Source organism: Sarcophilus harrisii, chromosome 2 (genome assembly GCF_902635505.1).
Source record: "Sarcophilus harrisii chromosome 2, mSarHar1.11, whole genome shotgun sequence".
NCBI classification, from domain to species: Eukaryota; Metazoa; Chordata; class Mammalia; order Dasyuromorphia; family Dasyuridae; genus Sarcophilus; species Sarcophilus harrisii.
Genome location: NC_045427.1, coordinates 204,159,690 through 204,736,405, shown reverse-complemented (window position 1 = coordinate 204,736,405; position 576,716 = coordinate 204,159,690). Strand labels below are relative to the sequence as shown.

At 38.3% G+C, this 576,716-nt stretch overlaps 3 protein-coding genes and 1 long non-coding RNA gene across 14 annotated transcripts; 2 read left to right on the top strand and 2 right to left on the bottom strand.

Annotated features, from left to right (window-relative positions):
- Positions 1 to 22,682: 22,682 nt before the first annotated feature.
- On the top strand, positions 22,683 to 31,209 carry SDR42E1 (short chain dehydrogenase/reductase family 42E, member 1). 6 transcript variants are annotated; one of them, XM_023494631.2, is made up of 4 exons: positions 22,683 to 22,902; positions 26,844 to 27,097; positions 28,858 to 28,954; positions 29,589 to 31,209. In XM_023494631.2, exons 3-4 carry the CDS (start codon positions 28,887 to 28,889, stop codon positions 30,709 to 30,711), a joined length of 1,191 nt encoding a protein of 396 aa, XP_023350399.1. In that variant the 5' UTR covers positions 22,683 to 22,902; positions 26,844 to 27,097; positions 28,858 to 28,886; the 3' UTR covers positions 30,712 to 31,209. The 6 variants fall into 6 exon arrangements, with proteins under 6 accessions (XP_023350399.1, XP_031807145.1, XP_003757905.1 ...); XM_031951285.1 differs by lacking the exon at positions 26,844 to 27,097 and having other exon boundaries at positions 22,683 to 22,788; XM_003757857.4 differs by lacking the exon at positions 26,844 to 27,097.
- An 11,792-nt stretch (positions 31,210 to 43,001) lies between these two features.
- PLCG2 (phospholipase C gamma 2) lies at positions 43,002 to 200,450 on the bottom strand. 4 transcript variants are annotated; one of them, XM_023494629.2, is made up of 34 exons: positions 200,206 to 200,450; positions 194,056 to 194,318; positions 140,239 to 140,382; positions 126,036 to 126,129; positions 124,988 to 125,035; positions 117,401 to 117,485; positions 115,946 to 116,029; positions 108,097 to 108,140; positions 106,803 to 106,875; positions 100,663 to 100,764; positions 100,065 to 100,183; positions 96,947 to 97,032; positions 95,874 to 95,994; positions 94,401 to 94,569; positions 89,547 to 89,651; positions 88,916 to 89,005; positions 87,492 to 87,667; positions 84,439 to 84,639; positions 83,218 to 83,337; positions 80,097 to 80,277; positions 77,931 to 77,999; positions 75,927 to 76,036; positions 74,088 to 74,228; positions 73,870 to 73,966; positions 72,091 to 72,157; positions 70,868 to 71,025; positions 65,893 to 65,995; positions 63,506 to 63,715; positions 61,008 to 61,153; positions 58,112 to 58,226; positions 53,538 to 53,705; positions 49,637 to 49,725; positions 43,881 to 44,065; positions 43,002 to 43,363 (listed from the first exon to the last, which is right to left on the bottom strand). In XM_023494629.2, exons 2-34 carry the CDS (start codon positions 194,246 to 194,248, stop codon positions 43,321 to 43,323), a joined length of 3,936 nt encoding a protein of 1,311 aa, XP_023350397.1. In that variant the 5' UTR covers positions 194,249 to 194,318; positions 200,206 to 200,450; the 3' UTR covers positions 43,002 to 43,320. The 4 variants fall into 4 exon arrangements, with proteins under 4 accessions (XP_023350397.1, XP_023350394.1, XP_023350395.1 ...); XM_023494626.2 differs by lacking the exon at positions 200,206 to 200,450 and adding an exon at positions 199,499 to 199,727; XM_023494627.2 differs by lacking the exon at positions 200,206 to 200,450 and adding an exon at positions 199,600 to 199,727.
- Positions 200,451 to 272,557: 72,107 nt separating this feature from the next.
- Positions 272,558 to 532,197, bottom strand: CMIP (c-Maf inducing protein). Of its 3 annotated transcripts, none has more exons than XM_031951283.1 (22): positions 531,250 to 532,197; positions 377,184 to 377,309; positions 360,229 to 360,279; positions 328,633 to 328,794; positions 323,498 to 323,539; positions 318,474 to 318,536; positions 316,164 to 316,244; positions 307,982 to 308,085; positions 307,087 to 307,191; positions 301,917 to 302,270; positions 290,832 to 290,897; positions 289,616 to 289,642; positions 289,200 to 289,248; positions 287,823 to 287,930; positions 281,113 to 281,229; positions 279,884 to 280,024; positions 279,565 to 279,612; positions 278,000 to 278,146; positions 276,564 to 276,669; positions 275,826 to 275,896; positions 274,364 to 274,413; positions 272,558 to 273,653 (listed from the first exon to the last, which is right to left on the bottom strand). In XM_031951283.1, the coding sequence occupies exons 1-22, from the start codon at positions 531,547 to 531,549 to the stop codon at positions 273,638 to 273,640; spliced, it is 2,334 nt and encodes a 777-aa protein (XP_031807143.1). In that variant the 5' UTR covers positions 531,550 to 532,197; the 3' UTR covers positions 272,558 to 273,637. The 3 variants fall into 3 exon arrangements, with proteins under 3 accessions (XP_031807143.1, XP_031807142.1, XP_031807144.1); XM_031951282.1 differs by having other exon boundaries at positions 272,558 to 273,588; XM_031951284.1 differs by having other exon boundaries at positions 272,558 to 274,413.
- Positions 342,530 to 361,703, top strand: LOC116421493. The gene is made up of 3 exons (XR_004231866.1): positions 342,530 to 342,764; positions 349,680 to 349,813; positions 361,494 to 361,703. It is a non-coding gene; the product is annotated as an uncharacterized LOC116421493 (long non-coding RNA).
- Positions 532,198 to 576,716: the final 44,519 nt, after the last annotated feature.

Sequence of the window (576,716 nt, the reverse complement as noted above, 5' to 3'; positions counted from 1 at the left end):
CAGAAATAGGAAGGAACTGGCCTAAGGTTACACTGATAAAAGCAGCAGATATCTGAATCTAGTTGAATTTAATTCAAAATTCAGTTGTACTATGGTTCCTAAACATCTATAGGCATAGATATTTTTCATCCTGGAAAATTTCCTAACATCTTTATAGCATGTTGCATTTGCCCACTCAGCCTTCTCTCATACTCATATCCTTTTTCATTGCCTGAAAATGTATTTTCATAAAATCACATTTTAAAACTAGAAGAGGGACAATTAGTTGGTGTAGTGGATAAAGCACCAGCCCTAAAGTCAGAAGGACCTGAGTTCAAATCTGGTCTCAGACACTTAACACTTCCTATCTGTGTGATCCTGGGCAAGTCACTTAACCCCAATTGCTTCATTTAAAAAAAAACAAAAAACACTAGAAGAGATTTCAGAAGTTAGCTAATAAAACTCCTATCTGAACAGCAGTCCTCCTATTTAGTCCATACTTTATAAATTACTCATAAATGATGGTCCAACAACTTCTTGAACACCAACCAGAGACATGGACTTCATCATTCCTTCACAGGGAAGCACATTCCACTTTTAGACACTTCTGATCAACAAGAAACTTTTTTTCTTAAATGATACTAAATCTAATTCTAGTTCTGAATTCAGCTTATTCAGACAAATGAAGTATCTTTCCTTCAAAGAGATGCTGTTTAGAAAGCTATTCATTTATTCCAACATTACTGCTTTTGCCCAAACGTGCCTAGATCCTCTTTGGGAAATGTCTTGACAATAAGATAGCCTCATTACTTTATAGTCACATTTTATTTATCAAAAATAATGTTAGATTAAAAAAATCAAATTCACTCTCACAAGGTACAGTCACTGATAAGATAAAATATTTAGAAAAGGAAAGAACTTTATATAGTGATTTTATAGATGAAGAGCTGAGTTCTAGAGAGAGTAATTTGTCCAGAACTACATAGGTAGTAAGTCTTAGAATTTGGGTTCTCTAGATTTGAATGAAAGTCTTTTGACTCTAAATCCAGGATTTCTTCCACTGTGCCATGCGGCCTACAGTTTTTTCTTCAAAACACAAAGGAAAAATATCAAAATGTCAAAAAAAAAAAAAAAAAAAAAACTATGAAAGAGACAATATCAATAGAAAAGCAGCCAAGTAGCCTAGTAGTTAGAGCACTAGGTCTAGAGTCAGGAGGCTTACTAGCAGTATGATCCTGAGCAAGTAACTTAATTCCAGTTTACCTCAGTTTCCTCATTTTTTAATAGAACTCACCTTCAAGAATTGTTGTTAGGATCAAATAAGATAATAATTGTAAAGTACTTAACATTGTGCTTGTCACATAGTAAGTACTTTATAAATGTTAGCTATTATCAATATCCTCATTTTATAACTGAAGAAACTGAGGGTCTCAGACATTAAGTGATATACACAAAGATGCATAAAAAGGAACTAAGAGTTGAAACCCTAAATTCTGATACTAACTCCCTTGTTTTTTTCTATCCTTGCAGGTTGCCTCTCTTCTGTTGCTGTCCTGTCTTCTGTTGCTTGAAAGAAATGAAGCTGAGGGGAGGGGCAGGATGAGATTGAAGGCAGGAAAGAAGGAAAAAAGGGAAGAAGGGAGAGAGGGAGGAAGGAAGAAAAATGGAAGGTATGGAAAAAGGAAGAAAGGAAAAAGGAAGGAAGGTAGAAAGAAAAGAAAGAAAGGAGAGAGAAAGAGAAAGGAAGATGAAGTGAGAAAGAAAGAAAGAAGGAAAGAGAAAGAAAGAAAGAAAGAGAAAGAAAGAAAGAAAGAAAGAAAGAAAGAAAGAAAAGTAGGGAAAGAAAGAAGGAGGAAAGAAAGTTGGAAAGAAAGAGGGAGGGAGGGAGAAAAAAAGATGGAAAGAGAGAAAGAAAAAGAACAAAGAATAGAATAAAAATGAAAGGAATGAAGCAATGGTGTCTGTTTACTTAGGTTGATTAGAATACTGTGATCAAAAATCTGGGTTATTAATTCAAATCATGACATGGATTAATTAAAAGAACCAGAGAAATGTCTCTGATATGTTGTCTAGGTTTGGAATTCTTAATCTGGGGTCCATGAGCTTGTTTTTAAAAGTAATTTTATAACTCTATTTCATCACACTTGGTTTCTTTTGTTTTATGCATTTAAAAACATGATTCTGGCGAAGTCTATAGGCTTCACCAGACTAACTGCCAAGGGGTCCAAGACACACAAAGAAATGAAGACTCCCTGAGCAAGAAATTGATTTAAATGAGTCACAGTATGGCTAGCTGTGAGGCATTTAACCACACATCCAGCAATATCTGCTAAAAGCTTATTATATGTCAGATACAGTATTTATGAGCTATTATAAGGAGATATAAGAGACTACCATTCCTTGCCTTATGTCAACAAGTACTTTACTGAAAGACTACAATGGCCTGGATTTATGATTTCATTAGTATGAGTAACTCCCAGTATGGAAATTGCATCCATGCACATAGATTGTCAACTTATCTCTTACTGATAGTCTTAAAGACCAGACTGGGGCACTAATAGATTAATTAACTTGTCCATGATCACAATGCTGTCATATGTCACAAGCAGCATTTGAACACAGTTCTCACTGACTCTGAAACTGAGCTTCCCATTAGCATAGCATAACAATACTTCATAGAAAATAGCCATAGAATATTTTCACAGAATTAGAGAATTTCAGAGTTGAAAGCAACCTTTGTGACCACCAAATCCAACTCTATCTGAAAAAGAATCCTTTCTAAAACATATTCAACAAGTAGTCATCTAACCTTTTCTTGGAAACCCACTTTCAGAGGGAATTCTCTAGCTCCCTGGCTAGCCCATTCAAATTTTGGACAACTCTAATTATTAGGAAGTACTTCCTTACAACAAATCTAAACTTGCATCTCTGCTCCTTCTCTCCAGGACCAAACATGCCAACCCTAATCCTTCTTCTGCGTAACTGCCCTTTAAGTAAGAACTGGGCTATCACTAGTCATCTTGACTTTTGTCCTAGACTTTGATGACCCTGAAGGAAAGAATAAGACTGTGACTTTGCCCAGCTCAGGCTCATTTCAATCCAATTTATTTACATGTCAAGACATTACCCTCATTATGTCATTTGTCCTTATCTAGAATGAAAGAACAACAATATTTAAATATGCAAAGGAAACTCACTTTTTAAAGGGATCTTTCTGTGATATTCTTCTATTAAAAAAAAGTTATTTTGCATAGTGAATAATTAGTATGCATATTGATTTATATTTTTTCCTTAAATGTGGATCTCTACACATCAACTTTTCTTTTTTTTAATATCTTTTTTTTTTCTCTTGTGAGGCAATTAGGGTAAAGTGACTTGCCTAGGATCACACAGCTAGGAAGATTTGAACTCAAGTCCTCCTAACTCCAGGGCCAGTACTGTATCCACTATGCCATCTAACTGTTCCCATATTTGCTTTTCTTGAAGACACAGTTTCTGTCCTTTTGAAGATTATCATTCTTTGGCAATCAACAGAAGAAAATTCCATCAGCCATCATAACTGGACATTAGATACTGAGGGTCTCAGTCGGTGCCTGAGTTAGCTTCCCAAAAACAGATTGGGAAGGAATGCTATTAGGGTGTGAAGAATGAATTTTTTAAGGCTCTCACTCTCCTGACTTCTTTACTCTAACCTCAGATTATAGACTCAAGGATTATCTCATCTGATCTTTGCCATGATCATGAATCCTATCTATGCATGGCTGAAAGGTACTTAGACTTCTGCTTAAAAATTTCCAGTGATAGAAATCTCACTGCTTCTCCAAGTGAGTCTATCTCACTTTTTGGATGGCTCTAGTTTTTAGCATTTTTTCCCTTATGTTAAGCTGAAATCTCTCTTACTATCAACTCCATGCTAGAAAAGATGCACAAAGTGATTTACAGAGTACTGAACTTAGAGTCAGAAGAATTGGTTTTCAATCTTTTCTTCACCTATTTTATGACAATTACTAATATTGATAATACTTTCCTCAGAGCTGTTGTAATACTCAGATGAGATCCTTTATGGGAGAGCATTTTTCAGACCTCAAAATTTCTGTACAAATGTAAATTATTATTACTTCTTATTTCTGCTCTCCAAGACCAAGTCTTCCACCCACCAAAAAAAAGCTAATTTCTCTTTCGAATATTTGAATATAGCCCTTAAAGCATTTGAATATTATTTTATATAAATAAGTCTTCCTTTCTATAGCCTAAATATCCTAAATGTTTCAATTTAGGAGTCTTAGAGAATTGCTTGTACATCGAGTGTTGTGACTTATTCAGAGTCACACTGTGTCAGAGACAATATCTGAATCCAAGACTTCCTGGATCCAAGGTTGGAGGTGACAAAAAAAAAAAAAAAAAACAGATTAAAATGTGATTGGGAAATATTTAACAAAATAAAAATATAATAAAACAGACAACTTTATGTTTTAAAACTAAGTCAGTATCACAAGGGATCCTTCTACACAGCTCAGAAGTTTTCAGTTCTATTTGAGTCTGAGACTCAACATGCTACCTTGATATTAAAAATAAATTTTATACTTCTTAACTTGGTATTAGAAAGTCAGGTGGCACAGTGGATAGAGTGCCGATCGTGGACTCAGGAGGACCTTAGTTCAAATCCAGTCTCAGAGATTTACTAGCCATGCCACCTTGGATAAATCACTTAATCCTATTTGCTTCAGTTTACTCATCTGTAAAGTATGTCGGAGAAGGAAATGGCAAGCCACTTAGTATCCTTTGCCAAGAAAATCCCAAATACAGTCCCAGAGAGCCGTCTAGCTAAAATGACTTCACAACAACAGCAACTTAAATATTTGAAGTTTTCCACAAACTGACCTCAGTTTATGTCTCTAGCCATTACTCCTCTACTCGATGGATTCCTCTATGACATCTTGATTGACCTCTCTTCCAGGATACTTTCCCTCTAACATGGCCTGAAGGTGAGTTTAAGGGTATCCTACCACATCTTGTTTCCATATACTTCTTAGCAAACCCATTAAATGAAACCCTCCATTTATTTTCATCAGTTTAATGTGTGCTATGGCCTAAATTCAGTATGGGGAAAATAAGTATCTCTGATCCTCTCAGGCTGGTTCTCTAATGAGGTCATGGGGGCAAGAGATCAAGACTTTACACCACAAAGCCAGTCTCTAAAAAAGGATGAAGCTGCTAAAAGCCAGTTTTAGCCATAGAAGAAGATATAATTCATTAATGACCATTTAAAGACCATATAACTTTTCATTGTCTCCTTTTATTGTTTTCAAAACTAAAAACCAATTCTACTCTCCCAAAGGGAATGGACTCTTTGTGCAATAAGTGACATTTATTTACCATCTCCCTATTCAGCATGCTGGGAATACAAAAACAACTCTTGCCTTTAAGAAGCTTCTGTTCTACGTGAGGGCCTGTGGCATTCACATAAATAAGCAAATACAAGGAAATATGAGATATGAAAAAAGCTTCCTTGAGGCAGTAGCACCTGAGCTGAGTCTTGAAAAAAAAAGATGAATATTTAGATAGATGGAAGGAGTGATATTCAGGCATGGGGTCAGAGAAGACACAAAAAGGATGAGGGAATGCCCAGTTGGGAAACAACTAGTACTTCTGTTTGGTTGGAATATAGAGCATGTATAGAGAAACAATATGAAATAAATAAGAAAAGGTCTAGTGGAGTCAATTATGGAGAGAAAAATGAAGAATACTTTGTACAAAGCAAAAGAAATTTTAAGTGAAAAAGCAGGTTATTGTAATGGGGGAAATCACAGGATTTAGACGCGGGACCAAAGTTTGAATTATAGGTCTGCTGCCTGGAATGAATGTGGCCTTTCCTCCCTCTGGGACTTAGTTTCCCTATTTGTAAAACAAAGGGGCTAATAAATTTATGATCCTATATCTGTTGATTTTTTTTAAAAATCTATGCAGAAGCTTATGGCATATATCCCTGTACAAAATCCATTTCAAATCTTGACATATTGCTTTTATTTTCTCACTCTCACTTCACCCCTAACAAAATGACAGGAATATGGAGTCACTGGCAAATGCCTATTAGCTCATTGATTGTTATTGTATGGTTTTAACAAGACTATCTCTGGGTTCCAGGAATAGTTAGAAGGTAAATTATTTGAGGGTAAGAAATAAAACTTATTTATCTTTGTATAATACACAAATACTAATGAAGTATTTCATTACTGAAATAAGGAATACATAAGGATTCCTTATATAAGGAACATGTAAGGACATAAGGAAAGTACTTGAATGTTTAATTATCAGATACATGTAAACAAAGTTAAAAGAGGATATGAAACTAAGATTGCCTACTACTTTATATACATATAATTATGCATATATATGTATGTATTGCATACAAATACACAGAGAGACATATATATCCCATTCTACCTGAGTCCATATCATCTTGTAATTGTGAAGTTGATTTTTTGAACCCTGGTGCCAGATTTTATATTTATTCCTATTAAATTTATTTTGTTCAATTCAGTACATTATTTGCCTTTCAAAATATTTTTAAACTCTCCTATATGACCCTATATACATAGCTATTCCTTCCAGATATATGTCACTCAAAAATTTGTCACAAATCTGCTGATGATTAGTTTGTCCACAAGATGGCATGTCTGGAACAGAGGAAAAGCTAAATTCTTAATACCTGCCTGCACTAGGTACAGATACCACATAGTATGTGCATAGAGTGCTCAAAACTTCAAAGTTGAGAACTTTAAAGGCCATCTAGTCCAATTTCTTCATTTCCCAGATGAGAATATTGATAACCAAAGAGAGCAAGTGACTTGCCTAAGATCTCACAGATCATATGTACTTTTTTTCCTTCCTTCTCCCTTTCTTTCCTTCCCAGCAACCACAAATGGCTAATACAAATTTGGTCTGCAGAAAAGATTCTGGGATGATGGGGATGTAGATCAGGCAATTCCAAACTCTCCAGATTTCACACACACACACACACAATTGTGCCTGAGGGCAAACACCAATAAGTGAAAAATAAGACTTGGAACAGAACAGGGGTCCTCTTGGAAAGACCCCAGGATGGAGGGTTAAGCCAGTGTGAAGTATAAACACCTCCAAGCTGGACTGAAACAGCAAACAAGAACCCTGGGGATAACTGGATCCCAAAGCAGCCTCAGCCAAACCACAGAAAACTTTCACCTCTCAGACAGTGTAGGGAATCTGGGGTATGAGTCTGGGAAGATTGAAGGGACCTATACTGACAAGGATGTTGTGCTACTGAGACATGGTCCTGGGTGAAAGAAACCAGCACAATTGGTGAGTGCAGAAGCAGTGGGGCAGGGATGCTGCTGGCTACAGGAATTCACAGGAAGGGAGAGTTCTTGGTTTTGGGGTTCTAGGCCAGAGGGGAAAACTGAAGTGAAGCAGGAGGCACCATCCCTCTCACCATAGGACTAAAGGAAATTACACTAATGAGATCTTAATTTAAAAAAAATGAAAAGTCAAAGAAGAAAGAATTCAACTATAATAAGTTGGTATGGGAATAGGGAAGAATGAGGTTCATCTTCAGAAGAAGAGACTGAAGTAAAAAAAGAAAAAACTTCTCCTATCCCACAGAATAATGTTTAATGATTGCCTGCCCAAAAAGAATTTATAGAAAAACTCAAAAAAGACTTCAAAAATCAAGTAAGAGAGATTGAGGAAAAACTAAAATAATAATAATAAGGACAATCCTAACCCCTCCCCCAAATCCAAGATTATGAAAAGAAAGCCAACCATCTAGAAAAAGACACCCAGTCTTAAAGCAGAAAATGACTCCTTGAAAATTAAAATTGGGCAAGGGAAAGCCAGTGAAGTTATAAGAGACCAAAAAATAATAAAAACAAAATATAAAGAAGAAAAAATAGAAGAAAATGTGAAATATAAGAAAAAATATAGATCTGAAGAACAGATCAAAAAGAAAAAATATAAGAATAATTGAACTACTTGAAAGCTATGACCCTAAAAGGAGGAAGAATCTTGATACAAAAATGCAAGAAACAAATAAAATTATCCTGAAGTAATCGAATATATATATATACATATATACATATATACACATACACATACATACCAAGAAGCGTATAGTACCCTTCAAAATCTATAAAGAAATAAGGGGGGATGGAATAGGATAAGGTTAGATATAGAAAGGTGTATAGATTAATAGGACTGGAATAAACTATTTAGATTAACGAAAAGGGGATAAAGAGGAAGGGAAAGGGTAACATAGGAAAAGATGGAGTACAAAGGAGTGTTAAATTAATGGGAGAAGGATAAGTATGTAGATTAATGGGAAGGGGATAAAGAAAAAGGGAAAGGATGGAGAGGGAAGATAAGGGAGGGATCCACAGGGAAGAGAGGCAGATGTAATAATCAGACAAGTTAACAAGTAGAGGTAAAGTAGAAGAATTAATAGGGATAGGAAATAAAATATATAAGCAAATACAATAACAATGACCAGGAGAAAAATTATTAGAAAAAAATCAGGGGAAGTAATCATCAATCTCAAACAAAGTCAAACTTTAAAAAGATACAATAAAGAGAAATCTATATAGTATGTATTCTTTTAGAAGGATATATATGCATATGCATATACATGAATGTGTTATACCATATATTGGTATATGTGTTTATGTATACATTTGTATATATATATATATATATATATATATATATATATATATATGTATATATAAATATATCCATGCTTAACTGAGCCTTCTTGAGGGAGATGGGCAAGAAGAAATGAAAAAATGATGAATAAAAGAAAATGTGCACAGCAGAGAACAAAAGAAAACCTACAAGGATGCAAAGAAAAAAAAAATGATCAGTTATGAGTTTCTGTCTCTCAATTTCTGTCTCTTTCTCAACATCCGCCTCCTGTTCTCTCTTTCCCCTCTCTCTCACGTTCTTTCCTTTATTCTCACATCTCATTCTTTCTCCTCCTCTCTATCTCTCAATTTATCTTAGGGATAATTTCATCCTTCAAAAGGTGGAGAACTCAACAAGGGAAAATTCTATGTGGAATCTTAAATCTCATCTTTTACAGGAAACCTTTCTCAAACCTTTTTGATTTTAATGTTGTTTCTCTGCTAATTACTTCCTAGGTGGATAAATATATAGTGTTTGGATAAATATGTATATAGTTTATCTATTTGCATGTTATCTCCTCAATTAGACTGTAAAATCCCTTGAGGGGTTTTGCCTCTTTCTGTATCCTCAGCAAAATACCACAGTGCCTGCCATATGGTAGGCACTTAATGTTTATTGATTCTTCTGATTCTCTGTAATAGACAAGAATTGATTGGTAGGTGCTAAATTGAAATGATGGGGGAAATAATCATTCTCTTTTAGAGTTTGTGAAAGAAAATAAGAGGAAATTTGGCCATAGTCTGACATGCCTCCTAGATTTTGGGAAAGCAGATTTTAAAAGATTCAGAGGAAAGATAAGGTTCTTTGAACTAAAATGTTATGTAGGAAATTACTGCAGAAGGCATAGGAAGTTCTAAAGAATAAAATTGTGCAGATATAAAAGAAAAACAATTCCTATGAGGAGAAAAAATATTTGTTTGAAGTGACCAATGTGGATATATAGGAAACTCACCACCTAACTTAGATTTTTAAATGCACAGAATTAGGAGAAGCAAGGACAGGTGGTACAATCTTAAAAAGAAAAAAATATCAGGACTTCTAAAGCAGAGAATGAGCTGTGTCTGGTGAGAAAAGCCAAGAACAACAGAAAGTGATTTTTTTTCTAGCTATATTGGGAGAAAAGGGAGAATCAGAGAAGGGATAGGACTTTTGCTTGAGCTGGATGGGATAACAACTGATAACAAAGCTACTTAGTTCTTATATTGCTTTTGCTTCAGTTTTCTCTACCAAGAATAACTTTTGTTCTTAAAATGATGCAATTAATATGATTAACAGGAAGTTGATGCCCCTGTTAAGTTAGGAGTTAGTATGAGAACACCAAGTCGTCCTTGATGACTTCAAATCACCTCACCCAAATGAACTACATTCTTGAATAGTCAAAGTACTCATAAATGTGATTTTGCCAAGCCACTATTAGAAACATTTGAAAGCTCATTGATTACAACAACAAAGTAAATATAACAATGCAAAATAATGGAATACTTCCCCCATCACTTTTGCAGAATTGAGACAAAAGATATAGATATAGAACAATGCAAATGTCAAAAAAAAATTATTTACTGATCAATTTTGCCAATTTTTTCTCTTTCTTTAAAAAATAGATGTTATAGGGTATGGCTCTGAGAGGGAAGGAATGCAGGGGAGATTTGAGCAATGTAAAAAACAAAAGATATTAAGAAAATTTATTTTCTTTTTTTTAAAAATAGAAGGATAGTGAAAAGAGGAAAAATATCACAAAATTAGAGAAAGGCAAATGTTCTGATTCCCCCCCCCCCAAAAAAAAGTTTGAGAACATAGACTATAAAGTATAAGTCATTAAACTTGATTTTGATTCCTAGGAAGATTCTAGAATTAATCATTGAAAAGATTCCCCCCTTCCCCAAACATCTTAAAAGGAAAAGGAACATTCCAAAGAGTAGCATGATGTTGTCAATAGGAAATACCAGAGGACCTGCATTTCCATTTTTGTCAGGATTTAAATGAGGGGCTCATTGAAGTTCTGGCTATAGTTCATCTAGATTTTAGCAAAGTTTTTCATAAAGTATTTCATGCTATTCTTGTGGAAAAGTTGAAAAGATGTGGATTAGATAAGACTAAACCCAGTAGATTCAGAACTGATTAGACCAGCCATAACTAAAGATAGGCGTTAAAGATTCATTTTCAAGTTTGCCATTAGTCTTTAATGGAATACCCCCAGGGATCTGTGCTTAATTCTGTGATGTTCCCCATTTCCATTGATGATTTAGATAAAGGTATAGATATTATACTCTTCAAGATTGCAAATGTTGACAAAATTGGGAGAAAAGCTAATACTAGAAAAATAAATCAGCTCTGTTTAGCAATAGGAGAATCAAATGATAGAGCTCTAATTCAACTGTGAGATTTCCTACCCCTTTTCAATGTTGGAGTATAATCTTAAATCATTCCAACACTTTATAATAGAAACCAAATTTGCACTCTTCACTTGGGATGATGGGTGGGATGGGTGTAAACAATTTATGGGATGAATGTAGAGAATCACTTGGTTTATTATGGGAAGGGTGAGAAGGGAGGGTACTTTGAAGAACTTAGAATTACATAGGCACATGAACTTTACTGGATCTGATATATAAAAAGAAAAAAATTAACCTAAACTATCTTATTGGCCTTTTCTAATAGACTTCAAGCACTGACATTTCTCTAGAAGACTGGAATTCTAAAATCTCAGTAATTCAGTTTTCAAAATCATAGATATAAAAGCTACAAAGCTTAAAAAAAAATTATGAAGCTAGAAAGGCCTGAGAGCTATTCTTCATCTAATCATTATTTAGTCCCTCACTTTCCTTATGCCCCATGGCAATCTGATAGCTGAAATGGAAACACAGGAGAGAAATAACTATTCTAAAGAAGGAACAAACAAGAAGGAGATTCAGGTGACCCCATTAAAGAAATTCTTGTTTTTGCTTCTGTTGACAAAGGTTGCCAGTGCCTCAGTTCCATTATCCAACTCCTTTCTGGCAAGGACACAGGAGACACTGCCAGAAACAAATGCAGGCTTTAATATGCCTCCCTGATGATGAAAGAAATATTTCTTGATTTTTCTTTCTTCCTTTTCCCTCTAGAAGATGGTAGTCCCTTCCTCATACCCTCTATAATCAAATCTTCAAAGCTATCTAAAGACTTAAAACCTTTAACTGAGCTAAAATTAGGGGACTAGTGAACTTTTACATAACTCTTTTTTTTTTTATAACTATCCAATTGACTATTTACCTCTACATGTATATATCGACTTTAATATACATTACTGGATAGTCATTTCCTATATCTAACTTTGACCTTATCAGCTTCAACTTAAATTTAGTTTTTCTATTTCTGTCCTCAGTAAAAAGAAGAAAAGAATTAAGGAAGGAAGAATTTATTAAGTGTCTACCTTGTGGATCATTTTGATCCTCATATCAACCCTGGGAAGTGAGTACTATTATTATTATTCCCTTTTTAGTTAAGGAAACTGAGGCAGACAGAGGTTAAATGACTTGCCCAGAGTCAAACAGCTTCTGTGTCTAAGGCTGCATTTGAATTTTGGTCTTCCTGACTCCAGACCCAGTGCTTTATCCACTGTGACATATGTAAGAGATTTGGATAAATTTTCTCCCACCTTTAATCTTAACATCAAGTGCCCAAGAAAACTTTTCTTTCATTATTCTTTACACAATAACTTACCTCAAATTGGAGTTGAAATGGTTATTACCAAGAATTCAGGGACAGAGCTCAAGTAGAAATTGCAACTTTAGTAAACAGCTAAATTCTTGACCTGCAGAAATTCCAAATGAGATTCTCAGACTAAGAAGAATCCCAAGCACATAGCCAGAAAAAAAATCCAAGGTTTAACGATAAGATCTTGGCAGAACAGATGAGACATGTTGATGCATGAAGTACAGCTCGGTGGGATAAGCAAGTTAAACTGGATAGACTGTGCTGTTGTCAAGGCTCAATGAGGATCTAAAAAGAAAACAGTTATTGGGTTAAAAACTAGGACAGGAGTTTAGTGAATCCAGTTTGCATCCTACACTTGGAAGATGCAGTTTAGTAGAGGTTAAAAGTGACAAAGTCTTAACTGAAACTCATTGATATGGAACACAAGATAACTGGAAAAATTCTTTGATTTCTCATTTAATTTCCACTTGCCTAAATGTGTTCTATCTGTGTAAATCAGATGGCAATATTTTCCACACAATTTGTTATGAAGGAGTCGTAGTCTTTAGCTTTTTAAACATGTGTAACACTGAATTTTTAATAAGTCTGAAGGAGCTAATAAATGTTGGATATTTGATGGCTAACAAGTCTCTATATTCTCCTCTCCTTTTGTGATATAAAACCTCTTCTCTGGCAAGAAATATTAAAATATTTTCTAATTCTTGTACTAGTAAGCAATTAATTGGAGAAAAGTATTGGCTAATTTTAGGCAATTCAAACTAATGCCATCTAGAAAACCTGATGGGCTTGAAGCATTGCTGAAATTTGAGAGCTCAAACCTAGAGTCTCTTCATTAAATGAGTAAAAAGTATACATTCTCCCTACCTAGACATACCTGACTCTTAGGAAGAAACTGACAAAATATTGAAGGTTTCCACTGACCATTCAAAAGAACTGAGGATTGAGGTCAAAGATAAAAAAGGACCTCAATAAATAAATGCACAAATAAATAAATAAAGGGGAAAAAAGCTGTGTGGTTCTGGGCGAGTCACTTAACCTTAATTAATTCCAAAAAAGTGAAGGGGGGGAGACTTCATACAAAATAGATGCTCATTGAATGGAGAACTGCTAAACAAATACAGGAATGTGATCAAACATTACTAAACAGAAAGAAACAATAAATATTAAGAATACAGGGAGGGAAGGGAAGACATAAATTGATACAAAGTTAAGTCAACAGAACCAGGAAAAATATGTCCACAATAACAACAATATGTACAAAAAGAAAAATGACAAAACAAATTACAATTGAAAGCTATGTAATTTTAATGACTAAGCTTGATGGGGAAGAGAAGATATGAGAATGCACCTCTCTTCTAGGTATAAAATACAAAATATGTTCCCAAACGTGTCTGATGTGTTTACCATTTTAGGGGAACTTTCTTTCCCTCCCTTCTCTGACTCTTTTTTTCTTTATTCTTTGTTGTAACAGATGATTCTCTGAGTCCAAGATAAGGGAGGAATATGTTAGGAAATGAAGATGATATAAAAACAAAAGATATTAATAATTTTAAGTACAAAAACTAGAATTTAACATTTAAAAACAAAATAAAAAGAACTGGAATGTTTAACTTGGAGAAGAAAAAAATTACAAGGATCATGATAGTTGTCTTCATATATTTGAAAGACCATCATGAGAAAGAAGTACTGTCCTCAATCTAATTAGTCTTAGTAGAGAAAACTCAGAGCAATGGATAAAAGCAGATTTCTGTTCAATGTGAGAAAAAATTTCCTAATAATATAAGCTGTCCAAAAGAGCCTCAGGATATAGGTTCACCTCTCTGTTTCCTGTCACTGGAAAGTGTTCCAGAAAAGACTGAATAAACTTGTTTGGAATATCATAAAGAAGAGACAGTACTGAACTTTTCAGGAAAATATGCAATCAGAAAAAATCAGCCAAAACCACTTCCTACTTGTCTGATTCTTGGCAAGACATTCAGCCTCTCTAAGCCTCAGTTTCCTCATTTGCAAAATGGGAATAATTATAGCACTGACTACAAAAGATTTTTGTGAGGAAGAAGAAGAAGAAGAGAAAAAGGAGGAGGAGGAGGAAGAGGAGAAGGAGAATTCAGGATAATCAATGAGTATATATGAAGTGTCTTTTATGAACAAGACACTATTCAAGGACTAGGAATGCAGATTCATAAAATAAAACAATTTCCATTTCAAGGAGCCTACATTTTAATGAGAAAACTAGTATGTGTGTGTGTCTATATCTACATCTACATAAATATGAGAGGGTTAAGTGTGAGTTAAGGAGGAAGGGCACCAGCATTGGGAAACAAGAAAAGCTTCATGTAGAAGGCAGTATTTGAGAGGTATCATGTAGGAACAGAACAATTCTAAAAAGATGAGGAAAGAATGCATTATCATTATGGGTATAGTCAGTTCAAAAGAAAGATGGTGAAAATAGAGTATTGTGTATAAGAAACAATAAATAAGTTTGACTAGATTTTAAAGTGCAGGAGGGGGAGTAATGTATATAGAGGATGAAAAGGTAGACTGGGTCAAGGTTGTCGAGAACTTTGAAAGCCAAAGGAAAATATATTTTATCCTAGAAGCAATGGAAAGTTATTTGAGTTTGCTGAGTCAGAGAATCACATGGTGAGATCTGTGTTTCAGGAAAATCATTTTGGCTGCAGTGTGGAGGATGGCTTGAGGCAGGGAAACAAATTAGAAGGCCATTAAACTAAGGTAAGAAGTGATAAGGGCTTGAACTAAGGTCATAATAGAATCAGTTGAGGATAAAAGGTGTTTTGTAGGTAAAATTAGCAAAATATAGCAATTTTGTGTTTGGCAACATATGGGCTAAGATGAAAAGTTAAAGATAACAACAAAGTCAGGAACATGAAAGACCATAAAAATTATGGTACCTTTGGAAGAAATAGGAAAGTTTGGAAGAAGGATAGTTTTGAAAGGAAAAGGAAAGGATTTCATTTTGGTCATGATGAGTCTGAGATGTTTATGCAACATATAATTTGAAATGTCCAATAGGCAATTGTTAATGTGATATTGAAGCCAAATAAAGCTCAGAGGAGAGACTGGGGCTAGACACACACACACACACACACACACACACACACACCCCTACACGTGTTGATACATGTATACATTTTACTCATGTGTGTAAGTAACCCAGAAAGATATATAAATACACATAACAAATAAATATATGCATGTATGTATTTATAAATCATCTGCATAGAGGTAAATAATTAAATAAAAGGTAATAATAAATTAAATTAAAGAGGTAAATAATTAAAAATTAAAGCTAAAGAGATAGATATCAAAGTAGATAAAGTGCTAGTCCTGGAGCTTCAGATCATTATTAGTTATATGACCTTTGCCAAGTCATTCAAACTCTGCCTTTCTCAGTTTCTTCCACAGTAAAATGGGATTAGTAGTGCCTATATCCCAAGGTTGTTTCTAGACCCAAATGAGATAATACTTGTAAAGCACTTAGCATGGTGTCTGACCCTCCTTCCTTCTTTTCTTCCTGCCTTTCTGCTTTCCTTCCTCATGAGGTGACTGAGAGAAAAATGTATAAGAGGAGAAGAAAAGAGGTCCCAAATCAGAACATTAAAAAATCACCACAATTAGAAAGTGTTATATGGATGATGAATCAGCAAAAGAGTCTAAGGAAGAAAGGTCAGACAGTAGGAAGAGAATTATGAGCATCATAAAAAGCCAGAAAGGAGAGGGTATCCAAGAGAAGAGACCAACAATATAAAAAAAAAAAAATGCAGTAGAAAAGGCAAGAAGAATGAGGATTGGGAAAAAGACATTAGATCTCGCAAATTGGAGAACCATTAAAGAACTGAGAAATAAGTGGGAAAGAAGTAGAGGCAATGTGTATAGGTAGATTTTTCAGGGAGTTTGACTAAGAAAGGAATGAAGAATATAGGATAACTGCTTAAGGGAATGGTATGGTCTATTAAAGATGTTTTTCTTTTAAGGATGGCAGAGGAGATAGACATGTTTGAAGTTGGTAGAGAAGTAGGTAGGGAGAAGATTGAAAATTAGAGGTGGGTTGTGATTATTTGGATAATATGCTGGTGACAAACATCACTGCTAAAAAGTAAGAGGGGATGAGATCGAGAATATAGGTAGAAGATTTAACCTTAGTAAGGAGAAAGGGAACTTCATCAATATAGAAGATTAAAGGAAAAGAATAAAGAGTAGGGAGTTATATCAAGAACTGATATGAGAAGGGAAGAGTTCACAATAGATAGTCTCAGTGTTATATAAGGTTCTCAGCTGAGACAGTAGAAAAGAAATTAACAGAGAAGACATTTATTAAGCTTTTATCGTATACAAAGCACTGTGCCAAGGGAGAGGCCATTGGATTTGCCATGTAAGTCATTAGTGGCTTTTCAAAGGATGCTGAAAAATGCAACATACCCCATCTATTTTAACTATCTTTCCTGTACTTGACCCCAGTAGAATATAACCTTCTTGAGAGTAGAGGCTGCTTTTCATTTTTTTTCTTTTTGACTCTAGTACCTGGCACAATGACTTAACCAGAGTAGGTCCTAAATAAATGTTTATCTTACTTTTCTATTTGTATCCCCAATGTTTTGCAATAGTGTTTTGCATGTGGTAAGAGCTTATTAAATGCTTTATTTCTTCACTTATCCATAGATGGGTGAAAAAAAGTTTATGTCATTTGGAGTCTACAAATCATAATTTGAAAAATCCCAGCCTGTTTCAATTTGTTTCAAATAGGTAAGACAATTTCTATAGTGGAATGACTGTGCTTAGAAAGTAGCAATTTGTTGAAATATGTGAATAATTAAAACACCACAATGAAAGTAGTATGTATATACATCCTTTGGGAATGCATACTATCAGAAAGTATTTTACAATATAGGCTTAAAGAAGAAAATAAAAATTAGTTCAACTTTTGCACTATGAATACATAATAAATATTCCATGGTGTTGGTTGGGAAAAATACAGAAATGTAATAAATGCCCACCAAATATTAATAGAAAATCAATGGAAAGATGAAAGGAGCCCTGATTGAAGAGAAAAGGGAACAGTGCCAGCAGAAAATGAATGAAGTTGAGTATAGCTCTCAGTTCTCAATGCTAACTGAAAACCAATGACAATTCAAATCTAACCTTTCCAATATTTTAACTTTTATAGGGCCATAGAGTTAGACCTGGAAGAAACCTCAGATGCTATCCAGTCCAATATGTTCATTTTACAGATCAGGAAACTGAAATCTAGAAAAGACACACAACTGATGAAAGTTGAAAATGGATTTGAATTCTATTTTTAAGGCTTAGTCAAGCTAGATTTACTGTTCCTCTTCACTGTAAGATTTACTCAGATCACTTGGGCCACAATTTTATTATTTTTTAATACTCATTTTCCTTAGTTACATGTAAAAACAATTTTTTTCCTTTTTAAAAAAGGATTCCTCCTTCTTCCCTACCTCACTCTCCCATTAAGAAGGTCCATGTGAAGTTGTGCAAAACATTTCCATAAAAGTCATGTGCAAAAGAAAACATACATCTACACACACACACACACACACACAAACCCTCAAGAAAAAAAGGAAAGTTTTGTTGTTGTTTTTTAAAGGATGCAATCAGTCTATATTCAGACAATCAGTTCTTTCTTTGGCACTTTTCATCATAAGTTCTTCAGAATAGTCATGGATCACTATCTTGCTGAGAATAGCAAAATCAAGATCAGTCAGCTTTGCTATTACTTTGTACAGAGTATATTTTTCTTTGCTTGAACTTATAGAGGATTTTTCAGAGTTTTTCTGATAGCATCATGCTCATTATTTCTTTTAGAATAACAATATAATTTTTTTCCTGTGATTCAGGCAACCTCAGGATTTGTAACTTTGTATTGCATTGTAATTTTTGAATCATAACTCCACCACTGCAACTTCACCCACTACCCACATGAAGGAGAAATTTGTCTATAGATTTAACTTTTTTCTAGTAATTAACCCTATACCTTTGTCAACCCCTTTATCACCCATTTCTCAGAGGTATCTCATCTCAATGATTTAAACTATTATAGTAATTTCCATTACTTGAAGGCTACTCTAGTTGCCTGGGAACCTTTGTCTTGAAACTCAAATCACAAGGTTTGGCTGTGGTTACAGAGATTTCAGAAGGCAAGCTCCTAATGATATAATCAATAGCCTATAAGAAGACACACCTATATATAAGAAGACATACCTATATTTAAGATTTTGCTTTGCCACCTTGCCAATTGTTATTTTTAAAAAAATGACCCTGTCAGCCATCACTCAGGGTTTATAGTCCTTAAGAGGCCATTGACCCAATTTATTGATTACTGCTAGCCTAAATTAATAAATGACACTCAGAACCTTGTCTCTCAGTTTATCTTAATTTTCAAACACAATAGTTGATCACACAAGCAATAAGTGGCTGAAATAGGATTCAAATCTAACTTCTCTGAATATAATTTCAATGTTCTTCCCACTATCTCATAAATCTCTTTTGTCTTTTAATTTTCCCCTTTGAAAAGCAAGTGACAAGCAAAGCCCTAGGAGCTAAATATGGATCCTGGAAAGAAAGAACATCCTGATAGGAGCAGCATGGATTTTCTGAAAAAAAGGCAAACTTACTGTGTATTTGCAGTCATTCATAGCTACTCTGACAGTTGTTTTGGAGTCATAGGCTTTAGACTAAAAGTAACTCTGGGAGATCATCTAGTCTCTATTAGGGGAGAAAGAACTAAATATTCCAGGAAAGCCTATTTTGAACATGCATGTTCCAGGTTAGTGTTTCCAAAGGTAGGCATCCTTAGTAGAAGTGAAATAGGGACAATTACCAGTGATTTCTGATTTACTTACAGAAGAAGTTAAAGATTCCCAAGAGAAGTTGAGAGAATAGAACAAATGAGATGGATGAGTATCCTGAAGAGAGTTGTGGTTCAAAGACCCATGCCCAAGATATGGCAGTGATATCTTTGGGTTGGGATATGTTCTGAGGAAAAGGGCTCAAGAACATCCTTTACTTTTCCTTCTCCTCTCTGTGATCCAACAGGCATGGTTTATCCTAGTGAAGTTTCCTTGATGTAACAGATGTCCATGAATGAATAAAAGGGTCACTGAAGGGACAAGATGTAGTTCAGAGTAGATGGAATGGATAAAAAGGGAGAGAAAGCTAAATTACTCTTCTTTTGCTTCTGTTTTCTCTGACAAGGAAAATGAGGATAGAATAAAAGTGATTAATAGAGAATGAAAACTCAAGATTAGTGATCAGGAGGTAAGAGAACACCTAATTGCTCTCAGTGAGTTCAAGTTGTTACATTTGGTTGAATTACATTCTAAGGTACTGAAAAAACTGGTAGATGTGGATGGCTAAGAAAGAGTATTTGACAAATTTTGTCAATTCTAAGGAAAAGCAAATATTGTCTTCATTTTCCAAAATTAGTAACGGGGTGGTGTCTGTGGACTATTAAAAAGTAAGATATATTTCTATTTTAGAAAAAAAAAATTCTACATTAAACAGAAAGTAAACAGATTGATAAGCTTTTGTAGAGCAATACAATGGTCACAAAAAACCCATAATGGCTTCATCAAGCAAAGGTTATGACAGACTAACTCCATTTCCTTTTTTTGAATGAGTGACTAAATTGTTAGAATAGGGAAATGCTGTATTTTATTTAAGTTTATTTTAGCATGCTTACTTAGGTTTCAGTAAAACATTTGGCCAAGTGCCTTATATTACCTTGCAGAAAAGGTTGTGAGATGTGGGCTAAATGGGAGTCCACTTAATGGATTTGAAATTACTGAATTTCTTTTTTTTTTCCCCCCTCTCTTTTTTTTTTTATTTTTAAAGCTTTTTATTTTCAAAACATGTGCATGGATGAAACTACTGAATTTCCATATCCAAAAAATAGTCATTAGTAAATCCATGTGCACTTGGAGAGAAGTCTTAGGTGGGTTACCTGGATTTTCCTTTCAGCCTGTACTGTTTAGCATGTGAAGGCATAGAAAGTATGTGTCACATTTGAAGATGACATGAAGCTTTAAGGAAGAGTCAATACATTGAATGGCAGAATTATAATCTAAAAGAGACTGGCCATTACCTTAGGACAATAAGTCACATTGAAAAAGAGTTTATTTAATAGAGAAATCTTTTAAATTCTATCCTTGAATGAAAAAAAAAAGCACTTCACAAGTACAAAATGAACGTGTTGTAAGTTGAGAAACAGAGTTGAGCAAAGAGAGGTGTTTCAATAAACTGAAATTTCAAAATGAGTCAACAGTGTTGCAAAATCGCATGCAAAAAAAAAAAAAGGCATAGCTTGTAACCAAAATAAGAAATGTAACAGTTTAATTATGCTCTGATTTAGTCAATCAACTAACCATCAGTAAATATCACATTTAAGATAATCATAGAGAAGGGATACATTAACAAAGGGATTGGGTTGGGGGGAGGACTAGAGAAATGATCTATGAGGATTAGTTGAAGAAATTGGTTACGTTTAGTCTGGAAAAGAGATTTAGGTAGGACATGATGATAGTCTAAGTATCTGCATTACTCTCACATGAAAGAACAATTAGTTTTTTTGTATTTGGCCCCAGAGAGCAAGAGGAAGAACAAGACGTGAAAATTGTATTAAAGCAGATTTAGATTAAATTTCCTAACAGCCAAAACTATCCAAAAGTGCAATGGGCTGCTTTTGGGGGCGCTGTTCTTCACTCGTGGTCTTCAAGCAGAGGCCAAAAGATCATTTGCGTGGTAGAGAAAATCCTTGATCAATTATGAGATAGACTAGATTACATTGGAGATCCCTTCCCAATCTGGGATTTGGTGATCTTGTTTATTTGCAAAGAGCTCAAAGTTAAAGGACCTAACTCCAAACCTCTCTGATTTTTACTCTTCTGATGTTGGACAAGATTACTTAGCTTCCCTGGGTTTCAGTTTCCTAATATTTAGTCAACTCAACAAGCATTTATTAAACACCTTTCTTAAGGGTACCAAAAAAAAAAAAAAAAGACAAAAAAACAGGAAAAAAAACCTACTTCTTGTCCTCAAGGATTGAACATTTTAATGAAGGAGCCAAACAAGATAGATTTGGGATCATTTGAAGGCACTCAACAGATGCAAAGCATAGCATTATGAAGGACCAGGAAGGACTTCTTGCAAACAGTGTATTTTTTCCGCAGTTTGAGGGAAGAGAGGGGGCGGAGAGATGAGGAGACCAACATCCAGGGAAAATGCCCAGATTTAGGAGGTATAGTATCATACAGAGGGAAAGCAGGGAGTTCAGAGTATATTGTAGGAAATAAGGTTTAAGAATTCTGACTGAAAAGATAAATTTTTTTCATTGTTTTTTTTTCAGTCCTATGCACTTTTGAGATGATCTTGGCAAAGACATTGCAGTAGTTTGCTATTCCTGCTCCAACTTATTTTACGTGACGGTCAGGAAGACTCATCCTCCTGAATTCAAATCTGGCCTCAAACACTCAGTGGTTGTGTAACCCTGGGCTAATCACGTAAATGAGGATCACGTGAGGATGAGGAAACGGAGGATAACGGGGCTCAAGGGGCTTATTCGGGGTCCCCCAGCTAGATGTCGGACGTCACGTTCGCACGCAGGAGGATTGCTCTTCCTGGCTCCTGGCCCGGAACTAGCCGCGGCGCCGCCGCGTCCTCCTGAACAGAAGGGGCTATTTTACGACAGGCTTTACATGTCAAACAAAGGACTTTACGTTTCATCTACAAGTACGTGGAAGCTACTGGAAATAGAAGACCGTGACACGGCCAGAGCTGTGCTTCAGGGAAATCAGTCTGAAATCCGACAAAAGGAAGGCCTTGGATTAAATGACCGCCAAAATCCTCTCCTTCTAAAATTCTATAATCCCTATGTTCTCCTCTCTCTAAATCTTGTCATTTTACTACCTTCAACGAAAGCGCAGAGAACTGAGAAAGCAAAGGGCTTAAGGGCAAGCCTCCCCGGGGTCCGACCTCCGCCGCAAGCAAGCGGAAATCCATCTAGAAATTCGTTAAGCCCCGCCCCCAACTACGGTCCCTCCCAGAAGCCACGCCCCCGCTCCCATCCTCCAACCCCGGCGCTCCTAAATACGAACCACGGAGATGGAGGCCTCCGGATTTCCTAGAAAAGCTCCGCCCCACTAGCTCCTCTTCCCCGTCCCCGAGTCCCATTGGCTGTGAGTAGGCGGGCGGGGCGTGAGCATCTCAGGACCCACCCCCTCTCCCGCTTCTCGACCACGCCTCTCCCCGGCGCTGTGCGGCCAGCCCGCGTGGTGCGACGGGGTGTCAGTACGGAAGGGAGCCCCCGGGCCGCTCCCGGAGCTGGCGCCTCCCCTCCGTGCCGCCGCCGGGCACTCTGGCGGCCCGTGGGTAAGCGCCCGTCAGCCCTTGGAGCGGGGGTCGCCCGCGGCCCTGTATCACCCGGTGGGTGAGGCCGGCTTACCCCCGTTTGTGGTCCGGTCGGTGGTCCCTCCGCGGCGGTGGGTGAGTGAGGCAAAGCCGTGTGCTGTCCTTTATCCTGTCAGGCACTGATGGAGCCGGTAAATCGTTCAGTGAGTCAGTCAGCGCCCCCTGCCGGGGGGCGGTTCGCGCAGTCACGTTGCCAGGTTCGGCCTTGGTCACTCGCAGGTCGGCGGATCGCTCGCTTGGGTCGATGGGCTCCGTCAGCGGTCATTGTTCTCTCGGTCAGACCGAGTAGGTCAGTCTCTTCTCAGCCTGCCGGCCGGACGGAGCACTGCTCAGGCGGCCCTTCAGCCGGAGGCTGGTTCCCTCTCAGCGAGTTACACGGGGCCCCCCTCCCCCCAACCAGTCACACTCTGGTTAGTCAGCCAGTGTTGGGACCATCCCTCGGGTCAGCCCCGCTCAGTTCTTCCGCGGAGTCAGTCAGTGGATTGGTCGTTGAACAATTTCTTTCTTCATTCTTGAAGGAACTCTTAGCGGGTCAGTCAGTCTTCCCCTCCCCCCAAAACCAGTCAGTCAGCAGTTGTTACAAACATCTGTCCATCCTAAAGAAGAAAATACGGCAAACCTATACTGGAAGCAGATCTAGTTTATAAAATAAAGAAGAAAGGAAATTGTTGATACGGAGGTTAACTGATCGATCCACTTGGGATGATTTCCAGACTAAAGGAGTAGCCTCTGACAGGTGATTAACCCCACCGACTCAGCTGACCAAAAGAAATGGCCGCATCGGTCCTGTGCAAAAGGGAAAATATCTGTGCGTACTAAGGTGGCATAGTGGAATGGGGATCAGGAAGACTCATCCTCCTGAATTCAAATCTGGCCTCAAGCACTCAGTAGCTGTGTAACCCTGGGCAAATCACGTAATCCTGCTTGCCTCAGTTTCCTCATCTGTAAGATGAGCTGAAGAAGGAAATGGCAAGTCACTCTAGTATCTTTGCCAAGAAAACCCCTAATGGAGTCTTGAAGATCAGACACAGTTGTAGTGACTAAACAACAACTATATATAAATACATGTATATCATTCTCTCTGAGTTTTTTTACTTCTCTTTTCATCATTAGTACTCTGATCAGAGTTCCTAAATCTTTTTGGAATTGGAATTGCTCAGAATTCTTAAAATTGTCTTTGTGGTATTGTTGTCTTATAAATTGTTTTGTCTTTCTATTCATTGCATCAATTCGCACAACTCTTTTCAGGTTTCTTTGAAAATATTTTTTTTTCCTGATGCAATTGGGGTTAAGTGACTTGCCCAGAGTCATACAGCTAGCAGTGTTAAGTGTTTGAGATTAGATTTGAACTCCTGTCCTCCTGACTACAGGACTGGTGCTCTATCCACTGCACCACCTAGCTGTCCCCCTTTATCCATTTCTTAAATCAAATGCTCTCATATGTATGTATATATATACATATACATATATACACATATATGTATGTATACACCCAAACACACACATACATATATATGTATGTATACACACACACACACACACACATCATACCTTTTTCAACTATTCCCCAATTGATACTCTTCATCCTCAGGTGAAAAGCCTCAAAAGAAAAACCTATAAACATTTTAGCATATCCTTAGTATTCATTTTGTTTAGAATTAATCCCTCCCTCAATCCAACCTCCCTCTAATTCTTCTTCCTACCCTTTCTGTCCTATTTCTATATTGAGTGAAATGTATTTATAAACCCAGTTACATGTATGTGAATGATTTTTATCAATGACTTGTACATCTAATGGTGTTAGGACAGTTTTTTCAATGAACACCAATTAGAGATTAGATAAAGTTTCTATTCGAGTCACTTAAAAATGACTTGGGTTACCTAGGTGGCACAGTGGACAGAGGACCAGCCCTGAAGTCAGGAGGACCTGAGTTCAAATGTGATCTCAAACACTTAATACTTCATGGCTGTATGACCCTCAGCGAGTCACTTAACCCCAATTGCCTCAGCAAAAAAAAGAAAAAAAGTTTCTCTCCAGATGTGTGTATTTTTCCCTCCTTTGAGCATGACATTCAAATAGCAGCAGCTTTCCCATTTTGTATAGCTTTCTACTCACTTATTCCAGTTGAGACCTGTTGAAGACTTAAAAGGCCAAGGTCTCCTATTGCATCCAAGGCCATATCTAGTCATCCTGATCTGTATCTGGTCACTGGACCCAGATGGTTTTGAAGGGGAAAGGGCCTGACATGAGTTAGCATCACTTCCCTGACGTCATGATCCTTTTGGAGAACAAAGGACAAACAACAGCACACTTATCCCAATAACCTTACTTTCTCTTCCCAGCTACCAGATTCCTCTTCCCATCTCTTTCTATTCTTTCAAGATCTTCAAGACATAATAAAACCATTCCCAAGACTTGTTTAATAAAATTCTTTTTATGACCATTGGTGATCATAGGGTTCAGAGGAGACACTTCTATCATCCCATATTAGAACATAAGCAGAGTACTCTTGTTTAGTCCCTTATTTAGGGGGACTTTATTTATTAGACCATAGATCATGGTTTGTTTGGGAGTTTTTTATGCTTCTTTTATGCACATTTTTATGTTTCTTTCACTCCTGTGTTTAAACTTCAAAGTTTCTACACAGTTCTGGTCTTTCCGTTAGAAACAGTTATCTTCTATTATCTATTTCATTAAAAGTCCATTTTCCCCCCTGTATAATTATATTCAGTAAAACTGAGTAAGTTATTCTTTCCTTTAAGTCTATATCTTTTGCTTTCTGGAATTTTCAGTTTTATAGTGATGACTGCTAAATCATGTGTGATTTGACTTGATTCCTAGGTACTCGAATTCTTTCTTTCTGGATGCTTGAATTATAATTTTTTTTTTTTCTGATGAAGATACAATGGATTTTGGCTATGATGTTCCTGGGAGTGTTTTCACTTTGAGGTTTCTTTGAGGAGATCACCAGTAGATTCTTTCTATTTTGACTTTGTCTCCTGTTTTTAAGAGATCTGGGAAGTTTTCTTTATGGGTTTCTTAAAATGCTGTACCAGATCAATTCTGATGGATGAGGCTGTTTTCAACTGCAAGATGATTGAAACCAGTTCCAATGGTCTTGTGATTGAGAGAGCCATCTACACCCAGAGAAAGGATTGTGGGAACTGAGTATGGGTCACAGTATCGCATTCTCACTCTTTTTGTTGTTGTTTACTTGCATTTTGTTTTCTTTCTCATTTTTTCCCTTTTTTATCGGATTTTTCTTGTGCATCATGATAATTGTGGAAATATGTATAGAAGAATTGCACATGTTTAGCATCATGATAATTATGGAAATATGTATAGAAGAATTACACATGTTTAACACATATTGGATTACTTGCTATCTAGGAATGGAAGGTTGGGATAGTTGGAATAGTTGGAATAGAAAGAAGGGAGAAAAAATTTGGAACACAAAGTTTTACAAGAGTGAATGTTGAAAATTACCTATACATATGTTTTGAAAATAAAAAGCTTTAATAAAAAAAGAAATATTGTATAAGACTGGTTTTTTGTAGTCATGGCTTTCTGGTAGTTGTATGATTTTTAAATTTGTTCTCAGTCAGGATTCCAGGTCAATTGTTTTTGCTATGAAATATTTTATATTTTCTTTTTTTTTAGTCTTTTGACTTTGTTTTTTACATTTATCTATTGGCTTCAATTTGATCCATCCTAATTTTCATATTTGTGGCCTGGACAAATCTGTTGATTCCTTTTCCAATTCTTTCTTTCTATATCCCTCATTTTTTTTCCATTATTTTCCCTCAAGCACTCTCATTTCATATATAAAACCATTTTTCAAAATTCTTGTTTCATCTCTTCAAGGAATCCTCTTTGAATTTGTTCCCAAGGTATTTTTCTTAAAGATATTGCTAAGTGTTTTAGAGGCATTCTTTTCTGGGTTTGTATCTTGATTATCCCTGTCACCATCATAGCTTTTTATGGTGGAATTTGTTCTGTTTGCTCATTCTTCCAGATTACTTTCTGACTTCAGATCTGATGTAAGGGCTAAGCTCTGCACCCTTTTGTAGGGAAGCTCCGGACTGTTCCTACTCTTGCTTTCATGGGAATATTGAATACTGTAGAGATCCTACAGGGATCACTCAGGCTGGGAACATTCAAGCTACCAGTGATCTGATTCAAGGCAAAATCTGATTCCTGACCCACTAATCTAAACTCTTCAAGTGCCTTATCCTGAGCAAGAGGTCCTACTGCTGCTGGACTCAGCTGGTAAGCTGCACTGGTTCCCTTTGGCCTGGGATTCCTATCCTAATTTCTCTACAGGCTTCAGACTAGACTGGAAGTTGGAACTGAAGCCCTGCTCTGCTCCTGGGCATCTCAGCCACACTGCTTGCTACATTTGCTCCCCTCTTGGTACACAGCCCCTTTCTTAGAACCCCAGCCCTGGGCACAAATCTCTGTCCACCAAGGATCTTTGACTTAACTTGGATTATAACAAAGCCTCCAATTGGTACCATTTCCTGCATCCTGGTGTCCTCTGGAGGGCTACCTCCTCTTGCCCTAGTTTATTATCTCCCTGCTTCCCAGAGGGTTTTCCTGACCAGATGTATCCCTAGTGTCCCCAGACTTCTCTGTCTGCTTCTCTATACATATCTTGGCCAGAAAAATGAACTCACAGAGACATTTTTTTTTTTTTTTTTTTTTTTTTTTTTTTTTTTTTGGTATTTCTCCATCAGGATTCAGTCTGGTACATTTTCTAGGTCTGTTTGGAAGAGTTGGTCATGGGGCTTGTACTTCTGCCTGCTACTTTGCCATGTTGGCTCTTCCCCCCAAGATATGTATATTTTTATCAAAAGAATATGCAGATTTCAAGTTTTACTTTATGCTAAATTAATTATTAAAATCCATAGTTCAAAATTTAGTTCTTTGGTTATATGCTTAATTTTATATGATCTTTTATTTGAATTATTGAAAATGAACTACTTTAGTCTGAGATCTGGCTCATCAAAAAAGCAATCACAATTCCCAGAAAAAAACAAAATTGTAGATCTTAACACAGCCATGATTGAAGCAAGTAGTTTGGGTGCTGAGGACTCCAGAGTGTCCAGGACAATAGTGAAAAACTTCCCAATAAAAACAAAAGTGAGGAGCTCATGAAAATTAGACAACAGGTGAAGAAAAAAAAATTTCATCCAAATGTGATGTGAGACTAGAGCTCAGAAGATTAGAACTGGATACAGAAATCGGAAAATCAGTTGCATAGAAATGATAATTGAATCCACAGAAGCTAATCATTAAGGGAGAAATAAAAAGGGGAGAACGCTCAGGATGGAGCTTTGAGGGATACCTGTAGTTAGTAGTTATGACTTAGATAAAGATCTAACAAAGGAAACTAAAGAGCAGTCAGACAGATAGGAGTAGAGGACCAGGAAAGAGCAGTGTCATGAAAATGTAGAGAGGAGAAAATATCCAGGAAAAGAATGATTGACAGTGTCAGAAGGTGCAGAGAGGTCAAAAGGGATGAGGATTGAGAAAAGGCATTCTATTCGGCAATTAAGAGGTCACTGACAATTTCAGGGAGTAGTTTCAATTGAAAAATGAGGTCAGAAGGGTTTAGAACAGGAGTGAAAGAGGAGGAAGTGGAAGCATTGAATGTTAACAGCTTTCTCAGAAAGTTTGGCTGAGAAAGGGAGAGAGATAGTACAATAGGATCAATTAAAGGATTTTATTTTGTTTTTTAAGGATAAGGGAGATATGGGAAAGATCTAGTAAGAAGAGACCGATAGTGAAGGAGAAAAGGGATGATGGAAGGAATAATCTGCTGGAGAAGCTAGAATAGAGTAGAATTGAGAGTGCATATAGAGGTAATTACCTTGGCAGGGAAAAGGGCTACTTCTTCAAGTGAAACATATGAGTCATTTGAGTTGAAGAATATAAGAAAAGAAAGAGATCTTATGGAATATCTTTAGTTTGTCCATATTGAGAATAATAATGTAATATCTTTCTTAAAGCATTTTTTTTTCTTTTAGGCTTACTTTAATTATTTCAGTACACAGACATGGACCTCCAAAAATCACCTCAGGAAACAGTACTTATTACAGGAGGAGGTGGCTACTTTGGTTTCCGGTCAGTACCTATAGAGGGGGGGAAAAAGACATTCATGGATTTCTTTCCTAAGTTGTTGCTTTTAATGGAAGAATAGAAAAAGTATAGCTGGGAGTTGTAATAATTTTGTAATACAGACTATCAGTTATGAGGTCATAGTAGTAATTTTGTATGTGAACTCACTACAAAGACCACCTTGGACAGTAAAATCCATTAACACATGTGTGTTCCACTTCCAAAAAAAGTCAGTATTTGAAAATCTAATTAACAAAGTAAATATAATTAGAAGTGTTTGTGTTCACATCAAAGGATTTTTTTAAAATAGATACCATAATAGCTTTTAGTTTTTTATTTTTTAAACTGAGAATGGAGGAGGAATACTGAAGAAAAGAGAAAATGGGGATGAAAGCATTAAGAACCATTACCTAAAGAACATCACTTGAAAGGAAATGCTATTCTGTAGTCATAAAATAAGCCAGTGATACAAATTTACAAATTATGTATTACTTTTCACATATTCAATATGTAAATGAGGTAAATCTGTAATTCCAAGAAAATTTTATTTAATTCACATTTCAAACATTAATCATTTGTTAATTTTACTAGAGACAGCATTGTAATTAATACTTGTGATGTTTTCTCCTTCTCATTTCAGTTTGGGTTGTACACTATGCAAGAAGGGTATCACTGTGATTCTGTTTGATATCAACATTTCTATTCAAGATATTCCCCGAGGGATGAAGTTGATATGTGGAGATATTCGCTGCATCGCCGATTTAGAGAACGCTTTGCAAAATGTTACTTGTGTTTTCCATATTGCTTCCTTTGGCATGTCAGGAAAGGAGCAACTGAATCATAAGCGTATTGAAGATGTCAATGTAAAAGGCACAGAAAATGTACTCGAGGCTTGCAGAAGGAAAGGAGTGTCAAGATTGGTTTATACTAGTACTTATAACGTGGTGTTTGGAGGCCAAGTTATAATGAATGGGGATGAATCTTTGCCCTATCTACCTCTTCATCTTCATCCTGATCACTACTCTCGCACCAAATCTGTTGCAGACAAAAAAGTACTGGAGGCAAATGGAACAGCCTTGGACAGGGGAACTGGTGTTTTGAGAACCTGTGTTTTGAGATCAGCTGGTATCTATGGGCCTGGAGAACAGAGGCATCTTCCCAGGATAGTGAAATATATAGAAAAGGGGCTCTTCAAATTTGTGTATGGAGATCCCAAAAGCTTGGTAGATTTTGTCCATGTGGATAATTTGGTACAAGCCCATATTCTGGCCTCAGAAGCTTTAAAAGCTGACAAGAAACATATTGCCTCTGGGCAGGCGTATTTTATCTCTGATGGAAGACCAGTGAATAATTTTGAATTCTTCAGGCCATTAGTTGAAGGATTGGGTTATCCATTCCCTACCATACGCCTACCGTTAAACCTCATTTATTTCATTGCTTTCATGACAGAGATGGTGTACTTCCTCTTGGGCAGGTTTTATAATTTTCAGCCTTTCCTCACCCGAGCAGAAGTCTATAAAACTGGGGTCACACATTATTTCAGCATGGAGAAGGCTAGAAAAGAACTGCATTATGAACCACAGCCATTTGACCTCAAGGAAGTAGTAGATTGGTTTAAAGCTGAGGGTCATGGTAGAAAATTCCAAAACTATACCTTAAAGCATCTTATTTGGAATGGCATGTTGATTTTCTTCCTAGCTATTGCAATTCTCACATGGTTTTCCAATGATCATGGTGATAGCAGTTTGAAAGATTTATTTTGAAAATTGTTTCATTTTATTTTCATTACTTCTTTTGAAGTTATGGCTAGGGGAAATGTAGTTATTTCAAAATTTGTGTGTGGGAGCAACTTTTTCGTGAGTTTCTCCCAAAGCAATTGTGCGTTTTCTCTCATGGCATATTTCAGAGCCAAGATAACATATTTTATTTAACATGAACTAGAAACATGAACAGGCATCATATTAGGTCTGCTGTGATTAAATTCTTATAAAAAGGATTAAAAAAATTAATAACTTTACAGTCAGATTTCATGGTGGACACTCTTCTGAAGAGGAAGTGAGCACTGAGAGAATAGTAGAATTGGAAGAAATTTTAGATGCTATCTGGTACAACTTCATCTACCCAGTTCAGGACTACCCTCTGCATTATCCCTACCAATGTTGATATGTTGGGCTTAAATAGCTCTTTTGATAATAAATTCCATATCTAATTCCATACTTGAACATCTCTAATTGTTAAAAAAAAAAAAAAAATTCCTATATCCAACAAAAATCTGTTTCTCTGATTTCTACAGGTTGATCTTCTGAGGCCTTAAGTTCTTGTTATCTAATAGCTTTAATAGCTTTTATCTAATATATTTATATATTAGATATATTTATAATAATATTTAATAGCTTCTAATATATCTCTCAGGGTCAACTTTTTTTAAATTCAATACTCTTTTTCCCTACCAGCTTATAAACCCCTTGAGATGAGAAACTTTTGTGCCTTACTTATCTATGTTTTTCATAGTGCCTTATACTTAATAGCAGTAGTTGTTTATTAAGTGAAATTAAGAGTCTGTAGGATAATTTTTTAATCTGTTCAAAGGTCTTCCATCTTTGTCTTTTGAGACAGTTAGACTTGATTTTTGGAAAACAGCCAAGATTCATTTCAAGTCAAAGTTCATAAAAGTGATAGAAGATTAAAGTGTGAATTTTTCTTTTTGACCAAAACTGCACAAAAGGTGACTAATTTTATTATATGGTTATAAACTGGTTCTAGAGACAAGCACCAAAAGAGGAAAACACACACATTTTAAGCACTGGAATCATTGCTGGAATGGGTATAGCCTCCCATAAAGACATTATGTAAATGTGTACATTCTGATCTGTTAATTAAAAAGAGGTCGCATTACTTTATAACCCCATCTCCTATAGATTTTTAGTTTTTAAAAGTAGCACTCAATTTATTTCCTTTTAGTTATTTCACCTATAGTGAAATAGTCTGAATTTATAAATAAAATATATAGCAGTTCCTAGCACATGAATAGTGATATCATAGAGATAATCTTGTTGTCTGAACAGTTGTTTTAGCCATAGATACCACTAAGAGAAAGATTACATGTTTTTCCACTCAGTTTAACTTTAAAAAAAATCAGAAATATAACTTTTTTATTCAAATATTGACATAAAAATTTGTCTCAGCACATTTTCAAAGAAGTACTTATCTTGAAGCTGGAAAACTGTAGAGGGCTGGAACTTGGAGAAGCATACTTGAAACAAAGATAGTTACAACAAGGTGTTAACTCAGTGGAATTGATGAAATAATGGTTCTCTAGTATACATATACTTAGTACTTGGCATGGTGATGTAATGGTTTTCTAGTTCGCACATAATCAGTATGTTGTAATGGTGTAATTACAATAAGGTATATAAGGCTAAGAAGGATTGGAAGAGAGACATTCCATTTTTGACCATCCTGGTGGCTCTCCTGCCTTCATCACTTCTCCACCTAAAGACCAAGGCCTATCCAAAGGACCCCCAGAAAGCTAGCCCGGGACATTATAGTCCAAGTTTTGACTTACTTTCTCTATCTCTGTCTTAGTTTTCTCATCAGTAAAATGGGACTAGATCAGTAATTCTCAAAATGTAGTCTAGGGATCCATATGTTTTCTGAATCCCTTTCAGAGGTCATAAAGACCAAATATATTAATTTCTAACTTGGTAAACATTGATAGATAAAACCACATAAAGAAAAGTTCTTTGGAGGGTTAAGAGTATAAAGGGATCCTGAGATCAAAAAGTTTGAAAACCACTGAACTAGATGATTTCTAAAGTCTCAAAACTCTTGTCACTTACCTATGGTACTCTAAATAATAATAGTTGACATTTCTATAACACTTTAAGATTTGCAAAGTGCTTTATATACATTTTCTCATTTGATTAATAAACATTAAAGCACCTAATATGTACAAAGCACTATGCTAAGTCCTGAGAATCCAAAGACAAAAACAAAACAATTCTTGCTCTCAAGGAATTTATATTTTTGGGGTCAGTCATTGGTAAGTCAGTAAGACAGACATTAGTAAGTCAGTCTGTATTCATTTATTAAGTACCTGATGTGTGCCAGGCACTGTGTTATATGATGGGGTTACAAAGAAAGATAAGAAAGAATAAAAAAAAAGCAAGCCAATCCCTGTTATAAAGGAATCCATAGTCTAATAGGGGAGGAAACAGGCAAACGGCCAAAATATATACAGGATAATTTAGAGATAGGTTGTAATCTGTATTGTTTGGTGGGAACATACAAATAGGTGAAATTACAAACTTCTAGGCAAATGCCCTTTCCATGGGACTAGACTATTTCTATATAATATCTTAGAAATGATGGTTGTTCCTAACAGATGGCACTTTTTGGAAACTGGTTTAGTTACAAAGAACTACTTTTGATCAAAAACAATGCAATTTTAAATAGCACTTGGGGAGGGAAGGGGAATATGTAACGGAGACCTAAAGTTGTCCTGTTGTCGAACACTTTCTTCCAGGCTCCTGCTGGTCTGCTGCCCTGGCATCTTGATTTTTTTTTTTTTTTTTTTTTTTGCCTTGCCATAGGAAGGAAAATAGCATGCTGTGTTTAAAGAGGAGTAGGTACTTCCTGGAATGCCAACAGTGATCCTCATGTTAGTGATAAAAGAAGTTTAGGAAGTTATCTTGTTCAGAAGACTCCAATAGTCATGTTCATGCCCCTGGTGACCTAGAACGGAAGTCAATATAGCCACTCTGGGTTTATTTCCTTCCTTGGCCTCTTTTACAGAGTGAAAAGAAAAAGAAGAAAAAAGAAGGGGATTTTCCAGTCTGGCAACAACTATTGAGCACTCACATATGCCCATTATACTGTGGGATATAGGGGAGATCAAGGTACAAGACAAGATTTATGTACTTGAGCAAGTTATAATCTAACTGAGGAGATAAGATATGTACAAGTGGAAATTCAATAACAATTCCAGAAAATATATATTCAAATGGTTGTCACAAGTTTTGCTCAAAATGATTTGTTTTAGTTTCAGGAAACAGCAATATTCAACATGAGTCAGTACTTCCGAAATAGTATCACTATCACAATTTTGCCCAGCTTAGATAATGGAAAAGGCCCATTTCATGGAACTTCTGAACTATAAAAGAAATATTCTAGTCCAACTCCCTATGATCCCAGTTGGGGTGTGTGTTTGGGCAAAAAAGGCTGCTTCTCACAAAATCTGTCTCTTCTGTTCCCATCCAGTGAAATCTTGGACTCTTATTCCTCCCCCAAGGTTTAGGTCTTTAGCACTTCGATAAGCATTCAGGCTAACAAGCAATAATATAACATTTTATTTATAAAGCAAATAGGCAGAAAAGCCTTGTACCTCAGGCAAGACAAGAAAATTCTCCCTTCCCATAAGGAGCTATACAATCCTAGTAAAAGTCCTGTCTTGTGTGACTTGGGGTTCGCAGAAATTTGACTTCTCTTCTGCTTGGACCTGTACACTCCCTTTAAGTCAGTACCATCAAAGGAAAATTTTCTCTCCTCCATTTTTTGACTGAACCTCATCCAATCTTCAGCCTGCCCTTCTGTTTCTATTCTGCATTCTCTGCCCCGCCAATTTTTCCCACTTTGGCATTCTAGGGCTTTGCTGTCAGCTTAGCAGCATTGACCAGCACAAGCTTTCCTGGAGACTGAGCAGGCTTTTCTCCTGATCTGTATGAGACTCGAGGTGTCCATCAAGTACTGCCCACCTAATGGTCAGGCCAGAATTAGCACAAGCAGCAGAAAGTCTGTCCACAGCCTGTTGCATATCACTCTCAAGGTCTCCCTGAAGAGCTCTGGGATTGATTGAGACATGAGAGACTTCGGCATAGGACCACCCAATGCAGTGTGCCCACATCAAAGAAGGTGCTGTGCTCTATGAGCAAAGCAGAACGGGAGCAACTCCAAAGAAATGTGAGACACACAAACTCGGGGACACCTCCACCTCATACATGTGCCCAAAATGCCCAAATTTGGGGATACCTCCACCCCAGATGTTCAAGCGCATTATTTGTGCCGGACCTGTAGTAGAGCCTTTCAAGCTTGTATCAGTAGAACCATGGTCCCACACACTAAACTTTGACCCTGACATTTTGATCTTCAAATATGAAGAACAAACACCTCTAGGAAGTCATTCACATGGATGCATGAGACCTACATCAAAAAACATTTAGTAAGCACTTATTATGTACCACGGACTGTGCTAAGTGCTGCTTTATTATTCAGTCAATTCAGTCCTGATTCTTCATGACCCTATTGAGGATTATTTTAGCAAAGATACTGGAGTGGTTTGCAAAGTGGTGCAAAGAATTACAAAAACCAAAATCAGTCCCCAAACTCGGGGATCTCCCATTCTAGGAGAAAATGTGTCAACAAGTAGATGGAAGGCAAGCTCAGAAGGAAAGCCTCTTACAAAAGGTAGAATATGAGCTAAATCTTAAAATAAACAGGTTTAAATGACAATGGCAGATTCCTAGCCCACCTCTCTATTTCTTAGGGCCATGTAGTGTTACCGCTTGTGTTCCCATGTGTTACCTTAAACAATCTAGCATCTTGTGTGCATGCCCTTAGGAAAAGTAAAGGATTTGAAGTTAGAAGTCCTAGGTTTGAATCTTGGCTCTGCCACTTAAGACTTAGATGACTTGGACACATCTCCTGGCATCCTCATCTATAAAATGAAGGAATTAATCAAGATGATCTCTAAGATCTTTTCTAGCTCTAAGTCTGTAATCCCATAATTTTGCCACCTGTTTGATGAATTCCCACTATACCCCTCATTTTATAAAGGAAATAATTGAGGTCCAGAAAAGTGAACTTATCTGTTCAGATTCATAGAATTAATAAGTAATGGAACCAAGATCCCAATCTAGATCCTGTGATCTAAAATATTGTTCTTTCCACCTACTATCAAATAAAAATTATGTGCAGTTTCTGGCAAACTGGCCAGACACACACAAGTTCTTATTTCCAGTTAGTTTTCCCAAGGTAAACTCTGGCTTAATGTGGGCTTATCAGTAGTTTTCAAATTTGAATACTAGATATTTGAAGAGCACTTTGTAAAATGTGCTCTTTCACAAGCATTTAATTCTCACAACAGTCTTGTATGACTGATAGTTATTTCATCTGGAAAATGGAGAGAATGGGATTTGGAGCGGGAAAGCAAAATGGAAATTTAGAATAGTTCTAGATTAAAGAGGGCAATGGTTTTTAAATATGCATATCTTTTTCTAGAAAGAATTCTACAAAAAGATTGTTTAATTTTTAAATAGTTCTCAATATAGGACTTCTTTAACCTTTTCCACTTACACCCTTTTCACCCAAGAAATTTTTATGTGACACCAGGTATATAGGTATATGAAGCAGATCAACAAATCAAACACGTTTATATTAAATCATAATTTCACAACCTTTACATTGTTATGTTAATCCATATAGGGTGGCAACTCACATTTTAAGCAGTTTTGCTCTATAACAGTATTGACTCCCATGAGAGCCAATCAAGGAATCTGAGAGGTAGAATATGTATCCTCTCCCTACTTCTGACTGGTTTTATTTTCATTTCTGGAAGGTTTTTTAGGACCCCAGGCATAGAGGTCACAGATTTTCTTTGCTGTCCTAGTCCTGACTTACTGTTCACGAACAAGCAAACTGAATTATCTATACCTGATCCATCAAAATCCTGAATGTTTTCAATTTCAGTCTTCTATGAGTCTCCTCTTGTACAAACTCTCCTTTCTGGGTTTTCTTTATTCTTTTTGTTCTCCTTGTTTCTAGCTGATGGCTTTTTAGTCTCCTTTGCTGACTTTTCATCCAGGTCATGTCCACTAAGTGTGTAAGTCCCCTAAGACTGTCTCTTAAGTTCTCTTCTTTTTTCTTTCTGAAGTGGAAGCAAAGAGCCCACATGTAATGAGGTCCATCCATGATTAGGAGCTATCATTCTGGGTAGTTTGAAGGGAGACAGAATGAACATCTCTAGCCCTTACTTCCCTTACTCTTGTCCAAGGAAGAGTTTCATTCCCTTTAGAAAGGTAAACAGGAAATTAGGGCAAGGGACTACTGAGCTCTCCTGTTGGAGGGAGGGAGGTGTATCAGGCTTTTCTTTAAGCACTGATCTTCTAAGGGGATATGATCAAGTGTGTTATCTTTTGAGGACTGTCATTTGAGGAAAGAGGGACCCCAATTTCTATATCCAAGGCATGACCCCTTTCCTACTTAATGTCATTTCCATAATGAACATATAGCAAATAGCAAAGAAGCTCACTGCAAATAAAAACAGGAATCAGAGAAAGTATATATAAGTGGATACATGCTAAACAATAGAGAGTGGAGGAGCTCTCCCACTGGGATCAAGGTAATTCAGCTCAATCAAGAGAAAGATAACTAGATCTCTCCTGGGAGGAATTCTCCAAAATCTTTTTATCTTCTGATATGTATGAGACTCATCATGGCCATCAATCATACCCAGCAAGTTGGGAATAGGGACATGATGAAGACTACCATATCCTCTCATGTCTTCCCAAAGCCTTCTTCTTTAGTGACTTGGAGTTGGTCTCTTCCATCTTCTCTCTCAAAGCTAAAAGCCAGAATTGCCCAAAGCAACTCAGAATTGTGAAAATTAAAAGCTTGAAAGGTCCCCAAAGAGACTGCTAAGGGGATAGGCCCCTCGCATAGGGCAAGGCTTTCATCTCCACCAATAAGGAGAGTCCCATGGCAACAGGCCTTGGGACAAAAGTCACATTCTCTCTACTTTCTCACTTGGTGATCTCTGTAAATAATCATCTCTATACATATTCCTACCTCTAAGGTAGCTCGGTGGCCTGCAAAAAGTTCTGGGTTCAAATGTGACATTATATAATCTCTGTGTGATCTTGGGAAAGTCACTTTACCTCAGGGTCTACCTCAGTTTCCTCAATTGTAAAGTAGAGAAGGTTTTGAGGATCTTCATGAGATATCTGGAAAGTGCTTAGAACAATGCCTGAAACATAGCAGGTACAATATAAAAATGTACTAGTATTTTCACACAGAGTATTTTCAGATGTATAACTATCCAACCAAATTCTCTTGCCTGAGCTCCAGTTTCCCATCATAAAATGCCTATTAAACATTTTGACCTGGATATTCTATAACATCTCAAACTCAACATGTCCAAAACAGAATGTCTGTCCCCCAAACATCTCTTATTACAGTCTGGGGCTTGGCATCCCTCCTGAAGTCTTTCACTAGCCCACTCTATCCAAGCAGTTACCAAATCTTATTTCTCTTTCTATTATAGCTTAGATGGAACAGCTAGGTACGACTGTAATGGGTTGGGACTAGTCAGGAAGGAATCATCCCGAGTTCAAACCCAGTCCTCAGACACTCACTAGCTGTGTGACCCTGGGCAAGCCACTTTACCCTGTTTGTCTTAGTTTTCTCATCTGAAAAATGAATTGGAGAAGGACATGGCAAACCATTTGGGAAGGGAAAGCTATCCCTTCTAATTTGTGAAGAATCAGTTCAAGGGCTGCCTCTTCCAGAAGATCTTCCCTGTTTTCACCACTACCATAATCCCTGTTAATGATTTTCCCTCTTGGACTATCATCCATTTTTTTGTAAGTCTCTCTTTTTTTTTTATGTATACATTGTCTCCCCCATCAGAATGTTAGCTCCTTGAGAGTAGAAACTTTTTGTTCTCTTTGTATCTATCTCTAAAGCTCAGCATATTATATTCCTGCCACAAAATACAGAAAAAAGTTTGATTCTAAGTATTTTATCAATAGTTATGGGTCCCTTGCTACAGTAACATGTCTTTCCTGAATATCTATTGATTGATGATTGAAGCACACCGGAGGAGCTCATTATTTAAAGGTGAAGAAACCATTGCTAAAATAATTAACCATCTTCTGGCTTTGTGCTTTGTACATCCTGGGTTTTCATACATTAGTTTTCTAAAATAGAGTAATTCTCTAGTAACAGATTATGAATGCTACATGGAATATTAGAGGTTTAAAAAAAATGACCTTTTCCATTTCCCTCTTGAAATCTTTCATCTTTAGTTTCATTTCTTTCTCAAAAAAAAGAAAAAAAAACTAAGCAACAGGAAAATCTAGTTCAATATTAATCATTGCACCAAACTTTTTCTTAAAATAAAATTGAACAATTTAATCCATTACAGCATTAATATCAGCCCACTGTTTGGGAGATATTCATATATTCTTTGCTATATACACTTAGACATGTAATATTTATATAAAAATAAATTAAACTTTGATAGTAGAACACACAAGTTTACAAATGCAATAGCTCAAAAATCTAAAGAAAATCAGGCACAATGTCTATCTGTGTAGGATTTTGATGAGAAATCTGTGCTGAAAATAAGGTAGCAGTAGAATCTAACAAATGGGGCATCATCTTTAAAAGAAGCAGTCCTGAATCAAACTTTAATTGATCCTCTAACAAATATCTGGATGTTTAATCCCTTATTAATTCTGTCTATTCTAAATCTAATTCTTCATTCCTGCTGATCAAAAATACCATTTCAGGGCTCTCTAAATAAAAGAGATATGAAATAAAAAAGAAGTCATTCTTTCTATTTTATGGTTCAAGATTAAGAAGATCCCTTATCAATTGGAGAATGGCTGAATAAATTATGGTATATGAATGTTATGGAATATCATTGTTCTGTAAGAAATGACCAGCAGGATGATTTCAGAGAAACCTGGAGAGACTTACACGAACAGATGCTGAGTGAAACAATCAGAACCAGGAGATCATTATACACGGCAACAACAAGACTATAAGATGATGAATTCTCGATGGACAGGGCTCTCTTCAGCAATGAGATAATTCAAACCAGTTCCAATTGTTTAGTGATGAAGAGAGCCATCTACACCCAGAGAGAGGCCTGTGGGAACTGAGTATGAACCACAACATAGCATTCTCACTCTTTCTATTGTTGTTCACTTGCATTTTGTTTTCTTTCCCAGTTTTTTTTTCCTCTTCTTGATCCGATTTTTCTTGTACAGCAAGATAACTGTATAAATATGTATACATATATTGGATTTAACATATATTTTAACATATTTAACATGTGTAGACTACCTGCCATCTAGGGCAAGGAGTGGCGGGAAGGAGGGGATAATTTGGAACAATTTTCAAAAATTACCCATGCATATGTTTTGTAAATAAAAAGCTTTAATTTAAAAAATCCTCCCCAAAAAAGAAGATCCCTTAGATGCCATTTAGACATTGCCTCTCCATGTCAGAGGGAATTTTTGTGCAACTGATTTAAATTAATTTTTCATAAGGGTGTTGATGTAAGTGTATGTACAGAGTTCTGATACCTGAGCCATTCTTCTCTCAATTATGGTTTTTAGCATTGATTGGAATAGAATTCTCCAGAGAAAAATAACCTGATTAGTTATTAATAACTTAGTGTGAATGAAAGTAATATGTTATCTTTCCAGTTAGCACTTTTTTTAAGGAATCATAGAAATAAAAACCCAAAAGAATAAATCTCTCAGGGTGGAATTGGGAGCAGTAAAACCTGGGCAAGTAAGATAATTTTGAACAAGTGAGTGTTCCTGGTACTCTTAAAAACTCGAACTCCACAAAAACATGTCAATTAGCTTTGTATGTATATATTTGTTGGTTCTGAAATTCATAAAACTACAAACTAATAGTGAAACTACATAGCAAATATCTAGTTCAGCGAGTACTTGGGCTTGGGCTCTATTATCTGTGCTAGGACTGAACAGTATTCAGATTCATGTGGACTAATGCAAAGGACCAAATTAAGGGAAGCTTTTGGGAGCTGGGTGCTGTCTTGGGAGAAGGGAAGTGGTTTGGTTCAAAAGACAATTACTAAACCTTCCATCTATTGCCAGGCTGGAAAAAAAAAAGGTTAAATCATCAACCAAAGAGTAATTAAGCTGATAAGCTGAGAGAAAAATGTGACAAGGGAAAGAAAAAGCAAGGTTTCATTCATATAGGTTATGATGAGGATAATGAGTTGAAAGCAGTTCCTAAATGATGTTTCACAGCAACACTTGGACCAAGGCAATTTTGATTTTTGATTGTTTATGAAAGCTTTTTGGACCATATGAAATACTCTTTGCCCAGCAGTCTCCAAAATTAAATATATTTACTTCATTAAACTCCTCCCCCACCTCTGAATGTTCAACAAGTAGTCAAGCCACATAAATGCATTCAAACTGGCTTACCTTGAATAAACCTAAAAATTCAGGTTTAGAAAAAATTGGATTACAACTCTTTAAAAGAAGCACTGAAGAGGGTATTTCAGGAAATTATTCCATATAATAGTTTTACCATAATGTAAGGCTGTGCTTACAAAAGCCCATCATACAAAAAGAGTCTTCTGGTTAAAGGAAAAAAAAATCCATTCTGCTCTACCTGCATCCCCAATTCCACACAAATGTAACTAACAGTTATTCTTGTGTGTTCACTGCTGTGTTCCTCCTCAGATCCATTTCATGACAATTCTTGAGGGCAGTGAAAAAACATTTTCTTCTAAGCCAATAAACAATTCACTCTGAATGGCAACTTCACCAATAAGTCCTGATTATCCTTTCCTAAAATAGCTTATTAAAAATTATCATTTGTATAGTTTGAGAGGAAGTATTCAAAAGGTACCACATAAGAGGCAGAATTGTATAGGGTGGAGAGGACCAGCCTTACAGTTAGGAACCCCTGGATTCAGGTCCCACCTCTCACATAAACTGGCTGTGTAATCCTGGACAAGTCACTTAACATCCAAGTCCTATGTCAAGGACTATAAGACTAAGTCTTTGACATATAAGTTTTAGTCTCTAAAACTATAGAGAAGTTGGTGATTTGCATTCATGATGGGAGGTTTCTACACCAAAGGGTTCCCTATACCAATGAAATCATACCAAAAAAACTAAGGTTAACATTGGCCAGAGTATGAATCAAATATATATATATATATATATATATATATATATATATATATATAGAAATTCCAAACACTATTTAAAGAGTTTAATCATGAATTTCCCTTAGCACAAAGCTCTGCAAAGACTGTGGACTAAGCTTTTCCAGTCCAGGTTTTATAAGGAAGCATACAAAATTATTTTTTCTTCCTTAAGGTTTCAGCAATGTTTTTCATGTACCATTCCTCTCTTCTCACCTTCATGTTACTCAACAAATGTCTCAAAAAGTGGTAAGGAATGTTCTTAAGAAATACTCATCTTCTTACTAACTGCTGAAACAAGCAAAGGAACCACAAAATAATCAGATTAAAGAGTTTAGCAGTCATTTAGCCTGAATCTTATGCAAGAAAGAGCCCATTTTAGGCTACTACCTTCAAGCAAGGACAAAGATCTACAACATGCTGTGTCCTACAGCTCAGCTGGCCTTATTCCATCATTAGGCACGCTCTTGGCTTTGAAGTTTGGAGGGATACAAAACTATTGACATATAAGTAATTTGAAAACCATGCTTTTCTAGAAATTGTATCCTTAATGGAAAAGAATTAATTTGATCATGTTGTCAAACAACAATCACTTTTTTAAAAAAGAGACATTTTAAAATTTCTCTGACAATTTAGATTATTTTTTTAAAAATTTAATCTAAGTCTAAATAAATTTAGACAATTTAGAAGGCCAGTCCCTGAAACATTAAGAGAATGTAAAACCTGAACTCACATGTAAAGTGATTCAATAAATCAATCCATTATCCTAAGCTACCACTTTAAATATCTATTGACATGTATTGGGGCAAGCTGACTAACTGGAGTAGTAGCTGTTGCAAGAAGGGATACCACTGACAGAGTGAGACATGAGAGAAAAATTCCTTCCCAGTTCCTCATCAAAGTGGATGTACATGAGGTAAGGGAAAATGGTATTTCTTTTCAAATAAAAACCCTCAATATCTAGCAAGCTAATATATAATGATTCCTGCTCCTCTACCACCAGTCATCAATTATCTGATTCACTGGAATCAAGGTATTTTGGCAGAGAAACTATTCTTGCTCATCAAATACAGAAGGTTAACATATGGAGCTTCTGCTTGCCTTTATTCAGGAAATATTGTGGTACTGGACACAGAAAACAAGTCAAGTATTTTATGTATAATTTGTACAGACTATAAGTTAAAAAAGATATCAAGAGGAGAGAGAACAGAAAGTCATCATGGTGAATCCTGCTTGGTTCTTCTTAAGACAATTCGTCCTGATGATGGACAGTTCTTCAGGAGTGATGACTTCGCAGATTTGCATCTTCTGAAGATCTTAGTGAAATACTCTGTTTATCTCTCTTGTACACACACACACACACACATATACAGAGTCCCCAAACTGCAGGCTTGTTCTAGGAGTAGAATTTGCTGTTACTGACTCTCTTCTCCCTTAATCTTAAAGAAATAAACCAAAGTCATGAATTAGACTTAAAAATCCATGTAGTTATACTTTAACATATTTAATATATATTTATCAACCTGCCATCGGGGGGGGGGGAGGAGGAAGGAGGGGAAAAATTGGAACAAAAGGTTTTGAAAAATTACCCATGCATATATCTTGTAAATAAAAAGAGATAATAAAAAAATTAAAAATTAAAAATTAAATAAAAATCCAGGTAGTGAGGTAATAAGAGATACAAACTGAATTTTGAAATATTCACCCACCAAATAGTAAATTATAAGTGTTAATTATAGTCTAACTTTCCCTCTGGAGATGATATTCGTTCTTGGAAAAACTGAACAAAATTTTTGGAAGTTTGTTTATAAAGAACAAAAGGGCAGAGATGATAATACTTCCAGAAAAGCTTATGGAGACAGAAATATAAGCACCTCCCCTTATCTTCAGGAGCTTGGGATCCACAACATAATTGAATCCTTTCAAGCTGGTAATGACTGGTCAATGCTGCCTTACCTCCTGTTGCACTTTTCCTGATACAACTGCAACTGATTCTCATTGACATTGAATTCATTCATGAGAGCATCTCTGTTGGCGTTACGTAAGTTCTGATGAGAGTCATACAAGAAAAGCTCATTATTCAGCTCTTCTTGCCTCCTTCGAAGCTGGCGACAGGAAGAATAAAGCTCTTCTTCACTTTCCTAAAAAGTAAGGTGAAGACCAACAGACACTGAAGATGCAGGTTCAAGTCATCTACTGAATGTCAAAATTGGAAAGAATCTTAAGAGTTAACTGGTCCCATCCCTTTGTTTCAAAGAGGAAGAAGCTAAAGCTTAGAAAGAAAAAGCTGATTTGTCCAAGATTACCCAACTGAGTAATAGCAGAGTGAGATCTAAACACCTCACTTGTAGATTGGGGTTATTTTTAATTTAAGACCCTGGAAGGTCTATTTCTAATTCTACTAGGCTCTTTCTAGTCAAAATGGGGGACTGAATTTATAAAATGTTTTATTTAAAAAAAAAAAATCATGAAATAGAGCCAGGAGTACACTGTACACAGCAACAACAAGACTATATGTTGATCAACTCTGATGGACTTGACTCTTTTCAACAATGAGGTGATTCAAGCAAATTTCAATAGACGTGTGATAGAGAGAGCCATCTGCAACCAGAGAAAGGATTGTGGAGACTAAATATGGATCACAGCATAGTATTTACACTTTTTTGTTGTTATTTGCTTGTACTTTGTTTTCTTTCTCACTTTCCCCCCCCCCTTTTTGATCTAATTTTTCTTGTTTAGAAGAATTGCTCATATTAAACCTATATTGGATTACTTGCTATCTAAGGGAGGAGGTGGGGGGAAGGAGAGAGAAGAATTTGGAGCACAAGATTTTGCAAGGATGAATGTTGAAAACTATCTTTGCATGTATTTTAAAAATAAAAAGCTATTATAAGAAATAAAAAAGTTTTGTTTTTTTTTTAAATTTCACCAATTCAGATCATTTGGCATCCCAGTCAATGTGAATTAATAACAAAGCTAAATTGCTGGTAATTTTTAAACAACATAATTTATAGGCAATGACTTAGAAAATGGTTAATCACATTTCTGTTTTTAAGCACATTGCTAAAAGGGCCCATTATAATATAGTAATTCTCATTATGTAAATTATAGGCAAATAAGAGCTTATAAAGCACTTTAAAAATATTTGTTCTCTTTAGCAATTTAGACATCATGAGCTATAAATGTTTTTTAATAGTTGCTACACAAAGGTAAACTTTAACCCAAGCATGAGGCAGTTTATTATCAATCCCAAGTCAAGAGTGTCTAAATAAATAAGATACAAAATAAAGATACACAATCCTGGTTAAATATATAGATATAGATATATATATATTATCCCTTAACTCCCAAGAAACTAAAGATTGGAACTTTCCAATAATTTACATGTCAACAGGACTAGAAAATAGTTATTCTGTATGCTTTATATTTGGTTACCTAGATAAATGCTCCTTTGTAAGCACCTATCATCCAACTAGGTGATAAAGAATTGGGAATTAACAGAGTAATTAAAACCAGTGAGAAACACAGCACAAGACAGAAAATAATTTCCACCAGATAGCTCAGTGGATAGAGCACTGAACTGGAAGATTAGAGGACCAAAATTCAAAACCCATCTCAGACATTTGGGTCACATCACTTAACTATGGTCATCCTTAACTTTCCTCATCTGCAAAATAGGGATAATTAACAGTATTTGTCTCTTGAGGTTGTTATGAGAATGAAATGACTTACTTATAAAAAGAAAAATTCTTTGCAAAACTTAAAGGATGACATAAATTCTAGTTATTATTATTATAATTATCACTTACATAAACTCAAAACATAAGACTATTTAAAGGAAAGCAGAAGTGTTGGTTCAACACTAGACAGGACTAGAAATGTATAGCAGAACAATCACAATCTCTTACATTATTAAAATCCAGAAAAGGGTGGGGGGGAAGCAACCTATATCTGAGATAGCAAACAGAGAGGAGAAAATTAAGACTCTGTCCTTCAGGGCTCATTCTAAAAGTGTCTGTAAACTAAGGGCATTCACTGTAAGAATCAGAGGTGCTCTCTATATATATATATATGTTATAATCCAATACTTGGCTTGGAATCAAGAAACCTGAGTTCAAATCTTGCCTCTGTCATTTGCTATGTAGCAGAGGTAAAGTCATTTAAGCTCCATAAGGAGTTTCCTCATCCTTAAAATCAATAGTATTTACCTTACAGGCTTATTATGGAAACCAAGTAAAATAAGGCATATAAAGCATTAAATCTTAAAGTATCTTATGTCAGCTAACATGTTATTATTACAAAACCATAATTTTTGTGAACATTTAATTGTTTTTTGTTATTCCGTTCTTTGAGTGCCCTGGAATAGAGCATCAGAAGACAAAGGACTTTATTCTGACTCTCAAACCAACTAGTTATGTGACTGTGAGCAAATTGCTGCAACCTTTCACACTTCAGTTCCTTCATCTATAAAATAATGGATCAGTCAAGATGATCTCTAAGATTCATTCTGGTCTATTGATCTATTTCAAATTAGATCCCTTCAAATATCTTAAGAGAATTATCATCTCTCTTCTGTAGCTTAAACAACCCCATTCCCTTTAACTTTCTTCATAAGGATTTCAATGTCCCTCCACATTCTGATGGGCTAAAAAGACAAGGCTAAGGTGAAGGCTTTTTTCTGGGGGCACAGTATACACCAACTAATGACCAATCTGTGTGTCTGCCAGGGTATGAATAATAATTCTGCTCAATTATTTGGTCACTCAGCTTAATCAAACTGATAAGGGATGTTTTAAAATTAATATCATATCAACTATTAATTATGAGTAAAAGGATTCTTCTGGAATTGCTCCAGTTTGGCAATATCCCTTATTAAAATAACTGCCCAACTGGAAAAATATCAAATGCTCTTGGATAGGGCGAGCAAATATAATAAAGATGACAATTTTAACTAAACTAATCTATTTGTTTAGCACTATACCAGACTCCCAAAAAACTATTTTAATGACCAAGAAAAAATAACAACAAAGTTCATATGGAAAAACAAAAGGTCAAGAATTTCAAGGGAATTAATGAAAAAAAAAATCAAATGAAGGTGGCCTAGCTGTACCAGATCTAAAATGATGTTGATTTAATGGCTAAATGATGGCTAAGAAATAGATTAGTTGATCAGTGGAATAGGTTAGTTTCAAAGGATAAAATAAGTGCCCAGATCTAAACACCCAGAAGGCAGAAAGAAAAGATACCTCCTTTGATGCAGGTACTATGCTCTTACTTAAGATACTGTGTTTGCAAATCTTTTCTAATGGAGCAGTAATGAACTGAACTAGCTATGCCCAGAAAAAGAACTCTGGGAGATGACTAAAAACCATTACATTGAATTCCCAATCCCTATATTTATGCACACCTGCATTTTTGATTTCCTTCACAAGCTAATTGTACAATATTTCAGAGTCTGATTCTTTTTGTACAGCAAAATAACGTTTTGGTCATGTATACTTATTGTGTATCTAATTTATATTTTAATATATTTAACATCTACTGGTCATCCTGCCATCTAGGGGAGGGGGGGGGGGTAAGAGGTGAAAAATTGGAACAAGAGGTTTGGCAATTGTTAATGCTGTAAAGTTACCCATGTATATATCCTGTAAATAAAAGGCTATTAAAGAAAAAAAAAAAAAAGATACTGTGTTTGATCCAGGTATTGTGCTCTAGCTTAAGATCATATTAGCATAACCCAGCTAAGCTGATACTCCATTAATAACCCCATCCAAGATTCTTAGCTTCCCTCCTCAGGAAGTAATCAGTTTTCTCTTAAATATGTTTATCTTTTCTGCCATCTACAGTACTTGGTGGGTATTTAAAGCCATGTACAATCTGTCTCCAGCCTATTTTTCCAGCTTATACATTATTATTCTTCACCAACTCTGTATTTCATCCCAATTGATCTCTTTGCTGTTCTTGATACATAATATCCCATCTCTCATCTTTCTGCCTTCATACAGATTTTTCCCTATTCCTGGAATGCATTCATTCCTTATCTTTGCCTCCCAGAATCCCTTACTTTCCTCAGAATTCGGCCCAAGTGCCATCTTGTACATGAGGACCTTGCTGATCCCAACTGCTAGTGCCTTTTTCATTCTGAATTTGTCTTTTCTTTGTTTACACAGTACACATTTCATATTTTCTTGTATGGGCCATGCTGTTTCCCCTGAAGGACACAGACTGTTTTGTATCTTCAGTGCCAAATATCAGACCAAGCAAATGCTTAATAAATACTTGCTAATTGATTTATACCTTATTATCTAAATCACTTAGAATTTTTCCTAATATTTTCCTAGTATTTTTTATAGTAGTCTCAGATAGGCAAATCCTAATTTGATCAGCCCTCAAGGTCCTTCACAATTTTGTCCCACATCTGAAGTAGACAGCCTACTCTCAGTCCGATCTATACCACCTCAGTTTATATAATACAGAAGTCCTCAATTTGATAAGATATATATAGGGCTACTGCCATACTCATTTCTTTCCACTTCCCTCTACAAAATAGCCCCAGTTCTTTTTCAGTTCTTGTTTCTGATTTTGCTATCTTTATTTTTTCAAGCCAGTACCTACTTTTAGCCCCATCCTCACCTCTTCCCTATCTAATTTGCTATTTCTAATCATCTTTGGCCTTGGAAGCCAGATAACCAACTGAAAGTAATAATAAATAGACTTAGAGTTTAGTGTACAGACCAAGGGTTCTTAACATCATAGATCTCTGGCTTTCTGGTAAAGCCTATGTGTCCCCTCTCAGAATAATGATTTTAAATGCATAAAATACATAGGAATTCAAAGAAAACCAATCATGCTGAAATACAGCTTATCAATGTTTTTTTAAAATCCCCAGGTTAAGAAGTTCTGGCATAGGATGGGACAAATCATATAACAGTTCACTCCCTTCTGTTCTTGGATATGCTCTAGATCAGAAGTGTTACATATGCAGCCTGTGAGCTCATGTGACACAAAATACTCTTGAGTGAAGCTTAAACTAGGAAAATGTAATTGGGAAATATTAGGCAGAATAAATAAAAATAGAATAAAACAAATAACACTGCATTTTAAAACTAAGTCAATATGTGACCCATAAGGATTTTTATCTCGGTGAGTGACCCATTTCTATTTGAATTTGATACCAGTGGACTATTTGATAGTTGACATTGCCCATGTAATTTGCAAATATGTAGTTATTTCTGTGATAGGTAACACATAGCACATTATTGTTAACAAAAAGCTTTATATATGATGTTATTTCATAATATCAACCAATTGCTGTAGCCCCCAAGCAAAACAATAGGATTTAGAGTTGGGAGAGATGACAGCAAACACCTAGAAATCCAACTTGTCCATCTTTAAAGACTGAAGGGAACAATCAAAAAAGTACAATCTGAGGTCTTTCGGGGTTTTTTTTCTTCCTCCTACTAGACTTCTGGTAGAATACACTAAGAAGGTTGAAAGAAGGAAGAGAAATCCAAGGATCTGTTGATGAACTTTTAGCTGAAAGCATTCAGTTCTTTATTTTTTTAGAACTAACTCTTCCTTCAGTGGGTCAATCCTCTGCGCTAATAAAGTATTGGGATGGAGAAATGGACCCAGGGCATTCTACTCACAAGTTCTGAACCACTAACAGAGAAAGAACCCAATGGGACCATCTCTGTTTTCATGATACTCACCAACACAGGACGCATCTCACAGAAAACTAGAAGAGAGGCCAGTTCAATATCTTCACTGTAACCATTTTTAAGAGGAACTGATCTAAACCCTGATGGACAAGAATAAAACAAACACAAAAGAATATGAAAGTTAAGAACCTTTGCTCTGGAAGACAATCAAGAGAGTTCACACATGGTTAGTTCCAAGATATGTGGGTTCAGTGCCTTCTGTGTGGTTCCTGGTTCCTGTAGGAGATGCCTTCTTGCCTTTTTAAAAATACCATAAATTCAGTTCAAACACAATTTCTGCTATCATGACACTTTCAGGAATAAGAGCTGGGAAAATGTGCTTTTATTAAGCATCCTGACATAGCAGAAGAATGGGGAAATATCAATTAACTGAGATACTAAAAACTACAAAAGAAAAAAAAAGGAAAATGTAATTATTATGGAATATCACAAATTCAATTTTAAAGAACAATAGAGGTGGTTTCTTTGACACTGCTACTATCAACAGGTTTAAAGAGACAGAGAAAGACCCAGCCTTTAGGCAGGACTATTGCATGCCAAAGGATCAAAGAACTTTCTCTCTTATTTTTAAAGATTCTCATGGAAGGGAATTAAGATTTCCTAGGCAATTCATGCCACAGTTAACCAAGCTTGTTGAAAAATTCCTCCTTATGTTAAAGCTAAATTTTTTCCCCATTCAAATTTTGTTTTGCACAAAGTAGGAAAGAAATTTTAAAAAATAGTTCATGGAGGTGGATTATTTCTGATCTGAGAAAAACTGAAGGGAGGTAACAGGAATACACGAACATAGAAAGGAGGAAGGGAGAAGAACTTGACATTTCTCATAATTGGCATATTGAAAAGAATAAACAAACCAAGAGAAAAGGTAGGGGAGTATCAGATAAATCTCATTCTTACCTGAATGGACAAAGGTAGGTTGAAAACACACACACACACACACACACACAAACACATAGACACCATTTGGTATAATAATATATCAAACCCAAAGGGAGGAAAATGATTATTTGAGGTGGGAAGAGGCATTAAAAGAATGGATAATACTGGGAAGGGAAGAATTAGAAGCAAAATGAACTTCCTAATCTTGAAGACAGCAAAAAGAGGGAAAAATTGAAATCTAAAAATATGTCTAACATTACTTCTTAAACAACTGGGATTTTTGGCTAAACAAACTCTATAGTGTATAAATGCAATAGAATATTATTGTGCCTTAAGAAATTATAAAATTAGCTGGGTAATTTGAAATGATCCTGAGTGAAATGAGAAAAAAACAGGAGAATAACTTATACAAGGATAACAGCAACACTTTAAAAAAAATTGTGTTTTGTGTGTGTGTGTGTGTGATCCTGTGCAAGTCATTTAATCTCAATTGCCTTCCCCGGCCCCTCCAAAAAATTGAAAGATTTAACTCTGACCAAATTGATGACCAAACATGTCTCCAAAAGACTCATGATGAAGCATGTTATCCTGACAAAAAAGTGGCAGAAACAAGGTGAAGAAACAAATTCCTCTTCAACACTGAATGGCTCACCTCTGAATCTTCTTCAGGATCTTGTCTTATTTTGGCCAAAAGGCCAAAATAAAAATATTCAATAATGAAAAATGACAATGGGCCAATATGCATGCATGAAATTCACAAGAAACAACTTTTCATTAAAATTAGACAGCATAAGTAGAAATTATTTTGCATAACTCCTTCCTTGCCCACTGAGCCATTATACCAAAGGTGAGGAGACATGATCTGCCTTTCAGAAGAAATGAAATAAATCCAGTTGGTCAAGTCTACAGTAATCCTGTGTAAAAACGTTAGCCAATGAGAGGCATTGTCACACAAAAGGGGAATCTGCTTCTGGCACAGATGTCCTGGCAAGAAAGACTACAGTACATACTGGTTGCTAAAAGGGAAATGAAAAGTACTTCCAAAGTCAAGCCTCATTGATTTGGACTAACTGGGGAGAAGGCCAGTCTGGATCAGGAAAACGTTTCAATTACAGGAATTGTTTTAAATGCTTTTTTATTACTTTCAAGTACATATAGTCAGACCACTGAAGCTAACCAGGGGTTGTTGCCAAGTAGAGTTTCTTTGGGACTTACCCTACTCATGGACAGTGAAGTGATTTTTAATTAGAATATAAATAAACAGATACTTCTAAAGTGTTGGGGAAAAAAACAGCAAACGGCCTAAGCATTGGCCAAAAATCTTGCTTATACTATTAATTTGCTTAGGAGATTTCTCTTCACAGATAGTCCAGTAAGATAACCTTAGTCAATTTTATGTCTAATTTAAGAGAAATTCCCCCAAAGCTTTAAATTTGAATTTGAATCCATGAGATTTGTTTATTTAGGAAAGGAGAAGTTTAGGCAACATTGCTGCTTTATGGCATGAGAAATACATAGGAACTAGGATCCAAAACCAACCCTTTGCTCTGCCAGGAGTCCCCAATAACATCCAGAAATTTGATTTCAGTCTTTTTGGAAGCAAAGAATAGAATAAAGTCAGTCTATGTTTTTTCTTTGAATCTGCAGTAGACAGAGGGAGGGCAATAGAATACCATTTTCAGAGAGAATTCAGATATTACATCTAAGCATAGGTTGTCTGTTGACATAGCATACTCCATATGACCCCATTAATTCAGACATTCATTCAGTATTCAATAAACATTTATTACAGGCTAAAGCACTTTGGGAATACAAGGATAAAATGAAGTATTCTCTGCTCTCAAGGAGATTACATTCTGTAGGATATATACATATCCAGAAGAGAAAACACAAAATGTGTAAAATGTAAGTACAAAAGGAACTGAGTGGGAAGGTGGCAGCAATAAAACCTAGGAGAATTACGAAAGGCCTCAGGTGTAGGAGTGGGCCCGAGGCAAATGTCAACAAGATTTCCGAGTTTAGCAAACACAACTGGGGAGGGAACCATAGCAAAATAGGATTAAACTATTAGCCCAGAAAGGTGAAAGAAAAGTAAATAAAACATGCTTTTGATTTTTTAATAGCAAAATAAACTTATTATGATGGTCTAAACATGTCAATCTCCTAATCAAAAAAATTTTAGTGTTGCTTCTTGGATAAAGTACAAACTGCACTGTTTAGCATGTACAGCCTTTCTCTTTCTTTAGCCAACTTTTCCAGATTTTACTATACATTACTCTCCCTTATGAACTCTAAATTGACCTATGACATCCATTTTTCATCTCAATACCTGTGCACAGACTGTCTTGCCTTCTTACCTTCACCCCTATATCTGGAATACACTTCCTCCTTCCCTCTGACTTGTAGAATCTCTAGCTTCTTTTCAGGCAGAACCCATCTGAGGCCCATCTTTTTCCTTTCAGTTCCTAGTACCTTCCCCCTTTGAATATATTTTGTATTTCCTCATCTGTATATGTGTTTCTCCCCTTTCCCAATAAATATAAACTCCTTGAGAACAGGAACTATTAAACTTGTCTTTGCTCTCTGTGCTGGGAGCACAGCAGAGACTTTTAAATGATTGCTTAATATTTTAATAATGTTTAAAAAAATTGTTCCCAAGTTTATTATACTATGTTATATTTTATTCCACAAATTTAAAAAAATAAAAATAAAAATGATTGTTGAATGAATGGTGCCAAACCAGCAATATCCAATTATAGAATTTCTCTGCAAAGTATACCATGGCAATAGGGTGAGGAAGCAAGGTGAATATCTTAATACAAAGACTTATAATGATATTCCTTATTCGAAAGAAGATGTTAAAAGATCCCAGGAGTCAGTGAGCAAAATAACTCTACTTTGAGCCTGAGGCAGAAATTCAAAATAACAGAAAGAAAAACTGATTTATGCCCAAAGTGAGATAAGAAGTCTGAGGAGAGCCCATATTGATCTGTTTAATCAAATTGACTTTTACCTGATTTGATTCCTTTAATGGGATAAGTAGCATGTGCCAGAAAGTTGGGATCGCTGAACATATCCTCCTCATACACAACAAATCGTAGAAATGCAAGATTTGGGTCATAAATCTCAAATGTCACTTTTTCCTGAGTAGAAGCCCAGACTGGACTCAGGCCATTATCATCTGGAATAAAACCAAAGTTCATAAGAGAGATTGTACTTCCACACCCATGACGCCAAGACATTCATTCCACAGTTTTCTGCTCAGGTGTTTTGAAAAATACCTCGATTTCCTCAGGAGGTGCAATAGACTTAAACAATACAATTAAGCTTAGAACTCCACAAAGACCTTATTCCAAGGTTTCTATATCCCATACAGAATTGCATTTTCCCACTTTCTTTGCTATAGGTCAACAAGGTTTTCCCAGGTGAGGAAAGGAAACAATTTTCACTGCCTACCTCTTCAATTCAATACAACAGATATATGGTGATATTATTCCTCTATTCACCCCCTTTGTTCCTTCCTCCAACTATATAAGTTCCTTGGGGAAGAGGTCTGTTTCTTCTTGTTCTTTGTATCCCAACCCCTAATATAGTGCTCAGCATATAGCAGGTTTCCAATAAATACGTGATAAATTAAATAGGAGCTCCTACTATAGACAAAGCATTAACCTTGGCATGTGGAATACAAAGATAAAAAGCATGATGTTGTCCCTCTCCCAAAGAAGCTTTTAATATAGTAGAGGGATAAGATAAATACACAAGTAATTAAATTAAGTTACAAGGGCTTTGGAGAGGACCAAAGAATCAAGAGAAGCTCAAGAACAGATGGATAGCTCCCAAGAAAGCTAGGTAGCCAAGTGGAGAGAGTGCTGTACTAGAAATCAGAAGGAGTTCAAATCTTCCCTCAGACATTTAACAATAATAATAATAATAATAATAATAACAACAACAACTTACTATATACCAGGTACTGTGCTAAGTGCTTTATAAATGTTATTTCTTTGATTTTTTACAACACTGGGAGGTAGGAGCTTTTATCAGCTCCATTTTACAGATAAGGAAACTGAGGCAAATAGTGGTTAAGTGACTTGATCAGGATCACACAGCTAGTAAGTGTCTGAGGTCAGATTTAAACTTACTTAGGTTTTCCTGATTCCAGGTCCAGAGCTCTGTCTACTACATCATCTTGTTACCTAGCTCTGTGTAACTCTGGACAAATATTTCAAGTTTGCCTCAATTTCCTCAACTGTTAAATGGGAATAATAAGAGCATCTACACTCACAGGGTGAGGACAAATGAGACATTTGTAAAAGTGCTTAGCACAGTGCCTGCACATAGTAGGTATTTCATAAATGTCTGGAAGAGTCCCCAAGAGGACACAGAGTCTCTATCCCCACCATTCCTGGAGCTCAGCACCCGGACATAATGGTTCCCTGGGCCACCGTACCCAGCGATCTGACTCAGAGAGAAATGTGGGATCAGAACCGTTGTGCTCAGCTTTGCTTGGGGCCCTAGTCACCATTTGCTTCTCATTCTCCATCAGGGAGGGATCTCTTCAGTGTATTTATGCAAATATTTTTTCCAACCTAAAGACCAAAGAATTGGGTTCCAGATTTCAGTTACGTTTACTTAGGACCCCAATCCATGCTACTTCTGGTGTGATTACACCCACTCAAAATGCTTGCCTCCTTTCCTCCCATTTCTTCAGATCCTTTAGGAAGGATTTAAGATTTGAGCTTGACCTCAAAAGACACACAAAATTTTAATAGATGAACAGGAAGAGTGGCGCAAAGAGCCTGGATTGTTAAAACAGATGTCCCTAGTTCAAATCTCAGATCTAGAACTATGAGCCACCAAAAAAGTCTTTTCACTTCCTTATCCTTTAAATGAGAAGACTGAATTAGATGGTCTCTGAGGTCCCTTCCAGCTCTAAAATTTTATAATCCTTTGATCTGATTGAGTATTTCAAGTGGGTACAACGGCAAATTCAGAAGGTTGCAGGAAGCTGTATTGCTGCACATGCATGGTTGGTATAATGAGCTTGATTTTGTGTCCTGTAGGTCAGAAAAGAAACATCCATCTTCCTTCCATCAGCAGCTCGGCTTGAAATCTCTCCTTCCTTTTCACTCCAAAAATAATTGGTCTGTAGTAGCAATTAATAATATAGTGTGTGCTAATATCTCTGCTATGGTTCTCTCATGCCATCATTTCAATCTTGTTATTTAACTTTTCCTGCCTTAGTATCTGACCTCCACAACTAGGCTGTGAGGTTTGTGAATGCAACGCTGGGCTTGCACTTCACTGTATCCCCCACACTGCCAAGTAGAAGGAGATGGCCAATTAACATTAGTTCATTTTAACCAACATTGCAAAGTTATAATAGGTGTTATAGGAAGAGAACCAAAGGCTTTGAAGTAAAGAAGGCCTGAGTTCAAAATTGCCTCAGATACCAATTAGCTGGGTAACTAAGTCATTTAATCTCAGTTTTCTCATCTGTAAAATGAACATAATAATAGTATCCACTTTGGGCAGCAACATGGCACAGTGGATAGAGTGCTGAACCCTGAGTTCAAATCCAGCCTCAGACACTAGCTTTAACCTTGCTTGCCTCAGTTTCCTCATCTGTAAAGTGAGCTGGAGAAGGAAATTGAAAATTACTCTAATACCTTTGCCAAGAAACCCCTCCCCCCTGAATAATAGACATGACTGAAACAGAACACTCAGCAGCAACAACAATACTTCACAGGGATATTGTGAGAGTCAAATGAATTTACAGATAAAGCATTTTGCAAATTAAAAAAGTGATATATAAATGCTACCTGCTATCATCATTATTGTGATTATTACTAATAGTAATAATGAAAACCACATGAGCCCAGAGCCACCCTACTAGAGAAGGAATACCTAAAAGCCATTTTGGTATAAACTAAGCCAAGAAGAAATGTTGGTTTTAATACCCATTGTCAGGGTCCCCACTGCTCAACAGAGCCTTTCATTTTCCCCAGGAGGATGTCCTCAAAAGGATCCGCAGGGGACACTGAGTCCCAAACCTGCTCAGAAGATGCGATTCTCCATCCACCTACACTGATGCTGAAAACTCCTGGATGATCAGGGATGATTTGTCAAGCCCAGGAGATTTGCCCTAATTAAGTCAAGTTCCTCAAAGGCTTCAAGGTTTGTCTCTTGAGCTGCCCAATATAAAGGCTGCATTCATCAGAGAAACCCTAAGGAAACACCGTTTCCTGGTGAATTCATTTACCCATGCTGGGTAACTGAGCACTGCCTCAAGTGAAAAACATGGATCGACATGCTGGGTACAAAGGAGTCTACTTCTGCTTAACGCAGGAGGAAGGAATGTCTCATGGGAGAGGTCCAGGGACTGAAGGCCCACGGGTTGCAGCCCTGGCTCTCCGGGCCCATCTCCTCCAGCCCAGGACACAGCATCATGCCAGTATTTACCCCCACTCAGCAGAGTCTAACAATTAGGAAAATCCCACAACACAATATCCCTTCTGAATGGTTTTTTCTTTGGGCCAGAAGCCAAGACCCACCAGACTTCTTCACATATCATGTGTTAATTCACTTGTGTGCACACTCAAGACAACTTGCCAACAGTGATAAAAGTTCTGGATTTGGGGTCAGAAAGATAGGGGGTCAAAGCCAGATTCATAGCTGTGTGACTCCTTGTCTGAAAATGGGAATAAGCGGAGCATCTATCTCCCAGAGTTGTTTTAAATGTAAGCAATGAAATAATATATGTGAAGCACTCCATGAACCTTAAAGTGCTTAATTAATGGGTGCCATTATTATTAACTGCTTGAATCTATCTCATGCTAAATAAATACATATGAGGCCTCAGTCAAAAACACATTTTTTTAAGTGCTTCTAAGAGCCACAGCAGAAAGAGACCGCCAACCAAAGGATTCATGACTGTGAGTTCCTAGAGTAGAAATTAGTTGTTTTTTGCCTTTCCCTTAATCAGGCCCGATCATACCAGAGAGGATGTCTGAGGGAAATGGCTCATTTCTGTCTGAGATTTTTGTTTTTGTGTTTTGGGGTTTTTTAATGTTCACAGCTATAATGCACAGACATCATTCAAGAGGGACCTGAGGACTTGCATTGGCCAATCATTAAGTTAACAAGTATTTAAGTGCCTATAAATGGCAGACTGAAGGACAACTGAACGTTCAGAGTTTGAAGCCTAAAAGGAATATGAATCCTACGATTATAATGAAATTCCCCTTTTCCCTTCTACATGCAAGTTCAGAAAGCTGCCATCCACATATTTTGCCATTGCTGGCATCCTTTTTGGATGATGTAAAAGGTCAACAAGATGATGCAGTGGATAGAACACTGGGCTTGGAATCAGCAAGAATCATCTTCATGAGCTCAATCTGGCCTCAGACACTTCCCAGCTGTGTGAGTCTAGGCAAGTCACTTAATCCTGTTTGCCTCAGTTTGCACATCTGAAAATGAGCTGGTAAAGGAAAAAGCAAACTATTCCAGCATCAGGAAGAGCCAGACACAACTGAAAAAACTCAACACCAGGGTGATTTAAAAAGAAAGGAAGGTTATTAGGATACTTACTTACTACAGTAGTCTTGAATTTGTTATTATCATACTCAGTCCCACAAATTTCCACTTCTACAAATGGACAGGCAATGCTTCGGCCAAGCTTGGGTAGATGACGAGCCCCCAGGACCTAGGACACAAGGTACATCAGTCATTCCTAGGTCCCTTCCCCCTATAGTAGTATAGGGACAGTGATGTGACTTCATCTGTTTCTAAAGTGCTGTGGATTTTTCACTGCAACCATTCATCCCACAGATCCCATCTCTGTTGTGGCTCGTGAGAAGAGCAGATTCGACATGCAGGTATTTCCCTGACTGCTAGCATTCACCTTGTTACCTTAGACAGCCCTTCATCTTTATCTCGTCAGTACAGATACCAGACTGCTCCCAATGGCTTATTCCTTGTGCTTCTTTCGAGGGGAGGGAGGGCTAGAAAAAAATTCTGGTGCTGGCAAGTTTTACTTTTATTGTTCAACTCTTTCAGTCATATCCAGTTCTCTGTGACCCCCTTTGGGGTTTTCTTGGCAAAGATACTGGAATGTTTGCCATGACCTTCTCCGGCTCATTTTACAGATGAGGAAACTGAGGGGAACAGGGTTGAGTGACTTGTACAGGAGTATTTTTAAAATCAGGTCTTTCTGTCTCTATACCCAGCACTCTGTCCGCTGCACCACTGAGCTGCCCAAGTTGTTCCTAGTCATTTGTATTTATGAAGAGAGGAAAAGGACAAAAGAAGTATTTGTCCAGGGTTATGAGGCTGGCAGGTATGAATTTATTGGCTATTTGTGTCTTGCCTCTATGTGGAAACCTACTGGTCTGTAACAGACAGTGGAGAAGCTCTAGAGTCCCACTGCTCCTTCCAGCTGCAGGGAGGTAAATAAGCATGCTTGCATGGATTCAGTTACGTGGGACAGTACAGAAGAAAAGTAGCATTTCTCCTATATTTGGTCTTTTTTTTTTCTCCTGAGGCAATTGGGGTTAAGTGACTTGCCCAGGATCACACACCTAAGAAGTATTAAGTGTCTGAGAGCAGATTTGAACTCAGATCCTCATGACTTCAGGAATAGTGCTCTATCCCCTGTACCACCTGGCTGCTCCCTTGTTTTTGGTCTTTATGGAAGGTCTTTGTTTGGATGGGACTATGTTGGAAAGGCTGTTAAAGAGAAGCACACTTTTGAAACTTAGGGGGACTTGTGAAATGATTCAACCATTCTGGGAAACAAAAAGGCAACTGGTAGCTCAGTGGATAGAGCTCCAGAATTGGAGTCAGGAAGGCCTGAGTTCAAATCCAGCCTCAAACGTTTACCAGCTGTATGACTCTGGCCAAGTCACTTAATCCTATTTGCCTTGGAAACAGTTAGTGGCCCAGTGGATGGCATGCTGGCTCTGGCATTAGAAAGACCTGAGTTCACATTCAGCCTACTAGCTGTATGGATCTTGAAAAGTCATTTAACCTCTGCCTCAGTTTCTTTAACTGCAAAAGGGTTGCTAGGAAGATCAAATGAAATAGTATTCTTTTTTCTAAGTACTTAGTACAGTGCCTGATACATGGCAGGTACTATATAAATGTTTATTCCCTTAAAAAAAAAAAAAAGAGAGAGACTTCTCTAATGAAAGTGACTAAAATGTCCTTACCATTTGATTCAGACTTCCTTTTCTAAATCTCAGGAATACCCAGGAAAGTGAGATATAAAAAGAAAGGTCTTATATATGCCAGAATATTAATAGCAGCACTGTGTGTAAGAGCAAAGAATTGTAAATAAAGCAGATGCTTATCAGCTGAATAATGGCCATATACAGTACAGAGGTAGCCAAGTAGCACAATAGACAAAGTGCTAGACGTGAGTCAAAAAGGTTCCTCTTCCCGAGTTCAAATCTAGTCTTAGACACTTATTGGTTGTGTAACTCTGAGCAAGTCAGTTAACCCCATTTGCCTGAGTTTCCTCATCTGTAAAATGAGCTAGAGAAAGAAATGTCAAACTGCTCTAGTACCTTTGCCAAGAAAACCTCAAATGGGGTTATGAAAAGTTAGACACTACTGAAAAGAAACGATTCCAAACAATAGAAAGCTGTATGTTTTTGTTGATTTTTGCTGAACTTTTTTCCACCTCCTTTTTATTCTTTGTTAAAAGGGATGACTCTCTGTGAGGAGAAAATGAAGGTGGAAGAGATATACTGGGAAATGTAAATGCTACAAAAACAAAAGATAATTTCTTTCATAATTAAACTCTTTTGTCACATGAGTTTGACTTCTGGACTTTCTCAAATCTTTTGAAAAACTCAATCAGGTATTTTTTTTCTCTCACTGTTCTTAGAAGAGAAAAAAAAAATCATATGAAAATAATATGCTCACACACCATAAAGTGAAAAGAAAAAGTCTGACACCATCATAAACCATAAAAGTTTTTAATGACAAACTGTAATCAGGAATTCTAGAAAGAGTAGAATTAGATTTTTTTTTAACCTTTGGGGATTTGATTTTTTAGTTTTTGTTTGTAATTCTGTTTTGATGTCTTGCTTTTGCCTGCCTTTCTTCAGAACCCAGATTTCTGTGCCATAGCTGGCATACCTGCTGAGCCTTCCAAGCCACTGCCAATTACAGTCAATTTATAATTCACTTTCTCTAATAAGAACAAGGCATATATAGTTCAGGCTGTTGGTTTCTGAATGTGTCTCCCCCAAAGTCACTGTACAAGTCACTGAGAAAAGGAATGTCTTTTTCATGAAGCGTATATTGTTGATATAAGGAAGGAAATGCATTTCATCAGACAAAGTAATAGTTATAAGCCAAAAAATGATGATTTCCTCATCAAGAGCAAGCCTTCTCACTGTCCCAATGTCTTTTACATCCCTGACCCCAGGGCTCTGTCCTGCTATTGCCTTAAATGGCCAGAAGAAAGGGCAGGTTTTACCTTCACTGTCAAGGTCATCAGGATCTTTCTTTGTGACTCTGGAGGTGTTGGATCATAGTTTTCATTCCTCATGCTTTCAGGCTGTAGGACGTAGCCAGTCCGACCATTAAGTGCAAATAAAGCATGATTCAGCTGCATATATTTATCTGGAAAGGAAATGAAGGTGATACAAATAATAACACAAGAAAAGAGCATTCTGCTAAGGAATCAAATGAGTCCAAACAGGCCCTGTGGTTGCCCAGTGAAGGTGAGGAATAGGCAGGTCCCTGTTTCAATGGTCAGAAGTACTTCACTTTTAAGACATGAGCCTGAGGTCCTACAACGCAGCTAGGTTCTCTCTTACTTCTACAACAGGGCTTCTTATTCTTTTCTGAGGCATTGAATCCTCAGAGTCAGTCTGGTAAAAGCCTGCGGACCCCTTCTCAGAATAATTTTTCAAATACAAAAAATAAAATATTTAAGATGACAAAAGAAACCAATTATATTAAAGAATAGTTATCAAAATATTAGAGGAAAAATCCACAGTTTCAGAAATCTATTCATAGATCCCAAGTAAGGAATCTCAGCTCTAGAGTGAAATGTCAATGATATTCACATCAACCAAAAGAGCTTCTCTTCACCTCTGCTCACATGCAGGCAATGAGGTGAGCCCAGAGCTTCACTGCCACTGTTCAGCTGCCCTTGCCTTAAGTCATGAACCTTGGTCATTTAGAAAAGGAAGCAGCTGGGTAATCTAAAGGGACATGAAAGGATTGGGAGGCCACCCTGTAACTATGCTTCTGTGTCTCCTCAGCAAGGGCAGCACCTGGACAGGGGCTTGGATGACTTTATCCACAGGGTCACTAGGGGAGCTCTCAGGAGCTACTACTGTCAAGAGCTCGGCTATTCAGTCTACTGTCTTAAACAGAACAGAGAAAAGGGAGTTATTTTGATGGGTATGAATAACTAAACAGTATTTTAAACGTAGCCTAAATAGGTTATCTGGGGCATGCCTTCATCAAGAACTGACCATACTAGATTTACTACATTTCCCTTTTATGACAGAGTTACCAGACTGGTTGATCAAGAGAATACTGGAAATATAATTTATCAAGGTCTTAACAAAACACTTAAAGTCTCTCATACAATTCTTGTGGACAGAAGGGAGAGATATTAGCTAGGTGATAATACAGTTGGGTAGATTCAGAACTGGCTGAGTGGCTGGGACGAATGAATACTTATTAATGGGTCTATATCAGCTTAAGGAAAATTTTCCAATGGAATGACCAAGAATTTTGTACTTGGCTCTATCCTATCTAACATGCTTTCAAATGACTTGGATGTATAACTGGCATCCTTATAGAATTTGGAGATGATTTAAAGCAGGGAAGAGTAGTTAACATTTGTTAATTAAGAGAATGAGAAACCAAAAAGATCACTGGAGGCCAAAACAATGACCCAGTTTTAATAGGATAAAATTTAATTGGATTGCAAGTATAATATGAGTCAAGTACAAAATAGAAGGCAAAAAAATTAATCTGATCTTGGATTGCATTAGGAAATTCAGAATCTGCAGGATGAGGATAGCTATAGTACCATATAATGTATTTTGCCCTAGACAAACTATATCTAGGTAATTGGTGAGCAGACATTGATAACATGGGGAGCATAAGGTAGAAGAAAACAATCAGTACAGTGAAGGATCTCAAGTTCATACCATGGAAAGAGAATTAGAGAAATTTTACCTGGAACAGCCATTATATGTATGGGACATTTGATCCATTCTCCTTAACTCCAGAGGGAAGAATTTGGAGTAACAGGAGGGAATTGTAAAGAAAAAACTTTAGGCTTGATATAAGGAAATATTTTGTAACCATTTGAATATCCCAAAATGCAATGGGGAGCTTTGAGAGGTATCAGAATCCCTGTTAGCGTAAGTTTTCAAGCTATGAGGCAAGGGAACTATTCCTCGTGCATAAAAAGAATTAGATTATATTTAAACTTACCTAGCACCGGGTTCTGTACATAGGAGATAATTAATATTTGAGTAAGTGAATGGATGAGACAAGGGAGTTAGGCTGGATGGCCTTGAAGACCCTTTCCCATTTGAAAGTCTTAGGATTCTATGTCCATACCCCTAGTATCACTGCCTTTTACCAGCAGGCTTATGAATTCTATATACCTTCCCACATCATTCTGTTCTCTCCAGTCACTTAAATTCTCCCCATCTCCAATGCCTCTCTTCTACCATTATTCCAAAAAAGCTGAAAAGAAGGAAAAGAACATCTAAGGGATTGGTTGCTAACCTCAACATGTGAGGTTGGACAAAAAATAATTTAATAAACAAATGTTTAATATTATCTCCCATTGGTCATTAAACCTAGCTCAGTGACTATTTCTTTCTAAACCACAATGCTGCACCTGTTTTGTCTGAATTCATCAGTGACACACCTTTCACAGAATACTTAGAAGGCCACAGTCAGATTGAAAAGACAGCACCATCCTTGGAGACTCCTCACCTGCAGTCTGGAAATTCAGGGCAACCATCTGGGAGCCACAAAGCCAAAGTCGAAAAGGATCATAATTTGATGAGTCTACCCTTTGACCTTTGGGGTAGACCCGAGTCAGTCCCTTTTGATTGTACTTCAAAAGATCAATTGGCTTCTGCCTAACAATGCTGTCGGCTTTGGTCTCCACGAAAGAGCGAATTTCTCTGAAATCAGGATTTTCTATAAAGATATATAGGAAAGGAAAGGAAATTATCATTTAACTTCAAGACTTAACAGTCACAATCACAGCTCAGTCCTAACTCACTGTGCAAGAACCAGACACTGGGTCTAAAGGTAAAATCTTGCAATCTGACAAGACTATTACCTTGAGCATACCAGTGCTCCCATTTTGTAACTATAGACATTAATTACCAAACCCAAAAATCATTGTCCTGCCCTCTCAGGACATCAAACCTAGGTGAGCATTTTGAAAAATCAAATGCTTGCCACAAAGGTACAATACTTTCAGAGAAATGGAACAGGGAAGGCAGGAAGAGCTGGAAAAGGCAGGGCTTAATATAATATACCTTGCTATTAACATAGATCTTGGTATAGAAGTTTTTGGTGAACCATCCCAGATCCTCCCAGTGTATTACTGTATATACTAGGGACCTTGTGGGAACACCATTTCCCTGTAGCCTGGCCACATGACATTGCCCAAAGAGACTGTCCCCACAATCAGAGGAACTAAATCAACTTAATTCTACATGTGAAATATGGAAGGAAAAACTTGCTACAGAAAACTCTCATGACTTCCATTGCTGCCTCTCCTACCTGTTTGTTGGAAGATCACTTTGCTTCATTGAATTATATCCCCTCCTGGGATGAGAGTAGCCTTGAAATAATCTTGATAAGTTATAAGAGATAGCATGGAGCAGCAGAAAGCACTAGGTTCAAATTTAGCTCCACTACTTGCTAGCTGTGTGTTCTCACTTCTGGGTGCCTTCATTTCTTCACCAATAAAAGAAGGATAAATAATACTAGTACTGCTTATATCACAGAGTTATTTTGAGGATCAAAAGAAATTATGCATGGGGAAGAGCTTGATAATCTTGAAGAGCAGTATAAACAGGGAGATTTTAGTATAATTTCTTACTCTCTTAAAGTTACCTCTAGAATAGAATTCCAGTTTATCACAGAAAACCTGGTTGCAACTACAACAGGCTCAATGAACAAGTGACATAATCCTGAGCTTCATGTACAGTGATAATAATCACTCACATTTATATAGCACTTTGAGGTTTAATAAAGTGCTTTCCTAGTAGGCACCCAACAGATGTTTGATGAATAAATGAACTGGCTACTCTGGTATACAGACTGCCTCTGATTTGGTTTCATTGACCATCTGCCAGGAGCCACCTGCTCTGAGAGAGAATAGTCATGCTCTCACCCACCCCTTTCCCCTTCCCCACTATCAGACCTGTTTCATCTTGGTAGACCCTGAAAGGAAGCTGATGATAATAATGGCTACTATTTATACAGCATTTTTAGTTGCAAAGCATTTTGTAGACATGATCTCATTTGATCTTTCTAGTATTCCTATGAAGTGAATAATATAAGGATTATTATTCCCATTTTATAGTTATGAAAAAGTTTTACTAAGATTCATTCAGGCTGATTTCAGAAAAGCCTAGAAAGATCTACATGAACTGATGCTGAGTGAAATGAGCAGAACCAGGAGAACACAAGATTGTGTGATGATCAAGTGTGATGAATTTGACTCTTTTCAACAATGTGGTGATTCAAGACAATTCCAATGGACTAGGGATGGAAAAATGCCAATTGCATCCAAAGAGAGAACTATGGAGTCTGAATGTGGATTAAAGCATACTATTTTCACCTTTGTTTATTTGTTTGTTTGGGACTTTTTCCCTCCTCTTTTTTTTCTTTTGGTCTGATTTTTCTTGCACAATATGACAAATAAAAAAATATGATTAAAAGAATTATACATATTTAATCTATATCAGATTGCTTGCTAACTTGGGGAGGGGGAAGATAAAGGATTGAGGAAGAAAATTCGAACACAAAGTCTTACAAAAATTAATGTGGAAAGCTATCTTTATATGTATTTGGAAAAATAAAATACTATTGAACATTCAAAAACAAAGAAAAAGACCAGAACTCTTCCCAATATACACTACTGCTACTGACAGGCTGGAATCACACAATCCCTATTTCTTACCACCATCTTCCATGTGACCCAATATAAGAAGAAGCTATACATGTAGAAGGAACTGTCATTCTGCCTAGAGCACTGTTTCCATCAAGAACACAGAAATTCAGAATGTTATAATATTGTTCTTCACCAGACTTAAAATACCCAGCAGTGAACCAAGATGTAAAAATGAAGTAATTACCTAAATTATCCTTGGTTTTACTTGTTGGCTTACAGTAGACAACCAAATCAGATAGTTCTATGGCAATCGATTGGTTCTTCTCCCAATATTTCATGTTGTTCTCCTGTTTGGAATAAATACATCCCAATAACCAATTTTTGTGATCATCACAGATTTTACCAGGCATTTCTTCTCACACTGTTATTGTTGTGCCATGGTTCTCTTTTAATGTCCTGACCCAGTTTCTCTAACTGTTCTATTCAATTACTCTGCCTTAGGTTATAACCATTCCCTCTTAATGTTTGATGGGATAAAGGTCTTTACCCATTTTAGACATCATTAGAATATCAGGAGCCTCTCTAGGACCTCCCATTATGTCATCCTAGGTGCCTCCCCCCATTAGGTCATCCCCATCCAGGTACCTCCCCCAGTATGTCATTGTTCTTGTTACCCTATAAAAGAATCTTGTATCTGACATTTGCAGATGGATTCTTGGAGACAATAGTCTCATTCAGCCCTGGGACCAAACATGGATCCATTGGTCCCAGTATATCTCTCCATTTAATAAATTGTTCTCTAATCTCTATCTTGCTCAGTTTCACCAACATTGCATTATGTCTCAATGACAGTGTCAAGGCAGTCATATTTTTCATTTTAAAATTTTACTTTTTTAAAAAATTTTCCTCTCTTCCCTCCACATAATGGAGGGAATTCCATGAACTCTTTTTAAGGCCCTGGCTAATTTCTTTCAGGTCCCACACCTACCATCTCAGACTAATGGGATTTATTCTTAGGACAGTCTTCTTTCATCATGAAGTTGTATATGGAGAGGACAAAATTCCATGAGAATATAACTCACTTCTGAGTAAAAATATCTTTTAAATGAGCACTCCCTTCACCTGTGCCCCCCATGCCTCAACCTGTGGCTAATTACTACATTCAAAACTCACTCATATACAAACTAATGAAGCTTTACCTCATTCTTGTTAATAGGAAGAAATTATTACTCCAAGAAAAAACTCCAATTGCTTCCACAAATACTCTAAGCAGGGCTCCAACCTTGTGCCAAAAGCCCCTCCCATCCCAGTTGCCCTAAGAAGGAAATTCGTTTTATCTCTTACTACCTAGACATCCCCATTGGAGTCATCACCTGCATTCCTTCCCCACCAAAAAAAAAAAAAAAAAAAAAAAAAAAAAAACTGGACTCTGTCCTTAAAATCACTAAAGACTTCCATAGCCTTTGGCCTATTTTTTATTCAAATCTAGACCTCTATAAGTCTTCATCGGTACAAATCTGGACTACTGCAATAGTCTGCAGATTGTTCTTCCTACCTTAAGCTTCTGCCCCATTCCAGTCGGACCTCTATTCATCTGCCAAAGTGATCTTAGCCTATAGCATAGGTCTGGCCATGACAATCTGTGTTCAAAAATCTCTAGTAACCTAAACCCTAGGAGTAAATACAAAATCCTCCACTTAGCTTTTATAGCCCTTCTTGCCTTCCTAATATTCTTACATTTTACTCCCTTCTACATACTTTAAATGTTAGCATCATTAACCTTATTGTTTTTCCTCACAGTGACACTCCCACCTCCTGACTGTGACAACTGTCCCTCAAGTCTAGAATTTTCTCATTCCTCATATTCACCTTCCTGATATCTCTATCTTCCTTTAAAACTCAGTTCAAATTCCACCTTCTCTGAGAAACCCTTCCTGGTTCTGAACCCTGCCCACTGCTAATGTCTTCCCTCTGAGATGACCTTTTTATCCTGTAAATATTTTGTGTGTACATAAACAGGTAGTCTCCCCCATTTAGGATGTAAGCTCCTGGAGGGCAGGGACTGCTTTTGCTTAAGTATCTAGTAGAATATTTGTTGACTGACTTACTTACTGGGCATCTCTTCCCAAATGTTGTCATGCTCCATTAGAACGTAAGTTGCTTGAAGTCAGGAACTGTCCGCTTTCTTTTGTTTTTATTCCCAACATTTATCATAATGCCAGGCACAGAGAAAGTACTTAATAAATCCTTTATTCTAATCTAATATATTCAAGTTTAGGAAACTCACAGCTTTCAACACTCTCCTTGCCTGGCCTTCTGTCCCACTTTGGAGACCAGTGAATTCTCTCAAGTGTCTCTGAATACATATTTGGATATATTGGAATCACTTCAAATTAGTAAAATTATAGAAGATTGAGGGTGTCCTGCTACTGAGCACAAGATTACTTCAATTCCAGAGTTCTGAGAAGCAATAGAATCAAAGTCAACTGGTATGCATACTAAATCTGGCACAAATATGTGAGCCTCTGGGGAAGTGGGGCAGAAGGGACACCAGGCTGCCCAAGCAGGAGTGCCCCACTGGGTTGGAAAGGAAACAGGTTAGACTTTTTGTACTGATTCTGTACTGTGGGATCTGCCTGGGTGAGACAGAGAGACTTGGTCTCAAAAAACAACGAAACAAAAAATAAGCTAGAAACTGTTCTTTCAGGGAGATATAAAATTGAAATGGAAACACTGTAGGAAACCCTGTTGCAAGATAGCCTGGGGAGTAGTGGAAAGAGTCCCTTGACTAGGAACAAAGAAATCTGGGTTCTATAACTCAATTCTGCCAGCAGTTATTATATGATATTAGAAAATCCCTTTCCCTCCTGAAGCCTCAGTTTCTTAGTGGGTGAAAATAAGGGAATTAGATGTCATGATTGTGAAGTCACTTCTAGCTCTATTTCTTTAGCTATATGTAATTTACTCAGATCTAGGACAAGAAGCCAGTCTTTTTTCCCAAAACATCTTCCCCTTTCTCCTGAAAACCTTAAGTCCTGAGCAGCTTTGGTCTCAGCGGATATATAGTCAACACTGGTGACTCATTTTTTGCTTTCAAGCATAAAAGCATGAGGTTATTTTTTAAAAAACATTCACACAAATGTGAAATCCAATTAAGGAGCAGTTTAGATCAAAGAGAGAACATGCCTAGCTTAAGTGGTTAGGATGATTTCAGGTTATTAAGCAGTAGGGGGAAAAAGAACTTTCCAAAGAAATTACCCTTTATCCCATCAACAGAGCTGCAGAAAGCCAGAGGAGAGTACAAATAAACGTTTTAAAATTGTCTAAGCTTTTCTGCATCTTACATTTGGCCCCATTTTCAGAGTAAAGCCTTGGGCACAATGAAAATGTTTTTAAGTGTCTACTACCTTTACCTGATTCCCTGTGAAGTTTCCATATTCTAGTATCATACTTAGTTCCTGCAGAAATGGATTTGATTGTCCCAGAGTCTATGAGTCTGAGAAAGGAACAGCTCAGCCTATTTTCCTACAACTATGACTAATAACTATTAAAACACAGAGAAAAAAAGAGTGAGGAAGCCCTTGAGAATGATCACTAGAGAACACTATTGAAAAGATTTTTGAAGTACCGAGGACCCTTAGGACACAGCACAGCTATCCTAGGACAAAAGGAGAAAGGGTACACCTCTGGATTTCAAGACAGAGAAACTAGGTTCAACTCTATTTGAAACAAGGGCAGTTCTCCCACTCAGCAGCTGTGTGATCTTGGGTAATTCACTTAATTTCTCTAGGGATCAGTTTTCTCATCTGTTAAATAAAAAGGTTGAACAGATGTGATCTATGATCCATTCCAAAACTATATTTATGATCTGATGAGCCATGAAGATGAACAGATTTGCAATGCACAGTCCTGTTGGATCACACCTGATATTGTTCCTCAACTTGTGAAGCAAGAAATCCGTGTAAGAAAGGCTTGCATCTCTAAGGTGACTATCAAAGTGTTACAACCAGAGAGTTCTGAATAAGGAAAATTTCTCTCTAGAGTGGCTTATGGCCATGATTCTCAAAGGGTGCTTGCTTGGCTTGTCCATAGATAAGCCAGAATGGAAACACAAAGCATGCTGGTTTTTAAGGTGATGTCCCATTTAACACAGAGATAGAAGATGAATGGTATACAGGAAAATGATTGGAGTGAAAAGGACAATGGATTTGAAGTCAAAGGACCTAGATTTAAATCCCATTTCTGCTATTCAGTGTCTGCATGATTTTTGTTGGACAAGTCATTTAATTTCTTCATGTCTCAGTGTCCTCATCTGTAAAGTAAGGAGATTGGACTAGATGGCCTAGTCTAAGGATCTTTACAACTTTAAATTTATAATTCTATGACTGCTTTATTGCTAGAAACTATCCCACTGAAACCTGAGAACAGTAAGTGATTCTTTGAAAGGCTAAAGGCCATCTAAGGTAAAGTTCTGTCTAGGATTAGGGCATCAATAAACTTATTATAAAATACAATTTAGTGATAAGAAAAATCCTCAGTGATGAAATAGGGCCTTTATAAGTTCCCTCAAAGACCTGTTTAACTGTACCTAAAAAATTACTTATCCTTCTGCTATTCCAAATATACTTAATGGTAAACATTTCTGAAAATGGTCACTTTTTTAAAAGTCCCTTTCTATTTATGTGGCAGGGAGAAGAGATGCCAATCACCTAAAAATCCACCTTCTCCTCCCTCCCACCCTCCTTAATATGAGACAATGATTTTAATATTCTCCAAATCTCTCTCAATACATCATCAATCAATTCAACATTCATGGTTTCTAGCTTAAAGGTTTCTTGAATGGGTAGGGCCCATCTAATTATCATGTTCTATCAAAATGCATGGAGTCTATTAAGCCGAAAAATTAAGATGGTTGCTCGTCTTAATATAGACTAGATGGAATCATGGACTACCTAGCTAATCATGTTGGACAAATCTCCCTACCCCTGCCCTCTGACTCTCATGAAGGCAATGAGGCTCTGGAAAAGTCTGTCAAACAGACAGTCTAGTGCTCACCAGTGTCTGCCTTGCCCTTCACATGGGTCTGAGCCAAAGCTAGCAGGCTTCCCTCTGAATGTTAGGAGGAATAGAAAGTATTTAGGGTATAATTCCATTACTCACAAGCCTTAGTTGTCACACTAGACCCCCACAAACAGAACCCAGATGACAAAGATCAATACCACTGTTGCATTCTTCCAGGTGATTTCCCTGATGCTCTGGTACCACTCAAAGAGCTCTTCCACTTTGTCAGTCGCAAACTCTATAGGAGGATCATTGGGTTTCTTGGGTTCCAGGATGAAGACAAATGGTTTCTGGTTTTTTCCATGTGGTACTTTCACTTGGAGAGAACAAAAATTACAGTATTTCGAGAAGCCAGGTGCACCCATTCTATCTGAGCCCTGCTTTAATCCCCAAGTCACCTTTCCAAGGGATAGCATTCCTTATTGGATATGGTTACTCAAGAACATGGATACACTGATTGTTTTCCGCCCAAAAAAGGACATATATGAAAATATGCCTGTATTTGAATTGAATAGAGAAGTCAATAAAAGATACAATCCCATAACAGAAGTAGTGTATCTCCCCCATCACTCCTAGAATGTGTTGCTCATTCACCAGCTCATAGTGGTAGACAGATAGCAGTCTGTAAAACTTTTACTACCATAGGTCATTACTTTTTAAAACTTAAACATTTAAAAGGCCGACTCTCCTGGCCTTCACATCAAAACATTTTCCAGAACCCTTTTTTTCTCTAGCCAGTCAATGCTATGAAGGACAAATTTCTGATCTGTACTAAAAGATACATGTAGTAAAATTACCTGCATGCACACATGTACGTATTGTGCACATATATACATATGCAAGCATATATTTTATTTATGAAATTCATAGTACAGTTTGGATTGAGAAATACAGCCCTAAGTTCATTACAAAGTACTTTACACTTAATGTGAAAATAGGTATTAACAACAACCAAAAAAAATCCTTTCCTTTCTAAGCTGAAGTAAATTGTTTTGCCTCAAACCTTGGGAAAGGATGACTATCCATCTGAAAAAAAATGAAAACCACCTAAGAGAATATCTATTAAGGGAACAGCAGCAGTAGGAAGAGCAACAGACCAAGAATCACAGATTTTTAAGGGGAAGGTAACAGAAGCTAAACTCCAGGTCTGGTGACACCTAATGCAGTGCTCATTCTCTATATCCACTGATCACTCTTTCCACGTGCTATTGTACCCACAAATCATATCTGTTCCTTCATACCAGTTCCCCAACTTCCTTTGGTCACTTTCCAGAAAATCCTAGGAAGGCAGAATAAACCATGGAATTTAGGCTGCCCTCCAGAAGAAACCTAAGGATATATGGGAATTAATAATGAGATTAGGTCTATGATGATCACCTACCAACATTATAGGTGTTAAGATCCAAGATTCCTCTGCACAGAGATCCTAAAGGGTTATCTTCAATAATCTGTAGAAAAACAAGAGCAGTTTCAAGAAACCTGGAGAATAATTCACATTATTCTTAACTATAATGCTACAAACACAGCCAGATTCAAAATCATACCACTGAACTGAGACATTGCCCATGGCCCTGTTTAAAATTCATCCTCATTACAAGATAAATATGTCCATAGGGAGATGGAAAAAGAATGAGGCACAGAGCTTGTAGTGACCTTGTTGCTAGCAGAGACCTGAAACATTCATAATAGGTCATTTTTCAGTCTGCAAAAATTTGCCATATGAACACTTAAAGAAATTTGGGGCCATTTCTTCCAATCTGCTCTTTCCAACTTTTCTGTCATCCTTTGTGACTGTAGAATGGGGCATATTGATTAATGTGCAAGATATGGATTCCCAATTTCCAAAGAATTAAAGCATAAGAGGCTATACTAAGAAAAATATGCAGCTTTCCTTTGATTGTTCAGGACACTGTTTCAGCCCTATGGGGCACAAGGATCATCATTATAAATATAAATGACTACTCATACGATCATAGATTTAGAGCTAATAAGAATTTTAAGTTCTTTCCTATCCAACTCCTTTTTTATCAGAATAGGAAAATTGAAACCTGGAGAGGCTAAGTAATGTCCAAAGCCATTAAGGTAGCAAGTAATAGAATAAGGGTATAAACCTAGATGTGTTGCCTCCAAACTCCTTTCTTTGTAGTATTTACATTGTATAGTAAAAAGCTCTGGTGAGGGGGACCTTCTAGTCAACTGGATGCTAGACTATGCTCAGACCTTCATCTCTCAGTTCTACTTGCTACTTTAATTATCTCAGGGTATACTTAATCTTCCGATCAGGGTCATTTTCCATCTAAAATAAATTACCCTGTCCACTCAAAATATTCCAAGACAACATGATTAAAGCAAAATTGGTTTGGTGGAATGACTCCAGAATAATCCAGGCCCTTTATCACCTCTTAGGCCCTTGTAATAGCCGTTTAAATAATTTCTCTACTTCAAGTCTCTCCTCTCTCTCTAATGCATCCTCCATACAGTTCCAAAAATGATATTCCTAATGCACAGAGCTAGTTATGTCACTCCTATGCTCAAGTAGTTTCTTTGGCTCCTTATTACTGCTAGGTTAAAATTCAAATTCCTTTATTGACCTTTAAAGTCTTTCACATTCTGGATCTAACTTGTCTTTGCAGATGGACTATATATTGCTACTTTTCATGCACTTATATTCCAGTCAAAATGTCTACTTGGAATTCCTCATATACAACATTTTATCTCTTGCCTCCATGACTTTGTATAGGCTATCCTCCATGCCTAGAAATTTTGTTTCATCATTTTTGACCAATCTTCCTTCAGAGTAGAGTTCAAGTGCCACATGCAATAAGAGACCTCCAAAAGTTAGCAACCCCTTACTCCTCAAATTACTTTGTATTTATTTCACGTATATTTTGTTTTCACAATCTGTCTTTATGCTATATCCCCAGAGTGGAATGAATGCTCCTCGGGGAAAGGATTGTTTCATTGTATCTCTAAAGTCTAGCGTAAAACTTGGCACTTAATAAATGTTTGGTGACCCAATGAAATAATGAATTCATTGAACTATATTTTGATTATGTTAAATCTCTGCCAAGACAACATGGCAGCTCAAGTTAAACCCATCTATTTGTGCAGTTCATAAAAGGGGACAGACAACTTCCTTATGACCATTATCTAGGCTCACCTGTTTTTCCAGCTCTTCAAAATCAACTGTTGATATGTCTTCCACATAATTAGATGGAAAATATTGCTGAATCCTTCCTCCATAATCACCCTTCCACCTAAATAAAGCACAGGACTATTAAGCCTTTGTGAGAAGGGTATTAATGATCCCTGCACATCCATTTACTTCTCCAGCTGTTATGCTGGTTCCCTGGTGAGATAAAAGCTGCAGCTGGTTACCCGGTCAAAGGCAGGCAGAGCTTGCTAGGGATGATGATTTCCAAAGGGAAATGTGGCTGCAAGGACTGAAGATCACTCTTTTTTCTCTCTCTCTCCTCCTGCCGTATTGCTTTAACTGGTTGCAGAGAAACCCCTAAAATACTTCAGAATAGAAGGCCAAAGGTCTGAGCTATTATGCATAAATTGAGATGGATGGCAAGAGTAGCAGAACAGCCAGTCCTACCCAAGCTATTGGGCAGGACGGAAATGTGGGGATGCTTCAGGTGATTTCATCTTTTCTCTAAAAACGTTCTAAAACTCTTCAGATTTTCCTGAAGGGTTTTGTAATTAGTTCTTCTTTAACCCATCACACTCAATCAGGTATTAGACTTATATATATATCCTACACTTTTCACTAAATTATTAGCTTCTCTGAGGGCAAGTACTATATGTTTTTTTTTTTTTCCATCTGTATCCCCAGTAGATACCACAGAGCATTGTACATGGTAGGCACTTAATAATTATTGGTTAAAATGGGCCCTTTCCAATGGTAAAAAACAAAGTCCTTGGGATACTACCCATGCCAGTACTGTGTTCTCTGCCTTCTCATAAGAGGCTCACTACTAAATGAATGAACTCTTAGAACTTCATTTAACACACTATGAATGTCATGAACTGTTACTGCACATATAAAAGGAAGTATTAGGAGAAACACAGAATACTTACATGAACTGATACAGAAAGAAGTAGAATGAAGAAAACAATATGTCTGATGAACACAACAGTGTAGATATTAAGAACAACAAAACTACATGCTGTGTGGTTAGAATGATCAAAAACTGAGCTCACAGAACTGAGAAAATGTACCTCTTTCCCCTCTTTGCAAGATGGGGCAATTAGGTATGAAACAATAAATAGGTGTATGAGTATACACATGCTTACACAAATTACATAAGCACACAAATATATACACATATACAAATATTCACTTGTACATGTGTGCATACACATACAACCACTATTACATACCTAGTTCTCCCATTCTGCAAAGAAGGGAAGGAGGTATATTTTCTCAATTCTGTGAGGCAGGCTTGATCATTCTAACTACACAAGATGCAGTTTTGTTTTTCTTGTTGTGGTCATCAGCTATATTATTTTCCTGATTCCGCATTTTTTCCTGTGTCAGTTCATGTAAGTCTTCTATACTTCTTCTAATACTTCATTCCTTACATGAAGTAATCCTCCATTACATTATACATAAAACCATACATAGTATATATGTCTATTTGTATATATGTGTATCTATATAGTGTATAATAATAATATCAGATATGATAGTGATTTGTTTTGCTGAACTGATTTTTTTTCTCTTTTCAAATCCTGGTTACAAGTAATAGCTTGTAGGGAGAAGGAAAGGATATATTTAGATATTAATTTAATATATTAACAAAATATAATAATAAAAATATGATTTTTAAAGAAAGGAGGAAAAGCTATAATAGAGAGGCCCCTAGTCATCCTCAAAGTTCAAATGTTTAAAAGATAGGCTAAAAGATTTTCATATTTTCCCTTTCCCCCATTTTCAAAGAGGCTCACTCGGCATGGAAGCTTCCAGCACCTTTTGGCCTACAAAGCTACCAGGACTAATCAGTACTATCTGAGAGGCCAAAAGGCAATATTCAGCCAAAGCTGGTGAATCACCCTTGAGCTAGAATCTATGTAATAGAACAAACCCTACTTTGCTAACTCCCCAGGGGCACTCTTGAGAGGAAAAGTTCAGGGCTCCAGCCCTAGCCTTGACATGGTTTTACTCCCAGCAAAGCTCTGAAGCAGAGAGAGCCTTGTGGGGCACATTCTTACCAGCCACCAGACTCCTTGGAGACATTATGGATGAGGGCCCCCCGACAGAAGCTGAGCTCATCCCCACGCTTGGCTTTGTAGTCGTATAAAGCCTTCACAGTTCTCTGAGGCTTTTAATGAAAAAAAAAAAGAAATCAGTGATACGGGGGAGGAGAGACAAGGAGAGACGAGGAGAACGGGCAGAGGCTGGTTAGGTCCCAATCGATAAGTCCAGCTTCTCAAGCCATTTGGCTTCCTTCTTATTAAGACTGAGAAGGCTTTACTTCAAGGCTGAGGAGTGACATCTATTGGCACAAGCATGGGCTAATGCTGCTTAAGTACTTCCCTCCATGGATGTGGAGCTGCTGGGACTCAGAGCATTCATCCAAACACTCACAGAAGTATCCAAATACTCAGAATTAGTAGCTGTCATCATCCTTTTTTCCAGCACATCCATAAAGGGAAAGACAGCACAGAAATGGTCAAATCAGCTCCATGTCCCTGCAGGCAAGGATAGGACTTGGGAAATTCCCAAGGAAGCTCTATTTTCTGACAATGGCACAGTTCCTTCACTTAAACTATGCCTTTTAAATTATTTTACTCAAGTTAGTTAGCCGAGTTAGTCTCTGGGCCCATATGGCATGGACACCATTCTACAATCCATCCCTTCCTCAGAGAATGACTGGGAGGGAAAGACAAAGAAAAACAAGGTTTTCCCATGATTCAGTGTGAATTCCTACTGCAAACTCCCTTAGCTGGTATGGGGTATGACCAGGACATAGCAAAGACAAGTAGGATACTCAAGATTTAGTTCATTACATGACCCCAACTCCCATAGACTTCCTCTAAGAGATTTTTTTCAGTTCTCATTCTCTAGGAATGAGGGCCAGATATAAACACACTAATTCAGAGGTAGATTTGAGAGTGTTTGCTGCTACATACTCTGAGCATCTTGGTGAAAACTAAGCCCACGTTAGCAAGCTCTGAAATGAAAAGGTACTATATAATTACAAAATATGCTACTAGTAGATCCTGGTTTGAAACAACTCAGCATAATTAAATCTGAGTTTCCAAAACTGGGGAAGAAGAAAGGGAGAGGTGACCATTCTGCTTAAAAACACGAGTCTTCATTTCTTAATCAATTTCTTAATAAATGATTCAGAATCACAAAATTTCTAAGTGAGAAAAGACTTAGTTAGTCGAAACTCTACCCCCAAAAAGATACCATTCTTAAACACATTCAGTAAGTGGTTATTCAACCTTTGTTTGAAGACCTTCATGGGAGCCTGCTACTTCTCTCAAGATAACCTATTTCCCTGCTCTTAGGAAGGTTTTTCCTAACATTAAACTTAAACTTGCTCTTTTGTCATTCCTACCCATTTCTCCTAGTCCTATATTCTGAAGAAACCATTATAATCTTTTTTAAAAAAGAAATTCCAAGAGTGCATTTAATATGTCACTCAATTTAACCTCAGTTTTTAAAATTCATTTCTTACACTTCCACATAATATCACTGCATTTTTTTTAAAAAATCAATATCAGAATTTTGACAATGCCACTTAATGAACACAGATCATGTGCTAGGTGCCAAGGAGGGAAAAAAAGTAAAAATTCCTGTCAATTTTGTTGATATGATGCCAGAGGCAGAATGGCCAAAGAAAAGACTATAACCCACAGCTATTGAGTTATGAACCCACGTAGTAAAATGGACATGGAAACAAGAATTAACATTCTCATTGGGAAACAGGAGATCAGAAAACAAAAGAATCTAATGAATATCTTAAGCCAATACAACTAGTACATCCAAATTACAAAGACTTAACTATAAATCATTTTACCTAAAACTTCCCAAAATTTGGGATTTCAGCAAACCAAAGCTGTACTGGGATTGTATATAATGGATAGTTTGACATTTCATTTCTGGAAAAACTTAGATTTCATTTCTCTCATGTTTATTTTTCTCCATAAACATTCTAAATAAGGAACACTATTTTTTTTTAAATTACAGAAAAGTAAATACTGTACCGTTGAAGGGTTAATTTCACTGGGATCCACATACATCCTGACATCATAAAGTGAATTTATGTCCCTTTCCTAGAAAAAAAGAAATCAAGAAAATATTTTAAAATGGAAAGATACACTATGCTCTTCTGATATTCTTTGCATATATTATGATGGCAATTACCATCTGGTCGCTTCTTCTCTCTTGAGAGAATACAGAAGGGATATATAGAATCTGGAGAGAGAGTTAATGACCCACAAGAGGTAGTCATGGGTAGAGACAAGAGGGGAATCACAGATGTTCCTGGATCCAATAGACCATGTGAAAATTTTGCAGTTTTTCATGGAAAACAATAAAGTCCAGAAAAAGGTTAAGTATAGAATTCAGTGATGATCATCAACTTAACTAAAGAGGCCCATAGATATACATGGAGGGAAGGAGGGAGAGGGAGAGAGAAAGAAAGACACACACAGAGAGAGGAGAAGAAGGAAGAGAAAAGGAGGAAGGGAAGAAGGAAGAGAGAGAGAGGGAGGATCGGAAGGAGAAACAGAGGCAGACAGGACTTCAAATATGTAAGACATCTATACCTCTAGGAAGCAGGGTAATAAAAACCCTAAATGGGGTCATGAAGAGTGAAACTGAACATGATTAAAACAACTGAACAATAATATAGAGTTAATATTTCTAAAATGCTTTGTAAAGCGCCTGGCACATAGCAAGTGCTATTTAAATGTTAGCTACCATTACCATTATTAATTGGCAGTTATATAATACTTTAACATCGTGCTTTAAGGTTTACAAAGAACTTTAGAAATACTATCTCATTATTTGATTCTCATAATAACCCTGGAAGATAGTTGTTTTTATGATCTCTATTTTATAAATGAGGAAACTAAGGCAGAGAGAAAAATTAAGTGACTTGCTTAAAGGCACACAGCTAGTAAGCTTTTGAGGTTGTATTTGAACTTTTGGTCTTCTTTATTCCAAGCTTGGCACTTTATCCATTGTTTCACCTCAGGTGATAAGGTTAATACTATTTACCACACAAAGTGAGGTGCACATTTCCTAAATGAGGAACTCATTTCACAAACCTTTTTTGTTTTTAACCACTCCTGTATGGATTGGGATCTGGGTTTTAAGCTGAGTTCAGAGCTACAGGAACTAGGAGGTCCTGACATTATTAGAGAAAAAGTTCATATAGGAAAGATGTGCACAGAACACACTGCCTACCATTTGAGAGAAGAGAGAAGGTAAAAAATATCAGGAGGAAATGTGAAAACAATTCATTCACCCTTCACAGCAGAGAAGATAAAGGTTCTGATGGGCAGAGGATGGAGATACATAAGCAGAGAGAATCACAGCAAAAATAAGGAGTAATAAATTTTAAAGAAAACATGCATTTGCAGTTAAATCTAGATTACATGAGGAGTTAGGGGAGAAAGAAGGAATCATAGAAAAGATGGTGAAGAAAAGAAGGAGAGGAAACCAGGAAAGGGACTATATGCATAACTTCCCTCAGCCAGTAGATACATATTTTCCAATAGTTATATGATCCTGGCTCATGGGTTTAAGGATGCCTGTTTCTAGACTTGACTAACACAACTAACATTTAGATCAATGTTGAAAAAAGACTTCATTTACCTCCCTTTCTCAAGCACAGGGGTAGGCCAGGAAAGGGCATAGGGAATAGTAGCATTCTTTTCCCCAAAGGCACACCTTCTCCATTTACTGAAGTTTATGCCATTTTATGTGGATCAATGGCATCAAATTCAAATAGAAAGTGATCTCGATAAGTTGCATGTTGATTCAGAAAACCACAAATTTATTTTATCCAAGTCTTATTATATTTTCATTTATTTTGTAAAACATTTTCTTGTTATATTTTCATCTGATTCTGGTCTCACTTGGGAATGTCAGGAGTTATGAGTTTGATACCTCTGCTCTAGATAGTCTCTAAAATCCCTTCCAGCTCTAAGTCTGTGATTCATGCAAAGGCAGTAGGCAGATGGCAACCCAAAACAATTTGATAGTAACCTTCATACCAGGTTCAAGACATGGCAATCATAGGTTTTTGGCTCTAAGACTTAAAAGACTTACAGAACAGACTCCTCACTCAGAGTGAGTCTATCAGATTTGGTTAGATGACAACATTTTTCTTGTATTAAATCCCAGAAAAGAGAATCACTCACAGTATTGTAACGTTCCAGCAGCTCTGGAGTCACAGGATAGCGCAATCTCATTTTCCTGTAGAGTGCATGCTTTTCATAGTAGTTGACCAATTCCACTAAGCTTTCAAAGTAAGCAGACGTCCCCAGCACAAAGTGATGTCCATCTTTGTTAATCCGGCAGTGTTTCACTTTTCCCTTGGCTCTGGAGAGACAGGATTTCACATGGAGGCAAGTACAGATATAATTTCCACAATAACTGCAGTCCCCAAAATATCCTCCATTCTTCCTATCATGTTTTAAGACTTGGAGTGGTTCATCAGGAACAAAACATGGGGCAAGAGAAATTAACAGGAAGAGACCAGGCCTCAGAAAAAAAAGAAATACATTCCTGGGCCTTTCTTAGAATGGTTCTGTGAGAAGTAGGGTGGGCCATGAAAAAGTGCTGGATTTGTAGCTGGATAATCTAAATTTAAATCAGCAGTGCCACTTAAACTGTATGACACGAGGCAAGATCTTTAACCTTCCCTATGGACCTCAGTTTTCTCATCTGTAAAATACAATGGGGTGACTGAATGATCTTCGAGATCCCCTTTAAATCTAATATCTGTGATTCATCAGAATAGTGAGTTAACTCCAAAGAAATCTAATCATAATTATCAATTTCCTTTTAAAAAAAGAAAAGAAAGAAAAATAGTGTCACTATAAATACTCCTGATTCACATGAAAAAAGGAATTGTAATGAGGCATAATATAAATGTTAAAGGATGGTGTAAGTGTTATTAACTCTTTTTACAGATGGGAGGACTAAGGAAATTTTTAAAAACCTGTCCCTAGTTCCACAGTTAACATAAGTCAACTGGATCATCTTCTGACTTCAGGGCTTTCTTCATCATATCATACTATGTCTCTGGAGACATCAAACCTCAGAATTTCATCAAGTTAATAAGCATTAAAATTATACATGATTTTTCTTGAAATGAGATACCACACTATCAACATAACTCCTCCCAAACTTCATTTCTCCTAGTTCCTTTACCCAACATCAACAGGAGGAAAAAAGTTAACAAAAATCTGTCTTCTGGGGGGAAAATAACCTCAAAAATAGAAAACAATATTACAAGGTTACTAGGTCTTACATACATGACTTGAATAGAGTACCATGTTAAAAACCAAGAAACATGACTGAATAGCTTTTCAAAGCAACAGGGAGAAAAGAAGGATAGAACCATTCTGAAGTGTCTGGTTTCCTTCCTATTCCTTTTCCCCTCACTCATTCTCCAATGGCCAAAACTTCTGTCAGCTGGATCACTGTTAGACAAATTAGCTCACTTCTATCAGCCCAGATTTCTTTGTCTATAAAATAAAAGGAACGATGACGCTTGTCCTACTTTTGTCAAAAAGTCACTATAATGGGCAATGAAAGTGTTTTCTAACTATAAATTGGTGTCTAACCAATCCTTCTAGCCAGAAGGAAGACAGTGAGTAGGATTTCATCTGGGAAATCATAAAGTGATTTCAATAATCCCAAGCAGATCTCTAATGAAAAAAACCCTTCTTGATTCCAGTATGCTCTTATATAATTACAAATCATGGGATCAAAGCAACCTCTAGAGAATCAGAATCATGTGGAACCCAAAGAGGGTAGGCAAAATGCAGCATATTCTGATGTACTACATAAAAGATATCAACCAAGAAAATATATGAATATTAAAGAAGATGGACCATTCATATAAATGAAAACAAAGGAAAATCAGAAGTACAAGCTGAATGTTGCATTGTTATTTATGACATTTTTTAAAAAACCTACAGGAAGGGTTCCAGTACATTGGACAGATCAACTCTGGTACTTTTGTGGGAAAACATGGACTACAAATGAATGAAAAGGAGTGGATGGGCTATGATGTATTCAATTGGAGAGAAGAACATATTTCTAAGATCACATGTGGTTAAAAAAAAAAAATATATATATATATATATATAGTGTTTATTACTCAGGAATCACTTTATAACACCTCTTCTTTCCAAGCCTCCAAAAAACTCAAAAGGATCTAACCAAAGATCCTGAACAAATATATCCCAACAGTTCCTAAAAGGCCACAGTGAACTCAGTCCCTCTATATCGTGGGGGATGGGAGAGTCCTACATAATAAGGAATTACAACAAAGACCATACACTGAAGTTACCCATTTCTAGAGAATCAAAATGCAATAAAGTATATTGAGACATGCTCAGGATTTTCTCTTTCTTTGAGAATTAAAGAGGCACTGTAGTTACATATCAGGCCTTGGGGTTACCATTATGGATCTTACTTTCGATTGTACTATGAATCATTGAACTGTCAGATAATAAGCTTCTAAATAACAAAAATACAATTGTATATTATCAAACTATGTAAACATCTCTCTCCTAATCTTCTCTATCTCCATATCTATTTAACTTTAATCTTCTAATCTCTCTCTAATCTTCTCTCTCACTGTGAAGCTCCCTGTACACAGCAGAGAAAAACAGGAAGAATCCAAACCTTTGGGCTATTGGGTAGATCAATGTAATGTGAAATGTGAAGGAAGAACAAGAGAGTCAGGTGAAATTACTTTGAGAAAGTTCATTTTGAAGACATCTGTTACAAAAGTGGCTTGTCCTGAATGTTTATTTTTATGGTTACTCATGTTCTATGTTCCCCTAAGTAAAATTTTATACCTAATAACTGTGTCATAAGCAGCTTGAGATTTTAGGCTCATAGTACACTATACCAAAGGGTTAGTCAGTGATGAACAAAATACTTTCTGAACCTTTCCTTATTTTCTGACAAGTGCCTGTATCAGAAGTTGAGGGATTCTGGCTGTCAGAGGCCAGAGAACCTTAAAATTTATTCTTTCTTCAACATAAGTTAGAACATACCAATGGGAAAGAAAGATTCTCTGCTCTATAAGAATTATGGGGAGAATCACCTACAAAGCTTTGTGGTTTTTCATGGGAAAGTCTTCATAAAAATTCTTTCTTTTCATCAAGAGTCCAAGAAAGTCAAGGGGGATCCACTGAAGATATAAGTCCTATATAATGACAGCCAGAAGACTCTAGGACTTTTGCCCACTTAACCTCCCAATGAGCTGTTCCCTATATATAAGTTTGCCTGTAGACTTACCTGAAAGTAATGGCGTATGCATCTCCCCCTTCTCTTTTCCTAATCAGGAAGGCTCCATCTCGGGGAATTCTCATCAACATGTCTTCAGCTTCTCCTCTGCTCAGGCTATCATAGTACCAACTACAGCATGGCATTGGGGGCGGGTGGAGGAGAAAGATAGACGAGAGATTCTAAAGCTTGTCAACTTGCCAGTCAGCCAGAGTAACTGGTGGCGGCGGTGTTTCCTAAATTATAGTCTCAGAAATTACCATATAAATTATGTATTAGATTTCCCCATCTTGCCTCACATGACAGCAGTTTAGGGAAAAGAATACAGCAACATATCAAATTCTTGGGTAAAACATCAGCATGGCTTGTCTGCTTAAAGCAACACAGAATAAATCAGCTTATCGTTACAAAACAATACAGTCCAGAACTGCTATGCTGGTTATCACAGAATGGCACATTAACAGGGGCTTCTGTCCTGAAAAACATGAGTCAAAGGGTACAGCCAGAAAGATTTGATTGTTTTCATGCATGTGTATGTATGTGTGTGTTCATGTATGTGTATATTCGTGTATGTGTATTTAAAAAAGAAAAGGCAAAAAAAAAATACACAAGGGAATGCATGAATGAATAATTTTTAAAACAAGAGGGATCATCCAACATGAGCTGCTTAATAGCCTCAATTTTAGAAGAATGCCTCTTTGTTTGAGATTAATTTTTCTCCATTCCCAACTTCAGAAAACAGGATCCATCTTTGGTTCAATATACAGATATAATACAAGGACTTTGAGTTTTTTCATTTTTAGAAAGAAGAGCAAGGAACTCTTGTTAAAAGGAAATGTTTCCTTATAATAATTAACCTTTGGAAAACAAACCCCATGTTGTTTTGTCTGAAAGAGAAAAAAGTAAAGCATTTGGAAACCATTAGGTGGATGCTAAGAGAGCATTAGGCTCCTCTATGTGAATGTAAAGGAGAAATAAAGACTCTTGGACAGCCTGGGATGACCCAGTATTGAGCCTTCTGGGTCCCACTGACATTTGTCTTACTCTCTAAGTCAGAGAATTTTATGTGCTTCTTTCTACACCCTGTATCTGTTTATAAATGAGATGAGATGTCTGCATACAAACATTTCTGGGCCTCCGTCACCTCAAGAGGCTGTAACTAAGCCCAACATGGAAAGCCCACAGAGCACACATGCTTCTGAGCACACAGGCAGAGCACATAGCCAGACATACGCTTTTGATTCATGAGGATTGGGATTGGGCACTGGGTCTGTCAAACGAAGTTCAAATTCAGCACATCTTAGGTGGGCTTCTCGGTAGTGTTGAATCAAGTCATAGATGCTGTTGAACATGAGGTTGTCAGTCAAATAATACTTCATGGCCCCTCCCTCAGGAGTCGACCGTATTCGACAGTGCTGGACTCTGCCTGATCTCCTGAAAAGGGAAAGGGTATATTTGTCAGACCACATCACTTTCAAGGCTGCCTTTCCATCTAAAAAGGAAAACTTATTTTTGAAAAAAAAAATAAATTTAGGTATGGTACTAAATAGGTAAAAGAACAAAGCTCTGAACACTTCCCAGATGCAGACCATAGGATGTGTATGTACATCTCTGCTTATATGCATCAGTGTGCTTTTCTTACTCCTCCAACTGAAACTACATTTTGTCCCTCTGCAACTCTATTTTTACACACACACACACACACACACACACACACACACGTATAAATATCTATTTGTACATATTGACTCCCCTGAGAGAATGAGTACCTAGTACATAAGTGCTTTAATGACTGAGTGAGCCTAAAAGGTTATAATTACATCACCATGAGAGAATTCCTAGTGTGGGAACTATCTCCATCAAAGAATTCCAATTTATCTATGACAGTATATTAAATAAGGAGTTAGCTAAGACACAGTGACTCAATGACTTGCTCAAGGTCACAAACCTAGCAATATGGAATTTGCACCCAGATCTTCCTTACTTCAAAGCATTGGCTTTACTATTCCCTGGTATTTTCTATTCATATGTGTATGTATCCAAATATATATATATAGCTATTGTTGTTCAGTCATTTCAGTCATGTCCAGTCAAGTTTTTGTGACCTCATCCAGTCAAGTTTTTGTGACCTCATTGTACAGTGTGACCACTGTAGTGGTTGGCTGTTTTCTGCTCTGGATCATATTTACAGATGAGGAAACTGAGGTAAATAAAGTCAAGCAACTTGCCCAGAGTTGCAGAACTAGCAGATATCTGAGGCCACATTTAAACTCAGAACTTCCTGACTACAGACCCTGATGTATCCAGCATGCCACCTAGCAGTCCATATGTATATATACTTACAAAGAACACACATACATGTTTGCATATGTACACATATACATATGCACAAACACTCAGAGTTCTTAACTTGGGACCCATGGATTTTTCAAAAAATTCTGATAACTACATTTCAATGTAATTTGTTTCTATGAATTATGTTTTATGCATTCAATAATAGTACCAGCGTCACCAAATTGTCAATAACATTAAAAAAAGTTAAGCATCCTGATTATATATGTGTGTGTATGTGTTTATATATATGTAGTAAATGTATGTATATGTGTATCTAGCTATGCAAACATAACTGCACTGGCAACTCTCCTAAGTTATAAGTTGCAGAGCAAGTGCTAACTTGTTTTGGGAGATTATTTTTTCTCACTGAGAATTCCCTAAACCAGTGAAATCATAGATTCAATCCTAAAATGAATGAATGAATAAGAAAGAAATAATATATGTAAGAATGAACACGAAACCTTTCTTTATAACTGTATTCATATTAGTTGAGACAAGACCATACAATAGTAAAAACTATGGACCTACTGTTGTTGTCTAAGAGGACCTGAATCTTCTCTTTGATATCATGGTCTTCTTCCAGACAAAGGATAAAAAATAGCCTCTGTGAGGAGCTGCCTGAGGAAGCCTGATACAGCTGTGTTCAACTGCCCTAGTGTTTCCTCGTACTTTTCATTTTATCTGTTGCTGTTTGTCCTTCATTCTCGAAGAGGACTAATGGCATCAGGAGGAGGATTTCTTGATTTGCAAAGGAATTGCATTTAAGTGAGGAAGGGCTGTGCAAAGTCATCAAACTCACTCTCTCCTCCAGAGTCAGCTAAGTGACAAGATAGCGCAGAATAACTAGCGATAGCCTGGTTATTTTATCTACCAAACAAAATGAAGCAATCTCATCTTTAAGGACCAGGCTTTATTTATTTTCCAGATTCAAAAGCAATATCCAAGGACATCTAGACTTCTACCTGATTAGATACTAAGCTTTCTGAGCAGGCTTTCTCCCTTCTCAGAGTATGTCACATTTACTTTATCTATGGACATGTCACATCCTCCAAGAAATCGTAACAATAGAAACTTTTAAAATTCTTTTCTTTTGTAGTTCCAGCATCTACTACAGCACCACATGTATAGTAGACCTTTAATAAATGTTTGCTGAATGAACTGAATAATTCTGCAAAATTCAGAGATCTTATCATCTTTTTTGATCTTATGATCAAAGAAAATTTGACTTATGTACAAAAGAAAAATTCCCCTTTTCATTTCCATAGCTTTGGTCAGGGGAGTATAGTAAAACCTGACTTTTAGGTGCAATTTTCTCATTCCTCAAGACTGCAACTCAGAGGGACTGCCAGGAAATTAAACCAGGACTGAGTGGATTTTGTAATTCTGACTGCTGGCTGGGATTCTGGTAGAAAATGTTGTGATGACAGACAAGGAAAGTGATTTCAAGAACTTTATTTGGCAGTGCTGACTCAATGGACTACTGAAACAGGGAGTTGAAAAATGTAGTGGTTTGGTTTGGTTTTATTTTTATTTAAGTGTACCTGTGATTTCATTGATGCATGAAATTCCTAGTGAAGAAATCTCCTTTACTAATGAAAACCTGCAACTGCTCTGCTACTTAAACAAGAAAGTTGTTCAGATACTAAAAGATAAAATGATTTGCCCAGTCACAAAGACAGTATGTATCAGGGATGAAACTTGGAATCAAGTGCTCATTGACTCTGAAGCCAGCTCTTTACTCACTATACATGCTGCCTTATGAGATAATTATGGCCCTGCAGTTATACAAATTCCCAAAGAAAATAAATTCAACTATATCTTAAGTTCCTGGAAAGCAGAAAGCACTTCTTATTTCATCTCTCCACCCCCAGCAGACCCTAGCCTAAGCTTGACATTGCACAGAGAAAAGGTTTAAAGAATATCAGCTAAATGAATAAAGAGAGTGAAATTACCAGAAGGACAATGTGTAGTCATTGGGGAAAGTCTCACTTTCACGGACTAAGAAGGTTCCATCCTTTCCTCCGGTTTCAGCACAATATTCTTGCAGTAATTTCTCAGCACTTGTCCTCTTCTCCATTCTTTTATGAAACCACTTCTCACCAAAATGCAGGTCAGTCTGTGCTACGTCCTAGTTCACAAAAGAAGGTCAAGTTACAGTGGCTGCCAGGTCAGAGAACTTTTTAGGAAACTCTTACCTTGGGAAGGTGCTATGCTTGGACCCTTGTTGTCTGTTAAATGCCTATTTGGTCTGTCTATCACCTAATGGCTGAGACCCAGCTGCCTTCCTAAGGCCCCATGTGGTTGATGCATCCTGGACACAAATATGCTTGTTTTTGCTCTCTCTGTGCTGTCTGGCTCTAGGAACAGAGCCTGACAGCCAAACAAACTGACCTTTCCCCCAGAGCTATTGCTACCTGCAATCTCTTGACTCAATGTACCATTTTTAATTAGAGTCAAAGTAAATCAATAAATACAAGCTGTGCTCACTCTAACAGGCCCGAGGGCTGAATCCTGACTGGGCACATAGTTGGGGTTCTGCCTGAATGAGCAGGACCTTAGGGATCTCCCGTAGTACATGGTCAAGTCCCTTATTATGGGGTTGGAAACTCATGAAACATAATCCCGGGGCATAAACAGTGGCTCAGTTATCACACAGTTGCCTGAGCTGGACAGAGTGGGGACTACAATAGTAAGTATAAGCAGAGTGCTTTATTTAATTCACCATGAGGACACCCCCACCTAGTGACAATAATGGGAAGTCCGGCAAAGCAGGAGAAAGGCTATTCAAGCCTTAAGTGTAAAAACAAGAATCTGGTTTTGCTTGAAAAGCTTGTGAAATAAGAAAGAAAGACAAAAGTAATGACATTGTCCAAAATGCTGCTGGGACTCTGGTGACCCTCCCTGTCCATCATTTGTGATATTGACCTCCTCAATGTTGACACTCAGAAGTCTATTTTTTACTGCCCTCAAAGAACATAAAAAAAATAACAGTAATAATAATAATCATAACTAATATGTGTTAGTTGTTGTTATTATTATGTAGTGTTTACAATATGCCAGGCATTTTGTTAAGTGTTTTACAATTATTATCTCATTTGATCTTCACAACACCCCCGGGAGGAAAGTGCCATTATTCTCCCCATTTTGCAGATGAGGAAACTGAGGCAAAAAGGTTAAGTGACTTGCCCAGAGTCATACAATTAATAAGTTCCTGAGGCTGAATTTGAATTCAGGTCTTCCTGAGTTCAGGCCCAGAACTCTATCTATTATGGCACCAAACTACCCAGACAGAATAAAGAGGGAGCAGAAAAAGAACTGGGAAGAAGGACCTCCTTCCTTAATCAAATTTGTAGGAAAATCTGCCCCTTTCCCATACCTTTGCTGAGTCTTCTTCCATATTCTGCTCTATAACATCACTGAAGGACAACTTCTCATCAGCTATGGCACAATAGTGGCGATACCACTTCTACAACACAAGACCAGAATTAGTTAGCCTTCTTATGTGGGTAACCCAAGTCAGTATGGCAACAGGAGCTGGAAGATTCTTCCAGCAAAAATGTCTTCCATAATTTTTTCCCTAAAATTGTTATTCTGAAGAAGAAAGCATTCTCATTTCCTCATGCTTATCAGCTCCTTCCCTCCTATTCTTTCTATAACATGGGCACAATCCTCTTATCCAGATTCTTCTAGCATTTTGTGACTACATAACTTTCAGACCTCTGCTCTTCCTTCAGGTTTCTAACAGCTATAAAGGAAATAATGCAGTTATGGAAAATAAAGAAGCTTTTTTTTTTATTTCTTCTTGTTCTAAAGCCCCCCTGCTTAGGCCTGCCAATAACATATTCAGTACCATAGGGAGCAACATTCAGACTTGTATGACATAAGCCATACCTGATCAATGGTACCCCATACATTCTTCTGGTCTGAAAGCCCTCCTGCTTGTGCCTGCCAATAACATTTTCAGCACCATGGGGAGCGGCATTCAGACTTGCACGACTGGGTCTTACCTGATCAATGGTGTCCCACATGTATAGTTCCCCTTGCTGTTTTTTTTCTTCTTTTCTGTCTTCAATGTTGATGTCCACATCTCCTCTGGGACCCAGCTTCTTGTGCTAAAATGAAATACACTGAAGGTTTCTCCCTTGGAACCTCTCTTCACTATCAGTCAGTAAATAAAGAATTACTATCAAGTTGCCAACTGCAAAGACTCTTTTGGATTCTAAGAAGGATGCAAAAAGAACAAAGGATTCTTCTACTGCCCAAGGGGAGCAAACAAAATGCTTGAGAAGACCACCAAACTTATCTCCTTCCCATAAGAATACATACATATGGGGGTGAGGGGGAAGGAGGCAGCTAGGTGCTACAGTGGAGAGCACCAGTCCTGAAGTGAGGAGGACCTGAGTTCAAATGTGATCTCAGACACTTAACACTTCCTAGCTGTGTGATCCTGGGCAAGGCACTTAACCCCAATTGCCTCAGCAAAAAGAAAAAAAAAAAAAAAAAGCATACATGGAGCAACATAAAAACAAAAAACAAAGGAAAATATTGACATATATTGAACATAGTACTCTAGATGTAAACAGACAGGACAGGCAGGAAGTGAAACCATTCACAGACAATGAATCTAGCCCAGGACATTGCACTGCTTTTAATGCATTTTAGGATTATATTACCTTTTTTTGGCTAACACACACTATTACCTTACATTACCTGGCAATCCACTAAAACACTGAGGTCCTTTTCAGATGAACTTATATCTATCAATCTTGAACCACTTGCATGGAATTTTTTTGAATATGAACATTTGCATTTATCTAGATTAAATTTCATCTTACTAGTATAGTGCTCCTCCCAGTTGGATTCTGGGAGGAACAGTACAATATATGTTATCCATAGGTCTAATATGGATAAATCTTTTGGTATCTTAAAGATTCTGTCATCTTATGATCTACTGGTCATATGGGAGTCAGTGGTGCAAGGGAAAGAGTACTAGATCTGGAACCATAGAGACCTGAATTCAAATCTTGCCTAAGACATTCACTAACTGTATCATTCTATCAAGTCAGCCTTTGATCAAGTAATATGTCAGTCTTAGTTTCCTCATCTATAAAGGAGGAATAATAATAGCACCTACCTCACAAAATCATTGTGAGTATCAGATGAAATAAAATATGTAAATCACTTTGCAAACATTAAAAGATTACAAAAATTCTATTATTATTTAGCATATTAACTATCTTTCCAGTTTTGTTTCCTCTACAAATAGAAGCAGCATGGCTTCTAAGACTTCATCTGGCTCACTGACAAAAATTATAAACTACTCAGAGCTAAGAATACACCACTAACTAATGTCCCTCCTTCCAAGTAGACATTGATGTATTAATGGCAACCCTGCATCCAATCGACCAACTAGGTCCAAATCCATTGTCTCCCTATCTGTAGATAGATTTTGTCTTAGATGCTGCTGAAGTCTAGATAAACTAGAGCTACAGCATAATCCTTATTTACCAGTTTATCAAAAAAACCTGCTTTAATAAAAGGAAGTAAGATCAGTTCTTGATTATGCTGGTTTGTAATGATCAAAGTTTTATTTTATAAATGTTTACAAATCAGGTCTTTTTTTTTTGTTTGTTTTTAACAAATATATCATACTAATTTTGGAGAGGAAGTAAAAACATTTTTTGCTCCTCACTGTCACTTCCACATTCTCTCCTTGCTTTTTTACTCCATAACTTTTCCTCTTTGCAGTCTACCCAATTAAAATCAGTATATTCACCCCCAAAGGACCTATTCTCTCTATTCTCAAAGCCTTCAGCACCTGCTTCATCATCTTCCTCTCTTCCTCAATTCCTGTCCTTATACTAGGGGATTTTAATATCCATGTAGATGTTCCCTCAAACTCCCTTCTCCCCCATTTCCCCAACATCGTTAAGTCCCATATTTCCTGAATTCACTATTCCTGAATTCAAATCTGACCTCAACTACTTACTAACTGTGTGATCTTAGACAAGTCACTTGACTGTCCTTGGGTGGCTCACTGGCTAGAGTGCTAGCCCTGGAAGCAAGAGGATGTTAGTTCAACTTCAGTCTCAGATACTTACTAACTGGGTCATCCTAAGCAAGTCTTTGCTCTTTTTGCCTTAATCCACTGGAAAAGAAAGTGTGAAACCACTCCAGAATCTTAGCCAAGAAAACCCCATGCACAGTTTAGTCTATGAGGGAATGAAAAAATCAGACTAAAGAGTAACAAGACAGATAGATAGATACAGATATCCACAAATACATAATTATAAATATCTAGATATGCATAGGTATTTATTAGGCATATATATATGTGTGTGTGTGTGTATATATATGATAGACAGACATCTATATATTTAGATATACATGGAAACTTCCTAGTTATGCTGCATATATTTTAATGTATTTATTATACCTCCCCTATACATCATAAGTTCATTACAAATAGGTTTTTTTTTTAATTCTTTGTATTCATAGCCCCAGTGCCTAGAATAAAGTTGGTATTTAATAAATGCTGACTGATTTATTCTATAAATCATTCTTCTGGTTTTACTTACTTCAATCCACATCAATTAAAAAAATTATTTCTCTGAAGAAATATCTTTTATCATTTATCAATATTATTCTACTACATCCATATACCATAATTTGCTTAGCCATTCCCCAGTTTATGGATACCTCCTTAGTTTCCAGTTCTTTGCTGCTATAAGAAGAGCTTTTTTGTATAAAAGGGTTTTTTCCTTCTTTCATTGAAGTCTTTAGGATATAGATCTAGTAGTGGAATTGCTAGATCACAATTTAGTGATCTGGTTGGCATAATGCCAACAGGAATTATTTTCCAGAATGGCTAGTCTGATTCACTATTTCACAAATAGTGTATTAGTGTGCTTTTTCACAGAATAAATTCTAAGATGAAATGGTCATACTTCCCAAAAGTCCTATGTATTCTATTTCAATAGACAATTAGACTTTTTAAATTTCAATCCAGGTTCAGAATCATAGTTCCCCTTCCATTACCTTTTGAGGAATGGAAGATTGATGCATTATCACACTTCAGATTTCAGAGTTGAAAGGGACAAATGACTTTCTCTTTTCTCCCAAATCAAAAGCAAATTTTGGGTTTTTTTTTTTAATTAAAAGCTTTTTATTTTTCCAAATACATGCAAAGATTATTTTCAACATTCACCTTTGAAAAATATTGTGTTTCAAATTTTTCTCCCTCTTTTTCCCTCCTTCTCCCTCCTCTAGACTGCAAGCAATTCACTATTCACAAAACAATATTTGTACAATTCTTCTAACTATATTTCCATATTTGTCATGTTGTTCAAGAAAAATCAGATCAAAAGGGAAAAAAACAATGAGAATGAAGGAAAAAGCAAGCAAACAAACACCATCATTTCCCCCAAAAGGTGAGAATACTATTCTCTGAGCCACATTCAATCTCCACAATTCTCTATTAAGTGCCTACTATATGACAAACAATATGCTAAGTGCTAAGGAAACAGTCCCTGCCATCAAAGAGCTTATTTTCTAATAGGAGGAAATAACATGCTCACCAATAAGTTCACACAAAATAAATGCAAGTCATTTCAGTAGATGACATAAAACCTCATGAAGGAGGTAGGCCTTGAACCTTGAAGGAAACTAAGGAATCTGGGAGGCTAAGGGAAAAAGTAATACTTTCTAGATACGGACAGATTGAGCAAAGGTGTAAAAGTAAGAGGTGAAACATTATACAAAAAGAAAAGCAAATAAGAGTAAATAAGTAAATTTGGCTGGAATATACAGCATCTGAGGAGAAATAATACAAAAACTGTCTGGAAATATAGTTGGAACCAACTGTGAACAGCTTTAAATGACAAACATTTAGCTCATCCTTGAGGTAATAGGAAGCCCCAGGTAGTTACTGTTCAGAGAAGTGATATACTCAGACCTGTATTTTAGGAATATTCATTTGGGAGCTATGTAGAAGCTGGATTGAAGAAGGCAGAGACTAAATGCAGACAGATCAATTATGAGGCAATGCTAATAGTCCACATAAGAGGTAATGAAGATCTGAATTAGGTTGGTGGCCATGTGAATGAAGAAAAAAGGACAGAGGAGTGATATTGTGACTCACTGACTGGATTTGGGAAGTAGGCATGATACTGACCAATGGGTACTTTTTGAATCAAAAATGGATGAATTTTGGGGGAAAGATAATCGTATCTGTTTGGGTCATGTTGAGTTTGAGATGCCTATATGACATTCAGATCAAAATATTCAATATGCCTATAAGTGATAGAGGCTTGGATTTTAAAGAGGAACTAGGACAGATATAAAGATCTGGGATTTATTTGTATAGTGATATTAGTGAATTCAGGAAAGCTGATGAGATCACCGAGAGAAAAAATGCAAAAGGAAAAGAGAAGATTCTTCAACCAAGACAAGACTTTGCAGGACACTTATCAGGAGCACGCTATAGATGATTATCCAGCCAGAAAGATTTAAAATTTTTTAAATTAAAAAAAAACAAAACAGGAAAAGCTCATGTCATGAAAAGCTAAGAGAGGAGAGAGTATTCTTGTGGTACAGTGATCAACAATGTCAGATTTTGTAGGTCAAAAAGAGTAAGAACTGAAAAAAGAACCCCAAATATAATCCTCCTCCTTCTTGATAATGCATTCTGATTATTTCTTTACTTTGCTGTTTCTAGGATTTCATCAGTAGAAATGCAGAACCTCTTTATCTTCTGTAAATCACAGAATGTTCAAGCTAGAAGGGACTTTGAAGATCCAAGTTCTTAATGTGATTTTTTTCCATTTACTAAGTAATGCCAAATACTGGTGAATGGGACATACCTTAATGATGATCTTTTCTTTCAGCTGGGCAGGGGATGGCAGCTGGTCAGCACTGGCTTCAGTGGGTTTTGTAAGGAGGAGATCCCCAAACACGTCTTTAAATACCCTGGCCATATGACGCTGCTGTTCTACACAACAGTGCTCTTCAATGGAGAGAATCACTGGGAACCTAGGGAAAGAAAGGAGAAAAAAGAATAGGCTCTTGGTTCTCTTCCACAAAAGGAAATGTTCAAAAGTCTCCCCTGAAAATTCTGAGCAGTTGCCCTCTTTCATTTAGCTAAAAAGGAGAAGTTTCTAGTGCTTACAACAGACTTTATCTGAGATAAAGGCAGCAGTTTGCTCCCTGAGGCCTCAGTTAAGGCTCCTGGTCTGGCTAGAAAACATGACCACTAAATATAAATTTTGGTAGTGATTTTTGTTGCTGCTGTTGTTTAGTCATTTTAGTTGTATCCAACTTTTTGTCATTCTATTGGAAGTTTTCTTGGCAAAGATAATGTAGCAGTTGCCATTTCCTTCTCCAGCTCATTTTATAGATGATGGAAACTGAAGTAAACAGAGTTAAGGGACTTGCCCAGAGTCACCCAGATAGTAAGTGTCTGAGGATAGTTTTTAACTCAGAATGAAGAAGCTTTCTGACTCTAGACCCAACATCCAATCCACTGCATCATCTAATTGCCCCTACTGCCTCGGATGAGGTTTAACAAGAGACAAGCCCTTTGGGCTCAAAGCTGAAAATGGGGCCTAGGCAAGGATTTGGAATACTAGAATAGATCTAGTATTCATTTGCAAAAAGATTGCTAAACTCCATGTGAGCTAATGAGACCAAAAGACAAAAAGGAGAATATAAAGAAAATCTCTGAGACAGATGGGTAAGAGGATCTGCCTTAGAAGATTAAAGATTGGGTGAAAAGAATTTGGTCTCTTGTAGCTCCAATATGTGGGAAGCAATGAGTGTAGGTATTTTAAATATTTTCTGTAATTATGTTATCATTGTAGATTATACTACAATGGGTCCTATTAGTATAAATATATCTATAAACCAGAATGAAAAAGAATAGAGGACTGAGAGGGAGGGTGGAGCTTGAATTAATAACTTTTAAAAAGGTCTTTTTCTATGGTAGGTTCTGAAGGAAGAGCCGAGATGAAGATGTGGTAGTGGGTAAGAGTAAACTATGGTAAATACAAAATTGCTTCTGATTCAGAAACTCAGCTCCAGCCTTGGCGAAATATCCCATCTCCCTCCTTTCACTAACTCTCATAAAGTTGTTGTGAAGAAAATGCTGTAGAAGACTTAAGGTCCTCCAGGAAAGGAAGTCTCCCTTACATGGAATCACTGTACCCTAAAGATACTGAAGGAAAAGTAAGGAACAAAAATGCAGATGCCTTCATAAGCATTCAGCAACACTGGAGCCCTCTCCTCTTCCAAATTGGGATCCCTCTCTTAAGGCAAAACTACAAAAGCTGAAAACCTACTGTGAGGAGACAAAAGCATGGTCTCTGATGGCCTGCACCACATCATCAAACTTGATTTTCGTTGTTCGTGTCCAGCCATGATAGATGATTGGCTTTCCATCAGGTCCATCCCAGCAATCCACTGAGGAAAAAAAACAAACATCATTTTTACCATGCTAGTCATGTGCTTTTTTGCATTTAGATATTCAGACTTACAGGATAGAAAGCCCAGAGATGACTCATAGTTTCACCATAAATTCTTGGATTTCAAGTAGAATAATTGCACTGGAAAAAGGGATGTGTCTGCTCAGTGGAGTGGGCTTAAAAAAAAAAAAAAGCCTGCCATTTAATAAAGGCATAATACGGAAATTTGGGAAGTTTATCTAAAAAAATAAGCTTGCCTTTTTAAAAATATCAATAATCCCTAATCAATTCTAAAAGAATTGGGAGCAGAGAAAAGGAAACCTAATTCAAACTTGATTGCATGGGCAAGGTCATGCCAAAATTTATGCTTTCCAAATTTTTTTCAGTCTGTACATACCATGAGTTCATTGGGATATCATAAGAAAAAAATAAGGAACATTATTTACATTCTCCCCCAAATGTGTTTCTTTTTACATACACAATAAGCAGAAACCTCTACACTACTCATTCTGCCTCCCTCTCTGCTCTCCCAGAGTCAACATACTCTTTCTCAATTCTAAACTTGGCAAAGGTAAAGAAAAAACTTGGGATGTATCTAAGATTCCGTAAAGATTCACCAAAGTGTCCCAACGCACAGGGATAGAAAAGTGATCTACATGACTCCTTAGCATTCATTTAAAAACATTAAAAAAGTCAAATTAATGCCTTCCCCAAAAATACTATAGAAAGGAATCCTTCTTTCAGAAAGATCCTATCTACAGGAAAAATTTCCTAAGAAAGAATTCTAAAAAGTCTAAGAAATTGTGAGAGCTCAATGAAAACAGTAGCTATGTCTTATTAGCCTTAAAATAATATCTATAAAGTTCATATGTCTACCACAGTAAGCATCAGAAATTACACAGGGTAGATGCTCAGTAAATATTGTGTTAGCTGCTCTTCTCCAGACTTACACTCTATACACCGGCAACCCATTCGAAGACATCGAATGTATGATTCAGTAGAAGATTCACTTCGAAGTTGATCTCCAGTGAGGTACCTAAATGAACAGAGCAGAGCCACCCATGTCAAAGAGGTCATATAATAATACCATTAGAATCTTCTGAATATTAAAAGTTCCATCTTATTAATTTGCTCCTCTTAGCTTGAGAACCAAAAATAACTATTTCACAATTAAAATCAGAATTCAGCCAACTCATTCACACCAAAGGATACCATAAAGTTGGACAGAAAGTTATAATATATAGATAATAATGACCCATTCCATGGAGTTGCTACAAGAATCAAACAAGATGGCATATGATGATGATGAGATGACAGAAAGCCCTATACAAATGCTAATTATTAATGCTATTATTATATTTGCTTTCTTCCTTCACAATCAGTATACCTAAGACTATGTTTTTCATATAGTAGGAGCTTAATAAATATTTGTCTAGTAGAATGACATTCACAATAGAACAGACCAACATTACATGTTGACCAACTGAAATAGCAAGACCAGTATAATCTAATCTATTGGGATGAGCAGCAATTATTCTGAATCTATTAAGGCAAATAATTCAACTTAGTATTTGATGGAATTACTGTATGTCCAAGCCTCAGGAACCTAAAGGGGAGAACAGATGAAGGAAGGCAAGATTCTCACTGACACTGCCAAAGCTAAACAAAAGGCCCTTCCAAGATTAAGGCTGCAGGATCATAGATTCAGAGAAGCGGGGCTCTCAGAGACCATCTAGTCCAGATCCCTCACTTTACAGAAACCAAGGCCCAGAAAAGGAAAATGCTAGGCTCAAAATCAAAGGGCCTGAGATCAAATTCTGGTCCTGCCATTTACCACCGTATGTGTTTTTGGACAAGTAATATACTTCTCCTTTCTAGACCTCTGTTTCCTTTCTTCTACACTAAAGAGTTTGGACTAGAAAGCCTCTAAGGTTCTAGCTCCTTCCTAACAGGGTAATTAAGTTCCCAAGAGAATTAGTAGCTGAGCTAGGAGTAGAACCAGGTTTACTGCTTCCCAACTTCCCAATGTTCCAGGTGGGAGAGAAGTCCCATATGGCACTGACAGATATGGTCACAGACAAAGAAGTGGGTGAGAGGATATATCAAGTGCCATCAAATAGGCTCTAAAAACCGTCAAGAAATGTCAAGAATAAATGAAAGTTATACTAGTTGCATAAGCAATTTCATATGGTCAGGTCTCACCCCTATCAAAACCAGCTTTTAAAAATACAGATTGACTCATTTCCTGCGTCTGAATCTCAAAGAGATCATAAAGGAGAGAAAGGGATCCACATGTGCAAAAGTGTTTGTAGCAACCTTTTTTATAGCGGCAAGGAACTGGAAACTGAGTGGATGCCCATTAGTTAGAGAATGGCTGAATAAGTTATGGTATATGAATGTAATAGAATATTATTATTCTATTTTATATATATAGTTCTATAAGGAATGATCATCAGAATATTTTCAAAAAGGCCTGAACTGATGCTAAGGGAAGTGAAAAGAGCCAAAAGAACATTACACAGCAACAAGAAAATTATGTATGATCAACTGTGATGGACTTGATTTTTCTCAACAGTGCAGTGAGTGATTCAAGGCAATTCCAATAGATTTAAAATGGAAAATGCCATCTGCATCCAGAAAGAGAATTATGGAGACTGAAAATGGATCAAAGCTTAGCCTTTTCACCTTTTTTGTTTGTTAGTTTTTTTCTTTCTTGTGTTTTTTTCCCCTTTTGGTTGGATTTTTCTTATACATCACAAATATGGAAATATATTTAAAAGGTTTACACATATTTAATCTATATCAAATTGCTTGCTGCTTTGGGAAGGGAGAAGGTAAGAGAGGAAGGGAGAAATATTTAGGACACAAAGACTTACAAAAAATGAACATTCAAAAGTACCTTTATATGTATTTGAAAAAATAATAAAAATACAGACCGAGACTACCCACAAATATTCTCCCGTAGGAAGGTATCTAGGAATAAAATAAGGTGCCTGAACCTTCTTTAATACCCTTAGCCTCAGTGTAAATCCTTATTGGCCTTGGCTCTTAGCAAGCTAATAAGGCCAAATAGCTTACGGAAATCATGCAGCGGTTTTCATTTCTATAACAGAGGGTATATTCACCCGAGATGGACCCTCAGGACTCTTGATAAAAAGCTGAAGGCAAAAATTTCAGCCTAATACTTGTTGGGACACTGAGTACCACAGGCTCTGGCATCTGGAAGCAGGGTACAGCACTGACAGAAGTTCAGAGGACCAGAGAGCATTCAAGCTAAAAGGAATTTTAGAGCTCATGGTGTCCAGAGTAATCATGTGAGACTCAGAGAAGGAAGAAAATTTGTTCAAGGTCACAAAGAGAGTAAGTCAAGGGTACAGCCTGGGCCAGAACCCAGGTTTTCTAATTGCCAGTCTAGGGCCTTTTCCATTTCACCATGGGGAACTGAGGATGACCACAGGACCAGATGAAATGGGTAATATAAAGGACTGGGCCCAGCACTCTTAACAATAACACCCTCAAGTCCTTCTGTTGTAGAGACATCTGTCTACATTAACTATCCCTGATCTACAAACCTCTTAGTTAATTTAAATGTTAGTCTTGATAGATTTACATGCAAAGTGGAAAAGCCTATTAAAGTAAAGCAAACTTGTAAAAGATCAAGCAACTCAGAAATGAGCCTAAACAAGCAGAAAAGGTAGAAATTCTAATCCACAACTTCCCATATTTCTATAATTCAAAGTACTGGTTTACCTTATTAAGCAAGAAAACTGCCCCTAGTCAATTCTTTTTCATTTCTACGATACCGCTAAGGGATGGTCCACATGTACATAGCATAAACATCAACTTCCTAATTCTTTTAATGCAAGTAGAGAGAATACTTCAGTGTAATTGGAAAATGTCTGATATCTTATACCACCAGACCTGCCTCAGGGAAACCTTTTTTAGATCCCAATTGGAGAAACTTCAGTCTATATTACCTCACTGGTAAATTAAATGTCCTCAAAAACACTCTTGATTTTGCACACTTGTTATTAATATTGTTGTAAGCTGAACTATCAAGAAACTTACGTGTTATGAGATGAAGAAATCCAATAATGAGACAAAGGATTATTCATGTCTTGCATATCAACAGAGTCATATTTATCATCCCAAATGCTGTTTTCTTTTGAAAACAGATAAGTGAGGAACTAAAAAAATAAAACAAGAATAAAAAACAAACAAGAAAAAGTAAAGTCAACAAATAATATAGAGACTGAATGTCAATAAGTGGTCATTTTTAATAATAAGAGAAGTTTTATACACAGAGGTTCAACAAGCCCCAAATTCACCAATGATTTCAATTTCTTCTTTCAATCAGAATTTCTAATCAAGTGACAAATTCCCTGAAATAGGTGGCCTTCTCTCTTTTTCCTTGCCATTTCTCTATTAAAAGTATTCACAAGCCATGAAAGAGTCTCAAGAAAAGGAGGAGGCAATGAGAGAAAGAAGAGTCTATATTAAAATATAGACAAAACAGTCTATACCAACAGCAGTACCATGTCATTAACTGATTTGTGTATTGAAATCATTGGAGTAAATATAACTGAAAAGTCATCTTCAGAGTGTTAAAAACTATGCATAAGGTAGGAGCATTTCATGCCAGTTGGAAAGGGAATCATTTACTAACCTCATCGACAAACAGGAATGGTTCAGCTGTTTCTCTCATAGTGTCATCTATAAATTTTGTCATCTGCTCTCTTACTTTACTTAGATCCTGTGCCCAGATTTCCTTTAAAAAAGAAGGAAAGAAATATCACCAAAGATGACAAAGGAAAAACATAGGGTTTTCTACCAGAATTTGGAGAAATCACCTAAATATCCATATATAGATTGCTATGAAATCATTAAATGTATAGTCTTTTGTATAATTAAAAAAGAGGGTGGATAGATAGGCCTTGTGATATCAAGAGAAATCAAAGAAGGCTTCTGGATGAAACCTCTGCAGTACATTTAGGAAAAGATTTGGATGGGCTACACAGGATGGGCAGGGACCCACAAACTGTGCTCTCCATTGTTGGAAGAAATGCTTCATTGAAAAACTATGATTCCCTAGAGTCCAGGTTACACCAAAGCATTGAAACTTGCCACAATCTAACAAAAACTGCCAGATAGAATCACTGGATCTTGTAAACATTATAAATTCCCTGGAAGCATTTTAAAATATTTCAGAAACTAGCAGATATGATGAAAAATGTGACCCTATTTTACCTCCTTTTTTAAATCCCACAATATTTGCACAACTTTTCACTATCTATGTAGTATAATGCAAGAAGTCAACTTTTCCTAATTCTTCCTGGTTTTAGAGGTACTGAAGTTTTTCTTTGTCTTTACTGAAAAGAAAAACAAATGTTTGGTCAGCGCTGGGTACAATGGGATGGCCTAATAAACCTGTCAAAGAGGAAAGGACAAGGACAGATACATATAAAGTAACATTAAAAAAAAATTCCTCCTTCAGGAAAGAGAACAATGCACCCTTCTACTTGTTTTTGCAAATGTACACTGATTATTAAGGCAAATCAGTTATTTTTGGGTAATAACCCTTCATTTGGATGTACTGGAAGTTTTTGCATACTGAGGGATAATATATGAAAAATTTAGTCAAGCTTCAGCCAGGCTTTTGTAGTCTCTGGCCAAGAGTTCCCTTCTAAATTTCTATAATTATAAGTTATAAAATATTGTAAGCTTCTAAATTAAGATCTTATAATTTCTATAACCATATCTTATGTTTCTATAATTAATATTCTATAATTGTATTTTTATTTATTTTGCTCATTTTCCAAATTACATTTTAATCTGGTTCTGGCCACACTTGTCATCAGCTGTGTTTAACACTTCTGATGTAGAAGATAGACTTGTGTCAAGAAGAACTGAGTTCAACTTCTGCTTCAGACACTTACCATCTGTGCAACACCGAGAAAATCACTTAATTTCTCAGCCTCAGTTTCCTCATTTATAAGGTGAAGATAACAATAGTAATAATAACTTCATAGAGTTGTGAGATTCAAATGAAATAATACATATAAAGCACTTTGAAAATCTAAAATACTATATAAATGTGAGTTATCACTAAACTGAAAAGAATAGACTAGATGATCTATAAAGTCTTTCATCTCTAAAACGTCAAAGTAAAACTGAAGATTTACTCGGTTTTGATGAAGATTTCAAATCAATAAAAATAAAGGAACTGCCACAGAAGCCCATCCTGTAAAGCCTTCTTGCCCAGGACTCAGTTTCTGAAGGGGGCATGGGTCTATTCACATTGACATTTCACTGTCTTTGTGTCTTTGTTCATCCTATTCCTTGATCTTAAATCCATCATTTCCACTGATCTATAAAATGAGGGGGTTTAATGTAAAGTAAAGCTTCCAAATTTAAATCTATACTCCTATAATGTCTCACCTGAAACGCCCCAAACTGTCCCTTGTTATCTATGAAAATCCTGTTCACTGCTTTGTGACCTTTTATGACCCATACTAGAGTCTCCCAAATTCCTTTGGGGCAATTATCACATAATACCTGGGGATGAGTTCGTTTTCTCTCTCTCTCTCTCTCTCTCTCTCTCTCTCTCTCTCTCTCTCTCTCTCTTTCTCTCCTATATAGATATATAGATAAAGATATATCTACATATCTATATCTATATATCAATCTTTCTAGAGGACAGTGACTAGGTCTTAACCTTTCTTGGATACATTAAAGAGCCTAGACTTAGAAAGTGTCCCCCAAATATCTGACTCCTTGGTACCTCATTGTCCTATAAACAAAGTAAGGTGGCTATGATCTAACAGAAGCACGGATTTAGAGTCAGAAACAGGACTGTGTTTCAGGCTTCCCCTCCCAAAAAGAGAAAGCAAGACAGAGAGAAACTAATATAGGTCAATTCCTTTCTCTGGGCCTCAGTCCCATTTCTTGTGAAATAGGAATAATAATGTCTGATCTGCCTATCTTATAAGATTATTAGGATGAAATGAGATGTCGAATGGATAATCCCAGTCCCAAAGCCCATTGGTATGGGGCTCTCTCCTCATTGGTATGGATCAATGCCCTGCACCTGTGTAAGGGGGTAAGGTAGAGTTGGCCAAGTGGTACAAGTGGATAGAGTGAGTGCCAGGGCTGGAGTCAGGAAAACTCAACTTCCTGAGTTCAAACTCAGCTCAGACTTTTCTTGTAATCCTAGGCAAGTCACTTAGGCCTGCTTGCCTTAGTTTCCTTATCTAGAAAATGAGCTGGAGAATTTACACTCTATTAGCTTTGCCAAGAAAATCCCAAATGGGATCTCAAAGAGTCGAGCACAACGGAGACAACTGAACAGCAGTGGAGCTGAAGAGACCAGGAGAGAGGGTAACTCTTGTCTTTGCTTAAGGCACTTCTGGCCTCCAGCTTAAAGAAAAGATGGAAGATGACAACCCTCTTTAAGGTTACTGGAGGAAAAGGCTCTGGAAAGTAGTAAAAGAGGAGGGGCCGTCTTCATTGTATCCCTATGCCCAACTTTCTACATGAAAGTCTCTGAGGAACAACCTTTTGGGTAAAACCTGGCATTCTTTCTCTCTCTCTTACTCTCTGGCTTTCACTTTCCAAGTTATATTGCTTCTAAGGAAGTGCTCCTTCACTCTGTACTATTTAGTATATATATTATCATATATAGGTTTTCTCTGATTTCTATTTGACTATGAAATTGGATAAATGGTTTTCTTGATTAAATGGAACTTATTATGCAACTGGCATTTGGTCGGAAGGCAGAGCAGGGGGAGAGGGGATGGAGGAAGTCAAGCCTTTGGTATAAGGCTTGGTCCTGCTTCCTCCATTTAATCAAATAGCAATCAGAAGTTAGATTAAACCTGAAAACATTTTTTTGGCTAATAAAATTTAAAGGGACAGATACATATAATTATAGTCCAATATCCCCTTTTCTGAGGAGAGCAGCCTCTGGTCCCCAATTCCCTGTCTCCCTTCTTGGCATGACTCAAAGCCTCTCTTGCAGAATAGTAGGAAGAGAAGAGGCTAGAGGTGTCTATTCTACCTCCCTGTGAGCTACACAAGGACCCCTCATATTTCATGTGGGACACACTCTCCACAAGAAAAGACATCACTATATACAAAATGCTTTGTAAAGGTAATATAAATTATATTTGGCTTTCCAATCCAATATAAATGTAAACTCTTGTTACTAAAAGCTGAATGATTTTTCACTAGATTATTCCATGCTGTAATTCAATTATTTATGGCCACACAGGATCTTCCAAAAGTCGTGCTTCTAAATAACCTGTGGGCCCCCGAGCCTGGGACTCTCAATAACCAGGAAGCATTTCACAGCCATATTTTTAATCTGTCATGGTATTTTCTGCCACGAGATGGCACTAGGTAATCACAACCAAGAAGACTTAGCTAGAATTTGGACCTAGAGAAAGAATAATGTTCAAGATTATATGATGATCAATTCTGATGGACATAGCTTTTTTCAACAATGAGATGATTCAGGCCAGTTCCAATGATCTTATGATGAAGAAACCAATGCAGGAACTAAGTGGGGATTACAATATAAAATTTTCACTCTTTTGTTGTTTTGTTGTTTGCTTGCATTTTGTTTTCTTTCTCATTTTTTTCCTTTTTTATCAGATTTTTCTTGTGCAGCATAATTGTGGAAATAAGTATAGAAGAATTGCACATGTTTAACAAATACTGGATTACTTACCATTTAGGGGAGAGGATGGATGGAAGAAAGGTAAAATATTTGTAACACAAGGTTTTCAAAGGATGAATATTGAAAATAGAGAAAGAATATGAAAGAGAAAAAGAAAAATTTGGAACACAAGGTTTTGAAAGGATGAATGTTGAAAACTTTGAATGTATTTTGAAAAATAAAAGCTATTATTGAAAAAAAGAAAAATTAAACATCAGAGTCAGCAAATGCTACACCTTAGGGACCTTCATGACCATCTAACATGGCTCCCTTCAGTTTTCATAGATGATTGGACCTCAAAGAAGCTGGAACAGCAAATCTCTAAGGTCCTGCCAGCTCTAAATTCACATATTCAAATCAATTGATTGTATATTTATTCTGTCCTTACTACTATATACAAATCCCTATGCTGGGCCCTCAGTATATAAAAAGGAAAAAAAATGACATGCCTCTTGTTTTGAAGGAATTTAAAATCTCATATAATTAAATAGAGACTTGTATACACTAGTAAGCATAATATAGGGCATATATAAGAGGTACCTAAGAAAGTTCAGGAAGTCCTAAGACATCAAAGCAGCAGACTAAAAACTACTTTTTAGTATTTGCTCTCATTGAAACTGGCTCAAATAAGTCATGATACACACACTCAGGATACAGAAATATTTCTTATCCTATGGGAAAGTAGGAGGAGAAGGACATAGAAAAGGGAAAAGATAGCACTGACAGAAGGGAGAGCATATTGGAAGAGGTGAGAGTCAGAAGCAAAACACTTTTGAAAAGAGATAGGCTAAAAAGTAAGAAAGTAGGATAAAAAGAAGGGGGAATTGGATGGAGGAAAACATACCTGTTAACCATTACTGTGAAAAAAAATAGCAAGTTTCTTTGAAAAAGGCCATATTTCTCAATTATATAAAGAATTAAATCAAATTTATTTTTTAAAAAATTCATTCCCCAAGTGGTCAAAGGATATGAACTGGCAGTTTTCAGATAAAGTAATCAAAGTTATCTACAGTCATTTTAAAAAACGTTCTACATCATTGTTGATTAGAGAAATGCAAATAAAAAAACTCTTGAGATATTACCCCACACCTCTCAGATTGGCTAATATGACAGAAAAGAAAAATGACAAGTGTTGACAGGGATGTGGGAAAACTGAGGCACTAATGTAGTGTGGTGGAATTGTGAAATGATTCAAACATTCTGGAGAGCAATTTGAACTTGTGCTCAAAGCTATAAAACAATGCATACCCTTTGACCCAGCAAAACCACTAATGGATTTGTATCCCATAAAGATAAAAAAACAAAAATCAAAAGGATTTATATACATATAAATGTTTATAGCAGCTATTTCAGTAGTGGCAAAAAATTGGAGATTGAGAGGATGCTCATCAACTGAGAAATGACTGAATAAGTTGTGGTATGTGGTTGTGATGTTAGATTATTGTAAAAGAAAAAAAAATAAAAGGGAGATGTGTGCATGTTTATAAACAGAAGAGAAGGGACCAGGATAAAGGGAGATACCATATAAAGAGAATATAAAGAAGATAACTGACAAAGTGAGATCCCTAAGGATACAGAATGGGATGACATCAAAGACACAAAATAGAGGGATTAACCTTGTCCAAAAAAAGGGCTATTTCATGCACTGATTCTGGCATCAAAAAAAATAGAGCTTTTGAAGTACTAAAACTGGGAAATAGGGGAGATCATACTTCACCACCTTTCTCTTGAAGTAGGAGATGAGAGTATGTGCTAGAAAAGGGGGTAAAGATGATAGTGGAAGATACCTGGAAAGACAGGAGAAGGTTAAGAATAAACTCCACTAAAAAAGTGATTGGGGATCAATCTAAGCCAAATTGAGTTAGCTACCATTCAGCACTGAGGTGATATTCATGATGTTCAGAGTCTCACAGGGACAGTTTCAAGCCTCTGACTCCCAGGTCTTGGTTCTTTCCACTGTGACCTGCTTCATTTTAACCCAACACTCAGCTCCTCAGAATTGTGAAATCCCTCTGCCAACATGATTTCATGATGTGATCCCTCATTCCCAGGCTCATACAGTGAGCCTGTTCCTTTTCTTCCTTTCTTACCTGCTGTTCATGCAGGAGAAACCTCTGGAAGTCATGCAGGTGAACAGCAGATGCATCTGGCCGATCTGTATTTCTACCAGCAGAAAGAAAAAAAAAATGGTATTTAGAGATAGAGCTCTTCCCAAGGAGGTCAACAATAGTAGGAACCATTAAGTAGGGACCTAAGATCTTGTTGAGAAAAATGTCCAAGCACAAGCCTGAAAGCTACCTTCCTTGCCCAGGGAGCAAGTGGTTGAGAGCGACTATTCTTTCTGCATGTCAAGATTGGAAAACTTTCATTTGCCAAAAGGGAAAATTACTGTTCAGACCAAAAAAACCAATCTCATCACTGGGCATGAATACATGGAACTGCCAAATAAATAAAGGAAGAAATCTCTTGGGTGCAAATTTTACAGAAATAAAGCTGGATCTGAACACCATTTAACAACAAAAATCTGGCATTATGGATTGAATATTGTTGAGAGAATGGGAAGGATTTTGCAAGAAAGCTATAAATAAACAATTTTCCTTAAGATTTAAAAAGAGAGAAGGATCTTTTCTGTTTGAATATTCTTGGATGATAGAATTTGCCAATGCCTCCCCTTTCTTCCCCTTTATTAACAAATTAATTAAATTAACAAAAAAGCAGTTAGGGAGTGCTGTGGATGGAATGATGGACCTGAAGTCTGGGAGATCAGAGATCAAATTTGGCCTCAGACCATTAATATTTGTGTGACCCTGCCTACCTCACTTTCCTTAACTGTAAAATAAGAGTAATAATAATGCCTACCTCTATGGGCTGTTGTGAGATTCAAATGAAATAATATTTGGAAAGTACTTAGCCCAATGTTTTGTACAAAGTTAGCATTTAAATTCTCATTTTTCTTACTTCTAATTGAAGTATTTAATTACCCAAAGGACTTATATCCTTTATCAATTAATTCTGTTACCAATTATTTTAATTTGGTAAATCTGGCAACTTCATTATGGTAGAATGGTATAAAAAGCAAATAAGAGTTTTTAATCTAAAAGGGCTGGAGACATCCACTCCAAAACATACCTGGTTCCAACTGGTTAAAAGTGTCCATTTTCACCAAAACCACAAACAGTCCCTCTGATGAGGAGGAAGAGCTAGCAATAGTAGCTTTGTATCATTATATAAATGACCACAGCTCACACTAGGACTTTTACCATCCTCTGAGAGCATCCCAAAGCAGGGGAGAACTGGAAGCTAGAAGGGGTAGAGGGGGAAGTAGCATACCCAGCACAGCTATAAACCTGACAGACCTGAACAAAGGTTAGAGAGAAGCCTCACCCCAGAATAAACACAGATGAATCTTTTTTGAACTCATCAAGAATCTGAAAAATAAGAGAAAAAGGAAAAGTAAGGGTTGTGTTAAAAAAAAAAATGAGTGCTAGTCAATGAGTATTAATATTTTCATTGATTTCTAAACATTTTAACTGGCTAATTTCTAACTTTAAAACTGAATATAAAATAAATGTTTAGCACTGTCTTTCTTGTCTTTTCACAACTTAATGGCATATTTTGATATTATAAACTAACTCATGCCCCATCAGAGCTCAAGTACCACTCAAATCCACCTGTTCCAATAGGAATCCAATCAAATCAACAAAAAGACTGAGTTCTACAGTATGCATTCAATACAATACTTCCTTTCCCAAGTCCCATTCCTACCCACCCATCAACCCCTCCCTCCCCCCAGCTTCTCCACAATTAATGGAAGACCTAGAATTTGGTACTTTGGGCAAGAAACAAAAGAACTGAGCTTTGACTATTCTTTTAGATAAGTAAAGGAATAATTCATGCCAGAAATAAAGATATAAACACACACAAATGCAAAGAAACAGATAACAGATCAGTTCAATTACTTTCTCAAAAAACTCACTGCCATCCTATCCCTGCCCTTTCAGGGGATCTGGGACCAGAGTAGGAAAACAAAATAATGTTCTAAAAAGAAAGCACCATTGTTTAAATTTACAGTTTTATTTAAGCTTGATTCATTAAGAAAATATGGAGCTTTGACTCCCATAAGTATGTTCTACATACAACTAAATGGAGACCATTCTTCAAAAGGATATGTCTAATTCAAGATCAAAATCTATGAGTTAATGCTAAAAACTAAATTGTGGGATGTTCTTTTAAAAGTTCCAAGGGCGGTTAATCAATAAACATTTATTAAGTGTCTACTATTGCTGGGTACTATACTAATCACTAGGGACACAAAAAGAGGATAAAAACAACTCTTGCCTTCAAAAAATTCATAATCTAACAATGAGACAATAAGCAAGTAAATATCCTATATAGGATAAATAGGAAATAATTAAAAAGGGAAAATACTAGAATTAGAAAGGATTGGAAATAGCTTTCTGCAGAAGATGGGATTTTAGTTGGAACTAGAAGGAGACCAAAAAAGAAAAGCCAGTAGGTGAAGATGAGGAGGGAGAGTATTCAAAGTATGGGCAACAGTCAGAAATTAAGTATCTTAGAAAGTCTAGTTCATGGAAGAGGCAGGAGGCTGTATCACTGGATGTAATGGCGGGGAATAAGATGTAAGTCTGGGCAGGGGAGTTGGGAGGTTTGGAAGGGTTTGGGATGCCAAACAGGATTTTTCATTTGATCCTGTATGTGATAGGAAATAAAAGAATTTCCTCAGTAGAATAACGTAGTAGGACATGCATTTTAAGAAATGGAGGCTAAATGGAGGCTGGATTAGAATGCAGAGAGACTTGAGGGAGGAAGACCTATCAGAAGGCTATATAATATATAATAGTTCAAGTGGGAAGTGATGAGGGCTTGAACTGAAGTGGTGGGAATATCAGGAGAGAAGGAGGTATTTTCAAAAAATGCTGCAATGGTAAAATCAATAGGCCTTGGTAACAGAATGTATTGGGGTGGGGGAAGAGGAAGAGTAATTAAGAATGAATTAAGAATAAGAGAAATTAAGAATTTCCCAGGTTATGAGCCTGGGAAAATAGAAGGATGATAGTGCCTTTTTTGTACCCCACGATATTAGCACAGATCTGGCACATGTTTTACTCAATTATTTTTAGATATGTCTAACTCTTTGTGACCCCATTTGGGGTTTTCTTGGCAAAAATGTTGTAGTAGTTTGACATTTCCTTTTCCAGTTCATTTTACAGAGTATCTGAAGCCAGATTTGAACTCGGGAAGTATTCTATCCCCATAGCCACCATAGTAAGGACTTACTAAATACTTATTGACTGGAATGCCTTCAACCGTAAAAAGGAAGTTCAAAGTGGAGGAGGATTTAAAGGGAAGATAGATAATGGGTTCAGTTCAGGACATTTTGAGTTTAAGATGTCTACAGGACATCTAGTAAGAGATTTTGAATAGGCAATTGGAGATGCAAGACCATAGGACAGCAGAAAGTTTGGGGCAATATAGGGAGATGTAAGAATTATAAGCATATAGATAATTAAATCTATAGGAGCTGATGAGATTGCCAAGTAAAGTAGTATAAAAAGAAAAGAGAAGAGGACCCAGAACAAACCCCTGTGGGATACCCATGGTTTGTGAGAATGACCTGGATGAGGCTCCAGGAAAGCAGACTAAGAAGGCATGATCAGGTAGGCAGGAGAATACAGAAATATCTCCAAAACCTAGAGAGAAGGGAGTAACAAGGAAAAGAGGGTGATCAACAGTATCAATGACTACAGAAAGACCAAGAATAAAGCCATTGGATTTGGTAATTAAGAAATCACTGGTAATTTTGGAGAGAGCAATTTCAGTGTAATTAATAATAAGGTCAAACAATAAGATCAGAACCTGGATTATAAGGGAGAAAAGAAAAAGAGGGAAAAAATAAAAGAGAAAATGGAGGCACCTATTGTAGATAACCTTTTCAAGGAGTTTAGTCATAAAGAGCAGAAAAGCTAGAGGACATTTAGCAGAGATGGAAGGATCTGATGAGAATTTTTCAGAGTGGTGGATTTGTAGGCAATAGGGACTGAGCCAGTGGAGAGGGAGAACCTAAAGATGAAGTGACAGAGTCGGGATGACAAAGGCAATGTGGAATCACTTGAGGAGTTAATGTTGATAAGGAGCAAAGCTATTTCATCCTATGAGATGCGGTGAAGGAGGGGAAAGTAGCAAAAGACATCTGAGTGACAGGAGAAGAGGATGAGGGGAGAAGAGAGAGCTCACAGAGAATGGCCTTAATTTTTTATCCTGGAAATATGAAGTTAGGATTTCATTGAAAGAGTAGGGGCAAGGGGCAACCGTGTAAAGTTTGAGAAGGATGAGTTCTTGTAGAGAGTGGAATAGTGATCTGATAAAGCAGGTGGGATTGCCTAGCAGCAGCGAGAGCCCACTTGAAGTTTTGTAATATAAATCTGTAGTGGAACTGATCAAAACAGACGTGTGATTTTATTCACCCTTTTCAGCAACATGTCTGCAGGAGTGAAGGTGGTGAACACTCCGAGGGATCCAAAGGGAAGGAGCATTGTGAGACCTGGTCAAGAGGCCAAACCTTTAATTCCAGCTATCACTCCCCAACCCTGGGCTTTAGCTTCCTTCTCTGTCTTAGACCAGGAAATCCTGAAGTCTTTTCCCAGATCTAGAATTCAATGATTGATGTATAGGGGGAAAAATTGAGCCAATATACGATACCATTCACTGTTCTAGCTTATTTCTAAGTTTGCTTCAAAAAAATAATATGAAGAAGGAAACAAAGCAGAGATGCCTAAAATATTCTTAGGGCAATGGCATAGCTCATAAATGCAACTATGTATGTAAAATACAGAAAAACACAACAGGGATGACAGAAGTAGGGTGCCAAAGAAGAAAGAGGCTGTACAAAGACCGGGGTAATATGCCAGTTCTATTTCCTATGCAACCTTGAACTAATTATTTACTCTCTGTGTGTCTCGGGTTTCCAATCTGTAAAATAAAAGGGTTAGCCTCTAAGGTCTGAGGTTCCAAATCTATTTTCCTATAATCATTAATAATGCTGTAATAATTAATAATCAATAATAATGATAATAGCAGCTCCCATTTCTCTAACACTTCAATATTTGCAGAGTCCTGTGAAGTCAGGAATGTATTATTATTACCACTATATCACTGATAAGGAAACTGAGGCTCATAGAAGTAAAGTAACTTGCTCAGTCTCGTAGCTGATAAGCAACAGAAATGGGATTCAAACCAGGTCTTCTCACTCCAAACCCAGGAATCTGCTTCTCAATGGTTAAGTGGTGCTCTGGAAATAAGTTAGGCCTAACTGGAAACTCTGACAAATATTTTGGGGAGAGATCTCAGCCACTGAGCTGACAACTATTTTCCATCTTACTTGAAAAGACACAAGCAAAGAGTAGCATTCTTCAAAAAACACATCAGAGTAAAATCTCTATTTTAATTGGGGCATTAGGCTTTCAAAGGTACTAGGGAGAGCCCTCTAGATGAGAGTTGTAGAAAGCCTGTGAGCATCTGCTTCTGGAATTGATGGAAAGAGATAAACCTTTACAATACTACAATGAAATCTCATTAATTCACAACCCACTTAAATAAACACTTACATTATCAAAAACTCTCTTCTCCTAAGATTTTCCAGGTTTAAGTAAAAGAGACCTAGTCTAAAATATCAGCAAAACATCTAAGTTTCACTACTAGGGTCTGTATGCTCAAAAAAATCATAAATATGCATGTGCAAAACTGTAGCAGTTCTTTTTGTGGTGGCAAAGAACTGGAAAATGAAAGTAACAGAATATTATTGTTCTATAAAAAATGATGAACAGGATGCTTTTAGAAAAACCTGGAAAGATTTACATGAATTCATTGCTTCACTCAAGCAAGCAGAACCAGAAAAACATTGTACATGGCAACATTGTACAATGTTTTCCTGATCCTGTGAGATGATCAACTATGATAGACTTGCTTCTGCTCAGCGATTCAGTGATCCAAGGCAATTATTGGATAGAAAAATGTCATATGAGTCCAAAGAAAAAAATTTGAAGATTGAACATGGATTAATGCATGCTATTTTCACTGTTTTTTTCCTTGGGTTTTTTTTTTTCTCTCATGGTTTTTCTCTTTTGTCCTGATTTTTCTATCCAATCAATATGACTCATATGTTAACATTTTTAAAATGAATATACATGTGTAACCTAAACAAATTTTTTAATAAAAAATAAGATTCCTATTAGGTTTCTAAAATTTGGGGGGCTGGGTATTAATTCTTGTAGTTTGTTAGTTATTTTTCCTCAATGCCTATGACACAGAATGGTGGAATGTGGGCAGATTGAAAATGTAATGTCTTTCCTGTCCTTACCTCCAGTTACTTACAAGGACCCATTTAGATCTTACTTTAGATTTTGTTTTGAAATAATCAAACATTTCTTTAAAAAGCTCTCTTATCAGGTTTCTCATTAAACTACTGTGACCTTTCTCTCAGTCTTCTGAAAGAGACAGTTTTACTGTTATGCTCTACTAAAGCAGGGTGGAAATACTTCCAAGAAATTAAAATGTAGATTCCTGCTATGATCTCTTCAGTAAAGCCAAAAGATAGGAGGCAGGATCAGTACTACACAACCAAACCAATCTCTCTCTGGCTTCTTCAAAATTCAACTGAAGCTCAGAATCTCTCCTCGATGCTTTCATATGTGTTGGTGTTGATGGTTCTGATCCATTCATCTGGAAGCCCTGACAAAAAAAGCCAAAGCTGGCCCAAGTGTTTCAGGACAACTTTCTGCATATTAGGAAAGACCAGAGGAAAAAACCAGGATGGTGAAGAATCCCGAGAGCATGCTATATGAGGATCAGCTGAAAGAATTAGGACTGCTTAAACTAGAGAAGACAGGTCTCAGACTAGAAAACAATATTTCTATTGATAGCTATATATTGAATTATTTTGAAGAGCTAACTTCCTCAATCTGAAGTATTAGGCTTGTTTTGTTTGGCCCAAGAGAATCAATCAGAACAGGATAAAGAAAAGTACTTTAATTATTAGAGCTATACATAAAGGGGAATGGGCTATTTTAGAAAGGAGTGAATATAGAATAATTTTCTATATATCTGTATATCTATTTGTGTCTAATGGTAGCATCTCTAGCGCAGGAATGAACAAGTTGATTTTAGAAAGGCCTGGAAAGATTTACATAAACTGATACTGAGTGAAACAAGCACCATAAATACATTGTGCACAATAACAGCAAGATAATAACAGCACTATGAAAGACTTGCTTCTTCTCAATGGTTCAGTGATCCAAAGCAATTCTGATAGACTTTGGACAGAAAATGTCATTTGCATCCAGAAAAAGAATTAAGGAGACTAAATGTCAACAAAAATCAACACATACTATATTCATTTATTTTACCTCTTTTAAACTCTCCCATGGTTTTTCCCTTTTGCTCTGATTTTTCTCTCCCAACATGATTCATAAAGAAATGTGTATTAAAAATAAATAAACTTACTAGGAAAAAAAACTTTTTCTTTCATATAGTCTCTCAAGCCTCCCTTTCCAGCACTAGTTGTACTCTCATCCCTCTATTCTCTGGTTGAGGTGGAAGAGTCAGAATACTGTTTGCTCTCCATTGTTACTTCTAAACCTATTCTCTACCATGATTCTTCAAAAGTCTTTCCCCCTCTGAAGTTCATTTAATCCATGTCTACCAACCAATCAAAATTCTTGTAGCTGTCTTCTGACCTCCAAGATATTCCCTTTCTTTCCTCAATGAATTCAGCACCTGGTTCAGTCTTTTTCTTTTTCCTAACTCCTGCCCTCATCTTCAGACTTCAATATGCATATTGATACTCCCTCAAACACCCTTAACTCCTAGTTCCTTATTCATTTCCCATGACCTACTTGTTCTACCTCACCTATACTCCATACAGAAATGATAATATGACCTTGATCTTGCCATCATCCACAAAGGCACATTTACTTCCGAACTCTGAAATTCCCCCATTTGATCACAAATTACAACATTCCACCTCTCTGCCTCATAACCCCAAAATCTGCTGTTAATTCTGCCCCAGGCCATCCCTTCTAGCAGCTATCTTCTTATTTTTTATCCCATTACAAGCCCTTAATGAACCCATTCAACTCTTTTAACATCCACTTTTCTTAAATCCCACACCCCTTTATCCTATAGCTGATCTCATCCTCCTAAGCCTTGGATCATTATCATTATTTATTCACTTTGCTTCTCTTCATGTGCTGCTTAATGAAATTTTTAAAAAATCACAGCATTGTCCTGAATGTCCTGATATGAACAAATTTAATCCTGAGAAGAGAAGTTTTTTAGCTTTGATCATACAGAGCCTGAGATAAGACAGGCTCCAAAAAGAACTCTGGGAGATGACTATGAACCACTACATAGAATTCCCAATCCCTCTAGTTTTGGCCACCTGCATTTTTGATTTCCTTCACAGGCTAATTGTACACTCTTTCAAAATCTGACTCTTTTTATACAGCAAATTAACTGTTTGGACATGTATACATATATTGTATTTAACTTATACTTTAACATATTTAACATGTATTGGTCAACCTGCCATCTGGGGGAAGGGGTGGAGGAGAGGAGGGAAAAAGTTGGAACAAAAGGATTTGCATCTGTCAATGCTGAAAAATTACCTATGCATATATCTTGTAAATAAAAAGCTATAAAAAAAAAAAAAAAAAAAAAGACTGGCTCCAAAGCAAGTCTTTCAATCACTAAGCTATGCAGCCTCTCAGTTAAACGCATTTAGCTGTATATTTATCTATATAACATATATGTATATACATGCATACACACAGACACACAAATTTCTTAAACAAAACTTCCACTTTATATATAAACAATTTCCATTAGTCTTTCACTAAGTCCTGGTACCCAACATTAGTGACTAGCATAATGCTAATGGTCTATCATTAGTCTGAGTTGGAGCAGGGATGGTCTGATTACTGTGTAATCAAATCCCCCATTAGTTTGGGGGAATAAAGTTTCACAGAGTACACAAATGAGCCCCAGATCACCTGACTCTCTTTGATTACACAGTACTTAGCCCAGACCATCTCTGCTCCAACTCAAATAATCCTTCCTCCATGCCTTCAAACAAGAATGATGGGGGGAAAAAGAATAATTTAAAATGAGAACTAAAGGGAAAACATAAAGAGGTCATTCAAATTATGGCTGTTCTTACTGATTTCTGTTGCTCAAACATCATCTTTTTGTAGAATAAGTGGAACTGTTCAAAGCTGAGTTCATCCTTGTAGGCACCTATTTCCTATGAAGGAAAAGCATAGAAGCTGTCAGTCCAGATCCCACCCAAACACAACAGCCCCTCTATCTTGACAACAAAGCTTAGGTTAGGTGACCATGGCCACACTAACCAGTTGACCTGTGCTGACCTGCCCCCATCATTAATGAGCAGGAGAAAAGCTGTTCGCTGCTCCCAGGGGAAGAATTCAGGGAGAGGCTATATTCATTACTTGGTCTCTCCAGGTGCAGAGTTTAGAAGGCTGCAGACATCAGTTATAAGGAGGGGTCCCTCTCCCATCTCTCTCCCACCTTACGGAGGAAACTGTACCAGAAATCCTTTCTTTGATCAAGTCAAATTTAATTCAATTATCATGTATTGATTAGACAGCAGCTATATACCAGGTACTGTATACAGTTCTCAAGATGCAAAGAAAAATGAAATAGTCCCTAGTCAGAATGAGTTTACGTCCCACTAGAGTGAGGAGACAAAATGAGCACATATAAGTAAATGCTAAAAATATTTAAAATCAACACAAAATAATTGTGATGATAGGAGAATGAAAATTAGTCAGGTGGCATTTGAGATGAACTTCAAAATGAGATAGTTCCAAAAAGATGAGAAGGGGCAGCGTTCCAGGCAAAGGAAATGGGGCAAAATCATGGTCATGGAAAATGGACAGTTTGCTGGATAGTAGAGTATTTGAAACAAAAATGAGTATTGTGTAATCACCTGGAAAGAGAGACTGGAGCCAAATTATATAGAGCTTTCAATGCTAAAGAGAGAAGTTTGTATTTTTATTTTTCAGCAATGGGGAGCCACTGAAGCTTCTTGAGCCCAGGTTTGATATGAGCAATTCTATGCTTTGGGAATATCAATTAGGCAACTGAGGTAAGGATGGACTTGAGAGAGGAGAGAGTGGGCGCAGGGAGACCAGTCAGGAAGCTACTTGGCTGCCCGTTTGTGCGACATATTTCCATGGCTGAGCCCATATTGCTCATTGAGTCCCACTGAACTCAGCCTAATGCTGGAGTTTTATAGAAGTAGATGAGAGAACTCGGTCTCACTGGCTGCATAGCTCCTAAGGCTGCACAGGTAGAGTGATGCTTCATCATTATTTCATTGCTTTCAAAAGAATGTTTGTGCAAAGGATAAAGCAAATGAGGTCCAGGATGCAGGGCAGAAAGGGGGAAATAAGAAGCCCAGGTTGAAACAGCCCAGTGACCACTGTGCTCTCAGAGCAAACACAGATAATCAATCAAGAACCAAAGAGGCCTTTTATTTTACAAGCATTCTGGGTGTGAGCCCAACGCCTCAGGAAGCAGGAGCAGGAGAGTCACCCCAGGCAAAATGTTCACCACAAGTTCAGCAAATTGGGAAGACAGCTCCATCACTTACCAGGAATTTGTCTTTCAGGAACTTGGCGCTGCTCACTTTGAAGTTTACTAAAGGAAGAATGGTCTTCAGTTCTCTGAAGCTGATACTGAAAAGAAACAGAGGAAAGCACCTTAGCCAGCTTCCCAGGCCCCATCTCCAAGGACAGTATTTCACCAGTGATCCTGACTGATAGCCAATTTGGTCTTTTACATAATTACTGTGTTTGAGCCTTCTTCGTGAGGGAAAAATCAGCTAATAAACTTTTGCCAAGTACAAACATAACATGTGTTAGACATGGTGAGGTATGCAAGATGATACGGGGTATAGTCCCAATCTTTAGGATTAAATGAGATAATATCTGTAAAGTGCTTCAAATAGTACCTGGCACATAGTAGGCATTATATAAATGTAAGCTATTATTGTGTTATTATTATTATATTCAAATCTCCATTAGTCTAAAAAAATCTTTTCTTTAATCTTGCTATATCCCAAGCAAGTTAGACCCCAAATATATAGATATAAATATTTTGGTGCCTTCTTCCCTTTGGTGATCTGATCTGGCCAGGGAATCAAATATCAATAAAATGCATTTGTCTCTGGCCAGAATCTCTCCCTTGAGTTCCTGACCTACATCTCCAACCAGCTGTAAGACTTTGTGTGTCATATTAGCACCTCATAGAATAATAGCACTGTCATTTCTTTAGGGTAAATACTGTTTCTTCACATTTATTACCATTCCCCAATTGATGTAAAATTGTTTTGTTTCCAATTTTGTCACCATTAAGAACACTATTGGTCCCTTAGAACAAATGATGGAACACATATTTCTCTTCTTCACAGAAAGGCGAAGTACTAAAGGTGAAATGTAGAATACACTGTTGGCCACGGTTTCTTTGTCAGTCAACAAGTATTTAGTGCTTACTACCAGTTGGCACTTTGATGGTTGATGGCATTATCCATAAGACAAGCTGTTTGGCTTTCCTTTCTGTTATGTGTTAGGAATGAAAGACAAATTGGCAGGAGGGAGTGCAAAAGGGCAATTTTAACAACAACCCAGGTAGATATTAGATGGATTTTGATAAAACTACTATATTTAATGAAAGGACAACTATGTCATTCTTATCTAAGTTATAGCAACCAGGACTTAATTGTGTGAAATCAATCTGCTGTGACTTGGACTTGTACTAAATTTGGATTAAAGACTCGTGCTCCATAAAACTTGCCTATTTCCATATTTCCAATGTTCTATGATCCTTGTCCAGATGAGACAAGCCAAGTTAGGTATGTACATAACCACTGTATTGGATCCTTCTGCACGAGGGAAAAATCCATCCATAAATTTTCACCAAGTACTTACCGCGTGCTGAGCATGGGAAGAAATGTAAAAAGACAGAGTATTTGCCCTCAGGACCAAAGGAGATAATATCTGTAAAGTGCTTAGCGTAGTGCCCCATTAGTCACTGTCAACATGAAACAGCAAAGAAAACAGGCAAAAGAAAGTCTAATATGGATGAACTACCAAGGGAAACAAAGTGATTAACACCCATAACAAGTCAGCAACCAAGATGGCCCGAGCAGCTAGTGTAGTGCGGGAGCCCTAGAAGCCAGAGAGAATTCGTCTGGATAAAAATGGGGCAAAGAGAAAGACCAAGTAGGCGCAGGTTAAGCTATTACAGATCACAAATAGGTAACAGAAGTGACTATACCTGAAGCTGGAGGAATCAACCAGGGACCTCACACTAGAATACTGGGCTACTATAAAAGTCACAATCAGTGTTACTGGGAAAATACCAGCATGGATTGGAAGCAAGAGAAGGAAAGATGAAGATAGTCAAGTGCAAGAGTTTGAAGGGCTGTTATATTGGTCTTGAAGATATTACAGAGGCAGAAAAGCTCAGGGATTAAAAATATGCAAAAATGGAATTCAACTCTTTGGACAGGGACTAGTGACTTCCACTGCCCCAACCTATAAGTGATAATCACTTATACAAAGGTTCTTGCACAGTCACAGGACTAGGTACTCCTAAAGGTCTCTTCCAACTCTGAGATTCTATGGTTATAAGAAGGTAGATCGAGAACATATGAAAACAACTGTATTCAGTTCTGAGCACATGAGGATGGGGAGTGGAGAAAGGGGATGGATTATGAACAAATTGGAACTCATTTCCAGAAATGGATAACTACAAAAACAAAGCAACTAAAACAATGTCACATAAAGAATGGTTGAAGTAACTAGAAACATTTGGCCAGAAAAAGATGAAAAGATGGAGAATGGTTAGAGTCAGTTCTGGAAGCCTGGAATTGATCAAGTTCTCACCTCACAGGTAAACACATTTCAATAATTCAGTCCAAGGCATTTGTGACATAAGATATATCCCCATCTAGGAGGCACCAGTTGCAAGGAAATATCCCTGTTCCTTAGAGTTTCTTTATATTCACCCTTTTCGGTTGTAATTATCTTTACAAAAAAGGAGACAGACCAAGCTAGTGGCATTCTCTTAACTCCTCCTCCTCCTCCTCCTTCTTTCTTCCTTTTTTTTAAAGTGCATTTTTTAATATCCCTGCAATGTTCCCCCACAATGAACTCTTCTTTATGACAAAGAAAATAGGGTCAAAAATCCCAACTGACCAGATAGATGGCTAAAAATTCAGTTAATGGCATGTGAATCCATCAATCAACAGACATTACCCCCTGAATATACAAAAATGAAGTAAAATGTCCCAAACTTCAGGGAATTTATTTCTTATTCTAAAGATGAAACATGATATCCAGGATAGTTGAACCACTTCACAGTTCTAACAGTATTTTATTAGTGTGCCTGTCATACCCACCACCTGATTGAATAAGGGGAGAGGCAGTTGTGGGGGGAACTGACTTGGTTTTTGTAAAGATTTTGTTCAGTTGTTTTTTTCAATCATGACCTACTCTTCATGACCTCATTTGGGGTTTTCTAGGAAGAAATACTGGAGTGGTTTGCCATTTCCTTCTTCAACCCATTTTATAATGGGAGACTGAGGCAAACAGGAATAAAGGACTTGCCCAGAGTCAAACAGCTGTGAAGTCTTACAACTCTAAGTAGAAAGCTTACATTAGAACATGGGGCAGAAGCCCCAAGGAAGGAGAAAGTCTTGACAGTGGGGATCAGAGGATCCTAGCATTTAAAGCATAAAGACCCTAGAGAGTATCTAATCCAATCTCCTCATTTTCCAGATGAATAAACTGATGATATGAATAGTGCAAGCTCTTCATAGAAGTAGTAAATAAAAGAACCAAGAATCAAATTAAAAGACTCTGACTCCAAATCTAGGACAAGCATAGTTAGACCCCTAATGATTAATATGATACTCCTTTTAATAGGGAGTGAGAGATTTTGGATATAAATAGAATGCTACATATATTATCTGTTTTATTTAACTGTTTTTCTTTGTTGTAAAGAAGGGCTCATGGTGAAGAGGTTACATATTCAGAAATACAATAACAGAAAAGCAAATGGTATTGAGAAAGATTGATTTAACTTTTTTTAAAAGAAAACTAATCTTAAATTAGTCTGAAAATTAAATAATTCAGTGCTCTATTTCCTTATTTATAAATAAGTTCTATCTCAACATGACAGATCTAGAGCCAGAAAGAATCTCAGAGATTATATGATGATAATGTTAATAATTTCTCAGTAATATAATACTTTAATATTCTCAAAGTATTTCACAGATATTATTTCATCTGATCCTCACACTCCAGAATGCAAGGGCTATAATTTCCCCCACTTTGCAGATGAGGAAACTGAAGTTGATAGGTTAAATGCTTTGCCCAGAGTCATACAGCTAGTATCTGAAATCTGATTCAAATTCAAGTTTTCCTAGGTCCAGGTTCAGCATTCTATGTACTCCATCAAGTTAAGCTGTACACTTGAGGAAACTGAAATGTAGAGAAGTTACATGGCTTGCTCAGGGTCAGACAGGTAGAAGCATGTCCACTATACCATAGTAAGATTCCTCAGCATCTGAATATTTTCTAGCTTGTCAACAGCCTTCTTAAAGTGTGTTTGCCAGAGTTCTGTCAGACAAAACAGCCCCACAATTTCCTTCATTCTAAATTCTGTGCCTTTGCTAATGGAGCCTGAAGCAGCCCTGGCTATTAGGCAACATCATCATTCTGGATATATACTGTGCTTGTGAGCAAATGGGAGGTTGGGAGAAGAGGGATACCAGACAGTCACATCTGCCCAGAACTCCAGTCTTCCTTCAAATCTCACATGAAAGAGCCATTACTTGCATCTGTTCCTACCACTAACCAAGGAGAAAAACAAAACAGGGAATCTTTTGCCTCTGTTCTTTAGACACTGTGAATTTTTTCCTTTGTCAACAAGAATGTTTTGATTCCAATCATGTTTTACCCACCAATATTATAAATTAAAAATCATAATTATTTTTCTTCTCCATTTTTATTGTAAGTCCATTCATTCTTTTCTCTCCACTTATGACCCACTTCAGCTATAGAATAAAAGAATATAAATTCACCTAGAAGATGTCATTTGAGTTGGCCATTTCTTCTGGCTCTCTAGGAACCCAATCAAGGTTAAGGGGGTAGTATTTCACCAATTTTGAAATAAAATATAAATCTTTTAAAACTCAAATAGCTAAGATATTTCCCAGTGAGGCACCTAACACCAGATCAATCTGCCAGGAAATAGGAAGGGCAGGTGTGGAAGTGATCTGGTAACAAAATAATGAAACTTAATTCAGTTTGTCTTCTCTTTTCAAGAAATCAGTCATGTCACTACAGATAGGAATGGCAAGGAAATCATAAAATTCTAGCATCCCATAAAGATTATAGCTTTAAAAATTTCAAAATACCATATATATATATAATTTTATTTGATCCTCAAAACTCAGGTGAGATGGATGGTATTAATTAACCCTATGTTATAGATGAAAATTCTGAGGCTAAGTGAGAATGACTTCTCTAAAGTCACACAACAAACATGCAGCTGAGGCGAGCTTCAAACCCATGTTGCTATAAATTCCCCCTAACTAGTTCAATAGACTACTAACAACCTCATGCTGTCTCATTAACCAACAAAACATCCTCCTGGTGCCCTATTCTTCTATTTTCCATTGGAATTATTTCCCTTACACCACCCTAGAACAGCTCTCAAGCCCCTTTGTTGCTCCTAGTTAATGAGTTTTACAAACACTAAGATCTAAGAACTGTTCTTTCCCTTAACCTGTCTTCCTCAACTTCCAACCCCATCAGCTGCCCCCATGAAATGAATTGCTGACAAAATACTATCACTTTCTGAGAAAACACCCTGCCCTAATGCAACACTAAATTATTCAGTTTTGTTTTTGAATGGAGAAATTCCTACCACTACTACTACCTAGTGTTGAATGGAGAATGCTTCCAATTTTCAATCACCTTCAGAACAAAATAAACATAAGAAACACAGTGACATCCTCCATTCACTAACAAAACCAGCCCCCCAATTCAGATTCTCATCCACTAACAAAACCAGCCCCCCAATTCAGATTCTCATAAAAACTCCTGCCTAGATTATTACAATAATCTCCTAATAATCTAATAGTGTCAAGTCTCTACCCACTCCAAATCACATTCCACAGCAGAAGTCTGAGCAGCTCCCTCCCCTATTCAATTCTCAGAATATAGAGACTTGAAAAAAAATAAGAAACTAGGGAAATTACATAAAGTTCTCAACTTAGGTTTCTGAGTCAATTAGAAGACAATCAAGATGCAAGGAACTCAAGTATTTTTTTTCATTCTACAACACAAGAAAGTCACTAAACCTCCTTATTCCACAGGCAGTTTTCTTAAAGTAAATGACAGGACAGGGGCAGACCTTCAATAGTAGAGAGGGTTTATTCAGTGGAGGTTCCTTCAACTTCTGAAATCACAGGAACAGTCCAAGATAAAATGAGTATTATTGTGCAATACTTGACAGCCTACAAAAATTTTTTTATCAAATTCATGACTCCAGTATTGATTGAGAGCTTATTACTACAAGGTCCAGTGCTTCTTGATAGAGTCAAATTAAGTAAAAAAAAAAAATTATGAAACACCTAATCAAGTTAGATCCTTAATCATTGAATGGGTATGGCTTCAGAAAAACTTTCTCATTTTTTTCCTTTTTGATCTGATTTTTCTTGCCAGCGTGATAATCATGAAAATAAGTATAGAAGAACTGCACCAGTTTAACATATATTGGATTACTCACTGTCTAGGGGAGGGGGTGAGAGGAAAGGAGGGAAAAATCACCTACTACAGAGAAAACAATCATGGAATAATACAATGACCTTGATTTCAAAGAAGCAGCGTTGCCAATTGAACTTGTAAATGTCTTGATGTTCCCAAATCATTTGAACAAGTTAAAGTTCTTTTATGGCTAGCAAAAGATGAAACCTGAAAACCAAAGTGACCAACTCCTTACAGAGAATCAAAGCAATAACACCCCTCGCAGATGCAAAAAATAATTGATTTCCTCTGAACCCTTCCAAAATTCTTCCAGATGACCCAGTTTAAAGTAGACTGACTATAAAGGAGAAATGAGACATGCTATCTTAGCTTTTCTCCTAGTGTATAAATGAGAAAAGGACCAACTCCAGAAAACCAGGGAACCAAAGATTATGGAGGAAATCCTAAACATAATAAAATGTAAACTCCTTTACAATAGAAAGGTTCTTCCTTTACCAGCAGTGGAATATTGGCATCTAAGTTAGGTCAAAACAAACCAAATCTTTCTATTCTAAAGGGGTCCCCTTGTACCACAGAGTCACAGGAATAATAGATTTAGAATTATAAGGGGCTTCAAAAACCATCTAATTAAATCCCCTTTTACAAGTAAAGAACCTAACATCAAAGGAAATTGACTTCCGCAAATTTATACAGGTAGCAAACATTAGTGGTAAGATTTAAATCCAAAGTTCATATTCTTGCCAGTCTATTTATTCTTTAATTGTGATATTTCAAAATATCTGCCCCCTAATTGGTGCCAACACTCCTTCTGACAAAGACCATAGACCCTAAAGATCTTGGCAGCAACTAAGGTTGCTACCAAAAAAAAAAAATCCATTCATTGGTGATTAACCCTTTGATGAGTTGTTTCCTGAATTGAGTTGGGCTTTTTTTTAAATGGGCATTATTTTACCAAATTTTTCTTTCCTTCATCTCTTCTGTTTGCTAATATCCTGTATTATTAGCAGAATTTTTTAAGTCCTTGAAGTAGTTTGAAAGAGAGCTGGGTTTGGTTAGAACCTCACATTCTGCTATCTTTACTGGGTCCCTTGACAGTAACAATGACCAGTACCAGACCTGTATCTAAAGTTTGCATTTGTCCAACTCTGTAGAACCTAGGAGATCTTGTGTTCCACTGGCAGAGCCTTCAAGTATTAATGAATTCTTAAAGAAAGACATCTGTGAAGAAGAGCCTTAAAAAATACTAATCATCTATTTAAAAAAAGAAAAGAAACAGTAATCATCCTCCGGCTCTATCATGCCTAATATTTTCCTCTCCATAAAATATTTTTGTTCTTTAATATATGAAATAAGAATTAGAATTCAAGTGAACCAAAAAAAAAACTATAAAACATTCTTACCTATTTCTCCGAGTTTGATCTACAGAATAAATTTGCTTTCTTAGCCAGCTAGAAGAAAAAAGTGAGAGACAAAAAATTATGAAAACAGCAAAACTCACCCACATTCACATAACTATAGAACAAGAAGTAATTCTGTCCTGAGTTAGGACAGGAAACTAAATATGTCATTCCCATACCTTTCTTTACTGAACTCTACTTCTTCCAGGGACCTTTTAGCTACAAATACCTTTTCAAAGTTTGGATATATTAAGAGATGCTTAGCATCTAGAATAAATAAAATGATAATCCTGTTGTCCTCTGTCCTGGTTAAATCCCAACTGGAGTCTTCAACAATATGTTCAGAGAAATCTGATCAGAAGAGGTTAAAAACAGAAGAATGACCCTAAGAGGACTGGCTGAAGGAAGTAAGGATGTTTAGCCTGGAGAAGAGGAGGCTTAGGGAGAGATTTATAACTGATTTCAAATATCTAATAGATTCTCATAAGAAACAGATTAGACATTCTATGTAGCCCCAGAGGGAAGATCTAGGAGAAACAGATGGAAGGAACATGAAGATACATTTTGGCTCAAATTGAGGCATTTCCTAACAATTGTTGCTGTTCAGTGACAAAATGGGTTGCCTTACAAAAGAGTAAGCTCTTCATACCTAAGGGCATTCAAAGACTAATAGGATAATAACTTGAATGAAATGCTATAGGTTATGAAACTAAACTAGGTGACTGTAAGGTCCCTTCCTGCTCTAGGCTTCTAAGAATCACTCAAATGAAGTTAAACTGATTTTAAAAATGGTATAAATTTAAATACTTCAAATTAACTTCTTTTTTAATCTTTGCACACAAACATTAAGTTTTGAGACTGAAAGTTTCAGACCTTAATCCACTCCCACAAAGAATCAAATTGACCACAACAGTTTGAGGATAAAATATAACTGTTGTATATCATTTGAAAGTAATCTGGACTCAAGTAAAAGGGTTTGAATCTCTCTTCTACATGACAGTTTCCCCAAACACTGCAAAATAAGCAGAAGAAAAAGGAAAAGACCAAATACCTCTCAATAATAGCTGGTGTTGAGGCATTCTGGGCTTCTTGGTGCAAAATTGTCAAGCCACAAAGCCATTTATTAGCATCTTCTTTGGAGTCCACTGAAAAGACAAAGAGAGGAACTGTTACATAGAATGCCTGATGGGTAGCTCAGTTTATTTAACAAAGAGCATGATATAGACAAAAAAGGGTCCCCAGAGGTTCCTAAGAGATTTCAAACTATATTCCCCAGCCCATGAAAATATGTAATAAAGGGCTAAAGATCCAGAAGATAGAATGAAAGCAAACTAAATGCCACAGTTGGAAGGGCAGTGAATTTGGAGTCAGGAGACTAGGATTTTCATCAGTGCTCTGACACAGACTGCTGTGTGACCTTGGTCAAATGTAAGACAATATCGCCCATCCCAGCCTTCAACAAATTACCTTCTCCTGTTTGCTCTAATGTCTCTTATAGAACAAGCACCAGGAAATCATCCCTGAACATGTCAATAACTTTCAACAAATCAAAAGAGACTAATTTATTCTTATCTTCATTTCAAATACAATGAGACCGCCCAAGAGAAGTTGTATATCCATCCCCAACAATGGTTTCTCAGGAACCAAAACCCAGAGCAGTAAGAAAAATTACTTGTGCAACTGAGAGGCTGGATACTAGAATATTGGAATTCATGACTACATGATGGATGCTGGTGCCATAGAAATTCGTGATATTATTAATTAAAATTCCACTATAATTAATTTACATCAGTGGAAGGAATATCTACACCCAACAAGTCATAGACCCTTTGGATTTCTGAGGTAAAAATGGTTTAGTTATTAGAAATAAGGCTGCACCAAGGCTGTCACTGTAATTGTCCATGATGGAAAAGGTCTAGAGATCATCCTGTCCAATCCTTTCATTTTTTGTTGTTTCAATCATATCCAGCTCTTCATGCCCCTAATGGAGGTTTTCTTGGCAAAGATAATGGAATGGTTTGTCATTTCTTCTACAGCTCATTTTACAGATGAGGCAAAGAGGGTTAAGTGACTTGCCCAGAGTCACCCAGCTAATATCTGAGAGTCAGATTTAACTCAGAAAGATGAGTCTTCCTGACTCCAGGCTGAGCACTCATTCCACTGTACCACCTAGCTCCATTTTATAAATGAGTAAATCAAGGTTCAGGGAGGAGAGATGACTAATCCAGAATCACAAGGTCAATCAGTGGAAGAGAGCAGACTAAGATTGATTTCTTTTGTCTATATTTAGGGATCCGTCTGCTACTGTATAGCTAAATGCAATAGAGGTAATGGAGCAAAGGACTAATTTGCATAATTATCCATTAATATGCTAGATATTCCTTACTACCAAGTTTGATAACACAAGCCAATATTAAATTTGAATACATTTTATTCTGGGGAAGAAGCTGCTTCAACATATCTGTTTTTCCAAGATAAACTCAAAGCTGCCCCCATAAGTATCTAGAGATCTTTTTAAAATTTTTAACATTTGGTGTGTTAGAAGTCTTCCTATTAACAAGTGACATGAAAACACAAAGTTGGGTGAAATGATCCTTCAGAGAAGAGCTCATTCCAAAAGAACAGCTATAAACTGCAGCAAGACTTCACAACCTGAGTGGAGAGTGAGAAGGAGCTCATTATAAAATTATAAAATTTAATATTTCCCATTAATGGTTCTTTTATATTTACTAAGCAGTTTCTTGGAATGTCATATTAATGCTATCACAGGTAAATGATATCTAAGAGCTCATACTTAGAGTTTGTTTGGTTTTTTTTTTTTTTTTGCTATTAATATATTCTCCCTGCTTCCAATCTGTTATCTTATTTTCCCTCACTTTGAAATCAGATGAAAAAAAAAAACGTGGAAAAAAAGGTGATTTTTGGATTCAGAGATCCCACAATTAAGTACATCATCCAAGGAAGTCAGACAGAAATAACCCTTTTTGTAGCAACAAACTAGAAACAAACTCAGGGCATATAAGACCACCTTATATAGTGGAAAGAATACCTAATTTGCAGTCATAAGATCTTAATCACCTGGATCTACCACTTACTACTTATGTGACCTGGACACATCACTCAACTTATCTGAGTCTCAGTTTCTTCATCTCTAAAATGGTAGTATTGTTCTCAATTACTTCCAAAGGTCCCTTCCAAATCTCATTTTATAATATTATGATTAAGGAAGGGTTCCTGTGGTTCATGAATATAATAGTATATACACACTGTGTCGTAAGAAAATGACAAAAAAGAGGAATTCAAAGAAACATGGGAAGATTTACATGAGTTGACGTAATGATATCAAAGCAAAAGACAATAAAACAAAAGTGATTGTTATGTAATTAGAATAACCAAACTTGCTCTTGGAGAAAAAAAAAGAAAAAAAAATGCACTTCCTTCCTTTATTGAAGAAGGCTCAAGGGAAAAGAAAGGAGGAACTATAGATACGTAACACTACATGGAAGAATACTGTCAAGATACAGTCAACATGTTGGGGGTATGTTATTTAACTGGTTTTGTTTTTGCTTTTTAATCTTTGCAACAAGAGAAGGCTGATTAAGAGACAGAAGCCAGGGAGTATATTCAGAAATAAATATATAAAATTTAAAAGGCATCCACACACAGCAAAAAATAAATAAAAATCCTAAATAAGTATATTGGGGTTAGTGACTTCTAAAGGTACATGTGCTTTATAACAACTATTTTCTTTGCTCCAGAGAGGTCCTTTCATTTTCTTCTACAGTCAGCTATGTTCCACAGGTTCTAGGTTGCTAGAGTGCCGACTCTCAATTAAATGTGGCATTACTACAGGATCTTGCCAATTCTTAGCACCAGTAATAGTAATATTCTAATACTTGGACCCTCTAACAGAATGCTGATTCTATCATTATTACTACATCTTCTACCAAAAAAAGATTATTACCTATTCAAAAGTCCTCATTCTATGCAATTCTTGCTCATGTCCTCACATAAATCCTCCATAGGGGGATCTACCCAGCATACTGGAGCCTTTTTTTATTTTTTATTTTTGGCAAGGCAGTTGGAGTTAAGAGACTTGCCAGATCACACAGCTAGTGAGTATTTGTTAAGTGTCTGAGATTGGATTTGGACACAGGTTATCTTGACTCCAGGGTTGATGGTCTATCCACTGTGCCATCCAACTTCTCCATGGAGCCCATTTTTAATTAAAATTTTATTTATATTACTAAATTTTTTCTAATGCTCCTCCCCACCACCACCTCCCAGAGAGTCATCCTCTATAACAAATACTATTTTTAAAGAAAAAGAAAAGAATAATCAGCATTGCTGATCAATACATTAAAAAAATTTCTGAAGTTTATACACTGAACCAAATTCATGAACCTCTCACACCTTCTCACAGCTCTTCTTTGAAGCCAGCTTATTCTTTGTAATTTTGCAATATGTACTTTTGATATTTTTTAGGCAGTTCTATGCAATTATGTTACTGGATACTGTTTTCTTTGTTCTGCTTACTTCACTCTGCATCATTTCATTTATATAATTCCATGTTTCTCTATATTCAACACATTCATCATTTCTAACAGCACAGTAATTCTTACATTCACACACCATGATTTTGTTCAGTCTCCAATCAATGAGCATCTACTTTGTTTCTAATTTTTTTGCTGGAGGGTTTTTTTTTGGGGGGGGGGGATTTTTTTTTAGTTTTAAACTTAAATACAAAATGAGAAAAAGAAAAAAATTGCCATAAAGACAGCAGACCATAAGAGGATTCGATATAAAATGATAAATTTCCATTTCAAGAAATTCTATGTAACAAACACTACTGTACTGTTTCAATGCTCCACAGCATTTTTTCTCATTCTAAAGAAGTCAACCAATAAGCATGGATGCAAATACATATACATATATGTATATATATATATATATATATATATATATATATATATACACAAACACATATGTACATATACACTTATACACAAATATGTAAGATCATATTATGCTTATTTCCTCCTATCAACTGTTTTTCTGAAGGTAGACAACACTTTCCTTCAAAAGTTGAAGTCTTTCCATGTTTTTCTAAATGAACTAGCTCATGAGTTACTACTCCACAGCAATATTCCAACCTAACCACATCCTATCTAAGAGATTGTCTATGGAAGTTTTTTCCCCTAATTCTGTATTCCTTCTGTTCTTGACTATATAGGTTTTATTTATATATGAAAATTTTAACTTAAGATAATTGAAATCATCTTTTTTATACTTCAATAATGTTCTTGCCTTATAATATAGTTTAAGGTATGCTGAATCTACTTCCTTTATACCTTTTTTCTCTGGTTTCTTTAAAATTTCTAACCTTGTGCTCTTCCAGATGTGTTCTTCCACATCTTCCAGATGTGTTCTTCCTCTTTTTTTTTCTAACTCAATACATTAATTTTTAGTAATTTAATTGGGATGACATTGAATAAATAGATTAGTTAGGTTAAATTGTCATTTAAAATATCATATTGGTTTTACCTACCCATGAACAATAAACATTTCTTCAATTATTTAGCTCTAACTTTATTTGTATAAAAAAGTGTTTTATTGTTTATGTTCATGTAGTTTCTGTGTTTGTTTTGGCAGATATACACTCGGGTATTTTATGCTGCCAAGGTATTTTGAAGGATATAAAATAATATTGAATAGTATTGCTGACATATAGAGTAGTTTTTCACTTTTTATTAAAGTTATTTTAACTTTAACTCTGAGATCATAATTATTCCTTCTGCCTTTTTTTTACATACTAAATCCTATTCCTGATCTTTTAGTTTATCTTTGGTCATATCTCTCATTTTTATAATGTTTCCTGAAAGCAACATATTGTTCAAATTTTTAATCTACTATGCATTTCCATTTATGAGTAAATTCATCCCATTCACATTCTAAGCTGCAATTACTTATGTAATTCCCTTCTTCCTATTTTTCTTCACGATCTTTCTCATTTTTTAACCTAGCCTTCCACTGCTTTATTTCTATCCACTACTTCATCTTCCTATTCCTTAACCTACTCACTCCTGTAAGAGTCACTCCCTTTTCCTCTCCCCAACTCTATTCCTTTGTCCTCTTATTTCTATCTGAATTTGGAAGACATTTGCACCCTTCATGCTGTTTATTCTTTAACCCATTCCCAGTAACAGTAAGGCTCCAGCCCACCTTCCCCCTATTAGCTTCTTCTGTATCAACTTTTCCTTTTATGCCTCATTTGAAAGAGATAATTACTCTTCTGCAGTTTTATTTTTTTTAGGATCACCCCATCCTACTTAATTCAGCCTGTACCTTTCTTTCAAATTACCCAAATAATGATGACAATCAAAAGAGTATTGCTAATATTTTTACATCTACAAAGTAAATAATTTGACTTTATTGAGTTCCTTATAATTAGTCTTTAATGTTTATTTTACATTTCTCTTGAATGTTTTATGTCAAATTTTCCCTTAAGTTCTGAGGATTTTGTCACAAAAACTGGAAAGTCTTTGAATTCATTAAATATCTTCTTAAAATTGTTATTATTTTTAGTATTATACTTAACTTTTCTGGGTAAGTTACCCTTCGTCATAATACTGGCTCTTTTGCTCTATAAAACATAGTATTCTAAGACCTATGATCCTTCAAAATAATATTTGCTAGGTTTTATTTAATTGTTATTGTAGTTCCATTGACACTGAAATTGATTTGTGCTTATTGTTTCCAATATTTTATTTTTAACCTGGGAGTTTTGAAATTTGGCTATAATATTCCTATAAGTTTTCTTCTTGGGATCTCTTTCAGGTGGTGATCAGTGGCTTTTTTCTATTTCTCCTTTGACTTCTTGTGCTATACTTCAAGACAATTTTCCTTGATACTTTCTTGTAAGTATATTTATATCATATTATAATTAAATATATTATATTATTAATTATATTTATTATATTATGTATAAATATATATAAATTATCTATAAATTAAATTATATTTATGTAATTTTAATTGTAATTAATTATAATTTGTAATTTTAATTTAATTTTTAATAAATAAATAAAATTTAATTATAATTACAATTCTCAAGTAGTACAAATGTTCTTATGTTATTACTTCTTGATCTATTCTCCAAATCAGTTGTTTTTCTGATGAGATATTTTACTTTCTCTTCCTTTTTTTTACTGTTTTGATTTTGTTTTATGATTTCTTGGTGTCTTAGAACATTATTAGCTTCTTCTTGCCCAGTTTTAGTTTTCTATTAATTATTTTCTTTCTTAAGCTTTTGCTTCTCTCTTTCCATTTGGTTGATTTCTTTTTACAGTTTTCTTGATTTTCTTAGATTGCTCTTATTTTTTTCCTTAATTTTTCCTCGAACTTTCTTATTTGATTTTTTAAAGTCCTTTTTAAAAGTCTTCCAAGAACTCTTTTTGTGCTTGGGACTATTTGATATTTTTCATTGAAAAAAGGAGTGGCTTTTTTTTAGCTCCATTATCTTCTTCTGAAAATTAACCCGGATTTTGTCTGTCCCCATAGTAACTATGTCTGGTGAGGTTCTTTCTCCTTTACAAGCTCAATTTTTAAATTACTTTATTGTTTTATTTTACTTTTACCAGCTATTAGTGTAATCCAGTTGTAGTCCTGAGGTATAGGGAATGATGCTTCAGGACTCAGGTCCTCCTTACTATTATTTTCTGAAGTCTACCTCGGAGTGGGCTTCCCACTGCACTGTTAAGTCATGGCTGGGGCTCCCAGTCACAATGTCTCATGAATGATCTTTCTCCTCACCATCCTTCTGGGGGCTGTAAACTAGCTATCTTTTCTTCTCCAGAACGGAAACTGGGGATTCTACTCTTCTGCAAGTAACCACCACCAACAGGGTCTCTGCCACTTAGCTCCTACACTCGCTCCTTCAGCAAGCAGCCACACCCACAACGGGTCTGGTCAGCACAGCTGCCCTTGGCTTCTCTCAACAGTGGAAGATCCTTCAACCTTTTCCTACTCAGCCAATAGACCCTCTATTGTCAGCGAGATTAAAGTTTCTAAGGCTGAAGCTATCCTCCAACCCAGCTGTGATTCCACAGAGTTAACCTGAAAGTATTTGCAGTCACTCAAGCAGAAAGAACATCCACCCTTGGAGGTTGGGTCTTTTCTGGGGTCTTCTCAATTGTCCAAGGACAACTGCTTTATCCCATGTAAAAGTGATGTTCTATCTTTTTGTAGAGGAAATTGGGAGATCCAAAAATTTTCTGACCTCTACCATCTTCCCAGAATTTTCTGTTTCCAATGTTTCACTCTCAAAAGTGTTGCTGGTGAGAAGATTTAAATAGCCTTGGGCTCACAACCTTAACAGCTCAGCTTGGGGATGATCGAATGCTAAAGGAGGTTAGTATAATGAATGGTAATTTGTTATTATTAAAATATTTTATTGCTTATCACATGGAGGGGGAAATGATGCTGTAAATATTTTGGTATATTTTGACATATTCTTATTAATTGGAGGTCTTCTAAATCTTTTAACATTATATAGATTTTATTGTTGTTCATTCATTTCATACATCTGATTCTTTGTGACTTTCTTGCAAGGATAATGGAGTGTTTTGCCATTTCCTTCTCTAGATCATAGATTACATATGAGGAACTAAAGCAAACAGGGTTAAGTGACTTGCTCAGGGTCTCATAGCTACGAAGTTTGTCTGAAGTCAGATTGTGAACTCTTCCCAACTTCAGATCCAGTACTCTATCTACTGAGCCACCTACCTGTCAGCAATAATCAGATTATTCATCTGTTATTGTCTCTCACTCTTAAAAAATGTTAATACAGCTTTTTGGGGGAGGGGGGAAGATCATTGACATCTATGAAGAGGGATGCATTTTGAATCTCTTCTCACATCTGAATCATCATTGGAAAAGTGCTGCAGATGACTTACAACATGCAATTTTTCCCTGACCTTTGAACCATCTACAATTTTGATTCTTTAGAGAATTTGTGCTGCTTTGAGATTCACAAGCATAAAGTATCAATAGAAAAATACTAGGGCTATTCAGGTCAGCTTTTTCACAAAGAGAAGACTGGGATCAATGAAATCACTGCACTATTTTCCCAAAACAACCTATCACCATACTCCTCTATCTATTTAATCCTAAGGCTATTTTGTTATTCATTTTGCAGTGACACTGCAAGATATATGGCCTAGCCCAATGGGCTTGTCCATTCAACTTCATGTCATAAGGTAGATAATATGAATTCTTTATCCAGTTGAATAGACCTTCTATAACTTGCTAAAATGACATCTTTTCTGTTCATGAATTTTATCATTATGCCTGTAAAAAAGGCAACTATAGAGCATCACCTTTAAAAGCTTATTTTTCTCATATGTTCTATTTTTCAGTTCTGTTCATACTTTTTGTTCTTGCTGCATATGCATTTCTAAATATACTCCTTCTAACCTCCCCTAACCTCCTAGGAAAAAAATTTTTTTTAAATAGTTCAACAAAGCTAAACACCATGTCCTATCATCTGTGACTATACATTCAATATTCCACATCCACTATCCATCTTTCCACTAAAGGAGGCAGATGTATTTTCTCACCTCTTTCATGGGAAAAGGCACAGTGTTTAGTTTTATATATGTTATTTTCTAAGTTCAGTCTACTTAAGTCATTTTGTGTCAGTTCATATAAGTCTTCCCATGTTTTTCTGAAATCTTCATATTTGTTATTTTTCATATTAGTTATTCTTATAAGGTTATTATTTAATAATATTATCTACATTATAATTTCTTAATTATAATGTAATTCCATTACATTCATGTACCACAATTTATTTAGCTGTTGATGAATACCCACTTTATTTCCAATTCTTTGAAACCACACGCAAAAAATTGTTAAGAATATTTTGGAATATCTTTGACCCTCTTGGGACTTACGCTTAGCAGTAGAATCTCTGAGTCAGAGCATGAATAGTTTAGTCACTTTTTTCACATAATTCTAAACAATTTTTTCAGAATGAAAGGATGAATTCACTATTTCACCAACAATGCATAAGTTTGCCTATCTTCCTATAGTCCTCTTCAGCATTGGCTGTTTCTGTCTTATACCATCTGCCAGTTTGAAAGATGTGATATGAAACATCAGAGTTGTTTGTATTTTTGCATTTCCCTTATTACTTGTAATTTCAAGAAGTCTTTCATATGACTGTTTATGATTTCCAATTCTTCTTTTGAGAGCTATTTATTCACACTCTTTCATCACTCATTTATTAAAGAATGGTTTTTAGTCATATATTTGTTTTCATTCCTTATTTAGCTTACCTATCAGACTTTCATTTGAAGTATTTGAGACAGATGTTTCCCCCCCAACTGACTTTTTTTCTTCTCATTTTGGTTACATTGATTTTGTTTGTGCTAAAACTTTTCTTTTTTTCAAATTTTATTATTGCAATTGCCTATTTCATCCTTACTGATTTTTCTCTCTTATATGCTTAAAGAATTCTCTCAGGCATAAATATCTTTCTCCAACCAATTTCTTCCAGTTTTTTTATGTGGCCTTTAAATCAAATGTCTATTTGAAAATTATCATAGCATATTACATAAAATGTTATATTAAACCTTTTCTTTGCCAGACAGATTTCTACTTCTTTCAAAAAGTTTTGTTGGAAAAGCAGTCCTTCCTCAAAAAATTTAACATTCTTGGGCTTATTTACACTGAATTTACTGAATTTAATAATTTCTGTTCTTTTCTTTGTCCCACTGATCTATTTGGCTAGTCCTTAACTATTGCCATACAGTTTTTGTAGTTAACAATTTAGAATATAGTTTGAGTTCTGGAGGTACTATTTCCCTCTTTTATTATTTCCCTTGAAATTTTGGGTTTCTTTTTCTCTTCACATGAATTTTGTAATTATTCTAACTAGTTCTACAGGGTAATCCTGTGTTAATTTGATTGTACTACACAAAATCTGTAAATTTTACAGGTTTTACTAGTTACATGTAAATTTTACATGTTTAGGTAGTGTCTTTATTTTAATTTTATTGGCATGACCCTTTCACAAGCAATGATTATTTTCCCAATTATTTAAGTCTTCTGTAAAGGTGTTTTGCCATTGTATTTCCTTAAGTCTTAAATTTGTCTTGCTAGACTAAGTCCTGTATATTCAAGTATTTTGTAATTTTAATGAATGGGATTTTTTTTTTTGCATTTTTTCTCAAGATATACCTGATACATACAAAGACAATATTTGAAAACTTCTTAGAGAAGAGAAAGGAGAAAATAGGTGGCATAGGTGGAATCAGGAAGAGTCATCATCCTGAGTTCAAATCTGGCTTCAGATACTTTTTAGTTATATGACTCTGGGAAAATCACTTAACACTATTTACCCCAGTTTCCTCATCTGTACAATGAGTTGGAAAAGAAAATAAACCACACCATTATCTCTGCCAAGATACCACAAAATGGTGTCATGAAGAATTAGATATAATGGAAATGATTGAACACAACAAAGATGAGAAAATAGGCATTTGAGTCACCAGTTATTGATGTCTTCTCAACAATCTTTTTTTTAAAGTAATACAGCACCATTCATGGTCTTTTCCATTTTTTTAAGATCTTCTCTTTGAGAATTTTTGAAATTCAATCCCTAAGGATCTTTATAATTGTATTGCCTACAGGACAGATTTTTTCAGTAAGTATTTAGCCAGACCCAGATGTTCTTCCTTACTTCATTTTCTTGACTGCCATTTCCATTTCCTCTAATAGTACATCTGGTAACTGAGCCAGATGTGGTGATTCCACTGACACTGGTTATAAGAATAGAACATTAAAGAAATACTCCCAGTTTTCTTTCATTGCATATTGATTTCCCTTCTTGCAGGTTTACCTAACATTGTCCTAAAATGATCTTTAGCTTGATCTTATAAACAGCTTTTTTCAGGCTCATTTTCTATTCTGTTTTTTTTTTCCATTTTAAAAGTCAATCCTGTTCATAGTCTTCCATTATGGTACTCAGTAATATTTTTTCAAATAAATTTCTATCCTAAGCAATGTTGCCTTTGCTTGTCATGTCTCTCCCTTGGTAATATCTAATCTTAGCTTGCTGATGTAGTTTCTTCACTCTGGTTATTATTTTCATTGGTAACAAAAAATTGTCATAATACAATTCAATGACTTCATTTTAATTCATTTTCCTTTTGTCAGAATTAAATTAGTTACCTAGATTGGCTTAGAGCTATAAGTATAAACAATTCTGCTATTTTCTCATCTTTATACTTTTTTTGGATTTGTATTATTTTAACCTTTACTCTAACAAGTTTATTGCATGCCACTAATTCTGAAATAACGCAAACTTCCATACCTCTATTAATTTCCGGTTGGCTCAAATAAAATAGTTTATTTTTGCATGATATAGTGTTCATTATATTCATCATATTCCAACTTTTTTTCTTAAAAGAAGTACTCATAATATATAAAGATAACTGAGGTTTCTAATGAGTCCATAACTCTCTTGCTTCTATTCACTTCAATAAACATTTATTAAGAAATTACTATGTGATTTAACATGTATTGGACTACGTGCCATCTAGATGAGGGGGTAGGGGGAAGAGGGGAAAATTTGGAACAGAAGGTTTTGCAAGGGTCAATGTTAAAAAAAATTACCCATGCATATGTTTTGTAAATAAAAATAAATTTTAAAAAAGAAAAAAGAAATTATTATGTGCAAGAACCAAGAGAAACATTAGGGATTTTTGCTGTTAAGTCATTTCAGTAATGTTTGATGCTGTGACCTCATTTCAACCTTTCTTAGCAAACATACTGAAATGGTTCACTCTTTCTCCAGTTCATTTTACAGATAAGGAGATGAAAGCAAACAGGATTAAGTGATTTGGTGAGGGTCACACAATTAGTAAGTGTCTGAGGACAGATCTGAACTCAGGAAGATGAATCTTCCTAAGTAGATGCCCATTAATTGGGGAAAGGCTGACCAAGCTAGGGTACATGAAAATAATGGAATATTATTGTTCTATAAAAAATGATAAACAGGCTTATTTTAGAAAGACCTGGAATAATTTACACAAACTAGTGCTAAGTGAAACAAGCAGAACCTGGGGGTACAAAGGCAAAATTAAGAAGGTTCTTCCCTCAAAGAGTTTATATTCTGCTGGGTTATTTGGCTTGTACACTGATAGATAGAAAGTTCTGCCCTCAAAGAGCTTATATTCTGCTGGGTTATTTGGCTTGTACGCTGATAGATAGAAAGTGAAGGGGACATAGGAGAGGTCAAAGTGCTCAGATGGTCCCTTAGGGAAACATCATGTAGAGTTGAGACTTCAAGGAATATTAGGAATCTGAAAGACAGAAATGAAGAGGGATCCCATTCCTTGTTTCTCATTCTATAATATTACAGTGTTTAGCATAGTGTTTTGTATACAGTGAGTATTTAATAAGTGCATTTTCATTCACTCATTCATGGGGGACAGCCTGTACAAATACATGGGATAGCAGATGCCCTGATGGCATTTTCTAGGGAGATAACATTGCTATGGGGACTTAGAAATATGATGACATTACATAGGATCCAATTTACTAGAAAACAAAAGTACAAAAGGGAAGTAATGTAAATTAAGGCCAATAAACTGACACCAGACTCCAAGCATTTTAAATACCACGAGGAATTTGTATTTTATCTTATACACAATAGGGAAACATCAAAGGATTTTGAGCAAAGGAGTGACATGGCCAAATCTGGGGTTTAGGAACACAATTCTGGTAACTTTGCAAAACATAGATTGGAGAAAGAAGTCCTCTTTAATGTCTTCATCCTGAACCATATTTTTCCAATGTATTTCTTGCCGTTTTCCTATCCATTGTGCCTATTTTCAAACACAAGTTAACAAGTACTGATATTTATGCTGACTTCCTCTTTGAACCCTTGCTCTTTGTAGAATTTCTTGACATTCATCATCCTCTGAAACAGATGCTGTAGCCCAGAAGCTGCAATTATCTTCAGGGTGGTCTCTTTGCTTGTACTCATCTTGAACATTACAAGACAAGAAGACTTAAATGCCTCAGGAAAGGATGGCCATGGGCCCCCCCAAAAACCAACTCATCCAAATAATTTTTTTCATTTCACTAAGGGGGTCCATGTGCTTGACTTCATTGACTTCTTTGTCTCTTGTTTTGCATTTCTTAGCAATAATGTTAATTTGGACCTAGCATGGTTTTCCAATGCTATTAACTCATGTTATTAGAATAAAATCTCTTTTGAGAACCAACAGTTAAATTCATGTTTGTAGACTGTCTGAAACCTGTGATTCTGGACACCTTCAAGAACCTCTTTCATAAGAAATAGTAAAACAAAATTCAGAGAGTGCTTAACTTGGAAATCATAGATGGAATTCAAATCCCAGCTCTCTCACTTAAATTCTCCATAACTTTCAGCACATGATTTAACTAAACTCTCTGGACCTCAATTTCCTCATCTGTAAAATAAAGCAGTTGGCCTAAATGACTTCCAAGACCTCTTCCAAGTAAAAATCTATGATTCTGATTCTTTCTACCACTAAAGAATCAGAAAAAGTTACAAATGACTGAGAGCTAACTTGTATTTTTATCTATTTCATGAATTGCCTTGGCCAGAGTTCTTTACCTAATTATCCAACTAGTCAGAAGTTGTTTGTCCTTCATTTTCCAAGAGGACCAATGACATTATCAAGTGATATCTTGATTAGGAGTAACTTGGATATAAGTGAAGCAGAGTTGTACAAAGTCTCATTTTCTCTTCTTGGATTTATCCAAGTCCAGTGGCAAGAAAAAAGTCAAGATGACAAGCGATGGCCCACAAAGCAGTAGGGCCTTGAGTCATCCATTCTCCACACCTGACTAGGTTGGTCCTCTGACTATAGATGCTGGGAACAATTTGGAGCCTGTCAAGGTGGTAAAAGAGAATTGTTTCTCCCTTGGAACTGGCTTCTCAAATGGAAAGTGATATATTCCATGAGGAGGCTTCAGGGTAGCATTTTAATAAAGATAATAGCAATGAGGATTTTAAAGCACTTTCTTTCAGGTAAAAATACCAACTGTTTGTGTTATTTGTTTCAAAACAAGAGAAAATTCTCTTTCTCACTGATCCACTTATCTAAACAACTTTTCCTCCACTATGGAAGGCTAGCACTAGGAAATATAAAAGGTGAAGTCAAAGAAGGCAAAGCTAGAGAAAAAAAAAGTCACCATACCTGCTAAACTCAGGGTGTTGAGCACAAACTGGGTGCCATAAAATATGGTAAAGCAGCAATCTTCTTTCTGGCGACTGGCTTTCCCACGTTCAAAGTCCTTTGAGTTTTTCCCTGGGCGGATTTCCTTTATCTCCATTAGGTCCACTAAAAGAGAAATAACAAAACTCAGCAAAAGTAAATGTCCAAAAAAAAAAAAAAAATCCACAGCTAAGTGGTGCAGTGGATAAAGTGTTGAACATGGAGTCAGGAAAAACTGGTTTCAAATCTTGCCTCAGATTAGTTAAATGAACAAATTCTTAATCTTTCACCCTTAGTTTCCTTTTATATAAAATGGAGACAAACAGGATTATTATGAGGATCAAATAAGACTATATGCAGTGCTATCCAAATGCTAGCTATCATCATTATTATGATCATTTAAAGAAAAAAAAGGCCACTTTTATATTGTTATGACACAGTTGTAAGACAGTTGATAGAGTGTTGGGCCTGAAGTCAAGACTCTTGCAGGACATATGCAAATCACTTAACCTCTGCTTATCTTAATCCACTGAAGAAGGAAGAAGCAAACCAGTCCAGTATCTTTGCCAAGAAAATTCCTAGGACAGTATGGGTGTGTTATAGTTCATGGGATCCCAAAGAGTTGGACACAACTGAATGACTAAACAATAAATAACTCACATCTAGCTCACATTTTAGAATTTACAAAGTACAACCCTATGATCAAGTACCTAATATTATTACCATTTTACAAATAAGGAAACTGAGTCAGAGAGCCCAAAAAGGTAAATTCAACTTCGGTGGTAGCACTGAAATTTGGCAAGATGTGATTTATGATTGGCTAAATGGCTTAATGTCATGGAAAAAGAATGTTTAAAGTCAGGTGACCTGGTTTCAAGTTCCTAGTTGAAGTTCAAATTCCTCTACTCCTTTATATACTATCTGTGATAAACAAATAACTTCCCTTAGGTGGGTCTCAGCTGCTTCATCACTAAAGGAAAGTGTGAAATTTGGTAATTTCTAATGATGTTTAATCTCTAATTTTTAACACTTCCTTTAAAGCTGAGATTAATATAAAAGGGGTAGTGGAGTAGCATTGCCTACCAAGAAAATTTATTAATCTGGGAGATGAGCATGAAAATCAGGGAAGAAAGTGACAGAAACAATTTTGTGGAGTAGAAATATTCTACATTATCACCTCTTTGAAGAAAGAATTAGATAATAAATTAATCAATCAATAAGCATCCATTAAGCACCTACCATGTGCTGTACACTGTTGTGGGCACTGGGGATACAAGCACACACACACACACACAAAAAAAAAAAACAGGAAAAAAAATCCCTATTCCTGAAGAGACTATATTCTAATGGAGAAGACATATCTATATTTAAATATACACAGAACAATTATAAATATACAAATAACACAAGAAGTTATATACCAGGTAGTTTGGGAAGAACTAATATTTGAGAAGATCAAAAAACACTTCATAAAGATGATAGTGCTAACTTCTGTAATGGCAAGGAAATGAAAATTGAGTGGATGTTCAATGTAATGGAACATTATTATTCTATAAGAAATGATGAGCAGCCTGATTTTCAGAAAAGCTTGGAAAGACTACATAAACTGATCCTGAGTGATGTGAATAGAACCAAGAGAACATTGTGTACAGTAACATAAAGATTATGTGATGACCAGCAGTGATGGACTTGATTCTTCTCAGCAATGTGGTGACTTAAGACAATTCTAATAGACTTGGGATGGAAAATGCTATTCACATTCAGAGAAAGAACTATAGAGACTAAATGTGGATTGAAACATAGTACTTTCACTTTTATATGTTTCTTTCTTTGCTTGATTTTTCTTTTTCATGTTTTTTCCTTTTAATCTTTCTTCTACAACAAGGAAATATGTTTAACAGGATTGCACATATTTAATCTATATCAGATTGCTTGCTGTCTTGGGGAGGGGAAGGTTAGAAAGAGAAGAAGAAAAATTTGGAATACAGTCTTACAAAAATGAATGGTAAAAACTATCTTTAGATAGTTTGAAAAAATAAAATTTGGAAAAATTTAGAAAAATAAAATACTATTGGGGAAAAAAAAATGATAGTGCTAGATGATAAGTTTCCAAAGTAGAAATCAAAGTTAACATGGAGATACAATGTAGTAGTAATGGATATTATGTTAATGGTTCAAAAAACTGGAATAAAGTCGTAGGAGAATGCTACATGGATACATTCTTGGTTCTGTGTTATACGCAACATTTTTAGCAATGACTTAGATGAAGCCATAAAAGACACACTTATCCTATTTGCAAATGATGCAAAGCTAAGGATGATTAACACTAGAGAATTTTTTAAAAATCATAAAAACAACCTTGATAACTTAGAGCTATAGGCTAAAACAAATGAAAAAATGACATAAAACTTAATGGTGACAATCTACATATCTAACAACTGGAGAATGACAAAAATGAAATATATCAATAATAGAATATCATCATACAACAAGTTTAAATAGTAAGAATACAAAAACATGGGAAAATTAATAAAATGTCATGAAAAATCAAGAAAACAAAACTAGAATGATAACATTTATTGGCTACAACATTCTAAATCATAAAAACAACAGTAGCAAAATTTTATGAATACACAGAAAAATAAAAGATTAGAAGGGAACATGAAATGCTTTTCTTAGCCTTCTGTTCATTATTATTATATAATTGTCCCCTATTTTAAAATATGTATATGTTTCATATCCTATACTTCCATTTTGGAATGAATTACATATTTTGTATCTTAGAATTTACCCTGTTAAATTGATAGAGTTTTTAAAAATATAATTAATGTCATAAAGATAAAAGTAAAGTTTTCCATTTTGATTCAAAAAATCAATTACACAAGTACAAGTTGGGGTAAGTATGACTAGATAGGAATTCATGACGAAGAGACTGTGGGCTTTTAGTGGGTTGCAAGCTCAATACAAATCAACAATATGAAAGGTTTATGAAAAAAATTAAACCTGAAATCAAATTAAGAATAGCATTATGTATAGGACCTAGAATCAGTAAGTCCAGGGTTCAAATCCTAAATCTGTTTCTTACTTGGTACAACCATGCTACTTAATCTCTCTGAGTCTCAGCTGTAAAATGGGAATAATATCTACAGTACTTTCCTCACAGGGATGTTGTAATTAAGTTACTTAAAATATTTTACAAACTTTAAATGACATAATATACAATATTGCATATTGTATACAATATGATAATATACAAACTTTAATAATGATATAAATGTCACTTTTTGTCACTACTGAGTCCAGAATGATGGAGATGCTAACTACATTGTACTCTGTCTTGGTCATACCCATACATTTTAGGAGTGATAGTGATAGCAGCACAACGGGACTATTCTACATGAGGACATTTTGAAGGGACCATGGAATTATGCTCTTCTTAAAGCAGAGCATATTTAGAGAGACATTACAGATGTTTTCAAAGACCCAAATATGGGTATTTGTGGAAGAGAGATCAAACTTGTATTAGTCCTAGAAGAGAGAAATGGGAACAATGAATAAAAGCTGCAAGAGTTAGAATTCAGTTTAATGTAAGAAGAATCTCCCTAATAATTACAATCATCCAAAAATCAAAGTCAAAAGTCTGCCTCTGAATATTTTCAAAGGAAGGTCTGATGAACCACTAAGAGTGGTACAGAAAAAATTACTCTTTGTGTTAGTAGAGAAGAACCACTAAAATCATTCCACTTTTAAGTGATGTGTTATCAAGAATTGTTGAACAGGTATATAAGCATTATGAGAAATTCCCCAAGTTCTCTTTCATTTCAGCTATTTTATGATTCCAAGATTTAATGAAAGCTACAAAGCTAGCCAGGGGCAAAGCACAGGCTAGAGATTTGCCTTTGAGGACAGCAACACATGTTTTAATTTTTTTTTTTTATAGTGGGCCTGTGATTTATTGAAATAGAGAACACCCAAATAGAAAAGAAACTCCACTAGTGGAGATGGGCATCAACTCTGCAATTGTTGCTGAAGACAGAGTGACCTGCTCAGGGTCACATAATCAGACCTTCCTGACTGTGAGGTTGGGTCACTATTCACTGTGATACCCTTCTTTGTAATAGATAGGACAATGGTGCTAGAGTCAGGAAAACCAGAGTTCAAATCATCCTCAGATATTTCCTATGTGACTGTGGGCAAGTCATTTCGTTACTAATATCTGCCTCAATTTCCTCAACTCTAAAATAATTATTAACCTCTTTTATAGCATGCCCAATAAGTGGTCATCTTTCTAGCTTCTCATGAAGACTTCCAATGAAAGAAAACCTAAAAACTTCCAAAATGTAGCTTGATCAAGACAGAATATAAATATATTACCTACTCATTTATTCTGGATATAATAACTCTTCTTTTTTTTTTTTTTTTTTTTTTTTAATTTTGTTTTTGCAAGGCAATCAGGGCTAAGTGACTAGCCCAGGATCTCACAGCTGGTGTCTGAGACCTCATTTGAACTCAGGTCCTCCTGAATCCTGGGCTAGTACTCTATCTATAACTTCACCTACTTGTCCCTATAAATACCTCTCTTAATTTAATGTTCCTTATATCCAACTATCTTAACTATTGTTGCTGGTTCTAACTTCTACGGCCAAGTGGAACACCTTATCTATCTTCTAGTTGATAATTCCATAAATACAAACAACAGCCAACAAATTCCTCCTAAACTTTCTTTTGTCTATATTAAATATCCCCAGTTTTTCAAATATCCTCACATGAATTGTGCTCTGGTCCCCTCCATATTCTCATTACCCTCCTTTGAATGTACTCCTATTTTCCAATCCCTTTCCTAAAACATGGCAGCCAGCCTCTGTATAAACTTTGAGCTGTGTCCATGTTTAGAAAGTACTTGAAGATTTACAAAACACAAACATATACTATGGCCTTATCTGATCTTCAAAACATTTCTATGACATAGGTACAAATCATTCCAATTTGTTAAGTGAGAAAGCCGAAGTTAAGAAAACTTAAGTAAATTGACTGCAGTTACACAGCTGGTAAGCATCCCAAAGTGGGATTCAAACCTGGTTAGCTATAGGAAGTATTCAGTCTACTACAAGGTGTGTAATGTTTTCAATTTTGTTAATGCCACCAAATATAATAGTCACATCTTTTCTTTTCATTTTCCAGAGGTCTCAGCATATATAAGATCTCACTGACTTTTGCTAGTTGTCACTTCCTAAGCAATACATCAATTTTCCTGGCAGCTCCAAAGCAGACCTTGATCAACATTCAATTCAACAAATATTAATTAAGCACCTGCTGTATACAAAGCACTGTCCTTGGCCACAAAAACACAAAGACTGATATGACAGAGGCCCTGCTCTGAAGAAATTTCTGCTTTACTTAACATGTATGGGACTACCTGCCATCTAGGGGAGGGGGTGGGGGGAAAAGGGGAAAATTTGAACACAAGGGTTTGCAAGGGTCAATGTTGAAAAATTATCCATGGATATGTTTTGAAAATAAAAAAAAGAAAGAAAAGAAATTTCCAAACTAATGGAGGGGAGATTGAGAACCATCCTAGAAGAGTCATCTTCCCTTCCTGACTTCATTTCATCACCATTCAGTCACTTCTCAATCCCTTGAAACCTAACTTCCAAATAAATCATTCTGCTGAAATTGTTCTCTACAAGAGTACCAAAGATCACTTAACTGTTAAACCATGGCCTTTTCCTGGTCCTTGTGCGCTCCTACGTCCCCATACTCTCCTTCATAACCCCTCAGCAGCTTTTACTACTGCATTCTGTACTTCTCCCAGGCAATCATTACTTCCTACTTCTATGCATCCATACCACTGTTTTCTCCAGGTCTCTCCCTATCTGACCATTTCTCAATCTTCTTTTCAAGATCCTTTTCCAGTTCCTTCCTTCTTAATGTGAATGTTCCTCATGGCTTTGTCCTGGACCATCTTTTCTCCCTACAAACATTTTTGTGAAAAGCTCATCTGCTTCCCAAAATTCAATTATCTCCTCAATATAAATGTTTCACAAATCTTTAGATATGGTTCCTAATCTCTATCTTGAACTTCAATTAAGCAATTAATTGCTTATAAATAATTGCACCAGGATGTCTCTCATAGATGTCAAATTCAGTATGTCTAAAATGGAGCTCATTATCTTTACTGCAAAACCTGTCTCTCCTCTGAGCTTCCCTGATTCTGTTGAAGGTATCACCAACCTCCCAGTCATTCAATTTTACCTTGGAGTCATACTTGACCCTTCTCTCTCACCCACCAAACACACCCAAATAGCTACATCTGTCAATTCTTTCTCCACAGCATCTCATGATATGGTCTCATTATCTCACAACATATCTCAATATGGTCACCATATTCACTTCCTTCCTGCACTGCACTGATAGGATCCTCAGTGGTCTTTCTGCTCCCAGTATTTCTTTTCTTCAAACTCTTTCACAAAGAACACTGGGAAATGAGTGTGGACCACAACATAGCATTTCCACTCTTTCTGTTAATGTTTGCTTGCATTTTTGTTTTTCTTCCCAGGTTATTTTTTACTTTCTTTCTAAATCCGATTTTTCTTGTGCAACAAGATAACTGTGTATATATATAGTATTTAACATATACTTTTACTTATTTAACATGTATGGGACTACCTGGTATCTAGGGGAGAAGGTGGGGGGGAAGAGGGGAAAAGTTGGAACAGAAGTTTTTATATATGTTTTGTCAATAAAATGCTATAATAAAAAATTAAAAAATAAAAAACTCTTTCACACACTTGCCAAAATAATCTTTCCTAAGACACATCTATGACTATGTTACTCCCCTGTTCAAAAGCCTTCAATGGCTCCCTATTGCCTTTAGGATAAAATAAAAACTCTTCATTCTGACACGTAAAGTCCTCCAAAATCTGGTTCTCACCTACTTTTCTTATATGACTCTACTTTTTAGTCAAACTGACTTACCAGTCATTTCCCAAATTCAGTCCTGGGTCTCCTGTTTCCAGACACACAAGCTATTGCCTATCCCTGAAATATGCTGCAGCATGATATCTGCCTCTCCATGCCTTCTCAGTTGTTAATTATCTTTCCTTCCTCATTTTTCCTAGTATTGTACTGATTTTGTTCCTATTATTCACTAATACAATGTATACTCCTGAAGGGCATAAACTGCTTAATTTTTATATTCACATCCCCAGTGCCTAACACAGTAACTAGCACAAGATAGGCACTTAATACCTACCAGATGAACTGAATTCTAGGAAAAACTATAATACAAATGATCAATCAATAAGTATTTATTAAGTACTTCTATATATCAAGGTGTTAGAATACAAGTACAAAGAACAAAACAGTAAGGGATTACTGAAATCATATTAGTACATTCTAAGACAGAGTAAGATAATTGTGAAAAACAAATACAGGGAAGAAGTAATCAAAGGAGAAGAAGTAATGAAAGAGGAAGAGAGAAAGGAAAAAGCATTTATTAAGTACTTACTATATGCCAACACTATACTAAGTGTTTTACAAATATTATCTCATTTGATCCTCACTACTACTCTGGGAAATATGTGCTATCATTATTCCCCATTTTACAGAAGAGAGAAATGAAGCTGTCAGAGGTTCATTGACTTTTCAGGATTAACAGCTAATAAGTGTCTGAGGCTAGATATGAATTCAGGCCTTCCACTCTATCCATTGTATCTCCATTGTACCAGCTAGCTGCCTCGAATGAGAAATTTGAAAAGATATAGAGACATCAGGAAAAGTTTCAAGGAGAAAAATGGGACTGAAAGAAAAGAAGAGTTTTGGTTTTGTTTTGTTTTGTTTTTGATAAATAGATTTTGAGGTTGGGAAGAGTCTACTCCATTTAGAGTGAACATAAGAGCAATTAAGTAGGATGATACAAGAAACCATAAACAGTAATCTGGTTTGACTGGAACATAGATAAATGAAGGGAAGTAGAATGAGAAAGTCTGGATCCCTGGATACCAACGTGGGAAGTTTACTGTTTGTTTGGAAAACAATGTGGAGTCACTTTAGACTTCTGAGTAAGAGAGTGTCACAATCATTAAGGAAAATTATTCCAGCAGTGATAGGGAAGATGAATTGGAGATGGGAGGATACAGGAAGAACAGTTAACATCTCCAAAGTTTCAAAATGAATCAATTCCTTGCAAGGGTTAGAAGTCATCAGAGACATAGCAACTGACCAAGAAATCTGAGGTCCTTGCATGTCTGGAAGACTAAAAAGACTCTATTCTCTTGAGGAAGAGCTAGAACCCCAATTAGGGATGGTTGTAGGCAAAATTGGAAACAAAACTCCAGCTAACGGGCACCGTACTGGGCCATGTTAGCAGAAACTACACAGAAATAACTCATTCACAGGGACAACATACGCAGAGAAGACCAGCCAGGAGATCTGGCTAAGGCAGGGCTATGATCTCTCCAGAAGACATCCATGTCCTTGTAATACCAGTTGTGCGTTGTCCTTCCATATGTGTATCTGGTTACGTGTTCACATGATTATGACCCTCCACATGCATGTCCCAGTCATATGTGTCCTCTATATGTGCTTCTTTCCATAGATTGTCCTTCTATGTGTTCCATTTTTCCTAAGGATTATGCATGCACATTTGTGGGAGAATCCAACCCACATTTATGGAGGAAATATTTAATTTTATTTTTCTTGCTTTGCTATTCTATCAAAAGCCTTTGCTTTAAACTGTGAACTCTGGTAGACTGACAATTCTATTTTTTCTAAGGATTATGCATTTTTTTGTGGAAGAATCCGACCCACATTTATGAAGGAAATATTTAACATTATTTTTATTACATTGCTATTCTATCAAAAACCTTTGCTTTAAACTGTGAACTCTAGTAGACTAATAATTCTATGTGTCCCATTCTTCAAGGATTATGCATGCATATTTATGGGAGAATCTGACCCACATTTATGAAGGAAATATTTAATGTTATTTTTCTTGCTTTGCTATTCTATCAAAAGCCTTTGCTTTAAACTGTGAACTCTGATAGACTAACAAAGATAAAGACATTGGATGGGAAAGGTATTCTCTCTTGGGAATTTTTTCAATAATTAACAAAAGGGACCCCTTTCAGAAAAGGCTATTTGAGTATCTAGAAGTTAAACTTCATGCTACATTTTCTCTCTCATAATAAAGGAGTTCCTAATCTTTTTTGTATTATGGACTTCTTTGATAAGTCTAGTGAAAGTTATGAGTCCCTACTCAGAATATTGTTCTTTAAATGTATAAAATGCAAAGTGTTCTAGCATAAATCAATTATATTGAAATAGAGTTATCCACATATAAAAAACAAGTTCATGGACTCCAAAGTTAAGATCCCTGTACCAATTAGAGTGTACATCAAACAGAGCTACAAGGACTCAAGTAGCTTCAGGTCCCAGGGCTTAAGCACTGATAACTTCCAGAGAATCTCATGCCCTCTGAATCCTGGAAGCAGGATTCTTTTCTCAGACTTCAGAGGGGATGAGAGATGGTAGGACTCATAGAAGAAACCTTAAAAATATGGTGGAGCTTGAAATTAACATTTGAAATTCTTCTCATAGACTGTACTATATAGAAATATGTTTTTAAAAGTAAGATGGCTCAGCTGCAAAAAAAAAAAATTACTGCTTCTATAATATATCTAATCTTTTCCAGTATAATCTCACCTCTTTATTTGTTTTAATACCAGCTGCCACTCTATGCTCTCAGGGACTGTTTAGGAGCCAAACTCAACCTTCATCCACCCTTACATCCAACTTCCTTTCTGAACAAAAACCTCTTTGGTCACATCTTCCAGTTCTGAATTCATGCAGAATACTGTGCCCATTAGCCCCCACCTACATCTCTGCTTTCATTTCCTCCTCCTCCCCGCCTCTTCACTTGTGAGTTCCCATGACTCTACTCTTTCGACTCCCATTTCCTTTCTCCTCCCACATTTTACTTTGTGTCTTTTCTTCACGCTGCTCTCCATTCCTGGCACAGCCTCCAACATCCTGTCCACTAGATCCAGCTCATTTTAGCCAGCTCATACCCAAAAGCACCAGTGAAAAAAATTTCCCGAGGAAATTAATGTCTATTTCATCAGTACAGAAACACAATAGAAGGATTCAGAAGGGAAAAGGCATGAATCACTCCAACTTCATTTAACTCTTGCTCATGTTCTTGATCAAGAAGGCATGGAAGCAGAACATCAGAGAATTAGAAGGGACCTCAAAGAGTATCTAATCCAATTCACATCTGAGCAGGAACATTCTTCAAATGGTCATCCAGTCTCTCCTTGAAAACCCCTTGGCTTTTTTTATTGTTGTTAGGGTACTGATAGTGACATTAAAAGCAATAGGAAGAGAAAAAGATCTCATCAATGAATCATTTAAAAAATACATAGAAGAGAGCAGAAGGAAGCTTAGAGGGGACATAAACAAACAGAATAGTGTTGGAATTACCACAGCAAATGTAAAATAGACTTTTTAAAAAGCAAACGACATATAGTGAAGCCATTTCGTTGATGGTCTTCTTTTCCTATTTTATGTATTTGGAAATGTTCATATTTGTTGCATTTGTCAAATTTATAATAATAAAAAGGATTTTTTTTTTTAAGATTCTAACCCTCTTCAGACCTCTCATAACACTTTGTACCTCTCTATTATAATACTACATAGTATAATTATCCATGTATGTCTTCTCCACGTACTAGAAGGTCAGGTACTTAAGACAGGAACCATGCCTTTTCTCAACTTGCTTATTTTCTCCATTATCCAACATACAACATATAATATTTATTATATCGTATTAATCTGTAAACAGTAGGTGCTTATTAATTGTTCATTATATCTGTTCTTCAATAGCAAGGAACTTACTGCCTCACAAAGAATCCATTCCACTGTCTTGCTTGCTTTTTTATGTCCATATTTGTCACACTGTACAAGAAAAATCAGACCAAAAGGGAAAAAATATCATGAGAAAGAAAAAAGCACACAAAGTGAAAATACTCTGCTTTGATCCACAATCAGTTTTCATAGTTCTTTCTCAGGATGTAGATGGCATTTTCCATCCCAAATCTATCAGAATTGTCTTGAATTGTTGAGAAGAGCCATCACACTTGATTATCACATATAATCTTGCTGTTACTGTGTAAATGTTCTCCTGGTTCGTCTTACTTTCCTCTGAATCAGTTTACATAAATCTTTCCAATTTTTTCTGAAATCAGCCTGCTCATCATTTCTTATAGAACAATAATATTCCATTATATTCATATATCATAACTTAATCAGCCATTCCCCAACTGATGAGCATCCACTCAACTTTCAGTTTCATGCCACAGGAAGTTTTTCTTTATACCAAGTCAAAAACTACTTCCTTGCAAGCTCCACTCATTGCCCCCTCTTTCTTTCAAGACAACCCTTCAGATACCTTCAGGTAGCTATGGTGCCATCTTCCCTTTCTCAACCCCTCAATACATATACCAAGTCTTCACTTTTTCCAAATAGACATTTCTTGTTCCCTCAACCAGTCCTCATCTGACACTGTCTCAAGTTCCCTCAATATCTTGATCATTCTTTTCTAAATATGTACTGTTTGTCAAGCCCTCCACAAAATATGGTGCCCAGAATCAAATACAAAACTCCAGATGAAATATGAACAGAGTAGAGTCTGATGGGACTAATGTATTCACCATTTGAGCTATGCCTTTCAAAACAGCATTTTCATCTGCCATATTATAGAATTTAATGTACTGAGGCTTCAGTCCACTAACATCTGGTTTATTTTATTTTTACGTAAACTATTCTTTATCTATGGCTCCCCAATTCTGTACCTGAACATTTGATTTTAATCCAAATGTGATACATCAAATTTAATCTGGGAAGATTCAGAGCATCATTCCAATCTATCAAAAACTTTTAAAATATTTTTATATTTATTTTTTATTGTTTGATGTGTTAACTATACCAGCTTAATGTCACCTACAAATACGCTAAGCTTGATATCAATACCACTACCTAGTCACTGATAAAAATATAGAACAAAGAAGGGGCAACCACTAGAAAATTTTTCATTTTTGATTTAAGAATTAAGGAAGATAGAGAATTGGAACTCAAATTTTTCTAAATGAATAGAATTGTTTTTATATATAATTGGGAAAAATTAAATATTAAACAAAAAAGGTTTTGTTTTGTTTTTTTTAAACTAAAATACATGGTTGGTATCTCATTTTGGAAAAGGTCGTTGCATCTGACCTTCCTCAGGACTCCATGAACTTTGGTCTTAATAAATAACAGTGATATAGCACAGCTTCACTAACTACCATCTCAGTAAATAATAATGATACTGTATAGCCTCCTCCACTTAACAGGCTCTGAAGACATCTCTGCTATTTCTGAGCAGGACAAAAATAGGAATGACCATGTGTACCCTTATGATAAGCCAATCATTGAAAAACTAAGGAAGTAGCTTCTATCCATCTAGGTCATAAACTAGACAGCATTTATTTTGAAGGATCAAAGATAGAGTAAGTAATGAAGATACTGAAAAAATAATTTTGCAAAAGTGGTTTCTGGAAATTAACATTTCAACCAGCATTTAAAGAAACTCAAAGATTTTGTTTTTCTTACGATAAACATCAACCAGGCTCAAAATCATCTCTCCTATTTACATAGCACTTAATATTGTGAGGAATTAAAAACATTTGTATATTGATCGAATTTGATCTTCATAGCAGTTTTGTGAAGCATGAGTTACTATCATCTCTTGTACAGACAAGAAAAATTAGCCTCTGAGGCAAAAGTCTTGACTCTAGACCCAGTGCTCTACCCAACACCCTAGTTACATGCATACAGGGTTTTCCAGGAAAATAATAGCTCTGTGGCAAAGGAAAAGGCTACTTAAAATTTACTCCATGAAACCAAAGGAATTCTGGAATATTTTCATCAAAGAGCACCAGATTGAATGTTGAGATCACATGTTCTTAACTTCTTGTGTTAGAGGACTATTTATGTAGATTTTGGTGAAGACTATGAGTCCTTCTCTGAATAATTTTTTAAATTCATAAAATAAAATATTTAGGATGACAAAAGAATGACAACAATATTAATAGCTTTTATAGAGAATCAACTGTGTTAGGCACAGTGCTAGCCTTTTTAAAAATATTATCTCATTTTATCATCACAACTATGGAAGACAGGTACCATTATTATCTCCATTTTATTCTTGAAGAAACATGCAAACAAGAAGTTAAGTAATTTGACCAGAGTCGCGTAGCCATTAGCATCTGAGGCAGTGTTTGAACTCAGGTCTTCCTGATTCAGGCGCAACTTTCAATCCATAGTGTCACTTTATGCTGAATTATAATTATCAAAATAAATTCATAGATTAAGAACCCCTGGCTAGAAGATTTGGACTCCAATCCTGGATCTTCCCCTTACTATTGATGAGAGCTTGAGCAAGTATTTCTTCATTTGTTAACTGAGGAAGTTAGACTAGATGATCTTATCTTTCTCCAGCTCTAAATTTTGTGAATCTATCATCCTACAAACATTCATAGTCAAAACAAAGGCATCAAACTACCAGATCTCAATCTCAGGAGAAGTCAGCTATCCTTTCTCTATCCCAGGAACCCCTTTTAACCTGAGAAATTTTTACAAGTCCCCAGGTATGTAAAATACACAAACAAACCAAAAATTTACTGATAATAAATCAACATTTCACGATCCCCACATTCAGTTTCATAACCTCATCCATTTTAGGTCATGATCCCTGTTTTTAAGAACTTTTCTCTAGACTGAAACCAGATCTCTTAAGTTAAAATACTGTTTCCCCTATGTGCAAGGCTCATATTTCTAGAGAAAGATGGTGCTGAGACAACATAAAGAGTGCACTTATAAATGGCCACTGCCATTTACCATTGAGTAAAAACCCACTGAAAAGGAACCACTAGGAACTCCCATTCTACTCTGTTTGTAATAAGAGACTGTTAGAAATTCTTCAACCTTCTGCCAATTCAAGTTGCCTTTGCTACTAGAAATAGTTTTCAAGATACAATCTTAATCAATCTCTCCCTTTCCTTTCTGCTGCCAATTATCCTAAAAAAAATCTTGCCCCCAAGAACCCAACCTTTCAAACACACAATCAAGAATACAGAAACTCAAGAGCTGAATGACACTTCAGAGTTCACTTAATCTAACCCTTCAATTTTATGGAGAAAATTGAAACCCTGGATTTCTTCTAAATTTGATTGAAAAACCATGACTAAATCGATGTCCAATTCGCATGAATTTGGAATTCAAAAATAGAATTTAGAAGAGGAAAGAACCTTGTAGATCAACTGGTCCAACAGGTCTTCAATAGGGTGTGGTTAGCGGAGGAACTGACAAAAATTAATCCCTGAGGTAAAATTATATTCCCTTAAAACACTGCTCCCAGGGAGTTCTGCTCTTCCCTTCCCTGCTCTGTGAGCTCTGCTCAGAGCTAGATAGGATAGCTTTTGGTCAGACTAGGACAAAGCCTGATCTCAACCTGTAAGCCTCTCTACTCAGTGCAGAGAGGGAGAAGGCACTGATAGAAACCAGTTTAACTTCATGGTCCCACCTGCCAGGGAGACAGTCCAGTCAAAAATCCAAGTTTTGTCAGATCCCTGAGATCCACCCTCTGTAGGGGTCTTGGGCAGCTTCATCTTATCATGTTCTGCCAGAAATCCCAATCATGTCCCTCAGGTTAAATTTCCTATAAAATCTACTTATAGGCTATCTCATGGCTGCTGCCCTCCCTTGGGTCAGTCCACCAGGTCACTTTGCCTCATGGGGTCTTTCTCCTTACCCCAAGCCATGTGGCCTCTCTCCTAACTCACTATACTTCTCAACCCCACTTCTCCTCCTTCTGACCCTTTTGGGGTGCTGGGTCCCTTTCAGGATTAAGGGTCTGTCTGCTAAGGACATGCCCCAACCTCATGGGGTGCTCCTTTTCTAGCAGGTAATTATGAGTTCCACTGAGGAACTTGTCTTTATATGTTCTCCCAACTCTATTTCCTATTTATCATTCCTGGTGTCTCTTGTATCCCTTCATTTTGTCTGTTTCCTATTCCCCTAAATAAATCTACCTTTTGCCAAAGAGAATGGCCATTGTGAATTCTTTTCATGACTGAACACCAACATTTGGTGTCGTCTACCATCATCTGTTGTCTACTTCACCCACATCACCATGACAGGTAACTAATTTAGGCACTACCTAAGCCAACTTCCTCAATCCTCAGACAAGGAAACCAAAAAATGATTTGTTCATCAAAGCCAGTAAATACTGGGAACGTTCAAAGAAGAATCTGGAGGAACATGATAGATATGTTCAAATATTTGAAGGGCTGTCATGTGGAAGAGGGACCAGACCTTGTTCCCAAATTGAAACTCAACTTTCTTGAATTACTCATCTCATTACTGCCTCCTTAAAAAAAAAAAAATTTAATTGGGCTTGCAGGTTTTCCATCTTCTTACAAAAGATACTGTAGATAATCTTGTTTTTCTTTATATTTTATATATTTTCATATTCTCTTCAGGAACTATAAAAATTATAAATATGTGAATCATAACCACAGAAAACAGTTCCACCATGTAAATACATACATACATGTATGTGTTTGTGTGTGTGTGTGTGTGTATGGCACTACGGATTGAAACTTAGGCAATTCAAGTTCTAACCCTGGCTCTGCCAAAGATGAAGTGTGTCATCTTGAGTAAGTCAAACTTTCCCCTATATGAGACTTAATTTCCTCCATTGAAAAATAAAAGGATTGGGATGACCCTCTAAAGTCCCTTTCAGTTCTGACATTCCATAATTCTTTGATTTGAAAAAGCATAAACAAGCCATTAAAAAATTAAGGCACCAGTAGGAGAACAGAAAAAAATAGTTTCCAAATCAAGAGGCTATTCATTTGCCTTTGCAAATATTCTTCCCTGTGGTTAGGGAGACAATGCTTCATTTCCCCATTGCAAATAGTGCTTTGCAAATATATGGTCAGGGTGGGCAAAGGGGGCCCCCCAGAGTTCCTAAGGTGGGTTCAAAGGTGAGGTATTTCCTTCCTTTAAGAGTAGCTGGAAGCCCCAGCCCCCTTGTTAACAGAAACCCAAGCCCAAGGCTCCAAGGAGCCGCTAAGAGACTATTATTGCCATGGGGCAATAATAACAGGAAGCATAATGGGAAAGATGGCTAAGATTCTGGTCAGCTTGAGGGCATACACCATGTTCTTTTGCACAATGAATCCTCTTTTTTCGAAGTTAAAGGTTGGGTTTCCATGGGATTCTGTTTGTGGGTAAAGCTTCCATGTGGAGCAGCCTTGTATGCAGCCTTGATTTTACTATGTGGACACATTGACTGAGAGGGCAGTGAAGAGATTAATTGAATCTTGGAATCCCTGAGCTGGGCATGACATCAGAGATCATCCAGCCCAACCCACCCTGAAACATCTGTAAATAATCATTTTAACAGATGGTTATCTCACCTCTGCCTGAACAACTCCAGCAGAAGGCAGCTTGCCATCCTCCAAAGCAAATTGTCAAGAAGTTCCTTTTTTATATGAGTCAAAATCTTTCTCAATAACTTCTACCCACTGCTCCTAGTTCTGACCTCTGAAGTCAAGTGGGATGAAATCTAACTCATCTTCCACATAAAAACCTTTCCAATGTTTGGACATATTTATCAAGTTCTCCCAAATTCTTATCTTCTCTGGACACCCTCAGTTTCTTCATTTGGTCCATGAATCACCTTAAGGTTCCTTGCCATCCTGTTCTCCCTCCACTGGATCTCCCTATTGCCATAATGCTCTTCCTAGAATAGGATGCCCAGAACGGGACTTGATTCTCCAGATGTTGTTCGATTAGGTCAGAGGGATCAGACAGGACGTAGACAGCTTCTGTTGGTTTGACCTCCACTGGGGGCTTAAGCTGACAGAGAATGCCATTTATCATTTCAATAATCATTCCAGTCTTGCAAACAGTAGATACTCAATGCTTGTAGAATGAAAGAATAGAGAGTAACTGACTGACTGACTAACTTAAAACTTCTCTAAGAGTCTGTTAAGTTCATAACAATAAATTAGTGGCTCTGAAAATGGATAGCCACAAAAGAATGGGCCCTGACCTTGAGAAATTCAAGACACATAGGAAATAAACAAACCAGAATAGAAAAACACAGAACATCTGAGCTGAAAAGACTTTCAGTTCTACAGAAATTTTAAGTTTTCTGTGTCATAGTTCCTTTTGTTAACCTGTTGAAACCAATCTTTGAAAAAGTTTCCAATGCATATAATGAAATACAGTTATCAAAATATGTTTAAATACAAGCTCATTAGCATGACCCATTTTTAAAGATGAGGAAACTGAAGCCCACAAAAGAAAAAGGCCTCGTACCAGGCCACATAACAAGTCAGTGGCGGAATCATGACATAAAATAATATATCCACAAGTGCAATTGAAAATAAGAGTCACAAAATGATGATGTAAGGACTGAGGAGCCAAAAATTTCAAGCCATTGCAAGGAAGGACCCATTGTACATCACTAAAAGCCAGGATTTACTGACTCCCAAGAAGGAGCTCAGATATAATCCTACTAAGGATAAAGAAATGAGCTCTGGATCTTTTTTTTGTTTTAAAAAGCTCCATCACCTGCATGTGGATCATCAACCAGAACTGACAGGAAAGGGTTTTTAAAAGCAGCATACCTACTATCTGCCTTGCTATTGTCCCTGTCACCATAGACTCTCCTCAGATACCCAGTGCACTGGAAGCTCCTCTCCCTCCTTTTTGGCTGCTATGATCTCAGAGAATACAAACTGGCTTCAATTAGCCTGAATCCAAAATAATTCTGCTCTGGTGAGACCAAATCTGGAATATGGAGTGGAGATCTGGCTACCACATTTTAAGGACACACACAAAGTGGGATGGAGACCAGAAGAGAACAAAGATGGTGAGAGGGAAAAGCTGTAGAAATGACTGACTGAAGATCTGAGGAAATTTAGCATAAAGAAGAGAAGACCTACTGGGAAGCAGTAGAAATGGCTTCTGGTATGTGAAAGACCATCCCATGAGAAGAAGGAATGTTTCATTTTTTCTATTCGGACCCCCAGGCCTAGCACAGTGCCTAGAACATGGTGACTGATAAGTACTGGTTGCTTAATTAATTAATTTGGAAAAAGAATAATTATTTTCTGGTTAGTAAGAAAAGATAGCATCCACCTGAATCTGCACCTCTTCATGTAGGTAAATTGCTAGGTAACAAGAGGCAACTAGTGAATAGAATAGAGAGAATATTACACTGGGAGCCAGGACATCTAAGTTCAAATCTTGCTTCTTTCACAGATCATCCTTGTGACCTTAGGCAATGCATTTAATGTCTCTGGGCCTCATTTCCCCATCTGTAAAATTACCGAGTAGGACTACAAACCCTCTCTGGGCTCTTGAAATTCTACATCTCTCTTCCAATGATCTCTTTGATGCTACTAGTGTACTATTTTCTTTTTTCCCCCTTCCTACTAAACTTCTCAAAAAATTTTTCTATACCTGATGGCTCCACTTCCTAACTACCTTCAGTTTTTTGCAATCTAACTTCCCCAGACACTGAGGTTGTGTGTAACCTCTTAGTTACCAAATACAATGGCCTTTTTTTTAACCATATCTTTGACAAAAACATGTTTTGACATTGTAGAATACCCCTTCCTACTGAATACTCACTTTTCCTTTGGCTTCAGAGACTAGATATTCTCCTGGTTCTTTTCCTACCTCCTTAATCACTCCTTCTGTGTCTCATCCTTTTCTTACTAAGTATTAAGTATTCTTCAAAGTTCTGTTGTTGGCACTCCTGTATTTTCTATCCTCTTCCTTGGCAATCTTATTTATTCCCACAATTTTAATTCTCCTCTCTATAAATACACACACACACACACACACACACACACACACACACACATGGGGGGGGGGTGTTTGTGTGTGTATTTAATTTTCCCTTTTCTATATCTCTACTCTTAACTTCTCTTCTGCACTCAAAAAATGTACTTCCATTGCCTATAAGACAACTCTCCCAAGCAAGCATTCCCATTAAAACTACCTAATTCTCCTCACAATTTCACCATTTTTAGCTCTAGTATCATTCATTCTGTCCCCCATCTTCATACCTTGGGGTTTACAGGGTTTTCCCTCTCTATCTCCTCTCTCATAATATCATTTATTAAATCCATCTTTCTATTTCTAGTTTACCACCTTAGAATAAATCCTTATTATCTCCTACCTTGGATTACTGTAATCCCCCTTTAATATGTCTTCTACTTTCTTCCAATTCCAAAGCAGTCTTAATACAATATTAACATAATAATCTATCATATACTTTGACATGTAAGATAAAAAATCTAAAATTTTTTCTTCTTTTGCCTTCTGACTCATGAGTCAACTTCAGATTCTTTTGCCTCACATTAATGGTTCACCACAATCTGGCAATGCCCTATATTCTTTTTAAATGTTTAAATTCAAGCAATATTTACTAAATATTTGAAAATGCCTACTCTGTACCATATCCAGATTAAGTATGTCAGAGGGTAAACTGAGAGAGAACCAACCATTGGGAGGATCAGAGAGCTGAGCTAGGTCTGGAAGGAAGATGAAGATTTTGATAAGCAGAAAGTATAAGGACTCCAGTTTCTGCAAGTGCCCCAAAGCAGAGGGAGTGGAGAACTCAGGGAACAATCACAGTGGCCCCCAAGTGCTAGGTCTGTCTCTACTTTCCTAAGAGGAAGACGAAGACCAGACTGCTAAAGGAGTCTTACAGCCTGGGGTCAGGGGAGAGAGTCAGAAGCACATCAAGAAGATCTCCTAGCTCCTCAAGGAGGACCAGCCTCTTGTGGTAAAAGCTAAATGCATGCGTGCGGACCAAAGAAGCAATAGAAAAAGTCCTATTTTTCTGACTACATCAAAATGAAGGCAGAGACCTAGGCCCAAATTGGACCACTTGCCTCTTGACAGACTGTGAAGATTAACAAGGGAGAGAAAACAGATATGAGGGCAACAGTTGAGTAGAGGTTCCAGATGGAAATCTTGAGTTTTTATTCACTGTGGAACTATAAAAAGACTCAAGGGGAGGGTGTGTTCAATTATTGGAAGCGCTGTTGTATAGAAAAAGGATCAGACTTGTTCTGCTTGGTCCCAGAGGAAAAGAAAACTAGAAGGGGCAAAAAGTAGAAGTTACAGAAGAATAGGTTTAAATGTTATGTAAAGAGGGGAAGCTAAGTGGTACAGGGGATAGAGCACTGGCCCCAGAGTTCAAATCTGATCTCAGATACTTACTAGCTATATTATCCTGGATAATACTTAACCTCAGTTGTTTCCCATAAACAAACTATATATATATATATATATATATATATATATATATATATATATTTTATATATATATATGAAAATATACATTTATATATATAAAGGAAAATATATATTTATAAATAAAGGAAACAGATTTATATATATGTAAAAAAATAAACATTTATATATATATATATATATGGAAATTATTATATGTAAAGGATAAATATGGAAATGATATAAAGGAAAACTTCTAATAATTAGGCCAGTCCACTAAGAAGTCCACTTTTCTCCTCCTTGAAGAAAAGGTGTAGGCTATGTTGTAATGGCAATTCTTATTCCTTTATGGATTGGATTATATAGCCTCCAAATCTTTTCCAACTCTTAAAATTTTCTGAGATTATCCTCCAGATAACTCCTGTGGAGTCCCCCAAACTGGATCCAAAGATGGGGTACATAACCAGACCCGAGTCACACAAAAGCCTCTGCTCTGCCATATTCACAGACTCTGAGGTGGTCTGCCTTTCACATCTTAATAAAATAATAAAAACCAAACTTAACAGATCTAGACAGGTAGGGGAAAATGGGGCAGAAAAAAATGAGACCATTCACCCCATGAACACATGCACATGGGGCCCCCATACACACACACCCATCTCCTCTCCACCCCCAAACTAAAAAAGCCTCGTATTATTTCAGAGATGGACAGAACAGGAAATCTGGCCCTTGTAAATTAGGGTTTCCTTTGCTTTTTGTTCCTACTGAAGAGAGGAAGCCTTCAGTGAAGCAGTTAGAAAGGACACATGTGTTCATCTCGGCACCTGACCACAGAAACCAATCTCTGAATACCAGGCCAAAAAAGGGAGTTGGACCAGGGCACCAGAGAGTCCCAGGGGGCAAGGCTAAAATAGGCCCCACCAGCTAGAGAGAAAAAAACAAGAAAAACAGAAAGTTTTAAGCCAGTTTAAACAAGAGGCCATTCAAATCCCTCTTTAGTGCTTCAAGCCAATCCTTGAGCGGGAAAATACAGTCTAGAATCATCTGCTTAGTCCACAAGATGATGTAGAATTCAAAACACTGAATTCTGAGCCCAAAAGGACTAGGTTCAAATCTGGATCTGCCGCTTACAACTTGAGTAGTCTTAAATAAATTATTTAACTTCCCTGAGCCTCATTTTCCTGAAATATGAAAGGCCAGATGATTTTTAAAGTCCCTTTTTCAGTTCTAAATACTGTATTGGTGCAAAACTAAGAATGCCCAAGACAAAAGTAGGTCCCGGGGCTGTATAGGAGTCAGCAGAGTCAAGTTTAAACTAATAAATCCTGGCCTGATTGGGGCATGTTTTAAGAGTAGATGAAAAAAAAAAGTTACTCAGTTTTCTTGATAGTCAATAAATTCATTAATTCTCCAGTGGAAATTAAGCAAAACCCTTTGTCATTGCCTCCCTCCTCCACTCAGAGACAAGGGGAGAAATCTCTATAAGGGAACCTGGATCCGATGGTCTGCTAATAATTGGCGGTAGCTTGAAGCACGTGACTTGTGGCGCTGCTCCAGAAACAGCACAAGTCACTTCCTGAGGGAGGGTAATTCAGCTCTGTGGCTCGAAAGCCCAGTTTAGTGACCACAAGGAGGAATGGGAGGAACTGCTAGGCTGCCAACATAATCCATGGAGGAGTGGGTGGATCAGGAAGCTCTGAAGTACCATTCTCCACCAAGGGCAATTTCTGGCCCTTACACCCACTATGGCCTCTCAGCTAAACTGACTTACTTTCTTATAAAAACCTAAGTTAAGTAGGAAACTCACTGGCACCGAAAACTAGTTCTCTTTTAGGCAGGTTTGACTGATACAGGATTATTCGAATTTGGTGAGGGGTGAACTCCCAGCGAGAAAGCTCCCTTGCCAATGTGGATTAGCAACCAGTCTTCAGCTGATAGACATAGGAGAGTTGTTTAAGACATGAAAAAGATGGGAGATCTATGCGATCAGTAAATGAGCATTTTTTAAGCTCTAAGCGCCAGGTACTTTGTTAAGTTCTCTGGATACAAAGAAAAGTAGCAGTATTTGTCAGAAGCAATGTATGAACCCAGGTCCTATCCTGCCCCTCAGTTGCTGGAGGGAAGAAAAGACCCTAAATCTAACATTTCTATTTACAAGAAAACTTCATGGCCTCAATAGTAAATTTCACGTTCTCTAATGACTTCCCTCAGGGGCAATATGAGTCAAATAAAAGACCTTTGTCGGCATCTAAGGACCTGGAGGCCTGGTTCTGTTCCTTTTTGATTGTCTGACACTGAGCAAAGTCACCAAACTTTTCTAGGGGAAATTCCACATCATCAGTAAAATGGGGATCACATATTACTCTGAATATGGCCAAAGTTGGCAATAATTTGCTTCATATTCCTAAAAAGGATTTTAAAGATAAAATTAATTCTCTTTACTGATTCCTTCTTCTACAAATGCAATCTGGTGATGTGACATTACTGATAAGGAACCTGAAACAGCATACACAGGGACTGTCATTCCCCTGTTCTGGTCACCAGAGCTCTGTTAATAGCGTCTCATATCACATCAGCCTTTGCAGTTATCACTGAGGTAGCTAATTCACAATGATAGGAAAGTTTGGTGTATAGATACATATACATAAATATATATTGGATATCGGAACCTTCTTAATTAGCCTGTAATAATCTCTTTACTTCCTAAATCTATCACCTAACTTGTTAACTTTTGTTTGTCAGGGAACCAACTTTAACTCTTGAAAGCACTGTATAATTAACTTCAAGATGCAAACTAGCCTGCTGGGCTCAAGATATGGTCTGTTTGCAGGACTCATCCAGGTAATATATGCTAATAGGTGAACTCAAAGGACTACCTAACCAACTGAATGTCATTGGTAGAAGAGTTTCTTAAACTTTATCCACTCTCGATTTCTTTTCACTCAAGAAATTTTTACTCCACCGGCTATATAGGTATACAAAATAGGTATATAAATCAAACATTTATTGACAATAAATCATAAGGAAATTTATTTTAAAACAATTCTTTGGTACATATACAATTTTATCACTTATTAAAGATGAAAGCAAATTTGCATACTAATAAGATGGATGTGCTTGTTTATTTTTACCTAAAGAATTTATACCTTTTATTTTGCCAAATTTTTCATGACTTCCACATTCAGTTATACAACCCCATATGGAGTGACAATCCACAATTTAAGAAGCTGTAGGCTACAGCACCAGCTTTCAAATGTTTTGGTCTCAGAATTTTATACTTTTAAAAACAACTTGGACCCCAAAAATTTTTCTTTATATGGGTTATGTCAATTGATATTCACCATATTTAGAAATTAAAACATATTATTGACCTTGAAGAAAAGGGTCTCTGAGACTTCTGGGGAACCTCTGAGCATATTTTGGGAAATGCTGATCTGAACAATAGTCATTCTTTATCCCTTTCCCCCCCCCCCTGCATTATCTGCTGCATGAATCTAAATATTCATGTTAAATGAATGTTAAAAGTTCTAAAATATTGGGCTTGATAAAATCATAGCAATATAATCCACAAAGAAGAGAATCTGAAGTCTCTTACTATCTTTGGAAAATCCCTTTTTGATTTGGATTCAGAGACTGATCTTCTATGATATGGTAAATATCTTGCTTATGCTAAACATAAAACTGATAATCAGGAGATCTCAGTAGTTACAACTATCAAATTGGATTCTTAATACATTCAAAGGGAACACTTCATTTTGGAAGAAAAATTATATATGAAAGTTTTCTTATTTCTTTACCATATTTTCATCAAAGTTACCCTTACTACAACTATAAAGCATTCTATTAAAAATTGTATAAAGATTAAAAAGTAGGCATGTGGGTCAATATTTATTGTTATTCTCCAAGTCAAAGCTTCTTTTTTCTTTTCTTTTGTTTCTTTTTTTCTTTTTTGATAAATGAATGAGTTGATTTTCACATAGGGATCTCAAGCCCTGAAAAAAATTTTATGATTTGATTGTATTTGCTTGCCTCCATTCTCAATTTTGTACGGTGCCAAACAAACATAGTGCCTCATTCAGAGCCCTTTAATAAGTGGTTGGTGAAGAAATGTGTAATTTCTTGCTCCCAAATGAGTTTTTTTTTAATTTACATTCAGTCTCCATAGTTCTTTTACTGGATGCTAATGGCATTTTCTGCCCAAAGACTATTAGGAATGCTTTGGATAACTGAACCACTAAGAAGAAACAAGTCTTTCATGCTTGATTAGTGCATATTCTTGTTGTTACTGTGTACAATGTATTCCTAGTTCCCCTCATTTTGCTCAGCATCAGTTAGTATAAATCTTCCCAAGCCTTTCAGTTTGTTCATCATTTTTTATAGAACAATAATATTCCATTATCTTCATATACTACAACTTTTTCAGCCATTTCCCAATTGAAGACCATCTACTCATTTTCAAATTCTTTGCTACAGGTCAAGCTTCTTAAACTGTAGGTCATGACCCCACATGAGGTCACAAAACTGAATGTGGGAGTTGCAAATTATAATTTATTATCAGTAAATGTTTGATTTGTATACCTATTTTATATACCTATATACCTGGGGTTGTGTAAAAATTTCTTGGGCAAAAAAGGGTCACAAGTGGGAAAAGTTTAAGAAGCCCTGCTGGAGATCACTCTTTTTGGTAATAATGTCATTCATTTTTTTTTTCCATTTGTTAAGTATTTTTCTCTTTTCAGCTGTGTAAAAACTTAATCCCTCAATGCTTTCAAAATTGTGTCACTTCTAATATAATTTTGTTGCTATATATTTGGTATAATCCTACTTCTGATTTTACCCTTTAAAGTGAACAGTCCCCTAGAGATCTGTCTAACATTTATCCATTAACCACTACTCTGGTTTAATAATTCAAGCAGTTCTAGACCTCATCTTTCTCTATCTTAAGTGCACAATATTTTGAAAGACTGTCAAATGCTTTCTATTCCATGTCTGCAATGAATAATAGGCATTACTTTCTCTCCTCACCTCTCACAACCAGTCCAGTAACTGTGTCTAAAAGAAAAAAAAAAAGGGAAGAAAAATTATTCTGCCATTGATAATTAATTTAACCCTTCTAGTCTTAAGATGATCACTGCTTGCTTTCTAAGTACACATGAACCATGCTTTTAATATCATCTAGAATTCATAAGGAAATGGAGTCAAAGTCCTATTGCTTAAGGATTCCATCTTCCCATTTATGAATTTATCTATCTTTAGTTCAATAGTATCTCTCCCGTTCTCCACAATTTTTCAATGATCACAAACAATAATCATAACTAATCATTCATTTTAGCATCCTGGGCATAAATTTTGCCCAGATTAGAATTTTTTTTTCTTTGTATTTATAATAAACCTAAATTTGTTCTCTAATAGCTACTTATGATAATCTCTTAGATATACTTATGATTTTAATTTGAATTCATCAACCAATTTCCAAAGAAGTCCTATCAGTATCTGGCTCAGAAATCTGGCTCCTCATTTTCATTCCATCATTTGTGTTGTACTCTCATTCCTCCAAAGTACCCATTCTTTGGGCTGACTGATTCTATAAAAGAGAAATCCTTGGATTCTATTTATCCTTTCTTTAAACACTCTGGAAATTCACTTTCCTAAAAAATCTAGGGTGATCTTATCAGACTATGCCTGAACTTTAAAATAACATGGTGATTTCCAAGCTTTTCATCATTCCCATTTCACCAACCAATTCATTCTTATTGGACAGAATCAGATATAAATAGCTGTGCTCATTACCTCCTTCATCCTTGAAGGATAAAAGACTATTTCTATAGAAATAGGCTTAGAGCTTAGACCTTAAAGATCATCTAGTCCAATCCTCTCATTTTGTAATGAGGAAACTGAGGTCACCCTGAAAGTTTAATCAAAATCACATGGGTAATGCTTGACAAAAGTGAGAGTCAAGTGTTTTACTCCAAATTTAGTACTTTTGCCACAGTGCCTCCCTCATCAAAGCAAGTTAAGAGTTCTTCAGAGTTAGGTGAAGTCCCCAATCAATCCGCTGCCAGCTTTGCAAACTCCTTCTAGAACTCATCATCCATGTCTTCCTTCTGGTCAAGTGGTTTGTGATACAATTTCTGTTTCTTCCTCCACTGATCATTACCCAGTGCTTCCATGACTCCCTCTAAGTTCCTCTCCTGTTTCACTTGACCATATCTCTTTGATAATTACTATCCTTAATTCAATTTGCCTTTTTTTCTTTGTTCTATTCCTTTTGAATAGGTGTTCCAAGAAATAATTGGTGGCACAGTGCTTCACACATAAAAGTGCTATATAAAACACATAAAATATGCTACATAAATGCCTATCTTCTTCCCTTACCCTACCCCTTTCCTTAAGCATATTCCAGTTATTGGCCAAATCACTTCTTATTAAGTCTCCAAAACCCTACAAGGTTGAACTATCTCCTTGTATTGAGATCTCTGCTTTATTTTGTTTATTACCCCAACACATTTATTTGTATATAGATATCTGAGACCCTATGTGCTCTTATTATTTCCCCTCTTCTTAAATATCATCTGCAAATTCTTTGGCCGTTTTAGAAATATTTTTTTCTTATATACTATTACTCACTAGGGTATCTGCCTCAAAAAACTTACATGGAAAAATTTCTCCCTTCTCTATTTCTAGGTACAAAAGTTCTTATTCCGATTCCCAAGTCTTCTGGCAAATATATATTCTTTTTAACTTTCATTAAATATATAAATTTCATTTTGGAAAACTATTATTCCTTTAAGCAGAAATCCAAATATCATCTTACCAAATTTTCACTTTCACTCAAAGCAAAAGTGCTTTGAGGTATTTGAAGCACTATATATATATATATATATATATATATATATGATGTCATTTGATCCTAAATCAAGTATTATCTCCATTTTAAAGATGAGCAAACTGAAACTTAATGGGATTTAAATGACTTATTTAAGGTCAAAGATAGGATTTGCGCTTTCCTAACTCAAGAGTTCATCATTGTCCATACTACTCAGCTTATTTCTCTTCCACTCCATATCTTCCTCTCTCTTCTGAAGCCTCAGCCTTCACTTAGCCGCATTTGTGCCAGATCTATCTGCCAGAGGCATGGGTCACAGAATCTCTCTGAAGAGATCCAGTGTAACAGTCAAGTTCACCAATTTGCCTCTATATATCTTGAACAGACTATTTCCACCATTTCTACTTGACATCTAAGTTATTAAAGTTTAAATGCACAAAAAGACTCTAGAAAGAACACTCCCTGTCCCTGCTATAGCCTCACACTCTGTGAAAGGAAGCTAATAACTCAGATACCCAAATATTTCTGTTTATATCAAACACTGTTCATATCCTCTCCCAGCTTGGGCTGTTGGGATTTGCCAAACAGACAATGGGAAAATTTACAGACTCATAGGGAGCCGCCATCATTTAGTTTGAGGAAGAACAACTCCAGAATGAACTGAATTGAATTCTGAGTAAGCTTGCCCACTTACTCCCCGCTCCACTCCTCTCAGTTCCCCAATCTGTGCTGGGCTAGAATGGCATCATCTTTCAGAATGCAACAAAGCAATAACCTTGGAAACTAAACATTGCCTATTGAGTGGGAATGGCAAAGCAGGAAGGATGGCTTACTCTTTAGGCTATATGATAGGGAAAAAGAATGGGGAGTGGGGAAGGGAAGACCATTCCAGCTATTTAACTGAGAATGCCCTAGCGTTTTAGCCGCAGATGTCAAATCTCCTTCCCTCCAGAGCTGACTTAAAGTTAGAGAAAGTAAGCAGCAATTAAACCACAGCAGTGACTGACTGGTCTATAAAAATCCCACCTGTAAGAATATGTTGATTTCTGCTATAAAATATTAGGTCAAGAGATGCTGACTCTTCTTATCTGAACTCTAAAATTCATTCCCCTAAAACCTCAAAATTAGAAGTCCTCTGCAGCACATTTTATCAAATAGCAAGGATCACCTTCATTACTTAGTTCTTAGTAGGACCTAATGATATTATACTACAAGAGATAATGACCAGATACTTCTCTTTTTTGTTAATAGTATTTGATTTTTCCAAATACATGCAGAGTTTTCAACATTCACTTTTGTAAAACCTTGTGTTCCAAATTATTCTCCCTCTTTCCCTCCCTGTACTCTCCCCAAGATAGCAAGCAATCCAATATAGGTTAAATATGTGCAATTCTTTTAAACATATTCCATTTTCCATATTCATCACGCTGCATAAGAAAAAAATCAGATTAAAAGGGAAAAAACCACAAGAAAGAAATAAAATTAAACAAACAATAACAACAACAAAAAGGTGAAAATACTATGCTTTGATTCACTTTCAGTCTACATAATTCTCTCTCTGGTGCACTTTTCATCAGAAGTGCATTGAAACTGCTTTGAATAATCTCCTTGTTGAAAAGAGCTAAATCCATTACAGTTGATCATCACATCATCTTGTTAATATGCACAGTGTTCTGCTGGTCCTGCTCACTTCACTCAGCATCAGTTCTTTTAAGTCTTTCAAGGCTTTTCTGAAATCAGCCTAATGAGCAGATATTTCCAATGATCACCTAAACTAGGTTTTTACCAAACTGTTTGGAAAATAGCCCAAATCCCTTTAGTAGAAGAGAATCTAGTCCTGTACTAAGGTGGTCTCTAGCATAAAACGAGCACCTGCTCTACCCAACAGCGAGCCAGGCACATATTTTTCAAGTTCAAATTGCCTTTGAAAACTAAATGTCATCTATTGGATTACCCCCCAAAAGACTGTATGTTTCTTGTCTCTCCTAAGTGTTCCATTTCTTGTAGCACCAGGGACCCCTGCTCTGCACACAGCAGGTGATTAATAACAACAGCTGTTGATGCTGTCTCGTACCCACTTTCTCATAGAAGAAAAGAATTGCCTTGGCACATTTTTTGGGGGGATCTCACAATCTAACTCTCTTCTCCTCAAGTTTTACTTAGAACTAAGGCAATGACACAGACTGCAGAATCCAGAAGGCCAATGGGTACCATGACAGGGAGGAACCAGAAACCATTGGCCTTGGGATACGGTTGTCAGGGGAGAAGAATTTACTTTCAGTTATGTACTTCCTCCCTGCCTCTGGGCCCTGGCTATATCTGGGTAAAGGTTTTTGTTTATTTTCTATCAAAAGTCTCATTTTCAGTAAAACAAATACTGAATTTAGAAGACAGCCATGTTTCTTTTTTCAGCAGACTCAAACATACTTTTCATTACAAAAAAAATCAGTAAGCTCCTTGACATGGACTACTTGACACACTGCAATAAATGTCTGGATGGTTTTCTGCTAAGTAGACAGCAGTATTTTTGTTTCTTTTTTTCCTTTAAATTTTATCTTATTTTTATTGAAATATTTTGATTTTTTATCTCACATTCATAGCCCTTCCAATATCCCATATCCCATGAGACTTCCCTGGAAACAAAGATTTAAAAAGAGGGGGGAAGTAGTTGAGCAGAACCAATTAACACATCACCCAGATCTAGCAGTTTATCCAATATTGCCTAAGGAGAGTTCTCCCAAATCTGCAAAGAAGAAAGGAAGATGCATTTGGAGGCCACAATATTTTAAGGGACAAACAACATTATGGTAAAAGCTAAAACTATCAATTGGTTTAACTCGCATCACAACTCTGGCCTGGCCTGAAAAGAAGGGAACTTGTCCCACGACCTGCTTTCACCTCTTTTATAACTACTGGGTTTTTTGTTTTCTTTTGCTTTGTTAACTCATCAAAGAGATTGTTGATAAAAACAGAGTTTACCACAAGACACCCAGCAGAATTTACAGCATATCACAGCTGGAGAGAAGTCACAAAACATAGGTCATCTTTGGAAATGGCCTCAGAATATCTAGATCATTGTTTCTTACCCTTTTTTTGGCAGTTCGGTAGAAGACTTCTCAGAAAAAAATTTTTAAATACATAAATTAATATATATCAATGTATCAATACATAAATACAACATATACAAATATATGTATTTAATGCATAAATGCAAAATACATATTTAATACATAAAATAATAAAATAAATATTGAAATACAGTTGTCAAAATTTAGGAAAAAAACAAGATCACAGACACCAAATTAAGAATCCCTGATTTAAAAGACAGAACATAGAATGTCAAGATTGAGAGGGACCTTCCTTACCACATGCAGAAGACAGAACATTACATCAGTAATGAGATCTAAGAACACAGGGGCCTCAAAGATCATCTCATCTAATACTAAAAATCAGAGAAAAGACTTGTTTAAATTAAATTATATGAGAGTTAAGCATAATAAGAAAAGTCCAATCCTTTTTTTTTTAATATCTTAAGAAATAGATCTTTTCATTTCATTTTTTAACAAAGGGTACTCTGAAGTGACTCCCCTTGTTTTAAAAAAAAGCCAGAGACCTTGTACCCTCGAAGAGCTACTTGATTTTATAAGAAAAGTATCTCGACTGCCCTTCAGACTTCTCCAGTCACAAAGCACTCCAAGGTCAAGGAGATCTTTCAGAGACAGCAAGCAAGCATGGAGCATCTATTAACCACCATAATTAGGCACTAGACACTGAGGTAGATACTAGAGGTACAATACAAAGAATTAAACAATCCCTGCTGGGAAAGAGCTTTCACTCTAATGGGGTGACAGCAAATACATATATAAGCACATACAGCATAATGTGAATAAATAACAAATATATATGAAGTGATTAAATCTAAGGTAGTTTCGGAAGGAAGGCCCCAGCATCTGGGGAAATCTATGTGGGTTTCACACATAAGAGATGCCTGAAATGAGTCTTAAAGAAAGAGAAAGGGGCTCGGAGGCAGAGGTTAATGGGGATTCACTCCTGCTATGTGAGACGGCCAGCAAGAAGGCAACACAGGGACCCAAGGAACAAAGAGGAGGCCCACTGAGTGGATTGTAGGGTAGTCGGTATTTCTCCACAAAGACACATTTCCTGTATGGTTTGGGGTACACTACTACCTTGGGACAGAGGGTAGATGATATGGACTAATGAGGAACCACCAGAACGGTTTATCAGAGGTTTCCTAAGACTTAGAACTCAAAAAATGTCCATTGGAGCTGAAAGGGCTTTAAAAACCAAAAAGCTTCCAGAAAGTAGAAAGCTAACGCTGATCCTTTGGGGCTCCCTATGTGTTTCCCTAAGGCAGCATGAAGTCTGTAAGGGAGTGGAAATCCCCTCACAGTGAAAAGTCCAGGGGACGGTCCAAATGCCTTCTGCTGTACAGGAAAACCTGATTCTGCCCCACAGCAGCCTCCAGCATGAGGAAGGGACCACCCCTACCCACACAGCCAGGCTTAAACCACCCTCCCTGGCCACCACAAAACAGTGCCAGCCTTGTCTCAAGAAGGATATTTTCATTCCTAGCCCCTACTTCCTCTTGGACAATAGCAGCGTGTTTCCCAGCAACCCCAAGGTGGTGAGCCCAGCGGTGATTCATCCCAGCTCACACTGCAGCTCAAGGCTCACTCTGCCCGCTTGTGCTTCAAACTTTGCCCATTCCCGAGTGAACATTTACAGAGACAGAAAAAAGGAACAAACACCTTCCTATCACACACTATCAGCATTCCTAGAGCCGGTATATGCAGGAATTGAAAAGGGGGGATGTGGAAGGAAAAAAGGTTCCCTGGGGTTAAAAAATCCTGTGGACTGAATGTGAATTCCACTGAAGGGCAGGATCTGTTCTATTTCTATCTAAAGTCTCTACAGGAGGCTTTAAACGCCTGACTGATGGATAAAACTGAATATTTCACGTACAAGGAGACCGGTAGACTAAAGAACAAAGCATATTTTTTTCCTAAAAACTCAACATTAAAACAAGTCTCAGAGGACATCTAATGCAATGTGATTCTTCTAAATAACAATTCCCTTTTACCATATAGATTAAAAGTCTCCCTACTCAAATTGTACTTCGTGAAGTCCAGTGAGGGACAACAGCCCATTCCAAATTTGGGATAGATTCTAATTTTTAGCAAGTTTTTCCTTTGCACCAAATATTTCCACCCAATGATCCCAGTTCTGTCTTCTTCCATTAAACATCGAATCCTTCTTCCACATGGAGGCTCCTTTAAATAATAGAATACAGCTCTCATGTCTACTCCCACACAATCCAGTCTTCTTTTTCCATCCATTTCTTTAAATGATTCTCAAATGTCAAGGTCTCCAGGTGCTTCACCACCTCAACAATACTTTTCTGACATTATAATGTTTTTGCTAAAATGTGAAATAGTCAAATACATTCTCACTGGGACAAAGTACAGGACTATTTCTTACACTGTTTCTCAATGCTGCCTAAGATTGCATTAGCCTTCTAAGCTACTCATATCAACCTTGCAAGCCACTTAAACCCTGACAAAGTTACTCAAGGCCTCTTTGGTCAAGTTTAATTAGCGATAAATTTCCTACAACCAGGGACCAAAGTCCTATATTCTCTGTCCCTGAATTGTTGGTGCACAATCATTAATCATAATTTCAAAGGACTCATCATGATGAAACACTACCCCATGTTCTTTTTTTTTTTAATAATACCCTTTTTATTTTCAAAATATTTGCAAAAATAGTTTTCAATATTCACCCTTGCAAAAATTTTTACCCTTTCCCTTATCCCTTCCTCTAGACAGCAAATAATCCAATATATGTTAAACATGTTCAATTCTAATATACATCTTTCCACATTTATCATGCTGCACAAGAAAAATCAGATCAAAAAAGGAAAAATATGAGAAAGGAGGGGGAAAAGCAAGCAAACAACAAAAATGGTGAAAATACTGTTATGATCCACATTCAGTCCCCACAACCATACTCTGGATGTAGATGGCTTTCTCTATTACAAGTCTACTGGAATTGGCCTGAATCATATCATTGTTAAAAAGAACATCCATCAGAGTTGGTCATCACATAATCTTGCTGTTACTGTGTATAATGTTCTCTTGGTTCTACTCACTTCACTTAGCCTCAGTTTATGTAAGTCTCTCCAGGCCTTTCTGAAATCATCCTGCTGAAAATATATATAATATATAATAATATTCCATAACATTCATATACCATCATTTATTCAGCCATTACTCAACTGATGGGCATCCACTTAAGTTGCAATTCCTTGCCACTTAAAAAAAAGGGCTGCTACAAACATTTTTGCACATGTGGGTCCTTTTCCTTTTTTTACGAACTCTTTGGGATATGGACCTAGTAGAGACACTGCTGGATCAAAGGGTAGGTACACTTTGATAGCCTTTTGGGCATAGTTGCTCTCCAGAATGGTTGGATTCGTTCACAATTCCACCAATAAAGTATCAGTGTCCCAGTTTTCCCGCATTCCTTCCAACAGTTATCATTATTTTTTCCTGTCATCTTAGCCAATCTGAGAGGTGTGTAGCACTACACATGTTCTGATAGAGAAAATGAAATGTGTTTTTTTAGGAGGAGGCCACAGGTAATATGGAATTTAAATTGCTTGATTATTTGCATTTGTTCTAAAGAATGTTTTTCTTTTCTCTCCTCTCCTCCCAATTCCTATGAAGCAAAGTAAAGAGATAAGAGATGAAAACTGATTTTTGTTTGTTGAAAAAATAATTTGCTTTTAAAATATTAAGTTTATCAGGTTTGTCCTGATAAATCAACATTTTAAAAGCAAATTTTTTTAGGGAATTAAATAAACATTTTAATCTCAGTGTAGAATAATTGAGACAATCTTAAAACGTCCATTGCTTTGTTCCCACTGATATCTGGAGAAAACTTTCTCCTCCCCTTTATAATGTGTACTTCCTCCGAATATACACATTCTCAAACCAAGAAATATGTCATGTTTGGCAAGGGCTTCCAATTACCTTTCCAACTTGATCTCCCATGACTCCACATATTCTACACTCCAGCCAAATTAAACTTCTCATCCTGAGATATACTCCACATTTTCCCATATGAAGGGCTTCTATTCACAAATTCTGCTGAACTTGAGACACCCTTTCCCCAAAGCCACCTCTACTTTTAAGACCTCCAACTCATACTGTAAAGACTGACTCAAATGCTACCTCCTCTAGGAAGCCCTTTCTCTGTAAACTTGGGCCAATCACTTAATCTCCCCTTTGGTCTAAGTTTCTTCAAGTGTGAAGTGAAAGGGTTAGACTACATGACTTCTGAGCTCCCTTTCCAATTTCAAATATATGATGGATAAGTTCAGAAAGGACTTTAAACCTCAGATATACTTGTATAGTATTTGCACGTTGGGTATTTGTGTATGTATGGTTGAACTTCTTATACACTTGTATAGTATAATGTACATTGGTTTGGTATGGTTTCTCCTACCTCTAAGATCCTTCAGAGCATTTCAACATTATATTTCCCCTACAGTCTAGGGTAGTACTTTGCACATAGTAGGAACTTGGGAAATGTTTGCTAAATCAACTTTTCTTGTGTAGCTATAGTACCAAAGCTTCATATGTTTATAAAAAGGGCCTTGATATATAATGCCTTTTTCTCATGTGATGGGAGGCCAAGCCAGTGGAAAAATTGCACTGCAATGGAAAGATTGATGAACCTGGAGTCACAAGACATGAGTTCTAATCCTGGTTCAAACACACTTTACCTGTGTGACTTTGAGCAAATCACATAAACTCTCTTGGCTTCAGTTTCCTAATGAAGGGTTTAGACTAAATATTTCAAGGTCCCTTCTAGCTCTAGATAGGATTCTAAGAAAAATCCAAATTATGATCTATTTCATGTCACTGCTAATCCAACACTACCCTGAGGCTGGCAGTGGCTCATTTTCTTAAAATCCCATTTTCTGAATCATTCTTCTGCTTTAGAGCCTACAATAGTTTCCCAATGTCAACAAAATCATCATTTTTGACAATTAAATTTAATGACTTCCCACCAAAGAAGGAAGTTGTACTCATACGATTATAAATTTAGGGCCATAAAGACCTTAAAAACCATTGTCCACCCCCTTTGTTTTTTAAGAAAATTGAACCCCAAGGAACTTGTGGCTTGCTCAAGGTCACTCGGAAAATAAATGGAACAGCCAAAATTTGGTTCTAAATCCTCCATTTCAAATTCATTGTGTTTTCCACTATTCTTTGTGGCCTCCAATCTAAACAGGGAAACAAAGACATCACATAAAATGAGAAAAACAAAACAAGGTAGCTTGGGAAATTGCTTAAGTAGTGTAGTTCAGATGCTAAGAACTAGAAAAGTTTGAGGTCCAAATGATCACAGAGGGTTGTAATGGGCAGGGAAAGTCTTCACCAAGAAGGCAGACCTTGAATGAAAAGCAGCATTTTATAACATGGTAATATAAAGGACAGAAGGGGAAAACAACATTGAAAATCTATAGAACCTTAGATAAATACAATGACCAACCTCAACTATGGAAGGCTGGATACTGCAACTTGCCTTAGGCCTCTCAGCAAAGAGGTGATGGAGAACAAATGAGGGATCCATGTTCAGCCATGGCCAACATATTCATTTTCTTTTTTGGCTGTTCTATTGCGGGAAAGTTGCCATTAGGAAGTGATAGGGAAGTTGAGTGTCAATAAAATGCTTTAAAAATAAAAGGCCTCAGACAAAAAACGAGGAAGAGAGAGGACACTATTCATGACAGAAGAAATGGTGTGGGCCAAGGTAAACAGAGATGTTTCATAAATGATACATTTAGGAAAATAGTTAATAGACAATTTGGCTAAAATGGATGATTCTTCTAAGAAAACAGAGGAAGAGAAGCCTGAAAGAAGTACCTATGGACAGACAGCAGAGCTTAAATAACTTCAACTTTATCCTGTAGGCAGTGGGGAATTATTAGAGATTTTTAAATAGGAGAATGTTACAGTCAAAGGGATTCTTCTGGGATTAATCTTTCAGGATGGATCAATTACATCTTTAAGAGAATACCAACTCTCTTGGGGCTCTCTTGAGTAATGTTCCCTGGAAGGATAGAAGCAGAGAAACTGGGGTGGGAGAATAGTTTTAAGGGAAAGTGGAGGAGGAGGAGTTTGGGGGTAATGCTACAAAAAGTCTGAAATAGACAGGGAGTTAGATGAGAAAAACTAGGAAGGGAATTGTGGCCAAGCCGAAAAAGACCTAGAGGAAAATAAAGTAGGGAAGGACCAACCACAAACTGGGCTAAATGGTTAAGAAAGGGCCTCTTCCTTCTCTGTGGTCTGTGAGCTAGTTCTTCCCTTCCTTCCCTTTCCCTCCCCTTCTGTGAGGAGCACCAGCCCTTTTTCCTTACTCTGATCTGTTATTAACGTTCTATCCTCCTAGTTCTTTGAGTGAGTCCTCCTTCCTGAAATAATCCTTTTTTTACTTACTTGTGTACATATTATATTCTCCCATTCCAACAGAATGCAAGCTGCTTGAGGACACAGACTATTTCATTTTGTGTTTGTTTTTCAGATTTAGCACAGTGTTTTACAGCCACTATTTAATAATTGCTTGTTGAAATGATAATTAAAGTTGCTGGACTTATTAACTAACTAAACTAACTAAAATTTCTTAATTTTCTTTCTCTAAAAGGGTTCTTTGGTGACATCTCCCTTGTGTCCTTTCTTATCCTCATCAACTCCCATTCAGGTTTAAGTCCTTCAAACTCCTGGAGCTTGTTTTCACCAGATATTGCTCTATCCAAACCAACTCAGCAAAACAAACACTACTACTTCCAGATCAAAAGAAATAGTTGACAAAACTTCAAGGTTTCATCAATGGGATTGTGACAGGAGAGATTTTTATCAAAACTATTCAGGTGAAACCATTACATTGTCAAAAGCACCATATGACCTTTCTCCTTTGATGGAATCAATACCTTTTCCAGGAATTCTTTTTCTATAACCTCTGTAGCCTAGCTAGTCCCCAAAGACAGAACTGTAGCTATTTTTTTCCACAAAAGGTCTCAGCTGCCAGGAAGTCAAAGGCAGTCTGAATCCTCTAGTATAAAGCCCTAACAGCATGCACAAAAGATGGATTATTTATCACTAATTCACAATCCCAGAATCCTCAAGCTCAAAGTCACCTTGAAAACCATCTAATTCAGTGGTTCGTAAGCTTTTTATTTTTTTGGATCATGGACCTTTCTTGTCAACCTAGTAAAACCTGTGAATCCCTTCTCAGAATACTGTTTTTAAATGCATGAAATGAAATAAACAGAATTATAAAAGAAACCATATTGGAAAAGGTATCCAAAAAAAGTTTTCTTTAAACTAGGTCCCAGACCCTCAACTTAAGAATTTTTGCTCTACTCAAGCCCACCTCCCATTTTATAAAGAAGGAATCAATGAAGATCAGAAAAGGGAAAGGCAATCATAGTGAGTTAGTGGTAAAACTAGGGGTAAAACCCCTTTTACTTAATTTCTAGCACCTATACTCTGTCTTCTGTGGGTCTATTAATATATGAGGAAAGAAGAGAAGTATTCTTGGATCTGAGTCCCCCCATTCCTTTGTGTTACAACATCCTCTCATCACAAATACAAGTGTTTTCCTTCAGATGAACCCCAATAAATAGCCTGGAGCAGGGGTTCCCCATAGTTCAGAAATCCAAGAATCCTAGTGTCCTTTCTCATTCTAACACAAACCAATTTCCTTCAGAAATCCTTCCTTCTCTGTTCTAATCACCACAGGTACAAGGCCACTTGAGGAAGTAACACCTCATAGAAACACTGACCCAACAGAACAGCCTAAGGAGAGTCGATCTGATGGCCTATTGGGACCATAAAGGAGTGGAAACTATATGAGACCTGGCCAATCTTCTCTGGAAAAGGAAGGGAAGGGAAGAACATGGATGGCAATAAAACTCCCAATATCAACAACAGAGACTAGGCAGAGAAAGGGGATACATGAGGTTACCGAGTGAGAGTTAACCCCAAGGTTCTAAGAGAGACCATGAGTCAAATGGAATGGGAACAAAAACACTTCACAAAATGCCCCCATGCAGAAAAATACCCAGGGCTCTCCTTTCATAAGCTATGTAATATGAGGTGGATAAATATGAATAATGAATATCATATTTGGTATCAGACTAAATCAATATGGGGAATGGTTTTACTAAACTTCTTATTTTTTTTTTAATTCTTTGCAACAAGGGATAAGACAGAAAAAGAAAAGGAATAAAGAGAAAAGCAAAAGAGAAACAAATAATACCAATAATTTTTAAAGCCATTCACTCACTTTAAGATAATCCAAAGCCCAAAACTAGGGATAAAAAAGATAAACTGCATAGGTGAAAGAGTGTTTTTACAATAGGATTCCTTTTAACAGTATCTCTTTCTTATTTGAAATATGGTTGTATACTTTTGGAAGCCACCTGTTGTACAAAATGAGGCATAATTGCATTTTTATAAGAATCAAATGCAATAATATATACAAAGCGCTTTGGAAAGCACGGTATAAAAGCTTTAGCTATTGTAATGAGGAGGAAGAGGAGAAAGAAGAGGGCATGGAGGAAGAGGAGAGAGAGGAGAGATCTAGAGCTGGAAAAGGCATCATAAGCCAACTAATCCAACCCATTCATTTGCAGAAGAGAAAACTGAGGCTCTGGTCAGTGAAGTAACTTCACTGTGTCCAAAGACACAGGTAGCATCCTCAGAAGTAGAACTAAAATGGTTCCAGAATTAATGATATTTCCATTGGGCCACCTTGCCTTATTTTAAGGTTCTTTCCCTGGATGCTGTACATATGCTAACTGAGCTCTGAATCTCTGACTTTCTGGGAAGATGGGACTTGCATGAGATTTCTAAGATCTTTTGTTGTTGAGTCACTTCAGTTGGGTTCAACGGTTCATGATCCCATTTGGGGTTTTCTTGGCAAAGAGACTGGAGGACTTTGCCATTTTCCCAGCACCCTGTACACTACCACCTCCAATGCCCCTTTCTCAGGTTTTGGGATCATAGATTTTTTGAGCTGGAAGTTATTTAAAGATCATATAAGCTTTAAATAATACATACCCCTTATTTTATGAATGAGTAAAATAAAACCCAAAGATGCTAAGGGACTTGCTCACAATCAAAGAGATAGTTAAAAGCAGAGCTAAGACTCAAACCTGGTCGACTGAATTCAAAGTCTGCCAGTCTGTGTATCACATCTTAACTAGCAGGCACTTAATGACAACATTCATAATAAGGTACTTCTCCCAAGGGGCTCTCCAGAGGGCCCTCTCCCCTCCCCCTTAGTTTACAGGAAAAGGAGATAGGGTAGTTAACTTAAGTTCTCATATCTCCCCAAGCCTTGGAAATCACCTCTCCCAAAATGTAAATTAGCCTTTCAACTGGGTCACCTCAAATTAGTAACCTGCAGGACACTAAAAGCTAAAACATAAAGAAAAAAACAACAACCTAATCTGCAGAGGAAAGGCCAGAGGGTTCTGTCTGCAGTAACACCTTATCTTTCTTTTGTTTGTTTGTTTTTTGTTTTAACATGTTTGTTACAACAGATACAATTCACATCTGACTAGGTTTTTTTTCCTCTTTCCCCTCCCACAACCATGTTCATTGGGCTATTTCCTTATATTTTGAGCAATCAATGTACTTTCAGCACACATACCCAGCAGTACTAGAAGTCCATTCTTACAGGGTACAAATGGAAATACACTTCAATAATTTATACAAACAAGTGGAGTAACACCTTAGTCTTTTAAAATTGTGGGTTACAATGGATTTGAGCAGCTAAGCTCTCAATGTGGTATAGGAAATAAGGTGATGACTTAAGAGGCAACTTTGGAACAAGATCTGATTTTTTGTTGTTGTTTTCCTTTTAATTCATCTACAGAAAACTCGAATTTGCCCAGAACCCCAAACTCTCAAAATAGTTATTTTTAAAAAGGGGGATTTTTTATTTTCAAAGTACAATAACTGATTTTTTGATGATAGCTTTAGAGATGCTACAAGGGCTACTCCATCTATCTTTCAAGGCTCATTTCCTTTCCTTTCCCACAAGTGATCCTTTCCTCTGTTGAACTCTCATTGCACTTAATCACTTATCACATTTTATCTTGTAGCAGTTATTTGTAAGCAAGGCTTATTTTCTTCACTAGCCTGTAAGCTCCCGAGGACACTGAATGGGTCTTATTTCATCTTTGTATCTCCCCAGGTGCAAAGATTAGGTCACTGTTTGTTATCCTTTTTCCTGGCACATAGTTTGACATATTTTTATTCTTTGAGCCTCAACCTCATCTGTCACTACTCCCCTCTAGTTGGTCTGTTTTCCAGCCAAATGGGCCAACTTATCCATTTCCCAAATATGCCCTGCATTTTCTGCTTCTGTGCCTTCTCACACTATTTCCTATTCCTGGAAATACCACTTCGCATTTTCTCTAGTTGAACTCTACTTATCCTTCAAGATCCAGTTCAGATTTCACCTCCTCCATGAAATATTTCAAGGTCCTTGCAGGCTAAAATGACTCCATTCCTCTAAAATGTCATGTCTGCTTCTCCATTTTGTACAGGGCAAGGATTATTCATCTTTGTTCCTTCTTTCATCCCTAAAAACTGAGTCTAGAACCATATACATGATAGATGGTGAATAAATACTGTTTGAATGAGTGAATAAATAAATGTATGGCATTTACTGGCAGATATATATTTAGTCAGGGATTTTCATCTTTCTCTTGATATCTCTAATACCAAACTTGTTACCAGGTATGTAACAGACACTTGGCAAATTCTTGTTGAATTGAACAGAACTGGATCATTAGAATAAATATAGAATCATAGAATTGTAAAGAAATCTCAGAGTCCATGTAGTCAATTCCAAAAGAATCTCTTCTATAACAAAAGATCATCTAGCCTCTTACTAAAACCTCTAAGTGGGGAACTCACTAAACCCTAAAGACAGACTTGTCGGCTTGGGGAAGTTTGAAACATGCAGAAGTGTTCTCATACTTCAGAACTAAGTTTTCTTCTTTGTAATTTCCATTCAATTATCAGCAAATTTAAGTATCTGTGACACAATCAGAGAACACATGGAAAGGGTTTAAGTTAGATCTAAAAACAAGACTAAGACATTTTTTAAAGCATTTAAGGTTTTGAAATCATCCGTTCTTTTATGAAAACATTTAAATCAGTGAACAAGCTTTAAAAGTGTCTACCATCCATACCAAGGAATAAAATACAGATATCCTAGGTCCTAAAACAAATTTCAGGATCAACCAAAACACAATTAAGACAACATATTACAAAATGTCCTTACCCCACAATAAAGCCATTCATCCCACAGCTTAAGTAATATCCTTCATGCATGGTACACATATAGTACATAAATATACATATATATACATACATATGTACATATACCTATATGTATACATCTTCTCTTTCTCTATGTACCTAGGAAAAAAAATCACATATTCAAAGAGTCAGAGAAGTTAAAAGACCTCACTGGCCAAAAGAGAGACCTCAAGTCCAATCCATATTGGGAGAAAAAAAATATATCTCCACAATGTTCAGTGGTTGTCTACTCGTTGTTTGAAGTTACCTCCTAAAGCACAAAAGAAGCTCATCTGATTTTTGCACAGCTCTATTCATTACAAAGTTTTGCTTTGTCATCAAGCCAAAATTTGTCCCTAAGCAACTTCCACCCATGTTCCCGAGTTCTGCCCTCTCAGACTAAGTCTACTCTCTTTCCTCTATGATAGTTCTTCAAAACAACCACCTTTTCCCTTCTCATTTTCTTTTCTCTACATTAAAAATGCCCTGTTCCTTCAACCCATTTTCTTTGATTTAATAATCAAGAAACATTTAAGTATCTGCTATGTGCCAGGCATTGTGCCAAGGTGCTGGAGATACAAAAAGAGGCAAGAGACAACCCCTGTTTTCAAGAAGTTCACAATCTAATTAATGAGGGAGGCAACAAATATATACAAATATATACAACAATATATATTTACAAGATAAATAGGAAATAACTAACAAGAAAAAAAAACATTTAAATTAAGGGGGTTTGGGAAAGACTTCCTATAGAAGATAGAATTTTAACTAGGACTTAAAGGCAGCTTTGAAATTTTAAAAAATTTTGAAATTTTGAAAAATGAAGAGGCAGATCATTCCTCCTGGAGACAGTCAGAGAAAAACAGCCAGAGAAGGGGAAGATTATCTTGTTCTTGGACAGTGAAGAGGCCAGTGTCACAGAAATTGTCCATACATGTTTTGAAAAATAAAAAACCTTTAATAATTTTTTTTTAAAAGAAGAGCTTTGAATGCCAAACAGAGAATGTTTTACTGATCCTATATGTGAAAGAAAGCCACTGGAATTTATGCAGTAGAAATCTCTCTCATAGCTGCATGTAGAATAGAGTGGAATAGGGAGGGGTCTGAAACAAGCAGACCCAGCAGTAGTCTAATAAATAGTACAAGTGTGAGATGCTAAGGGCCTATACTAGGATGTTGGCAATATGGGAGGAAAGAAGGGGATGTATTCCAGAAATGTTGCAGAGTTGAAATCAACAGGACTTGAAAATAGAGTGGATGTCAAGTGAGAAATAATATGAAAAAATAATGAGGATGACTCCTAGATTGTGAACTTGGGAAGTGGGAAGATGGTGATTTCCTTTACAATATTAGAGAAAGGGGGCAAGGTTTAGGGGCAAAGATAATGAATTCTCTTTGGATAGTTTGAGTTTAAGATGTGTACTGTTCAAGATGTCTCATGAGCAATTGGAGACATTGGAGATGCAAGACTGGAGTCAATAGAGAGGCTGACAAGATAGATAGATTTGAGAACTGCCAGCATAGAAATGGTCATTAAATCTATGGGAGCTGACAAGGTCATAAAGTTAAGTAGTGCAGAAGAAGAAAAGAAAAGGGTCCAGGATAGAATTCGGTGAGACATCTATGGTTAGACAGTATAATCTGGAAGAAGGTCCACCAAGGAAAATTCAGGAGTTGTCATATAGGTAGAGGAGAAGCAGAAGAGAATGATTTCCCAAAAATCCTGGAGAAAAGCAAGTATCAAGTAAGAAAGTATAATCAATGTGCCAAAGACTGCAGAAAGATCCAGGAGCATGAGGATTGAGAAAAGCCACTGGATTTGGCACCTAAGAGATCACTGGTAACTTTGAAGAGAATAATTTTGATGCAATAATAAGGTCAGAAGCCAGATTATAGGGGATAAGGAAGTGAGAGTAGAGGAAGTGGAAGCATCTATAGCAGATGATTTTTTTTTCATGATATTTACTCACAAAAGGCAAAAGAAATATAGTACAATATCTAGCGGGGATGGAACAAGTGATGGGTTTGTTTTTGAGGATGGGGGAGAAATGGGCATGTTTGTAAGCAGTAGGGAATGAGCCAGAAGAGAGGGGAGAGGAGAAGAGGAGAGATAGACAGACAGACACAAAGACAGAGAGAGAAAGAGAGAGAGAGAGAGAGAGAGAGAGAGAGAGAGAGAGAGAGAGAAGGAGGAAGGGAAGGAGAGATTGAAAATAAGTAGAGGGGCAGTTAGTTGGTGCAGTGGATAGAGCACCAGCCCTGAAGTCAGGAGGACCTGAGTTCAAAAAAATCTGCCCTCAGACACTTAACACTTCCTAGCTATGTGAGGCAATTAATCCCAATTGCCTCAGCAAAAAAATAAAAGAGAGAGAGAAGAGAAGAGAAGAAGAAAAGAGGAGAGGAGAAGAGAGGAAAAGGAAAAGGAAAAGGGAAGGGAAGAGAAGGGAAGGGAAGAAAAGAAGTAGGGATGAGAGAGGGAGCAATCTGCTGGAGGAGACAGGATGGAGTGGGATTACTTGAGTAGACAAAAGGGCATGTCTTAGTAAGGAGCAAAGCCTTTCATCATGTGAGACAGGGGTGAAGGAGGAAATGATGGCATAATGCATATAAGTGATGTGAGATGTGGGCAAAGGGAAAAGAGGAAGTTCACAGTGAATGGCCTCAATTTTTTCTGAAAAATATGTTGCCCTCCTACACTCTCTTAAGTTTATCAGCATCCTTCCTAAACTGTAATTTCCAGAACAAAACAAAAACTCTAGATGTGGTCCAACTAAGACAAAGGAAAATGGTACTATCACCTCCTTATTCCTTGATATTTTTGCTCTCTTAAGATAGTCTATTGTATTCAGGGACAGGGAAAGAGAATAAGCAACCAATATCTGGCACGTAATGGCACTTAATATTTATTGATTTATTATAAAGTGCCTACTATCTGCAGGCACTGTGCTAAGTGATTTTTAAAATATTTAATTCTCAAAACAACCCTGGGAGGTAGATACTATTATGCTCATTTTTATTTTTAAGGAACTGAGGCAAAGAGAAGTTAAATTAAATGATTTGACCAGGGTCACATAACTAGTAAGTATCTAAAGCTAGATTTGAACTCATGAATCCTGACTCCAGGCACTGCACACAATGTACTGTGCCACCAGCTTCTTCCAGTTTAATAAAGCACCTAATAAGAAGCTATAATGTACCAGGTACTGTACTAGGTACTTCATATACAAAGATAAAATCAAGCCATCAGCAAGCAGTTATTAAGTGCCTAGTATACACCAGACACTGTCCTCAAGGAGTTCATGTTTTACTACAAGGAAAAGCAATATCAAACAGAGAATATAATGGGATTAATCAGGGAGGTTCCTCCCTCTAATAACTCACCCAAAGGAACCCAAATTTAAGATCCTATGGTCCCTCATCATGGACCATGTCCCTCTCTTGAAGAAGCGTAAGATCGTATTATCTTTCTAGACTTCCTTACCACAGCGCTGTCTCATCCTAAACTAGCTTGCAAACCACTAAAGATTAGAACAATTGATGTCATCTCATCAATACTTCTTCTATTTGTAGAGGCTTTTTCTTTTTATTTAAATGTGGAACACAATATATATCTCTATTAAATCTCTCTGAGTCAGTCCAAGTTTTAATCATGTTGAGTTTTCTTTATCCTGTGTCAGCTGTTTCTTCTGATTTAGTATCATCTGTAAATTTGATATGCATACTTAGCCATTCCTTGAGTCACATTATTGAGTAAAAAAAGTCAGACAACCAGTTCAAGTTATGGAGTATGCTACTGGAGACATCCTGGCAAAATGACATTCAACCATTAATGACTAGACACTCAATAAACAGTTTTTAATCCACTAAATTTTACTAAATTGTACAGTCTAGCCCATGCTTTTCCACATTTTCTATAAATGATAGCATAAGATTTTATCAAATGTTTTGTTATTTATGTCTCCATTATTCACCAAACTACCAGTTCAGTAACACTTTAAAAAAAAAAAAAAGAAAAGAAAGTTACTATGGTATGACCTGTTATTGATGAAGCCATGTAGACTTTATAATAATTCCTTTTCTGGATATTCACTAATTATCTCTTTGATGGTGTATTCTACAACCATTCCAAGAACTGAAGTCACATTTATTTGTCTTATTACAGTTCATAAATTCTGTTCTCTTCCCTTTTGGGGGACATCTGGGACATTTGCCTATTTCTGGGCCTACACTAGTTCACTTGCTCACCACAATTTTTCAAAGCTGCTCACAGTAGTCTGGCAATTATATAACAAAAATGATATCTAGGGTTCCACCACTGAGCAGGTAATGGCATTTACTCCTTGTACTACCAATAATGAAGAACTATTTCAGAATCATAGAAGCTCAGAGGAGAAAAAGAGCTTACAGAACATTTGGTCCAATTTGGATCTGAATAGGATTTCCTTCATCACTGAAAGGGGGTCATTCTGGGCTCTGCTTGAAGAAGGACCTCACTACACCTAAATATTTAGGCTAATTCTAATTTAGGCTAATTCTAATCACATCAAGTCTTCTCCAGAATACATATCATCCTTCAACCATTTTTCATAAGGTAGGAACTAATGTCTCTTTAACATACTGGTCACCCACTTGTGCATGCTCTCCAGCTTATTAATATATTCCCTAAAACCCAGTATCCCAAATTGAACACAATATTTAAGATTCAATCTAACCAGGCCAGAGTACAATAGAATCATTATGTCCCTAGTTCTAAATACTATGTCTCTCACAGAAGCCTAGGATAATATTGAAGGATTTTTTGTTTCTTTTGCTTTGTTTTTTTGACACACTTTTACCATACTATTTTCTTTACAATCCATCAAAACTCTTGTTTTATTTTTACTAGAACAATTATCTAACTACAATTCACTACCTCCTCCCATCACCACCACCATTCCTATACTGTTGGTGTTGATTTTTTAGCCTAAATATAAAGCTTTATATTTATTCTTATTAAATTGAGTCATATTACATTAAGCACACTGTCCTAGTCTATTAGGATCTTTCTGCATTCTGATTGTCATCCAACATGTTAGCTACCCTTCCGAATTTTAAGTCATCTACAAAATTGATAAGCCTGATATTTCTGCCTTTATCCAATTCATTGATTAAAAGGTTGACTATCATAAACATGTTTGAAACATTCTTCATGACCATCAATCTTTAAATCAGGGACAAAGCAAAAAGTGTTTTCTGGTACAGAAACCCCACCCAACCAACCTCTACTCCTATTTGGATGAATACAATTTAATAAAAAGAAAATGTAAATGAAAAGGAGATTGCCAGAAGAAAGAGCCAGGAGGTTGAAATGGATACTTATTATAGGATCAAAGAATTAGCACTGAAAAAGCCTTAGAGGCTGTCTAGACCAAATCTTTCATTTTAACTTTTAAAGTTTATTGTTATATTTTGTTTTTATATTACAAACATTTACATATAGTTTCCACTCCATGAAAGGCCTCTTGTAACAAAGCAAAACAGGTAAGTAAAAATGATAATATATGACCTCATCTGAAAATGTCTGCATTATTTCTCATCTATAGTACCCCCACTCCTTTCCCAGAACATTATTATTCTCCTCACCTTCCTCCAACTTATTAAACAAAAAGGGAAAAGAAAAAAAAATTTTCTTATAACAAATATATACAGTTAAGCAAAAGTTTCAACTAACATATATATGTATATATGTGTGCATACTTATAGCTATGATATACATATATGTAAAAACATACACAAATATACACACATCTCATTCTGTATTAAATTAATTACACCTCCGAAATAGCTTGTTTCATCATCAATTTGTTTTAATAATGTCGTTATTATATAAACTGTTCTCTTGGTTCTCTACTCATGTCATCCATCAGTTTATGAAAGTCCTCCAAATTGTTCATTTTTATAATGCTGATGTTATGCTATAAATTATTCTTATACTTCTCATTTCACATTGCAGTCCATATAAGGCTTTCCATATCTTTTTGAAATCATCTATTTCTTCTTCTCTTAGAGCACAATAGTACTCCTTCACATTTATATTACAATTCAATCATATCTCATTTGATGGGCATCCCTTTAGTTTCCAGTTTTTGGCCACCACAAAAAGAGCTACTATAAGTAATTTTGCATGTTAAGGACTCTTTCCTTTTTCTCTCCCACCTCTTTTAGGTATAGGTCTAGCTGAGTAGAAGAATTTATAGCATTTAATAACTTTTTTATGTATAATTGCAAATTGCTTTCCAAAATGGTTGTCTACTAACAATTTTCCCACAGCCCCTCCAACATTTACCACTTTCCTTTTTAGTCATCTTTGCCGCTCTAATAGGTATGATTTGGAACCTCAGAATTGCTTTAATTTGCATTTCTCTAATTAGAACTAATTTGGATAATTTTTTTCATTTAACTGTATATATCCTGAATTTCTTTATTTCAGAACTGTCTATTCATATCCTTAGACCATTTATCAGTTGGTACATAAGATATAAAAGGTCACATCATAAACAAATTAAAAAAATATGGAAATAATTACCCATAAAATCTATGGCTAGGAAAAAAATTTTATGATCATTAAGGAATAAAGGGGTCATTGAAGATGAAATATATAATTTAGGTTACATAAAATATAAATTTTTGCAAGAAGATATCTAATAAATCAAAGAATAAAGAGGAAATAACTGGGAGAAAAAAAATTTGCAGCAAGTTTCTCTGATAAAGGTCTAATTTCCAAGACATGTAAGGAACTGATTTAGATTTACCAAAAAAAAAAAAAAAAAAAAAAAAAAAAAAAGATTCAACTCCTTCATTTTCTGGCTGAGGACACTGAAGTCCAGAATTTTTTTCAGGGTCACTTAGGTCATAAAGATAAAAATTGAGAAGAGAACCAGATTCTGCCATTCTAAAGCTATTGTTTCTCCAATGCACCAAGTACATGAAAGCATTCCTACCTAAAGACATCAGCCACCTAGAATCCAACCCAGTGAGTTTCCACTGTCCCATGCTATCTCTACTTTCACATACTGTCTCTGTCACTGTCTGACAAAAATATTCCTCTGCCTTCCAAGTCTCTCCTAAGAAGGCTAAAGTTGGAAGGGAAGGTGCTGGATGCTATGATTTTTAGTAACCTGAGAATAAGACCTGAGTTGAGGAACCCATAGCCAAAATTGTTGCAAGGTATAAGAAGCTGATAGTTTTGGGCAAAGAAGAATGGCAGCCTAGGGAAGGGGAGGCAGAAAGATTCAAATAATCCATAGATGTTGATGATCTATTCATTATGAACCTTAACTAACATCAGCATCTGGGAGCCTGGCTTAGGCAGACAAAATTCTCATATAATGGCATTGAAAATCCAAGACTGAACTTAATATTCTCTGTTAAAAATAAAGCCCTCCTGGAGAACAATTTGAAACTAGGCCCAAAGAGTTGTAAAGCTGTGTATAACCTGCAAAATCACTGCTAGGTTTATATCCCAAAGAGATTTTTTTTTTTTTAAAGGAGAGGGAACAACCTATCTGTACAAAAATATTTATAGGAGCTCTTTTTGTGGTTAGTAAGCATTGGAAATTGAGGGTATGCCCGTCAATTAGAGAATGTCTAAACAATTTATGGTATATGATTATAATTTAATATTTTTTAGATATAAGAAATAATGAGCAATGAGATGGGATAGATACCCATCATTTAGAAAATAGCTAAATAAGTATGTGAATGTTATGGAATATTGTTGTTCTATAAGAAACGATCATCAGAATGATTTCAGAAAGGCTTGGAGAGATTTGCATGAACTGATACTAAGTGAAGTGAGTAGAACCAAGAGAACAGTAACAAGAAAATTATGTGATGATCAATTCTGAGGGATGTGGCTCTTTTCAACAACTGAATGTGGATCACCTTTTTGTTGTTGTTTGCTTGCTTTTTGTTTTCTTTCTCATTTTTTTCCCTTTTTGATTTGATTTTTCTTGTGCAGTATGATAATTGTAGAAATACATATAGAAGAATTGCACATGTTTAACATATATTGGATTACTTGTTGTCTAGAGGAGGAGTGGGGAGAAAAAAAGGAAAAAAAATGGAATACAAGGTTTTGCAAGGAATAATGTTGGAAACTGTATTTGAACATATTCTGAAAATAAAAAGCTATTTTTAAATTAAATTAAATTAAAAAGATGTTTATAACAATAAAAGATATGGATAGTATGAAAAAAATGAGCAATATGACTTCAGAAAAAAAAATTGAACTTACATCAATAGATGCAAAGTAAAGTGAACAGAATCACGAGAACATTGTACATAGTGACAATAACATTGAACAATAAAGAACTCTAGTTATTCTCTACTATACAATGATCCAAGACAATCCCAAAGGATGCATGATGAAAAATGCTATCCACTACTGGAGAAAGAACTGATGCTGTTTGAATACAGATAAAAGGATACTATTTTCAGCTTCTTTTTTTGTTTGAGTTTTTTAATACAAAATAACTAATATGAAAATGTTTTACACGATGGCACACCTATAAACTATATCAGATTGCCTACCATCTTGGGGAGGGGAGAGGAAAGAAAGAGAGAATATATATAATTTGAAACTCAAAACTTAAAAAAAATTTTAAATTGTTTTTTCAAAGAAAACAACTGTTTAAAAAGTAGAATTGATTAAATGGAAAAGAAGACACAAGAATCCACCTAAGAAAACAACTTCTTAAAAAAATACAATTAGCCAAATAGAAAAGAAAGTACAAAAAATTAGTTTTTACATGTAATTGGGGAAAAAAATAAAATGTTATTTTAAAAAATAACGCTTCCCATTTACTAAAGGAACTGTTGTGGATCTATTTTGTATAAAATTTAAATATTTAGGATCTCAACAAAACCCATCAGTCAACTCTGGCAAATTCCCACTAATCCTATTTATGTGACTTGGTTACCCACGTGGAAATTTATGATAGATGGAATTATCCCACAACTGATGTCCATGGATGACTCTTACCAAGTCCTGGATATGAAACAAAACAAAACCTTGCTTCAGTTTCTCCTTAGCCACAATTCCCTCTTCTTCCTGAAAGCCAGATAAGACTAGGGGGACATTAGTTACTTGACTAAAATTAGACCACAAAAGAGACTTTGTCACCTTTGGCCACCTGAGCTGCAGCACAAGGTAAAGGGAAGCTGGTGTGGCCACTCAGTCAATAAGCATGGAGTGTTTTCCATGTGCCAGACAAACCTGGGGCTAGGAAAACATGAATCCTGCCTTGGATATTCACTAGCCATGTAAACTTGGGCAAATCACTGAACTTCTGGATCTCCATCTTCTCATTTGTAAAAAAAGAAAGTTAGACTTATTGATGTCTAAGGTCCCTTCCAGATTTAAATCTCCGATGCAATGTATAATTGACCTAGTTGCAAAGAAAGGTCATTTACAGCTGTTCACATAATTTCCTCGGGTCCCACAATCGGAGAATACTAAGCCTTGTCCTTTAGAACATTCTGGTGCTCTACTCTGTCAGGCTGGAACACAGCGAGGGAAACTGAAATACCTCTCCCATTCCAGGTGAGAATCAAATGGAAAATGGAAGTCACTGTTTGGATTTTCACTTTACAGTCAACTTGGCTAAAACGCATCTATTCCAGATATAGCAGTGAGAGGCAGTAAAACTACAAGCCATGTTTCCTCTTCACCATTCCACCACCCCAAAACTATGGGGGTTTGAGGTATAAAAGGAAAATCTCCCCTCCCTACTCATACACTTAAAGAAACAGTGGCTCTTACTCCATGAGGAGCAAAGTCCTTCATCTCACAATGGAGAAAGCAACAGGTTTCAGAATCTGTCCCAATAAAATAAGGTGGAGCACCCCAATTCCAAAAAAAAAAAAGACCAGCTTCAGGAGCAATCTAAAAGCCCTAGAGAAACAATTTATAGTAGGATAGTTTTCTTAGTCTTTTAAACTGTGGCTGTAATAATGCTATTAATGCCAAATTTCCCATCTGATTCGGGAAATCAAGAGCTATTATTAAAGAAAGAAAAATAACTCCAAGCGTTACCACTATGCTCAGATTTAGAGGCTCTCAACTCCAGAAATCTGATGGACTTACCTCCTCTCAGCAGGGAAAATGGTAGACTACAGACCCATAATGGGGCAAGCATTGCTAAACATGGCCAGTGTGCTGGTTTGTTTTGTCTAACTATACCTTATTGTTATAAATTAGGGTTCTATTTAGAAGGCTATTGAAGAAGGGCATCAATGTGAAGTGACAGGGAAATTTTTTAAAGCATTAATAAAACATTGTTTTAAAAGAATTGGTTGGATTTCTCATGTTGGTCTGCCTAGATTCATTTTTCATCAAGCTAAATAAAAATTTACACTCCATTTCTCTCAACTGCCCATTCAGAAATTCAGAACTAGAAGGAGCTTAGAGTATATCAGATTCAGGGGCTTCATTTTACAAATGAGGAAACAGAGCCCCAAAGTTAAGATTGTTGCATAGGGTCACTCATAGGGATAGTAAATGACAGGTCTCCTGACTCCAGGCCCTGGACACTGTCCTTCCCTGCCTTCCATTTCTTCAGCCCTGGTTCCGATCTTTGCTTTCACCCAGTGGTATACCACAGGTACTCAATAAATGTTTACCTGAGGTCTACATACAGCAATTGAGTTCTGTATTAAGGCTGACATGTGAGAGATCTCAATGACCTTTCTAGAATACAATTGAGGAAACTGAGGGCAAGGGGAATTAAGTGAGTTGTCCAATGGCACACAGGTAGTCGATGTCTATTAGTGCTCAGGCCAGAATATCCCCCTCAGGATGCACCCTCACCTTGCAGCCAAGAACAAACCAAGAGCATTCAAAACCAAAACCTCTAAGAGACTTCCTGCTTAAGTTCGGCCTCTTCACCATGACACGAAGGTGACCTCAAGGCCATGCGAGCAGAGTGCAGGCTCCATGTGGGACCACCAAGCTGAAGATGTTACTATGGCAACAGCAGAATTGGGCCTATCACCTGAATACCAGCCCCAGATCAGTGCAAAGACACTTAGCACCAAGATGCCATAACAGTGACCCAAATAAGTCAGCTACATTAGGAAGCCAATTACCTGTCACCACACACAGTCCCTCCCCTATCCCTTCATCACTCTCCCCCCGCCCCCCAAATTACCATACATTTAAGATAAAAGACTTCTGCTTTTAAGATGTCTGGGACTACTCCAATGCCCCACAGATCAAGAGGAGAAACTAAATAAAAAGGAAGCCCTTAACACATAAAACACATTTAATAAAGGCCTATTGATTGACTGAATTCATCCCTTAAGATCTCATAGTTTATTAAACTAGTTCCTGTAGTACTACCACATGTCAGTAGGGCAGTTGAAAATGCAGCATCACCTGCTGGTCTGAATAGGAACTGAATCAATGATAAGAATAATACAATAGCCAGCATTTATAAAGTCCTTAAAAGGTTTGAAAAGCACTTAATAATCTAATTTTATCTCATTTGATCCTCATGACAGTTCTATGAAGTAGATGCTATTATTAACCCCATTTCACAAAAGAGGAAACTGAGGTCCATGGTAGGATTTGAGCCTGTGCTCTTACCACTAATCTCAACATCACATGATGACCTCTAAGGTCCCTCTCTCCTTTAACCTATAATCCTGTAATTCTACTGATGTGATAATGGGGCAGTCACTTAATCTCTCTTCCTGGAAGATAGACTAGAAGACCTCTAAGGACCTTCTGGTCATAAATCCATCATTTTATGAGTCACTGCTTTGTTTAATCAATTGAAATCCATTAATTCACGTTCTTAAAGAAAATGTGAATTGGCTATAACAACAAAACAGACTTCCCTTTCATCTGAAAAATATTCATAGACCCAAATTTCTCACCGCCTCCCATCCAGTGTTTTCCGTTTCCTGCATTAGATAGGGGTGTCCATTGAGTAGAGGTGTCTAAACTGACCCACCCTCCACCTTGGGACTCAGCTCCTGATGAGAAGCACCCAATAAAATACGAATAGATCTCCATTAGTAGACCAAAAGATGCATTCAGCAAGGTGAATTTCCTCCTCTGTTTGGACTCAGACCCAAACAGCAAAGAGCTCAGAAACTGTCTCCCAAAGCTGGTGGGACTTATTCCGAGGTGCCCCTTGACCTGCCTTCTGGGCAGATACTCACAGAACCCTTCGATCTTGTCAGCCGTCTTACTCCATGCCACCTGCCTGGTCTCTGTGATGACCTGGACCGTTCTCCTCTCAGGGTTAGATTTCTTAAGGCTAAACAGGGTCATGACAGTTCCCAATTCCAGGGTCCTCTTGATCTGACTCTTCTCATATTCAGGAAGACTCTCTAAGTTGATCTTGGTGGTCATTTTAAAATCAAACTCTTCAAAAGATGAGCAAAATGAGGAAAAAGGAAAACCAGGCTACTTTTCTGATGGGCTAGAAAAAGAAAAGAGCAAAGAGTTATCGGTCTATGACTTGTAAGTATCACTCTAAATTCTATAATTTTTCTCAAGATCAATTTTGTGAGAAATTAACAGGACAAAATGGGTTACCCTGATTTAAGGACAAGACTCTAAAGTTCATGTTTCACATTCACACCTGATTATTTCCAACACATTTAGATAACTCTCATCTGGACATAGTTATTTGTATGCCATTTCTCTTACTACATTATAATCTCCATGGGTACAGATACTCATCTTTTGTCTTTCTTTGAATCCACAGGGCTCAGCAGGCACTAAATAAATGCTTCCTAACTTGACTAATGAAAGGCCTCTCTGATAAAGAATCCTGAAATCCTTAGCAGAGTAACTAACCAATAAGACAGAAGGTACTTACACAATATATTGTAGGCTGGTTGAAGTAACATCAGTCCTCAATGAAAGATTTTCTTCTAACTTTGAATAAGCAAAGCAACCCCCTTAGCCACAAAATATTATAATCTAGCTGCCTCTTAGGACAACTATATGTTTATACAATGTAAGTACCTTCAGCAAGGAGGTCATTTCCCTGTTTGTTTTTGCATCCTCAATCTCTAGCACTGTGTCATACAGAAGGTATCTAATTAATGTTCATTAACTGATTATTTTTTTAAAATAGTTCCAAAAGCCTTCTCTACAGACACTAGACTACTTAAAGCACTAAGGCCTACAGGAAGGGTGGTGCTGGTTTCAGAAAGAAATAACATTATTTCATTATCACAAACACACAGAATGTGTTTGGGCATTAAGGCAGGCAACAATCCATTGCCATGGGAATTTCTCCTTTATTAATATATCTTTGTTTTAACTGTGAAAATAGCTTGACATAGTGGAAAGAGAACAGATCTCAGAGTCAGCAAGACCTGCCTCTGATGTAATACTGACTTTGCGGTCCCAGGGTAATCGCTAAACCTCTCAGTGATCCCAAGAAAGTCTCTCTATTTAGAGAGTATAAATTGCAAAAGAGCTGCCCATCTGTATTGGTAAAGAGTTTCCTCCTCTGGGAGTTCCCCTATACCAATAAAATCATTTGACCCACGAGAATCAGTAAACAATCTCCTCAGAGACTAAATCGATGTCAAAGTTTTAAAATATATTCTTCCTCCTCAAATTACTGTATAGATATGTCTGTTAACTTAGGGTGGCTCCCCAGTAGAATATAAATTCCTTAGAGACAAGAACAGTTTTTTTTCTATTTTGTATCTTCAACACCTAGTTCAGTGCCTGACACACTGTGGCAGCCAATAAGTGTTTGTTAGTTGACTGGTGCATTAATTAATTGGATTGGCTACTTATCTTTCTTTTGAGCAATTTTTTTCAGGCCTCAAAGAAGCCAGCTGGGGATTAAAGCTGGTCTCAAAGCTAAGAAGTCTTTGGGTTCAAATGCTACCTCCTAAACATACTTCACAGGGTAGTAAGTCACTTAAACTCAGTGCCCTGGCTCAGGCCTTCTTAAATTTTTTTCTGCTCAAGATCTCTTTTCACCTGAGAAGTTTTTTCATGATCCCAGGTATATAGGTATAAAACAGATGAAGCATTTCCGGATAAACTGTCATTTTGTGACCCCCACAGTTAGATATAAGACCCATATAGGATTACGATCCCAGATTTAAGAAGCTTTGTTCTAGCCAATTCAAATTTCAGAGAAAGAAGTGGCCTGAATTAGGAGAGGGAGTTCCAACTTAAGAGTTACTTTACTAATGAAATCAGAGGTACAATCTCTGGAGTTCCCCGTGTCAATTAAATCACAGGTGCATAGGGTAAATAATGACCCTATTATCTTTTTTTTTTTTTTTTAAAGAAAGAAAATTTATTTATTTGAGTGCCTTTTCCTCTTAGTGGGACATTCTTCTTCTTCTTTTTTTTTTTAAATTTAATAGCCTTTTATTTACAGGTTATATGTATGGGTAATTTTACAGCATTAATAATTGCCAAACCTCTTGTTCCAATTTTTCACCTCTTACCCCCCCACCCCCTCCCCCAGATGGCAGGATGACCAGTACATGTTAAATATATTAAAATATAAATTAGATACACAATAAGTATACATGACCAAACTGTTATTTTGCTGTACAAAAAGAATCAGACTCTGAAATATTGTACAATTAGCTTGTGAAGGAAATAAAAAATGCAGGTGGGCAAAAATATAGGGATTGGGAATTCAATGTAATGGTTTTTAGTAATAACCTTATTATCTTCCTCAGTTTACTGAAATGCTCTGGAGCCAGCTCTAACCCATTTTCTTACTAGAGCTAATTGTAAATTTAGCAAAATATTAGAGGAAACATTAACACTTCAGAAATCTGCCACAAACAAGGCTCTATTTATTGTTTTGCTAATTGTCTATACTGGAGAAAGCATACATAATGCAAATTAAATTTAAAAGTATGCATGTATGCATCCACCCCAGAATCCAACCCAATTGTTAAACATTTACCAGCACCAGCTAATCAGTTCTTCAGCATAGTAGTATTCCATCACAATCTACACTATAACTTTTTTAGCCATTTCATTATTAATGGGCAGTCCCTCAGTTTCCAATTCTTTGCCACCAAAAAGGGAGGTGCTATAAATATTTTAGAGCATACAGGCTCTTTTCCTTTTTCCCTGATCCTTGGGAAACAGACCATGTAGTAGTATTGCTGCATCAAGGATATACACTTAAGTGTGTTTCTTCCCTTCTTTGGATCATAGTTTTCTCATCTGAAAAATGACAGGCTTGAACTAGATGACCTCTGGCTCTCCCAGCTCTGCATTGATGATTCTACAATTCTCATTTTGTTGATGAGGAAACTGAAAAGCAGAAGTATTACGTGTCTTAAGGTCATATAGCTTTGGAAGGGCCAAGATCGTGACAAATCTGACTTGTAGAACAATGCTGTATCCCCACTATTCTGTGCTGCCTCTCATCTTCTAAATAAACCCAACAGACATAAAACACAAGAAATAAAACATAAAACTAAGGAATCCCCATAGATAGATTGATAGATAGATATGGAAGAAACAGTAAGATTTTCTAGTTGTTTAATACCTTATACTTTAATATTGGAAGTTGTTTTTGAAGCACAAAAAATGAAAAAAATTCTCTTGATCTCCCACTCCATTCCCACTGAAAACTGTTGCAAACATCTTGAAGAACAATATGCAGTAAGACTTTCAACAATTCCAAAATGGCTTGAAATGCCCCCTGGTCAAGAATAATTGAATGAACCTAGCTATACAAAAATAGTCAGATCTACTCCATTTGAAATTTAAAAAAAAAAAAATCTTCAATAATCTCTATGTCTTTATGACTAAAAATTGAAAAATAAATGACTGGATCAATTATGATATATTGATATAATGGAACATTACCCTCAAAATGAAATGTCCTAACAACAATTTAGAATTTTCCTTCATGATGCAGATTATAACCTAGCCATGCCTTCCTTTCCCATTCTATGTAACTTTTGTCGATCTCCTCTTAGAATTTCATCAAAGAGCATCCATCTAAAGTGCCAGAGGCCTTAGCAGAATATTATTCTGCCATCAAAAATGATGAATATGAATCATATAAGGAAATATGGAAAGAATTTCTCCCCTCTCCCCATTGACTACAAGTGACAAGCAGAGACAGTGGCAAGACAGTAAAGGTCTATACAGACCAGGAGTCTTTGGAACAAAAGCAGTTTCCTCCCTTATTTATTACACTTTATTAAAGATTTATTAAAGATATTAAAGATAGTCCGATTTTGTGTTTATTCATTTGCTTATAACATCAAGAAAGGGGGGGGGGGGAAACCTTTTACAGAGATTTCAGGCCATAGTAAAGAAGAATCATAGGAGCTCAGTATTCTGGTCTAATTATTTCTTCACAGCCACAGCAGAGTGAGGAGAGCTGTAGACACTGATCTACAGTTCCTGTTCCTGATCAAAGTACTCCAGGAGGCAGCAGCCCCAGACTCTACAAGCTGTACTTTCCATTCTATCCATGGCCTCGACTTTGCAACTAAACTTTGTATCTCCCCAGTGCCTAGGGCGATGCTCCACACACAGTACCTCTTGCACAAATAAATTTGTTTAATTGGATTATTTCATATTCCAGAACTCATGACACTTACTACAAAAAGCCCTTGTTGTGATACAAAAAGAGGGGCCCACATATTATAAAGAAACTTGAAGGAGAGAAGGACTCAGTACCGGCAGATGCCAGACACTATTTATGAGGGGTGGGGGTAGCCCAGTACTGTGCATCTTAGAATCAGGTTTAAAGGAGAGGAAGACCACAATTTGGACGCACAAAAATGAGAAAAGTGAGTAGGAATCATCAAAAGAGAAGTGGAAGAAAGGGGGAGAAACACACGGTGAAAAGTCTGGCTCAGCAGGGTTCACTACATACGGATTTAGGAGGGACTGGTGTTTGGGGGGCTCCCCTGGAGGGGGCGAGCTCCCGGGAGGAGGTTGGGAGATTCTGAGGCAGGAGGTTCGAGGTGTAGAAGGTGAGTGTGTGCGCGCGCGTGTGTGTAAGAGAGTGAGACAGACAGAAAGACAGAGACAGAGGGACCGAGAGGGAGTGATTCTTGCGCCCTGACGCGGATCTCGGAAGTCAGACACGAGGGGCGCGAGCTGTCGGAACTTCAGTCCCACCGCACGCAGCAGCACCTCGCAGCAGGACAGACAAAGACGAGCACAGTTGGCCAGCAGCACCCAACCCACAGCTGCACAGCTTCCTTCCCCTCTTTTGCGAAATGCAAGTAGCGCCTCAACAGTGCGGGCGCGCCCCCTTCCCCCAAACTGCAGCCCCTAGAGGTAGTGACTGCTCCGCAGGGGTGCCCAGGACGCAGCTATACCCGAGCTACTCTAACTGCCGGACGGTAAAGCGAGAGCGAGCAGATGGAGAGTGGATGTTTCCCTGAAGCAGACACACGCACTAGGGGCGGGGAGATGGAGAGGGAACCAGACGGGCAGCCCCAAGTGCAGCACCCCCTAACTCAGCTTTGATGCTTAGCGGGGAAGGAGTCAGTTTCCTTCTGCAACTCCCCACCCTCCACACATACACTTATGTTATGCGTTCATAACATTCTCTACCGGCACCCGAGTAGCTCTCTCGCCGCTAAACCCAACCCCTCCCCAGAGGCAAACGCCAAATTCACCCACCTGCGGCCAGGGTGCCCTGCTCCCGGGCAGGAGTGCAGGGTGATTGCCACAGCTGGGACGGCCAGCCTGCCCTCCCGGGACTCCCTCCGGGGCCCCCGCACCTCGGGATTATTGCTGCTGCTACCGCCCCTTTCCCAGTGGGTCTCCAGGACGCTCCGGCTCCTGCCGCAGCCACAGCCGCTTCCTCACTCAAGAACTTGAACTTCTGCTTCTGCCTGTGTGGCTCGCAGCTCGCCCCTCCACGTGACCCACCCGCCTCCTCGCAGGCCGGCCTTGCCCGGGCCCTTGTCCCTGCCTCCCCTGGGACCCGCCCGCTCGCCCTCCCTCCAGCCCGGGGCGCGGTGCTCAGTGGTGTAGGCTGCTGCTGAAGTTTCCGGGCACAGCAGCCTTGAATTGGGGCCAAGCAGAGCCAAAATAACCCCTCAGCCGCACGCTCTGGGTTCTCCTTGGCATCCTACCCATTCCCCCACCCACCCCCCCAAAAAAGTTCCTCTTTTATGGTTACTAATGTTTCTGCAAAACAGATCCTGGGCGCCAGTGGCTCAGGTCTAACCACATCTTTCCCCTTCACAGCAACAGCGGCTCCTTATCGCCTCCAGGATCAAATATAAAATACTCTGGCTTCCAAAGCTCTGGGTGGCCGGTTGGTTTCACCCCACCTGAGCCTTTCTAGTCTTCTTCCACCTTAACTCCCTCTATGAACTCACCAGGCAATGACGCTGGCCTCCTCGCTGTTCTGCGGTCAGGATGTCCAGGCTGCGCTTTTTCACTGCCTGGAACTCTCTCCCTTCTCACCTCGACCTCCTAATTTGTTTGGCTTCCTTGAACCTCAGCTCAAGACGCATCTTCGGCAAGAAACCTTGCCCAATCCTCATCTCAGCGTTTTCGCTCTGAGACCATCCCCAGCCCCACTTATCCTACAATTTGTTTACACGTAGTTGTCTGTCTGTTGTTTCTCCCATTATACAAACTGCATGAAGGCAGGGACCTTCTGTTTTGTTGTCTTTCTTTGCACCTCTTGCTTAACACAGTTCCTTGTCAAACTTCTTAGATGCTCTCACATTGCCATCTAACGATCCTAGACACTGGCCAACTCTATTATGAAGACATAGATAAGTGAAAGTAATTTGGCCAACTTCTACTGCCATTCAGCGTACTAATAAACTTAACCAAAATTCAGCCGAATATAAAAACAAGTATAGTCCCAACACTGTGCTAATTCACAGTCAAAATATTCAAAGTCGTAAGGACCCTCTAGTGTCTAGGTCAATTCCCTTCTTAGTGGGTCCCTTAAGAGACAGAGTGGCCCTTTAAAGACATCTGGATTTAGAGGCCCAAGATTCTAATTCAAATCTCCCCTTTTACTACAGCTGGTAACCACAGTAACTACAGCTTTGGATTTGAAGTCAGAAAGATGGGTTCAAATAGGGGCAGTTAGGTAGCACAGAGTATAGAGCACCAGCCCTGAAGTCAGGAAGACCTGAGTTCAAATTTGACCTATCTGTGTGACGCTGGGCAAGTCATTTAACCCCAATTGTCTCAGCAAAGAAAAAAAAATTGTTAGAAAGATGGGTTCAAATCCTTGTCTGCACATTTAGCTGAGTAGCTAGGTTCAACTCCAGTAAAGTGGGGAGATTTTTTATAACTGAAATGAAGATCTGGATTCAAATGCTGCTTATTTAGTACTTGTGGGATTTTAAGGAAGTCGTGCTACCTCCTCTGGGCTTCAAACTCCTGAACTATAAAATGGGGGTGCTGAACCAGATCGTTTGTTGGAGATCCCATCCAGTCTAAATTGATGAAACAACAGCTTAACCCCTCAGTTTCTTTATCTATAAAATTAGGATTGAAAAATCTCAGAATTTTAGGATTAGAAGGAAATTTAGAAGCCATCTAACCCAACACACATTTGAAAAATAAATTTCCCTACAGCATTTCTAATGAGTTATTTATCCAGCCTGTTTTTGAAGACCTCCAATAAAGAAGAACCCACTACCTTTGGAGGTAGCCATTCTACTTAGGGATAACAGTGATGATTATATTATCAAAGCATAATCATGCTTCCATAACAATTCCCTCTTAAGGTTATTTGGAGGCACCAATAAGATCATATATGTAGATCTTTTGCAAGCCTTCAAGCAGTATATAAATGTCAATTGATATAATTAGGATTACTTATGTAACTGTGTTCCTCATCTTTACAAGAGAGTATTGGACTAAATTAAATAACTCTAACTTTAAACCTTGTAATGATCTTCTCTTTCTTCTGGAAGACAGAGAACTCTAAACATGTGTGACACCAAAATTTCAAAATGATCTTAAAACCCAGTTCCTTTCTTTCTCTCCTTCTCTGTCTGTATGTCTGTTTGTCTCTCTGTCTCTACGTCTGTCTATCTGTCTGTCTGTCTGTCTGTCTCTCTCTTTCTCTCTTCATCTTCACACATTCTCCTCTCCCCCCCACCCCCTTTATGGATAGGAGTCTTGGGAAAGTCCAAAAATTACAACTACACACTAAGACAAAAAAAAAAAAATTTCTTGCATTTTGACTTTACATGACATCTTTCAAAGACTCAGGGCTTTCTGGAGTACCTCCTTTAGTCCCTGGGGGATGTCACAGCTGCAGGACTGGGAGGCTGAGTTGAGAGGAATGGAAAGACGGTGAGAAAATAAGAAAAAAAGTGATTAGAGATCATTTGCCTAGAAACTTTCAAAAGTGTCTTAGCACAATCAGATACAGCATAAAGGAACAGCTAAACTTTGGACTTCATTAGAGCCTGTCCCTAAAAGAAACAAAGGAGAGCTAGGCAACTCCAAAAATTCTGAATCTATACTTATGATTCTCTAGAAGGAAGATTATCTTCTAGTTTAGAGATAGAGAAGGCTGGACAATAAAATTCAAACCAAAATCATAGACCGGAGTATTCTGGATTCTAAGCTGGATCTTAGAGAAGAGGGCTGACTAGAGGACACTGTCTCTGAGTAGTCCTGATAGCCCCATGCCATTTGGTGGGATAGAGATAGGGAAGAACAGCTGAGAGGATGAGGAGGCATTTTTTGAGAGTGATATTCACTCAGCAGATGACATAGGCACATACCAAAAACAGAGTCAAGAAATCAGTCTCTTTAAGCTGTATCTTCTTTAAGGTGACACCTTGGTTTCCTGTGATTTTTTTCAGGGGGAGTTTGGTATAGGGAACTTTCTACCAGTTCAAACCAGCAAATGTTCTGCAAATTACCCACCTTAGAGACTGCCTAGAACAAAATTATGTGACTTGTTCTAGGTGCCTACAACAAAATTACATGACTTGTTCTAGGTTCCATACCCAAGAAGAGTCAAAAGTGAGATTTTTAAAAAACTCCTGATTCCAAGGTCAAAGTGAGCCCTCTGGTGTTCTGGTATTCAAAAAGGAAGAATAGAGGGCTGGATTTGAAATCAAAAAGACCAAGGTTCAAATTCCCCTTTGACAGAAACTGACTGTAAGATCTTGGGCAAGTCACTTAACATTTCAGTGTCTCAAGAAATGTTTTTAAGTAATTAAATATAATAGTTGCAGTGCAAGTGACTATTTACATTGGTAAAGGAAGTTTCCTCTCCAGGAGTTCCTAGTTCCAATGAAAATCCCTAGATCCAGTATGACAGATGGATAGATAGATATAATATATACAATTAATACATATATGCATATGCATATACACATGTATATGTGTATATAAATATGTTATACATAACACACATATAAAACATAAGTATATATATAAACAAAATCTCCCAAATACATTCATTCAGTGCACACCCAACAACCTTTACCACAGCACTGTTCTCACATGGGAAGTTCCCAGATGTCTAATTCTATGGCATAGGATTCTGGTACAATCCTCCCAGAAGTGGAATGGGTTACCTTCAGAAATGGGGAATTACCCTCCATCAGCTTCTGTTTGAAGAGGTCTTCAAAAAGAAAACGAATGACCACTTGTCTATTCACCTGGGCTGTACCTGATGGCCAATCAGTTTCCTTCCAACTCTCAATTTCTGTAAGTTTTAACTCAATAGTCATGTGAGTACATACACCTGTGGTTGTTCATTCAGTTGTGCCCAATTCTTTATAACCCTGTGGACCATAGCACACTGATACCATCCATGAGTTATATTTTTATTTGTTTGGTTTTGTTGTTTGTTTCTTTGTTTTGGCAAAGATACTAAGGTGGTTTGCCATTCTTTCTCCAGTGGATTAAGGCAACCACAAGTGAAGGACAAACAACAACAATAGCCGAGTGGACAGATGGATGACTCTGGCAAATACCAGTTGTCTGACTATTTAACCTCTTAATGATCCAAATCTCTAATACTTTAATACACAAGTCCCTGATCAGCATTGACAGCAGATCATAACCTTATATATTTACTATGCTTTGATGGCAATGGTGATAGTGCCCAAAAAGAAGTCACCCAGTCTAGGTCTAGAGTTCTAGTCTCACTTTTTAAATAATAAATCTCAGGTCAGTCCCTGGAAAGCTATAAGAGTCAAGAGACCTGCGTTTGAATCCCAATTCCAACTTATACTAGTTGTGAGACTTTAGGCAAACTTATTTCTCTTCCTAAACTTTAATTTCCTCATCTATAAAACAAGGAAAGTAATATGCAATTTCTACATTGCAATATTACTGTGAGGAAAGTGTAGGGCTGCTAGAAACACATGAGCTTGGGAGAATGTGGTAGAGAAAGAAGAGTCCTTCAGTGGAGATGGGGATATTGAGTTCAGATCCCAACATTGACATTTAGCATCTATGAGCCTTTTACCTCATATCTCTAGTACCTATGTTACAATAGTGTTGTAAGGATCAGATGAGATGTTTATAAAATGTTTTGTAAATTTAAAGCAAATTTAAATATTAATTACTAATCACACAGATTTAAAGCTGGAAAGGCCTAGATTAATTAGATGGCAGGCAGCTAAGTGGTCCAGTGGATCAAATGCTAGGTCTGAAGTTAGGAAGACTCCAGCTTCAGGCACTTCCTAGCTATGGGACAAATCATTTAACCCTATTTACCAGAGTTCCTCATCTCTGAAATGAATAGAAGACAGAAATGGTAAACCAGTCCAGTATCTTTGCCAAGAAAACACCAAAAGAGGTCATGAAGATTTGGATATAACTGAAAATGATTGAACAACAACAGCAAAATAGTAGTATAATCTACCCCCTTTTAGACACAGGAGAGTAAAGGAATAGCACTTAGCCAGACTTTCTTCCATTCTCCCCAAAGACAGAAATCTCAGTATCCCCTGGAGATGGGATAGGCCAGATCCAGATCAAATATCTATCTGTGCTCTACTCAAGCTAGCCATTGAATTAGCTATCATCTATCTTTCCACATTACATTGATAATATAGTAATACTAATGATTGCACCTCTGACTAACAATAGTAGCCTGGATGAATAAAGGTAGTAAAGAGAACCCTTACATGTCTTATTCCAGAATTCCTTACTGTATCATTGTCTTCCTCTTTCCTTCTTCTACAAAACAACCTAGGCAGTAAGCTAGGCAGTAAGGCCTGCTAGGAGAAGGGAGACGCTCTGAGGATCCTGAGCCCAGTTTCTGCAATGGGATTTGTGTTGAAAGGAGATCACATGTGAGAGAGCCAGGACTGAACTGAAATCACTATATGAATAAAGGCAGAGGTAATCCAAGTATGAGGTGTGATAGATAGAGGTAGAATACAGGAATTCTAATCCTAGAAAAGGAAATGTTCTTTCTAAGTTTTGAGTCACTGGTATTTTACTAAACAGCCATTTATGGGACTGTAGTCTATAAACAAAAGTACCTATCAGCATCAGCCATTTTCTCCTTCAGAGATACTCTAAAGGTCACCACTATTGGCATTATAAACAATGTCTCTATTGATGGAATCATACAGGTACTAGTAATAGCAAATGGTTTAGGATACACCTGTACAACCCAGATTTTCATATTAAAACAAAACAAAACAAGATAACTGCAAACACACAACAAACTCTTATCCGATGACCTTGGCCAGTCAAATTGAAGCTCTCACTTTCCTAATCCTCTACATCATTGACTCAGTAAAAACCTGAATACAGTAGATCTTGAAGTTCCCTAGCCCTAAAATCTTACATTTACCTGAATATAGCTTTTCTTGGACAATCTTAAATACCTGTATTAAAAGTTACACAAACTGGATCACCCAAGGCTCAAAGCTCAGCTTTCATTTTCCAAATTTGTCTAGAAAGAAAAGGTTCATTTTGCTCCAAGTTAGGCTTGGATTTTAAGGTCAGATCAGCTTAGAGTTTTCCAGATATTTTCACAGGTAAAGATTTTGAGAGGTACCCACTCTCAAAATTAAATTAATCTCTGCTTTCCTTCAAGGTTCAACTCCTCACAAAAAGACCTTTCCTGATCCATACATATACTCTTCTCCCAAACTGATGGGATATATTTTGCATTAATGTGTACATACTTGTTGTATCCTCCCGATTGCTAAAATTTACATTTCTTGGAGATCAAGAACCATTTCAGTTTTGCCTTGGGGAATGGATTTACCAAACATTTTTAGAGAGCCTAATATGTAAGAACAGCTAAATATGGAATCAGGAATACTTAACTTCTTGAGTTCATAACTGGCCTCAATCAAGTTCCTGTGTGACTCTGTGTTGGTGTTTCTTTTCCAAAAAACAGCAAGGTAATAAAAGCTCTGAACTTTTATTGTGTCCTTCAATATAGCCGGGTTAGCTCAGAGACCTATCTCTCTGCTTGGTTCTAAGAGCTCCGCCCGAATGTCTCCAAATCCAAAGGTTTGTCCTTCCAACTCCAGCCAGCACCAAGGTAGAAGATAGGATGAATCTCTCTTGCCTCGAAGATAGGGCTTGTGGGCTTCCTCCCAGAGTGCTCCTCTCGGACCCCAGTCAATGTTCCCAAGAAAACTCTCTCTCAAGCTCTAAGAGCTTCCTGTTTATATATGATCTCCCAAAGGTTAACTCCTCCTTCTGGAGAGAGAGGGATTCTTTGTTATCTCCTAGAGTGCTCTCTGGCCCTAAGGGAGGTGTGAATTGGGATATCTCATACTAATCCCTGAAATCTCCCAAACCTGTGAACTCCATTGAGTACTTAGATACTTCAGTTGTACTTAGTACCTTGTTTCAAGTTCTGGCCCAAAATATCTCCTTCTAAGATCAAATCAGTCATATTGAACCATGCCAAATTAGATAATTATTGTCTCTATCAATTCCAATGTCTTAACACTTTGTAAAGATTCCAACAACTCTGGTCACCTAACTCTGCTTCAGTTTTCCCATCTGTAAAATGAGCTGGAGAAGGAAATGACAAATCATTCTAATATATTTGTCAAGAAAACCCCAAATAAGATTACAAAGTGGGGCACAATAAAAACAACTGAACAAAAATAATACATAAAGGCTGTGCCAGGCACTATTGAGAACAAAAAGAACTATTAAACATAGAATACTCAAGGAAGTTGGCATAGGTGACATGACATACACACATAGCTGTAATATAAAATAGAAAGAGATAAATGACATGAGAGGTCAAAATATTCTTGAAAGAGGATGAAAAATTAAAGAGGTACCACAAAGGAGCAAAATTTTCTCTAATTTCAAAAAAGGAAGGGAAAAAACCAAGAGTCTATAAAAGGAAGCTGACTTTTATTCCTGAAAAATTTTAGGCTGGATCATTAAAGAGATGGTCAATGGACATCTAGAAAAGGTAGGAACAATTACAAAGAGCCAATCTTGTTTTATCAGAAAGAAGTCATGCTAGAATAATGTTGGATCTTCTCTCTTTTTTTGACAGAAATACCAACCCAAGAAGATCAGGGGAATAGTGTACCTGGGGAGATTATCATATTTAGACTAATTGATTACAATCTTTTGATTCTGACTGGAATTCTTATGTTATTAAGTGTCTATTCCTAGTTTACAATTTTTTTTTCCCTTTAAAGTAGAGGTTATGGGGTTTGGCAATCTCATTTCAGCATGTGCTAATTTAGGGGTTTCTTATTGAATAAGTAATTTTTACAGGAATAAGTAACTGATACACCCACTGTAATCTTTCCTTGTCAGATCTGATCTGGAGAATTGTGTTCTGTTCCAAATACCATGGTTTAAGAGGGATAATGATAAATTAAACAGTATTCAGAGATTGACAAATATTGTGGTAAATGGTCTTGAATCAATGGCATATAAAAAATCCATTAAAGATACAAAGCATTTTAGCCTAGAGAAGAAGAAACTCCAGGGGAAGGTGATAGTTACTTTCAAATATTTGCAAGGATATCATGTGGAGGAAGGATTAATAGTAATAATTTGTAAGATATTTAGAGTACTAGTTTTAATTTATAGAATAAAAGCTATTTGTTAATTGAAAAAATGGTCAAAAGATATGAAGAAGCAATGTCCAGAGGAAGAAATCCAAGTTATCAATAGTCACATGAAAAAATGCTACAAATCACTTGTAATTATAGAAATGTAAGTTAAAGAAACTCTGAGGTTCTAGCTCATATCCATCTGATCAGCAACATTGACCAAAAAATGGAAAATGAGAAACATTGGCAGTTCTACGGGGAAAATTTCCTTTAGGCACTGAATTGTCATTCAAAAAAGCAAATTTAGAACTCTGGCCAAAAAATTCCAAAATTGTGTCTTGCTTTTGTCTTGTCACTGGACAAGACTGGAGGAGAGAGTGAGGTTGACAACTTTGCATGGCTCTGACCCACTTAAATCCAATTCAGGAATAAGTCAAGACATCATTCTCCAAATGTCATTGATTCTCTTAGAGAACAAAGGACAAACATTTCCAAACTCTATAAACTCTTTGACTTAGTGATATTATTACTATACATATAGTTCAATATCAAAGGAAAAGGGAAAAAAATTATATACACAAAAATATCCATAGCAATTTTTTTCATTGTAGCATAGTACTGGAAACTAATAGGGACTGATTAGGAAATAGCTGAACAAGTTATGATAAATAAGTGCAATAGAACAAAGATGTCAAATACATCACTTAATTCAGGCTGAACCAGATTAAAATGCGATTGGAAAATATTTTTAAAATAAATAAAAATATAATAAAAGACAGTTCAGTCAATATATGGCCTACAGGAATCCTTACTTATTAGTTAGTGGGTCCCATTTCTATTAGAGTTTAAAACTGCTGTAATAGAAGAATATTGTCTTGTAAGAAATGTTACAAGGAATGGATTCAGATAAACCCAGGAAGACTTGTATGAAAGTGATGCAGAGTGAAATAAATAGAAACATTTTTACAATAACAACATTGTAAAGACAAACAATTTTAAAAGATTTAAGATCTCTGATCAATGCAATAACCAACAATTATTCCAGCAGACCCAAAAAGATACATACTATCCGATTTCTGTCAGATGGATTCAGGATACAGATTGAGACTTTTTTTTTTTTTTTTGACATGGCCAATGTGGTAATTAGTTTTGTTTGACTATGCATGTTTATTACAGAAGTTTGTTTTCCCATGGGGAGGAGAGAGCTAGGAACGAAAATAGATTTTTGTAAATTGGAAAATAATAAAATTAAAATTTTTTTAAAAGTTTTTTTAAAAAAAGTAGTTCAGTAAAACTAACAAACACATCTGTGGTTGAAGTGACATCTGTTTCATATATGCTGGTCTTTTAAGGGGATAAGGAGGCAGTTTTACTTCCTTGCTCCTTGAGGCAAAAAAAGGCTCAATCCCGGAAGATTTGAAGCCCAAACTTTGCCTCTCTTTCTAACCTCAGGGAAATGTTTTTCCTGGGTGTTTTCTGTACTAATTTCCAGGAGGAAAGCTTCTCCTGGAGAGGGGAGGAGCAGAGAGAGAGAGAGAGAGAGAGAGAGAGAGAGGAAAGAAGGAGGAGGAGGAGGAGGAAGAGAGGGAGGGAGAGAGGGAGGTAGGGACAGACCTTAGTATTCTTTTAAAAGGGCAACTACATGGCATAGCAGATAGAGTGCTCAGCTCAGAGTTCAGAAGACTCATCTTCCTGAATTCAAATCCTGCCTCAAACATTTCCTAGCTATGTCATTCTGGGCAAGTCACTTAACCTTGTTTGCCTTAGGTTCCTCATATGTAAAATGAGCTGGAGAAAAAAAATGGCAAACTATTCTATTATCTTTGCCAAGAGAAAAACAAAATGGGGTCACAAAGAGTCGAATGTCACTGAAAAATGACTGAAATCCTTTTCAGTTTTTTTTAAATTTTTATTTATTTGAGGGATCTGTGTGTGAATGCTGTTCTGCCCATATAAATTGTGAGTGTCCACTTGGGTTTTATAGATGTGACTCACATTGAGGCAAGAACAGCTATCTCTACAGTTCTCTCTCAACCCTTCTCCAAGAATTTGAGTCTTTGATTCCTGCCAGAATGGAAAGTAAGAGATTGTTGCTTTCTCAGAGAAAGTATGGACATATCCATCTGCTCCCTTAAATATTGTTAGTCTACAGGAAGTGATTTTTAGGTTCAAACTGTACTCCTGATCATTATCTCTTAGAGGAGGGTCCTAAATTATATATCCAAGGCTTGACATTTGAGAGAAATTATTATTACTAACTAATTATGTCTCTTGAACTTTTAAACATCACACCACAATATGCCAGTTCTCTAATGAACACACAGGACAAATAAATCCACGTATCCAAATCAATAATAAAATAGAAAAATTTTAAAGTATATATCCGAGAGAATGTATTGAACAATGCACAGAATGAATGAGTTTGACTATGAAAAATGAAATAAGTCAACTAAGAGAGTTCTTCATATTTCTCCCAAGAGGAAATTTCTTCAAGTTTCTAGTATAGTAAGCTAGGAATAGGGATATAATTGAAGTGCCTGCTCTTTGACATGTCAGCTTATTCCCACAGTCTATCTCCTTTCAAGGACCTAAGGAGAGTCTAAAAAGATATGATTTCTCTCTTGAAACTAGACAAAAGAGATTCTCTCTTTTCTCAAACTCTTACCAACTCTGTTCTTCACACAAATAGGGAACATTAAATAACCAATCTCTACCAACAAAGAGACTATTGTGCAATCCTTAGACCAATAGTTATACTTAGTAAAGTTGATTTTATGTTTTATGGTCCTTAAATTCTCATATATTTTAAATTTTGAACCTGCTTAATTCTTGCCCTATAATATCATAATATGCATATCCCTAGTTCCCATTTCTGCAATAGTAATAGCAGTAGTAGGAAGAATCAGCATTTTCTCCAGGATCACTGTCATTATATTCACACAACGTTTAGTTTCATTTTTTTGTTCATTCCATTTAATTTGTTGCATTTCTTGTTAATATTATTTTCCTAGTTCTACTGACTTTGCAAAAGTTCATATAAATCTTTCCATATTCCCTGAATGTTTCTCCAGTAACTATTATCTCCATGATCAAATACAGATACTTTAACAAATACAAATACTTTAATACCTAAATTCTTCACAACCTGGCTCCAGACTACTTTTCCAGGTTTATCAGACTTTCCTTTTATACTTCAACCAAAGCAATCTTTTTGCTCTTATATCACATTCCATCTCCCATCTCAGTAATTACATAAATTGTCACAAAGCCTAAAACATACTCACTTCTCACCTCTTTGTCTTTTTCAAAAATTTACTGTGAATTGTCAGATTGTTTTCTACCTCTTTTATAAGGTTTGTATGGATTCTCCCCTGTCATTATGAGCACCATCCTATTATTTTTTATTTATTTTGCATATACTTACATGTGTACATTATCTCCCTTTATAGATGTAAAGTCTTCAAAGCAGAGACTACTTTACTATTGTTTTTATATTCTCAGTGGCCAGTAAAGTGACTGGAGCATAGAATGTGCTTCATAAATGCTTGTTGATTGATTGAATTCTTCACATTGATTGCTTCTTAGAATAAGATAATATACTAATATAATTTGCCACAATTTGTTTAAATATTCCCCAACTTAAAAGCATATAGTATAAAACACAAATTGGTGATAATCATTTGAAAAATTACTCAAACTCTCTCATAAAAGAGAGGTAAATTAATACCACTTTGATATACTTCCTCAAATACATATAAGTAAAAAATAATTTAAAATAATGAAGCTAGTGCTGATGAAGTTGTATAGAAACAGGTTCATTCATTCATTGCTGATAAAACTTAAAATTGTAGAATCTTTTTGTAAAGCAGTTTGGTGGTACACAGTAAATTTTTGAAAAATAATCATGTCTTTTGACCCAATCTTTCCATTGTTGGAAGAGTGTTAACAACAATAAAATTAAAAGTTTTAGTTGTTTTTATTTTTTGTTATTCTGAACTTTTAAAAAATCATCAACAAATATGATCATTTTTACACATAACACAAAAAGAATTGCATATGAAACAAAAATTTTATGTCTATCTTATTTTTTAAAAATCTCTAATAAAATCAACCCCTTAGTTTTGAAAATGGCTTGCTTGTCTGAATCACACTCTGAAACTCTTTCTTTTTTCTTCTGGATATTTTAAAAATTCTTCATTGATTTTCTTTTCTTTTCTTCTTTTTATTCATCTCTAGTTTCATTTCTGCCCCAATTCTTCCCCCTCCAAAAATTGTAAAAATTATCTTTGTACCAAATAAACATAATCAAGCAAAACAAATCTACACGCTGAGCATGTCTGAAAATGTATCTTACATTCTACATATTAAATTCATCATCTCTCAGGAGGTGAAAGCACTATTCATCATTAATCCTTTACAGTCATGTTTGGATATTGTGTTGATCAGAAGTCCTAAGTCTTTCAAAATGGTCTGTCTTTATAATGTTGTAGTCATTGTATAAGTTGCTTTTCTAGTTCTGTTTATTTCATTCTGTATCAATTCATGCAAATCCTCCCAGGTTAATATGAATTCATCCCTTTTATCATTTCTTATGGTACCATAATATCCTATGATATTCATATACCATAATTTATTCAATTATTCCCCAGTTGATACTCCCTCAGTTTCCAGTTCTTTGCGACAACAAAAAGAGCTGCTTTTGTCCATATGGACCCTTTCCCACTTTCTTTAATTTATTTTGGGGCTATCCATCTAATAGTAATATAATTGGGTCAAAATCTATAAAGAATTTAGTGACTTTTTCAATACAGTTCCAAATTATTTTTTAAAAAGGCTGGACCAATTCACAGTTCCACCAGAAATTTGTTAAAGTGCCTATTTTCCTGCATTCCTTTATTAATTATTTTCTGTTCTTTCCATCTTTGCCAATATTGTGTGTGTGAAATAGAGCCCAAGTTATTTTAATTTTAATTTCTCACATTAGCAATTTGGAAAATTTTTTCACATGAATAGTGGTAGCTTCTTTTTCTTCTTTTAAGAATTTCATGTTCATATACTTTAGTCATTAGCCTTTGGGGAAATGACTATTGTTTTATTCATATCCTTGAATTAGTTTTCTGCTATTTTAGATATCACTCTTCAAAGAAGCACACTGGACAAACTTAAAGATGTACAAATATGCAAATAAGATAGACAAGTACAAACAATAAATTAAAAAGCATTTATTAGACTCTCACTATGTGCCAAGCATTGTACACATTTTTGGGAATACAAATAAAAAAGCAAATGTAATCTTTATATATAATATAGAAATTTATACTTATAAATATTACATCTTTATATAGTATTATAATTATATAGAATATAGTAATATATCATAATATATATAACTAATAACATATATTATGTTGTAATATGCTATAATGGTGTTATTATATTAATATATTGTATCATAATATATAATTACACTTTTATATATTACATATAGAATATAGAAGCTTATATTCTAGCAGAGGAAGACAATAAATATAGGAGAGTGATGATTAGAAAGGGCTATTTTGAATTGAAAACTTACAGGGATGATGAGAGGAGCTATAGAGGCTCCATAGATTGGCACATTCCCTTTAATAGCAATGATACTAATAATTCGATTATTGTTCCAGATTCGAGAACTGGCCCAAGAAGAGAAGAATGAGCATAACAAAATAGTTAATCAGAAAATGGTTATGCAGTAAAGTGAAATATGTCTGGAGCTAGCCTAGATGTTTTAGGCCCACTCACTATTCAAGACAGTGGATCCCAGGGCTGGAGTTTCAGAGGTGATTTATAAACTAAAAAAGTTTCTGACCATTGAAAGTTATTATGGTGACAAGGAAAACCAAAATGCACACTTAGAAGATTATAAAGTCAAAACTCTTCATCCAAAGCCTCAAAGAAAAATAAGCATTGGCTCAGATTATAGAAGAGCTCAAAAGGACTTTGAAAATCAAGTAAAAGAGATAGAGGAAATATTAGGGAAAGAAGTGAGAGGAAGAAGGATTCTGGGAAGTTGGAGGAGTAGGTTAGTAAATTTCAAGCACTCCTGATTTCCCCCACAAATAGAACAAATTTGCACCTCAAGGAAAACATAGACTGATGAAAAACCAAGAAAACTTGAAGCAGAACAGGGGTCTTCCTGATACAATGGGATAAGATCTGAAAAAAGACCCAAGATGGGCATTAACCTGTCTAAAAGTGCAAACATTTCTTGGCTAGTTCTACAGAAACTTCAAGTAGGAACCCTCAGAGCGAGCTGGTTGTGGCTGGAGCCTCAGCAGGAACCACAGAGTCTTTCACCTCCTAAACGGTTTGTGAAGCAGAGGTTTGAGTCTGAGAAGATGAAGTGAACCTCAGCTGACTGGTAAATGCCAAGCCCAACTGTGCTGCTGGCAAGGTCCTGGGGGGAAAGGAACTAGCACCAGGTAAGTGCAGAAGGGGGGCAGGGACACTGCTGGCTGTGGGCACTTAGAGGAGGGTGAAGATCTTGGTTTGGAGTTCCTGGTCACAATGGAGAGCTGAAGGGAAGCTTGAGGTACCATCCCATCACTCCAGGATTAGAATTACTTACACTAATACCTCTTAATAAAAAGAAAATGAACCAGCAAAGAAGAAAACACATACCATTGAAACATATTATGGGAACAGGGAAGACTAGGATTCATCTTCAGAGGAAGAGACTTTAATTAAAAAAAAAAAAAAAAAAAAAAAAAACCCGCTTCTACCCCAGAGAGTAATGTGAAATGGCTCCCTATCCAGAAAGAATTTATAGAAGAATTCAAAAATCAAATGAGAGACATTGAGGAAAAACTAAAGAAAAATAATAAAACCAACCAAGAAAAGCAAGAAGATTATGGGAGGGGAAAGTTAACAAATTAGAAGAGTTACAGAGTGGATATGAAGTCAAAGGACTTGGGTTCAACTCTCCTCTCTGTCCCTATCACTGGTTTTACTTTGAGCAGATCACATTACCTCCCTGAACTTCAGTTTTCTCAGCTATGAAATGAGGGAATTAGCCCATATGGCCTCTGAGATGTCTTCAAGCTCTAAATCTATAATCCTATGAACACCACTCCAATCCCTACCTAATTCTCACTTCCTTTGCTCAAGTCTTGAAGGATGAGAAAACTTTTCTACTTGGTAACATCACCCCTTCTATATGTATCCTTGATCCATTTCGTCTATCAATATGTCCCTTTCATCATCTCATCTAACTAAATTTTAACCTTCCTTTATCCACTGATTACTTCTCTGCTGCCTGAAAACATTTCCAGATCTCCCCTTCCTAAAAAAGGAAAAATAAAAGAAAGGGAAAAAAAACAAGAGGAACAAAGCAAGCCCTTCTCTTAACCATACTATTCCCTCAAAGCTCAGGTCCTATATCCTCCCTTCCACAGCTAAAGTGAGAAAAAACTATCTATAAATCAGGTGTGGTGGCTAATGTGGGTAATCTCTGATCCTGAGGAGACAGGATGATTAAGTGCTTGACTCAGGAGTTCTAAGCTGCCCTAAATCTAGTACCACAATGGGAAAGCCTTCAAGAAGGGTCTACCAGACTGCCTAAGGAGGGCTATAGCAGCCCAGGAAAGAAATAGAAAAGGTCAAAGTGTCCATGAGGAATTGGAGTGGGAGGGGACCAATGAATAGTCCTTGCACCTCCAGCCTCTATGAGATAGGGAGACTCAGTCTCAAAAAAACAAAAACAAAAGCAAAAAAGCTATCTGGATTCAGTGCCTAATGTACTCACCTCAACTCTTTGCTACCTGGCTTTCATTACCACTCAACTGAGTATCCTCTCTCCTTAGACACCAGTTATTTCTTTATGACTAAATCTAATGGTATTTTCTTATCTTTTATATTTCTGCACTATTTGATCAAGCTATTTTTCTGGCTCTTCTCTCTGCTCTAGAGTGGCTCTCCTCCTACCTCTATCTACTCTCCTTCAGTCAATCTCTCTCTCTCTCTCTCTCTCTCTCTCTCTCTCTCTCTCCCCCAGTCTGTCTCTCTCTGTCCTTCTCTTTCTCTCCCCCACTTCCTCTTCCCCTTCCCCTCTTCTCCACCTCTCTCCCTTTTTCTCTCTTTCTCCCTCTTCCCCACACCTCTCTGACTTTCTCTCTGTATATCTCTCCCCATCTCTCTCTCTTCTCCATATCACTGCCTCTTCCACATCTCTCTTTCCTTCTTTCTCTCCTTCCCTTTCCCACTCTGTCTCTCCCCATCAGTCTCTCTCCCCCTGACTCTTTTTCTCTGATCTTCTCTAATTCTCTATGGTTTTGTCTCTTTCTCTGTCTTTATCTCCAATATTGTCAATTCCCATGGGTTCACCTCTCATCTGAGCACAAATGACTTTCATATCTACATATCCACAAATCATCATAGAGGTAGCTGGTAGCACAGTGAATGCTGGTCCTGAAGTCAGAATGCCCGGAATTCAAATTTGACCTAACACACCTATTTTAACTGTACAAATCACTTACGCTCTGTTTGCCTCAGTGTCCCGAACTGTAAAATGGGCACAATAACAGCATCTACTTGCAGAGTTATTGTGAGGATAAAATGAACTAACAAATGATATCATATTTGTAAAAAGTGTTTAGTAAAGTGCCTGGAAAATAGTAGGTACTATTTTAATGAGCAAACATTAAATGCCAAATGTGCCAAAATGTTTGTAGCCATCCTTTTTGTAGTGGCAAGGAATTGGAAACTGAGTAGATGCCCATCAGCTGGGAAATGGATGAATAAGTTATGGTATATGAATGTTATGGAATGTTATTATTCTATAAGAAATGATCAGCAGCATGATTTCAGAAATGCCTGGAGAGACTTACATGAACTGATACTAAGTGAAATGAGTAGAACCAAAACAACATTGTACATGTAACAAGATTATACGATGATCAGTTCTGATGAATGTGGCTCTTTTCAACAATGAGGTAATTCAGAGCAATTTCAATAGACTTGGAAAGAGTCATCTGCATCCAGAGAGAGAACTATGGAGAATGAATCTGGATCATGACATCATAGTATTTTTCACCTTTTTTTAAAAATTGTTGTTTGCTTGCTTGTTTTTTTCTTTCCATTTTTTCCTTTTTTGATCTAACTTTTCTTGTGTAGCATGATAAAATGTTGAAATATGTCTAGAAGAACTGCACATGTTTAACCTATATTGGATCACTTGCTGTTTTTCTTCTTTTTTTTGGGGGGGGGAGGGTTGGAAAAGGAGGAAGAAAAACTTGAAACACAAGGTTTTGTAAGAGTAAATGTGAAAAACTATCTTTGCATGAATTCTGAAAAAATAAAAAGCTATTATTATTTTAAAAATAAAAAATACTTATTCCCTTCCCTTCTCTCTAGCTCTCACTTGAGAGAGCATCTGCAGCTACTTGTAGGACATCTCCATTTGGATATTCTATAAACATATCCAAAACAAAACTAATTGTGTTTCACCCAGACCACCTATGAATTTCCTTATTTCTCTTTAATTCAATATCACCCATCCTTCAGGTCACACAGGTTTGCAATTTCAGATTCATCTTCCACTCTTCATTTTTCCTTATTCCTCCCACCTCTGCCATCAGCATCCCATCAGGGGCTAAATTATGTCATTCCTCTCTCCATGTCTGTCTGCTCTGCCTTTGGAACGTCATTAACTTTCTTAGTCATTACCCTAGTTCAGGCCTTCATCACCTCTTGCCTGTACTGTGCCATAGTCTCTTAATAGTCTCCCTGCCTCCAGTTTCTTCCTTCTCCCTTCCAGCATGCACATAGCTGCCAAATTGATATTCCTAGAGTGCAAATATGACCACGCCATACCCCTGCCTTAGAAGCTTTATAGAGCTTTTAAATTTCATCTAGAATAAAGTGCAAACTCCTCAGACATTTAAATCCTTTCATATTCGGGCCCTGGCTTATCTTTCAGTGTTAATTACCCATTTCTCTGCTTCACAGACTATATATTCCAGCCAGACTGGTCTATTTGCTGTTAAGTTACATGTAAATGTAGGAGGGTAGTTGGGTTTTGACCAATTGATTTTCTCAATCCCCTTGATGTAGTTTTAGAAAGCAAGGAACAGATAATGATGTGCTATATTAACTGTAAAATTTTGGCCAGATGGGTTATCCCTATATAAAATATGAACAAGTTTCTCCTCAATTGATTCAGAGGGAAATTTTACCTGCTATTATGCTAAAAATTATACACCCACCCCAAAAGCCTTTAAATAACTAAGCCTGCTAAGCTCAGTGGTCACCCTGCACCAAGACACTCAGATACTAGATTCTCAAATTGACAGATCTCCAATTTCATCGACTGACATTGAACCTTAGAGATGTGGGACAATAGTGTCTTCTTGTCCTTTCAGGATGTAAATTTTTGATTATAATTTTTAGCCCAATCAAATTACTAAAACTTATTTACTTTTCTACATGTCTCGTGTTTATGTTGCAAAGATTTTATCAAGCTTTGGTAGGAGCAATATCTACTAGGATCCCTGGCTAATTTTCTCTAAAAATCAGGGAAGCTTTCCCTGAAACACAGTCTAGGGTAGAAATTCAAACGTGCTGCTCTTTGAACAGCTTGGGGCACTGCTTGAACCAGATTAAAATATAATTAGGAAATAGTTAATAAAATAATTTTAAAATATAATAAAGATACCAATCTGCTGTATAACTCTGGGCAAGCCACTTAAACTCTGTTTCCTCAACTAAATGGGAATATTAATAAAACCTACTCTCCCAAAGTGCTTAACACAGCACTTGGCACATAGTAGGTGCTTAATATTCCCCTTACACAGTGACTACAGTAGAAACAAAAAGATCAATGAAAATGAAAACAAATGCTGTGTAATTATAATGATCAAATTTGGCCTGAAGAAGAGATGAAACATTGTGGCCCTTTCACTTCATATGCAGAGGTAGGGGAATCGTAGTTTGGGAACACTATATTTGATGCCAGATGCAGTTGACTGATAGCTTTTGATAATAGCCCACTTGTCCCTCCACCCCCACCCTTTCTTTATTCCTATTTAGCTCTCTCTCAGGAGGGGAGGATAGAGTGATCCACTTAGCAATGAAGGATATGTAAAGATAAAAGAAACCAACATAAATTAAAGAATTTTGAAACTGAAGTATAATACACAGGCAGAACTACACTGCCTTGTTGAGAAGTAGCCTTCCTTTGCCATCCTATCCAGACTCAGCTCTATGGGCCCATGGACCAGAAAGGCAAGATCATAGTTTTACTTCAAATAGTCTTCTTACCTTTGATTTCTGTTTTTCTTCCAAGCTTGAGCATATAGCAAAGGTGTCTTCTCAAAGCTGTTCACCAAACACATCATTAAAACTGTCCCTTGAGTAGGGACAAGTGAACTCTGGGAACTCAATTCAATAAACATTTACTAATCACTTATTCTGTATAGGGCCTTGTACTGGATATGCTACAGGGATGGAATGAGTATTAATGACTTTCCTCACCTCATTTTTCAGTCTCATGATCTAGGACTCCCCGTGTCCATCTTCAGTTATCTTAAATCTATGGCTCTCTGTTTCTTGTTCTTTTCTTCAAATAATAAAACTATAATGTAAATGCTAGGGTCATTATTCTCCTCAGTGCCTTCAAACAATAAAGATGTGTAATATGTGGTGTCGTTAATGAAGCTAGTTGTCATATAAGCCAGTTAGTTTCACTCTGGCTTCACTCTGCAAAAGGAATCCTGAAAAAAAGGGTATTTTTGGTCCCAAAGAAGACAGAACCAGTGAATATAGATGGATCAGCCTAAATCAATCTCCATTAGCAAATCAACAAATATTTATCAAGTGCCTACTGTTTATCTGGCACTTAGCTAGGTGATGAGTATTTAAAGACAAAAATCAAAATAGTTTGCCCTCAAAGAGCTTACATTCTACTGGAGGAGGGAGGATGTTCTGAGATAAGTAAATACAAGATGAAAATCCTGAAATAAGGAGGATAATCAACAAATGGGGAAATGGAGAGAGATATTTCTTACTTTTTTAAGATGACACAAATGGAATCCTAAAAAAAGATTTAGAGGTTCTGAGAATAGAAGTAATGAGAGAGAGAGAGAGAGAATTTTTCAAATGAGGGTAGTCTTTTTTTTAGCATGTAAAGATAATTTTCAACATTCATTTTTGTAAGATTTTGCGTTCTAAATTTTCCTTCCTTCCCTCCCTAAGACAGCAAGCAATCTGATATGGGCTATACATGTAAAATCATTTTAAATATATTTTCTTATTAGTTATCTTGTAAAAAAAAAAAGATCAGAGCAAAAGAGAAAAACTATAAGGGAAAAAAGTGGATATACTATACTTTAATGTATATTCAGTCTCCATATTTCTTTTTCTTTATGTAAGTAGCATTTTCCTTCCTAAGTCTCTTGGAATTGTCTTAGATCATTTTATTGCTGAGAACAAAATCTATCATAGTTGGTCACCTCACAATATAGCTGTTACTGTGTACAATATTCTCCTGGTTTTGCTCACTTCACTCAGCATCAGTTCATGTAAGTCTTTCTAGGCTTTTCTGAAATCAGCCTGCTCATCATTTCTTATAAAACAATAGTATTGCATTTCATTTATATATCATAAATTCTTCAGTCATTCCCCAAATGATGGTCATACACTTGATTTTCAATTCCTTGTCAACACAAAAAGAACTGCTATAAACATTTTTGTACATGTGAGTTTTGTGAGGGAGCAGTCTTTACAAAATCACAGAAGGAAGGGACAGAATGTTGGGCAGGGGTGGAGGTAGGTAGGATTTGATAAGTTGATTCTTCCCATTCCTGAGTTAATGGAATCATAGATAATAAGGCACTGATAATGAATTACAAAATTCTTTAAAAAGTACATATATGAAAGGGGAAAATTAAAAAATAAATAATCTATGCCCCAAAACCTTCAAAAATCTGAACATTATTACCCTTTGGAGAAATAAATAGACCTTTAATAGAGTTAATGATTTCTATGCATTTCTGAATTGAAGTGATTCTGTGATTCAAGCTTGGAATTGGAATAAAAGAGACACTTGAAGATTAACCAAAATTTAACAAAAAAAGAAAGTTTATTTAATAATAGTTTAGAAAATATAATTTCCTAAGGATTCAGTACTGGTTCAGGTAAATACAAGAAAGGAGGAAATAAGTATTAAGTACCTACTATGTGCCAAGTACTTTACAAATATAATCTCATCTGAGTTTTACAATAACTCTCTAAAGTAGGTACTCTTATGTGCTTAAGGCCACACAACTGGTAATTGTCTGGGCCAATATTGAACTCAGTCTTTCTGACTCCAGACCTAGTTTTCTATTCATTTTGCCACTTGGTTGCCTCTACCTTATTTTTTTAATTCTACTCACTTCACTTTGCATATGTTCATAGAAGCCTTTGACTATTTTTCTGTATCTTATTCATTGTTTCTCAGGGTCTATAATATTCCATTCATATAATGGATATATATATTCTAATATCCATTATATTCATGTATATCCATGTACACAAATATTATTATTTAGCCAGTTTCCAATCAATAGACATCTGCTTTGTGTCCAATTACCACAGAAAGTGCTGCAATGGATAATTTGGCCACCCCTACTATCTTCTGGGGGATGGATTGTCCAGTGATTTTCCAGAGAGGAAGTAATAGAAAGTACCATCTGTTCAGCCCAACTTCTGCATACTCTTCAAAATCACCTTAGTACCCGAGAGAGAGTCGGAAATAGCTGCAAGTTCTGAGTGTTACCTCTCATTTCCATCACCTTCTCTGATTTGGGGATATAATGTAAAGGAAACCAGAGAGTCCAGAAGAACCAGATCACTCCTGGATACAGTTATAGAAAGCATAGAAAGCATAAACTGCCATTTACATGAGGCAGGAGGAGAGGAGAGAAGGGAGGACAGAATCCAAGCCAATCAGCATGTGAAAAGAATCCCAGATTCTCAGAATTAGAAGGAATAGCAGAGATCATATAATCCAACCCAAACATTTAAAAATCCTCTCTTCAACATGTTCAGCAAATGATCTTCCAATGTTTGCTGATTAATTTCCAGAGATAATCCAGTGAAAAAAGCATTGGATTCAAAGCCAGAGATCCTTTCTTCAACTTCTGACTCTTCCTTACTACCTGTGTACCTCTTAGCAATTAATTTAATCTCTGGATCTCAGCTTCTTCATTTATAAATTGAAGGGACTAGATTACATGGCCTCTCAGATCCCTTCCAGGGTTAAACCTAGGGATTCTATGGTCCCAAGGCAAGCCACAAGATGTCTAAAAGGAAACCAATATTACCCTGGTATGTTTTATGATGTTGCCATCACCAGAGAGTCATTGAGCCCCACCCATGACAAATCTGGCTACCTCAGAAATTACTGAAAGTCAGTGGTTTAAGAGCTCACAATGAATGTGGTCCACAATCAAATGGAAAGTTACAGTGTACTTGAATCCATCCATCTGGTTTCAGCTCTCTTAAATTACAATCAAATGGAACTCAAGTTCTTGCACCAAGCTCTTTTTTTTCCCCAAAGGATAAGCCTGTTGCTGAGGGCAGTGGCAGCAGGGCATAGTGGATAGACAGCTGTTCTCAGATCCAGGAAGCCCTGGGTTCTAGTCTTGCTTCTGGCACATACTCAGGTAATTGGAGACTGGCACATACATGGAATATTTCTACGCTGGTGGGGAGCCTACATAGTCCTTTTCAGGGAGACTTGTTCAGAGAGATGACATGTATTGGAAGACCCCCAAGAGAAAAACTAGAGTATGTGTAGATATTCTATAACTGGTTCCAGACTGTTAACCACATGATGAATGGCGACCTATTTGATTTATTTCTTAGCTTAAACTGAGAAAGCCTCCAAAAAAGAATTAACTATAGAGGCTTTTCTCTTTGGCTCCTCTCTTGGTTTCACTCCTTTTGATGACATCCTAGAAGAAATATTGCTTTAAGGGGAAAGGCTTGAAGCCTTCTTATGGAGGCTGATATACGCTTCCATAAAATAAGTCCTGACAGTTTGCCTCTGTATTTGTTCTTTTCTATTTTTGGTAAAGATAATGGAAATGCTGTATTTTGAAAAGTCAGGAAAGGCGATTCCTGATTTTGGATAGTTGAAATCCACACCAGGTTTTAAGGTTAGACCAGCACTGATATCCTGAGGAGCAAGGACCTTCCTCACCCAACCCAAGGGGGATAAGAAAGAATTCATCTGGCAACAATCCATATTTGGGTGTTAAGGTGGGATCAAGACATGTAATAACTGAGTTAAATCTGAGTTTGCTGTCCCTAGAGATTGAGGTGATATGGGGTAAACTGCAGGCCCAGGTGTTCTGCCAGGCAATATTTAAATAATGCTACCTCAATACTCACAGTCAATTGATTCCAGAAGGCACTACAAGTGGTGAAAACAATGAGTACCAAACAAATTTTTTCCTATAAGAAGTACATCTTCAGTTTGTAGTCTATCCATTCTTCCCCACATAATTCCCCAAAGGGGCAAGTGGGGCTTCCAGCTGCAGAGAAACAAGCCAGCCCAGCCCAGCTGACCTCCTCCTTTCTTGACCCAACTCACTTTCTGAGAGAACTTTGATTTTTATAATCTCTCCTCACCCCACTAAAGTCCAAGCTTCCTTGGGGGAGAGGAAGCCAGATATGGAGGTGGAAGCTATGGTTCCACACCCTCCCCCTTCCAGGGATCGCTCTCCATTGCCCAGCAAGGGGTTGCCAGGGGTCCTCCTCTGCCACTGTGTCTACCTCTGCCTGGATTCCTGTTACTGCTGATGCTTGAACCACACCACACTGCTCCTCCTGCTTCTTCTCCTGCTGAGCCTGCCATTCATTCCTTGCCTTTGGTACTACTTTTTTTTGGGAGCCTAGAGACTATATGCTGCAGCCACATCATCCTGGAGGAACCACCCCATGAGTTACCTACTGCTGTGCACAACTTTAGCATCATGAGCTCCAACCTGACAGTCCTATGTACCACTTCCTTTGCTGAGGAGGAGCTGCTGATTGCTGAGGGCAATAGAAATAGCATGGGAAGTGGGGGAGTCTTGTACAGTAGCCCAACTGCTCAACCAAGACAACAACCAAGGGTTACAAGTGATAAGCAAGCATCAAGTGCTGAAGCATTTTTTTCTCAAATTACATGCATCCTAAGAGAAAACCATAGAGACTGAATATGAATCAAAGCATAGTATTTTGTTGCTGTTTGTTTCTTTGGTTGCTTGCATTTTTCCTTGTTTTTTCTCCTTTTAATCTGATTTTTTGTTGCACAGCATGACAAATATGGAAAGATGTTTAGAAGAATTGCATATGTTTAACCTATATAGACCTGCTTACTATCTTGGTGATGGGGGGAAAGGAGGAGAAAAGGAGAAAAATTTGGAACAAGGTTTTGCAAAGGTGAATGTTGGAAAATACATTTGCATGTATTTGGGAAAATAAAAAACTGTTTAAAAGGCGGGGAGATATATAGGAAGACTCATCACACAAAAAAGAAGCCCTGCCTTCTATCATCTGATGCTTATGGCCTCTCAAAATGAAATAAGGAGCAAGAATCTTAACTGAAAGAAAGAAATCATCACAATATTTTTAAGAGAGCCTATCCAAGAGATTCAGAGGTTTATCTGCTGGGACAACCACTCCATAATTAAGGCAATGTGATGTGCCAGTACTGGTGTCCTTACAGATAGAAGTCTTATTCACCTATTATGATGGAAATAATCAATTTGAGGTCATTCTTAGTCCCTCCAGCTAGCTGCTTTTGGGGACAATATATTTCATGTATATATTTCCTTCTTTATGGCCATCATAAGCTCTGACTATTTCAGAAGTCTCCTCCTCATTCAAAGGAATACAGCCTTTGGTTGCCATGGAGCCAGTGGCCACCTGAGCTTTAGGGCCTGGGCAATCATCATTTCCATACTCAGAAGAAACCTTAAAGCCTTTGAGCCTGATATTAATACACCCCAGCTCTGCTACTCACTGCCTAAGGCAAGCCACATTTCACCGCTCTGGAACTTGGTTTCCTTTGTTATTAACTCAAAGGGGAAGGCTAGATTACCTATGAAATCAGTTATAAGTGTATGATTATGAGAATTCCTCATCATTTCTCTCTCTCTGGGAATTTTTAAGCATCCTCCTTAAAGTATCAGAAATGAGATTTCTGTGTTTCATTATAAAAGCAGATTGGGGTGTGGTTGTGGGTTATTCAGCACAGAAACATCTCCCTCTGGTTCTATGTGCCTTTATAATAAAGACAAAGAGTGTAGCAAATCTATCTCAAGCATGACAGAATGCAATCCTATGAACATATTTACAGAGGAGTTTGGGAAAGAGCATCTACTCCCAGAGAACTCAGTGCTATGCATAAAAATTCTCCTGTGTTGCTTTTCCCCAAGTTTCTGTTTCAAGGGCAAGAACACAGGAGGGGGAAGCATACAAGGAAAAAGATGTAGTATAGAAAGGAAAGGTACAGTTTTCTGAGAAAGTATCTGAAGAAGAATGTTATGGGCCAGAACTCTGAACTTGAAACAAAGGATTCTTATGAGGTACTAAGTCAGTGTAATTGATAGAGACAATAGTATCTAGCATGGTAAAATAGTATTTTAGCATGGTTCAGTATGATTGATTTAATCCTACAAGGAGATGTTATGGGCCAGAATTTAAAACAAGGTACTAAGTGGAATTGAGGAGACAATGATTAAATCTAGTGTAGCACTGATTTAATCCTGCAACAAATAATGGTTTCCTAGTGATATATCACTATATATAATAAGTGATATAATTTTATATGCAAATATTTATATACATATAAATGTATATATTAATATAATTTTATATACTATATATGTGATATAATTTTTTGGTTTGTACTCAGTGTACAGCATATAAGCAAGAAGCTCTCAGGGCCAGGAAGGAAAATTCACTAGAAGCTCTCAGAGGCTGACAGATTCATTCCATCGTTCACCTTTGTGGTAGCTGCAGATTGAAGCACAAACCTTTGGAATCTGGGAGATACAGAAGCCAGAGAAGGTTGGTGGGAACTCAAGCTCCAGAAAACTAGCCAAGCCCCAAGTGAAGGAGACAAGACTTTGAAGGAGACAATAAAGAATTTAGACTTTATCACCTGGCTACTCTTGTGGTGATTACTGAACTGAAACGAAGGCTGCTCCCAGAGACCCCAAGAAAACCTTAACAGAGAACATTACATTTTAGAGAGAATATTACAGAAGAATGGCTAAAGTATTTAGAGAAGGTCTCATGAATGGGCAATGTGTATCAGGGAAGTATATGCCCTCAATCCATCAACAAGCAGAACTTCTGGTATATTCCAAGTAGTGTTAGACAATATAAAATAAATAAATCAACCCCTATCCTTGAAAAAACTCACATTCTAATTCAGAGGATAAGTATATGTGGAATAAATATAAACAGAATAAACACAGAGTACTTATTATCAAATATACTGGGAGGGAGGATACCTATAGTTGAGGAGATCAAGAAAGGCTTCATGACCAACCTGCATTTTAAGGAAAAGAAGGATTTTGTGAGGTACATACAGGCACTATAAAAGCAGTTAGGTGAAAGTTGGAGTGTCATAGGTTAAGTATTAGGGGCCAAAACTTGAAACAAGGTGCTAAGTCAGTGGAATTGATAAAGACAATAATTATCTAGTTTAGCATGGTGCTCAACAATTCTCTAGTTCAGTACATATACTTAGTACTTACTATGGTTCTACAAGATTCACACCTTTAAGAGAGCATATATAAGCTAGGAGCCTCAACCAGGATTCAGTTGGGGAGATTCAGAAGCCAGAGAAGGTAGGCGGGAACTCAAGCTCTCAGAAGCAAAGCCAGACTGAAAGGCTCTCCAGAAAGCTGCCCAGCCCCAGGAAGGAGATAATAAAGGATCTGGACTATAAGAAAGCTAACTGGGCCACAGGAAAGGAGACAAGACTTGGAAAGAGACAATATTACATTTTAAAGAAAATATTACAGTAAAGTACAAAGAGAAAGCCATCTTGGCTGAATTATATAGGGAAGGAGGAGGAATAATATACAATGAACCTTAAATATACAACCTACCCGAAAAAGTAGATTGAGACCAGTTGTCAATAGTTTAAAAAGCAAAGCAGAGTGTATTTTATCCTAGAGGCAATAGGCTGGGTTTGTTGAGTAGAGAATGACAATTCTGCTTTTCACTTTAGGAAGATAATTTAGGGGCAATGTAGAGAATCAACTGGACTATCAGATCTGCTGAGTAACCTTTGGAGAATAATTCCAAAATGATTGTATGAATTCTCAGCTAGACCAACAGCATATTAATATGACTATTTTCTTATAGTCTCACACACATTTGTCATTTTCCTCTTTTGTCTTATTTTCCAGTCTAATGTCTAGGAGGTCATTGCTTTAATTTGCATTTCTCTAATTATTAGTGGCTTAGAGCATTTTTCATATAGTTATTAATACCTTGGATTTCTTCCTTTGAAAACGGCTTGCTCATATACTTTGACCATTTTTCCATTAGAGAATGGCTCTTTGTTTTATAAATATTAGTCAGTTTCTTCTATATCTTGGATACAAGACCTTTATCAAGAAAACTTGGTGCAAAGATTTTTTTCCACTATCACATAGATTATCTCAGTGAAAAGAGAACATATGTGGCTTATGTAACACCTTTGTACAGGGACACACTTAATTGCTCTCTAATTTTTTCACATTCCTTAGTTTTGTCTGCCCTCCTGAATTGCTCTCCAGGAAAAGGACTAGGTTTTGTATTTCTTTGGTATCTTCCTGGTCCATGCATCAGACTTGCACCGCTTAGGCACTCAATAAAATGATTGGTTGATTGATCTGAAAGGACATAATTTCTTAATCTATAATTATCTACTGCAGGGGAGACATGGGATGATGTCCAAAATGTTCCATCAATAAATCAACCAAAAAGTATTTAATAAGCATCTACTTAGTTCTTGACACATAGAATGTGTCAAATATGACACTACTATGTGTCAAGTACTAAGGAAGATTCAATTTAATATTAAAATAATAGCTATCATTTACTGATATATATTATCTCATTTGATTTTATACAACACTTCTTTTTCCCTTTAACTACTGGGGGAATTAGGAAAGACCTCACCTTGGGAGATTATTTTCAAACTGAACCTTGAATGGAGGCACAAAGATTACAATAGGCAGAGGTAAGGAGGAAGTACATGTCTGTCATAGGGAACATGGAACAAGTGTAAAGGAGGGGACTGAACCACATCATTGAGATCTTCACTTCTCCCTCTAATTTAGTAGGAATCTCTGGCTGTATTGATGAATGGAGTTCTCCGAAAAGAAAAATGAAAGAAAAGAGAAACAAACCCTTTTTGTTCTTTTAATTTTTTTTTCATAAAATGAACATTTTCTATCGCTATATTTAAGTTTAGAATTTAAGTTTAGAGTTTGTGTATATATGATTTTTATTGTTTGAAAAAATTAAAGCAACCTGACATTTGCTTTTGTCTATGATTAATAAGTTTATAATTTTTAAATGACGCTTTTTAAAAAGAATAGTAGCTTCCCAAGCTCCCTAAAGGCAGAAGCCACCTCTTCAGTGATGAAGATCCATGAAGAGCAGTGCTTATGAGATTTCAGACCCTATTCAATTCATTGCTATCTCATCCCATCCAACCCACCCGGCATTTATTAAATGATGACTTCATGCAAGTCCCTCAGGACAAGTGCTCAGGGTTGATTCATCAATTAAAACTCATTTCTAGCCTAAACTAAGCAGACCATAGCTGTGATAGATGCTGTGGTCGTTGCCTGGGCCCCAAGGAAAAGAAGAAGTGGTCAGAAAAGTGAGCAGAGCAAGAGCCTCAAAACAGGACATGTCCCAACTGCCCCCTTTGAGTCCCCCCCCCCACCCTTCCCCTTCATGAAGAGGGTAGAAGACGATGAACAATCAACCTGAGAGATGGACTGCTTCTTAGATTCTCAAACTCAAACCTCAGATGGCACAGGGACCTGGCTGGATAGCTAAGTAACAAAAGAGCTAGAAATGATTAACCTAGTCTAGAGGCACAGTGGTTCTGGCCAGTGGTATCAAACTCAAAGAGAAATGTGGCCATTAATCCTTATGTTCTAGCAGCATATTGATTTTGTTTTAAAATGTAATGGTATCTATATTCTATTATGTCTGTATTTATTTTGTTAAATATTTCCAAGTACAATTGGGAATGCCATTTTCATAAGGAAAGTGAGATAAATAGTATGGGGGAAGGGTCAGGGATGGAAAAATGGTAGTAGTTCCAGCACTGGCAATAGTGGCAGCAAGGATCCAAAGGTCTTGCTTGGAAGCAAGAGAAACTAGATATTGGATTTGGAAGTGGAGAGACACAGAGTTGTTGTATAGACCTAGAGGCTGTGGTAGTAGAATGATAGAGCACTAAGTGAAGACAGATTGGCTTTGAATTGCAGACCTAATCTGAAGATATTTCAGACCTAAAAAGTAATGAGACAAGAGGCCATGAGAAGGAAGAACAAAACAGAGTCTCATCTTCCACTGGTATTGTGAATCATACAGACTGTGTAAGTGAAAAGGAAAGGTATTGACCCTAAATGACCCACTTGGCCCTCAATTTCATAATGGTGCAATAAGTTGAGAGTATAGGTTCCTGGGGAAGATAGAACCCACAAAAGGAAAAAAAAAAATCCTCAAAAATAATGGCAGAAATTCTTAACTTTGTGTGTGTGTGCACGCCAAGGACTACTTTGATGGTCCTATGGCATCTCTCTCAGAATAATATTTTTAAATTCATAAATAAAACAATATTACAAAGGAAACAAAATATATTGAAATGCAGTTATTAAAATATGCTTTAAAAACAAGTTAATTTACTTCAGGTTAAAAATCTCTGAAATGTGGAATCGGTTATAAGTCCTCAACAATTCTTTACTACTTAAATATCTTTTATGATCTATGTCTCGCTAACTTGGTGCTTACGAGGTAATTGAAGACACCTAAATGGGATCTAGAAAAGAATCAAATCTTGGTGTTCCAGGAAAAACTCTTGGTAGAGACACAATTCAAAACATATGAATTATTAAGAAGCCACCAAAACTGAATTAATACCACGTGAGTCCAGTGGGATAAAGTATTGTAATTATCTAGACATCCATTGGAATTCTGTCTCTCCAAAAGCAGAGCAGCTAGTAATTTCTTCATTTCCCTGAATAATGATTTCATCCTTCAGAGGATATAGGGATATTGACCTGAATTGCTAACATAAAAATGATGGGAAACCTGGAGGAAATGATTAGAAAACAGAGGCAGCTAGATGACCCAGTGATAGAGCTCTGGACCTGGAAGATCAAATTTAGCCTCCTACTCACTATGTGTACCGGGACAACTCATTTAGCTTCTGTCTTCCTCAGTTTTATCTGTACAATGGGAATAATGGTAGAAACAATCATAGTTGTGAAGATGAGATATTTGTAAAACCCTTTGCCATGCTTATGCATGGCATAAAACCACGTTTATGGTTTCTTTTTAGTTTGTTGTTTTGCTGAGACAATTAGGGTTAAGTGATTTGCTGAGGGTCACACAGCTAGGAAGTTTTAAGTGTCTGAGGTCAGATTTGAACTCAAGTCCTCTTGACTTCAGGGCTGGTACTCTATCCACTGCACCAACTAGTTGCCCCTCCTTTACCAACTTTAAAATGCTGTATCAATACTTGATATTATGAATACCTATTAGAACGAGTAATCTAAGATTATGAGGCATAGTCTGAAACAAATCTTAGGGTTTTTTTTTTTTCATTTAAGCAAATACTAAGAATCTAAGCAAGTTACTTTACTAGATGATAGGATAACAAAAATAAAACTCAAACAGATTCTACCTCTCAGTGAGTTTATATTCTACTTGAGAGATATGACACATACACAGATAAATACAAAGTATGAATGAAACTGTATCTGTGTTTTCATATATATAGGGAATTTTCTATGAGAAACTTCCTCATCTAAGGCAGACTAGCACCTTTTGGGCAACTTATAGTGAGAGAGTTGCCTGGGGCATTAAAAGGTTAAGGAATATATGGTGAGTAAGTGACAAAGATATGAATCTAGGACTTTCTGCCCTTAAAGCTGTCTCTCTATCCTCCATATAAAAAATTATGTACCACATAATGCAAAGCAATTTCAGGAAGAAGACAGAACTAATAACTGGGAATAACAGGAATAACCTCGTTTTGGAAGGAATCTCTGAGCTGTGATTCAAAGGAAGGAGAGGTCCCAAGGGTAGAAATGAGAAAAGAGATCATTCTATATTTGGAAGATTCTCCTGTGCAAAGTCATGCATGAGAAGGTATTGGGAAAATGGATTTCAAAGATGTCCCAAAAAGAGTGGGTAGGATCACTAAGAACTAAATTCTAAAGGGAAAATCAATCTAAAAGGGATAGATAGATCTCAACATTTAAATTTCAAAGAGAAATAATTCTGCTGATGAGGAAAATAGGGAGTTTTATAAAAAAGACTGGTGTGGTTGCACAGAGAACTCATTGGCCCAAGCTGAATTTTAAAGGACATTCTCGGAGTATAAAAGCAAGAATAAGCAACTGAGGATAAAAATAAAATCGGAAGTCAAAATAGAGTCAGGATCATTGAGGTTCAGAATAATCTGAGTCAATCAAGGAATACTAAAGACAAAAATGAGGATTAAAGAAATATAGATGGTTATATTATGGGGAAAGAAGGATCAAAAAAGAAATAACATGACAAAGAAAAGACAGAATTATTTATAAGCTGTTTAACTTTTATTTTGACTTTTATTTTCTTTGCCAAAGTGGATAATTCTTAGAATGCAAAAGACAATTAAAAAATGACTAATAGGAAGTTCAAAACCAAAGCAAAAAGAGAGTAATAGAGCATCTGGTTGCCCTGGATGGATTCAAGCTATCAGATCCAGAAAACTAAATTCCAGATTGCTGAAAGAACTAGCATATGGGATTGCTGAATCACTATCAGAGATGTTTGAATAATCATAGAAAAATGACAGCAGTACCACGGGAGTGGAGAAGAGAAAATATAGAAATTTCTTTTAAAGAATGGAGGAAAAAATGGTTTCCAAATTATAAGCCAATGAACTTTTCCTGGATTCCTGACAAAATCCTAGAATATGTCATTAAAGAGATAGTGTGTGAACATTCTGTCAGTATTTGTCTTCTCTAAGAAGCATTGTAGTAGTTGTCAGGGACATCTATAAGAGATGGCTTATTGGTGCTGGGTCTTTATTGCTAGAACCTAGCTGACAGAAGACACTCCATGTTTGACCATTGGTTAACATATGTATTGGGAAGTTCCTGTGAAACTAATACTTTCTAATAAGTGAACACTTATGCACACACTTTCTAATAAGGAAAGGGATCACAGCTGGACCACTTGCTGATCTGCTATCCCTAAGATCTTCTTCCCATTGGTTTTAATGTATCTGTCCAGCAACAGCAATCAGAACAGAGACTCAGAACACTGGGTTCTCAATTAGAATATTCTTCCCACCATACACCTGAGTCTGTGCTTACCTATGGGACTGAAGGGATGAGGAACATACTTGTATGTCTGTGCAAAATAAATTTTCTAACTTATGTATTATCCGTTAGTGTTTATGTTCCTTTTTGGCACTCACCCCAAATCCCTTCACATGTCTGCTATGTAGCCAGCACCAGCTGAGGAAGCTAAGGAGCTCTTGATCTCTGCAATACACAATGTTGCCACAAAGATTAGAAACATTCCTGTCAGGACTGCTACTTAGTCACCTATATTCAGATAAAGAAACACAAAATGGAAGAGACAGACAGAATTTGGAGATCCTAACTTGGCTATTCTAGTAGTCGTATGGGAACATTCCTGTTTCTGCTCCTTATAAGTTCCAGAGAGAGAGGAAGTTTAAACCACTATTTAGGGGGAAGAGTTGCAATTATTCTTTTAAATTGACTCAGAGGTCCTCATCCTCTTTATAAGAAGGAGCAAGCGACCACCCAGTTTTGTTTCATCATCCCAGAACACTAAATCGGGATTCCATAAATGGGTGGAAGGGGGAGGCTTGTGTGCAGATTACATCAAGATACACAAAATATCAAGTACAGTTTCGAGTGGGAGGGTAGTAACTCAGGGGATCAGGAAAGATCTTATAGGAATAGTAGCATTTGAACTGAGTTTTGAGGGAAATGAGGGCATCCTAAGACCTGGAGGTGAGGAAGGATATTCTAAGCATAAGGAGGAGCCTGTGCAAAAACACAAAAAGAAAATTGAAAATTGCATGTAAGGAACAGGCACAAGGCCAATCTGCCTAGACAGAAAAGTATATGAAAGGAAGTTATGTATAATCAGGCTTTAAATGTAGGTTGAAACTAGGTTGTGAGGGATTTTAAAAACCAAAAGAATCTATATTTGTTTCTGAAGGTAATAGGGAACTACTGGAATTGATTGAACAGAAAAATGACATGATCACAACTGTGCTTTATAATTATCATTTTGGCAGCTATGTAGAGAATGAATTGGAAAGGAGAGAGAATTGAAACTGCATGACCGATTAAAAGGTAATTGCAATAATTTAGGTGGGAGATTAATTAGGATGGTAGTTATATAAATAGAAGAGTCAAGAGGACTATAATGATTTGGCCAAGATCACACAGGTAGTAAGGAGCAAAACTCAAATTGAAATCTAGGCTGTCTAACTTTAAATCTTTTAAATCCTACTTTCCTATTCTCTAAGTAATAGGGCCATGAGATGGGAGATTTGTATGCCATAGTATATAAGACTATATATAGGAGGGCTTTTTAAGGAGGAAACTGTAAAGTTCTCATGAGTCTTAGAGTTTGTGAAAGCTGAACCCATCCCACCCCAACTCCCTCTCCAGAGTGCCATACTCATCAGCTGTTTCTAGCTTCCCAGTGAAGGGCTGAACCAAGTCAAAGGCATTGTGGGAATAGGACCTAACTGAGCAAAAGAATACCCTGAGTAAGACCTGAGGAGAGATGGGGCTGAACCCTCCTTGATTGTGCCATCAGTGAAGGTTAGGAAGTTGGAACAAGAAGGAGGTTCAGACTTATTGCCCCCTTCCTAATATCTTTCCCAGGATATCTTCAAAGTTCACCAAGTGCTAACTAGAAAGATTAGTCTTTGCCCCCTCTCTAGAACCCAGACATTATGTGTGCATATGTGTGTTTTAGACCGTACTTGTGATTCTCTTGGTATGAGAAACTCCAAGTTAGGAAACTAGCTTTAGACTGTGAGAACTAAGTTTGGATCACAACATAACATTCTCTCTTTTTGATGTTGTTCGCTTACATTTTATTTTCTTAAGTTAACTCTTTCTTCATTTCATTCTGCTGCCTCTCAGGGGATCTAGTTAATGGCTACAAACGCAAGGATTTTTTTTTTGGGGGGGGGGCATCAGGCATACAAAACTGTTGAGAATTTCCCAGGTGCTCTCCAGAGCATCTCCAGGCTCAACTACATATACAGCTGACTATTTTTTCAAATTATTTTTTTCAATTATCAGGCATGTATTTTTCCCCTCCTACCTCATGCCTTTTCTACACTGAGAGGGAAAAAAGAAAACAAAATTTTTGTAATAGATAAAAACATCCAAGCAGAACAAATTTCCAAAAACCTATTTCTCGTTATATTTAAATCCGTCACCCCTCCATGTCAGGAGCTGAGTGTCATGCTTCATTATAAATACTCTAGAAAGCTATCGGCTCTTTTTAAAGAGCGGTCCTAGGATCTGAGTTTTGGCTCCTCCCCAGTAGCAGAACTGGACCCAAGATGCTGAGGATAATTTGTTTGAAGGGTGATTGCACCATCTTGTGGCCATATCCAGAAACTGCTCTTTTCTCAGAGTCCCTAGGTTCTGGGGTACAGCCTGATCTTGTTAAACCAGACCACTGTCACTGGGAAAGAGAAGGGTGACCCTTCCAGGGTATTGTTTTTCCAATGTATAATACTAAACTGACAAGCCCAACCTTGTCTCCTCTGGGCATTGGCTTTTCCCAAATCCCCTATGGTATTTTCTCAAAAGGGCTTCCTATCCCCATACCATGAAACCCCATTATCCTAAGCTGGTTTAAACTAACTTGGAATTCTCTGGCTCTCATTCCTTCAGGTTTGTCCCCTTCCCTCCACTTCTACCTCTAACTTAAAACCATGCGCTTCACCCCTGTCCAGAAATTCATCATTCTTATAGAGAAAGTTTGAAATACTTGCACACAGCCTCATATTTCCTCTCAGTTTTCTCTTTTTCTAGGCTAGAAAATTCTTAGTTCCTTTAACAGTCCTGGACAGTATATTCTCCAGGTTCCCTTTACCACCTTGGCTGTCCAGTTCCTTTCTTTGGTCCTGGATAGGGTATCCTTCACTTTCCTTCACCACTTTGGTTGCCCAAATCCTTTCACCAGTCCTGGACAGTATACTCTCCAGTTCCCCTTCACCACCTTGGTTGTCCACATCCTTACTAAAAAGCAGGATCCAGAACTAAACAACATATTTCATATTTACTCGAACCAGAATTATAGAGCTATCACCTACCTCTGTGTTACCATTATGCTTCCATTAAAACAATCTCAAATTAACATTCACTTTTTTTTGGCTATTATATCACAATGTTGATAAACATTGAGCTTTCTGTCCACTAAAACCCTCAGGTCTTTTTCAATAATTCTAAATCTATGATCCCTAATCCTGGATTATATACTTCTCTTGATATAACCATAGCAAGCAGTGATTCAAATTGAATTGTCAATCTACTAAAATCTGTTTTTCAAATGAACTGTTATCTACCCATACCTTCCCATCGTATACTTACAAGATTGGTTTTTTAACCCAAGTGTTAAGACTTTACATTTATATTGTTAGATTTATTTTTACTAAACTCATCCAGTTAGGATCTTTTTAAGATCCTGAATCTCTCATCTAATGTGCTAGCTATTAAAAGAAAAAAGTTCACAGTGGAATTGCTCATGCCAAGAATATCAAAACTATATCCTCCCAGTTTTGTGTCACCTACAATTTGATAAAGAAATCATTGTTGTCAGAATTACATTTTAAAGTCTTCACATTTCCTTGAAGCTCATGTCATCTTAACCACCTTTTCTTTGAAGTCTACTCTCCCAAAAGCTAGGATAGATGTCAGACTCTGCCAACCTTGTTAGCAGTTAATATGGTGCAGTGGTAGTGTGAGTTAAATAGAAAGCCCACAGTTTGATATACTAGCTTTGTTAGAAGGGTTCACATCAATCAATTGCTAACTTGGCATCAGAATCAGTGGTTTAATAGACTAGAATCATTGAGAACTATGTTGGGAATCTAGATGATCTGGATACAAGAGGAATTCCAGATGCAGCAGATACAAGTTAATATTCTCAGACAAAGGGGCAAACTTCCTTCAGAAAGCAGAAGGAATAGACAGGAAAAAGAACAAAGGAAGAAGTGTCAGCTCTAGATACAAGACATGCATGAGAGCCTCTTCAGATAAGAGTTCCTCTTGTAGCACAGAGGATAGAAAGTTGAACTTAAAATCAAAGAAAGCTAGATTCAAATCTTGCCGTATATACTTAAAAATCATGTGACCCTATGCCGCTTAAGCTTTCTTAGATTTTATTTGTAAAAGAACAATACCCTTAGTATCTGCCTCACAGGGGTGTTATAAGATTCAGTTATACTTTGGGAGAGAAAAGACAGTATAATGGATAGAATGCTGAATGGAGAATTAGGAAGACATTAGCCTATTTAGTCAAATAAGTATTTATTAAACACTATGTATGTGCCAGACATTGTATTAAGTTCTAAGATATAAAGAAAAGCAAAAAAAAAAAAAAAAAAAAAAAAAAGCGGGGGGGACAACATTGAAATAACTATATACAGACAAGATAATTCAGGAGAGATTTTAGATAACATCAGAAGAAAGGCACTAAGAATAAGAAGGATTGGGAAACAATTTTTGTAGATTTTTGTTGACACTTGAAGGAATTCAGAGAAGCCAAGAGGAGAATATGAGGGGGAAAAGATATTTGTGTTGGGTATTTTCATTTGCAATGAAAATTGCAATGAAAATTTTCATTTGCACTGGGGAACAGAATATTAAGTAAGAACAACGAGGCACATCACAAAGTGACTGTAAGGGGGACTAAGGTATAAGAAAATTGAAAAGGGAGGAAGGGGCCAGGTTATAAAGGTCTTTAAAAGCCAAACAGAGGGTTTTATTTAATCCTGGGGAAAACAGGAGGCTCCTGGAATTTTTTGATTAGAGGAATGACCTGGTCAGACTTGTGTTTAATAATAACTTTGCAGCTAAGCAGAGAGTATATTGGAATGGGGAGAATCCTGAGGCAGGGAAACCAACTTACAAGTTATGGCAATAGTTTAGGCATGAGGTACTAATAGATCGAACCAGAGTGGCAGCAGTATCAGAGGAAAGAAAGGGTCATAGAAGTTCAAATGTATAAATAGAATGGTTTGACAATTAATTGAACATAGAAAATAAGAAATATTGATACCTAGGTTGTGATCCTGGGCAACTAGAAGAATGGTAGTACACCCTCCACATTCATAGAGAAGTTAAGAAGAGGGGAAGGTTTCAGAGAGAAAAATAATTCAATTTTGAATATGTTAAGTCAGAGAAGTCCATGGGATATTCATTTTTAAATGCCCAGTATAAAGTTGGAGATACAAAACTAGAGGTTCAGAGAGATCTTGGGGCTAAACAAATACATTTGAAAAGAATTAGTATAGAGATAATCATTGAATCCAGGAGAATTGATGAGATCATTGGTTGAAATAGTATAGATGGAGAATAGTAGAGGGCCTAGGACAGAGCCTTGTGGGACATCATAGTTAGCAGGCATAACCTGAATAAAATTCCCAGCAAAAGAAACTTGAGTGACCCAAAAGCTAGAAGGAGAACAAGGAGAGAAGTAGTGTAAAGAAAACCTAGAAAGCAGAAAGTAGAAAGAAAAAGAGAGTGATCAACAGTATCAAAAGTTGCTGAGAGATTGAGAAGAATAAGGATTGAGGAAATACCCGTCAATTTGTCAGTTAAAATATCATTGGAACTTTGGAGAGAACAGTTTCAGTTGAATGATGAGGTCAGAAACTAGACCAAAGAGACTTAGGAATAGAGTGAGAACAGGCTAATTGTACACTATTTCAAAGTCTGGCTCTTTTTGTATAGCAAAATAACTGTTTGGATATGTATACATATGTTGTATTTAATTTACACTTTAACATATTTAATATGTGTTGGTCAACCTGCCATCTGGGGGAAGGGATGGGGGGAAGGAGGGAAAAAGTTGGAACAAAAGCATTTGCAACTGTTAATGCTGAAAAATTACCCATGCATATATCTTGTAAATAAAAAGCTATAATAATAAAAAAAAATTAAAAAGAAAAGAAAAAGATAGCCAAAAAAAAAAAAGAATAGAGTGAGAAGAAAGAAAGTGGAATTACTTATTATGGATGACCTTCTCAAGGAGTTTTGCCATGCAAGGGAGGTGAGATACAGAATGAGAGCTATCTGAGATAGACAGATTGAGGGTTCTTTCAAAGAAGATATGGGTATGTTCATAGGCAGTAGGGAAGCAGACAGTAGACAGGGAGAGATTGAATATTAGTGACACAGCAATCTGCTAGGGAAGATGGAATGGAATGAAATCAAATGGAAGGGTTTGCTTTAGCAAGAAGCGGGGTCCCCCTTTCATATAAGGCAGCAAGATGGTATAGTGGATCAAGTGCTGAACTTGGCAATAGAATAGGGCCTGGGTTTAGATCCAGTCTTAAATATTTACTAGATGTATATCTCTGGGCAAGTGACTTAGATTCAAGTTGCCTCAGTTTCCTAAACTATACAATGGTGATAATAGCACCTATACCCCAAAGTTGTAGTGAAGATAAAATGAAATGTTCATAAAGCATTTTACATATTTTAAAGCATAGTTTAAATGCTAATTATTATTTTGTGAGATGGGATGAAGAAGGAGATAATGGTGAAAAGTTTCTGAGTGATATAAAAAAGAGAGGGGAAAAAAGAGAACTCTTGGTGAATGAATTCGATTTTTTCAGTGAAATGTGAGGTAAAATTCTTAGCTGAGAAGTTGGAGGGAGAGGAAAACATATTGGAGGTTTGAAAAGAGATGAATAGTTTGGAAAAGCCACTGTGGTGAATTGATTAAGGAGATGTACAAGAATTGTCTTGCCATAATGAAGGCTCTGTAGAGATTATATCATATAAATATAGACTCATTCAACATGATTTTATAAAATAGGGAGAGTAGTAACTCCTACTTTCCATGTTTGCTGTGAATTAGAAATGAAATAATATATGTAAAAAAAAAAAACTTTACAAAGCCTACAGTGCTATATAAAGGTGAGACATTCTTGTTAAAAGAGATGAAGCTACAAGGGTCAATCAGGGGTACCCAAAAGGAAAACCGACAAAACCAGCAAATATCTCAATTTTTTCAGACTCTGTTCTGGTTTTCTCTAACCTTCACCTAGATCTGGTCTCAAACTTCCTTACCTCAGCTGTTTTTGTTTGTTTGTTGTGTCCTTATTAGGAAAGCTGAATATATGGCCCCTTGTATAAGGGCTCACTTCCCTTTGGCAGAGTTAATTGGTATAATCTGTCTTGTAAAGGTACCTGCTAATGGACTGTTCACCTCTACTCTATGAGAAACAGTAAGAGTAAGTTCATCACCTCTCTTTGTTTTATAGTTTGTCCCATTTGGATGTAGCTGTTGTAACCTTCCTTGAGAATATTTTTTGATCCTGGACCCTGGAGGATAATATAATAACACACATTTCAGTGGGTCATTATGGTGTACTGTTTTCCTCTCAAAAAGACAACGTATACATGTATTAATATTATTTATCCATTGAACTTCAGAGAGGTGGTCACATTGAAGCTTGGATTAGAATTCAGATCTTTTGACTTTAAGTTCAGCTCTCATGTGGTTTATTAGTTTGGGCCAGGGCACAATCTGTCTGTCTTATTAGCATAATGGCTATGACAGGGCTCATCCAAGGGAGTCTAAGATGGCAGGAAATAAGGTAAAGGGGCAAATAGGTTATGAAGCAAACCTAAGGAGATTTTAGCACAAGGAAGTCAGGCAGCTAAAATGTGATAGATAAAAGGCCACTTGAGGAGATCACCAACTTTTTCTTCTTTACTGTGGTTGCTTGGAGTCAGTATTTATTAATTTGATGAAACAGAGAGTAAAGCCCTATTGTCACCCAGAAATTTTCTCCACCCTGAATTTATAGACTCATGCAGCATTTGGAGTTAACGAATGAACCATGAATGCACGTATAACTGAATGAAAAAGAATTTATTAGATGCTTTGTTGTTATTCAGTCATTTCAGTTATGTCTGACTCTTCATGACCCCGTTTAGGGTTTTCTTGACAAAAATACTGGAGTGGTCTGCTATTTCCTTCTCTAGATCATTTTACAGATGAGGAAATTGAAACAAATAGGATTAAATGACTTACCCAGGGTCACACAGCTAGTAAGTATATGAGGCTAAATGTGAACTCAGGAAGATGAGTTTCTTTGATTCCAAGTCGCACATGCTTTCCACTGTGCCACCTAGCTGCATTAGAATTAGGGGTGGTGAGTAATACTTTCTCCTCAAGTCCTACCTCTTAAAATCACTGGCTTTCAAGACTGTGAATGAAAAAACAGAAAGACAGGGTTTCTATATAATGAATAATCAATGTGTCAGTTAGGCTAACTGCCAATAAATAAAATGATGATTTCAGTAACCAAAGATTCCAAGGGAAGTTCTGAAACATCTTAAAAAGGGTGTGTACCTTCTGACAGGAAACACTCCTGAAAAGTGAAACTCAATAATTGGTGGACACATAATGAGGAGACAGGCAGGTCTTCAGTTCATCCTATTGAGGATATGACTTGATCATGATACTCTCAGCTGCCTCCAGCAATCGGAACAGAGAAATCAATCTCCAACCTGACCCTCTGATTGGAGGGATACAAGGACAGGAACTCCTTTCCCCAGGGTAAGACCTCATCCAGAATGGATTTTATTTATACTCCTAGTTAGGTCTTTCACCTAAGATTGAAGAGCATCTTCCTTAAGGGCTAGGGATAATCTCCCTCAATCAGTCATGTCCTTCAGAAAATGATTTTAACAAGAGCGAGGTCTTAGTGAAGAAACTGAATAATAGTAATATAATAGTAAAATAATTTTCTCTCAAAACTCAGTTAAATCCCTTCTATAAGAGACCTTTCCTGGTTTCCCACAAATACTAGTGCTTTCCCTTCTAAAATGAAGCTCTGTATCTATTCTATATATACTTTGCACATACTTGATTTTTATATATTGTTTTTTATCTAAAATGCTCCCCACTAAAATGCAAGCTTCCCAAGGACAAAAACTGTTTTTTGTTTTTCTTTGTATCCTTACTGCCTTATACAGGAGCACCCAATAATTGCTTAGAGTAGAGCATCACAGAGCAGCTCAGCTACAGGAATAAGGTATCCTTAGTTAGGCGTCTTTCCCTATATATTTGCCAGTGTGTTTCGCCTCTTCTGTGATCATCCCCTAGAGGTCTTACATTGGAGGCCCTGCTAATAAGTAGTCCAAAACCAAAATCACAGAGTTTATGAAATAATAATTTGGGATCCTTGGTCAGTTAATTATACTGTCTTTGCCAGCCCCTTCTGAACTCTTCTATTTCCTTCAGGATATGTTTTTCTCAATTGCTCAGAATATAATAATAAAACTCCTATTTGTCGCTTAGGTGTGTTATATCCTTGCATCTCATCTAAGCCTAAAAGTCTGGTGTTCCCTTCAGACCTATTTGCAAAAACATTTTATTCCTACAAGTTAGTTTCCTGCCTCTAAAAAAATATTTTATTTTTAATGATTCTTTTTTATTTTGTATCATATTCATTTCCAAGTCTATCTTTCCACAGTCTATATTCAAAGAGGCATTATGGGTGGGTTAGTTTGGTTTTTTTATGGTTCTTTTCACTTACATTGTTCTGTTATTTCTGTATATTGTTTCTCTGCTGCTTTTTACTTAACTTTTGCTTCAGTTGATATGATTCTTTTCCCATTCTCCTAATTCTTTATTATTAAAGACCATGCCTAAGTGAAGGGACAGGTCAAATCTCTGAGAGCCTCCACAGCTGTGAATCATAACACCTGAAGGAGTTGCGGGGAAGCCTTTACTGACACAGATGTTGCAGACTAGGAATGAGATAAATTGGAGGCAGAGGGAAGAGGAGAGAGGTCAGAGAACAGCACCGGCCTCTCAGTCTCCTTGTATCACCATCATCCTCTCACATGAAGAGATTCATTCTATAGGTCTGAGTTAGACCTCCAGGACTCACTGGTAGATGGCTCCCGTATCACAACATTTTATATTCATTATTTCTTATGGCACAGTAATACTCTCTTACCTTAATATATTAAAATATGTTTATTTCCTAATTGAAAGGCATGTGCATTTTTCCTCCCTAATTTTTTGGTGCTAGGACTATTTTCATATATTTGGGACCTCTCTTTATCTCTGGGTCAATCATTTTTTAAAAGCATAATTCCAAATTGTTTTTCAGAATGGCTGGGCCAATTTCACCTTTTAATTCAGTTGTTTTTCAGTTGTATTCAACTCTTTGTGGCTTCACTGGGAGATTTCTTGGCAAAGATACTGGAACAGTATAATATTTCCTTCTCAGCTCATCTTAAAGATGAGGAAACCAAGGCAAGTTGCCCAGGATCACATAACTAGTAAGTTGTCTGAGGCCAGATTTGAACTTGGGAAGATAAATCTTTCCAATTTCTAGCTTGGCATTCTTATCACTGGTGCCACCTACATACTCTATGGTATCTACAATCTATTAGTATACTGTCTTCCTGAAGTCCTTCTAAAATGGTTTCTATTTTTGTTGACTTTTCAAAGTTTTGGGGTGTGAGATGAAATCTTAGGATCCTTTTGATTTATGTCAATCTTGTCTGGAGCAATCTTTCATATGTTTATAGTTTGCATTTTTAAAAAATAAACTTATTTTCATTTATTTTCATTTTTTACTAGTGACTATGAAATATTTTGGTCTACTACTAATTATCCTTTTTTTAAGTATTTTTATTTTCCCCAGTTATATGCAAAACAATTTTTACACTTGTTTTTAAAACTTTGAGTTCCAGATTTCCTCCTTTCTTCTCCACATTCCTCTATTGAGAAGGCACATGTGAAGTTATGCAAAACATTTCCAAAAATTCATGTTGCAAAAGAAAACAGATTTTTCCTCCTCCCCCAAAAAAACACTCAAGAAAAAAAGTTTTTTTAAAGTATGTTTGCATTTCTTTTGAGGACTGCTTGGTCATGTCCTTTGACCATTAGGGAATGGCTAATGGTTTAATATATTTGTATTAATTATTTAGCTAGATAGTTGATGAAAAAAATTCCCCTAAGCTTCTTAGCTTTTTAAATTGTTTTAGCTAAGAATGAGCCAAGGGAAAGGGGGCCAACTATGATCAATTCAATTACAAAATAATGGTTTTAGAAGACTCATCCAACTTCTTGGCAGAGAGCTGATGATCTAAGGTATAGGACAAGACATAGACTTTTATATCTAATCAAACGTGTGAATTTATCTTCTTGACAAATTATTTATTACAAGAGAGGGTTTCTATTTGAAAAAGAGAATGGGGAGAGTGTTGTAGTTGGGAAGTGAACAGGTAATGAGAATGGAGGGGGAGAAGAAAAGAAAGAATCAATAAAAAATATTTTTAAATATATAAAGAGAAGAAGAAATTTCAAAAGGGCACATAAACATGTAGGGTACTTGGTTACTATTGTGTTAAATTTAATATACATTTAAAATACTATGCACTGAAGTTCAGTTTGATATGTAATCATTTTTCTGTTCTTTATATCTTGAAATGTTTGTATTTGTCAAGGTCACAATAAAAAGAAATGTTTTAATAAAAATTAGTTAAAAAACAGGAAAAGAAGAAAAGAAAGAAATTAAGAAAGGGGGGGAAGCAACTGAAAGGAAGTCAGTCAGTAGAAAGAGGGGTTATGATAATAAAAATAATTATCCCCACTTTACAGAAGATCAAAAAAGAGGTGAATAAAAGCTAAGTGACTTGCCAAAGCCAAACAGCTAATAAGTGAGTGCCTAGATTTGAACTCAGGCTTTCTAGTTCCATGTGTAGTGTTCTATCCAATAAACTACCAATAAGAGGCACAGGATATACATATTTCCATACAATTTCTTTTTTTTGTCCTTCCTTATTTTCTTTCATTTTTCTTTTTCTTTGTTTTTTAAAAATAATTTTATTAAAACTTTTTCTTTTATTATGACCTTGATAAATACAAACACTTCAATATATAAAGAACAGAAAAATGATTATTTATTTTGCATTATTAAAGTTTGCCATTTGGACTTTGTCAATAGTTTTTGTTTTTAAATTTTGCAATTGCTTCAAACATAAGTCTTTCCTTCCCATCATAGTCGGTGTCTCTGTGTGGTTTGGACATCTCTGGAAGATCGGGACTGAGCACATCCACAATTGGTTCCCAAGAGAGAGAGCAGTGTAATGGCAGGTCCACAGAGGCTTCACTTGTGTCCTAACTCATGGCAAAATTCCTGAGTTGAGCCAGCAAAAAGGAATGACTAAGATTTTTCAGGTCCTAGGGGACTTTTAGCAGTCAAAAGGTCTGACATAAGAGAAACATCATAAGCTCAATGATTCTGTAGGGAGAAGGAAATGCTTAGGCATTTGGGAAACATAAGTCACCACAGCTGAGATACAAAAAAGTTGGGGGGTAGGAATGGAAAGGGAGGAGGTGCATGTAGAAAAGCACTGAGATAGGCAGAGACACCCATACAACTCTTGGCCCCCAGGACCCGAGGTGGGGGGGCAGGGAACAATGTAGACCAACATCTATATCCCAGTAGAGGAGGTAAGCTCATTGAAACTAGGTGACAATGGTGGAATGCTGGGCTTGGAATCAAGAAGATTCACCTTTCTGAGTTCCAATCTGACCTCAGACACTTGCCATCCGAGTGATCCTGGGCAAGCCACTTAACTCTGCTTGCCTCAGTTTCCTCATCTATAAAAGGAGCTGGAGAAGGAAATGGTACCTTTGCCAAGAAAACTCCGAAAGGAGTCACAGAGCCAGACTGTGCCTCAACAACTGAACTCACTCTGCCTTGCAGATAAAATCTGGTCAACAATAAAACTTGCCAGCTCCCTCTCCCAGGGTTGGGACCAAACACAGAACAAGGATCCTGTATTCTTCCTGAATCCCTCCTCATCCAGACTATGTCTAATCCCACCCTCTATGTCCACTCCTTAACCTGGATAGGAGATCTGGACCACCTCTCCTCCCTAAAAGGCTCATAGATTTAGAACCATGAGGGACCTTGGAGGAAATCTAGTCTAACTCTCTTATGGTACAAGTACCTGAAGCCCAAGTTGATTTGCCCAAGGTGACAACGGCAATAATAGGGCAAGGATTTGAACTCGGGGTCCAAATTTACATCTTTTTCCATATACTATACTGCTTTTTAATTGAGAAACCTGGCCCCACCTGGTGTCTTCCTTCCAGGGGCATGAGGGTAAATTCTAGGGGAGCACAGCTCTGTGGAGAATGAAGCGATGGCTGATCTAGACACCATCCTTTAATGGGGATTCTTTGGGGAGCTGCCGGTCCTCTACCCTTCATTCAAAAGAGGACCGGGCCCTCAAGCAGGCTACTTGGGGGTGTGTGAGCTCCAGGGGTATAGTAATCTTGCAGGATGATCAGGGACATGATGGAGAAGTTCAGATGACTGTAGTTGGATGGAAAAGGAAGAAATGGCTAGCCTAGATACACCCTTCAATGGGAAAACTAGAAATACTGACACTTAGAAGATTCTCCCTAAACCTGTACTCTGGGACACCAGAAAGAATCAGTTTCTCAGGCTAAGGGGTAATATCCAGTCTTCTTTTAAGCAAATATAAACCCAAGTCCCTCCATCCCATCCCATTTCATCTCTACACTAACATTTCCAATTCGTAAAAGAACAAATGACTTCCCAGGGAAATTTATTTAATATTTTATAATATTCACTTTAGAAGAGGGGATCCTTAATCATTTTTGTGTCATGGACCGATTTGTCATCTGATGAAGTCTTTAGAGCTCTTCTCAGAATAATGCTTTTAAATCCACAAAATAAAACACATACAATTTATAAAGAAAGCAAATTATACTGAAATATAGTTATCAACAGATTTTTAAAAGAACACTACAAAGTCACAGACCCCATGTTCCTCCCCCAGACTCTGAACAAGGAATAGACCCAGGTATGTGAGTTATGACCAGAAACAAACATCCTAAAATGAACCTCAAAGTCTTCGGTTATTAATCCACTTAAGGACCAGTTAGGTTCCTGATATTTTTATTCTGTATCCCCTTGGCATTTGTTTCTTAGCTCTGCCCTTTCTGCCCTTTAGGCTTTTGTGGTGGAAAACAAAGAGCTGTCCTCTGCCTTATATCTGCTTTGTAGCCTTTCCCAGAGAAGACCCTATTTCCTTTAGAGGTGACCCTAGATAGATGCCAGAGCCGAGTTTTGTTTTATCTCAGGGATAAAACTGAGGAGAGGAGGCAAGACTACAGAATAGGGGTAGGACACATAAATTGGCTCAGGGATTAGCAACATGCAAACCGTGGCCAGCCATGGGTCCCACTTCAGGACTAGCGATAAGAACCTGACTGCTCCTTTACCTGTGATCAGAAATAAAAGACCCGGGAGCTTTTTTGTGAATGGCCACTAGATGGTGCAACAGCCAGTCAAATGAAAATGGTTTAGAAGCTTGCCCAGGGAGCCACGGGCTATCATCAATCACCCAAGACCTTCTTCTTTCTAGTAAAGTAATGGGATCTTAGAATTTAGAGTTGGAAAGACCCTGGAGATCAGCTAGCCCACCTTTCTAATCAAAGAGGGAAGCAAACTGAAGCACAGAGAGAGGAAGGACCTTGTCCAAAGTCATGGCAGGGCAGGGGTTTAAAACTCCTGATGATTTATTTAAGATCTCTTGCCATCTATAAATGAGGCAATTGAACTATGAAATGGCATCCAAGGCCCCTCAGTGCTTTAAATCTGTGAGTCCTGGTTCTTGGAAACCAAGTTCAGTGTCATTTTCCACAGCAGGTGGTAAGATCGGTTTTTCTATAAATGCAGGAAGCAATGCTACCAGAGGTATCTCCTAGACACAAAGAGCTTACCTTTCTTAGCCTTTCCAGATACACCCAACTCTCCCCTAACACCAACTGCCTGCTTGTTTTGACTTCTGTGACCACCGGCTGGTTAACTCCCCTGATAATCCACCCAAAGGGCAGGACTTTCCGCTATTATCAGAAACCAGGGGTGTGCTAGTAAATGTTTAACAATAGGCTGTCCACAAGACACACTTTTAAGTCTAATCTCATTATTAACATTTTCTCTAACCTTTCCATAAATCTAAACAATCAAAAAAACAATAAATCAAGCCCTGATCTATAATATTTGCTGATTTCCAAGGTATAAATGTTTACACTGAAAATTAAGGGTCTTCAATCTATTCTCACCAGCCAGTTCAAAACAGTTCCAGCATACAGAAACAGGCTTGGGTTATCTGGGAACTGACCCATCCATTACCCTCTAAGCTCCTCCTGGCAAAGAAAGCAGGAACATAAAAATGGGGAAGAGAATTAAAGACACAAGCTCCAAAAGGTTATTAGAATGAACCAATTCATGCTCACTTTCTTAATCTCAAAGAATCATATAGGACTGGATTAGATGAACTCTAAGATCCCTTTCAGCTCTAAATTCTATTAATTTGTGATTAGTTGAAGCAGCCCCTCTCCCCACTCAATCTTCCAGTCCATTTAATCATAAGCAGCCTGTCCACTCTTTCAGCTGCTCTGGCCAATGGCCTATAGGAAAAGTGTCAAACGTGAGATGGATGTGAGATGTATGGGCTGCATACAGCCTAAACTAGACTAAAATGTCATTGGGAAATATTTAGCAGAATAAATAAAAATATAATAAAACATAAATACTATTACATTTTAAAACTAAGTCAATATGAGGCTCATAGGAATCCTTATATATATATATATGCATTAGTGATCCCCATTTTGATTTAAGTGTGATGCTAAAGATTTACAGACATGATAATTCTACTGCTCTCATAAGACCACATCTGGATTACTATATTTAAGTCTAGGTGTAGCATTCTGGAGAAAATATTGTTAAGCTAGGACACATCTGGAAGAGGGTAACGTGATGGTGAAAGGTGACTACACTAAGTCACAAAAGCATTAGTTTTGAAAAACTGGAGATGTTTAACCTGAAAAAATGCTACCCATGGCCCTTTGGGCCACCCATAAGAGACTCCAGCTCTGGGCTCAAGCAGGCTGAGCTCAATTCTGTGGGGAGACTAACCCCTGTGAGAAGGGATTAGGCTTTTCTCATACTCTCTAGCTCATTATGCCCTTTCCCCAGGGTTCTGGGAGAAAATATATAAAACAAAACTTTGCTCTGACTCATATCTAGGGTCACCTCTAAAAGAAATTAATAGGGTCTCCTCTAGAAAAGGCTACAAAGTAGATAACAGATAGAGGACACCTATCTGTTTTCTACCACAAAAAAAAATTTAAATACAAAAAACTAATAATACTCATTATCAAATACTTAAAACACAAAATAATGACCCAAGCTTTAGAGGTAAGGACAGCTTAGCAGACATGCTAAAAAAGGCTGTCTCGCATTCCCTGAGCAATTCACCAAGTGCTGGCCTTCTGGCCAGCCACCATGGCTTGAGCTAGCTTAGTTTTTTGAGCAGCAGCATCCGCTAAGAAGTCACAGGGAGCCCCTCATGAAGGGCTGCTGACACTGACTCAGAAACCCAGGAGCTCTTGCCCTTGGCTAGACAGATCCATTTGTCAGGCTTGCCATTCAACGAGGGACCTGTACACAAAGAAACACAAATAGGAAGAAGAAACCAGGGGCTTGAGGTCCAGTCTTGGGCTCACCTACGCAATAATCTGGTCTTGCTGCCATGGTGGAAGGAGGGGAGATTAATTCCTTCCCTTGTTGGAAGTTCAAGGAAGATCTGGCAGAGTAGCTAATCATATAATCAAAAGGAAACAGGAGCTTTTCTCCTTATTTTCTTTTAAAATCTACTGTGTGGACAGATCTTTCTGGTTAAGCTATCAGTTACCTTAAAAGCAAGCATTCTCCTACCCCCGATTCCCAGTCACTAGGACCAAAGGACCAACCACAATCCTGTAGTGAGGGGCTGGAGCAATTTTCTCACTGGAAAGGTGAATCCACACATGGGAAGTGCTCTAACTTAACTCCCTCTCCCTCAAATAGCCCCCCAAAATCAGTTGGGGTGTTAGCACATTGCCATATCTCCAATTCTAGAAAGTTCTCTGAAGACTTAAAGAATTCAGGTTTTTGTTTTTTTTTTTTTGTTTTTTTTAACATAGCCTCAATAAAGTTCACTTGTAAAGTTCCTGATGGACTTCTGCATCCTGGGTATAATCTCAAGAAATCTATTCAACATGGTTCTTAGAAACTACCAAAATTTTAAAATATTGTTATAAAGGCCCTGATTTACACATAGCTAATGGTCCTGGAGATCATACTTACCTCCAAATTGAAAATTCAATCAACGAATAAGATTTTACAAAAATTTTATAGGTTACCATTTCCCTGATGCTTGAAAGAGTCTGTCCCAACTCAATACAATTAGGCAAAAATAAAATTAATTTAAGAAGAGAAAGAGAGAGAGAGAGAGAGAGAGAGAGAGAGAGAGAGAGAGAGAGAGAGAGAAGGAAAAAAGAAAGAGAAAGGGAGGGAGAGAGGGGGAAGGAGGGAGAGAGGGAAAGAAGGAGGGAGAGAGAGAGGAAGGAAAGAGAGAGGGAAGGAGGGAGAGAGAGGGAGGGAGGGAAGAAGAGAGAGGGGAGGAAGGGAAGGAGGAAGAGGGAGGAAAGGGGGAAGGAGGGAGAGAGACAGGAAAGAAGGAAGGAAGGGAAGGAGAGAGACAGGATGGAAGGAAGGAAGGAAGGAAGGAAGGAAGGAAGGAAGGAAGGAAGGAAGGAAGGAAGGAAGGAAGAAAGAAAGGAAGGAAGGAAGGAAGGAAGGAAGGAAGGAAGGAAGGAGGGAGGGAGGGAGGAAGGGAAGGAGGAAGGAAAGAAGGGAGGGAGGGAGGGAGGGAGGAAGGGAGGAAGGAAGGAAGGGAGGGAGGGAGATAGAGAAACAGACAGCAAATAAAATAAAGAAAAAAATTAAAGGAGAGAAAAGTAAAAACAAAACAAACTTTCTCAGAGGAAGTCTGGTTCCAAATGACCATATTGGATTGATGTTTCAGAGCAATCAATTAATCAGTCAATAAGTATCTATTAGACACTTGAACTAGAAATATAAAGAATGAAATAATCCCTACTTGGCATTTGGGTTGTTGTTTGTTTTTGAACTTTTTGAGTTTCAAATTCTATCCCTTGCTTTCTCCCGTCCCCTTCCCCCCCTCCCCTATCCCTGCTTCTCAAGATGATAAGCAATCAGATATATAGGTTATACATATGCAATCCTGTGAAACATTTCCATATCAGTCAATTTGAACAAGAACACTCAAATAAAAGAAAAAGAATGAAAGACCATGAAATGTTTCAATCTCTATTCAAACAATATCAGCTCTCTGGAGGCAGATACTATGCTTCCTTATTAGTCCTTTGGGATTGTCCCAGATCATTGTATTTCTGAGAAGAGTTAAGTCATTCACAATTCTTCATCAAACAATATTGCTGTTTCTGTTTACAATATTTTCCAGGTTCTTTTTACTTTAGTTTATATCAATTTATGTAAGACTTTCCAGGTGTTTTGGAAATCATCTTGTCATTTCTTATAGCACAATAATATTCCATTACAGTCATATGCCATGGTACATTTAGTCCAACTGGTAGGCAACCCTTCAATTTCCAATTCTTCATCATCACAAAAAAAAAAAAAGCTGCTTTAAATATTTTTGTACTATCTCAAAGAGAGATACTTGAGATTTTTCTCTTACCCATATATTTGAAAGATAAACTATTCAAGGATCTCCTAATTTGCTTATGCTATCCCCCTTTATATGTAATAATTGATTTATCTTATCTTAGTAATGGTATGAAATGTTGATCAGGACCTAGTTTCTGTCATACTGTCTTTCAGTTTTCCCAGAAGTTTTTGTCATATAATGAGTTTTTGTTCCAAAAGCTTTGATCTTTGAGTTTATCTTATACTAATTTCTAAGATCATTTACTATAACATAATTTTACCTAATCTTTTCTACTGATCCACTACTCTATATATTCAGTCAGTACCAAATTGCTTTGATAATTACCACTTTATTATGCAGTTTGAGATCTGGCATAGGTAAACCATTTTTCTTCTCATTTTTTTTCCGGCTGATTCCACTGATATCTTTGTTTTGTTTTGTTTTTTTTCTTCTTCCAAATAAATTTTGTTATTATTTTCTCTAGTTCTATAAAATAATATTTTGATAGTTTGATTGATATGACACTGAATAGATAAATTAATTTGAGTAGAATTGTCATTTTTATCATTGCCTCAACCTACCCCATGAGCAATTAATATGTTTCCAATTGTTTAAATCTGACTTAATGTGTGTAAAATTTTTTGTTCATAGAATACCTGAATTTGTCTTGGTAGACTCCCAAGTAAATAAATGTAACAAGTTTACATTCAAATGGGGCAAAAACAAGGACATGTATACATATATACAGGATATCTACAAAATGAATAAAAGACAGCTTGGAAAGGAGGGTACTAGCAGTTGAGGAGATGAGAAATGGCTTCTTACAGAAGATGGTGTTGGAGCTGCTTCTTAAAGGCAAAGAGGCTCCATGAAGCAGAGTTAAGGGGGGAAGGTATTCCAGATATCTGGGATAGCCAGTGCAAAGGCAGGAAGAAAGATGAAGTCCTGTGTATGGAACAGAGAGAAGCCCAGCTGGTTGAATCCTAGCAAACAGAAGGGGGAAAATATCTAGTAAGGCTCAAGATAGGTTGGGGAAAAATCTATGTTCCCCTAGCAGCCATTGTAATTAATTGAATTGAGAAGTCACATGATTGATCTGCACTTTAGGAAGATTACTATGAGGTGTGAAGGAGGAATTAGAGGGGGACAGAGGCCTAATTAAGAGGCTATTGCAATAATCTAGGTGAGAGATGATGAGAGCCTGAGGACATAGAATTGTCTGGTCACTGGAAGTCACCCCCTCACTGCAGGGAAGGAACACATTTTTGTGGATAAAAATTCTTCCTATGGGTCTTTCTAGCCTTTAAGGCCACCTATATATTTTTCCAAAGCATATTTTTGGGCATTCAGTTGGAGATCCCAATAAATCTCTCCAGAGATCCCCAGAATATATCAATTTCTCCCAGATTTTCTAAATGTATTCTTACAAAACTCCAGAGCATTCCAAATGAAGGCCTGAACTCAACCAACAATAGGACAAATTAATTCAAAAACAAATTTAAAAAACTCAAATGAATCCCAAACATGTGTGGGAGTCCCCAGTGAAGGATTAATGTAACAATAAATTACTGAGATCCTAGATGAGTCCCTAAGATGTCATTCTTTCCCTCATACTTTCCCATGTAACTTGCACCTGACCCACATGTTATGACTGTTTCATTATTTTCTTCTTTATATTTTTTTGCTTATGGCTAGTGTCATGTATGTACTAGAAGTATATGTATATATGTTTGTTATGCATTGTATTTCCTTATAAAATGATGGTTATGAATGTCTGTCACTAGCTAAGGTCTATGGTTACCGCTACTTTTGTTTTGTTTTCCTTGTCGTTGTCTGTTTCTTTGCTTGTGCAGTATGGATTTGCACATACTATCATGATGTGTATGTGCAATATATTCTGCAGGTAATTTGTATATAGAACTACTGAAGCAGTCTCTCAAGAGATGTGTGATGTTATGTCCATTGCATGCAGTGTTAATGTGGATTTGACATAAACAGCACCTGTGATGTTAAGATAATCACTCTTGTTACCTGGAGTCCTGATGTTTATTTTAAAGCTTGTGCCATAGCCACTTGCCAAGTATATTTCAATTGATTTTTTTTTTACAAGGTACTGTTTTACAATAGGGAGGATTTGAGAGTTTATCTCATTAGGATCTCCCCTTCCATAGAGTCAGTATAGTGGATTTTTAGGAGGCCAAAAGTGTCTACCCACAGGCAAGTAGACATTACTCAAAGAAAAGCACGTGCTGGGCTCAGATCAAGAACATATCTTCCTGAGTTCAGTAACAACAGTATTGTTTAAGAACAATTCTGAATAGCTAAGTCATTCTGACTATTATAAATACCCAAATTACCTACAAAGGACATATGACAGAACACACTCTCTGCATCCAGAGAAAGAACTAAAATATAGAAGTATATATAGAATGGTTTTACATATATGTATATACATATGTCTTTACATATATACATACATATATACACACACACACACACATACATATTTGTGTAGTTATTTGGGGGAAGGGGAGATACATGCACAGCAGGGGAGAGAGGAAAGAAAAAAGAGAAAAAAGTTACACGATAATTTTATTATATATTTAAAAGGAATAGTAAATTGTACATAATAGATTTGTAGCTTCGTGTACAATCATCTTTTTTATATGTTAGGGAAATGTTTGTTTTATTTCTTAAGTTCAGAATAAAATAAATAAAATTTCAAAAATAAAAAATAAATCTGGCTTCAGACACTTAGCTATGTGAGCCTGAGCAAGTCACTTAACCCTGTCTGCCTCAGTAAATCAAACTGTAAAATGAGCTAAAGAAGGAAATGGCAAACTACTCCAGTATCTTTGCCAAGAAAACCCCAAATGGGGTCATGAAGAATTGGACACGACTGAAGAAGAAAAATGACAAAACATGGCATTTGCGTCTGAAGGGGCTTCTGCAAAGAAGCAAAGGTCATGTAAAAAAGTGAAGTGGAGAAGTGTCTTAAAAGAAGGTCAAGATAAAATGCCTTCTAGGCCATAAGAACATGGAGTTAACATGGAATGGAAGACTGGCAGACAAAAGTGGAAAATAGAGAAGGGGAGTTGTCCAGAAGGGGTGAGATATAAACAGACTGAATCTAGAGCAAAGAATTAGAAGTAAATTGGGCAAAGGTGGGGATGGTGTGATATATAAAGCTAGTCCACATTACTTCGCTTTTCCTCTTTTGTTTCATTTACTTTTCCACCATTTCACTTGCTGTTTCTCCTATGACCAAGGGAAAAATATGATATGGGTAGGAAGAGAAAACTATTCCCCCACTGCAACCAAAGCAACTAACATTTAGAAGCTTTATCCCATCAACTGATTACTCTCATTTCTATGCTTTTTGAAGCCATCATTAAAAAAGATATTTGGTGCATGGGCTTTGGACTTAAGTTCCCAAACACAATTTATATTGCTAGGCCAGCTCCCCAAATCGTAGCTACTGCTCTCCTCAGAATTCTAGGGCATAGCCCCAAGGAGCTGAAGGATTTTCTCTGGTACTACTGCTCCCCAATCTCCATCCCTCCCCTTGCTGAATCATTGTCTTGTGGTGGAGGGGCTAACAGGGCAATGAAACTATGAGCTTTGCCTTACAGAGTTACCCAAGACAGATCATACTGGAGAATTCTGACAAAAGGTGATCCACTGGAGAAGGAAATGGCAAACCCCTCTAGTATCTTTGCCACGAGAACCCAAGGACAGTGTTAAAATGATAAAAAAAAAAATAATGACATCAGAAGATGAGCCCCTTGGGTTGGAAAGTATCCAATATGCCAGTAGTGTGGCTGGGCCAAAGCTAAAAGGAAGCCCAGCTGCAGGTAAGTCTGGTGACAAAAGGAAAGTCTGATACTGAAATAACCTGGAATATAAAGTCTATGAACTATGGTAAGCTGGATGTGGTCAGACAGGAGATGGAAGGATGAAACATCAACATCTTTGGTGTCAATGAAGTTAAATGGATGGGAATGGGTGAATTTAATTCAGGTAATCTCCACATATACTACTATGGGCAAGAATCCCTTATAAGATATGGAGTCGCTTTTATAGTCAATAAAAGGGTGAGAAAAGCAGTACCAGGGTTTAATCTCAAAAATGACTGTATGATATCTGTTTCAATCAAAGACAAATCATTCAACATCACAGTAATACAAGTCTATGCTCCAACCACTAACACTGACAAGACCAGTTGATCAATTTTATGAAGACCTACAACATTTTCTAAAAATAACACACACACACACACACACACACACACACAAGTCACATTCATCACAGAGGATTGAAATGCTGAAGTAGGAAATGAAAAGATAATTGGAATAACAGTCAAGTTTGGTCTTGGATTACAAAATGAAGCAGGATAGAGACTAATAAAATTTTTGTCAAGAAAACTCACTGGTCATACTAAACACTATTTAAAAATTTTTTATTAAAGTTTTTATATTTTCAAAGCATATGTTTGGACAATTTTTCAACACTGACCCTTGAAAAACCTTGTGCTCCAAATTTTTCCCTCCTTCCCTCACTCCTCTCCTAGGTGGCAGGTAATCCAATATATGTTAAACATGTTTAAAAATATGTTAAATCATATATATATATATATATATATATATATAACATATCCAATATACACATATATAATACATATTTATACAATTATAATGCTTTACAAGAAAAATCAGATCAAAAAGAAAAAAATGAAAAAGAAAACAAAAAGTAAGCAACCAACGATAAAGAGTGAAAATACTATGTTGTGATCTACACTCAGTTCCCACAGTCCTCTCTCCAGGTGTAGATGGCTCTTGTTATCACAATATCATTGGAACTGGCATCAATCATTTTATTGTTGAAAAGAATCACATCCATCAGGACTTATCATCTTATAATCTTGTAATTTTTTTTATAATTTTATAATCTTGTTGTTGCTGTGTATAATGATCTCTTGCTTCTGCTCATTTCACTCAGCATCAATTCATATAAGTCTCTCCAGGCCTTTCTGAAATCATCTTGCTAATTGTTTCTTACGGAACAATAATATTCCATAACATATGGCATAAATCATTCAGCTATTCTCCAACTGGTGGGCATCCATTCAGTTTCCAGTTTCTTGCCACTACAAAAAAGGCTACCACAAACATTTTTGCACACGTGGGTCCCTTTCCCTCCTTTAAGATCTCTTTGGGATATAAATCCAGTAGAAACACTGTAGGATCAAACAGGATGCACAGCTAAACACTTTTTTTTTAACAACCCAAAACTCTACATGTGGACATCACCAGATAGTCAATGTAGAAATCAGATTGATTATATCCTTTGCAGCCAAAGACAGAGAAGCTCTATACAATAATTTTTAAAAGACCTGGAGCTGACTATGACCCAGATCATGAGCTTCTTGTTGCAAAATTCAGACTTAAATGGAAAAACGTAGGGAAAACAATTACATCATTTAGATATGAGCTAAATAAAATCCTTTGTGAATAGAAAGTGGAGATGATGAATAAGTTTAAGGGATTAGATCGGATAGATAGACTATCTGAACAGCTATGGACAGAGCTTCACAATCCTATCTAGGAGATAGTAACAACAACAACCAAAAAATCCAAAGGAAAAGGATGGCTATTCAATGAGGCTTTACTAATAGTTGATGAAAGAAGGAAAATGAAAGGCAGAAAAAAGGAAAAATATATGCAACTAAGTGCAGAATACCCAAGGAGAGATAAAATGGCAATGCAAAAAAAGAAGAAAACAAAAGAATGGGAAAGACGAAAATTAGAGATAGCAAGGCAAAGTTTCATGTAAAAATGGACATGATAGAAGACAAAAAGGGAGGAATTTAACAGAAGCAGAAGTGTTAAGAATACACCATAGAACCATACAAGAAAGATCTTAATATTACTGATAACCAAGACGTCTGGGGACTACAATAAGGCTAGTGGAGGTAATGGAATTCCAGCTTAGCTATTTAAAATCCTAAAAGATGATGCTGTTAAAGTTCTATACTCAACAGCAAGTTTGGAAAATACAATGACCACTGTATTGTAAAGGATTAGATTATGTACTAGTCCTAAAAAAGGACAATGCCAAGGAATATTCAAATTATCATACAATTGTATTCATTTCACATATCAGCAAAGTTACACTTAAAATTCTATAAGGTAAGCTTCGGCAATGTGAGAACCAAGAATAATCAGAAAAGAAGACTGGTTTTCAAAGAGACATAAGGACTAGAGACCAAATTACCAACATTTGCTGGATTTTGGAGAAAGCAAGGGAGTTCCAGAAAAATATCTATTTCAGCTTTATCAACTACACTAAAGCCTTGTGGATCACAACAAAATGTGACAAACACTCAAAGAGATGGGAATTTCAGATCATTTTTTCTTGTCTTCTAAGGAACCTGTATGTAAGCCAAGAAGCAACAGTTAGAAATGAACAATAAACAACTCTTTGGTTTAAAATTGGAAAAGGTGTACAATAAGACTATGTTGTCACCTTATTTACTTAACTTATATGCAGAAGACATCATACAAAATGCCAGACTTGATAAAGCAAAAGACAGAATTAAGACTAAAGGGGGGAAACATCAACGATCTCAGACATGCAGACGAGACCATTCTGATGGCAAAAAATGAAATCAAACTAAGAATCCTTTTGATAAGAGTAGAAGAGGAGGGTGCAAAAGCTGTCTCAAGGCTTAACATCAAAAAAAAAAACTGGCATCACATTCTGGCAAATAGAAGAAGAATGGAAAGAGTTTCAGATTTCATTTGGGCTCAAAGATCATTGCAGATGGTGAATACGGCCATGAAATTAAAAGAAGCACGTTCCTTGGAAGGAAAGTTATGGCAAATTTGGATGGTATATTGAAAAGCAGAGACATCATCTTGCCAACAAAAGTTGTATAGTCAAAACTATGTTTTTTTTTTCAGTAGCAATGTATGTCTGTGAGAGTTAGACCATAAAGAAAGCTGAATGGTGCAGAAATGATGCTTTCAAAGCTGGAGAAGACTTTGAAGATTCCCTTGAATAGCAAAGAGATCAAATCTGTCAATGCTTAAAGAAATTAATTCAGACTATTTGCTGGAAAGTCAAATACTGAAGCTGAAGCTTAAATACTTTGGCAACATAATTAGAAGATGGGACTCATTGTTAAGACCCTAATGGGCCTTAACCCAGAAAGGGAAAGATTGAAGGAAAAAGGAAAAGAGCATGAAATAGATAGATGGAAACAATGAACATGAACTTGGACAGACTTTGAGAGATAGTGGAGGATACAAGAGCCTGGCATGCTGTGCTCCATAAGGTTGCAAAGAATTGAACAAACTGGACACAATTGAGCAACTGAACAATAAATTTTAATGAGGTCTAATCTCAGTTATCCTCCCCAACATCAATTAATCATGTATTATCTCTTCATATCATGTAACCAATTGATCAATTTTCTCTTCAATAGCAATGAACATCAATTACCTTTTTCAAAGGGATATTTGACTGAAGAGGAAGCAATAACCAAAATACAGAATACTCCAAAATCAAAAGCACACCCTCCTCGACTACTACCTTATCTGAGAAAAGTAGACTCACACTTGAAGTGGTGATTACTAATATTCCCACCAACAAGTTCACAGAGATACTCCATAACTGGTATATGAATTAATCCTTGTTTGTAGGAAGCAGGATCTTGGAGGCCAGATCGATTCAATGTTGTGACAGATCAAGCAGGTCTTCTCCAATTTTGCTTCTCACCAGCTTCAACTGTTACAACTACTAGCAGACTCTGCTATGAGTTCCAGTTGCTGGACATTCCATGTCTCTTTTGTCCTTTCAAAGCTTGCAAGGTCATAACCTGGTTACTTATCTTTAATATTCATTCACTTAAGAGCAGGAAATAATGAAGATAACAAAGACAAAAAAAAACAAAAACAAAAACATAGCTCTGTGTGTTCATGACCACCTATCCACATGAGGGGAGCGAGTCTTCCCCAATCCACAACTCAGAGCAGAGATGTTCCACTTTTCAAGCCTTTTGTATGCACACTCAGTGCAGCTCAGCAGCCAATTGAAAAGACATTTTGTCTTTTTTGTCTTAACCACAGCATTCAGCAGAAAGCCCCTGGGAGATTATACACTAATCAGACCACATATGGAGCCCATCCATAATCCCATCCCATTATTTCATGGGAACACAGATAGAGAAACTAATCCAATCCCTCATTTTTACAGAAAAGAGAAACTGAGGCTTGAGAGGGAGGGCACACTGGTAGAGAGAAATAGTAAGACTATGTAGCCATCAACCTATCCTGTGGTGGAGGCAGGGGGTTCATCGATGTTGTTACATGTTGCATCTTTTTGGACTTTCTCAATGTATCCATCAGTTGTGCTGGCTTTTTTTTTCTTCTCAAAAAAAAATTCTAATTGTCCTATGGAATATCTCTTAGAGAGTGAGAAGGGGAAATATGTGGGATACTATACTGATGTAAAAAAAAAACAGAAAAACATCAATAAAAATTACACACACACAAAAAGAATATCTGGGTATACTTTGAATTAGGAAAGTGAAGAGCCTCTCCATCATGCATTTCCAATCAGCAGACTCACCAAGGAGCCAAGCAGACTTCATGTGGATTAATGCCGGCTGAGTAGAGTGAGAATAATGTCCAAGCCCTTACTGGCCACTCCATCTCCCACATCCTGTTTATACCTACATGGTCATCTTGCATAAGTTTGTCTGACTATAAATGTAAAGGACAGGATTGAGAGGAGAAGCCAAATCCATTGGGAAGAGATTTTTCCCAGTATAAATTGAACAGGAATACAGTTGGAGTATTTTTGCTATCAATAATAAAATATTCTAGAATATATCTATGTTCCAATTATACCCTAGACCTTTTCTTTTTTTTAAAGGAAAGATAGAAAGACATGAAAAAAAAATAAGCATAAAAGCCATGGAGGGAGATTGTGGTGGGGCTGGGGGTATGAAATGGTAGTTTTTGCCTCTCGACACTTTGGTGCAGAATTGCTGGCTGCTCACCTCTGCAATAACAAACTCCACAAAAACAAGCTTTCAGGACTATATATTAAATCAGATCACATCTGGAGCACTATCTTCAGTTAAAAAAAATCACAGATCTAGAGTTGGATGGATCTCCTGGGGTTTCCAACCCAATCCTTTCATTTTTCAGATGAATAAACAGGCCCAGGGAGACTTGAGACAGTGAATATCCAAGATATGATTTTAATCTGGTTCTTTTGATTGCAGAACCAAAGCTCTTTCCATTGAATATATTGTCTGCTCAATTCCTCCCTACCCTCCATCTACCCCCTGACATAATGAAACACTTCCAGAGAAAAATGACCAAAATGGAGGGGGAAAGGGAATATGTGCCCATCCTATGCTAAGTGCTTTTTACAAATATTATCATATTTTGATCCTTATAATACCCCTGGAAGTTAGGTGCTATTATTATTATTCCTATTTTGCAGTTGAGGAAACTGAGGCAAGCGGAGGTTATGACTTGTCCAGGGTCACACAGCTAATAAGTTTGTCTAAGGTTTCATTTGAACTCAAGTCTTCCTGCCTCCATCCATTGTACCAACAGCAGCTTGGTGAATGGCATAAAAACTAGATGTCATGCCAATATGAGAATAAGTTTACAGAACTAGAATTGCATGATCTGCAAAAGAAAAACAACTTAGTATAAATATAATAGCTATCTTCAAGTGTTTGAAGCACTGTTTGTGGAAGAGAAATTACTTGGTCCCAGAACAACCAAAAGTAATGGGGAGAAGTGAAAGGGAAAAAGATTTCAGCTCCATGTAAGGAAAAACTTCCTAATAATGACATCTGTCTCAAAGTACACTAGACAGCACTGGGAGGGCAGTAAATTTCCCTTAACTGGAAGTCTTCAGATGGAGGCTGGATGATATTTGCGCATTAGCTCTGACCTCTGAGGTCCCTTCCAAATCTGAGATTCCATGTTTCTGTGATAAGTGCAAATCTAATCCCAGTCCTTGACAAACGACTTAGAGGGTTCTGCTGCCTGATTAGGGCTTGATATACTTGGGAGACTGATGCTCTGCAGGCTATTAGGGGAGACCCCGTGTCCAATCCCTCTCCAGCCAGGCCAGGGTTCTGTCAGCAGGGATCATAGGGGCAGGCCATAATTAGTCTCTTGGAAGCTGACTTCCAAAAGCCAGGAAAGTCCCTGGAAAGGTCTGACTTTTCTTTTTGAAAAACTAGACCTGCAATCTTATTGGTACAAGAAGCTCCCAGTGAGAAAACTCCCTCTGCCATTGCAGGTCAGTATCTGCCCTTTCATTGACAGTCTGAGAATTAGTTACTTGAAGCACTGAGAGATTATCACATGGCAAAATTCAATCCAGGGCCATCTCTCTCTATACAATGTTATGCTACTTCTTGGAGCTGGAAGGACCTTTACAGGTTCTCTAGACCCTTCTTCTTAAACTGTGGCTCACAATCTCATATAGGGTCTCATAAATGAATCACAAAATTATGATTTATTATTAGTAAAGGCTTTATTTGTATACTTATTTTATATACCTTTTTATTCAGGGTCACACATAAAAATGTCTAGGACTAAGAGTGGTCACAAGTGGAAAAAGTTTAAGAATTCCTGCACACTAACCCACACACCCCCTTCCAGTTTTGCAAAAAAGTAAACTGAGGCTCAAGGAGGTTGTAACTTCTTTAAAATCACAGAGGGAAGACTGGATCCAGGTTTTCAGCATCCAAAGCTGGCTCTCTATTCATTGCACCATGATGCCTCTTAGAGCTAGAGAGGATTTCACAGGCCCACTAGTCTAACACCCTTCTCTCCCAGCCTCCATTTTACAGAGGAGAAAACTGAGCGGGAGGGAGGTTGAGGTACTTGTCCAGAATCACACAGGTACTGTCAGAGGCAAGTATTTGTGACTCCAAGGCTGCCATGCTGCCTCTTCCTGTTAATGGGCAGAACTGACTTATTCCTTATCTAGTGCCTCACCTTGGTATAGAGATGGTGGGGGGCTCTGAAAAGCTTTGCTAGTGGGCCACTAGTTCTGGTGGGTCTTACAGGGTTCAGCATTTAGTAAGCACAGCAAAAGTCACCATAAGGGGCAGCCAGATAGCTGAGTGGGCAGTGTTGGACCTGGAGTTAGGAAGTCAAATCCAGTCTCAGATACTATATTACTTATTATGTTGCCCTGGACAAGTCACCTAATTCTGTTTTCCTCAGTTTCCTCATCTGCAAAATGATCTGGAAAAGGAAATGACAATTCCACTGTCTTTGTCAAGGAAACTCCAAATAGCATCACAAGGAGTCAGACTAAAAATGACTGAACAAGGCACTGATGGTATTGGAAAAAGCCTTTGGAAGCCCCCTTTGTCGTGTTTTGCAGAGGCCCATAGGAGGCAGTTTGGTAGAGAACTGTTTTCTAGTCCTGGTTCTTCTTTATTTGACTGACTCAAAGAACTTCAGTGTTGGAAGAGACTTCAGAAGCCATGTAGCGCAACCAGTAGTTGGCACAAAGAACATCCTCTACCAAACCCTCAACTAATTATCATCTGGAGGGTAAGGACTATCTCATTCATCTTTGTATTTCCTCATACCAGTTTCTAATATAGTCCATTGAACATGGTAGCTAGGAGCTGCAGTGGATAGAGTGCTGGAATCAGCAAGACTTGACTTCAAATCGACCTCAGATATTTATAAATTGTATGCCCCCGGGCAAGTCATTTTGCCTGTCTGCCTCAGTTTTCTCAAGTATAAAATAGAGAATAATAGCACCTTCTCAAAGGATTGTTGTGAAGATCAAATGAGATATTTGTGATGTGTTTAGCATAGTATTTAGGGCTTAGTAGGTGTTTAATACATTTTTGTTTCCTTTCCCTTAAGAAATTTTTAAAATGTGAATAGTTGTAATGCTTACATTTAATAGCTGTGTGACTTTGGTCAAGTCATTTATCCCTCTTCTGCCATAGTTTTCTCAACTGTAAAAATGGATTAGATTAAATGATCTCTGAGGTCCCTTTTTGCTCTGACATTTTAACTCCAAGATCAAGGTTGCTAAGAGGACAGATGCTCATTAGAGGAAGAAGACAGGGTGAAAAGGCAGAGAATGTTTGTGCAAAGGCTTCATCAGCTTCCGCCAGTGTGCTGGTATAGAGATGTTTTTCTGGGCCCCATATTCTAATCACTGTAAGAAGCTCTGCCCTCCTCAGTTAATGGGGACATAGAAGTCTGGGGCTGGGCCCTGTTCTTGTAGTAGGAAACATTCTGCCATAGCCTACCTCCCCAGGTCCTCTTCACACAGATATGTCCTGAAGGCACTCTAGGTTCCGAACTCTCCCACACTGAGGCTGGAAGGAAGGGAAGCCCCAGAACAAAAAAAAGACAGCTGCTTGTTAGTGGACCATGAGACCCTGCTTCTCCCCCTGCCCTCCCAGCCAGTCACCTCCATGTCTCCCGTGTCACATCTGGAAACACAGGTCTCAGTCTCCTTTCCTCCCTGCCTTCATGCCCTCCCTATCTCGCCCATCCTCCTCCTTGCTGTTGGATGCAAAAATACTAAACCTGAAGAATTTCAGGTTCTGGGTTTCTCTGCTGGGCTCAAACTTGCCAAGTGATTTGCAGGAGCTGGAGGCTAAGGATGCCTGTGTGAAGATAGAATCACCATGGAAACAATGATGTCACTGGCTTTGGGACTCAGTGCTAGCTGTGATCATCCTCAGCCCAGAACCAGTTATATACAGATTAAACACCTAAAGGAACCAGCCTGTCTGGTGGAGTTAGTAATCACGGTGCCTTCAGTGCCTCCAGAGCCCTGGCAGAGGGCAAGCGAATGTTGGAGGGCTTCTGTTTTCATGGTGCAGGAATAAGCTTCCTAAGTTAGACAATAAGCTTCCTAGGACAGGAACTATCAGGCACGACAGGCTGAGGTGGAGGAAGAGGAAGGTGGGGTATGTGAGACGACTTTTTATTTACAAGAATGATCCCACTGGCGATTTGAATTGTTATCTGATGCTGGAGTGGTTTGTACTGAATCATCCACACTCTCTCATGCAAAGGACCGAAATGATGAATTACTTCCCCATAATGTCTCCTCCAGAGACCTACCATATGCTGGAAGTAGGAGCTTTATGTGCTTAAAAAATAGAGTCCAAACTTTTTTCAAGACTCTCCACAATCTATCTCTTACCTATCTCCCACTCTTCTCCCCTAATATCCCCCACCTCACTGCCAATAATAATATTTTTCTCCTCCTCCTCCTCCTCCTTCTCCTCTTCCTCCTCCTCCTCCTCCTCCTTCTTCCTCCAAAGCAATTGGGGTTGTGACTTATCCTGGGTCACACAGCTAATAAATGTTACGTGTCCAGTGCTCTATCTACTGTGCTAACCGCCCCAACATATTTCTATTTCTAACAGAAATAGAATCTCTAGCAAATCAATACTAAGATTTACAAAGCACTATCCCAGGAAATACCCTGTTCTATTACTCCCATTTTACAGATAAGGAAACAGAGGCCTTAAGAAGGTGAATGAATTACTCAAGATTACCTAACTGGAAGGCAACCAAGTTAGGAATTGTACCTAAGTCTTCCTAGTCTGAAATCAGTCTTCTTCAGGCTGTTGTGTGCTGACATTTTGGCCTGCACCTACCCACTCAAACAGAGCCTTCTATGCTTCATCCCTACTGGGAAATTGGCCATTTATCCAAGGGTCATGTGCTTTCCTATATAAAGTGTTTGCTTAGAAGATTCCTTCTACTTAGCCGCATTCTGCTTGTGTCTCTACTTGTATTCTATCAGTCCTACAGCTCCTGGGTCAAATGTGAAGTCTTCTCGGACATCATTATCCCCCCCTGACCCTAAAGCACATCGTTTCTGTCATTCAGAAGACACCTAGTGCCAGCCCCAAACTCTGGGCTTATACCCCGTGATCTCCCACCATAGCCTGGTGAAACAGTGCCATAAACTGTTAGAGAAAGAACCAGAGAGGACCGGGTCCAACTGAGGAAACTGAGTCTCACACAAGTCCCATGGCTGGATCACGGAGACCCAAGTTCGTGGAAGGCGCAAATTTGTATTGGTCTGATCAGCCACAGTCCTGCACACTGGACCCAGACCCCAACCTAGTGACGGAAATTTTGGCCCTCTGTGAGAACAAAGGCCACCAACCAACCAAACATCTCTTTAAAGTATCTACTCTATACCGGGTACCTCTCTGATCCCGCTGCTTCTTCCATTTCTCCTAATCATTTTGCCCCTTTGGGGCTCTGTATGTCTTTATTTACTCTCTTTTTTTCTGGTCTCTCAGGAACACAAAGTCCACCTCCTTCCTGTGGCTAGACTCCCCTCCTATGTCCCCGACTCTTCCTTCTCCCCTGACTTTTCTTCTGCCAGCAGACAGGCTCACAAACCTCATGCTAGCCTCTTATTTCATTCCCATCTTTCCCTTCCAGACTCCTGTTTTTCTCCTCGGTCTGTCCTATTTCTCTTTGTACCTAGTTCTGTTCCTCTCCTTCCCACCTCCTACTCCCACTCTTTTCCTCTCATCCTCTGCACTCCACATCTGACATGCCCAGCATACGCTCAAAGGCTACTTTCACTGATAAACCAGACCAATTCCCTTCCTTTCCACTTCTCCCCCAATTCTACCATTTACTCATGATTTTCCTGAGCCAGTCAACAGTATCTGCTGCCTTTGAAGGTCACTCTCTTTGGGTTGTCATGGAAAAGTGTTTTCCTTGGCTCCAGGGGACATAATCAGGAATAATGGATGGTAGTTCCACAGGTCACAGATTTTAGTTTATGTAAGAAAAAATTTCACAACAATTAGAATTGTCCAAAAGTAGAGTGAGCTGCTTTGGGAAGTTGTGAATTAGAATCTGTCTCTTTCTCTCTCTACAATTGGGGTTCAATGATTTGCCCAGGAATACATAGCTATTAAGTGTTTAAGGATTTGGCGGGATTAAATGATTTTCCCAGGACTATATAACTATTAAGTGTTAGAGGAAGGATTTTTTTTTTGGAGGGTGGTTAAATGACTTGTCTAGGACTATATAGTTAGTTGGAGAAAGGATTTGGGGAGGTTCATGACTTGCACAGGAATACATAGCGATTAAGTATTAGAGGAAGGACTTTTTGGGGTTAAATGACTTGCTCAGCTCTACATAGCTATTAAGTATTAGAGGAAGGATTTGAACTTAGGTCCTCCTGATTCTAAGGCCAGGTGCTCTATCTATTGTACCCCCTAGCTAGACCCCAAATAGACTTTTCAATGAAGGTCTTTTAGCAGAGAGTGGATGACCAACCATTTATCAGGTATATTTTACAAGGGATTTCTCCTCAGGAATGGGCCAAACTAGATGATCTTTTTCTTTGCCAGTTCCCTATTTGGGAGCCAGAGGAAAGGATCCCAATCTTTGGCTCCTATCTCCTCATCCCTCCTCATTGTCCTGTCTGCACCCTCATTTTTCTGCAATATTCTTACATAGCTGACTTAAATGTCAACCAAATCCTTCTTAGTCATTTCAGTTGTGTCCAACTCTTTGTGACCCCTTCTCTTAGTGAAAATACTTGGGTGGTCTGACATCTTTTCCTTCACTTCATTTTAGAGATAAGGATGGTTAAGTGACTTGAGCAGGGTCACACAGCTAAGTGTCTGAAGCTGGATTTGAACGAAGGTTTTCCTGCCTTCAAGCCCAGGGCTCTATCTACTGCACCATTTAGCTGCCCTAAATCCAAATTCCACCAGGGTGTTAACACTTGCTACTGTCAACTTAATTGGTGTCTCCTTCAAGGGGTATTTCATAGGATCCTAGAAATTAAAACTGGAAGATACCTCAAAATGACTAAAAAAACCTATATTAAGTACTTGCTTTGTGCTAGTTACTATGCTGAGTCCTGGGAATGCAAATGAAAAAATCCCATCCTCCTGGGGAGACAGATAGCACGTGCACGATACTGGAGAGTGGTGGCCAGGAAAGAGACTTTTTGGTCTGGGGAGTAAACAGCGAAGATGAATTGTTTCTGAGCCCAAAGGGGAGGTAACTGATATATCCTTTCCATAAGTAATAGCACTGTTGTTTTGGTTGTTGTTAAGAGCCAGAGACAGCAAGCTGGAAAGTGAAGGTACACAGTCAATCACCAGGCAGATGGCAAGATGTTTGGGTGAGACATAAAGCGTGGCCTCGTCTGGGGCTGGCCAGACATCGTCAGCTATGAGAATTTTCACGGGGTACAATCAAGCTGGCTGAACGGGAGGGTGGGAGCTCAAGGCTTGGCAGTTCACCTTCTCAGGGACTCGAGACTTGGAATCTAGAAGGGGTTTGGTCCAGGAGGAGAGAGGCAGGGCAGCGTCTGGGCGAGATGGCGTAGGTGGACAACTGGAGAGGATCTGGACATCTAGTCCAGCATCTTCAATCCAAAGATGAGGAAATAGATACAGAACATTCAAAGTCACCCAGCTAATTAGTGGCGGATCTGGCATGCTGACATAGGACTCCAACATGCAATGCTTGTTACACTTTATAATATTCTGCTTCCATGATGGTCATTTAATTAAATTGACTGGGAAGATGGATACTGGTGTTTGTAAGCCAAAATCTACAAATCCTGTACGTGCTGTATGTGTGTATGTGTGTAGAAACAATAATATGTGCACAAGCACACATATGCCTGCTCACCCACAGCTTCCCCCGACTCATACTTCTTTCCAAACAACTAAAGCAAGGATCAGGAGCTTCATGTTTCTTAGTTTCTGCTTAGCATAGGTTCCACATCTCTAAATCCCAGTTTATTTCCTTGCGATAAGAAGACAAGTTCCAATAATGTCTCTATTTCTAATTGAGTAGTCTGTTAAGGTTGATTGCTTTGATTTATGTGGTACTTAAAAGTTATTTAAGAATTTTGCAAATATATCAACATTTACATAAAAATTATCAAAATTCTTTCATTTGAGCCCAGTAACAACCCTGTAAGAAAGATAGATATAGTATTTATTCCCATTTTACAGACGAGGAAACTGGAGCTCAGAAACATTAAGTGACATCTATAATTACAAGAGATATTTTATAGGCAGGATTTGAACCCAAGTTCAGTATTTTATCCACTGAATCACACTGCCTCTCACAAGATTAGATGGTTTCTAACTATAACTGACAAACAGCACTAAATGTGCTTAACATAAACCTCATTTGATCCTGTAATAGCACTGTGAGATCTGTGCTATTATTATTATTCCCATTTCACAGATGAAAAAATTAAAAGACCAAAGAGATTAATTAATTCACAGAAAGTAAGCTTCTGATGGCAGATTTTTTCACTGTGGTCTTTACAGGTCTAATATCTGGCCATTGGACCCAGACGGCTCTGGAGGAAAAAGTGAGGCAGGTGATTTTGCCCAGCCCTCCCCTACTTAAATCCAAGTCACTTGCATGTTGTAGTATCATCTCCCTGATGTCAGGGGCCTCTGCAAGAAAGAAGGGCAAACAAAAAGCCCAGCCCAGGGCCTGACCTACAGTAAGAGTTTAATGCTTACTGAATGACAGATTAAACAGCCTGCACAGTATTACAGTTAGTAGCATAAGCAGAAAATTCGAACCCAATTTGTCCATCACCAACATCTTCTACTTCACAGGGAACTTCATAAGGATTCTTCAAAATAAAGACATTGAGGGCCAGAATTAAGAACCTTGGCCACAAGTGTTCCCTGCATATGTGCTTTACAACCACTTCATTTGTTTGTGCCCCCTTCTTCTGTATGTGTCTCAATGGGTTACCACTTCCAAATTGGCTTTTCATTTTTATTCATTTGTTCATTTTTATTTATTTGGTGAGGGTGAAGGGAAGAAATACTTCCTAACTACTGTTCTTGTTTTGAGTAAGAAGAATTAATTGAATCTATTTGCTAATAGTAATAACTGAACCTCCTGGGCAGCTAGGTGGCCCAGTGGGTAGAGTTCTGGGCCTGAACTTCCTGAGTTCAAATTTGACCTCAGACACATTAGCTATGTGACCTCAGGCAAGTCACTTAACACTGCCTCAGTTTCCTCATCTGTAAAATAAACTGGAGAAGGAAATGGTGAACCATTCCAGTGTCTTTCCCAAGAAAACCTCAAATAGGATCACAAAGTGCCAGATATGAATGAATAAAAAAATTAATTAAGCATTCCTTTCTGACAATGGGTGTAACCAGATTTCTTTTGTACTTCTTTATCCCTGAAGTATAGCCGAGTCTGAAAGCTTTTCCTTAAGATATTTCCTTCCTTTTGGCTTTCTGGAAAAGAGACAAAACTTAACAATACAAGTGGGGCAGTGATTTTAGGAAGGGTGATGGAGAATATTGATAGCAGAATTGGCCAGTCTGGTCATTTTCTTCACAAATACCAAGGGAAGGTTTCTCAGAGAGGCAGGTTATGGTGTTTTTCCCCCCATTAGTAGTCTCTGGAAGGTAGAATGAGATGGTGAAACATGCACTGGACTGGGAGTCAGATGATAGGGGTTCTAAGCTTTTGCCATTGTGTTGCTATATACCTTGAATCTTCTCTCTTTTTAAAAGTCTTTTTTATTTTAAATTTAAATACAAAATGGGGGAAAAAATTGCTATGTGCACAGCAGAACATGAGAGGATTCAAAATATAAAGCAACAAATTTCCATTTCAAGAAAGGCCACATAACATGGTTGTATATGTGTAACATATCATATTGCTTTCTATCTGAGGGAGGAAGGAGGGAGAAAAACTTGGAATTCAAAATCTTGCAAAAATGAATCTTGAAACCCTAGATAATACTACACATGTTGAGAGCTGTCCCTCTTTGCTTTCTTATAGGTTTTCTTCTGTTCTCTGCTGCACAGATTTTTTATTTCATTCTTTTTTTCCCCTCCCCAAAGGATACAATTAAATGTGGCTGTAAATGTACACATGTATGTGTGTGTGTATACACACACATAGATTCATAGGCATTGATGTAAGACCACGTCCTAGTTGTTTGTCCTCTATTTCTCTGAAGGTGGATAATATCATCATTCCCAAGTCCTTATCTTTCCATATTTTTCTATCTTCACTAACTCATTTTCTATACCAGAGCAATATTCCAAGCTTATACTGTCTAGTTATTGTAAATAGCCTAAAACAATATTCATCAACATGACTGACATATTCAGCTTATTTCTGTATTTTAAAAACCACTAGATTAAGTGATCTTTAGCCCCTAGCGAAATGTAATTCAATAAGTACATATTAAGTGCCTTCTATGTATCCTATAAGGAAGTGACTTAGTCAGACTTGTACTTTAAGAATATCAATTGGAAATGATGCAAAGTTTTTTTTTAAGATTAGAGAGGGGAGAAGAAGGAAAGCCCAATTAGGAATCCGTTACAATAGTCCAGGCAAGAGGTAAAATTTGCTTGAATTTGAGTGACTGTGATGTAAGTAGAGAGCAAGGGATGGCTGTGAGAAATATCGTGAAGGTAGAATCGATATTGCTCCATCCTGGACAATCTCTGGGGTTGGGGGTTGCTCCTCTTGTAGTTCTCTTTTTCTCAGTCATTGGCTATGCATGGGTACACACTAGGGTTCTGTCTTCTCTGTCTCTGTCTCTGCATCAATTCCCATGAATTTGGTGATTAATCCTATGCAGAATACTCCCCCCATCCCCCCATGCAGCCCACGCAGATGCCACCTGGCTACCTCAAGCACACTGTGTCCAAAAGAAGGCAATTCCCCTTGGCCCACTCCCACACCCCATCCCCTCCAGCGCTTCCCTCCCTCTTCCCGGCGAGGTCACTGCTCTCCTTCCCGGTTCTCCATCTCAGTCTCCTCCGTCCCAGCCAGTTGCCCACTCTTGTTTCTTCCGTCTCCATGAGCACTTGAATGTGCCACCTGCCGCCACTGTCTTAATTTAAGAGGTGTACGGGGCACTCGGGAAGACCAGCGCCTCTAGGGGGAGGGCTGCTCCTCCAGCCTCGGTAGCCGATGCCAGGGTCATCCAGTGCATCCTGAGCCCTCACTGGCCGCCTTGACGTTTGCCGCCACTGGCTTTTAATGAGTCAGGAAGAAAGAGTGAGGCTGAGCACCTCTGCCTCACTTAAACCCAATTCCCACACAAGTCCTTACCCCATGATGTCATCAATCCTCTTCAAAAATGAAGGGCAAACATGAACAGCCTCGCTTAGTCTCTTGTAGCCTCTATTACTGAAAATGCCTTCTGACTGGTCTCCCTTTCCTCATTTTCTCTCTTAAAACTGACAGTGATCACTGTCTAACTAACTGTATTCTAAAACACAGGTCTAACTAACTGTATCCCTCCACTACCGATAAAGACTCAGTGTTCCTTTCTGTTCTTAGGGTAAAAGTTCCTCAATTGACAATTACAGTCCTTTACAATTTGTTCCCAATCTATCTTTACAGGCTTATTTCATATCATTCCTTGGACTCTACTGGTCAACTTACAGTTCTATATACCACTCTTTGATCCCTACCCATTTGTTAAAGATCCTTATCTCCTTCCATTATTTTGTAGTTGATATTTACTTATCCACTCCCCCCAGGAAAGCTCCTTGAAGAGAGGGGCTGTCTTATTTCATCTCTGTGTACTCGGAGCTTCAGAATAGACATTCAATGCTTGTTGAATTTAATTGAATGTGTCTGAGACTGGTTACCCTCTAAAGGACTTTTATTTGAGGGTTATCATGACTTGGAAAACTCTCAAGTGGCAGAGTAAGACTGTGATCCAGTTGAAGTCTGAGCCTGCCAATCTCAGTGTCCCTGTGTACATTCAAGCAAAAGCCTTTATCAAAGCAGTCCCTCAAGCTCAGTGAGAAGCATGGGCACAGCTTGGCAAGGCAGGGACTGACTCTGTGTGTACATATGCTCATATGCATGCATGTGTACGTGTTTCATATTATTTCTGCAAATTTATTTTCTTTCTTTAGTAAAGGCAAAATCTCTACCCCTAACCCACCTTTCTATTTGGATCCAACTGTTTCCCCAGCCTGTCTCTTGTATCTTGCACCTTCACCCCTTGCCCCTCATGCATCATGCTGGCATAATAAGGCCAGAGCTGGGATAAGACATTGAACACTTTGGGGACAAAGTCTGGGTCCCTTTGGTCATGCTAATAATCTGAACTAGTTGTTTTCTCTGGCTCTCTGGGCAGTGTTATTCCCACTTGGTGATAGAGGAAGGCCACCCTTGACCTTGTCTCCCATCCCACTCTCACAAACAACCCCATTCTTCAAAGCCAGTCTTGGGGCAGAAGTGTAATGCAGTTGTGTCGCAGTCCAGCTTCAGCCCAGACCTGCTGACCCCAGAAGCGGTTCTTACAGCAGCCCCCTAGCACTCAGGGAGAGCTCTGGCAGAATATGAGCTGTGCGTGTGCGTGTGTGTGCACGCGTGTGTGTGCATGAGCCTACTCGGTAGGGCTGAGGGCCATCCTATTAATTTTGCTGATAAGGCCAGATCCCTCCACCCGTCCGGCGCCCAGGCCTTCAGCTCCAATCCCTCCCATCAAGCAATCAAGAGTCTGAGGGTAAAGAGAGCACACAGCTAAAAGCGAGTCACTTACAGTTTATTTTGCCTGAAAGTATTTCACATCTCTTTGTACACAGCTACAGAACAGGAGTTAAGTAGGAAACCATCGGGTAAAGCAACAGTGCAAAGGAGAAAGGTGGCCAACTGTCTCTTCTTGTCATCCTCTTCTTCCTGCACCTGATGCCAATTGTGCAGGGTGGGACTTGAGGGGCAAAGGAAAACACAAAGAACCTGGCACACAAAAGGAATTAAGACGTAACCCAATTTCTCTTTGTAAAAAAATGAGGGCACCGCACAGGGTAATAAAATCTACCTAGCAAAGTATAAAATGACAAAAAGCACAGCTCCCGTTGAGTCAGATGAATCAGATAGATAAAAACATTACCTCGGCTACATGGAAATCTTATAGCTGCTGAAGGGGAGAGTGTTCGTTCTAAACAGACAGAAGAGGGGACCCCCAAGCAGCACCCCCTCCCCTAAGGGCTGTTCTGTAGTCATGGCTCAAAAGGAGAAAAGCCAACTGCTTATCCACCCAGGAAAGGCTCTTCCTTCTTAGCGACTGTGGGGAGGCCAGGAGCTCTGGGGACTAGTGGTCACATTTACAGAGAGGGATGGCTACAGGTCAGTGGTAAGGGCTGCTCTTCTCCCAAGAGACCATGCAGAAAAGCGGGCATGCGTGAGTGAGGACGCTGAGCGACAGAGTGGGGCAGGACTTAGGAGTCTTGAAATCTTGGACGAGAACAGAGAACGGTAGAGGCAAATCAGAAACTAGCTCTCTCTTGGCAGGGGGCTATCCTACCCGGAAAGGGGTGGGGTGGGGAAATGGTTAGCACATCCCCAGCCTGACAAAGGAGCAAGGAAAGACGGCTGATCTTTCAGGAACGAGACTTCGGGGGGGGGGGGGGGGGGGGGGGGGGGGGGGGGGGGGGTGGTCTCCTCTCCCTCCCTCCCTCCCTGCTCCCAATGTCTTCAGGCTTCAGTCAGTGAGGATGTTTGAGACATTCTGAAATCATAAACACGGCAGCAGACGGACGGACGAATGGACGGACGGGCTGACAAGAGAGCGTTAGCATACAGGATCCATTACGAAAAGGCAATTATTCAAGGAGGGTTTTTCCTTTAAAAAAATAATAATAACAAGACAGCAGACTAGTTTATACAGTACTATACGCCAAGGGGTAAAAGAATCAACAAGTTATAAATAAAAGACAGGTCCCAGACCTGTAGTTTGTGAACCATTTCTTAAATAGGTGCATTATTTAAATCTTATGTACAACAAAATTACTTTGCATAACAATTGCAAGGACACAAGGAGAGGTATGATGATATGATCTGGACTTTTTCTCTGGGTAATGAATGGCTTATTTGTTTGGAGAGTCCCTCAAGGGGACCCCCAGGAAGGCCAATTGGAATTATGAGTGATGGGGGATTCTGAATTTGATTTTCCCACACAGCATCAACACCAAAGCAAAAGAAATCCACAAGGGGTTTCTCCCATTTCCCCTCCCCTCTCTCCCCTCCCCCTCCCCCCACCCACCCCCATTTATAATCCTCTTGTTGCTACAAAGTCTTTTTCAGGTTAGTTTGATTTTTAAAATTATGAATCTAAAAGATTGAGGCAGGGGCCGGGCATGCTTAAAAGCCCCGCCCCCCCTCCCCCCCTCCCTGCCCCCTGCCCCATGAAAGTCTCCCCCATCTATCTCACAGCCAGGTTGGTGAGATCCAAGACCCCACAATTGGCTGTTCTACAGCTATTAGTCAAAAGTTGTTTTGTTTTCAAATTTTTCCTTCTTGTCACAACTTAAAAGAGAGCGAGAGAGAATTCACCAGGCTTCAGTGTAGCGGACGTCGACCTCTTTCAGATTGGGCAGCTTGGCCTGTTTCAAAGGAATAACAGCCATAGTCACTGGGAAGCCAGATATGGCTGAGCCCTGCCTGGAAGCTTCCTTGCCTGACTTCCATCCTCCCCCAAGGAATCCACCCCCCCAATTCCTCCCTAGTCTTGGCTGCCTGAGGGGAACCCCTACAAGGGAATCCTTTAAGCAGAATCCTTCCCAGGATTCATGAGATCTATGCTAGGTATCCAGAGCTCAGAAGAATTAAGGTGAGGACAAGTGAGAATGGGACCAACCATGAAAACTGTCCCTGGAATGCATTTATTTTAGTATTAATTGCATATATTTAGGCTACAGAATTAAAGAATACTAAAGTTGGAAGGAGCCTCTGAGACTATCTAGTCAGGCCTGTGCCTTAACAAGAATACCTTTTATAATATCTTTTGTGTGAAAACCTCTAGCTGGGAGAGGGAACCCTTCCCTCAAATCCGGTTTGGCTAATTTCTTTTACTTCTGCAAACACTACTGCTGTCTGGGACCAAGCGTAACTAATCTATTCCTCTTCTAGGTGACATCCCTTCAAATATGCAAAGACAGCTCTCAGGGATCCATAAGGCTTCTCTGTTCCAGGATAAGATTCCTTGGTTCTTTTAACCAATAATCAAACGGCATCCAACCCCTTTATCATCCTGGCTGTCCTCTCCTGGAGGAGTTGCAACTTGACAATGTCATTCCGAAAATGTGGTACCCATTGCTACATTCAATACATGTGTCATTATCGTCTGACCAAAACAAAAGATACTAATACTATTGCCTCTCTTGGTGTAGACTTAGGAGGTACCTGGGATGTAAGAATGGGGATAGACTAGGGATAATGAGGAGGAATGGAAAAGTAGTGTTAGAGTGAATAGGAGTTTTGATCTCATCTGTGAAGCCAGGTCTTGAACCTGTCTATATCTTTGAGAATAGGAAATGACATAATACATTAAAAAAGCTCTGAAAACCACAGTGTGTTTTATAAATGTCATCTACTCTTATATTCTGTCATTCTGGGTTCTAAAGTCTTTTCTAACCATATCCTGTAATTCATTTAGTTCTGATATTCCAAGGTCCCATCTGATCTAAGATTCTATGCTCAAAGGTCCTATACAATTCTTATGTTCTATATTCTAAGGCCCAGTTTATCTGACATTAGGGTCCCATTCCTTCTGGTTCTAAGAACCTATGAGAATATTCTCAGTTCTGACAGCATACAATCTAAGATTTTTTCCAGCTCTGAGATTCCATGATCTAAGATTTTTTTTCCAGGTCTGACCTTTCTTATTATATTTTTAAACCCCTCCAAGCTTTGTTTTCTTCAGTTAGATGTTCTTCTCCCAGCTCTGTCTATGTTTTGTGCTGAGATCCCCCATGTACCAAGTTCTGACATTCTAAGATCAGTGATACTGAAATACCTTCAGGTCTTCATAGGTGTCTGCTGAGAGTTTGGTACTATTCATGTTTAAGCTGCAGAGGCTCTTCATTGCTAGATGAAGGCAGAAAGAAGAAAATATGTGATGAGAAACAAGGGAGTCAGAAGTGGATACACACACACACACACACACACACACACACACATAACACATCCTGACCATGAGTGTAGCAAGTTTTCCAAAGGCAAGGCAAGAGGATTGAACGTAGTTCCCAGAATAATAATAATCCAAATAGAAGTAAGAAGAGATTTAAAATGTTTACTAAAGGAGGGAATGAAATGAATGATTTGGCCCAGGCTTTCAGTTAATCCTCAACACATTCTGGTCTCCCAATGTCTCAATGTGGCTCAGCTCACCTAGGAACAATAACCTCATCATTCCTAAATAGCCACTCAAAGCATAGGTTTTGGACAGAGGTGTTGAGGTACCTTCCCTAAGTAAGAGCAGCCCTGCTGATCCTGGCTGCTCAGAGATGGCTCTGAAGTTGGGATAAGCTGGTTGGTATCTGGGCTGAGATTCAGGTATATACAGACAGGGACCTGTTCAGCTCAACTGATGCTGTAAGGATCATAGACCACAATCATTATTTTAAAGTTAGTAATGTTTCCCACTATTACCAAGAAATTTTTCAGGGATTAAGTAGTGGAAGGCACCTTCAAAAAGTTCCTTTTCTCACCCTTTCTAATTTAGAAACCTGCAGGCTTTCTTGTATATACTCACAGCTTAGGGCCAGCAGGCCGGCATCGGTGACAGGTGTCTCACACAGGTTCAGGACTTGCAACATTGTGAGGTGTTCCGAAAGGAGCCGCAGACCAGCATCTCCAAACTGTGAGGACACAAGACTAACTTAGCCACCAGGCTTCTAACTCTTGGAGGTACTAAGTTATGAAGCCCCCATGAAGCTTCCCAAGAAATGAAAGTCAAAACCATACAGAAAGATGATCAAATGATGTCTTGCAGATGCTCAGCAAGGTACTCTGGGAGGGAGAGTTTACTCACTACTTGGAGCTGGAGTTCAGGCAAAGCCCCAGTTACAGGATCATAGGATTTCAAGCTGTATTGAACCTTAGAGCTGATCTAGTCCAAACCTTTCATTTTTATGGATAAGGAAACTGAGGGAGAACAGTGACTTGCCCAAGGTCACACAGGTATTAATAATAGAGCCAAGGCTCTTGCCACCAACACACTGTACTCTGTTCAAATCTTTGTGTCCACAGAGAGGAGTTCTGAACTTGTGCTTTGGTTTTCCTTATCCCTATGAGATTAAGAGAGCGGGGATTTGCCCTAAAATCAGGATGAGCTCAGTCATTGTGACCTTGGAGAATGTGGGGTCTGAACAAGAAGAATTCTTTACACTGGGAAACATGGTCCCTCGAAGCCAAAAGAGGACTCATGCCAGACAATAGCTGGCTTGTTAAAACTACTATTGCAGATTTTTTGTAAAAGACCAAATCTGAAAGTTAGAAGGCCATCTGGTATGACCTACAGCTTCAAGCATCCTATCCAACACGACTATAAATTTCTGCTACTTATTTATTACCAATCGTCCATTCAGCCACCATTTTGTATTTAAAATAATAAATATGGTTTAAAGTATCAAAGTAATCATTGGAGTAGCTGGTGGATTGGGTAACTCACAAACTTTGTACTCAGGATCCTGTTTCTTCTGGTCCTAAGGAATCTATTAGGCTGTGAATCTAAGGGAGAAGTCAATCTCTAAGGTCAAGCATCAGATACTCAAGCCCACGTGAATCCTTCTTCACCAAGTCACCGAGCTGATATTATTGGTCATGGGAGAGCCCAGGGAAAAGGAAGGGGTAAGTGCACATGCCTGAGGGGACCGTGATCTAAGAAAAGGGAAGTGAGATTTTCCAAGCTGGGGCTGGGGCAAAGTGGTCTCCAGGGTTTGGGGCCTCACAGTCAAAATTCCTTCGCACCCTAACCCCAGCATACGCTCGAAAAACCAGATCAGTTTCCTAATTATACCTGAGCACTGACCTGGACACCTAAAATGAAAGCCTATTACTCAAATACAGGGCCAAAGTCTCCAAGAATGACAATGCGCGATCCAAACTCGAAACAAGGACCCGTAAGGAGACGACAAGCCTTCCAAGGGCTGCAGAGGGCGGCCCGGGCGGTCGCCCTGCTGCTCCTACCTGAGTGGACCACAGGTTTAGCTGCTTGAGAGAAGGCAGTTTGATGAGGTGCTCGGCACAGGCACTCGTCACATTGGTGAAGGCCAAGCTGAGGTTCTCCAGGTTTCCAAAGGAGCCAGAGCTCAACAAGCGAGCCAGGTCTGCATCCTGCCGGGGCAGAGAGATAGGACAGGTCAAAAAGGAGGAGCCAGGCGTGTGGTCAGCGAGCAGCCAGCCTGCTCTGGCTAGTGGGAGGATCTTAGTGCGAGGATGGCTCCGGCTCTATAGGGAGAAAGCAGCTTGCCTTGCTGTGGCCTTCCCAAGAGGGCCTGGCACCTGCCTGGTCCTGCCAACGCCAAGAGGGAAGGCTCTGGCCTTATCCCTTCCTTCCTCGACATTTTCATGTGCTCAAAAACTGAGCCCTGTGAAACCCACTGAGGGAAATAATTGGGAAGGATAGGAAAGGCTTGATTCTGATCTTACTTCTACAAAGCCCAAAGAAGTCTAAAGGTATATGCCAGAAGGGGAGAGAACAGGTGGAGGAGATGAAGTAAAAGCCTCCTTTGAGCTGCCTCATATGTTTTTTAAAAACTAACTGTGTGTGTGTGAGAGAGAGACAGAGAGAGAGAGAGAGAGAGAGAGAGAGAGAGAGAGAGAGAGAGAGTGAGTGTGAGTGTGTGTGTGTGTGTGTGTGTGTGTGTGTAAGGCAACTGGGGTTAAGTGACTTGCCCAGGCTCAGCCTGGACACAGCCAGGAAGTGTTACGTGTCTGAGGCTGGATTTGAACTCAGGTCTGCCTGACTTCAGGGCTGATGTTCCATCCACTGTGACATCTGGCTGCCCCTGCCTCACATCTTAAATTGCTGACTCATGCCCTCTAAAGAGACCCTTCTATTTGAAGACAGCAGTAAGGGCCAGACCACTGAGCCCTCAGACACTAGGGTTGTTCTATTAGGACTCTTACTGAGAAAACCTAAGAAAACCATAGTTTTAGAACTAAAAGGGACTTCAGATGTTGTGCCCTACAACCTTGCCAGCCCTTGGGGAGACAGAGAGCCCCTAACCCTCCTTCTGGGTGGGAGGCTAACTGAATCATGGCTCCTCTTCTGATGCTTGTAACTGGGCAGGTCGCGGCTTTAGCTGCTTGGGAGAAAACAGTTTGCTGAGCACATTTTGTAGATCAAAGCAACTGAGACCCTCAGGGGAATGAACACGGCCAAGGCCATGCAGGGTGGGAGCTAAGATTCAAAGTTGGATCCTCTGACTCTCTGCGTAGAACTAAAGGCAAAGAAGCGCTGCACAAACCTTGAAGCCCTCCATAGATGTGCCAGCATTTCTACTGCGGCAACAGCCCACCCAAACGTCTCATGAGGACATCTAGTGACCTAATGCCCAGAAAAGAAACGGCCCAGTGCCATCTTTGGGAATGATTGGGAGAAGGCAGGCAAAACCACCCATGGCCAACTCTTCCTTATTTATCATTCATTCAGCCTGGCACTAACACCATGCTATTCATACCAGCATTTAAGGCCCTGTTCCACACTCCTAAAGCAAGTGGCTCAACCCAGGAAGAACAATTATACTTACTGTGGACTTGGAAGGCAGAGTTAACCTGGTGGGCCCCCCTTTTCTTTGCTGCAAAAGAAATAAGCATCTATTAGGCTTTACCCTCACTTTTCACAGTCCATCTCTGCTGTGCCCACCCTGTGCCAGTTCTCAGAAGCCCTGCAAGGAGCCCCAAACAAATGTTTGAGGTCTGCACCCTACAGGGTCCAATAGATGGGGTAGGGGGTACATGGTCAGGTATATGTCCTCTATGGAGGTAGGTAATCATCTCAATCCCCAGTAACAGACCCAGAACACACTGGGTCATCCCGTACGTGGTCAGGAAGCTGCCAGGACCTACCAGCTCCTTCAGCTCCCTCTGCCTGTCGCAGAGCTGCTCATACATTTTCTTCCCCACATCAGTACTTTCGAGGGTGGAGATGATCTGCAATTGGGTGTCATTGTTGTCTATGATATTGTATTCTAGCATCAGACAGAGAATCTGGCAGGGAGATGGATGAGAAGAAGTTAGCAGGGGCCAGCAGAGCAGAGGGCGGTGTTTCTGGGCTCTCCTGCAGAGAAGCAGCCTAGCTTCTGGGCCTCTGGGGTGAAAGCCCCCACACTAGAGGGAAAATCCCACTCTCTCACCATAACTTTACACCATTCCCATGTCTGCCAGGCCAGAGGTGCTTGCTCGGGAAATCAGGACATTTTCTCTTGCCCTTCAATCCCCTTCACTATCTCCCCCTTTCATCTTCATTAGTCACTGCCCTAATCCAGGCCCTCCCACTTTAACTCATTTCCTATTCACTTTTTTCAGCCTTTTCCCTTATTCTGAAGATCTCTCTGGAACTTCATGTGGCTGTCAGGAAGCCAACAAGGGAAATAAGTGGGAACAAGGTGGACAGACTGGGATCTCTCCTCCCTCTCCAGAGACTCATGAGGTCCCTCCTGTGCCTCTTCAGGGTGTTTGGCTACAGGTATCTATCCACCCGGCACAAAGCATTCAGCCTAAGGAAGAACCTGTCACAAGAGAAGGGGCTGCCCCAGGAAGTCCTGAGATTGGAGGAGGACAGTCCTTTTTCAGATCAGTAAATCTCTGAGGTCTCTGCACTAGCACAGAGCTTACACGTTTTATGGGGCTCTGCCTCTATCTCCTTGGCCCAAATTCACAGTCAGGGCAAGGAAGGGATTACAAATATCTGAAAACCAGCAAATCAGGGCAGTGCGGCACTTACAAAGTGAGTACCTTCCAGCAAGCACTTACCCCCTTATTTTTGTTATTTTTTTTAAGGTTGGAAAGAAAAGGGAGGGAGGGGACACTTTCTGAGTCATTGTATCTGAGATCAGTAGGATGAATGAATGGGGAAAGTGTGTCTTCCCAGATCTTTCTAGGGCAGGAAGATCAAAAGAAAAAGGGGGAGGGAAAGAGAGAGAGGGAGAGAAAGGAAGAAGTGGGACGGCTGAGAGAAAAGAGCCCTGGATGTGTGTCTGCGCTCAAAACTGCTAAGGCCACGTCGCTCACCTGCCCCCCCCCCCACCTTGCTGGGGGTCTCACTAACATGTCCAAGCAGTATGAGACCCACTCACCTCCACCATGGTCTGATTGCCCCTCAGGGCCAGGAGCATGCATGGTCCTAGCTTGTTCTCGGCCAGGGAAAGCAGGAACTTTTTCGTCTTATAACAGGATCCCATGAGTATATGCACCTGGGAGAGGAAGGAGGCCACAAAGCAAGATTAGAGGCCCGGCCCACAGGCCTAGCAGAGGGCACAGACACACCATATCTTGGTGCAGCCCAACCCCGAGATGAAGCTTCAGAGTTCCAGCGTTAGGCCCCGGGCGAGAGACAAAGGCAGACCCACAGGCTTCTCCTCTGGACCCGGGGGCAGCCTCTGAGCAGGGCAAGGCCCGAGTCACCGGACTTTGCGGATAGCAGGGAGGGTTGTCAGAGAGTCCCCTCACACCAGTGACCAACAACATCAAACAAACTCTACTCCACTCCCCCCAAAATACTCTAAGTCACAGAATCACAAAATTTAGATCTAAGAGGGACCCTAGAGATAATTTAGTGCAAGGTCTTCATTTTGCAGAGTAGAAAGTGAAGCACTCAGTGATATAGCTGAGATTCAAACCCAAGCCTTCTGACTTCAAATCCGGTGGGGGTTTTTTGTTTGTTTTTACCAAATCACACCCAGATCCTGTAAGGATCCCTTCTTTTTCAGTGTTCTTAAAGAGAAGGGGATCTGAATTTTCCCCTGGGCAAGCAAGAGGCTTTATTTAGCCCTGCTGTCTGAAACTGTCTTTGTGCTTTTGGCACTAATGGCACAGGCAGAGATTCCCGAGGGCTTCATGTTAAGCTACACGGCCCAGGGTGGGCCTTCCCACTCCTAGGACCTGCTGAATACTGAATTTTTTTTTCTGGGGAAACTTGATGGTCACACCATGTGTAAACATTCGTCAGGAATAGTGAGTCCTGCCTAAGGAAGCCAGACCACTGAAGACAAGCTTCCTGGTGGCTTTAGACACGAGTCCAGAGGACAAGAGTAGACTTATGGGACATCATGAATTCACCTCAAAGAACCTGATCCAGAGCAGGCCAGGCTTCCTGCTAGCCTTAGAGATTAGATATAGAGAGATGAATTGGAAGGTGGAGTTAGAAAGGAAACAATGAGCCACTGAGGGGCTAACGAGGTCTCATGGGTTTGTCTGCCCCTCATTTCAATTAAAAATGCTTTCGATTTCTCAAAAAAGGACTGTTTTGAGATGGAAACTTCCCAGCTCCAAAAGCATGCTACATTACTCTAGAGAAAAAGCCCATTTTGATCTTGGTGGCTGTATAATTTTCCTTCCAACATTTGTGTAATCATTAGGGTCCTGGTAGGCATGCCAATGGAACCTCTCAGACAAGTGGTTGCCAGCTCATGTTGTTTCTTATTCTCATTGGGTACTGACTGGTAGAGGGACCACCAGGCATTGCTATGGGGAAGGCAATGACGTCTTCCCAGAGAGATTATGGCTCAAGTTGAGAAATGAAAGGAGAACACAGACAAATTTCCAAGCTCCAGAAATCTGGCTAATCTAGCAGTGAGTGAACAAGTTAAGACAGAGCACGTACACAGAAACATCTAAAAATAAGTTCCTTTCAAGAAGGATGCAAGAGGCAGCTCATATATTATAGACAAAATTCCTGCTTGGCTCAGCTCACTGGGTAGTTGTATATGAATTGGCTTCCCAACAGAGCTGGTTTCCTGGTAGAAAGTTCCTTTGCTTTGAAAAACACAGGAGAATGAGTTATTTGCTTTGAAAAGAAATGGGAAGGGGGCAAAGCTAGTACAGCCAAGGAAGATCATTTCTGACTGAGGAGGCTAGTCTCGGGGAGTACTGTACACAAATCTCCCTCCTTCCACCCTACTCACCCCTGGAATTTCTTCCCTGTGATCTCCAGGGGAAGGTCCCCAGGACCCTATTTGCCAGGGAATACGGCTTAGGCTGATACGAGGGGGCAGAGGGGAACAGTTCTGGCCCTCTGAGCAGCCTGGCTCCCTGACAATTCTCCCCAGAGCCCAAATGTCTGGAAAGGCAACATGAACACACCACAGAGCACACAACTGTAAGGGTGCTTCAGCAGCAATTTAGGTTTTTCTTATCCTCTCCCTTCTCCACAGGGACCTGCACCAGCAGACATCCATCTCGCAATTGCATGGATAAACAAACCCCCTCTCTCCCTTTCTACCCCACCTCCCCCTTTTTTCTTGTCTTCCTTGTTAGAATTTAGAAGCTCGAGGGGGCACAGTTTTGCTTTTGTATCTCCAGTGGCCTGGCACAGAGTAGGCACGTCATAAATGTTTGATGGACCTTTAATCACCTACCCCCTCCCCTTTTGGCCCTACAACCATGCTCAGGTCTCCCTTTCTCTTGGCCTCCACTTCCAATGAGCCTGTCCCCAAGTTCAAAGGATCACTGATCACTGCCTCACTGATGTTCTGACTTCTCCTCAGGCCCTTGAGACCATCTCTCCCCCAGTCAGGGGCTGTTTCACAGACAAAGGTCACGGAGAAAGGCTGCTTACAGAAAGTCTATCTGCATTTCTGAAGCAGTCAGTCGGTGGCCAGAAGGAGGAGGGGGTAACAGACCAAGAGAATATCGCATAGATCACAGATTTGGGCCTGAAAAGCATGTCGAGGGCCATCAGTTTAACCAGTTCATACCATATGGTACAGATGAGACTGCTGACCTGCCCAAGCTACACAGGCAGTGACTGGTACAAGTAGCCTTTGGACCCTGAGTGCTTGTTCCCTTTAAACATCCGGACTCAGTTCTTTGGGTTCTTCCTTAGTGACCTGACATCTGTCTCCTCCTCCTTTCTTACTGCAGCTGACCCCATTCCAATCTTTGTAACAATTCACTCAAAAGAATGAAAGAGGCACCTATCTATTTTTCTGGCTTCCAGCTCCTCCTCCAATCCATGTGCATGTGATATTATCTTCCTAAAGCACATCTGATCACATCGTGACTCTCCCCACCCCCACCTCCCAACTTGCCTCACCTGGCTCTGGACCCAAGATTCTATTGGTGTAAAGTCCTAGTATGGAAATCCTGGCGCTGGTCCTTCACTAGTACAGATCGGCCTCTTACCTGTTGCATGGAGCACTGAGAGGTTAACTGATTCACCCAAAGTCAAACAGCCAATACACATCAGAAATAAAACTTAAGCCCCAAACATTCCTTATTTCAAGGATATAGTTCTATCCAAAATGCTACACTAACTCTCCCCTTTCAAACCTTATCTCCCACTCTTTCCCCAACTTCAGCCCTGAGCTTCTGGTGGTGCCCTTTACTCCCCAGCACTGTTGCTCATATTTAACAGAATCCCTTCCCCACTTCCACCTGATAATTCATCCTGCAACAATCAACTCAAAGCCCCCTTCTTCCTTAAGCCCAGCCTGACCTAGCCTAAAATGGTTTCTTTTTCTTTTTAACTTTTATTGTGATTTTTGTGTCCAAAGACCCATCTTGCCTCCCTTGCGGGTGTGCTGTGGGATCCAGAGAAGAACCAGCAGAGACTCCTGTGGAGAACTTGCTCCTCAGCTGCTGCCTTATTCTCAGGATGCTGCTGCCTTACTTCCATGACAAAATTATAAGCTCACTGAGGGTGCGGTCTCCGTCTTCATCTTTCTAATCTCCACTAGGGGGCCTAGCACACCATCTCAACGTACACTACCAACTGACTCATCATCCTAGAATGGTTCTTTGTGTCTATCAAAAATTCTCTAGAGCCCTGTCAATCAAGCCCACACATCTCTAAGCCTCCATCATCATCTGACTCCGGAACTCTCCAAACCATTTCCTACTATCTATCTAGACCAGCCTTCTCCTTTAAGTCAAACTAGTGGCCCTCCAGATGCCCTGCCACTACTTTTCACACCTTCGAGCATGCCATTCCCTTAAACAGAAATCTCACCCTCTCTGTTTATCTATGTCCTGCTCTTCAAAGTCTCCTTCCTCTTCAAATTCTTATCACCTGTCATGTCTGTGTCCCTGATTCAGCACTTGGCACATGCTTCTCTGTATTGTTTTTTGTTCTTCCTCTCTAGTTTGACTCTGTTGATCATGTCTGTTTTCTGTCTCTTTTCCCCAGCCCCCACCCCAACCCCCAAGCAATTAATAGAACCATATACACAGTCCACTTACAGCAGACTTGTAGTCGAATTCAAAACTAGGGACATGGATGTAATAAAGATTTTCTCCCTAATTTGTGAATGATATTACCCCAAAACATTCAGGACATATGGTGTCTGCAAACACAGGTGCTTAGTAAATGAGCAAGATGATATAAATAAACTTGATCCTGTTGGAGAAGGTCTATTCTTCTCAGAACCTGACTTACAAACTAACAGCTCTGCTAAGCTAACAATTTTGTATTGGGAAAGACCCGAGGATTTTGGAATCATGTGACCAGGAGTGGAATCTAGATTCTGATTTTAACCAAGCCATGATTCCCTAAATGACTAGAACTTGTGACTTTCAGCAAGATCTATGCCTTGTCTCGGGCCTTAGTTTCCTCACATATAAAAATGGGATTAGAATTGGATTAATGTATCTTCTAGCTCTAAAGTCTTTATTCCTAAAATCTCACAAAACCATATTATTGCCAAAAATGTGTCTCTCCTCATTAAAACTTCTACGGGTAAATGCTAACAAGGATGATCATAATCCAGTGTCATCAGAGGTTCACAAGGGCAGTTTAGGAACTAAAAAGACATACATTGTGATTGCAGTAACACTGAGTGTCACTGAGTAGGGGAAAAAAAAAAGTTTTCCAGAAAAAAATTATCTCTATCCTTCCTTGAACTGTGTGAGGAGTCTGGAAGCCTAACTTCCTTCAGCCTGAGGACATCAACTGAGGCTCAAGTGTGGCAAATGTGATTAACACCATGAAAATATTTTAAAATATTACAAGGTTCCATATAGAAATGAAAGATTACCATGAATGTCTCTAGAAAACTTGCTGCCTATGAGACTGCTCTGATGAGAATGCCTGTGGATAATTACTTTCCATTTGAGGCACTTCACACATGAGACTCACTAGTTCTGGTTTACAATGAGTCTAGTTGGAATGAGGCAGCAGCTTTATAAGCTTCCTTTTCTGAATTTCTCCCCCATCAAGTATAAACAAAATATCCCTAAATGGGACAGAGAACATCTCCCCTCTCTTGTAACCTCTCACATGGACCTCTGGACCAACTCAGACACCTCCCAGTCAGGATTCCCCTAACTAGCTTCCCAACACTTACATCCTTCAGTCCCCTCCCCAGGCCACTGCACACAGATGGCTGCTTCGGCTAAAGACCCAGACAAGGGCAGGAAGCCGACTTGATTTGTTTTTTGCTCAGAAACAAATAGCTGTTATACCCTCAAGCCAGGGTGTGATGTTTCTTGTGAGGTGCTAAGTGTAAACACAGACACACCCAAGGTGTGGGGCTGCCTGGTAGGTCTGGCAGCATCTTTACAAATGACTGTGCTTGATTGTGTGGATATTAGTAAATCAACAAAGAGGAAAGGAAGTGAATGATAGACACATAACCTGTAAAGAGGAGGCAGCTCCAATGCAGCTAAAGAAAGATCGGGCTGAATTAGCAGCCATTATAATGTACTGGCAATTACTTATCTGCCTCTAGTTTGTAGAGCTTTACCTGTTCTTGTCCCCAAAGAAATATTCAGCTTATATTACATTCAAAGCAGCTGCCATCCATCACTCACTACAAGGAGATGAGGATGGAAGGGTGGACGGACTACTACAATACGTCGAAGGCTGCAGCAAGGACTTCCAGATTTGGTTACAAACCTTGTAATTTGCTGGTGTCTTTGCTGTTAGCCTAATCGCCGGAGATTCTGCCCCATGCAGAGATGAGGCTATTAGTCTATGAGGCACATGTACTAATGAGGACCAAGGAGAAATGCTAAGAACAACCATCTGAGTATGGCTGGGGGGAGTTCACAGTTTCTGTTTGTACGTATTCTTATGTCTTCTCACATTCTTACCACCACTGGGCATCTGGGCAGACCCCAACCTCCAGTTACAGAAAGATAGAAAAGTCACCCATTTACAAGGTTTCAGACCCAAGAGGGGCAAACCAAATATCAGAGACTGGGAAAGTGTTAAACAAGTTCCACCCATGGCCCGAGGACCAGCTGCTCCAGCTCCATCCTGTGACAAGCAGAGCTCTGAAATCCAGACTGATGTTTCTTCAACTACCTGTGCTCCAGCCCTACTACACAGAGAACTTAATATTTAGAAAAGTTTGGGAGAAGTCAACTTCTGAATGAAAACTGGCAATGTTTTAAAAGAACAGATAATATGGCATGCCTCTTATCTCACTGTGAAGAGACAGGGAATAATGAAGGCAGAAAGAGTACTGGCTGCCAAATGTGATCATGGCATTGGCTGTTTTTGCTTAATTATTTTACTTTGTTCCTAATAATAATAATATATGTATATAGTTAGTTCCTAATAATAATAATATATATATATATATATACATATACATAATAATAATAAGGTTTCATCTAGAGATTGGGGAAGTTTCCTTTCTACCCCAAAACAATTGTGATTTAGAGATAAAAGGCATAAAGTATATTCTTAGCAATATTTAGGATGCAATAAATATATTGTAGTCTGCTCCGGTGGCTATTTTGTTAAGGGAACAAGGGAACATACACTTTCATTTCGGCCGCCAAAGATGAAGGGAGAGAGAAAAAGGAGAAGACAACATAAGCTCACCACACTGTGGGTGCCTACCATGCTAGCAAAAAGTTCTCCATCGTCGTCACAAGCCACGCCTCCGGGACTGTAGAGCTGAAACCAGCCATCTTTGCCAGTCCGCACACTCAGCAAACAGGAGTGGACCTGCCAAGGACGTGAAAAGATGTAGAGCAGCTGCAGCACCGGGGGCCAAGGAAGCCAGAAGCAACAGCACGGGACCAAGCCCATCCCTGCGCTTCCTCGGAGAAGCTGGGCCCAAGGGGGAGGCAGCCTCAGGAAGGAAGAGTTGGGATGGTTTTCCAGCCAAGACCCTGTTCCTCTCCTCACCTGGTGCTGCAGGTACTGGGCCGGCTACAGCCTTTGGGCCCTAGGCCAGGATCAGAGCACCTCAATTCGGGCCTGTTTTCTAGACATCAACTAGCCAAAAGTGGGGGTACCCGTCTCCCTCCAACAGAGTCCTTCCTCCGTACCCAGAAAGGGCGCGCCTCCTTTGACCAAACATACTGACAGCAGGGTGGGAGGGAACTCCAATGAAAATTCAGCGAACGGCAGCAACAGGGAGGTTGAGTCTTAGCACGCGAGAGCAGAGGCTGGGCCCAGGTTCCAAGCTTTCTCTGCCTGGGCCTTCATGGAAACTATCAGCAGCTTTGGCAAGGAAAGGTGAAACACTTGAAGCCACGGATGCTGTCCTTGGCTCAGCATCAGAGCCCGCACAAGCGCGTTTCTAAATCAATGTCTCCGCCAGAGGAGAAAACCAGCGGAGAAAACACAGAGCTGGTGGGAAAAAGGCTGCTGCTGGTGACAGTTTGCTGTAAAACACTGACATCACAGACCAAGCTCAGGCCCCCGGGCGGGGCATGTGTTTATACCCCAGGCCCACAACCTCTGCAAACAAGCCGTGTGTGTGTGTGTCTGTGTGGGTGTGTGTCTGTGTGTATGTGTCTGTATGTCTGTGTGTGTGTGTCTGTGTGAGTGTGTGCGCACGTGTGTGTGTCTGTGTCTGTGTATCTGTCTGTATGTATCTGTGTGTGTGTGTATCTGTGTGTCTGTATGTGAGTGTGCATGAGTGTGCACACGTGTGTCTATGCGCATGTGTGTGAGTGTGTCTGTGTGTGGGTAGTTGTCCATGAGTGTATCTGTGTGAGTGTGTGTACACGTGTGTGTCTGTGTATGAGTGTATCTGTGTGTGTGTGCACGCACATGTGTGTGTCTGTGCATGTGTGAGAGTGTGTCTGTGTGTGTGTGTGTGTGTGTGTGTGTGGAGAATGCCTGTCAGCCTGCTCCTTTTCTCGAACAAAAGCCAAGAGCCGGCGGGCAGAGCTCTCCAGGCCTCCGACCCGGCTCTCCCCTGCCTGCCTCTCAGACACGGGACCCCAGGACAGAAGGCTCCCTGACAGCCCAGGACAAGCTCACCTCTTGGCGTGGGTCTTCAGCAAATCTCTGAATCACATACTTCAGTTCCCTGAAAGACACAGACCAGGGACTGGTCACCGAGACATGCCCCTGCTCACGCTGCTGGGGACGGAGGGTCCTGGTTCTGAGGGGAGCACGGGGACAGGCAGAGCCAGCTAGTTAGCCAGCGGGTGGGGCTCCTAGACTGGGAGGTCACCGGCACCCCTCCAGCTCCCCCAGAAGGGATTTACTGGGTTTGGAAATCCCAATGGCTGAAGGGGACAAAGGGCCAACTCAGGAGCACTTTCATGATGTCCGGCCTTAGCCAAGAGGAGGAACTGCCATGGTGTGGGCTCTGGGACAGGGTGGAGGGGTACAGGGCCTGAAGAGCAGGGGCAGCCCCACACCCACAGGGTAAGAATGACTGCAACACTCACTTGGTAAACTTCTCATGCGCAAGAGCTCTGTAACAAAAAAAACATATAATATTAATATAAGAAAACGAGTTTGAGTGTGGTCCTTTCAGAAAGAGCAGTTACAGAAATCCTTCTGGAGGAAAAGCATACAAGGATTTTTCCCCCCACTTTATCTATGATCCTTAAAATGAAAAAGAGATTTAAAGCAACACTTCTAGGCACCAACAAACAAGGACTGGCTGAGTGATAGGCAAGGAGAGGAATAACAACAGAAATAAAGAATTGACCCCAAAATCACACACTTGTAAACAGGAGTAGAGCTACCTGTGTTTTTTTTTTTTTTTTTTTTTTCTCTATCCCAGAGACCCAGGTGTGTTCATTAATTGTTCTGCAATTAAGACAAGGCCATAGCTAATTAATGCAGTACATCAGAAAAGCAATTAAGGATGGCTCAGAAAAGTGAATTGCATCATGGCTGGCCTGCGCAGCCCCTCCCCAGAGGCAGAGGGAATGGCTGACTGCAGCGATGACGCCATGGCGTTACAGAGCAGGCAGCCAGGACTCAAGAGTTGGATTTCTCTGGTCTCAAGGTATTGGGCCACTGGGGACAGGAGAGGCCAGTAAATTGGGCAATTACAGGCTGTAATGTACCCCCTCCGAGAGCTGCATTTCATAAACACCATGCTCGTTAATCGGTTCCTAGGGGAGCACCATGGGCCTCCCAGAGAAATGTAGCTTCTCCCATCTATCAAAACAGAGTCATTTAGACCTTTTCCGTCCCGCTCACTTAGACAAAGCACTCTTGTGGAGGCCCTTTTCCACCAGGATCTTTCCCTCCCGACTTTCTGGTGATAAATATTCCACAGGAACAAGGGGAACGTGAGAGCCAGGCCCAATGAACAGAGAAGCCAGGAGGGGTTCTGTTAATGGTTAGGAAAAAGGATGGGGCAGGTGAGAGGACTGTGTTTCTCTCCTAATACTTCCAGTCCAGAGACCAGGGCCAAGCCTCTTTGGGCCTCCCTCCCTTCCTCTGCACAATGAAGAGGATAAAATGTATGCTTTCAGCTCTAAATCCTATAATCCTCTGCCGCTTCCTGCCCGTATTCATCATGGTTCAGCAGCTCACGCGGGCTGATGAGGCTTTGGGAAATAAATTGTCTTCCCCAGGAAGAACTCAGCAGATGTCTGCGATGTTAGCACAGACCCAAAGAACAAAAAGAAAGGCGAGCCGACTCACTCTTTGGGGAATGGAATAGGTTGAAGCAAGCTGGCCAGAGCTGGTCTCCAGTCATCGTAGTCTGACCTAGAAGAGAAGGGAGGCAGAGATGAAGCTGGTTGCCCAGCAGAGCCAATGTGACACACGGCCTCCTTGCCACCACATTGGGGTACCACTGCCTCTTAGTCGCCCAAATTCTTAACCGTCTCATCCTCGTCTTCTCACTGCATCAAGCAAAAACACTCAGATCTGGCTGTGTCCTCCTTCCCAATCCTCCCGGAGAGACCCCGTTTCTCCCTTCACACAACTCCATTCTCATCACCTGGCAATCCCCCCACCTCTCCTTCCCCTCCGGGCTGTCTGCCACTTGGCTACTAAGCTGATTTCCTTAAAGCCCCAAACCAATCGTGTCTCTCCTTTACTCCATGAACTCCAGGGGCAGTCTATTACCCCAAGAGTCAGAGCTTTCCAAATCTTCCCAATTGTAGTATTTTATCCCCATCCCCGACTCTAAAGTATATGTTTTATATTTACTTAACTGACTGCTGCTGTTTCCCCACAATAGACAAAAAGCTTCTTGGAAGGCCTGGTCAGTTTTGATTTTTGGTTTTATACTCAAAAGTTCCCAGTATACAGTAGTCACTTAATAAATGCTTGGGAAACAAAATTAAATTTAATCTGGCTAAATAAAGCCTTTGCACTGAGCCATATAAAGCCTCAAGTAAACAAGATTCCTCTACTAACATGAGGGGAGATGAGCACTGACTTTGTGAAGATGATGTCTCTATCATTCCTTAAGGGAAGGGAAAAAGCACTGGAGTTGGAGCCAGGAAGACTTCAGTTTTTTAAGCGGACATAATGAATCTAATTTTTCCTGTAAGTTTCATGAAGCGGTGATTGCTTGTTGACAGTTCAAATCCTATCTGAGACACTCACTAGCTGAGCAAGTCACTGGACTTGTCTATGTCTATGTTTCCTATAAGATGGAAAGGTTATCCTAAATGGCCTTTATGGTCCCATGGGCTCTAAATCTCTAATCCCATCAGACAGGGTCGCACTGGCCTCTCTCCACTAAATGTGGGGGACACACAACAACTAAGTCCCCAGCCTGTCTTTTCTTCGCTGCCTCCTAAGGGCCCTGTCAGAGAGAGAGAGAGAGACAGAGAGACAAAGAGACAGAGAGGTAGAGACAGAGAGAGAGAGATGGGGGGGGAGAAGGGAGAGAAAATCTTGAGACTGTGAGTGCAAATGTGAGTATAGGGACATATGAATGTAGAGGGTGTGTGCATATGTGTATATCAATGTGTAGAGTTTGTATCCTATCAATCTGACCCTTATGAGCTTTCATATATGTGATGTCATGGCAAAGGGAATAGAGAAGTCTTTCCTGCCCATATTGCAGTCAAATGATTTTTTCTTCCTTCCAATATACCTACCTAAAAATGTAGTTACTTTTAAAGAATATTGATCTTTTTTTACTCCTATATCAGCTTCATTTATGAATCAATCTTCTTATCGACCTTCTCACTCCCCTACTTGGTATGCTATCTCTTAAAACGAAGAATTTTTTTAAAGGGGGAGAAAGGGGAAACAATTCAGCAAAACCAACCAAAGATGCTGTCATTTTGAGAAAGCAGAACAGAATTTATCCATCAGTAAAAACCCTTAAAAGAAAGGGCAAAGATTCCTAAATTGTCATCTCTACAGTTTGCAAGTAGATGATAAAATAGACTATTGATTCCACAGCCTAGTTTTCCTTCTGTACCAAATCTCTCTTCCAAAAGCCTTAAGAGCTCCTTAATTTTTACTTCACCTGGAATTCAAGACATGCACAATCTAGTGCCAACCTACATTTCCAGCTTAATTTCAAATTGCTCTCCTCTATGAATGTTGTCTCAAGCTGGATTTGTGAACAAATTATGTTTTGGGGCCTTTGCTTCCATTATTTCTTAAGTCTGGAATGTTCTTTTCCTCCTTAACTATTCATGGATATTTTTGAAAATAAAAATTAATTTAAATAAAGAAAGAAAACAGCAGCACACAAAAGTCAAAAGCATGGGATGTGCTTCTCTATCCATAGATGAGCAGAGCTCAACTGGTTCAAAGTCAAAAAATAGGCTGGGATAATGAGCAAAATACAAAATAAGAACTTGACCATAAAAAACTACTATGGCAACTGGGAAAACCAAGAAACAAACTCAGAAGATAAGAATGTGAAAATAGATATAAGCAAAGTCTCAAAGAAAAAAAATGCTAATTGGGTACAAGATCTGCAATAATTCCTAGCAATGTTAAAGAAAGAGATAAGAATGGTTGAAGAAAAATTGTGAAAAGAAATGACAGTGATAAAAGAAAATTATAAAAAGAGAATTAACAGCTTTGTAAGAGGCACCTATTCGTTCTTGAAAGGTAAACTCTCCCAAGTCATTAACAAACCTTCAAGCAGCTCTTTGCATCTCTAACGAATTTCTCATGTAACAAGTACAGAGTATATCTGTTGTTGCCTTCTATTAGACTGTAAACTTTACAAGAGAAAGAACTATATCTTATCCAAACCAGAGGTTCTTAACTTGTGGTCCATGAACTTAAAAAACAATATCAATAACTATTTCATTATAATTGGGTTCTTTTGTAATTATTTAATTTTGTATTAAAAACATTATTTTATGAAGGGGTCCATAGGATTCACCAGATTATTAAAGGGGTCCATGACACAAAAAAGGGGTCCATGATCCAAATTAGTTTACACCTTAATACCTAGGACAGTGGACTATATATAGTAGTAATCTCTTAATAAAAGTCTGTGGATGGATGAAATAATTAAACAGCCATCTGTGACATCTGTGTCACCCCAGTGGCATAGGATGATACATTGTAGCCTGGAGTGTTTGGACCTATCTCATGTTGGGTGAGACATGAGACACCAGGTGCAGGATTTTCCTTACCAACTGGATTTAAATTCCCTCCTTTACTCCTTACCCCTATCTCAAGAGCCCTCTAGATGGGATCCCCTCCTACAATTATCTCCCATTGGTACCTGCCCCAAGCACGTTCAGAGCAAGAGATCTGAGAGTATCACTATTCTGTGCTCCTCGGATGGAACATTATGCTGACACTGTATGCATTATTTAAAAAGACATATTTACGCATTTTTATCTATCTATCTATCCATCTATCTTCATGCCCAAGAAACTCACAACTGAGTAGCAGCAGCCTCATTTTTTGGAATTTAGACCATGCACTGGAGGCCCTTGAGAAAAGGCTTCTTCAAAAGCTGAGCAAATAGAGAGGAGTTCCCAGAAGAGGTTTATTGCATGAGATAAGTGGATGAATTATGGAAAAGGCAAGTATAAGATTAAGAGCTCCAGTAATACAGAAATCCTGGAGTCAAAGCATGGAGCACCTAAATATAAAGCCTTTTATCTATCCAATACCATTCACAAGAGACTGTCCAACTCAACTGATTAGGGCAAAGACATAATATTTGAGATAATATTTATAAAGCAGTTTATGAATCTTCAAGTTCTATATAAATGTCACCTATCATTATTAACATTAATAAATGATATGACAAATTACACTGCAAAGATATTGAAGAACTGCCTAATTAGAAATCCTATGACAAATCAATTTGAATGAACATTATAACAACTACCTTTTACTATTTTTAAAGGTTTGCAAAGTACCTTACATGTGTGCATAATATATCTATAGATCTAAATCTAAATCTACATCTTTATCTATATCTAAACATATCTCATATGATCCTCATAACAACCTTGGGAGGCAGGGGCTAACATTATCCCCACTTTACAGATAAGGGAACTGAGGTAGATTTGCTCTGGGTCACAAAACTAGTTAGTGAGAAGTTGGGTACTATTATGCATTCGTTTGGTCGAGCTAAATTTCAGTTAATAGTCTGCGGTCGAGTTTTCTGCAGTATTTAGCACAGAAAATGCAGAATGAATAATCTTTCTTCTATGCCTTTTTCACCTCCAGCATTTGGAGACTGGATCTTCAGGTGAACACAGAGAAAACTGGTTGGTCCAGGCTGGTCTCTGGGTTAGGAGGGCCCCAAAAGGCACCAGCTAAATGCAATAATTTGGAATCCAGTTCTTCACCTTGAGCAAGAGACAACAGACTAGGCTGGGGTCACGGAGCAAGGGGCCCTTGGCTATTTTCCTGTTCTGCTCTGATGTTACCCTCTCTCCCCACAAAGGCCAAATGCCTTCACAGGTGGCCTCTACTACCCTTGTTGCTAACCACACAAAAACTGGTGTGGTTCGGAGGGGAGGGCGATGGGGGTCACTGTCCCCTCCTCATTCCACAGCAGTGAAAAGCCCCTGAGATCCTCTGTCAGTCACAAAGACATCACTAGGGGCTGTGAAAGGAAAGCCACGTCCTTGCCATTCCTGGAACCTGCCTTCACAGTGTCTTCCACCAGCTATGTCTGCGCACTGTCTCAGGGTGGATGGAAAGAGAATTCACAGAGAAGGTCACAGAAACCACTGATGTCTTCGATGGGAAGGCGTCAGACCTGGCCAAATACACACCCAGCAAAAGCTCAGTTCAGATTTCTTTGTGGATTCCTCCAGTAAAGGTCAAATGGCTTCACATTCTAGTCACATCAAACCCTTGATTAAATAGCCTTGCCCACACAGATGGTTTCCTTTGATGGCACTCTTTGCCTAGCTCCCTGCCTCCCAGTGGGCACAGGTCTCTTAGGCAGGTTTCTTTTCTTTAGGTTTAGGGGGTGCCCACAGTAACCCTTCACTTCTCTCCCTCCACAACATGCTTGGTGGTCCCTGGAAGGCAATTTAGTGCCCTAGGCGCACCTATCACTGAGCTAGGCAATTGAAGAGAGAGGCACGGACTGGGCTTACTGGGAAACCCCGTGGATGGGGCCTTCTCACCAAAACCATTTTCGTAGGTGTCTCTCACGCTTTCCTAGTCTGGCAAGAGCATGACCCCCTCTCAGATATGGTGGTAGAACTTCCCTTCTTTCTAGTCTGGGCAAGTTGCCTCCAGCCACTGGGACAGATCAACTCACAAAACCCTGAGAGGTCTATCCCAAAGCATGAGGGAGCAGCTACAGTGCTCCTGAACAATTTGCTGGCTACATCTATTGAACAAATGGTTAGAAGGTTAGGAGTGGATGGGATGACTAGGAATAGAGAAAGGGAAAGAAATACTGGGATCTTGGTGACTATCCTATTAAGTAGGAATAGAGGGAGTAGAAAGTTCCTGGGAACAGAAAGCCAAGGGACAGTGGCAATGTGAGTCACAACATGGCAGCCTACCTTTCTTCAGCTGACTTGGTAATGGAAGGACTTGCCTAACACCTACCCTAAGTATAGCCTAGTCTGTTTATGAATAGAGTTCATCCAGTGACATCTCAGCATGTTGTGAGATGTCAGTGAATCTATAAGATCTCCTAATTCCTAGCTGACTTGTGAATCCCCCAAAAGGATTATCTGAGTGGATGTATATGCCCCAAGCAGTCCAGGGGCACATCTTTGTTGGTTCACACCGCTAAGGATGGGCTGGAGCCCTCGGAGGCAGAGAAGGAGCCGAGCCCCGAGCCTGCAGGGTCAGTCACAAATACTGCCCAGGGGCCCTTTCGTTCCGAGAACGCCTGCCCTAGCTCACGATGAAATATGAGACAACCGACACCACTCACACCTGCCACTTCAAGCTTTTCCCACCAGGCCGTGGCTATTATTTGCTCTCAGAGCAGAAGTTACTCTGAAGTGTGGCTCCAACAAGTCAAAACACACAGGCAGCCCTGGGCAACCATCACAAACAGGGATTGGGGGAGGCTATTTGGAGCCCTCAGAGCACGGAGATGGCCAGCTGGAGAATGCAGGGAGGGCTCCAGAACCAAAGGGGAGCGTTTCCTGCAGGAAATTTTCTAGTCTTCTGAGAAGACAGTAAAAGCGAATATCTGTTTGCCCTCAATGATGAAAAAGGCAAGGAATGGAATGAGGATATTAGAAAGCAATTTTTTCCTCTTCCTTTCAGTGCTGCCCTCGCTTTCAGTGCTGCTTCTAGCTAACAATCGCCTCCATCTTCATTTATAATTTTTTTTTTCTGCTCTAGAGAAAGTGCCTGGAGCTGTGGAGAGGAATCCTGAGCTAGAAATTTTGTCTTTTTCCAGTTAGTCACTGTGTAACATTAGGTGAATTCTTCTCCTTTGTTGTGCTTTCCTTTAAGTTGTAAAATTAGGAAACATACTCTTCCTTCTTTCCAGGGTTACTAAATGGGTTCCCTAGTTATAATCTCTCTAGAGTGCTTTGAGTTCCCTAGAGAGAAAGCTTCTGTTTCCATAAATAGTATTTATTAAGTATCCAGGACATGTAAAGAGCTACACCAAACAAATCACCCCCCAACTCCACCCCCTACTTCCTATAATGTTGTTGTAACTAGAAAACCAGGCAAAATTTCTGCACATATCTTTGCTATTTGTTCCAGCTCTATCTGGTGGTCATTCATCAGACCCATGAGTCCAACCCCAATATCAGGATCAGTCTTACTATTTCATAATCCTCAGTTACTTCCATATTCGTAAAGGTAACACTGACCCTCTCCCCACCCCCCACAACAGTTCTGCCTCCTGAAAGGATTTCTGATTTCAGAAGACAGAGGGTCTCACTGGAAGAGCTGATTCTGGAGTCTAAGGCAGACTATGCAAGCAAAATTAGAAAAGCCTATGGCTAAGAGAAATGGGTGACATTTAGAATTAGAGATCACAATGGGGGGAGGAGAATGGGACCTCTGTTTCTCCCCCTGCCCAGACGACTGGGGAAGAGATTGTGCTGATTAAAGAGAGGAGTTTTCAATTGGAGATGCAGCCCCTCACTTTCTGTGAAGCTGCCTTCATGCCCTGTTACACCTCAGTTTCCGCTCTCTAGGCCAGATATCCCAGGTGGCTCTGAACCCTCCTTCTCCTCCATGACAAACCAACTCTGTTCCTGACTTGCACAATCACATTTTATCATCCCCAGCCCATCATAATGTCTCCATCCTTTCTGCTGACATATCCTCCAGTCACCACACCATGGCAGCTCCCCCGGAACTGTCGCACTGACCTCCACAAGCGAGTTCTAGAAAGGAGCACTGTGCTGTAACAGTCCTGGAGCTAGTGCTCCAGCAGCTGGCTTCAGACGCTGGCTCTGACACTCTGACATGGGGGACTCAGGCTGATTCACCTTTTCTCCATGAACTCCGGTTTCCTCATTTATAAAAGAATCACACTCATGCTTGTGGAGCTGTGGTGAGGAAGCACTAGGAAACAGAAGCTATGAGTCCCCCTCTTACTTAAATGCACCTCATGGATGGCATCCGACTTTCAGTCCAGAAGAGCTCTTCCAGTTTTAAGGTCCCCCCGGACAAAGGCTCTATGAGTAGGCAAATTCCCTGAGCTCTCTCCTGTGTGAAGGATAGGAGTGGCTGGATGGCCTTTCAGCTTCTCTCTGGGGCTAGATCCACGGCTCTGTGTGTGATAGTCCGGGCTTTATTTTAGCCCTCATTTGGACCAGAAGCTCCAAGAGGGTGATGGTTGTGGAGATGATTTCCTATTGAATGTGTCCACTCAGACTAAGTAAAGGCTGCTGGCTGATGGACTGGAATGGACATTTCTAGGCTGTAAGGATGACTTAACTTCAATAAGGGGGCTGCCATTTACAGCCTGGCGGGTGTCTATCCACCAAATAGAGATGTAAAGGAAGGCAGCTAAGTGGCACACAGATGGAGTGCCAGGCCTAAAGTCAGAACATCCTCCTGAGTTCCCATCTGGCCTGAGGTGTTTACTAGCTGTGTGATCCTGGGCAAGTCATTTAATTCTGTTTGTCTCAGTTTCCTCATCTGTAAAATAAGCTGGAGAAGGAAATGGCCAACTAGCCCAATTATCTCTGTCATAAAAACCTCAAATGGGATCGTGAAGAATTGAGTGAGACCGAAATGACTGAACAACAAAAACGAAGGCAGAAACCAGAATCTCAGGGCAAGCAACAGCTTTACCCCACAAGATGGAACTGAAACTGGGGCAATGAGTCAGGACTTTCATTCTGAGCCATTGGCTTCTAACCCCAGAGCTCAGGGAAGACCACCGATTAATTTCCCACAGTTTCCTCAGAGTGTGAACCTGGGTACCCATATTTATACTTTATGGTCTTTCAGCAAGCACTTTGTTCTCAAAGAATCTTATAGCTAGTGGAGATGTTAGAGGTCAATTTATTCCAACCTCCAGCTCAGTGTAGAAATACTTTCTATCATGGTCCATCCCAGCTGATTCTCTTTCTCAGGAGACACTGGGCAATGAGGGGGTCTCTACAATACTTTATGTGGAAGCCTGTTTCATTTTTGGACAGCCACCTATCATAAAGTTCTTCCCAACACTGAGCTGAAATCCACTTCCCCGAATCTTGCACTCCACCTAATGCTGCCTTCTGAAGCAGAAAAAAACCAAACCCCCTTCCTGAGAAACCCTTCTGGGTTGGAAGACAGCTATCACAGCCCTTTCTGCCGCCTTCAGCGCCCCAGGCAAGTCTTCTCTAAGCAAAACAGGTTCCGTCTTCTCAGTCCTGCCCTGCATGACAGGAGCCTAACTACTTCTGATTACATTTCTCCAGACAAAGGACCAAAGCTCAATAGCAGAAAGGGCCCCCAAGCCATCCAGTCTAGCCGAGACCCAGAGAAGGACAGGGGCCTGTCCCAGGTCATGCAGGGAACAGTATCAAAGGTGGGATTTAGATTCCAGTCCCTGGTTGCATCTTTCTTAAAAGGCTGTCCCCAGGGGCAGCTAGCTGGTGCCCTGGAGTCCGGAGGACTATTAAACACGTGAGGTTCTGATGCATCCAAGTGCTGCTCAGGGCCATCCTCAGTCCCTCGTTCTTGGACTCCTGCTCCTACTTATACCTGCCTCACAAAAAATTATCTGCTTTATTTATTTTTCCCAACATGTTACACAGCTCTTTGCCAAGCCCGGTTCTCCGTCACCATTGAGGACAAACACTAGCCGAGCTCTCCTGTGGGTTGGACACTCTAACCCCCATGTCCCTGCTCCCTTCTGGGTCCCAGTCACCCGCCCGGGCACAGAACATGGCAGCAGCTCCTGCAGCTGGTGGATCTGGGGCCAAAGGGGAGGTCTGGGGGGGCCACCAAGAACAAGGCCCTCATTCATGAATGTGCTTATAAAAATGTGTGTCAGCCGCATGATGAAACTCAAAGCCTGGGTGCTTAATGAGAAATATGAGTCAGTATCCAAGACAGCAGAAGGTCTGGGAGTTCCCAGTGTTTATGGAAAATTGCTCGAGTCCTGGGGCCTAGTACGAACATAGAATGTGCGGCACGGCTGGGGCCTTGGCTTGAGCAACACCCTAGGAGGGCCTGGGCTTGCCCAAAATGAAGCCCTGGATTGATGTAATGAGACTCCAGCAAGAAGGGGCCAGCTGTTCAGGTCCCAGAATGAGCTGGCTGTAACTGCGATTCACAAGGTTAATGACTGCTTTTCCGAACTTGCAGAAACCCCGTGGGCAGACTTCATCTTTGAGAAACTCTCAGATACCCGATTTGGAAATCTGTGAAGTTGTGGGATGACAGAGCCCTTTTAAACATATACTCAGTGTCTACGGTTGAAAGCATTGAAAACAGAGAAATCTTCTATTATCCCTTTAGATGCGCTCACCCCTATTTCTCAGACAGGTAAAGAGACTGAGCCCACTGACGGTGATGGGACAAGGAGACAAGGGATGGTGCAGGGAAGAATCAAGTTTAAGAACTTAGCCAACATGTTCACAAGGGACTCCCTGAAATTGCAAGTGATCTTTTCTAACCAGAGGATGATACTGTCTCTCTGGTTTTGTGTTTTCATGTATTATTTTATATCTTCACAAACAATAGTCATTCTTCTGAAAGCATAGAAATGCACTCAGTATGTATCTCTTATCTTTCCATTTTCCAGTAAACAATGGAATTCTCCTAAATCTAGATCAGACTCTCAATCCCAGTAAATTCAAAAAGGAAAAATAAGCGCAAATATCTAAGCTAAAAGAATCGAATAAGGGACCTCCATAAAAAGTAGTTCAGGGAATCATAAGCAAGCATTACTGTATCTTAGGTAGGGCTTAAGCATAAATCAGATAGCCAGTCAAATAAGCTATAGGTGTATCTCATTCTACAGTGGATATGTTCCTGAAAAGCTGGATATATAAATCACATTTTTGCAAATCTAGTTCAGCTTTTCACATTCAATAGCACCAAATATAGTAACCTACATATAGTGTATACTCAAAAAAGTCTAGTGGTTTTAAATGTACTATAAGTATAATTTAAAATTTCTTTGAAAAGAATCTCTTTGAAATATGAATAATTACCTCAATACAACTTCTTTTTAAATTCAATTTTTTGCATATCAGGTCTTTATAAAGTGGGATAGACCTGTGTTCAAAGGAGGTGTGAAGTGATAGAAACTACAGAGGGCACATTTTCCAAGCGCCTTCAGACCCACACCTGCACAATGAGTTAAAGAGGTAAGAAATGACCCCTACAGCACTGCTATGTGTCCTGCTTAGACCAGGGCAAATAAAAAAACCCAGAGGCAGATGAAGAACAGATCTGACCCTGGAACAATAAGATCACAAGGAGCTTCCTCCAAAACGTGGGGATAGTAAAGGAGATGGGGAGCCCCTGCCTGTGGGTCTCAGAGGAGCAGTGCTTCAGTCCTGCTGGGACAACCAAGGTTACCAACACTCTCCGGGTGATGAGGTCCATGACACTGGCAGGTCACAGTGTCAGAGCAGAAGCTGGGAAGGGGCAGGGGGACCCTGGGTGGTTTTGAGGTATTTAATAACCAGAGCCTGGAGAACTATAATTTCTGAGCCTTCTACACACACACACACACACACACACACACACACACACACACACTCACACTCACACACACTTACACACAAAGAGACATTATTAAAGACACAGTAAAAGAAGTACGCCTGCCTTTAACCTGACATGCAGAAAAGATAAATGAGGGGCAATCCTTAGCCCTGCAATGAGCAGGGTCTCCCTGCTCAGAGACCCCCCAGGGCTCCCCGCCCGCCCGCGGGCACTCACAGAATCTTGAGGATCTCCACATAGCAGCCCAGGATGCGGTCGGCCTGGGCGCTGAGCTCGATGCTCATGGTGCTGCAGGTGGGGCTGACCATGAGGCAGTCGATGAGGTTGGGCTCGCTGTCGTTGCCGGCGCTGGCCGTCATCTTCTGGTTGGCAGTGTTGTTGCGCTCCACCTCCACGTGGATCTCGTTGGAAGTGACGATGACCGACTTGAGGCGGGACTCGGACAGCGTGGCCTCCTGGCAGACGAGGTCGGGGCCGGTGTGGAGAAGGCGCAGCGGTAAGTTGGGCTTCCGGTCACATGGCTGCTGGCAGCCGTTGCGGATTTCCTTCAGGCTGGGAGAGTTGTCTCGGCTGTGGCGACAGATCGGGAAAGGGGGTTTTAGAGCCAGGCCCCGGGCAGCTCAGAAAAGCCCGGCCAGCCAAGCCCACCCTCCCAAGTCGCCCTCGAGAGCAGCCTTCCCGCGCCAACCTCAGGCCCCCTGATTACCCTCTCCTTCCCTTCCCTCCGTGGCCTTGCACAAGGGGACGCTCTCCCCCCAGGGCCTGCCCCACACTTCTCCAGTCCTTACCTTCTTTCACAGTGGTACCTCCTACCGCCCCCCCCCCAAGAACCTGTAAGTGGGGTGTGTCGTGCACTAATCTGTGACCCGTTATCGTCAGGACGTTACTGCATTTTTTAGAAATTAAAGCTACACATCCTTCTGTAAGGGTATAGAGAGCCATGAAAGCCATCAATTAGTTTCTGATACTCTAGGTCCCAGGGCATCGGACCACAGATCATGGGTGATGCTAAAGGAGACCTCCAGACTGTATTACTCATTTGTTCTGGTTTCCTCCTTTAGCGAACCCTTACATAATTCTTGAGCTTCTCGGAGGCAGTGTGGTACAGTGAAGACCACAGGGGACAAGCTCCCTCCCACTGACGGGCTTTATTGACCAGGAGGCCAGTTGTGACATCTCTGTATGTCATATACAAATGAGGGGGTTGGATGCTAAAGTTCTTTCTAGTTTTAAAATCCATGATTTGAGGATCCTTTGATCTACCCCCTTTTGGGAACATCTCCCCCCCCCCTTTTTTTGGATAGGTGGCAGGACTTTGGAGTGAGGAAGACTTGAATGAATTTGATTTCAAACACTAATCTTGGGATCTTAGGGAAATCCCTTAATCTTTGTCTGCCTCAGTCTCCTTATCTGGAAAATAGGGCTAATAACAGCACAAACCTCTCAGGGTTGTAGTGCGGAACAAATGAAATATCTGTAAAATATTTTGCAAACACTAAAGCATTACATAAATGGTAGCCGCTTTTATCCTTATCATCTCCCCAATGATAGTTAATATAGAAATGTATTAAATGTAGCTGACAGAAAACAAAATTTCATTTGGACCTCACACAATGTGTCTTTCACATAATGGATGCTGAATAAAAGTTTCTTGAATGAATTAAACACTCGGGGCCCATAGTTCACACCCCAATTCCCTTGGGGTCCATTTCGCAGGCTATCCCTAGTTTCTTCATTTCCTCCCCCACCTCACTGCCAAATTTTCCCTCATACTTAGTAAATGAATATGCCTATCTTCCTTTACTGATATGGTTCTCCCATAGGTAATGTCTCTCTCTGCCCCATCATCTTTCAACATATCCAAATCCATCTTATCCTTCAAAGTCTTGCTTATGTCACCATCCTCAAATCAAAAGAGATAATGTATGTAAAGAGCTTTACAAACCTTAAGACTCTATATAAATTAGCACTAATATCATTATCCCTGATTACTAGAGTCCCCAGTGATCCTTCTTTGCTCTGACATCCTACTGTACTAGAACATGTGCCACATAAGAGTGTACATGATTATATGCAATCCTGTATTTGCTCCCCAAATGTTTCATGCAAGTCTTTGTTTTTCATTCTGGTGAGATCCCAGAGGGCAGCAGCTGAGGCACAATCTTATTCACCTTTGTATCACCACCATGGTACACCCTTCTTATTCCTCCCACTGAACTCAGGACACTACAAAGAATAGTGAGAGCAGATGAGAGTGATTTACTAAAATTTTCATCTACTTAGCTCAAATCTGCTAATAGAGCATTCCTACATCCCCTAAATCTTACACTGACTCCCTGAATTAAACACATGGCATGTTACAACAAGTACCCTATATGGTTGGAGGGGGATTCTACACAAAGACTTCTCCATCCTATTCTTTTCTACTACAATGTGAGCTTCTTAAAGACAGGGACTGTTGTTTTGTCTCTGTGTCCTCAGTTCCTAGTACACAGCAGAGACTTAACGTTAAATTGGGTTGCATTCTACCATGAAGCACTTTGTAAATGTGAATCATTTTCCATATGACATTGAGCTTTAGGGAGAAAGGATGCAATACATATTTAAATACGGCAATATTTCCTTTTAACTGAAGGTCACTTATCTAGCAATTTCAGCTATCTGGCATAAAGCTAAGAACCCAGAAGCAAGTAAAAAAGGTCTCCTAAACAGCCAAAGTAGAATCTACCATTCAAAAAATATTATGTGACATTAGGCAAGTCCTTTGACCATTATAAGTGACAGTTTCCCTTCTTTTTCAAACAAATGTTTATTCTAAATAATTTCTTAAGATCCCTTCCAATTCTAAATCCTATCCTGTGCCCCTATTTTACCAGAGTTAAAACAAATGTTCAAATTGGATCTTCAAATCTGACTAGTGAGAAAACAGAAATGGATTTTTCAAAGCAACTATCCACCCCATTTGATTTGCAAATTTAAAGTTCAATATTGTAAAAGCTATTTTTATTTTTTTAAATTTGCATTTGCATTCTCCTCTGAAGATCGAGTTAGGCATTTTGGGTTCTCCATATAGCACTATTTGCTGACAACAGAAGGCAAGACCCCTCCAGAAAACCTACCAGTCATTTATTTGTGAGACACCTAAACCTTGACACCTAAAGCACCGTGATGTCACAGGAAGAGCTGTCTTTTGCTTTGGTAGACCCAGGAGCAGTAACACAAAGCCACCAAGAAGCTCCTTAGCTACCCACCAAACTTCGCAAAAATAGCATGACTTCCTTCTCGAGAAACTTCAGTTGATCCACTGGCCACACTTCTGGGTCATTTGGGATTTCCAGCTAAATGTCCTTACAGGCCCACAATCTCTTGGGAGTCATTTTACAGTTAGGTTTCTCTAAGGTCTTCTAAGGGATACTTGTGGATGATCTATGTTGCAATCACAATTTCATAAATATTTTAAAATTAATTTGCAACCTCCAAATCATCTCCCTTCTGAAAATCTCTGGAGAGAACGGATTAATGAAATGAACTAGAGTTCTCTTTTATTCAGCATTCAAAAGGAGATGGCTAACTCATTTTAAGAGCAAGGTAGTACAATGGATAGAGCAATGGGCCTATTCAGAGAGACCTGAGTTCAAATCCAGCCCCAGATACCTACTGCTGTGTGATCCTGTCATTTAATCTCTGTATGCCTCATTGTCTCAACTGCAAAATAGGGATAACAATAGCACAAGTCTTTCAGGTTTGTTATGAGGATCAAATGAAATAACTGTAAAGGATTCGGTGCTGTAACCTGGCAGCCTGTGCAATCACTGTTACATACACATTAGCTGCTATTACTCTAATTAGTATCATTATTGTTATTGGGTTCTGAGCTAGAAAGCCTTAACAATCGGACCTCCCCCGAGTTCTCCCCAACCTCTCAGACAGCAGAAGGCGCGCTCTCCCCTCCTAATTTTCCATCGTAGACAGGAGGATGAGATCCCTTTATCTTTTCCAATTCCAACTCTCTCCCAAAGGTCCACGAATGCTCCCCAGGAGGGGCAGCGCCCCAGCAGCCGGGGGTTCCGGGAGCACCCCGTGCTCTGGGCCTGAGCCTGTGCGGCCCCGGGCCTTCAGGGAAAGACACCGTTCTCGCTCACTGTGCTCCCCTTCATGCCCTAGTACCAGACAGAGGAGAGCAGGGAACTCCATGTCTGGCTAAGCCGGAGATCCCCAGCATGAATCAGAGACTTAAGAATGAGCAATGAACTGGAGGCTGGGAGCGTGGGCCCGGAGCATGCTCAGAACTCCTAACAAGGCTACAATTCGCTTGGGGGGTGGGGGGAAGGGAATACTGCACTTGGGGTCAGCGGCAGGAGGGGCTGCTTCCTGCAGATTAACCTGGCCAAGGACAAACACTCCTCTCTCGGCAGTGGCTGCAGCTCCTCCTCAAGGCGACCCGGCCAGTCTCTGGCCCATCGCAGTCGCCCGGCACATGAGGCACGGGCAGGGCCTGAGGCAAATCTCCCGCCCAGCTGCGGGACACGTCCTGAGAGGGGCCAGTGAGGCTTCAGGAGAGAGTGTGTGCCTGAGGCCTGAGGGGGAGGGGGAGCCCCCCCCTCCTACCGCCCCCCCCCCAAGAACCTGTAAGTGGGGTGTGTCGTGCACTAATCTGTGACCCGTTATCGTCAGGACGTTACTGCATTTTTTAGAAATTAAAGCTACACATCCTTCTGTAAGGGTATAGAGAGCCGGACCTCCCCGGCCCGGCCTCAGGGCCTACTTCTGCCCCCTTCTTGTGCAGCCCGGAGGTCAGAGCCTGTCTCAGGTCCTCCCAGGAAAGAAATCTGGGGCGAGAGGGTGGCTCTCCCTTCTCAGTCCCACACAAGCCACACGTGGACGTGTTAGCTGCTCCTCTTGAGAGTCTCTGAGGTTTTTTATCCCAACTGTCACACCTTCAGTCTAGCGAGAGAATGAGTTGTGGGACTTATTTAATTTATTTATTTAATTGTGGGACAATTTTAATTTAATTTAATTTAAAAGTGAATTTAGTAAAACCATCTTCACTTCAGAACATCAGAACAGACTTTGGCTTTAAAAGCCTCTGAATCCGTGGGTGAGTGCAGCATCCCAAGGGCCTCCGTGGGGACTCGCGGCACCCGATCCTGGCCCCGCAGGGAGAGAACCCGCTTGCTCGGCTTGGGGCCGGCCAGCCCTGCTCTCCGGGGGAGGAGCCTGCAGCTGCCGCAAACGGCTCAAAGCTGGCTGGCCGTGCTGGGGGAAAGATACTAATGATGCTGTAATGGGGGCCTCCGCACTCCCGCTGCCCCTCCCAGCCCCGTTCTCAAAGAAAACAGCGGCTCCCCAGGACGGCCTTGGCCGGGGCTGGAAAAGCGGCACTGACCTGTTGATGAACTCTTCGTAGCAGGAGTAGATGGCAGCAAGGCAGACTGCGACCAGGTTGGGCAGGACCCGGGGGTGGGGGCACTGCCCTGTGGGGCCATGCATGCTGCAAAAGAAGCAGAGAGCTGGGTGACACGGCCTATCAGGCCGGGGATGTGCTAAGAGTCGGGCCCGGGCGGCCAACAAAGGCCTGGAAATCTCCCTCAGCCTTACCCTCCCAAACACCTCTTTTAGGTTTGGGACACCCCGAGCTTGCATTTCCCGGGCCGACCGGTAAACCCCCTGCAGCAGGAGCGCTAACCTAAATGCATTTCCTCCGGACAAGATGTTATGCCCTAGGTTGGTAATTTTAGAAAATCCACAAGCAGTTCGGCCCAGAAGCCAGTTATAGAATCAGAAGACCTGGATTCAAGTCCTGCGTCTACTGAGACCCCCTTCACCTCTCCGTGCCCCAGGCTCAGATGTTATTAAGATGTTATTAAGCGGCAGGGCTGCATGGGTAGGAGCAGTTTCCTCCCAGGGGTTCCTTGCACCAGAGAAATCATGAACCCAGGGCAGTGATGGCAACAGGAGCTAAGTGCCGGGGCACAGTTCTTCATTAGAGATTCTTTAAAAAAAAAACTGATTCCACTCATGGTTAAGCACAAAACCACACTTGGATGCAGCTCATTCCAGAGGCTGAACCTATTTTTGGCTTCTCGGTTCATTGAAGATCAACTTCTTGGTCAGAATCAGGACATACGATGAGCTCAGCATTGGGATCCCCGTCTCAACTCCCTCCTGCCCTCGGGCAGCTCCATCTGCTCTGCAGGGACTTCCCGGAGAGACCCACAGGCAGGGAAAGCCAGAGGCTGCCAGGAGCCAGGCGGAGGGGTGGGGGCAAAGGTGTCACTGACCTGTGAATAAACTTCTTCACCACCTCCATGCCGGCATTCAGCTCATTCAAGGCAAGAATATACTCCTGAGTAAAGAGCCTCAGCCGGGGGCACTTCCCAAAATCCTGCAGAAAGGGGAGGAAAGGACCCAAGTGAGAAACAAGGTCAATGGGGGCTCAGCTAGTAACAGGCTCCAGGGCAAACACAGGCCCTCCTGTGCTCCTCCTGCTGTGCTCCTCCCTCTCTCATCCCTTCCCCCAACTCCCAGAAAACAAATTCATTTCTCTGACCCTCCATCTGGACACACAGGAGACACTTTCTAGCCGGCATATTAGTGACTGCAGTCAGGAAATGTGATTGGGAGCCACAGTGACAGTTACACCCAGAAAAGAAAAAGAAACATGCCCTGACCCCTCCCCCAAGATAGGGAGTCCCGCATTCTATGATGGACTTTGCTCCAGGCTTTCATCCTTGACAAAAAAAAAAAGAGGCAGAAATGGGATTCTTTCATTTCTGATTCAACTGAATTGGTTCAATTAACCGCCAGATAGAAATGCGACATAACCAGAAAAGAACCTCTTTTATCGGATTGGCTTTTTTTTTGCTGTTCAATTAAGAATATATTCATTCCAATTATGTTCCAATGAGTCTTCCACTTTTTAAGCTATCTTAATTTTAATTCTTTCATTCTTACTAATATGTAGAAATCTTGAACAAAAAAATTTAAAATAAATAAAAATAATATTTTTTTAATTTCTAAAAGTTAAATTTTGTAGAATTGATTTTTTTTGAAAATGTCAATAAGAGTGTGATAAATAACACCAGCACCTGGAATTCCCAGATATTTTATAAAAGGAATTATGTGCCCTTAAACAGAATGGAATCTCTCAGGCTACTGATTTTCTTCTGCTGTATCACATGCTAGGCAAATAAGAAAGCTAAAAGTTCATTTCTTGCAAGTGAGCCAGTAGGCATAGAATAAGGCAATGAGGAAAATCACATTCTCTCAAAAGGTGTCAGAATATATACCAGTAAAGTGGAAGATAAAAGGGGGATTTCTGGCTAGTGACCAATTGTCTCAGAATATCAATGCTAGAAGAAACTCAGAAGTCATCTTGCCCCACCAGTCTCTGAGCAAATAAATATTCCCTCTAAATATGAATTGTGCTGGCCTATCAGCACTGGTGACTTAGGAGATTTCCTAGGCCCATACCCCTAGACTCAGGGTAGATTAAGAAACACCTTAATTGTAGAGGAGGTAGGAATATACCAGGGTGCTCCTAGCATCCTGAGGCTTTGTATCCTGATGCAGGAGAAGCAACTGTTGTTGCTCCTGCCTCTTAAGAGATGGCAAATCTCTTGATCATATAGAAGCAACTGGATGAAAAGGACAAGCAACTGAGAAAGTCTATATTCAAATCTTGGCTCTGCTATTTATTACCTGTGTAATATAAGGCAAGTCACTCAGCCCCTCTAAGCCAGTTCCTTTATCTAGAGGGGGTTCCTAGGATCATAAATCCAGAGCTGAAAGGGTTGGTCTCTAAAGTTCCTTCTGGCTCTGAAATCTAGAATCCTAAAGGACAGAGATGAGAAGAAGGGCCGAATACAGAGTCTCAGGAGCACCACTGCATGCATACTCATCTCAGGGGTAGTCCTTCTGGTTTAGACTGGCCTCAAATAGTCAGAAGACCAAGAGCCCAAGGGACCTTCACCAGCATCAACAGGGGATCAGAATTAGACTGTAATTGGTACATTTTGACCTGGAACCTTTGGTCTGTGGTAAAACAGCTTAGGGGAAAATTAGCAGAGTATGGAAAAGGACCCATTACAAAGAGTATGTAAAAGAAGAATTGTGTGTGTGAAGGGGAAATGATGTCTGAGAGGGAGCCCTGGGAGTCATGGAGGTTGTGTGTGAATGGGTGGGAGAGGGAGAGGAAGAGGTGTGTATGATGCATGTGACTGAGGATAAATGGAAAGGAGAGAAAAATGAGGAAGGGAGGGAGAGAGAGACAGAGACAAAGATAGAGAGACAAAGAGGGGGGAAACATAGAGGGAGAGAGAGAGACAGAAAGAGAAACCTCAAAGCAGGCGACAGCAGTCAGGGGGAGGAACAGGAAAGGCAGACCCTAAGAAAAGAGGCCTCCTCAGCAGCCATAGGAGGATTACTCCAACTTCAATTTCTGTCAGCTAGCTTGGGCTCATGGCCCTTGACCACTGGCAACCAGTGCACTTTCAATCAAGACTGGTATTCTTCCTGACTGGTACTTGCTCACCAGTGGGAAGCTCCAGAAATAGAGAGAGAGAAAGTTAGATATTTCGTCTAGGCTCAAAGTCAAGTATGGGGTGGGAGAACCATACTAGAGTATGGCAAGCTGAACCGTCTCTTTTTTTTGGTAGAGGGAAGAGGAATGAGGGGAGAAAAAGAGGGAATACAGGGACATTTTGTGAAATGTTCAAATAAATGAACAACTGGTTCCTTTTGAAAACAACACAAAACACATAAGACTTTGAGCAGATCCTTTCCCTTAGAGGCAGCATTATATACTGAATGTGCATGGGACTTGTAGTGTAGAATGAGCCAGTCTGAATCCTACCTCAGCAACTTCATAGCTATGTGATTTATCACATAAGGTCTCTAGTGCCTCAGTTTCCTCATCTATAAAATAAAGGATTCAGATAAAAATGGGTGCTCTTTTGTGGTTCTTTTCAGTTTTAAATGCTTTAATACTGTAACCTTAGTGCTTGGGACTATTCCTGGACTGTGGACTTTAGGGCCTACAGATTCAGTCTGTCTAAAAAGGGAGGAGGGATACTTTTCTATTCATTTCATTCAAACTTTTATATTAATTTGCTGCATTGAGATGACAAGACATCCACTGATGACTACATAGGCCAGACATATGGCATAAATAGACATAACTACTCTTCTTAAACCAATTAAAGTCATCAAGAGAGATGAAGATGATTAGGAGCAAGATTTAAATCTAGAAGAGGCCATGTAGTACAGCCAGCCCCTTTGTTTTAGACAAAAGGAAATAGAAACCTAAGAGAAATTAGATGGCTTGCTCAAGGTCATACAGATAGACAGGATTTAAATCCAGCACACCTCCAACTCCAAATCCAGTGTTTTTCAAGCACACTGTGCTGCAATGGCAATACCTACAATTAAATAAGGTTTTGTCAGAGGGTGAGGAGCAAGACAGGCCAGATCAGTGGTCAGCTAACTCTTTTACATGTCCTCATATTACTCTGCAAGGAAAAAGAAAATGGAGATGGCTTTTCTCTGGGATAAACTACTATTACTATAGCTACATTTCAGAAAGATTCATTGTTATGCTTTTAAAATGTAATTTCAACTCTCAAAGGACAGATACGCTTTACAAAAGCCCAGCATCTTTCAAGTCACAGAGAATAGTATCTGAGTAGTACCTCCTGGGACTACCAGCAGCCTAGGGAACACACTTTGAGAACCTTTACACTAGGTGATCTACTTCTCTCTTTTGGCTTCATGGCTTTATGGATATAGATTCCTTAGTACCAGGTCACAGTTTGTTACCAATAAGGAAGGGAAATCAAGTGAAGCTACCTTACAATAGGTACTTTGTGCTAAAGAGTAAAATGAATATTTGAATAGGAAATTCCCTAAGAAAAAGCAAAGTATCCAATCTTCACCAGTTCACATGCGACCATACAAATTCTGAAGCTACGTGTCATGGATTGTCCATTTTCAGGTGGCAAGTGACTAGTTCCAGAAACATTTCCATTTCCATGAAATTAACATAAACAAGCAGGCATGAAGATGTTAAGGCTGTCAAACTTCTGGTGCCTCCTTTTAAGTCTGAGGTGTCGTTTACTGGGTTTTCTCTAAATACAACATCCCACTTCCTGTGTCTGTTCTTTACATAGGTTTGTGCCCCTTGCGCAGAACAGACTCTCCTCATACCGCCACATTATAGAACTATCAGCTTTATTCAAGGCTCAACTCCGGTGCCATCTTTTACATGAAAAATATTATAATCTTATCCACCGCTAGAACACTCCTTGGGAAATTAATTTATGTATTTTGTATTGACTTTATCCATGTTCCTGATATTCCAACTGAAACACACTAAAAAAGAATGCAAAGTTGCTGAGGGCAGTTCATTTTTGTCACTGAATCCCCAATGTTAGCACAGTTCCTCAAACATTGTAGGGTTCTAAGAAATGACTGCTGGATGAAGTCTAAAATTACCTATTTCTCAACTCCAGAATATTACAGAATACTCAAAAAGACACACTTTGGGAGAAAGGAGGCAGATAGCCTAAATCCATGTCTACCACAATAAATTCAACATGCCAGGATGAGGAAAAGTCCCTTTAAATAAGCAATACCAAACACACATGTCCTCTAGACTCCAGCGATGACTCAGAAAAGGTGTGGCTGCCAGTTCACGCAGTGTCCATATGAGGACAAATGATTTTCTAGTTAACAAACATCCCCTGTTCCCTAGCAGACCAGTCCAGAAGCCACATGGCCCGGCCCTGCCCTGCTCTGTCCTGCCCTTTGGCCTCTTCCTGAGCACACTCAAACTCAAAATGACGCAAACATCTAGTAGAATCGGAACTCCCCGCCAACCTCGGAGGGAAGCAACACTGGTGATCACGTTGCCTTTCCTTTTCAGATGAATTTCTCACACACTAGGTTTTGTCTCAACAAACCAGTATTTCTTAAGCACCTACTCTGCATAAGGTTCCCTGCTCAAATAAGCCACAGGGGCATTTTTATTTAGTAGCTCTTTTGAAGTAGGGAGCAGTTTCAGCCCCGAGGGCCTAAGTGTTCAGCCCCAAGTGAAAAGATGGTGTCAGAAGCCTGAGGGAAAAAAAGAGCCTTGTAGAAGAGCTTTTGCACACAGAATAAATAACACTATAGAGCATGATGAAGAGCTTCACATACATTATCTAATTTGAGCTTCTTGATGATCCTGTAAAAGGCATAATTATAATCCCTATTTTATAGATAAATATTAGATAAGGACATGGAAGTTCAGAAAGGTTAAGCAATCATCCCAGAGTCACACAGCTATCAAGGGTTGGCAGCAGAATTCAAACCCAGGCCTTCCTGCCTATCCACCATACGGCAGTGTTGCTTTTCAGCTAACACTGACACTTGGCAACTGTTCAGACCTTTAAGACCTGACACTAGGGCCCAATTTACACATCCTTCTTGCAAGTCAGATACTGCCTCTATGTATCAGTTGCCTTTCTTCTTAGAGAAAGATTGTTGTGCCTTGGCCATTTGGTGCTTCTGTGTAATGAGGCGACCTGTCTGGTTCTTCCTCTCACAAAGAGCAAGTCAGCCCTTGGTTCCATCATTTATGGCCTCAAAATTCAGGTACCGGGTGGCTGAAAATTTTTGTCTTAGACAGGGTTCCCAGTTGAGCTGTTTGAGCTTTAAAGAAACTACAGCCAGTTAACTCTGCCTTTTCCCAAAGGCCCATCCGTGTCAAGGCCTAGCCTTGATGCTGACTGTGTCCTGGTGATGTACGAGCAGCGAGAGGCCGGCCTCCTCACTCCTGTCCCTGAAGCCTCCTTCAATGCTTCCCCTGGGAACTGGGGCTGCACAGATGGGAGATGGGGGCCTTCAGCAGCAATTCCAGGGAAGGCAATGCTCAGGATCAGCCCCCACGGCAAGTAAGCAGAGGCAGCGGTCATCTTCAGGCTTCCAGACACCTGTCAGCCCTACCTGCCCTGCCTGTTAGCTCCCAAGCCCTTAGGGCAGGTGTGTTGACTCTGGGACTTTGGCTCTTTCCATCTCGGGGCTAACGTTCTCTTTGAGACTGGGGAGGGGGGGTGTCCTGTTTCAATGGCCCGGGGAAACACCAAAACAGACCCATGCCCTGAGGGAATGGGACATAAAACAGCCGCGTTTTACAAGGGAGAAGAATCTGGGCAAAAGAATGATGCAGTAGAAGGTGCTGATCTGGAAGAGGGAGCAGTGAAGAGATTGAACAGTAATCTTACTATGGGGTTACCGGACACCTGATGAAGCAAAAAAAAGGTGAGAAGGGGATTGATAGTGAACTTTGGAAAGAGGACGAAAGTCTTTTGGGTTAAAAAAAAAAAAAAAAAAAAAGATGCGTGGGGTTTAAATGACCAACAGTTTAATGAGTCAACAGTGACAGGACAGCCAATTAACATAATCCTGGTCTACATTAATAGAAGTCTAGTGTGTGGAGTGAGAGCCACTCCCTAGACCTTGATGTTCTCTGCCCTTGTTGGAACACATTTAGAGTATTGTGTTAAGTTCTGGGCAACATGTTTTGGAAAGGATATCGACAAAATGGAATATCTCCAAGAAAAGGGCAAACAGGATGGTGAGGGGGTTGAAAACTAGGCCAAGGAAAGAGCTATTGGATGAAGTGGGAATATTCATCCTGGGCAAAAGAAACTTGGTACAGGTGACTGAGTGGGAGGAAAGGGGATTAGTACAGAATGGATATCTTCAAATATATGAATATATTTGTCATGTAAAAGAGGGTTTAGGCTTGCTCTACTTACACTTAATACAGACAGCTCAAAGCAACAAGACTATGGAAGGCAATTTTCAAGTCAACATAAGGAAATAACTTTCTAAAAATGAGAGCAGATCAAGAATGGAAGATGTTGCCTCAAAAGACAGAAAGCTCTTCTATCTAAAACCCTCAGCAAGCATCATATGTAATAGGGATGAACTAGAAGCACTCCTAATAATATCAGAGCTGAAACAAGGCTGCCCACTCTCACCATTGCTATTCAATATTGCATTAAAAATGTTAACTTTAGCAATAAGAAAAGAAAAAAATTCCTTATTAGAGTAGGTAATAAGGAAACAAAATTATCACTCTTTGCAGATGATATGATGGTATGCTTAGAAAAGCTTAGATAATCAACTAAATAACTACTAGAAACAATTAACAACTTTAGCAAAGTTGCAGGATACAAAATAAATCCATATAAATCATCAGCATTTCTCTATGTTACCAACAAAGTCCAGAAACAGAATTGAATTTAAATTGATTGTGGAGAATATATTTGGGGATATACCTGCCAAGACAAAGACAAGAACTATATGAACACAATTACGAAACACTTTCCACACAAATATAGCTGAATCCAAACAACTGGAAGAATATCAAGTGCTCATGGATAGGCTGAGCTAATAAAATAAAAATGACAATTCTACCTAAATTAATCTACTTATTCAGTGCCATACCAATAAAACTGCCAAGAAATTACAGAGCAAGAAAAAATAAAACACAGGAAGCTACCTCTCCCCAGAATTGCATAAGGAGAGGGCAATTCTTGGACTTGTGCCATAGTTTCTGAATTAGTTGAGAAGTGGTTCTGTGTAACCTATTGGGTTCCTTCTAATATTAAGTCTATGAGTTTATAATATATAATTATATAAGTTTTAGGGGAGAGAGAGGGGGGGAGAAGGGAGGGAGAGAGAGAGAAGGGAGGGAGGGAGAAGAGAGAGAGGGAAGGAGGGAGGGGAGAAAGAGAGAGAGAGAGAGAGAGAGAGAGAGAGAGAGAGAGAGAGAGAGAGAGAGAGAGAGAGAAAGGAGAGCCAACCACGAATCCAAGTTTAGGTTGGACCGAGGATGATGCTCAGGAAAACTGTGACATCTAAGAGTGAGCCTAGCTAGGAGAAATGACTTCCATTAGAGTAACATAATACTCATATTCATTCATTTTGTTCTTCCATCCCTTTGCTTGTTCCTTATCACCATCACAAAAAAAAGCAGGGCGAAGGATAAAGGAGGAGTATAAAGGAGACCTTTGGAAATGATATCTACCCAGGAGGTTCATCATCACATACACCTGCTTCCTAAAACAATCTAACAGCCCCTAGTACTCTACTGCCCCAGTTAAAGGAATTTCTACTGCAAAGGAAAGAATCTTGTCTTTGCCAAAGAAAGAGTGCCAATCTACTCAACCACCAACTGCAGAGCAGGGTTCAGTGAATTTCAATATGGTAAGCCGGTGCTAGCACTGCTCTGATTCTGCTTGGAAGAGGTGACCAGCTTTTTCAAATGGTTGCCCATGCTAGGTTAATACGAGTCTTTCTTTAAAGACTAAGCTGTCCGCCTATTGCTCAGTGCTGCAGGCAGGATATCCCCACCTGGACTTGGGAGGGCAAGCTCACCTCCAGGAGCAACCGGCTGCTCTTCTAGGAAGAACCTACCATGTTGTGTTTGAGGATTCTCTGAACCACCGGTGTGAACACTTCTATGACCACCATGGATCGAGGGCGTTCTCTGCAGTGCTGCAGAAAGGAAAATATAGTTAAGCACAGCTAAGAACCCTGGTAAATAAAGAGCCACCCGGTGCCCGTGTTCTCATGAGAAAGAGAAAGTCATCGATATGCAGAAGGGGTTGGATCACAATAAGGAGACCACTATGCTCACCCCCCAACCCCAGCTTAGCTTCTGGATCAGGGAAAGTAGCCTGGAGAAGGACACTGGGTATCATTCATCCCTCTGCATCTTCCAGTAGGGCTACAATTCTGAGGGGGTATGACTGACTGGGAAGACCCACTAAGACCCTCACAATCCCTTTAAGTATTCTTCTCTCATGAATGGTCAGCGGGGACGGACTGGGGAAAATCCACCATGCTGGGTGGAAGTGATGTTCATCTCAGGAGGCAGGATTGTGTGTGTGTGTGTGTGTGTGTGTGTGTGTGCGTGTGCGTGTGTTTCTTCTCTACTCCTTTCCCAAAATTTTCTCCTCATTCCACTGCTAGCTCCAAAAGGGAAAATGGGACTCTGTCCTCATCATTCTCTCATGGCAAAGAAGCATGCCCCATGCATGAAGCTGGGGTGGGGGGAGGGGGAAGAGACCCATGGCTGGGAATGAATCCTTTCCAAATATCAGAAATGAATTCCTATTTTAATGTCTGCCTTTTATGTGAAATGAAGAAATTAGAAGGGAAGGGGGTTCATATGTAGCATGTTCCCTTCTACAGGTTTGTAAGAGAAAGCACCACAAATTTAAGTTTAGATTAAATGAAGGCAGAGCTGGCTTTTCTAAAGGAAGCTGACTAGGCAGTCTCTAGAAGCTACATGCTTTGAAGTATCACAATCACGGAAGGGTCAATGCAGTGTCCTTGACTTCTCCCCAAGATTTTAACCCTGACCAAGGGCTTGATCTACAAAAAATACCAGGTTTGCCGTTGACATTACCAGACTATTAAGTTTTCAGTCTGGGTTAAATTATGGAACTAGAGCAGGGGTTAAAATACTTAAAAAAAAGAAAAGCCTTTTTCAGCTCACAGGTCATAAAAAACCAAATGGCAGGCCCTATTTGGGCCTTAGTTTGCTGTAGTTCATTGATTCTTGAACTCGTACAATAAAAAGCAACTAGAAACCCTGTAACATGTTTCCATGTACTTAGAAAGGTACACAAGCATATGTATGAACAAAGACAAAAATGGAAGCAGCCATAAACATACTCAGGCATATCCACACACAGGTAAGTACAATCAGATACTTTTGCTGCCCTGCATAACACACACACACAGGAGCTATAAGATTACAACATGTGTCATAAAAAGCTCGTGTTGTTAGCTATTCCCGTGCTCCGTAACATTACTATGCATGCTTCTGCAGAAAAAGTCTTGCTTATGAAAAAGGCAAAGTTGTGACAACTGAGACAGAAGATCCAAAGCCACCATCTAAAAAAGGCTTTCTTGGAAGCTGCTTACTTACCTATAAAGAAATGACCTTTCTTTAACAGTCAAAATGTCCATTTCTATAATGAAGCAAAAGAACCAACCCCCCCATCCCCACCCAACCTCTGCCCTAGCTCCATATTATACTTTTTCCCCAACACAAGGAAACCACAAACTCTTTACCTATAGTGATACTTTGGTTACCATAAGGTCCTGCTACTCTCTGTACTGGGATTTCTTAAGGGCCACCTCGCTAGGGTTTCAAGGCCAGACTTTCATGCATGGAAGAGGAAGTGCATTTTGCTATGTGACACATAGTGTCTAGCCCACTATGAGTTCCCAACCCACTTCAACTTTTGCTTATCTGTATGTGGATTATCCGTAGAAAACAGTTAAGTTTCCTCTAAAGTCTGGCTGCTTATCAGTTCAGGCAAGTTTGCACTCAGGGATGGCAAATTCCCTTTATAAATAATTGGCACCCTATTTCATACAGAAGGGAGGTCTGCCTGCCAAAAAATCTCTGTCCTATCTCACACTAGATATGTAATGGAGTCCAAAGCCAAAGCTAACACTGGTTACTCTGCTTGGGTTTCCATCTCTGAGTCTGTGTAATGGACAGGTAACGGTAATCACTGAGGACTCATTCATTCACTCCCTGATCCAATGCCTGCTTCCTGAATAACTTCTATGTTTGGGCTGATGTACACCATGGCCAGGATTAGTTAGATACTTTGATCTGTGATGTGTGTATGAGGCACAAACACAGGGGCAGGAAGTTTCCAAACAGAAACAGAAAGATTTCAGAAATTGAGTCTTTTCTGGTACCTTGCAGAAAAATTCACAGAGGTCAGGCGGGGGGTGATTGTTTTCCAGCAAAGGAGCAATTGCCTGAAAAATAATGAACAGATAATTCAGTTTGATCCCTCAATAGGAATATAGATACAGCAGTAGTTTTCTTCTGAGGAAAAAATATGGTCCCCCTGGCAACAGAGGGGTAGAAAAAGGAACCCTTGTCCCTTCATTTTGAGACACAAAGCTGATTATCACAGAGTTATCTTAAAGTAAAGATGTCAAACTTGATTAGTTGGGGGGGGGGGGGGGGGAGAGGGGCTAAGCATAGCCCAACAAGATTAAAATGTAATGAGGAAAAGTTTAACTAAACAAATAAAAATATAATAAAATATAATGTTAATCTGTGCTTTTCCAAGTCCAAATGTGGTCCATTAGAGAGAATGACATCACTATCTTAGAACATGGAACTGAGGATTTGGAGACTAGGTATAGTACAAGTTCTACTACTTACTATCTGTATGATTTTGATCAAATTATTTAATGTCTCTCAACCTAAAGATTTTTACCTATGAAATGGAAGTGATAATACCTGTCCTTTTCTCCTCACAATAATGTGATAAGAAGCTAAATGAAAGAATGGATATATTAAGTACTTTAAGAACCATATTTGTATGTGAGGGATTTAGAGGAGATAAAATAGTTCATAGAGAGAAGACCTGGGAGTTACTCCATATGCATCAACAATATAACATAGCAACAACCTCACCACCAAACAACGTCCCACAAGAAGAAGAAAGGAAAGAGGAGGAGGAGGAGGAGGTCGAAAGAAGGAAGGAAGGAAGGAAGGAAGGAAGGAAGGAAGGAAGGAAGGAAGGAAGGAAGGAAGGAAGGAAGAGAGGGAGGGAGGGAGGGAAGAAGGAAGGTGGAGGGGAAGGAGAGAGGGAGAGCAGAGGGAGGGAGGGAAGGAAGGAAGGAAGGAAGGAGGAGGAAGAAGTAGAAGAAAACTCAATCTTGGACTGCACTGAGAGAGTAGAAATGTTCAGAAGGGGAAAAATAATAGTTCTAGTGTATTCTCCCAACTACATCTGGAGTATATTATTCAGTTCTGGGTATTTTATTTTAAAAGGAAAGTTAGCAAGTTATAACATATTTACAAGAAGGCAATATATTTGGTAAGAGATCTATTTGAGGAAACAAGGGCTGTGCAACCTGGAGAAGACAGTACATGGAGAGACACAATCAAAATCTTTAAATATACAAAGGGATAATTTGTGGAAGAAGTATTAGTTATATTCTGCTTGAACCCATGGGGCAAAACTAGGAGTATTGAATAGATAGAAGCTCCAGAGGCAGATTTCAGCTCAACATTTAAAAAAAAAAGTTAGAAATTCGGTGTCAAAGAAAGCATTGGATGAATCTATATTATACTAAATAATCTATAATGTGCCAATAAATCACAGTATCAAGGAATCTCAGAGTTGGATGAGATCATCAAAGTCATCTGGTCCAACCTCTACCAAAACAGTGATCTCCTTAAAAATATCCCTGAACTCTCCTTCTAGACCCTAACTCAATACCTCCAGTGACAGAAACTCGCAGTATTCCAAAGCTCATTCCTCTTTTTAAAAAGCTTATTCTAATGGAATTTTATTTGGTAAAATCCAACAAATATTTGAAACTTTGATATTCGGTATGAGAATATCATTAGGTTGTGAATTCTTTGGGAATAGAGACTGCTTTTTATCTTTTTGTCGTATCTGTGGTGTTTAGCACAGGAGCTAGCATACCGTAAATACTTAATAAATATTTTTAATTGACTGAATGGTAAGTGATGTAAGGAATACAAAGCTGAATAAGGCAGTCTCTACTCTCAAGGAACTTGTTGTACTTAGAAGAAATAAAACAGGTACATAGCTTATAAGGTAAAGTATCTTAAGAAAGGAACAAAGGACTTTGGGGTTGAGAAGAAAAAGACATTGTATCCAGGTGGACATCTTTAGCTATGGTAATTGTTTACCAATACCAAAATGCCTCAATTTCCTTATCTTTTTAAAGAAGAGATTTAGTGATCTCTAAAGACTCTTCTAGCACTAACATTTTCAATGCCCAATAACTCTCCAATTCTCAATTTATTCACCTGCAAAATAAAGATAATAATACTTAGTCTATCTACTTCACATAGGATCCAATGAGGATATAATTTCTCTCTCTTTTTTTTAAATAACTAATTGTTAGGAAGATGCTTGTGAGAAAGCTTTAAATTATGATTTTTTTTATTATATGACACCTTGCCAAAATGAGACCTGTGCCAGTAAAAACAGTGTGAGGGAGGATAGGTGGGTGCTCAAAGCTTTCAGGTTAGATAACCATCTAGAGATACAAACTTGTTTTACTTTAGGCTCTATGGATAATGGAGGGGAAGGGGGAGCACTTGCAGACATCAAGGGAATAATCTCAATATAACAAGGTCTCCTATAACAATAATACTTTATATCTGTGAGGCACTTAAAAAGATCACCTATAAAGGTATTGTCTTTCTGGATTCTCATAACAATCTTGTGAAGGAGAGAAGTTAGGAGTCATCATCATCATTTCACAGATCATCTCCATTTCAGAAACTTACTCAAATGAACTGCCTTGTTCAAGACCACATAATTAGTTGTGAAACCAGGGGTCTCAGCCAGTTCTCATAAAGGTCTTTCCATTATACATTATTCTATTAAATCCTACACAGCATATTATCATGCGGGGGCATTGTGCACCAACAAAAAGAACCCTGCATTTTGAGGACCCAGGCTGGAATCCTGGTTTTTGTTACTTACCAAGCTGTGTGACCTTTGGTAAGTTTCACTTAATCATCCTGGGTCTTAATTTCTCCATCAATAAAATCAGAGGGTTGGACTTGATCTAAAAAGAACCTTTCTAGCTCTAAACCTTTGGTCTTATGGTCCTTGTGAATTTCAAATACCAAAAATAGATGCAAATGAAAAATTGGTCAGGATCCTTCCATAATGTTGCCTTTTAAAGTAGGGCTACTCTTCGTTCTCATTTTCCTTTACTTTATCATTGGTATTAGATAAAAGATGCAATTAAATAAAATGAAATGCCAAGTCCAAAACACACCTCTTAAATGCTGGAGCCTTTAGATTGTACCTCAAAGGGTTTGGGTAGATTACTGAATGACTACAGGGAACAGAGCCTCTCATCATTTTCTATAGCACCAATAACCTATGGACATAATTTCTTTGAGAATCAATAACTACATAACATTTTTGTATAAGTTTAGGTAGAGAAAGACAGAAAAATGACCGTCACAAGGTCAATAATTAGCAAGAGCCTGAGATTCTTTTTACTCTTTAAGACTGGTCTTACTTAGGAGGAATCTTTATAGTTTTTTCCTTATACCACAAATAACATAAAACATATGCTAAAAAGGAAAACACCTTGCATAGGGAATCAGGGAACCAGGGTTCAATTCTGGGCTATGCTATTTATGTGTTAATAAATCACTCTCCTCCTCAGTAAAATAAAGGGCGTATGCCTTCAGGTCCTTTCCAGTTTATGAATTCACGATTCTATCAAGTACCTAACTTTCGTTAAAGTTCGAGTCCCTTTCTTTCTCTGTTGCTAGGCAACCCCAGGGAGCCAGCACTGCAAACAAAGGGAGGAATTGGGCCTGCTGATGTGGCTATCGCTTTTTTGCTGCAGTCTCTGGTGATAATTCCCAACATGGCCTCAGACGAGGCCTGTGGCCTGGATCAAACTAAGTGATCAGAGTTCTCCGGAAGGAGTCCGGGCCACGGGCCACAGCCCACTGGGAGAGCGTGCCTTTCAGGCCGGGGACTAGGTTTCCTTCCCAGCCCACACCCGAGTCCTGCCCAGATCCCCCGCAGCAGCCATGGGCTGCCAACACAGCTACAGGTGCCCTTCAAAAGGAGCAGCGACGACCAGGACTTCCCCCCAAGGTCCCCTAAAGCCCGCCCGTGACTTTTCAGGAGTAAAGGCTTCCAAGAGAACAAGTGGGCATCTGGACAGCGCCACAAAAACAAACTTCTAGCTTTGGAAACATGTGGGGTCAGAAAATTTCCAAGTAGGGTGGTCTGACCCTGCCGTTTTACAGATGGGAAACCTGAAACCCGTAGAACCTTGTGAAGGGCAGCCCAGGATCTGAAATCTTCTGACTCAAAATCCATTGCTCCTTATCCACCTGATCCACCAGGTCAAATGGGCAAAAACGAAAGGAGCCCTAGAGAGGGCCTGGGGAGGATGGGTTACCCTGGGGAAGGCCCTGAGGAAGCCGGACAGGGCACGGGGAGGCCCGAGGCTGTGCTGGCCAGGAAAGGCCTCCAAGGCCCACTCCCCTCCAAGCACCGCAGCAGGCCCCGAGGCGGGAGCCCCGGCTCGGTGGCTGGGTTTGTTTGTCAAGGCCACTGCCAAGAGAAAAAGCTGAGAATGAGCAGGCATACAACGCCTTCTGAGAGCGTAATGGGCTCTTGCTGGCTTCCTGATAGCGGCGTGCTAGGGATTTGGAGCAATTCACACGCCTGATGGGAGGTACATCTCACAGTGTAAAATGGTCCAGAAAGAGATCTGACTACGGCATCCCAGGAACGAGCTAGAAAACCATGAAGAACCAGACTCTAAGATCATAGTAAAGTACTAGAAATTATTACTTTACTCCAGAAACCAGCATCAATTAAGTCTAGGTTCTATTTATGGATCAATTAAAATCCTTTCGCTGACTGATCCTCCTAGAAAGAAAAAGCTTTTCTCTCCACTGCTTTCCTCATGACTGAACCGGTGCTATCATCCTCGCCGTCTCCTTCCCCACCCTGCTCTACCTCTGAAAAGGCTAATCTACATGTATTGGCCAGAATCGTTGGGAGCTTAAATCAGACTCAAGAAGAAATCAAGGGTACTCAAGTGTGTTCCAATGCAGGTAGGGAAAATTCTTCCACGAGGAAGCAAATAAACCAGAATGAAATGCACTTTTACACTGCTGACAAGGGGGCCCCCAATGCTCACCAAGGCCCAAGGGAGACAGAGAAAATACTTACCACAATAATGTTTTCATGCTCTTGAGTGGTCAAGTTAGTATTCTAAAGGATTGAATAAAGGGAAAAAAGGATTAGATAATTTTGCATTTATCACTCACAAGTACATAGATATATGAAAAAGAGAATGAAGGAGGTTTAGAAGAAAACTGAAGATTCTAGGCTTAGAGTCTTTTGCTGTTGTTGCCCAGTTGTTTTTCAATTCTTCATAACCCCAGTTTGGGGTTTTCTTGGCAAAGTTACTGGAGTGATTTGCCATTTTTTTCTCCAGCTCATTTTACAGATGAGGAAACTGAGTTAAATAAGAACAGTTTCTGTTTTGCATGACTTTCCTATTGTTCCAGGGCACATGACTGGTGGAGAAAACTCTCTGAGGTGGCACTATAGAATTCCACAGTTCTGCTTTCATTCAGGGACATTTGTAAAAGGGATAACTTTTTTAAAATTCGTACTTTTTACTTAAAATCAGATTCATCAGTGTGGCTATAACCTTATCTGATGAAGAAGGCAGTCCCTCTACATCATAACATATGGACTTTGAGAATCATTGTATCTAAACAGTTTATCTCACCCTATGACCAACCTAGTAATAAGATTCTGGAAATTAGGCTACCCCCATTAATCATGTTCGTGAAGTCTTTCCAGTCTGTATGAATTCTACCAGCACAGTCTTTGAGAACCATAGAGTTATCTTTTCATCATAATTTGAGAATCTTATATTTATCTTCCCACTATGAGGAGGCATCAGAGTAGGGCTTTAATTGATACCAATCCCTAAGTTGGTTTCCAAGATTTTCAAAGCACTGACAGTTGTTACTTTCAAGTTAAAAACAAACTCAAGTTTAAAAAAAAAAACTCAACCCTAACATCACCACTCCTGCCCTCCCCCCCAAATCTTGTTCACATTTCACAAGCATAAAAGGCCTTTGATGTCAGAATCTGGCAGTCACTTTGAAGATTGAACTCCATCAGCACTTTCCATACACTTACTTTCTGTAAAGTAGATTAGAATTGGCTTTAGACCTTTGCTGACTTTAAAAAATAATTAGTAAAATGCTTACTGCAAAGTTTTTGGCTAAAGTGCTTGTACATCCATTCTACAAAGTGGGACAGAACTGAACAAGATTTTTAGGCAAAGCTGTAAGATGGTCTCTTCAAAGTGATGTATACATTCAGGGAGATTTTCCCTTTCTGGTTCTGTAGGAAAAGGCAGAAAGGTGAATTTTCTTAACCAGATGAACTCCCTAGTAAGTTTTCCTCCAAGTGGCAACCAAAGAACCTAGAATCAAGGTGAGAGAATGGAGGAAAGAGGAAGTTTCACAGGTAGGTATTCCTCTTTTCTTCTGAAAGCAGTGCAGTTAAGAATATTCCTGTCTATACCACCAGATTTTCCTGGAAAGAAGATAAGGCAGGGAGAGGAAATTGAGAAGATGATCTCAAAACCATTAGAAAACTGATCTTTGCTATCAGGAATTTTCTATAAATATGCAATGAGAAAGAGCTGATGTAGTAATTCAATTTAATTCAACAAGCATTTATGAAGTTTACTATGTTCTGGACACTCTGCGGTGCTAGAGATATAAAGACAAAAACTAAAAATTGTCTACAGGAAGCTTATATAAGACATATATATTTGAAGAAAAGTTTAAAAGAAAAAACAAAATTCATGAGTTAATTTCTCTCATGCTTCAAATAAGAGGACTATTAAGTTCCTCTAGAACTGTAGGTATCAGCAGGGATTAATAAGTTTATTCAATGTTTAACTTTTACAAATCCTGCCAACGAGTCAGTTCACCACAACTTGTATGGAGGCATATACTCTCAATTTATAACTCATGAATTGTCTCCTGTTGAGGAGATTAATAATCTGAGATTGACATTTCTAATATTGACATTGTGAGCCAGTGAGTCAAATTCAGGATATCATGAGTCAAAGCTGAATTCTCCAGTTTGTCTGGAGTTAGAGGAACATTACCATGGTTCTTAAAGGCCCTGCCCAGCAAAACCTGATGAACCCTTATTGCCTTTAGTGGCCACAGAAACTCAACCACAGGCATGCTCATATTTCAGAGCAAAGTCAAACCTGGTTTGCTGCTGGTGAATCCTGCTCCCAAAAAGGAAGAGTCAGCACTACACTCTGCTAACAGAATCTGCCCTCCACGCCTGTGCTGTTCAAAGGACAGTATTTAATTAGCAAGCCTCCATTCCAAGCTCCTCTGCTGTGCTAGGAAGTTTTGAAGTGAGTGGAGTCATCCTCATTCAGTCTACATGAAACATCATATCCTTTCTTTACTCTGAATCTGTTCATTCATTCCTTCGTTGTGGGTAGCACAACCTTTGTTCCCATCAATACCAGCAAGCTAGAAAGCATCAGTAAATGCTTTGCAGTCAAAAATATCTTGTGTTCAAGAATTTTCACTTATAAGTTTTAAAATGTACTTTGCTATCTGCTCTATTAGGAAAAACTCCTGAATCTCTTGCCCCCTAAGGACTGGCCACCACAGGGAATTGGCACTCTCTCTTCAACAAGGATGCTAAGATGCATAAAGTTGTTTCCCTCTCCAAAAATGCTCCTCTCTCATAAAAGACAAATTTTGGGCCACTTTTCCCTTCCTTTCTCCTTCTCTGTGACAGGTTCAGTAATGGCTCACACACTGTGCTGCCTATTCATGTTAAAGGGAGTGCCAAAGGAGGACTTTGAGTAAAATAAGATCCTACCAAGTTTGGAGGAGGCAAAAAGATGGGGTTCTCTTGATGTCTGTTTGCATGAACACATAGAGGATATCTCTTTCCTGTTGGCTAGTAAAAGAAGCAGCTTCTTCACTACAGTTTGCCAAAGGGTCAAAGGTAATTTCTTGCCTAATATTCCAAACCTCTACTCCGCTCATCTGCGGTCCTCACCGTCTTCCTGACCTTCAGACTCAGATTCTGCCTCTTCCCCACTTGCCCCCTTGTATCTCCCCTTCCTCAGAATAGGTTGGAAAACTTCTCATTCTTGGGGAAAGGACCCTGATCCTCCAGTGGGTGGATCCCATCCTTGGAATAGGTTCTTTAGTCAATTCAGGCGGCTAGGAAGAGGGAGACCTGGCATAGAGGCAGAAAAGCACAGAGTTTGGCAGGAAAATTCAGCAGAAGGAAAGCCGGTTAAGCAATCAGTAGAAATGGTGAGCCACAATATGGGGGTGCTAGAGGAGCAAACAGCTGAGCAGAAGGTGTAAGGGGACCCTGGGCAATCAGGACAGCCTCAGAAGAGTCTATTCCAGAGAATACAGGGACGTGACATAGCAGTGCACTTGGCTGACTTACTTTTAAGTTCTAGAGCCCTCAGCAAACACTTAATAACAGCCTACAAGAACCCAGAGCCAGATAATTTTGGAGGCCGAGTCCAATTTTTCATCTGAAATAGAACTCATTACCTGTGATCCCAAACCTTCCACTCTTCCAGATTTCTCTATTACTGTCAAGGACACTACCAGTCTCCCAGGCATCTGTGTTCACAGACTTTGCACTTATATATCTAACGCACTGTCAGATCTTGCCGCTCCTACGTTCACACCTCTAGTATACCTCTTTTCTGTTTATACAGCTCTCACACAAACTCGGGCTCCTGTGACTTCTCTCCCTGACTTCTATTTGCCTTCCCTGCCTCCCTTCCTCACTCTATCTGCCTTAGCTGCCAAAGTGGTTTTTCTTAGGCAGAGCTGTGCCTGTTCCTTAGCCCCCAATTCAGTGAATCCGGGGGGCTCCACAGCACTTCCCGAATCTCCCCTACAAGACCCAGACACGTTGGTTTATTAGCTGTTCCTCACACACAGTTCTTCATGTCCTTTCCCTGTTTGTCCCGGCGATTCCCCCGGCATGGAATTCTCTCTCTCCTCACTTCCATCTGGGAGAAGGCCTTTCCCAGGCTGGCCTCTCCCTTCCCTGAGCTCCAATTGTTCATGTCATCTTTCTGAGATTAGCTCCTCTCTACTCTGTCTGGCAGTCCCTAGTCATGTGCACATTTACATTTACACCCCCCACTGTACTCTGTGCTCCCTGAGGGCAAGTGCGGTTTTTGCCTTCTTTATATTCCCAGTATTTAACAGAATGCCGGGCACAGAATAAATGCTGAATAAATGCTTGTTGATTTATTGGCTGGCAAAGTCCTGCCTAATCAGGAGGCAACAAAAGCTACCTGTTGGCAGAGACAGGTATAAGAGATTCAGAGCAGAAAATTACTGGGGGGAAGTGTAAGTTGTAGCCACTAGGAGTTCAGTGATACTAGAGTCATTGGGGACTACAAGGCAAAGGCCAAGGAGGGTTATACATCGACTGTCTGTCATCTCTTTGACCATGTCTGTTTGTCTGACTGCCTGTCTCTCTCAACTTCTCCCTAGCTCAGTACAACTTCCTGGATATAAGATGACATATATCCGTATTCTAGCTGCAGTCTTTTTTGGTCTTTTTTTTTTTTCCTCCTATGCTAAACAGGTACCTTGAAGGTAGTATGAAATTGCCCCGTCAGTCCATCCTAAGGCAATAATAGTATTAATATGATGTTAAGAGCCTCTAAGCTTAAGTTGATCCCAAAAGCAGGGACTTCAGGCTCACTGATCCCTGACACTGGATAGGCTAGATAGATAAAAGAATAGTTTGGTTTGCAATACACAATCTAATGGACAGGAAAAAAAAACAAAACCTATAAGCAGAAAAAAAGAAAAAGAAGAAAAAAATGAAGAGAAAAAGCAAAGGATCCTTTGGATAGATTTCAGAAGGTTGTTGAAATTAGACGGAAAAAAATAATTACATCTTTATTTTCATTCATATCTAAGTGAAATTTAATATTTTTTCCAATTATGAATATGGGTAACAAACATTATTTTGAGAATAGATCCACCAGAGATTTCACCAGACTGCTAAAAGAGACTAAAATTTGAAAAACTCCTACTTTATGCATAATTTTCTGGGCAACATAACCTTTTGCAATTTGTTATCAACAAAGAGATCAGCTTGATTTTTACTTCTCCACTGTTTGGGCAAAGAGGTAGAACTCAGAAGAGAGTAAAGGAAGAAAAAGAAGGAAAATATCTATATTTTCTATATTTTTAATGAGGTTAAAAATTAATGGTATGGCTCCAACTCAGGAGCAAACTCACCTCAGAGAGCAGTTTGGAGACTATCTCCAGTGGAGCCTGGTGGATAGAGTCATCCTGCAGTGGAGATGTCAGGGCCATGTCTACCAGAGTCCGGATCTCCTTCAAGACGACTTCCCAGCGACTTGGATTGCTCAGGACTTTCTTGTATTTGTAAATTTTTTTCTGTTTGGAAGAAAAAAAGATATATAGGATGCTGTAGGCTAGAAAATATCACAGAACCAAATAGCTGTAAACAAACTTACTGTGGAGTCTATCCCCCCACATTTTACAACTGAAGAAACAGAGACTAAAAAAGATGGTGAAGTGATTTGCCTAAGGTCACAGGGTTGATGGATCAGTGGTAGAATCAAGGCTAAAACCAAAGCTCCCAGGCTAGATTCTTTCTACTAAATAACAATGCTTCCAGTTATTTTTTTTTTTTTACTGTGGATATTCTTTGCAGTGAAATTTAGCTCTTCAGAAAATATGCACAGATTTAAAAAAGTTCTCTACCTTAAATATTAGGTACCATTTCCCCTAATCCCCATTTCAACGTCATCCTCATGGAGAATAATCTCAGTAAAATGCTCTACATGGGGTTATAAAATCTTAAAAAAATAAACTACTGCACTAATCTAGAGCCCTGGACCAAAACCAAGTCACACATGCTCGCCTGGAGGACAGGCCACATACAACCACCACCACCTGATGCACAAAACAGGAAAAACCTCACCTTCCTTTAACTGTTGAATTGTCTTGCTCCAATGAAGCAAAAGTAGTGGGCTGTGGGGCAGTGGCTTGGTGCTCAGTAGCTTCTATTAATCTCCAAGCTCCTCAAAGCCTCTCTGACTCCCAAAAACTAACCCCCTGGAAAACTACGGGGGTAATGGAGGGACCAACTCTTTTCTCCTTCTGAGCGAGATCTTCATACACACTAGCAGAGCTTGCTCTGGAGACAGGAAAGCAATTCTAACTTTCCTAACTCCTTCATTATGCATTTTGCTCCTTGGGGAAACCTAATTTTAGTGTCTCAACACTAACAGCCAACTGGAGTGACAAGTCACAATCCTCAAGCCAGATCCGCATCAGAGGGCGTGGGCAGCGCCCTCTCGAAGTCACTGGACTCAGAAGAAATAGTGAGCACCCTCAGGTGTTGCTGACATCGTTAGGTTACCTAATCTGGGAATTAACAAGCCTTTGGATTTTTGTTTTCCAAATACACTGAATGAGGTAAACAGAGTCACGGACAGGATTTCAGAGGTAACACAGACTTGAGAGGCCACGTGGCCCATGTTATCCCAGGGCTAATGACAGTAAGTCTGATGGTTCTTCCACTAACAGAGCTTCAAATGCTGAAGAGCAATTTTTGTTTGTTTTTCACACTCCCAGCACGTAGCACTGTGCCTGGCATATAACAGGTGTTTCAAAAATATTTGTTGACTGTTTAGGATCACATCCTGTCCCACATGACTCTCTTCTTCTAGCCCCCAACTTCCAAAAGAGGAAACTCGGAGTCATTTATATTGAATCTAGTTGCTTGAGAGATGAGAAATATCCCCCACCAGACTCCCTTGGATGTGTTTCCCTCTCTGGAGGAGGATAGAACCTCACCTTCCACCTCTCCAAAGGAAAGAGACCTTTCTGGCAGATACCACATCCCAAACGAAGACTATCAAGATGCTACTCAGTGGTCCCCCTCTCCATCCAACACACACTCAGGCAAGGGGGAAGGGACTGACAGGGCTGGCCAGCCCAAGTGCTTCCTTCTCTTCTTTAGAAACTCAGCTTTGCTGCATCTGAAGCTCAGTGGAAACGGCTGCCCACGCTGACAGACACCTGAGACATCCATGTAATTTGTACACATGCTGTCTTCTCCTTTCCCTTTTCACAAACACGCCCTCCCTACATAACACCAGAGAGGAAGGGAGTAAATGGATGGCAGAAAGTCAGGTTCACATCAGTGAAGCATTCAAGCTCAACACCAGTGTCCACAGATAAGTGAGGATTGTAACACTGTTCTCTCCCCATCACCTGGCCTGTGACATGATTTAACTTAAGAAATGTGTTTCTGGGGGCTCTGGGATCCCTTTACTGATCACTTACAGTGCTCCTATAATCAACAATGGTGTATCTATATACTTATTAACTCATCCACTGCACTGAATACGTATATGAGTGAAGGTGAGTAGTAATGAATATGTGTGTGGGTGTGCATACATTTCTAATTACGCATGTTCTTTCTCCAGGCCAGCCATATTTTAACAGAGATAAGAAATAGTTCCCTTGCCCACTTGGAGAATGGGTAAATTGTGGTATATGAATGTTATGGAATATTATTGTTCTGTAAGAAATATAAGGATCATTTCAGAGAGGCTTGGAGAGACCTACATGAACTCATGCTAAGTGAAATGAGCAGAACCAAGAGATCATTATATACTTCAACAATGATACTGTATGAAGATGTATTCTGATGGAAGTGGATTTCTTCGACAAAGAGATCTAACTCAGTTTCAAATGATCAAGGATGGACAGAAGCAGCTACACCCAAAGAAAGAACACTGGGAAATGACTGTAAACTGTTTGCATTTTTGTTTTTCTTCCCAGGTTATTTTTATCTTCTGAATCCAATTCTCCCTGTGCAATGAGAGAACTGTTCGGTTCTGCACACATATATTGTACATAGGATATACTGTGACATATTTAACATGTATAGGACTGCTTGCCATCTGGGAGAGGGGGTGAAGGGAGAGAAGGGAAAAGTCGGAACAGAAGTGAGTGCAAGGGATAATGTTGTAAAAAATACCCAGGTATGGGTTCTGTCAATTAAAAAAAAAAAGAAAAGAAATAGTTCCTTGCAGGAGGGAGGCTTCATATTGATGGGCAACAGAAAGAGACTTATCAAGCACTAATTCAAATGAATTTTTATTTTAATATATATATGAATCAAGGGTTCAATGTATTTTAAATCATTTTAAAGCTACCTTGCTCTGTATCTTTCAGATGTATTCTGGGTTTTACCCTTTCTCCAAACTTCTCTTACTCCAGAATCACATATGTTCTCTCTTCAAGAAGGAGACTTTCAATGAAGCAGCACAAAGCCCTCATCTGTGGCTCAGACCCAATTCATAGTTACCACAGACCAGCAGTGAGAGGGTGAACTAGTCCACACTATACACACAACCTCCCTTATCCCCCTTCTACAGATAAGGAAACTGAAGCCCAAGAGATAACTTGCCCAAAATCACATAATCTGTGACAAATTAAGGAATTAAACAAGGTCCTATGATACCCAAGCCACCAAATGTTCCTTTTAAATTTTATAAATTATAGAGAGTAATTACAAATTACAGAAATTATATTTCAGTAAGAGGCTGAAGCTTCTTAAATTAAAGGTAGAGATTGTTTCAATTTAGTCTTTGTAACACCAGAGTCTAGCACAGTTCCTGGCACACATTCAATAAATGTTTATTGATTTGATTGCATCCCTCCCTTCCTCCTACCCCTTTGCCCTAAATTGAACTCAGAGCAGAAAACCAGAGGACGAATGAATCATAGACAAGATGACAAGAAAGGTATCGAATGTCAATTCTGATTTCAAGTTTTGACCCTAACAATTAATGTACCCATGAGAGTGGTCTTACTCTTGCATCACAGACCACAAAGCATACATACGAGCAATCTAACCATCTGTCTCGTTTGATTTCAGGGGTGGGAGTGGGAGGTGGAAAGCATTGTTTTGGCCAAGAACCAGAGTGTTTCACAAGAGAAGTCCCTAGAAGGAAAAAAAAAGTTCTTGAGGTTGAACATGGTTGTGAAGGTAAAAAGGGGTCAGCTCTAACAGGGAGTCGGGTCGGAATCACTCACTTGATGCTAACCTGCCAGTAACATACTGAAATTCATGCAGCACAGCAGAGATGGGAATCAACCACAAACAATACTCCTGAGGAGTACCTGTTCTTTTATCCCTGGAAAGGGAGAAAGGTGTTGGGGGAGGGCAATGTTGTGTTTCCAGAACACACGTCTCACCAGAGAAGGCTAGCTCCTGATAATGTCTACCCACACTTCTGGGGCTATCTCCTCAGAACACAATTACAGGGTATTTCCCCTAAATCTTTTCTAAAAATTTTCCATTTAAAATCATCTATTCATTCATTCAAGAGAATGCACAATAAGAGATAAATTATTGGATAATTGATTAAGAATTGAAGGGATCCTAGAAGTCATACAATCCAACTCCCTCATTTTATGGACGAGGAAGTTGAGAGCAGAAGGAATAGTGAAGCTATCTGTCCAAGGTCAGTAAGATGGTAAGTGAAAAGAAGTATGTTTTGAACATAAGTTTTCTGATTCCTACTCCAATGTTCTTTTCATTGTACCGCATGCCTCCATTATTCACTTTGTTGAAAACCTAAATCCAGACTGAACTTTTTAGGTAGATCCTACTTTACTACAAAGTTGCTGTATGAAAATTTAGAAAACTTGGGCCATGATAAATTATTTCCCCTGCAAAAGACTCCTTCTAATAAGTTTTTACTTTAGGATTTCTTTAACCAGTATATTAAGTGTATAAATTAAAAGTTATATATTTTAAGAGGGGAAGTGGTTTACACAAAACATACCTACTATCACTATTTTTCAGCTGATGATGATTTCTTCCTTATTGAATCTCATAGCATTTGATATTTTTTGTTTACTACCTGAAAACTTTATCACCAGTAGAGACCTCAGCTTCTTCATCCATAAAATAAGTGGGTTAGAACAAATAATTTTAAAGTTGTCTCCTATTATCATGAATGTATCTCATTCAAGTTTGTATTATATAGTTATTTGGGTCCATATCTCATCTTCCTCTATTATTATAAGTTCTTTAAGAGCAAGACCTCTGTTTTACTCATCTTTGTCTATCCATCAGTTCCTAACCTAGTGTTCTGCGTACAGTAAGGGTTTAAAAAATGTTTGTCAAATGAATGAATGAATAATTAATTCATGGATATATCCAGGCACTATTGGCCATACATCATGGTGGCAATTAAAGGTTCATTCAGTCTACAATGGGGAATATATATATAATCTATGGAATTAGGATAAAAATATTTGCATTTCGTATATCTCCAGGTTGTTGGAAAGAAAGCACTTTATAAACCATAAAGAGCTATAAAAATGTGAAATTTGTTAAGATTTGCTAAAATCAATAAATGTGTTATTTTGATATTTAAGTAATATCCCATATTATTGTGGAAATGCACCTGATTCATCTCAGCAACACAATGAAAAATAAGATATAAGAAGGAAGTGAGTCAGGAAGGACACATGGCAGGATTTCCAAAATGAATGATAAATCCCTTTATCCTTTAGCATAGACTAGAAGGACTCTGTCTTTTCTGCTTCCTGCTATCAGGAGAAATGCTATGATTACAGTCTTATGGAAAAGTTACCAAGAGGCAAGAGCTAGCTTGCTACAGATACATATTTTAAGGGTCTCCAAGGAAGAGAAGATGAATGTGTCCTTTATCAGCTAAAGATATCAGGGAAAGGTGATGTCAGTTTACATGGGGGACTAATTACATTTGGTCAGGAGGAAAGGGTTGCAGGTAATGCTTGATCAGCCAGTCATGCCTTGAACCTTTACTGATTTAACAAGAAGGCAATTCTAGGGAGATACTACTCCTGTCTACCTTCAATCGACGAGTAAGCAGCAGCTGGAGGGTAGAAATGAGTAGTATATTTCATACCCATAGGTGATGACAGACATATAATCTTCAAATGGGCTGGATGAAGAAATAGAAATGGGAAAAAAAACAAAGATAGGCAGAGCAGTTGCCTGAGACAGTCTGTTGGGGTAACCAAAGATTTTTGAAAGTATTGAGGGATCAAAAGCCAAGATATATGAACACAAAAAAGATATCAAATTCCTAGGGGGTTGTGGGAATGAAGAACTTGTTATTATCAAAAGGGAAAAAAGGCAAATCTGAAAATATTAGTAGTTATTGATCCTGTATCTAGCTGCCAATGTCTACAAAATCATTGATATCAAAGCTTTTAGAAATTATATTTTCCAGCAAACCATATCTTTTACAATCAAATAGTTGACTCAAAAGTACATAGAATATAAGATCCTACTTGTTTCTTGATTATAAAAAATTATTTGATTTTAGAGAGTAAAATGCCACTTAAAGTATCTCTTTCAACAAGACATCTCCCTTGCTTATGTTAAAATAAGATTCCTAAAAGATACAACAGCAATAATTGTTTGACAGCTTTCTGATGTTTTAAATACGTAAGTATTCAAAAAAGTTCTACCTGACTACCCGCACAGGTAAAATCAGGTGGATAATAAATGATGTTGTCCTAAAACTATGCTTTGTACTATAAAAATGATTAGGCAGAAAAATATACCTTAGACAGATATTATGGAAGGACAATGAACTGGATCTAAATTTAAATAAAGGCAGACAGAGTTGCTTTTGGGACATTATGCAGTGGTTTTAATGACTCCAAGCTTCTCCCTGGAAGGCCCTTCCTTTAATATTAATATTCTTCTGGAAATACTGTGTGACTGTTAAGTCATGGAACACCATAATCATCAAAGAACTAAAGTTACAGTACATTCAAAAAGCATAGGAGAGGTGCACAATGAAGCATAATTAGAGTGCCAACAGAGTACTAAGGAAGGACTGTCAGAGAACAGAATTTCACCAAGGAAATTATTAAAAGTATGAGAAGAAAAAAGGGGGGCAGGTCAGTCATATAACTAGAACACATGAAAAAAGATGGACAGTTCAACTGTTACATAGGTCTCCATGTGAAATCAAGGAAACAAAAGAAAAGCCAACTGAGAGACTCCTCTGTAAAGAGTTTATCGAAAGACATGGATGAGACTCAAGGTGGAAGAGAAGGCTTGGATGAGTGGTGCACTGGATAGGGGAGGACCAATATTGATGACAATGCTGATCTTCACAAGTATAAACTTTTATCAGTCCTGGTGCTAAGAGATTCAAATAATAATAAGTTCTCCAAGGACAAGAACTATATCATAATATATCTGTATTCAGTGCAAGGAAAAATAGAGCATTCACAAAGGGCTTTAAGGTTGAGAAACTGCTTTTCCTGAACTCTGAGAAATTTACTATTCTTGTGATTTTGCAAATGAGGAAGCAACTAAGGCTCAGAGAACTCAATGGTTTCCCCTGGTTCACAAAGCTAATAAGACCTAAAGTTAGGATTAGAAGAATTCTTTTTTGATCCCAAGTCCAACACACTTTACATTACAGCACACATCAGTTTTGGCTGAGTGAATTTAAAAAATCATGAAGAAACCTGAAACATGATTCAGGACATAAAGTTACTACTTAAACCTATTTGGAAGGACAATAAGGGAACAAGATAGAATATAATCAAGGATTAATATGGATGGAACAGAGAATTAAGGATTGGAATATACAAAACTATTAACTTTAAAGTGTAGAAAGAGAGTATAAAAAGAGCAAAAGGAGAAATAACTAATAATGGGATAAAGAGAGAAGAAAGCCTAATTGCTTTTCCAGTAGTCTAATACAGAATAGATTGGTAGGAGATCATATAGCAAACTTTCAAGTGAGAGGTGATGAAGACTTAAGGAATGTTATGGAAAGAGAGTTGGGGATCTGGATTTAGAGGACCTGGATTCAGTTGTTCTCTGAACCTTGGTTTCACATATGAAATATATGGGGATTGGGTTAGATAACCTTTGAGGTTCTTTCTAGCTCTAATTCTATAACTATACAATGTCAATGAAAACTAATGGCAGCCAAGATGGAAAAGAAAGGACAATAGATCATAAGGGAGGAATATATAGGATTTAGCTTTCTTGATGTAAAATGCACATTTTGTATAAATCAATAATAAAGTGGATGGGCAAAGTGCGGGAGTGAGGCGGAATAGAAGTGATGATAGTGAAAACGAAAGATTAAGGGAATGACATAAGAGAAATATAAAGGAAAAAGGAACAAGATGATGCTTAATTGCAAACCTAGTATGAAAGAGCAAGGAATTTTTAAAAATGTAAATTTCAAGTCCAGATAATTGGGAAAAGGAGAATGCCTATTATAGAAACAGAAAAATCAAGCGAGTCTGGTTGGGATGGGGAGAAGAAAAAGAAAAGTATATAGGCAGCAAGTTTTTCCACTTTAGCACAATGCCTTTCTCCTATCTGGCCTAAGAAGTGAACTCCAAAATCCTCCATCCCAGTCTAGTTGCTTATTCTTCTGATATGACCTACATCATGGCTCCTTGCTTATACCATGTTTGGTTTGGGCATGACTCACTGTAACTAGGATGGCTGGGCACCCCTTGTGCCCACCCCGAGACGGGACTGGACTCCTTTGACTTTTTAATTCCTTTTTGACTCCTAGGGATAAGCATCCTTACGGGCCACACTAGTCTTGTGGTGGCTTTGGCTGCTTGCATGTGGTTGCTTTGTACTGTTCTTATTTATTTTGAGGAAAAGAAGCCAGACATGATTGTGGGCATCAGGGAAGAAGTCTAGGCACAAACATGGCAAACCATGCTCTGGTCTGGCTTCCACGCTGGCCTGCTCTGTCTCCACTGTGAGTCAATGCTACTTTCTGTGTTACTCAACTTACTCTGTGGATGGGCTGCTGTGATGGGATAAGGCAGATGTGGCCAAGCCTTGCTCTTTCATTTGGCAATTGTTAAGTATATAAGGTATAATGTTTTATGCTTCTGAGTGGAGAAACGTAAAAACAAATGAGACACAGACCTTACCCCCAAAGAGTTTGCAGTCAAATGAAGTGATAATTATACCATTTTATTTTATCCAATAAAAACTTCTGATTTTTTTTTCAATGAGCTGTGACATCAGAGTGGACAATGTACCACTGAATGTAGATTAAAGTCCTTCTTATTAGCATTTTTTTGTGAGTAGCACCCCCTCTCCCCCCCAAATTTATTTCTTCTCCAGTTCTTCTGCGGTAGAAATGTCCCTAAATAGACATCTTTTTTTAGTTTGGTTAAGAAAGAAAGAGATTGAAATATACAGAATTTTACTGAGACCAGAGTCACCTTCATATCATAAAGGAACATAGATTTATCAATCAATGAAGAAGCATTTATTAAGCCCCTATTATATCCAGACACTATGCTAAGTGCTTTACAAACATTATTATCTCATTTTACATATACATAAAATAGTCTCTGCTCTTAAGAAGCCTGTATTTTACTGGGGCTAAAGTAGGACATGGATAAAGATGGCTATGATATGAACTAGACTAAGATAAATGCACAAGATGAGCACAAGTTACTATAGATCCAGGTAAGGTAGAGACAAATCCACCTAGTGGGGGAAGTAAGAGAGGCTCAAAAAGCACATGACATAGAAGGAGGATGAATAGGATTCCAAAAGGCTGAAAGGAAAAGCTTGAGTGCTCCAGGCAAAGAAAACAGTATGAGCAAAGATGCAGAGATAGATAGAGAGTATGGGGGCAGCTAGGTAGGACAGTGAATACAGCACCAGCCCTGAAGTCGGGAGGACCTGAGTTCAAATCAGACCTCAGCCACTTAACACTTCCTGGCTGTGTGACCCTGGGCAAGTCACTTAACCCCAATTGCCTCGGGGTGGGGTGGGGGTAGTATATGATAGGGAATGTGACCTGGCCTTTGTTTTTCCTTAGTGGGCCACAGGGAAAATAAACAGAGAAAGATAGAAAGTAGGAATATGTCTCCATTTTTTCATTCCTAAAATCTTACCACTTAAATCATTGACATTTCCCTCTCTATTTACTGTGTATAGAGAAAACTCATGGACTGTTGGGGAAGGAGGCTGCCTGGGTAACATCTGGTTATCTTTCTGGGAACCACTAATAGAGAGTGTTGCAGAAGACCTGGATGGTTCTTAAGCTGAAAAAAAGGAAGCATCTCAAACTTTTCATGACACATTCAGTCACGAAAAATATGGCTAACATCATGAAGAATAATTAGCACATCCTAGCAATCACCTGAGTGCCATTTCTAAGGTTGGTGGGTCAATTCTCTCTTTTTCTAATGGAAGGAAGGAAGGAAGGAAGGAAGGAAGGAAGGAAGGAAGGAAGGAAGGAAGGAAGGGAAAAAAGGAGGGAGAGAGGGATAGAGAAAAAGGCCCATAAAGCAGCATGTGAACCTAACACATATGATTTACAATTTTAATTCTGTCAAACTTCTCAAAACGTTTTTAGAGTACCTACTGTGTGTAGAGATTTGTGTATGATACTAGGTGAGAAAGTTAAGATAGAACATAGTCTCTTTTCCCATAAAGTCTACAATTCACTAATTTGTTTGACTTAAAAAATTTTCCCTCTGAAATTCAAGGAAAGGAAAACTTTCAAGCTCTTCTCTTGTTCCTGTGCCCCAGCACAACTGGAGAGGATCATCAACACAAAAACACAGCTTCAGACCTGGAAAGGACTTCAAAGGCCATCTTCATCTACCCTATATTTGCCCAAGAATTCTGTATGAGCCATTCCTTACAAACAATCCTCCAATCTTTGCTTTAAGAGACTCTAGTGAAAAAGAACCCAAAGCCTATTCCTCTGTTACACAGCTATTTCATCAAGATGTTTTTCCTTACACCAAACCTAAAATTTGCCCCTTTGTAACTTCTTCTCATTATTCCTCGTTCTGCCCTCTAGGATCATATGGAGAAAAAAAATTTAATTAGTCTTCCATGTGAGAGATGATTATCATGCCCATCTTGTTTTTTTCTGCTTTTGGCTAATCCTAAATTCTTTCAATTGATCCTTACCAAGCATTATGATCTCAAGTGTTTTTGTCACCCTGGTTGCCCTCCTTTAAACATTATCCAGCTTATCAAAGTCTTTTCAAAAAATGTGATCTCAGAACTGAACATATCATATTCCATATGTGCTATGAACAGGAAAGAATGATTTCCTAAAGCCCATCTCTGAATCTTTCATTTCCTTCCCAAATAAACCCAAACTTGCCTTCTTACTGTTGGTCATTTAAAAAAAATTACAATAACCTTTTATTTTTATGAATACATGCAAGGATAGTTTTCAACATCCTGCTCATCATTTCTCATAGAACAATAATATTCCATTACCTTCATATATCACAACTTGTTCAACCATTCCCCAACTGATGGGCATCCACTCAATTTCCAGTTTTTTACCATTACAAAAAGGGCTGTTACAAACATTTTTGCATATTTGGGTCTTTTCCCCTTTTTTATGATCTCTTTGGGATATAGATCCAGTAGAGACACTTCTGGAACAAAACGTATGTAGTTTTATAGCCCTTTGGGCATAGTTCTAAATTGCTCTCCAGAATAGTTGGATCAGTTCAGTTTCACCAACAATGTATCAGTGTCCCAGTTTTCCCACATCCCTTCCAGTGTTCATCATTATCTTCTTCTGTCGTCTTGGCCACTCTGAGAGCTGTGAAGTGATATCTCAGAGTTGTCTCAACTCTTGCTGTTATTCATGAATGAAACTTCATTTCCTGTCTCAGTGCTTTAATATGTCTATTCTCCATGTCTGGAATCTTCAGTACTGCTTCTTACAACCTTGTTTTCTCTAAGATTAGCTTAAGCATCATCAGCTGCATGAGGCCTTTCTTATCTCCCCAACTATTGATGTCATTCTTCTTCCCTTTCCCCAATTACAAAATAGCTGTATGAATGATGGGACTGACCCCTTCTCATGTGGATGTCAACCCCTCACTGTGCCATTTTCTCATTTATTTTTATAATTTTAAGCTCTAGAGAAATACAAGGTTATGTTTTGATATTTACTTTGTCAGTGTTAAAACTGCAACCATCCTGATTAATTAGCTTGCCTGCCATCCTCCCAGGGCAGAAAACCAATCACCACCAAATGCCACCAAAGGGCAAGAATAATCAGCTTTGCAAAGCCACTCATATGTCCTGAGGCAGAACCAGCAGGTGGCTTGGGCCAAACCAGCAATCATCACCTTGACCATCATCTCCCTCCCCCAGGCTGGCCAAAGCAAGGGGAACCTGTTGCCCAAGAACCCCCAGAAAAGAAGTGCTCTGCTGGGGTGGCAGCCCTAGGCTCCATCCTACCCATTGAAGACACAGAGAAGGCAGCTCTTGCCACAAAAGGGCTGGGCACTGTATAACTGTTCATTGTCAGGAAGTCCTAGGATGAAACAGTAAGGTGGTGGTGGTGGGGGGGAGCAATATCTTTTTTTTAATAGAATTTCTACTAATACCATAGCCGTTTCTGACAATGAACAGTTTGACGGTGTCCCTTGTCTTGATGTAGCTTAAGACAGCGTTAGCCAATTTTGCTGAGATCACATTGCAGACTTAGTTAGTCTGGTCCATTCAACAGTCCATCCAAGCTGTCATTTTCAGCACCCTCTGACAGTGACCTGGATGCTCTTGGATAAGTTACTCTCTGAGCCTCAGTTTCTTGATTAATAACATGAGAGGATTGGAAAGTAAATGAAAAGAAGCCTATATAACTGTAATGACCCATCATTACTCCAGAGAAGAGATGAGAAATAGACCTTCCTCATTTTGTTGGAGAGATATGGGAGACTTTGGGCAGGAACTGTTGCATATATCAGGACATATGTTAGATCTCATTTAACTTTTTTTTTCTTTGTTTTAAGAGAAGGGTCACTTTTGGTTTAGCAGAAATATAACTGAAATGACTATGCTACAAACAAACTTTATAAAATGGCAGAGCTGAGCTAGACAACTATGGTTCCTTCTAATTTTAAAGCTATCTACCAGGCAGCAAAAGCAGTGCATTGGACACTAGATAGCTTTGGTTTAAATTACAGTTCTTACTATCTATAGGACCTTTGGACAAGTCTTTTTTCAATTTGAACCTCCATTTCCCATACCTGTTAAAAAAAAAAAAAAAGGAAATTGAATGTTTTTGAGAATGAAGATCCTTTCTTAGTGTCCAAAAAGTCCTCAGAATCTTGTCATGATCTTTATAATATTTAATATTCCTTGATTAAATAGAACAAAATAAGACAATATATCTTATATCTATCTGTTTCTACCCCTAGGAGGCCTTTACCCATAAGTTAAGAACTACTGGATTTCATGATCATCCTTCCATACATTCTATGATCCATGAAACCATGTAACTTCCTTTTATGAAACCAAACAAAATCTTGGTTTTGAGATATAATTTCACAAGTTGGGCTATGGAATTTTCCTCTAGCTACCAGTAAATAGAGGTAATAGTTTTTTTTAAAATAACTGTTTCTTTAAGTCATTCTTCCTACTACTGTAAATTAAACGTTCTGGTTTTTAAATTTTACAAAATAGAATTCTGGAAAACATTCTTGTTTTTTAAGAAAGTAAATGCATGTTCCTATTTTAAAGAATAAAATGGGGTTGTTCAGGGCAAATTATCCCCTATAATTATGGGAAATGTTATTTGTTTCAGTTGGAAAGGCCTCTTTTATTGCTGTATACATTATATAGTATTCATATGAAATCTTGCAAGTCATGGTACAGAATTTCAGGGGTCTTAAAGTGGGGGGCCAATATACATAGGAAAATAACTGTGTCTAGTTACTAGTCTGTCAAAATAACCAACAAATTTGTTGGGTTTGCTTTCTATTCACTAAGTCCCTTATTCATTCATTCATTCATTCATTCAACAAATATTTACAGTCCAAAGCCCTTTGCCCACAGGGAATACAAAGATGAATAAGGTTCCCTAATTTCCTGAAGTCTGCAGTCTAGCACGGGGTAATAAGTGGATTTAAATGATTTGGTACAAAGCAGAATTTGTAAGTATCATAAGGATGCACAAAGAACTATGGGAATTAAAAGGAGAAGTGATCACTCTTTTTGTCCTTTCCTTTGAGCTCAAGAAGAGATTATAAAGGTCTCCTCCCAAACATAAAAAGGGAAAAAAATTCTTCCTCTGTCCCCACTCTCAGAATCTCTCCTTCATCTAGGCTCACATAAAATTAAGCCTCTATTTGAAATGAAGGCTTGCTAAAAACCAGTGGTCTCCCTGATAATTAGCAATACAGACTTAACAATGGTTTAGAATTTGGAATTATGCTTTTTAAAGGAAGGTGGGAGAAACATGAGACTAAAGTGTCCATACTCTGACCCAAGGCTCTACTGTAGGCCTATAAGCCAAGAAGATCAAAAGCAGAAAAAGGTACCAAATATGCCAAAAGATTCATAGCAATTTTTTTTTGTTGAAATAGAAATAGACCTGTGATTTCACTGATAGAATGAACTTCTGTGTAAAAGAAACTATTTCTCTGCAACTTAGTCACAGAGTATCGCCTAGGATTCCTTTAAAGTGAAGTCATTTGTCCAACATCACAAAATAGGTGGCAAAGGCAAAATGTGAACTCAGTTTTTCTGGCTTCTAGACCACTGGGAACGTCTGGGTTATTACTGGGAACAATCAAATAGTAAACATAATTAAGAGCACACTATGTGCCAGGCACTGTGCAGAGTAAGAGCAGGGGACAAAGAGGTAAAAGATAGTCCCTGCCCTCAAGGAGTTGACAGTCTAATTAGGGAGACAACATGCAAACAAATACATAGAAAGCAAGTTATATTCAGGAAAACTGGAAAATACTAAGTATTAGAACTAAGAGGAGTTGAAAAAGGCTTCCAGATAAAGATGGATTGTAGTTGGAACTTGAAGTCAGGGAAAGTTTAGAGAAAAGATAATGAGTTTAGTTCTGGGCATGTGGAGTTTAAGATACCTTTGGGCATCCAGTTTAAAATGTCTAAAAGGCAATTGGAGATCAGAGCTCAGCAGACAGACTGAGACCAAAAATAGGTAGGCTTGAGAATCATCTGCATAAAAATGATGATTAAATCCATGGGAGCTGATGACATTACCAAGCAAAGTACATTGAGAGTTAAGAGAAGAGAGCCCAGGGCAGAACCCTGTGGGACACCTACAGGTAGCCAGCAAAAGGGACTAGGAAGGAGTGATCAGATAGGTAGGAAGAGAAGCAGGAGAGAGTAGTGCCTCAAAAACTTAAACAGAAGATGAGATCAATAAAGTCAAGACTGCAGAGAAGTAGGGAAGAATCAGGATTGAGAATGTCACAGAATTTTTAAAAATGGTTTATCTAAGAAGCAAAATAGATGCTTACTGATTAGAAAATTATTAAAGGAATTATAACACATGAATATAATAATAGAACGGTACTATAAAGTAACTGAAGAATACAGAAAAGCTTGAACACTTATAAAAACCGATGCATTATTTAGAATGCAGTAATATATACACACACATATACATATGCATATAAAACAATGGAAACAAACCCAAAACAGAAAACATGTAATTATAATGACCAAAAGAACTCTCATGTCTCTAAAGAAGATAAAATATAATCATTGTTTTCCTTCTTTGCAGAAATGGGGAGTAATGGGTATAAAACACTGCATATGCTGCCAAGTTAATTTCTGAACAACTCTTTTTATTAATTATTATTATTTGCTTTAAGGGATGGCCTACCAGGTAGAGATGAGGAAAATTTAGAAATGATAATATAAAAACAAAAGATAAACATTAAAAAATCTTAACTGGTTCAGGAACGTTATCAGAGAAGAGAGAAAAGTGAGGGTAACCTAAAACCAAGGAGAAAATAGCTCAAAAGGTTTATGGCATTCTGGTTTTATATGTCCCTCTTGGAAAAAGAACTAGGTTAATAATTTCATAATCTAGGCCATATACTTGAAGAAATAAGTGAGAAATCAGTACAATATAATGGAAAGAGCATTGGATTGAAGCCAAAGGACTAGGATTCAAATTCTTGCTCTATTATACTGTATTATGTTATCACAGGCAAGTTACTTGCTCTCATTGAGTCTCAATTTTCTTATTTGTAAAATGAGGGAAGGTTTGAACTAGATGATTTATTTAGTCCCTAATAGCTCTAATCACTATAATCACTAACCATCTTTTAAAAGGCTTAAGCATTGATGAACTAAGTGACACCCAACCTGAGCCAGCCCAGCCAAGTGCCATTTAAAATTGAGTACTTTAAATTATTTCTTCTTACTGAAAAGGGTCTTTAAAGTAAAAAGCTAGCCTCTAGTTCTGATGATACTTTGACCTCGGACATCTATCTTCTTTCAATTACAAGAGATGTCCTGAAGTATAGTCTTAGAAGACAGAAGCCCCCCAAACTCCAAGATGATTGAAGTTCTAGCAATTTGGCTGACTGGCTCATCCAGCATCACCAACTGGTAATATACAGTGATAATTAGAGCAAATACTTATTCACTAGAAGGCAAGAAAGAGGTCTCTGTTGGGTCTCAGACCTTCACTGGGTGACTCAGAGAATGTGAATGTGCATCCAGAAAGCTTGAGAACCATCCTTCCTTGTGCCTCCCCCAGGAGGCTGCCTCCCAAAGTAGGTAATGCTTCCAAGAAAACTCCAGGATTTTGGCTCTGCATCCCCTCCCTCACGCCCTGTCAGGTGCACTCACTGGTGGGAAGTGGCCAGTTGTCTGCCTAGAGTGGGCTGACACTGACAGGGGAAAGGGAAACAGGTGAAGCTTCCTACTGGGAAGAAAACCATAATCATCCCAAGGTTCATCTGGGTCACAAGCACCCTGCAGGTTTGGGAAACCCCTTTAAGAGGGACCTCAGGGCAAAACAGTAGTCACCACCTAAGGAAGGAAAGCCTCCCTGAGATAAAGTGTGCTAATGGCCTGTATCCATCCTTACTTCCCCAGAGGCCTGACTGCAGTTTCAGCCCTTCTCCCTCCCCTTTGATAAGCTGTGCTGCACAAGCCTCTTTGGTTCAGCCCTAGCACTATCTCTGCGCACCTGTGCCCCAGATACCTGCATCATCAGTGATGTCAGGCAGAGTCATGAGCACTACCTGGGGACTTGGGCTGGTGTCAGTGAAACCTGAGATTGCTTCAGAGATAGCTTTCAGGAGAATTTCAGAGGAACTTTGGAGCCCTTCGGTTTTTAACCCCAAAGTTCAATTTCCCAGGGCCCCAAGTGTTGATAAGGAAACATAAGTGGCTTTGTGTCTTCTGGCCTGGTGAGACACAGAATTATAGTACTTAATCCTGTGGTCTTCTAGACCAACCATTGGACAGATGAAGACAGATTGAGAGTTAGCCTGGGTGACCAGGAGAACAAACAGAGTAAGCATTTGAATCCAGGGCCTCTAACTCCAAGTCCCACATCCTTGCAACTATGTCCTCCCTTCAACAAGGATCCTGTTGTTTACTCTGCAGTTCACTCTATCTATATAGAGTATAATCCATAATAGAATTTCTCTTCCCTTTTTATGATTGCTTTAGTTCATCTTCAAAGAAGAGAAATGAGTTTTCGGAGAAATAAAAAGTTGCTCAAAATTCTCAAATAATGAACCACCACTTTTCATAAAGAAGTTATTTGTTAGCATCACATTTAGGGGATGACTCTTGAGTATGGGGGTACTGAGCAAAAATGCCAAATGGCAACAGTTGTAGAGATGAGCCAGACTGGGAATCTACCTATGGGCCTTGCTTTTCTGCTTGGCAAGTCCTCAAGCCAACCTGAGTAACCTCTCTGCACTTCTTGCTTAATCTAAGACAGCTATCTAACAGTGGATAGAGTGCCGTATGACCCTGGGCACCCGTTTGCCTCAATCTCAACTGTAAAATGGGGATAATAGCACCCACTTCCTAGAGCTGCAGTGAGAATCAAATATTTGTCAAGTGCTTAACATAGTGCCTGGCACATAGTGGGTATTTAACAAATGTTTGTTGCCTTCCCCAAATGCACTCTCCAGATTCCTTTACTTAGCAGTCTCCCCCACCTTCACCATCCCCTACCCCTTTATGTATTATCTATCAGAATATAAGTCCTTGAGGATAGGGTACATTTTATTTGCTTATATTTATATCCCCAGCACTTACCAATGAGCCTGGAAAATCCTAAATATTTAATAAATAGGGTCTCTCCTCTCCCTATCTCTGTCACTCTCAGTCTTTATCTGTCCCTCTCTATTTCCCTCTCCCTCTCTCTCTCTCTTCTTCTCCTTTCTCTGCCTCTCTCCCCTTTCCCTTCAACTGAGCAACTAGGAGCTAAATTCACAATCACTATCAGCCTCCACATTCCCAGCAAGGCCTACTCTCAGCAATATGGTTTTCAGATATGTAAAACAAAAAACTGAAGTCCCTCGGGCCACTCATAAAAATAAATAAATAAAAAGAACAACTGTGGTTTATTAAAGGTTCATTCAAAAAAGTCAAAGTGGAATGAAGCCCAAATCAAAGAGGTTCAAGTCCCAGGCTCTGTTCTTACCTGCATGCCCTACTTAACCTAGGGGCTCTAAATTTGTAAGTAAAATGAGAAGATTAGACTACTTGACCTCCGAATACTCTTTCAACTCTATTAAATGATCCTATGAACTCAACAGTCAGCAATGGAAACAAAGAAATAACTCAACTAATGTTGAGAGATTCTACCAGCATTTGGATGGACTAATGACTCCTAATGAAGATCACAACCATTACTTAAATAAACATTTTATTATTATCATTGGAATAGGAGTAAACACTTTTATTGGTATAGCTTTAAGGCAACAATTACTATTTAACTGCCTCCCTTTTTTTGCTGAGGCAATGTGGGTTAAGTGACTTACCCAGGGTCACACAGCTAAATGTGATGGAGGTGAAACACTGAGTTATTGCAAAAGAGTCTATCTCATCAAAGACTCAGTACAGTAAGTAAGGGAACATACTTTTGTAGACAGAGGCATCTTTTACACATATGTATATTTTACTTCTATTAATAAAATAAATTCATTTTAAAAAAAAATCACTTCATTCATGGAAGGTTTTTTTCTCTATGTATTTTCTCGATAGGTACTACTGTTGCTATTCTTGTGGGGGCATCTGAAATTCATGAATGACTTAAATGATTCCTTATACTTGAAAGGGATGAGAGGCATTGCTTTACTATTCCTTCCTCTAGATAGCCCTTAGAGACAAGGGTCATTTGTTTATTGAATGACTGGTTTGTTTCATGACGTATTTAGGGATAATTAGGTTTTTGAAATGGTAATTTAAGGACAATAGGGCATGTGAATACCATTACTGGATGCTCTCAGAGAATCACAGAATCAGGGGTTAGTGTATATGTTCTATTTTCCCAAATTAAAGCCTAATGTGGGCTGGCCCATCATCTCAAAAGGCTACAGCACAATGTTAATGAGACAGTATCATTTTATTTCCACAGGGGTCAGTAGGTGTCACATAGATGACCAGTGAGTGATCACAAACTTGATTCTAACTCTGGTCATAGAAAGACAAGGGAAGGGAAGGGAAGGGAAGATGGATGGCATGGCATGGTCTACTGCAATGGAGGAGAAATAGCTCAATCAGTAGGGCCCTGATCATATCTTAGGGAAAACACATTACTCAGCCAGCACAGATAACCATATTCATCTCCTTACTCTGCCAAGTGCCTAAATCTCATCTTTTTCATTTTATCAGATTCTCATGGTCCTTGGAAGATACTTGTGAGACATTCACACAACCACAACTTAACTAGGCTTGAATATATGACTTGAAAAACAACAGGCCACAGAAATAACTGGACATCTGGGGGGAAAGCACTTCCATTAATGAGAAAGACAGAAAGAGCATGAGATTCATTGGATAGATCTGCAAGTGATCTTCACCTAGTTTGATCTTTTATAATTTGACATTTGAAAATACTAAAGTCTAGAAAGGTTGATGGCTGAAAACAGCCAGTTTACATGTCCAGGGCCTCTGACTTCAAATCCCAAGCTCTTCCTACTATACAATACTCAATTTTTCATTTTTCTTGCATACAAATCAGGCATGGTATCCCTTTTCTATAGTTAGTTTAATAGCTAGACAGAAGTTCCCACCAGCTATATCATCACTGATATTAATCTAATCTTGAGATATTAATCTAATATTAGATATTAATTCTAATTAATTAGAGATATTAATCTAATCTTGACGTTCAATTCAACATAGAAAACATCCTCATTAATACTGCTAAGAACAGTACTGGGTTGCTCAGAAACATCTGTAGAAGAATAAGAATGTTTATACCACTACTCATTTTGATATTAACATCTCAGAAGACTCAAGAAAAATGCAACTAGATGGGGAAAAAAGCAAAAGAAAAGAAGGTCAAGGATGGATCAGGCAAGGAAAAGGTTCACAGTCAAATATGAGTGTCAGTGAGAGAGGGCAATGGGGAGAAGAATAAAGGTTGGACATGGAAGAGACAAGAAAAGAGAGGCTCAGAGGATGAGAAGTAAAAAAGGATTACTGGTGATCTATATGAAAATGTAGGTCCCCTCACTGGTTGTCAAAAATGTCCTGGAAGCTATGAAGACTATGAATCTGAGATTCTAGACAAAAGCACTAAGCAATGCCCGCTTAGTTAATCCCTAAAATTGTCTGAACAATGAGTATCCCCTTATTCAAACACAGCCTAAAATGGTAGGGGAAGCATATCCCCTGGGATCATAGTAAACATTTATGAGTGGAAAGGAAAGCAGGAGATCTGTAATGCTTCCCTCTGCCAGACTAGCTGTACCAGACTCCACCTGCCTGTTCTGGACTGGCCTGTATCCACAGGCCCGATCTCAGATGTCACATCTAGGTCCACAGCTGCCTCAGCAGGGAGGAAGAGGAGGGATGCAGAAAGCGGAACTGGTGACAGTGATACTGTGTTTCCTCATGAATCAGTCACAGAATCATCACTGACTCACAGACTCTCAGGGCTGGAAGAGACCTCAGAGGACACAGAATCGTGGGAATTATGAGCAGGAATGGGGCCTTATTGATCATCTAGTCTATTTCTCTCACTCACCCTTGTCATTTTATATGTCAGAATATTAAGGACTGAGTTTGGGGCAGGGAGTGGGGATGGGGATTTGCCTGAACCCTAGTAATAATTCAGTGACAAAGTAAGGATTCAAAATCTAGTTCATTTAACTCTAAAAGCAGTGCCCTTCCACCCAGTGTCAGAATCTCTTCCATAACATCCTTGACCAGGCCTTTTATGGTCTCAGCTTTTATGAAATTGACTTGTACCATTATTAAACAGTGCTTATTGTGAGGAAGAGCTGATTTTCATCAACTCAAAATCTGCCTGTCTGAAGCTTCCACCCAATGTTCCTGATTCTGCAGAACAAGTCTAATCCCTCTTTCCTATGATGGCCACTTCAGAGATCTCAAGAGGTAAGCACATCTCCCTTTAGTCATGAACACAGCACAGGTATATCTCATTTCATGGAGCAGGTGCATTCCCAGTAAGTGGCTATAAAAAGAATTTCTGTTTAACAAATCATATCTTTCCACTGACGTATATAATCGTGTTCCCATGGGAAAAACCCTGGCCTTAATGCTGAAAAAAAATTACACTTAAGAATGTAGCAAGCCTTAATCCCCCCCAAAAAACCACACAAATAATTTTTTAAAAAATATATTCTGACAAAACATCTCATTATTAGCAGTGCCCAAAATAAATCATAGAATATAAATACTGTAACCAGAAACTTCACTCCCTTGGGGTTAGTTCCATGTGAAAGAGAACTGTATCTATGTGAGGGTGCTGGGCTCTTTAAATGCAATTCCCAGATGGGAGACACAAAACTGTCTTCTTCCTTCCTGTCAGAATGAAGGAACTTCTCTATTCCCACCCCCACCCCCACCCCCCACCCTCTGCCGGACCCAAAAAATACTGTGTTCTAACCTCACATTAGTAGCCCCAATCTGTGATTTCTCTGTGATTTCTTTAACTAAGTATTTGAAACTGCTGTGAAGGGTGTATTCTTTGTTCCTTGGTATATTAGAATAAGCTCCACTAGATTCCTCCTCCCTTCCAGAGGAGCAGCAAAGTCTTTCTACAGAGGGGATTCCTTTATTTAAAAAGATCAGTTCTCTGACATGTCATTTGTGTCATTAAATGCCACAAATTTACTTAGGAAATATAAGTTTAAATGTTAAAGTTGATTTTTTCCCTTTGGGAATAGGGGTAGATCATGTTAAGGAAAGGACTGAGAACATATCCTTACTGATGTCAGAAAGGGACTCCCTCTCTATAGGTAGTGAATTTTTCTAAGGATAGTTGCTAAATAATGCAGACAGATCATCATTGTGGCAATTTGGGCTCCACCTAATTTGACATACTCCCATTCTCCTTCCCAGGCTAACTTTGTTTGTCTATTCCTTAATATGGTATGTGTAGGGAGACCCAAAGGAAGTTTAAAAATGGGGGAAACAAAATTGCTACAAATACATAACAAAGTCCCAAACTAAGAGAAAATCGTCCCAGCCTCACAGAAGATGTAGCACAGTTGTAATAGAGTTGAAATCACAGAATTAGAAAGGACCTTAGAGGCCATTCACTCCAAACGTGACCCTCTCCAATTGCCTTGTCAAATGGCCATGCAGCTTTTGCTTAAAGATTTCTAAAGAGGCAGAAACCCAGTGTACTTTGGGACAACTTTAATCTCTAGGAGGGTAAAGGCCTAAGTTTGCCTCTCCACACTTGCGACCTACTGCCTTGCTTTATCTGCTGGGGACAAGCAGAATAAATTTAATGTCAAAACAATGACAATAACAACAGTGCTATGGTGCTTCCCATGTGCCAGGCACTGGGCTAAGCATTTTGCAATTATCATATCATCTGATCCTCACAACAATATGCCAGGTGAAGGGTCTGCAGAGGGGTATTCCCACTGGACCTCCTGGAGCAAAGCTTGGATGCTACCAGTTGGCTATGGTATGAAGGGGACCATTTTTCAGGCACCTGTTGTATAGGTAGTTTATCTGTTTCTGACAAGGGCAGCACCATCTTCCTGGAAGTCCAAGGTTACTAACTTGGAATCATTACCTCTCCATTTTCCCAACACAATCAGTTGCCAGACTTTGCTGATTCTGCCTCCACATCTGGCTCTCTTTCTATTCACGTGGCCACCACCTCTTACCTGTGCTACTGCACCAGCCTATTTGGTCCCCATCCCTCCTCTCAGGATTCTCCTTTGATTTGTAGTCCTTATGGACTGATATTTCCAAAGCATAGATCATATCCCTATTTAAAAAGCTTTAGAGATTCTCTATGGCCTCTAGGATCAGAGACAAACTCTTTACTTTGGCACTTAATCCCTTCATAGTCAACTTGAGCCTGCATTCCCAAAACTATTGCACATTAATCCAGTCAAAGTATCCAGGACCTTCTTCCGTCTCATATCTATGTGCCTTTGCACAGATTATCTGCCATGTTTGGAATGTGCTTGCTCCTCACCTTTGTGTCTTTAACTCCCTAGCTTCCTACAGAATTTATCACAAGAATCATATCCTACATCCTTTCCTGATTTCCTAAGTGCTCCCCCATTCTGAAATTAACTTTTATTCCATTTGCATATATTTTACACTTACTTTCATGTACATATGCGAATAGGAGTCTGTATTCACATATGTACATGAAAGTAAGTACAAAATACAAATACAAACTCCTTGAGGTCACACAACGCTTTTGTTTTTTCATCCTCAGTTTCTCTATCTTGTAAGTTCTATGTTTGAATAAACTATCTGAAGAGAGTTATCACACCTTTCCTAAGTCTTCTCCTGTCAGAGGACCTGGAACGTGATGACAAGCTCTGCTATTTACTAGCTATGTGATTTTGAGTAGTCCTGGGACCCTGGGATAGACTCAGTTTCTCATACACAAAATCAGGAGGCAGTTGCGCAGTGGCTTCTAAGGTCTCTGTAAATCCTATAAAACTCACTTGCTGGGTTAACGCTGGTAAATGGTTCATTAGTCTTGATCACCTTTGTGCTATGGCTATATCATTGTAGCCCCTAAAACAGGTTAAAGGTGTTCAAGCCATTCAGAAGGCAAAAGAGGCTGTTAACTTCCAGCTCTTTCTTCTCCCACTCCTGTCTAGGAAAAAGGTCAGTAGAACAAGTTTGGTGCCGTCTGACATCACTCTTAAGTTTGAACTGGAAAAAGTCTTGTTGGCTTCTTGCCTCAATGAGGTCCCAGTACATCTCCTCAGGGGCAGATGCACATGAGTAATAGAGGACATAATTTCTTTCCACTGGCTTTGAAAACCACTATATTGGTGCTCTAGGGTGCTTGGGGATCCTCTGGGATGGTAGCACCTTCCGAGATCTTGGCAGGCACTCGCGGTCAATTAGCCACTCCACCAAACACCTGTTACCAAGAGAATTCAGTTGGCTATAGAGTCTGATATTTCCAGATCACCACCCTTATGAAATAATAGCCTAATAGCATCAGCAGGGACTGGAGTTGCTCTTTTAGAATGTCTCTGGTTACTCCCTTTCTGATGACCTGCTTCTCCTCTGGTCCTGTGAGGGAGATAACCAAAACTGCTAAATATCCTCCCAGGTAAAAAGCATGAACTTCAAACTCTCTTTCTCACTCACACTTTTTCAAGTGAGCCCTCAAAAGTTATATTCCTTGTCTGCCTTTCAAGCAGAGATGAGTCAGCACAAAGACTAACAGTGACTTAGCTTCCTCACTCTGTTCTGTGACATAGAAATGGGGGTGGAGAGAGGAGAGATGGGGATTTGGATGGAGATGGAGATAAAAGAAAGGAGAAGAGACGAGAGGGAGAAACACTGTTTCCTATTTCTCTGCAACAGAAGAGTCTTCCAATCAAGATAATATCCCATTTGAAAAACCTCTTTTTTAAAGCCCAGAAAACAAGCTAGCCTAACAAATCATTTGTGTGTGTGTGTTTGTGGGGAAGTACTTTAAAACTTGGTGGTTCATATTTTCAGTAAAGGGAAGAACTCAATTTTTCCTTGTTTTGAGAACTTGGGAAATGTCTTTTTTTGCCTTGGCTAAGTAATGGGCATTTTTGCTCCCATACTATAGACAATTAAAGGCATATAAGTGTCACATTTAAGTGACCATAAGCAGCAACTCAAAGATTCAGCCTTATACCCCCTTTGCCAAAAGTCATCCTTGTGGAAATTTCCTCCACTAAAGGTAGACTTGAACTCACCAAGAACTTATAGTCTTTAAGAGTTAGTCACCTGAAACTAGAAAAGTTAAATCAATTTTTCCATAGTCACACAGCAAAGTTGTAAAGGTAGGTTTTGAACCAAAATATTTCTAAACTCAAAAGTCTAACATCTGACTACTATGTCAACCTGTTTCAAGGAGATCTTTAGCTTACACAACTGTTTCCAAGAACCTTCTGTTGGGATTCTTCTAATAGACCACCAATCACAACACTGCTTTTTATTGCTTATGTTCTGGTATATAACTGATCACAAGGCTTTTATCACTTTGTATATATGTCCCCAAAGCCAGGCAGCATGACACAGGATAGAGGGCCAGATCTGAAGCCAAAAAGACCTCTGTTCAAACCTGTGTTCTGCTTCTGACAACCTGTGTCCTTGAATATGTTCTCGCTATATGACCATGGAGCATTATTTGACTCCTCAGTCTTCACATCATTGAAATGGAGATTATATGAGCTATAGGAGTATCTTTAGTACAGGGCTGCTACATGCCTTAAAGATAATGCCATAAGACATTTGTGAATTTCAGAGTGTCTTCTGAGTGACAATTATTTTCCAGCATTTTGCATACACTAGGTATTTAATAAATACTTGAAATGAAAGTCACAAAAGTCAGAAAAGCACTACCATAAAGGCATTGCCAATCAAATCCCTCTATTCTACAGTCTTAGCAAGGCTTTAACTGTGGAGAGAGGGAAGTAGCTCCAGCTCCCTTCTCAAAACTCAAAACTTCTAAAAATTTTTATGAGTTTTTAATGGTTACTTGTTAACATTCTATATAATACAATGACCCTGATGGGAGAGATGAAGGTTTCTTTCAGCTCTAAATTCTATGATCCCACAAACAAATGAGGAAAATGATTTCTGTAGTTATTATCAAGTTAGTAGAAGTGAAAAATCACATAACCCTATGAAGCAATGTAAATAGTGCAGGAAGGTGGCCAAAAAAAACTGTAAGGACTGGTTGGGTCCAGCTTCCTACAGGTGGACAATCAAATCCATACCTGAAGCAAGGGAAGAACAAAGGAATTAGAGGGATCAATGTTATATTTAACCACCCTTTCCCAGGGATGGGAAAAACTGGTCTTTGGTTTGAGAAGAAAGATCCAGCTTCATTAACACTGAAAAACAGCATAAGGGGTTATGCTCCCACTAAATCCCTGTCAACTGATACCAGAACATTATCATTCACGGACTAACCAAATTGCTGGACTGTAATTCCCCTCTCCCAAAGGATTATGAGTTATGGGTAGGATCTATGTACACAGGCTTAAAGTGGCCCTTCTTCATCTCTCAAGTCCAGGCCTGCCGCCCCCAAGGTAAAAAGGGAAAAAGTAGACTAGGCTCCAAAATTAGGTGAGAAGCTAGGGAAGAAGGAAAGAGTGACTTGAGGAACAGTAAACTGAGGCGGCAATATGGTGTGATATAACAGCTCACAGTCATAAAGTACTTTAAAGTCTGAAAGTTTGTTATATACATCATTTCATCTGATCTTTACAAAAATTATATAGGTGTTATAACATCTTCCTTTTATAAATGTAAAAACTGAGCTTAGGAGAATGTAAGTGATTCACTCAGGGTGGTACAAGAAGTAAGTGGCATCATTTGAACTCAGATCTTCCCAAATCCACACCTAGAACTCTATCCACGACTTCTTCTAGGAGAAATGTTACTGGGTTTGGCAACAGGGCCCCGAGTGTGAATCCTGACTCTGCTCTTTACTGTCTAACAATCTTGCACAGATTGTTTTCTTCCTCTCGGCCTCAGTTTCTTCATGTGCAATAACTACAGTGCATCTGCCCTGGATCTCTCTTCAGCATTCAAGTTAATGATCTTAGGAGGACACGAATTCTGTTTGCCTCAGAGTAGTTTTATCCAGCCTTCTCGACTGGAAGGTTTTTGTCTTTCTCCTTCTGGCCCAAGGTCTCAGGAAGTCTTGGGTACATGGAGGGAGGGAAGGAGAGGGAGAGGGAGGAGGAAGAGGAGGAAGAGGGAAGGAGTGAGAGAGACAGAGAAAGAGAGAGAGAGAGAGACAGATAGACAGACAGACAGACACAAAGAGAGAAACAGAGATATATAAAGAGAGACAGAGAGAACCCTAATCCCTGGGTTGTCCTGAAGTCAAAATATGATTTCCCTAAAAAAGGAAAAAACAATCTCACCCTAATCTGCTAATCTGAATACTCTTTCTCCTGACCTTTAGCACTTCCAACCAAAAGCTCAAAGTGCTAGTCATTGACCTTTCCTGAAACAATGAGAAAAATCTCATTTTAGGCCTTTTACAAAGTATACTAAGAAATTCTGCCCTCTTACCCTTCTTCCTCCCCCCAAAAAGAACAGCTTAATACTGACCAACTGTTACCCTGGCTGTTTATTTACTAGATCCTGATCTCCAGCTTTTTTGAGTTTGTCTCGTTGGTGTTTTTCTCCAGTTGAGTTGATTAGGGGGCAACAAGTGAATCTTAGGCCACAAAGGAAAAGGAATAAGGGCAGTAAAAGTGTTTACTGCCCCTTTATCCCCAAGGAACAAATACCACCAAGGAGTTAAACTTGAAAACTTGAACCATCAAACATACCTAAGAGAAGTAAACAAACCCTCAGAGGCCAGACATCTCCATATAGTAATCTCTTTATCCTCTTAATTTTCTTTCAATTCCTGAGAGAACTACAAATTCACCTTCCCCAGCCTTTACCAGCCAAAAGCTCCAGGCCATCCTCTCTTCTCTATTCACACTACTCTATTTGACTCTAGGACTATTGGGTAAGTCAAGATCTATTCAATGCCTTTCCCAATCCATCTTCTAGGAGTAAAGCAAGTGCTTTGCAGGACACACTAATATAATACGTCTTGCTCCACAGTACCTTTATTGGCCATATCAATATTATTTGTAACTAATCTAGTGGGGGAGGTGGGATCCCGAAACTCACTGATAAAAACTGATAATAGAGCCAGGAAATAAGAGGCTATTGGCAGACACCAAGAAAGCACTAGAAGTTATGGGAGAGTAGCCTTTTGAATAAAATACATGGGGACTATAGTAATAGAGGGAAGTAAAAAGCAATCAAATTCACAGACTAGAGTGGTGGGAAAATATTGAAGTCAGAAGTTATAGGATCAAAGATTTAGAGCTGTAAATAACCTTAAGGAGAAATGTATAGAAGTAAAGTCATTTATCACCTTCTAAGACAGGTACTTCCATTCTGGGGAACCTCCAGCTGTATAGTACAGTGGAAAGAGGTCTGCATTTGGAGTCATTTTAAGTTAGAGTACTTAAACTAGAATTCTAGCTCTGCCACTTAATTAACATCGGTGTAATCGTGAGCAAGTGGTTCTACCCTCTCTTGGAATTAGTAAAATCTCATCTGTAAAATTAGGGGGCTGAACAAGATGGTCTGTACATTTCTTTCCACCATTAAATTTAAATTATATAAAAAAGTTTTTTAAAATCTGCTTATTTACTCATTGAAATTTAGTGCTTGAAGGGTCCTTCAGAACAGTTTCTCTACTTATGTATCACAGGGTTGTGGAATTAGTGCTGAAGTTCATTTCACTAAATAGCTTAACATAATAAATAAGTAAATACTTCTTCCAATTTTTTATTTTATTTAATCAGCTAGTGGGCCAAATCCAGCCTCCTGCCTGTTTTGGTAAGGCCTCCAACATAAGAGTAGTTTTTTTTTTTGACATTTTAAAAACTAATAAAACTTTTCTTTAAAATATAAAAACTATTCTTAGCTCAAGAGCCATACAAAAACAGTTTTCTATGTACAGATCATAATTTGTCTATAAGTTATCTCATGAAGAAATTTCCTCTACCAATGAGTATCAATAACAGCTGTAAAACCTGCAATCTTAAAAGAGTTGCCTATGGGAACTGAGAGGTTAAGTGATTATGGGAGTTGAGCTCTCCATCCATTGTTTCCCATTGCCTTTCAAATTTTGAATAGATGGATTAACTCTTTCCCCATACACACGTAGTGTTTTATACATACATAGATATTGTTATTACAAATTACTTTAAAAGCATTATTGTATTTGTAGTCATTTTTTAGCATTATACAATTTCTCAAACAGATGTTAATATTACAAATAATATCAGGAAAGGTCTTCAAAATGTTTTACATTAAGATAGGGTCCTCATTCTGAAAAAGATTGGGAATAACTGCCTTGGCTGTCATCTAATTAAATACCCTCAATTTACAAAAAAAAAAAAAAAATTTGAGCCTCAGAGAGAACTGCTCAATGTCACACCACTGAAGACAAATGCTTGGGTCCCCTGATTCCCAGCCGGAGATTCCTTCCGCTATACAAGACTGTCTTCCCTACAATTTATCTGTTTTTAATGATGCATTATTTTTCTTTATTTTCAGAAGTAGGCAATCTCTAACTTTTGGCCATAATTGAAGCATTACTGCCACCTAGTGGTAGTATACCCTAATTGCATGAAAAATTACCTTTCTTGAGGTGTTTGTTCTGACAATCTCAAATGCTGATCCTGCAAATCTTAAGGCAAAAAGTGCTTGGCAAATGTTTGTTGCCATTGATGAAGATGAAGTCCTAGAGTGTGCTCTCTATCACTCAGTCCTAAATAGGGGCGTTGTTTCTTCTACTGTTGCTTGATATTGTTTGAGGAGGAGAATGGCCCCCCAGTCCAACCTTCTCGGTTCCTTGGGAAGAAACCTGAGGGGTGAGAGGGAGCGCCTGCTTGCCGGAGATCGCAGAGCCTGCCAGCGGCAGGGGCGGGTTCAACGAAATGGGTAAACTGACAACCAAGGTCAGTGCTCATCTAACTAAAATGAATAATAATGAAGGCTCAGAGAAATCACAGCATCATGCTAATGGCCTGACATCACCTCATAGTTACTAAATGGTACAAAAAGCCCAATTTTCTCCTCACCTCACTTTAAATATCCACAGACTGCAGGTCTGTAACTCTTAAACTTGCATGGCAGCCTTGCTTATTTGGTGCAAAGTCCGGCTCCTGCAGAGGCCGGGGTATCTCACAGACCCTCCTGAGCCAGCCCCGGAGACCCGCCCCAGCCATCGGCCCTTCTCAGCTTCATGCCTGAGAACAGCAGATTCCACAGCCCTCCCTGGGCCACCCCCGCCACAAAGCAGCTGCGGCCCCTGCCAGAGAAGGGGAGATGGGCTCAGCTGCCAGCAGAGTTGTGGAGGGGATGCCTTGATTTGGGCAGCCTGGGCAAGAAGATTAAATTCCCATGCCCATATTCTGAATTCTCTGTGCAGAGGCATGTGAGGAATCCTAAATGGTCACCTTGTTTCCTTGGCAATCACTGTCCCGCCGGGGCATTAAACAGCCAGTGGCCACCATCAATCATCCCAGCCTTCCAGGCTTACTGTAATGATGATGACTGATGATAAACACAGACCATTCCAGCAGAGTCCCATCTGCTCTTCCAGGACCGTCTTTTTCTAGACCACTGCTTTAACATTAAGTTCCAGCTCTTTAGTATGACAAAGGCCGGTGAAACTCTGATGCAGAGAAGAGAGTTACCAAGACGTTCAATAAAGACCTTGTTCCACAAACCCAAATTCTGATTGATAAAAGCTGATTCTCTACTGAGAGAACAAATCAACTCACTTTTATTAAGCCGCTCAGCAACAGGCACTATACTAAGTGCTAAGGAAAGAAAGACAAAAGTTCCTAATCTCAATGAATTTACATTATTCTAGAAGTTGCGGTCACTTATATAGTAAATACACATATATTATTTCCTTTATTATATATATTTCCTTTATTAAAAGGGTTAGGATTCTTACAAGGTGCTAAGTCAGTTATCTTAGATAACTTGTAAGAATCCTAACAAAAAGGTAAGGTAAAGAGGGAGAGAGCATTAACAACTGGAGAAGAGAAGTAGAGCTCAGGGGAAGACTTCAGAGAAGAAATGGACCTGAGTAAAACCTTGAAGGAAAATAAAAATTCTGAGAGATGGGAAGGAGACAGGATCAGAGCACAGGATGTTGTTGACCTCCCACAATAGCTTGTGAGTGGGAAAATTTCACTCCTCAAACAGGGGCCACACCAAGGGTGTAATCCCCATGTACTTCAGCATCTTCCTGTAGATTCAAAGCAGAAAAATGGACCAAAGAGCTTAATCACTGAAAGAAGATGGAGAACATAGGTTGAGGCTTTATCTTTTATCTTGTTGCAAAAGTTCTTATAGTTCTACTCCTAAGGACATCTCTGAAATAGAACCATGAGCCAAATATCTATTCCCCTACAGTAGCCCACATTCCAAAAATAAGTATCTTTCTAGTCCTTTCCAGACCCACAGAAGACAGCTGGGCTGGGCATTCCTCATACTCAAGGATCCTGGAAAATGCAGGAGCTAACTTTCTGTCTTCAGAGAGAATTCCATCTAACATCTCAGGAGAGGACAAAGATTGCCCGTTTGGCTGCTTTAATAATACAAGTAGATTGATGCCTTTCAAACTTCTTGGGCATAGATTAATTACTGTACCTGATATCACCCATCATCACCACTACCACCAACATTTGCTTCTGCTACATCCTGCTCATCATAATTATCATTAGGTGCAACATCATAGAGATGATAATGATTATAGGACATACCTTCCACTGCAAAGAGTGAAACCACTGGTCTCTCAGATAGCTGTTTGCAGCCTGCAATGAAAAAACAAAACAATAAATGTGTTATCATCTGTCTGCAAAATTTTCAATCCATTTAGCACAATATAATTGGATCTCCTGCCTACCATGCTCTATCATGTCCTTTCATCTTACTTTAACCATCTACTGGATTACCTATTTAAATTGGTCATTAAAAAAAAGGGAACCAGAGCTGGGATGGGGGAATTCAGAAAATTAAGAAGTTCATTTTACCAATGCTTCTAGTCTCATTAAAATCTTCATGGCAGAGAGGTGACCCTCGGCTCCTGAAAGCTGTGGCAATGAAGCACAAACTCTGGCAGGTTCTTCCATGTTGGAAAGATATGTATCACCATATTGATACATATCTGATAATGAACTAAAGATCTGTTGTCCAAGAGCCAGCTTAACTAGGATTGGAGAGGCTCATTACCAAGCTGGCTCCACAGTGATCAATTTTTCCAGCCATAACAACCATAATAAAAATCCATCTGCTAAATTGTAGGCAGGGTCAGGGAGGAGGCTGCAATCTGCCTGAGAAAAAGAACTCTCAATAAAAATTACAAATACTCATTGATGAATGGTATATTTACTTTTATGGACCCTTATGAACTGGGTATTTTAACTCATATTTTGTATACTCAGTTTATTTATATATTCTAAAATAAATTTATTTAGCCAATCCAGTGGTTCCTCCATCACTGATCAGGAAGCAGATATTATAGGATTAATTTGTTTGTCCTCTTGTCCTATTCCCTAGTTATGGAGTCTGAAGTTATATATACACAAATACAGTCTAGGAAGGATGATTCTTAAGTGGATTTAAAAGTCCTTTCAGAATCTGTGCTCTTAGGTGACATATGGAGGCCCAGTACCAGGTAATCAATTCTCCATCAACAGACTAAATGCTATTTTAAGCAGGGAATCTTCACCCTCTTGGGTGAAAGTCATCTGTGGAAGTTCTTTCTGGCACAGGTGCTGAGGGTTCCTTGCTGAATATCAAGTGAAAGGGCAATTTGATTTGGGTATCTATATAAATGCTGTAATTAGCATTCTTAGGAATAGGCTTTGTCTAGGTAAGCCCCATTATTTATGGTTAAACTTGGGTGATACTCAATGAGGAAAACAGTTGTGATGCTTCCAAAGGTCATAAGCTCCTGTTATCAAAATTGATAAAGACAGCACCAGTGACATCAATCTATTAAGGGCACAGGACATTCTTTTCACAGGTTCACTTCCTTCCAACTTGTCTCTGGAGGTAATATCACTTCGAACCTACTATGTGGCACTGATTCTCAGCAGGTAAATCCTTTCTTTCTCATAATGAGGAACAATTTAAGAGAAATTAAGTCCCCCATTAGGAAACTCGGGGGATTTCCAATTTAGAAAAAGTATATCCTTTGAAAGATTGGCTTCACTTTGTCCTTCTATAGCAAGAATCTCATCAAAAATATTGTCTACCTTTGCAGCAGAGATTGAGGGCTTCATGCAAGATGACACTCTCTCTCTCTCTCTCTCTCTCTCTCTCTCTCTCTCTCTCTCTCTCTCTCCTCCTCCTCCTCCTCCTCCTCCTCCTCCTCCTCCTCCTCCTCCTTCTCTCTCTGTCTCTCTTTTTCTCTCTCTCTCCCTCCCCCCTCCCCTTCATACATATCTACTGTAATAGATTTTAGAAAGAATAAAATCCTCCATCCAAGCAAGACAAAATTAACTTTCTCTGTACTAAGTCAAGATGACCAAAGAGAAATCAATCAAAAAACAAATCTTTACTGAATTTCTGCTGCATGCAAGGTCTTAGATTATGTTGGGAGTGGGAAGGACCTCTCTCCCCACTCTACCCCTACTGAAGAATGTTTTGAACATGAAAAAAGATACATGCCAGAGTTGCTATAAAGTATTGATGGTTTATCTGGCAAACAGTGATAGAATGTGGAAAATTAAATAACCACCAAAGATTTACCAAGCAGCTCAAGACCTAAACACTAAAGATATCACATGAGCCACTGTCAAATGAATAACACCAGTAATCTTTTGTTCTAATCAGTCAATGGGGGAAGAGAACACTTTAGGTAGAAGTGTTAAGGAAGGTTTTACAAAAGAAGCAGGATTTGAACCAGGCCTTGAAGCATAAGTATGATTTGCCCAGGTAGAGAAGAGGGAGACAGCATCCCAAGTAGGTAGGACAAAGTGAGAAAAAGTGGGGGGGAGGGGGGGAAGAATCGATTTTGAGACAAAAAGTAAATCAGTATGAATCAAATCATTTAAAATTAAAAGGAACGGGTAGCCTGCATATGATGAACTTAAAGATAAGACTGAAAAGAAGCAAAGAGGTCAGTTTACAGGCAGTTTACAATCCAGAAAAAAAAAATAATGAACTCTTCAGGGAGGGTGGTAATAATGAGAATAAACAGAAAAGGATAGATTATGCAAGAGGAATTTTTAGGAATCAACATAATATAGAAAGAATTCAATAGAATGCAAGTTTCTTGAGAGCAGAGACTTTTTCATTTTTAGTCACCATATTCCCAGAATCTAGCACAGTACCTCACACAGTAGGCATTTAATATATTTTTGTTGATTCACTGTAGCAACAAGAGCTCTGAGGTACATCTTGAGGAAATGATGATTATGTTATTCACAAAAAATAAAGAAATCAGGAGCTGGTTTGGGAATAGCTAATGAATTAAAATTTAGACAACACAGAATTTCAGAGTTGAGGGAGATCTCAAAAGTCAATCTGTCTAAATCAAACCTGAACAGGAATCCCACTATAATTTCCCCAATAAGTGGTCCTACAGCTTTCATTTGATGACCTTTAATGAAGGGTAAGCCACTATTACCCTATACAGCTCATTCTAATTTTTGATAGCTTTAATTATTAGAATGATTTTCCTCCCACTGAACTTAAATTAACCTCGCAAGTTAAAACCCACTGCTTCTAGTTCTTCCCTCTAGAGCCAAGCAGGACAAGTAAATTTTTCTTCCACAAGACAATTCTTCAAATATATGAAGATATATCTATCATGTCTTCCTTAAGCCTTTTCTTTTCCTAGCTAGTCACTCCATTTTTTTCAACTAATTTTCATCTACATATTCTTTCACTATTCTAATGATCCTTCTCTGAAGGCACACCAACTTATCAACATCCTTCCTGAAATATGATATACAGAATTGAACACAATATTTCCAAGTATTATCTAATAAGAATAGTACTTTATAAACTTATATATATGTATATATATATATATATATATATATAAAGTATTACTAGCTTATTTATTGATAATGAGTTTGCAGTCCACTAAACCATCCTCACCCATAAGTGCCTAATCTTTTTCATAGACTCTACTACCTAGGTAGGTCTGCTCCATCTATCCCTGTACATTTGATTGTTGGAACCCAAATGTAAGATTTCATACTTATCCCAAATAAATGTCATCTTGGACTCAACTCATTGTTCTATCTAGCCTGTCAAGATCAATTTAGATCTTGGTTCTGTCACTGAACACTTTAGCTATTCCTCCTTCCATTTTGGGGTCTTTTGCAAATTCGATAAACATATATGCTTCATGATACTGATAAAAATATTGAAGCTTAAATTCAAGGTCAGATTCTTAGATAATTCCAATGGAGATTTTCATCTAAGGTAACATTAATATCTCTTTGGTTTAAGATATGTTGACATTGTGGTCTCAGCAAGACATTCAAATGACGATGTCAAGCAAACACTTGGAAGTAAGGGAGAAGAGAGAGAGCTATTTGAGAATAGTCACAAAGAAGGAATTCTTAGAGCTATGGAAATAACTGAGATGGTCATGATATAATGCAACAATCAATCAATAAACAAACGCTTACTGAACCTGTACCATGAGCTAGGTATTGTGCCTGATGAGCTACAAAGTAAAAACTGAGGTAGTTCCTACACTCAAGAAGCTTCTCTCTTTTGAAAAGATATTGCTATTTTATGTCACAATTTAAAAAAAAAAAGGTTTTATTTCTGAAGTACAGAAGTAGAATTGGCCTTAAAGAACTGAGTTTAAGTACTCTTGACACATCCTGGCTATGTCAAGTCACTTAACTACTCTGCACTGCAGAGATTATAAATTGCAGAGATGGTGCCCATCTGCTTAGGGAGTAACAGTTTCTTTAACAGCAAGATGAAGATCATAGGTAAAGTTCCTATCACTATCCCATTTTTGAAGTAAAGTTTAATTATTGTCTTTAAAAGCTAAGTTTAATTATATTTTCATCATTGTTCAGCTGTTCAATCATATCCAGCTCTAAGTGACCCATGGAATTTATCCAAGGGTTTTCTTGATAAAGATACTGGAGTGGTTTGCCATTTCCTTTTCCAGTGTGTTCCTATTTTACAGATGAAGAACTGAGGCAAATAGGGTTAAGGACTTGCTCAGGGTCACATAGCTAATAAGTATCTGCAGCCACATTTGAACTCAGATCTTCCTGGTGCTCCATTGCCTGTACCATTTTAGTTTCTTTATTTGAAGGATTGAAAATGTCCTTTACAACTAAGAATTAAACAAATGTTCACCTTTAAAAAATATCAGTTATGTCCAATAAAATACTAAAAAGGCAGAGATTCAATACCCACCAATATTTATCATCATTTTAACTGATAAAATTGGGCTCAAAGTCCCAATGAAGTTAAAGATACACATACAAGTAGATAAGTAAAAGTAGAGTCAGAAGAGCATAACTTGATATAGTTTTTAGATAAATTAGACACAGAGGATCACTGGATTTGGAGTTGAACGGGGACTCAATGACCTAATTCAACCCCCTCATTTGAAAGATGAAAAAATTGAGGACCAATTAACAAGCAACTCTATATAACATCTATACAAAATAATTTGTGGGGAAAAACTCAAAGAGGGGAAGGGATTTGATATATCCAGGTAAATGCATTCCCTAATATTTTTTCTACTATATTACACTGTTTCTTTGTAATAATAACCTCCTTGAGTTCCATACGTTGAGACTAAAATACTTGCAATGACAAACGATATTTAATTAGCAATAACTTTGCTTACCTTAAATATTTTGACAAGCTTTTAGAGGATAGTCTGAAAAGACTAGGTCCCTTGAGAGGAGAAAAAGAAAGTTCTCCACAAAAGTGTAATGCTTCTCTTGACAAATTTCCCTACTGTGAGATGATATCTAAAATAATTCCAGTTATTCATCTTAGAAACTGACCACAAAACCACCCTGGAATCAATCATCTTTTCAAAAGTAGCCTATAATGAAAAGCCTAGAAAGACTTACATGAATTGATGCCGAGTGAAGTGAACAGAACCAGAAAAATATTGTACACAGTAACAGCAAGATTATGTGATAATATAATAACTAAATTTCTCAACAATACAGTGATCCAAGACAATTTCAATAGACTTGTGAAGGAAAATATCATCCACATCCAAAGAAAGAACTATGGAGACGGAATATAAAAGAAATATTTTCACTTCCCCCCCCCCCTTTCTTGTGGTTTTTTCCTTTTTGTTCTGATTTTTCTTTCATAACATGACTATTAATGGTAATATATTTTAAATGATTGAATATGGTTAACCTATATCAGATTACTGCTTTGGGAAGGAGAGAGGGAAAAAATTGGAACCCAAAATCTTACAAAAATGAATGTTGAAACTATCTTTACATGTAATTGGAAAAAAATAAAATACTATTAAGAAAAAATAAATAGTCTGTAACTTCCCTTCTATGAACTTCACAGTGTACTGTGAAAATCTTCCAGTGAATAAGAAAACCACTACAGCCCTATATAACAAAAGAAGTAGGAAATTTCAAAGAGATGAAAGGTGAGAACTTCCTGATTTTAAAATTAAATTTAAGTCTAAAAAGCAAATTCCATTTATTGTTGAAAATAAATGTAGATAGCACAAATACTAGAAAATAACCTTCCTACAGTCATGAATGAAGCCTACTCTACAATATTCATATCCATCCATTTTCCACCTTTCTTTTCCCTTTGCTTTATTCTTTCTTCTCTCACACATCAGTCCCTCACACTCAGCATGGCAGCTTAGATTTTCCATGATCACTTACTTTCTCTACTTCTTTTCCTCAGAATTTTTAGACTTTTATTCATGGAACTATTAAATGACAAACACCTTGAGGGTAATATAGCAACTGAGCTTTCAATTTTTTACCATAATCTAGAGATTTAACACCTGCTCATGACTGACTGATTCCCTGGCACAAATATACTCTTTATAATGGGAATTCTTAACTTTTGTATTATGGATCCCCTTTCTCCTTTTAAAAGGCTTAGGAGAGTTGAAAATCTTCCATCTGGAATGATAAAGATTGGGAGAGAACAAGTTTGGCTTGTACCCTTTTGAGAGAAACCTTGCAGGCTCCCCTCCATCTCCTCCCTCCCTCCCCCCGGCCCTCCATAACACAGCTTTTGGTCCTTCCACCTGAGACAACGTGCATTTGGCCCAATTGTGGCGTTCTTCATGTCTCACGGGCCGAGACCACCCACATCACCACAGCAGCCTTCACAGCTTTTGCTCCTTGGTGGCCATGGAACGTTAGGCCATATGGAACAGGAGCAAAGAAAGACTGGCAGTAACATGGTATGGGCATGGGAATGAATGTAATCCAAAGGCAAGAAAAGCACATTTAAAGCAAATGAAGTAATGAATGTAAAAAAAGGCTTTGCACTACATAAACGTTAGTTGTAAATGTTGTTATTTCTGACCTTGGGGTCATTAAATAACCCTTTGCTTTTAACCCTCCAAAGCCATTCTCAATGTGAATATTTTCCTTGACTCATAATTGTTTTAGCTACCCTCTTCTGAGCCTTTTCCAACCCTTTTAAGTAGGGAACAGCACAGAACTGTGGGTAGCACAAGAGTTTGGCCCCTAGCCTTTCTGTTCCCTGAAAAGAGACCACAAGCTCAGCCAAACCCTCACACAGCCCAGAGCTCAGAGAAGCTGCACAAAGGATGTGGTCAAAGGAAGGCTGCAAAGTAGACCACCAGTGCTCAAGAAGCGAGCCAGAGAATGGAGGAGTTACCACAGGGACCACTTTTAAAAAAACATTATTAATATGTATCAAAGCACAGGTAGAAAATTCTCCATTAGCCATTGAGATAAAAAGTAAAGATATGTGTACATGCAAGTAAAGGGAGATAGAAAAAGGCAGCTAAGGGGCTCAGTAGAGTAACTGATCCTGGAGTCAAGAAGAGCTAATTTCAAATCCCACCTCAGACATTAGCTATGTGACTCTAGACTAGTCACTGAATCTGTTTCTCTTAATCAACAGGAGAAGGAAATGGCAAACCACTCCACTATCATTGCCAGGAAAACCCCACGGGTAATGTGACATGGTGTCACAAAGAGACAAAGAGACAAACATGACTGACTGAACGAGAAAGATATAGATAATAATAAAATACATAAAATACAGTTAAAATATAGAGCAGCATTTGCAAAATTCTAGGAAATAATTCCACAGAGATCATTTTCCAAAAAACTAGTGGTAACCAGCTGCTATTGCTACACAGTGTCTGTCTGCTTGTCCTATGGGATCTAAATCGCTATTCTCCCATTCCACCTAGATTTATTCCTTGGAATTAGTGCAACAGAAAGACCACTGTACATAAGGCTTGTGTTCAAGTCTAGGCTCTCTCAATTACTGTGTTTTCTTAAGTAAATTATACTCTCAGTATTTCAGTTTATTCCTTGAGAGGATTTGGTGTCTTAACATTCCTTCAGAAATCTGAAATTTTTTTGTTTTTTACAAAGACATTTAACTGTACTGAGATCACTGAGAAACATGAATTAGCATTCCAGGGAGTCTGGAGAATTTCCAGTATTTGGAAGGGGCAAAAGTTGACCTACAAGAGTGGGCTGTTTTGGTCCAAGCAGGCTTAAGAATTTCAAGGTAAGAAGAGAATAGCTAACACAAGAAATAAGTCGAAATATCAAAATACAAGGGAACTGGGCTAAGAAAAAGAGTTCTACTTTTCACAGAAAAAGTAAGGGCTTTTCTTAAGAGACTGCAAAGACTGATAAGAGCTTGAGTCAGAAGTCTGTAGATAGGAAGATCCAAAAGTGATCACATGAGGCCTGGAAGTCAGTCAACTGGGCAGCTAGAACAGATATGTAGAGATAAGCCTGAAACCTGGTTATGCCTGAGGCAAAGCATTACACACAAGAAAAATGTCCTCCAGGCTATAGAGTTCTTGTCCTAGTAACATCTCCCACATAGCAAGAATGACCTCTGGCTCTGTTGGCCAATCAATCTCTACATCACCCAGGGCAATGCAAAGAATCCTCCAGGGACTCAGCCTGCTTCTCTTGACTAGTCTAATCACTAGTCTGGGCAATAAGGGATTGCTTTAAGAACAGCATGCGGTACTCTTCTTGAGAAGCTTTCCTCTAGACTAGTTTAAAAAAAAAAGAAGCCCCACCCCCCCCTCCCCACACAAACATAGCATCTTTGCTCAGTTAGTATAATGAGTTGGAAAGAGACTAAGGATTGAAGAAGGACTGAAAAAAGTCTGCATTTAGCATTTAAGAGATCTTTGGTAATTCATCCCTTTCATCAACTGTTCCATGTTCCTGTCTGGCAGAAGGATTCACCTGTGGACAGTCTCTCACAAACAGGAATGTGTATTTATATCTCCTCTCCCTCAGTTATTTACTTTTTTCCTTCAAGCTGATTAAGTTAAACTTCTTTTATTTTGATGGCCACTCCACCAAGGGCCTCCTCAACCAAATCATTTCCACCCTCAATGAGTTCTTGCCCTTATCATTAGTTACTCTCCATTCTCAGTTTCCAGATTAAGAATCTTCTTTTTGCAGCCCCAAGTCATGGCTGTGTCTGTGTCTCATATTTAGGTTCACTGGGAAATATTCTATCAGAGTAGGCCAGACAAGCTCTATTATTCAAGCAGTCTTGTAAGAACCCTCTTCTCATTACCCTTGATCAATGCCTATTCCCCTTCTCTCTCTGTTCCCCATGATATGATGTTCAGATCAATTGCTCCCTACCCAAAAGCATCAAAGCCCTTAAGGCTGAACTTACCCCCTTTCATCTGAAATGCTCTTTTTCCCATGTGACAACACCATTATAATCTAGCTAGCTTCCCCTTGGACCAGCATATAAACTTTGTTTACTCTATTCTATATATCCCTCCCTGTCATGACTACTTTTAACTATAGGTGCTAGCCAAGGTTCTGTTCTAAAGTCTCCTTTTCTCCTTCTATATAACCTTATCAGGTCTCTTATCGCTATACAAGTGACTCATATCTATACACCCAGCCCCTGACTCTCCCCAAAGCTATGGTGAAGTATCTCTAACTAGCCATGTGACATTTTAATCTGCATGTCCCAGAAATATCTCAAACTCAGTATGTCTAAAACCAAATCTTTCCCCAAACCCCTTCCTTCTTCCAAACTTCCCTGTTTCTGCTAAAGGCACACACTCATCCTTCCAGTCTCTCAGTTTCAGAATTTTAACATTATCCTGGAATCCTATCCCTCCCTCACTCTATAGAGTCAATCAGCTGCCAGACCTTACCATTTCTACTTTCCAACATCTCAATTTGATCTCTTTCCACTCACACAGATACAAGCCATTCAGATCCTTATTACCTCTCCCCAAGATCACTGTGACAGTGACCTAATTAGGTTCTTTGAATTGAGTCTCCTATCCATCCTACACACTGATGCTATGTGATACAGTAGATACCCAGGGTCAGTTCAATTCCAGCTTTGAACATTTATAAGCTATGTGACTTGGGAAAAGCACTCAAAACTTTTGTCTGCCTCAGGTTTTTCAGCTGTAAAATGGGGATTAAAAACAGCACCTACTTTGCAGGGTTACTGTGAGGATAAAATAAAATATTTATAAAGGGTATAGCCCAGTGCTTGGATATAAGTGTTATATAAATTTCATTCTCCCCCCCCAAAAGTAATTTTCCTTAAGTTCAGATCTAAACATGGGACTCCCCTACTCAACCAACTACAAAGACCTTCAGTGGGATGTCACTCTAGCATAGGCAGGTTAAGAAGCGCTTCCAGGATAAATTTATCTATTTTTACAAGAGTAGGAATAAGTCCTATACAACTTGGCCCCACCCAATCTTCCCAGCCTCTATTCCTGCACTCTTCAATCCAGTTAAAATGTCCTATAAGACCTTGGTCATGATGCTATAGATGAATTTCCTCTCCTATAAAATGAGGAGGGTGCACTGCAGGACTTTTAAGATCTCTTTTAGTTTTAAATTCGATGACTGAGGCAATAAAGTTAAAGGGGCAGTTCTGGACTCTAGAACACTGGGCCTGGGGTCAGGAAAAGCTGGGTTTAATTGCTGCTTTGGACAGATTCTTTATGACTTTAGGCACATTATTTAATCTCTGTCTCACTTTCCTCATTAGTAAAATTAGAATGTTGACCTTGATGACCTTCAAGTTTCCTTCCAGCTCTAAGTCTATGATCTATCTTATGAGTCCAAGGGGGATTTGCAGACAGAGGCAAGAAAGTAGTGTTAGAAACAATGGCAGTGCTACCTTTCAAAGACATTCACTACCCCTTATCCTTACTGTGGGGAAGTTGACTCCCTCTTTCAAGAGCATAAGTCTGTTTTATAAACCATTAGACTATTCTGAAATAGTCTTTCCTTCATAGGGGAAAAGTCAAGGACTGTAGAGTAAAAATAGCTTTATGTTTACATGTAAATCTTCATCTGTTTGTCCATAAAGCCAGAAGGCCTCCAGGACCTTCTGGACCACCAATGTTATACCTCCTATTGTCTGCCCAAGGAGGACCAGAACTACATAAAATCTCCTAGGATCTGATCACAGGCATGCACAGCTCTTCCCCAGAAAAATGAAAGGTCATTGAGATGACCTACCAGAACAAGGGAGAAAGGGTATATTCATGGGCCAAGTTTCCTATACTGTCATACTGGGATCTAATCCAGGCAAATGAAGTCAAATGGGAATATTAAGATTCCTGAGGATCCTTAGATCCAATCAGATGAGAAAATGATTCAAAGATGAGGAAGAAACATGAAGAGCTGGCTCATCTCACTTCTTTTTAAGTCTCACAATCCATTAACTTCTTTAATTTTGGAGAGGCTATATTCCAGTGAATTCTACCAAATTTCCCACTTGCTGTTGCCAAGTTTTTCTTATTGTTTTGCTGCAGAGAGATGAGAAAAAAAGAATCAAGCTATCTACAGCTGAAACCACCCTAGTCAGTGAGTGCCACAGGAAAATCCACATTGTTACTAGGCAGGAAGGCTCACACTATACAGTTCCAGGCTGAAGGGCCTTTTCCCATAATATAGAATAAGCGGAGGTTTCCCAGCCTTGGCAGCTGACATAGCTTGCCTGCCTTCTTAAAGAGGGCTTTCTTTTTGTGGAAGCCCTGACAAATCTGGCACCGAAGGAGTATATGGGCACAGGATGCTTCCTAAACTAGCTGCCCAGCCCCAAATGCCTTTGTTAGACAGGGGAAAGCAAAGAGAGATAAGGAAAAGGATAATATTTTTACTTGCCATAGAATTAACCAAGGAAGAAAAACCTATATCAGATCAAAAAATAATTTGAATTACATAGTGAATAACTTCTAAGCAAAATAAGAATGTGATTTTCTTCTACAAAAAGAAATAACATTTATATAGAATTTTAAGAATTTCAAAAACAAGACATCTCCCTCATCATAAGCATGAATCAAGTCTTGTAACAACCAAACTGTAGTAGAGAAGCTATAGGAGGAAGCAGAGTCAATCCAAAAAAGTTATTAGAAACCTACTGAGTTCAAGGCATTATTCTAGGCCCCAGTAATAAAAAGTCAAAAAATAAAATGGCATCTTCCCTCGAGAAATTTATGTCCTACTAGAGAGACAACATGCACACAAGTTACTAAATACAAAGTATATAAAAAGGACAAAATTTAATTTAATTTATGTAATTTAAGGACAGAATGCTAATAAATGGTGGGGTGGTAGTGGTGCTCTTGTAGAAACTGTCATCTGATTTGTATTTTGAACTACACTATGGATTCTATTAAACCAATGGTTCTCAAACTTTTTGGTCTCAAGAACATTTGCACATTTTTAAAAAATCACTGAATATGCCAAAGAGCTTTTATTTATGTAGGCTATACCTATCAATATTCTCTGAATTGGGAATTAAAACTGATAAATTCATAAAACATTAATTCATTTAATATAAGAAAAAGTTACATGTTAACATCAATAACATTTTTATTAAAGAAATAATTACATCTTTTCATAGTGGCACTGTTTCACTTTTTTTTTTTTTTTTTTTTTTTTTTGCAAATCTCTTTAAGGCTTGATTTAATGGAAGACAGCTGGATTCTCAGATCTGTTTCTGCATTTAATCTATTGCAAAATGCTATTTTGGTTGAAGTACATGAAGAAAATCCAGCCTCACATAGAAATGCTGTCAGAAAAGTGAGTATTTAATAGGCGAATAACATCTTCATACTACTATGAAAATAGTTTTCATCTCTCGGATCTCCTTAAAATGGCTGAGGAACCCCCAGAGGTCCAGTGGACATAATTTGAGAATCACTGTTGAACAAGGATGAAAAAAAGAAATACATTCCAGATATGGGGGATCATTTGTGCAAAAGCACAGAATAAGAGATGGGACTGTGGTGAGCGAACAGCTAGCTTAGAATAGAGGGTACATACAGCAGAATAATATGAAATAACTCTGGAAATGTAAGTGAAAGCCAGTGGAAGGCTTCAAATTATATATTTAAGGATTTTTTAAAAAATTTGTTTATCCTAGAGGCATTAAAGATTTTTGAGGCATAGATCTGTGTTTTGGGGATACCATTTTAGGCAAATCATTTGTAAGAAAACAAGCATCCTTACTGTGGCCATAGATGTTAAGTGACATTTACAGGACATTCAAAAACCAAAGAAACCCTAAATGATGACCAATAGGTTTGTATAGAGATTCTGTACTTCCCCAATCTGGCCATTTTTAGCAGATGGTGACAGTCATCTACAAACTGTGTTTGGCCAAGGGGGTTTGGACATGGCAGAGCTGAGGAAGCAGCAGAATCTACAGAGAACAGAATGTACACTTGTCTAATGAACTCTTTACTAACCTGAAATGTAGAAACAGGCTCCAAGAACAATTGCAAGGGTTCACATGAAAGCTTACTGCTGTTGCAAGGAAATCAGGGGACAGATATAGTTGTGTGGGTTATATAGCCTGTTGGAACAAGGCTGGTGGCAGAGGGAAGAAGATTCTAGCCCTTAAAAAAAAAACCTCTTGAATAAAAGATAGTTGAAAGACAACGCGATATGATACAGCAAGAATTTATCAAGGCCTTACTATGTGCAAGGCAATATATTAGGCACCAGCATTTAAAGCCCTTTACAATCTGGCTCCAACCTAAATTTCCAACATTTTCCATCATTCTCCACGAACTCCACTGTTCTAATAAAACTTCCCCACCAGCCATTTACCAGTACATGACATTCCATCTCTGGCCTCCCTAGTTTTGCAGAGACTATTCCCAAAGCTGAAATGATCTCTTCCCCCCTTTCAGTTGTCCCTGGAATTTCTAGCATCTTTTAAGGTTCCACTCTAGTGCAATCTTCTACATGAGGCCTTTTCCAAAGCCCCAAACTGGAAGTAGGCACTCCCCATATGGGAAATTATTGTGTACGGACTTTTTAGACATTCTGTATTTACTTATCTCTAAAATGTTGTTCCCCCCAGTAGAATGTAAGCTCCTTGAAGGAAGGAACTGTTTTCATATTGATTTTTGTATCCTCATTGCCTAAACATTAACAAATGTGTGTTGAACTGAACTGAATTGGCATCTGAGAACCCTTTTAGCTCTAGAAACAATGATTTTATTATAAGATAAGGGATTTTCATTCTACTACTGGGATACAAGATACAAACCTTTTAAGTATAAACATGAAAATGGGAAGAAGAAGAGAGCAAAAAGAAAAATAAAAGCTTCCCATAGGAAATGGCATATGATGTAAGACTTATAGGCAGAGATAGAATAATTTTAGAAAAAAGAGGTAAAGAGGGAATATATTATAGTCATAAGCAAGGGGATAGAAATGGGAGATAGATAGCTAGGAATGTCGGGGTAGGTTAAGGTTTCATCATACCTCTTTTTTATGGAGTAGGTTCTAAAATGAACACCACAATTTCTAGGACCCCTTCAGGGTGGAGCAGAGGTTAAGGTTATAATACAAGGGACCCTGAAGAAGGGACCCTGAAGAAAGCCCATGGCAGGGGTCCAAAGACAGGGCTAGCCTCAGATACAGTCTATTTTCATTCCATTCCTAGGTGCCTGGATACTGCTCTCCTTCCCCTTTAAATGAAGAACTTCTATATGGCTCCATGGCCCACACCAGTTACTACAGCCCTCCCAGTACCACACAGCCCAAGGCAGTATTAATTTTAGAGTGTTATCACAGAACAAGATTTTCACATCCAAGACTACATTTCTACCATACCCCTGAATGTGACAGGGCATCATAATTTGTCTGACAAACGCTACAAGACCATGCTACACAATCACTTTGTTCTATTAGAACGTGACACACCGTTCTATGACAGACTATAGCCAGTCTAAGACAAACAGTCAGAAATTAGGAGGCAAACATTCTGAGAAAGCACTCCCCTCCTTCCCTCAGCTGGCCCCCCGGCGAATGCTCTCCCCACCATGGGGACTCGAGCATCTACCCGGCCCTCGGTTATGCCTCCAGCTTGACTGGAAACCCCTTTCCAACAGAGGTCTGGCTCTCCCGGACTGATTTACATAACCACACACAGCATTCTGGATTCCACGATGAGTAGAGAGGCAGCAGCAGCAGCAGGAGGAAGAGAAGGAGGGTGTGGGGAGAGAGGAATTAGATTGGTTAGCTAGAGAGCGAGGTGAGCAGCTAACTAGCTAAGCCAAGAGGCCGAGGTGAGAGAGGCAGAGGAACAGAGGGATGGGGAGGGGGAGCAATCACCTACCTGGGCTGTGCAGGAGGAAAAAACCGTCTGTCTTCCCAGGAAGCCTGAGCCTAGACAGCGTGCAGGGGAAGGCTCCCCCTCACTCGCCACCCAGGGACACGGGCCAAGGGTGGGAATGAAGTAGTGATTTCCTCAAAAGGCGCAGCCGCTTACCCCCATGGCTGAGACTGGGGGCCCTGCTGCATCCCGGGCTGCTGGGCAGCTCCGCGCTCCCTAGAGCTCTGAGGGCTGTTTTGCTTCCTACTCACTGCTGGTTCGTCAGCTCAGCAGGGGGAGCCTGACGTGGAATTGGTCGTGAAGGGAGGCTGCAGAACTGAGCCCCTGCCAGAAAGGCAAGTTTCACTCCTCACAGCATATCTGTGGTCCCATACCGACCTGTCAGGAGGACCAGAAGCCTTCCCTTCCCCCTAAACCTGTCATTCCCTAAGCGATATGGGTGGCTAAGGGTGGGGGCGTGGGGGCAGGTATCGTGGGAGGAGATGAGCAACATTGTTGTTATTATTAATGAGGATGATATTAACAATAAAAAATAAGTCTACATCAAAATCCTCCTGTAATAACCTGTGGCACCAGAAAAGACTCCACATTCTGCAATCTATGCCAGCAAAACAAGAGCACTGGAAGATCCCACCAAGCTGGAAAGGATTCAAGTGCAAACCTGGAGTTGGGTTATTTGTCAGTCATCTGAAGATTAATTAAGAGGCTCATCCATGGAGGATACTTTTCGGGCAGGAAGTGGGGGGGATAGGAGGGATGGCAAAAACTCATGAAAATTAGTTACTGAGAGCTGGAGCAGTTGTGATCTGTGTCCGGGTAGAAAAAACTGCGGGGCTGAAGAAATAATGGAGCTTTTTAAACAATGAAGAACATCGATCCTAACTCACAGGATAAACTGTTGCAGAATTTACAAAATGCTAGATGAGGAAGGGTTCCAGACATTGCTCCACAGTGCTCCCGTGCCATCACCCTTTGGGGTTGAGGAAGCTATAAGATAGGGACATGGATACAGAAGTAAAGATTTCCTGAAGCACTGAGATGGAAGTTAGACATTTTAGGAATCCCTTTTTTTTTCTTCCTGACAGAGCAGAGACCCTTCAATAGCCACCCCTCCTCCCACTTTAAACCTACCCTCTGAGGGCTATTTATGGTTCTTATTCACCAATTGTTCTGCGCATCCATAGCTAACTAAGAAATATCTACAGTGTCCCTTTGTCTAAGAATCTAAACACAGGTGAAGACAATAGATTCCAGAATTAGAATGGGAAAAAAGGGATTCTGGTTATCATGTAGTTCAATTTCCAGCCCAAGAACATGTAAGAGATAAAACTAGGATTTAAATCCAGTTTCTCTGACTTCAAGTCTAGGATTCATTCTCCAACATTACATTGCCTTTTGGATTCCCTCATTTACAAAGAAGGAACTTTGTTCAAAATCAGTCATACAGTGAGGTAGTGATAGAGCCAACCTTGTTTTGACTCCCAGACTGGGACTCTGCTCCATTCCACCAGACTGGTTCTTGGAATAATGATCTAGAGGTTTAGGAAGCACAGGGTTAGGTCTGAAAGTTTTCATAGCAGGAAACACAGTCCTCTATTTTCTTGAAGAAAAACTGAGGATATTCATCCTCCTACTTAAAGGAAACCATTTATCCCCATCCAACCCTTTTTTCCAGATAGTTATCTACTGCACCAATATCGCAGAATTCTAGTGTTCCTCTTATTGTTATGACTGAGTCAGGAATCATCTTAACAACTTTCCTCTCACTCTGGGGGAAAAGAACAAGCAGACAGAAAAGACAACTCTCCAGTTACATGATCTAGACCCAAGCCACCCTCCCCCATCAAAGGGAAGCTAAGGGAGGAGGAAAAATGCCAGTTCATGTTTGTTTACTGTATGCACATACCTGCAGTAAGACTGTGCCCCCAGGAATTGTGAGCTGTAAACAGTACTTAGGGGCATTCTCCCAGGACAGCAGCTGAACATCTTCAATAGCACTGTAGGAAACAGAGTTTTCCATGTACCCAGTGGGCTGTAAGGAAACAGAAAACATACATATTAGTCTCAAAAATGGAGACAATTGGACCTCAATCCTGAGGGTCCAATAGCAACACCTATCTTTGTAATAAGTCAAGTAAGAAAAATCCAAGTCCCCACAAAAACCACAGCTCTAATCTGGTCTACTGGCAAAACTGCCTTGTGCCTCAGAGAGCTCAATGCACAATGATCACACTCCCCTCATGCTACTGGAGGAGAAAGAAGGATGACAAAGTCAAGACCACTCTCAGGCCTTTGTTCCATTATCACAGAGAGAAGTCAGTTGGGACCCAGTCTCTAGTGCAACTGTGACTGAACACAGGACCTGGCACACCACTAAAAAGTTGGAGAAAAAATACAAGATACTGTCCTTCGCCCTAGGAGCTAATTGCCCTAGGACAAAGTCAGGATCAGAGCAAAGAGTCCCCTAAGATGTGGCTTTATCACTTTGACTTTGTCTACACAAACTACCACACAACACTATCCCCAATACTTTCCTATAGGCCAGTTATTGCATATGTCAGGTTTCACATGGAAGCTATCTGATCATGACCCTTCATAGGTGGATGGGCAGCTTCAGAACTTCAGCATGCCCAAATTTAAGTTACTGAATTTTGTACTTTTATCAGACTTTCTAGTGTCTCTAGCAAGAGCTTATTCATACCTTGAACTCTGGGTCATCTCCCACCTACTTCACTTTCTCAATGAGCTCAGCTCCTGGCTCAACCTCCTTTTCAACCCTAAGTTCCATCCTTTTATTAAAAGACTTCAACATGCATATAGATGTTTCTTTAAATATCTTTAAGATTAAGTTCCTCAATCTAATCAGTTCTCATGGCACACTCCCCTGCTCAACCTCAGCTACACACAGGTCTTACCCTTGATTTTGTACCCCACCCATTCCATTTCCATGTTTAAGAACTCTATCCCATTACTTAGAAGAATCTTTTATCATTCCATCTCTCCCTATACCATACTACTCAAATCTCTTCCTCATACTCATCATGATCTTCAGTTCCTTCACCTCTCAGTATTTTTCTAGGCCATCAAAACAATGCTCTAGCTACATTCTTAGACTTCCCCAATCACAATAAATTTTTATATACTTCTTTTGAATACCTTAAAATATGGTGAAAGACTTTGTTACTTTCCTCTCTAAATTCCAAGAATGCTGTGTCTTCAGCATTCTACTCATCTATCATATATAACTGCTCTTATCTAAGTGTACCAATTTTTTTTAATCCATCATCTTATGGAATGGCTTCAAGCATCCTCCTTGTCCTGGTCACATTTCTCTGGATATGTTCCAATTCATCAATATCTGCCTTAAAAATAGTAATCAGAATTGAAGACAGTACTGGAGATATGACTTAATCAGGGAAGACAATATTGAAACTATTATTCCTCAAGCTATTATTTTATATTTTCCTCCCTTTTTAAACCAAATTTCAAGAAAAAATACTGTCTACATTCATTGCCTCGATTTCCTCTTCTTTTATATCTCAACCCTTTGCAATATGGCTTCCAACCACAACACTCAACTAAAACTGCTCTATCCAAAACTAGCAACAAATCTATAGCCACATGGGGGAAAAAATGCTCATAAACACTAATAGAGAAATACAAATTTAAAAAGCTCTAAGATTACACCTCCCACTCATCCAATCACAAAAGTTGCCAAAAAGAAAAATGACATACATTGAAGGGGCTGCAGAAAAAGACACACTCATACACTACTGGTGGAGCTGTGAAGTGATCCAGACATTCTGAAAAACAATTTGGAATTCTGTCCAAAAAGATATGAAACTGTGGCTAACAGCCTTTGACCCAGCAATACTACTTCTAGGTCAATACTCTAAAAAGATAACATAAAGAAGAAAAGAATCCATATATACAAAAATATTTAAAATAACTTTTATTGTTGTTGTTGTGATAAACTAAAAGGGTACCCATCAATTAGGGAATGGCTGAACAAATTAAGGTATATAAATGCAATAGAGTAATACTGTACTATAAGAATATGAAGAACAGGGTTATTTTATCAAAACCCAAGAAGTCATGTATGAGCTTATAAGGTGTGAAGTAAATAGAACCAGGAGAACAATTTATACAATCACAACATTGTTAACACAAATCATCTTCAAAAACTTAAGAATTCTGATTAATGACCAACTACAATTCAAGAGGAACAATAATGAAGCATTCTATTCATCTTCTGAAAGAGAGGTGATGAGTTCAGGATGCATAATGAAATATATAAACATTTTTTAATATATGCAATGAGGGAATTTGTTTACCTTGAACATGCATATTTTTGTTAAAATGGTTTTATTTTTTCCAATGGGAGTAGAGTAGGAGGGAGAGAAGAGATTTTCATTAAAAATTAAACAAAAACAAAATAAAGTTTGTAGTGATCTCTTAATTGCCAAAAATGAAAGCCTTTTCTCAGTCTTGATCTTTCTTAACTTCTATGCATCATTTGATACTGCTGACTAATGTGCCTTCACAGATATTTCTGATCTTCACATTTCGGTGATATAGTAAATAAAGCAGTGGGCCTGGAGTCCTAGAGTTAAGAAGACAAGTTCATATTTGATCACAGATACTAACTGTGTGACCCTGATAGTCACTTCACCCATTAGTCTCAGTTTTCTCAACTATAAAATGGAAGTGATAATAATATATCTCTCCTAAGCATGTTGTAAGGATCAAACAAGATAATATTCGTAAAGTACTAAACAAAGAGCCTAGTACTGGTGCTTAATAAATGTTTACTTGCTTGCTTGTTTCTTTCCTTACTTGGTTTTCAAAACACTATTCTCTCCTATCCACTTGACTTTGCAGTCTCTTTTGCTGGTGAACTAATACCAGGATCTCTAAGTATTTATTATGTTCTTCAACACTCTGTCCAGGATCCTCTTTTTTTTTCCTGCATTTTTTATCTTGTTGATTTCTTCAGCACTCATAGATCTAATTATTTTATTTATGCAAATGGCTCATAAACTTACATACACACACACACACACACACCTATTTTCTCCCTCAGGAGTCAGTCCTGCTATGTCAATTGCATATTGGACATTTTAAACTGAATAGAATATCTAGTTGGAAATATCTCAAACTTATCCCTCTTCCAAAATCCCCCTTTTGTATGAAAAGGTATTATCACTTCTCCATTCTTTCAAGTTTAAAATATGAGATTTATTCTTTTTTGGTAATAATTGTAACATGGAAAAATGTTGCATTGTTGCTGTACCTGAAAAATGTTCCAAACTCTAAACCCACAAATCATGAAAATTCTTATGGAATTTTGTATTAAATATACATGTTGGGTTAAAGAAATTTTATAGTGATGATGGAGTACCATGAAATTAATACTTGCAATCCAGATTGCTGTATCTTATACTTTTCTGTATATTTCAAAACAGGTGTGTACCATTTGTATTGAGCACACCACAGAATGAGAATTATCCAAAGTCTGTTGATTTTAATAGTGTTTTGATTTGTAAACAAAATTATAATAACTTCTTGGACATTTCTGGAAAATAATTGTATGAAAACATATATCTACTTCTAGATATACTGTGTATATCTAGTTTCGATCACAAAATAAAATAATCAGTTTTATTCTTAACACTTCACTCTCCCTCATCCCATATATTCAAACAGTTGCTAAATCTTGCCACTTCTACCTCTTTAGTCTCTCAAATTTAATTAGTTCCTTCTACTAAGAAAACCACTACCTTAATCCAGTCCCTCAACAATTTTTGCCTAGTCTAATACAAAGGTCTTCCAGGCCCAAGTTTCTCTAGACTCCAATCTACCTTGCACACAGTTGCTAAAGTGATTTTTCTTAAGCACTGATCTGATTATGTCACTCCTCAATTTAATAAATTTCAGTAGCTCCCCATTACTTCCTCTGTTAAGCATTTAAAACTTCATAATCTGACAACTTTCTTTTTTGTGGAGGGCAGGGAGCAGGTAAGAGGGAGGTGGCTTCCTACACTTTACAGTTTGGCCAAAATGAATGTCTGTTTCTCACACATAGCATTCATTTTTTCTATCTCCACACCTTTCCACTGACCATATCTCAAAATTTCTCTCTTGCAGACCACAGCTAAGCTACACACCTTTTCCTATGCTCCCTTGCTGAACTACTTTGTTTTTATTCTGTAATACTTATGTATGTTCATGTTGCTTCATGTTCATGAAGCTCCTTAGTAGGTACATCTTATTCTTTTTATTTGTATCCCTTGTATCATAAACAAAGTAGGCTTTTAAAAAATGATTGCTGATTATCTGGCCAGTATTTATAATTTGATTTTAATTCAATAAATTTTCTAATATTTTTCCTATACTAATCTTGGATTGTGATTTCCTTCTAACCATTTCTGTCCAATCTTTCCCAGCTTAAAAAGAGCATTCTCCTTTGTACAGAAAATAGAGCACACTATCACAAAGTCGAAAGAGATAGTGAGCAAAAGGAAAGAGCCAGGGCAGGGACTTGGGTCCTTTGCATGATACTTTAAGAGCTGTGTCTCATTCCCCATTTTGATTCTCAGTAAAAAGTGGTTTTATAAACTTAGCCCAGGATGTGGTAGGATATGTGTATGTATGTGTGCTGGGGGATGGAAGACTCAATGGTCACAGCAATTCCTTATATGGATAAAGTAGCCAAGTGGATAGATAGCAGGGCCAGGAAAAGCTGAGTACATTTTTGGTGGCAATGGAGTAGAGTAAGGCCAGTGACAAGCAATGAAACCAAGACTGGGTGTCTTGAAGATGAGACATAAAACAGAGATTTCAACATTTAATAAAGTTATATTTAATGAAATTTCAGTAAATAATTGTTTTAATGAATTTAATAAATATTCACTAAGTCCCTCCTGATAGATGAGTGAAGAGGAATGAAAATTGAGGTACTTTTAGAGCATTTGAAGAAGAATTTGGCTAAGGGTCATAAGGCAAGACAGGAAGTAGCAGCTCCCCAAGTAAAAATCAATAGAACTCCTGGGGCTCCTGAAAGCAATAGATTTCATTGTAGACACTGTTCTAGGTTGAAGGAGGAAAAAAGAAGGCTTGTTACTTTTGGAGAGATTGAGGGCCCAAATCACACTGTGGGCTAAATGCCATCTTCAGCTCATCGTTGTTAAGGTTTGCGAGAATAACTTGAACTACTTTTTATAAAACTTAATTTAAGACTAAAGCTGAATCCCAAGGGAAGAAAATGAAGGGGGATGCTCCTCTGACCCGCTATCAATCAGTCAGCACTATTTCTCTACCTTTCCACCTCCTGCCCCTGCCTGCTTTTAGTTGGTGGTACCTCCTTCTCTCCTTCCATAAAGTCTCTATCTCTCTTTCTCTTCCCCATCCTCAGACTGACTGACCAGCAGTACCAGGAAGCTATGACTTCCTGAGACAGCCCTAGTTCTCCTCCCTTCTGAGGCAGCGTTGATATGAAGCCCAGGGACCTGAGAAAATGAACCTTAGCTTGGCTCCTACACCATTTAAGAAATAAGGGACCTCAGAGCTCATTTAGTTCAATCCCCTCCATTTTTAACTTTATTTTATGTTTTCCCCTCTAGAAACTCTATGCTTCAGTTAAACTTCACTGTTGTCCCCTATACATTTCTACTTCTATGCCTGAGCTCACACGGTTCCCTATGCCTGAAATGCCTCCTCTTTTTCTCTTCCCCATAGTTATTCCTAAAACTTTTAACACTCAACTCAAATGTCAGCCAACTCTGATTCCCCTTGTTGGTAACAATCTTGTTTTTGAAATATAACATAGTACTTTTGTTTATATCTCTCTGATACACTTATCTTGTAAAATTAAATATTAAAGCTATCACTGTTTCTATCTTATCCTCCTACTAGACTTAAAAGTTCTTGAAAGCAGGGGTCATAGCATAATGCTATATGAACACAGCCAATTCTCAATAAAGGTTGCTGGATTGTTAAAGATAGCTGAAAATGTTCACTTCCTCTTTTTCATAAAATACTCCTTCTTCAAGAAGAGGGATTATTTCATTCTTTGTATCTGTATCCTCAACGCCTGGCATGATGCTTGGAACATGGCAGGCACTTAATAAACAAATGCTTATTGCATGATCCCTCATCCTATCTACCTTGCAACATAATTCCAATAGCCCCTGATAATGGAATCTTCCAATACCCAGGGTCCTTATGGCTCTTTTATCTTTATATCCCAGCCCTGGGCACATGGCCTACACATTAGATATACCTAATGAAAGATTCTTATGTTGTGTGCTAAACTGAATTATCCTATACCCAAGAACCAGCACCATCAAACCAGAAATCAAAGTAAAAACAGAAATACCACAGACACCAAACAGCAGCATAATTACTCTTTCTAGGCAAAAAAAAAAACCGTGTAGAAAGGTAATACTCTGATCTCAGAGACGGGAGAAGAGCAGAAAAAGAAAGAAAAAGCCTTGAGGTACAAAAATTATGGAGAGAACAGAGTTCCAAGAAATCCAGATGCATTCACAGCACAATCTATGACTCAGAAAAACTTTAGAAATCCCTAAATGGCGCTGAGCCCCAAAGAACAAAAGATCCTTGGTCCACTACCTACTATTCTCACTGAGCATTGTCATTTACATATTCCCAAAAGAATGAGCTCTTCTTCCTCACAGAACTAGCAGTGCCAAATCACAGGATCATATTATACCAGCTTAAGAGTCAGCAAAAACCATCGAGCCCACTCCCATTATTACAGATGGAAAAACTGAGGCCGAGAGGACTGACTTATCCAAGAAGAATTGGTGACAAAGTCACAGCTAGTTCAGAGGCTTTCCAACTCTCACACCATCCCCTGGACAAGGGGGGAGGACAGTTCTTGGGCTAAGGCCAGGAAGGCTCCCAAAGACACAGCCTAAATCCCCAGAGCACAAAGACCAAGTTTTGAGGCCCTCATCTTTCCTCTCCAGCCTCTCTGGTGAGCAGACTTCATCAAGCCAAACTCTGCCCACTTGTTTCCATGGGAAACTTCCTAAAAGAAGCATTTATCATGACGTCAGCAGTTCATAGGAGGGGCTGAGTTTTCTTACACAAATCATCATGTACTCATTTCCAAGAGAGACAGGAAGGAAGAAGGTAAAGAGGCAGACCCTCAACGCTCAAGGGAGGAAGCTTTTTCCAGAATAAAAGCAACCAAGACTCACTCTGATTCTGGAGGTCTGAGCATACAGCTTGTGGAGAGGGGAAAATATACGGAGAACACACTCTCTCACACATACACACACACTCTCTCTCTCTCTCTCTCTCTCTCTCTCTCTCTCTCTCTTACACACACACACACACACACACACACACACACACACACACACACACACGAGTATTCCCCAGCCAAGTCATCAAGAAGAAATACTAAGAGTTGCAGTCTACTGTGATTGTTCGCCTGTTAAGTGTCTGGATTTAATCTCCTCTCAATCCTAGGAAGTTCACCAAGAAGAGAGAGTTCCCAGGAGGGGACGAGGCCCTGCCTGACTCAGCCTGCCTAAGAGGTGGCTGACAAAGGAAAACTAGCTAAAAATCTTCTCAGACATCAAGCTGGCAGGAAGGGACTGCGCTGGCAAAGAAGGGGGGCCGGGGAGGAGTGAGGGGACTGGCATTATTAAGTGCTACTAGGCCCAGACTTTGCTAAGTGCTTTACCAATTTGACTTCGCTGGGCCTGGGAGCAGGTACCATTGTTACTGTCCCACTGTAGGGGGGAGGGGGGTTAGGGGTTACATGAGGTGCCCGAGCTCAATCAGACTGGGTTTGAATTCAAGTGCTTTGGACTCAAGGCCCAGCATTTGGTCCAGTCCCCAACAGGTAAGGAAGCTTCTTGTGGCTGCTGTTACAGTGGTTGTCACTATCAGGCTGAAGGAGCGGAACTATTTCCAGCTGAGAAGGAAGCCGGGGCTAAGGTACAAAATGATCTGGTGAGTGAGGAGCTGAGCCAGGTCAAAGGTGAAGCACACTAGGAGCGGTCAGGGCGAAACAGCCCAGGGCTCTGGCCCTGCTCGGCCTCCCCAGCTGCCCAACACTCTTCCCCAGAACAAGGTGGGTTACTTGCTCTTGATTCCTGGCACCCAAGGAGAAGCGTTTCCAAAAGACCTGTTGGAACATGTCATCTCTCCTCCCCCACCCCCAGACTATCATGGGCAGCGCTGGACAGCAGGAGGTACAAACGCCTGATAAGAACGCTCTGCACATGTAACCTTTCCTCGTTATCTCAATGTCTGTTGACCAATTTGATTAACCAACTGTCTCAGAATCATTTTTATCTTCTGTTTACCAGCAGTGTTTTTTCTGTACCTCATGTAGCATGCACGCAACACCCCGACTAAGCCTATGACGCGGGTGGGTAACGCTTCTGCCCTGTCCCAGCCCCCCTCCCCCATCCCGAGCACGCCCCCAGGCCCAGGGGATACTTGTTGGAAATCCCTGGCTCCAAAAGTATCATTATCTGGAGCATGGAGCACATGCCCATGTGCCCCACAGGCATCAGGAACCAAGATAGGCTCTCACTGTCTGAAATAAGCAGAAGCCAGCAAAGCTGACCAACACCAATGTCCATTTTGTATTACACCTCATGTTTTCCTGCTCATCTGACACTTACCCACTAGGCATCTCTGAAACACCCACCAAATTCTCTCTTCCCTGAAAACCCAGCAGGGAAAAAATCACTTTATGTCTGGGCATTTTGGAAAAGGAGGCCCAACTTCCTTTATGGCCTCTCTGACCTAATCCCGCTTACAACGAATGTGATGTGCTGGCTCTATCCATTACTGAACCCATTTCTAAGGTGCTCTGCAGAGTGCTGCAAGCCAATAGCCTCTTCCACATCATGATAGATCTAAAACTAGGGATTATAGGAGGAAAGAAAGCATATCCATGTTGCTTCTCCAGCCATAGACTAATTGAATAATCTATTCATTTCCCCAGTCTCCCCCCTCCCCATTCCTACATACATCCTAACTATTCTCTCTTTGTTCCCTCTTCTTTCTACCAAAGCTAAGACTACAGGGCCTCGATCTTGCTCAATAATCAGCAAAAGGGAAAAAGAGTGTTCTGTGCTGTAGAACTAGAATTCCTAAGACAGGTGTCAGCTAGGTCACAACATGGGGGAAAGAAGTGAAGGAAAAGGAAGGATCCATGAAAGTGGATAGTTTTTAAAAATATTTTTGTAAATGTAAAACTTTTAAATAACAAAATCCTGCTGACATCTACCTCTAAGTATTGATTTTATGAAAAGTTGCACTTGTGCCAGTGATGACTATCATATATTCCATTCAGTTCCACACAAGGTCTTCTAAAGGAAAGAAGAGAAAGGAACCAGCATTTATTAAGCACCAGGCAATGTGCTAAGCCTTTAATAAATATTACCTCTTTTGAGCTTCATAACTCTTATTATCCCCATTTTGTAGCTGAGGAAAGTGGACAGACAGGTTAAGTGACTTGACCAGGGTCACACAACTTAGTAAGTTGTAAGAGTGAGAGCACACAGTTGTTATCAAGAACAGATTCTTGTTAGCATTAAGTCTTGGGGGGGAGGGGGAGAGAAGAGGAATTCTACGACACAGAGTACATTCTGGAAATGGGAGGATGACCAGCACAAAGCCACAAAGAAGGAAATTATGAGAGTGATGTGCCATGTGTAAGGAAGAAAGAGAACAATCTGGTTGGATGACTGAATGTGGAAGAAGGTATAAGGAGGCTGTTGTTATGTATATGTAACAGGGGATTTTTTTTCCCTTGCTTTTTCTCATTGAGAAAGATAGGAATAAGAGAAGATAGAGCTTCATTTGAAAAGAAAAATTAAACATATGTAATAAGGTTGTAAAAATAAAAGTAAAAAAAAATTAACAGGAGTTTCAAACTGTTTTAGTTTGATATGGTAACCAAAGTGAATGTTAATATTTATTTTATAATTTTTTAATAATTTGTGTAATATATAACCATTAAGCTGAAAAATATTCCATGCCATCTATGCCTCCTTCTCCTGGTGTGCTCCAACTTTGCCCTCCTGTTGTTTGACATGGAAGTCCTCAGGGAACAGGATCATGCTATCAGAAATACACTCCAAGCTTTTCCACAAACAAAATTTCTAGAAAAATCCTACACACATGCACAAAAAAAGCAAATAAGAAAGAAAATTACTAGCATATAGTAAGTAGTTGACAAATATTTATTAATCATCTTTTAAAACAAATTCATCTTTCAGTGCATCATCTGATATACAGAGAACCATGAGTTCTCAAAGACTACATCAACCTAAATACAAGCTCCAACAAGTCCTACAATGTTGGAAAAGCTTTGATTACCATGGAACTATGGACTGTCATTTGAGGTTCAGCCTAGCCAAATGGGAAGAGACTCTTCAGCAAAAGATACGCCACCAAGGGATAAATTATTTGGCCACAGCAACTCAGGAAACCACGTAGAAGGGTTGGGATCTGCGTCAATAGAACGTGGCCACAACTGATGAAATCACAGGATATTTGAAATAAAATGACTGTATGGGGTTTAGAAATCCAGTCTATTTTGGAACCAATGCTTTTTTCATATGGGCCCAAGCAGAAAGTCTTATCCGTCTTCCCTACGATATTCCTTTATAAAAATCACCATCATGTACTTCCCTATTGTGCCCTTCTCTAGAATCACCTTCCTTAGTTCTCTTAGCTCACCCTCTTATGGCTTGATACCCAATCCTCCTAATCTCTATGAATACTCTATGGACCTTCATTAATGTTCAACCTAAAATATGGCACTAAATACTGAACAGATATAATCTAATTGGGGCAGAGAACATCAGGATTATCACCTTCCTTGTTCTGTCACTTTCTTCATGTGGTTGCTAAGTTAAAGGTTGGTTTATACTGAACCCACACAATTCACTAGGACCCTCCCCACTCACCTCAATCTTTTGGAGTACTGAAAGAAGAAGATAATACCAAAAATACCATGTAAAAACCACTTAGGCTTCGCTGGAATGCATTTAGACCAAGGCTCACAAATCTCGTCCCTCCTGCCCAACCTCAAACTCTTCAGGCTCATTTTCCAGGGGAAGCAGTCGGGTTTCTGGGTATAAGATCATGGACTTCTCCTCCTCAGGCCTGCTGCCAGCTTCTCCGAGTCTCCACCCAGATTTCTCTTAGGTCATGGGCAGAAGTGCCTGGGTTGATTTATCATATCCACCACCCTAGTTATTTACTGGCTGTACTCCACAAAGAGGACCCATAGGCCACTTTCTTAGACTCATTAATCATTATCCCAGCCATGGCAGCTCCACCCCTTTTATGGTAATAACAGAGCATAAAGTTGAGATTTTCAGGACTGTGTCCTTCCAATTGTCATATACATATAACCAATCATGATGGGTATATGAAGATGCTAAAAAAAACAAAACAAAACCAAAATCCAACATCCCAATATCCATGACCCAGGGAGGCTAACTAGCATGGTACAAAACACAACAGAGTAGGGGCCACGAGTCCTGAATTCCTATTAAATCCAATTGCAACCATCTGGGTAACTCTGGACAATTGACTACCTCTCTGAACTTCAGTTTTATTATCTATAAGATAAAGATAATGAAATTTGCACTTTCTTTTCCATAGGAAACTGGCAGAATGAACAGACCCAAAGAGTAGTCATTAATGGAATAGAATCAATAAATGTCTCTAGAAAGATGCCGCAAAGTTTTATTCTTGGCCTTATTCTATTCAACATTCTTAATCAATGATTTAGATGAAGGTATAATGAGCATACTTATTAATTTTGCAGAGGAAACAAAGCTATGGGGATAGATAACATTGGACATGAGTGGATTTTAAAAGGATCACATACAAGATGGGAGAGATGTACTGGATATCAGTTCATGTGATAAGAACCCAGTTGGTGATGAAGGAATGGGGTTAGACAGGTAAAACAATTTATATGAAAGCAAAAATATTGATTTGAGATTAGGTGGCATTAACAAAAGCATAGTGTCCAGACCTAGGGAAATTATCATCCTATTATACTCCGTCCTGATTAGGATCCAAGATTCTAAACACCCAAATCAGTAATGTATTCAATCCCAGGTACCATATTTTAGAAGAAATGATAAGCTGTAAAACTCCTCAAGTGAATATTCATGATAATGAAAGGACTGATAATCATAACCTGTAACTGTAGCCCATGATCACACATGAATCCATCCATCTTATCAGTCCAACCCATAGGTATGATGTTCAATGTGGTATCTGTATCATTTCCCTTCTTTCTTTGGACTGGCTCACTCACTCAAATTTGACCTGAAGTCTTCTCTCAATCCTCACTATCTGCAGCCTCTGACATTGTAGATCACTCTCTTCTCCCTAGGTTTTCTTGAAACTACTCTCTCCTGGTTCTCTTCCTACTTTTTTGGTCCCTCCTTCACAATCTCCTTTGTTGGATTTTCATCCTGGTCATACCTGCTAACCATGGGAGGTACTGTCCATCTCCCAAGGCTTTGTATTGTAACCTCTTCTCTTCTTTTACTACATTATTTCACTTCATCTCATCAGCTCCCATAGTTTTAATTATCATTTTTATGTAGATTACTGTCCAGTCTATTTGTCCAACTCTAACCTCTTGCCTGACCACGGGTCTCACATCTTCAATTACTTTTCGGACATCTTAAACTTAACAAATCCAAAATTGAACTCCTCTTTATCTTTTTTCCCCTGACGACCTTCCCTTTTAAAGTCAAGGACACCACCATCCTTCCATGTCCCCAGCTCACCCCCTTAGGGTCCTCCTTTCTTTCTCCTCTCTCACTTCCCATGTTCAATCAGTTAACGAGTCTTGTCCTTTGTACTCTCACAAAATCTCTTGTATATGTCCCCTTCTCTTCTCCACTCCTGCTCCACCCTTGTGCAAACCTCATCACCTCACACTGTAATGGCAGGATGGCTCAGCTCTTTGTATCAAATCTCTGCCTACTCTGCCCATAGAGCCAGCAGATGGCATAGAAGATAGACCCATGGAACTGCAGTCAGGAAATTCAATTCCAGGCTCATAGTGGGTAAGCTACCTAATTTTTGCCTCAGTTTCCTCAAGTGTAAAATGGGGATAATAAGAGCACATACCTCCTCCCAGAGTTAAATAAGATAATATTTGTTTAACGGGGGGGGGGGGGGTTAATTTGTCAAAGTGCCTATAACATAGTAGGTATTATGTAAATGTTTATTCCCTCCCCATTCTAGCCCATTTGCTGCCAATCTGATGGTCCTAAAAGGTAGGTCTGATCATATCACCTCCATATTAAAAAAAAAGCTCCAATTGTTCCCTATAACCTCCAGGATGTAATATTAAATTATCTGTTTGGCTTTTAAAGTCCTTTCCATTCTTCTTATAACTTACTTCCCTTGACATACTCTGCATTCCATTGAGACTGGCATCCTTATGGCTCCTTACAGAAGACATTTGTCTCTGACCTTTGAGTGTTTTCCCTGGCTTTCTCCCATGCCTGGAATTCCCTCTCTCCTTATTTCAGCTTTCTTTAAATCATAGATAAAAATGCCATTTTCCACAAGAACCCTTCTCTGATTCTCCTTAATGTATTCTTCTGCTGATTATCTCCAGTTTAAATTATATAAATGTCTTGTTTGTATGTAGCTGTTTCAGGTTATCTCATCCACTACACTGTGAGTTCCTTGAGAACAGAGACTATTTTTTAACTTTCTTTTGTTCCCCAGACTAACACTGTGCTGGGCACATAGTAGAAGTTTAATAAATGCTAACTGACTGACTGGAAATAATAATCATAAAAGCTCACAGTTGCATAGCACTTGATGACTATAAAGAGCTACTCATTATGAAGTGTTCTCCCTACAACACAGACTGTGCAGTTTAGGGAAAAGAGAACATTAGATCTGAAATTAGGGCCCTGAATTTACATCTTGGCTCTGTTACTAGCTCTGTAAATCTGGGTAAGTCTCTTGCTTTCTCTTCCCTCACCTAGAAAATGGAGGATAGAATACATATCTCAGCAGTATTTATCAAACTATTTTTGCTTGTGGCACTATATCATTCTTTGTCTGAAGAAAGCTTGGTATACTATGGGAGAAAAGAGAGACTCACACATTCACATTCGTTTGCAAGTATTGGATATAATCTGAGAGGGTGGGAACCAATACTCTAATTCCTCCTCCATCTCTTATGAATAAGTAAGTACATGGTTACATCAAGGCTCCAAAAGAGATGCTGTGATTTTTCACAGAGAACCAGATTATTAAAAGTCCCCTTAAGATGAAGCGAATCCAAAAGTCTAGTATACCAAAAAAAAAATATGGAAACATCCCTCAACAGAAAATTGTCAAAGTAAGTCATCAAGCACTGTATTAAAACATTTGGGATACAAGGCAGAAACAGGGCCCCTCCCTTAAGAAGCTCACAGTGTAATGGGAGAGACAAGAGAAAAACAACTGTGTACAAACAAGCAATATACAAAATAAATTGGATATAAACACAGAGAGAAGGTATTACTACATTGAAATATTAAAAGAAATAACTATCTTGGGGCACCTAGATGGTACAGTGGATTGGAGTACCAGTCCTAGAGTTAGGAGGATAAGTTCAAATTCAGCCTCAGACACTTAATACTTCCTAGATATGTGATCTTGGGCAAGAAGAAGGGAGGAAGGAAGGAAGGGAGGGAGGAAGGGAGGGAAGAAAAGAAGTAAGGAGGGAGGGAGGGAACTAAATAACTTGAAATGGGTGTAAGAGTCTCTACATTCTGTGCCATATAACAAGCTTAGCCAGCTTCAACTTGAAATAATGTGTTAGAAGTATTAACAGCTACCCCCTATACATAAACATTAGTCTAGCCTCTGGGGATTTTATTGGAAAATCTTCATCCTGTTCCTGTCTCTCTATCCCAAAACAGTTACATTGCCTTCTATTGGTAAATGGCTGACAAATAATGTTGGTTTCTGTATAATTGATGCTGAGCAGGAGAGTAGACAGAAAGGAATGTTGGATTTGGAATTAAAGAACCCAGGTTCAAATCTTGGTTCTATTATTACTGGACACTGATCTGTATGACCTTGGGTCAATCATTTGTCTTGCCTCAATTTCCTCATCTGTAAAATTAAGGGACTGCACTAGATATCCCAAAAGCCCCTTTCAGCTTCAAATCTATGATTCTATTATAATCATGGTAATTAGCTTATTAAGACTATTTCTAGTCCTCTTGGTTAACCCAAATAGTAAAATGCCAAATAAAAATTAGAACAAAGTAATTCACATTTCTATAGTTTAAAATGTAAAAAGTGCTTTCCTTATTTAAAAAAAAAACACTAGGAAATACGTAGAGATAATTATACCCATAGTTTATAATATGAAACCAAAGCTAAAAGAGATTAAAAGGTTTACAACCAATCCCATAACTAATAAGCATCAGACTTTGAACACTGGTTTCTTAGACTTTAAAGCAAAGCATGTTCCCCCAAAACCAACTACCTGTCTCTGCCTCCTTCCAGTTCACTATTTTCCCTGCGTTATTTGGACAAAAGTGAAAAAGGAGAACAGGAAGGCAGTTTTGGTACCCTGGAACTGTGTTTGTCAGGAACCTGATTTAAAATGTTGTGTTTTGATATGGGCTCCAAAGCAGCATTAACAACCAGGAATCAATATTGAGGCTTTACAGGGACCTCCTCCTGGCTCCTCTGCCTCCTGTCTAATGAATCAAAAGGCTATAATCAATCAATAAACATTGCTAATAGCTTTCTCCTGCTCTTAACAGTTTTACACGAACTAGATAGACAGAGCATTAGTGATCAAAACTTGTATAATGGTTCCTGAATCCTGCTACACACAACCTTAGTATTTGTTAAAGAAAAGGCCAGTGGACATGTAAAGAAATAATAAGGATAATGGATGATATTTCTATTACAATAATAACAGAATATAGCTGCCACACAGAATGCTTTTAAGATCTGTCAAATCCACATTTCATTTATTCCTCACAATTCTATGGAGTAGATAATGTAAGCACTAGTACTTACATCTTACTTACATCTTCCAGATAAGGAGAAGGAAGGCCTGGGGTCTAGGGGAAAGAATGCTGGATTTGGAATTAAAAAAAAACCTAGATTCAAATCCTAGCTCTGCCAATGTACCATCTGCAAACAAATCACTTCCTTTTCTGATGCTATTTCCGTCTCTGTAACTGAAGAATCCTTAAAAGATTTTACTTCAGCTTTAAATTCTACGACTACTCCTCCTTGTCACAAGTCTATTAAGTAGCCCCCAGAGTCTCTGACTTCCAACTTTAATGCTATTTCTACTACATATTCATGAAGTTAATCAGCTATAGTTTGTAGGGAAACATTCTCTACTTTAATGATGGTATAGACAATACTGTGTCCACAACCACCAGCACCACCTTCATCATGGCAACATTTATATCGTGCCTACTATGTAGCAGGCACTGTGCTAAGCAATGTTGTAAAGTTTACAAATGGTGTCTCATTTTATTCTCACAACAACCCTGGGAATAAGTGCTATGATTCTTCCCATTTTAGAGATAACCGAAGCAATCAAAGGTTTGATGGATTGCCCAGAATCACACCCCTCACAAATGCACTAAGCCAGATTTGAATTCAATTCTTCCTGATTTCAGGCCCATCTCTTATAAACAGAATCATCTAGCTGCAACTTAAGCAATCCACACCTAGAAAAGCAATATGGATGAAGTGTCTGGGAGACCTGAGATATAACCTCCAAGAGGAGTTCTAAATAACTATTAGTAGCAAGAGGTATTTTCTTGGAAGTTTTTCCATATTATTTCATTAATCAAATGTAGGGAGAATAAAATAGGCAGAATCAGAGATGGCTCTAAGCTGAGTTGAGAGTTGTGGGACCTAGAAATAGGGAGAAGACTTAGAAGGACTGGCAGGATCATCTAAAATCACTACATTAAGAGAAAAACATCTAGATTTGAATCCTGCCTCTGTTACTTATCTTTGTGACCCAAGGCAAGTCATTCGATCTCTATGGGGGAATTTGTTTTTTTAATTAAAAAAAAAATGCAACCAACCTTGCCTTATATCCTACCTCCTCATACCTATGATCTCTGTATTGGTTCCCTATGTATTCTTAAATTATTCTGGAATGGGATTGTGTCTCTCCTCCCATCTCATCCCAATCTTCCTAGGAACTGAAGTCCTGTCATTCAATCCCAATTTCTAAAGGAAGGTCATTTCTACCTGCTCCCTCCATCCCTAAATACTCTCCAAGTACTTTATCCATCATCTAGATCTTCTATTTCTCCACAAGTAACTTGTCTTGCCATAGAAATGCTTTTACTGAGTTATGATTTTTTTATCATGCCTTCTTCCTTTTTATTGAGTCAATTTAAAAAAAACCCCACCCATTGGGATAGTGTTTCTACAACTTTTATAAAGTTAGAGTTAGAAAAAAATTTATATTATGCTCCCCAGTGTTCCTTTCACAAGAACCTATATGATAAATTTGTATTTCAGGAAATATTGTCTATGTGGATGAATTTCTCAACCTTCTGGCTGTCAAAAATGAAAGCAATGTAATCCAATGTTCTCCCTTTTGTGCCCCCTGCCTAAAAACTTAATTGCCAAATTCAGAGTCTGAGTGTAAAACAATATTGCCTAAATTTCAGAAAGTCACTTATTCAGTGCTATACCAATTAAACTACTAAAGGATTACTTTAAAGATATAGAAAAAACAATAACAAAATTCATCTGAAGGAATAAAAGGTAAAGAATCGCAAGGAAAATAATGGGGAAAAGTGAGCAGCAAAGGACTCAGTAGTACTAACTCAAACTAGACTATAAAGCAGCAATCATCAAAACGATCTGGCATTGATTTTAAAAGATATTGATCAGTGTGATGGAGTGTAATGGATACAAAAGATATAGAAGCAAACAAACCTGGTAACATACTTTTTGATAAACTGAAAGACTTCAGCTACTGGAGATAAGAAAATAAATAGTCAATATTCAGAAAACTAGAAAGAAAGAAACTGGATATAGACCAACATCAAACAAGATATACAAAGACAAGCTCCAAATGGATTTATCACTTAGAAATAAAAGAACACAATATAAACAAATTAGAGGAATAAGGAAAAATACATGATTTACATCTATGGATAAAGGAAGGATTAGCAATCAATCAAAGGCTAATAATAGAAAATTTAAAAGGGCAGTTTTGATTACATAAAATTGAAAGTTTTTGTTCAAATAAATACAATATACTTAAGTTAGAGGGAAACAGTTACCTGGGAAAAATCTTTACAGTAGTTTTTTACAGTGAAGTCTCATATCCAAGATATATAATGAACTGATTCAAATTTTTAAAACAAGGGCCATTCCACAATAGATACATGAAAAAAAATATTACAAATAGAAAACAGAGAATTGTAAATTAAAACAAATCCTGAAGTTCCACCCCATAATCATTAGACTGGCAAAGATGACAAGAAAGGAAAATGACAAATGTTGGAGAGGTTGTGAAAAAACAAGCATATGGAGAATGGAGAAATATATCAGTTCAGCTATTCTGGAAAGCAGTTTGCCCCAAAATTTACTAAACTGTGCACACCTAACAGGCCTAATTTCCAAAGAAATTAAAGAACAAAAAAATTCCTACATATAAAAATATTTGTTGTATGTCTTTTTTAATATAATAAATAACCAGAAACTAACAGAGTACTCATCAATTAGAGAACAGATCAGCAAATTTTGGCATATGTGCATGTGTGTGTGTGTGTGTACACACACATACTGTAATATATATATATATATATATATATATATATATATATATATATATATATATATATAACTGTCATTGTACCATAAGAAATGACAAAAGGGAGAAAAAGAACAGAAATTGGGAAGATTTGCATGACCTGAAGAGCAAAGTAAGCAGAACCAGGGGAATAACCAATGTGAAAAAAAAATAATTTGAAAGACGAATTCTAACATAATATCAATGATAACTTCCTGACACATTGCTAAAACACTGCTCTGCTATGATTACTACAGCAGCATCCAAAGGAAAGGTGGAACAATGATTCTGCTAATAACAATTTCTTTTTCTTTTTAACTGATTCCAAATGGAAAACTTCTTTTAAAAAAACAAACTAGAACCTCCTTTCCCATGAAAGGTCTTGTAAACTTGACAGGAAATAATTATTGGTAAGGCTGGATTTGACCTCAATTACACATTATATGTAATAAAGGAAAAGAAGAGGATGAGTATCTAGAAAGAATAAGTCTGGAGCAGAACAAGGGCAGCAGAGGTTCAGAAAGGGCCTGGGCTAGAAATGTCATTAGTGTAAGAAATTCCTAGATGTGGAAATTCATGCTCCAATACAAGGAGACTTCTCTGCCTCAGTCTCTGAGAACTGCCTGAAGTGTTAGGGGTTCATGACTGCCCAAGGTTTTCAGGACTTGGAGCCATGTCATTTTAGCTCCAAGGCTAGCTCTCCATCCAGGAGGGAAATTTAAGGGAGGAGGAGAAAGCAAAGTCCAGATGGGGAATTTGGAGGGGAAGTGGCCCATCAAGAAGGAGGCACAAGGAAATTTCCTGGAAAACTGGCTTCTATCTGTATCTGAGTTCTGTGCCCAAAGAAGGGAGTAGGAGTGTTCGGATCTAGGAGAACTTAGAGCTCTCACCAGCCTGGAAGCAAAAAGAAAATAGACTTACCAAGAGAAACTTCACCTCTGAACCACTTCTGTGTGCCTGTGACTGACACAGACAGACATTGGCCATGGCCAAGTGAGTGTCTTTGGGTAAAGAGGGCTCCTCAGTATGACCTGATTGGAGGTAACGTTGCCAAGGATTCAGGACCCAGGCTCAGGGAAGGGAAAAAAGACCTTAATGGGAGAAAATACTCAGGAAGCAGAGAGCTGTGAGTAGGGCACATAGAGTATATCTATCCTAGTGCAGCCGGTGAGTTAGACCAGCTCCTAATTAAGGACTGAACACATATAATGTCCCTTTCTTTCCAGGGCAGGTCTCTTAAAACACACACACACACACACACACACACACACACACTCTCACTCACTCACACTCTTCCTCTCTCTCCCTTTCTCCCCCTCCTTCCCTCTCTGTCTTTGTCTGTCTGTCTGTCTGTGTCTCTCTCTCCCCCTCCCTCTCTCTCTGTTTCTCTTTCCCCAGAGACTCTTAGGAAAGGGTCAGCCACAGGCTATAAGAGAAGAGTTAGGATTTAATCTGAGACGATTTCTCAAAAAATAGCAGGATGCAAGAACTGGCCCGACAGCTATGAGTGTCGGAGGTCAGAGAACAGAGCGCCCTTCCTTGCCGCCTTGTCTGGGGCATTGGGATAAGGGGCAGGAGGAGCGCTGGAACTTGCCTGTGTAGTAGCAGCCCTCTGGGGAGGAAGTCCAAGCAACAAGGAGGGAAATTCAAACAAACAAGGTATGGGACCTTCTCAGGAAAGTTGTCTGCCACAAATGTACTTAAGAAAATAATCTTTGAAACAAAAAGGCATGCACCCCACATACTGACAGAAACACATCTGTGTTAAATATACTGTAGCAGAGCCATCCCAGGAACAATTCCTTCCTGAGGTCCGCTTTAGTCCCATTGTGAAGGCAAAACACACATAAGTCAAAGCAACTTGATGTCTGCCGTGATTCTGGACTAGATTTCTTCTAAAAAGGAAGACCCTTAGTTTTCTTTATAGGTCAGAGAAAATCTGATTTCCAAAGTTAACAGCAGACTTTACTCTGGAAGTAGCTAGGTTGTACTGGTCGATCCAGCCTTAGACATTTGCTAACTATGTGATTCTGGGTAAATCACAAACTCTGCCTCAGTTTTCTTATTTATAAAATGGAGATAATAATAGCATCTACCTTTCAGAATTGTAGTGAAGATCAACTGACATATTTGTAAAAAAAAAAACAAAAAAAACTTGTAAATCTTAAATTGTTTTCATGTAATTGCTAGTTATTATTGTTATTATTATTCTCTTCCATGCAGCTCTTTCATCCTAATGGCTCCATGCATCAGACTCATAATGGATTTTCTCTCTATCCCTAACAGAAAATATTCCCCATCCAGGAATGGCTCCATAGGGATAAACTATGCAAGGACATATGAGAAAAATGAGTCCAGTGTATACAAACGGGGGCATCTCCCTGCCATGTGGATTTGTAATATAACATTTTTTAAGTTTACTTCTGCCAGCTAGGGAAACAGATGTGCTCAAAATCACAAAGGGGAAAATGACAATTATAGCATTCCTAACTTTGCTCTTCCCCTGAAAATATATAAAGAAGTAGGGTCTTCATCTCTTGGTTTTCCTACTTCATTGGGAAAAACCCTTTACTTCAGTTCTAATTCTTCTACCCAATCAGCATCCCCTGTCTTGTCACAGGTGAAGGCAAGAATGAAGAGTTTGGCTTCCCAGGTAAACAAGTGTACCTAGGACAGTCCAACCTTTCCACATTCAGGGTCCTATACAATTTTGCCTTATTTTTCATCAACAATGTCTCTGATCTAAAGAAATAAATAAATGAATCCTCTTTGAGACAAATGAATACAGGAAAGCTTGTTTCACATAGGATTTAGAGCTAGAAAGAACAAAGGGAAGAAGAGAAAAAGGAAGCAGAAAAAGGGGAAGGAAAAATCATTATTATTTCAAATGCACAGCAAGAAACAAAAGGGAAGCCTGAAGGAAACACAAACAGGACAACCTTGAAGTTTATATGTTGAATTTATTACATATTTTAATAGAAAAGTAAGCTGATCATAACAGAGATTTATAATACTATGTACAATAATCCTTTTCTATTCTATAGAACTCTATGCTCACAAGTACCTTACATACATTATTTCATTTGGTTCTCACAACAACCTTATGAGGTAATATAAATATCACTATTCCTATTTACTACTACATATTACCTATATGATCCTGGTCAAGATTAAAGAGGTTAAATAATTTAACTAATGTTATATAACTTGTAGGTGGCAAGACACAGAATTTAAACCCACGACTTTTGACTCAGTCCAGTACTACTTCTAGGAATTCTACTTCCACAGTGGAAATACCTCCAAAGACAAAGAGGTAGCTAAATGGGATGTAAGGGATACTGGTCTATCTGATTCATAAAATGTCAAAGCTGGAAAGGAATTTAGAACCTGAAATATCGGAATATAAAGGGAGCTCAGAACTTCTCAATCTCTCAAGATTCTCAGAATGAGAAAGAACCTTAAAGACGCCCTAAAACACATAAATTGTATGCTGGTAAATGGGGAAGAGGCTAGAGTGGGATGGGAGTGGGGGCTATGTACAGGACACACACACACACACACACACACACATATACATACACATACACACACACACATACACATATATTTAGTATTTTTCCCTAGTTACATTTAAAACAACTTTTTTACATTTGCTTTTAAAACTTTTGAATTCCAGATTCTTTCCCTTATCCCCACCCTAGCCTCCATTAGGAAACCACATGTGAAGTTATGCAAAACATTTCCATAAAAGTCATGCTATGAAAGAAAATATAGATCTCCCACTCCAAAAAATAAAAACAGCCCCCCCCAAAAAAAGCCCTTAAGAAAAACTGTTTTGTTTTGTTTTTTAATGGAGAGAATATGCTTCAATCTGTATTCAGCCAATTCCTTCTTTGGGTATGGATAGGATTTTTCATCATAAGTCCTTCAGAGTAGTTGTGCATAATTATAAGGCTGAGAATAGCAAAGTCATTTACAACTGGCCATCCAAGAACATTGCTACTACTTTGTATACAGTACATTTCACTTTGCTTGTACTCATGGAGGACTTTCCAGGTTTTTTCTGAAAGCACCCTGCTCATCGTTTCCCATAGAACAATAATATTCCATCATAATCACATACCACAATTTATTCACTAATCACAATTCAACCATTCCCCAACTGATGGACAACTCCTCAATTTCCAATTTTTGCCCTGAGAAGAGAGTTGCTATAAATATTTTTGTAGGTCCTTTTTCTATATACTTTTAAGTTGAATCTGAATTAATATTTTCTACATGATTTTCTTAAGTCTAGAGAACCAATAAAACAATAAATTAAGTCCTGATTTGTAGCATTTGCCAGTTTCTAAGGCATCAAAGTAAAAACTGAACAAATCACTGAAGAGCCAACAAATCCCTGACAACTCCTCAGAGAAGTCAAGTGTTTTGCTCTTAGTGACCATTTAATAGTCAGTCTTAGTCCAGTGCCTTTTCTTTACTACAACACAGATCCTCTCTAATCAAAACCAAAGTGGACCTCTGGCTGGGGAATGGAGGGCAATGGGGCCCATAGAAAATAAGATATAGATGTTTTTATCTGAATTATCTAGGGAGTAATTCAAGAAAAAGAGTTTAGGATCTGGGTGATTGATTACACTTTGGTGGTAAAGGAAAAAAAGCCTTTTTTTCTGGAAGAATATAAAACTATTAATTGTATTATATGCCTAACTGTGACTCCATGAGAATCCACAGTTCACTACTGCATATGAGGTATTTATCTTCCTCCTAGATGGACTTTTATACATCTAGGGACAAGCAGAAAAGCAATAGAGACAATAATGACCTTTTTAAAGACACCTTCCCCAAAGTGTATGGGTCATTCACTTCTCACAGAGGGAGGAAACAGGGACAAATATAATGGATTTTTTTTTTTTTGGGGCTGAGGCAACTGGAGTTAAGTGACTTGCCCAGGGTCACACAGCTAGGAAGTGTTAAGTGTCTGAGGTCAGATTTGAACTGAGGTCAGATTTGAACTGAGGTCCTCCTGACTTCAGGGCTGATGTTCTATCCACTGCACTATCTAGCTGCCCAGGATTTTTTTTTCCTTAAAGGCTCACATCAATAGTCACTTATTAAAAGACCAAACACCCTACTACTTAAACTGCACTATTTCTGATAGGTGTGAAAAGGCTAGAGGGAAACATGCTGAAGCTTTAACTGTAAGTAAGGCAGCAAGAATTTTTTGCTTTGAAGTGACAACAGCAATCAGAGGTTTTAATATCTGGTCTGGTCGCCAACAAAGAGAGCTATGTCAAACCAGATCGGTCCTCCAGAGCACAAATGTCTCCATCCAAGGCCCACCAACATCAATTACTTCATCAACAAGCATCTATTAAACTCCTACTATTTGAAAGACACTGTGTCAGCCATCCAGAATACAAAGATAAAAATTAAATTGTGCCAGGCAACAGAGTATTCCAGATAGAATGCTGGACCTGGTATCAAAAAGATTTAGATTCAAATCCTGCCCCTAGCACTAATTAACTAGGACCTGCTACTGATAACCAAAGCAATTTCCTGGAGAAAAACTATTCAGGGGCAAAAAGAATACCATATTTTACCCTTAAAAAACCTGTAGAGAAGAAAGAGAAAAATAGTAGGAGGAAGAGAATTTGTAATCAAGAATCTTAGAATGAAAAGACTCGGGGCTGAGTCCAAGTCCAAGTTCCAATATATATGAGTGACTGTGGGCAAATCCCTTAACCATTCTAGACCTCGGTTCCCTCATTTGTAAAATAGAGAATTAAAAAACCAAAAACAAACATTTTATACTATCTACCTCACAAAGCTGTTGTGAGAAAAGTGCTTTTGGAAAAAAAAAAAACATTCAAGCACATTAGAAATATGAGCTATCATCACTGTTGTTCCTATTCCACAAGAGAGAAAACTAAGGCTCAGAGAGACTGTCATACTGCAAGTTTCACCACATGTTATTGACAGCTTGGGATTTTTTGCTCTTAGCCTGTCTCTGGTTCCCAGAGGAGAGTACTCAGTCATTCTGGCATATTATTTGGATTGGAAACTGCATTACAGCTGGAGTTTGCTCGGAGAGAACTCACACTGAGCTCAACCTTGTCTTTCCAAAGAGAATTTGTCTTGTGGTTTCTTATGCTCCTTTCTTGAGCTCACATAACTCAAAAATGGTTTCATTTTCCAAACCAAATTTTACAGCCTGTTAGTCCCAGGATAGGACTTGAGTACTTAAAATATTTCCCTATCCTTCCTTTTATCCACAGAGAAAGAGTACTTCAGGATTTTATGGAGAAAATGAAACTCAAACACAAAGGTTTTCAGGAAGCCCCTGAATTCTCATATTTCAACGGTGACCACCTATATTGTTAAGTATTTTTATTCTTCTGGGGTACATCAGCTTTGGGAAGCCCCTCATTCAGTATGCACCAGGTACCTGGTAACTGATGCTAAGTGGAAGAGTTTGGGGAACAAAAGGTACTCAACATATGTCCCTTCCCTACCTTTTCAAATACACTACACAATGAAATACTGCTGGGTCCAAAAGCAGTTTAGGAAAAGCTGGGACTATAAACAGGGGCTCTCAAAAAGCTAATGAGTTTGGAGATATTAAGCCAGCCATGAAAATTATTTTTACAAGTATGTGAGTCAGTATGCAGAAAGCAATGACATGGACATGACTGGTGAAAGCCCCCATTCAGAATCACCAGAAACCAATGAGGGCACCTCTGAGACTCCTGACAGAACATACCCTCCCAGGTTTTAGCTCCCCTCACTCTCCTGTCTGTGGTCCCACTAACCACAGTGGGTTCTGTGGTTACATGTAATGGCTCCAGGTCTGTTTGTAGAGAGGGAGTCTTTGCCCCTTTTTCAAAGCATAAATATGTGTATCTGTGCTTGTCTGACCTGCATCCATGGAGCAAGAAACACAAACCTGGAATGTCAACTGTAAGCAACCATGCGCTCTGAAACCTTAGCACATAGGAAACAGGAGAGAGGAATATGAAGAGTCTGGGGGGGAGATGTGGCACTATTTTTTAGAACAAAGAATTTTTTGTCACCTAGTGATTTTGCTAAAACCCTCTGGAGAAACCCTAATTATATGTCCCATCTTGACGTAGAACTGACCCTTGAAGACTATTATAATAACATGCAAGCTGGAGAATAACTTTGAGTTTAGGTCCAAAACATATCTGAAGGTGTAATTCAGAAAAGGCTCATCACTAAAATGGCTCTAGAGAGATACAACTCTGGGAGATCAAGTTACAGAAAGGATGCAATCTATGTCGGTGAAAGGAGTTTGACACTACAGAATACAGATATTTGAAGTGCCAGTATGGCAACTCACAAAAACAAAATTGACCACATCTTAAGCAATTTGAAACAACTGGCTGCCAATGGGGAAATCTTTTCCAAGTCATTTGCTTCTACGAGATCATTGACTACTGTAGTCAAGAGTCAAAACTAACAGCAAACTAAAAGAAAAGATAAAAATGAAAAAATTATAACTCCAATCTGACCTATTTTCCAAATTGCAACATGAATAAAAGTCATCAATAGTGATTTTCCTAATCTCCCCCACAAAATTTTAACCAATGCCAAAATAAAAATGCCCAAAGATCCCAGAAATCATCTCAGCACGCACACACTTGAATCACTAAAGCCCTAGCAATCAAGGGCAAAGTGGTTTAAGACTAAAAATTCAACTTGTAAAAAGTAATGTAGAAAAATGGTGGAAGACTGAGTAGTAACTCTTCAAAAACTAGTAAAGAATGGTAGAAGGAAAAAAAGCTTTACAGAAAACTTGTTATGAGATCTATCAAAGCAAAATGATCCCATGAGTATTTATACTCTGAAAGGAAAACAATAGTCAAAAATGCAACTTCTCTGCCAGTACTACTATAATAATTTTTTTCATTAACAATGATAGTACAATGAAAGAAATCCACATAAGAAGTATACCAAATCATGTATACTTATTGTGTATCTAATTTATATTTTAATGTATTTAACATCTACTGGTCATCCTGTCATCTGGGGGAGGGGGTGGGGGGGTAAGAGGTGAAAAATTGGAACAAGAGGTTTGGCAATTGTTAATGCTGTAAAGTTACCCATGCATATATCCTGTAAATAAAAGGCTATTAAATAAAAAAAAGACAATAAAAAAAGAAGTATACCAAAAATTTTTATTATTTTAAAAGTTTTAAAAGATTAACCTCAAGATATCTGAAAGCAAGAAAGAATACCAAATGATTTTTTAAAAGTCTTGGAAAATATTCTCCCCCTTTCCAAAAAAAAAAAAAGATAATGAAGAGGATATCACTAACAAATCACTTCTGTTTTCTTATTTCTGTAAAATCTTTATGAAAATGATCTATACATTTAATCAATAATCTTAATGAAAATCTGAAAAAGGAAGTTATTGCAAACTATTTTTTGCTATAAACCACATCTTTCACATCTACACAATTGATTGAAACATAAAGAGAAGATATTATTCTGCAGCACTTACTAGATTGTTGATTATAATAAGATTTACCCAATCAAACTGCATCCTTGGGGACTTTCCTTCAATAAAGTGTTTTCTATGCCTATGTGAAGATCATACAAAATTATTTGATAGATGCAACCACAGAAATAAGTTTCTTTAAAAATCCTCTGATGGTCAAGATCAAATAGGAAGGTACATACCTGGCCATAGTTGTTCACTATTCTCATAGAAGATGTCCTGCATAGAGTACAAATAGGAGAAGGATTCCCAAATATGGGTTCTCTAAATACTTCTATTTATAAAAAACATTATGTTGTCTCTCATGAGTTCTATAATCACAGTGGAAAAAATGAATAAACAACACCTATTATTCAAACTATGAAATACAGCTGGAAGAACAGACTCTTGAGTTTATCTATCAGCACATATCTCTTGGACAAGCAGTAAGATTGGTAAGTAATGAAATCAGGCCAGTTACTGAATAGGAAGAAGAAAGATGGACTGCATTTGGGAAAATGAATAGTATTTTCAATGATCCCAACATTTCTTAAAATAAAGATTAAATTTTTTACTACTATTCTTTTTTTGGTGTAAAGAATCAAAATTTTAAGTCACCTTAAGGACAAATAAAAGATACGTGTGACATATGGATGCAGCAGTATATTACTAATGACATCCTGTATGTAATTAAATCTATTGAAAAACTGAAAAGATAGTGGGTGCCCATTGATCAGGAACTAGCTAAACAAAATGTGGCACATGAATTTAATAAAATATTATTGTGAAATAAACAAATGACAAATATGAGAAATTCTGAAAAAATTAGGAGACTCTGCATAAATCAGTTTGCAATATCCACAAAGATCTGTGAAGAGATTTCAGAGAGAATGCGAATCTAGATGAGGGTATGTATTTTAAGAATTTTTCCTAAACTCTAACTGAAATTTAGCATTCATTTATTCATTCATTTAGCAATATTTAAAAACACTATGCTAGTCAATAGGATCTACAAAAGAAAAAAAAAAGATTAAGAACCCCTACTGTAAATTGATATGATCTGAAGAATGCAGAAGTAGAAAACAATATATAAAATGACTGCAACAGTGTAAATAAATAAAACAAAAAACAAAATACTAAAAGGCAGATGGACTTAGATTAATAGTAATGAGGAATCTTTGTCCTAGATACCAGGTAATAAACCATATTTTGCTCTTCTTGGCAGAAAGAATGGGGACCTTGAGGTACAGAATACTGCATTTATTGTCAAATGTGTTTAGTTTGTGTTTAACTGTTCTTCTTTGTTACTAAAAAGGGCTCATTGGAAATGACTGCCATAAAAAAAGGGGGGCTTCAATACAATTTTCAAAGAAAAAAGTAGTGTGAAAGATATCATTCACATATTGTTTATTAAAAAAAAAAGATACAATCCAGGAAATATATTACGGAAAGAGAGCATGTATGATCTCATATTGAGAGCAAGACATCAAAGGTGGGACTTGTGCTTACATAGTAGGAATAAACCTGAGGGCTATATTGATACTTAGTACAAATGGAAAGGCCTAGAGGAAGTTTTTAAAACAGTGGTTAATTTCTCTATGGAAGATACATAAGAAGGCATGGATAGGAGTTTCACAGAAGGAGATGTGTATTAGTTTGGATGGGTTTTGATCTTTTGAAAGCAATATACATATGAATCTCAGAAGCAATCTGAGAGATGTCTGAAGTTGACCCTGGGGTTCTTGAAACATATGCTGGCAAATCAGAATCCTTAGTAAATTCTATCCCAGTAGGAAACTTCAAGTGTACCACTAATGATAGAAAGTTCTGATATATTCATCAGCAGGTTAAATAAAGGGTGATACATTTTTCAACCACACTAATCCTTGAATTCCATTTACCAAGTCACTGAGGGGCTGAAATCTTCATAGTTTCCATGCTAATAAAATCACAAATCCTTATAGTCATGAAGTGTTTGCATAGATGAGAGAATTGGAAGCAGGGTCTTTATTTCAATTCCTGTTTGTTTTTTTTTCAAACTTTGAATTAAGTGAACAATTACATCCTCAACTGACCAGGGCCCATTGTAGTTTACAAATCAATTCTCCTATGAACGACTCACTTCAGCTTGAAAGAAAACATTAGCAGCTAAATGTAGTCTCCCTACAGTGAAAGAAGAAGCGAGGTAGAGAATCCCATTGGGCTGCCTTTGCTCCTGCTAACAATCTATCCTCCTCGTGAAGATGAGCAGGCTTTGAGAGATACTACTGATAGGAACCTTCAAATCCAAGAGGGATTCAGTAGAATTCAAACAGAAAGACCACAGATACTGGCTTTCCAAAATACCATCTCTGGCATGAAGATCAGTTACTAGTCAGAGTGGTGGCTTTCAGTCGGTCTCTGTGGAATGAAGAAAGCAAACAAGTAGAGAAGCATGTTGGGATCCTTGGGGGACAAATATGGAACCTCTTGAGGAATCTACCATGTTTACTGTAAGAGAACTGGTGAAGTAATAAGTATACATTTGGAATCAAGCCTTCCTGGGGACCTGGCTCACAGCTCCTGAGAATGAGTTTATCTTTCTCCCAGGAAAGTTTTCTTTTTCCCATGGGCCAAATCCTCCCCATGCACAATGACTTTCTGATAGAGTTATAGCAGCCAACGTTCCTCTACCTCACTGGGGTCCTGTAGTCACTACAAACCTGAACCAGTTTCTCAATGAAGCTGTAGGACATGGGGGGATAGGATTATGGGCAAGATCTAGGAAGACTCAGAGACTCCCCTCACTGCCCCAAAAGTGAAGTGCTAGAAGCTAGGTAATGAGGTACTTAAAATGGACTTGTTTTCTCTTAAATACGATACTTTATTTTAGGCATCATATCTTAGCCTTATTCCTATAAACCAGGTGGAACTAAGAGGGCTTTCTATCCTTTTCCCCATATTTGCAGTTTTCCACTTGAATAGAATTTACTACTTTATCATACAGTCTAAAAATCTTACCTATTAATTTTTAATGATTAGTGGTTTGGGCTGAATAAAAGTCTCCCCCCATAATGTTTCTTTTAGCTACAAAGCAATTACAATACACAGTAGAGAATATAAACTCCCCTGTGCCGCTGCTGTTGGGTATGTCAATGTATGTCAGATTCATGTTGTGCCCATAGTTCCACATGCTACAAAGCACCTCCAAAGAAATGTAAGGTGATGCTAGGTCAAGGGGATGTACATTAGGATAATCGTGGCTAAATTAGTCTGGGGGGAGTCTAGGGCTAAGGACTGGATCAACATTAACAAGTAGAGTGGCTACAGATTATATAAACAAGCTGGAGATGACAGCTAGAAGCAAAGACATTTAGAAAGGGGACATGTGGTTCCCTATGAGGGAAAAGTCAGTGTGAGCATTAGGAAGGATTAGGTCAAGTTCAAGAGTATAGTAAGTGGCCAGGTTATAGTCTGACTGACATTTGACAGTCCAAGAATGGTCAGAGTACATAGGCTGGTAGTCAACCTCCAGAGGAAACAGGAAAGTATGAAGGCTCAAGGGAAAAATAAAAAAGGCATGAGGAATGAAGAAGGGGCTAGAGTTTACTCCTCAGGACCCGTATTGCCCTGAGTAAGTCACTGCCTAGCTTCAGACCTCATTGCTTTATCTGTGAAATGAGAAGTCTGGGGTAAGACTGCTGGTCTCAGGGCTAGAGCTATCTGCTATCTGCTCTCTGCCTTGGTTTTAAGCAGTCTTCCTAGTCGGGGCAGATAAGAAATGGCAGATGCGGACTGTCCCCTGGGAGCCCGGCCAAGATCTGTGGGTAATGATGACAGCAGCAGTGAGCTTTGGCTCGTGTTGGGGGCCCCATGATTCTCACAGTGGGACAGGCTTGTACAAGGTGACTGTTCCACAATGTTTGTAGCTCCAAAGGAAGTACATAACTTTTCCAAAACCACAAAGTGCACAAAAATCTAGTACTCAAAACTTCCTGACTTTCTATCTAGTGGGAGAAAAAAATTAACTCCCACTGGTCACTTTTTGCCTTTCATATAACTTTGAAAATGGAACTTAACATCTTATTCTGCTCTCAATGGCTTTGTGATTTCACTCTTCTACTTCTCAGATGCCGAGACAGTACTGCTATCTTTGAATTCTAGAACCATGAAAATTCAAATCTGATTCTGTCTCCTCAAACTTCACACACCTCTATTTCTCTAAAACTTTTTAAAAACTCAATCCCCCTTTTTAAATATAAAAGGTAAAGTCTTGGTTTCATCCATCTTAGCTCCATGTACAAATAATAGAGTTCACCTGTTTTCTTGCCCAGGTCTTCAACTGTATATGAATAAATGGTTGGGTTTTTCTTCCTTTTCCAGATCAACTGGAAATATAGACAGGTTCCAAAGTATTATGAAATTCTGGGTTTCCATAGTGCATTCCAATGGATCAGGTAAGGGTTATAACAGCTGAAAACCAGGGTTATCACTAACACTTCTGTGTGGACAAAAAAAAGATGTAGACAGGTCCGATTTAAATCCCAGCTCTGAAAATCGCTTAATTGTGTGACTGGAGACAAATCATTTGATATTTCTGTACCTGTCTTCATCTGTAGCCATCTCAGAGAATTGTGATGACTACTTTGTAAAGCTAAAAACACTAACACAAATATGGATGATTGTGAAACCATGCTGTATAAGCTGACTGTGTTTAATTTTCATTGTCTACAGCAGATCTATCCATGCAATTTGAATAAAAAGACTCAATGTCCAAGAATTATGGAATTGTTGCCATTTACATAGTTTCTTCACCAAATCAAAGAAAGAACAACTAACATTTCCTAATAACTGAAAAAACCCCAAATTGTCACTTGTTTAAACCTTCACTTTTCTCCATGGATATAAAAGAGCTAACAAGGGAATGGCTTTCTGAGATCAAAGGCTGTGTCCTACTTCTAATGAGATAGTCTATTCTTTAGCTTCTTGTCCAAAGAAATGTTACTTTGACCTTAAAAATTGCTAAACATTATCCTGAGCAGGTTTGAGAGCATCTCCAGCCCTGAATGGAATGGAATCTAGGGAATGTGATCTAAAAAGACAGTGGGATAGGAATATGATTATAAACTTAAATGTGATTATAAGGATAATAGGAGAGATGGCTTCTTCAAGTGGTGAATTTAAGAGTTTTGGACACAAAAAAAGAAAAAGAGCGCAATCTAAGTTTAAAGAAAAGTTGGATGGTCATTGATTAAGAAAGGTAGCAGGGTGGGGTAAATGATAGTCTATATAAAATCTAATCCAAAATTCACTTTTTCCAGACCACCCTCTGATCATCTTTATCCCACTCTAGTCATTCCTTGATTTAAGTTCGATAATACTCCTTTACATGTATATTTGCTTCATAGTTTACAGAGTACTTTCCATTTGCTCTCCCCAAGAATCTAATGAAATAGATGCTTTTCTCATCTATAAAATGGGGCTAATTGACTTAACCAGATTCATTCATATAGCTAGTATGGTTTCAGTTTAAACCAGGTCTTTCGGTTTTCAAGTTAGTCCTCAGGACTATACAGCACTACCTTATTCAATTCAACAAACCTATTAAACCAATTAAATACCTACTATATGCAAGGGACCATAGGTACTAGAGATACAAAGACAAAAATGTCTCTTTGTCCCTTCAATCAATGTCTATGCAATCAGCTTATTTGGGGGGGAGGGTGTTTTGGTTGTTGTTTACCATATATTTTTTTATTATAGCTTTTTATTGACAGAGCATATGCGTGGGTAATTTTTCATACATATTAAACATGTTAAAGTATATCTTAAACACAATATATGTCTACATATCTGTACGGTTCTCTTGTTGAACAAGAAAAATCAGATTTAGAAAGGTAAAAATAACCTGGGAAGAAAAACAAAAATGCAAGCAGTCCACATTCATTTCCCAGTGTTCTTTGGGTGTAGCTGGTTCTGTTCATCACTGATCAATTGGAACTGAATTGGATCTTCTCATTGCCAAAGAAATCCACTTCCATCAGAATTGATCATCTATAGTATTTTTGTTGAAGTATATAATGATCTCCTGGTTCTACTCATTTCACTTAGCATCAGTTCATGTAAGTCTCTCCAGACCTCTCTGTATTCATGTCATTTCTTACAGAGAAATAATATTCCATAACATTCATATACCACAAAACAGGGCTGCCACAAACATTTTTGCACATACGAGTCCCTTTCCCTTCTTTAATATCTCCTTGGGATATAAGGCACTCAGCTTATTTTGCATTTTTTCACAGATTCAAATAGAGCTTTGTAAATAATCTGTCTTAAACATGTAATGAGACTAGATAAAGCTTCCCCAGGACTAGACAAACTATTCCTCAAGAGCAAACACTATGTCCCTATACTTTTGAAGTCCCCCCAATATACCTGTCAGAACTCACTGTGGCTGACTCATCAATGTCATTTGAAACAACAATTTCCCTACCTTATATCTAACAGACCTGTTTACTGTGGGTCCCCAGACACAATGTAGGTAATAAACAAATGAAGGTGACTCAAAGACAAGCAACAAGAACAGGGAAAAAAACCAGTGAATTGGATGATTCATTAATCAGTTGGAGCAAGAGTCTGTGGTACTGACATTAGCTATTAAGCATACCCATTCAAGGGAGGTAGTCAGTGTGCAGTGGGAAGAATACTAAATCTGGCATCAAAAATAGCAATATTCATATCCCAAATCTATTACTTACTATCTGGTAAAGTTAAGGATGTGAACTAGAGCATTCAGTTCCGTTCCTTCTCTAAAGTCTATGACCTTTAAGTAGTCTTACTGTTTTAGTCAGCACCCCACCCTTTCATACTTTGTGTGTCTATGTGCGAATACTTCTGTGAGGTCAAAGAAAGGAAATCTGCATTCTATAACTTTATCTCACCAAAGAATCTTTTTTCCCCATTAGGGAGCGAAAGAGAAGGAGCTCAGTGAAAAAATGTAACTAGAGATTCAAGTGGAGCAGACCCAATGAACCAACTAAGGGAGGGACTTCTGTTCAACTGTCCTTATCCCACTCTCATGTCATGAATATTAAAAATGAGAAATGAACAAAGAAAGGATCATTTTCAATTTCCAATTGAAAATTTTAACTTCTCCAATGCTTTTACCTACTTCATTCCTGCAAAATACATTCCAAAGCTGCCCCAAGGTTTGTACTCAAGAAATAATGGGAATATATTGATTACAAATACAAAGTCATCCATGTTTCAGGTGAGTCCCACAACCCAGCATCTGTTTTTCCTTCCTAGGTAGTCACTGATAGCCTATTCTTAAATCAAGGAGCCAACTTGCTTAGCCAGCCCTTTTAGTGAAAGTGTTCATCAGGAGAGGGAAAATGTACTTCATCATTTTTCCCTAATGAAGTAAAATATAGTAGATGTGGCCCAAGAGACAGATATGAGTAATGCTTCACTCTTTAAGAACTCCAAAACTGAAAAGTTAGCATACCAACAGTTGAACTCAATCATCAAACATATTCTGCACATGGTTTAGAGTGGTAAATACAACACAATGTTATAATAATAGTTCCTGTTTATATAACATTTTACATATATTATTTTATTTAAATTAATTCTTTTAGAAAAGCTAACCTGTTTTGACAGAGAGCTATACCTATTCCAGGAATTCCTTAGGTCAGTGAAATCCCAGGTCCACTCCTTTATGTTAATCTCTTCTCTTATATAACACTCTCAAAAACTGTATACAATAATATATACTGCCAATATTATTAGCCTCATTTTACAAGGGGAAAAAACGAGGAAGAGAAAGTTTAATTGGCTTATTCAACATTTCAGTCAGAACTAAAGGTCAAACCCAAATCTTTATAAGATGAGAAATGAAAAGCTATAAACACAATGAAGGTATCTTTGATGAAAAACATAGGAAAATACACATACTTTCATGGATAATTCTTTACAGTGAATCATACTTTGAAAATTTTCAGACTGAGAGGGAAAATTCTCAATTTTGCTACTGCCTAATTTAAAAAATGTTTTGAACCAAAACAACAAAACACATTCTTGAAGACTTTACTCAAAGGGGTCTCCCATAAAGAGATTAAAATCATGGAAGAATCTATGACAAATGTGAGTATGAAAATAAGCGTTCAATCTGTTGAATACTGACATCAATGAAAACTTTAAAGAGGGAAAAATGATGACCTAACATGTTTGTCAATACCATGGGGGACAGCCTGTACCATCTTCCAAACAAAAGAATTCCTTATGGCTAAAAAGGTTCTCCAAATGTTCCAATTCATAGATGACATACTAATTACAAAGTCTAGGAACATAACAAAACTTTTTTTTAAAACAAAACCCACAGCAATGCAAAAGAGATTGCAAAAGACCCAACTCTGGTCCTAGAGTTACCACATAAGGAGAAATGTGGCCTGACATATTTCAATTCCCAGTTCAGTTATTAGACAATGTTAGCTAACAAATCATCATTATTTGGAGAATCCTAGACAATCAACTAAAAAACTACTAGTAACAATTAATAGTGTTAGCAAAAATGCAGGATATAAAATAAGCCCACATAAATCCTCAGCATTTCTACTTGTTACCAACAAAGCTCAGCAGCAAGAGTAAGAAAGAGAAATCCCGCTTAAAATAACTGTAGACAATGTAAACTATCTGGGAGTCTACCTGCAAAGATAAAACTCACTATTATAAAAGAACACTATTATAAAAGACTTTTCACACAAGTTAGAGCTAAACAATTGGAAAAATATCAATTGCTCATAGGTAGACTAAGATAATACAATAAAAAGGATAATTCCATTTAAATAATCTACTTATTCAGTAACATACCAATTAAACTACCAAAAAATTACTTTGTAGAACTAGGAAAAAATAATAACAAAATTCATCTGGAAAAACAAAAGGTCAGGAATATCAAAGGAATTACCAAAGAAAATGCAAAGGAAGCTGGCAGTCATCAAAAACCATTTGCTACTAACTGAAAAATAAAGTAGTAGATCAGTAAAATATATTAGGTACACAAAACACAATAGTGAATGACTATAGTAATCTGCTGTTTGATAAACCCAAAGACTCTGATTTCTGGGAGAACTATTTAACAAAAATTGCTGGGGAAATTGGAAAATAGCATGGCAGAAACTAAGCATTGACCAAAATCTAACATTCTATACCAAGGTAAGGTCAAAAATAGGTTCATAATTTCAACATGAAAGTTGACATATAAGCAAATTAGCAGAGCAAGGGATGGTCTACATGTCCAATCTGTGGAAAAGAAAGGAATTTGTGGTCAAAAAAGAAATAGAAAATATTAAGAAATACAAAATGAATAATTTTGATTACATCAAATCATCATCATGGCCACTCATACCAACTTAGATTAGTTTTTTTAAGCTTTTTTATTTCTTCACTTTTTAGTGAAATATCAAGGTAAAGAACTCAATCAAGTCTCGTATGCTGCTGTTATGGGTTTGAAATATGAAAAAGGATTTTAGTTTTTCTAAGTGCAAAATAAATGGTTAAATAATGAATGGCAAGTGGAAACAAGCAATTTCCAAAAGAGAATTTAATTTCTAAATTATTAGTGACCTCATGAAAATATACTCCAAATCACAAATAGTAAACTATATGCAAATTAAGAGAAACTTTAAGGTTTCATCTCACACCATTCAAACTGACATACGTGACCAAAATTTAAAATACTCAATGATAGTGGGGCTATGGGAACAGAGAAACACTACTGCATTATTGACTGAACTGTGAAGTAGTCTCATCATCGAGGACTACAATTTGGAATTACACAAGAAAAGTGACCACTTTTACCTCTTGATCCAATGACCGCACTATATAGCATGTACTCTTAAGGAAATGAAAAACAAAGGTTCACAATACATGCCATAAAATTCACAGAAACATTTTTTTTTTGAAAGCAAAAAATTGAAAACAAAGTGGAAGCCAAATTGGGAAATGCATGAAAAAAAATCACAGCATATGAATGTAAATGAATATTATTGTACAATAAAAAATATAAAAAATTCAGAAAAAGATACTAAAATTTGTATCAAATACATAGAGTGGAAAAAGCAGAATCAAGATAACAAAATATATAATGATAATAACAATGTAAATGAAAATATTACTAAAAGGAAACAGGACTCTTGGAAAATTAAAAACCAGTAAAAGTCCTGGAGAACATACCTTCACTTAAAGAAATAACTTTTTAAAGTCATGGACCCATTAGGCAAACTTATGAAGCCTAAAGACCCCTTGTCAAAATATTTTTAAGTGCATAAAATAATGTATGTAGGATTTCAAAGGAAACCAATTACATTAAAATATAGTTGTCAAAGTAATTTTTTTTTAAGTTCACAGACCCCAGATTAAAAACCCTTGCCCTAGACAGAAAGATAAGGGATCACTACAATAGAATATTATATTCATTATTAAATATGGTCCATAGCTTTTCTTGTCCCCTGGAAGAAGTAAATGGAAAATGACTGTGATAATAAAGACAAAAGGCATCAACAGAAATTTAATTTTAAAAAAAAAACAACAACTTAAGTGCAGGAGGATAATGGCTTCCATGTCATAACCTATTTGTTAAGAGGGGAAACTGATGCCTCAGTGTGGCACGGAGGGTTCTCTAGGTTCTTTAAAGTTTTATTAATAGGATTCAAAGTGATAAACAGGTTCTACCAAACTGGGAAGACTTCAAACACTGGCCCAGAGAGTCTATGTCTGTTGCATAATGATTATTCTAGTTACATGTGAAAAAGCTCGGCACTAAAGAGATGACCACTAGGAAATGAACTGTTAGAGCCATCCATAGAAACTGGTCTTAAGAGCCCATACCAATAAAATCCCTGTTCTTTTTAGATCCTGAAATATAGCATGCCATGAGCTGTGTTGGCCAGAATAAATTATTACTTCATGTCTATTTCTAATCAATTAAACCAATTATGTTGATGAGCTTTTTTACCCTGGAATATTCAACTTTCATTCTCTTCCCTGATGACAGTAGATGATATTTACATGAAACAATGCTTTGTTCAGTCATTGTTCAGTCATATCTAAAATTCTACTTGACCCATGTGGGGTTTTCTTGGCAAAGATACTGGAGTAGCTTGCCATTTCCTTCTCCAGCTCATTTTGCAGAAGAGGAAATGGAAGAAAACAAGACCAAATGACTTGCCCAGGGTCACACAGCTAGCAAGTTTCACAGGTGAAATTTAAATTCATATCTTGCTAACTCCAAGGCCAGAACTCTTTCTGTAGCACCACTTAGCCACTCCAGGAATTGTATAAATGTGACTTCCTGCTAAAGAGATTGTACAAATATGATTTCCTGCCATCCTGTCAAATGAGATAACATATGTAAAAGCACTTTACAAACTAAATAGTGCTTTAAAAGTTTGCAAAGTGCTTTATATTTGGCTTCATATAGGCAGGAAGTCACATCTGTACAACCCTGTTGGTGCCTCTCCCAGTTTTCATGAATAGAATAAAAAAAGGAAAGCAAAATTATAGCAGAAGAGATGGGAGAGGGGACTTGTAACACTAAACACATATCTGTATGTTTCATAGAATATCAAGATTTGGAAAGAAGTCCACAGTGGGAATCTAGTCCACTCAGCCTTGAACAGAAATCTTCTCTAAAGTCTCAAATTTAGAGAGGTAAGTGATTATCTATAGCCCACTTGCAGGCCTCCAGCAATGGGGCACTCTACCTTCCAAGGCAATTCCTTCCACTTTGGGATGGCTCTATTAGTTTTTCCATATGAAGCCAAATAATGTCTATATAAAATTTGACCAAGTACTTCTACATCTGCCTTCTGAGATCATACAGAACAAATCTAATCTTTCTTCACTGTGTCAGTCTTTCAAATGTTCAAAGCCAACTATCATGACCGTGTCTAAGTTTTCTTTTCTCCAAGTTACTAGCTGCTGCTGTAGCCACCACTAGTTATTAGTCCTGGTCATTTCAACTACTCCTCATATGATGGTCTCGAATGTCTTTAATACTCTCATATATCATAAAACCTAACTCCCACAGAATAAGTCCAAGATTGTGCATTGGGACCTGGCCATGAAGTAGAGTTAAAAGCCCCTGGGGGAGCTGAGGGAGAGAGTCCTGTTTTTTCGATTCGGAAACACGGGGAACTAAATACCAAACCCTTGTGAAGAAAAGGCCCAACATTTATGTTCTAAAAGAAATTTAAACTAACAAGGGCACCAAAACAATGAGCCATTTCAATGAGTCCATCCTAACAAGAATTGCTCCCTTCACTGAATAGAACTTAAACTGAAAATGCCTGAAAAGTTTGGATGGCCAGTTTGCAGACATAACTTTTATTTGCGTGCTTCTAATCACACATTAAACAGGTTTCCTATAATCAGGAAGAAAAATAGTGATACCTCAATATTTGGAAACAAAACTCCTTTATATGTCATATATCTTGCCACTTGTGTTTCTACTTTTTAACCGACCAGCTAATTCCTGAAGGGCAAAAATCATATCTTATTTAACATTTATTTTATCTTTCCCTTCCCCCCACACCCAACTCTCCAGCAACCCACCAGAACAGTGTTTTACATATAATTAATAATCTATGTGGAACAGAAGAAAGTATGTTAAATGACTTAGATGACAAAAAATTCTTGTTTTAGTGCAGTCTCTGAAATTAATTTGCTATATGACCTCAAGCAGACAACCTTTCTCAGCCTCAGTTTCAACATCTGTCCTACCTTTCTCATAGGGCTATTGTGAGGATCATGATATAATGAGTATGTCTTCCTTCTTCCTATTCCCCGTATCCAATTAGTTGCCAAGTCTCATTAATTCTGCCTCTATAACATTTCTCATGTTCTTTCTCTGCTTTTCATTCACACAGACATTATTCTAATTCAGTACTTCACTTCTTTCATGGACTATTGCAACTAATCCCAATTGGATTCTTCAATTCACCTACACATTTCTTCCATTTCCTTCCACTTGTTTTTCACATGCCTGCAAAAAAATTCTCAGTATCTTAGGTCTGACCATGTCCCTCTCCACATCAAGAATCTTCAGTGGTTCCTTATTGTCCCTACAGCAAAAGACTCAAGCTCAGCTTATCAGTTAAGCTCTCAAAGTCAGTCTCCAATTTACTTTCTCAGACTTATTTCACAAGTTCTTCATTTGGGTTACTTGATGCACTGCAAACTGAGCACTCCAATTCCATGTCCATGCCTTGGCACAGGTTGTCCCGTGTGACTGAAATGTACTCACTCTTTCCCCTCTGCCTCTTATAATCCTTCCCTTCTTTCAAGAGTCAACTCCAACACCATCTACCATCTACTACAAGAAACCTTTCCTGATCCTGCTAGCTAAATCCTCACTCCCTCCTCCTATATATATATATATTTTTTTTTCTGTTTAAATGCTGCAACATTTTCCCCCAGTAAAATATAGGAAGGATGCAGTTTTTGTTTTGTCTTTGGATGCCTAGCACCTAGTAGAGTGCATTGCAAAAAGAAATTGTTTCTTGACACCAACTTATGCTCCTGATTTTAAACAACATAATATATTGCTCAGCTTTCCTGAATTTACTCCTTCCAGTCACCTTTTTTGTCTTTTCTTTAACATCCCTCTATTAATCTTCCACCAGCTTACTGACAGCTCTCCCTTAGCTATCTAGTAGACAAACTTTCAAACATTTCTGAATGAGGCTTGAAACCAGTGAAAATATAATTGGGAAATAGATAACAAAATAAACCAAAAAAAAAAAAAAAAAGGAATATAAATAATGTTAATACTTAGTTTTCTAAGTCATTATGTAGCCCACAGGGATCTTAGGTAAGGTTTAGTGGTCCTATCTGTATTTGAGTTTGATACCACTACTCTAGATGAACTACTTGTTTAGGCTAATTAATTTTTTCCTGGCACATTAACATGGAAACCATTCAAGTCACAGGTCAGTGTTATCCCTTAGATAATTTTCCTCCCTTAGAAAAGTAATATATTGAACCTCTCTTTCTTATATCATAGATTTAATATTACTCAAATTTATATAATACTTTAAATTTTACACAGATCTTTATCTTATGACAAAGAGCTTATTATCCCCATTTCAGAGATGAAGAAATTGAAGCTTAGAGAGCTGCCTAGCACTTAAGTATGCTAATTTCTGAATCTGCCCATATCCATCATATCCTCAAGCTAGAGTCTCCAATCTATAATAATTTTTGAGAAAGTAGAGTACACCAGGGAAGAAATACTACTCACTGAGTCAAGAAGCCTAGAATGGGGATTATTAGATTATTAGTATTGTTCTATTGTGGACCTGCAGTTTCTTTATTAAAAACTCTCAAAAGGCAAAGAATCCATAAACAGGAATTAGGTGAGTTTCCCCACTGGGTTGGAGACAAAGGAGATAAGAAAATTGATGATGTTTTTGGCAAAGAACCCACCAAAAAACTTAAGGTAAAATTTATCTGTTTCTAACATCTTCCTCTTACTCTCTCCAACACTCTTTCTCCCTGGTTCTTCTGAGCTACAAGGCCTAAGATTTGTCTGCTTTTCTTCAAATCTGTTTTGCTATTAAAATAAAGCTCCTACATTGATCAGCCAGGCTCTACTGATACTTTCTCTTCATCAGAATTCTCACTGCTTTTATGCATTCATTACATTTAGGAAAACAAATTTAAAAGAGATACTTTTGAAAAAACCTTTTTTAAAAAGGGATCCATCCCCTAATGCACTGTTAGTTGAGTTGTGATCTGAACCAACAATTCTGGAGAGCAATTTGGAACTATGCCCAAAGAACTATAAAACTGTACAGTGAACACACACATAGACTCAATATTTATCTATATCTGTGTGTGTATACTTATACACACACACACACACACACACACACACACACACACACACACACAATAAAACAGTATAAAACCAGCAATACCACTACTAGACCTATATCCCAAAGACATACAAAAAAGGGGGGAAGGACTTACTCATACAAAAATATTTATAGCAGCTGTTTTTGTAGCAGTTAAGAATTAGAAAACAAAGGAATGCCCATCAATCAAGGAATGGCTAAATAAGTTGTGGTATATGATTGAAGTGCAACATCACTGTGCTGTAAGAAATTACAAGCAAGATGATTTCAGAAAAACCTGGAAAGACTTACACATACTGATGCATAGTGAAGTGAATAGAACATTGCACACAGTAAAAACCATATTGTTCGATAAAGAATTGGCTATTCTCAGCAACAAGATCCAACACAAGTCCAAAGGTCTATTGATGAGCATACTATATACCTCCAGAGAAAAGAAATGATGTTGATTGAAGACAGACTGACGTCTTTTACTTTATTTCATTTTTCCCCCTTTTATTCGAATCTTGTTATACAAAATGACTAATATGGAAATATTTTACATAACTTTGTAGATTAAAAAGACGGGGTCCACCTCAGCAAAGGCCCCTCCCTTCTCCTTTCCTCTTCTTTTCTTCCACTCATCTTCTGTCTTCCTCCCTTTTCCCCCCCTCCCCAGGGGAAGCCATCCCTCCTTGTCTGATACTGAGGTCAATCTCCATTAGCTGGAGCCATCCGGCTGTCCTACTGCCATCTGCTCTGCCCACATTTATATTTGCGGTTTCTGTTTTCAAAAACCTGCTGGCCCAAGGCAGCCAAGAGAGCTAGCTCTGCCCTTCTGCACGCCTAGCTTTAAAAGCAATAACATTCATTTGTATCGATCTGTTTACAGGAAATGTTTGAAATCTAAGACTGGTCCCTTAGTGACACTACCAATCACAGAAGCACCAAAGTATCCATTTCCCATGAGTAGGTAGGGGAAATGAGGGAGGCACCCACACAGGGAAGAAATATCCTGGACTTTGCCCTTGACTTGGAGTCAGGAAGACCTGAGCTTGAAGTCTCACCTTTGATACCTATTAGCCATGGAATCTTGTGTAAGTGAATTTACCTGTAAAATAGGAACACTAATACCTGTAGAACCTACTTCACAGGCTTGCTGGGTGTCTCAAATAAGACTATTTGCAATCATTAAAAAACAGGACAGAAACATCACGGGTTGCAGTGATAATGATGATGATAATAAAGATGACACCACTTGCCTTGCTCAGCTGTGCAGCGCCAAGTGAGAACCTAGACAAGGTAGGACACAAGGTCAATAACTGTATGCAGCCAGACCTTCTGCCGTGTGAGAAGACCATAATGAAGCTGATTGCACACCCCACCCCTGTACTGATGTTGACTTCAAGAGAAACCAAATCCTTCTGAGACCACAGAACAACCCCAAATAGCAGCCAGGGACATTCTTCAATTAAGCAAAAATTAGTCCAGCAGGACAGTGACTAGAGCAATACCACACCTACAGCAAGTCCAGAAAGAATGAAATACCCTCCTATACATAGTGTACATAATTAGGAACAAGAAAATTGAAAAACAGGTTACACTTTGGCAAAAGTGTCAGTCAAAAATGACCAATGAAAAGATTTGCATATGTTCAGGAGATCTGGGTTCCATTGAGAAATCGGCTTAACACTTGTCCAGGATGTCATGGGGGGGAGGAGGGACTCCTGTCCCCATGTTGGGATGAGACTAGATGTCCTCTCAATGCAGCTAAGTGCTCAACAGAGTCAAGAAGATTTGAGTTCAAAATCATTCTCGTACATTTCCTAGCTCTGTGACCCACCCTGGGCAAACCGTTTAAATTGTCTGTCCCAGTTTCCTAAACTGTAAAATGGGGATGTTAATAATAGCACCTACTTCACAAGGCTGTTGTAAGAATCAAATGAGATAATATTTGTAAAGCACTTAGCACAACACAAAATTGAATTAAAGAGGCGGCTTCCTACCTTGTTCATGTCCCCCTTTTATTCACTAGAGTCCCCTAGGCAAAAACCTAAGGTTTTTCCCAAAACAATGAACAGGACAAAAGCTAGGAAAAACAACTAGATGAAAAATTTAGAATGCTACTTCACAAATTTACCCCTAAATTTGGGTTTTCTGAATATGTATTCTAGAGCTGCTATATCGCACAAATCCTTTTGTCTACCTAAGAAATATTATTCCCAGTGGATTCAGGGTATGATTTTAAAAGATCTACTAATTCTAGAAGAGCAAGAGAATGCCAGGGTTTAGTCTGGCACTCACGTGCCAGTCTCCAACTCGCTAAAAAGGACAGCCTAACCTTGTTTAGATGAAGGGAAATGCATGAGGAAGCTGGGAACTGCTATCTTATGAATGGTTTCTGGACCTTTGGTGCCTATCACTAATCAATTTTAATCCCCAGAACATGTATTGATATGCATACTGTGTACAATAAATATGTATTGATGCTACTATAAATTTTTTCATTATCTTTAATAAATTTATCAAGTACCCTTAATAGTCTACAAAGCTCAGAAAATACTTTTTTAAACTTCTTTTTTGCTGCACAACATTTTGCTCCCAATTTAGACAGAAATACTGAAGTAAGTTCAATGACAAAACACTAGTAGTGGTAAAAACAGGCTTTGTTAGGGAGGTCTCATTACTGAATAGCACAGGATCATTCATTCACAAGGGTTATAGCACTGAAACAGTTTCAATACAGCCATGACATGGCATGTATTTACATAAACTACTGAACTAGTGTGCTGTTTGTTGCAGTTTTTAGAAAGTACAAAGTATTTCAGGTGGGGAAACAAAAGTTGAAATAAAGATTTTCATTAAGAAAGGAAAGAAGCAGAATGTCTCTCAATTAGAAAGCTTCCTCGGAGGGAAAACAAAGATTGGAAGCTCTTCTATAGGCATTCAATGGAATCAGTCAACAATCAGAAATCTCAGAATACATCTGAGGGGGGAATCTAGCCAATCATACATATAAATAGCCATCAAATTTCTTCATGAAGATCTTCAGTTGCAAGGAACTAAGGATATCTCCAACCAGCCCATTCTACTTCGGACAGCTTTAATTATAAGCATATTTTTCCTTAAAGAAAACTAAAATCTAGCTTCTCTTATTCATTGCTTCTAGTTCTATCCTCTTTAGGCAAACAGAACAAGTCTAATCCTACTTCCATATGAAAGCCCTCCCATCATTTGAAGAGTTAGTGAGTTCCGCACCATTCCACTCTCTCCACACATACTTTCTTCATTCTAAGCATCTCTGCTAATCTTCATTTAGAATGGTCTTAAGTTTTCTCACTACACTGGTTGTCCTTTTCAATATTCAAAGAGCTTGTCCATGTCCTTCCTAAAATGTGGTACCTGTAACCAAAAGCAATACACCCAAGCTCACTAAGGCAAAATGGAGCGGAACTACCAATTGCTTCCTTCTGGAGGCTGTGCTTCACTTTGCACAGTCTAAGATATAATTTGTTTCTTTTATGTTGCATACAAAAAAACAGTGTTGCTAGAAGCTTAAGGTGGATGCCAATGGAGATACCTGCACTCTCCAGTAGTTTATGGTATGACTGATGAAAACATAAACAGGTAAACATGTAAATAACATGCAATAAAAACATGCAATCTATACCCAGGGTTTAATAAATAGAACAGATAGTAAATATCACAGGAGTCCACAGACAACTGTCAGCATGGGCTGGAGTGATCAGGAAAGACATCACAGGAGATCATAAACTCAAAGAACATCAGAGCCAGTAAGGACATTATAAATAAAAACAGAACTTTACCTAGGCCTAAATCCAGGGCCCAAAGGGACCAGTGAATCTGAACTCTTCATTTCACTCAGAAGGAAATTCAGATTGAGAGAGGTTGAGGGAACTGTCCTTCAGTAAGCATCAGAAGAGGGATTTTGAGCCCAAGTTATCTGCCACCAAAGCCAGGGTTCTCTCCACTGTACCTCACAATGCCTCCCTTAAGGATGGATGAGATGTGTATAAAGGGGACACGTGCTCATTGTACAGTTCCCACTACACTATTCTGAATGGTGTTCCAATTTTATGTGTACAGAAAAATCATGTAAACATTTCTTCAACTCATCCACTCAACTTACAGAATACAGCATATTTCTAAAAATTTCCAAGTTATATATGTTCCTCTATTGCCTTTCCACAAGTAACTGAGTTTGAATGAAAATGGTAGCTTGAGAGCCCAAAGACTGATTGGAGGAAGGAATTCAGAAAGCATAATCTATGTTACTTGTCAAAGTATGAATGCTACTCCTACAATACTGAGAGCGGGACAATGAGCAATTTGATCAACCCTTTTCTCTCAGTCTGTTCATAATTTCGTTAATAATACCACCATTCTTCCTATCACCCAGAATGGAAATCACAGATACATCAATACTTCGTTCTCCATCCTCTCCAAAACATTGATTAGTACATAGTAGGTATTTTATGAACACTTGTTAAATTGAATTGCAGGATTGAGACAGCCCAGCCAGAAACAGAAACCAGGACAGGTGGTGAGTTTCTGCTCCTGGGTAACTGTAATCAAGTCAGACATCATGGAAAGCAGCCAGTTTCCCTCATTGTCTAGCACCCAGGCCAGAAATCTACAGGGCACAGTTCCTGACCCATCATCTTGGTTCCAGAAGTTATTGACATTTCTTAGCAACTCTGGCAAAATGTTAACTTCAACTACTCTCCCTGAGATAAGAGGGTTCAAATTCCATCTGTGAAAACCCTGTAATAAGAGCTTCAAGACAAAACAAACAAGTTGACAGACTCTTTTTCCCCAGAGACACAGAAGGACTGGGAAGACATAGACAGATAAACTTATACACTGTCCATAAAGAACATCTTCAGAAAACTTGCTGGGATGAGAGACAAGCAACTCCTAAGGTGCTGTTAGAGCTACCCAAATTAAAACTAATAAAGTCAATCTGGTAAAAGCATTTCTCTTTCTTCTCCAATCCTCATCTAACTGGGAACATTATTTAGATGGCAATCTGACAAAAACACTATTTCATTCCAATCTGGCTATAGATCATTACCAGCAACCAGTTTTTGTGTTAAAAATATTGGCCAAACAGTTCAAATACAAAGTTGGCCAGCAACCAACTGGTTACTTTTTAAATATATATGTATGTGTGTTGTGTCTTTTTAAGGCAAAACATTTATTCTCCCTGGCATATATATATATATATATATAGTGGTAGATGAAGTAAAAGGAAATTGTTGCAGAAATCTCTCTCTCTTGCAGCAAGGACTTTTATTTATACTGCTAAATGGCTGTGAACCATGGAACACAATTACAGGTGACCTAAAGTGCAATGGAAAGACTCATGGTAGGTGATGAGGTCCTAAGTAACTGGGTGGGGTTGGCAGAGAAAACCTGAAGTGCTGAGGCACTTCCCTGAGGTAAGCAGGGAAGGGCACTGATGGGCAGCTCAACCTTATAGTCCCACTCACTATGGAAGTCTTGAGTAACCCCATTTTATTATTTTTAATAAGAAAGCCAAATTATTATTGTCAAACACTCAAGGTTAAATTTCCCCTCTAAATCTGTACATGGCCTTCACTGTCTTTGCTGAATCCCTTTTGGTTTATTAAAGCTCCAAGGCATTCTGCTTCATGGTGTCTTTCCTTTCACCCCCTCCCCTATGTCTTGCAATGTTTTTCTCCTTCTAGTAGCTAACTAACTTTTTTTAGGGTCCTGACTGATTATAAGTTCCACTGTAGAGCTTGTCTTTTCCATTGTTAATTGTTAAAATCCCTTTTCCTTGCTAACTATATCCTCTCCCAAATCTATTTCATATATACTACTCCTGGTACCGTTTTATCTCTTCATTTGGTCTGTAACCTTTTCTAGTAAATAAAAATACTTTTTGGCAACGAGAAAGCTATTATGAATTCTTCACATGTGAATTGTTACTGGGCGCCCCATCATTTGGTGCCAAACCTCATCATTTAGTGCCAATTGTTCTTATCAATCTCATCAGTAGGTACAAGCAGGCTAGAATATATTATCAATGATGACACTAAAAATGTCAAGGATATGTACAACTGAAAAAGGAAGTGGGCCAATCAACTTACAAAAGCCAGACAAAAAGAGATGGATGGCACTTCCAAAATATTAAATGTCAGTTTTCCATTGCATTAGGTATATCTTATGAGGATAAAGTACAAAAATAGATGAGCAACGATCACATAGGATGAGAAAGCAAAGAGTTTCAATCTATACCAATAGAAAGGGTACCCAAAGCAGAGATAACATAAATCCTTTAAAATATTAAAGTATAAATTTAGGGTCCATTTTAACTGAGTCCTATTATCTCATGATTAAGTTCAATTGCATAGGTTTCAGAGAAAGTTTAAAGTCTCCTGGAAAGAGTAACATGTTTCCAGCCATGCCTAGTACTTGCCAGAGATGAGCAGTTGATAGTTCTATTCTTTTCCATTTTCTCCATTGCTAAAAACACATCTAACCTGCAACACACAACACTACTCCCAATAGTCTGACCTGAAGTACCTGTAGGGACAAGACCCCACTATTCTCACTTCCAGGAACAACTATAAGGAACTAAACACCATACCCCAACTCCCCTAACCCTAAACTCACCTGAGGCCTCTGTCTCTGCTACCTTGGGTAACAGAAGACTATGTTCCTAGTTAATGTCAAGGATTAACACTGCACTGAAACTTCATCAGAGACTTGGGGATCACACCAATTTGGGGAAAATACAAGAAAGGTTTTCAAAGAATGAGAGAATCCCAAAACAATTTGTCTGGGAAGTTGTAGAGAGAATTCCTGTTTAAGTACAGTTTTGAACTCAATGACATTTGCAGTCCCTTCCACCTCAAGAGAGTCAGTGGATACTATAGATTTCTGAGAATACAATCTCAACCTAAAGTATGAATCTCCCCAAAAGTATCCCTTAGAGGTAATCATCAAGTTTCCATCTGAACAACTTCCATGATAGAAAATTAACAGTTTATCATCTCATTCTATCCTTAGTTTTTCCTAATATCAAGTTAATCTTTTCTATAACACCCATCTGTGATCACCCCACCCCCAAATCCTGCTTGATCCTATCGTCTGCTCTCTGGAGTCAAAAGGGACAGTGACATCATTCATTATTCAAAAACAACTATCATGTCCTTTCAAGTATTTTCTTCTCTGAGCTAAATATCCCAATTCTTTCTTTCCCTGCTCATAGGACTTAGTTTTGATTCAATGTATAGCAGCTTATAAATACTCACCCTAAAACATGTACATCTGATGAAGTTCCTCTCTCATCTAAATTCTCTGTATTTTGATTTCCGTCCTCATCATAAAACTGAAGGAACTCTCTCCAAAGTTTTCAATGACCTCCTAAGTGTCAAATCTAGTGCCTTTTCTTCTCATTTTTCTCAATGTCTCTGTAGCATCATACACTATAAATCACCTCTTTCAGATTAGTCACTCTTCCCCGGGTTTTCCTGATGGTATTCCTTCTTTGCTTGCAGTAGATTAAGGTCACATACATTAACTGTGGATGTCCCTCCCCCCCCCCCCCCCCCCCCCCCCCCCCCCCCCCCCCCCCCCACGGCTATCCTAGTCCCACTTCACTAAATTTCACCAACTCTCTAGTTCAACTAGCATATCTATACAGATAATTCCCAGATCTAAGTAACTACCCCTAACTTCTTGCTTGAGCTACAATCCTCCATCACCAGTTGCCTTTTTGATCTGGAAAGTCACATAGGTATTTCAAACTTAAAATGTCCCAAACAGAACTCATTTTCTTTCTCCCTAAACCTTCCTCTCCCCCTGACTTCCTTATTCCTATAAATGGCAATATTAATGACAATACTAATGCTTTTCTTTCTCATCTATCAACTCTGTATATATCTTGAGTGCATCTAGTTAATTACATATTGTCTTCCCCAACAGAATGCAAATTTGAGGGAAGGAACTACTTTTTGCCTCTTTGTATCCAAAATGCTTGCTTAAGGACAGTGCCTGGAACATAATAAGAACTTAAGTCTTTATTTCTAGAAAGAAGAGTTGATTATGAATTGGAGGCAATAAACAGAGATCAAGGGCATAGGGTGGTACTAATTAGGATCACCTCAAAGAAGAATTCACAAGCCATTCCTAATTCTAATCATCTTGCTGGTAGCACTTTATCTGAGCCAACCAGGTTCTTTTCCTGAATCTCAATATTAAGTAGGGAGCCCAGTTGTTTGATAAAAGAGATCAGAGAAAACAGTGTCCACCACTGTCCACCACTATACCATTATGATGATCTAGCCAGGTAACCCAGAAAAGGCAGGAAAGTGGTCATTGGCTCTTAAGGACTAAGGAGGGGCAGCCTTGTGACAGCAGTAGATGAACAAAGGGAAATGCTAATCTATATTTGAGAATCTGAGAAGTATGAGAAGGGATTAAGAGAGAATAATATAGGAAGACTAGGTAGTATTATAAAAATAAAGACCCAAGGAGAAAATATATTTAACCTATCTAAATAAATATATTAAATGATTTAAAAATTAACTCAAATCAAGTGTTGATGATCCTAAAAATTATCTTTCCTAACTAATATCTCATTTACTGAATACATTTGAATCTGAAGTTGAAATTGGGACAGGTCTCTAACCTGACTCACGTATTGTGCTTTGGTGTTTCCTAGAAGGATTTTCTAGTTAAAGATATCCTAAAAATGAAAACATGAAATTAAGAAGATTCACTGACCTTTTGCTCAAGTCTACTGGTCCAGAATAACTGCATATTCCTCTCTGAAATGGTCTCAATGATTCATACTGGGTCACAACAGGGTGGCAACATGATGTCTGCACATCATTAGCTGGTTAGAACACTGGTAATGAGATCTAGTCCAAAGCTAATGGGGGACAGCTGACCTTGATAACTTAACTTGTCTGGCCTTTTCTCATCTTTAAAAAGAGAGGGTTGATAGGATCATCTCTGAAGACAAGATGATCATAGATTTTGAACTAGAACAATCCACAAAGATCAATTCATATCATAATATCATAATGAAAATATCATAATGTGGAATGGTACCTTTCTGATATCTGAGTCCTCTAAGCAACTGGGAAAAACCCATTGGGGGAGAAGCAGGCCATAATTTCTAAAGCAAAGGAAGGATGCTAAGGACCTGGAATGCTTCCAGCAACTTATGAGATGCTCTGACTCTTCTCATCTCCCCATCCCCATTCCTAGCTAAAATAGCACCCTCAAGATAGAAATCATAAATTTCCATCTGCAACTGGCAGGGATCTCAAAGGTCATTTAGACAAACCTGCTCATTTTTACAGATGAGGAAACTGAGGTCCAGGGAAGTTACATGAGTTACCCAATGTCACAGGCAGGAAGTGTTAGATTTGCTTCTGTTTCCAGAACCAGTGCTCTTCTCGTTGTAAAATCAAAAATTTGTATATTTGTGATGTCTTTGATAAGCGCTTTTCCTCCCCCAACCTAGGATGAGAAGGGCTCATCTCCCAGCCCTGAAAGCCTCTTTGTTTCTGCTGAACTATTTTGTCATTGAAGTAACAGAGTAATCAAAGGCTTTTTCCATCAAAGCAGCCATCCCCCAAAGGTGGTCTGGAGTTTCCTGGCCTGTCACAACAGCTCCAGGCAGATCTAGGAGATGGAGCAGTACCAGATTTCTCTATAATCTCCAGCACATAGGGCATTCCCATCTTTTAAGTAACTCCAGACTAGGTGACTACACTCAAGTGTTACCTAAAAGTCTCATTTTCCACTAAAATGAACCATGTGTAAACACCTTCCTAAAAAAAAAAAGTTGCTGTGGCTAAGGAAATAAATGTCTCCTAGGGGCCAACTAAAGGACAAGTCTTTATACTTAACTAGCTATTACTTGGAAGATGGTCTGTCAACGAAGTCTATTCTAAAAGCCTTTCCAGGTTGGTCAAACTGACCAATAAGCATCAGTTCACTGACATAGCCTCAAAAAGCCAGGCTCACCTTTGTCTCAAAGATGGCTCAGTCAAGGACTTTACCAGAACATTCCAAGTCTTAAACTGATCAAAGATAGAAGTCTCACCACAGGCTGTATGCACTACTCAAGGAAGGTCTTCAGAAAGTTTGTCATTCCTTAGGTGTGCCAAGATTGACAAGTACATTTTTTAGAAAAGCTGGATTTTCCCTGAAACACCAAGGGTTGCCCAAGAAACCATATTGCCTTTTGATTCATATTGGTCTCTCTATTCTTTCTTCCTTCTTCCTCTCTCCTGGAAGCTGGGACCTAAGTGTTAGCATCTGTCCACTCAACAAAGAACACATCCTTTCAAGGTAGCAACTCTCCTACAAAAGAATTATTGCCAAGGCAAGACAGGGAGAAGGTAGCAGCCTTCTGAGAGTTCTATATCATATATATATATATATATACACACTATGTGATACACATTATATACTATGTAATAATATACACATACACACTATAAAGTCCTTCTCCAGGTTGCTCCAGGTTGTATTCTGAATCCCAGTACTCAAAAAATAGGAGCAGGGAGGGTGTATCAGGTATGGTTTTACCCTTTCCCCAATCTAGAAGATATAACCCTTTCTTCCAACTATTTCCACACCAAGCTGTCTGCACTCAACCTTATCTTCTCCAGACTAGAACTTTACCCTCTGGAAAGCCCTGGTCTAATGGGTAAGGTTTGAGTTTTTTGGGATTTTGGAGGGGTTTTTTATTTGGTTTGTTTTTTAAATCTTTCTTACCTAGTTCAGAACCAAGTCTCCATGACACGGTTCTACCACTTCATTATCATCTCCACACCAGGCCATCCTTTTAAACTTCTAGTGCCTCAATTTTGCATTTTAGAGAAGTCAATTCAAAAAAAAAAAATTCTTTAGGTAGGCAGTATTTGTTAGGTACTGAGGAAACAAAAACAGAAGTAAAAGCTCCCTCAAGAAGTTTACCATCTATTAAAAAGGGTTGGAATAGGAACAGTCTATAATGGCACTTGTAAAACTTGTACTTGAATATTTCAATGATCCAAGATTTCATCAATGTGAGTAGTCCCTCTATCATCACAGATGCAACCCTGCTGAGCTTTTGTGAGCTGCTGTGGCCAAAATAATCATTACTTTCAGGACACACTGCTGAGTCTGTCTTTTTGAGGCTAGCCCTAAGACAACAGACACAATCCATGGCTAATCTGGTACAAAATGCCTTTCAACTTGTAGAGATCTACACAAGTGTGCTCTTAAAGTACAGAAATATATTATTATGGAAAGACTCCTTAGATAACCCTTTCAAATGAAGATTGGACACTGTGAAACTGAGGCAGTTAATAATTTTTACTGTCTTGATTTATTCAAGCTCCCCAACTATCCAGAAGAGACTGGACTGACCTGGGAATCAGAATCAGCTAAGCAGGAAACAAACTGAACATTCCTTAAGCTGAGTACATCAGAAATTCCTTGCAGTATCCACTTGCTGAAGCTGGAACTCTCTTCTATACCAAAGAATCAACTCAGACTGGCTCATGCCAATCTTCAGCCCTATGGCCAATCTTGATATGGCCATAATACACCTTCTGAAAACCAACCCATCATCGGGATTATCTGATAAAATCCGTCTTACCTGTGATTTTTGTCTTGATAACCTGATCAGAACACTAGGTGATTACACCCTCCCCACTTTATGATTTTTGTCTTTAAAACCCCTGAGCTCAATTCTTATTGTGATCCCATGTATATGTGTATACATGCCTCCCTTCTTAGAAGGAATAAAGCAACGGATACAACCTAACTGTCTTTCTTAGAGCGAGCTATGAAAAAGTGGGCAACATTCATGCCTTCTCATCAGCAAACTACTCTGGAAACTTGGTTATGTTTCTGGTCCCTGGGATTGGCTGCCCTCCTTCTCACCTTTTCTCAGGTGAGAATCTCCCAGCTTGTGTATGTTACAACTATTACCGCACCAAGTCTTCAACTTGGGGGAACCTATTATTCATTCCACCTTTTGCTAAGTAGTAATATCTCAGGAGAGAAAGGAGCAGGTAATAATCCTGGAAGAAATTAGAGGCTGGAATTATAAATTAGAGACACTCTTTGAAGATGGGTGTAGGATACAAAGAAAATTTTCTATCACATCGAGAGGCAGGGTAATATAGTGGATGGAATACTAGATTTAAAATCAGAAAGAGCAGAGTTTAATTACTTACTGCACTGAATCCTTATGTACTACATGATTCTGGGCAAGTCATTAAAAGCCTAGGTTTCCTTATCTATAAAATGGGGATAAAAATAGCACCTGCTTCTTTGGGCTGCCGTGAGGATCATGTGAGATAATGTACAGAACACACTTACTTTGCAAAGCTTAAAGAACCATATTAATATGAGTTATCACATCCACAGTACTACTGCCAAGGACACATATTGACATGGAGAACAACTTTTCTCTCCATAATTCACTGGAAACACTCAACAATTGGCTTCTTTACAATGAGTGGTATTAAAATTCTAAAGATGTGGATAAGCTATTTAAAGGATATGTACAGAGCTGAAAGATTTAGACCACACTTCTAACACAAGGAGTCTGAGGGTGGTCCCTAGAAATTTGATTTGTCCATCATAGCTAATTAAAAACTCATGCATGTGTCTTTGATTTTCCAACCATTGGAGAAGTCCTGGCCACTCTGACTGTAGATTTTGGCAATGGATACTGGCAGGGAGAGGAAAAATACACACACATGCCAGTTTCTCAGTACTGAGAGGGAAGGTGTGTTTAAAGCTGGGTAAGTGACCCTGCCTTTAGCTTCACATTACAGTTAGAGATCTCTTTCTCCTCATACTCAACTGCCACCCCCTGACTGGTACAAATAGTGCTTGTATTTGAGTACCTAATTGTCACTCAGGGTAAACCTCAAAGTCAGTGATACTAGCCACTGTTCAAAGCTGGCATTGGGAAAGAGAAAGAAGTTTGTTTGGAATATGTTTTTCGTCAGAAAGGTTTTAACCAATCTTCCCTTGGGGCCTAAGGAAGAGAAGTTATTTTCATAAGAGCCTAAAACTAACTGAATGAAAAGTGGAACCTCTTATGTACCAAATAGTCATTTGGGAAGAAGGGGTAGTGGGGAGAGTCTAGATGTAATTAACTGATGTTGGACTGACTCTTAGTTCTTTCCCACTACATCTAGCATTCTAAGTCCATATCCCAATATTCAACCAACCATCCAGCTTCCCCAAATTAGCTGTTATTCCCGGTCTGGCCACAAAGGACAGGAAGGCAGTAACAGCAAATAGAAAGGTAAAAGAAGACAATGGGGTAGTCCTAGAAGTCTGAAACAAACAGGAAATCATTTTTAGGAATAAAAAGTAAAAGAAATGAATATATAGATAAAAGTGCTCTTTCTTTCTCCTTTGACATCTTAGTACTTTGTTTCTGCATTTTCCAAAGCTTGGTTCATAATATAGTTTACAAAATTTCAAAGAAATTTGGAAAGGACCTCTGCTACCATTTAATCCAACATAAATGAAAAAAAATTCCCACTATAAAATATCCAACAAGTGATCATTCAGTCCCTGACTGAAGCCTTCTAAGGAAGAACTCACTCCCTTGAGGCAACCCATTCCACTTTTGAAGAGCTCTAATTACCTGCGCTCACATCTTATCTCTCCCTAGTAGCCTATAACATCAATAGTAACATTTATTAAGTAATTATTATGTGCCAGGCACTGTTGTAAGAACTGGGGATACAAAAAGAGTCAAAAGACAGCATCTGATCTTGTGAGCCAAAGGAGGCAACATGTAAACAAATATATACAAAGCAAGGTAATTGCTAATATACAAAGCAAAGGATAAATAGGAAATAATTAAGAGAGGAAAGGCACTGGAATTAAGAGGGGCTGGGGAAAGCTTCCCATAAAAGTGGGATATTAGTTGGGATTTAAAGGACACCTGAGAGATTAGTAGTCAGAATAGAGGAGGGAAAGTGTTTCAGGTATAGGGAAGAGTCCCCCAAAATATGTGCAGCCAAGAGATGGAGTATCTTCTTCATGGTACAGTCAGGAGGCCAGTGGCACTCAATCAGGGTATAAAGTATAAGAAGACTGAAAAGGTAGGAAGGGCCTAGGTTATGACAGACTTTGAATGCCAAAGAGATCATTTTAAATTTGTTCCTAGAAACTTCAGGAAGTCATTAGAAGTGGAACAAGAAAGGCATATAATGATACCTGGATTTTAGGAAAATCATTTAGTAGCTGAATAAGGGATGTATTGGAAGAGAGACTCAAGCAGATAGACCCACCAGCAAGCTATTGGAATGGAAAGATAATCTTGAGTTTAAGATGTCTACTGAATATCCAGTTCAAGATGTCTGAAAAGCAGTTGGAAATGTGAGATTATAGGTCAGCAGAGAGAAGAGGGCAGGCTAGGTAAATATGAGAATCATCAGCATAGAGACAGTAATTAAATCCATGGGAGTTGATGACAGAACAAAATGTAATAATAGAGAGGGAGAAGAGAAGAGGGCCCAGGACAGATACTTGAGGGACATCTATGGTGACAGGGCATGATCTGGAAGAAGATCCAGCAAAGGAGATTGAGAAGTAATCAGATAGGTTAAAACACCAAACACCTGTAAAAACTGATATTCTAAAAACCTAGAAAGAAAAGTGTCATGGATAGATGGTGTCAAAGGCTATAGAGGTGTCAAGGAGAGGACTGAGAAAAGATAGGTGGATCTGTTAACTTAGGGGCAAATTTTTCTGCTTACATAAGGTCTTATCCATAGTAGACATAACTAAACAGAAGAAATGTGCTTCTTGAAAAAGAAAGAAAAATGTTGAATATGGGATCAAGAGAAACTGATTTCAAATCCTCTTTTACATTTGTTGGATGACCCAAGAATCCAAGGACAAAGCACTTAAGCTCTTTAAGACTCAGTTTCTTTATCTAAATGTAAAGCATTACCCCCTTTCATATGTTTGCTGAAAGCAGCAAAAAGAAGCAGCAGCAGAACAAGAACAAGAACAAGCATCAGCAGAAGAAAGAAGGAAGAAGCAGAAGAAGGAGGAGGAGAAATCTGTGTAAGGAAAACTGATAAAATTACTTGTGCAGAAACACAAACTCAGAGAGACTGTTGAGGAGAGGGATAGCCTATTCTGAGAATAAGGTGCTATGGGAAGATGATAATAACATTGAGCTCCTTGCTGACAGAAAGGTAAATCTCTTAAGTGTTATTTCACAAGGCAAAAATAAGTCATTGACTATCAAGAGGCTCTGATTTGAGGTATTATAAGTTATAAAACTCCAGCAGGAGCAGAAAAAGCAGAAAAGTTAAGCTGAATTAATCAGGAAGACTCAAGAGCTGGGAAGAGAAGACACTGGAAGCTCCCACCTGAAACAGCTGATTCTAAGAAGAGCTCCTGGGGTTTACTGCTCTCTGGTGCCATCTGCATCCTTAGAAGGGAAAATCTCTCAGGGGCATCTGTATTGCCCACTACTGCCCTGTATGGTTTAAGAGAAAGGAAAAAAATAGAGGGGAAAGACAAGCTCCGCTGTGACCGCTTTGCTATAAGAAGGGAACAGAAGACAAATGGACAAAGTAGAATCCCTTGGTACTTGCAGATATGAAGGGCTTGGCAGTTCTTTGTCTCAAGGGAACTGTCTGTCATTAAAAGAGTCTAACACTTTTTCTCAGCACCCTGTTACAGATGGCTGTGAGTGAAGATCTTGTCATTGGCTGCTCTGGCTTAAAACCAGAAGACGAATGGCTTTGCTCAGAAGGTGAAGGTTAAGAACTAGGGGGGGAAAGCAGCTTCATGCAGTTAAGACTATTCCTGAAGCAGGAAAGAACATCAAGTCCAAAGTTGTAAGCCGCCTCAACATGAGTTTTTTTCCCCACATATGTACCTCCCTGATAATTTTCTATGTGTGTGTGTCTGTATTTTCTCATGAGCACTATACGTATTAATAGAAGAATGTAATCCAGAGTTATGGGCGAACTGATGTTTTTATTTATTCCTGCTTTTGTCTTTCTGTTGGGTAAGTGATAATTTGATTATTCCTGATTTTGCTTTCTGTTGAGTAATGTCATGATTATTGCTTTAGCATTCTCATTTAGTAAACATTTTATGTGTAAAAGTTAATGATGTCATGGTGATTTATTTTATATATGTAGAAAGCAAATTGGTAGGGTCTCAGAAGCTAGAACATAACATGCACATCCATCAGAATTACCAAAGCACTTAGGAAGAGTTTTGCATTATAGCTATGTGGTAAATCATTCATTGGGAACACCAAATCTAGTGGTGAGCAAGTCAGTACAGAAAGCAATAGTGGGGGATCCATACCATACTACATACAAAATAAGTGTAATTCTTCACAGGGTAATTATAAGGATCATAAGATAATTTTTACAAAGTTAAAGCACTAATGTATGCTTAAGTTAAAATGTTATATATACTAATATGGATGGAGGACTGGACTTGGAGTACAGAAAGCCTGAGTTTGAATGCCATCTCAAACACTTATTAACTGGATGTGTCTCTAAGCAAAGTACTTCACCTCTTTTTCTAATCTATATTTCACTTTAGCTTTCTAATCTATAAAATGGAGATAATAATAGCACCTATACACTCATGGGGATGCTGGGGGCAGGGGGGAAACCTCACAAATAAGATAATACATAAAGCAATTTGCAAATCTTTTGAGGCACTATATAAATATTCATAATTATTATGTTGAGTGATTATTATATTATGTTTGATGAATAAACAAGCCTAATGGAACTTTTACCATGAGTTTCTATTTAATCATTCTTTAGACACATCTTTTTTGTTTTTTTCCTACTGAGTTGGTTTTCTATCATCAGTCCCCACTGTTTGTAATTCTCTGCATAGTCAACTGTTATGAATATCTGAGATGTCCAACAGGCCAACCAATGTAGCATAACCAACAGATCTTAAACATAAAAGGAATGCTTTTCTGTAAATACACTTCATTCATCACAACACAGTCACTTGTGAAAACCAAAACCTAGCTTTGTCACAATTTCCAAAATGTTCCTAACAGCATGTAATGGGTGATCAAAAGATGATGCAAACCTTTCACCAGATCATTACACTGTCACAATTAATTGTCATTGTCACAAATGCCAGTAGCTCTTCTTACAAGTCCTTACCCTCAAGGTCAAGTTCTACTACCCAGATGGGTCATTGTTTCTCTACAACATAGATACTAAATTTAAAATTAGAAACATCCTAAGAGTTGTATAATCCAAACTACTAATTTTACAAATAGCAAAACTGAGGACCAAGGCAGGGAAGTGACTTAAACCAACTGATAAGTAGCAGGACTTAGATTTGAACCCAGATCCTAAGATTCCAAATTCAATGTTCTTTCCACTGATATTAAGAGAAGAAAATCCAGATTTTCCCTTAAGAAACATGAACACAATTCTTCAGACGAATGTCCATAAGCCCTGCTGCTGCTCAAGTTTGCTTAGACTTGTGTGTTTTTTCCTGTACTTTTTCACAGAGAGAGCACAAAGGCACCATCATTCCCTGGTCCTACACAAAGGCTAGATGTCATGACTTTCCTGGGGTTGCTTTTAGTGTTGGGCGCTCTGTTGTTTCATCTGTCACAGAGTCATCAGCTATAAGTGACTAATCAGAGAAATAGCAACACAGCCAAGAAAATCCCCTTCTTGGGTTTCTGTTGCCATAGGTTACGCTGAACCCTCTTCATTTGTATGGTGGGCTGGGCTCAAGGAAAACTTGATTGTGATCAGAATTTTCCTTCTCTTCTTTCAAGAAACTGGTGAGGGGGCGCTCGGGGCAGCCAGGAACGGCCATCCCCTCGGTGGGAGGGGTCTGTGACCTCGGTCCCGCCCACTGCTGGCCCGGCGATTCCTAGCGAGGCTGGGGCCTCAGTCCCCTCCCAAGTCACCACCACTGCCTCTCTGCCTGTTCTTTCCATGTCTGACCGGGCTTAGCAATGAATGATTATAAACAGCACCAGGCAACTCCGCATTCTTTCCTCTCTGAACCTGACAACAGCTGAGAAAACATGCCTTGAGCCCAGGGCCCAGCCGGGTGTGGTGGGGGGACAGGGCAGAGGGAAGATAAGCTCCCCCTCGCAGATAACACGCGGCTGCCCCGGCGGGGCGGGAAGGACTGCCCGACGGTCACTGTCACGGGGACCCCCACCCAGGAACAGTCCCGCTTTTGAGGGGGGAAGGCGCCCTCCGCGACCCTCCCCCGGCCCCCACCTCTAACCCTACTTAACACTTAGGAACATAGCCCCGCACAGGCTGCAGCCTCACACAGAAACCTCCTCCAATTATACAGGCACGGGTACACACAACGACACACACACACACACACACACACACACACACACACACACACATACACTCATTTAAATTTCCATGCACATAATCACACGCCCAGTGGCTGGGGCCCAGCAATCTGCTTACTAGGGTGACAGTGACGAAGCGCCCACCCCCTTAAGGGGGCCAGGGCCGGTGGCCGCCATCTCCTCTGCCCTGGACTCTTTACCTCTGCCCATTACTGGCTGAACCTGATCTTGGCCGTGGCTCTCCCGGCCTTGCTCCCCAGAGGGACTTCAGCATGAATGGTGCAATTTGTGAAGTCAAAGAGAGAAGCAGCTTTGTGGGCTCAAGCCCCCCTGGGAATTTCGCCACTGCTGAAAACCCCTCCCGCCACCCCTTCCTCCCCAGGCCTGCTGCCCACCGGCCCCGACAGGCGGCCCAGTGACCCAGCCCTCAGCAGCATTTCCCAACCTCCTCTTTGTTTCCCAAGGCTGTGTCAGCGGGGCTGGTCTGTCTACCTCTAGCCTTGGCCTGAGTAAGCTGTAAGAACAGTTCTATGGGGAAAGAGCTAATGTGGAACAAAGGGCCCTGCTCTTACAGTTTTTTCTTTAACAAAAGAGCTGACTATCAAATGGTTTCCTAGCTCTGCTTAACTAACTCCATTAACTAATGGTTACCTGAAGACCCGGAAATTATGAAGCACATGGTAGGAATAATAATTGGTGAATAAATGAACCAATAGGTGAATGTCCTTGCAACCAAATTAAATGTGGTTTGAGCTTCTGAAGACCAGGAAGAATAGACTCAAATATCCCTGAATGGCTGAAGCTATCTTCTAGAAACCTACTTACTTTGAGAATAGCAAAAGGAGGCCCCAGCTTATAATTATAACTGTGCCTGGGATCGTGCTCTTCAAGTCCACTCTCCCTTTTTTCTCTCCTTAAATGGGTCTAAAGGGGAAGTTTGGTCTTCAAGGATGGCTGGTAAAGATGGATTCCCACTAAAACTAACTATATCTTCTGCTTCTTCCTCATGCAAACCCCAAACTACAGCTTAGAATGATCCTAGTGGCAATACAATGTAGTGGAAAGAGGACTGGATTGAAAGGGAAGGAGCCTAAGTTTAAATTCCAACCCAGATGTATGACTTTAGGCAAGTCCCTTTCTCTCAGTTTCTCTAGACTCAGTTTCTTCATTTGTAAAATGAGGACTCTGAACTAAATTGCTCTCCAAATCTGTCTTAAAGCAAACAAAAGTCCCTTCTACACAAAAATCACTCTATAAATAATCAATTTTCATAAAAAAGCTTAAAGAGAGGTATATGTGAAGCTCCCCACTCCCACCCCCACCCCCCACCAAAATTCCTAGATCTTCCCTCCAATTCAAACCACCCAGTATTCCACATTTGGCACTACCTATAGAGAGCTTTCTTTCAAAGGAAAATTGGCTTGTTCCCCTTGCTGGTACTGAATTACCTTCACCATGATGTGCTGACATTTTACAGCCCCTAATTCTTTTTCACCTGAATTCATTTTCACTCAGCTGACAGCATGATTTTGGTCTTCCCTTCTCACTATTGGGATTAGTGGCACTATGTTTCAAAGGCTACAAATATTTCCCCTTCGTTATTTTTCTTTTTTGAACTTCTGTGAAAGAAATAGGGCATATCTATTTTGTCTTCTCTACCAGGTCAGAATTAGGTGGAACCACCAACAAAATGACACACTATCAAAAGATGTGGTGAAACAGTAACTCTTCCAAAAAGCAAGATGAATAGAAGACTCCATCATAAATCAAAAATCTTTTATCCACAACCCATTCACTGCCACACTCTTAAAGACTTTAATTCACCGACTTTCTCTCTGCTGGTCTTCCTTATCCTTACTCTAATTCCCTCCTTCCTTCCCTCCCATCCTTCCTAATGTAGGTCATAGCTTATTTTCCAGCAGCAAGTAGGTGCACTTTAAAAATCAGGGTGGAGAATAAGTTCCGGAGATGAATTTAAAATTGTTTCCATTTGTTATGAAGAAATCCAGGCCCAGAGTTCCCCATCTAAGAAATACAGAAGGAGATAGCATATAGGGCATGGGAAGGGAAGGGAAGAGAGAGAAAGAGGGGCACATTTATGTATATTATCTAAGAAAAGCTGAAAATCGATTCAGATGGAAGTACAAATGTTAAGTGTCCCCAACTCACCCAAAGGCTTATTTGCAAACTATCTATCTACAATTCAGAATCCATTTTCCCAACAAAATAACTGTTATGAAAAGGACAGGGAAGGTGGGGGGAATGGTTAGGAGAAAACTGTAGAGTTGCTTAACATCATTTAAAACAAAATAGAAAACAGAGCCATTGGCGGGGGAGGGGATCTCTTCTTTCCAACCAGACTCAGTAAATCAAGACCAATCAAATTGTTTAGTTCAATTCTGGGATTCAATCATACAACTTTTCCTGATCAGTTTGAAAAGAGTCTTTGCATTTAGAAAACTTAGCATTCTCAAATAAAGCAGTATGTTCACTTTGTCATTCAACCACTCTGCCTTTTGTTTTGCATATCCAGTCCATTGCTGGCCCAAAAGGAAGACAGTCCAATTTACTAGAAAGTGAAAAGTCAAATGGCTTAAAAAATTGGCTAGGGGTGATTTGTAAATTGGATGATTCACAGAATCTCATAGTTGGAAAGGCAATCTCTCCTCAGAGGCAAGCTAGTTCAAAGTATAGAGGAACAGAAACCCCTCCACAGTTTCCAATTTGGCTTGAAGACTTCCAGGGAAGGGGAAACCAATAATTCCTGAAGATCTCATTCCATGTTTGGATAGCTCCTCTTGTTAGAATGCTTTTCCTTACATGAAATCCAAATTTGCCTCTTTTCAACTTTTATTTATTGCTCCCAGTTTTCACTTCTGAGGCACCGCTGCTCTTTAAACAGTTAGACATCACGCCTTGATTTCCTAATCTGTAAGATAAAAGGCTTGTACTAGGTAGATAGCTTCTGAGATCCCTTCCACCTTTAGACCTATGATTTTAATTTCCCATTAATTATTCTCTTCTAGAGGCTTAAGATTCCCAGTTCTTTCAGTCAGTCAGTCCTCAAATGGCACAAACTATTGGTCCCAAACCCTTTCATCATATCAAGGTCTCCCATGGGAATATGGGGGTATGGGAGACTACTTGAGTTTGCTAATATCCTAACTAAAACATGCCCAAAAGATATTATATTTCATGTATAATTTGATCTAGGTAGAATATAGCAGAATTATCACCTGCCTAGTCCTATACACTCAGAATGAAGCCTAAGGCACAAGTGACTAAGTATTTACTTCCAGTATTGCTATAATGATCAAATGAGATATTTATAAAGCACTTAGCATTGTGCCTAGCACGTGGTTAGCATTATAAATGCTTATTTCCTTCTTTACGTTTTCCACCTTCCGATCTAAATCTTACTTATCCTTCAAGGTGTAACTCAAGTGCTAGCTACCTCCTTCATCCCACCTCTCCAGTCATACCAGCCTGGTTTCTCCCTTCCCTAGCATTCTAGTATCATTCTCTTTCTTTGAATCATAGGATCCTAGGCTAGACCTAAAGCTGAAAGGTCCTCAAAAGCCACCTACTCCAGCTTCTTAATTTATAAATAAGAAAACTGAGGCCCAGGGAACTGAAGCAATCTGCCTACAGTCCCACAGAAGAGGGATAGAAACCTGGGTCCTCTGACTCCAGAACTGGTGCTCTTTCTACTTGTTTCCAGGAGTGGTTCTCTCTTCTTCACTCACTTATGTTAACTTGTTTCTCCCAACAAGCAATGTAAGTTCTGGAACTTCAGAGATTCTATTTTAGATGCTCAGTTTATTCCACTGGAAGGTGGAAGAGAGGTGGAAATACTGCTAGACTGATGATCAGCCAGCCAGTCAACAAGCATTTAATCAAATGTCTATCAAATGCCAGGTCCTGTGCTAAGCACTAGAGATAAAAAAGAAAAGCAAAAAACAGTCCTTGTTCTCAAGCAACAAAGGAGCTCACAATTTAAGGAGGGAGCAATGTGCAAACAGCCATGTATAAGAGAGAAAGGTGGGGGAGTGGTCTAAGGCTTTTTGTAGAAGGATTTAGGTGGCGTTTCAGAGAAGCTAGGAAGAGGAAGAAATGAGGAAGGAGAGTTTTGCAGGCCAGAGGGCCAGCCAGTGAAAAGACCTAGAGTTAGGATGGCAGTGTCATCCAAATCTCAACTTGGACACTGACAAATTGTGTGACTGTCACACAATTCTTTAGTCTTTTTTTTTTCCTCATTTGTAAAGTGCAGATAATAATATTTGCAGCACTTACCTCACAATGTTGTTGTGAGGATGAAATAAAATAGTGTACACAAAGCAATTTCCAAATCTTAAGGTACACCCAGTAGATGTTTCACAAAAACTTAATCATGAAATACCTCTGCTGCAAGCTCAGAAATTCAGTTTCATTTCAGAGAAAGAGAAAAGGGACAAGGAGGGAGGTAGGAATAAAGACTAATGTCTTTATTTTACTACTAAGTGTAACTATTTATGGAAAGTGGGAGATTTAAAACTCATAATTAAGACAAATATAACTTTTTCCAGTCAGAGCTCTCCCTGAAAAACAAAATCCAGGTATCAGTAATTTGTTTGTCTACAGATTCTACACGTGGTCCTTTTCATCTGGTCATGTTTATGGTAGTTCCTGATTGGAAAAAAAAAACAAAAACAGAAATTTCTGAAGAACCCCAACAAAGACTAGGGAGAGTTATTAAGTGACTTTGGTTACCTTCCAAATGTGATCAAAGAACCGACTATTATGCTTTTGTAACAAGCAGGTCTCTGCTCATGTAATTTTCATAGTAATTAATGTTTATCTGATTCTAAAGATTATTTTTACAGGAAAACTTATCTTTAAATCAAACAATTAAGGTTGTTTTATAGGCAACTGAGAACCCTGCCCATTGTGCCAGAACCTCTAGTTAAACACTTTATTTTGGGTCCATGCTATGGGACTGCCTAATAAAAAGAATATTTGCACTTGCAGACAGATGACCTAGAGTTGCCTCCCTGGCTCTACCACTTAGTTACTCTGTAATATTGGATAAAACTGTGACTTATTTTCCCCATCTGTAAAGTGAAGATAATAATATTCATCCTGCCTGTATTACTGGATTGCTGTGATACTTCTGATAAGATGAATGCAAAAGTAGTAAGAAAACTCAAATATCATAATTATTAGGTAGGATCACTTTACACTCAAACTTAAGTAACCAAGCCCTTTCAGGAAATTCTAATGCAGACCTAATTTAGCTCCTTTTTTACTCTATGGGCAAATACTACTCTTAAAGAACTTCCCAAGTATAGTAATTTTATACTTGGATCAAAGCAGGGCATCTTAGAATCACAGATTTACATTGGGAAGTTGTAATGGGCTGAGGCTTGAGTTGATGCACTGAAGTCCCAAGCACGTGAGGCTAAATAGTAATTGGACCATACTCTATTAATATACATGCTTGGATAAAGAATGGCCCCCACCCACTCTTTGTGCAAGTCCTGATGTGTTGTATAGGAAATGACGATTTTGGTGGGTGGAAGCAGAGAGACAGGAAGGGAGGCTGGGAGAGATTGCGGGCTGGGTTCGATTCTGATGGCTGCTGGTCTCGTGGCTTCTGGTCTAGCTAGCTTCTTGACTCAGCTGCTGACATTGCTATTGCCGATTCCCTTGTACCTCCAATCTTTCTTCATCTCTGCTAAGAATAAAGATTGACGATTTTCCCCTAACCTGAATTCCCGACTCCGGCTGATTTTAAAATACTCGGTCATCACAGGAAGTAACCTCAGATAATCTAGCCCAGTCCTTTTATTTAACACATGAGGAGTCGCAAAGTGCTTAAGTGACTTGTACAAAGACACACTGATAAGAAGCATCACACAGAGACTGAGGCAGGGTCTTTCTACTATGCCATACTCCCTTGTTTAGGATGGATCCCAATAATACATAAATATTCTTGTCAGGAATTTGTCTTGATCACTTAAACTGACACATTAATGATCAATTACAATGGCCAGTTTTTCAGGAGAGGAGAAATCAGGGACTCTGATGGTAAAGTAGGAGGGGACAGAGAAATGAAGGCCTAAAGAGACTTAAGTCATACAGAGCAGACTAAGAGCAAACTGTGTTTAACACATCACAGTTTTGCCTGATCCACCCTGAGTGACACAAATTAAGCTTTGTGTCAAAGGCCAAGTGTACAGGAACATGGCCCACTGTGTTCCTGGATGATGCAAGCAAATGTCTAGCTTCATACAGTTTATCAATAGGGTTGACTTTATTATAAAAGATCTTCATGCTTAGCAGGTTCATTAATTGAGGTATCACTACAGTACTAAATTAGGATGTATCTGACAAGACACTTACAACTCTACTATATTTTTAAGATTAAAATAAACTGGAGAAGGGAAGATGATTCTATTATATGGGGCTGGGGCTGGGTATTATGTTTTGGTTTTATTGCATAGAATTCATAGAATTACATGAAACAGATCATCAAGAAAATAGTCAGCATGACCTTGTTTCCATGGACAGAAGGTTTCGTTTATTTCTGCAAGTCCAGATACCTGGAAGCCTGCCTGACCAGCAGCCTGGATTTGAGAACCCTGACAATGAGTCAGTCTAGTGATTTATCTGTGTTGTGCTAAATGCTTAAGATCGGCAAGAGAGGTTATTAAGGAAAATTTTCAAAATAAGTGATGATCCACAATTGCATCAACATTTATATAATATACACAAAAATCAATCCAACACATATCTTCCCTCTCCCTCTCCAGTATAATCTTTATACTCCTGTATATTCTCTCCCTCTTCAAATGATGTATGAATTTATTTGTTTACATGTTGTTGTCTTTCAGGAAAATGTAAGCTTCTAGAAGGAAGAGCTTTTATTTTGTACGCACAGTACCTAGTACAGGGCCTTGTGCAAGGAGGTGCTTAGAAATGCTTACTGAATTGGACTGGAATGCTGCCAAACTACTAAGCCTTAGAGATGGTCACATCCCTCTGCTCAAAGTCTTTCCACAGCTTCCTAAGGTCTAATAACAAAATTTATATTTTTCTACCTTACAATAAAGACCTTCCATAATCTAGTACCATCTTAACATTTTCACCCTTATCTTATACTCCAAACTAAATTACTCACTGTACCCAAATATGTGTGTGTGTGTGTGTGTGTGTGTATATATATATATATATATATATATATATATATATATATATTTAGCAATCTTCCATTTCAATGACTCTGCCCTCCAGAATAAGCTTATCAACTCAGTCTTCACACAAACTCTTTAATTGCTAAGTACCCTCAAAGTTTAATTTCAATGCTATCTCCCCTGGAAGATTTGGGTTCCTCCCATTTTCTCTTCCAGGATTCTTCTAACATTTTATTTACATTTCTCTTAGACACTTGACATATGCTGTTTTGTTTTATAACTATGTATGAATGTGTCATATCCCTATTGGAGACTAGAATAGGATACATGTTTTATTAAACCATGTATTATTCTCAGCACTACCACAAGTGCTCTGCACACAGTAAGTGCTTTAACAAAGTTGCTATTAATACTTTGTGCTTAAAATATCTTTTCCCACAATCTAATTATGAGGTTGGGAAAATCAAACAACTATAATACTCGATAGGAATTGCTTTTGGAGAAAGATTACTTATTCCTGTGCAATGAGCTCAATTCTGCAGGACATAACTAGGCAAAGTTATAAGCAATTTCAAATACAAAGAGCCACAAGGTGATATAACAAACTCTAACCAAGTAGTAATTTGGAATAAGAATGTGCTTTACTTTGTCAATAAGCTGATTTCTGGCTGGGTTGTGGTTTGAATGCAGCCAGTCTGGAAAAATACCATGACAACAGATTCAGCTGCTTGAAGTTGATTTAGAAAGGAGCTTAATGAATTTAATAACTCATGAACACAAATCTCCAACCCATGGGTCAGAGAGGTCTACATCAACAGCAGAGGGCCTGCCCTCTATGCTCACTTAATTTTTTTCCCACAATGAATGTGTTGAGAACCTTAGGTCCATAACAAAAATGCCTTCTGAATGTCACAATCATTTGGTTTACTTCAGTCTTCTGCATCAATTTTTAAATTTGAAAATGGAGGAGAAGATAAAGGTAACCATGGTCAAGTGAGGAAAAAAAGACAGCTATAGGTGTGTGGGGATGTGTGTATTACAGGTAATATTCAAAGATAGGTGGGTTGACTCATATTTAAAGTTCAGACATCAAAACACATGAAACTCCCACTCACCTTGAAGTGCAACTAGCTCAATCAGGAAAGAGTGAACCAAAGGTATGTTCATTCCTCAACTGGGATTTGTTAATAACAATCAGTCTCTTAGAGTAATGTTAGACTCTGTTCCAATCTTGATTCTAATGCTAACATCTTATGAATGAATAGAAAAGCATTCATCAAGCACTTACATGCTGAAGGTTCAAATAGAAAAGCAAGACAGCACCTCCCCTAAAAGAACTTGAATTCTAATGAGGAAGACAACATACCAAAGAGGTTTTAGCTGCCAGTCAGATGGAAAGGCTTTGGTCTTGAAGGACAAATGAGATGGTAGTGTCATTTTCATTGATAAAAACTAAATCTACTTATAATATTGAGTTACTTGAAAGTGCCAAAAAAAATCCCTTTTCCAAGGTCTTTTGTAACTATAACTGCTAAAGAGGCAGGCAGGGTTACTTCACTTGCAAAGGTAGTTGAGAGAGTTTCCATGAGGTTTGCTCCCTTGGAAGGTGGTTACAGGGGCTAGATTGGTAGTCTAAAAGAAACTGATATTCCAGGGACTCATGAGCTTACTTGCCAACTAGCAGCAACTGCCCAATTCACTGGGGATAAACCTCTTCTCTCCACTGTTACCCCCTCGATGACAGCTGTGGGAGCCAGACTAGACATGGACCTCAGTCTGGGAATTACTGCATTTCCTAGAAATCTTTGACTTTCTGATTCTTTTTCTACAGCAAAATAACGTTTTGGTCAGGTATACTTATTGTGTATCTAATTTATATTTTAATATATTTAACATCTACTGGTCATCCTGCCATCTAGGGGAGGGGGTGGGGGGGGGGGGAAGAGGTGAAAAATTGGAACAAGAGGTTTGGCAATTGTTAATGCTGTAAAGTTACCCATGTATATATCCTGTAAATAAAAGGCTATTAAATAAAAAAAAAAAAATCTCTGACTTTATGACTTGAGTTTTTTCCACCAATATCCAAAAGTGGTCAAGGTAGCGGCAGTGATTTTGACCTGCCTGATACATGCTGCCTCTTGATTCTCCTATATGATGCTCTGCCACTTCAGTTAGGTAGGCCAGTTGGCCTGCAGGGTCAGGAACTAACTGGAGATGGCTACTCTGAGGATGGTGGGCTCCTTCTCTAGAGGATCCATCCTCTGGATGGTGGCTATGGAGAGCAGGGTTTTGTAAAAGTAGGTTTGACAGTGTAGGGTGCAGATGATTATCCAACTGCATACATGCATATACATAGTAATTAAAGTAGTATAATTTAGGACTTTATCTACTGGAAACTTTTTTGGAACTGACTATTCAGACAATCTCCATCATTAATTTTCAATCTAACATAAATGAGGGGATTAGCCTGGAGTTGCTGGCAGACTGGCACTTATTTTTTCCAGTTAAATTTGGGGGGGGGGGAGATGGGGAAGTGGTAGAATGTGATGAAGCAGCATGAGAAAGAAGAATGAGCACTGGAATTGTATCAGAGGACCTCGGCATTAATCCTAGTTCTATGACTAACTATGTGACCTTAAGATAAATCACTCAACCTCTTTAGGTATCATTTTTCTCAGGTATAAAATGAAGGAGCTGGATAGATATCTTTTGAGAGCCTTTCTCACTCTGCATCTTATGATCTTAAGACTAGAGAGAAAAGGTGATACCAAATTGTTAAGAGGCGTGAATGATAAGATAAAGCCTTTAAACATTGTTCATTAGACAAAAGAAGGCCATTTGAATATTTTTTAGCAAAAGGATGACATGACTAGATCTATGCGTAAGGGAGATTAGTCTAGATCTAATGTGAAGGATAGGTTGAAGGAAACAGAATAGCAATGATATTCAGTACCAATAGCAATAGTAAACTAATGTTACTGCAGTGATAGTCTTTGGCTAGTGGGAAAGGAGCTCTGTACCAGAAATACCAGGATAAAAGTGATAAGAGGAGTGAACAGATGGAAAAAAAACACCGAAGAAAAAGTATTGGTAAAAATTGGCAACAGTCTAGATATGAGACGAGATAAAGGGAAAAGACAAAGATAATCCCAAGGTTTTGAAGAGGGATAGTTGTATGAAGGGCCGTGTTCCAGTGGGGGGGGGGCAGATTTGGAGGGAAAGATAACCAATTTGGTCTTGAGCATAATATGTTAAGAGAGATTGATGGAACACCCCATTGGAGATGTTCTACAGGAGATACACACCTGGAGTGCAGGGATCCCATGATGGCTGTAGAGCCAGCACTGTGTGTGCATCTCACAGTATCCTCCCAGAGTACCTAGGCAGTCTCTGTACACCCACTGTGACATTCTCCTGCGCCACAAAAGGCTTGAGAGAGAATGTGGGAGGGAGGCGGAGAAGACTTCTCTTTGCACTTGGGGAGAATGGAGTGCAATAATGAAACAGCTTATTGTGAGTACTAAGCAAAAGATTTAAATGAATTGTCAAGGAATATCAACACTGAAGGGTTGAGTGACTCACCCAAAGTCAGACCGGTAGCACTGATCCCACAGAACATGAATACTCCTACCGAGCAAAACTGTTTTACTTTTGAAAAGTATAGGTTGCAGTGATACTCACTAAACATCCCACCTTAGTCTTCAATAGCAGGATTGTGGATCACAGCAAGGAGGGACAAGTATCACAAAACCTATCCAGTTTCCTAAGGAAACCCAACTCCTTTGGGTTTTCCCAGAAGAAGGAAACTATTAATATCACAATTGCCTCAGATGATTTAATATAATTTTTACAATAGATTTAATGAACTTAACAGAAAACTACCATGGATTCTGAAATTCCCCAAAGAAAAAAGTTGGAATTCAGAGACAGCCAATATGGCCACGTCTCATCCAAAAAAGGAGAATGTGTCCTAAGCCATGAAGCTGCTCAGGATGTTTTGAGTTATCTTCCTTTTGTTGCCATAACCATAACCAAAAATTCTGCTCTTTCTCTGGAGTTAAAGACATTGCCCTGATCTGAGTTGGTAGGATGGATAGTGTACCCTGAACCACCACAACAATATAGTCAAATATACACTAATCTATCTCATTTCCCTTGAAACCAACAGCACACATTTCTAAAATGGCAGGTTGAAGTTAGGGGTGACCTTTCAATGAAGAGAAACCAAAGTAAGATAACCCACATTAGGCTTGACCCTCTGACCTTTGCTTCTATTAAGCGTTGAGTTCTCACCAAGAAAAGAATCTTCACTGCCATAAAGATGTGACCCAATATAAACCACTGGAATTGTTTCAGTTACCCCAAACCAGTGGAAGTGGCTAAAAATCAGTGAATTTCTATTAATTTCACAAGTTCCTTTTAGGAGACAATTGTAACTACCTCTCATTTACTCTTCTTGGGGATTCTTCTATTCTTTTCACCATGGTGAATGCTCTAGTTGCTGGGAATAGGTGAATGAAATGGCCTCTGATTTGTGTTCAATGTGTACTTATCCATATATTTGTCTTTTTGTGCACACATTATGAAGGGGGTAAAAGAGGAAGGGGCTAGATTCACTGGGCAAAGAGTCATAAAATTGGCTCCAGAAAATTTTAAGCAAGTCTGCTCCTCAGGTCTGTTTTTTAGCCTCTTGAAGGATACTGAAACATTACCAAGTATAATGGCTACAAAGGAATAAAAAAAGCACAGAATCTCAGAATTGTAAAAGATCTCTACTCCAACCCATACCTGGAATCTTCTCCACCACATTCTTGACAAGTAGCATCTTTACTTGAATTGTCTAGGCTTTACTTGAAGATGCACTTTCTGATAGCTTTTTCTCCCCTCAAGACTAAATTTTCCTCTTGCAGTTTCTAGCTATTGCTTCTAATTGTGTACTCTGGGACTAAGTACAATAAGTCTAACCCCAATTCCATGTGACAGCCTTTCAAATACTAAAAGTGCCCCACTTAAATCTTCTCTTCTCCTGGTTAAATTTCCTAGTTCCTTCAACAGACCCTCATGTGGTAAGGTCCCTTGGCATCTTACTTGCCATGGGCTTCCAATCTGTCAATATCCTAATATGATACTCCCCCCAACAGAAGGCAGTAATCCAGAGCTGCTCGCACAAGAGCAGACCTCTATCTTTCCGTATTTAGGATACACTATTTCCCAGCATCTGAATACCAGCTTTTTCCTTTTCAACCCATTATTACAACCATCTCTGCCACCTGAAACAGGTCTCTTATGCTGGTTGGAGGTAGCCATTTGGAGGGGTCAAGTCAGCTAGCATTTACTGAATACCTACCATGGGTCAGCAGACAACTTCAAGAAACAACTACTATGTGCTGGGCACTGTGTTTTAAGTGTTGGAGATACAAAGAAAAGCAAGACCAGTCCCTGAGCTCCTTAAGACAGTGTTCGCGTCCCTTAATTATTCTGGGAGCCAATGGGAGATAAAATCTGGTGGGACTCTACAAATCCATTAAATCCTAAGACCCTCAAAAGTAAAAGAAACCAGGATATGCCCTTCTCCTTTGACTACTGCAGAAATGAAGAACAGAAATAGGTCAAAAGCAAAGTTGCAATACAGAAACAAAAAGTAAATGAATTAGGGTAATAACAGAGTGAGTCTTCCTTCTCTGGAGCCAGGCGAGAGCAGGGTATAATCCAATGGGGCAATGCCGCCTGTGCTCCAGACATATACTGCAGATTATCCTCAGGAGAGGCCTTGAAACAGCCACTGACAGCAACTGGCTCCACTCTCCCTCCCCATGTCCCAACATAACAATGGGCACCCACAGAGACAGGAAGAGGAGCCACTGGCAAACTGGCAGGGGGGAGGGGTCTGTGGGTCTGTGTGTACACAAATGAGTTCTTGGAGTGGTACAAAGCTCCACCCACACCATATGTCCTCAATTCCAGGGACACATAAAGTATCCTTAGCCACTTTTCTATGTGGGTAAATAACTAGGTTCAGAGCAAATATCTTATCAAGAAGTTATGGACTGCATCAGTCACCAAGTCCTGTTGATTTTTCTTTTGCAAAGGCACTCAAATCCATTCCTTCCTTTCTCCTCCTACTAATTCAGGACCTTGCTGTTTCACAGGATTACAGTACACAGCCCCAAATGAATCTCTCTGCCACTTGTCTCAACAATGTCTAATGTGTGACGTCAGTGATAACAAAAACCCAGTTTTTATGTCATCACTCCTTCACTCCAATATCTTCAATGGCTCTTTTCTAATAAATTCTAAACTCTGACATTTAAGGGTCAAACAGAGCAGTGGAATCAGAAAAACTCAGGTTCCAATTCTGCCTCAGACACTTTTTAGCTGTGTGACTCTGAATAGGTCATTGGCTCTGAAGGCCTCGATTTTCTTATCAGTAAAATAAGAATAATAGTGGGGCCTACTTCCTAAGAATTGTTTTGAAGATCAAATACGATAATATTTGTAAAGTGCCTGATACATAGTAAGCACTTAATGTTTCCTTTCTTAACTTAGTGCCTAATGAATATTTATTGACTTGACTTGACTCTAGGTTGAAATCTGACCAGGTCAGAATATAGCCGGAGTAATAAGTTTACATTTATATATTACTTTGCATACATTATTATGTCAGTTGAGGAGATAGGTCCTAAAGGAAGGAAAACTGAGGTTCAGAAAAAGTGACTTACCCACATACACACAATTACTAAGCATTCGAGATGGTATTAACACTAAGGTCTTCCTGAGTTAAAATCTCATCCTCTGTCTACAACATCACACTGACTAGAGCCCACGCTGTCATAAACTTTGTCCTGGATACTGGCACAGAGGCTGCAAATAGGCAGCCTCTAGATTAATGAATTGATTATGGAATTCTATGTTCAATTTAATATCTATTCAATAAACATAGGTTGAAGATCCAGATGACATGGATCTCCTGCTTCTCCTCCTCCTCTCTGCTTACCTACTAAGCAGATCATGAATATCTAACCTACCAAAGAACAGAAAGAGAAGAGCAAATAAAGTTCTGTAGAAATAGTATGACAGAGAAATCTGAAACCATAAAATAGAAGGAAGTTTCAAGACTCTGGATGCTTAATTATCTGTGGACCTCAAATTCTTTATAGGGCAGAATTTACATGATGTATTAGTACAGAAAAACCAGAGTTATTTGTTTATAAGTCAAAAATTATAAGTATTATGTAACGCATAGCATTGTTCTAGTGATCAGATATGTGACCATAATGAATTTCTCATTGTTTGTTACATAAAGATTTGGGGGCTATTAGGAAAACTCTTGGTAAACTATAAAGTTTTGAATAAATGTCAAATATTGTTTTACATACACATGGCATTTTATATTCAAAAATTTAAACACAATTTAATAAAACACCTTTTGACAACATTTTCTGTGTCATATACCTAACTCTTCATGTCATGTAGATGACCCAGAAGGAAAGAAAACAAAGATGCCTTATAGTTAGAGAACCATAAGCAGAGAGCATAGAAGTGCAGGAAGACTAAGTTTACAGCAAGTGACAGAGCAAAATTACTGATGAAAGAATTGTTCTCAAAGGAAAATTCTCTCACTGTTTTGTGACTCAACATGTTTCCAACTTTGACTAAATTATAAGACATTCCCAGTGTGTGAATGTGTATGCAAACAGAGCGCATTCTAATTCACTCAACAATCTAAGATTATCTCTATTGATCATCAGAAGTGATGTCAAGAAATTCATAAGGTATTTCAAAACAAAATTAATTTTTATTCACTTAAAAAAATAACTGAATGCCAAGAACATTTTTGGAGAAAGAGAAGGTTGGTGTCACAAATCATGATGATAGAATATTACAACTCCAAAAAGATTGGGAATCATTCTTTTTGAGAAAAGTCAAGAAATCATTACTTTCTTTAAAAAGCTTAGTTCCCCACCCCAACATTTCTTGCAAAAGTAATTGCCCAACATATCTTAGACATTTCTAATAAGACAGGAAATGTTCTATTAGATACATGAAGGATTTTCCTTCCTGTACAAAGCTGCTTTGACTCACTATCCATAGGATATGCTTCCTACCACCCACCTCCCACAGGAGAAGTGGGAAAATCTTAACTTTCTAGATTAATTTGCTAAAGGCTTCATTTTGAAGCTTACACTGCCCCTTCAGGCCTCTCCTCTCTGCTTCCCTCCTCTTCTATTAGTTATAAAATTAAAATATGAAAAAATGTTCCTTCTGCTATATTCCTCTATTATAAGTTCATCTTTACAATTGGCAAGATTTCAGAGTGATCCAAAATTAAAACAAGAACAGTGATGACATAGGGTCATGCATGGATCAAGTATTTAGAACCAGAAGGGATCTCAGAGATTATCTGGTTCAACTCTCTCAATTACACAGATGGAGACACAGAAGTCTCAGAAACACAGACCCAAGATTACATAGGTATCGGCGAAGGTAAAATTTAAACCCAGATCCTTTGACTCCAAAGCAGCTAGCTGACTTTCCAATGTGCCACAACCTGCCTTACATACAGATTACTGCCTCTTTTCTGCTCCTTCCCTTGGTCACTTTAAATTCAATACCTACTACAGAAAAGGAGAGGAGCATCATGGGGAAGGGGGCAGAGAGAAAGTATTTCTTCAAGAATGATGATGCCAAAATTATGGGCATTTTGCATTTTCGAAGTGATTTAAATATTGAGTAACTTTTTAAAAGTACCTTTATTTCTAAATTCTATAGCCTTCTACATAAGGACAAACATGAGAAAACCTTTTCTGTAGGGGATGATTTTCTGGACTGGAATACAAAAGTTGGATCTTTCATCATATGTAAAATGAGAGAATTGGATTAGATAGCCTTGGATATCTCTTAGAATTTTCAATCCAAGATTCCGTGAGTGAAAAGTGGAGCAGGCATAATATAGCAACCACATTCTGGAGATTTAATGCCAGAGCAATAATGTCCCAAATGCAGCCTCACAGGCTCAGACAAACTGCCCAAAGAGCATGGTGTGAACACTGAATTTGGAGTCCAAAGGCTTGGGCTTTGGTACAAACTACCCGAGTAAGCTGGCTCAAGTCACATAATTTCTCTTAGCTTCAATTTCCTTAACTCTAAAAAGATGAAGTTGAACTAGATGATCTCTAACATATCTTCCTGTTCTAGGTATTATGATCCTCTAACCTGGTACAGAACTGCACAGGTTGGAGGGTGGACTTGGTGATATCTAGATTCCTTTCTTCTAAAACAAATTTTAAGAACTGATGATGTAAACCATCACCTGGGTCTGTATAACAGATGATAGAATGTAGCTTTTTGAACAGATATTGCTTTCTTAATCCTGTAACCTATTCTGAATCAAATTCTACTCAATGACGTCTGTCTTTTCTAGGATTATCTGGTAAAGAGGGGAGGACACATATACAACAAACCTTGTAAAGCTAATAAATCTCTAAGCTGGCTCATGGACTTTAAATCAGTTCCATTTTGCAGAAAGATAGCGGCAGGCTTCTGCTATTCTGTTTACCCGGGAGGTGAGCAAAGGCTCTGTTGTCTCCATATCACAGCAAACCATTGTCATGGAAACCACATCCTGCCTGGCTGCCATGGTATCAATGCAGTACCACTCCCTCTGCAGGTAAGTAGTTGTCCAAAGGCCACAGGTGGCAGGCTTGTTTTTAGATAAACAACAAAAATGAGCTAAAAATCTGGTGGACAATATTCATATTAGGCTTTAATATCTGCCTTCTATTCACCAAGCATTTCTGAGAATAAAAATCCTTCCCAAATCAGAAATTGGGAGATAGAAATTCCCAAGGCAGAATTATCTGGAAAAGGATAATATAAGAATTTAAGTAAAAAGGGTAACCTGATGATCATGCTCTCTAGGGAGCCATAAAGAGTACAAGAATGCTCTGGAATGATATATTGTTAGTGGGAAAAGGTCTGAGAGAGTTCACATACCCTCACCTTGTGGATAGAAACCCAGAACTCAGAACTTGTTTATTACTAAGTACAGAAACTGTACAATCACCCAGTATAATATAATTCTGCTCCCTCGTTATTTACTGAGAATCATGTGGCCACAGAATCATTTTCAAGGGCCTCCTGATTCCTTGTTCAGGATGACACTGATGAACATAGGATGACCCCAGGACTCTTGACCCAGTCTGAGCACAGCAGTTCCTTTGGCTAATCATATCTGTCCATCAGGTATGTTCTCCCCTCTTAGGGATGTCTGTAATTCTCCTGGATTTTCCACAATTTGGTAATTACAGACAAGTCAGATAAGCACCTCAGCAAGACAAGTACCACAATACTTTCAGTACTTATAAATATTCCCAATTTTTTTTGGAAGCACCATGGGATCAAAAGTATAGTAAATTCTCAAATGATGATTCAGGGTCCTATGACGACTGAAGGATTGGGATTAAGGGACATAAATATGGGTTATGTATTTACTCTTTGATAGGATGTTTTCTTTAAGTGATAAGTCACTTCTCTGTGAAGTTCATGTTACATTCTCATATAAGGTATTTCCGTTATTACTATTCCTCCTAAACAATTTTTTAAATAACTTTTTATTTACAAGTTATATGTATGGGTAATTTTATAGCACTGACAATTGCCAAATCTTTTGTTCCAATTTTTCCCCTCCTTCCCCCCACCCCCTCTCCTAGATGGCAGGATGACCAGTACATGTTAAATATATTAAAGCATAAATTAAATACAAAATAAGTATACATGACCAAACTGTTATTTTGCTGTACAAAAAGAATCTGACTCCGAAATATTGTACAGTCCGCCTGTGAAGGAAATCCAAAATGCAGGTAGGCAAAAATACAGGGATTGGGAATTCCCTCCTAAACAATTTAAAGCAAACTTATGTGTAAACACATTTGAGAAACATATAATAATAAATGTCAGGAGAAATAAGGGACAAAGAGGAGAAAACACTAAACTTTAAGTCAAGATAGCTGGGTTCAAGTCCTGGCTACCTAAAAGTGTATTTTGAGTAAATTACTTTGGCTCCATGAGTCTGTTTTCTGAAATGAAAAGGCAGAGTGAGAGAGTGTTGAATTCAATGATACTTAAGGTCTGTTCCAGCTCTAATAGTCTGTGAATTCATGCAAGATTTGTAATCTGCCCATAATGGAAAGAATACCCATCTTGAAGATGTTACAAATTCATCAGGTAGAGAGATTGACAGACATCTGTATAGAAATATCTTTCCTATAAAGGTTAGTGCCAAGTCAAATACTTCTTAAAGTTCTCCCTCAGGAGAGGGGCAGCTGGCTTACTTACCTTTAACTCCCATCACTCTTTAATAAAGGGCATGAGCTGCTCATATTGTACGCTTCCTTTTTAAAGATAAAATCATTGTTTGTATTAATTTTCCTTAACTCTGCTTTCTACTCCTACAATGTCAACATGTCTATAGTTTACTCAAAAAAGTAAACAATTCCTCATATCAAAATAAGGAAAGACATCTAGCTTTAAAAAGTGTTGTAACAGCTATCCACCTCCACAGAAAGAAGTGAAATACTCTGAATGTAGATTGAAACATACCTTTGTAACTTTTATATTTCAAAGCTATGCTGTTGTTTTTTGTTGTTGTTATTGTTACTACTGCTAAAATTATTATTATTATCCCTGTGTTGCAAGCCAACCTGGCTTCAAAATCTTAACTGCCCTATCTGCTACCTGTGAGATCTCAAGCAAATCACCCCCTTTTGGAAAGTGGTCAGTGTCTTACTCTCTAAATGGGAGGAGATGGGATGTACTGGGGGAATGGAATGTTCCTTGCAGGTCTTGATTATCTATGATCCTATGGTCCTGCACACCCAGAGCAGCATCTGTGCTTAGCCCAAGAAGCAGCTAGCTGCTCAAGGGGCTCTGATAACCCTGAGGCAGCTTTGGTAGTCCTGGGACAACTGGTAATTTCCCAACAGCAAATATTTCAACTAGTAAAAGCAAAGAAGGCACTAGGTATTAGTGAACCAGGAGTTGGCCTGGACTGTCATATGACACATTAGAGACTGTTTGGTGCAACACAGAGTAAGGAAGGAGCTAATATAATCCTGACACTTATTTAAAGAACTATAACATGTACAAGCTGGGAGTAATTCTATTCTTTTTTTTTTTTTTTTGACATTTGATGCTCTTCAGACTTTATTAAGAAAATGTGTTTAACATGATGAAATGCAAAATGGATATTTTTGATTATATTAAATTTTAAAAGTTTTGTACAAACAAAACCAATGCAGTCAAGATTAGAAGGGAAACAGAAAACTGGGGGGAAATTACATATCCAAGAGTTCTGATAAAGGTCTCATTTCTAAATTATATAGAGAATTGACTCAAATTTATAAGAATACAAGCCATTCTTCAATTGATAAATGGTCAAAGGATACAAACAGATGATTTTCAGATGAAAAAAATTAAAGCCATTTTCAGTCATACAAAAAAAAAAACTCTAAATCATTATTGATTAGAGCAATGAAAATTAAGACAATTCTGAGGTACCATTACACACCTCTAAGATTGGCTAAGCTGACAGGAAAGGATAATGATAAATGTTGAAGGGGATATGGAAAAACAGGGATACTAATACATTGTTGGTGAAGTTGTGAACTGAATGTGGACCACAATATGGTATTTTCACCTTTTTTGTTTTTGTTTGCTTCTTTTTTTCTCATTTTCCCCCTTTTTAATCTGATTTTTCTTGTGCAGCATGAAAAATGTGGAAATATGTTTAGAAGAACTGCACATGTTTAGGTTGTATTATATTTCTTACTGTCTAGGAGAAGGGATTGAAGGGAAGAGAAGGAGAAAAATTTGAAACACAAGGCTTTGTAAAGGTGAGTGTTGAAAACTATCTTTGCATTTATTTTGAAAATAAAAATCTATTATTAAAAATTGAAAAAAATTAGGAAAGTTACTAGCACAATTGATCATTTCAATAAACAAAACCAACAGAAAAAAAGGAATATGATCAATACCATAACTTGTAAATGAATGAATGAATGTGGAAATACTGGAATGAATACAGAAAATAGAAACTAAAATGATCAAAGGCATAAAAAAAAGTTCTATGGACAGAAAAAAGGATTAGAGATTGTTTTATACAAAAATGACTGACTTCGAGCTAATGGGGGGAAAAAAATAAGAAGCAGGCTTGGTCATTAACTGTAGGTTCTCTGGGCCTCAGTTTTCTCCTCTTTAAAAATGGGAATAATAATACTAATACTGTCTGCTTTATAAATCATAAAGCTGCTTTGAATTGGTACAATCATTCTGAAAACAGTTTGGAACTATGTTCCCCCAACCCTTCCTTTCCACCCAATCATGAAACTGTAATATATTTTTTGCCACAACAATACCATTAGTAGGCCTATCCTCCAAAGATATTTTTAAAAAAGGAAAAGGACAACTATGAAAGAATTAAAAATCTTGATCAAGGCAATAATCAATCATAATTCCAGGGAGCCAAAAAGGAAACAAGCTATCCATCTCCTGAAAAAAGTAATGGATTCAACATAAGGAATAAGTCATTTATTTTTAGACATATGGACAATGTGGAAATTTGTTTTCCTTGTCTATAAATGAGGTTCTGTAGAAATATGAGCAAATATATTGTGTCCATGGGGAAATCTCTGCTATTACCATGATGAATCCTTGGGACAGCAAACATTGCCTATGCATCTGACTCAAGGTAAGGACTAGATCAGATGACCTTGTGGTCCCTCTTCCAATCCTAGTATCCTATGACAAAGGGCATATGATTCCCAATAAAAGAAGTTTATTGCCATAAAAGATTCTGGCCAACTACTCCTTGAACTATTAAGAAGTAGCTGAATAAGTATTTCACATTTTGTGACAATAGTCACTTTGACCATAGATCAAACATGTGTCTTCTTTTGGATCTTGGTTTTTGCTAGCCATATCTTATGTTGCACTTTTTAAGTTTTGCAACAAGACTGATATCATTCAAGGAAAAGAATCAAGAAATCATCAAATTCTTTGACATAAATATAAATCAAGACAACTTGAAGACACCACATTAAAACTACTAGAATGGCAAAAAAAAAAAATCCACACGTGAGCAAGCATACACACACAGAGATAAAATTCAATATTGGCAGGGCAAAAGGAAAAAAGGCACTCTAAATACATTTATCTTGGTTTAACATTCTGAGAAATATATGTACACTAAGTATCTCAAAACTAACCATACCTTGTATCCAACTATTCCCTAAGTGGAACAGCTACTTGGTAAGGTAGATAAGAATGCCAGACCTGAAGTTAGGAAGATTCATTTCCCTGAATTCAAATTCAGCCTCAGATACTTTACCAGCTGTGTGACCCTCAGCAAGTCACTTAATCCTGTCTGCTTCAGTTTTCTCATCTATACAACGGGCTGGGGAAGGAAATGATAAACCACTCTAGTATCTTTGTCCAAATGGGTCACAAAGAGTTAGACGTGAGTCAACAACATTCCAGTAATAAGAGGGCTTCATTCTAAAAACATCCTTTAAAGAAAAAGAAAAAAAAAAAGAAAGAAACCTAGCTACATGTAAAAAAAAAAAAAAATACCTATCATGCAGTAACAAAATGAGTGGAAAAAAACCCTTTAAGTACATTGTACACAGAAGATGGATGAAAATGGTATATTAACATAATGGAATATATATGTATATATAAATACATGTATATATAGTAATATGTGCATATATACATGTGTACAATGGTTTAGATCTATGATTTCATCAGGATCAGGAACAGAAGAAGAGGAAATTCCCTCTATATATGCTTTTCTTTTTTATTTCAATGTTGGGGTAGGAGGAGATAAAAACTTTAACTTTTAAGTATACTATTTAGCTCTGTAGGAATGAGTAAATAATATGTCCATGGGAAATCCATAACCATCACCATGATGACACCCTAAAATGAGTAAGAGTGGACTCTGTTCCTCAGGACACACACACACACACACACACACACACATGCACACGTCTATAACTTACAGTTTTAAAGAGTTGTTTAAACATGATAAAAGGTTAGATAATTTAGCAATGGTCACATAGTTAGTGATGAGTTAGAGTTGGGATTTGAGTCCAAGTCTTCCCAGCTCTAAGGCCTTCTATCTCTAACATCCCTTTCTCCATTTTATGGCCTGGCCCAGGGCAGACTGCCTGCATTCCCCTTCAGGTACTACTCCTGACTGCAGGCCCTCCTCCCAGCTGATTCTCCCAAAACTTCTCTCAGTGACTGGGGTCTTCTCACCCAGAAAGAGTCTGCTCTCCAAGGAACATCCCTCTGCAAAGATGATTTCCACTCCCCATCCCCTTCTCTCATTGGTGAGCTACTCCTGGAGCTTCCATTTTGTGATGGAGGCTAAAAGACAGTCCGCATTCATACTCCTCCACCCCCATCCCCATTTCAGTACCTCTTTTTGTTTCTTTTCTCCATTTGAATGTAAGCTCCAGGACCGTAAGAGGCTTTCTTATGTTTGTATCTGTATTCCCAGGGCTTAGCAAAGTACCTATCATATAATCGGTTTCCTTTCCTCCCTTCTCTCCCTTCCTACCTGCTATTTCTCAATGGAATATCATGGTATCATTAAGAAAAATAAAAATGAAGTATACAAGGATATATTGAAAAATCTATAGGCAGTGAAACATCATAAAATCAGAAGAAGGAAAACTGCATATACAATGACAATAATTATAAAGCCAAGAGTAATAGAACTTCAGACACATTTGGAAAGGGACACTAAGTAAAGGCATATTTATTTTATTTGTGCTGTTTCAATCCAATTGGTTCTATTTTGTTAAGTACTAAAGGTTTGCGAACAACTTTATTCTTTATTTTATTTACTTATTAGATTGTGCCTTTGTTAATGTTTATTACATATTTTTAAAAACTTTTAAAATTCTTCCTAGTTATGAAATCACTATAAACTGAACAAACCTTGGAGAATTTACATCAAGAAGCCCTGACAGCTGAGTTTATTACACGGGAACAATCTAGCACATTTTGCTCCCTGGTTTGACAGAAATTCCCTTCCACAAGGAGATGTCTAGTCCAGACTCAGTTTTTGCTTTACTGAATTCTAGGCTCTGGACTACGTGAGGGGAGTGTGTCCTGGTGTTATTTACTCTCAGAGGCTCTTCTAGACTCTGTTTGGATTTTCTCTAAAGGCCTGTAATGATTGGGGGGAGGGAGGGAGATGAGCAAACACTGTTTGAATCAATGCCCTTGTCTTGTTGCTTAAGCAAGAAGGGCCTAGGCAGAAATGCCCCACAACTGCAGGCAGTTTTAAAATGAAGTAGATGGAACTGAGAATGGAGGTTTTTAAGAGTGTAGAATATCTGCCCTGGCGATGAGCACAGAGAGGACAGGTCTGGTTCATGGAACTGTCTACTCCTGAGGCAAAGCCTTTAGATGGCTCCACACTACATCTATACCCTAGCTCTTTCTTGACCTACACTCCAAGCCTCTCTGAGATTCAAATTAGGAAAGCAGAATCAAATTAGCGCTTTAAAGCCTGAAAGGATCTTAAAGGGTCATCAAGTTTAATCTCAAAATTTTACCATTATGTAAAATGGCAGCTTTGGGGCAATTATTGCAAAAATTGCCTCCCCATTCTCACTTTGCCTTTACAGAGAATGAGGTAGGGGAGGGGTGTTCTCTGACAGTTATCAAAAGCAACTTGGCAACTTTCCATTCTATGACAGAACAGATTCAAAGAGCACACTACTCCCCAGTATATGAGATAGACGATTTGCTTACCATGCCAAAAGCCTTCCTGAATACTGTCCCTCTGGTCCCCCCAAATCCTTATTTACCACTATTCCACACTAATCAATACTAGTGAATCCTAGGGAAATATGAAGGGAGTGGGGGGGGGGGGGGGGAAGGAAGGGTTCAAGTCAAATAACTAAATTGGTTGGTTGATAAGGTGCCTCCCAGGCTTGGTCCAAACAGGTTTTGTTTTGTTGGCCAATATAGTTGAAAACCTTTCTTCTGTAAAATGGGCAAAATGTTTGCTGGCTTGCTAAGCTATTCACAGATTTCCTATATGATCACTAAAAGGTACAATCACTAAAAGATGGCCAGAATACTCGACTTGGAATCAAGTAGACCTGGATTCAATTCTGTCTCTGACTCTTACTAGCTGAATGACCATAGGCAAGTCAGTTAACTTCCCAGTCTTAGTTTCCTCTTTTTATAAAATACTTTAGAGGGTTGTTGTAAGGTCCAAAATGAAGTACTCTACTAAAGTACTTTGCAAACTTTGAAAACATTATAGAAATGTCAGTTACTAGTAGAACGAATTAGAGATGGAAAGAGGTCATCTAACCCAGATTATCTTAAACTTTTTCCCTCATGACTCCTTTTTATCTAGATATGTAGTTATATCAAATACATATGCAAATCAAATATTTATTTATAATAAATCCTAATTTCATGTCTTCCAGTTTCAATTAAATGACCCCATATAGGGTTGCAACAACCCACAGTTCAAGAAGCTTTGATCTAGCTCATCTATCCCATTCTACAGATGAGGGAATTAAGGCCAAAAGGAGAAATGACTAGGTCATATTCACATAGGAAGGAAATCGCAGGGTCAAAATTAGAACCTTTGTCCTCTGACTCCAGCTCAAGTAGGTTTTGCTCTGTACCACTCTGCCTATAGTATACTAAGTGTTTAAGAAGAAAAAGAAAAGCATTTCAGCTCAAATCTGAGGAGGCTGAAAATGTGAAAATGGTTTAGTTGTATAGACATTTCCTGTGACTTATCATAAGTTCTCTCAGTTCTATATTGTCTAGCAAGCTACCAGAACTTCTCCCTAATTATCACCACTACAAATACTATTCCACCTATTAGTAATTCTGAACAAGAAACTTAAAACTTTACACTTCCAACTTTTGGCTTTCAAATAACCTTTTCCTAAAGGAATGCCCATACTTATTACTCACTTCATTAGAAGTCCATGACTATATAAAAGCCCAAGTCAGGAAACCAAGAGCAGGGATTTCTAATCCACAGATGAATTTAATCCCACGCTTCAGAGGATTCAGAAAAACCAGCCACTTTTCTTGCTTTCCTCATCCTTTGGAACACTGAGCAAACCAAATGAATGTGGTGAACCATGTTAGGGTTCAAAGTGACACTGAGAATCATTTTACGAGATCATGGCTTTCTTACAGCAATTCTAAACTTATAGAAGACCAGGAAATGATGTTCATTCTTTCATCATAGAGGAACTTAAGCCTTGTATCACCAAAGGCCTTACATATTTGATGAATGCACATAAAAAAAGCACTCAAAAAGTCTCCTGATGATGTCCCAGGCTCCATTTGTTTAAAAAAAAAAAAAAAAAGAAATCAAAGTTCTCTCTGATACCACCAACATGTCTTGCTAACAACAAAGACCCTGGAGATCATTCTTGCTATTTATTCCTCACAACCATTGTGATATAAACATCGGCATCATCCCTCTTCCTCCATACTTCATGTGACAGGACTGAAGCACAGAAAGGGAACTGATTTTTGCCAAAGCAAACCACAGGTACACCCTTTAGCCCAGGAAAGAATTCCTGGTTAGTTACTGGTATATTTACTTTAAGAAAGGAAAAAAAAAAATATATTATATATAATATATATATATAATATATATATATATATATATATATGTTGCTAGTTTTATCTGAATTTTTCTCCTTTAAAGACAGGCCTTTCCTTAGTGATGATAATAATAACAATAATAATAAAACTGATTCTTAAAAAGACAAAGTTGTAGAGCAGCTACGCGGTGCAAGGATAGAGCCCCAGGCCTGAAGTCAGGAGGACCTGAGTTCAAATCTAGTCTCAGACTCCTAATACTTCCTAGCTGTGTGACCCTGGGCAAGTCACTTAATCCCAATTGCCTCAGGAAAAAAAAAAAAAAAAAAAAAAAAGATAAAGTTGAGACCAGCTAATCCAAGGATGAAAGACCCCTGATATCCTTGAGGACAGGGTGGTTTCATTTTTGTCTCTGTATCCTCAGCACAGTGGATGGTATATAGTAGGTGTTTAACAAATGCTTGCTGATTGACTGCGATTGTTCTATTGTCTATCTATATTGAGGAGATTCCACAGGCAATTAATTTTCCGATTTTCCAAATGTTTTTGCCAATGTACATACAATGTAGGTTTTACAAATGTAGGTGCAACTTATATCTGTGCAAAGAATTGCAATGAGATATTTTTTAATTGCTAACACTTTTAGGTTTTAGTATTTGCTTCCTACTCAATTTCCATCTGTTCCTGGATGGTATTTCTTGCCCAATCCTCCATTACTATGACTGTCCCCTCATTTTTCTATGCCATTCCCTGCCTTTTCCTGTATTACCTCAAACCATATTATAGGATTACCACATTATAGGTAGGAAGTATGTTTATCTGTCTACATGTTGTACACATGAGGTAATTCATCTTAGTGAACAGAATGTGGTACTAGAAATCAGAAAGACTAAGGTCAAATCCTATCTTCCACATTACTAGCTATGTAACCACAGTAGCACTGGAACAACCTCAGTTGAGGGTAGGATGGGAGGCTGGACAGAATCACAGGACAAAAAATTTGTTGAACTTGGAATCATAGAATCTGAGTTTGGATCCAGGTTTGGATCCAGTTTAGCTGTGTGATCTTGGGCAACTTGTCTAATTTCCCTAGACCTCAGTTTCTTTATTTATAAAATGAGGCAGAAGGAAAGAGAGGAAGGTTGGATTAAATGACATCCAAATGACATTTTTTTTATTGCCTCCAGATGTATGATTCTGAGGGTTTTTTTTTTTAACTGATGATTTTCTAATGGGCCTATTAAAATAAAATTATTGTTCAACTGCATAAAGAAAATTTAGAAAGATTTTTTTTTCTGCTTACATACAGAAAACAGAGGCAACATATATTGTCTTTGAGTTCATTGTCCAGAAACTAGCCCAATCACTCTCTTCATCTTTGGGACACCCATCTATGTATGCAGGACAAGTCCACTGAAGTTCCTCAGGAAAATGTTGATATTATTAACAATACTGGCTAGCATTTCTATAGCACTTTAAGGTTTGTGAGACACTTTTACAAATATTCAAGAAGTAGGTAATTTGATAATCCCCACCTGACAGATGAGGAAACTGAGCGACAGAAGATAAGTGATTTTCCCATGGTCACACAACTAGCAATTTCTGTGGCAGGATTTAAATTCAGATCTTCATGATTCCAGGTCTACACTCTACTCAATAAACCACATAACTGCCCATATATGTACATGCTATTCATTTAAAAACAGCTCAGTTTCTTCATTGTCTCCTCAGAAATTCCCTCTCATGAGAGAGAAAGCTAAAATCCAGATGCTGGAGATCTGAGTGAAGACTAACCAAAAGTTAACTTCATAGAATTTACTTCTGGTGTTCTACTGCTCTGCTGAGTAAGGCACCACATTAAAAAAAAAAAAAAAAAAAAAAAAAAAAGTAAATGATAACCCCTACTGTGGTTACGGAAACTCTTGAGTCATCCATCTTTCTCCCACCCCTTGATGTATAGTTCTGAGACAGAACACTCATAGCTTACCCTGGGATCTCCATCTTGTTCTTCCATCCATGCACTCCTTCACCCTTCTTTAAGAAGAACTGGGAAAAGTGTTTGAGAAATACATGACTCCTGACACCCTCAACCCCACACTGAAAAAAATAAAAGAGAGTAGAAGCTTCTCTTTAACCAACAACCCTAACTAAATTATGGTAGGGAAATGTGTTTGTGAGCATACTGAGAAAATGAGGATAAAAGGTACTATTTAATTTGATACAGAAATATGACTTATCATTTCTCATTAGTAAGTTTTCTACCTGTTTGGAAAAATTGGGAGGGAAAGTTTCTCATTTCCCTCCTCTGGGTTATATTCCTTTTAGTTAAGAGGTCATCAGACAGAACTTTACTTTGCATTTTTAATTAGGTCTCTTTTGAGAAGTATTATTGTACTTGATCAGTTCAGTTATTAGATTAATTTATCTATTCCCTAATTATAAAAAAAAAATTAGTACTCACTCTGGGATAATGTCCTCTTCCACTTTTGGTATAATATGATAAAAAATGAGTAAAGCAGAATCCCTGCTTTAACTAACCTCAAAGTCTGAAGGTGATGGAGTAGGATTAGGGTTAGGAGAAGTAAGGCATGTACTAAAACACAAGTCATTCTAATACAAAGTTATATGTGGAAAGAACCTAGAGAGAAATTGAAATACTAAACAAATTTGGAGAAAGAAAATATTCTTTTGGGAGGTAAGGAACAGAGAATGTTTCCTAAAAATTGTATTTAAACTAGGCCTTAAGGTTGAATAGAATTTTAATGAGCAGAAGACTAGGACTAGTAGGTAAATGCTACAGGAAGTCAGAGTTAGAGTCAATAGGGGGAAAAATACTTATTAACAATTAGAGTTGCCCAACAGTAGAATGGGCAAACTTAAGAAGTACTAGAGAGAATTAGCCTTGGGAGAAAAAAAAAGCATGAACAAAGGGGAAGCAGAAAAGCAAACATTTTACCTTGTTCAGGGTAACAAGGTATTAGGTTTGGTTAGAATTGGAGGGGGTAGAGGAAAGGGGACAAATGGAATATGAACTGAAAGAAAACTACTTCTGAGCAACAATGATTCTTTAATCCTAATCAGGCTAATGTCATTAGTTCAGTCCCCACAAAAAAATATAATATTAAGTAAAATGATGAAAATTTAATGAACTAACAATGTAATAAATGATATAAAAAGTTTCAGAACCACATAAAAACCAGGTTCTACAACTCATTTTCATGATGAGATTCTGATATAGTATATGAAGGACTTTGTTAGGACAATCATATCATATTAAAGCTAATTAAGACAAGACCTCAGAATAAACCATTCTCTCCTTGCTTACTCTAAATCGGAGAATCAAGGGCAGGTAATCCTATTCAATTCAATTTCAATCCAATTCAGTAAACATTTATTAACCATCTAATATGTATAGAGCTCTAGACATCTGCTAGGGGAGAAATAAAGTTTTAATAATCATAATAACAACAGTTGACATTCAGATTGGTTAGAATGACAGGGAAAGATAATGCGAAATGTTGGAGGGAATGTGGGAAAACTGGGACACTGATACATTGTTGGTGGAATTGTGAATACATCCAGCCATTCTGAAGAGCAATTTAGAACCATGTTCAAAAAGTTATCAAACTGTGCATACCCTTTGACCCAGCAGTGTTTCTACTGGGCTTATATCCCAAAGAAATCTTAAAGAAGAGAAAGGGACCTGTATGTGCCAAAATGTTTGTGGCAGCCCTGTTTGTAGTGGCTAGAAGCTGGAAACTGAGTGGATGCCCATCAATTGGAGAATGGTTGGGTAAATTGTGGTATATGAATATTATGGAATATTATTGTTCAGTAAGAAATGACCAACAGGATGATTTCAGAAAGGCCTAGAGAGACTTACATGAACTGATGCTGAGTGAAACAAGCAGGACCAGGAGATCATTATATACTTCAGCAACAATACTATAAGATGATCAATTCTGATGGACGTGGCCATCCTCAGCAATGAGATGAACCAAATCAGTTCCAATGGAGCAGGAATGAATTGAACCAACTACACCCAGCGAAAGAACTCTGGGAGATGATGTGAATCACAACATAGAATTCCCAATCCCTATATTTTTGTCTGCCTGCATTTTTGATTTCCTTCACAGGGTAATTGTACACTATTTCAAAGTCCAATTCTTTTTATACAGGAAAATAACTGTTTGGACATGTATACATATATTGGTCAACCTATCATCTGGGGGAGGTGGTGGGGGGAAGGAAGGGAAAAGTTGGAACAAAAGGATCTGCAACTGTCAATGCTGAAAAATTATCCATGCATATATCTTGTAAATAAAAAGCTATAATAAAAAAAAGGAAAAAAAACAATTTACATTGATTTATATAATAATCATAATCACAATAGCTAGTAGGTGCTGAGTTCAGTTTTACAATTATTATCTCATTTGAATCTCACAATTTAAACCTGGGAGTTGGATACTATTATTATTATTCCCAATTTTACAGATGAGGAAACTGAGGCAAACAAAGGTCACAGACCTAGTAAGTACCTGATTTCAGGACCAGTTCTAACAAATTAACTGAACTAATGACATTAGCCTGATTAGAATTAAAGTATCATTGTTGCTCATTAGTAGTTTTCTTTTTTTAAAAGTCAAGCACAACAGTTTACATACATCATGTTGCCTGAATCTCTTAGCAATCCCTATGAAAAAGGAGCCACAAATATTAAGTCCATTTTTGCAAAGATAAAGAACCTGAGGCTCAGTAAGGTTAATAACTTTCCCAGGATGCCTGTTAATAGGTGGTAGAGGTCTTTTCTGACAAAGTCCTGCACTTTCTACTATGTGGTCTCTGCCCTCTAGGGACTTAAAATCTACAATGGAGTAAGCCATACACTCATAAAATAATAATGTACCATATTGCACAAGTGTATTAGAAAAGTACAGTGTTATAACATGGTTAGCATTTAAGTGCTTTGCAGATATAGTCTCATTTCATGATTACAATTACATGACAAGTTGGTGCTAACTAATCTCTCCATTTTACACCTAAGGAAACTGGGACAGACAGGGTTTCAACTTTTAAGTGTCTGAGCCCTGACTTGAACTCTGATCTTTCTGACTCCAAGTTATTAAAGACCTAAGAAAACAGGAAAAGTTGTAATGGCCCCACAGAGAAGAAGTCCAGCATCTTGGTAGCTGTACATCACCATTTTCCATTGAGGGTAGTGGAGAAAGGATAGGTAGATTCCCTAGCTGCCTATTCATCAGGAAAAATAGGTAACATTTTTATATAGTTTTTTTAAGGTTTATAAAGTTACCTCATCTTTAGTAGTAAAGTTGTAATAAAGTTCAAATGAATGGCTTGCCCATGATCACATAGTTAGGAAGTATCAGAAGTGAGATTTAAGCAGGTTCTCCTAATGCCAAAGCCAGTACTAGAGAACATTGATTGCCTCCTTGTTCAGGTCCTGAGTAAGCTGGATGTTTGACAACTGTAGGTGGTGTGGATGAAACAAGGCCCCAAAAGCAAGGAAAATAATAAATTCAAGCTTGCTACAGAATTACTGAGAGGAGGTGACCACAGAAACGCCCATTATTCCCTCTCACAGGAAAGAAAATCATATCAAAATGGAGGCTCTTGCCAGACTCAGGGGCAACAAGCAACTGGCAAACCACAAGAGAGACACAATGAAATTTAAGGGAACAAGGATGTGAAAAAAGTAGGAAGGGCCCAAAATGTCCACTTCCCAGCTTCACTTAGGCCAAGAACAACAGCTATCTTCTTCCTGACCATCTAAGGTCTAATGGCATCCATCTGAGAAAGCAGGTAACAGGTGGCCTAAAAAGCAGAATTACCACAGATATGTAAAAAACAGGCTCTAGTCAGAGGTCCTCAAACTTTTTAAATAGGGGGACAGTTCACTGTCCCTCAGACTGTTGGAGGGCCGGACTATAGTAAAAACAAAAACTTTGTTTTGTGGGCCTTTAAATAAAGAAACTTCATAGCCCTGGGTGAGGGGGATAAATGTCCTCAGCTGCTGCATCTGGCCCGCAGGCCATAGTTTGAGGATCCCTGCCTAGCCTAAAGCATTGGAAGAGAAAATCTAACACACCACTAGCTGATGCTAAGTAACACTAATGATTTTTTAAAAGATCACAAGATTTAATAATAATAGGTGACACTTATATAGTGTTTTTATACATTGTTACTTCATTTGATCCTCTCAGCAAACCTTAGAGGGAAGTAGTATAGGCATTATAATCCCCATTTTATAGATGTGGAAAGTGAGCCTTAGAAATACTGACTTGGAATGTTAGTGGCAGGTCTCTTTGTAGTGGCCAGAAACTGGAAACTGAGTGGATGCCCATCAATTGGAGAATGGCTGAATAAATTGTGGTATATGAATATTATGGAATATTATTGTTCTGTAAGAAATGACCAACAGGACGATTTCAGAAAGGCCTGGAGAGACTTACATGAACTAATGCTGAGTGAAATGAGCAGGACCAGGAGATCATTATATACTTCAACAATATTATAGATGATCAATTCTGATGGACCTGGCCATCCTCAGCAATGAGATGAACCAAATCGGTTCCAATAGAGCAGTAATGAATATTAACCAGCTACACCCAGTGAAAGAACTCTGGGAGAGGAATATGAACCATTGCATAGAATTCCCAATCCCTCTATTTTTGTCCACCTACATTTTTGATTTCTTTCACAGGTTAATTGTACACTATTTCAAAGTCCAATTCTTTTTGTACAGCAAAATAACTGTTTGGACATGTAGACTTATTTTGTATTTAATTTATATTTTAACATATGTAACATGTATTGGTCAAACTGCCATGGGGGAGAGGTGGTGGGGGGAAGGGGGGAAAAAGTTGGAACAAAAGGTTTGGTAATTGTCAATGTTGTGAAATTACCCATGCATATACCTTGTAAATAAAAAGCTATAATAAAAAAAAAAATACTGACTTGCATTCCTCAATTGACAAATAGTCAAAGGATATGAACAGAGTATTTTCAGATGAAGAAATTTAAGCCATTTATAATCACATGAAAAAAGCTCTAAACAGTTATTGACTAGAGATATGCAAATTAAGACAACTCTGAGATATCATTTCACACATCTCAGACTAGCTAAAATGACAGGAAAAGATAATGATAAATGTTGGAGGGGATGTGGGGAAACTGGGACACTAATACATTGTTGGTAAAGTTGTGAAATGATACAACCATTCTGGGAAACAATTTGGAATTATACTTAAAAGAGCTAAAAAACTCTGCATAACCTTTAATCCAGCAATCTCACTACTGGGTCTACATCCCAAAGAGATCAATAAAAGAGGGGAAAAGACCTATACATGCAAAAATGTTTGTGGCAGTCTTTTTAGTGGAGGCAAGAAACTGGAAACTGAGTGGATGCCCATCAACTGGGGAATGGAAGAATAAGTTATGATATATGAATGTTATAGAATATTATTGTTCTATAAAAAATTATGATCAGGCTGGTTTCAGAAAACCTGGAAAGACTAATGTGAACTGATGCTGAATGTAGTGAGTAGAACCAATAGAACACTGTATATAGCAAGATTATGTAATGATCAACTGTGATGAAGTTGGCTCTTTTCAATAATGCCGTTATTCAAGACAAATTCCAATAGACTTGGGATAGAAAATGCCAATCACACCCAGAGAAAGAACTATGGAGACAGAATGTGTATCAAAGCATGGGATTTTCACCTTTTTTACTTGTTTGCTTGTTTTCTTTCTCATGATTTTTTCCCATTTTTAGTCTGATTTTCCTTGTACAACATGAGAAATATGGAAACATGTTTAAGAGGATTGCAAATATTTAACCTATATCAGATTGCTTGCTGTCTTAAAGAAGGGAGAAGAAAAGAAGGGAAAGAAGAAAAATGTAGAACACAAAATGTTACAAAAACACATGTTGAAAACTATCTTTAAGTGTATTTGGAAAATAAAATATTATTGAAAAAAAATTTTAAAGAAAAAGAAATACTGACTTGCTGTGGTTACACAGCAAAATTAAGATAAAATTTGGACCCAAGTCTTTCTCAATTCCTAGTGGTGTATGTATAGATTCCATTAAATAGAGTTGGGGATGGAGGTAGGAGGGCAGCTTAAACTAGGATCTGGGAACTTTTTTAAAAACATATTTTGATAATTGATAATTACAAGGAATTAGTTTTCCTTGTAATCTCATATATGCTATTTCATATGTTAGAAATATTATTCTGAGAAGGATTCTATGACCTTTACAAAGGGATTCATGACACACAAAAAAAGTTCCAGAACCTCTACTCTAATCGAACTTTATCATTTTACAGCAAGGAAAGAGAGACAAGTAAATTGAATTGATGGTAAATGGCAGAGCTGAAAATTTAACCTATGTGCTCTGTTTCCAATTCCGTATTGTTTCTGCTATAGGGAAGTTACTAATTCAGTTCCATATTCATTCCAACTTCAGATTTCATGTGTTTACTGAGGTCAATACAAGAAATGCCTACAATGTACATGGCACACAGTCACTGTCTTAAGGGAACTTATAATTTAATAATGACAATCTGCACATCAAAAGAGGCAAAGTAGAGACCCAAAGTGCAACTAGGCTTTTAGAAGACTGCCCTTTCAACTGTTTATTTTTAGTGGTATCTGAGGAGTATATAATATTTAAGTTTTCTTCCCACTATAATTCTGTGATTTTTAAAAAATATTTCAAATTTCTGGGAAATGATTTAGAAATCAAGAAATATTTTAAAGAAATTATAGGAGTCTCCAAGAATCCTTAAAGAATGAGAATTAGGCCTGTCAGGGAAGCTTTAGAAGAAATTTCTTCATTGGGAGGAGGGAGGGGAAGGTTGGTCTGAATACCCTGAGGTTCCTCCCAGTTCTGGGGCTCCATAGTTCTATTTGGGTATAAATTCAAGAAAGGATTCAATGTTAGTATGAATTTTTAAAAAACTTTTTTGTACAAATTTACAAATAAAATCAAAGCTAGGGAAAAGATGGAACATTCCTTAAAAATAACCATATCTGCTCAGGAAGAAACTTAAGGCCAAGAGAAGGAAGGGGGATTGGTTAAGGTCAAATATATAGGTTTCCTGAAATTAAGAAGGATTAGTCACAAAGCAAAAGGAGGAATGAAAATCTGAGTTCTCAGGTGAAGAACAGAGTAATGCAACTAGGTGGTACAGCAGATAAAGCACCAGATCTGGAGTTAAAAAGATCTGAGCTCAAATCCAACCTCCCAACTATTTGGCACCAAACACCTCCCTTAACCTTTCTTTGCTTGACTCTGTTTGCTTGTGTGTAGTGTTGTGAGGATCAAATGAGATAATATCTGTAAAGTATTTAGCACAGTGCCTGGCACATAATGAGCCCTATATATTGTATAAACGTTGACTATTGCTAATAACAAAAACTTTCTTCAATAAGGGCAATAAATTATAAGACAATAAACACAATTGTGGGATGAGTTCTAACATGCTCAATCAGCTCAACAGTGTGGTCTACTCCCATATCAGATGCAACTTCTCTCATATAAAATCCTGACCCAACTTACCTCTTCTGTATCAGTCACTCAGACTACAGTTAAGGGAGGGAATCGCACTTCATAAATAAGATGTCAGGGGAAAAAATATTAATAAAAATTTATTGTTCTCAACCTAAGCACTATGCTAGAGTGCTTTTTAAAAAATGTATCTGCCCTCAGGGAGCTTATATTCTATTGGAGGATACAACATTTAAACAGATAAATATACACATGTTAACATGAGGAAGAAGAGAGAGCACCAACATACAGAGTTTAAGTCTTTTTGCAAAAAAGTAGCATGTGATATCAGTCTTGTGAAAGAAGTCAAAGATTCTAAGAGACAGAGATGAAGAGGAAATGTCTTGCTAACATGGGGAACAGACCTGAGCAAAGGCACAAACTGCTCTGAGTTAACTGACCTGGGTTTCACACCAGGAAACTTAGGATAATAAAGAGTATAAGCCTGAAGAAAATTTCAAGCCATCCAGCAAGTTCAAACCTGTCCATTTAACCTACACCAATAACTCAGCCAAAATGAGGTAGCCAGCCAGCCAAAATAACTGGACCTAATTAATGGCTGACGTAAGGTGCAATATTTGCTAAGACTGGAGTTTGTTGTGGCCAGTTCAGTGGGTGGGGTTACCAACTTTTGCTTGATGACAGGTGTTAGAAATGCACCATGGAAAATGAGAAGGAGAAACGGAAAACTTTAAGACTGGTTCCATTGGAGTTATCAACTGTGTTATCAACAGGCACAAGGAAAAACTGGTCCTCAAATTTGAGCTAGAAAACAGATCAACAAGCCCTTCTTGGAAGTATGAATAGACAACTGCCTCTCCTGGACAATGCAGACATTTACCTGCCTGAAGGCAGGGAGCAGAGCCAGATAATATCTTGATATCCCTTACATCAAGGATTCCATGAACCAAAACTACATATTGAAATAATACTGCACTAATGCTTTGAAAAATTTTAAATCACCCACAAACATATAGTGTGATGTGTAGTTTTCCTATACATTAACCCCAAATATTAGCTTTTGGAAAAATATATGAGAACTTATTTGTAGTAATAAATCAACCTAGATAGCTAGGTAACAATCTAGGAAAGAGCTCTGGACTTGGGAGTCAGAAAGATCTGAAGTAATATCCTCCCTCAGACCCAACAACAAAAACTCAGGGTTATTTTGAGGCTCAAATGTAGTAGCACAGTTACAATGCCTTATTGTTTTTTTGTCCTTCACTCTCAAAGAACACCATGACATGCTAGTGAACTGGACTTAAGTGAGGGAGGGCTGTGCAAGGTCACCTGCTTCACTTTCCCCTTCAGAACCATCTGGATCCAGTGGTCAGATACAGGTCAGGATGACTGAAGATGACCCTGGATGAAATGAGAGATCTTGGTCTTTTTAAACTAAGATCTTCACCAGGTCTCAGTCAGACTGAGGCTTCCCCCATTCAGTGATTAAGACCAGGTAGCAACTGAGGCAAAGAATCTCCTCTTTCACCGGGTCCAAAGAAGATGTAGATAATAAATGAATGAATGAATCTGGGAGAGGAAGACCCTCAGGGTTTCTGGCCAAGGCAGAAATGAATGCTATTTACATTCGATCTGAGTCAATTTGACCAGTCAATCAATCAACCAATGACCAAATGGGCTTGGCCTAGGACATATTGATGGGCAATCAGTCATATTGGTTTAAGGCCTGATCCTTAAGAAAGAAATCTAGTCAATAAACCCCAAAATAACTTGGGTGGATTTAGAGGTGCAAAAGAGAAAAAAAGTGCTTTTAAGAGTATAATATCCTTTGCGGAAAGAGGGAGAGGGAAGAAGAGAGGGAAGGAGGGAGGAGGAGAGAAGGAAGGAGGGAAGGAAGGAAAGGAGAGAGGAAGGAAGGTCTAATTGATCAGTTCCAGTTGTGGGCTAGCTTCACTCACTCACAGAAGTTGTTTACTAACTTTAAAGCACTATAAATATGCTAGCTAAGATAATTATTATCAAGAGAATCAAGAAACTGGCTATCTGTGATTTAATAATCAGTAAAACTGATAATATTTAAACTGAAAAATAATAAACAGTAAAAACTAATAATCAGTAAAACTTCATCAAAAATGCTCCATAGGCAGAGAAAAAAGAAACTATTCAGGTTGAAAGAAATGTAAAGGTTGAAACACATGAATCTTCATTTTCCTCTTAAAAGGATGGATATGGATGGATTGGATGATCTTAAGTTCTTTCCCAATTTAAAAGAAACAATACAGTAGAAGAACAGAAAGTTTGGGACTTGGGAGTTAGAAAAAACCTGAATTCAAATCCCACCTATGGCACTTACTAGCTAATGTCCCCTTAATGTTTTGGATCTTAGTGTGCTTATCTGTAAAACAAAGGAATCAGACTATACCTCTGAGCTTTTTTCCTGCCCTAGATCTATTAAATTTCAACATGAAACCAATTCTTATGACACCAGGGAATAGATCAACTCAGTCAACATTGATTTATTTCTACTTCCTCTGTTCAGGGAAAGCCCTGTGCTGGGCACTCTAGAAAATATACAGAATAAGGGGTCCCTGTCTTCCAGAAATTTACAATATGGCACACTGGTGCTAAATTCAAATGTCAATGTCAGTTTTTGTGCTTGCTTACATCTCAACAAGAGGTTGAGATAATTGATATATTTTATAATACTAGGATAATATCTAGAATTATATGAAATATTTAATAATCTACATAAATCCCTATTTTGTGATATTAATCTACAAAATTAACAATGTGATATTAATCTACAAAATTAAGCATCTTAGCACTTATTTTATTCAAGTTCCCATCACTCTCAATGGCCAGAATTCTAGTTAGCAACTACCACATTCTCATAGCAACCAATCCCATAGTCAGGGAAGAAACCACTGTCTGCTTCTTTCTTTCTCACAGAAGCTTTTTCTCTAGCTCTGTCTGACGTGTAGTAAAAGGCTAAGAGCACCCATAAGACAGTTGCCCGAAGTGAAATTCCCAGGGTCCAAGACTGTGAGACTGCTGTTCTCTCTCCCCACTAAAGAATTTAAAGAGTAAGTCGAAGTAAAGAATCCAAGGGTGCTCTTGAGTCAGTGTCTGGCAAAAGACAATGTATGTCATTCATCTGTTGCACCCCAAGAGGCTGGTTTCTAAAGAGGGGAATTCTCTATGGCCAAGCTGCTTGGCATATTCAAAGTCAAGAGCCACAGAACCAAAAATAGGAAGTAGATTTAGCATCTGTGCATCACAAGCCCCAAGTTCCCCTTTTCTCTGCTTGCCAAATTGCTCGATCTCCCAAATTCCTTTACAAGACAGGCTGGAATGTGATGTCCAAATCCATCACTTCTTATGGAATTTCACAAATAGAAAGGCCTCATTCTCCTGGAAAGCTAGGAAACTAAAGCTGAAATCACAGTTGCTATAAATTGGGAAAAGTTAAATTATTCTACCAGCTCCGGGAATATACAGGAAGTGGTTTGCTATTGTTTATTTTTTAAAGGATAACCATTGGGTTGCTGTAGTTTGTTTTTTTTCTAAAGCCAATTGGCAGGGTTTACCTGAGTATTCATATGATTTTTGGCCTTGTTAGGTTTTTTAAAAATACAATTCAAAGGATACCAAAAAAAAAAAAAAAAAAAAACACCTAAGACAGTTCATGCAATCAATGAATGCCAAGATTATGTATACATGCAAAATCAAACAACAAATAGGAACACAGGAGCACTGGCCTTGGAATTATAAAAAAAGATCAAAATTCAAATTTTGGCTCTGTTATTTACTATTTGAGTAATATTGGAAAAAATCTCTCAACCTCTCTAAGCTTCCACTAGAAGTCCCACTAAATGATCGCTAAGGTCTCTTCCAGATCTAAATCCTATGAAATCATGAGTAAATGTCTTTAGCTTTTTAGCATTACAGAATATACAACCTGAGGTACTTAGAAGGTGGGGGAGATCAATTAAAGGCAGAAAAAATGTATAAGGCTTCTCAAAAAAGTAAGCAATGGTACTAAAGAATGGGCAAGATTTGGAAAGGCAGAGAGAAGAGAAATTGATATAACAAGTGATGGGAACAGCAAGAATAAAGAGACATTCACAGGAATGGATATGGAGTTTCTGAAAGAGAAATAGGGAGATGAAGTTTCAGTGACTCTCTATTGCCTCTAGGACAAAAATACAAACTCTGTGTTGGCATTTAAAGACATTTACAATATGGCTCCAGATTTACAAACCTGTATTTACAAACCGATATCATGTTGCTCTTCCTAAAGAAATCTACATTCCTACTGAACTAGCTAACTTGCCCTTCCTCTAACATGACATTCTAAGAGACATCCCATCTCTAAACCTTTGCACAGACTATTATGGGTGCCTGGGATATTGCCTCCTTACCTCTGCCTCTTAGAAACTCAATATCTACTCAAAGTTTAGCTCAAGTGTCACCCAAAAAAAGAGGGAAGGAGAGAGGGAGGGAAGGAAGGAAGGAAGGAAGGAAGGAAGGAAGGAAGGAAGGAAGGAAGGAAGGAAGGAAGGAAGGAAGGAAGGAAGGAAGGAAGGAAGGAAGGAAGGAAGGAAGGAAGGGAGAGAGGGGGGAGAAAAAGAGAGAAAGAAAGCCCTTCCTGATGCCTCTAATTACGTGGCATTTCCTCATACACAACTATGTCTGTATACACAAACTGCTTTGTATATTCATGTTATCTTTCTCCAGGAGAACATAAACTCCTTACTGGAAAGAGAATAAATGCTCATCAATTGGGGAATGGCTGAATGAGTTATGGTATATGAATGTAATAAAAATCATTATTCTATAATTCTATTATTCTCAATGCCTAACATACTTCTTGGCATTTAACTGTGAAATTAAACTGAACGGTGCTATTTAACACAAAGGACTCATGGTAGAGTGCAATGAAAGTTAAAAATCAAGAGATCTAAAGAAACAAAATTGTGGAGGACCTTAAAGGTAAGGTTGAGAAGTTTGGGCTTTTATAGGCAATAGGTTCTAAAACACTGAGCTGAATTGTGTCTTTAAAGCATTGTGGAATGGCTAACCTGCCAGTGTTCCGTAACAAAGGCTGGATAGAGAAGAAGACTAGACAAGGAAAAGACAAATAGTATTTGAAATATGAGCTACAGAATGTCTAAAGGCTGGTGACTGAGGAAGAAAGAAGAAAAAAACAGAAAAGGACAAATACCAAAGATATTAGCAAGGAAAAATTAACAGAATTGGCAAAACAGAGAATGAAGGAGAAGAATCAGTCTGGCACCAATATTTCAAATCTAAGTAGTAAAATTCAGGAAGAGAGGCTGAGGCGGGGAAGAGACTAGGTTCACATTAAGACCTGATGAGTTTAAGTGCCTGCAAGATCTCCTAGGGGGCCCAATAATGGGATGGAGATTTGGAACTAAATCTAAACAGAAAGAATGGAGACTGAATTGTAAAATAACATGAAAGAAGAGAACATGTTTACTTACCTTTGCATTTTCCCTACTGTCATAATACTTTATACACAATAGACATCTAATAAATATTTGAAGGACTAATAGGAAAAAAAATTGGTTCAAGGGTCTACAATACCTGGAACAAACAATAGGTCTGTCTTCAAAAAAAAAAAAAAAAAAAAAAAGAATACCAGGAATATGCTAGACTTTCTGGTAAAACTAGGAGGATGTTAGTAGCAACAATCCTTCCTGGTTGCAAGGGGAAAACATGCTCCACCTCATTGGCCCACCTCCAACAGTATTCACCTTTTATACCAGACTATGTGTATGACTGTGTAGGGTGAGCAAAGCCTTCTACAGAGACCCTAGATTCCATCATCCCCAGAGTATTTCTCCAATGACAGTTCTTTTATTTCAAACATACTCCATTTCTCCCTCTCTACTGATTCGTCCTTTCATTCTACAAAAATGCTCCCTTCCAAGAAGAGTCATATCATTTAATCCACAAATACTAACTATGATGCACTCACTATTCAATCACCAAATCTAATACTCTTTTAAGTATTATGTTCTAGAACTCTCAATCTATGAACAAGCATTCACAAAGCAGAAGAACTGTACAGAGTTGGGAACACAAAGAAAGAACAAAAGCAGTCCCTCCCCTCAATAAATTTCCATTCTGACTAGGGGTATAACATTATAAATTGGTATCAATGAAAGATAATTTCAGAATCACTGGAAGGTAAGGTAAAAGGGAAGGCACAATCAATTGGGGAAGATGGATGGAGAAAGACCTCTTTCTGCTGTTATTCAGTTCCTTTCAATTTTGTCTACTCCTTTGTGACCCCATCTGGGGTTTTCTTGGCAAAAATGCTGAAATGATTTGCTGTTTCCTTCTCCAGCTCATTTTTACAGATGAAGAAACTGAGACCAATAGAGTTAAATGACATGCCCAGGGTCTCACAGTTAGTGTCTGAGGCCACACAAAGTCAGGAAGAGTTTTTCTGACTCCAGGTTGCAAATTACCTAAGTTTTAAAAGAAACAAGGAATTCTAAGAGGAAAAGGTAGGAGAAAATGCATTTAAGACATAAGACAGCCAGAACAAATACTTAGAGATGGAAAAAGCAGCACATAGGCCAGTATGACTGAACTATAGGGTAAGAGGAGAGTACTATGTAAGAAGACTAGAAAGATGGAAAAGGGTCAGACTATATAGAATTCAGAAGTCCAAAAGAGGAGTTAATACTTGATTTGAGTGGCAATAGGGAATCAGTGAAGTTTATTGAGTTGAGATGACTATCAGGCTTATGTTTCAGGAAAGTCATTTTGGCAACTCAGTGAAGGATGATTGGGGGGGGGGGGGGGAGATCTTATAGCAGAGAATCCAAGTTGAATGTTATTAAAATAGTCCTGGAGACAGATATATGATGAAGGTCTGAACTAGGATAGTGGCTGTGTGAGAGTAAAAAGGGAACATGCAAAACATAATACAAAGAAATTACAAAATTTGGCACCAAGTAGATATGTGGGGTGAGTAAAAAGGATTAATCAAGGATGACCAGGTAGGCAAACCTAAGTGATGGGAAGGAGTGACAGAAAAAGGGAAGTCTGAAAGAAGGGTAGAACTGGGGATGGAAGGAAGATATGAGTTCTCTTCTGGGCATGTTAAATCTGGCTTGCCTAAAGAACCTCCAGTTCAGGATGTCTCAAGGGCAATCAGTAATACGTGACTATAGGTCTGGATATATAGATCTGGAAGTCATCTGCATACAGATAATAATCAAAACTAAGTGATCTGATGAGGTTATTGGATGAGATGCTCTTTTCTCTCTATAAAGAGAAGAGGGCTTTGGGCAGAGCACTGGGGTATACTCACAGTTAGGAATTGTAACATGAATGATGAACCAGAAAAAGAGATTGGAAAGTATCAAAACAAGATTGTTGGGGGGGGGGAGGGGAGGGAAAACAGTTTTAAAAAACAGAAGGGAAAGGGAAGATAATGAGAGCCAGCAAGGTGTTATAAAGGTAAAATCTACAGGCCTTGGAAAGTGAGATGAAGAAGCTGACACCTAATTTTTGAGCCTGGGTGACTAGGAGGATGGTAGTATCCTAAACAGTAATTGGGAAGTTCAGAAAGGGAAAGATTTGGAGAGAAAGATAAGGTTGAGATTAAAATGCCTGTCTATAGGACCTATGTGATGACCACAAGGCAGTTGGAGTTTAGAAGAGAAGTCAGGAGACAACTAGATGGCACAATGGATACAGCCCTGATGTCAGGAGGAAAGAAGAAGAAGAAAGGAGGAGGACTTAGGGCTGGATAAACAGATCTGAGAACTATTAGCATAGAGATAATAATTTAATCCATAGGAGCTGATGGGACTAATGAGTGAAATGTACACAAGGAGAAGGAAGCCCAAGACATAAGAGGCATGACCTGGATGAAGTCACCAAAAAGACTGAGAAGAAACAGTGATACTGTTAGGAGAACCAGAATAAGAGGATGTCATGAAAACCAGAAGACGGCAAGGAATGTCATGTCTCACTGAATGGCCTCAATTGGCGAAATATGAGGCAAGGTCATTTCCTGAAAGGGAGGTAGGAAGGGCTGGCTGTAAAGGGCTTAATACCCTCTTCTTCCTTGGCTTCAGACAGGACACTTCTGGTTTTCCTCCAACTTAAAGCTCAGAGGACTTCAGAGTTCTAGTTCAACCATCTCCTTTTGCAAGTGAGGAACCGGAGCCCAGAAAGGTGGAGACCGGAGCACCCTCCCTCAGTCTAGGTGCTGCTCGGACTGCCGCTCCTTCCCCCCACTGCTTCCTCACCCTCTCCGGGCCTCGTAAACGTGTTTCGCAAGATTCCGGCCTTGGCCTTCTCTTCCCTCTCCCCCATGATGATATCATTCACTCCCACAGCCTCAATCGCCACCTCTAGAGAAGATTTCCAAATATTTATCTCTGTTCTGACTTTTTCCCCCGAGCTCCCTGCCAGGCAGCCCCACTCGGATGTCCTACCAACACCTGGTGTGAGCGGGCCCGGCCCGGTGCCCCGAGAGTGGGAAGCGAGAGGGTCCCTCCTTCGGTGGAGGCCGGGCCGAGCCCGGGAGGCTGGGCCAGCGCTAAGCCACAGGCTCCTCTTCCTCTGGGCTGGTGTTTTCTAGAACATGTTTTCCTCTCCATGTTTGGAATCGCACATCTGAGCTGCGCACCTTTTCCCCCTGCACGTCAATTATGTTTTCATTGTATCTTTCCTGTGGCACCCCCGGCCCTCAGGACGGAAATTAGTCACTTCCACTCCTTACTGGAACAGGACCTCTGCTGGGCTACCAGAATCGGCCCGAGACGCCTTTGTTTTCTCTCCGGAGGTCTGCTCCTGTCACCAAAACAGGCCCAACAAGCTCTGGCCTAACAATATGCGCCTATACCCAACACACGCACAGAGCACTAAAGATCTGTTGGAACCTAGAACCGCTCTGTGAAAGAGACACAGGTGCTTTCATTTCTACCTTCTGGATGAGAGACCTGAGCAGGGCTCAGAGAATGCTCTGAAGTTTCAATCAATACCGGGACTAGGATTTGGAACTTAGTCTTCTGCTTCTGGGGATTGTGCTCCAGCCCCTCAGACTGCCTTCTCACCCAAAAACAAGATGGTCAACTGGGCCACAATGGGGAATGTGATAAAAACCACAGCCCTTACCTTGGAAAGTAGTTACAAGGATCAAATGAGATAACATTAAGGACTGTGAAAACCTTAAAGCGCTATATGAATGTCAAGTTATTACTAACATTACTAGGAGCTCAGATTAGGGAGCCAAAGGACTGGGTTCTAAGTGATAACCAAAACATTTGCCTCCCCAAAAATCTAGAAAATTTATTTTGTGTTTAAGTCCTATGTTCAAATACCCTGGGCTGGGCAGCTGGGTGGTACAATGGACACAGCACTGGGCCTAGAGTCAATTATATTCACCTTCCTGAGTTCTAATACAGTCTCAGAGATTGTATAACCCTGGGCAAATCACTAAACCCTATTTGCCTTGGTTTCTTTATCTATAAAATGAGCTGAAAAAGGAAACGGCAAACCACTCCAGTAGTTTTGCCAAGAAAACCCCAAATGTGGTCACACAAAGAGTCAAACACGACTGAAAAAAAATGACTGAATAACTAAATTCCTTTGTCAAGTTGCAGGAGTGATTGTCACATTCACCTAATACACAAAAGGTGCCCAGTTCGAAACTGAGTAGAAATTACAGCAAAATCATATCTTCTGTTGAACAGAAGTTACAAAGAGTTCTCCTGAGTCTAAGTAACCGCACATCAAAGCTGTGATAATCTTGTTTGTCAGGCCTCTAGACTCAGTGGGTTTGCATCAGAGAGTTCAACGAAGCTCTAGTTTAAATTTCAAGCCCAAGTCATGTCCTCTGCCACTTGCCATTCCTTTCCCTTATGAGATGCATGGTAAACACAGGGTAAAAGCACTGAATGTGGATCAGCTGGCCTGGATCAACTGTAATCCTAGCCTTTCTAATTACTACTTCCTGAGTGCCCTTTCAAAACTTTCTAATATCTCTCAGTCTCACTTTCCTCATCTGTTAAATAAAGGGGTTAGACTACATGGTATTTGAATTCCCTTTTAGCTCTAAATCTATTAATTCTACTATCCCATGACTCTGTCCACACACAAGAACTGTTTAAGAAGGAAGGCAAATAGTCCCTAGCTACACCTTTCAGTATGCTACTCACCAGCATCTTAATTGCCAAAGTCTGAGCCCATAATGGAAAGCATACTGGACTAAGAGAGAGTTGAAGCTTATGTGTGAATCCTGCCTTGAACAAATTATTAATTGTGTGACCATCCAAGTCATTGAACCTCAAGTCCAAAATGCTTCTTTATTTGTAAAATAGGGGATAATAATATTAGTAGCACTTGCCTCAAAGATCACATCTCCATGGTCAAATCAGATAATATATGTAAAGCATCTTGTGAACCTTACAGCCTCCGTAAGTGGTAGCTATTACTGTTATTTGCATGTCCTCCCAAAGGGGATCCCTCCTCCTGTCTTTTGAACCCTCAATGACTTATTGCCCTTATTCACTGACCACTAGTCAATAAGTTTTCATCAGAGATGAGTACACCATGTGCCTGTCTCCCAGTTAAGCCTCCAACCACCCCAGTTCAATCCTGCAACTTTTCACATCTAAGTGCGATACTGAATCTTCAGTTTAATCTTCATCCTTTTTCCTGAGGAGTTAATTCATTGGTCATGTAGTATTAATTATGAAAATGTCTATCAGCCAAACTGAACTAATCCATTTAGAATATTCAAAGAAGAAAAAAAATTAATAGCCAGTTTGCTAAATAATATCTGGAAGTTTAGAGAAGAAACTAAGTTTCTGTCTCTGACAGCTACACCTATGATATACATGAAACTTTCTTCCCAAAACTTTAAAGACACTGACTGACATTCACAGGATAGACAAAAAATGTATTTACCAAATATATTAATACAGATTCTTTTATAAAAGATGACTGTGAGTTGTTTTCATTTGACAGATGAACAGGATGTATACATTCAATTAAAAAGTGTGTATCAATGAGGCAGCTAGATGACACAGATCATAGAGCACCCACTCTGGAATTATAGGACTTGAGTCCAAATCCAGCTTCAGACACAATACTGTCTAGCTGTGTGACCCTGGGCAAGTCACATAACCCCAATTGCCCTCCCTCCCCCTCCCAAAAAAAAGCACATATCAGTGAGCTAAACTCTAGGAATAAAAAAAAAATTAAGTCTTTGCCCTCAAAAAATTACATTTATTAACAGAATGTGTTTGTGTATATGTGTATGTACATCGATATAGATTTTTTTTAAAAGCACACTTCCTAAAAATAGGATCCAGAATGTGAGAGGCAGCAAAATCATTGTCTTATACTCTCACTCTGATAACAGACTGATGAATTGTTTTCTCTCCTTATACTGGTTTGGGTTTTGAGTTTCTTTGTTTGATTTCTTGGGGGCAGGGAAAGAAAAATATTAAGGGGGGCAGATTCAGGAAAGTAGGAAGTACATATCCACATGCTTTTTTTCTCTTCCCTACATAAAGCACCTGGCACCTGATTCATTCTGATCACATTTTTAAAAATATTTATATCATGAGTGGATTTGTAGGGTTTATTTTTTAATGTTGGCAAAGGAAAGAAATGTGAATTTCCAGGTGTTGACTCATTAACATGGGAACTACTAACAGAATATGCAAAACTGATTTTATCTATGGTTAGCAAATATACTTTTGCAAACACCTAAGTATGATTCAACGCCTGACACAGACAGTATCTAGTGATTCAGTGACTGATGATTATATGTGAACATAACTACATGTGAATAATTCCCACAGCATCATTACCCCAACATATATTCCTAAATCTGAGAGGGTCTATAGGTCCTCAGATGACTGACATAAGCAGCAGAGTATTTGGCTTTCATGAAACTTGTTGGTGCATTAATCATCCAGGTGGATTACAGTAGTCACTCTACTTCCTCCACTTCTGGATTATTTGCCAAGTCTTATTAAAATACGTTTATGAAAAATACATTTTTTAAAAATGGCTATATCAAGATTGTCCATCCTAAAAACATTCCAAAAAATAGAAAAGATGGGGCCTTAAAAAAAATCAATCTGGGAGAATTTGGAGTCTATTCCTTTTGCCCAGGCCAAACTTCTTTCAAATAGCTAGTTGTCTCCTCCCTCTCCTCATTAACTGAGAGTTCTGGGGGTGGGACTCTCAGGAAGGAAGTTTCAAATGTGATCCTCCCACTCTACCAAAATGCAGGCAGCTCAAAAGTCTAGCCCTGGATATTCTAAACCTGGCCCAGAATCTTATTTCCAACTCATTTACCTTTGACATAAAACTAAGCCTTGAGTCTTTTCAATAGTTTGAATAAGACTTAAGTTCAACTCCTTTATTTTCTATTTATGTAAGGTCCACTGATGTTATTTACGTTTCAAACTAATAGATATCAGCAACACCTTAATGAGAATTTCCTTCCATTCTTCTAAAACTAAGGCATCCACTTTCCCCAATCCAAGAATTCACTGTCATCCCTACTTAGGAATATCACTTTCAAAGGAATTTGGTCTTTTTTCTGATACTGGCTCTTCTAAAAGTTCATTCTTTACATCTCTTTTCTTCTTCTTCTATTTGCTTTTCCCTCAAATCTGTTTCTCCCCATCCTTCATCAAGTTTTCATAGCCTGGCCTTTTTTCCCCCTCTCCTAACTGTTGTACTCCCTTGTCATCTTTTTACCTATTACTTTTATACATTACTTCATCCCTGTTTACTGTCCTTTTTCCTTTCCCAATTCTTTTCCTTTGTTTTGTTTATGCTTCCTACTTATTCATATCACAGACCCCTCCCCCAACACCTGAGATTTTTTACTAAGCTTGAGTTCCACTCACCAATACCACCAATTTTGCCAATACCAACAGAAATCCTCAATGTTATCTAGGTTCCTGCCTAAAATGAACCCTTCCCCTCCTAACAATGAGAAAAAGAGGGTATGAAGATAATTCAGGCTGGGGAGCTCAGATGGATTCTCTACTTGCTACCACTCCCATGTGACCTGATCTCAAAAATTCATCCTATGGCCAATGCTGCTTCTGTTCTCCACAGAATTTGCTCCAAGGCCTTTGAATTCAAGACTAAAGTCATAGCCCCAAAAGTCTCAGGGTGGTTGGTTTTCCTTGAATAGGAGACAGTGATTCAAGTGTAGAACCTACCTAGTCCTAGATATATCCAAAGAGATCCACTTGCTAGCCCTTTAAACTCTGGTGAGTGGTGAAAGGAGTTATGGGAAAGAAATGCAATGATATAAGGGTAGATAGCTAAGAAGGCTTCCCCATCTAATTGGGTCTCTCAATATATCATTGCCATTTGGACCCCAACTAGATTGGAGTTGGGGAGGGAAGTGATATTATAAAAGTTAAATTTGGCCAACCAATTCTATAATAAATGATATGCTTTTGGACAACATAGTGATAACAATATTATTTGAAATCATAAAACTTGAATCCAACTTGAATTCAAATACCAGACCTATTTACTTACCACCTAGGTAATCTTGGAGAAGTCACATCTCTTTTCTCTGGACCTAATTTCCCCATCTGTAAAATGAGAGACCTAGACCAAATGATCTCTTGAGACTCCTGCTTTTCTAAATCCTCTTATCCTATAATAGTCAACCTATGAATGAATCATATTCCTTACTGTCCTTTAAGTGGTACTAACATAAGGTCTAACTGACCAATCTTATTTAAATTTCATTATTTTGTACTTAATAAAGATTTGTTCAATTTAATTGAGTTCAATCCAATAATTCAACAAATACTGATTAGCTATTATGTGCAAAGTGATACAACCTGACTTTATATATATATACATATATATATACACACATACATATATATATGTACACACATACACACACATTGTCTCCCATTATGATGTAAGTTTCTTGCCAACAGAGAAGTGGCATTTGTATCCCAAGGTCTAGCACAATACCTTGCAAATGATAAATACTTGTTGGTTGATTAATAGTATCTAAAGGGCCACTTCTGAAGTCAGGAGGATCTGAATTCAAGTCCAACTCAGACACAAATGAGCAATTCTTTTAACCAATAATGCAATAACAACACACCTACTTCCAGGCATTATAATAATTGCATTCTATAAGCCTATCTACATCTGTGGGAAGAGTTTCTATACCAGGAGTTTACTACCTCTATGAAATCACAGGTTAAAACTTTCTTCCCACATAATACTATCTCCCAAAAAATATATAAAGCACACTATTAAATTCAGAGGATATAATTTATATAATATATAAATTGTATCTTCTTTATAACATATATATAGTATCCTCTGAAATGTGTGTATGTGTGTGAATATATATGTATGTGTATGTACACACACACACACACACACACCTCAAATCACCACCTCCACCACAGTTTATCCTCAGTTTACATTTCACTGACTATAGAACTATAAAGACAAGTAAATTCAAGCTATCTGAGAGCAGAGAGAGTACCCATAAGGAGATCTGAAGATAAAGAACTCTTGAAAAATAAGTATCAGGAAATAAAAATGTATCATGTTCTGTCACTAAATTGCCCTGTTTACAAGTATAAATTCAAGGGGAAAGGGACTAAACTTTAGCAATCATCTCATCCAACCTCCAAATTTCATAAATGAGGAAACTAAGGTCCAAAAGAGATAAGTAATAAGCTTTTTGGGCAGGATCAAAAATCAAGACTAATGTCTCTGGTTATAAAATCCTCCATTGCACTAGAGGAAACAGAACATTCTGGTTCTGTCACTCACAAGCCATGTGACTCAGATTTCCCATATATAAAATGAAGGAGTTGAAACATATAGATCTTTAAATTCATTTTACTTATGACATATGTTCTATGATCTTTATTGTTTCATTTTAAGCCATTAGTTGATCTGCACAGAATTTTAGTGGGCCTTAAGCATGTGCTGGAGGAGCACTGTTGGTCAGAAAAATCACCATAAACTAGATTCAGAGGGATTTTTTTTTAGAAATGGCAACATTGGGGGGAGGGGGGGAGGTGTATTTTGAAGCACAGAACTACTGTATATTGAGAAACTTCTAGAGGGCTTTCTGTGACTTCCCTATGATGAAAGACTTCAGTAAGACAAAATCACTTGAATTTAAATATTAACTCGGAGAAAGATGCACTGAAGTTTTTAGTTAAGAGGAAACCTAGCAGTTGGCCATCTTATTCAAGTTTTTCTGATTAGAATATGAATTTAAAAGTTTACAAAACTTGTCTGCTCCATAGTCATAAAAGTAAAATGTTTATGCTCAGAAAAAACCTCTCTCTCATATAGCAGAGGTTTTGTTCATTTTGGCTCAGTTACCACTTTAATAAAAGAGAAAAACCATTTCACCTATAAAGGATTGGAAGCATAAAGCCAGTTCTGGTGTACATATTCCTAGCATATTAATTCAGAGGTTATTTTTTTCATTATGGCCAGAATATACATAGACAATTTGTTCTAAATTGATCTAGGGCATGAAACTGTTTTTTCTGTCCTTTCACAACCAACTTTGGAATCTTAGCTGGAGAGTACCAGCTAAGAAGTATCAACTACATTTTGTCTCTGTTTATAGTAGCTGCATTACTGTCACTGCTGGCCACAGGACCACATAGGAAAAAAGTCTTCTCATTGCCATCTTTCTCCTTGGAAACAAGAATGGGAGCTAAGTTGGTAAGACTGTTGGCTTTTTTCATATTTTAGATTACTCTTGACTAAGACTTTTTATACAAAGCAATAAAACTAGTTTAGTCCCAGAGGTCACAAAAGAAGTTTAAGTCTAAGCATGACCTCCCCCTTTCCTCTTATATAGCCAGCCTTCTCACCATTGATCTATACAGTTCAATCTCAAATAATTCCAAAAGGTATCAATCATCTATTCCAGGGAGATTTCAGGAATATACACACTATTCTCAGGAGGATAAGCTCTAACTAGGTGTTCAAGAGACTGCCAGCCTAAAGAGGGAAGCAGCAATTCTTAAGGGCTATTCAGTAGCTGGATCCATTTGAGACTTTCCCAGAAATTTAAACCTTCCCCCCTCAATCATTCCCAGCACAGGCCCATGAGCTAGCCCACATATACACACAGAAATTTGAGAGAGAGAGAGAGAGAAAATGCTTATCAAATCTTTAACAATATAAATGAAATGTTGTCTGCAAAGATTAACTAAAGAATTCAAAGAGGGAATTACAAAAGAGAATCAGAGTAAAATATATCAAGGAAATATGATAAATCATGATAAATATGATAAATATGAAATATTATAAATGTGATAAATCGATGGCCAATCTATGTATGCACTAGGATATTTGTAATGTCAAAAGAAAGTGTGGGAGGACTCCAGGATGTTGGATAAACCCTCCTAATGGCAAACATGTAAAAAGACATGAAAAGGGTTATCCAAGAGTACAAGTTTGGATGTGCTGCAAACTACTTCTTACAGAAAATCTCTACATTGATGAGCTCATAGATTGCTTGAATATTTCAAGTTGTCTACATGTTCAAACCAGCCCTGACAACAACACCCTCTCTGTTCCACCTTCACTTCTTGTGCTCTAGGTAACACACCAATGCTGCTGAACCACAATATGAAGGGGTCTTCCTATGGCAATACCATACAAGGAGTCAGGGGACCACTAAACTGGAACTCAGGTCTAGCAGACTCTGGCCACCAAAGCCCCTCCTCAGCTCAGGCACAGAGGGGTCCTAGAAGATTGATGACCCTGACAAAGGATTCACGAAGAGGAGGAATAGAACAAACCGGAGAAAGGAAAAAGAGATGGCAAATTTGAAAGGAGAAGCGGCATGGAAAGAAATATATACCCATGGAAACGGGAAGGAGGAAGATCTGAGCAGAGCCGGCATCTTGCAGTAGAATCACCCAGGGAAGGAGGCAATTCAACCCCTTATCTGCCCTGAGGGTCAGAGCAAATAAAGGAGGAGGAGTTTGCTCAGCAAGCCTGCACTGTGGAGGTTTCCGTTAGGGAAGGGCAGGGTAAGGCAGGTCTGAGCAGAGGGAATTTGTTCCTTCTACTCCAAGAGAAAAAGAATATGAAGCACAGAGCAGGGAGTGGGGAGCTGAGGGTTAGGGGAAGTGTCAAATTGTGGGGACCAGGAAATGGAGATGAGTCATCCTAGCCTCTAAACCACTGGCCCAAACTTCGAGGTGGCCCCCATCAGGCCTATCTCTGAAAATACTAGCCCTCTTCTTCCTAAGGTTTAAACTTGAAGGGCAAAAAGTTTCTGTGGATGCCCCCATCCAGCTCCCCTCTCTATTCCTCATCTTGCCTATTTCTGAAAAGCTACTTACTGCTAGTGGCTACTGACCCGAGAAATTTCAGCAGTCTCTAACTTCTACAAAGTCACAAATAATTATTCATGCCTAGGAAAAAAGGTTAAAGGTTGAAGACGAGGATAAATGATTCTAGTAACTAACCAAATGGGAAATGGCAGATCCCCATAAGTTTCAAATTCCCAATAAAAGTTCAATGTAACCTCCCTAGTGGAATCAGAAGCAAAGCATCTACACCCAACACAAGGTAGGATATGGCGGCAGCATCATATATAGTTCAAACTCTCAGAACTCTTAAAACTGGAAGGGCCCTTGAATATGATCTAAGCTAATCCTCTCATTTGCTATAAATTCAAAAACTGAAGATCAAAGAGGCTCACCCAATGTCACACGGTAACAGAGCAAGTCTTCTGATGACCAATTTATTGTTCTTTCCACCGCACTACATCCCTCCTCCACAAAGGGATCATGCAATCATAATCATAGATCAAGGGCCAGAAGGGACATAACAAATTCAGTTCAAATACTTCATTTTAGAGATAAGGAAATGGAGGCCCAGGGAAGTTGTGACTTTTCCATAATCAAACAAGCAGGAAGCATCCAAATCCAGGTCCGCTTCCTCCACAGCCAATGCTTTGCTCTCCACTGTGCCCCACACAGCCCCGCTGCTGAAGCCTTCACTCTTTCTGCTTCTAGTGCCAGGACACACAGATCGAGCATCCCCCATAACGAGAAGAATCCCTGACCGCAGAAATCACACTGTTCAGTCTATGTCCCTTCTGTTTCCCCAAGGCCCCGAGTCCTAAGAAAAGTAGTTGCTTCAGCTGCATCTGTGCAAGGCAAGCTCACCACCAAGATCCCCCATTCCCGTTCAAATCCTGGGAAGTGGTAATCTCCTGCCTTGCTACTTTGAAACTGAGGAGGCAAAGGAAAATATTTGAACATACAAGTTCTGAGGTCAGAGTCAGAGTTTGATTTGAGTTGATTTAGATTAGAGAGAAATGTCCAAGAACAACTCACTGATTTACTTTATTTCAAGACTTGGCACACAATTTGGACTGGCCTCAAAACCAAAATGGCTTTGGCTGGAACACACTGCAGCAGCCTCCGTGATAGAAGACATCTGGATCTGGTTAGAAGGTTAAGAGTCGTAAAGTTCTCTTAAGATATTAGTTCCTGGTGAGCCTGATTCTCCCCAGGAAAATAGCAAGGAGTAGATGCAGCTCTTGCCTGCCGCTACTAGCAAGGCTACATTATGGGGGAAATGGCTATTCTCAGAGAAGACTTTCAAAAAGCATTTAACTAACACGCTACTCTAGGGATGCCATTTCAGGGCCAGCCACAAGCACCTAAAAGCCCAGCAGAAAATCCAAATGAGAAATAAATGCAAAGGCTTCACTGACAACTGCATCAAAGTTGTCCTATTACTACAAGCACACATTTAATAAGTAGATCATCCAAGGCAGTCTCTTCCCACTCTCTTTACAGAGGAACTGTGGCTTTGAAGGGTATCAAGTATCAATGGCATAAACTGACTTATAAAAGGCACAATGAGAAAAATCCTAAACAAACCCATGCATATATAAATTAAGGGTTTACCTAGTGAACAACCAAAGTGGCAACTGATGGGATTAATGAAAGGATAAGTAAAAGGGAGGAAGAAATCACCACCTATGTTCTAACAAGTCAAAAAGGAAGTAAAATTTTTATGAAAAAAAGAGAAGAGAACAAGAGGAAAAAGGAAGAAAAGTAAGAAAAAAATAGATTTCATTGGAAAGAAGAGATAAGCAGAAATCACTGGAAGCAAGAGGCATGGGAAAAGAGAAGAGAGATAAGATGCAGAACATCAATGATAAATTTTAAAAAAAAAAAGCAACTCTCCAGGAGTGGCCTAGGTTTTTGGATTCCTGCCAAAGCCTTGAGGAAGTGAATTGGACAGATTGGACATTTTCTATTTTGCTATAGTCATATGTCTGCTATTTAACTGACCACCTCTATAGACACAAAATGAGAAATGGAGACAATTATTCAGGTAAATCAAGTCCAAACCCTTTTTCCATACCATCACAGCAAAGAAAGAAATTGTTTTTTATGCTGTGGTACTTTCCCCCAGCAAGTATTTTTTCATGAAGTCAAGATTAAGACCGTCCTGCAACAGTATCTGGGTTCCTCAGGGAGACAGAAGCATGTGTTGCTATGGAAACCATGCACCCAAAACTGTGGCACAGGCTAACAGCTTTATAAAGTGTCCCCATTGTTCCAGGAAGGTTATCTTCCCTGTTCTGTCTTCTATAGACTGGTGATTCCCATACTTTCTCTTTGTAAAAACATGCTATGTATGTGGGGGAGTATATATATCCCCAACCCTTCTGCTTTCCACTGCAAACAAAAATGGGAGTGGCAATAAAGGGAAGTCAGAGGTCTAGAGTTCAAATCTCACCTTTCATATACTTATTACCTTTCAGACCCTGGGAAATTCACTTAATTTTTCTGAGCCTGTTTTATCTTCTGTAAAACAAAGGGGTTGGACTAAATGACCTCTGAAATCCCTAAATCCTATGATCCTATAACCACATCCAAAAGAAATCAGTGTAAATGGCAGTACTTTGGATGAGATGATAATTTTCTTTTACTCAACATTATAATTATCAATTAATCCCAGATACAGAGATAAATATAAGAACAATATTGTCTAATTTAAATATTAAACAACAAATCAAGTTCCAGATCTCACAGTTAACAATCATGTGATGAAGAGATTCTATACACATGCATGTAGCTCAACACAGCTGTACCTCACAGGAAAAAAAACAACTGATTTCCTATGAAAATTGATTGTAACATCAAAGGAATTTTGCTCAGAAAGGGAAGAAGAGAAGGCAGAGCTTTTTGAATGCAAGACCACAAATAAAGAGTCATGATTCATCCATGTAAAACCAAATTCTAATCACTTCTCTAGAATCATCTCCCACTATAAATAATTTCTCTTCCCAAACATCCATTACCAAAAAAATAGAAAAGAAAAACACTTAAAACTGAAGATGGGGGAGGAGGCAAATCTCCCAAATCCAGATTAACTCTTCCCAAAGTAGATTCAAATTTAAAATTTACAATTACAAAGATACAAATTCTTAAATTACAAAATCTAATCCAGGCTCATTCTACCTCATAGTTTTTCCAACAACAGTAAGAATCCACAAAGTGACTTAACACCTCCAAAATATCTTCCCTGACTACCGGAGTACCCTGAGTACTCTTTCCAGACCAAATTACTTTCATTTATTTATTTGTAAATATATTGTATCCTCCAGAATAACTGTCTTATCCTCAGGATCAATCAACTCTTATATATAAATGCTTAATAAATGTCAACACCCCCTGAAAAAAAGTTTGTTGAGTTGAATGGCATTGTATTCATCTACCAAGCTCAAAATATCACTCACTGGCATTACTCTGAATTGCCTCCAAAGATGTGAGAGAGTGAGAAGGAAGTAGATTTTACTGAATGCCAGGCATTTTATTTACATAATCAATAATCACACACAAAGTGCATAGTATGTCCTAGACACTTTGTTAGGTATTGGGAATATAAAAACAAAAATGAAACAGTCACTGTCCTCAAGGAGCTTACATTCTATGAAGCGATTTAATAATCCAATGATTTTCCATTCCATTTTTCTGCTACTTCTTCCCATTAGTGGGAGTGAGAGAGGAGAGAGGAACTGACATGCCCTGACACTATGGTTTTATGAAATAAAGAAATGATTCCTGATCTTCATTTTTGATCCTGAAACCACTTTATAAGAAGACAATAAAATTAGCAAGTATGTTCTGGCAGGTGGGGGCTTTAAAAAAAAAGAAGGAAAAAAAAAAGGTACCCACTTAAGTCCGAACACTCCCACAATTCAACTTTTGTGGACAAAATGAAATTGCTCAAGTCAGGTCATTATGAAAAGTTCATTTCTTATCACTTCTTATCACAATCAACACATAACTTGAAATTCTGCCATATTCTGTATTTCCCAAAGCAACTCCTGAATCTCTATAGAGTAGATTCTCTGTTTATCCAGCAGATATTTCTACTCATCCATTCATCTAACAAATTGTTCCTGAGCACTTTCTATGTGGCAAGCCTATCTGTTTAAAAGGACATTCTCGGTGAAGACAGACAGAACTAGATAATGTAATTGTCTTCAACAATGGCTGTCAGCAAGACTCATCCTTCTGAGTTTTTCCTTAGCCTTCTGAGTTCCATAGCCTTCTGAATTTTTGCAGGTGAGCAAGCTCTGGTGATCCAATTCATTACCTCTAATCAAACAGGATGAGGGAAAGAGAACAAAAAGAAAGCATACATATTTACAAAAATAATTCATAGAAGCAAAAAAACAAACAAACAAAAACCACCACACAGAAACAAGTACCCACTAATTGGGGAATGGCTGAACAAATTATAGTATATGAATCCAATATAATATCATATGACAAGGAATGATGAATGTGAAGAATTAGGAAAAACAGGGTAAGATTTGTACGAACTGATACAGAGCAAAGAAAGCAAGATTAGAAGAATTTTATATATAATGTAAATATACACATAATCATTAAAAATGAGAACAATAATGAAAGGCAAGTGAATCCAGATTGAAAGCAATAATTGATATTAGTTCCAGAAGATGATGAAATAACAATGAAATTCTTCAACTCAGACTATGGGAGGAAGGAGGCAGGGAATATGGATTCCAAATGTTACATATGCTGAAAGTTACCTATTATTGATTAGTTTTGCTTAATTGTTTACCTTTGCTACAAGGCAGAACTCTATTGTAATGGGGGTGTTTATGTAAAAAAAAAACGGACGGGGGGGGGGGGGGGGGAGGGAGAGAGAGAGAGAGAGAGAGAGAAGAAAAAAGAGAAAGAAAGAGAGAGAGAAAAGAGAAAGAAAAAGAAAGACAGAGAGAGAGGGAGAGAGGGAGGGAGGGAGGGAGACAGGAAGGAGGGAAGGAAGGAAGGAAGGAAAGGAAGGAAGGAAGGAAGGAAGGAAGGAAGGAAGGAAGGAAGGAAGGAAGGAAGGAAGGAAGGAAGGAAGGAAGGAAGGAAGGAAAAGAAAGATGCATCCGATCCTCAATGGGACACATTCGCTGATTGGTGGGCCAAGGAACAATCAATACCAGATGAATATATTTAGGCATCCATTTTCCATTTTCCCAAGTCTTCAAGTCCTTCTGAGCTTCCAGGAAACATAGACCTCTCCCAGTAAGTATGAGTTCTATGTGTAATTCCCACCACCCAATCCCATCTGCCCTAGAGAAATCAGCCTCTGAACCGCTCCAAGAATCATTTTCTCCAGAAAAATTTCTTCTATGATTGTATTTGGGGTATTGTTAAGAAGTCTTAGATGATTTTCAAAAAATTACAGAATTGGAGGACGGGAGATCCTCAGAGGTCATTGAGACACAATCTTCTCTACAACATCAATTGATAAGTTTCTTGAACCCTTCCAGTGAGAAAGAACTCATAACTTCAAGAGGCAACCAATTCCACTGCTGGACAACTCTAATTGTTAAAAAAATGTTTCTTTATAATGAGCCAAAATCTGCCAAGCAGAATAAATCTAATCGTTCCTCCACATCACTTTAGATATTTCAATACAATGATCATGCCCACCTAAATACAATTCCTACAATGGAGCACAACATTTTAATTAAGAACATATATACACACGTGATATTTTGGCATGGTCTTTAACATACATACTATCATGGTTTTAAATTTATTTTTAATCCTTCCACCGCAGCATTTAGGAAGTAGCAGACTTAGCTAGATATGTCACTGGGTCATACAAGGCAAGTAGGATCTAATCCAAAAATTCCTTTTCAATTGACTAGACAGGATAATGCTAGTAGTTTTTCCAAATGGCAGTCTTTGGATTATTAAAATGGGCTATCCCAACATGCACCCAAGAAAATCAGGCACAAAGTCTATTTCAAACTTTGGAAATATGTTTTTAGCTATTTGCAAGGAAAGCTGCAGTGTCTACCCACTGAAAATTCTAGGACATGTTCATGAACACATTGACAAAACCATTCAAGAGTCCATCTCAGTAGACTTTTCTTCAAACTCCAAACAATGAAATTAGGCTAGCCAGGCAATAGTATATCAAGCTATTATCTATTCCAGGAAGAACTTTCACATGTAATCCTTTAAGCAGGTCAAAACATGCTTCTTTCTCAATACCTTTCTCCCATTTCCCTTCCACTCTGGGAAACATTTCGGATTTCCAAGGTAGCCTTGAGAAGCTTTTTAAATGGTGCAAATAAATGTGGATTGCAAATGCTCATGTAGTCCCTCTACTTTCACACAAGTCAGGAAAGCAAGCTCAGTAGCAAATATGAACTATTCCCCAGCAGGGTTGCGCAGTTTTGACATGCTAGAGATATCATTCCCCTATATCTTTCCCTTGAGCATTCAGGGCCAAACTTTCCAAGGGTGACCTAATTTTTTTTTCAGGCAGTTGGAAGATGTTGCCAACTTTGTTTCTGCACAAACTATTTACTTATTTGTCCACAGACCTAATACAAGGAGCTAAATAACTGTACAAAATTTATGAAACAAATTAAACAGTAAAATGGGAACTCTTGAAAACATATTAGTAAGTTCCTCTCTATTTTGCTAAAATATGAATTCTAAGACTGTGCATAGGTTTTTAAAACATAAACATAAACAAGTTTTTATCGTAAGAACAAAGTGGTAGAGTGAAAAAAGATGACCAGTTTAGCATCAGAGGACACAGAATTCAAATCCCAGCTGTGTTCTAACCTGTGAGACCTGAGGGAAAATGTTAAACTTTTCTGGATCTCGGTTTCCCAATTTCTAAATTAAAAGGATTATTCTAAATGATCTTCTCTCTCAATCTATTATTTTGGTTCATGAAACTAGTTAATTCTACCTAATTTATATATATATATATATATATATATATATAAAATGCCTTTGATAACTGGCAATAAAACTGGAAAAAATTCTATCTACTTGAATTACATATATACCCCAAACCAATTTTTCATTTTACCAACAAGGGAAAAAGGGAAAAAGCAATTTTTAAAATTTGCTAAGAATCTGTTAATGAAATCAGTATGGAAAAGCACATGATTGTTTGCTGGTGGTATCTATATGAGTGGGTATTAACTGTCCAAGACATAGAAGGGAATCACCTAATCTTTTCTTAGACCTGAGAGGTAAATAAGTAGGAGGGGGAGGAGAGAGAGGGAGAGAGGAAAATGGGAGGAGAGTGAAGGAGGGAGAGAAAGAATATGTGGATCAGCATTTAAGCATTTATTATATACCAGGCATTGCTCTGAGTTCTGGAGATTCAAATACCAAAAAAATAAGTAAATAAGATTTTACCTCTAAAGAAGCTTCTATTCATCTATTCTAATTGGGGAAAATAAATCATAAAAGAGGGATTTTCCAATCCAAAATATTATTTACTTTCCCCTATTAGAATCAGGGTATTCCTAAAAGTGGGCAGTGCAATCGAGAGAATAAGTTGTGGTGGGAGTGAAGTGACAGCACAGCTGAGGTCTCCTGCAGGAATGGCACCCCAGGACAGACTAGTCCAAGTGAAGAAAAAGGCCTCTTGGCCAGAGGCACCTGGGGGATAGGCATAGTGGAGAGGGCCCTGAACCTGGAATCACAAAAGCATCTGAGCTTAAATCCAGCCTCAGACTTTTACTAGCTCTGTGACCAAGTCACTTAACCTTGGTTTGCCTCAGTTTCCTCATTTGTAAAATCAGCTGAAGGAAATGGCAAACCTCTCCAGCAGAAAACCCTAAATGGGGCCATGAAGAATGAGGCACAACCAAACAATAAATAACAATTTCACAGAGGAGAAAAATGGAATTAAAAGAAGTGACATGTTCAAAGGCCTCTACCTGCAGGCTCCCACTTCCCTTGCCTAACTCTCTCTCTAGACCACCTTGTTTCTGAAGTTCCTGGGGAGGAAGCTGCCTTGGGGTTTTCCAATGCCCTGAGCTCAAGCTGATTAGATCCACAGGACAGAAGGAAAAGAGGAGACAGGCCCCATAGAGAGCAAACAGAAAGTTTGTTTAGAAATGGTCTGTCCCCAGTGTTGTAACTCTTCTCTCTGAAGTGAACAGATCCTGCTTTCAGTGACTGATAAGCAGCACATCTACCTCCTGCCCAAGGAGTTAATTCTGTGTTTAAAAGGGTAGCTGAAGCCACCATCTTACTCGAGGCTGGTGAGATTTAAGTGACTTTTCTGAGCTTATAAAATGAGTCAACGACAAAACTAAAATAGAGCCGTGGGCTCTGCTTCTGACACCACTAGACCACACTCCGCCCACTGGAAATTTCAGCAAATACAACCAGCTGCAGCTCTCTCCTTCCCATCCAGGCACTGCCAGCAGCTGCAGAAACATACCTGCTGCCTGAGGCAGACACTGTGGGGACTCGAGGGCAAAGCTTCTCAATTCCTTCCACCCGGTGCCATGGCCCCCTGATGAGTCACACCGGGCTGGGGGATGGGAACTTTGGGAGAATGGAGGGAGGGGGGCGACTGAGGAAGGAGAAAACCAAAAAGTCTGGTTGGGAAGGGGGGGGGTAAGTTTATCCCAATGGATGGTGCTGAAGGAATAGAAAAGACCCATGACCAGGAACTGGAAATTGAATGGATGCCCATCAATTGGAGAATGGCTGAATAATTTATGGTATATGAATGTTATGGAATATTATTGTTCTGTAAGAAATGACCAGTAGCATGATTTCAGAAAAGCTGGAGAGACTTACATGAACTGATGCTAAGTGAAATTAGCAGGACCAGGAGATCATTATACACTTCAATAACAATACTATACAACGATCAATTCTGATGGACGTGGTTCTCTTCAACAATGAGATGAACCAAATCAGTTCCATTTGTTCAATAATGAAGAGAACCAGCTACACGCAGCAAAAGAATTATGGAAAATGAGTATGAACCACAACATAGCTTGCATTTTTGATTTCCTTCTCAGGTTATTTTTACCTTATTTCTAAGTCCGATTTTTCTTCTGCAGCAAATTAACTGTATGGATATGTATAACATATATTGTGTTTACATATTTTACATGTATTGGTCAACCTGCCATCTGGGGGAGGGGTGGGGGAAAGGAGGGGAAAAGTTGGAACAGAAGGTTTTGCAAGAGTCAGTGCTGAAAAATTACCCATGCATATATCTTGTAAATAAAAAGCTATAATAAAAAAAAAAGAAAGAAAAAAGAAAAGACCCATGAAAAGATCAGAGATTTAGAACTGGAAGAGACCTTAGAGATCATCTAGTTCAGTGGTGTCAAACTCAGAAATGGGGACCCAAAGCTCTACATAAGAATACCTAATGACTGTATACTGATTTGGAAAATGTCCTATTCACTGTATTTATGTTATATTGGATATATTTATGTTATATTGTTTTGTTTTTTATGTTAAGTATTTCTCAATTATATTTTAATTTGGTTTGGCTGCACTTGGGATTGCCACATTTGACACTTTTCATATAGTTCAGTATTCTCAACACTTCACATAGGAGGAAATAGATGCAAAGTGGAAAAGCTTCTTTTAGATCCGAGGTATTAAACACAGAAGTTAAGATTCAAGACTAATTTTCTGACTCCAAATTCAATTCTTTGTATTATAACAATATTCCTATTTTGGGCTAAATTAAGGCAGTAAAGGTTAAGAAAGAAACTAGGAAAAAGAATAGGCAAGGAAACCAGAGGTATAAATAAGAGGAAGAGGAAACGTGAGGGAGAGGATGAGGGGGGAGAGAAAGCAAAGAGAAGGAAAGAAAGGAAGATGGAGAGAAAAAGTTGAAAGAGAATGAATGTGTATTGAAAGAGATAGAGAGGTATAGTGGTTAGATTTGGCTTGGAAAATAGTCCCTGCATCCAGCTATTCTTTTTAAATGTCCTAGTCAAAAGCCTCAAAAGTTCCTCTACCTGGCACCATTCACAATACCTATGGACCCCCAAATACCTTCAGTCTGGGAATCTCAAACTTTAAACACTGTAATAGAATGCAAGAACAGACAAAATAAAATAAGAAGCTTTAGCTGGGTAATAAAGGTTTGTTCTTTAACACTAAAGAAGGAGGCCTAAGTATCACCTAACACCACCGTCAATTTTTTTATTTTGCGGTTCCTTAACTTAGTGCTACCCTTGTTTTTCTCTGCTTACAAACCTGTTGATCCTTTGTCATATTTTGCTCGAGATTTGGCTTGAGCTCTACCTTCCCCAATCCAACCCCATGTGAATCTGGCTCCCTAAAAACCATTCAACTCAATCTTTTATTCAACAAGCACCTACACTTCACAATATGCAACAGGGTCTCAGCTGGAATACAAAGAAGAAAGCTGACCTAAAAACTTCCCTCAAGAAGCTGACAATTCGGGGAAGGAATGGGATATGTATAGAAATAAATTAGATGTAATTTAGAAAAAGGTTAAAAGTACAGGAAAGGTCATCAAAAAGGAGAGAGGTGACTTAGGGAGTGAAAGATCACTTCAAGCTTAGGTGAAAAAGGAAGGCTTCATGAAGGACATAGCAGATTTTGAAGGCAGGGGAAGGATGTCAATTGATGAGACCACCAATGGTGAGACCACCAATGGTGAGACCACCATTCTAGATCCAGTGAACAATACACACAGATGAACACACAGGTGAAAGAAGACAGGAAAAGATTAGGGAACAGTACAATTTAGCTGGTAAATCGAGCGAATGAAAGGTAATGCCATGAAATAAATTAGGAAAAATAAGCTGAAGAATGAATGTGAAAAGCCCTGAATGCCACCTGTATTTTTCTCAACAATAGAGAACGACTGGAAGTTTTTGAGCAAGAGAATGAAATCATCAGACTTGGGCATTAGGAAAATCATTTAGGAAGATCAATTGGAGTGGACAGAAACTGGAAACAGTAAGTACAGTTAGGATAATCCAAGTGAAAAGTGATGAGAACCTGAATTAGAAAATTTACATTGGCAATAGAAAAGAGGGTGAGGGATATTATTAGAGAAAGAGAATCAAAAGGACTTGGCAACTTGTTGGATATGAAATATCATGTGGGCAAGGTACCAAAGGAATCAAATCTCTGGGGGGCAGGAGGGAAAGAGAGTAGTTAACTTTAAAACATTCCTAGACTTTCAAGTCGATGAATGAACAAATATTTAAAACCAAAGAAAAAGGACAAAGAGGGTTCTCAGCTATGGTTTGGACTGGTAAAGGAATAAATCCCTGTTGCCTTAGGCAACAGCCACTGCTAGACAAAAAAGAACAGAGAGGACTCAGCTCCGATGCCATGAGAGTGATAGAGCAGGCTACCATGCTGACTCCCAGGCACGAGAATGACAGAGCAGTCTCCAGCCAGCAGCCAGCCATGAGAATGAGCCTCAACACTAAAAGCCAAATCATACAGATGGTAAAGAATTAGAACTGTTGGATCTTCTCTACTCTACATAAAGTTCTCCAACTTTTTGGTTTTAGAACCTCTCAAAAATACTGAAGACGCCATCAAAGAGCTTTTGTTTATGTGGGGCATATCTATTGATATGCTGGCAATATTTAACAACTAGCTCTCTGGTGTAAATGCTCACTCTGAAAATTTATTAGCTCATTAGTATGAACTAACTCCAAAGCAATAATGACTCCATAGCAATAAATCCATCAATATTTATTGCATTCAAAATTAATGTTAGAATTATTATAAAAATAGTTTTGACTTCAAATACCATCTAAAAGGGTTCTGGCGACCACACGTTGAGAACTGCTACTCTAGAGTGTACAATGAGTCATTTTTCAATCATGTGCAAGACTCTTTATGACCCCATTTGGGGTTTTCTTGGCAAAAAGATACTGGAGTGGTTGGTTTGCCATTTGCTTCTCTAGCTCATTTTACAGAAAAGGAAACTGAGGCAAGTGACTTGTGACCCAAGGCAAGTCATTTAGTCCTGTGCATTGAAAGGGCACAATTGCCCAAATACAAAATTACAAATGCTTACTCTCCTCAGTAAATGACATCATTCTTAACAGTGAGGCTTCCCAGATAGTTCAGCCCATGGGCAAAGTGACTGTATGTCTAACAAATTGGTGAATGATAAACCAAGGGAACTGTCATTGACATTGCTACTGTATAAGATCTTCAATGACAAAATAAAGCAAAGAATTATTTTATAAACTGTCATTTCCGGCTTACCCAATATGTGGATTATTCACAAATCATCTATTATACTTTATTGTTTGTTAGGAGGCCAAAGAGACCTCCATCTACAAAATATTTTGCAGAATATCAATCTTCCTAAACAAAAACAGTCCTGAATTAACCAAGAATTGATTTCTAATCCTTGGTTCTTTCTCAGTTCATCACCTCTTCACTGTCTACACTTTTTTCCCTTTTCTTACCATCAACCTTTAATGAATAAGTTCAGTTCTATACTATCTTCCACACTGAAATCCCTTGCCCTCCTTGCTCTTATATCATGACTGCTAAATACCATCTTTAGATTACTCCCATCTTATTGCCTTCACTCTTGTTCACATGTTGCTTAACATAGATGGAGAAAAAAAAATTTTAAGTGTGTCGACTCTACGTCTGTTAAAAATTTATGCTACAAATCATTTTAACTAGGCCCTCACCTCCAAGCCAGGTATTATGTTTACAATTTCACTGGCTCAGCATAGCAGCTATTCCAACCTTCCTCAAGCCCCCAAACCTATTCCAACCCTTCAGCCTCTCATAGCACTTCCTGGATTCCCCACCCACCCACCCACCCAAGTTCAAGGGAGAACTCTGCCTTCTCCTCTTCTCACATTACTCAAACTTCTTTCCCCACTGAAGGACTAAAAATCCTTCATCTGTCCCACATAAAAAGATGTCCCTTCTTCTTGCCCAAGCATTTCTACTTGTACCCTTAATCCCATCCCCATCCCCTCTCCTCCAGTAGATTGCCTCTTTTATGATGTGCATTCTGTTTCTGGTCTTCACTTTTTCCCAACCTACTGACTGTTAGTAACTCACCTGTCTCAACATTAAAAATCCTCATTTGACTCACCTATCCCCACAACCTATCATCGTATATCTCTCCTTCCTCTCCCAGCTAAAATCCTTTGGAGAAAGTGCTTTACAGCAGTGGTACCAAACTCAAATGAATGGGGGTCACAAAACCTTACATAAGGATCCTTGATTGCGGCTTATGTTCAATTGCATTTTTATTTATTTTGTTAAATATTTCCCAATTACATTTTAATTTGGTTCAGGCAATATTTAATCTGGCCCAGATCCACCAGGGAGCATGTATGTCAAGTTTGCTCTAAACTATTTGCCTCCAGTTCTCTTTTCATTCATTTCTAAATTTTCTATGATTTGGGTTCTGAGCTCATCAACCAACTGAAACTACTCTCTCCAAAGTGATCTCTAAATGATAAATATAATGGCCTTTTCTCATTCCTCATCCTTCTTGAATCTGCAGTCTTTGATACTGTCACGACCCTCTTCTCCTAAATACTTTCTTCTCTTTAGGTTCTGTGACACTGTTCTCTCCAGATTCTCCTCTTACCTGTTCAAACACTACTTCTTTTTCAGTTTCCTGTGCTAGATGTTCATCCAGGTCAAGTCCTGTTTGCCAGGGGTGTCTCCCAAGGTTCTGTCCAGTTTTTTCTTTATTATTTGACCAGTTGTCATGGTTTCAACGATTATATCTATGACTAACAAATAAACACGAATGCCAGAGTCAAGATGAACAGCAGATCAATGAGTACCAGATCAGCCCTTCACTCTCTCCTGAGCTACAGTCCCCACATTACCAATTTTTGGTATGTCAAATTATTTTGCTCTGTAAATATTTCAACACATCTAAAACAAAACTCATCTTTCCTCTAAAGTCTTACTCTCCTGTCAACTAAAAGGCACTACAATCTTCCACCCAGACATACTACAATGTCACCCAGACATACAGTCTCTGTCATCATCACCCCACATATTCAATTTGTTTTCAGATCTTATCATTTTTGCCTTCATAACATCTCTCATAAATGTCCTTTTCTCTGCTTCACAAAACCACCATCTTCAGCTCTCACTTGGACTGTTACAACAGCCTTCCAATTATTTCTCTGCCTGGAATCTCCACTCACTCCAACTCCTCCCTCCACTCAGCTGCCAGGGATTCTCCTGAAGCACAGGTCTGACCTCTGGTACCCCCTTACTCAATAGGGGGCAGTGACCTCAATTACCTGCAGGATCAAACACAAGATTCTGCTTGGCACTTAAATCCCCTTACAGCCTGGGCCCTTCTACTTTCCTAACTGCTACCTCCACACGCTCTACGCTCTGGCAATACCGGCCTACTGGGCTTCCCCATCATGACACTCCAAAAACCATCTGTCATGGCTGTCCCCATACCTACAGCATCCTTCTTCCTTACCTCCAATGTCTAGTTTCCTTGGCAACTCAAATCCTACCTTCTTCAGGAGGCCTTCCCTTCCAGTCCCCCCGGGCAATTCTAGCTATCTGTCTCTACCCTCTTCTACTTCTTTTCCTCAAAGATTATCTCCCATTTATTTGGATACATCTTGTATGTACATAGCTATTTTTATGTTGTCTACTCCATTAGAATGTGAATTACATGAGAGCTAGACCATGTTTGTGTCTTTCTTTGTATTCTATTGCTCAGAACAGTTCCTAGCACAAAATAAGCACTTGATAAACACTTCTTTCTCTTTCCCCATGAGTATATTTTTAAAACAGGATTAAGCACTTTCCTCAGACTCACCATATCTCATTTACAGTAAACACAACCAGTGCAATAGTTATATTCTCTAGCACCTTTCATCAAACGGCACTGCCGAGTCATGGTCCCATTTGGCTTTACCCCTAGGGTCCCAAATCAGTTCTGACATCTTCAGAGATTACCGCAGGCAAGTTGGAAACAAAGAAGTACAGGTTCTAGGCATCTCCTGGACTGCAGGGTCCTGGATGTATATCTGCAAGTGGGATGTGCAAATTCCAGAACTGCAATGCCTCGGGAGAGCTAGAGCCTCCCACCCCCCCTACCCTCCCAAACATACACAGTTAGCCCTGACCCTCCAAGGCAAGAAGGAAGACATTGATTTCTTTCTGAAACTTAAATGAGATGGGGAGTTATAGGATCAAAAGACACAGCTGGCCATACTTTATTTCTAAACTCAATTTCTTCAGACTTGTCTAAAGTCAAGTCAAGAAGCTTTTATTAAGTACCTGCTATGTGCCAGGCACTTGGGAAATAAAGGAAAAATCTTATCATTTAATAGCAGAGAAGGCACGCAAACAATTATGTAGGAAATTATGTTCAGGATAAATTGCAAATACTCAAATGAGAACAAAGCAAAATCCAAAAAACAACATATGCCATGACAATTTGTGCAAATGAAGAAAACTTTAATCCAACAACAGTGCTAATTCATAAACTAACTCCCATCCTTCCAAAAGGCAAAAGGGCTGACGTCTCCTTACGTATCACAATGATTGCCCATGATGCTCTGATTAACTGTTCCAGGGAATTTTAGGACATTCAACCATGGAGGTATTGTGTTCTTATATGATGCGTTTAAATGAAATTTGGAAAATAAAAATATTTACATAAATATATAAAAATTAAAATATCTACATACATATAAAAATTGAATTCATTTTCTCTTATTCCACCCTCAGTTACAGTGCAGAACAGGCAGTCAAAATCCCTTAATAATATTATTTCCCACATAAGCCCGTGGCCTTATTCTATGTCTATTTTTCTATGAATTCAACTATTCTCAAACCCAGAAGGAAGTACTTCTTCCCCAATGCCTACTCACTAGTGGTTTATAACTGCTGCAGCTTCCTCCAAATACTCGTCTCAGGGTGATTTGCTCTGCCCCCCCAAAAAAGCAGTAGCATCATCAACAAGTAAATAACTGGGAAATGGGAATTTAGGGATCCTAGTGGTAAAGACTCCCTGAGGAGATGGAGTATGGAGGTGGAGAAATGGGAAATGGGAAATGGGTTGCAAAGGAAATTGAAAACTTTTATCAGAAAAGTCTTCATTATCCTATTTTATCATGTACTGAAATTTCAGAGACAGATACAGCAAGGAGAACCTCAGATGCTGTGTCTACAGAACATTAAGCCAACATTTTTGCAGATTACAAAGGAGTAGAGGCTTTCATCATTGTCCCACACAAGTCCACCAACATCCTAATCTTTGTCTCTCTAAAGCGCTCAAGGCAGAGACTAGAACCCAAAACTTACAAGACAGCCAATTCCCTGACTTAGGAGCCATGCAGGAAAACAGACTGAAGGTTACCCTGGGGTCCAAGAGCCTTGTCCTCAGGCAGCTTGCAGCTGATGACTGAACTCTCTAGAGAGTTTGTACATTTCTGTACAAATGTCAGCTATTATTTTTATTTCCTCAGAGTACCACAACTATGTTAGGGCTAGCCTAACTTAGCTGTAAGCACAATGTAAAAAGATGAGAAACCAGCTACCTAAAAGTACTTAAGAGTCTCAGTCTCAGGCCTCCAATCCCTTTGTTGTTGTTGCTGTTTCTCCTTCATTCCCAAAGAGGAGCCTGACATTAGGGAGCTGGATTCAAGAGGGCGGGATATGCACAGTCACCAGCCTCACTTTCCCCTCCAGAGTCTCTGGGCCAGGTACAGCCTGGAGATGGCCAATCCGGGTGATCCACAAACAGGCGTGCAAACACTAAGAAATCAGCACTGCACCAACAGAGCAAATCTGAAAGGCTTCATGAGGCCCCAATGTCGAGGTTAAACCAGGCCCAGAAAAGCAATCTTATTAATGAAGAACAAGGCAGAGGATAGTAAGTGCTGAGACAGGTTTTATTTATTTAACTTTTTTCATTTTCCTCTTCAAACTGAAACTGTCAAAGTTGTGCCTGATAAATCAGAAAGTTACAGAGGAAGTGGTTTGTCCTTCCTCCCTCCCACTAACAACTTCTGCAAAAGATAAAATACACTTTGGCCAACTGCAAAACACAGATGACTGAAGAAGTCATTCAGATCTTCAGGAAACATAGTCATTTAAAAAAACAACTGTCATTTGAGTTACCTAAAAACAACTGTCTGTTCCTGGCCAAAGGTCAGTGATCTCTGAATAGATGAGGAAAGAATAGTCATCCTCTTAGGAACTCACCTAGACATCTGCTCCGGGTTTTGGCAGAGTATTGTGTCCTGAGCCCTGCTCCTACAGAGCTTGGAGGCTGGAGCTCTGGGGAAATCGAAGTATGTTTAATGATCAGCTTTGTAGTAGCATTTAGGAATCCCAGCAATCTCATCTTTTCCCTGAATTCATCTCAAGGATAAGGAAGGGATGTCCAGAAATACCCATATCTCCAGGCCCCTTACAAACCAGGAAAATGGAGAAATAAAGAGGAAGAGAGTACTAATTAAAGACTAATTCTATGTTGGAGGATAAGGACCTCAAAAAAAGAGAATTTTCCAAACATAATCAGTCTCCTCTTATGATTGTTTTTGTCTTTCTTTGTACTCTTAGTACTTATCATGGTGCCAGGAATATTTTAAGTACTTAACAAATGCTTGACTGATTGACTCCTTGCTTTGACAGGCCTCTGGTGCCTTCTTACCCACCAATAGAGGTAGAACACAATTCTACATAGGTTTGGGGTATCAATGCCTACAATAATGGTTCTGGCTCTGTCATTTACCAGTTATGTAACATTCCTCTATGAGTCCTCAGCTGTAAAATGGGGATGTTGGACTTGCTCATACAATCATAGGATTTAGCACTGGAAAAACTTAAAAGAGTATATCTGGCCCAATTATCACATTTATAGAGGGAACCTGAGATGATTTCCAAGGCTTTTACACTCTAAATCAAAGGGTAGTTGTGAGAACATAATTTTGCAAATCTTAAAGCACTATTTAAATGTGAATTATAATTATGATCCATGGACTATGGGATTCTGTGTGTGCGTGCACTTATGTAACACACAGAGGGTCACAAGAAGCCTGGACAGTAAAATCTGTGAATGACTTGGAGGAGGAGGGGAAGGAGATAGAGGGAGAGAGAAGATAGCAGGTCAAAGGAGGAAGGTCAGAAAAAGGGGAAACCCAAGGGAAATAAGGAAATGAGCAGTTCATTTTTGTATTAGCATATATATATATATATATATATATATATATATATATATATATATATATATATAATTCAAGCTTTTGGAAGTCAGGGACAATTTCAGCTTTGGCTTTGATCTCCAATGCCTAGCATATAGTCTGGCACATAGCAGTACTTAATAAATTGGTTTTATTGAATGATTCATTTTCATATCTTGGCTTCATGGTAATGTTTATGAATTTCCCAGGAAATGTGGCCCCTAGTAATATGGCACTCAAGAACATTTTCCTGTGTTAGCCTTCAGTCCATTCTTTCAAATGTCACAAAACAATGATGATGATGATGATGATGATGATGATGATGATGATGGGTATGATAATTAGCATTTATTTAGCACTTTAGGGGTTGTAAAGTACTTAACAAAAACTATCTCATTTTCTCTTTACAATAACCCTAAAGTAAGTGCTATTATTATTCCCACTTTACAGATAAAGAAACTGAGACTGAAAGGTTGTGATTTGTCTAGGGTCACAAAGCTAGCTTATAGTATCTGAGACTAAACTGGAACTTGGGAACTCGTGACTCCAAATCCAACACTCTGGACACTTTACCACCTAGCTAGCTGATCATTGGATCACAAATATAAGTCTGAAAGGGAACTCAGAGTCCAACCAGTCCAAAACTTTTATTTCATATTTGAGGCCTGGAGAGGTCGAAATAGTTACTTAAATCACATAATCAATAACTGAACCTAAATCTTCTAACTCCAAATGCAGCCCTTTTTCCACTTTACCACATCAGTACTCTAAATCTTTTAACGTAGAAAAACTCAGTACAGAAACATCTTCAAATTTCCAAGAAGTCAATTCTCCTTCTATGCTCAGATTCTAATACTCTGATACAACTTGGATCCTCTCCTAAATTCTGAATCCTACTCCTTCACACTGTCACAAAAACAACTAGATGTTAAAGTAGATAGAGCACTAGGCTTGGAATCACAAAGGGTCATATTAATGAATTCAAATCTAGCCTCAGATATTTACTAGGTAAATGACCCTAAGCAAGTCGCTTCAGTTCCTCACCTACAAAATAAAATAGAGAGGGAAATGACAAACCACTTCTGTATCTTTGCCAAGAAAATCCCAAATGGGGTCAAGATTGAAACAACTGAACAAGAAAAAAAGGAAGTTGTGTTTGAGGCAAATGAAGTCTATTGAGTTTATCTATTCCATATTTCTAGCTTTAGTTGACAGAAGCAAACTTTTGCATTTTTGTACTTCTATGTCTAAAGGTAAAAATTCTGTACTAACAAGACCACTGAGGCCACATAAGAACATAAATAACTACTGGTTTAAGTTTTCAAGAGAATAATCTGAGAGTGTACATTGAAAGTTATAAAGCTCATCAGATCCTCTCACTTAATGATTTCACTGTTGGGACTGTATCCTAAGTATATTGTTAAAAGGAAAAAATACTATACTCTGTACAAAAATATTCACAGCTGTTCTATTTATAAGAGCAAAAAATTAGAAGCCATCTAAATGTCCAATGGTTGAGGAATAGTTTGACTAAATCTATCATTTTCTATACAATTAAGGTTGATAACTTAATAATCTATAACTCACATTTCTATAGCAGTAATTGGTATATAATGAACAAATATTTATTATATCATAAAAAGGACATTCAAAAAGTATCTCAAAAAATATGGGGAGACTTAAACAAAGTGCTACAAGAACAGAGAACAATATAGACACTGACCAGGTATGACATGAGTAATCCTGGCATCTGTGATAAAACACGACCCACACAAGCAAGGGGAGGCTGCACACCTCAGGACACTTAATCCTAGCCTCTGACAATAGCTAGAATTGACACTGACTACAGAAATAACCATAGTCAAAACTTTATATATGCAGAAGAAAAAGATACCAGAAGGGATAAGAGTAAAAGTAAGCTATTATTCCTATTATTTTATTAAAGTTTTATTTTAAATAAAATGTATGATTTCCTCAAGCTGGTCTCATGGTCCTTAGTCCTGGCCATCCAGTTTAAAAAAAAAAATAAAACATTAAGGTTCTTCTCTGGACACTTCTAAGTGCTGTAATTCTGGGCTCCCAAAAACTATACAAAAACAAAGACGCTTTAGAGAAGTACAAACTCTGGCTTATCTTTATAAGAAGCAAAGGCATTCAGTATAGACTCAGAAGCAATCTGCCTATCCATTAGATTGTGACTGTCTAGAAAGCAGGGACAGACTCTCTTTTGCCTTTCTTTGTGTCACCAGAACTTAGCAGAATGTCTGGCACATTGTAAGTGCTTAAGAAATGTTATTGACTGACTGACTTAAGTTTAAAGGAGCTCATTACCATGCAGGCTACTGGGTGATAAAAATTTCTGGCCAAAGTTCTGAGAGCTGTTCTATTAAGTCACAGATTGCAATCTTTACCAGTGGAGAAAAGACTCATACTGATGAAGTCACAAATCAGTTTTAAGTATTTAGTTTTATTTGGGTCTAGGTTTTACTGATTGATTGTTTATTTTGCTGAGAATTTTCCTAAGTTTTAAAAGAAGCAAAAAGTTAGCACTAGAGCCCCATTTTTTCATTTATACATAAGGATATTAAAAGTTGAAAGGGATCTTAGATATCAACTAGTCATACACAAAGGTTGGTTCTTACTCACACACAGATGGATAGTCACATGACACCAAAAATCTATTTTTGAAAGTCAATTCCATTAAGATACCATTTATAAACCCCTTATTGATAAGGGCTGAGTAGACAAACTCCGATACAAAACAGAAGGGGAAAAAAAAGAGTCCCTACTCCCAAGGAGTTTACATTCTCTCTAAAAGGAAACCCAATTTAACACTTTCAATCCTATACCTTTTATACTTTTAAAGGTATGGGATTTTTTTGTTTTTGTTATTTTATACATCATACTGCCTTAGTCCTGAATCCTTTTTAACTAGGAAACTTTGCATGTGCTTTTGTCTAACATTCTACATGATTCCACCCTGTGGAAAAACAAAACTCATTATGCAAAACAAAACATCACATTATTTAATCACAAAATTTAAAAATAATCACATTATTTTAAAACAAAAAATGAAAAAAAAACTTTTAAAACTGTACATTATCAAATTACAGAAAAGAAACACAATTATAAAAAATTCAAATTCATACTTTGAATATTTCAAAAAAATTCAGAAATATTAATACACCAGGTTTTTAACATGACTAGAAACATAAGAGGTTATTCAATTTTTTAGATACTAATCCATAATGGAATAGCATTTAGTGCAAAGTAGACAGAGAACACAACTAAAAGAGGCAGCATCAAAGAGCTAGGACGTTTCCAAACTCTGCTATTTACTTAATCTGGGGAATCTTTGGTTAAAACACTTCACCTTTTCAGAATGCTCATACAAAAGAAAGGATAATGAGGGAGCAGGATTAGATAATCTAAAGTCCCTTCTAGCTTTAAATCTACAATACTGGATTGTACTGGAAAAGGAGGGCCAAAAGAAGCATCCAACCAATTGTCGCATCTTTTTTTTTCTTTTTAAATTAATACATCATTTTAATTTAAGTTTGTAGGGAGCTTTTAACTCATTCTTATGACTGGCATTTTGCACAGTATAAAATATTAGAAAAAAACAGGTTGATTGTTAAAATAATTTACATGAAACTAACTATATGTGCACACATTATACATTAAGACAAGACTAATGTCAACTACAGGAAAAAAATATCATCAACCTGTTTATGATTATTTCTTTTTCTTTTTAACAAATTGCCTCTTTGCAGCCACCACAGTTCAAGATAAAGTAACTATGTTCAAATTTATAAAATACATAAATTTCATATTTCCATCTCATAAAGTGATTTATACACAGTAGGTACATAACAAATGTTTGTCAAGTTGAATCACTTGGTTTAGATAACAATCTTCAAATAAATACAATGACTATAAAAACGTGAATAACAAGAATAAGGCAAATCTGAGAACTTCATAATTAAAATGACCAATCCTGACTCTGAAGGCAGGACAAAGAAATGACTTTCATTGGAGTAGTTAGAGGGTTATGCATGGGTAAGGAATGTTGCACATAAGCTTGCAGGCAAAGTAAATATGTCTTCTGGCTTTGCTTAATTTTTTCCTAGGGCAGATGTTCTTAAACTTTTGACATCATGGATGCCTTTGGCAGCCTGATGAAGCCTATAAACCCCTCCTCAAAATAATTTTATAAAAATTCGTAACGAGAAAATGATAATTTTCAGTTTGAACTTAGCTGTCATTTTTCCCCCAAATTCAAGTTAATGGAACCTCTTTCTTTCTTTTTTTTTTTAAATGGATCCTCTTAACAGAAAATCTGTAAATACTAGGTTAAGAACCAAAATGACTATAATTTATTTTTAAAGCATCAAAAACTTTTTTTGAAACCATCTTCAGATACCGATATACAAATCTTACTTCACAGGATCTTACTGAAATACACAAATATAAACAAACCTTGATTTGTGTGTCTGATATCTTTCTCCCCTAATCTGCAGAGGGGTACCATCTCTAGACTTGTAGAAGTCAGATTCCCAAGGTCTTCAGACTTCCCTATATAAATACTTTGGAGTTACATTTCTGAGCAACTGTGTGTTAAGTACACATCCTATGCTGTTTGTTCATCAGGCTGCTCATTGCTATTCTTTTCATACTGTGAATTTACTTGTTTTTTCAGTTGTTTTATCAAAAAAGTGAAAATGGTCTTAAATTTTAAAATAAATATTTTATGAACAAGTAGTGTCAACCTTGAAACTTCTGACAAGGATAAAAAAACATTTTGACATAGTCAAGGAAACAGGATACAATTCCAACGCACAGAGGAAGATCTGTATGTACATGTAGAACTTCCCTATGTTGCCATCTTTATGGCCCAGACAACAAATCAGTGTCACAAAAAATGTAGAAATCACTAGTAGAAATAAAGCTTTTATTAAAAAGGAAATATTCCATCAAATTGAACATTGCTATCCTTGATCCATAAACTCTACTCCTCTTGAGTCAAGATCCAGTCCAAAAGATCAAGTCTGTAATTATCTGTGACTAGTTTACTGACTTTGTCACTCCTTCCTGCTGAGTGGGAAAAGAGAGATTCAAAGAATTTCAGAGATAGGAGAAAAGAAATGAATTCACCTCCAAAAAATAAATTAATTAAAACATAAAAGGCCATATGTAAAAAAGAGGCTATAAGCTTTCTGTAAATTTAAGATTTTCAGTTCAAAGTCATTCCCCTTGTTCCCATGGGTAGGTAGCATAACTATAAGGAAAAGCATATTGAAGAAGGTCTAAGAATATGTATTCTTCCAAGAAATACCACTAACAATCTCTATGACTTGGACATGTCAGGTCCCCTCTCTGATTCTCAGTACACTTATCTGTAAACTAAGAGGGATGAACCAGATGTTCTAGGTCAGTGGTATCAAACATACTACCTATATTATGTCCTGAACCAGACTAACAAGTAATTGGTAAATTTTCATTCAAAATGAATGAAAATACAACAAAATATAGATATTTCATTTCAAAATGAAGCCAATATGCAGCTTTCAGGGATCCTTATGTGGGATTCTAGGGTCCCAATTTCTATTACAGTTTGTCATCACTGTTCAAGATGATCCGACAGACTGTTCCTTAATAATAATAGCTAACATTTATACTGTGCTAGGCACTTTACATTATATCATTTCATCCTCACAACAACCTAGGGAGGTAGGTATTCCTATTATCCCCATTTTACTGTTGAAGAAACTGAGGCAGACAGAGATTAAGTGACTAGACCAGGTCACAGAGTTAAGTGGCTGAGGCCAAATTTGAATTCAGGTCTTCTTGACTCCACACTCGGGATTCTATTCACTGAGCCGCCCAGCTGTCTAGTAAAACTTGTGCTCACATGTTTATACTGAGGAAAATGCGGTACAAACTTTCAAGCACTCTGTTAAGGTAGGTGGCTGTTGTTTCATGTTCCAAGGACCCTTCCAGTTGTAGCCTAAGGATTATTTCTACAGACTGAAAACTTGAGGGATACAGAGCTCACTATCTCCCAAGGCAGCCTATTTTATTTTTATAAAGGTCATTTTACTAATTATTAGGAAGCTTTTTTTTCTGTAACCAACCTAAATTATTACAACTACTAAAGCTAACATTGATGTAGTACCTCAAAGTTTGCAAAGTATTTGGCACATACTACCTCATTTAGTCTGCTTGTAATTTCTCATCATTTTCCTTAGTTTTGCTCACTGGAATCAATTCAGTTCCTCAGTTCCATTTAATTCAACAAACAGGGGCCAAGTAAAACAAATCTGATCCCTCTTATATAAAACAACCCTTCAAATACGTAAATACAGCAATCCTGTCTCCTCTAAGCTTCTCTTCTCCCTTACTTCCTTCACAATGGTCTATCCAATACAAAACTGGGTAAGAACAAAAACATGCAGTCCCATTCACCTACATGAGTTCTACCCATAAAGCAATAGAGAGTAGAAATACCAGTTTTAATTGCTCATACACCAAGACAGATAGATACAAGTCAGAGTAAGCAAAGTTTCAGTCCTGATTCAGCCCAGGGTGTGTAACTCTCAAACTGGCTTTCTCATGGATGATAATTCTCATGATTGACTCTGAGGGCAGGCAATGAATTGAAACCCATCATGAACCACTGAATATGATGCACAAAAAAATTTCCCACTTTGATAACTGAAACAGCCTCCCAATTCATCTCCCTATTTCCAATGTGTCCTTTCTATAATCCATTTTCTTCTCAGCTGCCAAATGGGTATCACACATAGCACTGATCTGACCCCCTCACTCCTCCTGCTCCAAAAGCTTCAGTGGTCTTAGTCTTCTCCTTGGCATTTAAAGCCCTTGATAATCTGGCTCCAACCTATCTTTCCCTTTTACTACATCCCAGCCAAACTGGCTCATTCATTGTTCTCCATATACAGCATGCCAGGGCCCATCTCCTTTACCTTGGTACAGCTGTCCCATCAGTCTAGAACATACTTCCTCCCCACGGCTATCTACCCCTCCGGGATGGCTTATGTAACTAGAGGCTCTAGAATCTCCCTAAACCCTAGTCCACTGGACTGCCTGAGGGGCCCAGGGGACTCTGGAATGAGCAGTCTAGCTAACAGCTCAGGCAAACCCACACTAGCAGTGAACTTCATTCACCGGCATGAAGTGAAATCCACACAGCTCAGAAAGACTTCAACTAGTTTGCTCCAACTAACTGCAGGCTAAGTGAGGTCACAGTTTCAAAGGCTCAGGAAAGCCAGGCTTGGTGCAATCCAATCTTCAAATAGGCAGCAGCCAATTACCCAAAGAAACCAAGACCTTACTTTCTCCTCAGTCCTTCAATAATGACAGACCTAGACTGATTGAATTACTATGTATACGTACACACACACACACGTACACACACACGTACATACACATGTACACACACACACACACACACTATATAAAGGAAGATTTTTTTTTTTAAGTCAACAGGGCTCTATGAAAACTATGTACTTTCCTGCCTGCATTGGTATTCTTATGTCAACAGCTCTAGTTCAGTTTCAGTGGATGTCAGGGGCAATATCATTTAGAAAATAAAAATGACTTTCAATTCTGTTTTTAAATCATATTTTCCAAGATCAAAATCTCATTTCCCAAGTACTATTCTTGAAAGCCAAGGCCAAATCAAACTGAGCACACACTAATGTCTCACTCTCTCAAGCATTGGATTTCCAACCTGCTGTGGCACCAAAAAAACAAAACCAAACAACAAAAAAAAACCTGCCAGGGAGTGAGTACTGCAGGATGTTCCAGCTGGGGGTAATGTCCCCTCATTAACTTCTCTCTCCATAAGCTCCAGTCTTTTCTACAAGTTTACACTTTGTCAACTAAATTTCAGGTGTTACATTACAGTGCACTAAATGGGAAATACACTTCCATCTGTTTTGTGAGAGCATCCTGTACATCCTCAGTGTGCAACATTTCCTACCTGGGTCAGAGAAGAGACTATCTCAGCTATCAAAGATGAAACCTTATCTTCACAGAAATGAAAAAAGGCATGCTGCAACAGCAGAGGCCAGGAGTGCCTTAAGGAAGATTCAGCAAGATCTAGAAAGAGGCTGGTGAATTGTTGTGCATCTCCTATGAAATTCTGTGCAAAGCCATCTCTCAGACTACTTATGACTGAAATCTTCCTTTAATATAAGGGTATACTGAATGGAGTCTAGAGTGAGCAAACATGGGGCAGCTAGGAGGGGCAGTGAATAGAGTACCCAGCCTGAAGTTGGAAAGATCTGAATTCAAGTCCAGCCTCAAATTGTGTGGCCCTGGCAAGTCATTTTTAACCTCTATCCCAGTTTTCTGGTCTGCAAAATGGAAATAATCAATGGAGAAATTAACTTACCTCTCTGGGTTATAAGGATCAAATTAAAAAATGATTATAAAGCGCTTAAGATAATGCCTAGTGCACATTAAGCCCTATATAAATGTTAGCTATTATGATTATGATTATCATTATTAAATGATCTGTGTGGCCAGACTGAAGCTCCCACCCAGGTCGGGCAGAGGAACTTTCTCTTCAAGAAAAAAAGGTAAACAGGGTAAGGGACATTCTTTTCCATTTGTAACTGAGCAACACCATTTCTAAATGAAAGGGAGGATTTTACAATTGTCCTTGATCCAAAATCAGATTCTCTTGTACTAATGATAATAACGTTAAGGATTATTATCCTTATGATTTTCCTTATAGAAGACAAAATTACTAAATTGTTCATTGTGCTTTGACCCAATCATACCATTTACTAGGCTTATAATTCTAGGGGTTTACTGACAATTGTTTTTGAAAACTCTTATGTGTGTAAAGATGTTCATAGAAACATTATATGTAATAACAAAAGCTGGAAATAAAATATGTGCCCCATTATTGGAGAATAGCTGAACAAATTATGCTGATTAGTGTAATAAAATATGGCTGACATTAGGAATGAGGAAAACAAAGAATTCTGAGTAATATATAAAGATCTGTCTGAAATGATATAAAATGAAGAAAGCAAAGCAAAAGAACAACATACATGACTATAAAAATGTAAACAGAGTCAATATGGTAAGGCAAAAAGGAGGGACGAGAAAAACCATTTTTCTATTTTAAATTTTAAAAAATAACATGACTCTCCCAGGGTTACACAATTCATGTCAAAACCAGAACTGTAAGACCTCTTTCCATTAGATCAGTCTGTCTTCTTTATTTAAGTTGTCATTAAAAAGCATTAAGTTTTAAATTTACTTCCCATAATTCCTTAACTAAAACTCAATGTAATTATATACTATGTTAGTTTCAAACAAAATACATTCTAACCATCACAAGAACTTTTGTTTTATAAAAGTTTTAAGATAACTATGTTAGACAATCCTTAGAAATTAAAGAACTTCAAAAGTACTCAGATGGAAGGGATTTCTATAAATTAACAATGATGGAAATGTTTTCTCAAAATAGACACTGAAAACTCTGAAGGGGTTGGGTTTCTGAGTGCAATGCAGGTACAAGGTATAAGGAAGATTTTCAGATTCATGCTTCACATTCTCAAATGTTTCTTCTTACTAAGTATGGGTGGCACACGCTTATTCCTGCTCCTCGAGAGATTCAGAATAGCTGATGCCTTGATTTTTGAGATGCAATAGGGTTAAAATGAAAAGATGTCCAAATTTAGTACTGCACCATGTGGCGAGCCCCCAGAATCAGGGGGCCATCCAACTGCCTAAGGAGAGGCAAACTGGCCCAAGTTAGAAATGGAGTCAAAGGCCCCTAAACTTCCAACTTAGACAAGATAGGAAGAGATCCTATCTCCAATAAAAATTTATAAGTTTCTTCCTTTGATTTCTCTCACCTTTCCTCCTTTTCCCCCATAAAGTAACTTCCCTTTTCCAACCACCTTTAGTCTTATACAGCAATGAGTCATTAATATTCTTCAGTATCAGGTCCATTTAAAGAGTTCTAAGTGGGAAGAATTTTTCTTGCCATTATTGTCTTTCCAAAGCTCAGCCTCCTGAATCGGGAAATGGGATGATACAGAAATATAAGTCCTCGGGACTGGTCACAAACAACACAGCAAAGAATGGCCCATCATTATAGTATCTTAGGCCCATAAAGAGAAAAGACTATTGCTATAGAATCACTGAAAGACACAGAGCTGGGAGAGACAAGCTTCAAAACTGACTTGTTGAGCACTTGGGAGGCTCAGGCTAGTATCTTTAGGATCGACACAATAAGCCTTTGCTTATTTTCTTCAATGCATGTAGAAGGTCCACCCTTTCTCATGTTCTCCTTCCAAATCCTACCCCTCCTCCTAAGGCCAGCTCAGGACTCCTCAAGCTCACTAATGTTCTGTCTGAACTCCTTCTTGACTAAGGTTGCTCAATTTCGCTCTAGGAGACAATGAGCTCCTTGAAGATAGAAACTTTGTCTCCTGCTCTCCTGACCTCACTCGATGCTTAACACAGTTCGATCACAAGGACAATACATACATAAACCTCTCACTCCACAAGGTTAATTAACTTCATCAATGTTTTAATCTGTTCCTGAAGGCTTAGCTAGGGTGTCCCCAAACAATACGAAGAAATAAACAATGCAATTCATCATTTTCTACCAAAACCAGAGGAAAGTCATAAAGCCTCAATGCTTCATTCTTTAATGATCAGCCCTGCCTACCACTCCCTTAGCTAGAGAGCAGGTGAGGAGGGAGAATGACTAACTTCACCCGCCTTCCCCTCCTCATCTCCTCCTTTTGTAAATGAGAAAAGGTAAACCAAATAGGAGTCAGTGGCCTATGAAAGCTTGGGAGGGAGAGGAAGGGAGAGACTATACTGGTTTTGATCAGAATCAGAGGATCTAGGTTCAAAGTCTGTCTCTTACATTTACAACCTTTGTGACTCTGGACAAGTCATTTAAACGTCTCACATCTATAAAATCAGAGTTTGGGACTAAATAGCCTCTATAGTCACTTCCACCTCTAGATCTATGAAGCCAAAAAACTCTACCCACAAGGAGCTTACATTCTAATAAGGAGAAACTACCTATTTAGGATAGTGGTAGCCAGGAAAAGGTGTTTTGATCTGGTAAGTTACAGAAACATACCATTTACAGAAGAAACAGTAAGATGGATTTGGTTACTATTACTTAAGCAAGAAATTGGAGAAAGTGTATATGAAATAAGGGGAAAGAGGAGAAAGAAGAGAGCTGTACACAGTGCAAGGAAGATGGCAACATCAGATAAAAAGCATGAAATACAGTCTAGGACTCCCTAGATATAAGGGACTCTGTATGATTTAGTTTGAGGAGCTATGAAGATAATAGCACAATAAATGGGTAGGAGGCTTACTAAGATCTGGCTCAAGGACACATCTCACCTCAATACTACATATATTTCAAGGAACAAGACAGACTACCCTAGAGTATTGATGGTTAAGAACAAATAGCTTCTGTTTACATGTTTTATGACAGTTTTAAGTAGCTCATATGATATACAATATATAAAATAGCATGGAAATATTTTGGAAAGCCATTCTTTCTGGCCATTTTTGTCCCTTCCATGTACAAAACATGGATTCTGAGAAGAAACCAGACCTGTTATTTCATCGATCAGTAATTTACTTATTGCCAGATCACATTGCCAGATCTTCCTTAGGGCAAATCTCTACCCACTAATCATGCTGGGTGGTCTGAAAAAATATGGAAGACTTCCAGTGTGCTAAACCTACCCACAGAAAGTGGTTTGTATCCTGGAGCTATCTGGAGGCACCTTCAACTATACAGTGAAACTTATATTCACAGAATTATTAATTCTTATGAAGATATCTTCTAGATTTCTCTCATGAAAGAACCACAGACTCAGAGGATACCAGAACTACAAGAGACTATAGCATTCATGAATGAATATTTATTAAGCCATTACTATGTGCAAGATATACTAAGCACTGAAGCTATAAACACATAAAACAAGAGTCCCTCCTTTCAAAGATCTAAAAAGCCTTGCAGAAAAATCAAGGTGTTTGGACTAGATGACTTCCAAGGTCCCTTCCAGCTTAAATTATGATCCTATTCTGTCCTCAAATATTTTATGTGGATAATGGACTTACCCTACTTATTTTATTCAGACTTATTTTACTTTTCTACCCAGAAAGCAAAACTAGGATCAAGGAAGTGGAAATTGCCTTGAGTAGATTTTAATTCAAAGCAAGAAAGATCATTCTAATGATTCATTATTCAAAAACAGAATGAACAGCCTTAAAGATAGTTAATTTCTAGTCTCTGGAATTCCTTGAGGAAAAGTTGGATGACCACTTGCCAAAGGTAAAGGTTATAAGAGAAAGAAAACATCAAAAGTACTTTCTAAATCTAAATTCTATACCAAGCTCTCATTTTCTAGGAGGAAAATGAAGTCTAAAAAATTCAGATAACAGTGAAACAAAAAAATTATGTCTACATAACATCATGACTCTCCTACCTTAAGCCTATGATTTTAGACAATAGCATCCCAAACCAGTTTGTCCAGGCAAGCTGGCTAGTTCAGGCACTTCTAGGCACATCTGTGAAGGAGCACAGATGCAACACAGAATGGACACTAATGTCAGCTTCTTGAAACAGACCTTTCATTGGCCTACTAAGCATGCCAAGCTGTGACTAAGTGTTCCAACAGCATAGAAGGAGACAAAACAGTACAGTGTAATGAAAAAGTGTGGTGTAGTGAACAGAGTCCTGGGACTTTAAACCTAAGGACGGATTCCAATTCTACCTGACATACTTAACAGCTGTCTGACTCTGGCTAACTTATTATGTATAGATTTTAGTTTCTGCATTTGTAAAATGAGGGAACTGGACTCAGAAACGTCAATCTCCTTCCCAGCTACTTCTGTGATCCTGCTCCTCTGTGTTTCAAGACTTCACAGAATCTAAAAGAAGAAAGCACCAACTGAAGGAAGAACATGAAAATGCAGTGGGAAGAGAGAAAGGAGCAAGGACAGAGGGAGGAGATGGGATTACTAAAGTTGAGTACAGATCTCAAAGTTATGCTTTGTGCCACAAACATGCAGAGCTACTGGTTCTACAAGGCTCCCAAAGGTAACCTGGGGATCCCAATTCCTATCTACCTTTATAAACTGCCTATGGTACACACCTGGGGGAAGGCAAAGGGGAGGGATCATTCAAAGACATGTGCCAAATCTTATTGTGACCTCATTTCCAGAAGGACAGCACCATGACAGTGTTTTGTGGGGGTGTTTCTGAATAGCAGAATCGTATTTTGTTGTCAAAGAAACAAAAATTCAATTACAAGAACACATGGAGAGGGAAAGATTTTTGTACTTACTTTGCTAATATAGCACCTTATATGCACTTACAATGCACAAACTTGGCAAAATGTTTGCCAAGTGGATGGGAAATACCAAATTGAGAGACTCACATATAGCCAGCTAAATTGCTTGTGGTGGGAAAAAAAAAAAAAAGATTTTATTTTGTATCTTGGATTAATACTCAAACACAGTCATGTATTCTTATCCAAATTTTAAACTAGTTTTTTAACTAAGGAGTTTTTCCCTCCTAGCTTCTTGCTAACACCACCCATATAAATGCTTGTAATTAGTTGGTGAAGGGGCCTGCCACTGACTCTTCCCCTAAAGTACAAGCAGAAACAGTATAAGGGAAAAGCTAAACCTAGAAAAATCCACCCAGCCCCCAAATAAACTTTTTTAGATTTGCATGCAAAAGCCTAGATCTGGGAAATCCATCACTTCTGACAGCATTTCTGTGGGTGCTAACTAGGCACCCTGACTGTCAACCTTTAGTGGATAGACCTGATGTGTTTGCCCAACAATGAGATCAGTCCTAGCTAGTCCAGCTCAATTCTGTGAGGCAAGGAAGCCAGGCCTTGTGGTTCCCTATCTGTGCACTTCTATTTCCAACTTTGATATTAGCCCAAAACACATCTGAGAAATTGTAAAGAGCAGCTCCTCTGGCTTCCAGATTGACCAAAATAAATTGGAGATGGCTATCCCAGCCCTAGGAAGGCATGCATATATGCACATGTTACTGTATTTATGCTCATAACCATCTTATGTCAGTTCTCCCAATGAAAATACGTAGCTCAGGATCTCAGACACACATTAAACTTCAAAAGAGACCTCCAAAAATAGAAAGATAAAAGCTTTAGGGTCAGTATGTTATGCAGAAAGAGCAGAAAACTGAAAGGTGGACTCCTCCACAGAGTGGCATTTGAGTTGGGTTTTAAAGGATGGGCAGGTAAAGGATTCATTAGGAAAATGTTTGTGGTAACTTGATGGTGCAGTGAAGGGAGCATTGAGTCTGCAGTCAAGAAAACCTGAGGCCAAATCTGGTTTCAGACATTTAACAGCTGTGTGACTCTGGGGCAAGTCATTTAACCTTTATCTCAATTTCCTCAACTGTAAAATGGGGATAATACTAGCAACTGCCTCCCAAGATTGTTGTGAGAATCAAATAAAACAATCTTTGTGAAGTACTTAGCATAGTGTCTGACAGACAGTAGGTATCTGACATTTCAATCAGAAGGTAATGGTAAAAAATAAATAAATAAAAATAAAAAACTACTTTTCTCAGTCTCCCCTTACCTCAGCAAGTTTCTACTTATTCTGGCTTCCACTTTGGAAAGAGCTAGAAGTTTGGTGTCTAGGAAAAAACCAAGACAGAACCAATAAATAATTGCCATTAATAGTAAATCTGGCTTTACCTAGTGCCTTCATTTCAATGCAACCTGTATGAAAACCAGACAGACAATCAGTGACCCTAGGCTGTGTGGTCTGTGGGACCTGAGGGCCAGTCCTGTCTCAATCAATGCTAACAATGAAGGACAAAATCTGCCTCTTTTCAAGAAATATTCCAACCTTCTTTTAAAAATCACCAATTACTTTCTTAATATAAGTAATTATTCTGTTGATAATCCGAATTTTCTTTAAATGTATATTTCATCAGCTGTTTATCCTTGTCAGTCCTTCTGTGAACATGATAATTCTCCTTTAGTTTCTTTTATTATAGTTTCTCCTCCAACTCATCAATGCTGAGCCATAAAAAAGGTGGAAATTAGACAGGTTAGGGTATCTTCCTGGTCAAGGTATAGTAGACCCCTTTGACAGCCAACCTGAGAACTTTTCTCCCAGAACCTCCCTTTGAGATATGACACTGTAGCTTCAACAAAATGCTACAACTGGGAACAAGAAGCTCCCATGAAAGCCTAAACCCACTGCCCAATTCTGTCTCAGGCAAAGATTTACTGTCCTGAAAACACAGTTTCTAGAGCTGCTATTTCTCCTTCCCTGGAGTTGGAGGGTAAGGCCTAAAGAACTCGTTTTACTGTGCATACCCTTTGATCCAGCAGTGTTACTACTGGGATTATATCCCAAAGAGATTATAAAGAAGGGAAAGGGACCTGTATGTGCACGAATGTTTGTGGCAGCCCTTTTTGTAGTGGCTAGAAACTGGAAACTGAATGGATGTCCATCAGTTGGAGAATGGCTGAATAAATTGTGGTATATGAAAATTATGGAATATTACTGTTCTGTAAGAAATGACCAACAGGATGATTTCAGAAAGGCCTGGAGAGACTTACACGAACTGATGCTGAGTGAAATGAGCAGGACCAGGAGATCATTATATACTTCAACAACAATACTAGATGATGACCAGTTCTGATGGATCAGGCCATCCTCAGCAACGAGATCAACCAAATCATTTCTAATGGAGCAGTAATGAACTGAACTAGCTATGCCCAGAAAAATAACTATGGGAGATGACTAAGAACCATTACATCAAATTCCCAATCCCTATATTTATGCACACATGCATTTCTGATTTCCTTCACAAGCTAATTGTACAATATTTCAGAGTCTGATTCTTTTTGTACAGCAAAATAATGTTTTGGTCATGTATACTTATTGTGTATCTAAGTTATATTTTAATATATTTAACATCTACTGGTCATCCTGCCATCTAAGGGAGGGGGTGGGGGGGGTAAGAGGTGAAAAATTGGAACAAGAGGTTTGGCAATTGTTAATGCTGTAAAGTTACCCATGTATATATCCTGTAAATAAAAGGCTATTAAATAAAAATAAAAAAAAAAAAAAAGAAACTCGTTTTACATTTTTCCAAAAACACCAGAAATGAACTCTGAGACTCAACCAAGGTTAATATGTAGTATCAAACCTCACAGATCTATTCCATGACCCATCTCTAAAGAATTATCCCTATATCCAAAGCTAGGTTGGTATTACATTAAAGAAAAAAGAAATAAATAAACAACTATTTATTAAGCATTGATTCTATATGCCAGGCATATAAATAATAGATAATTGGTGTCAAGTTCAATGATACAAAGATTAAAATGAGAAAAAAAAATGCTGTCAAGGATTTTACATTCTCTTTAGAGAGATTATATATACATCTACACACATATGTATACAAATATTATGGATAGACATTTGTATATTTACACATATATGATCATAGAAAGAATACAAATAATTGTCATTTTTCAATCCTGTCCGACTATGTGACCTCATTTGGACTTTTCTTGGCAAAGATACCAGAGTTCTTTGCCATTTTCTTCTCCAATTCATTTTATAAATGAGGAAACTGAGAAAAATAAAGTGAAATGGCTTGTCCTGAGTTAGGATTTTAACTTGGGGAAAAAGAATCATCCTGACTCCAGGGTCAGCTTACTCTCCACTGCTACTCCTAGCTTTCTGAGTCCAAGTTTTTGTTGCTGAGTCAAAGAAGAGATTGCCTAATTGACTAAAAGGACAAACTGGCCAAAAATGGTCAGCATCACAAAACCTCAGAAAGAACCTCAGAGACCATCTACTTAATGGTCCACACTTGAACAAAAACCCTCTCTATAACATACCTAAGAAGCAGTCAGTAGGCTTTTTGCCTAAAGACTTCCAAAGATGGGGAATTCACCACTTTGGGACACCTCTAATTCTTGAGAACATTTTCCCTTACATCAATTAGGCTTAAATATGGTTCTTTGCAACTCTGTCCTTTACTCTACTTTTTTCCTCTGGAATAGAGTAAGTCCTATCTCTTTTCTGTAAATCCCAACAAATGCTTAAAGACAGCTCTCCTGCTTTTCCATTTTCTCCAAGCTAACATCCCCAGTTCTCTCAATTGATATCCAACTGGATATCCTCCTCTAGATGCTTTCCAGAATTTCACTGTTACCTGCTCAATTACAGAATAAAGCATTGTAATATCTTTCACCTGGATGATCAGGACTTTGACCTGTGTCTTAATAAGCATGTCAGTCCTTTCCAGGAAAATAGCAGCAAATAAACTTGTAAACTCTCTTGTAAAATACAATTTGATAAGTATCAATAAAATAGATATTATTTTCCCTTTACAGAGAATATCAGACTTCCCTCACAAACAAATTCTTCTCTGATGAGAATTTTACAGATACCAAAATATGTAATAAATGCTAACTGAATAAATGAGCAAATAAGTCTTCTGGTGATAATTAGCACTAAAAGAAAAAAATGAAAATCCAGCTTTTGTTTGCTGACTTTCATTAAATACAACAAGTTTACTCAATTCAAGACAGGGGAAGGGTTGGAACTTGGGAAGAAACCTAGACCAGAGGCTGTGAGAAATAGTAGAGCATACATTAAGGAAAACACAGAAATCAAATAAATCAAGGAAAGAAAGTAAGCAAAATGGGGATTGTGAATGCACAACAAGCCACTGATTTTCATTCTAAGTTTTTTAAAAGGCTATCCCTTGCACCTTCACCCCATATAATCATATATCCTTAAAAATCTTGTTCTTTATTTAAAAAAAAAAAACTAATTTAGAAAAGAATTAGTATGAAGGTGACTTCTGTTTTTCTCCCTTTCAATTTTATAAAAGCATTCACCCTAAGGAAATGGATAGATAAATGTACAAACAAATATTCATTACTGTGACTGAGAATAAGTTCTTCTCCTTACTCTCTATTCCTATTTGGCTTATGAATAAAGGATGATACATTTGGTAATCTAACCAAGGACTTAACAAGAAACTTCGGTCTAAAGTAAAAAAAGACAGTCCATACATACTCCCATGATGCTGTAGGAACTGCTTCTACAGCCTCCAAAAAATAACAAATAAAAAATAAAATGATATAAAGTCCTTTCCAGGATGGTAAGACAAGAATGCTGAACTAGCCAAACTCCACTTGTAAGTAAAAGAAAATGAATATGTTCTATTTTTTACTTTCATCTTTATCAGAGTTAATCTAATCCACAGATTAATCCCTTACAACAAAAAACTGAATGCGTTATTGAGAAAAATATGGGAAGATGTATATTGACTGATGCAAAGCAAAATAAGTAGAGCCAAGAGAACAATATGAAGAATGAATAAACAACATAAATAAAAAGCTTAAGAAAAAGATGACAGACTTTAGGTAACAAAAAAAAAAGAAGACCCTTGAAAACATATAATTAACTATACGTTCCTTTTTAAAGCAGAGAGGTGGGGGTCTAATAGGACAGTGGGTATATACACCGTCAGACATGGTCACTATATCAGGTGCTTTTGTTTAATTGTTCTTTGTCACAAGGAAAAGTTCAATAGGGAGAATAGCTGAAATGATAAAGATAAAAAGCATCAATTAAACTTTTTTTAAAATTCAATGGCCAAGGACATTGAAAGAGATGTACAACATGACTAAATCCACAACTTCCCTTGCTCTCCTATGCTTGTTCTTAAGTATGCCTTAGTCACACAAATACCTACTACATATCAGTGTTTCATATTTGTAAAATGTTTGGCTTTCATTACCTTCACAACCTTTGTCTATTAGTAGTCTGCATCATGGCAAACTAGGCATTCCATCTTAAATTAAGTCAATACATGAAGTCAATAGCTCAGCCTTAAGAAAGGAAGACCAGAGTTACAGGACCCAATCCCAACTGCACAGCCTAACAACACAGAACTCAAAGGTTGCTCTGTACAAAGTACAGAGAGTAATAAATTCATCTGGTTTACTTTCTTTTTACCAAAATGACTCTTAAGCAGTTACTGTGTCCACATATGCCCAGCTGGCCCCATCAGATAAGCTTGAAATATTTGGTCTGTCCAGTCATTTGCTGCTCCCCAACAGTGTCATGCCATGTGTCAAATTGGCTTCCTGCACAGTGTTAAAGACAGATCCCTGAAAATTAAAATCGCCAAAGGTTTCCTTCCTGGACTCATTTAGCTACAATTATAAAGACCTGGCTAATATATCTACAGAGTTAACAATTATTCTGTTAACTGAAGTTGAGTTAGTTGATAAACCAAAGAATTCAGACAAAATGATTTTTCTTTCGGTAGGGGAGAGGGAAAGTGGAGCAAAGGTTGGGTACACCAAGTAAATACAACTAGCTATCCAAATTGAAACCTGGGCAAATTAACTTGATAACTGACAGATTTCTAATTGATTTTGTGCTGTGTAGACACTAAAGTACAAGATAAAAAACGTTTGTAAAACTGAATTAAAGTGAACTGTGCTAAAGTGAATTGAATTGAACATAGATGTTAGGAAAAAAAATAAATTTCATCTCAGGGTATTTCCCTGCACTAATCATCCTCTGAGACTTTATTTAACTTAGGGATATAGCAGGTGACACCCAGAGGAAAAATTTTAAAAGCATTCATCTTTTTATAGGCGGGTGAATTCATATCCTACATGTCTATTCCAAAGCAAGCAACTCACTGTAGTTCAGATTAAATTTAAATTGTACTCTAATTCACCTTTGTTTTATTTGGACTACTATTCCATAATAGTGTAGTATTAGGTGACATTTTAGAATATAGGCTATAACCAAAGTTAAAATCACAAAGGCTAAATAAAACTTTGTCTAAGAACTAAAGACCTCAATGGCCACTTCAAAGTCTATCTCGGCAATTTTCCCCCCACCCTCAAGTTCTCAGGTTGGATTGTCATACCATTTTTGAGGGAAGCCCCTATCTCATAGGACCACCATTCTCCAGAGCATCCAAATCTTTCCAATGGCTTGGCTGATAGGAATGAACAATGAGAACACTTGGCAGAGAGGGCCCCATAGAAATGGGGTTTGGCGGAGTCCAGTAGAGAAAAGAGGATTAAGCCAGCTCATTTAGGATACTTCCTCATATTTCCATCTTCAAGATTTCTCAACTCTTCAGAAAAGAGAATTGCCAAGACAGGGCTTTCTCTGTAAAGAATCCTCCCTTCCCAATCCTGGAAATCACAATTCTGCTCAAAAAGAGAAAGATCTGCTGACTCTTCTCTAATACTTTGGATTTTCTAGCATAGAAACAAAATATGTATTTGGGGGGGTTAATCCTTTTTCCTTCTTTCTTTTTTTAATGGATACCTCATGGCTCTTTTTGCCTCCTTTCTTTATCTTATATACACTTTTGTTAACACTTCAAAATCAAAATCTTTGGCTTCTGAGTTGAATTTCTCAGGATTCTGGTTGTACACTGGCCACATCAGTATGAGAATTTACCCTAATGCTTACCCTTGTGGGACTGAACTAGAATCTAGTGTTTGGAAAGAAATCCTGGATTCCAGGACTAGTATCAATAGCTCTCAATTTGTTTGTTTGTTTTTTTTCTTTCTATTCTGCATTTGAAAAAGGGGATGCCACAGCTGCCCTTGGCCATGAAAGAACCTCATTAAGAAACCTCAAGAGCATCTGAGGCAGTCACTGCAGAGGCAACTGGAACCTGAAACTCCAGCATTTCCATCCTTCCTTGTGCGAAGGATACCAAATTTCCATTTGTGCACAGGTGAAAACCCAGCCTTATGGTGAACACTACATGAAGAGTGGAGATCATGCATGGCCTACAAGCAGCAGCCACATACCTCTAGAACCAAAAAAGCCCCAAAAGGTGTTTGGGGAATGAAGACATATAGCCAAAGTGTTCCCAGAAATTCCAAAAGACTATGAATTATCAAAAAAAAAAAAAAAAGTCTTCACATGTCTTTACCTCTAATATAATAGCTAGTGAAGCAAAATGCCTCTGTTGAACATAACATCCACCTTCTAGCTATACAACAAGGCAATCAAAAAAACCCAAAAAGCTGGACGCTGGGGTCAGCACAAACAGGAATGGTATGTACATGACACACATGACACAGATCACACTGTGGACAGCTACACAGAATTCCATGTCCCTTTATGTAAGGTTGGGAATTTGATCCTATCTTTCTTCTCCTTCTTCCCCCCCCCCCACCCCCATTACTATTGATAAACAGGTTCAAAGTCAACAAGGGAGGGCAGTCTATTTTCTCATTCCTATTGTCAGTCTTTTCCAAGGAGCTGTGACTGCAACCATCAGATTAAGGCCTGGGCTCCTGGAGACAGTGTTTTTACTGTCCTTGGCCAAAGACACTTGTTTCAAAATACAGGTTCTCCTCTCTCTCTTCTCCCTGCCCCCCAGTGACCCCACAGCAGCATCTCCCCCAGAGCCTTAGAGGCATTATTTACAGACTATTTCAGAAACAGAGCTTTGGTTCATCCTCTAGTCTCAAGAAGCTGCCTCAATTCTGACCACTGGAAAATACACACACACACACACACATATACACAAAACCACTCATTGACCATGCAAAAGCACATTTCTGGAAAACACCGAAGAGAAATCTGCCCTGGGTCACCCTCTTTCCCTATGAAATATGTCACCACCCAAAGGACCCCAACTTCCACATAACCAGGAGTGGTTGAGATTTTAAGCAAAGAACCACGGGGTCTAAGCTGTCTACCAACATTTCCATGGAGAATAAAAACATTTAACCGTACTGGCTTGCTAAGAATGATTTTTTTTTCAGCTCAGAGAAGACTGTTGGGGGAAGGGGCAACGGTTCGATGAGAGCCCAAAGCAACCCCGGGGTGCAACGTTCCCCACCCCCCCGCTTCTGGGCTATGTGCCTCTAGGCTGGGGCTGGGACAGAAAGCCCGGCTGACCTGACCTGCCCTGCCCTACCCTACCCAGTGCACCAAGCCCAAGTGACCAGGGAGGGTTCAATGTCATTCTGTTTAGGCACTTAGCCCCCCATCCCCGGGCGCCAGTACCCCAGGGCTGTTGGACCTGATGGAGAGGGACGGGAGGCCCCGAGGCTGAGGGCTGAACACTAGTCCTCCTTCCCACTAAGATGACAACGGGGCGTTCGCCTCGCCTGCGAATCCCAAGCCAGGCCCAGAAAGACATGGATGCAGACCCCGGGGCCGCGCAGCGGTGAGTGGGGGAAACGGGGGGCGGGGGGAAGGCGGGAGAGGGAAGAGAGGAAAAGGAAAGCGGGGGCTACGGACTCGGAGGGAAGACACTGTCTGCCCCCCCCTCCACTACTTCCTCTAATACCTAGAGCCCCCCAGGATGAGGGGTTACTCACCGTTGCCGATGCCAGGCTGTTATCCGCCAGGGTCAAGTGGTGAGGCTCCCAACGCCTCAGAAATTTGGAGGTGAGGATCTTGCTGAGGAATGTCCTGGGGTGCCGAATGACACACACCTGAATGTCCCCTTCCTGGAGCAGTTTGTACCTCATCCCGTTGCAGAGCAGCAAGGCCCTCCGGCAGGGCACGGCTCCCAGCTTACCGCCCTCCACCGAGGACATCTCGCCGCCCAGCAGCGGCTTGGTCTCCTCGATCTGGCGGGGATCGCCCGCCCCGCCGGAGCTGCTGGTCAGATCCATAGCTGGTCCTCCCGGTCCTCCTCCTCCTCCTCCTCCTCACCGCCACCTCCCGGGGGAGGAGGAGGGAGGGACGGAGGGAGCCCCGAGGACCGTCCGTGTCACGGCGGCCCCCGCCCCCCCGCCCCCCACTCCCGGGCGAGGTGGGCGGGGGGAAGGGGGAAATCCAAAGGGTTCCTGGGGGAGGGGGCAGGAGCGGGAGCCGGAGCGGGAGGCGCGAGCCGAGCTGGTCGCGGGGCGCCCGCGGAGCACGAGCGGCGGCGGCGGCGGCGGCGGTCCGCGCGCTCCGTGCGCTGCCTCCCGGCTCGCGCGCCTGCCTGACCGGATCCCGGGAGCTTCCTCCCCGGCTACCCTAGCAGGCGAAAGGCATGTCCTCCGCGGCGGCGCCCAGCGCCGACCCTGGCGCGGGCGGGGGAAGCAGGCAGAGCCGCCGCGCTGACAAAGGTGGACCAACAGGAGAGGAGGGGGAGCGAGCGAGCGAGGAAGCTGCTGCTCCTCTCTTTGTGCCGCCCCACAGCCCGGGGTAGTGGGGGGGCCTTTCCCCCCCTTCTTCCCCCCTCTCCCGGCTCGCGCTTGCCTGTGCAGCTTGTGTGCGCGAGTGTACAGTGCGGGTGTGTGTACAGTGCGAGCGTACAGTGAGTGTGTGTGTGTGTGTGTGTGTGTGTGTGCCGGAGAGGGAAGGTGGGGGGCGGGGGCACAGGAGTCAGCGCCGCCGCCGCCGCCGCCGCTGCTGAAACCGAAGGGAGGGGGGAGGCGGGAGGAGGGGAGAGGCCTGGGGGAAGGGGGAGGGGGAAGGAGCAGGAGTTGTGTTGAGAGATTGCAGAAGCAGCCCAGGGCTTTCCTGATTGGTCCCTCCCCAGTCATGTGCCAGCCCCTCTGACGTCAATGGCAGCGGGAGCTGAAGCAGGAGCGCGAGCAAGAGCCGGAGGCGGCAGGGGCAGCTGTGGCGGCAGCAGGGACGGCTGCAGCCGCAACAGCAGCCCCAGTCTTGGAATCAACCGGGGCCGGGAGCGGGACAGGCCGCCCGCGAACCCGGCCTGCCCGAGGTGCGGCAGCAGCCGCGGGCCCGGGAGGCTCAGCAGGCAGGGACCCGGGGCGGGACTGGACGGAGGACGGAGATGAAAGGACGGGAGGCGGAGGAGAGCCGGGAAGCCCGGCGGCGGAGCCGCGAGGAGGGCGAGGGCCGGTTGCGCTCCGCGCCCTGCGGCTCCGGGCGCTCGGGGGAAGGGAGGCGCAGGGCGGGCGTCCCGCTGCCGGCTCCCGCCTGCCTGCCGCAGGGGAAGGGGCAGGGGGCGGGCTGGCTCTGCGCCCCCGGTCTCCGCCGCCGCAGGGATGGGGGAGGCCGGGCCGGGCAGGCAAGCCGGAGCTCGGGCAGGGCCTGGCAGGAGCTGCGCGGGAGGGGGGAGGGGCGCAGAAAAAAGGAGACCCGCAGTGTACGTGGGGAGTGGGCGGGAGCGGGCCCGGAGGCTCCGGGGCAAGGGGCAGGGAGCGGCCCTCATCCAGGAAAATGCGCCCATTGCAAGCGCGACCCCGACACCCCTCAGCCTCCAAGCCTCCGTCTTCTATGGCAGCCCAGGGCTCCTTCCGTGCGAGTCGCTCGCAAACCCCTTCCCACCAACGACCGAAAAATTCGCCTCCGCGGTGTCGGGGAGCGGGTTAAACCCCCGTCCGCGGCTTTCAGCCGCCTTTGGTTTGTCTGATTCGGAAGTCCTCTCTCCCAGAAATGTCAGGCTGGAAGCCGGATCGATACAGGAGGAAATGGCAAACAATACCTGGCAAAGGTGGAGACCCGAGATGTGGCTACAATAGAGAAGAACAGGAAGGGAAAGGTGGAGCCGATTGTCTTAGCTGGGACAGCTAATTTGGGTAATTAGAGGCATAAAAAGATTTTTCCTCCGAAGTATCCAGCTAATTACTTCAGCACCCCACCTTATTTTGCCTGTAAAGACACAACCAAGGTTCCCCAACATTTCTAATGTCTAGAACCTCACCAAAAAAAATCCTAAGGGAGATACGTGTATATTAGCCAGCTTTTTCTGTCCTTTCTGCAGTTTAATGCCCAGGGTCACGTTAAAAAGCACTTCTATAGAGACATCAATTTGGGTCTTAGGGTTTTGGTTTAAATGATAGATATGGTCCCTCTTGTCTCAAGTCATAAGATCTTAAATATAGATGGGAGAATTTTGGTGGAGTAAATATAGAATCCACAAACTTACTCTTCCTGATTCTGAGCCAAATTCTGTGAAATTCAATTCAATAAGCATTTATTAAGTGCTTTCTGTGTGTTAGACACTGACAGTTCAAAGACATTGTGTTATAGTTTGTCCTTGGCCTAGACTTGAATTAAAAAAAAGAAAAGTTATACTCGTATTTTATGTCTCCTCACTGAATTCTCCTTTGTGACAAAGAAAAACAAGCAAAGGCACCTGATAGTGACCACATTTGAATATATATATATATATATATATATATATATATATATATATATATATATATATAATATTCTGTCCTATTAGTCCCCTACCTCTGCTTTGCTGGGGAAGGTATGTTTCATTATTTGTTCTCTAAGACCTTTGTTACTGTTTTTCAATAACCTACTCAGTGTGTCTTCATTTTAGTAATCTTTTTAATTTGTAATGTTCCTCGCCTCAAGAATCTTATTTTCTCCTGAAGAATATAACATTTAAGGAAGGCTAAACTAAACCCATAACCAAAAAGACCCAGGATATGAGCCATTCACCTATAGAATGGAAGTAGAGTGAAGTGGAAATGGATCATTGTGTCAAATTATAAATAAACTCACATATGAGGCCATTTGAGGAATAGAGTGGGACTCAAGAATTCTCTGGAGAAATAGGTAATTAGTTTGGAAAACAGAATGCTTGGCATTCCAACTTGAAATTCAGAACACCATCTCCAAAACACCCTGGAGAAAATAGCCAAGCAAAAGTCCAGATTCCCCATCTCAGAATCAAAATAAAAAGATGAACCTCAATAATTGTTTCCAAAGCTCTTAAGTCTTTTGAGGGATGTTGTTCATAAAGTATTCCTAAAAGTTGTATAAAGTGTTAGAGCTGGAAGATTATAGAATTGGAAACCAGAGGAACTGGAATCAACTTCCAGCTTTGCCACTTACTACCTCTATAACTTTGGTCAAATCAATTAGCTTTCCTGGGTCACAGTTTTCTCACCTACAAAATAAAAGCATTTGGGCAAGATGACCTCTGAAGTCTCTTTCAGCTGTAAATCAATTATCTAAATCTATTATTATCTTTGAGGAGTTTCTGGGTCCTATGTCCAAGGGACTAAGAAGTCAGGGATCCCAAGGTGATTCCGTATACACAAATTTGTAGTGGGATATGACTGCCCAATTCTTAGGTTCTTAAAGAAGCCAGATTAATGGGATTAAATGAGGAAAAAATTTGGAACTAACTCCACACAGAAAAGGAGTTGATTTCTTCATTATTTTGGTTTGTAAAATTCTATAGATTTCAGTCAAATCTACTTACACAGTTTATAAAGCCCAAGCACAGAAGGATGTAAAGTTAGAATTCTAATGAGATCTGAATCTTAACTGTGCTTCTGGAGTCTCCTAGGTATTATAGGACATCAGATGCAAAGCAAAAATAAACAGTTGTTACTCATATCTTCAAGTATGGAGCGCTTTCTAGTCCCCACAACACCAAATCATTCAGAGCACAGCCCAAAGGTGAAATCTTCTGTAGGGCAGTTCTTTGCAGACATTGTGTAAGTATCAAATGGGTACATGTAGTGAGGTTGGAAGGGCAAATTCATGATTTCAGAATGAAATCTATAGATTTTTACAAATATAAATAAACCAAAACAATGAAAAAATGGACTCCTTTGGGCTATGTCAGGTCAGATATTTTTCCTCATATAATCCCATTAACTTGATATCCTTTAGCAGTCAAATCCCACTACAAATAATAAAATAATAATACATTCTCTGTATAACAAAAGATTTCAAACTTCAACTAATAGCCCACAAATTTCAAGCTATATTCTATACTCACAAAGTTTCACAAGGAAAGATATTTTATACCATCTCTTGGAGTTCATTACAATAGGATTGAAGAACAGAAAAAAAGCAGGAAGGATTGGAAATTTCACATGAGAACTTAAATCTCCTCCATTTTTGGCACAGATTCACAGAAACAAGGTAACCAGAGTTGTGTTTCAGCTTCTGAATTCTTTCCTGACAAATTTTTTTGGGAAACAACCAATCAGGAACAATTATTACCATGACAGAAAACAGTTTTGCTCTGAATAAGTTGCATAAATATTTAGAAAGTATCTATGGAGTACTTGATGCAGGGGTTGTCACAAATAGAATTGAATTAGGAAGAAACAATTATTTATTAAGCACCTTCTATATGCCATTTATGGTTGTTCAGTCAAGTCCAATTCTTTATGATCCCATTTTGGGTTTTCTTGGCAAAGATACTGGAGTGATTTGCCTTTTTCTTCTATAGCTCATTTTACAAATGAGAAAATGAAGACAAACAGGGTTAAGTGACTTGCCTAGAATCATACAGCTAGTAAGTATCTGAACAACTTCAAACTCAGGAAAATCTATCTTCCTGACTTTAGGTCCAGAACCCTATTCATTATCTAGCTGCACCAATATATGTCAAGCATTTCGCCAAATGCTTTACAAATATCTCATTTGATATTCACAATAACTCTGAGAAATAGGTACTATTATTATTCCTGTTTTACACATGAAAAAATTAATAGAGATTAAATTACTTATATAGTAATTTAATGGTTGTGGTAGAGTTAAAAGGAACTCAAAGCACATAAGAGCTTGTAGGTACTTTGAACACAACAAATATACAAGATAAAAGCTAGGAAAGTCCTTAAAATGTTATACTCTTCACCCCTCACACTGTATTTATTAAGTAGGGGTTGCTTAATAAATTCTTGTTAAATTGAATTATCCATAGGATGTTAGAGGTACTCTGAATATAGAATTTCAGAAGGGAAAGGTACCTAAAAAGAGAACATAGAATCCTTGAGCTAGGAAAAATCTAAAGATAGAGACTGATCTAAAAAGGAGCTCATGATACAGACCATAAAATGTATTACAGTTGCAAAGGATCTTGAAGAACAGCTAATTCAATCTCCTTATTCAATAGATAAAGAAATTTGGACCCCATGGGGGTTAATGTCTTGCCCTAAGTCACCAGCTCCTGACAGTTCTTGATGTAGCAGTTGAAGAAATGATTGAACCAGGTGAGCTTACCTTTTGGCTTCTCCACACCCTTTCACCAAAACTGCAATTACAATGGCATTCAGACCTATTCAGTTCTGATTGTAAGGGAGAGACATCCTTCTACCTTAAATACCTGCCAAATATAGCTCAATCTTCCAGTATGACTGTAAATCATTGAATGCTACAGTTTCCAAAGAATGAAAGTTGAAAAATTACTAAAGAGCAATGGAAAAGTCCATTATACAAGGAAGTAAACCTCAATGGAATAATAACTAGAAATTGCACAAGGAATGTAGCATAAAGAATACCATTAAAGATATATATGACCGGAAAAGAAGTCATTTCAGCAAGAGTAAAGAATAATCAGAGGACAGCTCATGTGCTATAACCATAACCAAATAATCTCAAGATATCATGGTATCATAAAGTCATAGACTTGGATTGAGAAGGGATTTTAGAATAATGAGTCCAAACCATTTTTTCATGATTAAAACAAAATAAAACAGAATGAAGTAGGAAGTATTTTGAAGTATGACAAACTCATATCTTCCTGACAGAACTATAAGAGAGTGAGAGTTAACAGCCCAGAATGGTGGCTAGACAAGTATGAAGAATTTATTGGAGGACATGGACAAGAATGGGTGAGATGAGAAGACATAGATGAGTTGCTATCTGCTTTGTTGGAGTACCCATATCATGAGAACACATCCATGAGAATGTTGAGATGGCCCATCTATATAACTTCCTAGTTTCCAACTTGTCCCCCTCACTTCCCTCACCCTATATCTAAGGGGGAAAGGCACATTTAGCAACATAAATAAAATAGTAAACTAGAGTTTCCATAAGGTATTTGGGCTCATTTTACACTCAAATTTTTTCTTATCCGGGTCATAGGTTTGGTAGATAGGATAGATAAAGAACATTTGAAGGCAGATCAAATGTTCTAAAATCTGAAATTGACTTCTACTCTGCCAGATTTAGACCATAGTTATCTTCTCAACCCTTAAAAGCCAATATCTGTCTGCCACAAAAATGACCACAAAGAACACTATATTTACAGGGGTATAATATTTCCTGCATCTACTTTAAACTTTATTTAACAGTCAGTTTCTATTGTTCTTACAACCCAAGTTGCTAAATATAAACAGGCACAAAATTGGATTAAGGCCCTTTTCTTTCTGGGTCTCCAGTTCTTCTGTAAAATGAGTAGGTTGTACTTTGATCCAGAAGATCTCTTCGAGTCACATGACTTTAAAAGGACTCCACCAATTTTTTCTTGATTATCCATGGAAATAAGGAAAAAGTATGACCTTGATCATAATGTAAATGGTGTTACAAGGAAGAATGACATATTCAATTTGAAAACTAAAGCTCCCAAATTTCTTTATGAGTTTAAGCAGGTAATGTCATTACTTATGAAAACATAAAGGAAGTGAGCAGCTAAGAAGCAAGATTGAAGGTAGGAACAATAGTGAAACAAAAGGAAGATCAAAGATCTGGAGTTTAAAGGCATCATAGAGATTATTTGGTATTTCATTTGACAGATAAAGAAATAGACCCAGAAAAATATAACCTGTCCAAAGTTGCATTAGTAATAAGTGACTGAGATAGTGTTCCAGTCAAGGTATTCTGATTTTAAATTCATCAGTCTTTCCACTTTACCCCAAAAAATGGCTTTCAAGGCTTATTAGCAGCAGAATCAAGTAATAATAATAATAGCTAGCATTTATATAACACTTTTTTTTTGCAATGCACTTTTACAAATATCTCATATTATCTCTTCTTTAAAATTTCAATAGTATTTTATTTTTTCAATTACACATATAGTTTTCGTTTTTGTTGATGTTGTTGTAATGCATGTTTATTTTTTTAATTAATAGCATTTTATTTTCTCAAATACATGCAAAGATAGTCTTCAGCATTCACCTTTGCAAAATCTTGTGTTCCAAATTTTTTCCCTGCTCCCTCCTCTAGATGGTCAGTAATCTGATATAGATTGAGCATATACAATTCTTCTAAATATATTCCTATATTCATCATTCTATGCAAGAAAAATCAGATCAAAAGGGGAAAAAAAAAACAAGAAAAAAAGTAAGCAAACATACAACAAAAAAGTGAAAATATTATGCTTTGATCTACAGTCTTCATAGTTTTCTCAGGATGCAAACAAATCTTTCTATTACAAGTCTATTAGGATTGCCTTGAATCAGCTCATTGATGAAAAGAGCCAAGTCCACCATAAAAATAATTTTTAACATTCATTTTTGTAAGATTTTGGGTTCCAAATTGTTTTCCCTCCTTTTCTTACCTCCCACCTCCCCAAAACAGCAAGCAATCTGATATAGATTATACATATACAATCATTTAAAATATATTTCCATTTTTGCCATGTTGTGAAAGAAAAATCAGAATAAAAGAGGAAAACTACAAGAAAAAAAACAACTTTTTAAAAAAAGGTGAAAAGGTATGCTTTCATATGGTATATTTTCTATCCCAAGTCTATTGGAATTGTCTTGGATCATTGTGTTGTTCTATCTCATTTTATCCTCACAGCAACTCAGTAAACTGGGTACTATTATTATTATTATTATTATCCAAATTTTACATTCAAGGAAATTGAGACAGAGGCTAAATACTTGCCCAAAGTCACTTAGTTAGTATCTGAGGGTGACTACAAGTCTAGAATTCTTATCTACTGTACCACCTAACTGCCTATCTAAGGAAGGTTTTTTTAGAAACTGTATATACCATGGTCCAATGGAGATCTATGGGCATTCAAAAATTGTCTAAAATAATCACTGAAGCCTTCTCATTCCTCTCAGTCTTCTTGTGTTGGACTGACCAACTTGGCCATAATCCCCTTCCCTTTCTTTACTTTTCCCACCTTGAGGCAGCCAAATGGCACATTCAGTAGAGAGCTGCAGTTGTAGTTAGGAAAGGACCTTAGTTCCAGTCCTTACTAAGATGCTTCTTAGTCTTATAGCCTCAATATCTTCAACTAAAAAAAAAAAATGGGGATAATAATAGCACCTATCTCCCAGAGCTGTAAGTATAAAATGAAACAACATTTTAAAAATATGTATTGGGGCAGCAAGGCAGCACAGTGAAGTCAGGAGGCAGTCCCTGAAGTCAGGAGGACCTGAATTCACTTCTCAGACCCTTAACACCTCCTGGCTGTGTGATTTTGGGCAAGTCATTTAACCCCAAAAAAACAAACAAACAAACAAACAAAAACTTGCATCCCTTAAAGAGGTATATAAATATTTATCATCATCAGTCATCCTCAGAGAAGTTGTTTTGGAGCTGGGAAGGGAAGCATCTGGAGAGAAAATAATTCCTTACATCTATCCTTTTCTCTATATTCTAAAGCTCTTTCACATACATCCACTCATTTGATCCTCTCAACAACCTATAAGGAATAGAGAGCAAGACCCATGATCACCACTTTACAGATAAAGAGGCAGACTTAAAAAATGAAACAACTTGCCCTGGATCACACAGAGTTAGGCAAAGTGAGAATTTGAATCCAAATTTCCCAACTTCGGTGAGGTCAGTGTTCTTTCTACTTTACTATAAAATTGCCTTCGTCTAGATCTCTTCACCTTGTAGAGATCTTAGTGGGACAAAAGGGCCAACTCATTGCTCTCACCATGACTAGCCCACCTCCTTTCCATTCTCTGATTCTATCCTTTTTAATAGTGACAAACAAAAAGCCCAGCACGGGCATTTCACAAGGACGGAATAAGGAAGATATAATTAGATAATAGCTACTTCAATTATTGGAGGGACAGGGATTTGGGGACTGAAAGTTTAGTAGGAAACAATGGTGGCCAAATAGCTAGTACGATCGTGGTTTGCTATAAGAGGCCTGGTTTCCAGAACCAAGAGGGCAACAGACATGCTTTTCTGATTTTTCTAGGCTACATTTGTAGCACTGTGTTCATTTCTGGAAGACACATATGTAAGAAACCCTTACTTCAAACTCTCAAGTTTCTTTATACTTTTTATTTTGTAATCCACCACCTAGAAAATCTGTTGAAATTCATGAATTGACCCTTGTCCTAGTACACTGAGAATGATTCTCCACTTAAAAATAAGCAGTAACCAGTGTTAAAGTTTTACTGAAAGAAGGGGAACCAAATAGAAAATATAGAATTAATTAATGACCCAGATCTTTATAAATCTTCAGTATCACAGTTCTGAACATGGACACTGGTAAAGGCCCTTCTCTTTCTTTCTTTTTTTTTTTTTTTTTTTTTTAATTATAGCTTTTTATTTACAAGTTATATGCATGGGTAATTTTTCAGCATTGACAATGGCCAAACCTTTTGTTCCAACTTTTCCCCTCCTTCCCCCCACTCCCTCCCCCAGATGGCAGGTACATGTTAAATATGTTAAAGTATAAGTTAAATACAATATATATATATATATATATATATATATATATATATATATATACATGTCCGTACAGTTATTTTGCTGTACAAAAAGAATCAGACTTTGAAATAGTGTACAATTAAACCGTGAAGGAAATTAAAATGCAGGCAGACAAAAATAGAGAGATTGGGAATTCTATGTAATGGTTCATAGTCATCTCCCAGAGTTCTTTTGCTGCGTGTAGCTGGTTCAGTTCATTACTGCTCTATTGGAATTGATTTGGTTCATCTCATTGTTGAAGAGAAGGCCCTTCTCCTTAAACCCTATTTTGGTTCCCTGCTGGTAGAGAACTAATCTTAAATGATAATTGGGGGCCGGGATAGTTATTCTACATAGAATTCTCTCCCTTTAAATACCACCTCCCCAATGCATGGAAAGGATTAAAAACAAAACAAAACAAACAAACAAACAAGCAAAAACAACCAAAATCTTCCTGGAAACTTTCTCTGCCCAAGTTTTTCTCTACTCCCTCTTAGTTTATTCTTTCCCACACCCTAAACTGGTCTAGTTAGCACCATGGATATTCCTTCTGGAAAATACTTTCTTTTTTCCGGTTATTTAAATAAAAAAGAGAGAGAAAAGGCCCAAAATCTCTGTTGCCATTTCATTGTTAAGTGGTTTGAGGGTTTTTTTGGCAAAGATATTGGAATGATTTGCCACTTCCTTCTCCTGCTATTTTCAGATGAAGAAGCTGTGGCAAACAGGAGTAAGTAAGTGACTTGCCCAAGTTCATACAACTAGTAAATATCCAGAGGTTAGATTTAAACTTCATTAAAATGAATATTAACAATTCCAATTAGATGATAAAGTGAATTGAGTGCCAGGCCTGGAGTTAAGAAGACTGAATTCAAATCCAGCTTCAGATATTAGCTGTGTGATTCTGGGCAAGTCATTAACCCCGTTTGCCTCCGTTTCCTCATCCATAAAATGAGCTAGACAGGAAAATGGCAAACTGCTCCATTATCTTTGCCTAGAAAATCCCACAATAACTTTTGAGTTGGGTACAATTATAATCCCCATTTTACAGATTAGGAACTTGAGGCACAGAGATGGTTAAATAATTATCTCAGGGTTACAAAGCTAAGAAGTGCCTGAGGCAGTATTCAAATTCAGGTCTTTCTGATTCCAAATATTATCTCTTGACCACCTCACTATCTATGTTAAACTTGTACTGCTTCATCCCAGAAGGCAGAATTAGGAGTGAGGGGTAGATAGAAACTGCAGAGAGGCAAAATTAAGTTTGTTTATTTAAAAAAAAAAAAGCTATTAAAAGTAAAATGGAAGTCATTTTTATTTCTCTATCACTGGAGGTCTTCAAGTAGGAATTATAGGATAGGCACTCGTCAAAAATGTTTCAGGGAATTGTTGCTTAGGTATTGGTAATGTAGGCTTGAAGATCACGGCTGGAAATAGAAATTTTCCAGTCACCTCCGGGAAATTGACAGGCAAAATCATGAGAAGGAAATTACTAATATAAATGAAAAGAGAAAAGGGCCAAGGACAGAACCTTATAGAACATATACATTTAGGGATTAGGAAGAAGAACCAAAGAAAGTAAGACAATAGAGTATTATTTACAAAAGGTAAGGTAACCATGAGAAGCGAATACCACAGTGGCTAAGGGACAGAAAGAGCATCCAGAAAGAGAACATGGAAAATAGGATTAAAACCTGAAGAAGCATCAGGAAAGATCCTGACTGAGTCAGAGCAATACTGAAATCACCCTGGGAAGAGCTGTATGGGGGCTGAAGCTAGACTTCTGAGAGCTGAACCCAATTCAGCAAACAATACTATGTGAAGGGGCTGAAGAAGCAGCTGCAGTGTCACTGGTAATAGATGGGGAAAACTGAGCCTTCTTCTTTGGTCATAGTGATGTGACTGATGTAGACACCAGATGATGGTAGGCAACAAATGTTGGCTTCCAGTCATGCAAAGAATTCACAATGGCCATACTCTTTGGCAAAAGGCAGGATTTTTAAGGGAGGAGCTTACAGACAAAATGAAAGGATAGATACCAGAAATGGTAAATATGCAATAGAGTTGGGAGAATGTAGAAAGAGGTTTTTTAATAACTAATGATGGAAAAGGCAAGTTCCTTATCTGAAATGCCATTTACCAGGAAAAAGGAAATATACTATGAGATTAGGGCATACCTTTAACTGACAGGCTAAATCCTGAGAGGGATTTAGCACCTCAAAAGAGTTAACTAGTTAAAGGAAGAGAAGTGGGATTGAGAAGCATAGGGGAGCTAGGGGAGATATCACATGGAATGGGGGAGGGATAAAGGAAAAGACACTACAAAGCTGAATGTCAGTGGCAGACTGATCCAAAGGAGGGTAGTGGCCATGGGATGGCTAAAAGTAAATTTGTAGGAATGTAAACTGATCTTGATTAACATAGCCTTCTTCCTGCCTGCATCAAGGAATAATTCTTATCAATTTTCAGTTTCTCTCAACCAACCATAGCCAACATTCAGGACCTCATCAATAGGAATAAAGGAGAAGATGGGGGTGGTGGAAATACAGAGAAACTTAAGAAATGCAGAAGGAATTGAGCTCATTTTAATAGTAAAAGCAAGGAACTAGAATGGGAGTCAGAGGCCCTCTGTTTCCTAATAGCTGGGTGACTTTGGGAAGTCTCTTCTTTCTCCCCTTTGTAGTTATGAGATAATTAGGCAGAATTATCTCCAAGAAAACTTCTAATTCTAAGATATATTGCCCTACCAATAGTCCTTTCAATCCATTCACAAAAAACAACTATTCTGCTTGTCATGGTCAAGATGATTATGCTGAATAAGCAATAGAAAAAGAGAATTGTAGAAATGGAGGCAAAGATGAATGTAATTGAAATGAATCAAGTCAGGAGGAATAGAGGTTGGAGATGGGAGCAAAACACAGCCTCCTTACTTTCTGTCTGTGAACCCAATATATTTTCTCTGCCATTTGTGAAACTCTGTAATATAGTAATAATAATAGCTAATATTTAATATTCATATAGAGTTCAATATTTGCCAGGCATAGTGCTAAACTACTTACAATTATTATTTCATTTGATCTTTACAAAAACGGTGGAAATTAGGTGTTATTATTATTATTCCTATTTAACAAATATGGAAACTGAGGCAGACAGAGATTAAATAATTTGATTGGAGGCACACAGTTAGTAAGTGACTGACCTTGGATTTCAACCCAGTTCTTCCTGACTACAGGACCAATGTTCTAATCACATGTATCACCTCACTGCCTAGATAAAGGGAAACCTATCTATGGAGACTGGCAACTTGGATTCAAATTTAATTTGAACTAGGTGTGTGACATTGGGCAAGTAACTTAACCTCCCAACCTTTAAACTTCCTCATCTATAAAATGAGATAGAAGTAGACAGCCTTTGGGGTCTCATCTAACCCTACATTAGTGAACCAATGAAAAAAAGCATGAGGCCTTTCCCTCCTCCAGAGAGGTGAAGTTTGCTAGCCATTTTCTTTCTTTTTCTTCTCATATTTGGGCTGGGGAAGATCTAAAGATCTTCTGCAGGTTCAGTTTGTTGCCTCAAATAGAAATGACACTTAGTACCTTACTTTTTTCTAGAATTGGTTTTATCCTGTTTCCCTAGGGCACTTTTACAGAGAACAAGGGAACCTGCATCAAACTGTATTTGCTCTAAGAACCAAAAAGTTTATACCTTCCCAGTCTGCCCAAGAACATTGGGAGGAAATAGGTCCAAAACTGTAAGCCCAAAAGATAAGGGCATGTTTCCTAATGCAGGTTAAATTACCCTTACACTATGAATTAGAATGATGTGAGGTGTAGGAATTGAAATAAACCCTAGAAAATGGGGTTCTGAAGTACCTTTTGAACTCAAACTGGAGGTAGGGGTAGGGGTAATGCTGACTGTCCTTCAACTAAGGCTAGTAAGTTTCTAACTGGAGGAGGGAGGAAGGAGTCTAAGGGCATCTAAAACAGCAGAGAGGAAGGAAGTTGACTAGTTTTTAAGTGCAAGACTTCCTTGTATGTAGGCATAAAATCCTCCCAAAACAAATTATATTTTCTTCATAAAAAAGACTGGTCATAAAAATCCCTCTCCTATGACATCACATTTGTTTGTGCAGCTCCTTCACTGTGACATTCATTCAAAACAATATTAAGGATTCTTTTCTTTCTTTCTTGTTTACAGAAAAAGCACATGACCAATAAAAAAAAATCAAAGTAGTCAGAGAGTTGAAGTTATTAATGGGCACATTCAAACTATTTAAAAATCCTGTCTTAAATGCTACCTCCTTCAGGGTAGGATTCAGTTGTCTGATCCCTTGATCTGTAACAACCTTTTAAAATAATAACAATAAATGTATTAATTATTTATTTTAATATAAATTTTAAAAATTTGAATCCCTTTAGTCTTTCCCCCCCACTCATTGAGAAAGCTAGCAATATGATATCCATTATACATCCGATGTCTTGCAAAGTATATTTCCATATTAGCCATGTTGCAATAACAATCAAGAAAAATAAAGAAAGTGAAAAAACTATACTTCAATTTGTACTCAGTTCTCTCTCTGGAGGTAGATAGTTTTTTTGTTTTTTTTTTTCATCATGAGTCCTTCAGAATTATTTTGCATCATTAAATGACCAGAAAACCTAAGTTTTGTACAACTGATTATCATTACAATATTGCTATTACTGTATACAATGTTCTCATAGTTTTTCCTCTCTTCACTTTGCATCAGTTCATATAAGTCTTCCCAGGCTTTCCCTATCAACCTCAGGAAATCTTGCTTTTACTTCTCTGATGCATTGATTGTGTATTATTGTTTCTGAATACATGCTATTCACCAGACAGCCTGTAATCTCCATAAAGAAAGAACTAACTAGATCAACCATCAAGAGTTGAAAGGGAAGCCATTTAGTCTAATCCCTCATTTCACAGACAAGGAAGCTGGGACCAAGGTTAATTAAATATCCTACTCAGTAATACAAGGAATAGATGTCAGAGGTAGGATTTGCATGCAGGTCTTATATGTTTTTTCCACTATACTGAATAGCTTTCCCAGAGACCACATCCTTTCTAAATGATGTATCTCCTCAAGCTCTAAATATAGAGATCTACACATAGAAGCTAGATAATTGTACACACATCTTGGAAGAGTCTTTGAATGTTGTCAAGTCCAATCCCTTTGGTTATTTGTCAAAGAAAATGAGGCTCTGAGAGGAGAAGAGATTTGCCAAAGATCCAAAATGTCAGCTAAACATAATAGGTTCAAGAGCTGGCCTTACTGCTTACAATCTTTATTACCCTGGATCTGTCACTTTTCTTGGTGACAATTTTCTCATCCATAAAATGAGAGATTAGGACTAGAAAGTCTCTGATTAGGTCTCTTCCAAATGACATTTGATGATCTCACAGCTATACAGGGCCATAAGGAGATAAATAGTCCTCTTTATGACAGATAGCTTTTAGATCTTTCTCAAAAAAAACTTGCTTTCATTCCTTTCTTCCTTCCTTTGACCAACAGGTGTTTTATGGTGATTTCATTTCAAGGATTGAAGACATTAGATATATCTCTGCCCTTTCAGAGCTTCTGCTTTATGTAGGACAGATGGTATTCATCTAAGGAACTTGAACTTCCAGTGGTATAGGACATGATGCACATGTCAAATAAACCAGAATTCAGCCTAGGAAAGTCTGGTCAAGGAATGCTTTTAAGGAGAAAGGCTAGCTTGTCCAAGGGATGTGTTTGATATAGGCTGGTACTATGGAGGCAGGAAGTTGGGGAAATAGTGTGAACAAAGGTGTGGTAGTGGAAATAGATTGAAGATAGAAAGGGGACCAATCTGGTTAAAGCAAAGGATCATTAGCAGAGAAGTATGAGATTAGAGAAGTATGGAGTCAAGTCAATGTAAGGGGTAATAAGCAGAATGTCTTAACACCAGATTAAAAACCTTACATGTGACATTTCTCACATGTGATCCCTTCTCTCTACTCAAACAGCCACCTTTGTCCCCATTACAACTCACCCACATTATTCCTGCTAATTGGTCTCCCTGTCTCAAATATCAAGCCACTCCAATTCTACACAATGTAAACCAAAGTTACTCTCCTTAAACGCAGACCTGACCATGTCATCACTCTGCTACTTAATAAACTCTAGTACCGGGCTTACAACATGGATCTAAACTATCTCTTCAGTGCCATTACAAATGATTCCACCACTAAGCCAAACTAGCTTTCTCATTGCTCCTCACCAATTACCTTCTACTTCCTGCTTTGATCTTCCGGAAGAAAAATTAACATCACCATCATCAACAACAATAAGAACAGCCACCACTTCTTACCTCCTGCCTCTTGTCTCTGTGCCTTTGACAATCCTTTGTGTCTTTGACAAGTCCCTCTCCACTTCTATCTCATAAAATCCCATCCAACTATCATCTTAAGGAATAAAGCCTTTTTTATATATATAATCATTTTTAATTTTCCCAAATACATGCAAAAACAGTTCCTAATATTCACCTTTGTAAAATGTTGCTATCCTAATTTTTCTCACTCCTTTCTCCTTACTCCCTCTCATAGACAGCAGCAATCCAATATAGGTTAAACATGTGCAGTACTTCTAAACATATTTTCATATTCATTGTGCTGCACAAGAAAAATCAAATCAAAAGGGGGAAAAACATGTGAAAGAAAAAACCAAGCAAACAAACAACAACAACCAAAAAGAAAATGAAAATACTATACTTTGATCCACAATCAGTGTTCATAGTTCTCCCTCTGGATGTGAATGGCACTTTTCATCATAAGTCTATTGGAATTGCCTTGAATTGCTTCATTGTTAAAAAGAGCCAAGTCCATCACAGTTGATCATCACATAATCTTCTTGTTGTTGTTGTGTACCATGTTCTCCTGGCTCTGTTCACTTCACTCAGCATAAGTTTATATCTTTCCAGGCTTTTCTGAAATCAGCCTGCTCATCATTTCCTTCCTTCCTTCCTTTTTTTTTTTTTTTTTATCATTTGCTGAAGTTGTAGCATTTATTTACTTTTTTTATAATAGCTTTTTATTTTTCAAAATACACACAAAGATAGTTTTCAATATTCTCCCTTGCAAAACTTTGTGTTCTCTATCTTTTTCCCTCCTTCCCCTCTCCTCCTCCCCTAGACAGCAAACAATTAAATATAGGTTAAACATGCAATTCTTCTAAACATATTTTCACATTTATCATGCTACACAAGAAAAATCAAATCAAAAAGGAAAAAGAGAGAGAGAGAGAGAAACAATTAAGCAAGTAAACAACAACAACAACAACAACAACAAAAGGTGAAACTACTATGTTATGATCCTCTTTCAGTTCCCATAGTCTTCTTTCTGGATGGAGATAACACTCTCCATCACAAGTCTATTGGAATTGCCTTGAATCACATCATTGTTGAAAAGAGCCAAGTCCATAACAGTTAATCATCACATAACCTTGTTGTTGCTGTGTACCATGTTTTCCTGATTCTGCTCACTTCGTTTAGCATTAATTCATGGAAGTCTTTCCAGACCTTTCTGAAATCAGCCTGCTCATCATTTCTTATAGAACAATAATATTCCATTATAATCATATACCACAACTTATTCAGCCATTCCCCAACTAATGGTTGTCCACTTAATTTCCAGTTCCTTGTCATTTCCACTACAAAAAAGGATGCTACAAATATTTGACACAAAGCCTTTTCTAACAACCACCCTCAACTACTAAGCCTTCCCCACCCCAAACTACCTTATGTTTGATTACTTTGTATTTATTCTGCAACATACCTTCACAGGTACCTATTGTCTCCTGCCATTAGAATGTACTCCTTGAGAGAAGGGAGTGTTTATTTCTCATATCTGTATTTCCAGTGCCTAGAATGGTTCCTGACCCATTTATTGTTCAATCATTCCCGACACTTCATGAGCCCTTGGACCATAGCATGCCAGTACTATCCATGGAGCTTTCTTGGCAAAGATACTAGGATGGTTTGTCATTACCTTCTCTAGTGGATTGAGGGAAACAGAGATTAAGAGATTTGCCCAGAGTCACACAGGTAGTAAGTGTCTGAGACTGGCTTTGAATTCAGATCTTCTTGTAGCATTCTATCTCTAGAAGCTGCCTCAAGGATATTAAAATGTTTACTGATTGAATGAATCCAAAAGGCAGAAGAGAGAGAGAAACAAAGAAGAATAAAAGATAATTTGCACCTGGTTTCTGGAGCAGGAAGTTCTGGGTTCATGTCTAAGCATGTCACAAGCAAAGGATTTTTATTTCAATTGGCTCCAGCCCAAATAGTTTGTGAATATGAAGGCAGAGTAGCTAGTGGAGTAGCTTGTAGGCTTGTGAAAAAACCGTCAGCTCTTCAGGTAGGTGGAGCTGGGGAGTGGAGAGGATGTCACTTCCCTCAAAAGTACTAGCAAGAGACACTGATTTATGAGGTGTATGAATAACAGCAAGTCACAGGAAATCACAAAATCCATGAGCTGGTAGGGATCTCAGGGCTTCAAACTGGAGGGGTCTTTAAAGGTCACCAGTCCAACCATCTCATTTTTACAGATAAGGAAACTGAAGCCCAGATAAGTTTAATGACTTGCCCAATCCAGGTCCTTAGCCTCCAAATCCAGAGATTTCTACTGCATCATGTTTCACCCATACTTTATTCCTAATCTATCCAATAAGAATTCCTTCTACCCCATTCCCAACTGATCTGGCTCTCACTCGAAGCCCTTTAATAAGAGGAAGCTGCCTGTCTTCTGAGAAATGCATTACTCTTTGGAATAGTTCTAGTTGTTAGGAAGCTTTCCCTAACATGGAATCTTTATAACTCTCATTTAGTTCTGCACTCGGGACCCTGTAGATGATATTCTAGGTTTCTAGGTGGTTAGCATCAGAGGTGCACCCACATTCTCAGATACTTCCTATCTGGAAATGTGATCCTGGACATATCATTTGACCTCACTGTGCTTCAGTTTTACTGGCCTCCAAGGTTCCTTGTAATCTGTCCCTTATGTCTCACTTCAAAGCCAGTGTTCTTTTCCCTGTGCCATGATGCCTTACTAATTTTTCCTATAATGGCAGCCTTCTAAGTATTTAAAATCTGCCCTTATCAAGATGACCTCTTGCACTCTCTTCTGATGGAAGGGAATAATAATAAAAATTGCTATCATTTTGCATGGCATTTTAAGATTTACAAAAGGCTTTATTTACAGCCCTGTGAAGTTGACAGTGTGATAATTACCCCCTCTTTTATAGATGGAGAAACTGAAGCCAAGAAGATGAAGTGAATTTTCTCAGATAATCAGTCGCTCGAGGTTCATGGTCATCCAAGGTAGACAGAGCCAGGATTTGAATGAGGATCTTTTTGTTTGTCTAATTCAGTTTCCATTAAGCAAGCTATGTGCTAAATGTGGGTCTTTCAGAGAGCTCCCATTGCTAGGAATTCCCTCACTTCCCAGTCCTCCAGTGGCCTGAAAGAGACTCCCTAGGGGCCTAATTTAACATTAGGAAAAGACAAACCTTGAAAAGAATCCAGCTCCCCAGAGGGGGTATGCAGTTAGACTAGACTAGCCGAACAGCCCACGGAAAATATTATGCTTTACCCCTGTCTTTGAGATGGAGACCAGGACATGCTGGAACAAGCAACTTTAATCTTTTTTTGTGTCACAGACCCCTTTACATACACACACACACATACACATATATATATGTAAAAAACAAAATCTCTAAGATTATAAAGGACACCACTTATATTGAAATACAATTACAAAAATATTAAAAACAAAGAAAACAATAAGTTTACAGAGGCAGTTTAAGAACCCCTACTCTAGAAGGAAAAATATCTGTGTTTTCAAAGCTGGAATAGGACAAGGGCAAGGCATTTTTCAAAGCATGGCCTCACACAATGCAAGGCTGGCAGATTGTTCAGAGGGGAAGGCACTGGCCCTGTGTGTGGTGTATGCCCTCTGCTGGAACTTCCCAATTATAAAGACTCCTGGGAAAAAGAACCTTTGTCCTCCTATATTAACAGCAACTGATTGCAAAGCCGTCTCTAAGGTCATTTCCCTGGGCTTGGGCGTGGGGTGAGGGTGGGGTGGGGCCAACTGTGATCTTTGCTGGTCGTTGGCAGTGAAGAGAGGCAGCTTCTCCAGCTGGAAGGGGGAGGAAAAAGCCTTGAACTCAGCATACATACATATATGTATAATATTATTCACCCTGCCCATTGCCACCCTCCCAAGATCGTCTTAGTATTCAATAAAAACCATGATGTCATCTTTTTATATATGCAGGTCAGCCTGAACAACCTCTTTTAAAATGAGTTTAGAATAAATAGTCGCTTAGGTCCTTCCAGTTCTAAATCCTGTAAAGGAAGGATGTGATCAGTGTTTCAAAATTTTGGCTCAGCTCTTGCTGGAAGAGACTCGGTGAGTGTTAATGCAAAAACACACATATTAGTGTTTTCTCACCAGGTTGCAAAAGGTGACCAGAGTCTCGTCCCAGGTTTAGAAAATGCTAGTGCTAGATGGCACAATGGATAGAGCACCAGCCATGACCTCAGGAGGACCTGAGTTCAAATTTGACCTCAGACACTTAACACTTCCTAGCTGTGTGACCCTGCGCAAATTACTTAATCCCAATTGCCTCAGGGAAAAAAAGAAAATGCTAATGCTATATTCACTGGGTTTTTAGTTGTAGATGACGCTAAACTGAGATACACAAACTTAAGAATGAAAGGGACTTTGTGGGTACTTTATATGGATCAATTAATTATTATATCTAATAATAATCTGGAGGATTAGAACACTGTAAGAGGTCTCTACAACCAATAAATATTATATACAATATTGTTCATTACAAACGCTGGACACTGTCCACTGCACATTTTGGAAGCTGTCATTGGAAGCAGTGAATAGTATGGGTTGAACCTTTAATTAAAAAAAAAATCCTGTAAATGTATTGATGCATCTTGTTTTTTATGTAAAAGATACTTCTTTACAAAAACCCAAACAAAACACTATACAAAATAAATTTAAGTTTCAGCTAAGATGGCTGCCTGAACACTCTCAGGCAATGTGGCTGATTAGCTCCCACATTCCTATTCCATTAAAAACCTTGATTTTCACTCCAGACCAAATTATAATAAAAAAAAATGGAATGGAAAACTACAGTATGTGTCTTCATCCATTCAAGGATAAGAGGTCAGTCAGAAGCCCAAGGACAATCCACAAGAATAGCTTCTCAGCTCAGAGACTACTAATTCTAGTTCTAGATATTCTAGAGACTCTGGTTCTAGAGACTCACTAGTTCTATGTCTAGAGGCAACAAGGGCAAAGGAGGGGAGAGATCATGGAAGTACCCAGGAGTGACATTGGTCAATGCTTGTAGTGGACCAATATAGACCTGAGGGCTCTGAGGTCACTGTTATTTGGCCCTATGAGGCCAGTGAGGGTCATTAATATTCATTTATCTGAAAATATCTTAAAAATCCATAGGAACCAAACTCCTGCCAACAGAGATTAGCAAGAATTCAGATGATCTAGGGAGAGACCAAACAGGATTCACCATCTCATCCATAAGAACAGCAGGGATCAAAGTCTGGTCTTGGCACAAAGTCTCAGTTCAGGAACCAAAACTAGAGAAATAAATAAACAAAAAAAAAAAGAAAGAAAGAAAGAGAGAGAGGGCAGGAGGGAGAAAGGAAGGAAGAAAGGAAGAAAGAAAGAAAGGAAGGAAGGAAGGAAGGAAGGAAGGAAGGAAGGAAGGAAGCAAGAAAGAAAGAAAGAAAGAAAGAAAGAAAGGAAGGAAGGAAGGAAGGAAGGAAGAAAGAAAGAAAGGAAGAAAGAAAAAACCAGTTTTAAAAATTATTATAAGACCAGAAATACCCCCAAGGAAGAGAGTAACTCTGTAATAACTCCAAGAAGTAGGTTTTAAAAATGGGCTTTCCAGAAGGACTACATGAAGAAATTAAGCAAAAGCTAAAAAATGAAATGAGCTCCTAAGAAAATATTTGGAAAAAAAATAATAAAAATTGCTCAAGTAATAACACCCTGAAAACTAGACCAGACTAAAAAAAAAGAAAAGAAAAGAAAAAAAGAATTGAAAGGGAGGGGCACAGCTAGATGGCACAGTTGATAGAGCACTGGACTTGGAGGCAGGAGGTCCTGAGTTCAAATGTGGCCCCAGATCCTTAATACTTCCTAGCTATGAGACCCTGGGTAAATCATTTAATCCCAATTGCCTTGCCAAAAAAAAAAAAAAAAAAAAAAGGAAACTGTGCTAGATTAAGAAGGAATCAATAAGTTTAAGAGATAATTAAAATTTTAAAAAACTAAAAGACAAAGAAAAATTGAAGAAAATGTAATATGAATGATATGAAAAACAATTGACCTAGAAAACAGGTCAAGGAAAGATAATTTAAGGTTCACTGAACTCCCGGAACATCATGATTAAAATAATCAACAAACCTAAATACCATTTCAAAAAATCAGAAATGAAAACTGCATAGATCTGTTAGAGCTAAGGGACAGAATAAAAATACAAAGAATATCAATCATCTCCCAAAAGGAACCTCCAAAGGGAAAAGTCCCAGGAATGTCATAGATAAAATCCAGAACTCACCCATAATATTAAGTCAAGAAGCATTTATTAGGTTGCCACTATATTCTAGTCACAGTGAAAGGAAAGGAAGAGAAGGGAAGGCCCAGAATCTAAGGGGCCGTTTCAAATCACATCTTAGACAGTAGAGGAATGACAATAAATTGTGCTATATGAATTTAATGGATTATTAACCCATAAGAAAAGACAAAAGTGACTATTTCAGATAATCCTTGTTGGATAAAGTTGGATAAATTTATACGAGGAGAATTTATATGAGAACAACAATACTATAAAGAAAAGCAACTTTGAAAGACTTAGTTCTGATTAATGCAAAGACTGACCATGGCTCAAGAAGATTTTTGATGAAGATATTACTTCCTCACAAAGAGGTGATACGTACAAGGTGTATATATATACATATACATACAAGGTATATATATATATATATATATATATTTAGTAAAAGGTGAAAGATTTATTCGATCTGAAGAGAAACCAGAGTATAAGGTATGTATTTTTTTTAACATGGCCACAGTATGGATTCATTTTGTTTCAATATATTTATTTGCTGCAAGAGCTTTTTCCTTCTCTAGGTTAAGGGGGGAAAGGACAGGGGAACAGGAATGTAGAGAGGGGACTAATTTGTTATTAGCAATAACAATGCCCCCCAAAAAGGAACTATAGGAACATTTTTTAAAAATGCATATAAGAAGGGAACAGGAAGGCAGTTCACAAAGAAGTATAGACAAGTGGGAATTTTGAAAGTTAAAGTGAAGCATCTCTATGCTTTTTTAAAAATATTTTTTTGATTGAAAAACTTTTTTTTCTCTGCTCACTATAGAAAAAGAACACAAATATTGTAATATACATGCATACTTGAATAAAACAAATTCCCACATTGGCCATCTAAAAATATATGTCTCATTCTTCATCTTCAGTCTATCACCTTTCTATCATGAAGTAGATAGCTGTCTTCACTCTTCTGGAATCATAGTTGGTCATTTTTATTGATCAGAATTTTTAAGTCATTCAAAATTGTTTCTCTTTACAATGTTGTATTTCTTCTCCTTCTGATGACTTTACTCTTCATTAGTTTGTTCAAATCTACCTGAAACACCACCTTTCATAATTTCTTCATTACTAATGCTCCTTTACATTCATATAACATAATTCATTCAGTCATTACCCAATTTATTATTCTCCACCTTTAAGTTTCCAGTTCTTTGCCACTCTAAAAAAAAGTGTCATAATTTTTTTGCATATTTATAGCTATTTTTATCTCTTATTACAGGAGTCATTGTAATATTATTGTATCAAAATACAAGCACAGTTTGGTTATTTTGGGATGCATGATTCTAAATTGTTTTCCAGAATGGGTAGACTGATTAACAAAGTATTACTATGCCAATTTTTCTCAGTGCCCTTCCAACATTTATCAACTTTTGGAATAATTTTGCCATTCTGAGGGATGTGAAGTGGAATCTCATAATTGTTTTAATTTTCGTTTCTTTAGTTAGTAGTGATTTGGAACTTTTTTTCCCCAAAATGGCTATTAACAATACGAATTTCTTCTTTTGAAAACTTCCTGTTAATATTCTTTTCATCATTTATTAATTGGGGAATGGCTTTTGTTCTTTTAAATTTAAAACAGTTGGGATAGCTAAGTGGTGCAGTGCATAGAGTATCAGCCCTGAAGTCAGGAGAACCTGAGTTCAAATATGATCTCAGACACTTAACAATGCCTAACTGTGACCCTGGGTAAGTAACTTAATCCCAATTACCTCAGCAAAAAAGAAAAAATTAAAACACTTTGGTACATATTTTGGAAATAAGATCTTTATCAAAGAAACTTATTGTAATAATGTTTTTCCTTAATTGTTTCCCTTCTAATTTTAGCTGATTTAACCCATAGCATTCTTTTCAAAAACTTAATAGGCAAATATGCCTATTCAAGAAAAATAAATTTTCATATTAGTCATGTCCAAAAAACATTTTTCAGTCTGTGGCATGAATCTATAATCTCTTTGATAGGTGGTGGATAGTGTGTTTTATTATGAATGCTCTAGAATCATGGAAGGTTATTTTGCTGATCAGAATTTCTAAAGAAGAAGAAAGGAATAAGAAAGTAGTATGCTCAGCCTCAGTGGCTCTAGGTTTATTGCAATCTGTTTCTGCTCTCCCGGACTTCTTTTTCCTTTGGCCAGATCCCAAAGACAGACTTTTTTTTTTCTTGGTAGCTTCATATAGTGTACCAATGTGCCTTTTTTCCCAGTGCCTTTCCAAGATTTATTAACTTTTTGAGCAATTTTGTCATTCTAAAGATTGTGAAGTAGAACCTCAAAGTTTTAATTTTCATTGCTCTAATTATTAGTGACTTGCAATTTTTTAATGACTATTGATAACACAGATTTCTTCCTTTGAAAAAACTTGTTAATATTCTTTTCACCATTTGTTCATTAAAACTCTTCATTGCAATCTTCCATCCACTTTTGGTTTATTTTGCTTAGAATTAATCCCTTCTTTAATGTACACTCTTTCTTATTCTTTCAAATGTATTTGTTCTTCCAATTTTGTGTGTGTGTTCTTTCCTCCTTTGAGCAATTGATAGTAAAATGAGCTTCAAGTATTCCTTATTATCCTTCCATCCTTTTTCCTTTGTATTATCTTGTTTTTGATTTTTGTCTACTCCCCCACTCTGGAGCTCAGGATCTCAAATTGGTTTGCTGAGGTGGGGCTTGCTGCTGGCTTGCTGGGACACTTCCTGTCCTGGACTGTGCTCCGCTTTGATCCAAGTGAGACAGACCTTTCTTGCCATTCTTCTAAGTTTCTTGAGTTAAAATTGTTTCACCCTGTCTTTTCATTGGTTCTGCTGTTTTAGGATCTGTTTGGGGGTTCTATTTTATGATTGTTTGGAGTTGAATATAGGAGAGTTACAGAGATTTACTGTTTATTCTGCCTCAGCTTCGGTCGTTGGTCTTCTATTTGAATGCTCAAATTATGTGAGATAATTTCCTTTATCCTTCCTCTCCCTTCCCCCTTATTATGTATTTCTTTTCCCTTCCTCCCTTTTTTCCTCTTATGATTATCAAAAACATTTTTGATACATCTTATTAAATTCCCCGTATGACTCCTGAATATGAGAGTTCTGAGAGGACACAAGTATCTTCTTCCCATATTAAAATGTAAACAGTTAAACTTCTATTCCTTATGATTGCCCACTTCTATTAACTTTGTATGTTTCTTTTGCTTTCCAATGTTAACTTTATTTATGTTGTATCTATTATTCTTTGGGCTCTTGTCTTCTTTGCAGCACTTCAAACAGACCTTTCCATGGTTTCCTGAATTCTTCATATTCATCATTACTTACAGTGGAATAATAATATATTGCATTTGTATTCCCTAATTTATTCAGTCATTCCCCACTGGATGCACATTTTGTTTCCAGATTCTTATTAGAAACAATGTAATATTTGGATATTTTCATTACTCTCCATAGTACATAAACCCAGAATAAATTTAGAATCTTTGAATCAAGGATCAAACACTTTAGTATCTTTTCTTGCATCATCCTTCATATAGTCTTACCGTGATACCTCATCATAGTATGGAGATAATATGTTCTCAAAGGTTAGAATAACTTCTGGTGGAATCCAAGCAATAAATTCAGTCCAAGAACCAGTACAGGTAAATAGTATTAATCACCAAGGAGCAGGCCATCTGGTGATTAATTTCTTGGCCAGAGAAATCGAGGAAACTTAGAAAAATGCAAAATGGCCTTTATTCCCATGAGCCCCTCTTCCATTTTTATAGGGTTGGTGACTAGAGTGGGAAAAAAAGGCAGAAGTTAACAAGAATCAGGGTTTTTTAATGCCATTTGTGAATTTTAATGTTATCTCAATTGTAAGATTCTTATCCAATGACCCACAATAGGACAAACTATTAGAGCAGAGGTTCTTAATCTTTTTTGTGCATTGGACTCCTTTGGCAGACTAGAGAAATCTAGGAACTCTGTCTCATAACCATGTATTAAATAATCTTAAAAGATGCTAAAAATAGGTTGTTTTTTTTTTGTTTGTTTGTTTGTTTGTTTGTTTTTTTTAGTTTTTTGTTGTTTTGGTGAAACAATCAGGATTAAGTGACTTGCCCAGGATCACACAGCTAATAAGTGTCAAATGTCTGAGGCACAATTATAGGTTATAGAAAATAGATATATTTTTCCTCATCCAAGATCATGGACCTCCTAAAATCCAAGTTAAGAATCTCAGAGAACCTCTATATTTGAGTAATTTTATCAATGAAATTATTAGAAAGGATGCCTTAACTAAATGAAAGAGTGAGATCATAGATTTTCCTTGGAGAGACAAATAAGGTTGATGACGAGGCAAATAGTGTTGGTGGAGTCAGTTTTATTATGTGGCCAAAAGCAATTAGGAACATGTTTCATGAGACATTTGTATTACAATATTTGTATAAACATTTGCTAAAAGACTACCATGAAATAATTGCAGATTCTTACCCCCAAATCTTTATAAGAAAATAAATAGATACAGAAGTTTCACAAAACACTCAACAAGCTCCTCCAAATGAAATTAATGTCCATGTTGGCAAATATTGAAAAGGTGGGAATATTTAAAGACAGTGAGAAATTTACTGGAAAATGTTCATCAGGAGTAAATAATGAATCTTAAAACTTGTAGATTACACAGACATTTCACACTTAAATTATTATGAATATTCTCTTTGAGAAAAGAATAAAAGGAGCTGGCTGTGGTGAACACCAAGTAACATCACAAAAAATGAAATTGATTATATTTTAACGGGCATGAAATGACTCATTACTGATGTGGTAGTCATTTCTGAATCATCTGTCTGTATACAATCAGACCACTAACTTGTCAAAGCGAAAGTCGAAATTAATATAGCACTAGAAGATTAACAGGAATGTGAAGATATGATATACAACTAAAACAATTCTATCTTTACCTATTTGAATAAATTATTGAGGATGAAAAATGAATTGTGGATGGAATAAAGGACACAAACACAGATTGCAATAATTTCACAAAGTTAACTGATATAAATTATTTATCATAATAAGCAGACTAATAGAAGCTAAAAATGCCTTAATCAGCAAATATTTGATTTACTTAAAAAGGCAAGCTAGATAGTATAATAAATAGAATGCTGGATCTAAAAACAGGAAGACCTGAGCTCAAATCCAGTCTCACTCACTTACTAGCTATTTAACCTGGGGCAAGTCACTTAAGTTCTGCTTGTCTCAGTTTCATCCTCTGTAAAATGGGAATAAATAATATCACCTATCTTCAAGGATTGTTATGAAAATATAATGAAATGATTTTGTAGGGTTCTTTGCAAAGCTTAAAGCACTATATAAATGCTAGCTATTATTAATGAGGGACTTCAATTTGATAGATTTTAGCTAGAACACTTCCTCTCTCTTTCTTAGCAAATGCAAAGCAACTAATAATTTCTTGTCTTGACTTGATAATTTAATCCATCACAAAGGTAGAGAATTCAATAAGGGAAAATTCTGTTCTGAATCTGATTCTCACCAATAGAGGAACTGATTGCTGGAGTGAAAATTATGGGAACTTTGGTAAGAAGTGACTTCTCCCTGTACCTTCCTTCTCCCCCCCCCCCCCCACATACTCTTTAGAGTCAGGAATAGTCTGTCGTGCACAACAGATTATTTTTGGAGATCAGATTTCAAAGGGTTCAGAGGAATGGTAGGTATGATCCCATGAACTAAAATTATACAGGAGAAGTCAGTCCAGGAAGGATAAGAAGCTCCTAAAAATGAAATTCTGAAGATACAAGAAACAGTTAAGATGAAAAGGGGAGAGTTGTCTAAAGAAGCTCAGAGGGTTGCATAGTGAACTTATCAACCAATTTAGAATCAAATGATGTTTCAAAGGTGGAAACAAAGGTAGGTAATAGAGGATGACTATAAAATGTTATCACTGTCTTCTAAGGATAGTGTTAAAAAAAGAGCCTCCCCCCATAAAAATTTTTTTAGCTATATTGGGGAACAATGGAGGATTAAAGGGACAGGACTGAGATTCTGAGTATATAGGAAGATAATAATGATGGAGAAAAGATAAAACTGCTTAATTTTTATCTCTATTTTTTTGTTTTAAGGAGAATAATTTTTTGACCTAGAAAGTACAAGCCAAAAATGACTAAAAGGAAATTGAAAATGAAAAAAAGACTGACAGGAAAGATAATATGAGTGTATCACCTGCCCTCAATAAGTTCAATTCACCAGGCCCAGACAACTTATATTCTAGAGTACTGCAAGAACTGCTAGATATGATTTCTGGGTCACCTTTAGTGATCTTTAAAAGATCTTGGAAAAGAGAATTGCTACTAAACTAGAGAAAGGAAAAATGTTGCACTGGTTTTTTTGTTTGTTTTTTTAAAGAACAATATGCAGCTTGTAAACTAAAACCGGAATTTTATTCCTAGAAAAAAATTTATAATATATTGTTAAAAGAATGCTTAGTGAACATCTTGAAAAGGAAATGATGATCACAAAGAGTCAGCATAACTGTTGGTGAAGTTGTGAAATGAGAGCAATTTGGAACTATGTCCAAAGGCTATAAATCTGTGCATACCTTTTGATCCAGCAGTGTCTCTACTAGGCCTATATCCCAAAGAGATCATAAAAAAGGGAAAAGGATCCACATAATCAAAGAGGTGTATAGCATCCCTTTTTGTAGAGGCAAGGAACTGGAAACTGAGTGGATGCCCATCAGTTGGAGAATGGCTAAATAAGTTATGGTACATGAATGTAAGAGGATATTATTGCTCTATAAAAAATGATAGACAGACTGATTTCAAAAAAGCCTGGAAAGATTTACATGAACTGGTACTAAGTGAAATGAGCAGAACCAAGGGAATATTGTACACAATAACAAGATTCTGTGATGTTCAGTTATGATTCACTTGGCTCTTTTCAACAATGATGTGATTCGAGACAATTCCAATAGAATTGTGATAGAAATAACAATACACATCAGAAAGAAGACTATAGAACCTGAATATAGGTCACAGAATAGCATTTTCAACTTTTTTTGTTTGTTTGTTTGCTTATTTTTTCCCCTTTTCTGTGTTTTTTTATCCTTTTGGTCTGATTTTTCTTTTGCTCAGCATGACAAATATGGAAATATGTTTAGAAGAATTATATTCATTTAACCTGTATCAGATTGTTTGCTGTCTTGGGGAAGTGAAAGGGAGAATGAGAAGGAGAAAAATCTGGAACATAAGGTTTTGCACAAGTGAGCATTGAAAACTATCTTTGCATGTATTTGGAAAAATAAAATACCATTGAAATATAGTAGGTAGCATAAAAATCAATACAATATAGTTTAATTTTTAAAAAAAAGAGTCAGCATAGCTTCATCATAAACAAGTTCATTGGGACAGATAGGTCATGCATTGCGTATAATGCTGGACCTAGATAATAAACCTGAGCCTAAATCCAATCTCAAACAATTCTTACCTGTGTGATCCTCAGCAAGACACTTAATCTTTGTCTGTCTCTGTTTTCTTAACTGTAAAAGGGAAATAATAATAATAATAATACCACCTACCCCCCAGGATTAGCTAAGTAGTTTAGAAGATAGAGGGCCAGGCCTGAAGTTAAGAAAATTCACCTTTCTGAGTTTAAATCTGTTCTCAAACACTTACTAGTTGTGTGACCCTGGGCAAGTAACTTAACTTTTGCCTTAGTTTCCTCATCTATGAAATGAGTTGAAGAAGGAAATGGCAAACCATTCCAGTATCTCTGCCAAGAAAACCCCAAATGGAGTGACAAAGAGTCAAGACATCACTGAATATAACTGAACAACCACCACAACAATATCTATAATCTGGTTTGCTATCAAGCTCAAACTTTTGTAAAATACTTATTTACCTAAACTTTGCTAATATTTGACATTTTCTTATATTTTTCTTGTGGATGAGATAGAAAGATGATATTAGATGATAATATAGTTGGTTAGGGAGATTTTCTAGTAGTTGAATAAGTAGTTGAAGTAGTTGAATTATCAAAAGATAGTGATTAATGGGTGGATACCAAACAGGATGGGGTTTCTGTGGACTTCCCCAGTGATCTACTTTGTACTCGTTTACATTTTTATCAATGACTTGGATCAAGATATAATATAGACATATGTGTGTGTGTGTGTGCGTATGTGTGTGTATACATATGTGTGTATATCCTTGCCCGGGCCCTTTTATAACACTGTAGGTAAGCACACTCCACAAATCTGCCTTGTTTTTCCATTACAAAGGAAGGAAAAGGAAGGCATTTCAGACAGATGGAAAAACATGAGTAAAGGAATTGAATCAGGAAAAGCCAAGATGTGCTGAGGTAGTGAAGTAATAAAAAGTAGTCCAGTTTGTTTGGACATGCAAAAAACCAATATAAAATAAATCAGATGAGGTAGGATGGTACAAGGTGGTTGAGGGATCTTGAATAGCAACAAGGAGAGTTTGGATTTAGCAACAATAGGGAGCCACCAAAGATATTTGAACAGATTGATACATATGAAAATTTATTTAGCAGTCATATAAAAGACATATTGGATGGTCTTGTGATGAAGAGAGCCATCTGCACCCAGAGAGAGGACTGTGGGAAATGAGTGTAGATCACAACATGGTGTTTTCACCTTTTTTTTGTTGTTGTTTGCTTGCATTTTGTTTTTTTCTCATTTTTTTTGTGCAGCATGATAATTGTGGAAATATGTATAGAAGAAATGCATATGTTTAATATATTGGATTACTTGCCATCTAGGGGAGTTGATGGGGGGAAAGGAAGGAAAAAAATTTGGAATACAAGGTTTTGCAAAGGTGAATGTTGAAATTATCTATGCATATGTTTTGAAAACAAACAACTTTAATTTTTTTAAAAAAAAGACATATTTGAGTGTGAAAGAGACAACTGAAATAGTTTAGGTGAGTGATAATCTGGGTTTGTACTACATTAGTAACCATCAAAATTATGACAGACTTTCCATGTTAAAACCTTTCAAATACCTGAAGACAGTCATTCTGTTCCCCTAAATATTCTCTTCTGCAGAATAAATGTCCTTAATTTCTTCAGCGATGGTTCAAAGATATGTTATGGAGGTGAAACTAATAGTACTTAGGAACTGATTGTATATGAGAGGTAAGTGTATGAAAAACTGGTTGAATGGAAGTGTCTCTGACAGAAATACTGAAGGTAGGAGCAGGTTTGGGGAAAGGATAATGAGCTCAGTGTGGGACATGTTGAATTTGAAGTGCTGGTTAAGCAACCAGGTGGAAATATCCTGAGGGAGGTTAACGCAGTCTCTGGAGTCCCAAAGAAAATTCAACACCAGAAATGTGGATTTAAGTCATCTATGTAGAGTAGACAGTTAAAGCTGTGCGAAGGAAAGCAAAGGAAGAAATTGTAAATAGAGATGAGAACCCTTGGGGAACATCCACCTCAAGACTTGGTGAAAAGGCTGAGAAGTTATATAAACTGAGGCAGAGAAAAGTTACTTGAGCAAAAATAATTCATACGATGAGCACAATAATAAGAAGGAAAACAGTATCCGACAACTTTAGAACTCTAAACAATGTAATAACTGTTATTACAGAGAACTGACAATTCTCAGAATGAGGCATACATTTTGAGAGGCCAATATGTTGATTTGGTTTACCTAATTAAACTTACTTATAAAAGAGGATTCTACATAAGGGGAAAGCCTGACATAATGAGAAGTGACTATATAAAAAAAGCATCAGTAAAATATTTTTTAAAGAAATTTTAGTCTCATTAGAAATTCATCTTGGGAAAACACCAGGATTCTGTGGAGTTCTTGGGAAATAATTTCTAACCAGTTCTCCCAGTTCTATTCAACATAATTCAAATTCAGTAATTCCATTTTGAAGTGACAGGAATAGAGGTAGCTGGTATAGGGATGGGGAATATTGGACCTGTCCGACTCCTCCTCAAGAGAGTTTTGATTTTCCTAAGTAGGTAAACATTCATATAGAATCTGGGATGAAACTGTCACCTTGTTACTATCCATTTCTTCAGCTCTCTTGATAATGTTCATTTTCCCTCCTTCTCTGCTTCAAACTAGGTATGTGACTAAGACAGCTTTTCATTAACTGTTCTACAGATCCTAGTCTTTGATACAATGTAGCTAGAAATTCCATGAGAAAATAATGATTCTGGGTGACATTCCCCTCTGACAGACATAATAAGTATGAAATGACAAATATCAAAAACACATGATTTATGGCACTTTATCAGTGTGAATAAATGGCTTAGTTTCTTAAGCAAAACAGATGCTCCAAAATGACCCTAACCCTTCCCCACAAGATCCCAAAGGAGTCCCTCATTTCTAGGTCTTCCTAGAAGTTATCTCTCCAATGACCAAAATTTTGGGTTCTGTCTATATATATTAAGACTAAGAATATTTTGTGGCCTAATGAATTTGGGAAACCCTAGCAGAAAGGGCTCTAAATTCTATTTCAGAATCATTTTCTTAGGTACCACAGGATTTTTATTTTAGAGGCATTATGGTGATTACAGAGAGTACTCAGTGCACAGGAATAAAATTATTCACCAAGTGAAAAACACTGGCTGTGGGGGATCTTCTTCTGTTCAGATCAAGGTGGGGCCGGAGGAAGTGAACACTTTGCTGGGTCTGGGAGAGTGAAAGAGGAAGGGACATGAAGCAATAACAGCAGCAGAGAATGGTGGTGATGGTCAGGGAGGAATTGCAGTAATGGTGTGACTCCTTCCGGGACTGACTGCTAGTTTTACTACCTTGTTTATCAATGGGTTACCATAGGTTACCCAAAGCTACTTGAGGTCAAAGGTATAAATAGGTTACCAGCCACTTGAGGTCAAAATTCCAGAAAGCTATAACAACAAGAAGCAGTAACCATTCCGAGTTTAATTCACACCAAATACTGTGAATCACACTGCTGGGCTGTGAGTTTAAGTGTGATTCTTGAGTTTCTGCTCCGGCACACGATGACCAATCCTATGGGAAATTTGAGCTGAGAATCCTGGAGGAAATACCCCCTTTGCCTGCTTGAGGAAGGACTCAGTCCAGAGAGGTTCAAGAGTTCCTGAGTTCCAGCTGACCCCATGTCTAGAGCTGAGGAGGATAAATTCCAGGGTTTAAGGGAGCAATGAACCTATTGCTGCCACTTGGCAAATGTTTCACATCTTCTGTTTTATGCAACTTATTCTTTGGTTGCTATTAAGTCTTATTCACTTATTGAGAATATGCTAAGAATAAAGACACTATAGCATTCTAGCTTGTGTGTTGACTTCTTTGGAGAACTAACCCCATTAGGCTACACCCCATGACTAAGAACTCATTGAAATACAAGAAGTTCAAAAAGCACCAGAGCTTGCTAGAGGGTGGAGTCTCATAGCTGAGTTTTGATTAGAAAGCTCTAAAAATCTCATCCACCCTCCACCTCCAGACTGGTTCCCATATATGAGAGATGAAACTGTGGGATAAATCTATAAAGAACACTGAACTTTTGCTTAGCAGTTTCACCTCAAGTAGACGCATGCAAGTGGATGATTAGACTGTCCAGTGACTTAAATACAAATGACTAAGTGACTAACTTAATTTAAGTGGTCACATTGGTAATAAATGAACAGCACAACTGGAATTTGAACTGAGATCCTCCCACTGAGGAGGGGGAAGGAGGGGTGTGGCAGGGATGGGTTCAGTGGACAGAGTGCTGGACCTCATCAGGAAGATGTTTTCCTGAATTCAAATCTGGCCTCTGACACTTAGTGACGTGGGACCCTTGGCAAGTAACTTAACTTTGTTTGCCTCCATTTCCTCATCTGTAAAATGAACTAGCGAAGGAAATGGCAAACCATTCCATTATCTTTGCCAAGAAAACTCCAAAAGGGGAAACAGAGTCAGACACAACTGAAATCACTCAACAACAGTAAACCTTTGATTTCAAAGCTAGACTATCAAATTACTAATAATAGCATTTTTGTTAAAAAATGAATGAACAAAGCACTTATTAATCACTTAATATGTGCAAAGCACTAGGGATATCAACAGAAATGCAGGACAGTGCCTGCCCTCAAGGAGCCTAGAGGACACATAGAGAAGGCTTCAGCCCTACGTCAAATGGAAAGGCCTTGTGGTTCCAAGGACATATTGGCAAGGCAGATGGTCACGTTTCTTCTTTCAGATCATTTCCACTGAAAAGATTCTACCAGCTTTTGATGTGAAATTATTTGACACTGGACTGGAGGCACTGCCACTGGTCTCAGAGTCCTGGGGTGATTCCATCAAGATCTAAGGGAAGAGGATGATGGAGATAGCCTTCTATGATCTGACTTGAGTGGCAAATGCTGCTTCCTGTTTCTCTCTAACCTTGCTACTTCATCGAGGCTGACTCCCCTTCCCAGGCTAGAATTTAGATTTTTGCAGTTAATGAGAAGTTCTGAGGCAATGGAAAGCTAAACATAGATCTGAGAAACCTAGGACCATATAGAATTTTGTTCAGTTGTTTTTGTTTGACTCTTTGTGACCATATTGGGGTTTTCTTGGCAGATATTGCAATGGTTTTCCATTTCCTTCTCTAGCTTATTTTATAGATAAGTGGGGAAAAGTGACTTGCCCAGGATCATACACCTAGTTAAGATTAGAACTGAGTCTTCCTGACTTCAAGCCTGGCACTTTATCCACAGTGCCATCTAGCTGCCTTAAAGGCAATAGTATTAGAACCTACTTTACAGGGTTGTTATTCAAATGGAATGAGATAACCAGAGTTAAAATGCTTTGTAAACCTTAAAGCCCTATGTAAAGGTTAACTATTATTATTTGAGAATAGGGATGGTTTCTGGTTTTGTTTTGATTTTTTGTTTTGTTTTGTTTTGTTTTTTTATCTTTGTATCCCAGATGCACAGGACATGCTAAATGCTTAATAAATGTTTGTTGAAATTAAATAAAACAAATCCAGGCCTCCTGAGTCCTAATCCAATGTTCTTCCATGATACCATACCATTGCCCTCTGCTGGAACTGCTGCTGGTATTGGACAGACTAAGGGGCTTTGCCAAAGGCCCTCCAAGAATCATGGAATGATAGAATATAACGCCTAAGTCAGCTCCCAAATTTTACAGAAGAGGAACCTGAGGTGTAAATTCCATGAAGATGGCTGGATAAGTCACTGGCTGACCAAGCTGAGAGTCCATGCTTTCCCCCACCTTTGGCAATGCCATTTATGTTTGTGGCTGCTCCTTCCCACTCTCCATCCCCACCCCACCCCCACCCCACGCCACATCCCCACACCGGGCCCAGGGTTGGGATTGTTATTCCATTTTCCCTTTCCTGGCGCTTACTGATAAGTACATCCTGCTGGATAAAAATACATCTGGCTTTACGGTAAAATCCTATCTCTGGAAATTGTCCAACACCGAACACCCAGCCCTGGGGCCCCGTGGCCTCCTGGACAACCAGTCTCTTATAACAAACAGAGAACTCGCAGGGGTGTGCAGGGTGTGCAGAGGTAATACTATTATTCAGTTCTGTTCCAGAAACACTTATTAAGCTCCTACTTTACCCATTTAAGGCCCTGGACAAACCCTGTGAGGTAAATAAAGATAAATAAGATCTGGTGTTGGATAACAGAAAATCTCTGCCAGGTAACCCGCTTCTCCATAAGGTTCCCAGTCTCAGAACTAAAGTAATTAGAGCAGAGTCCGAGTCCCCATCTTGGGAGTAAGCTGACCTGGCCAGGTGAGAACAGGGGCTAAGCCACCAGTGGGCTTCCTTTGGGGCGGGTCACTTAACAAAAGTCCAGTGAGAATTAGGACTTTAAGATGGCTTTTCCTTAAAGTGCCTCTGACACATACTAGCTGTGTGACCCTAAGCAAGTCACTTAACCTGGATTGCCTCCCCCAACAAAATATCATTATTGTGTACTGGTGTTAAGGGAAGCAGGGTCTGCAATGTGCTTATAACACACAAATGTGAAAGGAAAGAAACAAGTGTTTGTTTATTAATCACCTACTGTGTGCCAGGAATTGTGCTAAGAGTTTTACACATATTATCTCATCTGATATTCATAACAACCTTGGAAGGCAGGTGCTATTATTTTACAGCTTTTTGCAGTTGAGGAAATTGAGGCAGATTGAGGTGAAGTGATTTGTCCAGTCACACAGCTAGTGTCTAAGGTCACATTTGAACTTGAGTCTTTCTAACTTCAGGCCCAATATTTTATCTCCTACATCATCTAGTTGGTAGAAAGCCCTGGATTTTGAGTTGCACTTGATTTATTTTGAAGTCTCTTTCAGCTCTAAATCCTACGATGTGGGTTTGAGCCTTTAGCTTTAAGACATTGTGATGGCAGGCAAAACACTCAGATGATTTTCTTCAAGCACAAATCTTATTTTCAATTCTTGACTCAATACATTCCAGAAGCTGTTGTCTCTTCTAGGGTCAAAAAGAACTTTTCTGTAGGTATTTAAAGTCTTCTTATCCTTGCCCCAACCTATATGATATCGATCCTCTCCTCTCAATGGTTCAGCCAAATTGGACTTCCCACATGGCATTCCATCTCCAGACCCGGAGGCCTTGGAAAGCATTCCTTTTTTTAACCTCTATTTCTGAGACTTCCTCATGTGACCTTAAAGTTAAGCTCAAGAGCCATTTTTGGCATAAACCCTTACACTATCCCGCCAATTGCTAGTGACTTCTCGGACACTACTTCATGTCCCCATGTTTTAGGACTCTGGATCTACTTTAGCAATTGGATAGATTAATTAATGCAAAGCTGATTCCTCCCAGAGAACATTTTCATTTTTAATAGGACGCTTAATGGCTTATATCAAAATAAGTATTAATTGTCAAGAATTACCTAATTTTAATTTTGTAAATATTTTGTATTGGGCAGCTAGATGGCACAGACCTGAGCTTAAATGTGGCTTCAGACACTTAATCAGTTGTGTGACCCTGGTTGCCTCACTTCACCTGGTTATCTCAGTTTCCTCATCTGTAAAATGAGCTGGAGAAGGAAATGGCAAACCACTCCAATGTCTTTGCCAAGAAAACCCAAAATAAGGTCATGAAGAATCAGACACAACTGAAAATGATTGATAACAGCAGCACTATAATATTCCACTACACTCATATCAGCTTTTTCAACCATTCCCTAATCAGTAGGCAGCCCCTTTCTCCCCCCCTCGCCCAATTTCTTTGCTGTTATAAAAGCTGCTATTATTTTTTTTTTTGGGGGGGGGGGAGGGAGCAAAGTAGTTGGAATTATGTAACTTGTCCAGGGTCACACAGCTAGGAAGTGTTAAGTGTCTGAGGCTGGATTTGAACTCCGGTCCTTCTGACTCCAGGCCACCTAGCTGCCCTTAAAGCTGCTATTGTTAATATTTTTAAATATATGAGACTTTTTCTTCTGTCTTTGATCTTAGTAGGTACATGTCTATTTCTGGTTTTGTTGGGTCAAAGGCAATATGTAGTTGAAGGATTTGTGGGGTATGATTTCAAATTATTTTTCAGAAATACTGGTTCAATTCACAGGTCTACCACTAATGTAGTAGCAAACTTATAATAATTAGTATTTTATTAGCGAGATTTGTGAAATTGGAGGACATTCTAGATGATGTTCAGCCTGAACAAAGTAGGAGGACAAAGAAAGGTAAAAGTACAAGATACGCTTAGGAGTTTGGTTTAACTGGTACATGGTGCATGAAAGGAAATAGAAAGACATATTTGGAAAGGTAGGGAGGCACCAAATTGTTGAAACACTCGAATGTCAGCCTAAGAAGATTAGACTTTATATGAGGTACTTCACTGACAGTATTAATATCTGTGTTCCATGTCCTATAATTGTGTTAGTGTTCACAATATGCTTTTCTCCTGAGAGAAGGCTCCACAGTACCTGGTATATAGTAGGCTCTACATAAATGCTTATTCCCCCTTCCATTATCCCATAGTGCTCCGAACAAAAATTATATCCCATAAATTGCTCAACTATACATTCTTTTTTTTAATAGTTTTTTAATTTACAAAACACAGGAATGGGTAATTTTTTCAACATTGACCTTTGCAAAATCTTCTGTTCCAAATCTTCCCCTCCTTCCCCCTACCACTCCCCTAGATGGCAGGCAGTACAATACATGTTATATATTCAACTATACATTCAATGAGTGCTTGTTGAATTGGATTTTCAGTATCTCTTCATAGCCCATCAGCTATCTCTCCCTGTCTCATTTCCATATCCAGTATCCAGGAAGCAGATCTCAGCTCAGATGCTGAACTCTCCCTCTTCCTCTCACTCTTGTACCCCACTCACCACTTGATGTCCCCATGTTTTAGGACTCTGATCTACCTTAGATAGATTAATTAATGCAAAGCTGAGTAAGGTTGCCTAGATTCCTCCTAGAGAACATATTTTCATTTTTAATGGCATTTAATGACATTCAATGGCATATGCCAAAATAGGTATTAATAGTGAGAATTCTAGGTCCCCTAGTGGGTTGTATGGTGTGCAATAAGTAATTGAATAAAAGGCCATTAATTAAGCATTTATTATGTGCCAAGTGCTGGGGATATAAATACCAAAGACAAAAAATTCTCAGCTTCAAGGAACTACATGTTGACAGGAAAAGACGGCATTTATCAAGAAAGTATGACCAGGATACTTTGGCCTGGAAAGTCACAGGGATGGAGAGTAGTTATAGGGAAATTGAGTGACCACATTTATGGTAAGAATGAAAGGAATGATTTCATTACAGTTCCCATAGGAAAAAGTGAAGATGGACGTGGAGAGTGGAGGGCACTGAACACCACAGCAGAGACTTGGCAAGATAGTCAGCCTGGAATGTGAAGCTTGACTAAGGGCCAACTAGATATTGTCACTTACTTTAATTTGCTGTGCTCAAGTACTCATTAGTTTGGATTAGGTGGTACAATGGATAGAGTCCTAGGCCTAACGTCAGAAAGAATTATCTCTCTGAGTTCAAACATTTGGCTTACTAGCTGTGTGACTGGGCAATTCACTTAACTCTGCTTGCCTCAGTTTCCTTATCTGTAAAATAAGTTGGAGAAGGAAATAGCAAACTGCTCTGTATCTTTGCCAAGAAACCCCAAGTGGAGTCATGAATAATCAGACACTACTGAAGAAAGACAACTTATTAGTCAGGGAGGCATGGAGGCATGGGCCCCGTGTGAGAGTCTCAAAACTGAGTCCCCTGGGGCCTGGTCTTTTAAATTTCCTGTCCTGCCTGGCTCTCTTCAACACTGAGAGGATTCAAACCAGTTCTAATTGCTCAATGATGAAGAAAGCCATCTACACCCAGAGAGGGGACCATGGGAACAGAGTGTGGACCACAACATAGCATTCTCACTCTCTCTGGTGATGTTTGCTTGCATTTTGTTTTCTTTCTCAGTTTTTTTCTTCCTTCTTGATCCGATTTTTCTTGTGCAGCAAGATAACTGTATAAATATGTATACATATATTGGATTTAACATATATTCTAACATGTTTAACATATCTTGGTCTACCTGCCATCTAGAGAAGGGGGTGGGGGAAAGAGAGGAAAATTTGGAACAGAAGGTTTTGCAAGGGTCAATGCTGAAAAATTACCCATGCATATGTTTTGTCAATAAAAAGCTTTAATAATTTTTTTTTAAAAATTGCTGTCCTGGAGGGTCCATAGCAAGGATGATGGCAATGAGATGTGGAATGCAGAATGAGAAGCAAAGCTGGGGCCAAATGAATTTATACTAACACACTTGCCAATCAGGGCAGTATTAGACCCAGGCAAGTAGGGTTTAAAGCATTCAGAAGTGCCGAGTTATTTTAATTGCAGATTAAACCTCCTGCTTTCTCAGAGTTGGGCCCCTGATATTTCTCAGTCCTGATGATAGCTGCTGAGAGCAGATCATGGGAAGTAGGAGAAGAATGGAGTTGATAGAAAAGATAGTTGAGAAACTTTATGAGCAAAATTACAGACCACTTTTTACACAAATTAAGTCTGATCTAACCAATTGGAAAAATATTAAATGCTCTTGGATAGGGCGAGCAAATATAATAAAGATGACAATATTACCTAAACTAATCTATTTATTTAGCGCTATACCAATCAGACTCCCAAAAAACTATTTTAATGACCTAGAAAAAATAACAACAAAGTTCATATGGAAAAACAAAAGGTCAAGAATTTCAAGGGAATTAATAAAAAAAAAATCAAATGATGGTGGCTTAGCTGTACCAGATCTAAAACTATACTATAGAGCAGCAGTTACCAAAACTATTTGGTATTCGCTAAGGAATAGATTAGTTGATCAGTGGAATAGATTAGGTTCAAGGGATAAAACAGTCAACAAATATAGCAACCTAGTCTTTGACAAACCCAAAGATCCCAGCTTTTGGGATAAGAACTTACTGTTTGATAAAAATTGCTGGGAAAATTGGAAACTAATATGGCAGAAACTAGGCATTGATCCATACTTCACGCCGTACACCAAGATAAGGTCAAAATGGGTTCATGACCTAGGCATAAAGAATGAAATTATTAATAAATTAGAGGAACATAGGATAGTTTACCTCTCAGACCTGTGGAAGGGGAAGGTCTTTATGACCAAAGCAGAACTAGAGATCATTACTGATCACAAAATAGAAAATTTCGATTATACCAAACTGAAAAGTTTTTGTACAAACAAAACTAATGCAGACAAGATTAGAAGGGAAGCAATAAACTGGGAAAATATTTTTACAGTCAAAGGTTCTGATAAAGGCCTCATTTCCAAAATATATAGAGAATTAACTCTAATTTATAAAAAATCAAGCCATTCTCCAATTGAAAAATGGTCAAAGGATATGAACAGACAATTCTCAGATGAAGAAATTGAAACTATTTCTAGTCATATGAAAAGATGCTCCAAGTCATTATTAATCAGAGAAATGCAAATTAAGACAACTCTAAGATACCACTACACACCTGTCAGATTGGCTAAGATGACAGGAAAAAATAATGATGATTGTTGGAGGGGATGCGGGAAAACTGGGACATTGATGCATTGTTGGTGGAGTTGTGAACGAATCCAACCATTTTGGAGAGTAGTTTGGAACTATGCTCAAAAAGTTATCAAACTGTGCATACCCTTTGATCCAGCAGTGTTACTACTGGGATTATATCCCAAAGAGATTATAAAGAAGGGAAAGGGACCTGTATGTGCACGAATGTTTGTGGCAGCCCTTTTTGTAGTGGCTAGAAACTGGAAACTGAATGGATGTCCATCAGTTGGAGAATGGCTGAATAAATTGTGGTATATGAAAATTATGGAATATTACTGTTCTGTAAGAAATGACCAACAGGATGATTTCAGAAAGGCCTGGAGAGACTTACACGAACTGATGCTGAGTGAAATGAGCAGGACCAGGAGATCATTATATACTTCAACAACAATACTAGATGATGACCAGTCCTGATGGATCAGGCCATCCTCAGCAACGAGATCAACCAAATCATTTCTAATGGAGCAGTAATGAACTGAACTAGCTATACCCAGAAAAAGAACTCTGGGAGATGACTAAAAACCATTACATTGAATTCCCAGTCCCTATATTTATGCACACCTGCATCTTTGATTTCCTTCACAAGCTAATTGTACAATAATTCAGAGTCTGATTCTTTTTGTACAGCAAAATAATGTTGTGGTCATGTATACTTATTGTGTATCTAAGTTATATTTTAATATAACTTAACATCTACTGGTCATCCTGCCATTTAGGGGAGGGGGTGGGGGGGGTCAGAGGTGAAAAATTGGAACAAGAGGTTTGGCAATTGTTAATGCTGTAAAGTTACCCATGTATATATCCTGTAAATTAAAAGGCTATTAAATTAAAAAAAAAAAAAAAAAAAAAAAAAAGAAAAGATAGTTGAATTGCAGGGAATGAAGGTCCACAGAGTTGAACCCTTGCTGGGACAGATTTCTTGCTTGCCCTGCTTTGTAATGACTATCAGAATTACAGAGATTAAGTTAACAATATTAAACAAAAGAAAACATTACTTTATGTGAAGAAATATAAAGTAATGGGTTCCCTTGCCCCCAAAAAATTCAATCTAAAAAGATAAAATTGTCTCAAGGGTAATTAAATGTTTCCACATTATTTTTAATTGAGCAATCCAAAGCACTTTTATGATGCCCTAAAGGCTATTTATGAGCCAAAAACTTATAGTCATCTCAATTACTTAAGGTGATAGGGTCACATTAATTAGTGATAAGGACATGCTTTTGGAGAGATGGACTGATTGTGTTCATCAATAACACTGAAGCCATTCAACCTCAGGTTGAAGTCAATCCCTCTCTATGGAGTGTAGTGGGGTTCTGTGCTTGTCCACAGACTTTTTAGTATGATGTTTTCAGCAATATTGTTGCACATCTTCAATAAGGACCAAAAAATGGAATCAAGATCAGCTACCTCATCAGAGCAAATTATTTAACTTGAAAGGGCTACAACCCAAGACTAAAGTGGAGGGAGAGTTGGTACATGACTTATTGTTCACAGATGATTGTGCACTCAATGCACCTCTGAGGTTGAGATGCAATAGAATGTGGATTCTCTGCTGCTTATGCTAATTTTGGTCTGACAATGAACACCAAGAAAACAGACCCTCCGCCAGCCAGCACCACGTCATCCGTCCGTGGAACCATGAGTTATAGCAAATGGAGAAATTTTGAATGTGGCGAATGTTTACTTTCTTTGGTAGTATACTTCCTAGGGATTTTAGACATAGATGATGAGATTGACACACACATTATCAGAGCTAACTCAGTGTCTTGGAGATTCCAAAGTGTGGGAGAGAAGAGGCATTAGACTGCCTAGGTCTGCAGAGCCCTTACACTGTGCCTGTGAAACCTGGACAGCACCAGGCCGGGAAACGGAATGGCTTCTGTTTAGGAAGATTCTGAAGATCACCTGCCAAGATAAGGTACTGGACACAGATCCTTTCCCGAGCTGAACTGCCAAGCATTCACACTCTATGGTAGAGAGGATAACTCCAAGGGGTCAATGATGTTGTTAAAATCCCAAATGTATATTTATCTAAAATATTATTTGACAGAGAACTTACACAAGACAAGTGCTCACACAGAGCTCAGAAGAGACCATAGAACACTCTCAAGGTTTCTATGAAGAATTTAGAATTGACTGTGAGACATGGGAGACACTGGCACAGGACTGCCCAGCATGCCACGCTCAAATCAAAGAAGGGGCTGTACCCATGAGCAAAGCAGAATTGTGGTAGCTCAAAAGACAGATGAGATGCACAAATTGAGAGACCTCTTCCCTCCAGATGTTTATATTTATGCCTGACCTATGGTAGAGCCTTCCAAGATTGTAATGATCCGATCAGCCACAGTCAGACTCATCTTGCTGCAACATAGTGATGTCATTTTGTTCTTCTTTGAACTTGGAGGACTATCATCTATCTATCCACCTTTTGGTCTCACTGTCCCTAACCCCTTACCACTGTAATCCATTCTATACCCTGTTGCCAAAGTAACTAATGTTCTTTAAGCACAGATATAACCATGTGATTCTTTTTTCCTTTTTCCCTCCTCAATAATATTTTATTTTTCCAAACATATGTAAAGATAGTTTTCAACATTCATCTTTGTAAATTGTTGTGTTTCAAATTTTTCTCCCTCTCTCTTTTACTTCCCCCTCCCCAAGACAGCAAGCAATCTGATATATATTAATTATGTGCTATCCTTTTAAACATACTTCCATATTTGTCATATTGTGCAAGAAAAATCAGGCCAAAAGGGAAAAAAAAAAAAACACAAGAAAGAAAAAAACAAACAATAGTGAAACTACTATGCTTTGATCCACATTCAATCTCCATAGTCCTCTCTCTAGATGTGATTAGCATTTTCCATCCCAAGTCCATTGGAGTTGCCTTGTATGTGATTCTTTTTCTAATCTTTGCCCCTAGGACGAGATATACTCTCCATTAAGTTTTTAAAGTCTTACCCAATTTTTCCCTGGGCTATCTTTCCAGCTTTACTGGATGTTTTCCTCACTACCACTACTTCTTCCCTGCAACCTTTCCAACCTCTCACCCACCAATCTTTGATCCAACCACACCTTCTCTTTGTTCCTCATACATAACATTCTATCCTTACCTTTGCCCTAGCTGCCCCACGTTCCTGGAATGTACTCTCTCATTTCCTCTTTCTCAAATGTTCTCTCTCTTCCCTTAAAACTCGTCTTAATCCCTCCACTGCTAGTGCCTCACTCTTAAACTATTTTGAACACATTTGTATTTATTCATTTCATATTTATGTTCATATGTTCATGTATGCATTTATTTTCTCCTCCCCTTTAGAAAGTTGGCTCCTTGAGAGGGATTGTTTTATTCTTGGTACTTCTATCCCCCAGTGATACCTGACTGTAATAGGTACATTTTAAATGCTTGTTGAATGCTTTATATACATGGAAGGGCATAGGTAGCAAGACAGAAAGATGTGAATGAGCTTTTCAAGCTTGGTAAACTGCCTGACCCTTAAACTAGTGTCAGTCTATGCAGATCAAACCAGTCTCTGTCTTGCCTCCAGATGCCAGTCTGTAAAGCTTGGAGCAACTTTGTACTAAAGATTGATGGACTGGAGTTGCAGGTGTAGCTTGGTAAAAATGCATTGATTTATATTCCGACCAGTGTGCTGAGTTAGCTGCTGTTTGCCAGGACTGGGTAGCCATATTAGCCAACTGAATTTGTCATGAGCTTATCAGACTGACAGGACAAATATGGTTGTAGGTATCTTGTTCCAAAGGCCAAAGTTACACTAAAACAATGATGATATTTGAAGAATATATGTGACAGA

Coding starts and splice junctions, on each gene's coding strand:
- SDR42E1 (XM_031951285.1), top strand. CDS start 28,887: ATGGACCTCCAAAAATCACCTCAGGAAACAGTACTTATTACAGGAGGA. Junction 28,955..29,588: donor GGTGGCTACTTTGGTTTCCG/GTCAGTACCTAT, acceptor TTCTCATTTCAG/TTTGGGTTGTACACTATGCA.
- PLCG2 (XM_023494629.2), bottom strand. CDS start 194,248: ATGACCACCAAGATCAACTTAGAGAGTCTTCCTGAATATGAGAAGAGT. Junction 108,141..115,945: donor TGTTTGAGCAACAGAAATCA/GTAAGAACAGCC, acceptor CTTATTTTTCAG/ATTCTTGATGAGTTCAAAAA. Junction 87,668..88,915: donor TGGAAGAAGACTCAGCAAAG/GTATGGGAAAGG, acceptor TTTGTGAACTAG/GACGTAGCACAGACTGACCT.
- CMIP (XM_031951282.1), bottom strand. CDS start 531,549: ATGGATCTGACCAGCAGCTCCGGCGGGGCGGGCGATCCCCGCCAGATC. Junction 328,795..360,228: donor TTCACTCTTTGCAGTGGAAG/GTATGTCCTATA, acceptor TCTTCCAAACAG/AAAAAAATTTACAAATACAA. Junction 274,414..275,825: donor ACACCTATGAAGACCTGAAG/GTATTTCAGTAT, acceptor CCTTTGAAACAG/GCCAAGCTGCCCAATCTGAA.